Genomic DNA, 572332 nt, shown 5'->3' with positions numbered 1-572332 from the left:
ATGTATTAAAAATAAAATACATTTACATTTATTAATTTCCTTTACTCAGGACTTTATTGAAGTACATTTGGCAGTGATTACAGCCTTGAGTCTTCTTGGGTAAGACGCTACAAGCTTGGCACACCTGTATTTGGAGAGTTTTTCCCATTCTTCTCTGCAGATCCTCTCAAGCTCTGCCAGGTTGGATGTGGAGAGTCGCTGCACAGCTATTTTCAGGTCTCTGCAGAGATGTTTGATTGGGTTCAAGTCCGGGCTCTGGCTGGGCCACTCAAGGACATTAACATTAGTCCCGAAGCCAATCCTGTGTTGTCTTGGTTGTGAGCTTAGGGCCGTTGTCCTGTTGAAAGGTGAACCTTCGCCCCAGTCTGTGGTACTGAGCGCTCTGGAGCAGGTTTTCATCAAGGATCTCTCTGTACTTTGCTCTGTTCATCTTTCCCTCAATGCTGACTAGTCTCCCAGTCCCTGCCACTGACATCCCCACAGAATGATGCTGCCACCACCATGCTTCACTGTAGGGATGGGGCCAGGTTTCCTCCAAACGTGACGCTTGGCATTCAGACCAGTTCCATCTTGGTTTCATCATACCAGAGAATCTTGTTCCTCATGGTCTGAAAGTCTTTTTTTGTGTGTGTCCTTTTAGCCCTTTTTCTCCCCAATTTTGTGACATCCAATTGGTAGTTACAGTCTTGTCCCATCGCTGCAACTCCCCTACGGACTAGAGAGAGGCGAAGGTCAAGAGCCATGTGTCCTCCGAAACACGCCCCTGCAAAGCCACACTGCTTCTTGACACACTGCTCGCTTAAACCCTTGACTTTTTCCACATTTTGTTATGTTACAGCCTTATTTTAAAATAGATTAAATCGTTTTTCCCCCTCTTCAATCTACACACAATACCCCATAATGGCAAAGCAAAAACAGGTTTATACGAGTTTTAGCAAATGTATTAAAATATAAAACAGAAATACCTTATTTACATAAATATTCAGACCCTTTGCTACGAGACTCGAAATTAAGCTCAGGTGCATCCTGTTTCCATTGATCATCCTTGAGCTATTGGAGTCCACCTGTAGTAAATTCAATTGATTGGTCATGATTTGGAAAGGCACACACATGTCTGTTGTAGTGATGCACCGATATGACATTTTTGGCCGATACCGATATCCGATACTTTCCATGCCAAAAAAAAACTGATACCGATAACCGATATTTAACATTTTTGCGGCCAATTAATCATTCTAGTACAGGTAAATAGTTAACACACACATACAAACGCAGCGGTCTAAGGCACTGCATCTCAAGAGAAGAGAAGAGAAGTCATTACAGTCCCTGGTTCGAATCCAGGCTGTATCACATCCGGCCGTGATTGGGAGTCCCATAGGGCAGCGCACAATTGACCCAGGGTCGTCCGGGTAGGCAGTCATTGTAAATAAGAATTTGTTCTTAACTGACTTGCCTAGTTAAATAAAGGTTACACACATACACCACACTGACCAAAACGTTATTTTATTGGCATTTACGTACACTACCATTCAAAAGTTTGGGGTCACTTAGAAATGTCCTTGTTTTTGAAAGAAAAGCACATTTTTTTCCTGTCCATTACAATAACATCAAATTGATCAGAAATACAGTGTAGACATGGTTAATGTTGTAACTACTATTGTAGCTGGAAACAGATTATTTTTTTATGGAATATCTACATAGGCGCACATCAGCAACCATCACACCTGTGTTCCAATGGCACTGGTGTTAGTTAATCCAAGTTTATAATTTAGAAAACCATTTTGCAATTATGTTAGCACAGCTGAAAACTGTTGTTCCCTTTGAAGAAGCAATAAAACTGGCCTTCTTTAGACTAGTTGAGTATCTGGAGCATCAGCATTTGTGGGTTCGATTACAGGCTCAAAAGGGCCAGAAACAAAGACTTTTCTTCTGAAACTCGTCAATTCTTGTTCTGAGAAATGAAGGCTATTCCATGCGAGAAATTGCAAAGAAACTGACGATCTCGTACTACGCTGTTTACTATTCCCTTCACAGAACAGCGCAAACTGGCTCCGTTCTGTACCTTGTCACACTACCCTGAATTACTGACCTCTGCCTGCCCTTGACATTTCGTTTTGCCTGTACCCTGTTCTAGTAATAAACTTGTGTTACTTCAATACTGTCTGCATCTGGGTCTTCTCCTGAAACGCGATAGTACGAACTGGCCTTGACTGACCCAGCAGACTTGTGCCAACTCTGCAACGCCATCTCCTCCCAAGGAGCCACCATTGGAAGGCACAAGGAGTTGCTTCGTGGTCTTATGGAAGGGTTCCAGACCTTGGCCAAACGCCATGACCGAGCGTTGAACACATTGCTGGTACAATTCTGCAGCTTGTCTGTTAGGCAGCCTAACACGATGGTAACTTTCCAGCCAGTAACCCGGCTGCAAGCAGCGCCGCTCTCTGGCCACCACGATTTCTCAGGAACCACGCTTACATCCCCCTGAACGCTTCGATGGAGAGTCAGGCACCTGTCGGGCGTTCCTTGCTCAGTGTTCCCTCATCCTTGAGATGCAGCCCTCCTCCTTCCCCTCAGAGCTCTCTAAGATAGCGTACCTCATCATGCTGATGTCCCGGAGGGCTCCAGCCTGGGCTAAGGCAGTATGGGAACAACAGTATGCTTCAGTCTGGAGGAGTTTGTGTCGGAGGTGAAGAAAGTTTTCGATGCTTCATTGTTCGGGAGAGAGTTTGCCCAGAAGCTAATCCAGATTCGTCAAGACTCCCGTAGTGTGGCAGACTATGCAGTGGATTTCTGCACGTTGGCAGTTGAGAGTACCTGGAACCCGGAAGTGTTGTTCGACATGTTCCTGCAAGGAGTATCGGAGGAAGTAAACTACGAGCTTGCAGCCCGGGAACTACCGACGGCTCTCGACTCGCTCATCGCCTTGACGGAAGCAAAGGAAGGAGAGGAGGTTCAATTTCACTCACCCGCCCAAGGCTTCCAACTCGCCTCTAAGACATCCCGGAAGTCCCTGATGGCTCCGTTGCCGAGAGAACCCGACGCTACCCGAGTTCCCCAGAGGGTCTCCGAAGTCTACCATTTCACCTCCTCCTGAGTTGATGCAACTAGGCAGAGCTAGGCTGTCCCCAGCCAAACGGCTATACAGGCTTCACACGAAGAGTTGCCTGCATTGTGGGACTACTGGTCATTTCATGGCCACCTGTCCACTAAAAGACCAGGCTCACTGGTAGGAGCGAGTACTCTGGTGGGCCATACGGACAACTTTTCCTCTCCCCTTACCCGCACATCTTTTCATGCCATCTTGCTGTGGGGAAACCAGTTGAAATCTTTCTGGGTACTTATTGACTCTGTGACCAATGAGAGCTTTATGGACGCTACCCTGGCGTCCGAGCTGGGCATCCCACTCAGCCCCTCTCCATTCCTATGGGCGTTAAGAGCTCTGGACGGGCGCTCTATAGGCCGGATCACCCACAATACCACCCCCATTAACCTACTGTACATGTGTCAGGGAACCACAGCGAGATGATCCAATTCACGCTTAGTAAGTCTCCTCAGGTTCCCGTGGTATTGGGATCCTCTTGGCTCCAGCGACACAATCCCCTTATTGACTGACTGGTCTGCTGGTGCCATCGTGGCCTGAAGCCCGTTCTGCCATGCTCATTGCCTGAGATCAGCGCAGCCTTCCCTGGGAAGTCTTCCTGGGGGCTCGGAAGTTGCCCCGGACCGCTCCACTATTCCCGTGGAGTACCAGGACCTCCTGGTGTTCAGTAAGGCCCAGGAGACTTCGCTTCCACCGTACCAATCCTATGACTGCGGGATCGACCGGCACCCCAGTCAACCAGGCATGCACCCCGGTCAACCAGGTGGCGCCCTGTTCCACTCTGATCTTTCACCTGTCTTTGCGTTTGTCTCCACCCCCCCCCCCTCCAGGTATCGGCCATCATCCCCAGTGTATTTATACCTGTGTTCAATGTTTGTCTGTTGACAGTTTGTTTTGTTCGACAAGCCTACCAGTGTTTTTCCACTTGCACCTGTCTTTTTCTAGTTCCTGTTTCCTAGTTTTCCCGGTTTTGACCATTCTGCCTGTCCTACAGCGTGCTTCGTGCATCCCTTGATAATAGAACACTGCCACAAATTTCTATTCTTCCGACCTGCATGTGTTCTTCCCATTATTTCCCTTTCACATATTTTAACCCCTATTAATTTCACAAAGCTCTCACCAGCAAATGTCAAAACAATATCCACTTATTTCTAATAATTGTTTGAGGCAAGGAAGTTGACTGAGGATCCAAGTTCACATTAGGCCCTTTGTGTGCACAGAGAATCTTGATGATATGCACATTGATTGACTTCACTACATAGGCACCAGTCAGATAATAGCTGCATATTTCTGAATTGTTTCTTGTAACAAATGTGAGATTGTGAGTGAGGCAAGAGGGACAAGGCAGACAAACTATTGATCTGTCTGGAGCAATGTAAAAAGCAATTTACAGCATGATGAAAGGGTGGACTTGGAAAACTGAATTCTTTAAGACATACTTCTACAACACTTGAGAAACTGTTCTGTAGAATTAATTTGGAATGTCTGTTCTTATTGTCTATGTAGGTTTCTGTTTGTCAAATATGTTTATTGTAATATATACACATATATACTGTTCAAAAGTTTCTAATTCAAGTTCATTTTAAAATGATAATTGATCATTAGAAACCCCTTTTGCAATTATGTTAGCACAGCTGAACACTGTTGTTCTGATTAAAGAAGCAATAAAACTGGCCTTCTTTAGACTAGTTGAGTATCTGGAGCATCAGTATTTGTGGGTTTGATTACATGCTCAAAATGGCAGATGCCTCACAAGTCCTCAACTGGAAGCTTCATTAAATAGTACCCGCAAAACACCCGTTTCAAAGTCAACAGTGAAAAGGCGACTCCGAAATGCTGGCCATCTAGGCAGAGTTGCAAATCTCAGGCTGGCCAATAAAAAGAAAAGATTAAGATGGGCAAAAGAACAGACACTGGACAGTGCTAGCATGCAGGAGTCGCCTCTTCACTGTTGACGTTGAAACTGGTGTTTTGCGGTTAAAGGGTTTTCTAATGATCAATTATCCTTTTAAAATGATAAACTTGGATTAGCTAACACAACGTGCCATTGGAACACAGGTGTGATGGTTGCTGATAATGGGCATCTTGTAACGGTTTTCTTGAGGTGAAGGAGAGGCGGACCAAAACGCAGCGTGGTGGTTATTCATGGTTCTTTAATATAGACACTACACATGAATAAACTAACAAAACAAGAAATGTGGAAAAAAAAACTAACAAAAAAAACAGCCCTATCTGGTGCAAACACAGAGACAGGAACAATCACTCACAAAACCCAACACCAAACAGGCTACCTAAATATGGTTCCCAATCAGAGACAATGACTAACACCTGCCTCTGATTGAGAACCATATCAGGTCAAACATAGAAATAGACAAACTAGACATGTAACATAGAATGCCCACTCAAATCACACCCTGACCAAACCAAACATAGTTTGCTTTGTATGTTTCTATGGTCAGGGTGGGACAGTACCCCCGCCCCCAAGGTGCGGACTCCGGCCGCAAAACCTGAACCTATTGGGGAGGGTCTGGGTGGGCATCTGTCCGCGGTGGCGGCTCTGGTGCTGGACGTGGCCCCCACTTTACCATAGTCTTAGTCCACCACCTTGTCCGCTTCCGTGGCCTAACCACAGTGACCCTACTAAATGACCCCTCTGGGCTGAGGGGCACTGGCGGCACTGGGCAGACTGGCGGCGCTGGGCAGACTGGCGGCACTGGCGGCGCTGGGCAGACTGGCGGCGTTGGCGGCGCTGGGCAGACTGGTGGCGCTGGCGGCGCTGGGCAGACTGGCGGCACTGGCGGCGCTGGGCAGACTGGCGGCGCTGGGCAGACTGGCGGCGCTGGGCAGACTGGCGGCGCTGGCGGCGCTGGGCAGACTGGCGGCGCTGGCGGCGCTGGGCAGACTGGCGGCGCTGGCGGCGCTGGGCAGACTGGCGGCGCTGGCGGCGCTGAGCAGACTGGAAGCTCCGGCAACGCTGGAGAGGAAGGCTCCGGCAGCGCTGGACAGGCGGGGCGCACTGTAGGCCTGGTGCGTGGTGCTGGCACTGGTGGTACTGGGCCGAGGACACGCACAGGAAGCCTGGTGTGGGGAGCTGCCACCGGAGGGCTGGTGTGTGGAGGTGGCACAGGATGGACCAGACCGTGAAGGCGTACTGGAGATCTTGAGAGCAGGGCTGGCACCAACCACCCTGGCTGGATCTTCACCCTAGCCCGGCAGATGTGGGAAGCTGGGATGTAGTGCACCGGGCTAAGCACGCGTACTGGGGACACCGTGCGAACCACCGCATAACACGGTGCCTGACCAGTACCACCTCAGGATGAGTATGGAGAGCTGACCCAGGTGCCATTAAATCCCTGACACGCTCCGTCGGGCAAATGTCATGCCTCATGCACCAAACCAGCAACTCCCTCATATCTCTCTCCTCCAATTTCCCCATTAACTCCTTCACAGTCTCTGCTTCGCTCACCTCCAACACCAGCTCTGGTTCTGATCTCCTCCTTGGCTCCTCACGATAAACAGGGGGAGTTGGCTCAGGTCTGACTCCTGACTCTGCCACACTCTCCCTGTGCCCCCCCCCCCAATACATTTTTGGGGCTGACTCTCGGGCTTCATACCGCGCCGCCGTGCTTGTCTCTCCAACTCCATTCTCCTATACCCCTCTTCGCACTGCTCCAGCGAATCCCAGGCGGGCTCCGGCACTCTCCCTGGGTCGACCGCCCAACTGTCTCTCTTTCCAAGTCGTATAGTCCAGACATTGCTGCCTCTCCTGCTGTTGCTGCTTTTCCCCACACCGCTTGGTCCTGTTGTGGTGGGTGATTCTGTAACATTTTTCTTGAGGTGAAGGAGAGGCGGACCAAAACGCAGCTTTGTGCTTTTCTTTAAAAAACAAGGACATTTCTAACTTTTGAACGGTAGTGTATATTACAAAAAATGTATTCATTTGGAATGAGTTCATGAGAACATAAGCGTTTCAACCCTTTAAAAAAACATGAAAAAAATCACACGTGTAAAGTTTCACATGAATTTTGTAAATGTACATTTTTCACGTGAACAAATTACTTTACATGACCAAAAGTATGTGGACAACTGCTCGTCGAACATTTCTGTCCAAAATCATGGGAATTAATATGGAGTTGGTCCCCCCTTTGCTGCTAAAGTATAACAACCTCCACTCTTCTGGGAAGGCTTTCCACTAGATGTTGGAACATTGCTGGGGGGACTGGCTTTCATTTAGCCTCAAGAGCATTAGTGATGTCAGGCACTGATGTTGGGCGATTAGGCCTGGCTCGCAGTCGGCATTCCAATTCATCCCAAAGGTGTTCGATGGGGTTGAGGTCAGGGCTCAGTGCAGGCCAGTCAAGTTCTTCCACACCGATCTCGACAAACCATTTCTGTATGGACTTCGCTTTGTGCACAGGGGCATTGCCATGCTGAAACAGCAAAGGGCCTTCCCCAAACTGTTGCCACAAAGTTGGAAGCACAGAATAATCTAGACTGTCAGTGTGTGCTCTAGAGTTAAGATGTCCCTTCACTGGAACTGAGGGGCCTAGCCCAAACCATGAAAAACAGCACCAGACCATTATTCCTCCTCCACCAAACTTTACAGTTGTCACTATGCATTTGGGTAGGTAGCGTTCTTCTGGCATCCACCAAACCCAGATTCCTCCGTTGGACTGCCAGATGGTGAATTGTGATTCATCACTCCAGAGAATGTGTTTCCACTGCTCCACAGTTCAATGGCTGCGAGCTTTACACCACTCCAGCCGATGCTTGGCATTGTGCATGGTGATCTTAGGCTTGTGTACAGCTGCTCGGCCATGGAAACCCATTTCATGAAGCTCCCAAAGAACAGTTCTTCTGCTGACGTTGCTTCCAGAGGCAGTTTGGAACTCGGTAGTGAGTGTTGCAACCGAGGACAGATTACATTTACGTGCTACCAGCTTCAGCACTTGACGGTCACGTTCTGTGAGCTTGTTTGGCCTACCACTTCACGGCTGAGCCGTTGTTGCTCCTAGACATTTCCACTTCACAATAACAGCACTTAGAGTTGTAGCAGCTGTAGCAGGGCAGACATTTGACTAACTGACTCGTTGGAAAGGTGGCATCCTATGACGGTGCCAGCTGAAAGTCACTGAGCTCTTAAATAAGGGCATTCTACTGCCAATGTTTGTCTATGAAGATTGCATGGCGGTGTGCTCGATTGTATACACCTGTCAGCAATGGGTGTGGCTGAAATAGCCAAATCCACAAATTTGAAGGGGTGTCCACATACTTTTGTATATATGTAGTGTATTTGTGAAAACAAAAAAATCCTGTTCTTTTTTAAAAATTTAGCGTGTGCTTTTGTAACCGTTGGAATTAAAACCTAGGTCTCCTACGAGAGAAGCCAATGTCTTGACCATTAGACCAAGAGAGCCAACACTAGGTTTCTCTTCCAATGTACTGTATATTTATTATACATTTATCTCAATGTCAGAATACTGACCGTTCATTTCAAAATAGGTCTGTCAAACATATAAAATGTTTATTGAGTTAATTGCAGGATTTTGCTCAAACTGAGCTGTAATTGATATAAAAAGCAGTATAAGAATATTGACATCTTGATTTTGTCCAAAGTAAAGGTCAGCAAAATAAGGCAAATTGATAAACGCACGTTTTCTTCCATCTCAATGTCAACTTGTTTTGACATCCCATTGATGTTTTTAGCTGTGTAGATTATGTATTTTGGATGTTTTCAGTGTATTTTGAACTCTTTCAGACAATGTCATTAATCACGATTTAAAAAATGAGTGCACTAAAATTACAAAAAGTTAACTGAGTTAATTGATTAAAGCTGACAGTCCTAATTGAAAATCATCTCTTTGTAGAAAAGTGTCTATTTACATTCATTCCAAAAGCACACATTCACACATTTTTCAAATACATGAAAATACCCTTAAGCCTGTATATTAAAAGTAACAAAAACCAATGGACAGCTAATAATAACAGAAGCTAAAAATAGCTAGTTATCGCGTGGTTAATATGTACCCATGTAAATACACTCAATATGAGCCATCGTTTGTAAAAAAAAATAAAACCATTTAAGCCAAAACATTTATAATGGGAATAAAAAATGTTACGGAGTGCCATCTTGTTCTCATTGACTTGAATACAAAAGTTAGCTTGAATACTTACCTTGGTTACATTCATGTGAATAGGAAAATCTCATTTGTTTTCACTCAGACAAAACAATTAAATAATTTTGAATTAAAATTGACCAGAAAACTCAACACAGTTTAGTTAAACGTGTTATCTCTAGATTTTGAAAACGTAACCATGCATACAAACCAGGAAACAGGATAAAGAATTAGGAGACACGGAGAGCTAGCTTCTCTGTTTTTTCTCTGGGCTTCTTCCAATGGCCACGGACACATTAACACTCTGAATGCCTCTTCCTCGTGGTTGCGCTAAGTACACATGTATATCAATGCAATCCCATGGAGGACTACAATAACAATTGAGTGGACAACTAAGAAATTATAAATAATATTTCTTTATAATGGAATTATTATACTCATATAATACTATTGAGGCAGAATGTGCTATTCCACATGTGGAAATATTGCTACTGTCTGTAACATGTTAACACCACCTTTCACATGTGGAAATATTGCTACTGTCTGTAACATGTTAACACCACCTTTCACATGTGGAAATATTGCTACTGTCTGTAACATGTTAACACCACCTTTCACATGTGGAAATATTGCTACTGTCTGTAACATGTTAACACCACCTTTCACATGTGAGGAGAATAGCACTTTCACCCCCACATGTTTGTTTTTTAAATGTTTGATTATTTGTGGACTGTTTGACAGTATACTGCATTTTTAAGAGATAGTAACATAAGCATTTCGCTGCACCCACTATAACATCTGCTAAACTGTGTACACAACAAATACAACTTTGATTTGATTTGACATGTGAAAGTCAGATTTTCACATGTGGAGATTTCTTACATGTGAAACTGCAAATGAGATTTTCACATGTTAATGTTTTTCAAATGTGAACATGTAATTCACATGTGAGGTAAAAACATGTTATTCTCCTCACATGTGAAAAGGTGGTTTTAACATGTGAACTCTAAGTTGAATACATGTGAAAATATGGTTTCATATGGGAAATTTAAGCTCAACATGTGAAAACAGCCTGTTCACATGTGTAAAACTGCAAATTTCACATTTCTTTTAAGGGAATGACATGCAAACACTAGGTTAAGGCCTGACTGCTAATAACCAAATTATTTAATCTTGCATTTATATTACGAAGCCTCTGGATAGGCTGTAATAAAGGACCAATGGTTTCTGAAAAATAAGCAGGTATGGTATCCCTCCATAGTGAATCAAACTGGGACATCGCTTTGTGGTAATGGTGAGAGAAACACTTAGGGTATTATAGGTGGGTATAGGCAAAAAAAAACTATCATAAACAATATCTGCAGGACTGCTCATAGCATCATAATACCAAATGTAGGCCTGTCTATAGGCATTGTGTTTTTTATACAACCATAACTGGTCTGGTACAAGCCTTTATGCCTAGGCCTACTCCTAAAATGTACAGTGTTTTTAATGAACCATTAATGACCAAACATAAATGAAAAACAAAAAAAATACATTTAAAGTGAGAAGTAGGCATTGGTCAGATTTTTGTCTGGTCTAGACGGACCTTGATTTGTTCCAAACCTAAAAGACAGATTAAAAACATTTAACATCACACATTTTCCACCCACAACAACAACAAAATACAACAACAAAAAACAGTCCATGTTGGCTTTAAAATAACAGAAGCAAGAAGTTCAACATTATCATTATTATTTATTTTTTTAATAATGGAAAATAAAATACAATAAATAGAAACAGTTAAATAGTATAAAATATAAACAATCAAATAGTAGTAACCTACAAACAGCAACAAAAAAGGTTAATAAGTGGCTACAACCCTGCTGTTCCTTAAACCACTTTTTAACTTTTTTTTGTGTGAACTCACGAACACTATAGCCACATGTTTTAAGTTTTCTGTAGTTGGTTCAAGTGGTGAACAGCTTTTAAAGAACATGCAGACTGGGCAAGTGCTATTCTTCACACTGGAACTCTACAGTTGCCATTCACTGCTCCCTTAGAATGTGACCCTATAGATTATAGAGTAGTCACTTGACTACTTAAGGGTTGTGGAGCAAGTCGACGTAACCATTTAAAAAGCAGCTTTACCCACGCTTGTACAGAGATTGCAATATTTTGATTGTCATATCTCCTGGTTGTGACCAATTTGAGACATAAACCATAGCAGCATTAGTGTTAAGGCAGTTTCTTATATGTCTAAAGTTAAATTTCACAGTATTGACCAACTTCTTAACATTATTTTTAAAAGTCTGTTTAGAGTCTGCCTTAATAAAGATGTCAGGAAAAGTTACAAGATGTCTCCTTCTGGAGAAAGACATACCAACAGTTTAGTTCATATTTAAACTAAGACTTGACTGCTGCGAACTGCCATAGCTTCACTTAGTTTAGATGCAACTTCTTCTGCAGTTGTGGCATGTGTATATATAACAGTATCATCTGCATACATTTGTAAATCAACACCATGACACACGAGGCAAGTAATTTATATATAAGCTAAAGAGTAAAGGCTCTAAGATGGATCCCTGTGGGACCCCCATTATGCTGTTGCCAGACAATAATACTTTCTGATTGATACTAACACACTGTATTCTGTCAGATAAACATTGTAGCCTCTCATAAGAGAATCGGTCAAAGGCTAATTGTGGCAGACATTAGGCTATCTATCAAACATTCATTCTATGATAAATTAAACCATGATCGAACAGCCTATTGCCTACCATGCAGATAACATTTTAGTAAATGTTTTAGTCTATCACCCAGAAATCAATGCTTTAATGATTTAATCTAAATTAAATGTAAATTAAAATCATCTTTAATTTGAAATACACAACAATGGTTAAAATTAAAATGTAGGACAACATGTATTTCTATACTCATCCATCAGCCAGTGCACATTTCATAATCTGTAGGCCCACTCTTAGAAAAACTTGGGGTTCTACATAGAACCTCTTGAGGATTTTTGCCAACAACAGCTAACAAAAGATAAGACAGGCAAGTCAAACTCAGAAATGACCTCTAACTAGCTACCTTTAATTTGTTTTAGCTGTTTTGCATTGACATTTATATCCATATTAACTATCCTACTGCATGAATTCGCCTGGTCAGAAAAATGACTAGCTCTCGTCCGACACCATTCACTCACTATGGCAGGGGGAGATCGAATTCCTATTTTGCAACATTGTTGCCGAGGTCAGAGTGGCAAACAGCAAGGTTCATACAAACCTGGGCTGCTGCAAACTAAATGCTAGCTAATAAAATCATCCCATTGGGCAGACACTGGTTGAATCAATGATGTTTCCACTTCATCTCAATGAAATTGCGTTGTTGAATTGATGTCTGTGCCCAGTGAGATACACTTACTGTGGTTATATAGCCTACGGAACCTTTTTTTCTGAGTGAGGTGTTGTGTATTTGTTTTTACTCCGGGAGGCCATCCCAGTTGAGAGATAGCATAGTAAAAAAAACACAACATGCTACTTTAAATATGGTAGTGCCTCAGCAGTTTTCCTCTTGTTATGTCAGTCACTGACAGTCAATCAATTAGCCCATGCCAGATAACATTTTATACAGTTCTAGTTAAATTAATCTAGCCAGCTATCTAAACCTTGTAGTAATCCTGGCCGAATTACTGACTGGGGACCCAGGGCATGGGCCCAGGGACCCCCATTGATTTTGTTAGTCACTCTCATTCAGATATCATATGCACACGGCATAAGTCATGGCAAAATGTGTAGAACTGCAGGCAAAATAGCATTAAAACTGCAACAATTTTACTCCAACCGTTGGCATAATGAGTAGATTGCATTAAACATGCTTTAAAACTGCAAAATGTTCTCCACGCCCTATAGCAAAATATGTAGAATTGCAGGAAACTTACTTTAAAGCTGGAAAAAGTTATTAGTCTTATAAACATAGAAACTTGGTTGCAGTTTCTATGATACAATGGTAAAAGTTTTTGATTTTGTTATACTCTTGTGAATTCTATGGTTTTCACTAGATTACTTGTAGTTGTTTGTCTGTAATTTTTGTAATGACTTGGTGCTGCCTATCTTGGCCAGGTGCTCTTGAAAAGGAGATTTTAAATCTCAATGAGCACTTCCTGGTTAAATAAAGGTTAAAAAAGTTTTAATACATATTTAATACTGGTAATCAGACTGTGTTGTTAGGGGTCAAGTTATATGGCTACCATTTGATTAATGTTTGAAGTGTCATTTTAGGATTACTTTTTTTTTAAAGATCCGAAAAAGCTATTGTTTACCTTATTGTTTAAATTATGTATATTTGTTCGGCCCGAGGCCCACCGCCTAGGCCCACCAAGCACAAAAGTTAGAGCACCCCTGCTATACATGCCCAAAAATTGTAGCACCCCTGCTATATGCCACGTTCATGTGCTAGTCAGAACTAGGTATCTCGGAAATGTCCATGGGTGCATGGGTGCCCTACCAGGTGCCCTCCCGGTTGCACTCCCTATCCATGGTGCTGAAACGCAGTGGCCTCCCTGTCCATGGTGCTGAAACGCGGTGGCCTCCCTGTCCATGGTGCTGAAACGCGTCTCCCGAATTCTATGAGGCCTACACATCATCATAATTGCCGTTGACTGCCTCTTGCCAGAGGGGTGCGGTGCAAGACGATTAGACAAAAGGTTAGGGTGGGACTATGTCACATACTGTGAACAACTAAGTGAAACCCGTTGCTTCTTTGTATTTTTTTAAATTGTTTTTGCTGGTGTAAACTTATATTTTTTTCATTTTTACCTTTATTTAACTAGGCTAGTCAGAGAAGAACAAATTCTTATTTATACACCGGCCAAACCCAGACGACGCTAGGCCAATGGAGCGCCGACCAATGAGACTCCCAATAACGGCCAGTTGTGATACAGCCTAGATTCGAACCAGGGTGTCTGTAGTGACGCCTCTAGCGCTGAGATGCAGTGCCTTAGACCGCTGTGCCTCTCGGGAGCCCTAAAGAAAAAAAAGTGCAAGCGTGCAGAAAAAAGCCAGTCTTCAGGCTGACTTCAGTTTGGAGATATTTTATGAAACATAAAACAACAGGTTATGCGGAGGATATTAGGCTATGTTCGTTTTATTAGAGCTTGGAGGCATTCCAGAAAAATAGCTTTCGAAAATCATAATGCATTCTAACACAATGGAACCATTTTAATTTTAAATGATTAGGTTGTGTGATTGTAAATAAGTAGGCTACCATGACAAGCGGCGTCTCTCCACTCCAGTAAGCAGTAGAGTAGGCTACCACCCAATATCACCACCAGAGGTCATCCGTGGCATTCTCTGGGAGCCTACTGTGAAACGCATGCTTTCATGCAATTTCTTAATGTAAAATGTTTATTAACGTGAATACATGGTAAATAGACCTTCACTATAGTCATTCTGTGAACTTCATTTATGAAAGAGACAATGTTCCAGTGAAGAAAGTACAGTATTTGACTTCAATAAAACACATGCAACACAAACGCGAACGAACATAACTGACTTACAGACAAGCCATTTTCTAGAGTATAAAATATATTCAGGATTCTTATTAATTTTAATACGAATATTGATAGCAGAGTGTTTCCAGTCAGTGAATGTCTTGCTGAACGAACGAGCAGTAAAGTTGGTGTGGCCCTGGCCGACGATATAGCCAACAATAATAGGCCTACCACACCAATAAAACAAAGATAGAGAAGAATCCATGAAATTGTGAAATTCAAGCTAAGAAGAACAAACCAAGAGATATAAAGTTTTGAACGACAGTCATTGCAGAGACGACATCAAGAAAGTGGTCAAATCAAATTAGCACATTGTGGGGAGACGGGACAGAGTGTTTATGGGAAAGGGATGGAGCAGTGTGGGGTCCTCCTTGAGAGCTTTGCTAATTAAGGAGGAGGACAAGCTCTTAAATGCACTTATGTTTCTACGTAATTTAATGACCTCATCCGCTTTAGGGAAAACAGGAAAAACTCAGGCAAGAGGTGAATGGTCTACTCTATGGCAAGTTAGGATATTAAGTCTGTTTTACGAAAAGGGCCTACTACAGGTGATAATAATAATAATATAATAATAACAGTAGGCCTACTAATTATAATAATAATAATACATATATTTGAATATGTTTTTCACAGGACCATACCTAGGCTATAGCAGAGCCTGTTAAATAAAAAATACGCCTAAAACCAGGGGATTTAATATAAACATCAAGAGGCAGAGTGGAGAAAAATATGCCAGAGATTAAACCAATCAAAATAGAAATTGTAGAGACTACTATCACCGTTGGAAGAAATATGCATAAAATAACCCTGTGATAAACTAACATTGATTAGTGATCATTACGAATCAGTTCAAGACACGCGTGTAGAAATACAGACTAATGTGGTAAATAGCAAGATAATATCATGTAACTGCTGCAGGAGAAATAGCCCACGTAGCCATAGCCTACTGTCAGTGCTGACACGAGCTCGCACCACGTTGTGTATCACTGCTGAACTGCTATGACAGATTCGATCATAAAGACTCAACAGCATAGAGGGATTGGAGTTCAAGAGAAAGATAAACTTCTTTCAAATTATGGTTGACACAAACATTGAAATTGGGTCCCATCTGCTTTCATTTTTATATATAGATTACAAACGACACAAAAATCAAGAAGATACCATGTTACTAATATATAAAAGTGCTGAAGGTCTAAGGAAAAATAGTCAATGAATTTCGCCCGATTCAGTGGTTATATATCCAACATATTATATCATATTTTCTTCATTATTCAAAATGTTCGTCATGTTTATTGGAGCACAATTAACGTGTTATAACTGTTGCAAACGTACAAGTCAGTCAGAAAATAGTCAATAAATTGAGAATTAGGCTAAATCCTTTTAATCGTCCTACTTGCGAATTCACATTGCAGCAGCTGCCCCAGAACACACACGCTAAACAAAAATGCTGACTTCCGTACCCAGGCTGGCAGACTTTACCATGACAGCAGTTAATTCTTTGAAGAGGTACAAACTCGTGTTGCTTCCCCTCACAAAACATTGGGAGCGCCCCTTTATTTGCTCGGGGACCGTAGACCGCATCATTAGTGCTGATTACCGCTGACAACTTTATATACTGCTAAAAATACTTTTTCATGTGTGTCCCCTAGTTGCCCTGATTTTCAATAGAAACGGAAATATTCAGCCATTTTGTCCCCATGATTTGAAAGAAACTCAAGCCCCCCCCCCCCCCCTTTCTTCCCCTCACTTGCTTCCTCTCTCTTTTTATCCAAAACCCGAAACATTGCATTTATGTGTTGTTCCAGCTGAAAGACGTTTCGAGGAATACATCTTGTCTCTTTCACTGGCTACTGTAATTAATTGCAAATTGGATGAAAATCCAGGTGTTTGTCCAAAACCAGAACTCTGGAGCCATTGAAAAAACACTAGCCTATTTCTCATTTTCGTTGCTCATTTGGGCTGACATCCTGTTAGCGCGTATAAAGAGGGAACAGACAGTTTAACCTCAGGTGTATGCACGGTTTACCCTCGTCTTTACGTTCCAATAGAACATTATTTGGCATATATTCATCATAGGCAGGGATGTGTGCTAGTGGTAACAATTTTAAATACTAGCCTAAACCGTAATGCAAAAAAACAACAATAACACAAACACTTAAGGGCCTATCTATAGACGGTTAGGTCAAACCCTATTACAAAATAATAACGGCATCACGTCTGATCATAACATCAAACAACCACATGTATCACAGCCATTGCGTTTTTTAGCCTACCGTAACATGGTCTGCTTCAAGCATTTCTGCCTATACCCCCTAAACACGTTAAGTGTTTAACTGAACCATTAATAACCAAATATAAATAACAGACTTTACTCAAATACCTGAAACATGAAATATGTTGTAAGCTATCAACCTTGCAGACTCTCATAAGAACATCGCCATAGGCCTAGTCGTGGCAGACATTAGGCTAGCTGACATTAATTATACGATAAAGGAAATATGGTTCAGATCAACGGTCGAACCCGTCACTTTTCATGCAGATTCAATTCTAGAAAATGTTTTAGCCTATCACCCAGAAATCGATGCCTATAGCCTATCTAAATTAAATGTAATAGGTTTTAAAATGATCCTTGATTTAAAATAATAAAATGGCCAATAGCTATTTTTATAGGCTACTACTCATCAGTCATCCAGAGCACATTTCATATTCTGGTGTTGTGTAAGGCTATTTGTTTTTACTCCGGGACTCGGAGATCATCCCGTTTTGTTTGACGGCCTTTCTCTGACCTCTCGCTGTCATGCCACATTACATGACGCGAGGCATGTTGGCAAATTACGTCGAGGACCTGTCAGGGCACTATAAAGTGTGGCATTATAAAGAATAAAACTAATTTTCTTACTCAGAGTCCACACACATATCAAGATATTTGGTAGTTAAGCAGCCTACTTATTGACATGTCTAAATTCTCAGATATATAGACCACTCCATCAGGCCAAAGCAGAGGCACAACATAATACAGTAGGATGCACCACACCTGTCATAGGACGATATTTGAAATATTCTCTCACACATATATCATATTCTAAATATCGTCCCAAACCCCTAAAATATAATCTAAAGTATCATGCCAAATTAGGCGTTACTCGATAATAATATCAAGTAGGCTAATAATCGGGTAATACAATATCTGCAAACACCATTCTCAATATCTGTGAATAAAAATACTGATGTTTTGTTCTTTTGATCAACAATAATTTTATTAAGATTCTTTAGGCTACTTTTTTGTATTTTTTACTGAAACACATGTTCACTAAAGCGCACATGCTCAACGGGTTCACCTGTGGACAAGGTAAACATAAAAACACCAAGCAAAAAAATATCAAATTATAATAGCGCCTATCATTTAAATAAGTAAATAAACATTATTTATACAACTTTAAAAGTAAAGTAAAAATATTACAGCGTCTTTTCAACATGAAATACCCACAGAAAATAGCAGGTTAGGCGCTCGAATGTCTTCTCCTTTTTCCCTTATTTTTTATTTATTTTGAGTTTCAACTTGAGGCATTGGTTTATTAGTCATCCCTAAAAAGGATCGTGAATATGAATATGTTTTTTCTTTACATTTTCTTTCAGCTTGCATTAGCTTCAGTCATCCATAGTGGAAAACGAAAAAAAAAATGAAAGTAGCCTATAGCTTTAAGACAGGGCATTCCGTTAGAACCCTCATGTTTTGGCAGTCATCAAAGAAGAACAGTTTCTTTCAATTCAAACGCAGGCACTATGACTGTTTTTATGTTAGATTGTTTTTCAGGATCTCCTTCATTTTTATACTGTCAATGTATCCTCTTCCTCCTCTCGACTGCTTTGTGCGCCATTAGATGTCACATTCGCTGTCGCTGGAAGTGATAGAGATAGCCGAGGTGGCGGCTTTGCTCGACAAACTTGCCTCGGGGCTGGAGGCGGGACCGAGTCGATCGACGGTTCCATCATCATCAGCCAAAGACCGAACCGAGCCTTGGGACAACCCTTGCTGTAGCCTGGATAAAAGACAGACGTTGAGGGAAAACTGGAATTAACCACAATCCAATACGAATAGGTTCTGTCAAAGTAATCCTTAATTGAAACATAGTTATTGCTGAGGCCTAGCAATCTGATGCACAAGTGCCAGGCTAGGAGCCCAACAATGCAATTTTATGCTAGTAAACACACAAACACAAGCAACACACAGTAACCCCAGCCCATTTTATGGATTGAGCACATTTTATAGATAGACAGACTAGCCTTGTAATTCCAATATCTTCTTAAAGGAAACAATTCAGATGTATTCAATACACCTGCTACCTTCATGAGTTGATCAACACAAATTTCATTATACATGATTGAACAAATAATATCGTATGGCTCCTGTGTTTCTGTCTTTCATTGAGCAACATCCATAATACAAAATGTTTCAGACATATTGCATGTTTATTGTTAAATTAGGTTTAAAGACTTGGGCCTACACAGACAGCTGTCAATACATGCAAAATGCATTGTGGAAAAAGACAGATAATCTGAACGGAGTTATTGAGACATTGACCTAGCATATTGGCTATATGCTTTAGCTGTTTTGCTACTGGGAAGGATATAGGCTACCATAGATAATGGTCAATTTGGGAAACTCTGTGATTGTATTTACACTGTAAATACACATTATTGGCAAATCTATATAGTCAACTTTGCAATGAAAATGACAAGGGCAAGTCTCATAGTGGAGTTTGTCATGCATTTTACTTCATTTCAATAGGCTACAGCGTTTATGGTGTCATTTCCGTAAATATTATTTATGAACAAAGGTAACTGAACTATAGGGTAGCCTATTGATATATTATAGACAGCTCTATTTCAATGTTTACTCGAAACAACATAACCTAATTCAAATAATTCGATTTAAAATTTTGCCCGAATAATTGCTCGCATTGAAACAAATGCAAGTGCATAGGCTGACTGTGATTAATTCGCAATGCAGGGTTGTTTTTGTTAAAAAGATTACAATAAATGTTGAAACAACTTCAGACCATCTTTGATAAAATAGAAAGGTAAGCTACAGACTGCATCATACATACCTATTTTTCGCAGCCGCCGCTCTATCCCTTTGTCTACGATTTTTGAACCAGTTTCCGACTTGTGTGGGAGTAAGTCCAGTAGCCTGTGCGAGCTCCCTCTTTTTGCTCGGGTTCGGGTAAGGGTCCTGCAAGTACCATTCGCGTAGCAAATGTCGGGTTCTCTCCTTGAAGCAGTGGGTCTTTTGCTCTCCGTCCCATATCGTTCTGGGCAGAGGGAACTTCTTCCGCACCCTGTATTTGTCCACAGGCCCTAGCGGGCGGCCCCGCAGCTTCTCTGCCTCTTGGTAATGCGCCTCCAGCCACAGGGCCTGTAGTTTAGTGTGAGACTCTTTGGTGAACTTGTGGTTCTCCAGGATGTGGTAAAGTTCTCGCAAATTCCCGGTGTGGTATGCCACGATTGCCCGCGCCCTAAGCACCGACTCATTCTTGTTGAGGACTTCGCAGGCTGCCGGGGCAACGGGCAGAGACCAGAGGAAGCGACCTAGGCGCTCAATGTCCCCGCTCTCTTCCAGAGTCTCGCAAACCCCCGCAACCTGCTGGGGGCTAAAATTTAAGATAGGCAGCTGAAACATGGAGGCTTCTCGTTTCCTCTCCGTCTCTCTCTATCACACGCTCCCCTCTCGCGCTTATCCTCTCTCCCTCTCGCTCTCTCAGGCAAAAAGGCAATCCTAAAGTGAACAGATCAACCGTTAAAAACACTGAGGAACTATGCCCTCTGACTGGCTACTGCAGCGATCGGCTGGTGAACTTCGTAGGTTGAAAGTACAAGAGGTATAAAAAAACTAAAACCGAGATACATTTTGAACAGGGAAAAGACAGTCAGCCCCTCTGCTGATTTTCTATTGGACTTGGCAGATTGGTTTCGTGGTTGCCATGGATGCCCGTCAGTAACTGTCAAGTTTACCAATCACGCGGAAAGGGCCACTAAGGGATTTCAGCACCTCCCAGTGCTCGACAGCGCCTTAGAATGTAAACATTTTGACCTTAGCTTTTTGTCTTCAAACCTTTAATTGGATTCCATGTTTTCCTACATCCTCTACTTTGTAAGTCATAGCTGTGAAGAAGAAAAGCGACGAGCCAAATAAAACGCAATACATTTAACAAACGCTTACCTCTCATTGGAAAATAACATCCAAGCAGCAGGCATGACAGATATTATCATAAAGCATACCGTTTTTTAAATTCTGAAAATGACGAATAAAAACAACAGAGAACGAATGTTCTGAGACTACAATAGCAATGCATCCTCTTGAATGTTGTTGTGGCTAATGCAGACTGAAAATCTAGCCCATTCATCCACGCTCTAGAATTGTTCGATTCATTTGATAATCAGAAATATGGCTTTATTATGCGATGTTCAGTCTAGGTTTTTATGCAAAAACAATTGGATTGATTCACTTCAAATTCGGTCCTACTGATAACGTACATTGATCGACATATAATAGTCTTTATTTGATACGCTGTCACATTTTATTCACATCTGTTTCGTCTAATAAAATCCCTGCTGCTACATTGGTTTCTTATTTACACAGTGCACACTACCCATCAACGAGACGTGATTTACTAAACACTGCAGGAAAAAAACGGAATGTGTTTGCGTATAAAACTATCGTGTCACTGCCGGGCTACTCGGGTTTAGTATCAGATACACTACGTTTTGTGCACGGGATGATTTAGTAAATAAGAAGGCGGATAGATAGCGCAGATGGTTTTAAGTGTCGGGTCAGATTATTTCGTGGCTGGCTACAGTGGTAAAATTCATTCTGACGGAAAACACACACACAGAGAGAGAGAGAGAGAGAGAGAGATCCCTTCGGGCTTTTTTTTGCATGAATTATGGGAGGCTCATAGAGCGCGTTTATGAAACTGTCTTCATTCTGCACGTGAAGCTGTTCATTCTCATACTGCGTGTCATAGCTTCTCCATCATTCACAGACATACCTCCAAAATGTTTTGTTTTTTTGCAGAATTTTGCAGAATGGACATAGTTTAAATATATTTCGTATTTTCAAACATCTATACATGTTTTATCGTAGTATCGTAATAGTAATCAAACGCAGAAGTTGGTTTGAATAAAGAAAGCATTAGCACATTTGTCATCAAGTAGGCATTTAGCCTATACTATCAGTGTGCTGTTGCAAAGTAACCAGATAGACATACTCTAGAGGCTATATGAGAGCATTAGACGGATTAAGACGATTAAAGGGGTCACTATTCATGAACCCACATAGGTTTAGCACCTCAGCTCTAAGTTGGAAATATAGTAAATATAAGACTCACTCTCAAGACTGGTTGGTACTAGAGGTTCCACGGGTCTCCTCAGAGTTAGTAAAAACTGATTTCAGTCCCTATGCCCCTCAGTCCTGGAATGACCTACCTTTCACTCTAAAACTTGATTCATTGGCCCCGAAATGTGAATTTAGCTCTCTGATTTAAAAAAAACGTGACCAATGAAAACTGCACCTGTTTTGATTGACTGAATATATTCGTTTCTACTGCCCTTTTTAATGTAATGTAATTTACTTGTAGTGATCATGCTTAAATGTGTTGCTCACATTGCTTGAACTGTTTTTCTCAAGGCACCATTGGAAACGAGACCATGGTATCAATGGGTTCCTTTCGTTAAATACAGGTTAATTATACAAATAAAAAAATAGGCTAATTATCGGTGAATAAGCCTAACTATAGGGCCTCCAGATAGGGCACAGTCGATGGAAAACAGTAGGCCTTATTGTGAAGATGAGTGACAGGGTGCTGGTTTGAAATATTTAGATGCCTTTAAATATTTCATCCTGTAGGCCTATTCTAACCTACATTTACAAGGACACTTGAGTGCATGAATAAAAGATGGGGACATTTTGGATATCATAAACGGAGGTCTGTCAATAAACAATTACGCAGACAATGGAACAGCGCGCATACTTAGGCCTTCCGGTAGCCTAAGCCATATGTCCAAGCTTACAGTAAGCCTGCCTATATGGCGGTGTAAATGTTGATTTCATATGGAAACATAGTTATTAACAACATGCTTTTACTCTTTTACTTAGCTTAGACATAACCTATATATCAAGTGATAAGACTGCATTCACGTTTTTAGAAATTCAAATAAAAAACACATTTCTTGAGGGACTAATAGACACATAGGCTAAGCTAAAACCCAAATACTGTAACTAATTTAAATAAAACAATCAATATACCACGTATATGGTTCTGTTTCGGTCTATGGGTAAGGTTTTGTTAAGTATAAGCTTATATGCTTAAAACCACATTTTCGTCTAATGTTTAATGTGCGCATTTTACATTATTTTAATAGGTATAGGTCTTTAATTGGATAAAAAAGGCAAAATATGAAATAATACATATTTTTCGATGATTGACACAAAAATAATAAATTAAGCTACATTGCCAGTCAAAGTATGGAATACTTATTAATTGTATAAAATACAGTTTGAGGTAGAGCTACAGTGAACATATTACAATTACATACACAACTGTGCCAAAAGACAGCATCCTGACACCGATATCCCCGGATGGAAATTCACCAACTCAACCACACACAGACAGTGGATTTCATACAACGACTTCGGTTCTGTCTATTGCTTTGTTCGTCATAGACCACACAACCCCATCCACAACCAAACTCGACACTGTCTGTGAGCATGATTAGACAAACCAGGTCTGGTATTGAAGCGGGCACATTTTCATTGTTAGATGGGATACCGTCCATTCTATTTGTCTAAAAATTCCAATGTACTGCATAACAAAAATCACACACACACACACACACACACACACACACACACACACACACACACACACACACACACACACACACACACACACACACACACACACACACACACACACACACACACACACACACACACACACACACACACACACACACACACATATTCATTGAGAGAACAATTGTGTCTCAAAGTCATAAATGGGACAGGGACAGGCCAGCATCTTTGTACCATAAACTGGATTCTGGATAAACCCGAATTAGAAGGTAATATGATAGACTGTGTGTGTGTGAGAGAGTTTTGTTAAGCAGTACATTGGAATTTTTTTATGCTTATGGAATCACGTAGTAACCAAAATAGTGTTAAACAAATCAAAATATATTTTATATTTGAGATTCTTCAAAGTAGTCACCCTTTGCCTTGATGACAGCTTGCACACTCTTGGTATTCTATCAACCAGCTTAACCTGGAATGCTTTTCCAACAGTCTTGATGAAATAGCCCCTACACAGCCTGGAGGTGTGTTGGGTCATTGCACTTGAATAAACGTTCAAAGTTCTTGAAATTTTCCAGATTGACTGACCTTCATGTCTTAAAGTAATGATGGACTGTCATTTCTCTTTGCTTATTTGAGCTGTTCTTGCCAGAATATGGACTTGGTCTTTTACCAAATCTGTGTTCAAATACTCATACTTACTGCACTAAGTGTACTATTTGTGAAGTAAATTGAGTATGTAGTATGTTTATGGTCATAGTATATATATGGTTAGTATGCCAAAAGTTCCCGGATGTCGTACTAAATTAGTCAAAATACGAAGTATACAAGCAGTGGACACTATTTCCGTGCTTTTAGGACCCATAATGCAATTCTTAAGAAAATGGGCTTCACAACATTTTCAGATTTAAGAAAATGGCAGAAAATATGCAGCAGAAGTCCAACGACAGCAGATACAAATTCATTGCTTTAACTAATTATGACAAATGTTAAGAAAATGTTAAGTAATGTAATAAAGTAATGACTTCCAAAAAGTTACGTTACACGTTCTGTTGGCTGACAATTTGCTAGCTATGCTATCCATACAAAACGCATAGCATTACAGCAGTATGTACCGGTATGTTAGCTATTGTTCGTTACCTAACGTTAGTTGGTTACTATTACATCGAACTTGCCAGGCAGTATATTAAGTATAATCTAACTAACTACTCAAATTTTATTGACTTGATTATTCACGTCCTTTTTAGCTAAGTGGTATAGTCAATGTGCGTTCTCAATGGATATTGTTCATTCTGTCTATCTACTCTGATTTCAGAGATCTCTCCTCTGAGTGTGGCAGAGCGCAAAATAACTTGAATTTATGAACACTCACTAAGTAAACGTTGGCAAAAAAAGCGTAATTAAATTGTTGCCAGCAGCAGAGAAACAGTCATCAACGCTCTGGTTAACATGAAAACAGCTTAACCAGCTCTGCTAGGGCGAGTAAAATGGTCAGAGTGAGGTGTTCTGTCATTTGTGTCTGGAAGTAGCTAGCAAGCTAGCCAACGTTAGCCAGTTAGCTTGGGTGCTTGACTGCCGTTGTGAGGTAAGAACGCTCAGATCAACCCCACTCCTCAGCTCGAGCGTCCAGTGGTTGCGCCGAGATCGTAATGTCCTGAATTCACGAACGGACAATCTGACAATGCTCTGGATTTACGAAAGCCCAGAGCGCACTCTGAGGGCACTCCAGATTGAATTTACAAACACACCCAAAATCGTAAAATGTCTAGCTAGTCATTTGTTATGCTAACAAGCTAGGAAGAGATTTTATAGCAACAGCATCAACTTCCGGGAAATAGGCGAAGCGTTAGTACGCTCAACTGAAAGGATACCATTCGTTTACAGTATACTAAAATGAACTAATAGTATATATTAGGCAGAATGTACTCATTAAGTATGGAGCATACAGTATGTTAATATGGGTATTCAAACTCAGATAAAATAGGGCTCTCTTCTGTATACCACCCCTACCTTGTCACAACACAACTGATTGGCTCAAATGCATTAAGAAGGAAATAAATTCCACAAATTAACAAGGCACACCAGTTAATTGAAATGCATTCCAGGTGACTACCTCATGAAGTTGGTTGAGAGAATGACAAGAGTGTGCAAAGCTCAAGGCAAATGGTGGCTACTTTGAAGAATCTCAAATACATGTTATTTTGATTTGTTTAAACTCATTTTTGGTTACTACATGATTCCATGTGTCATTTCATATTTTTGATGTCTTCACTATTATACACTCCTCAAAGAAATAAAGGGAACACTAAAATAACACATCCTAGATCTGAATGAATGAAATATTCTTATTAAATACTTTTTTCTTTACATAGTTGAATGTGCTGACAACAAAATCACACAAAAATTATCAATGGAAATCAAATATGTCAACCCATGGAGGTCTGGATTTGGAGTCACACTCAAAATTAAAGTGGAAAACCACACTACAGGCTGATCCAACTTTGATGTAATGTCCTTAAAACAAGTCAAAATGAGGCTCAGTAGTGTGTGTGGCCTCCACGTGCCTGTATGACCTCCCTACAACGCCTGGGCATGCTCCTGATGAGGTGGCGGATGGTCTCCTGAGGGATCTCCTCCCAGACCTGGATTAAAGCATCCGCCAACTCCTGGACAGTCTGTGGTGCAATGTGGCGTTGGTGGATGGAGCGAGACATGATGTCCCAGATGTGCTCAATTGGATTCAGGTCTGGGGAACGGGAGGGCCAGTCCATAGCATCAATGCCTTCCTCTTGCAGGAACTGCTGACACACTCCAGCCACATGAGGTCTAGCATTGTCTTGCATTAGGAGGAACCCAGGGCCAACCGCACCAGCATATGGTCTCACAAGGGGTCTGAGGATCTCATCTCGGTACCTAATGGCAGTCAGGCTACCTCTGGCGAGCACATGGAGGGCTGTGCGGACCCCCAAAGAAATGCCACCCCACACCATGACTGACCCTCGCGCAAACCGGTCATGCTGAAGGATGTTGCAGGCAGCAGAACGTTCTCCACGGCATCTCCAGACTCTGTTACGTCTGTCACGTGCTCAGTGTGAACCTGCTTTCATCTGTGAAGAGCACAGGGCGCCAGTGGCGAATTTGCCAATCTTGGTGTTCTCTGGCAAATGCCAAACGTCCTGCACGGTGTTGGGCTGTAAGCACAACCCCCACCTGTGGACATCGGGCCCTCATACCACCCTCATGGAGTCTGTTTCTGACCGTTTGAGCAGACACATGCACATTTGTGGCCTGCTGGAGGTCATTTTGCAGGGCTCTGGCAGTGCTCCTCCTTGCACAAAGGCGGAGGTAGCGGTCCTGCTGCTGGGTTGTTGCCCTCCTACGGTCTCCTCCACATCTTCTGATGTACTGGCCTGTCTCCTGGTAGCGCCTCCATGTTCTGGACACTACGCTGACAGACACAGCAAACCTTCTTGCCACAGCTCGCATTGATGTGCCATCCTGGATGAGCTGCACTACCTGAGGCACTTGTGTGGGTTGTAGACTCCGTCTCATGCTACCACTAGAGTGAAAACACCGCCAGCATTCAAAAGTGACCAAATCATCAGCCAGGAAGCATAGGAACTGAGAAGTGGTCTGTGGTCCCCACCTGCAGAACCACTCCTTTATTGGGGGTGTCTTGCTAATTGCCTATATTTTCCACCTGTTGTCTATTCCATTTGCACAACAGCATGTGAAATGTTTTGTCAATCAGTGTTGCTTCCTAAGTGGACAGTTTGATTTCACAGAAGTGTGATTGACTTGGAGTTACATTGTGTTGTTTAAGTGTTCCCTTTATTTTTTTGAGCAGTGTAGTAAAGTAAATATAAAAATAAAGAAAAACCCTGGAATGAGTAGGTGTGTCCAAATTTATGATTGGTACTGTATATTAGAAATGAAGAGCAGTATTGTTTGACTAAACGGTATGCTTTAATATAGTCAAACAAGTTTAGAATAATTTCAGTTGTCAGTGTTATTTGTTGACCACCTCTATTTTTAGATGTATTATTGCACTATTGTACATCGAGGGGAGGTCTAAATCCTGAATGCTGATTGGTTAACACCGCATTCCAAACAGTGTCTATTCCACAAGATACAACCGGCTAAATCTATGATGTTATAATACATATTTACTCTGTTCCATTGGACTGTGCAATACAATTCAAAATCCATATGTCTGCAGCTTGCCTTCCCTCATGGCTTACCAAATGATTGAATTAATGACTTAAGGCCAGGCACCACAGGCTGAAATTACATTTTTGCATCTACTTATCAATTTTGAGATGTTTTGGTATTTTGGTCCTTTAATAGGAGTACTTTCAAAATGTAAACATAAAAATGTACAGAACTTAATGTAAATGTATATTTTCTTTAGTTTATAATACTGCAATCATCAACTTTTCATTAATTTAACCACTTTTAAATGGACATGCATCTGTAATTTCAAAGCATACTACATAGAATCGCACATCATTTTAAAGCTAATTTCATAAAGAATGTTACAAACTGCACTATATGTAGTAACTTACTTTGAAGAAATGGTTCTCGGGTCCAGATAGGCGTTTGGTGATTGTCATTCAAAAAATGATGTCTAGGCCTACTCGTCTTTAATAACTGTATGCCATTCCCGAAAGTCAGATTCCTCCCACATGCCAACAACCTTTTCTCAGTTTCAGAAGCGTCTACATTTACCAAAGTTTGTGTGGTTATCCATTTATACATTCTCCAGACTTACTCAGAAGGAATTGTTCATATTTTGTCAAAGTTTTATTCTAGATAACATTTTCTTGGAAAAATGTGCCAAAAAAAGCATTTTTAGATAACAAAATTATGAGGACACCTGCTCGTCGAACATCTCATTCCAAAATCATGGGCATAAATATGGAGTTGGTTCGCCTTTGCTGTTATAACAGCCTCTACTCTTCTGGGATGGCTTTCTACTAGATGTTGGAACATTGCTGCGGGAACTTGCTTCCAATCAGCCACAAGAGCTTTAGTGAGGTTGGGCACTGATTAGGCCTGGCTCGCAGTCAGCATTCCAATTCATTCCAAAGGTGTTCGAGCAGGCCGGTAAAGTTCTTCCACACTGATCACGAAAAACCATTTCTGTATGGACCTCGCATTGTGCACAGGGGCATTGTCATGCTGAATCAGGAAAAGGCCTTCCTCAAATTGTTGCCACAGAATCGTCTAGAATGTAATTGTGTGCTGTAGCATTAAGATTTCCCTTCACTGGAACTAAGGGGCCAAGTCCGAACCATGAAAACCAGCCCCAAACCATTATTCCTCCTCCACCAAACTTTACAGTTTGCTCTATGCATTCGGGCAGGTAGCGTTCTCCTGGCATCCACCACACCCAGATTCATCAGCCTGACTGCCAGATGGTGAAGCATGATTCATCACTCCAGAATACGCGTTTCCACTGCTCAAGAGTCTAATGGCGGAAAGCTTTACACCACACCAGCCAAAGCTTGGCATTTCGCATGGTGATCTTAGGCTTGTGTGCGGCTGCTCGGCAATGGTAACCTATTTCATGAAGCTCCTGACGAACAGTTCTTGTGCTGACGTTGCTTCCAGAGGCAGTTTGGAACTCGGTAGTGAGTGTTGCAACCAAGGACAGACGATTTTTACACGTTACACACTTCAGCACTTGGCGATGCCATTCTGTGAGCTTGTGTAGCCTACTACTTTGCGGAGTCGTTGTTGCTCCTAGAGGTTTCCACTTCACAATAACAGCACTTTGGCCTGGGCAGTTGGCCGGGGCAGCTCTAGCAGGGCAGAAATATGACGAACTGACTTGTTGAAAAGGTGGAATCCTATGACTGTGCCATGTTGAAAGTCATTGAGCTCTTCAGTGAGGCCATTCTACAGCTAATTGTTGTCTATGGAGATTGCATGGCTGTGTGCTCGATTTATACACCTATCAGCAACGGGTGTGGATGAAAAAGGCGAATCCACAAATTTGAAGGGGTCCACATACTTTTGTAGATATAAAGGATATGTCTTTAGTATTTTACAGATAGAAAGATTTTAAAAGTATTTAACCGAAATCAGGTCCTGGAGTGTCTTAACCAACTAAAACCATACTATTTAGGCCAACTTCATCCAGTGTTGAGAAAAGTTGATTTTGGGTATGTGCAAATACCACCTAATTTGCATGTTTTATACAATATTTCCGTTTAAAAAATGTATAGGCTACAAAAAAAGTATTATATTTGTGTCTAGAGCTGATGGTAACATATCCATTCTATCAGGTACACAGGCACTATGCTAGATAACATTCTCTAGTGATACTGTGTCAGACACTGTATCAGACATGTAAAGCCTGGATTAAAATATATATCTGTATAACAACGTGTTGCTTTTCCCATTAGCTTTGCTATGATCAGTCGAGATGAATGAATATTTGTTTTCAATCAAAATTCATTCTTTCTTTTTGACTGGAGGACAGCAGCACAGACTATAGTGCTATTTGTAAAAGTGGTGATATACTAGTACTGTACCATTCCATTGTGCTCATTCTCAACAACAAATGGAGAGTAGAGAGAGACACAAAGAGAAGAATAGACAGCCTTGAATGCCATGATAGATATGCGGCAGGTAGCCCAGCGGTTAAGAGCGTTGGGCCAGTAACCGAAAAGTCGCTGGTTTGAATGCCCGAGCCAACTAGGTGAAAAATCTGCCGATTTGTCCTTGAGCAAGTCACTTAACCCTAAATGCTCTAGTAAGTCGCTCTGGATAAGAGCGTCTGCTAAATTACTAAAATGTAAATATATTTCAACGATAACTATCCAGTACTGACTGTTTCCGCCTGGCATGCATGCAGGGCAGCACATACCCACGCTATCTGTTCATAGAGCTGCCTAAGGCATGGAATTAGTCACCCTGACTTGCCAAACTCTAAGGAAGCCATCAAATACTACTGTCTAATAATTGTTCACAGGGTGATTTGTGTCAGTATTGTGTTCAGTTCATTCTGCTTGACAGACTGTTTTACTCTAGTTTCATAAGACTCAGCTGCCACAGGATTAACTTTCCAATTAAGATATCATGTCAACAACACTGGCCATAACCCTATTTTGCCCTGGATGTATTTAAGTCTGCTACAGAGAACTCTAAAATAAGTAATTTCATCCATACATTGCTTAATCACTACACAGACAGAAGGGTTAAGCCAAAGCTGGAGGCCTCGCAGAGCTGTGTTTTCAGTCCCATTTGTCCTCGAGGGAGCACTGGCTCTCGATGCTGCGTTTAATCTGTGGATTTGAGGTAACAGAGAAGACTTCTTATCCAGTGACCCATTGGCCTCCAGTGTGTGTAATCCACCGACTCCCAGTCAGAGAGCCCTGCTGACACGAATAGAGGAGGGCCAGGGCTAGTGCAGCTGCCCGCCAGTGTGGGGACATACCCACATGACTTGCTGCCTGACACAGATACTGCACACAACACTTTGTCTCAACAGACACACAGTACACAGCATGTAGGCATCACAACAGAGGTGTAATAAGAAACACGATAAAACATTATATATACATATTTTTTATCTTCGTGCCGTTTAACAAAACTCTTTTACAATAATCTTAATGTATGCTAAATTTAATTGGAATTAGGCTACATTGTGTTACTAATGAGAAGAGAACTGTTACATATATGCAAATCATATCAAATCCAATTTTATTTGTCACTTGCTTCGTAAACTAACGGTAAAATGCTTACTTACGGGCGCTTCCCAACAATGCAGAGAAAAAGGAAATAGAAAATGTATAAAAAAGTAAAACACATAAAAATAAAATCATTAATAAATACACAATGTTGGCTTTATACATGGGGTACCAGTAACGAGTGGATGTGCAGGGGTACAAGGTAATTGAGGTAGATATGTACATATTACTAGGAATAAAGTGACAGATAATAAACAGTAGCAGCAGCGTATGTGATGAGTAAAAAAAGTAATTGCAAAAAGGATTGATGCAGATAGTTAAATTGTGTGTAACCAAATAGCTACACGGACTAACTATTTAGCCGTGTTACGGCTTGTGGGTAGAAGACGTTCTGGGTCCTGTTGGTTCCAGACTTGGTGCATCGACACCGCCTGGTATAGAGGTCCTGGATGGCAGGGAGCTTGACCTCAGTGATGTACTGGGCTGTACGCACTACCCTCTGTAGCTCCTTGTGGTTGGATGCCAAGCAGTTGCCATACCAAGCGGTGATGCAGCCAGTCAAGATGCTCTCAATGGTGCAGCTTTAGACATTTTTTAGGATCAGAGGGCCCATGCAAAATCTTCACAGCCTCCTCAGGGGCAAGAGGCATTGTTGTGCCCACTTCATAACTGTGTCTGTGTGAACCATGATAAATCCTTAATTATGTGGACACCGTAGAACTTGAAGCTCTCAACCCGCTCCACTACAGCTCCGTCGATGTGAATGGGAGCGTGCTCGGCCCTCCATCTACCATAGTCCACGATCAGCTCCTTTGTTTTGCTGACGATGCGGGAGAGGTTGTTGTTCTGGCAACACACTGCTAGGTCTCTGACCTCCTCCCTATAGGCTGTCTCATCTTCGTTGGTAATTAGGTCTACCACCGTTGTGTCGTCAGCAAACTTAGTTATGGTGTTGGAGTCGTGCGCGTGGGTGAACAGTATGCAAATCGGAGGGGATCCAGGGTGTCTGAGATGATGGTGTTATTACAGATTTGGTAAGGGAGAGGTTGAAAATGTCAGTGAAGACACTTGCCAGCTGGTCAGAGAATGATCTGAGTACTCACCCAGGTAATCCGTCTGGCCCTACGGCCTCGTGAATTTTAACCTGTTTAAAGGTCTCACACAGCCTGGTGTGTTGAATTCTAAATAAATCACAGAGAGAGTCACAAGCAAAGCACCCCCACACCATCACACCTCCTCCATGCTTCATGGTGGGAATCACACATGCGGAGATCATCTGTTCACCTACTCTGCGTCTCACAAAGACACGACGATTGCAACCAAAAATCTCAAATTTGGTCTCATCAGACCAAAGGACAGATTTCCACCGGTCTAATGTCCATTGCTCGTGTTTCTTGGCCCAAGCAAGTCTCTTCTTCTCATTGTTGTCCTTAAATCAAATGAAACTTTATTTGTCACATGCACCGAATACAACAAGTGTAGACCTTACCGTGAAATACTTACTTACAAGCCCTTAGCCAACAGCGTAGTTCAGGAAGAGTTAAGAAAATATTTACCAAATAAACGAAAGTAAAAAAAATAAAATAATAAAAAGTAACACAATAACAAGGCTATATACAGGGGGTACCGGTACCGAGTCAGTGTGTGGGGTACAGGTTAGTTGAGGTAATTGTACATGTAGGTAGGGTGAAGTGACTATGCATAGATAATAAACAGCGAGTAGCAGCAGTGTACAAAACAAATGGGGGGGGGGGGGGGGGTCAATGTAATAGTCCAGTGGCCATTTGATTAATTATTCAGCAGTCTTATGGATTGGGGGTAGAAGCTGTTAAGGAGCCTTTTGGTCTTAGACTTGGCGCTCCGGTACCGCTTGCCGTGTGGTAGCAGAGAGAACAGTCCATGACTTGGGTGACTGGAGTCTCTGACAATTTTATGGGCTTTCCTCTGACATCACCTATAATATACGTCCTGGATGGCAGGAAGCTTTGCCCCAGTGATGTACTGGGCCATACGCACTACCCTCTGTAGCGCCTTACGGTCAGATGCCAAGCAGTTGCCATACCAGGCGGTGATGCAACCCATCAGGATGCTCTCAATGGTGCAGCTGTACAAACTTTTGAGGATCTGGGGACCCGTGCCAAATATTTTCAGTCTCCTGTGGGGGAAAAGGTTTTTTCACAACTGTCTTGGTTTGTTTGGACCATGATAGTTCGTTGGTAATGTGGACACCAAGGAACTCGAAAGTCTCGACCCGCTCCACTACAGCACAGTTGATGTTAATGGGGTCCTGTTCGGCCCGCATTTTCCTGTAATCAACGATCAGCTACTTTGTCTTGCTCACATTGAGGGTGAGGATATTGTCTTGGCACCACACTGCTAGTTCTCTGACCCCCTCCCTATAGGCTGTCTCATCGTTGTCGGTGATCAGACCTACCATTGTTGTCAGCAAACTTAATGATGGTGTTGGACTCGTGTTTGGCCATGCAGTCGTGAGTGAACAGGGAGTACAGGAGGGGAATATGTACACAACCCTGAGTGGCCCCAGTCTTGAGGATCAGCGTGGCAGATGTGTTGTTGCCTACCCTTACCACCTGGGGGTGGTCCGTCAGGAAGTCCAGGATCCAGTTGCAGAGGGAGGTGTTTAGTCCCGGGGTCATTAGTTTAGTGATTAACTTTGTGGGCACTATGGTGTTGAACGCTGACCTGTAGTCAATGAACAGCATTCTCACATACAGTGGGGAGAACAAGTATTTGATACACTGCCGATTTTGCAGGTTTTCCTACTTACAATGCATGTAGAGGTCTGGAATTGTTTATCATAGTTACACTTCAACTGTGAGAGACGGAATCTAAAACAAAAATCCAGAAAATCACATTGTATGATTTTTAAGTTATTAATTAGCATTTTATTGCATGACATAAGCATTTGATACATCAGAAAAGCAGAACTTAATATTTGGTACAGAAACCTTTGTTTGCAATTACAGAGATCATACGTTTCCTGTAGTTCTTGACCAGGTCTGCACACACTGCAGCAGGGATTTTGGCCCACTCCTCCATACAGACCTTCTCCAGATCCTTCAGGTTTCGGGACTTTCAGCTCCCTCCAAAGATTTCCTATTGGGTTCAGGTCTGGAGACTGGCCAGGCCACTCCAGGACCTTGAGATTCTTCTTACGGAGCCACTCCTTAGTTGCCCTGGCTGTGTGTTTCGGGTCGTTGTCATGCTGGAAGACCCAGCCACGACCCATCTTCAATGCTCTTACTGAGGGAAGGAGGTTGTTGGCCAAGATCTCGCGATACATGGCCCCATCCATTCCATCCTCCCCTCAATACGGTGCAGTCGTCCTGTCCCCTTTGCAGAAAAGCATCCCCAAAGACTGATGTTTCCACCTCCATGCTTCACGGTAGGGATGGTGTTCTTGGGGTAGTACTTATACTTCTTCTTCCAAACACGGCGAGTGGATTTTAGACCAAAAAGCTCTATTTTTGTCTCACCAGACCACATGACTTTCTCCCATTCCTCCTCTGGATCATCCAGATGGTCATTGGCAAACTTCAGACGGGCCTGGACATGCGCTGTCTTGAGCAAGGGGACCTTGCGTGCGCTGCAGGATTTTAATCCATGACGGCGTAGTGTGTTACTAATGGTTTTCTTTGAGACTGTGGTCCCAGCTCTCTTCAGCTCATTGACCAGCTCCTGCCATGTAGTTCTGGGCTGATCCCTCACCTTCCTCATGATCATTGATGCCCCACGAGGTGAGATCTTGCATGGAGCCCCAGACCGAGGGTGATTGACCGTCATCTTGAACTTCTTCCATTTTCAAATAATTGCGCCTACAGTTGTTGCCTTCTCACCAAGCTGCTTGCCTATTGTCCTGCAGCCCATCCCAGCCTTGTGCAGGTTTACAATTTTATCCCTGATGTCCTTACACAGCTCTCTGGTCTTGGCCATTGTGGAGATGTTGGAGTCTGTTTGATTGAGTGTGTGGACAGGTGTCTTTTATACAGGTAACAAGTTCAAACAGTTGCAGTTAATACAGGTAATGAGTGGAGAACAGGAGGGATTCTTAAAGAAAAACTAACAGACCTGTGAGAGCGGGAATTCTTACTGGTTGGTAGGTGATCAAATACTTATGTCATGCAATAAAATGCAAATTAATTACTTAAAAATCATACAATGTGATTTTCTGGATTTTGTCTCTCCCAGTTGAAGTGTACCTATGATAAAAATTACAGACCTCTACATGCTTTGTAAGTAGGAAAACCTGCAAAATCGGCAGTGTACCAAACACTGTAGGTGTTCCTTTTGTCCAGGTGGGAAAGGGCAGTGTGGAGTATGATTGAGATTGCGTCATCAGTGGATCTGTTGGGGAGGTATGCGAATTGGACTGTGTCTAGGGTATCCGGGAGGATGCTGTTGATGTGAGCCATGATCAGCCTTTCAAAGCATTTCATGGATCCCGACGTGAGTGCTACGGGGCGGTAATCATTTAGGCAGGTTACCTTTGCTTCCTTGGGCACAGGGAATATGGTGGTCTGCTTGAAACATGTAGGTATTACAAACTCAGTATTACAAACTCAGAGAGGTTGAAAATGTCAGTGAAGACACTTGCCTGTTGGTCCGTGCATGCTTTGAGTACACGTTCTGGTAATCCATCTGGCCCTGTGGCTTTGTGAATGTAGACCTGTTTAAAGGTCTTGCTCACATCGGCTACCGAGAGCGTTATCACACAGTCATGCAGAACAGCTTGTGCACTCGTGCATGCTCCAGTGTTGCTTGCCTCGAAGCGAGCATAAAATGCATTTAGCTCGTCTGGTAGGCTCGTGTCACTGGGCGTCTTGGTTTCCCTTTATAGTCCGTGATAGTTTTCAAGTCCTGCCACATCCGACAAGCGTCAGAGCCGGTGTAGTAGGATTCAATCTTAATCTTTTATTGACGCTTTGCTTGTTTGATGGTTCGTCTGAGGGCATAGCGGGATTTCTTATAAGCGTCCGGATTAGTGTCTCGCTCCTTGAAAGCGGCAGCTCTAGCTTTTAGTAGTGGTTTCTTTGCAGCAATTCGACCATGAAGACCGGATTCACACAGTCTCCTCTGAACAGTTGATGTTGAGATATATCTGTTACCTGAAGCATTTATTTGGATTGCAATCTGAGGAGCGGTTAACTCTAATTAATTTATCCTCTGCAGCAGAGGTAACTCTGGGTCTTCAATTCTTGTGGCGGCCCTCATAAAAGCCAGTTTCATCACAGCGCTTGACTGTTTTTGCGCCTGCACTTGAAGAAACTTTCAAAGTTCTTGAAATGTTCTGTATTTACTGACCTTCATGTCTTAAAGTAATGCTGGACTGTTGTTTTTCTTTGCTTGTTTGAGCTTATTTGAGCTGTTCTTGCCATAATATGGACTTGGCCTTTTACCAAATAAGGCTATCTTCTGTATACCACCCCTACCTTGTCATAACACAATTGATTGTGTCACGGATACCCCCGGTACCGCTGCTCATTCTGTTCACCAGCTCCGGAGGACTACGTCACCTGCCTTTTTAGACGTCACTGAACTGGATTCATTACCACCAACCCCGTACTGTCTTGTCTCATTACGCACACCTGGTTCCCATTTCCCCTGATTAGTATGTTATACATGTGCCCTCTTTTCCCCATTGTCCTTGTTGGTTATTGTTACCATGTCTGTTGGTCCTGTGAGTACCTGTGCTGTTGTATCGGCTTCCACGCTACGTGTTATTGTGCACTTGTTTTACAGGTCTTGTCCCGTGTATTATGTAGAGGTTTACACCTCACTCTTTTGTTTCTGTGGAGTAAATTAAAAACCCTATTACGTATTCCTGCGCCTGTCTCCAAACATTAGACAATGAGACAGATTGGCTCAAACGCAGGAAGAAATTCCATAAATTTACTTTTAACAAGGCACACCTGTTAATTGAAATGTATTCTCATGAAGCTGGTTGAAAGAATACCAAGAGTGTGCAAAGCTGTCATCAAGGCCAAGGGTGGCTAATTTAAAAAAATCTCAAACATAAAATACATTTGGATTTGTTTAACACTTTTCTGGTTACTACATGATTCCATATGTGTTATTTCATATTTTTGATGTCTTTACTATTATTCTACAATGTAGAAAATAGTCAAAATAAATAAAAAACCCTGGAATGAGTAAGTGTGTCCAAACCTTTGATTGGTACTGTACATTATGTTCTGTTCCACAATCTGTGCTCTGAAATAGAATCTTCATACAAGTTCATGGATCACAGCTGCTGTTTCGTACGACAGAATGGAGAGGTCTTATCAAAGGCTTCCTAGAATCTACCTTTCAGGTCATGTAGTAAATGAGAAAATTAGATTTGGCTAATTGCAAACAAATATGCCTGAGCAGACCTCTGCCTTTATCTGTATAGTATCTGGATGCAACAAAAAGCCATTTCTCCAACATCTCGTTCCAAAATCATTGGCATTAATATGGAGTTGGTCCCCCCTTTGCTGCTACATCAGCTTCGACTCTTCTGGGAACTCTTTCCACTAGATGGAACATTGCTGCTGGTACTTGCTTCCATTCAGCCTCAAGAACATTAGGAATTTAATTCAGTCTGGTATTTTTTGTAACCACAATGACAGCAGAGGGCACACACACAAAATAATAATCTTGTCTGTATTTTCCATTACTTTCATGTAAACCTCTCTCCATCCATACAGTAACTGTCCAATCCATTTTTGTGTCCAGTCCATTAGTAAAAAGGTTGGATGGATAGAGGTTTAATTGAAAGTAAGGAAAAACATAGATGAGATAAATATGTTGGTCCTATGTTTGTGTGTGTGTGTGTCTGCGTATGTGTGCGTGTGTGTGTGTGTAAATAAGTGAATATAGGCTACAAGATATACAGTGGGGCAAAAATGTATTTAGTCAGCCACCAATTGTGCAAGTTCTCCCACTTAAAAAGATGAGAGAGGCCTGTAATTTTCATCATAGGTACACTTCAACTATGACAGACAAAATGAAAAGAAAAAAATCCAGAAAATCACATTGTAGGATTTTTAATGAATTTATTTGCAGATTATGGTGGAAAATAAGTATTTGGTCAATAACAAAAGTTTACCTCAATACTTTGTTATATACCATTTGTTGGCAATGACAGAGGTCAAACGTTTTCTGTAAGTCTTCACAAGGTTTTCACACACTGTTGCTGGTATTTTGGCTCATTCCTCCATGCAGATCTCCTCTAGAGCAGTGATGTTTTGGGGCTGTTGCTGGGCAACACGGACTTTCAACTCCTTCCAAAGATTTTCTATGGGGTTGAGATCTGGAGACTGGCTAGGCCACTCCAGGACCTTGAAATGCTTCTTACGAAGCCACTCCTTCGTTGCCCGGGCGGTGTGTTTGGGATCATTGTCATGCTGAAAGACCCAGCCACGTTTCATATGCAATGCCCTTGCTGATGGAAGGAGGTTTTCACTCAAAATCTCACGATACATGGCCCCATTCATTCTTTCCTTTACACGGATCAGTCGTCTGGATCCCTTTGCAGAAAAACAGCCCCCAAAGCATGATGTTTCCACCCCCATGCTTCACAGTAGGTATGGTGTTCTTTGGATGCAACTCAGCATTCTTTGTCCTCCAAACATGACGAGTTGAGTTTTTAACAAAAAGTTATATTTTGGTTTCGTCTGACCATATGACATTCTCCCAATCTTCTTCTGGATCATCCAAATGCTCTCTAGCAAACTTCAGACGGGCCTGGACATGTACTGGCTGAAGCAGGGGGACACGTCTGGCACTGCAGGATTTGAGTCCCTGGCGGCGTAGTGTGTTACTGATGGTAGACTTTGTTACTTTGGTCCCAGCTCTCTGCAGGTCATTCACTAGGTCCCCCGGCGTGGTTCTGGGATTTTTGCTCACCGTTCTTGTGATCATTTTGACCCCACGTGGTGAGATCTTGCATGGAGCCCCAGATTGAGGGAGATTATCAGTGGTCTTGTATGTTTTCCATTTCCTAATAATTGCTCCCACAGTTGATTTCTTCAAACCAAGCTGCTTACCTATTGCAGATTCAGTCTTCCCAGCCTGGTGCAGGTCTACAATTTTGTTTCTGGTGTCCTTTGACAGCTCTTTGGTCTTGGCCATAGTGGAGTTTGGAGTGTGACTGTTTGAGGTTGTGGACAGGTGTATTTTATACTGATAACAAGTTCAAACAGGTGCCATTAATACAGGTAACGAGTGGAGGACAGAGGAGCCTCTTAAAGAAGAAGTTACAGGTCTGTGAGAGCCAGAAATGTTGCTTCTTTGTAGGTGACCAAATACTTATTTTCCACCATAATTTGCAAATAAATTCATTAAAAATCCTACAATGTGATTTTCTGGATTTTTTTTCCTCATTTTGTCTGTCATAGTTGAAGTGTACCTATGATGAAAATTACAGGCCTCTCTCATCTTTTTAAGTGGGAGAACTTGCACAATTGGTGGCTGACTAAATACTTTTTTGCCCCACTGTATATGGGTTTGTTGTCACTATTAGGTAGGCCTATAACACCCTGCCCTATATATGGTTGCTATATGCATGCTAGCCACAAGCCAACTAATTTCCGTCTATGTGGAAATGCTCATATTCAAATGCTCACTCCAAAAGTATTATGAATATGCATAACCAATGTGTAATACACTGAGTGTAAAAAACATTATGAACACCTGCTCTTTCCATGACAGACTGAATAGGTGAATACAGGTTAAGGCTATGATCCCTTATTGATGTCACTTGTTAAATCCATTTCAATCAGTGCAACTCAATATTAGGAAGGTGTTCATAATGTTTTGTACACTCAGTGTAAGTCATGGACATACTGGGTATACTGTATAATAGCAGGAATAATTTCTAACACAAATCCTTGAAATATATCTGAAATAAGAGTGAATAGAATAATGAATCCGGAAAATATATCAAATTAAAATATCTGTGATTGTTAAACAGATTATTTATTGTGTGCCACAGTGTTACAGTAGTGTACACTGTGGCATTGACAGTGTAGATAATGGTAGGTATAGGAGAACAAATAGCTACCGTAGTATGCTTCATGACAACTACCTTGGACAAATGTCAAAAACGCAGTTAAAGGCTAGCAACCTGGCTGTTCAGCAAGGAAGTATCGATAGCAATACTTTTTTCTGACAAATCTGTTGCATGTCAAAATAACTGATCTTCACATTATTTCAGTGTACACTTTCCACTTTGCTAAATGTATGCTAATGACATTTTAGACAGAAACAATATGTTTATTTCCCATGAAAAAATGTTGGAACACTTTTGAAGAACATCAAAACAAAATGACAAAATGCAGTGTCTATCAAAGCATTTCAGGTTGCTAAAATACAGTGAACATTGTGATGACATGGCAATTATCATCAGATAGCCTTATAAAATGAGTTTAGCTTTTGCAAAAAGTTATTCACCATCACTGAATGTTCAGATTTATCCTCTCTCAGTCAGAGGAGAGATGGTCACCCGCAGAACATTTGTGGCTGAGGAAGCATCCCTCCTGTCCTGTCCATGTCAAAGGGTCTTGACGTCACCCAAAGATGATAGGAGTCAAAATTCATCATGGCGCGAAGCTAGGCCAGGGACCCAAATTATGCGTGAGTCAGGGCACAGGTCTCTGTGCTGTGCTGCTGCCTTCCACTCACCTCCTCTTCACATTGTCTGCGAGTCTCAATCACTCTCACATGCCCTCACATGCATACTAAAAGACTCTACCTGTCTGTCGGTCTGTCAATAAACATTTCCCTTTGCTATAGCCTTTGCCATCACGGATTACAAAGGGAAACCCAGCCTCGAGCTGCCCAGTGACACAAGCCTACCAGATGAGCTAAATGCCTTCTATGACCGCTTCGGGGCAAGCAACACTGATCCATGCATGAGAGCACCAGCTGCTCTGGACAACTGTGTGATCTCGCTCTCCGTAGCCGATGTGAGTAAGACCTTTAAACAGGTTAACATTCAGAAGACTGCGGGGCCAAACGGATTACCAGGACACGTAATCAAAGCATGCGCTGACCAGCTGCCCCAAAACGCCAAGATAATCTGTCTAAGCAGGTCAAGAGCTTTAAGATCCTCGGTGTCCACACCACTAAGGAATTAACATGGGCCACACACACCAACACAGTAGTAAAGAAGGCACGACAACGCCTCTTCCCCATCAGGAGGATGAAAAGATTTGGCATGGGCCCTCAGTTCCTCAAGAAGATTTATACAGCTGCACCATTTAGAGCATCTTGACTGGCTGCATCACTGCTTGGTATGGCAACTGCTTGGCGCTACAGAGGGTAGTGAGAGTATGGCCCAGTACATCAATGGGGCTAAGCTCCCTGCAATCCAGGACCTATATACATGGCGGTGTCAGAGGAATGTCTTAAAAACTGACAAAGACTCCAGCCAACTAAGTCATGGACTGTTCTCTCTACTCTCGCATGGTTCCAATGCACCAAGTATGGAACCAACAAGACTCTGAACAGCTTCTACTCCAAAGCCATTGACTGCTAAATAGTTAACCAGAAACCCGGATCCTCTCTTTTGACTCATCACATACGCTGCTGCTACTGCTTATAATCTATCCTGTTGCCTAGTCACTTTACCCCAACCTAAATGCACATACACTACATCACCAAAAGTATGTGGACACCTGCTCGTCAAACATCTCATTCCAAAATCATGGGCATTAATATGGAGTTGGCCCCCTTGCTGCTACAACAGCCTCCACTCTTCTGGGAACTCTTTTCACTAGATGTTGGAACATTGCTGCAGGGACTTGCTTCCATTCAGCCACAAGAGCATTAGTGAGGTCGAGCACTGATGTTGGGCGATTCGGCATGGCTCGCAGTCGGCGTTCCAATTCACCCCAAAGTTGTTTGATGAGGTTGAGATCAGGTCTTTGTGCAGGCCAGTAAAGTTGTTCCACACCGATCTCCACAAACCATTTCTGTATGGACAGCGGACCCCTGCGCTTTGCGTACAGGGGAATTGTCATGCTGAAACAGGAAAGGGCCTTCCCCAAACTACTGCCACAAAGTTGGAAGCACAGAATTGTCTAGAATGTCATTGTATGCTGTAGTTTTAAGATTTCCCTTCACTGGAACTAAGGGGCCTATCGCGAACCATGAAAAACAGCCCCAGACCATTATTCCTCCTCCACCAAACTTTACAGTTGTCTTTATGCAACGGGAAGGTAGCGTTCTTCTCGCATCAACCAACCCAAATTCATCCATTGGACTGCTAGATGGTGAAGCGTGATTCATCACTCCAGAGAACATCAAATGTCCATCCCTAACTATAACATTTTCAAGGTAAAACTGCCAAAGAGGTAAAACTGCCAAGGTAAAACTGCCAAAGAGGGGCGGTGTTGCAATCTACTGCAGAGATAGCCTGCAGAGTTCTGTCTTACTATCCAGGTCTGTACCCAAACAATTCGAGCTTCTACTTCTAAAAATCCACCTTTCCAGAAACAAGTCTCTCACCGTTGCCGCTTGCTATAGACCACCCTCTGCCCCCAGCTGTGCCCTGGACACCATATGTGAATTGATTGCCCCCCATCTATCTTCTGAGCTCGAGCTGCTAGGTGACCTAAACTGGTGACTGTTCCCAGTCCAGAGCTTCCGGCGACGGTTCCCAGTCCAGAGCTTCCGGCGACGGTCCCCAGTCCAGAGCTTCCGGCGACGGTCCACTGTCCGTAACCTCCTGAGACGGTCCGCGGTCCAGAGCTTCCTGAGACGGTCCGCTGTCCAGAGCCTCCAGCGACGGTCGGCGGTCCAGAGCCTCCAGCGACGGTCGGCGTTTCAGAGCCTCCAGCGACGATCGGCGTTCCAGAGCCTCCAGCAACAGTCTGCGGTCCAGAGCCTCCAGCAACGGTCTGCGGTCCAGAACCTCCAGCGACGAGCTACGGTCCGGTGCCTCCGGCGACGATCCACGGTCCGGTTCCTCCGGCGATGATCCACGGTCCGGAGCCCCCGGAGACGATCCTCGCACCAGAGCCGCCATTGAAGATGAGGTATCCGCGAACGGAGTGGGTACTTCACCCAGCACCGGAGCTGCCCCTGACAGTAGATGCCCACCCGAACCCTCCCCTATGGAGTCAAGTTTTGCGGTCGGAGTCCGCACCTTTGGGGGGGGGGGGGGGGGGGGGGGGGGGGGGGGGGGTACTGTCACGCCCTGACCATAGAGAGCTTTTTATTTTCTATGTTGGTTAGGTTGGGGTCTGACAAGGGTGGGTCAACTAGGTAATTATATTTCTGTGTTGGCCTGGTATGGTTCCCAATCAGAGGCAGCTGTTTATCGTATTTAGGCAGCCATTTCCCCTTTGTGTTTTGTGGGATCTTGACTATGTTTAGTTACATGTGAGCATTATTGTAGCTTCACATTTCATTTTGTTTGTTTATTGTTTTGTTTTGCTTTGAGATCCACATAGAAATAAAGATGTTGAACCCAGATCAAGCTGCGATTTGGTCCAGTTATTAGGACATTTCCACCTGGCTACCCCTACCCCGGTCAACAGCCCTGCGCTCCCCACAGCAACTCGCCCAAACCTCCCCCACTTCTCCTTCACCCAAATCCAGATAGCTGATGTTCTGAAAGAGCTGCAAAATCTGGACACCTACAAATCAGCTGGGCTAGACAATCTGGACTCTCTCTCTCCTTCTAAAATGATCTGCTGAAATTATTGCAACCCCTATTACTAGCCTGTTCAACCTCTCTTTCGTATCGTCTGAGATTCCCATAGATTGGAATGCTGCAACGGTCATCCCCCTCTTCTAAGAGACACTCTTGACCCAAACGGCTACAGACCTATATCTATTCTACCCTGCCTTTCTAATATCTTTGAAAGCCAAGTTAACAAACAGATTAACAACCATTTACAATCTCACCGTATCTTCTCCGCTATGCAATCTGGTTTCAGAGCTGGTCATGGGTGCACCTCAGCCACGCTCAAGGTCCTAAACGATATCATAACTGCCATCGATAAGAGACATTACTGTGCAGCTGTATTCATCGACCTGGCTAAGGCTTTCGACTCTGTCAATCACAACATTCTTATTGGCAGACTCAACAGCCTTAGTTTCTCAAATGATTGCCTCGCTTGGTTCACCAACTACTTCTCCGATAGAGTTCAGTGTGTCAAATCGGAGGGCCTGTTGTCCGGACCACTGGCAGTCTCTATGGGGGTGCCACAGGGTTCAATTCTCGGGCCGACTCTATTCTCTGTATACATCTATGATGTCGCTCTTGCTAGTGATTCTTTGATCCACCTCTACGCAGACGACACCATTCTCTATACCTCTGGCCTTTCTTTGGACACTGTGTTAACTAATCTCCAGACGAGCTTCAATGCCATACAACTCTCCTTCCGTGACCTCCAACTGCTCTTAAATGCAAGTAAAACTAAATGCATGCTCTTCAACCGATCGCTGCCCGCAACTGCCCACCCGTCCAGCTACTCTGGACGGTTCTGACTTAGAATATGTGGACAACTACAAATACCTAGGTGTCTGGTTAGACTGTAAACTCTCCTTCCAGACTCACATTAAACATCTCCAATCCAGAATAAAATCTAGAATCTGCTTCCTATTTCGCAACAAAGCATCCTTCACTCATGCTCATGCATTCATCTTCTGCACATCCTACCTTTCCAGTGTTTAATTGCTATATTGTAATTAATTTGCCACCATTGCCTATCCATGATAATCGAAAACTTCAACAAGCATTTCTCAACGGCTGGCCATGCCTTCCTCCTGGCTACTCCAACCTCGGCCAACAGCTCCACCCCCCGCGCCGCTACTCGCCCAAGCCTCCCCAGCTTCTCCTTTACCAAAATCCAGATAGCAGATGTTCTGAAAGAGCTGCAAAACCTGGACCCGTACAAATCAGCTGGGCTTGACAATCTGGACCCTCTATTTCTGAAACTATCCGCCGCCATTGTTGCAACCCCTATTACCAGCCTGTTCAACCTCTCTTTCATATCGTCTGAGATCCCCAAGGACTGGAAAGCTGCCGCGGTCATCCCCCTCTTCAAAGGGGGAGACACCCTGGACCCAAACTGTTACAGACCTATATCCATCCTGCCCTGCCTATCTAAGGTCTTCGAAAGCCAAGTCAACAAACAGATCACTGACCATCTCGAATCACACCGTACCTTCTCCGCTGTGCAATTTGGTTTCCGAGCCGGTCACGGGTGCACCTCAGCCACGCTAAAGGTACTAAACGATATCATAACCGCCATTGATAAAAGACAGTACTGTGCAGCCGTCTTCATCGACCTGGCCAAGGCTTTCGACTCTGTCAATCACCATATTCTTATCGGCAGACTCAGTAGCCTCGGTTTTTCTAATGACTGCCTTGCCTGGTTCTCCAACTACTTTGCAGACAGAGTTCAGTGTGTCGAATCGGAGGGCATGTTGTCCGGTCCTCTGGCAGTCTCTATGGTGGTGCCACAGGGTTCAATTCTCAGGCCGACTCTTTTCTCTGTATATATCAATAATGTTGCTCTTGCTGCGGGCGATTCCCTGATCCACCTCTACGACGACACCATTCTGTATACTTCTGGCCCTTCCTTGGACACTGTGCTATCTAACCTCCAAACGAGCTTCATTGCCATACAACACTCCTTCCGTGGCCTCCAACTGCTCTTAAACGCTAGTAAAACCAAATGCATGCTTTTCAACCATTCGCTGCCTGCACCCGCACGCCCGACTAGCATCACCACCCTGGATGGTTCCGACCTAGAATATGTGGACATCTATAAGTACCTAGGTGTCTGGCTAGACTGTAAACTCTCCTTCCAGACTCATATCAAACATATCCAATCCAAAATCAAATCTAGAATCGGCTTTCTATTTCGCAAAACAAAGCCTCCTTCACTCACGCCGCCAAACTTACCCTCGTAAAACTGACTATCCTACCGATCCTCGACTTCGGCGATGTCATCTACAAAATGGCTTCCAATACTCTACTCAGCAAACTGGATGCAATTTATCACAGTGCCATCCGCTTTGTTACTAAAGCACCTTATACCACCCACCACTGCGACCTGTATGCTCTAGTCGGCTGGCCCTCGCTACATATTCGTTGCCAGACCCACTGTCTCCAGGTCATCTACAAGTCCATGCTAGGTAAAGCTCCGCCTTATCTCAGTTCACTGGTCACGATGGCAACAGCACGCGCTCCAGCAGATGTATCTCACTGATCATCCCTAAAGCCAACACCTCATTTGGCCGCCTTTCCTTCCAGTTCTCTGCTGCCTGTGACTGGAACGAATTGCAAAAATCGTTAAGTTGGAGACTTTTATCTCCCTCAGCAACTTTAAACATCTGCTATCTGAGCAGCTAACCGATCGCTGCAGCTTTACATAGTCCATCGGTAAATAGCCCACCCAATTTACCTCATCCCCATACTGTTTTTATTTATTTACTTTTCTGCTCTTTTGCACACCAGTGTCTCTACCTGCACATGACCATCTGATCATTTATCACTCCAGTGTTAATCTGCTAAATGGTAATTATTCACCTACCTCCTAATGCCTTTTGCACACAATGTATATTGACTATATATATATATATATTTAATTTTTAAAAAATTATACTGTGTTATTGACTTGTTTATTGTTTACTCCATGTGTAACTCTGTGTTGCTGTCTGTTCACATTGCTATGCTTTATCTTGGCCAGGTCGCAGTTGTAAATGAGAACTTGTTCTCAACTAGCCTACCTGGTTAAATAAAGGTGAAAAAAATAAAGAATAATTTGCCTCTCTCTTATCCTACCTCATTTGCACATGCTGTATATAGATTTTTTCTACTGTATTAATGATTGTATGTTTGTTTATTCCATATGTAACTCTGTGTTGTTGTATGTGTCGAACTGCTTTGCTTTATCCTGGCCAGGTCGCAGTTGCAAATGAGAATTTTTTCTCAGCTACCCTACCTGGTTAAATAAAGGTGAAATAAGTTTAAAAAACATGTTTCCACTGCTCCAGAGTCCAATGGCGGCGAGCTTTACACCACTCCGGCCGTCGCTTGGCATTGTGCATGGCGATCTTAGGCTTGTGTGCGGCTGCTCGGCCATGGAAACCCATTTCATTAAGTTCCTAACGAACAGTTCTTGTGCTGATGTTGCTTCCAGAGACCGTTTAGAACTTGGTAGAAAATGTTGCACTGAGGACAGACTATTTTTACATACTACACGCTTCAGCACTCAGCGGTCTCGTTCTGTCAGCTTGTGTAGCCTACCACTTAGTGGCTGAGCCATTATTGCTCCTGGATGTTTCCACTTCACAATCACAGCACTTACAGCTGACCGGAGCAGCTCTAGCAGGGCAGACATTTGACAAACATTCTCTGACGATGCCATGTTGAAAGTCACTGAGCTCTTCAGTAAGGCCATTCTACTGCCAATGTTTGTCAATGGAGATTGCATGGCTGTGTGCTCGATTTGACGCACCTTCCAGCAACGGGTGTTGCTGAAATAGCCGAATCCACTAATTTGAAGGGGTGTCCATATACTTTTGTATATATAGTTTATCTACCTCAATTCCCTCATACTCTGCACATCTATTTTTCTCTCTGAATCGTTGGGAAAGGCCCGTAACTAAGCATTTCACTGTTTGTCTACATCTGTTGTTTATGAAACGTGACAAATAACGTTTGATTTCATTTGCTCTTTTATTGTCTGCAGACCCCAGCTTTTCAGCAACAACGACCTCTAGACACCCAAACTGGGGATATCTCCTAGATAATAGAAATAGTGATATTTTCTTATGGTTAGATTTCAATATGCATGAATTTGTATATCTTGATAAATGGTGTTTTGTGATTCATAGCAGGCCCCTGGTAGCACAATGACTCCCTGAGCTCAGAGTTACAGTACACTACACTTTGGTCTTTAGACTCCGTCCCCACTTCTTCCATGACTTAAGAGGCTCCCTTAATTAGTTCAGTCTCCATAAAAATAGCACTGTTCTGCTTCCTATTTAGGAGTAAGTATTTTAATAGACTCAGCCGTAGTACAGTCAGGCACCTGACGTGGCCTTCTGTAGCGGGAATGGGTATTTGGGCTTTGCATAGTAAGTCCAGGAGCAACATCAACAGACAACAAAAGCAGTGTAACATATGTCACGACGTGTAGCTTACAGACACCAATCTGTTACTTAAAGGTAAAGCATGATGATCCTGTCTTGCAATAGGTGTCTGGAACATGTTGTACATTCCTGGACATCACTAGTCAAGTATTACAGGGAAAGGCCATCAAATACATATTTCCTCTGGTACTGTTCTTTTCAAATTACAACATAACGTAAAGCTACATTTTGCAGCACTAAAAAAGCATTCCCACACTATTAGAAAAACTGTACAGTTATTGTACTGTATTGTTCCCTGGGGTGCAAAAATATCAAAATACACATAATGTACTTTCAGAGGTACACATATGATCTCATATGGTACTGTTGGGTACCTTTTAGGGTACATGTGAGGATAATCTAAAATAATAGAACATTTTTGTACCCAATATTTTGAATATATAAGGTACAATCATCACACACTCTCAAAAAAAGGGGTGCAGAGAAGGTACATTTCTGATTCCAAGGGTACAAACTTATTTTGTGTACCCTCAAGGGTACACTAATGAGTGTTCATGGTACTGATCTGTCTCTTTGCTTAGCAGAATAGCTACAAATTGACAATGTAGTGAAGAGGCATGGCTTAGTGGAGGCATGGCTTTTAGTTAGATATTTTTGGGCACTCATGAGTGGAAGCGTTGTGCCAGTTTAAATGGTCTATGGTTATGTTAATTAAGCAATAAAGCCCGAGGGGGTGTGGTATATGGCCAATATAACAGCCCTTAGCTGTGGTATATTGGCAATATACCACAAACACCTGAGGTGCCTTAAGTACAATTCAGTACCTTTTTTTCTGAGAGTGCAGTGTGGTAACCAAATAGAAGGCAGTGTTTAAGCTTGCAATCAACAATGTGTGCATTGCATAAGCATACCGTTTATGGGAATGCATAAAGTATGCATTTTTGTGTAATATGTGTGGCAGCACAGAATCCAGATTTCAATCTGAGTGATGTTACATGGATAACTATCAGCTGTGCATTAGATCAGAACATCTGAAGAGGGACTTGTGCCCAGATTATCAGGTTAGCATTACTGCTGTGTATTTTTCCTCTTCAGGAGGCCAGGGGCCAGGGATCTCCTGGATTTCCACAGTCTTAATGTCTGTCAACTGTGCTTTATTGATGGCTTATGTCAAATGCCATTCTGCCAGAGTTCATTAGGCTGAGAGGCTCTGCTAGGTAGAGGGAAGGCAGGGGAAGGCAGAGCTGGTGCGATGCCCGATCACTGTCTGTGCAAACCCTGCTGTACCAGTACCAGGGGGTTTATGTGGTGATGAGTTTGACAGGGCTTTGCTGACAGGTCTCTGTGTGTGTGTGTGTGCCCGTGTGACTACTTGAGTCACACTGTGTCACAGAGCAGGTCCCCTGCTTGATGCCATGACTCTGATCACAACGGACAGGCTGAGAGTCCTCTCACTTTCACCCCTCACACATATTCAAATATTTATCTCTGTAGAACCTCTCCAGTGTTGTGGTCATTAAAAATAATCCCTCATTACACTAACAGTCCTCGGCAATAATACAAGAAGCAGTGTGTTTGATGAGTCTGTTAGTGTAATGAGGGATTACATCTTAACTGACATCTTAAGGAGTTTTTCTAATATGCTGATATAAAATGTATGTTTGGAGAGCAAGCAGAGGGGTGCACTGGGAGGTCCTGCCAGAGCAGATGAAATCATTTGAATTAATATACATTCTCAGGACCAGTGTCAATATAAATTTGCAAACTGTCTAACTGTATCACGTGGGTCTACCTTATAGGGCTGAATATTTTTAATCTAAATTGCAGTCAATTCAAAACAAATCCTTGATTAAATGAACCTGCTAAATTATTTCATTAATTTCATGGAATATAAATAAAATGTATCCCAACTCGGTTTCCTTTATCCAATGTACCAGCATAATACTACCATACAATTTCATATAAATTCAACTAACAATATACCACAGTTTTTTTGTCAACAGTATTCGTCACGTTTATTTTTTCCTTTTGAGTGTAAATGAATATAGCTAATAACATTAAAAATGGCTCTTCCCATTGGCTTGGAGATGATAGAAGACGCACAGGCATCTAAGTTCAATGGAAGCCTTGCCAAATAGTTTGGCACACTGCTCTACATTACTGTAGCCCACAACAGAGACAGACACACAAACAGAGAAGTACAATCCTTGGCAGTGATAATGCCTTCATAGCTTAGAGAATCTCATCCTGGTACATCCTAAAGTCCTTTTAAGGTATGCAGGGTGGCCAAGGGGATGTGGCTACTAATCCAATCAGCTAACAGACAAGCCCATATGCTTTGAACCAGGCATTGAATTGAGCCAATCAATATCAATCAAATGTATTTATGAAGCCCTTTTTACATCAGCAGAGTCCACAAAGCGCTGTACAGAAACCCAGCCTAAAACCCCAAACAGCAAGCAATGCAGATGTAGAATCCCTGCTCTCCTATCCAACAGTTCCTTGCATTGCCAAGATTCTGAAAAAACACTGATTGAATATGCAGCTACAATATGCTACTACACACCATACACCATCCGCAAGCACGCACATATGCACCCATGCACGCGCGCACACACACACACACTCGCACGCACGCATGCATGGGCGCACACACACGCACACACACACACGTGGGCACCCACAGATCAGTCCTGCTACAGTAGCACGCCCATAGTACTGTTACAGCAAACGTTTAATGTAAATTGAGAATTTCTCCAAGGTAGAAATTTGTCCTATCGTTTTACAACAATGAACTTAAAGTGTTCAGTGGACAGTGTCCTGTGAACTTATCCCTGTGTTTTGGTTTATGGGCTGAAACATCATCTAACCTTGATATCGCTGTTTAGAATTATTTCTCCCTCCACATCTATTTCTTGGTTCTAATGACGCCAGCACTGGGCCTTTAATTATTCCTGTTGTGATCCGAAAAGGAAAATCACTCACAATTCAGTATGTCCTCTCTCAGAAAACATATTATGTTGCACACAGTTTGCACCACACCCACACACCAATCTCCCCCTTTTTGTCCGTAAGCCTTTTACTTTCATACAGAAATTATGATCCATTGGAACTCAAGTAGAAAAACGAATGTGCAATATTGAGTGTTTTCCCATTCTCTACAGTATGCAATTAGCTCGAAGTGGAATAACTTTTCTTTAGGAGAACAAAATTAACTTTTTTTCTGACCAACAACCCTTCAAGGGAAAAAATATAAATGTATTCTATGAAGTAGTCAAACGAGGACATTGATGAGAGTCATTGAGCGAGGGCAAGAAAGAAAAGACAGAGAGAGAGTAAAATACTCAATTCAGTAATAGTTGTTGGGACAGTTGATATGGGATAAGGAGGAAAAATACGATAGTACACTATGGTATAAATACTAATAGGTAGGACTGGAGTCCGAAAAGATAGTTCAGAGCTTCTGCTCTTTTCTATAACCTATAGGGAACACAACCTATGGTCTGTACTTTGTATGTAGGTTACTTACTCATTGGTGGCACAAATTGGGATGTGGGGGAGGGGAATGGGTAGGGTATATGCAAATTAAATACTGTAGTATTACTATAGTAAAAAAACTGTATGTCACACGCTGATCTGTTTCACCTATCTTTGTGATCGTCTCCACCCCCCCCCAGGTGTCGCCCATCTTCCCCTGTGTATTTATACCTGTGTTATCTGTTTGTCTGCCAGTTCGTTTTGTTGATTCCTACCTACCACCGTTTTCCCCTTGCTCCTGTCCTGTCTATAGTGCCTGTTTTCTAGTTTTCCGGGTTTTGACCTTTTCTGCCTGCCCTGACCTTGAGCTTGTCTGCCATCCTGTACCTTTGCCCCGCTACTCTGGATTACCAACCTCTGCCTGACCTGACTGAGCCTGCCTGCCGTCCTGTAACTTTGCCCCGCTACTCTGGATTACCGACCTCTGCCTGACCTGACTCTGAGCCTGCCTGCCGTCCTGTACCTTTGACTGCACGTGTTCGAATTAATAAACTTTTGTTACTTCGACATTATCTGCACCTGGGTCTTACCTTCAAACGTATTACTGTAGTGTCTTTGCATACACTGTAGGGTTTTGGTGGACATTACTGTAGTATTTACTGCAGTGTTTATTGTGGATAATATTGTAGTATTTACTATAGTATTAGAAAGTGTGCTACAAAATGATATAGTAAGTACTACACATGATCAAGAGAAACTACAGTGTGGAATATAGTATTTTACAGTATACTAAAACATTCTATTGTAAGTACTACACATGATTGAATGATACTACAGTGTGGAGTATAGGGTTCTACAGTATATTTTAGTTTACTACAGTTTACTACACAGTTCTATATAAATTACTATAGTATTCTATAGTAAACTGTAGTATTTTTTAATGTAGGGTGGTATGTTCTATTTGAGAAAGCCTTTACTGTTTTAATTTACACAGAACGAATGTGAGTTTCAAACCCTCCACGTACAGTGCCTTGCGAAAGTATTCGGCCCCCTTGAACTTTGCGACCTTTTGCCACATTTCAGGCTTCAAACATAAAGATATAAAACTGTATTTGTTTGTGAAGAATCAACAACAAGTGGGACACAATCATGAAGTGGAACGACATTTATTGGATATTTCAAACTTGTTTAACAAATCAAAAACTGAAAAATTGGGCGTGCAAAATTATTCAGCCCCTTTACTTTCAGTGCAGCAAACTCTCTCCAGAAGTTCAGTGAGGATCTCTGAATGATCCAATGTTGACCTAAATGACTAATGATGATAAATACAATCCACCTGTGTGTAATCAAGTCTCCGTATAAATGCACCTGCACTGTGATAGTCTCAGAGGTCCGTTAAAAGCGCAGAGAGCATCATGAAGAACAAGGAACAAACCAGGCAGGTCCGAGATACTGTTGTGAAGAAGTTTAATGCCGGATTTGGATACAAAAAGATTTCCCAAGCTTTAAACATCCCAAGGAGCACTGTGCAAGCGATAATATTGAAATGGAAGGAGTATCAGACCACTGCAAATCTACCAAGACCTGGCCGTCCCTCTAAACTTTCAGCTCATACAAGGAGAAGACTGATCAGAGATGCAGCCAAGAGGCCCATGATCACTCTGGATGAACTGCAGAGATCTACAGCTGAGGTGGGAGACTCTGTCCATAGGACAACAATCAGTCGTATATTGCACAAATCTGGCCTTTATGGAAGAGTGGCAAGAAGAAAGCCATTTCTTAAAGATATCCATAAAAAGTGTCATTTAAAGTTTGCCACAAGCCACCTGGGAGACACACCAAACATGTGGAAGAAGGTGCTCTGGTCAGATGAAACCAAAATGGAACTTTTTGGCAACAATGCAAAACGTTATGTTTGGCGTAAAAGCAACACAGCTCATCACCCTGAACACACCATCCCCACTGTCAAACATGGTGGTGGCAGCATCATGGTTTGGGCCTGCTTTTCTTCAGCAGGGACAGGGAAGATGGTTAAAATTGATGGGAAGATGGATGGAGCCAAATACAGGACCATTCTGGAAGAAAACCTGATGGAGTCTGCAAAAGACCTGAGACTGGGACGGAGATTTGTCTTCCAACAAGACAATGATCCAAAACATAAAGCAAAATCTACAATGAAATGGTTCAAAAATAAACATATCCAGGTGTTAGAATGGCCAAGTCAAAGTCCAGACCTGAATCCAATCGAGAATCTGTGGAAAGAACTGAAAACTGCTGTTCACAAATGCTCTCCATCCAACCTCACTGAGCTCGAGCTGTTTTGCAAGGAGGAATAGGAAAAAATGTCAGTCTCTCGATGTGCAAAACTGATAGAGACATACCCCGAGCAATTTACAGCTGTAATCGCAGCAAAAGGTGGCGCTACAAAGTATTAACTTAAGGGGGCTGAATCATTTTGCACGCCCAATTTTTAAGTTTTTGATTTGTTAAAAAAGTTTGAAATATCCAATAAATGTCGTTCCACTTCATGATTGTGTCCCACTTGTTGTTGATTCTTCACAAAAAATACAGTTTTATATCTTTATGTTTGAAGCCTGAAATGTGGCAAAAGGTCGCAAAGTTCAAGGGGGCCGAATACTTTCGCAAGGCACTGTATACAGTACATACCTGTATCCCTGTGTACATTGACTTTCTATAGACAAATTTGTAGAACAATGAGACAGTATTAAGACGGATGAGGTCAGTAAAGATCTACGGCAGATGCCTGAGTTACAAAAGTATGTGGATATTTCAGCAACACCCATTGCTGACAGGTGTATACAATCGAGCACACAGCCATGCAATCTCCATAGACAAACATTGGCAGTAGAATGGCCTTACTGAAGAGATCAGTGACTTTTAACTTGGCACCGTGATAGGATGCCACCTTTCGAACAAGTCAGTTCATCAAATTTCTGCCCTGCTACAGCTGCCACCGGTCAACTGTCTGTGTTGTTATTGTGAAGTGGAAACCTCTATGAGCAACAACTGCTCAGCCGCAAAATGGTAGGCCACACAAGCTCACCGAACGGGACCGCAGAGTGCTGAAGCACGTAGCACATAAAAATTGTCTGTCCTCGGGTTGCAACACTCACTACCGAGTTCCAAACTGCCTCTGGAAGCAACATCAGCACAATAACTGTTCGTCAGGAGCTTCATAAATTGGGTTTCCATGGCCGAGCAGCCGCACACAAGCCGAAGATCACCATGCGCAAGCCAAGCATCGGCTGGAGTGTTGTAAAGCTCACCGCCATTGGACTCTGGAGCAGTGGAAACACGTTTTCTAGAGTGATGAATCACACTTCACCATCTGGAAGTCCGACGGAATCTAGGTTTGACGGGTGGCAGGAGAACACTACCTAACCGAATGCATAGTGACAACTGTAAAGTTTGGTGGAGGAATAATGGTATGGTGCTGTTTTTCATGGTGTGGACTAGGCCCCTTAATTCCAGTGAAGGGAAATCTTAACGCTTCAGCATACAATGACATTCTAGATGGATTCTGTGCTTCCTACTTTGGGGACAGTTTGGGGAAGGCCCTTTCCTGTTTCAGCATGACAATTCCCCTGTGCACAAAGCTAGGATAGTACAGAAAGGGTTTGTCGAAATCGGTTTGGAAGAACTTGACTGGCCTGCACTGAGCCCTGACCTCAACCCCATCGAACACCTTTGGGATGAATTGGAACACCAACTATGAGCCAGGCCTAATCACCCAACATCAGTGTCCAACCTCACTAATGCTCTTGTGGCTGTCCCCGCAGCAATATTCCACCATCTAGCGGAAAGCCTACCTAGAAGAGTGGAAGCTGCAATAGCAGCAAAAGGGGGACCAACTCCATATTAATGCCCATGATTTTGGAATGAGATGTTTGACGAGCAGGTGTCCACATACTTTTGGTAGTGTAGTGCATGTTCACTCTAAGCCCATAAGTGTCTCATATCAAGATGAATGGATCTTGATATCATATCAAAGGAGATTTACACTCTATCCGTGTCTGCCTCACAGCACAATGCAAAGGGAGAGGTCAGACCAAACTGTCACTATGTCACATTGTTAAATAATTTAACAATGTGACATATAGACATTCTACCTAGCGACAGTTTGGTCTTATCACTCCCTTTGCATTGTGCAGTGAATCAGAAGGGTTACTGTCAGATGAGTTGCCTAACTGTAGTTCCAGAGAAATTGTGTGCCAGATGAGATCATTGTATTTATTTTTTATCTTGTTGTGTCTTTGTAAGTAACTGAGAGCCCAGGAGTTTCTCTCATCTCCATTTTCTATACCTTGAATGCTTTTAGAAACATTGCCTATCATGGCCTTGCGCTTAATACTCAGCTTTCAAGTAAGCAGGGGAATTTTTCTATGGGCACAGCCTAGGTGTGCCTTGATAGTCTAAGCAGCCTCCAGCATCACAAAGGAATAGAAGATCTTTTCGATGTGAAGAGGAGGGCAGAGCGAGGTGGGGAAGCATATCCACAATGGGTTTCCCCTTTGGTGTATTCGGTTGAGACTTTCAAGCTGAGCTTCAAATAAATGCAACACTAAGGGGTAATACACAACATCGGCATTGCCCTGAATTTCTGTACCATGCACTATGCCTTGGGTGAATACGTGATGTTCAAAGACGGATTAGATTTTTTTGACAAATTCTGAATGTTTTGTTACATTTTTGACAAATAAGAGACCTGGGTAAATTCTGTACAAGCACTAGAATTCCACTATGACAGACATTCACATAGTTCCACAAAACAAAAAAATGCACCTAATAAACAGTGTAACCCCTTCACTGTGGCCCAGTCCTCCTTGGCACATTATAGTGAAGCTAAACTATTATTAAGATGCTCCCTGTCTCAGTGGGTGCTGTCACCCACTGGGGGTGGGGGTGGGGGGGTGGGGGGTGGAGCCAGGCACACAGAGGATGGAAGAGCAGGAGATTCTGCACAGGACATTTGAATTATTATGCAGAATAAAGAAACAGGCTCTTAGTGTACCTAGGTTTGTTAAAATGGCTGACCAAAATGGGGAAAGAACACAGTTTCAAATCAAATTTTATTTGTCACATGCGCCAAATACAACAGGTACTTTACAGCTAAATGCTAACTTTACAAGCCCTTAAACAACAATGCTTCAAGATGTTTTTAAGAAAAAAATAAAAGTAACAAATAATATTTATTTCGTTTCTTTCTTTTTTTTTACACCCTTTTCTCCCAAATTTCATGGTATCCAATTGTTTTTTAGTAGCTACTATCTTGTCTCATCGCTACAACTCCCTTCGATACACAACCCACACTGCTTCTTAACACAGTGCGCATCCAACCCGGAAGCCAGCCGCACCAATGTGTCAGAGGAAACACCGTGCACCTGGCAACCTTGGTTAGCGCGCATTGCGCCCGGCCCGCCACAGGAGTCACTGGTGCGCGATGAGACAAGGATATCCCTACCGGCCAAGCTGACTGATCACACAGTCGTCCGGAACAGCTGATGCTCTCATGCATGCTTCAGTGTTACTTGCCTCGAAGCAAGAATATAAGTAATTTAGCTCTTCTGCTAGGCTTGTGTCACTGGGCAGCTCGTAGCTGTGCTTCCCTTTGTAGTCTATAATAGTTTCAAGCCCTGCCACATCCGACGAGCCTCAGAGCCGGTGTAGTACGATTCAATCTTAGTCCTGCATTGACGCTTTGCCTGTTTGAAGGTTCGTCGGAGGGCATAGCGGGATTTCGAATAACCTTCTGAGTTAGAGGCCCGCTCCGTGAAAGCAGCATCTCTACCCTTTAGCTCAGTGCTGATGTTGCCTGTAATCCATGGGTTCTGGTTGTGGAATGTATGTACAGTCACTGTGGGGACAATGTCATCGATGCACTTATTGATGAAGCCAGTGACTGATGTGGTCTACTCCACAATGCCATCCCGGAACATATTCCAGTCTGTGCCAGCAAAACAGTCCTGTAGCTTAGCATCTGCTTCATCTGACCACTTTCTTATTGACCGAGTCACTGGTGCTTCTGAGTCACTGGTGCTTCCTGCTTTAGTTTTTGCTTGTAAGCAGAAATCAGGAGGGTAGAATAATGGTCAGATTTGCCAAATGGAGGGCGAGGGAGGGCTTTGTACACGTCTCTGTGTGTGGAGTAAAGGTGATCTAGAGTTTTTTCCCCTCTGGTTGTACATTTAATATGATGGTAGAAATGAGGTAAAACAGATTTGAGTTTCCCTGCATTAAGGTCGCCGGCCACTAGGAGAGCCGCCTCTGGATGAGCGTTTGCCTGTTTGCTTATGGCCGTATACAGCTTATTTAGTGTGGTCTTAGTACCAGCATCGGATTGTGGTTGTATATAGACAACTAAGAAAAATACAGATGAAAACTATCTTGGTAAATAGTGTGGTCTACAGCTTATGATAATATACTCTACGTCAGGTGAGCAAAACCTCAAGACTTCCTTAGATTTCGTGCACCAGCTGTTGTTTACAAATATACATAGACCGACACCCCTTGTCTTACCGGAGGCCGCTGTTCTATCCTGCCGAACAAGCTTAAAACCTGCCAGCTGTATGTTATTCATGTCGTCGTTCAGCCGCGACTCGGTGAAACATAAGATATTACACTATTTTATTGTCCTGTTGGTAGGATATACGTGATTGTAGTTTGTCTATTTTATTATCGATTGATTGTGTGTTGGCTAATCGGACCGATGGTAAAGGTAGATTCCCTCTCTGCAATGGATCCTTACAAGGCACCCGGACCGTCGTCCACGTTACCTCCGTCTCTTTCTCCTGCGAATGACGGGGATGTGGGCCTTGTCGGGCGTCTGAAGTATATCCTTCCCGTCCTTCTCGTTGAAGAAAAAGTATTCCTCCAGTATGGGATGAGTAATCGCTGTCCTGATATCTAGAAGCTCTTTTCGGTAATAAGACATTATGTACAAAATAAGTTACAAATAACGCAAATAAACATACTCAATAGCACAATTGGTTGCGGGATCGTGAAACGGCAGCCTTCTCCTTCTGCGCCAGTTTGTGCATATCTTTATTCTACTGTTAGTAGAAATAGATAGCAAAGGTATACTTTATACAAGGCATAATGTCGCTGCTGTGCAGATTAATTCAATGAAATGTCCTTGATAACAAAAATGACTGTCTATAATTCATAGATCTTAGCAGAAGTTAAATATTATAGTGGAAGATAAAACTAACCATACAGAGCACCACACTGTATTATATTATGTTTAATATAATATACTTTGAAATTCAGAGACAGGTCCAATGTATCTTACCGTTCGTTCCCTTTGATATTGATGCTGTATTTGTATGATAAGGAGCAGATAGAGCCTCAATATTCCCTGGTAGCAGCCCTGCTATGGATGAGAGTGGGGACAAAGGGAAATTCAGACTGTTTGTATGTCACCAGCTTCTAGAAAATACCATATTTCTGCTGATGTTGCAAAGTGTCTCTATGAAGCTAATACTTAATGCCAGATTCTATACTCACCTCTACATAGTTAAAAAGATGATGACTGGGTTCTTAAGTAGTGGTCGGTAAACAGTACATCTCCTGCCTGTTTCAGCCACTCTCTCTTTACCTTCATTATCAACACTTCATCAATGAGGAGGGACAGACAAGTAAATTGGTGGGAGGAGGGAAGGAATAAAACAAAATAAAAAGGAAAACAGAAAGAAGTGCCAAGCAATGAGAACTGGCATGCTGCAGTTGTCTGTCAGTCACCTAGCAACAAGTTGTCCCCATCACTTATCCCCCCCATCTCCCGCTGTGCTCTCTAATTCAACAAATCTGCTCAGAATGTATGGCTGCTCTCCTGACAAAACGCATTCTGTGCTGGGGGCTAAGGATGTGGGCCTCCGCTGAACACGCCACTCAGCTGCCCATTGACCACCGGGGCCTTTCTCTGCACACACTAAGGAGCTGGGGACAAAGCCCCTGAAAGAAGGCCAGCTCCACAGAGAAAACATTTGCTTGTAATTGTGTTTGACTGCGTAATGAAAATGATGTTCTTTTTTAATTTGGGCTTGTTAAGGCCACACTATTTTCCTCTGGTCACCTGATTATTTTAAAGAAGCCCCCCTCCCCCACCCTGTAGGGGCTCTTTACTATAACCCCTCTTGTGTTTCAAGTATTCAGTGAGAACAACATAAATATGAACACTTGGTTCATTACAGGATGGGAGACAGGATGCCGGAATTTGGGTTTTCAGATAGGAAAAGGGTGTGCACACAAACACTCACTCACACAGCTCTGTCATCCGGTTCTAAAACCTGCAGTGAGTTGGGAGGTATTGAGGAGGTAGCATTCCTTGTGCTACTTCAGATAAACAGGCCATTAGGGGAAGCATCGGGCTAACACCAGAACACTGCCTCAATGGACACATTCACAACCACTGGTGATTTGCAGATGTTAGCCTCTAATTTCCTGTTTCATTAACTGGACTTTTCCTCATTCCACATCCACTTGGTTTTCTTCCATTTCTCCTTCACTTTAACGAATGGAAAGGTGAATGTACAGGTGAATGTACAAGGGAAAAAAAGTAAAAAACAAAGAGAAAACCCTCACATTGAAAGACCCTTAAGCTTGAGAGAATTTTGTTCCTAATCAAAAAACCCAACCTTCCACTCTCTCCAAGGGGTCAGCATGTTTTTCTCCAATGTACAGCCACACATTGTTGTCATGACTGATGACATGTTACATGAAACTTGTGGCCATCAAAGAGCAAAGGTTGTTGTATTCCTCAAGGTTTCTCCTCACACCTCATATAGATTGCTATTGAATTACATAATTGCTTTGGATGTTGTCCCATCTCACCTTCATTGCACAGCAATGAGTGAGCATGAGGCTTTTCAAAGAGACGGGGAGAAAGGAGACATCATTTCTGGTTCAGACATTGATATGCAGTTTTTAATGCATATCTCTGAGCCACTGGCTTACGTAACCCTGCTCCATGTATGTTGCTTTTCATACACATGTAACTGTTTTCTTTGATAGTGTCCACATCTTTGCTTACGTAAACTAATGTCAGACTAGCACTCTGCAAACTTTTTCAGTTTTCCCAGTTAGAAAGAAAAAAAACGACTTTATGGTTCTCTACAGCCACACACAATGCACAAACAGAAGAGGACACTTCTTTCAGGACATTTCTTACATTGTTATTACTGATGTATTTACTTATAAGTGTCTCTCTCATGAGCACAACCGCAGTGGGATTTCAGACAAATACTATACCTGGGAACTTTTAGTCCATTTCCCTAATCTCTGTAACACTATAGTTAATGTAGGGTTCAACGGGTGTATGAAGTAAGGATTAATAGTCTGTGAGGTCAGATGTGAGTGGTCTCAGTCTTAGGGGCTTGGTCACACTTGACTTGCTTGAGGGCTTGCGGTGACAACCCTCACGGAATTAACGAGTTCCACCACATTGACCAGAGCCTGTTTTATTTGTTTTTAAAAGTGGAAACAAGCAGAAGTGTGGGTCTGTGGGTGTTTTTGGAACTCTTTCACCATCAAGACTCCAACTCTGACACCAATTAAAGAGATTATGTTTTAAACTGAGAGGAAAGCTATAGCCTTGTCTGTTACCACGGTGATTGCTTTTGACAAGGTCATGGGGTGCCATGCAACAGTGCATGACCTTAACAGAAATTTACTTTGCTGCACAAATGCCAATTTAACTAATATTCCTCTCTACATTTAGCAATTTCCAATACCCAATTACGGTTGGCATATATCTGGACGAAGGGACACACCTGCACATATGATAGACAAAGGGACACAACTGAAAAGGGTGATCTGTTTTCAACTGTTGCCACTCAAAACAATATGATATTAGCCATATTGTGATGAAAACAAAATCAGAAGTGAAAAAATATGGTGACATATAAGATTTATAAGCTATGTCTTTGTTTGTAAACAATGTAGGCTAATGGTAGCCTAAACAAACTCTATATGGCCTAAAAACATAGTTAAAACTATACTGAACAAAATTCTTAACACAACATGTAAAGTGTTTGTCCCATGTTTCATGAGCTGAAAATGTCATGCTGGTTTAAAGGATTTTGAAGACAGGCGCAGGAATACACAATAGGGGTTTTTAATACACCCAAACGTATACAAAAACACTGGGCTGTACCCCAAAAAAAGAGCGAGGGTAAACCTCGTTGACCGACACCCGTAATACACAATATATATATAGCACACAGCATAACAGCTGCACCAACGCATAGGTACTCACACCACCAACGGACATGGGAACAATAATCGACAAGACAATGGAAACCAAAGGGCACATATATACAAATACTAATCAATGTGAATAGGGGACAGGTGTCCGTGATGAAAGTTCCGGAGGGATCCGTGACAGAAATAAAATATCCCAGACATTTTCCATATGCACAAAAAGCTTATTTCTCTCAAATCCCCGTTAGTGAGCATTTGTCCTTTGCCAAGATAATCCATCCATCTGACAGGTGTGGCATATCAAGAAGCTGATTAAACAGCCTGATCATTACACAGCTGCACCTTGTGCTGGAGACAGTAAAAGACCACTCTAAAATGTGCAGTTTTGTCACAGACGTCTCAAGTTTTGAAGGAGCGTGCAATTGGCATGCTGACTGCAGGAATATCCACCAGAGCTGTTGTCAGAGAATTTAATATTAATTTCTCTACCATGAACCGTCTCCAATGCCGTTTTAGAGAAGTTGGCAGTATGTCCAACTGGCCTCACAACCACAAACCACAGGTAACCATGCCAGCCCAGGACCTCCACATCCTGTTTCTTCACCTGTGGGATCATCTGAGACCAGCCCTCTGGACAGCTAATGAAACTGAGAAGTATTTCGGTCTGTAAAGCCCTTTTGTGGGGAAAAACTTATTCTGATTGGCTGGGCCTTGCTCCCCTGTGGGTGGGCCAGTCTCCCAAGTGGGTGGGCCTATGCCCTTCCAGGCCCACCCATGGCTGTGCCCCTGCCCAGTCATGTGATAGCCATAGATTAGGGCCTAACGAATTCATTTAAATTGACTGATTTCCGTATATGAACTGTAACTCAGGAAAATCATCAAAATTGTTGCATGTTGCGTTTATATATTTGTTCTGTATGTAATTGTGATATCATGGATGGTCAGTCCTTGCACCCATAGCTCTGTCTATGAATTTGAAAATGGTTACATTTCTACAGCCCCAACCCCTCAGCTGTTTACAGAAACGGTGTAGATTGCCCCTTTAATGACTCCGAACATGCATTCTCAGAGGAAAATAATGATTGATCTTATACCAATCAGACAACCTTCAGACAGTCCAACTGGTTTTAATTGGATATAGGAGTTTTGTGCAAGATGGGTTCTTTACAGGTTTTAATTAACAACGTCATGTCTTCCCACATGTAGACTATTCAATTATCACAAGTTTAGTGAAATATATGTTGTGGACATAGGCCTACTACATGCCATGTTCGTTGGGAATGTAATTTACTGCTTGTAGGCTACATACAGGAGTATCTTTTGTTATTTTGAATGTTTGCGATGTCTAGTTCAACATATAGATGGCCGGAGGACATAGATTCATGGTCTCACAATGGTGTGTGCGTGCAAACCAGAGCGGCTCATCTCTTTTCAGTTCAAGTTGAAGCTAAGTTATTTGGCAATGTTTTACTTTACAATAATACACGAACAGTGGAGATTTTAGCATGTAAATCTTGGTAGGGGGGAAAAAAGTGGGATGCATGCCAGAAAAGCCACTACACAACACTAAACAATACATTAATTGCACAATAACGGTGACAAATGGTGCCCACAAAAGCCTACATAAAGCTGTCCCAACATCTTACCACTGCTACGCCTAACTATCAGCGGAGTCTTGTCTGGCAGCGAAACAGTTCATTCAGCCTCATTTACTGCCTTTAAAAAAAACATAGCTGATATGAATGACTTGCTTAAACAAATGTGGTTTCTACTGACAATTGAGATGTACAAACTATGACATAATGGGACAACAAGTGGACAAGAGACAATCTGCAATTTGATATTAAGACATTAATGAGCGAGCTAGGATGGACGTAGTCAATATAATATAATATTTGTTAAGCACTAGGTAGGTCGTTCTCACAGTGTTCTCCCTGTACACCAAGTCAGAACCATAGGATAAATAATGGGGGCATATAAGCAGACAATGAAAGCTCTTACAATATTTAATGATTACATTTCTCAAAAACAGGTTATAGGCTACAATTTCACCACCAAGTCAAAACAGTAGGCGAAATTAGACCAAATTATTAGGGTGAGGCACATGGGCTACTAACAACTTACTACACAACATACACTTCATCTTACTTTCTTAGCTACATTATACATATCTCCTTGGCATATTACATAATTTATGCAGCAGCAAACAATACATTTTTGGACTCACCTTGTTGTGCTGTGCTCACTTGAACTGGAAGGTGGTCCTTTTGGGTACATTTTGTCATCAAACTTTGTCATCAAAGCCTGGCATTCTCTGGATTTATAGTGCTTTCAAGACAACTGGGAACTCTGGAAAAAAAGGCTGATCATGATGATGTCAGTGATCTTCAGGTCGTAGATCTAGAAAGAGGCCCGAGTTCCAAATTTACAATTCCGAGTTGGATGAAAGTTCAAAACCTATTTTCCCATTTTTTCCAGAGTTCCCAGTTGTCTTGAACTCACTAAAGTCAGATTTTGCAGTTCCAAGTTAAGTTGTTTTGAGCATGGCACAAATCATGCTTCATTGACAGCATGGCCAATGTTGAATGTTTATCATTTTAAAATAGGAAAAGAGACCCTTAATCTTAGACTTGGGATCATACAGCAACTCCACTGAACAGCAGGCTAATTATTGCTTTACAATGCTTGCAGTTATAGCAGCTGATTCCTTCCAAACCAGTCATGGTTGAATTTGCGATTTCCAACTTGTTGTGTAATGTTTATGTCTAAAGGCCGATGAGGACCGATATGTTTATCTATCATTTATATTCACTATTTCTCTTCATATGACAAGGATTATGAAGGATTTGCCAGTAAATTGTTGATTTGATTCATGATGATGACTGCTTGCTAAGATTTTGAAAGTATGATGTCCAATCAAAGATCATATTTCGTTAATCTAGCTAAACAAAGTCACATATAAATAGAACAGACACATTTTGGACCAACATTTATTAAGACCAAATGAATTAACCTGTAACCAGTTACCTACAATTTCAAAGTGAGCATATAGACCGAAGGCTCCAATAATTTCTCGCCTATCCCGGGGGTCAGCCTAAAATATAAACAGTTAACAGTGGTTGCCTGATACTTTGACGTTAAGGTTGACGATGACCTTTATTTAAAGTGTATGATTTATTTTACATTTTATACAAAAGTTAAAGCTGGCTTCCTCTATCATGGGAGTTCTCTTTTTGTCTGTTTTCACGTTAATTGGTGGTTGCAATGGGAGTCGTAAATCAAGGACTACGGAGTGTATTAATGAGTTGGACCACCCAAGACACCATTTTATCCGCAGTTTCTTGATGGACAATGTAAGGATACTCGACCCTGCCACGCTCTGAAAACCATTAATGAACATTCACAAGATCAATGGCCTCCTACTGTCACATTTCCAATTCCAGGCCTGTGGCGGGGTGCAGGCCTACAATTGAAAAACATATTTCACAAAGCTGAAGTATTTTGGACACAAAATTCAACTAATTTGTTTATTTTACATGCCATATGTTTGTCCAAATCATGAAAGGTGTGCAATTGCATTGAACAACAATGCAAGAGGGACGGGCCTAGTGGCTGTGCAATAAACTGTTTCGTAGATTTTTAAAACATTTTCAATCGTGGGGAAATGTGAATGCCATACCATGCAATATTTGAATACGTGATATTTTACAAAACACCAAATATCCTTGGTGCATAATTGGGCTAATTTCAAACGAGGGAACACGTTGTTTAAACGTATACACATTTTAATACAATTGGTTAACAGTTTCAGAAGAAAGCCTTTGGTCCGTCTGCTATCAGCTTCTCTTTTGTTTTGTTAATAGGATTATTATTTTTTTAAATCGGCCAAAAATATCATAATAAAGGCCTAATAAAAAAAATATATAATACATATCTATAAAAGACTGAAACGTTTTTTGCTAAAACATTTTTACATTACATTTAGTCAGACGCTCGTATCCAGGGCTATTGAAAGCTATTTGTCCTCTTAAACCCCAAAGCGTATCTCCTGGTGTTTCTTCAGAGTGCTGAGTTGTTTGAATGCTTTCTCACAGACATTGGAACGTTGGGGTAGTTTCTCTCCGGTGTGTTATCATGTGATTCTTTAGAGCTCAAAATAAAGCATTTCAAGTTTATTTTATTTCATAGTATAAAGTAGGCGACAAATCACATTGTAACTTCTCAATATCTCCAAGACCTCATTCCAAAAGCTCATTAAGTTGTTATTACTATTCCAAGAAACGCAAGACCATAGTCACAATATTGAGACGGCCGAATGAAACGTCAGGCAGTCAGTAATTAATTAACCTACCATTATTCCAGAATATGCCTATGATTTACAAAGCGTAAAGATTTTTTTTTAAAACTATTATATATTTGAACTTATGAACTCTTTGAATAGCAAAATTAAATATTATATCAATCAGTCACTCACCAAAAATCACATTCAACTAGTCCTACGTTCTCCTGCATTTGGTATTTTAAAGTGCACTTCATTGATTAATAACTTAGTTCAAAAAAGTTATTTCCCCAAAAAGTCTTACTTCAAAAACCTGCCACGGGTTCTTATCGGAAAATAAAGAATTATACCTATTTTGCAGGAGCGCATGCTTTCACCACCTCATAAATTGAAAATTGTCTTCCATTATAACAGTTCACAAAGATAGACCAGGGAAGTATAAAACACAAAGGCTATAATCTTGTTAAAAGGTTTTTCCTCCAGGATACAAAATACTACATTTCCAAAATACACTCATCAATATGAAGGGACAGTATTATTAATTGAAATGTTAACCTTGATGAGCAGGCTTTGAACTTTCAACCAGGTTTGGCATTCATCATTCATAGTGAACCCAAATTAAACATAGCATTTACACAAGACTGATGATTCGAAAGACTGATGATTCGTTTTTCAATATCTTAAAAAAAACATTGTTTTGTCATATCAATGGGTAATATATATGTCCCTGAAAATTTGTTCAGGAATCCCCACTGCTCTAACTCACCCGTTTCATCCTTCTCACCTGTCTACAATAACTCTCACTTGTTCAGGTTAGCATTCAAGATGTAGTATTTCTGCCTCCTCTCTCCTTCTTTCCCTCACACACACTGTCTATTTACTCAGCCAGACTGTCCAAGCCATTCCTAAAGTGGAGAGCGGAGGATTCTGCATGGGGAAGCTAAATGCCCATCTTAAGAGACTTTTCTTCTCTGACACTGTGGCTTTTTAACCCACATCCTCGTGCTGAAAGATGTCGTCTTCCCACACCTGGCCATGAAATGTGTTCTCTCCAAACACTGTAGATCTCTAAACACTGTAGGCCTGTGTGTGTCCCTCTCAATGAAGGGAGCTCAGTCAGACAGGCAGTTCAACCAATTACCTTTAAAAACTGGATGGATGACCATAGATATTGAAAAAAGGGCTCATGCAGTTATCTTACTTGAAGCAGTTCTATACTGAGAACACTGAAGGGGCTTTAGCAAAATAACTGCCTTATATTCAACAACTGCCTTTTAGGTTGAATACAAATGGAAGTAACCACCCATTCTAATCATAATCACACCAAGTCTAATGGTAGTTGTCACCTAATCACTGTTTGGGTTTGTGTGTATGGTATGTCATTGCACTGGGAAATGTAGAACAAAAGACTACTGTGATAGGAAAATGGTCACAAACCTGGTAAATAAATAGCACAAATAGGACAACTGTGAACAAGTGTTAGATTGATATTCCTACTGGATTCCAGTCTATCCTTTCTTACCCACGTCATCATATTTTTCAGCCTGGTCTCATATACTAGATGTAACATAGTAAATGTAAATCCGGGCCACTCAAATTAGTATGAAATGTTATTTTGGTATGATTAAACAAGACAGATGGTTACTTAAGGCAAAACTAATGTAGGGTGGTTGGTCGGGGTGGACATATAACCCAAGCATCTAGCAATCCAAAGGTTGTGAGTTTAAATCTCAGACAACTTTTTCATTTTTGCTAATTAGGAACTATTGAACTACTACTACTTTTTAGCTACTTTGCAGCTACTTAGCATGATTGCTAACCCTTCACCTAACCCTTTTAGCTAACTCTTCCCCTAACACTTTAACTTAACTCCTAAACTTAACCCTAACCCCTAGCCTAGCTAACGTTAGCCACCTAGCTAGAATTCGCAACATAACATACCATTTTAAATTCGTAACATATAATACTAATTGTAAATCATAACATATCATACCAAATGAAGTGTCTCAGATTTACGTTAAAAATACTTTTTTATGTCACCTTTATTTAACCAGGTAGGCTAGTTGAGACCAAGTTCTCATTTGCAACTGCGACCTGGCCAAGATAAAGCAAAGCAATTCGACACACAACACAGTTACACATGGAATAAACAAACATACAATCAATAATACAGTAGAAAAGTCTATATACAGCATGTGCAAATGAGGTAGGATTAGGGAAGGCAATAAATGGGCCGTAGTGGCGAAGTATTTACATTATAGCAATTAAACACTGGAATGGTAGAATGTGCAGAAGATGAATGTGCAAGTAGAGATACTGGGGTGCAAAGGAACAAGATAAATAAATAAATACAATATGGGGATGTGGTAGATTGGATGGGCTATTTACAGATGGGCTATGTACAGGTGCAGTGATCTGTGAGCTGCTCTGACAGCTGGTGCGTAAAGCTAGTGAGGGAGGTAAGAGTCTCCAGCTTTAGTGATTTTTGCAGTTCGTTCCAGTCATTGGCAGCAGAGAACTGGGAGGAGAGGCGGCCAAAGGAAGAATTGGATTTGGGGGTGACCAGTGACATATACCTGCTGGAGCGCGTGCTACGGGTGGGTGCTGCTATGGTGACCAGTGAGCTGAGATAAGGCAGGGCTTTACCTAGCAGAGACTTGTAGATGACCTGTAGTATATGGGGCTTTGGTGACAAGACGGATGGCACTGACAGACTGCATCCAATTTGTTGAGTATAGTGTTGAGGCTATTTTGTAAATGACATCGCCGAAGTCGAGGATCAGTAGGACGGTAAGTTTTACGAGGGTACGTTTGGCAGCATGAGTGTTACGAATCCCTTTTGGCCCGACAGTCTAGGGGGGATGGTAATGAGACCCGTAACATAACTCATGCAAATTATAATTGTGACAAAGTAAAAGTGTGAACGAAATAACCACGACAACTGAAATTATACCGTCAAACTCAGGGTTTATTGTAAAACACATGGTAATGGGGGGAGCAGGAAAAGGGGCTGAGCTGGACCCAAGGAAAGAAACAATACGCATCCAAAACACCCCTAAGCTAGACTAGCCTATTTTAACAACAGCTAACTAACCAAAAATACAGTGGGTGGTCCGCCCAGTTCTAACTAGTGTATTTAACAAAGTCTACCTACGGGTAGTGTATGCCCATGGGCGACTTGTCAGTACAATGAATACTCACACCAACAACAAAGTCAACAACCTTGCAAAACATACCACAATCATTACACACGAGACAAAGCATCTGCAAACACATTATCAGAACCCTTTTGTAGTGCCTGAGCACGAGTGACAGCACAAGCGGGGAACACATGTGGATAACTCTGTGCCAGCTCATTCGAGAGAGAGTGGTCACTTTTATCCAATACTTCCAATACTGGTACTACCTTTCCTCCGGCAATATCGTTACCCATTATAAAGGTCACACCTTTCACTGGTAACATAGGACGTACCCCCACTCTGAATATTCCACTGATTAACTCAGAGTGTACTTTCACAAAGTGCAATGGCACTGGGACAAAACCCATTTCAATACCCTGCACTAACACACTGGAACCACAGTATGTATCGTCAGATAAGGGCAACACCTCAGACAATATAAACGACTGCGCCGCACCAGTATCTCGAAGGATTTTAACCGGACGCTGAGACGCTTCGTCATTCGTTAGGGACACAAACCCCTCGAAAATGAATGGTTCATAACTGCGGTCGGGGACTGAGACTTTCAAACTGCAGTTACCCTGAGGCACCAGTTTTGTTGCAGACCTCACAACCGTACGAATTAGACCAACACCTGTTGGTGGCTTGGCACGAAGAGACATCCCTTGTTTGCGTTTAAGCAGGAAGCAATCATTAATCATATGTCCTACTTTATGAAAATAGAAACAGGGACGCACATTCTTCTGGCGTGCTTGATATACTACTGCTGGCCGACTAGGGCTAAAGGTAGGAAACTCAGTGGCTCTACTCTCAGTTTGAGCCGAAAACACACTCTTGTGCGTCAACACAAACTCGTCTGCCAACACAGACGCTTCTGCCAGGGAGGATACTTTGTTCGTTTAGGTAAACTACAATGCGTTCGGGTAAGCAATTTTTAAACTCTTCCAACAAGATTAACTCCCAGAGAGAGTTGAAATCAGTTACCTTACTAGCAGCATGCCATTTATCAAACAGATTTCCCTTGTCTCTAGCAAATTCCACATAAGTCTTACTAGAAGACTTTCTATGAGACCTAAATCTCTGTCGGTATGCCTCAGAGGCACAAGCTCATAGGCACGAAGAACAGTAGCTTTGACCACTTCATAATTCAAACTGTCCTCCAGCGGTAGCGCTGACAAAACCTCTTGGGCTTTACCAGTTAATTTACACTGAAGCAATAGGCACCATACCTCTTCAGGCCATTTCAATGCTACGGCTATACGCTCAAATACACAAAAATAGGAGTCAACCTCCGACTCTCTGAACAAAGGTACTAAGGGAATCTGCCCTACTAATGTCAAACGTGTTTGAGGACACAGCTGGTGAGGACGACTCACTAACAGGCACAGTAGGAACGAAGGCTAGCCTCGCTGTCTCTGCCTCCAGTTCCATCTGGCGCATTTTAAACGTCATCTGCCGCTGTTCTCGTTCTCGTTCTTTTTCTGCCTCAATTTTACACATCTCCAAATCTAAATGCCGCTGTTCTCGTTCTCGTTCTTTTTCTTCCTCAATTTTACACATCTCCAACTGGAGAGTCTCGCCTAATTTGGGCTCTCTTCCACCTCTAGTTGGAACTGTGCTAAACGGACATCCCTCCTGGCATCACCGTTTGACAGTGGGGAGAGTGGATCAAAACGGGACAATGTGGCTGGTGTTTTAGCCTCGCCCTCATTCTCAGATACCAATGGGCTTACAGGAGCAGCAACATCCCCTACAGGGGTAGTAGGCTCAGGCAGCGGTAACACAAGCACCTGCTCTTCCAACAATACATTTAACAAAAGCTTTTTAACCTCCGACTTAACTACATTCTGTGGAATCGATACTGAATAATGGTCAGCCAAGGTCATTAAATCAACTCTACGACATTTATCAAAAACCTCCCACGAAGGGTTATCCAAAAAGGATTTCAAATCAAAAGTAGCCATCTTAAACTACTTCACAAGAGCCAAAGAAAATAGCAAACACTAATGCTACTTCAGCTATGACGCTCAACACTGAACTATACCACTACAACAATCTACATGAGCAGCATGGGTGTCAGTAAAGACAGATCCCGGACGAGGCTCCACTTATGTTACGAATCCCTTCTGGCCCGACAGTCTAGGGGGGGGATGGTAATGAGGCCCGTAACATAACTCATGCAAATTATAATTGTGACAAAGTAAAAGTGTGAACGAAATAACCACGACAACTGAAATATACCGTCAAACTCAGGGTTTATTGTAAAACACACGGTAATGGGGGGAGCAGGAAAAGGGGCTGAGCTGGACCCAAGGAAAGAAACAATAAGCATCCAAAACACCCCTAAGCTAGACTAGCCTATTTTAACAACAGCTAACTAACCAAAAATACAGTGGGTGGTCCGCCCAGTTCTAACTAGTGTATTTAACAAAGTCTACCTACGGGTAGTGTATGCCCATGGGCGACTTGTCTTGGTTTCCCCTTTTCCCACCAGCAATCAAACACCATAACCAAAAACAATACTCACAGGTGATGACAAAGTGCTATGGAGGTGCTCAAACAAAAGAGAGGTTAAGACACAAAGAGAGAGTGAAACACAGAGATCTACATACATGGCATTTACAGAGAGATTGCGCTCTAGAGCAAACAACTGATGGGGTTTTTAAACCAAGGGAAAGGAACTGTGATAGGGTAGGAAACAGGAGGAGGTGTGTCTTCTGATTGATGATTGATTGTTGACTGATTGGGGAGTGATGATTTTCACCTGTGAGGGGAGGAGAGAAAAGAACACAGGATACACACACAGACACAGGATACCTGTATCCGTAACAATGAGTGAAGCATGCTTTGTTGCGAAATAGGAAGCAGATTCTAGATTTAATTCTGGATTGGAGATGTTTAATGTGAGTCTGGAAGGAGAGTTTACAGTCTAACCAGACACCTAGGTATTTGTAGGTGTCCACATATTCTAAGTAAGAACCGTTCAGAGTAGTGATGCTGGACGGGTGGGCAGGTGTGGGCAGCGATCGGTTGAAGAACATGCATTTAGTTTTACTTGCATTTAAGAGCAGTTGGTGGTCATGGAAGGAGAGTTGTATGGCATTGAAACGCGTCTGGAGATTAGTTAACACAGTGTCCAAAGAAGGGCCAGAGGTATAGAGAATGGTGTCGTCTGCGTAGAGGTGGATCAAAGAATAACTAGCAAGAGCGACATCATTGATGTATACAGAGAAGAGTGTCGGCCCGAGAATTTAACCCTGTGGCACCCCCATAGAGGCTGCGAGACGTCCGAACAACAGGCCCTCCGATTTGACACACTGAACTCTATCAGAGAGTAGTTGGTGAACCAGACGAGTCTGCCAATAAGAATGTTGTGATTGACAGAGTCGAAAGCCTTAGCCAGGTCGATGAATACCGCTGCACAGTAATGTCTCTTATCAATGGCACTTATGATATCGTTTAGTTCCTTGAGCGTGACTGAGGTGCACCCATGACCAGCTCTGAAACCTGATTGCATAGCGGAGAAGGTACGGTGGGATTCGAAATGGTCGGTAATCTACCTACATGTACACAGTATCTCAATAAGCCTGACTAACAGGTGCCTGTATATAGCCTTGCTACTCTTTTTTAAAATGTATTTTTACTGTTGTTTTATTTCTTTACTTACCTACACACACCTTTTTTTTCTTTTCGCACCATTGGTTAGAGCCTGTAAGTAAGCATTGTAAGGTTGTATTCGGCGCACGTGACAAATAAACTTTGATTTGATTTGATTTAATCTGTTTGTTAACTTGGCTTTCGAAGACCTTAGAAAAGCAGGGTAGAATAGATATAGGTCTGTAACAGTTTGGGTCTAGAATGTCTCCCCCTTTGAAGAGGGGGATGACCGCGGCAGCTTTACAATCTGTAGGAATCTCAGACGATACGAAAGAGAAGTTAAACAGGCTAGTAATAGGGGTTGCAACTATTTTGGCTGATTATTTTAGAAAGAGAGGGTCCAGATTTGTCTAGCCCGGCTGATTTGTAGGGGTCCAGATTTTGCAGCTCTTTCAGAACATCAGCTATCTGGATTTGGGTGAAGGAGAAGTGGGGGAGGCTTGGGCGAGTTGCTATCGGGGGTGGAGGGCTGTTGATCGGGATAGGGGTAGCCAGGTGGAAAGCATGGCCAGCCGTAGAAAAATGCTTCTTGAAATTGACAATTATAGTGGATTTATCGGTGGTGACATTGTTTCCTAGCCTCAGTGCAGTGGGGAGCTGGGAGGAGGTGCTCTTATTCTCCTTGGACTTTACAGTGTCCCAGAACTTTTTTGAGTTTGTGCTACAGGATGAACATTTCTGCTTGAAAAAGCTATCCTTAGCTTTCCTAACTGCTTGTGTCACGCCCTGGTCAAAGTATTTTGTGTTTATTTTAATTTATTTGGTCAGGCCCGAATGTGGCATGGGTTTTTGTATGTGGTGTGTTGGGATTGTAGTTTAGTGCGGTGTTCTAGTCTATGGCTGTCTGAAGTGGTTGTCAATCAGAGGCAGGTGTTTATCGTTGTCTCTGATTGGGAACCATATTTAGGCAGCCATATTCTTTGGGTGTTTCGTGGGTGATTGTCCTTAGTGTCCTCTGTGTTAGTTTGCACCAGTTTAGGCTGTTTCGGTTTTCACATTACGTTTATTGTTTTTTGTACAGTTCATGTTTTTTCATCATTGTTAAATAAACATGGATCGCAATAGCCACGCTGCATTTTGGTCCGATCCTTGCTACACCTCTTCGTCAGAGGAGGAGATAGAAGAAAGCCGTTACAGAATCACCCACCACAACAGGACCAAGCGGCGTGTCAACAGGCAGGAGCAGCAGCAGAAGCAACAGCGGCAGCAGGAGATACGAAATAAGGAATTCTGGACTTGGGAGGAGATCCTTGATGGAAGAGGACCCTGGGCTCAGCCAGGAGAAAATCGCCGCCCTGGAGGCGGCGAAAGCGGAGAGGCGCTGGTATGAGGAGGCAGCACGGCGACGCGGATGGAAGCCCGAGAGTCAGCCCCAAAAATGTATTGGGGGGGGGGCTAACAGGGAGTATGGCTACGCCAGGTAGGAGACCTGCGCAAACTCCCTGTGCTTACCGGGGGGCTAGAGAGACCGGGCAGGCACCGTGTTATGCTATGGTGCGCACGGTGTCTCCAGTGCGGGTGCATAGCCCGGTGCGGTACATTCCAGCTCCGCATATCGGCCGGGCTAGAGTGAGCATCGAGCCAAGTGCCATGAAGCCGGCTCTAGGAGCTGCCGGTCTGCAAGGAGCTGCCGGTCTGCAAGGAGCTGCCGGTCTGCAAGGAGCTGCCAGTCTGTAAGGAGCTGCCAGTCTGCAAGGAGCCGCCAGAGCTGCCAGTCTGCAGGATGCCGCCAAAGCTGCCAGTCTGCAAGGAGCCGCCAGAGCTGCCAGTCTGCAAGGAGCCGCCAGAGCTGCCAGTCTGCATGGAGCAGCCAGAGCCGCCAGTCAGCATGGAGCAGCCAGAGCCGCCAGTCTGCATGGAGCAGCCAGGGCCGCCAGTCAGCATGGAGCAGCCAGAGCCGCCAGTCAGCATGGAGCAGCCAGAGTCGCCAGTCAGCATGGAGCAGCCAGTCAGCATGGAGCAGCATGGAGCAGCCAGTCAGCATGGAGCAGCCAGTCAGCATGGAGCAGCCAGAGCAGCCAGTCAGCCAGACTCTTCCAGATCTGCCAGTCAGCCAGACTCTTCCAGATCTGCCAGTCAGCCAGACTCTTCCAGATCCGCCAGTCAGCCAGACTCTTCCAGATCCGCCAGTCAGCCAGACTCTTCCAGATCTGCCAGTCAGCCAGACTCTTCCAGATCTGCCAGTCAGCGAGACTCTTCCAGATCCGCCAGTTAGCCAGGATCTGCCAGAACCGCCAGCCAGCCAGGATCTGCCAAATCCAACTACCTGCCTGAGCTTCCTCTCAGTGCTGAGCTTCTTCTCAGTGCTGAGCTTCCTCTCAGTGCTGAGCTTCTTCTCAGTGCTGAGCTTCTTCTTAGTGCTGAGCTACCCCTCAGTCCCGAGCTACCCCTCAGTCCCGAGCTACCCCTCAGTCCCGAGCTGCCCCTCAGTCCCGAGCTGCCCATCAGTCCAGTGGGGTTCTGGGTGAGGACTACTAGGCCATGGTCGGCGGCGAGGGTGGACTATCCAGGGACGCGAGGAGGAGGGACTGAGACTTTGATAGAGTGGGGTCCACGTCCCGCGCCGGAGCCGCCACCATGGACAGACGCCCACCCGGACCCTCCCTATTGTTTTGATGTGCGTCCGGGAGTCCGCACCTTAGGGGGGGGGGGGGGGGGTTCTGTCACGCCCTGGTCAAAGTATTTTGTGTTTATTTTAATTTATTTGGTCAGGCCAGGGTGTGGCATGGGTTTTTGTATGTGGTGTGTTGGGATTGTAGCTTAGTGCGGTGTTCTAGTGAAGTCTATGGCTGTCTGAAGTGGTTCTCAATCAGAGGCAGGTGTTTATCGTTGTCTCTGATTGGGAACAATATTTAGGCAGCCATATTCTTTGGGTGTTTCGTGGGTGATTGTCCTTAGTGTCCTCTGTGTTAGTTTGCACCAGTTTAGGCTGTTTCGGTTTTCACATTACGTTTATTGTTTTTTGTACAGTTCATGTTTTTTCATCATTGTTAAATAAACATGGATCGCAATAGCCACGCTGCATTTTGGTCCGATCCTTGCTACACCTCCTCGTCAGAGGAGGAGATAGAAGAAAGCCGTTACAGCCTGTGTATATTGGTTCCTAACTTCCCTGAAAAGTTGCATATCACGGGGGCTGTTTGATGCTAATGCTGAACGCCACAGGATGTTTTTGTGCTGGTCAAGGGCAGTCAGGTCTGGAGAGAACCAAGGGTTATATCTGTTCTTGGTTCTACATTTTTTGAATGGGGCATGCTTATTTAAGATGGTGAGGAAGGCACTTTTAAAGAATAACCAGGCATCCTCTACTGATGGGATGAGGTCAATATCCTTCCAAGATACCCGGGCCAGGTCGATTAGAAAGGCCTGCTTGTTGAAGTGTTTTAGGGGGGATTTTGACAGTGATGAGGGGTGGTCGTTTGACCGCAGACCCATTATGGATGCAGGCAATGAGGCAGTGATCGCTGAGATCTTGGTTGAAAACAGCAGAGGTGTATTGGAGGGCAAGTTGGTTAGGATGATATCTATGAGGGTGCCAAGTTTACGGATTTGGGGATGCTCTGAGACCAGGTTATATTTCTTTATACAGTATTAATACATACTGCAAATGACTTGTAATAACCAATCATTGGTGCAATATAGTGTACATTAGATGTTTGTGTGTGTAGCCTGACCTTCACAATGAGGACCCTTGACCCCTCGGTGAAAGGGTGAAAAGTGACCTTTTCTCAGCCCAGATACTTACCCACCACGAAAACCAATGACTGTTAGCATGGCATGGGTGTCACACAGACCAATCAACCAACCAACCACACACATACCAACCATTCAACCAACCACACAAGAAGGAATTTGGAGAAAGCGTTTTCTGCTCACATCAAATAAAATATTATTGGTCACATGCTTCGTAACCAACAGGTGTAGACTGTGAAATGCGTACTTACTGGCCCTTCCCAACAATGCAGAGAGAAATAAAAAATACAAATAATAGAGAAGAAATAACACGTAATAATAAAAGGAATAGTAACAATAAATACAAAATGAGTAATGATAACTTTGCTATATACTGTACACAGGTTACCAGTACTGAGTCGATGTGCAGGGGTGCGAGATAATTGAGGTAGATATGTACGCTATAGAGTGGGGAGAACAAGTATTTGATACACTGCCGATTTTGCAGGTTTTCCTACTTACAAAGCATGTAGAGGTCTGAAATTGTTATCATAGGTACACTTCAACTGTGAGAGACGGAATTTGAAACAAAAATCCAGAAAATCACATTGTATGATTTTTAAGTAATTAATTAGCATTTTATTGCATGACATAAGTATTTGATACATCAGAAAAGCAGAACTTAATATTTGGTACAGAAACCTTTGTTTGCAATTACAGAGATCATACGTTTCCTGTAGTTCTTGACCAGGTTTGCACACACTGCAGCAGGGATTTTGGCCCACTCCTCCATGCAGACCTTCTCCAGATCCTTCAGGTTTTGGGGCTGTCGCTGGGCAATACGGACTTTCAGCTCCCTCCAAAGATTTTCTATTGGGTTCAGGTCTGGAGACTGGCTAGGCCAATCCAGGACCTTGAGATGCTTCTTACGGAGCCACTCCTTAGTTGCCCTGGCTGTGTGTTTCAGGTCGTTGTCATGCTGGAAGACCCAGCCACAACCCATCTTCAATGCTCTAACTGAGGGAAGGAGGTTGTTGGCCAAGATCTCGTGATACATGGCCCCATCCATCCATCCAGTCATCCTGTCCCCTTTGCAGAAAAGCATCCCCAAAGAATGATGTTTCCACCTCCATGCTTCACGGTTGGGATGGTGTTCTTGGGGTTGTACTCATCCTTCTTCTTCCTCCAAACACGGCGAGTGGAGTTTAGACCAAAAAGCTAAATTTTTGTATCATCAGACCACATGACCTTTTCCCATTCCTCCTCTGGCCTGGACATGCGCTGGCTTGAGCAAGGGGACCTTGCGTGCGCTGCAGGATTTTAATCCATGACGGCGTAGTGTGTTACTAATGGTTTTCTTTGAGACTGTGGTCCCAGCTCTCTTCAGCTCATTGACCAGGTCCTGCCGTGTAGTTCTGGGCTGATCCCTCACCTTCCTCATGATCATTGATGCCCCACGAGGTGAGATCTTGCATGGAGTTCCAGACCGAGGGTGATTGACCGTCATCTTGAACTTCTTCCATTTTCTAATAATTGCGCCTACAGTTGTTGCCTTCTCACCAAGCTGCTTGCCTATTGTCCTGAAGCCCATCCCAGCCTCGTGCAGGTTTACAATTTTATCCCTGATGTCCTTACACAGCTCTCTGGTCTTGGCCATTGTGGAGAAATTGGAGTCTGTTTGATTGAGTGTGTGGACAGGTGTCTTTTATACAGGTAACGAGTTCAAACAGTTGCAGTTAATACAAGTAATGAGTGGAGAACAGGAGGGCTTCTTAAAGAAAAACTAACAGGCCTGTGTGAGCCGGAATTCTTACTGGTTGGTAGGTGATCAAATACTTATGTCATGCAATAAAATGCTAATTAATTACCTAAAAATCATACAAATGTGATTTTCTGGATTTTTGTGTTGAATGGCCTTACGGAAGAGCTCAGTCAGTGACTTTCAACATGGCACCGTCATAGAATGCCACCTTTCAGTTTGTCAAATTTCTCCCCTGATAGAGCTGCCCCGGTCAACTGTAAATGCTGTTATTGTGAAGTCGAAACTTATTGGAGCAACAACGGCTCAGTCATTAAGTGGTAGGCCACACAAGCTCACAGTACGGGATCACAGAGTGTTGAAGCGCGTAGCGTGTAAAAATGGTCTGACCTTGGTTGCAACACTCACTCCAACCTGCCTCTGGAAGCAACGTCAGCACAAGAACTGTTAGTCAGGAGCTTCATGAAAGGGGTTTCCACAGCCGAGCAGCCGCACCCAAGCCTAATTTCACCATGCTCAATGCCAAAAGTCGGCCAGAGTGGTGTAAAGCTCGCCGCCATTGGATTCTGGAGCGGCGGAAACGTGTTCTCTGGAGTGATGAGTTACGCTTCACTATCTGGCAGGCTGACGGACGAATCTGGGTTTTGCGGATGGCAGGAGAACACTACCTGCCCGAATGCATAGTGCTAAATGTAAAGTCTGGTGGAGGAGGAATAATGGTCTGGGGCTGTTTTTCATGATTCGGGCTAGGCCCCTTAGTTCCAGTGAAATCTTAACGCTTCTGCATACAATGACATTCTAGACGATTCTGTGCTTCCAACTTTGTGGCAATAGTTTAGGGAAGGCCTTTTCCTGTTTCAGCATGACAAAGCCACAGTGCATAAAGCGAGGTCCATACAGAAATGGTTTGTGGAGATCTGTGTGGAAGAACTTGACTTGCGTGCACAGAGCCCTTACCTCAACCCCATCGAACACCTTTGAGCTGAATTGGAACGCCGACTGCGAGCCAGGCCTAATCGCCCAACATCAGTGCCCGACCTCACTAATGCTCATGTGGCTGAATGAAAGCAAAGGCTGAATGCAGATAGTTAAATGGTTAACCAAATAGCTACCAGAATGAACTATTTGGAAGTCTTATTGCTTGGGGGTAGAAGCTGTTCAGGGTCCTGTTAGTTCCAAACTTGGTGCATCGGTACCGCTTGCCGTGCGTTAGCAGAGAGAACAGTCTACGAAATGGGTGGCGGGAGTCGTTCACCATTTTTAGGGCCTTCCTCTGACACCGCCTGGTATATAGGTCCTGGATGGCAGGGAGCTCACCCCTAATGATGTACTGGGCCATACGCACCACCCTCTGTAGTGCCTTGCGGTCTGATGCCAAGCAGTTGTCATACCAAGTGGTAATGGAGACAGTCAAGAGGCACCAAATGGTGCAACTGTATAACCATTTGAGTATCTGATGACCCGTGCCAAATATTTTCAGCCTCTTCATGCCTGTGTTGGTGTGATGTTGACACAGAGGAACTTGAAGCTCTCGACCCGCTCCACTACAGCCTTGTTGATGTGAATGGGTGCGAACTCGGCCCTCCGTTTCTTGGAGTCCACTCTCTGTGAGGATCAACGCTGGAGTTAAGAAGCAGGTACAGGTAGTGAACATTTAATTAACAGACATATAACAGAACAGGAACATCGTCTGGACAGGGGAAAAATAACAACATCCTTGCTGACACAGGGAACAAACTGAGGAGCAGACAAATATAAAAGGGGTAATCAACAAAGTAATGGAGTCCAGGTGAGTCCAATACTGCCCAGCTGCACGTAATGACGGTGGCAGGTGTGCGTAATGAAGGGCAGCCTGGCGCCCTCGAGCGCCAGAGAGGGAGAGTGGGAGCAGGCATGACAGTACCCCCTCCCCCTCTAGGGGCGCCACCCGGCATCCCACCTGGGTGAGCCTGACGGGCCAGCCGAGGCATGGGCGTGGCGCTGGACAAGCTGGCTGAGGAGTGGTAGCCAGACGACCCGGCAAAGGCGTGGGAGCCTGACGATCCGGCTGAGATGTGAAAGCCTGACGGGCTAGCTGAAACATGATGTGGGGTGGACGCCTGCTGAGCCCAAAGAGGCGAGAAGACCTCTCGAGCCAGCTAAGGCGTGGAAGCCCGACGAGCTAGCTGAGGCACCCCCAGTTCCATCGGTGACAGCACCCGGACCCGACGTCACCAACCACTCGCTGATGCTTCCTTTAGTGGTGTCAGCATTCTGTGAGGAGCACCAGAGAGCACCAGAGAGGGAGAGCGGGAGCAGGCGTGACACTTTCAGCTCTTTTGCCTTGCTGACATTGTGGGAGAGGTTGTTGTCATGGCACCACACTGCTAGGTCTCTGACCTCCTCAATATAGGATGTCTCATTGTTGTCAGTGATCAGGCCTACCACCGGGTCGTCAACAAACTTGATGGTGGTGTTGGAGTTGTGCGCGTCATTGAACAGTATGCGAATTGGAGTGGATCCAGGGTGTCTGGGATGATGGTGTTGATGTGAGCCACGAGCAGCCTTTCAAAGCATTTCGTGGCTACAGATGTGAGGGCTACAGGGCAATAGTCATTTAGACCAGTTACCTTGGCGTTCTTGGACACAGGGACTATGGTGTTCTGCTTAAAACATGTAGGTATTACAGACTGGGTGAGGGAGAGGTTGAAAATGTCAGTGAAGACACTTGTCAGATTATGCATCCTGGTAATCAGTTTAGCCTTGCGGCCTTGTGAATGTCAACCTGTATCAGGGTCTTACTCACATTGGCTACAGAGAGCCTGATTACACAGCTGGTGCTCTCGTGCATGGTTCAGTGTTGCTTGCCTCAAAGCGAGCATATAAGGGATAGGATTAGTCTCCCGCTCCTTGAAAGTGGCAGCTCTAGCCTTTAGCTCAGTGTGAATGTTACTGGTAATCCATGGCTTCTGGTTGGGATATGTATGTATGGTCTCCTTCACTGCAGCCGATGGCATCCCCAGCCGCGTCCTCAGAGCATGCGCAGACTAGCTGGCTGGTGTGTTTACGGACATATTCAATCAATCCTTATCCCAGTCTGTTGTTCCCACATGCTTCAAGAGGGCCACCATTGTTCCGGTTCCCAAGAAAGCTAAGGTAACTGAGCTAAACGACTACTGCCCCATAGCACTCACTTCCGTCATCATGAAGTGCTTTGAGAGACTAGTCAAGGACCATATCACCTCCACCGACACCCTACCCAACACCCTAGACCCACTCCAATTTGCTTACCGACCCAATAGGTCCACAGACGACGCAATCACAACCACCCTGCCCTAACCCATCTGGACAAGAGGAATACCTATGTGAGAATGCTGTTCATCGACTACAGCTCAGCATTTAACACCATAGTATCCTCCAAACTCGTCATCAAGCTCGAGACCCTGGGTCTCGAGCCCGCCCTGTGCAACTGGGTACTGGACTTCCTGACGGGCCGCCCCCAGGTGGTGAGGGTAGGTAACAACATCTCCACCCCGCTGATCCTCAACACTGGGGCCCCAAAAGGGTTCGTTCTGAGCCCTCTCCTGTTCTCACTGTTCACCCACGACTGCGTGGCCATGCATGCTTCCAACTCAATCATCAAGTTTGCAGACTACACTACAGTGGTAGGCTTGATTACCAACAACGAAGAGATGGCCTACAGGGAGGAGGCGAGGGCCCTCGGAGTGTGGTGTCAGGAAAATAACCTCACACTCAACGTCAACAAAACAAGGAGAGGATCTTGGACTTCAGGAAACAGCAGAGGGAGCACCTCCCTATCCACATCGACGGGACAGTAGTGGAGAGGGTAGTAAGTTTTAAGTTCCTCGGCGTACACACCACGGACCAACTGAATTGGTCCACCCACACAGACAGCGTTTTGAAGAAGGCGCAGCAGCGCCTCTTCAACCTCAGGAGGCTGAAGAAATTCGGCTTGTCACCAAAAGCACTCTGTCGGGCTGTGTCAACGCCTGGTACGGCAACTGCTCCACCCACAACCGTAAGGCTCTCCAGAGGGTAGTGAGGTCTGCACAACGCATCACCGGGGGCAAACTACCTGCCCTCCAGGACACCTACACCACCCGATGTCACAGGAAGGCCATAAAGATCATCAAGGACAACAACCACCCGAGCCACTGCCTGTTCACCCCGCTATCATCCAGAAGGCGAGGTCAGTACAGGTGCATCAAAGCAGGGACCGAGAGACTGAAAAACAGCTTCTATCTCAAGGCCATCAGACTGTCAAACAGCCACCACTAATATTGAGTGGCTGCTGCCAACATACTGACTCAACTCCAGCCACTTTAATATTGGAAAAATGGATGTAAAAAATGTATCACTAGCTACTTTAAACAATGCCACTTAATATAATGTTTACATACCCTACATGACTCTTCTCATATGTATATACTGCACTCTATACCATCTACTGCATCTTGCCAACTTTATGTACTACATGTATCACTAGCCACTTTAAACAATGCCACTTTTATATGTTTACATACCCTACATTCCTCATCTCATATGTATATACTGTACTCGATACCATCTACTGCATCTTGCCTATGCTGTTCTGTACCATCACTCATTCATATATCTTTATGTACATATTCTTCATCCCTTTACACTTGCGTGTATAAGGTAGTTGTTGTGAATTGTTAGGTTAGATTACTCGTTGGTTATTACTACATTGTCGGAACTAGAAGCACAAGCATTTCGCTAACCATGTGTATGTGACAAATAAAATTTGATTTGTAAATCGCACAGTGCAGTTAGATTAACAAGAATTTCAACCTTTCAACCGATATAAGACACTTGTATGTACCTTAATGTTTAATATCCATAATTTGTATGATTATTTTTTTTAATTGTGCCCCCTCCAGCTTCACCGGATGTTGTCCCGCTAGCGGGACGCATAATTAAGTGTTCGAATCAGACAGGAGAAATGTGTGAAAAAAATTACCAAAATATATCTTCAGTTCTTGCCAAACAGGGTGCATAAAAACATTGATGGATTTTCTAACAATTCACAGCCTGTTTGGGAGGAGGGGGGTGGTCAACATTTTGAACAGTATTCAAAGTCATAAAATATAACAGTGAGAGAAAATCACTGATCACAGACAGTTCAAGGTCTGACAATAGACAACAGCAAACATCTCAGTAGGTGGGCGGAGATCATTGGTTTAGCTGAAACCCCGAAAGAAGAGGATGTCCTGGGGAGGATGTAGGTGAAAGATGGAGAAATAGCACAAGCAACTTACTGCATGCAGGGGCATGGATACTGAACATTATTGATGCATGTTAACAAGAGACACAAAAACGTAACAACTGTCTGCATTCTGAGGGACAGAAAAGCATACCTTCTCAGATGTTCTAAGAAAAAACATTTTTTCTGCATTCCGAGGAATAAAACGACCACTGACTGAAGGCCAGAGGTAGCGGGAAAGGCGATGAAAAAAATTCTAAATGAAATGTATTCAAACAGAGGGAAAACCTTCCACCTCACTACAGCATAGTCCACAGCGCAGAAAGCACAAACTGACAGACGGGCAGAAAGACACGGATCATGCTTAGTCCGAACAGGTGCCATGTATTCATCAATACATTTAAATAACAAGAACAAACAGTATAGTACACAAAAAGGAACATACAAAATAGCAGGTAGAGCTTGAAATGATACCGGACATGCAAGGGCAGTTTCTGTCACTCTTTTGTGCAAGCATATGGGAAGCATATGATTAAAGGCCCAGTGCAGTCAAAACCGTGATTTTCCTGTGTTTTATATATATTTCAAACAACTATGTGGCATCACCAGGTGGTTAATTAGTTAATAGACCAATAAGAAAGAGAGTTTCAAACCTCTCTTCCAATAACAGCTCGTTTTCCCCTCCCCACTCAGATCACTCCCAGTCACTTCTAGCAAAACTCTTGCTTGAGAAATTGCTTTCTGCTAAGAAGCTATTATTTTGTTGCTTTTTGACCATCTTAATTGAAAACAATCACAGTAAGGTAATTAATTGTTACCCTGAAATGATTTGATATTGAGATAAAATCTGCTGCATTGGGCCTTTAAAGTTGTAATAAGCAGTCGGGCTGAATGGTGCAGTTTACATGAAGAAAACGTGTAAATAACCATCACAATAAACTCAGTAAATTTGAGACAATGGGCAACAGGTTTGCAGTCAATTCCATTTCAATTCCAGTCAACTCAGCAAGAATACAAAAATTCCAATTCTCTTCAACGACATTCATTTTGAATTTAGTTCCCTTTTTGAGTTGACTGGAATTTTAAGGTAAGTTAACTCAACCCTGATGGTCAACCATAAAGTTGGGACTAAGGACCAGGCTTTTTTACAAGGCAGAGAAAGCTGTAAACTCCAAATGAACATAGGAGAGGTGATAAGAAGAGGGTTTTCATGCCCCAACACAGAACAAATCACTGATGCAACTTGACTGTCATGCTGCATCAAAACAAGGGGGATCCTAACAATGGATGTATTTCCCTGCAGTGCCATTTGTAGGGGAAAGGGGGGAGGGGCGGACAAAGGGGGTGTCACATATAAAAGTTGAAACAGGAAGGAAATCAACCAGTCCCATAACTGGAGAATAACAACAGTGGTGAGCTGTGGGCCATATCTGACATTAATCCTGAACCTTCCAGTCAGCGTGAAGGAATGACAGGACATCATTTGGTGGGAGAGAATCCTGATACGGGGTCTAACGAGGAAAGTGCTGATGCTAATGGGTGCATCAGTGCGCCTTAACGAGGCTGTCTTGTTTGCTATCTTAATTTAAAATGAGTCACATCTCAGGGGATTCAGGATCAAATGAGCTGGGCTGGGATTCCCAGGGCAGGAATAATCCACCTCACAAGGAGGACGCGAACTCCCACAATGTGTGTATGTTTGTGTGTGATAGAGAAAGCGGGAGGGAAACAGTGTGTGTGTGAGTATGAGAGAGAGAGGTACAGTATGTCTGTCTGTGGGAGGGGGAAAGGGCGAGAGAAGAGGAGGGGAAGAGAACAGCTAGATGTCATATCCCTGCCTGATACGCTTGTTTATACACTCATATCATTGAATCACCGTGACCAAGTGAGAAAAGCTTGTGCTCTCTATGACAAACTGACCTCGGGCAACAAATAGACTCACGAATAGAGGTCACGGAGAGGGAGGGAGTCTGAGCAAGACGAGAGAGAGGAGTATAAGCAAATAAGAGAAAAAGCCATACAGTCCTAAAAAAGGTTGAATGTTGATTCACTGCAATATTTTCATTGACATTAAGTGTTGTTGGCATTGACCTTGGTTGACTGCATTACTAGGAGCTATGGCCCACTTCGATCTGTATCAATGAAGTAAGGTCAGCATGTCTACCTGTCCATGAGCATTCTATATACTATCAAGGAGAAATGATCAACTAAAGGGATGGCATTCAGTTTCAGGTCTTTCTTACCGGACTACCCAGAGAAAATATTCTTGCACTGCGTTCCGAAGTCAGCTAACAAATACAGAGGCTCGGTGACCTCAGTGTATAAAACCAAATGCAGAGTATGCATTGAGCCCTGCCACCCAGCCTCTTTCTGCTATGTCTGCATTAGTCAGGCTCAAATGGGTTCCTGCCATGAGTAACAGAGCATGACAGTCGCTAAACAACGCCAGGCAGATGACAGGACATCTCCGTTTGATGATGGCCGCTGCTGATGAGCCCGCTTTTTGATTTGGAGGAATATCAGGGCAGCGTGATTAATTATGAGATGCAGGTGGATTTGGATCTAATGAGTCTGCCATATTACACACACCACAAAATGCAAATCGAAAAATAACCACAGGAAATATGTAACATTCACAGTATATTCACCCAATGGTGAGTTATGGTCTCTTCTGGACTTTAAGCAAAAGCTAAAATATGGGACTTCTTGGCATGGTCTTTGAGAACTGTGTTTAAGGATTCAGAGACTTCATAACATGTTAATGTTGACCATCAAATAATTCAGACACTACTCTGAAAACTCTGATCAATCACTTTAGTGGAATTTCTCCTCACAGTCCATTACTGTCTGTGAGAATCTGTGGATCCACACAACTCTAATTGACACAGTTAATAACACTGGCCCCCTCTGGCTGGCTTAATGCAGCTCTACCAGTAACTGGGACATTGGTCATTCCTCTGGTCACATTCACAGATCTGAATAGAGTACCACAGTATGAGTCATAATACCCATAAAACCTAGTGGTCACAGGGAAATGGTTCCAATTTTAGAAACACTTAAAATAAGGGCTGTGTTTTGTGTAGGCTTACCCCGGCGATTGGAAACATTTCCCTGTTTGACTGCTAGGTTTTATGGGTATTATGACACCTCCACTGTGGGGCTCTATTGGAAGAGGGGTGAAAGAGATGCAATATGAATGAAAAATGACCTTCGTTATCTAACTTAAATTCCAGAAATTGAGATGCACCAAAAGGGTGATAGTAAACAGCTAACTACACTGACATTTACAGATGATTAACATGATTGTTTAAAATAAACAGACAGAACAGACAGAATAACATCCCCCAAAAATATTTGGTATGTAAAGTATTAATTCATTTATGGTATTATGTTACTTTAAATCTGATACAAAAAAAACGGACTATATTCAGAGTACATACAGTGCCTTGCGAAAGTATTCGGCCCCCTTGAACTTTGCGACCTTTTGCCACATTTCAGGCTTCAAACATAAAGATATAAAACTGTATTTTTTTGTGAAGAATCAACAACAAGTGGGACACAATAATGAAGTGGAACGACATTTATTGGATATTTAAAACTTTTTTAACAAATCAAAAACTGAAAAATTGGGCGTGCAAAATTATTCAGCCCCCTTAAGGTAATACTTTGTAGCGCCACCTTTTGCTGCGATTACAGCTGTAAGTCGCTTGGGGTATGTCTCTATCAGTTTTGCACATCGAGAGACTGACATTTTTTCCCATTCCTCCTTGCAAAACAGCTCGAGCTCAGTGAGGTTGGATGGAGAGCATTTGTGAACAGCAGTTTTCAGTTCTTTCCACAGATTCTCGATTGGATTCAGGTCTGGACTTTGACTTGGCCATTCTAACACCTGGATATGTTTATTTTTGAACCATTCCATTGTAGATTTTGCTTTATGTTTTGGATCATTGTCTTGTTGGAAGACAAATCTCCGTCCCAGTCTCAGGTCTTTTGCAGACTCCATCAGGTTTTCTTCCAGAATGGTCCTGTATTTGGCTCCATCCATCTTCCCATCAATTTTAACCATCTTCCCTGTCCCTGCTGAAGAAAAGCAGGCCCAAACCATGATGCTGCCACCACCATGTTTGACAGTGGGTATGGTGTGTTCAGGGTGATGAGCTGTGTTGCTTTTACACCAAACATAACATCTTGCATTGTTGCCAAAAAGTTCAATTTTGGTTTCATCTGACCAGAGCACCTTCTTCCACATGTTTGGTGTGTCTCCCAGGTGACTTGTGGCAAACTTTAAATGACACTTTTTAAGAAATGGCTTTCTTCTTGCCACTCTTCCATAAAGGCCAGATTTGTGCAATATACGACTGATTGTTGTCCTATGGACAGAGTCTCCCACCTCAGCTGTAGATCTCTGCAGTTCATCCAGAGTGATCATGGGCCTCTTGGCTGCATCTCTGATCAGTCTTCTCCTTGTATGAGCTGAAAGTTTAGAGGGACGGCCAGGTCTTGGTAGATTTGCAGTGGTCTGATACTCCTTCCATTTCAATATTATCGCTTTCACAGTGCTCCTTGGGATGTTTAAAGCTTGGGAAATCATTTTGTATCCAAATCCGGCTTTAAACTTCTTCACAACAGTATCTCGGACCTGCCTGGTGTGTTCCTTGTTCTTCATGATGCTCTCTGCGCTTTTAACGGACCTCTGAGACTATCACAGTGCAGGTGCATTTATACAGAGACTTGATTACACACAGGTGGATTGTATTTATCATCATTAGTCATTTAGGTCAACATTGGATCATTCAGAGATCCTCACTGAACTTCTGGAGAGAGTTTGCTGCACTGAAAGTAAAGGGGCTGAATAATTTTGCACGCCCAATTTTTCAGTTTTTGATTTGTTAAAAAAGTTTGAAATATCCAATAAATGTCGTTCCACTTCATGATTGTGTCCCACTTGTTGTTGATTCTTCACATAAAAATACAGTTTTATATATTTATGTTTGAAGCCTGAAATGTGGCAAAAGGTCGCAAAGTTCAAGGGGGCCGAATACTTTCGCAAGGCACTGTACATTTCAATTACACTGAAAAAATAATAATATAACATGTAAAGTGTTGGTCCCATGTTTCATGAGCTAAAATAAAAGATCCCAGAAATGTTCCATATGCACAAAAAGCTTATTTCTCTCAAATGTTGTGCCACAAATGTGTTCATATCCATTACTGAGTATTTCTCCTTTGCCAAGATAATCCATCCACCTAAAAGCTGTGGCATATCAAGAAGCTTAATAAACAGCATGATTATTAAACAGGTGTACCTTGTGCTGGGGACAATAAAGGCCACTCTAAAATGTGCAGTTTTGTCACACAACACAATGCCACAGATGTTTCAAGTTGAGGAAGTGTGCAATTGGCATGTTGACTGCAGTTATGTCTACCAGAGCTATTGCCAGAGAATTGAAAGTTCTGAAATAAAGCTGAAAATGTCCCAGTTGTTCCATGGCCTGCATACTCACCCATTGAGCATGTTCACTCTGAATCGACAATCATGTTCCAGACAATATCCAGTAACTTCGCACACCCATTGAAGAGGAGTGGAACAACATTCCACAGGCTACAATCACTCTATGCGAAGGAAATGATTCACACTGCATGAGGCAAATGATGGTCACACCAGATACTGACAGTTTTTCTGATCCACACCCCTAACTTTTAAAGGTATATGTGACCAACAGATGCATATCTGTATTCCCAGTCATGTGAAATCCATAGATTAGGGCCTAATGAATATATTTAAATTGACTGATTTCCTCATATGAACTGTAACAAATTGTCGCGTTTATATTTTTGTTCAGTACATACAGTTGAAGTCGGAAGTCTACATACACCTTAGCCAAATACATTTAAACTCAGTGTTTCACAATTCCTGACATTTAATCCTAGTAACAAATCCCTGTTTTAGGTAAATTAGGATCACCAATTTACTTAAAAATGTGAAATGTCAGAATAATAGTAGAGAGAATGGTTTATTTCAGCTTTTATTTCTTTCATCACATTCCCAGTGGGTCAGAAGTTTACATACACTCAATTAGTATTTGGTAGCATTGCCTTTAAATTGTTTAACTTGGGTCATACAGTTCGAGTAGCCTTCCACAAGCTTCCCACAATAAGTTGGGTGAATTTTGGCCCATTCCTCCTGACAGAGCTGGTGTAACTGAGTCAGGTTTGTAGGCCTCCTTGCTCGCACACGCTTTTTCAGTTCTGCCCACAAATGTTCTATAGGATTGAGGTCAGGGCTTTGTGATGACCAATACCTTGACTTTGTTGTCCTTAAGCCATTTTGCAACAACTTTGGAAGCATGCTTGGGGTCATTGTCCATTTGGAAGACCCATTTGCGACCAAGCTTTAACTTTAAGACTGATTGTCTTGAGATGTTGCTTCAATATAATCCGCATAATGCTCCTGACTCATGATACCATCTATTTTGTAAAGCACCGCCACAACATGATGCTGCCACCCCCGTGCTTCACGATTGGGATGGTGTCCTTCGGCTTGCAAGCATCCCCCTTTTTCCTCCAAACATAACGATGGTCATTATGCCAAACAGTTCTATTTTTGTTTCATCAGACCAGAAGACATTTCTCCAAAAAGTACGATCTTTGTCCCCATGTGCAGTTGCAAACCGTAGTCTGGCTTTTTTATGGCGGTTTTGAAGCAGTGGCTTCTTCCTTGCTGAGCGGCCTTTTAGGTTATGTCGATATAGGACTCGTTTTACTGTGGATATAGATACTTTTGTACCGGTTTCCTCCAGCATCTTCACAAGGTCCTTTGCTGTTGTTCTGGGATTGATTTGCACTTTTCGCAACAAAGTACATTCATCTCTAGGAGACAGAATGCGTCTCCTTCCTGAGCAGTATGACGGCTGCGTGGTCCCATGGTGTTTATACTTGCGTACTGTTGTTTGTACAGATGAAAGTGGTACCTTCGGGCGTTTGGAAATAGCTCCCAAGGATGAACCAGACTTGTGGAGGTCTACAATTCTTTTTCTGGGGTCTTGGCTGATTTCTTTTGATTTTCCCATGATGTCAAGCAAAGAGGCACTAAGTTTGAAGGTAGGCCTTGAAATACATCCACAGGTACACCTCCAATTGACTCAAATGATGTCAATTAGCCTATCAGAAGCTTCTAAAGCCATGACATAATTTTCTGGAATTTTCCAAGCTGTTTAAAGGCATAGTCAACTTAGTGTATGTAAACTTCTGACCCACTGGAATTGTGATACAGTGAATTATAAGTGAAATCATCTGTCTGTAAACAATTGTTGGAAAAATTACTTGTGTCATGCACAAAGTAGATGTCCTAACAGACTTGCCAAAACTATAGTTTGTTAATTAACAATAAATTTGTGCAGTGGTTGAAAAACGAGTTTTAATGACTCCAACCTAAGTGTATTAAACTTAAGACTTCAACTGTATATTGGCTAAATCAGGGATACAAGATAAAACCTCCCCTCCCCAACCAGACTATTCATAACGCATCATAACAATGCAAATTATACCCGATACATCAATTGCATGGCACTTAGCACCGTTTAACCTAACACGGCTCATGACATTATGTTGACATTTAATGTAATCCCTGCCACGGTTCCAAATTTGTCGCGGTGGACGGCCCTGGACCATCCCAAGCTGTATCTCCCCCATGGATGCAGACGGGCAAACACAGACAAGCCACATCCATGGCAGGGCCAATGCTTCGACACTAAGCTCGAGGCCACATGTCCCAAGCATTAGTGCTTGGGACATATGCATGTGTATTATGCAGCGTTTCCCAAACTCGGTCCTCGAAGGAATGCACGTTTTGGTTTTTGCCTTAAAACTACACTGCAGATTCAAATTATCAAAGCTTGATGATTAGTTGAATCAACTGGTTAGCTCTAGAGCAAAAAAACTAAACTTGCACCACTTGGACCCAAGGACCGAGTTTGGGAAACGCTAGTAATGTGTATAATATGAAATATGTGAGCATTGTGTAAGAGAGGGAGTGTACCCTACGTTCCCATCCTAATTGGAGCTGGGTGAGTGTTTAACACTGCATAAAAGCAGTAGTAAAAACTGCAATTCATCACCAGTCTACTGTACTACATACTATATCGTCCCCCACTTCAGGGTAAAACACCCCACAAACATGGATGCACAAAATTTACACCTATGTGACATTGACTCCATTCCTGTTGTCCATGCATTTTTATTTTATTTTATTTTATTTCACCTTTATTTAACCAGGTAGGCTAGTTGAGAACAAGTTCTCATTTGCAACTGCGACCTGGCCAAGATAAGGCATAGCAGTGTGAACAGACAACACAGAGTTACACATGGAGTAAACAATTAACAAGTCAATAACACAGTAGAAAAAAGGGGAGTCTATATATACATTGTGTGCAAAAGGCATGAGAAGGTAGGCAAATAATTACAATTATGCAGATTAACACTAGAGTGATAAATGATCAGATGGTTATGTAAAGGTAGAGATATTGGTGTGCAAAAGAGCAGAAAAATAAATAAATAAAAACAGTATGGGGATGAGGTAGGTGAAAATGGGTGGGCTATTTACCAATAGACTATGTACAGCTGCAGCGATCGGTTAGCTGCTCAGATAGCAGATGTTTGAAGTTGGTGAGGGAGATAAAAGTCTCCAACTTCAGCGATTTTTGCAATTCGTTCCAATCACAGGCAGCAGAGAACTGGAACGAAAGGCGGCCAAATGAGGTGTTGGCTTTAGGGATGATCAGTGAGATACACCTGCTGGAGCGCGTGCTACGGATGGGTGTTGCCATCGTAACCAGTGAACTGAGATAAGGCGGAGCTTTACCTAGCATGGACTTGTAGATGAGCTGGAGCCAGTGGGTCTGGCGACGAATATGTAGCGAGGGCCAGCCGATTAGAGCATACAAGTCGCAGTGGTGGGTGGTATAAGGTGCTTTAGTGACAAAACGGATGGCACTGTGATAAACTGCATCCAGTTTGCTGAGTAGAGTGTTGGAAGCAATTTTGTAGATGACATCGCCGAAGTCGAGGATCGGTAGGATAGTCAGTTTTACTAGGGTAAGTTTGGCGGCGTGAGTGAAGGAGGCTTTGTTGCGGAATAGAAAGCCGACTCTTGATTTGATTTTCGATTGGAGATGTTTGATATGGGTCTGGAAGGAGAGTTTAGAGTCTAGCCAGACACCTAGGTACTTATAGATGTCCACATATTCAAGGTCGGAACCATCCAGGGTGGTGATGCTGGTCAGGCGTGCGGGTGTGCAGGCATGAGTGGATAATGTTATACTGCTGCATACAGCAGCAGTCCAAAATAGGGTACTGCTATGGTATAATCAGTTAAGAAAAAAGGTCCAATCTGTTGGCTAGGATCACTTGCAGTTAGAATTTATCTTTTAGAGACCACCTTATTTCCATACCAAGGGTATATGAACACTAATATGTTCAGAATCTGGAAGGCTTTATAGAGGACTGGTAAAAACACATCACTTAATCTAGATAGCATGCAAAAACATGGCCTCATGCGCCATCACAGGTCTAGGAATACAGTGCCTTCGGAAAGTATTCAGACCCATTGACTTTATCAACCTTTTGTTACATTACAGCCTTATTCTAAAATGTATTAAAATGCCCCCCCCCCTCATCAATCAACACAATACCGCATAATGACAAAGCAAAAACAGGTTTAGAAATTTGAGCTAATTAAAAATAAAAATAAAGTATTCAGACCCTTTACTCAGTACTTTGTTGAAGCACCTTTGCCAGCGATTACAGAATCGAGTCTTCTTGGGTATGACGCTACAAGCTGGACACACCTGTATTTGGGGAGTTTCTTGAATTCTTCCCTGCAGATCCTCTCATGCTCTGTTAGATTGGATGGAGAGCGAGACTTGTCCCAAAACCACTCCTGCGTTGTCTTGGCTGTGTGCTTAGAAAGTCACTGTCGAAAGGTGGACCTTCGCCCCAGTCTGAGGTCTGGAGCAGGTTATCATCAAGGATCTCTCTATACTTTGCTCTGTTCATCTTTGCCTCAATCCTGACTAGTCTCCCAGTCCCTGCTGCTGAAAAACATCCCCACAACATGCTGCCACCACCATGCTTCACCGTGGGGAGGGTGCTAGGTTTCATCCAGATGTGACGCTTGGCATTCAGGCTAGAGTAAAATCTTGGTTTCATCAAATCAGAGAATCTTGAGGTGCCTTTTGGCAAATTCCAAGCAGGCTGTCATGTGTCCATTACTTAGGAGTGGCTTCCACCTGGCCACTCTACCATAAAGACCTGATTGGTGGAGTGCTGCAGAGATGGTTGTCCTTCTGGTTCTCCTACCTCCACAGAGGAACTCTTGAGCTCTGTCAGAGTGACCATCGGGTTCTTAGTCACCTCCCTGACCAAGGCCCTCCTCCCCCGACTGCGCAGTTTGGCTGGGCGACCAGCTCTAGGAAGAGTATTGGTGGTTCCAAACTTCTTCCACTTAAGAATGATAGAGGCCACTGTGTTCTTGGGGATCTTCAATGCTGCAGACATTTTGTGGTACCCTTCCCCAGACACAATCCTGTCTCAGCGCTCTATAGACAATTCCTTCAACCTCATGGCTTGGTTTTTGCTTTGAGATGCACTGTCAACTGTGGGACCCTATATAGACAGGAGTGTGCCTTTCCAAATCCTGTCCAATCAATTGAATTTACCACAGGTGGACTACAATTAAGTTGTACAAAGGATTTTAAAAAATGGAAACAGGATGCACCTGAGCTCAATTTCAACTCTCATAGGAAATGGTCTGAATACTTAAGGTATTTTTTTCCCTTTATTTGCAAAAATTTCTAACCCTGTTTTCGCTTTGTCATTGTATGTAGATGAGGATTTATTTCACCCATTTTAGAATAAGGCTGTAACGCAACAAAATATAGAAAAGGTCAAGACGTCTGAATACTTTGAAGGCACTGTGTATATGCACATTATTGGATCAACAAAACACTAAATCAGTACTTTGTGTGTTGGGTCTTACAGTATATTGTGTGATTGAAAACATTGGTCTTTTATGAAGGAATCGATAGGTCTGACATTGAGCTTTAGATTTCTGGTTAAAAATGGGACAATGAATTGAGCAGATCAAGGGAGATGAAATGAGAAGAGCGATACAAGGTAACAACCCATTTATTTAGTGGTACATTCTGCAAACTAGAAATTTTATTTCAAAATTCAAAAAGGCAACAAAAAAAAACTAAGGAGAAGATCAGGGAAATACGAGAACGCATAAATTCACAAGCAAGGAATGCAATTTGTTCAATCGACTCACATAGCACAATAAAGTTCAGGGAACAAAGCTTTAACATTTTCTTTTATCCGAGCTAGAACATAATACAAAATATACAGTTTTTGAACTTTGTAGTCAATCACAGAGGCCTCTGAGAAGCAGTTGAATCAACATAGACAATACTTATCTACAGCACTAAAGCTATTCTTGAATGCATTCATAAATATAGCAGACATGTACACACATTTCAAATGCTTACAAGGTTACCCAATTGTTTAACACTTGCATTTGCTGAAAGTAGGACATCTGCAGGACTGAACAATTTAAATAATATTTCAAAAGATTCAACAAGGTAACATTTGTTTTTAATATAAACCAGAAAGGAAAAGGTGTACCATGTGACTACCAACATAGTATGCCACTTTGTAGAGAAGTGCCCTAACTTGGAAACACATTTTGAAATTACTCCTTGAAGTGTTCCAATGAACAAGTACTTTAGGGGGTTGAGTTAGATTGGGTAAGGCAAATCGGTGAGCTTATTAGTGAGCTGAAAAGGTCAGCAACATTGGGTTCAGGCCCCCTGTTAAAGGGGACACAACCCACCACTGCCAAAGGGTCACACAGTATCACCACAACTGAGGTACATCAATATTATGTACAATATGGGTGCAAGCATTAAAATCTCTTACTCCAATATAAATATATTCCTTATGAGGCTTAAATAAGAATATGACAGACATGACGCCTTACATGAACCTAAAACCTTCGTCACTACGCAAGTCCGAAGGTACGCGAGTAGCCCACATTAAAATTGGTGTGTTGACAACAGAACGCTGACCTTAAAGCTGACTCCTTAAACAGCAGGGCAGCACAAGTGTTGAGTTGTACAGATAACAGAAACATGTCTGGCTAGCCTAAAGATTAAGGTAATGCATTTCGGAAATAAAAAAGTATTTATTTCCAGTCTTGTATAAAAAAAAAAAAAAAAAAAAAAAAAAAGACAGTAAAAGAATAAACCTGCAAAACAGGTTAAGACCGATTTTCCTTGGTTACATCATTTCGTAAATGAAAAACAATATACATACTGTAGTATTTCTGTAGAAAATACTTTAGCTTATAAAAAGGACAACAGCGTAACCGAATGTTTGCACTCCTTAAGCTAAGATCCTAAACAACTATACAGACGTTAAAAAAAGCTAGGGCTTGTATTACGGTTGTTCACGCCTCTTCGCACTCTTAAAACTTGGTTCCCTTCACACAAAATCACAGTAAAAGAAAGAAATTTACCAATTTAACCACATTTTTCTCAATTTGGAAAAGTGACTTGGGTAGCTGTGACAGTTGAACCAAATGGGTATATTGCATCTCAACAATGACTACATAATCACTTCACTTCATCAGAGTCATTGCTTAAAATTGTGAAGGCATTGTTAGACTTGTTTTTACCCTTTAACAAAATTGTAAGTATAATTGACATTACAGCTGTATCAATTGTCCATATGGCAAGCTCAGAAAAATATTTTAAGAGTTAATCTGGGATGTACTTCGTATTGTTTATAATTTCTAAAAAAACAACTGCAGGTACGGATAAAATACAACAAGGGTGGCATATCAAGCCATCTCTAAACTGTTAATCTTGGGGTCAAATTCAGGAGTCAACGTGGTAGTTTGTTGCCAGAAGTTACATCATTAGATTGTCAGTTGGTTAAAGAGAAATTATAAATTCAGTACGTTACCCTGTGTTAGACCAGTGTTTCCCAAACTTGGTCCTGGGTCCACGTTTTGTTTTTTGCCCTAGCACTCTGCTGCTGATTAAAAAAAAAAAACCTGGTCATCAAGCTTTAATTATTTGAAATCAGCTGTGTAGTTCTATGGGGAAAAAACAAAACGTGCATTGGGGACCAAGTTTGGGAAAACCTGATTTAGACAAACAGGACAGAACCCAAGGGGATTAGGACACATTTACCTACAGCGCTCAATTCTAATCGATTCAACATTCAAAAACAAGAGTATCTTGCTAACCACGCATCTAACTCAAGCGACATGATTTATTCCTTGACAATAGGTCAGAAAAGACTTGCAGCAATGCAGTTCAAAATAAAAAACATCACCAAGAAATACATCTGCATGTAAAATACAGATTTAGTCTAACTATTCATTAGATTTTTTTAAGGGAAAGACTTACAGCAAAATCACACACACTTTAGAAGCATACCATATTGTGCACATGCTCCTGGTGCAGTGGCTGAGGACTCTACACAGAGCCCCCCAAACCACTCAGAGTAAATATAAGGTACTCTAGGAGAGCTCATTGCATTCAGTGGATTTGTTCTTGGTTGTATAGTTGAATATCGCAACAATTAAAAAAATACCACCTCGAAATTGTTAAGGGAAGATTGAAGGTTCACTCAGACCGATGGTGGTAATTAGGGTTTTTAACAAATCGGCACTTATACACTTGTAAAATCAGATTATCATATAGATGTTGTGATTTGAACACCTCTCAGTACCAAACGCAGGCTTTTAACAAATAAAATGCACTGAATCTCAGAAAACTTCACTTGGCATGCCGGGCCATCATAAAGCTGAAATATGTGCATCTGAAACATATTACATTTATTTAAAAAAAATCTTACATGAATGACATGAACATCTAAACTAGTCAGACTAGCATAAATCACTGCATGTCAGTAGAATTACAAAATGGTTGTGGCAGATGTCATAAGTTAAAAATAGCAAAAAGTCAACTTAATCCATCCAGTGTCATATAAAGTGTTCTCCAAAGCTCTGAAGTGAAGGGTAGTATCGTACTGATATACAAGACGGGTGCACAATAGGTATGTAGGAGTAATGGAGGAACATTTGCCATAATCTGCACTACCATAGCAAACATTAGCTGCCAGCTACAGATATACAGACCTACCTCTATACAAACATGTGCACGCACACAAGCACCTAGAAACACTTGCCACTACCCACAGGCAGGCACACACAGGAACACACACACACAGCAAGTGTTAAAAGGTGTCAGGTGAGCTCATCTTCATTTGCAACTAGGAACTGCTTTGTTGCGTTGTTTACAGGTGATGAACAAGAATTGCCCCCAAAAGACAGAACACACAATGAAAGACTGTAGTACCATAGTTACTACACAAAGTAGATGTTTTTTATACAAACAAAATAAATGTAGATATTAGAATTTATGGTTTAGAGAGCTTCCTGTGCTGTGAACCTATACAATTTACCCGTTTCTTAAGGAGCAAAGACAAACAAAAACATTTTTTAAAAGAGCAAGAGGATAATATCACCTGGAGGACAAACAGTAATATTCACTGAATAGACATTTGTTGGAACTCCAGAAGAGCAGGAAAAGGGCTGATAGTGTATAAAGGTTATTTTTTTTCTTTTAACTTTAACTCAAGCTGTATTAAATACAGGCTTTGTACAGGACAATTGCACTTCACCAAAACAGAAATATACAAACAAGGAAATTACAGCCCAAAATAGTTGTTTTAACTGATTAAAAAAAAGAAAAGAAAACATAAAACATAACTACAGAGTCCCAACAGGTTAAGGGTGGGATTGAAAATAAAGGTGAGACAAAATGGAGGGGATCCTGAACTCCAGAGCTGACTGGTGCTGCTCTATCTGGGGTATAGGGGTGTGTGCGTGCACATCTCCTCGTCCCATCATATTCCCTTCTTACAAATGGAACGCTCAGAGTGGTGGGGAGACAGGCTGCTGAATGGAGCTGCTGTGATTCTTGAGGGTAGAGGTTTGTAAACTCTGTGCTGTGTTAGTGGTAGGGGTTGTGTTACCACATGTCGTCTGTCGATGCGGAGTCCTTGAAGGAAGGAAAAACCCATCAGATACTGGATCAACATCCAAGGGGTCTCCATTTCAACTCATGGAGATATGCTGATCTTTGCACCCAAGAGGATAATTTTGTCCTAAACTAGTTACGAACTTGGACAGGCATCCAGAAAATAATTTAGGCATGAGCAAAGCTTTCTGGGAATTGAGATTGAGATCCCTGGTATAAACAACAATTTCTTGCCTAAATTTCATATAGAATTTTAATTATGGTTATTTTGAATAGAACATTTCACTAACGACAAGTTGTAGGAGTGAGTAGTCATGAAAATGTTTAGATATGAATTCTGCATTTTTCACGCTGAAAGAAAAAAGATAAGAAAAACATTGCTGCGTTTTGTAAAAGGAGATCTAATTTCTGCTCGGCGTCAGACAAATTTTGTGCTTCAGTTGCACATCTCCACTCGGAAGAGAAATCTATCCTCTGGCCAATCAAATTCCCGCATTCAAGAACAGCATTTGATCAGCAGACAGGAAGCCGACTGATGGCAGCGGGGAATAATGGTTACTTTTAGCTGGTCGTTTTGGCAAAACATTAGGAAATGTAGCTGGCTAGCTTTCTATGAAATCTAATAGCCATGCATCGTCTTTGCAAAAAAATACCTTGCTTTTTCATTGTGTCGAAGTTAAACGTTTGTCTGCTAGCCAAATATTGTTGCACTTCTGTTGTCATCTGATGAAAACAAAGCCATATTCGGACTAATGTTTTGCATTACTTTATTTTGTGTGATGAAAAACTAGTTGCACGCCACTTATCACTCAATTTATAGCAACAAAAACTGTTGCCTTTCAATATAAAATGCAGGAGAAATGGTTTGATAGTTTTTTTGATGGTCTATGTTTTGAAAATGCAGATCTCTGAACGCTCATGCGACCCCTGTATAAACAGCTCCACAAAAGAACCATTTCCTTTTCAAGCAAAAAGCTTATTTGATCATGACAGTACCCAACCAGTAATAGAAACCCTAAATCAATCTGGAGGCTAGCTAATACTGATTCACCTAGTTAATCAAGCACGACAAATGTGATTGCAAGTGCTGGTTTAGTTTCATAGACCTAGGTTAGGCCTAGTCTTAACATAATCTTAATTGAAAATACAATTTAGTAGTATAGAGCATTTTGGTATCTTTACATCAAAGGCTGCAGTGTCAATTCAGGAGTGAACTAAACAATATGCATGAAACAGCTGTTAACTGTGGGAGGAACTAAATGCATTCTGGGATGTTATGGTAACGAGCTAAATGGATTACAGATCAAATAGAAAGTGGATTACAAACAAGGATTATATACAGTTGAAGTTGGAAGTTCACATCTTAGCCAAATACATTTCAACTCAGTTTCACAATTGCTGACATTTAATCCAAGTAAAAATTCCCTGTCTTAGGTCATTTAGGATCATCACCTTATTTTAAGAATGTGAAATGTTAGAATAGAGAATTCTCTTTCAGCTTTTATTTCTTTCATCACATTCTCAGTGGGTCAGATGTTTACATGCACGCAATTAGTATTTGGTAGCATTGCCTTTAAATTGTATAACTTGGGTCAAACGTTTCAGGTAGCCTTCCACAAGCTTCTCACAATAATTTAGGTGAATTTTGGCCTATTCCTCCTGAAGGAGCTGGTGTAACTGAGTCAGGTTTGTAGGCCTCCTTACTCACACATGCTTTTTCAGTTCTGCCCACAAATGTTCTATAGGATTGAGGTCAGTGCTTTGTGATGGTCACTCCAATACCTTGACTTTGTGGTCCTTATGCCATTTTGCACAACTTTGGAAGTATGCTTGGGGTCATTGTCCATTTGGAAGACCCATTTGCGACCAAGCTTTAACTTCCTGACTGATGTCTTGAAATGCTGCTTCAATATATCCAAATAATTTTCCTCCCTCATGTTGCCATCTATTTTGTGAAGTGCACCAGTCCCTCCTGCAGCAAAGCACCCCCACAACATGATGCTGCCACCGCCGTGCTTCACGGTTGGGATGGTGTTCTTCGGCTTGCAAGCCTCCCCCTTTTTCCTCCAAACATAATGATGGTCATTATGCCAAACAGTTCTATTTTTGTTTCATCAGACCAGAGGACATTTCTGCAAAAAGCACAATCTTTGTCCCAATGTGCAGTTGCAAACTGTAGTCTGGCTTTTTTTATGGCGGTTTTGGAGCAGTGGCTTCTTCCTTGCTGAGCAGCCTTTTGTACCCGTTTCCTCCAGCATTTTCACAAGGTCCCTTGATGTTGTTCTGGGATTGATTTGCACTTTTCGCATCAAAGTACATTCATCTCTAGGAGACAGAACGTGTCTCCGTGGTCCCATGGTGTTTATACTTATGTACTATTGTTTGTACAGATGAAAGTGGTACCTTCAGGCGTTTGGAAATTACTCCCAAGGAAGAACCAGACTTGTGGAGCTCTACAATTATTTTTCTGAGGTCTTGGCTGATTTCCCCTTGATGTCAAGAAAAGAGGCACTAAGTTTGAAGGTAGGCCTTGAAATACATCCACAGGTACACCTCCAATTGACTCAAATGATGTCAATTAGCCTATCAGAAGCTTCTAAAGCCATGACATAATTTTCTGGAATTTTCCAAGCTGTTTAAAGGCACAGTCAACTTGGTGTAGGTAAACTTCTGACACACTAGAATTGTGATACAGTGAATTATAAGTGAAATAATCTGTCTGTAAACAATTGTTGGGAAAATGATGTGTCATAAACAAAGTAGATGTCCTAACAGACTTGCCAAAACTATAGTTTGTTAACAAGAAATGTGTGGAGTGGTTGAAAAACGAGTTTTAATGACTCCAACCTAAGTGTATGTAAACTTCAGACTTCAACTGCAGCTATCCATAAGGCAATGATAGGAAAAGAGCAGTTCAATGCAAACATGAGGATTATCCTGTGCTATGTCATTGTCATGCTATATGTCATCCTATTATTCATAATGTCTGAATAATTGTGTGTATATATACATATTTTTTTTAAATACATATTGCCTCTCCTTGATTCATCTTTAAAAACATAAAAAAAATGTTGGGGGGGGGGGTCCAAATTCTAAAGTGTTAAATATGTTGAACGTTCCAAATTGAGCTGATGAAAATTTTATTTTTCCCCTCGACATACAAACAGATGTGCACAAACACACCGACAAACAAACGTACATACATACACACATTCAAATTAAAAAACTTTCGTGAGAGGATAGCAATTGTCGGGTGATACTTACTGTGTCATCACCTCGGTATGGGTTGAGTTTGTTGTACACTGCTTCAATAACACTTCGTCTAAAACACAAAAAAGTAAAGTTACCAACCATGCAGGTTTAGCTAGGCAAGCAATAACAAAATCATTGTATGCAAGTCCAACGAAAACAAAACAGTTTATACAGGCGAGCTAAATGCTGAGCATAAGAGGGGAAAACAGAGGGCTGGAATTGAAGGGCAAAATTCAATTAGCCCAACTAATAGCCCAAACTTTCAAGCAAGTCCAAGCTATCAAAACCACTTAGGTGAAAAGTCTTGAGTGCCTGTGCACCTGAGATCAGAAATAGATTCCTCCCCCTAAAGAAACCTTACCGTGCAAAGCATGCTACTCTATTTTGCTAATACTTCATCGACATCAAAAACATTCAGTTGGCTGAGGTACAGTCAAAAGAGCTCACTCACTTGCTGGCCAGCTCTCCCCCAGGAGGGAGGTTAGGGATGCTCTCCGATGCTAACGTCCGCATCACGTGGACCAAGTCTGGAACCCCTTCGTTTCCCTGCTTCTTTATGATCTCTGTGGAAATTAGCAGAACCACACATTCTCTAAGTGGAAAACAATCTATGAAATACACAATTTGTGATCCGAGCTTCAAATCACATTAAATTCATGACAAGGTTATTGTATTATCTAGGTTTCTATTCGCATATTAAGATGCTGCACCTTCTACTCTGCTTTCCAGGTACTTATCCAGCTCCGCTTCCCTTTTCACAGCTTCTGCAGTCACCTTTGGAGCCCCTGGGAGGCAGATCAGCACAACACTCATATTGTCCCGACTCCCCTGTTCATAGAGCGAGTGCAATACAGACAGACTTAAAGTAAAACGTTTAGCATGTGCTATGCATGATGCCTATTTGTGTGACAAAATGTTGTAAAATTTTGAAAAATGAACTGTCTACATGCGAGTGGTAACATTCAAGTGCATGCAAATGGTTAATTGTTAGCGATTCTGTGAACAATAAATTGACAAATCTCACCTTGTACAAGCAAGTGTCAACAATTTCATTGCAGACTCTCTCAAGGTCATCGGTCACCTCAAGCCTGGACCTGACAAAGTTACAAAGTTCCTCATTGGCCATGACATCCCAGATGCCGTCGCAGGCTAGAACAATGAACTCATCTTCCACCTCAGACCTTTCAATGGCATACACCTCAGGCTCTGGTGAAACCAGCTGCTCCGTGGGGCCCTTGCCATGCACACACTTGTAGTCAAAGTCTCCCAGTGCCCGGGACACTGCCAGAGAGCCATTCACTCGCTGGATCATGACAGAGCCACCTGCGTTCTGGATCCTCTCCTTCTCCAGTGGGTTGCTGGGCTTGTGGTCCTGTGTGAAAAAGTGCACAGCTCCTCCACGGCTAAGAAGACCCCGGGAGTCTCCACAGTTGATGAAGTAGATGTGACCCGGGGAAATCATGACCCCCACCGCGGTGGAGCCGCTGCGGTCCACACCGTGCTTCTTCTCAGAGATGGACCGCATGTGCTCGTCAATCTGCAGGAAACCTGTGCGGATGCCGGTCTTCACACTCTCTACGTTGGGTTCCGGCTCCAGAGCACTCTGGAAGTCTGGGTTGCTGGTGATGTGCTCCAGAAGGTGCCCGCAGCAGTATTTAGCCACCTGGGAGCCAGCATGCCCATCATAAACCGCAAAGAAGCACCAAGGGTCGAGCCCATGAGGCAGGCCAATGACTGCCGTGTGGGCATCCTCCATCTCCACCCTCCAGCCCTGCATGCTGCTCAGGCCATAGGTCAGACGGTTCCCCTCACCATGAGCATTGTGCTTCTCCATCTTTGGCTTGTCCAAAAACGCCCCCATTGTATCCCCCTTAAAACAGGAATGAAACAATTATTCTATTAAATTTAGGTCAGTTGCGTGTTTATAATATTGACATTTGTTATTCTGCTAAGCTCAGCTAGCTACAACTTTAATAAATAAACACCTAAATATTAGCCAGATAAATGTTAAGATAGGGATTATTTAGAAGCAGATGACATATCTGCAATTATTTTATTGCAAAACGATTAACTAGCACTTTAGGGCTGATCTCATGCATTGCAACGTGGTCTCAGAGTATTTCGTATTATTCTGCAGGTAAATCCTAGACACTCCATTTCATATGATATCTTCGAATTGAAATTCGTACAATGTTACAAATTGTAATTCATTCAACATTAAGATTTTGCAAAACGTACAATATGTTACGAATTTGCAAAACGTACAATATGTTACAAGTTCCAATTTGTTATGGCTAACATTTGCTAGGTGGCTGATGCTAGCTAGCTCTAGTGGTTAAGGTTAGGGGAAGGGTTAGCTAAAAGGGTTAAGGTTAGGGGAAGGGTTAGCTAAAAGAGTTAAGGTTAGGGGTAGCTGAAAAGTAGTAAGTATTTTGCATGTAACCATACACTACCAAAAGTATGTGGACACCTGCTCGCCAAACATTTAATTCCAAAATCATGTGCATTAATAGAGTTGGTTCCCCTTTACATGCTATAACAGCCTCCACTCTTCTGGATAGGCTTTCCACTAGATGTTGAAACATTGCTGTGGGGAATTGCGTCCATTCAGCCACAACAGCATTATTGAGGTCGGACACTGGATGTTGGGTGATTAGGCCTGGCTCGAAGTCGGCATTTCAATTAACCCCAAAGATGTTCGATGGGGTTGAGCTCAGGGCTCTGTGCAGGCCAGTCAAGTTCTTCCACACCGATCTCAACCAACCATTTCTGTATGGACCACACTTTGTGCACAGGGGCACTGTCATGCTGAAACAGTTAAAGAGCCTTCCCCAAACTGTTGCCACAAAGTTGGAAGCAAAGAATAGTCTAGAATCTCATTGTATGCTATAGCATTAAATATTTCCCTTCACTGGAACTAACAAGCCAAGCCCGAACCATGAAAAACAGCCAAAGACCATTATTCATCCAGCAAACTTTAGTTGCCACAAAGCATTCGGGCAGGTAGCATTATCCTGGAAGCCGCCAAAACCAGATTTTTCCGTCAGACTGCCCGATGGTGAAGCGTGATTCATCACTCCAGAGAACACGTTTCCACTGTTCCAAAGTCCAATGGCAGCGAACTTTACACCCTCCAGCCAAAGTTTGGCATTGTGCATGGTGATCTCAGGCTTGTGTGCGGCTGCTCTGCCACGGAAACCCATTTCATAAAAGCTCCTGACAAGTTATTGTGCTAACGTTGCTTCCAGAGGCAGTTTGTAACGTGGTAGTGCGTGTTGCAATCGAGGACAGAAGATTTAAACACGATACGCACTTCAGCACTCGATGATGCCATTCTGTGAGCTTGTGTGGCCTACCACTTTGCGGCGGAGCAGTTGTTGCTCCTAGACGTTTCCACTTCACAATAACAGCACTTACAATTGACCTGGGAAGCTCTAGCAGGGCAGAAAATTTACTTACCGACTTGTTGGAAAGCTGGAATTCTATGACGGGATTACGTTGAAAGCACTTCAGTTAGCCCATTCTACTGCCAATGTTTGTCTATAAAGATTGCATGGCTGTGTGCTCGAGTTTACACACCTATCAGCAACGGGTGTGGCTAAAATAGCAGACTCCACTAACTTTTGTTTATATACAGTACCAGTCAAAAGTTTGGACAACTCATTCCAGGGTTTTTATTTATTTATTATTTTCTACATTGTAGAATAGTGAAAACAAACTATATTAAATCCAAAAATGTTTATATTTAAGATTCTTAAAAAGTAACCACCCTTTGCCTTGACAGCTTTGCACACTTGGCATTCTCTCAACCAGCTTCATAAGGAATTTCAATTAACAGGTGTGCCTTGTTAAAAAAGTTCATTTGTGGAATTTCCTTCTTAATGCGTTTGAGCCAATCAGTTGTGTTGTGACAAGGTAGGGGTGGTATACAGAAGACAGCTTTATTTGGTATAAGACCAAGTCCATATTATGGCAAACACAGCTCAAATAAGCAAAGAGAAATGACAGTCAATCATAACTTTAAGACATGAAGTGGCGCAGTGGTCTAAGACACTGCATCTTAGTGCTAGAGGTGTCACTACAGACACCCTGGTTCGAATCCAGGCTGTATCACAACCGGCTGTGATTGGGGGTCCCATAGGGCGGCACACAAGTGGCCCAGCATAGTCCTGGTTTGGCCAGTGTAGGCCGTCATTGGAAATAAGAATTTGTTCTTAACCGACTTGCCTTGTTAAACTTTGAAAAAATAAAATAAAAAAAAAACGCTCAAATAAGCAAAAAGGAACGACAGTCTTTAAGACATGTAGGTCAGTCAAGCCAGAAAATTTCTAAGAACTTTGAAAGTTCAAGTGAAGTCACAAAAACCATCTAGCGCTATGATGAAACTGGCTCTCATGAGGACCACCACAGGAAGGGAAGACCCAGAGTTAGCTCCGCTGCAGAGGATAAATTCATTAGTTACCAGCCTCAGAAATTGCAGCCCAAATAAATGCTTCTCGTAGTTCAAGTAACATCTCAACATCGACTGAGACTTGCTTGGTCCAAGAAACACGAGGAATGGACATTAAACCGGTGGAAATCTGTTCTTTGGTCTGATGAGGCCAAATTTGAGATTTGTGGTTCCAACCTCCGTGTCTTTGAGAGACACAGAGTAGGTTAACGGATGATCTCTGCATGTGTGGTTCCCACCGTGAAGCATGGAGGTGGTGCTTGGCTGGTGACACTGTCAGTGATTTCTTTAGAATTCAAGGAACACTTAACCAGCATGGCTACCACAGAATTCTCCAACGATATGCCATCCCATCTGGTATGCGCTTCATGGGACTATCATTTGTTTTTCAACAGGACAATGAACCAACACACCTCCAGGCTGTGTAAGGGCTATTTCCTTCAAGACTGTTGGAAAAGCATTCCAGGTGAAGCTGGTTGAGAGAATTCAATGCTGTCAAGGCAAAGAGTAGCTACTTTGAAGAATTTAAAATATATTTAGATTTGTTAAACAATTTTTTGGGTTACTACATCATTCCATATGTGTTATGTCATAGTAGTGAGGACCTCAAAACTACTCCACAATGTAGAAAATAGTAAAATAAAGAAAAACCCTGGAATGAGTAGATGTGTCAACTTTTGACTGGTAACTAACTTACTGTAGGTATCATACTAATTTGGCTGTCCCGGATTTACGTTTACTATGTTACCTCTAGTCTATGCGACCAGTCTGCAAAAATAGGTGACTAATGTAAACTAAATATTTGTCTCACTACACTAGCTATGAACGTCTATAGCTACCAATGAAGATCTAACGTTATCTGGTAAACGAGCTATGTTATAGGTGTTGGCCATTGATTGCATGAGTTCATTACAAAACAGTCAGTACTGCAAAAACCTAGCTAATCCATCCAGCTAGCTAGCTTCCTAGTAAGGTCCCAAGCCAACGTCCACTACTAGTTAAGTGTTGTTCTTGTGTGGTTAGGTAGCTAACGTGAACTAAAAACATTACAATATACAGTGTAGCTAGCTAACGTTAGCTAGCTATCTTGGTGTTTTAATGATGTTGGCTACCTAACTGGTTTAGCAATCTGTTAAATAGTTAACTAGCAACCAACATAGCTAGCTGGCAATATTTGTTAGGTAACGTTAATTAACGTTCGCTAGCTAAGTCTGCTGGTAAACTGGTATTAGCTACGTCACAATAACACGCTAACACTAGTTAACTAGTCATCGGCTTACTAAGTCAATGACCGAGCCAGGGCTAGTTAAATTTCTAGAACAAGAAAAACTTTCACGAAATTACCAACAATGTTTTGAACAGCGTTTATTAGTTGGCTAACTAGCTAACTCATATCCTCCGGCGGCAATATGACAATTAAAATAGAACATTGCGTCGTTGTGGGCCTCGGCCCCAAGAACCTCAAGCGTTCACATAACGTTAGCATTGACAGGCCTTCACTCCCTCACGGACTCATCGCGCTGCCCCCAATGCTAGTGAGTATGGCTAATCGCAAATGTTAACGGACTAACTTGGTAGACAGTTTCTTACAGGCACAAACAAATGTGACTTACCAAAATCAGAAAGAGCTGTTTTGAAAGTGTAAAGACAAGCAGAAGCTGCGACAGAAACACCAACAAGATTGATAGTTTGTGGGTAACGTTAGCTAGCACCTCTACCCCTCTGTACATTAATTTGTGAAAGTGCGGAACTCCCTGTTCTAAGTAAACCAGGGATACATTACTTTCTCATTTGGCGACGTAAAGTATATTTCAAATGTACCTCCTTTAAACCTTTAGGCCGGAGCTGTTGAGGCCAAATAGCGTCAAGCCGAAAGCCCCAGCCTCTTCACTTGACAGACAGCTTACAACAGGAATCGAAAAAGACCCGGATGTTGCAGGTTGCGTACTTGAAAGCATTACATCATTCCTGTGAGGCAGTCAGTGGTTGATATCCTCTAGCAGTGGTTGATATGCATGTCATATCAAAACAAAAACCCATACATGGATTAAACATTGTAAAGGCAAATACAGAATTAACAAAAACAAAAATAGATTTCGTAAGGAAATAGCTGTAGCCAATCTTATTTTTCTCACTATTTTTCGCACTACATTTCTTTGTCACATTATCCTTTATCACTCTCTGTCTCTATTAAAGCGCCACAGTGCGCCAAATATCAGCATGAACACTGTCTATTTATCCTGACATGTATTTCTAAATTCTAAATCTGTCTTTAATATCTTCTAATTGAGTAAACTGTAACCGGGAAGTGTTTTCGTTTCTATTAATAGTCGCTTCCGGGTTATTTACGTTTTTATTACAGCGTTTTATTCTAACGCTGGAGAGCAGATAACTGTTGTTCTTGTACTGTGACTTTCATAACATTTTCACACAAGCCAGAAGACTATGGATTTGGGCGTGACATTGCTCACAGGAATTGCACTTTGCTTGCTTGTACAGTTTGTGTGCTTCTTATTTGCGGACGCTGACTTGACCTTACTATGGGCAACCTTGTTTGGGAGCAAGCCAGGTAACATACCTGTCCCTTAATTAACTTGTATTGACCAATAACTCAAGGCAGTCGTCACAATGTGGCAATGTACGAGGAGTCAATATTTCAATACAGACTGTAACACGTTGCTCTCACTTGTATATCTACATTGTTTCAGTGCTGTTCCATGTTGAAGAATCCATCCAATGTAACACAAAGGTTGTTTTGATGACACGTTCTGTATTCTGAGCACCAAGCAGACGTTGACCTCTCATGATCTCCTTCAGATTTGAACAGCAATGTCCACACAATGTTGCAAAACAGCAATGATATGGAACATCTGGAGATCCAGAGAGGTCCGACTACAGAATTTGTCATATAAACAAAATGTATCTTTGTATTACATTGGTTGCTTGCCCTCAAGGGCCAATAGGAGGATATTACAACAACGTGGAAGGACCTATTCTGTTATAGTTGGAGAAACCAGGTGATAGTGAATATGACCGCTACAACTGTATGGCACAATATGACTGTTCACCACCCTCCACAAACAAGGTTGTAGTACTGTTTCTCAGTATTTGCTGTGAAAAGTAACACAATCTGCTGCTTGTTTTCTAGAGACCAAGTTGAAAGGACTGGTGGTGTGGGTCACAGGAGCGTCCAGTGGCATAGGGGAGGAGCTGGCTTACCAACTAGCTGGATGTGGGTCTCGTCTGATTCTATCTGCTCGCCGTGTGGATCAGTTGGATAGGGTGAAACTTCACTGTTTGGGTGAGGATGATAGTTCTCTCGTCTAATGAAAACAGTATTCTCTCGCACACAATTAGGTTAATTTTCTTTACTGTTAAGAATGCTAAATTACATAGCCTACTGCTTCAGTGCAGTCACAGTAGTAAGTGTGATTTTATACACCTAGCCCTTTAATTTGCAGACCGTTAACATTTTTCATTTTTCTTTCCCAAGAGCGCTCCAACTTGAAAGATAAGGATATTCTTGTTCTTCCACTTGATTTGCTGGAGAGAGCATCCCATGAGGCAAAAATGAAAACTGCTATCCAGCACTTTGGCAATGTAAGACCACTACACATGATAATTTGTAATAACTCTCCCTTATCGCTCTTTATTTTATTGGGATTTTAAGTTAGTTCAATTTAATTCAGTGTTTGACCATTTCCAATTGATTAACCACTCAATATAGATGGAAGAAGTAACCAGGCATTAGTCATGTCGGACAGGGGTTCCCAAACATTTTCACTCTGGGGGGGGGCGGGGGTATGTATGCAAGGTATGCAATGACTAACATGACAAGAGGAACTGATGATTCACTACCGAATTTTGAAATTGCACCTTGTGCGTTCAGTTTGAAGCTGGACTGAGTTCCTTGAAATTGTTTTGTGTGTGTATGTGTCTATCTATCTATGTATGTCTATGTGTATATATATATATATATATATATATATATATGTCTATGTATATATATATATATATATATATATGTATATGTGTATATATATATATATATGTATATGTGTATATATATATATATATATATATATGTCTATGTATATGTGTATATATATATATATATATATATATATGTCTATGTATGTGTATATATGTATATACACACACACACACTATATATATACACACACACACACTATATATATATGTATGTGTGTATATATATATATATATATGTGTGTGTATATATATATATATATATGTATGTGTATACATGTGTGTATATATATATATATGTGTATGTGTATACATGTGTATATATATATATATATACACACACACACTACTGTTCAAAAGTTTAGGGTCACTTAGAAATGTCCTTGTTTTTGAAAGAAAAGCAATTTTTTTGTCCATTAAAATAACATCAAATTTATCCAATAATCCAAGTTTATCATTTTAAAAGGCTAATTGATCATTAGAAAACCCATTTGCAATTATGTTTGCACAGCTGAAAACTGTTGTACTGATTAAAGAAGCAATAAAACTGGGTTTCTTTAGACTAGTTGAGTTTCTGTATCATCAGCATTTGTGGGTTCGATTACAGGCTCAAAATGGCCAGAAACAAATAACTTTCTTCTGAAACTCATCAGTCTATTCTTGTTCTGAGAAATGAAGGCTATTCCATGTGAGAAATTGCCAAGAAACTGAAGATCTCACACAACGCTGTGAAATACTCCCTTCACAGAACAGAGCAAACTGGCCCTAACCAGAATAGAAAGAGTGGTAGGCCCCAGTGCACAACTAAGCAAGAGGACAAGTACATTAGTGTCTAGTTTGAGAAACAGATGCCTCACAAGTCCTCAACTGGCAGCTTCATTAAATAGTACCTGCAAAACACCAGTCAACAGTGAAGAGGCGACTCCGTGATGCTGGCCTTCTAGTCAGAGTTCTTCTGTCCAGTGTCTGTGTTGTTTTCTTTTGCCTATCTTAAGCTTTTCTTTTTTTTGGCCAGTCTGAGATATGGCTTTCTCTTTGCAACTCTGCTTAGAAGGCCAGCATCCCGGAGTCACCTCTTCACTGTTGACATTGAGACTGGTGTTTTGTGGGTCCTATTTAATGAGGCTGCCAGTTGAGGACTTGTGAGGCATCTGTTCTCAAACTAGACACTAATTTCAAACCCTTCTTACTGCGTTTGAGCCAATCAGTTGTGTTGTGACAAGGTTGGGGTGGTATACATTAGATAGCCCAAGTCCATATTTTGGCAAGAACAGCTCAAATAAGCAAAGAGAAACGACAGTCCATCATAACTTTAAGACATGAAGGTCAGTCAATCCGGAAAATCTCAAGAACTTTGAAAGTTTCTTCAAGTGCAGTCGCAAAAACCACCAAGCGCTATGATGAAACTGGCTCTCAAGAAGACCGCCAACAGGAAAGGAAGAGACACAGAATTACCTCTGCTGCAGAGGATACGTTCATTAGAGTTACCAGCCTCAGAAATTGCAGTTTAAATAAATGCTTAACACAGTTCAAGTAACAGACCCATCTCAACATCAACTGTTCAGAGGAGACTGCGTGAATCAGGCCTTTATGGTCAAATTGCTGCAAAGAAACCACTACTAAAGGATACCAATAATAAGAAGAGACTTGCTTGGGCCAAGAAACACAAGCAATGGACATTAGACCGGTGGAAACCTGTCCTTTGGTCTGATGAGTCCAAATTTGAGATTTTTGGTTCCAACCGCCGTGTCTTTGTGAGATGCAGAGTAGGTGAACGGAAGATCTCTGCATGTGTGGTTCCCACTGTGGCTTGACCCCCTGCTGACCCCCTCAGTTTGGGAACCACTGATGTAGGACATCATTTCTTTGCATTTACTTAATAGTCTAACCAGACTGGCCTTATTTATAAGACAATACATTATATTCAACAGACATGCTCACTACTAGTCTGATTAATCATGCTGTAATACACAAATACTTGTTATATACAGCCTGAAACATTTGTGTGTAAAATTTTGTAAATGTTCCTTGCAGAATGTTAAATAAAATTACCTTTGAACTTACTCTACCGGTTGTCTCTGAGACAAAATGTCCACAGCAAAGTATTGTTTACCCAACTTTTTAGAGAGCCGGTAGGTATATTCTTTACTGAGGTGTGGATTGTTCTCCATCCTCCCCTGATTCAGAATATACCATTTTAATTCTACTGAACTATATACCTACCGGCTGTCTAAAAAGTAACTTATCCAATACTTTCCTGTGGATATTTTGTCTCAAATTTTGTGCAGCTGAAGGTCAAACCGCACAGACAACCAGTAGAGTAAGTTCACGTGTAATTTTATTCAATATTCTGGTTTGTAAAGAACATTTACTGTCAATGATTTTGTATACAAATGTTTCTTGCTGTATATACCAATTCATTGTGTATTACAGCCTGATTAATCAGACTAGCTTACTACCAACCAGCTCCCAAAGGCAAATTATGCACATGAAAATGCAGTTCAAGGCTAAGTCCAATATTAGCGCAGTCTTATTAGACGTGTTCTCTTATTCTGAGACATGAGGTTGTTTCCACTTGGAATCTGTGTTTTGATTATACCTTTGGCAGAAATGTTCACAACCAAGTCTTGATTTTGTTACCAGTGTATCATGAATTCAATAAATTCCTTTGAAGAATAAGATAATTGGTGATACATGGCTTGCTTTGTTCCGGTCTCTCTCTGCACTATGCCCATTTAGATTGACATCCTGGTTAACAATGGTGGCCGAAGCCAGCGTTCTCTGTGCCTGGAGACCAGTGTGGATGTGTACCAGGCGCTGATGGAGCTCAACTTCCTGGGCACAGTGTCACTTACCAAGCAGGTGTTGCCCCACATGACGCAGCGAGGGTCGGGCAGTGTAGTTACTGTAAGCAGTGTGGTCGGCCTGGCTGGGGCACCTCTGGCAACCGGATACTCTGCCAGTAAACACGCTCTTCAGGTGAGATCAATCATGGGCCACCCTCTGCCCGTTTGTAGTTGTACAACATCTAGATAGATAGATTGATTAAAATCTTGAGATGACAATCTACTTTTTCCACAGGGCTTCTTCAATTCTCTTCGAACAGAGCTGACTGAATACCCAAGGATACTCATCAGCACAGTATGTCCAGGGCCTGTACAGTCACAGATAGTCCAGAATGCTTTCACAGAAGAAGTGGGAAAGGTGGGTTTTGCTTCCAAATTGTGAATATTTATTCACATTGATTTTTTTTCACATTATTGCTGAATTCATTCTTAATTTTACATCTTACGTTGCAATTGCATCACATTTTGTTATTGTCAAGATGTCACAAACGCATTCATGGGAAAGCCATTGGTCTTTCAAATAATTGTCATTAAAGTATGATTTAACTTCCGTTGAACTGAACATTTTTGTACGAGTGTTGACATTAATTTCCTGTCTTATCCCCTCCGTATCTAAGGCCATTCCCACTGCTGGGGACCAGCAACACAAGATGGTCACTAGTCGTTGTGTGCGTCTCATCCTGGTGGGTATAGCCAATGGCACCAAGGAGATGTGGATTGCCCAGCAGCCCTTTCTGCTGTTCTACTATGTGTGGCAGTATGCTCCCACCTGGGCCTGGTTCATCACTGATGTGCTGGGCAGGAAGAGGGTGCAGAACTTCAAGGCTGGCCTGGTTAGTATTGGTTTTCTGTAGGTCTCACAACATGATTTTGCTGAAGAATGTGTTTTCTGAGCTGCATACTATATATTGTTACAGTTTTGCCGATTAGAATGATCATAACTTAGAGCTCAGTGTATTCCATAGAGCAGTGTTTCCCAACTCCAGTACCCCCAACAGTACACACTTTTGTTGTAGCCCCGGACAAGCACACCTGATTCAACTTGTCAACGAATCAAGTCCTCAATGAGTTGAATCAGGTGAGTTTGTCTGGGGCTACATCAAAAATGTGTACTGTTGGGTGTACACAAGGACGAGTTGGGTGAAACGCACTAGGCCAGGGATGGGCAACTCCAGTTCTCTGGGCTGGAGTGATGTCACACTTTCCCTCCCATCCCTAGCAAACACAGCTGATTAAACTAATTGCATTCTAAACTGAAGATCATGATTATTGCAGTCGGGTGTGTTAGATGGGGATGGGGCAAAAGTGACACCAATCAGACCCTAGAGGACTGGAATTGCCCATCCCTGCACTAGGCATCGTTTATGCATGGCCTTGCTTTCACATTTTAAGGTTAACCTTGCCTTTCTAGGCCAGGAATAAGGGGACACTAACCGTGTGAACAGTCAAATACTTGAGTAAAGCAGACTCTATTTAGAGCTGTCTCTTAACAGCTAGGGGGCTCAGCTGTTACTGACCTTGCTTCAGCCTGATAAAGAGAAGGGGTGGCCACACTGGCCAGGGTATAGCAGTGGGCATGACTGCTTCCCAGTGGCAGTGACTGACTTCTACGTCTGGTGGCCTCTGCTGGACAGCTGAGGGCCACGCAGAAAGGTCATTTTCTGACTGACCAGACATTTGTGTCAGGATTTGAATGGACAATGTCGCCCAACCACTGTGGTTTAGTTGTGTGTAGGAATGCTCAAGGTTTGGTCAATATATTAAAACAATTATACAAAGGAGAGAAAATACAGACTGAGGAAAGGCAAAGGTAACTTAGTGAGTTTGCAGGTTTTCATTCTTCATCTGTCAATGAACAGTATTTGAAATCTAGACACCTAAAACAGACAATGAAGCAAGATCGGCCTCAGAACATAGGATATATATGGATAAAGTAGAATCAGTCACCTGTCATTAAACTGAGATATGACCTATTCCCACATCATCCTGTTGACAAGTCCATGTTCTGATGCCTTAACTTCTTGAGTGACAGAGCGTCTCCCCAGAATGTAAAATGTTTATATTTTGCCTGTGATGCAGATTTTTAACAGTCGAAAAACAACTTTAAAATTAAGCTTTGTTTTACAGGACGCAGACTCTGCGTACTTCACAAAGCCAAAGCCCAAGTCTTCCTGAAAGGCATTCCAAATGCTTGAGCTCCACCTTGAAATGGGTGAACTTGAACCTGGAAGCAATTGTCTCATTTTTAGCTGTCTTAAAACATTTTCCTTTCAGCTCTCTTCACAAAGCAGAAGAATAGGGATGAGGGTGGAAATAGAGACATTGAAGATTTTTCTCTAGCCTATGAAATTAGGATGTGTCCAGGCTGACTCAGTTGATGGGGAAAAAAGTATTTCAGAATAAGGAGGAACATTAAATTGATTGTCTGATAGGTGGAGTATAATTAATGCACTCCCCACAGATCTGTGATGAATGTCTATAGCACTGACCAATCTCCAGTAAACAATAGCCTATCAGGTTTCTTTGAAAACGTTAAGTGTATATACAATTACACACCAGTATGTACAAGAGAACATTAGTTAGTCTTAAAAACAAGAACTGTAAACAAAATTATAGCAAAATGAAGACCAACCGAAAGGCACATCCTTGTATTTAACACTGAATAATCATTTTAAAATCAACATTTTTGTCCCATTTTGCCTTTGGGAGCATTACATAACTGTATTTGAGGGAAAACAATTACTAAATAAGTTTATCATGAAATTGGCACTGTGACTGTCCACGATTAAATTTCATTTACACATGATACAATTGTTTTTTCCAGAATGATACATGTATTCTGAATAATTATATCCCATGTAAATGTTTTCTCCAGAAAGCTGATATTTAGTTGTTTGAACTAGTACCACACCTTTGGTAATGTCGCTCCTGCATGAATGAAACCATTTGTTTTAATCTGCCTTCCAGGTACTTTCCTAAGATACCCTTGTGCAGGGGTAGGCGACTAGATTCACTTGTAAACTGCAAATTGACCACTAAGCCCAAAAGAGATTGAATTTAGCAAAAAATGATTTCATACATTGAGACATGAGCACCTTTGTAGAAACACTTTTTGTCACAAACTAAAATCCCCCAAATACATTGAATCTTGTATTTTACAAAACTGCGGGCCAGTATTGGCTCACATATACAGGTCACAACATTGGGCTTACCCAGTGACAAAGTTAGGCAAACACGAGGCAGGGTGGGTATAGGGAAGTCAGTGAAGATGGCGTATCCCAACAAGGGGTTGAGGTTCGAAGCAGGGGAGGTGCAGGGGGACAGAGGAGTAGATGGGGTACCCCCGGGGGGGGGGGGGGGGGGGGTCGGCTGCCTGGACAGTGAGGTTCTTCAGCATGATGGGGTGGGCCTGGTTGCTGTAGTGCTCCTCATCATCGTTGGTGGCGTAGAGCAGGCCCCAGGACAGGTTAGCCCACTGGCCACGCACCACCACCTCATTCGGACGGCCTACCTGAACCAGCCCTGTGTAAGTGCTCTGTGGAGACAGAGACAGGCAGGTAGAGGTTACTTACTGTACTGACCACTAGCTCAGTTTAAAATACACACACCCCAAAGATAAGATAACCACACAAAACACTCTATATAAACAAACAATTTTTAAGCAATGTTAATAGTTCATCAGTTGTTTGTTGGGTTACTTTAGTGAGAACCCTGTGAGTTAGTAAGGTAACAGAAACACAGGTGTAGTGTGGTTACCAGGGTGAGGTCATGGCCCGGTGAGAAGAGGGTTTCTCCTGTAGGACACAGTCCTGCCAGCCTCTGTCAGCCACCAGGACGATGTACCAGTCCCTCTCATACTCCTCCAGTGTGCTGAACAGCTCCTCAAGACTCTCTATTGGCCCCAGACTCACCTGATCAAACAGCAGCTTGAAACTGTACCTGCAGGTAAATAGATCAGTTACAGGTACAAGCTTTGGATAGCAACATTTAATATGTGTAACACACATCCAGTATATACGTTTTAGATTCCATATGTTGGGTTGCAGCTACACCCATGTTTCACCCCTTCCCTCTTTACCTGAAAGCCTTAAGTGCAAGCTGGTCAAGTTCTTTGTTTTCAGAGAGCCACTCCAGCCCCTCTGTCCAAGGCACGTCCCCACAGTAGACCCTGTAGACATAGCTGGGGCTGGTAAAGGCAGACTCTGTCCCCAGGGAGATGAGGCATGACCGGTCCCTCAGCTCCTCATCCTCCTTCAGGGCTTTGGCCACATCTTCCAAAGCCTTGTCTTGAATGGACAGCGCCAACTTCCCCAGAGTGAACCGAAACCACTCAGGGAACAAAAGCATAGGGCTGCTGCAACCGGGATGATAAGGGGGATGTCCTCCACCCAGGGGGCAGACTGAACAGCTCAGTGTGGGGGCAGCTAAAGTTAGCATGGGCCAAGATGCCGGAGGACTCTGTGGGGGGTACTTCAGGGTTCCTGCCCTTGTCCACAGCCAGGAGCCCCAGAGCCTGGAGGGACGAGAGGGCCATGTTTTCAAACCTACTGCCCATCTCCATAGAGCCTGGCAGTGAGGGACTGGTGTGGAGCACTGTGTCCCCCAGCTGGGCCTCCGTACTTACCAGCACCACTGTCCTCCTGGCTGGCTGAGCCCCAAACAGGTCATCCTCATCTGACCAGTCACCGGAGGTCGTCAAACTGGAGCTGTCCCGTCTAAACTTGAGAGAGGAGACGGACTCCACCATAACAGCCTCTGAAGGCTGGGTGACAGTTGACTGGCCAAGATGGGAGGGCTGGAACTTACTTTCCTTTCCCGGTGTCCCCAGTAAAAGTCTTATGTCTCTGGACAGAGTTCCTCAGCAGCAGCTACACCAGGGCCTTCAGGAAGTCATCCTGGACTTCCTCAGGTCATGCGAGCACATTTCGGGCATCAGAGTAGATGCGGACAGGCAGGGCAGCACATGGGGTGAGGGCGTTACCCAAGTGCAGGTTTAACCCCTGGTTGAGACCAAGCCGCTCAAAGCCCCCTCAAACACCTCATCCACCCCCCGAGCTTCCACTGTATGGCACGACGTGTCCTGCAGCTCCAGACCCTGAAACAAAATGGTCAAATGAGTTCACCACAAATGAGCGATTCAAACACATAACCATTAATGAACCAGTACCTTGATGTTGACTGTGCAGTAGCCATATCCTCTCTCCAAGATCATGAACCAAACCATGCGGTGTCCTGGAAGCAACCCAGGAAGTGGAAGCCAGGAGCCAGAGAACCTTCAGAAGGAAGGAAAAAAATCAAATGTAGGCCTATCAGCTTCTTCATACACTTATCCACAGCTAAGATTTCGGGTAAGGCTGATTCCATTATGCATCATGTCCCTATTCATAGCATATTCTCATCGCAACCTTTGAGTGGTGTTATACTTGGTCACAGTCATCCCAGTGGTAAATTATTATTATAGGACATGCAGTCAAGAGATGCTATCCTCTGGGGGCTGAAGATGAGAAAGCTTGGAGTATATACATAGATAAGTTCCCCCTGGTCACAGAACCCTTTCATTTTGCATCAGTAGTGAGTCTTTTCGGCTGTGGATAACTTGGCTGTCGGATTAATTTACCATTTCAGTTGTAGAGGAAGGTCATGATACAGTTTAAACTGGCTGACTGCACAGATCTAAATAGTGAATTCCTTATATTCCTCGGCTTTCCATTAGTCTCTAAATATTAATTTCTCACATGGGAGTAGACTTGGGGAATTTGTACGAGGGGGCATTTCATTTTTGGTCGACAGAGGGGCGAGCGGACAGACATTTTTAGTGAAGTTGTAGTGGCAGAGCGATGGTTGCTTTCGTTTAAGTTTGACTAGTGTTCAAAGATAATGTCATATCCTAAAGCGCCGTCTCGGAATAGTCACCGACGCTGCCTCGCAATGGGAAATGACACGCTGTGCGTTCTCCACTCCCGCTCAATGCTCACTGATGCACAGCCGCCAATGTCACAGAAGGGGCAAAGGGAGAGAAAAAAGAACACTACACTACAAACTCTCCTCTTTCTACTGGGTATAGCATGCCCAACAAGCGCTTAGCCTAAATTAAACATCACAGCTCAGGCACCCCCAGTTAGCCAAGAAAACAAAATTGAGTGATGACATTACTATAGCAATTTCTGTTTCTGTTTTGAGTAGTCAATAAATAATTAAGCTTGTACTTGCTCAGTTTCTTCCTTGCCCCCCCTCCTGACAGCAAATAGAGCACTGAACACATTTTTTGGAAGAAGCTCTGGCTGGCTTTAGAGTATTATGAGGTTAATGGTGTTGAAACATTTGGATGTAATGAATACAGATCAGAACGATTTTATTCGGGTCACTTCTCGGGAATCACAACTGGATCCTGCAAGCTGACATTACTGCCGGTGTCTCTACTGAGCAACTCACAACAACATTCCTCTTAATATGAAACCATAAGAGGCTCCCCCGCCCGGCTCTTTCATCTGCATACATTCACTGCTCGACCAATCTAAAAGTTCACTGTCACTGCGATTGAGTCAACATACACAGTAAGTAATAAAACAACCATGAGGACACGGAGCTGGAACACTGAGTGCACTATGGTGTTCTGTTCTAACTGCTTGTGGTTGGAAAATTAATGGCTTCTCCCAACAATAGGGGTTAAAGATTAAACTGAAAACATATGCCTAACACCTAATGCAGTATGTAATGTATACTGTAAAGTGTGGGTAAATAAGGAAGTCTGACAACGTTACTGCCGGTGTAAATGTAATGTTTACCTTACCATTATAATTTCATACATTGTACATAAGCTACAAAGTCATGTCTGGAAATTAAAGTTTCACTTCACCCAGTACCTGGAGTCGCAAGCCAAATAAAAAAGTAACAAGCCTCCCCGGTTTGAAGTGCAATCTCCACACAATGACAAAGCAAAAACAGGTTTAGATTTTTTTGCAAATGTATATTTTTTAAACATCACATTTACATAAGTATTCAGACCCTTTACTCAGTACACTGCCAAAATGTGCCTTTTGGCAGTGATTACAGCCTTGAGTCCTAGGGTATGACTCTACAAGCTTGGCACACCTGTATTCGGGGAGTTTCTCCCATTCTTCTCTGCAGATCCTCTCAAGCTCTGTCAGGTTGGATGGGAAGTGTTGCTGCAAAGCTATTTTCAGATCCTTCCAGAGATTTTCAATCGGGTTCAAGTTCGGGCTCTTGCTGGGCCACTCAAGGACATTCAGACACTTGTCCTGAAGCCTGCATTGTCTTGGCTTTATGCTTGGGGTCATTGTCCTGTTGGAAGGTGAACCTCCGCCCCAGTCGGAGGTCCTGAGTGCTCTGGAGCAGGTTTTCATCAAGGATCTCTGGCCTTTGCTCAATTCATCTTTCTCTTGATCCTGACTAGTCTCCCAGTCCTTGCTGCTGAAAAACATCCCCACAGCATGATGCTGCCGCCACCATGCTTCACCGTAGAGATGTGATTGCCCAGGTGTTGAGCGGTGCCTGGTTTCCGCCAGACGTGATGCTTGACATTCAGGCCAAAGAGTTCGATCTTGGTTTCATCAGACCAGAGAAAGAATCTTGTTTCATGGTCAGAGTCCTTTTAGGTGCCTATCGGCAAACTCCAAGCTAGCTGTAATGTGCCTTTTACTGAGCAGTGGCTTCCGTCTGGCCACTTTACCATAAAGAACTGATTGGTGGAGTGCTGCAGTGATGGTTGTCCTTCTGGTTGATTCCCCTCCATCTCCCCGCCACTGTGTTCTTGGGGACCTTCAATGCTACAGACATTTTTTGGTACCCTTCCCCAGATCTGTGTCTTGACACAATCTTGTCTCGGAGCTCTACAGACTTTCTTAGACCTTATGGCTTGGTTTTTGCTCTGACATGCACTGTCATCTGTGGGACCTTAAATAGACAGGTGTGTGCCTTTCCAAATCATGTCCAATCAATTTAATTTACCAAAGGTGGACTCCAATAAAGTTGTAAAAACATCAAGGATGATCAATAGAAACAGGATGCACCTGAGCTCAATTGAGTCATAGCAAAGTGTATGAATACTTTTAAAATTAAAAAACATACCTTATTTACATTAAATATACAAACATGTCTTAACCTGTTTTTTCTTTGTCATTATGGGTTATTGTGTGTAGATTTGGGGGGGGGGGGGGGGGGGGTTTCATTAATTTTAGAATAAGGTTGTAACAAAGTTAAGGGTTCTAAATACTTTCCGAATGCACTGTAAATGTGTCTGTGTGCAGAGAATCAGAGCAGGTGGTCAGTCCAGTTCAAGTGTTCAGCAGTCTGATGGTTTGTAGATAAACGGTCTCTGAGCTTGTCTCTAAGGGCCGGGCCATTACCATGGTAACGGTGGGATTCACATGTCTGACAGATTCTCCGACATACCTTTGCTAGTACCAATTGAGCAAGCTCAAACAAACATTGAACAACCTAGCGTGGCAACGTAAATAGCCAAGAAACACAAGGACAAAGTCACACTTCAGTAGACTTTTTGGTAAATTCGACCAACTTCTATAGTTGTGCGCTTCTAAAAATGTATATTTCAGTGCGCACAGCGCCCCAGGCACTGCTGCTGCACGCAAGTTGGGATATATGGGACTCTACATAGGTCTTTGTATAGAAATAAATCATTCTTATTTCTATGGTTCTTTGTGTGATTAGCTACCAGCTATGAAACAAAATTGCATAAAGACATTAAATAGCTATGGATGGATTTTTTGTTGTTGCTATAAATCACAACTCGCACATGCTCATACTTAAGCTTACTTTCTCAGTTCGTACGCATCTACTTATTGGCGCATATGCAAGTATAATGGTCACATCGTAGAGTCCTGAAATTCATTCAAAGCATCATGCTCTCCCCTTCCTCTTTGTAAATAAATTGGACTACAACCAACCAAATCTCAGCACACACAAATCACACTGCCCACAGCAGACTGTCAAGCCAGCATCGTTTCCCTGTCACTGGCTGTCGGCTGTTTAGCCGACAGCCAGTGCTAGTGGAAAACACTGCTCACCAATGAATTGTAGAAAATGCAAATAAGAAACAGGGGAAAATAACTAAAGAGTGACACCCACAAACGAAGTGATCCCCTGGTGAAGGTACTCCTCAGAGCAAAGGCCAGGCTCCCATTCATCTGCTGGTAGTAGATGGAATCTGGACAGAGGCAGGCGGTGCCCACGGGCCCAACCCAACTACGCTGAGGGAAGCCCAAAGGAAGATGGGCAGCAGAGGAGCAGAGATCATGGCAAACAGGAACACCACAGAGAGCAGCAGAGGACACAGGGAAGCGTTCAGGGCCAGGAGGGTCCCGGCCGACTGAAGCCGCTATTTCTTCTCAGTCCAGGAGGTCACCAGCAGGGTCAGGGCAAACTTCAGCTTGGACAGGAACTGGAGCAGCCTATCACTCAGCAGGCCCACCTGGGTTGACAAATGAAAGACAAAAACTTTGTGCATTTCTGGTTTTGGGAGATACTAAAGATTTAACCAGGACTTCAATTTCAATGTTCAACTTTAAATATGTTTTCGGAAAAAGATCATGCCTATGTCATGAATGCTGAAATGTGTTGTTACCAGAAGGAGCTGGACCCCTATGCCCATACTGTCCCACCCAGGCAGTCTGGTTTCCCCTGTAGCCAGCCTCACTGACACCACCATCTGAAACAGGGCATCCTCAAAGCTCTGCCACACCTGCACAACACAGAGACCCATTACTCAAATCAACATGACTTAAATCATATTGATAACAGAGGATCAATGGTCATGAAGTCACTGGAGAGAGAAACTCTGGTTGATTGATATACAGTACATGCTTATGTTATACATAAAATAATTAATGTGTACCATCCTGAAGGCTCGGGTGAATCCCACACTGAGAGAGGCTGTGTGGAGTTGCTGAACAGAGCCATCCAGCATCAGCAAAGCAATCATTGCAAAGGGAGACACTGCAATGTAAAACACAGTCACTGTTAAATATAATGTATTAAGATGCATGAATAGTATGTTTCAATAATGACAAAGCAATACTATATCGCAAGGTGAGCTCACTCAGATTGAGCAGCACCCTCCTGATGGCCCCAGCCACGGGGAGACCCCTTCTGCGCTGCTTGAACACCCGGACATTGGCCATTCCTCTTGGGTACAGTGGGTTGAGGAATACTCCTCCAAAAACATAGGCTCCCTGGATCTCTCCGAGAGCCCAGCAGAAAATGAAGAGGATGAGGAGGTAGCTTGAGGACCCCTGGCCAGGTTCTGGGGCTGAGAGGGACTGAGGAAGTGATGTAAGAGGCCTGCCTCAGCCATGGCCTCCAGCAGTAGCCCCAGGTAGAGCAGCATCTCCCTGCAGCACAACTGCCAGCCAAACCAGCGGGGAGTGGCAGAGGATGCCCCCCTACGCCATCCACTGTCGCCACGGGTCACCCTGGGCCCTCCTCTACAATGTGCCCCAAATTGTCTGAGATCTAAACTAAGCAGAAACCCCATGGCCATGGAGAAGACGACCACACCCACGGTGGACGGGATGAAGAAGGTACAAACAGTGACACATGCAGATATGGCGAACATCCCCAGCAACCTTTAGGAAGGACAGAGAGCACAGAATCATAGGCGCTCACACAGGCATATGGTAAAGAGCTCAAGGAACTACATCAGTGACTTAAGTATAATCAGACAGCATCTAAATGTTGACAAAAAAACAACTGATGTAGCAAGCAAAATAAACCTAAGGTTACTGGACATGGGAGAGCAGCCCAAACCGAACACCAGTGCCTGCTCCATGCCCCAAAGGAGGAGGGCGTCCAGAGGTGACAGCATGCCCAGCGCCAACAGCAGAGGCCGGACCAGGAACACCACATGAAGAACCTGACTGGTTAGCTGGAACTCTGGTACTGGATCTGTAAATCTGGACACCAGCATAGGGAAAAAAACAAGCAAATCACAAAATGTAAGCAATCCTATCAAAATATCCATAAGTTTCAAAACAGTCATTAAGACCAATTTTGTTATTTCTTACCTATCAGCAAGGTCCACAGCTATGAAAGTTAATATGTAGAGTGGTCGGATGAGTGGGATGATCTCATAGGTGTCCTGTGCCTGGAATGTGGCCATCTCTGCGGCCGTGTTGATGATAAGGGAGTACTCTGCCGTACAGTCACCCAGCTCAGGACAAAGACCACAAAGGCTACACCCACACTGCCGTAGAGTGTAGTTAACCTGCCCAGGAGCACATACCATGTTCCCAGGCCACAGAGGGTCCCCGCCAGCATGGTGTGGAGCACCACGTTCAGCCCAAACCTCTTCCCTGGGGCGATGAACCTCACTGTCTCTGGGGCTACACAGTTGGTGAACTCCACCTCCTCCTCATCAGCCAGGATGTTGGGCACTCCCAACCTCTCCACCGTGCCATTCCTGCGGGCTGCATACAGTGCCAGGGCCTGGACACACACTGCTGCCCCAAGCATGAGCATAGCAGACAGCACGGCAGCGTGGAGCTCCTCCTGCAGCTGGCACAGCAGCGTGCCAATGCCACCCAACAGCCATGGTGTCAAGAACAAGACCGCCTGGTTGACATAGATATAAGGCGGGGTGCAGTAGCCCAACTTCAAGCACGGACCCCCCAGCACCATCTGAGGGAAACGCTTCCAGAACTCCTGCTTGTATTCATTGAGCAAGGGCACATCTGGTCCCATCCTGACCATGCCCTAGGGTGGTGCAGGTCATCTTTCTGGGGCTGCAGTTAGCATCCGTGTCATCCTATAGGACAAGATCAAAGAGGTAGCTTGATCTATGTCTGCCACAAAAGGAATGCTGCTTGCAGGATTTATTTTTATTTTTAATTATACAAACTCCATCGAAAACCTACTTAACATCAGTAATGTATAATTGTCAACAGGTTTGCTAGGTATGTTTTCAACTGCTGTCAAAGAGCTGGCTGCCTGGGTGCGTCAGTCACCCACGCACGGATGACTAAGTTCGTAGTCAGGTCAATAACATTGCAAAGCTACACTAGTACATGTTGTATAAACTGACCTTGACTAAAACATGTAAACAGTAATGGCTAGCTAACGTTATCGCAGCAAGGTTGCAAAGAAAACATAAATACAAGCTAGCAGCATAACATACGCTAGCTGCATTCATATATATGGGATGGCTAGCTAGCTACTGAGGCGATTGTCAGAAATAACGTTTGTGGAAAAAAATAATTAGCTAGCTACATTAAATTTAGCTATCTAGCTAACATTAACTAGCTAACTTACCTATTGTACCTTTGAATGGAGAGATAGGATATCCTTTAAATTAAGCGGCTGTCTTATTAATTTTCGAAAGTATAGCAATTAGTTTAGATACAAAAATTCTGTCTTAAATGTGTTGTTCCCAGTGAGCAACGATAGCTAGCTAACATTTGAGGCTAGAAAATAATCAAAACAATAAGTGCGCTCCAACTAGGTTCGGCAAAATTTGCACTTTGTGACAAACCAGTCAAACTCAGCCTACCCATCAATTTCCACCCCGCTCTTCTTCTTCTTCTTCTTCTTCTTCTTCTTCTTCTTTTTCGTGGTTTAAAGGCGTTTGGCATCCAATAAATGTTGCATTACCGCCACCAGCTAGACTGGGGCATAAATCTCTTATACCTTGAGTGGGAAAAGGGGGAAAAAAATAAAATACTGTGTAATCTAACCCTATTCCAATATTTAAACCCATCTAGTCCTAGCTCAGGCCAACAGCCTGGAAGGATGGGACACCACCACTCAACTGTAACTCTTTTGAAGTCAAATCTCGTACATCCAAATACTTCCCCGCAGCTGCCACCACAAGCTCTATTTTTTTGCGGTACAGTTGATAACCATTGCTATGTATGCTACAAAGCCAATCTTACTGAAGCATATATCACTCGTTGGCCTATCCCTCTGTACTGGCACAGATCTACCACTCACACGAATCCTTTCAGAATCCCTCCCCATTGACCCATCTTCCGCTACTTTCTTCACTGCCTCAGCATATGGACACCCTCTCCATTACTCCAACCCTGGTACACTCAACCTGCCTCTCTCGCACCAGACACTTCTGATCCCCAGCCCCATGGGCACCCCTACAATTAACACATACTGCTTCTTTCCCCAATACTTCACATTCTTTTCTCTTGTGACCTTCTGCTCACCCCACTCACCAGATGGGACTATCTAAAAACATTTCTATACAGCTATTATCGAAAGTGATTTTTTTGTAGCAAGTTAGGAGAATTTAGGCAGCAGGAGAATTAAATTAAGATTATGAAAAGGGTTCGTTTAAAAAAAATGCTTTCTTAACCTGCTGCGAAAATCACTTTGGGCGAAGTGTCATGTTTTTGGGGAGTCCCCTCACCAGACAGACCAAAAGACAGACAGAGAGAGACACGCCCAAACACACACATCCTCATGTTTGCATTGAACTGCTCTTTTCTTATCATTGCCGTATGGATAGCTACAGTTGAAGTCGGAAGTTTACATACACTTAGGTTGGAGTCATTAAAACTCGTTTTTCAACCACTCCACATATTTCTTGTTAACAAACTATAGTTTTGGCAAGTCGGTTAGGACATCTACTTTGTGCATGACACAAATCATTTTTCCAACAATTGTTTACAGACAGATTATTTCACTTATAATTCACTGTATCACAATTCCATTGAGTCAGAAGTTTACATGCACTAAGTTGACTGCCTTTAAACAGCTTGGAAAATTCCAGAAAATGATGTCATGGCTTTAGAAGCTTCTGATAGGCTAATTTACATAATTTGAGTCAATTGGAGGTGTACCTGTGGATGTATTTCAAGGCCTACCTTAAAACTCAGTGTATCTTTGCTTGAGATCATGGGTAAATCAAAAGAAATCAGCCAAGACCTCAGAAGAAAAAAAACTGTAGACCTCCACAAGTCTGGTTCATCATTGGGAGCAATTTCCAAATGCCTGAAGGTACCACGTTCATCTGTACAAACAATGGTACCCAAGTATAAACGCCATGGGACCAAGCAGCCGTCATACTGCTCAGGAAGAGACGTGTTCTGTTTCCTAAAGATGAACGTACTTTGGTGCGAAAAGTGCAAATCAATCCCAGAACAACGGCAAAGAAAGGACCTTGTGAAGATGCTGGAGGAAACGGGTACAAAAGTATCTATATCCACAGTAAAACAAGTCCTATATCGACATACCTGAAAGGCCGCTCAGCAAGGAAGAAGCCACTGCTCCAAAACCGTCATAAAAAAGCCAGACTACGGTTTACAAAGATCGTACTTTTTGGAGAAATGTCCTCTGGTCTGATGAAACTATTTGGCCATAATGGCCATCGTTATGTTTGGAGGAAAAAGGGGGAGGCTTGTGTAGCCGATGTGAAATGGCTAGCTAGTTAGCGGTGGTGCGCGCTAGTGGCGTTTCCATCTGTGACGTCACTTGCTCTGAGACCTTGAAATAGTGGTTCCCCTTGCTCTGCAAGGGCCGCGGCTTTTGTGGAACGATGGGTAGCGATGCTTAGAGGGTGACTGTTGACGTGTGCAGTGCGTCCCTGGTTCGCGCCCAGGTCGGGGCGAGGGGACGGACGTAAAGTCTATACTGTTACACTTGCAAGCCGAAGAACACCATCCCAACCGTGAAGTACGAGGGTGGCAGCATTATGTTGTGGGGGTGCTTTCCTGCAGGAGGGTCTGGTGCGCTTCACAAAATAGATGGCGTCATGAGGGAGGAAAATTATATGGATATATTGAAGCAACATCTCAAGACATCAGTCAGTAAGTTAAAGCTTGGTCGCAAATGCGTCTTCCAAATGGACAATGACCCCAAGCGTACTTCCAAAGTTGTGGCAAAATGGCTTAATAAGGACCACAAAGTCAAGGTATTGGAGTGGCCATCACAAAACCCTGACCTCAGTCCCTTGTCAAATGTGTGGGCAGAACTGAAAAAGCATGTGTGAGGAGGCCTACAAACCTGACTCAGTTACACCAGCTCTGTCAGGAGGAATGGGCCAAAATTCACCCAACTTACTGTGGGAAGCTTGTAGAAGGATACCTGAAACGTTTGACCCAAGTTAAACAATTGAAAGGCAATGCTACCAAATACTAATTGAGTGTATGTAAACTTCTGACCCCACTGGGAATGTGATGAAAGAAATAAAAGCTGAAATAAATCATTCTCTCTACTATTATTCTGACATTTCACATTCTTAAAATAAAGTGGTGATCCTAACTGACTTAAGACAGGGAATTGTTACGTGAATTAAATGTCAGGAATTGTGAAAAACTGAGTTTAAATGTATTTGGCTAAGGTGTATGTAAACTTTAACTGTAAGTATTATAATTGGCGACCAATTGTGAAAGGATTTCCATTCCCAGTACTGTATACAAAGAGGGACCTTAGTTCACTGGTGTCAAGATCAACTTTCAGTTCAGGGTTGTTTGAGAGTCACGCCTGGGACTGAGGGGATTTTGACTGTGATTAGGCCAAAAACGATCAGGATGTTGGAAGGTGCAGAAGGGTAGGAGAAGTTGATTCCATACAGTGTGAGCAAAGCACAAATCACATCAGATTTTGCTGTTATTGTCCTCAACAATTATTTAAAAGAGATAATTTGAGGTTACATACGATGGCAATGGCTTCATCTCTTCTATAGGCTACAGTACAGTAAGTTCTTGTTTGAGAGTTTTATATAAGGAGAATCTGCACTGATTAAATCACCTTTCCTTCAAATGTCTTAAAACAATGCTTAATCAGTAAACAAGTCCTTTAGGTATAATGAGATGGCGGGGATGGCCTATTGTTTTTAGAGAGAAAATAGGACAAAATTAATACTACATAAAAGTCGCATAAAAAGCACATATAGGCTACTGTTGTTCAGGCAACGTAAAATAACGAAGGGATTTACCACCTCAGATTGTTTTCCCTCAAGAACAATGAAAATCACATCCATCTCTGTAATTAGAATGACATCAAATACATACGTAGCTTCAGTCTATCCTTCTTATCCCAAGTCATTTTCTACCTTAACACTTGACAGTGTCTTTAATTCCCAGAGTTTATGCGCTGACCACAAATGACTCAAAGGATTACTAATATCAATATTACATTTTAACTTATCATAGTTTAATGAATAAGAGCAAATCAGCTCCTTTTTTAAATTTTAATATCATGAAAGTGATTGCAGTTCATAGTTTGTCTGGTCCCTCCAGATGTTATATTTTCTGTCAGGGTGAGAGAGGAAGGAGACTAAACAGGAGGATCATGGAGAGTGATCAAGAGATAAGGCTAAAATATCAACACAAAAATAAAAATCACCTGGAGAAAAGGAGATTACAATTGTTGTTGACTAGGACTGAGGGGATAGGGTTGGACAGGAGGTTATACTCTGTCGTCTTAAAAAAAAAAAAAAATCTCTGCCCCGTGTAAAATAAACAAACTAAAAACGCTTCAGCAGCTACAACAACCCATATTATACCCGTAAATCCTGCGAAAGTGACTAAAATATATCCCTTGACCCCTTTGTCTTTCACATATGACAGTGGGATAACCATTTATGAATTCAGACTTGCAGGGTCAGGAAAGATTAGAGACTAGGTATGGTCAGGGAGTGGTTAGAGGGGTAGTTGCAAATGGCTCACAGAATATTTGTGGCAATAAATAGTGGTTATACGGATACAGCTCCTTGCCCTTAAGCAACCAGTTGATGTCAATACAAGCACATTCATGTATGAGGTTATAATCGATGGAATACAGTGCATTCAGAAAGTGCTCAGACCCCTTGACATTTTTCACATTTTGTTATGTTACAGCCTTATCCTAAAATTGATTAAATAGTTTTGACATCAATCTACACACAATACCCCATAATGACGAAGCAAACAGTTTATTTTATTTTTGCAAATGTATAAAAACGTAAATGGTACATTTGCATAAGTAATCAGACCCCTTTCTCAGTACTTTGTTGAAGCACCTTTGGCAGCAATCCAGCCTTGAGTCTTCTGTATGACGCTACAAGCTTGGCACACCTGTATTTGGGGAGCTTCTCCCATTCTTCTCTGCAGATTCTCTCAAGCTCTGTCAGGTTGGATGGGGAGCGTCGCTGCAAAGCTATTTTCAGGGTTCTCCAGAGATGTTCGATCAAGGATCTCTCTGTACTTTTCTCCGTTCAGTTTTTCCTCGATCCGGACTCTTTCCCTCTCCCAGTCTCTGCTGCTGAAAAACATCCCCACAGCATGATGCTGCCACCACCATGTTTCACCGTAGGGATGGTGTCAGGTTTCCTCCAGACGTGATGCTTGGCATTCAGGCCAAAGAGTTCAATATTGGTTTCATCAGACCAGAGAATCTTGTTTCATGGTCTGAGAGTCCTTTTAGGTGCATTTCTGCAAACTCCAAGTGGGTTGTCATGTGCCTTTTATTGAGTAGTGCTTCCGTCTAGCTATTTTACCATAAAGGCCTGATTGATGGAGTGCTGCCGAGATGGTTGTCCTTCTGGAAGGTTCTCCCATCTCCACAGAAGAAATGTCAGGGTGACTATTGGAATCTTGGTCACCTCCCAAGGCCCTTCTCCCCTGATTGCTCAGTTTGGATGGGCGGCTAGCTCTATGAAGAGTCTTGGCGGTTCCAAACTTATTCCATTTCAGAATGATGGAGGCCACTGCATTCTTGGGGATCTTCAATGCTGCAGACATTTTTTGGTAGCCTTCCCCAGATCTGTGCCTCGACACAATCCTGTCTCGGAGCACTATAGACAATTCCTTCGACCTCATGGCTTGGTGTTTGCTTTGACATGCACTGTCAAATGTGGGACCTTATATAGACAGGTGTGTGCTTTTACAAATCATGTCCAATCAATTAAATTTACCACAGGTGGACCCCAATCAAGTTGTAGAAACATCTCAAGGATGATTAATGGAAACAGCATGCACCTGAGCTCAATTTCGAATCTCATAGCAAAGGGTCTGAATAAATTATGTACTGTAAATAAGTTATTTCTGTTTAATTTTAATACATTTGCAAAAATGTCTAAAAACCTGTTTTAATTTTGTCATTAAGGGGTGTTGTGTAATTAAAATAATTTCATCCGTTTTAGAATAAGGCTGTCATGTAACAAAATGTGGAAAAGTGAGGGGGTCTGAATACTTTCCGAATGCACTGTATATATATATGAACTGAAGAAAATAAATAACTACATTTTGTTGCTTTTTTAAGGGCATGCTTTTCGAGTATACACAGAATAAGCATATTTTCCCTTTCTCGCTCATTATCCCTCTTTCTCTATCCTTTCCTATTTTGCTCCAGGGAGATAGACAGGAAATTAATTACAGGGAGCCTGACAGAACACAACAATAAGACAATGACAGGTTTTTACAGAGGGCATTATGTCAAGATTATCTCTGAATGGGGTATTTTCTTGTGGGTCTGTAAAACTAACTTGCAGCATAATACGTACCTTGTGAAAGATAAATATATTCACATTTTGATAATGTTACATTGTGGAAACACGTGGTTGCCATAGTAAAATTCAATTTCGTCTTCAGAATAAGCATTCAAGGAATCTGATTTGTGTTGCGATAATTGTAATCTGTACCCCATGCACACATTACACACAGCTTCGAAATGTGTTATGAATAAGTAATATATTTATCCTCATGACTTGGTCACAGAATATTTTCCTTTATAACGAATATAGAACTAGGCTATATCTTTTCAAAATATTGGTATTCTTCATCCCCTGGATGAACTTTCACTTTGTAAGGCGCTGTAGTCTGTATTATTTGATGATTGAGCTTAAACATCCATTAATGTGCTCAACCCTCTCACTTCACCCACAACCCCAACCCCCTGCCTTGGAATCTTAGTAGATAGCACAGAAAACATGGTCCATTCAGCAATTATTCACACAGTCTTGGGCTAATGGTACTCTGAATGCACAGACACAGCAGAATGAAGTGAGTCAGTGGACCAGCAGTAATGGCCCCATGTAGTGTGTGTGTGTGTGTGTGTGTGTGTGTGTGTGTGTGTGTGTGTGTGTGTGTGTGTGCAGGGGCGCAACTTTCACTGGGGACGGGGGGGACATGACCCCCCCCCCCCCCCCGCCCCACACACACACACATTTTAAAGTTGCATTTTTGACCCCCTCAGTTTTATAATTGCAGAGTGATACAAAAAGCGGCATCGGTGTGCTTCGGGACCATGCAGATGCCTCAGAGAGGTCTGGTAGACTGTTTGGTGGTTTCAGCCGGCAGGATTTAGGACTGTGCGGACACTACAGAGCATGCGGACAGGCTGTGTGAAGGCAAAGCTATTATTATAGGACCAGCACGATGCTGCTGTCTGGAGCTGTTGTCTCTGTGTGTTTTCTCCGGGTTGTAACAGCAAGCAGAGCAGAAACTAAACAGGCTCCTCTTTATTTGATTGATGTAGCTGGCAAGGTAACTGTTGTTTGACTTAACAGAAAAATAAGTATTTATTTCCAGTGCTGAACTAGTAGTGTAACTGACATGTAACATTACATGATTCATCCTCTCTCGACTGAAGTTCCTTCTGAAGAGACTGAACTAGCTAGTGGGCCACCACAGCCAGTTCAGCTTTAGCCATCTGTCAGGTAGCAGCATCTAACAGCTGTTGTGTGTATTGAAATGTTTTATAGCCTTTTTGTCCTGTTTCAACAGAAATAAATTAACTTGGCTAGTTTTTCGGCAGTTGATGTACCATTAGAGCTTGCCAAACATTGGCTAACATTAGCTAGCTCACTAACTTTAGCTATTATTGATGCCTCAATTCTGCTAGACCTGAATAAAACGATGAAACAAGCTGCCAAATGATTGAAGACCAATATTTTGACATTTCTTGACTGTGCAATGTGATTTTTTTATTAGTCAGTATAGCAATATAATGTTATTGATCTGTCCATTTCCCTGGCTAATTCCCTACTTTTATTTTTACATTTAGTGTGTGGTTCAGCTTTAATATTGCGGATAGATTGTAGCTTCCATCAATGTAATTGTCTGAATCATTTCAGATCCCCCATATATTTTGGGGGTAAATACATATATTTATATATATTCATACCCACATATATATATAAACATGCATACATATACATATACATACATACATACATACAGTGGGGCAAAAAAGTATTTAGTCAGCCACCAATTGTGCAAGTTTTCCCACTTAAAAAGATGAGAGAGGCCTGTAATTTTCATCATAGGTACACTTCAACTATGACAGACAAAATTAGAGAAAATAAATCCAGAAATTCACATTGTAGGATTTTTAATGAATTTATTTGCACATTTTGGTGGAAAATAATTATTTGGTCAATAACAAAAGTTTGTCTCAATACTTTGTTATATACCCTTTGTTGGCAATGACAGATGACAGTCAACCGTTTTCTGTAAGTCTTCACAAGGTTTTCACACACTGTTGCTGGTATTTTGGCCCATTCCTTCATGCAGATCTCCTCTAGAGCAGTGATGTTTTGGGGCTGTTGCTGGGCAACACAGACTTTCAACTCCCTCCAAAGATGTTATATGGGGTTGAGATCTGGAGACTGGCTAGACCACTCCAGGACCTTGAAATGGTTCTTACGAAGCCACTCCTTCGTTGCCCGGGCGGTGTGTTTGGGATCATTGTCATGCTGAAAGACCCAGCCACATTTCATCTTCAATGCCCTTGCTGATGGAAGGAGGTTTTCACTCAAAATCTCACGATACATGTCCCCATTCATTCTTTCCTTTACACGGATCAGACGTCCTGGTCCCTTTGCAGAAAAACAGCCCCAAAGCATGATGTTTCCACCCCCATGCTTCACAGTAGGTATGGTGTTCTTTGGATGCAACTCAGCATTCTTTGTCCTCCAAACACGACGAGTTGAGTTTTTACCAAAAAGTTATATTTTGGTTTCATCTGACCATATGACAGACGGGCCTGGACATGTACTGGCTTAAGCAGGGGGACACGTCTGGCACTGCAGGATTTGAGTCCCTGGCGGCGTAGTGTGTTACTGATGGTAGGCTTTGTTACTTTGGTCCCAGCTCTCTGCAGGTCATTCACTAGGTCCCCCCGTGTGGTTCTGGGATTTTTGCTCACCATTCTTGTGATCATTTTGACCCCACGGGGTGAGATCTTGCATGGAGCCCCAGATCGAGGGAGATTATCAGTGGTCTTGTATGTTTTCCATTTCCTAATAATTGCTCCCACAGTTGATTTCTTCAAACCAAGCTGCTTACCTATTGCAGATTCAGTCTTCCCAGCCTGGTGCAAGTATACAATTTTGTTTCTGGTGTCCTTTGACAGCTCTTTGGTCTTGGCCAGTGGAGTTTGGAGTGTGACTGTTTGAGGTTGTGGACAGGTGTCTTTTATACTGATAACAAGTGACCATTAATACAGGTAACGAGTGGAGGACAGAGAAGCCTCTTAAAGAAGAAGTTACAGGTCTGTAAGAGCCAGAAATCTTGCTTGTTTGTAGGTGACCAAATACTTATTTTCCACCATAATTTGCAAATAAATTCATTGAAAATCCTACAATGATATTCTGGATTTTTTTTCTCATTTTGTCTGTCATAGTTGAAGTGTACCTATGATGAAAATTACAGGCCTCTCTCGTCTTTTGAAGTGGGAGAACTTGCACAATTGGTGGCTGACTAAATACTTTTTTGCCCCACTGTATACACACATATCTTTTGAAAAAATATGTTCCTTTATTATTCCCCGCAAACCCTAACACCCCTCCCCTAATTGCAGTAAACGAATAAACAATAACACTTAGGCTTCTACTTCCAGCTTATATACTGTATACTATTTACATTTTACAGACACAATCTATTTTACAATACTTATATTTAGTTGTTTTTCGTCCTGACAATCCTTTATTTCTGATGTCCATCCAGTTTGATTTCTATTTGACTGTGCAATTTCACAACAGTTCTGAACCTATATACATTTTACAGACCCAGTATGTTTTATATTTATTATCTTCTTGTTATTAGTCCCACCCTTCAGCTCCATTCAACCCCTCCTATCTATCTCTTAACACCATCCATATTGGATTTCTATTTGCCATATATTTTTCAACTGTGCTGTGATGCTTCACAAAAGTTCTGAACCTTTCTATGCTCATAGTTTCTACAGGTTGTAAATGAAAGATAAAAATGTTTCTAAAATAATTATTATATTATTGATCGATTGACTATGACTTTTCAAATAACCTAGTATTGCGATCAGCAGGGTTAGCTCCAGGGAAATGTTGCAATTCTTCAGCCATTCCTGGACCTGTGACCAAAAACAAGCTACATATGGGCAGTAACAAAATAAGTGATCAAATGACTCTGCCTCCTCGCTGCAAAATCTGCATAGCTGGGAAGGTTGTATCCCCCATATATATAACATTCTATTGGTTGCAAGAATTTTGTAGTAATTTTAATAGAAAAATTCTACGTTTTGAATCCGCCGTTGTTTTGGGTGTCAATTCATAAACCATGTGCCATGGAATTGGTACATCGAAAATCTCTTCCCAACGATTTTGCAATATATATTGCAGGCTAGACTGTCATGGTGCACAATCAGTACACAACACTATGTTCATCATGTCTTAGCAGGATCAGATGGTGACCGGTATCCCAGCAGGGTCAGACAGCCAGGGAAGACCAGTCTACGGAGCTCAGGTGAATTTTGCAGTTTATTATAACAATCATGAATGGATACAAAGTTCCAGTCATGTGTGCTCCCTCTTGGCCTCTAGGTCACCAGGCTGCTCGTTATGGTGCACACCTGTCAATAGTGGTACGCGCATCTGGGCATAATGACACTCACCTGGACTCCATCACATCCTTGATTACCTGCCCTATATATGTCACTCCCTTTGGTTTCTTTCCCAGTTGTCATTGTTCCTGTTCCATGTCGGTGCGCTGTTCATTTATTAATTAAAGGTATTCACTCCCTGAACTTGCGTCCCGACTCTCAGCGGACATCGTTACAGTTCCGTTTTGAATTAATGGGTAGGCTACAGTCTGGGAGTAATGGTCATTTCAATTACTGATCCATTCTATGCTTGGATGATATAATTTTTAAATGTACACCAAGGAAATGATTTTCCATGCCTCATCTGAGCAGGATCAGATGGTGATAGGGGTCTCAGCAGGGTCAGGCAGCCAGGGAAGGCCAGTCTGGGACGGAGCTGAGAGGAACTTTTGCAGAAACAACACTTTATTCTCTCTGTGCAGCAAACACTTCAAAACTGTATCAAGGGTTGAGTGGATTTCCCCGACGAGACAAAACATGTCAAACAAAAATGTGAGGAAGACCTGGGACACACTGATGATGCATAGATACCCAGGTTTGAATGCCCAGTCATGTTCATATAATCTCACACATAAATTAATGCAGTTTAAGACCATCCATAGAACATACTATATGTCAGTGAAACTAAATATAATGCACTCAGAAATGTAACTCCTCTGCTGGAGGTGTAAAACACAAAAGGGGACATCTTTGCATATGTTATGATTTTGTGAAGGCTTGCGGAATTCCGGCAAAAAGTATGTTATTTTATCAGCATGTCTACAGATTCTCCCTGCTCCCTGTTTTTGTTTGCCTTGAAATGTTGATACTGGAGACTTATAAAATAATAAACTGTGTAATCTAGAATTTATAGCAGCTAAGAAATGCATTGTCATTAATTGGAAGGTTGGTTATCGTTCCCCAATGTCAAAATGGATGGCAGGAATGTCAAGTTATGCATCACTGGATTACATTTATTACAAGATTAAAGGTATACTGTTCAACTTTAAGGTCTGAGTGCCTTACATGGAATACTGTATGACAGTAGGGGTCTGCATTGAAAACATATTTTTTCTTCGAGCAGTCGCAAATAAACATTTTTATGGCACATGGCACCTGTATAAGATTTGCCCCTGTCTCAATGGACTAATCAATTGGAGGCCGCAGGGATGCCACAGTCCAAGAATATGGGGATTGTGGCTCAGATGCACAAGGCACATCTCTCTCCAGAATGCTCTCATTCCTGGCATTTCGTGGGTATTCATTGTTTTATAAATTCATTGTGTCCATTGTTTGCTTTGTCTATCAACTCCCCATTACATACAGTGCCTTGCGAAAGTATTCGGCCCCCTTGAACGTTGCGACCTTTTGCCACATTTCAGGCTTCAAACATAAAGATATAAAACTGTATTTTTTTGTGAAGAATCAACAATAAGTGGGACACAATCATGAAGTGGAACGACATTTATTGGATATTTCAAACTTTTTTAACAAATCAAAAACTGAAAAATTTGGTGTGCAAAATTATTCAGCCCCCTTAAGTTAATACTTTGTAGCGCCACCTTTTTCCGCGATTACAGCTGTAAGTCGCTTGGGGTATGTCTCTATCAGTTTTGCACATCGAGAGACTGAAATTTTTTCCCATTCCTCCTTGCAAAACAGCTCGAGCTCAGTGAGGTTGGATGGAGAGCATTTGTGAACAGCAGTTTTCAGTTCTTTCCACAGATTCTCGATTGGATTCAGGTCTGGACTTTGACTTGGCCATTCTAACACCTGGATATGTTTATTTTTGAACCATTCCATTGTAGATTTTGCTTTATGTTTTGGATCATTGTCTTGTTGGAAGACAAATCTCCGTCCCAGTCTCAGGTCTTTTGCAGACTCCATCAGGTTTTCTTCCAGAATGGTCCTGTATTTGGCTCCATCCATCTTCCCATCACTTTTAACCATCTCCCCTGTCCCTGCTGAAGAAAAGCAGGCCCAAACCATGATGCTGCCACCACCATGTTTGACAGTGGGGATGGTGTGTTCAGGGTGATGAGCTGTGTTGCTTTTACGCCAAACATAACGTTTTGCATTGTTGCCAAAAAGTTAAATTTTGGTTTCATCTGACCAGAGCACCTTCTTCCACATGTTTGGTGTGTCTCCCAGGTGGCTTGTGGCAAACTTTAAACGACACTTTTTATGGATATCTTTAAGAAATGGCTTTCTTCTTGCCACTCTTCCATAAAGGCCAGATTTGTGCAATATACGACTGATTGTTGTCCTATGGACAGAGTCTCCCACCTCAGCTGTAGATCTCTGCAGTTCATCCAGAGTGATCATGGGCCTCTTGGCTGCATCTCTGATCAGTCTTCTCCTTGTATGAGCTGAAAGTTTAGAGGGACGGCCAGGTCTTGGTAGATTTGCAGTGGTCTGATACTCCTTCCATTTCAATATTATCGCTTGCACAGTGCTCCTTGGGATGTTTAAAGCTTGGGAAATCTTTTTGTATCCAAATCCGGCATTAAACTTCTTCACAACAGTATCTCGGACCTGCCTGGTGTGTTCCTTGTTCTTCATGATGCTCTCTGCGCTTTTAACGGACCTCTGAGACTATCACAGTGCAGGTGCATTTATACGGAGACTTGATTACACACAGGTGGATTGTATTTATCATCATTAGTCATTTAGGTCAAAATTGGATCATTCAGAGATCCTCACTGAACTTCTGGAGAGAGTTTGCTGCACTGAAAGTAAAGGGGCTGAATAATTTTGCACGCCCAATTTTTCAGTTTTTGATTTGTTAAAAAGGTTTGAAATATCTAATAAATGTCGTTCCACTTCATGATTGTGTCCCACTTGTTGTTGATTCTTCACAAAAAAATACAGTTTTATATCTTTATGTTTGAAGCCTGAAATGTGGCAAAAGGTCGCAAAGTTCAAGGGGGCCGAATACTTTCGCAATGCACTGTATATCACCAGTAGTAGCCTACATTTAGCGGTAATTCCCATCATTTCTAATCTGCAATGTTTGTTTGGTTACGGTGATTTCTGTTATTGCATTAAATATATTATTTCTACAGTCAGTTACCATTCTCATTGTCAGAGTGGACATGTATTTTGCAGAACACACAACCTATGCTACACTTGTGAGAAACAAGTTTTTGTTTATTTCATTACAATTATGAGTTGTCAATTTTGTTTGAATTCCTCTTGTCAATGTTGAGTAAGGTCATGCACCTGATTCTGCATATAGAGGTAGGACTAGTCTATGCCCAGCCAATGTGATTTATATGATATTCATTTTTATCAGGATAGTTTCTACCTGCAGGCTAAAATGTTGTGTTGGCTTTATGTAGGCTATTTTTACATAGTTAGCTGTGTGTGAGTGTGTGTGTGTGTAGCAAGTGTGTGGGGCGGGGGTATAAAGTACAATCTCCAACTGATTCAAGACAAGCATCTAATGATGAACCTAGACTATGGTTGCCCAGACCCACACTCAATCTCTATCCCTCCCTTTCTCTAACCATTCCTCCCAGGCTCCATATCAGGCAGATGAAAACATAACCTGTCACATTCCATCCCATTAAACCAGCCATGAACCATGTGTTCTACTCACAGGGAGACACACAGAGAGAGGGGTGGAGGGGGGTAAGAAAAGAGCGAGACGGGGCATGGAGTGTGAGAGAGGAGAGACAGAGGGGCTAGGAAAGAAATGGGGGGATGAAGGCTAAGTGCATCTGGGCACACTTAAGACTAATGAATTATTCATAATCTTAATGCTAATGTAATTTTAATGAAAAAAATAGACAGATATATTCAAGGGACAAACATACAGTAGGAAGGTTTTTACTTGACACATTTTAGACCTATGTACATACAGTACACATACAAACATTTACACATAAAAAAAAAAAATATTATATTTCACCTTTATTTAACCAGGTAGGCCAGTTGAGAACAAGTTCTCATTTACAACTGCGTCCTGGCCAAGATAAAGCAAAGCAGTATGACAAAAACAACAACACAGAGTTACACATAAACAAACGTACAGTCAATAACACAATAGAAAAAAATCTATGTACAGTGTGTGTAAATGTAGAAGAGTAGGGAGGTAAGGCAATAAATAGGCCATAGAGGCAAAATAATTACAATTTAGCATTAACACTGGAGTGATAGATGTGCAGATGATGATACTGGGGTGCAAAAGAGCAAGGAGATAAATAACAATATGGGGATGAGGTAGTTGGGTGTGCTATTTACAGATTGGCTGTGTACAGGTACAGTGATCGGTAAGCTGCTCTGACAGCTGATGCTTAAAGTTAGTGAGGGAGATAAGTCTCCAGCTTCAGTGATTTTTGCAATTAGTTCCAGTCATTGGCAGGAGAGAACTGGAAGGAAAGGCAGCCAAAGTAAGTGTTGGCTTTGGGGATGACCAGTGAAATATACCTGCTGGAGCGCGTGCTACGGGTGGGTGCTGCTATGGTGACCAGTGAGCTGAGATAAGTTTACTGAGCAAAGACTTATGGATGACCTGGAGTCAGTGGGTTTGGCAAATATGTAGTGTGGGCCAGCCAACGAGAGCATACAGGTCGCAGTGGTGGGTAGTATATGGGGCTTTGGTAACAAAACGGATGGCACTGTGATTGACTACATCCAGTTTGCTGAGTAGAGTGTTGGAAGCTATTTTGTAAATGACATCGCCGAAGTCAATGATCGGTAGGATAGTCAGTTTTACAAGGGTATGTTTGGCAGAATGAGTGAAGGAGGCTTTGTTGCGAAATAAAAAGCTGATTCTAGAATTCATTTTGGATTGGAGATGCTTAATGTGAGTCTGGAAGGAGAGTTTACAGTCTAACCAAACACCTAGGTATTTGTAGTTGTCCACATATTCTAAGTCAGAACTGTCCAGAGTAGCGATGCTAGACGTGTGGGCGGGTGTGGGCAGCGATCGGTTGAAGAGCATGCATTTAGTTTTACTATGCTTAATGTGAGTCTGGAAGAAGAGTTTACCATCTAACCAGACACCTAGGTATTTAAAGTTGTCTACATGTTCTAAAACATATTCTAAGTCAGAACCGTCCAGAGTAGTGATGCTAGGCGGGCGGGTGCGGGCAGCAATCGGTTGAATAGAATGCATTTAGTTTTACTAGCATTTAAAAGCAGTTGAAGGCCACGGAAGGAGTGTTGTATGGCATTGAAGTTTGTTTGGAGGTTTGTTAACAGTGTTCAAAGAAGGGCCAGATGTATACAGAATGGTGTCGTCTGCGTAGAGGTGGATCAGAGACTCACCAGCAGCAAGAGCGACATCATTGATATATACAGAGAAAAGAGTCGGCTCGAGAATTGAACCCTGTGGCACCCCCATAGAGACTGCCAGAGGTCCAGACAACAGGCCCTCCGATTTGACACACTGAACTCTATCAGAGAATTAGTTGGTGAACCAGGCGAGGCAGTCATTTGAGAAACCAAGGCTGTTGAGTCTGCCGATAAGAATGTAGTGATTGACAGAGTCGAAAGCCTTGGCCAGGTCGATGAAGATGGTTGCACAGTATTGTTTTTTATCAATGGCGGTTATGATATCGTTTAGGACCTTGAGTGTGGCTGAGGTGCACCCATGACCAGCTCAGACACCAGATTACATAGTGGAGAAGGTACAGTGGGATTCGAAATGGTCGGTGATCTGTTTGTTAACTTGGCTTTCAAAGATTTTAGAAAGGCAGGACAGGATGGATATAGGTCTATAACAGTTTGGGTCTAGAGTGTCTCCCCCCTTTGAAGAGAGGGATGATCGTGGCAGCTTTCCAATAATTTAAATTCTCAATTATTGTGGATTTATCGGTGGTGACAGTGTTTCCTAGCCTCAGTGCAGTGGGCAGCTGGGAGGAGGTGCTCTTATTCTCCATAGACTTTACAGTGCCCCAGAACTTTTGGGAGTTTGTGCTACAGGATGCAAATTTATGTTTGAAAAAATTAGCCTTTGCTAAAAAGTTGCATATCGCGGGGGCTATTCGATGCTAATGCAGTACGCCACAGGATGTTTTTGTGCTGGCCAAGGGCAGTCAGGTCTGGAGTGAACCAAGGGCTGTATCTGTTCCTGGTTCTAATTTTTTTTGAATGGGGCATGCTTATTTAAGATGGCGAGGAAAGCACTTTTAAAGAATAACCAGGCATCCTCTACTGACGGAATAAGGTCAATATCCTTCCAGGATACCTGGGCCAGGTCAGTTAGAAAGGCCTGCTCGCTGAATTGTTTTAGGGAGCGTTTGACAGTGATGGGGGGTGGTCATTTGACCGCGGACCCATTACGGACGCAGGCAATGAGGCAGTGATCGCTGAGATCCTGGTTGAAGACAGTAGAGGTGTATTTAGAGGGCAGGTTGGTCAGGATGATATCTATGAGGGTGCCCATGTTTACGGATTTGGGGTTGTACCTGGTAGGTTCATTGATAATTGGTAAGGGTATCTGCAGAGCAAGTTGCTGCAGGGGGTGCAGAGCTGTTTGCCTGGGTAGGGGTAGCCAGGTGAAGTCACAAATCCGCACATACTGTACTGAGATGCAGGGACGCAACTTTCCCAAACATTCTGAAATTGTATTTTTGTCCCCCACAGTTTTATCATTGAAATGTGATACAAAACAAGCCAGTGGTGTGCTTTAGGACCATGTGGACACCTCCGAGGGGTTTTGTAGGCTGTTTGGAGTATTTATCCAACTGGATTTAGGACCACCCGGACACCAGAGAGCAGGCTGACAGGCGGTGTGAAGGCAAAGCTTCTGGAAGGCTGGCTGGACCAGCGCCGGAGAATTGAGCATGGTTCAGTGTGTACGCATTGCGCTCTTTCACCGAGTTGAAAAGGAACAGAAACGGGCTACTCTTTAGTTGACTGATGTAGCTGGCAAGGTAACTGCTGTTTAACGTAACAGAAAATAAAAAAACTAGTACTTATTCACAGTGCTGAGCTAGTATTGTAACTGACATGTAACGTGAGGTAATGTTCCATCCCCTCTTGACTGAAGTGAATGAATAAGCTAGGCTAGTGAGTAGCTACCCCTGCCAGGTCAGCTCTAGCCACTAGTTATCTGTCAGATAGCGATATAAGGTGGCTATTATTAATATATAGAGTGGATGCGGAAAGTATTCAGACCCCTTGACTCTTTTCACATTTTGGTACTTTACAGCCTTATTCTAAAATAGATTAAATCTTTTTTTCTTAAATCAATCTACACAAAATACCCCATAATGACAAAGCTAAAACATTTATTTAATTTTGTTACATTTTTGCACATTAGGCAGTGATCACAGCCTCAAATCTTATTGGGTATGATGCTACAAGCTTGGCACACCTGTATTTGGAGAGTTTCTCCCATTCTTCTCTGCAGGTCCTCTTAAGCTCAGTCAGGTTGGATGGGAAGCGTTACTGCACAGCTATTTTCAGGTCTCACCAGAGATGCTCGATTAGGTTCTTGTCCGGGGTCTGGCTGTGCCACTCAAGGACATTCAGAGACTTGTCCTGAAGCCACTCCTGCATTATCTTGGCTCTGTGCTTAGGGTCGCGGCAGGTAACCTAGTGGTTAGAGCGTTGTGCCAGTAACCGAAAGGTTGTTGGATCGAATCCCCAAGCTGACAAGGTAAAAATCAGCCTTTATGCCCCTGAGCAAGGCAGTTAACCCACTGTTCCCCGGGTGCTGAAGACGTGGATGTCAATTATGGCAGCCCCCTGCACCTCTCTGATTCAGAGGGGTTGAGTTGAATGCATTCAGTTGGACAACTGACTAGGTATCCCCCTTTCCCCTGTTGGAAGGTGAACTTTCACCCAGTCTGAGGTCCTGATCGCTCTAGAGCAGGTTTTCATTAAGGATCTCTCTGTACATTGCTCTGTTCATCTTTCCCTCGATCCTGCCTAGTCTCCCAGTCCCTGCCACTGAAAAACATCCCCACAGCATGTCAGGTTTCCTCCAGACGTGACTCTTGGCATTCAGGCCAAATAGTTCCAACTTAGTTTCATCAGACCAGAGAATCTTGTTGAATCTTGGTCAGAGTTCTTTAGTTGCCTTTTGAAAAACTCCAAGTGGGCTTTCATGTGCGTTTTACTGAGGAGTGGTTTCCTTCTGGCCACTCTTCCATAAAGAACTGATAGGTGGAGTGCTGCAGAGATGGTTGTCCTTCTGGAAGGTTCTCCCATCTCCATAGAGTAACTCTGGAGCTCTGTCAGAGGGATCATCAGGTTCTTGGTCACCTCCCTGACCAAGGCTTTTCTCCCTTGATTGCTCAGTTTGGCTGGGCATTCAGCTCTAGGAGGTCTTGGTGGTTCCAAACTTCTTCCATTTAAGAATGATGGAGGCTACTGCATTCTTGGGGATCTTCAATGCTGCAGAAATGTTTTGGTAGCCTTCCCCAGATCTGTGCCTCAACACAATCCTGTCTCAGAGCTCTACGGACAATTCCTTCGACCTCATTACTTGTTTTTTTCTCTTACATGCACTGTCAACTGTGGGACCCTATACAGACAGCTGTGTACCTTTCCAAATCATGTCCAATCAATTGAATTTACCACAGTTGGACTCCAATCAAGTTGTAAAAACATCTCAAGGATGATCAATAGAAACAGGATGCACCTGAGCTCAATTTCGAGTCTCATAGCAAAGGGTCTGAATACTTATGTAAAGAAGTTATTACGTTTTTTATTTTTAATACATTTGCTAAAATTTCTAAACCTGTTTTTGCTTCGTCATTATGGGGTGTTGTGTGTAGATTGATAAGGAAAACATCTAATTAAATGTTTGAGATATCAGCTTTGAGATATCTTTGAGATATCAGCTGATGTAAGAAGGGCTTTATAAATAAATGTGATTTGATTTATGTACAGTTTACAATAAGGTTGTAATGTAACAAAATGTGGAAAAAGTCAAGGGGTCTGAATCATTTCCAAATGCACTGTAACAGCAGTTGTTTGTATGGAAATGTTTTGTAGCCTTTGTTTTTATTCACGTTTTAGAAGTAAATGAACTTGGCAAGCTCTCGCCAGTTGATGTACCGTTAGAGCAAGCTGGGCAAAAGTTGACTTACATTAGCTATTATTTTTGCTTCAATCAAACGATGAAACCATCGGCCAAACGATTGAAGATTGATATTCCGACGTTTTTTCAGTGCAATGTGAGTTGTATTAGTCAATGTGTCAATGTAACTTATTGATTGTTATTGATCTTGAAATATTTTCTGAGGCTGAAGCGTGACTAGAAATAAGTACACTGAAAGACCTAGCGTTGTTTTTGGCTGCTTCTATGCGTGCAGAACTAATTCTCTATTTCCTGTTTGCGTACAGTCTTTCTAAGTACCAGAAAGCTCCACTAGGGGGCGAATAACACCATGGAACACAATGAAAATCCATTTTAACCATTATAATAAAATAATCTGTTACCTTCTAACAAGATGGCAGCACAGTAACAAATGGCTAGAACGTGGACTGACTAAGCAGAGATTACGATCCGGCAGCGTGGAAGTGGCAGGGCTGAGTATTTGGTGGTGAAACGGTGTTTGAAATCCCAGAACGCCCGGTCAGCAGCTGGGGACTATGTGAACGGAACCTTGGGAGAGGTGAGTGCAGACTGGGTGGAAGCCAGGGTGCTGTATCCTTGGATAAATCGGAGATAGAATTTGGCGAACCCCAGGAAACGCTGCAGCTGCACCCTGGACGTAGGGTGGGGCCAATCCACCACCGCACTCACCTTCCCGGGATCCATCTGTACACACCCTGCAGTGATGATGTAACCCAGGAAGGGGATGGTGGAGCTACAGTGGGGAGAACAAGTATTTGATACACTGCCGATTTTGCAGGTTTTCCTACTTACAAAGCATGTAGAGGTCTGTAATTTTTATCATAGGTACACTTCAACTGTGAGAGACGGAATATAAAACAAAAATCCAGAAAATCCCATTGTATGATTTTTAAGTAATTAATTAGCATTTTATTGCATGACATAAGTATTTGATCACCTACCAACCAATAAGAATTCCAACTCTCACAGACCTGTTAGTTTTTCTTTAAGAAGCCCTCCTGTTCTCCACTCATTACCTGTATTAACTGCACCTGTTTGAACTCGTTACTTGTATAAAAGACACCTGTCCACACACTCAATCAAACAGGCTCCAACCTCTCCACAATGGCCATGACCAGGGGGCTGTGTAAGGACATCAGGGATAAAATTGTAGACCTGCACAAGGCTGGGATGGGCTATAGGAATAGGCAAGCAGCTTGGTGAGAAGGCAACAACTAACTGTTGGCGCAATTATTAGAAAATGGAAGAAGTTCAAGATGACGGTTAATCACCCTTGGTCTGGGGCTCCATGCAAGATCTCACCTCGTGGGGCATCAATGATCATGAGGAAGGTGAGGGATCAGCCCAGAACTACACGGCAGGACCTGGTCAATGACCTGAAGAGAGCTGGGACCACAGTCTCAAAGAAAACCATTAGTAACACACTACGCCGTCATGGATTAAAATGCTGCAGCGCACGCAAGGTCCCCCTGCTCAAGCCAGCGCATGTCCAGGCCCGTCTGAAGTTTGCCAATGACCATCTGGATGATCCAGAGGAGGAATGGGAGAAGGTCATGTGTTCTGATGAGACAAAAATAGAGCCTTTTGGTCTAAACTCCACTCACCGTGTTTGGAGGAAGAAGAAGGATGAGTACAACCCCAAGAACACCATCCCAACCGTGAAGTATGGAGGTGGAAACTTCATTCTTTGGGGATGCTTTTCTGCAAAGGGGACAGGACAACTGCACCGTATTGAGGGGAGGATGGATGGGGCCATGTATCGCAAGATCTTGGCCAACAACCTCCTTCCCTCAGTAACAGCATTGAAGATGGGTCGTGGCTGGGTCTTCCAGCATGACAACAACCCGAAACACACAGCCAGGGCAACTAAGGAGTGGCTCCGTAAGAAGCATCTCAAGGTCCTGGAGTGGCCTAGCCAGTCTCCAGACCTGAACCCAATAGACAATCTTTGGAAGGAGCTGAAAGTCCGTATTGCCAAGTGACAGCCCCGAAACCTGAAGGATCTGGAGAAGGTCTGTATGGAGGAGTGGGCCAAAATCCCTGCTGCAGTGTGTGCAAACCTTGTCAAGGACTACAGGAAACGTATGATCTCTGTAATTGCAAACAAAGGTTTCTGTACCAAATATTAAGTTCTGCTTTTCTGATGTATCAAATACTTATGTCATGCAATAAAATGCTAATTAATTACTTAAAAATCATACAATGTGAGTTTCTGGATTTTTGTTTTAGATTCCGTCTCTCACAGTTGAAGTGTACCTATGATAAAAATTACAGACCTCTACATGCTTTGTAAGTAGGAAACACTGCCGATTTTGCAGGTTATCAAGTACTTATTCTCCCCACTGTATGTAATTTGGAGAACCTGTCAGACGTGGACCACATGTTCTTGAGTGGAGCAGGAGAAGATGAGGATGATGTCGAGGTAGATGAAGATGAACCGGTTCAACATGTCGCAGAGAACATCATTAACCAGAGCCTGGAACACAGCTGGGGCGTTGCTAAAGGCAAAATGGCATGACTAGATACTCGTAGGGACCGCTGGCCGTGTTGAAGGCAGTCTTCCATTATTCCCCTTCCTGTAGCCGCACTAGGTGGTAGGCATTCAGTAGGTCCAGCTTGGACAACACGGTGGCCCCCTGGAGTTGCTCCAAGGTCGAGGATATGAGTGGTAGTGGGTAGCGGTTCTTCACCGTGATGTCGTTGAGTCGGTAGTCGATGCACGGGCGCAGGGTTTTGTCCTTCTTCTCCACAAAGAAGAACCCTGCACCGGTGGGGGAGGCAGAAAGACAGATGAACCCTTCAGCTTGGGAGTCCTCAATACAGGTCTTCATAGCCTTGGTCTCCGGACCCGACAGAGAGTACAGTCATCCCCGGGGCCGGAATGGTGCCTGGGAGAAGGTCAATCCCGCAGTCATAGGGTCGGTGCAGCGGAAGCAAAGTGGCCCGGGCCTTACTGAACACCTCCAGGAGTTCCTGGTATTACGCAGGAATGGCGGAGAGGTCCGGGGCAACTTACTAGCCCCCAGGAAGACATCCTGGGGCAGGCTGCGCTGACTTCAAGCAATGAGCTTGGCAGAACGGGCTCCAGCTTATAATGTCACCAGCAGACCAGTCAATAAGGAGATTGTGTCGCTGGAGCCAAGAGAATCCCAATACCACGGGAACCTGAGGATAATTAATGAGCAGGAATTGGATCATCCTGCTGTGGTTCTCTGACACACGTAGGTTGATGGAGGTGGTATTGTGGGTGACCCAGCCTATAGAGCGCCCGTCCAGCGCTCTAACATCCATAGGAATGGAGAGGGGCTAAGTGGGGATGCCCAGCTCGGACTCCAGGGTAGCGTCCATAAAGCTCTCATCTTCCCCAGAGTCGATGAGTACCCCGGAGAGATTTCGACTGGTTCCCCCACAGCAAAATGACATGAAAAGGGGTGCGAGTAAGGGGAGAGGAAAAGTTGTCCGTATGGCCCAGGAGCGTACTCGCTCCTACCGGTGAGCCTGGTCTTTTAGTGGACAGGTGGAGACGAAATGACCAGTAGTCCTGCAATACAGGCAACTTTTAGTGTGAAGCCTGTATAGCCATTTGGCTGGAGACAGCCTAGCTCTGCCTAGTTGCATTGGCTCGGGAAGAGGTGAATCGGCAGACTTCAGAGACTCTCGGGGGAACTCGGGTAGCTTCGGGTTCTCTTGGCAACGAAGCTGTCGGGGACTTCTGGGATGCCTCGGAGGTGGAATCCTTGGGCGAGTGAGTGAAATCTCCTCTCCTCTCCTTCCTTCGTTCCCGTAGTCGCCCATCGATCCGAATGGTCAAAGCGATGAGCAAGTCGAGATCAGTCGGTAGTTCCCGGGCTGCAAGCTCGTCCTTTACTTCCTCCGATACTCCGTGCAGGAACATGTCAAACAGCACCTCCAGGTTCCAGACCCTCTCAGCTACCAACATGCAGACATCCACCGCATAGTCTGCCACACTGCAGAAGTCTTTTCGAAGCTGGAGTAACTTCCGGGCAGGCTCTCACCCGGACAATGAAGCATCAAAAACTCTCTTTACCGCCGCCATGAACTCCTCCAGACAGAAGCATACAGCCGACTCTTGTTCCCATATTGCCGTAGCCCAGGCGAGAGCCTTCCCGGACATCAGCGTGATGAGCTACGCTTTCTTAGAGCGGTCCGAGGGGAAAGATGAGGGCTGTAGCTCGATGATGAGGGAACACTGAGTGAGAAACACCCAACAGCTGCCCGACTCTCCATCTAAGCGTTCCAGGGGAGATAAGCGGGGTTCCCGGGAAACCGTGGTGGCCGGGGAGACGGCGCTGCTAACAGCCGAGTTACTGAGGGGCTGGAAAGTTACCGTCGTGGTAGGCTGCCTAACAGACAACCCTCAGATTTGCTCCAGCAATGTGTTCAATGCTCGTCATGGCATTCGGCCAAGGTCTGGAACCATAAGACTACACAGCCACTCCTTGTGCCTTCCAATGGTCACTCTTTGGGAGGAGATAGCGTTACGGACATGGTCCAAGTCTGCTGGGTCAGTCATGACCAGTTCGTACTATCACGTTTTAGGGAAGATCCAGATGCAGACAATGTCGAAGTAACAAAAGTGTATTACTCGAACAGGGGCCAGGCAAAACGACAGGTCAAGGCCAGGCAGAGGTCAGTAATCCAGATCAGAGTCCAAAAAGTACAGAACGGCAGGCAGTCTCAGGGTCGGGTCAGGGCAGGCAGAATGGTCAAAACCAGGAAAACTATAAAACAGGAACTAGAAACAGACAGGAGCAAGGGGAAAAACACTGGTTGGCTTGACAAACAAAACGTACTGGCAACAGACCAGCAGAGAACACAGGTAAAAATACACTGGGGATAATGGGGAAGATGGGCGACACCTGGAGGGGGATGGAGACGGGCACAAAGACAAGTGAAACAGATCAGCTCTAACGTTACAAGCTTCACTGTCATGGTGTACTGTAGAGGTCTGCGTGGGACCGATTTCTTGAACCCGCTCCCACCTTCACCTGCTGGCTTCCTGTCCGACTCCCATCCGCTACCTCAAAAACTGGTCCCAAACCCAACCGCAGTCCCGTAATGTCATGTTAGGCGTATGTGACGCAACTCACTTGCCAGCCATGGAACCAGCAATTGTGCCCCCTATAGCCAATATCAAGTGCGCAAAAATAACTTACGAAATAGGTTAAATTACCAGAGATGTTTGCATGGCCCTTACATTGTATTACTGGGCTATATCAGCCAATATGCTAGATGTAGTTTGAGGAGAGCAGAGATGGAGAAACTTGCACTTTCTCTTGAGCTATTTTATAGCCTACCTTTTAGGAGTGGGAAGATCTTTAGATGGAGAAATATGGGTGATCAATATTTAGGCCTATTTCTAGGCAATGTAGTAAACTATAGCCTCATCATAGGCCTATTTAGGAAGTACATTTCCTTGGAAAGTTAACTGTCCCGTACTCTATTTAATTGAGACCACACGCGAGAATTATGACAGCGACACTTGCTACGTTTTGACCTATAGACCTGCCGTTTTGACCTATAGGCCTGCCGTTTAGGAGGACGATTTACAGGGAGGGAAAAATAAAGGGATAATCCATACCCAGCTAGCAATGAGGAATCGGCCAGAAGCGGTCCTCTTCCGGGGGGCCGGAATCGGGTGTTGGACTCAGCCCGGAATCGGGTGTTGGACTCAGCCCGGAAACAAAATGAATGACTGCCCAGAATCTGCCCAATTACATCGGGCCGTTTCCATTCAGCCGACATTGCTGGCAGTTTACCAGAATCCCCCCAGAAGCTGGCAGATGCAAATTTAAATAAATGTATACAAAATTACCCGATGTAGTCATTTTAAATATTACTATTATACATTTTATACATGCAAATTATACCCATCCACAAAAAAACATTGTGTTGGAGGAAACACCATACACCTGGTGACCATGTCAGCGTACATGCGCCTGGCCCGCAACAGGAGTCGCTACTGCGCGATGGGACAAGGACATCCCGGCGGGCCAAACCCTCCCCTAACTCGGACGAAGCTGGGCCAGTTGTGCATCGACCTCGTGGATCTCCCGGGCGCGGCCGTACCGGCATCTGTCTGTGCCACTCCAGAGGCTTCGGATTGCCTTGCACAAAGTATCAAAATACTAAAATACCTACACAGGACTCTTAAAGAATTTCATTTCAATGTTAACTGTATTTTTTGATCACAGAAACAATGAGAAAATATGGAAAAATAAATAATGAAATGCTAATTATATTAAGCAGCCCGTGAGATAATCTGCCAGATAGTAGCCCCAATCCGCCCGAGCAACACCGGAATTGGCCTGAGCTCAATCCCCGCATCGTATCCATTAGTAATACTTCCGAAAGTGGTTCAGACTCGGGCCACATGACGTCGGCCGAGTCTGACTCTCAACCGAGTGCCCTGACTATCAGCCAGAATCGGTCCAGATCCACTGTGCTAGCTGGGTATTTACTGAAAATGAAAAGGCGCAATGCTCGCTAACCATAGTAGCCTAATCTATGTGCCCGTTGTGCCTTTTCCTTTTCAATCATGATTACATTTTTTTATTGCACCTAGACTCCTATTGGTTGAGTGCCCTCCACTTCTTTTCATTATCAATATTTATTTACAGACACTGTAGTAAACTACAGTCTAAAAATATTTAAGATAATTTCATATTCAAGTTAACTGCCACGTGATTCTCCGTCCATGTAGGCATCCTACTCTATTTCAATGAGACCACACATACTAGGCGCTCTTCGACTGTCACGGCCAACAAGGAGAGGTAGGCTTCTGAAGTTGAAGCTGCGAATTCTGTGTGTGAATAATGACAAAAAGTTGTGCTTTTAACACAATAGGTAGGCTAACGAATACAAAGCAGAATAATCTGTGGGACAACAAAAATATTTTCTTCTGGGATCTGGGAATAATGGTAATTTCAATTATTGAACCATTGATTCTATTCTTGGACAATACAATGTATAAATGTACACCAAGGGAATTCTTTGTCATGCCTCATTTTAGGAGGATCAGATGGTGACAGGGGTCTCAGCCGAGTCAGGCAGCCAGGGAAGACAAGTCTGTAACAGAGGTGGGGTGAACTTTTGCAGAATAAACACTTAATTCTCTCTGTGCAGCAAACACTGGACAAGCTAGAAGCTTAAAATATTTAATATATTTTAAGGCAGTATGACAAAACTCCATAGTTGATTTCCAAACTGTATCAAGAGTTGATAGAGGCTTTCCTGATGACACAAAACATGTCAAACAAAAATGTGAGGAAGACCTGGGAGATGCTATTGATGATGAAGAATGGATACAGATATGTTAGAATGTCCAGTCATGTTCATATCATCTCAGACATAAGTTACTGCAGGTTAAGACCATCCATAGAACATATTATATGCCAGTGAAACTGAATATCATGCACACGGAAACTGTATTATTCTGATTTAGGTGTAAAGCACAGTAGGTGACATATTTGCATATATTGTGGTCTTGTGAAAGCTGGCTGAATTCTGGCAAAGAGTTTACTTTTTTTAATTTTTTTTTATCTCAGCATGTCTACAGATTCTCCCTTCTACCGGTTTTTGTTTGCTTGGAAATGTTGAAACTGGAGACTGTTATCAGAATAAACTGTGTAACCTAGCATTTATAGTGGCTAATAAATGCATTGCCATTAATTGGAAGGTTGGTTATCCTCCCACAATGTATGGAAGAAATGTAATGTTAAATCAAATGTTATTTGTCACATGCGCCGAATACAGTGAAATGCTTACTTACAAGACCTACCAACAATGCTTTAAGAGGTTTTAAGGAAAACAAGTGTTAAGTAAAATAGAGATGAGTAAAAAATAGAAAATAAAAGTAACAAATAATTAAACATCAGTAGTAAAATAACAATAGCGAGGCAATATACAGGGGGTACTGGTACAGAGTCAATGTGCGGGGGCACCGATTAGTCGATGTAATTGAGGTAATATGTACATGTAGGTAGAGTTAAAGTGGCTATGCATAGATAATAAACAGAGAGTAGCAGCAGCGTAAAAGAGGGGTCCGAGTAGCCCTTTGATTAGCTGTTCAGCAGTCTTATGGCTTGTGGGTAGAAGCTGTTAAGAAGCCTTTTGGACCTAGACTTGGTGCTCCGGTACCGCTTGCCATACGGTAGCAGAAAGAACAGTCTATGACCAGGGTGGCTGGAGTCTTTGACAATTTTTAGGGCCTTCTCTGACATTGCCTCGTATAGAGGTCCTGAATGGCAGGAAGATTGGCTCCAGTGATGTACTGGGCCGTATGCACAAACCTCTATAGTGCCTTGCGGTCGGAAGCTGAGCAGTTGCCATACCAGGCAGTGATGCAACCAGTGATGCTCTCAATGGTGCAGCTGTAGAACTTTTTGAGGATCTGAGGACCCATGCCAAATCTTTTCAAGTCTCCTAAGGGGGAATAGGCTTTGTCATGCCCTCTTCACAACTGTCTTCATGTGTTTGGACCATGATAGTTTGTTGGTGATGTGGACACCAAGGAACGTGAAGTTCTCAACCTGCTCCACTGCTGCCTGTCGATGAGAATAGGGGCTTGCTCGGTCCTTCTTTTCCTGTAGTCCACAATCATCTCCTTTGTCTTGATCATGTTGAGGGAGAGGTTGTTGTCCTGGCACCACACGGCTAGGTCTCTGAACTCCCTATAGGCTGTCTCATCATTGTCGGAGATCAGGCCTACCACTGTTGTGTCATCGGCAAACTCGATGATGGTGTTGGAGTTGTGCCTGGCCATGCAGCCATGACTGAACAGGGAGTATAGGAGGGGACTTAGCATGCACTCTTGAGGGGCCCTCGTGTTGAGGATCAGCGTGGTGGATGTGTTGCCACCTACACTTACCACCTGGGGGCGGCACGTCAGGAAGTCCAGGATCCAGTTGCAGAGGGAGGTGTTTAGTCCCAGGGTCCTTAGCTTAGTGATGAGTTTTGAGGGCACTATGGTGTTGAACGCTGAGCTGTAGTCAATTAATAGCATTCTCACATAGGTGTTCCTTTTGTCCAGGTGGAAAAGAGCACTGGAGTGCAATAGAGGTTGCGTCATCTATGGATCTGTTGGGGCGGTATGCAAATTGGAGTGGGTCTAGGGTTTCTGGGATAATGGTCTTGATGTGAGCCATCACCAGCCTTTCAAAGCACTTCATGGCTACAAACGTGAGTGCTACGGATCAGTTGTCATTTAGGCAGGTTACCTTAGTGTTCTTGGGCACATGGTCTATGGTGGTCTGCTTGAAACATGTTGGTATTATAGACTCAGTCAGGGACAGGTTGAAAATGTCAGTAAAGCCACTTGCCAGTTGATCAGCGCATGCTCAGAGAACACGTCATGGTAATCCGTCTGGCCCTGCGGCCTTGTGAATGTTGACCTGTTTAAAAGGTCTTACTCACATTGGCTACGGAGAGCGTGATCACACAGTCGTCCGGAACAGCTGATGCTCACATGCATGCTTCAGTGTTACTTACCTCAAAGCGAACATAGAAGTAATTTAGCTCGTCTGGTGGGCTCGTGTCACTGGGCAGCTCGCAGCTGTGCTTCCCTTTGTTGTCTGGAATAGTTTGCAAGCCCTTCCACATCCGATGAGCGTCGGAGCCGGAGTGGTACGATTCAATCTTAGTCCTGTATTGACAATTTGCCTGTTTGAAGGTTTGTCGGAGGACATAGCGGGATTTCGTATAAGCTTCCGGGTTAGAGTCCCGCTCCTTGAAAGTGGCAGCTCTACCCTTTAGCTCAGTGAGTATGTTGCCTGTAATCCATTCTGGTTGGGTTATTTACATACAGTCACTGTGGGGACGACGTCTTCGGTGCACTTATTGATGAAGCCAGTGACTGATGTGGTGTACTCCTCAATGCCATCGGAAGAATCCCGGAACATATTCTAGTCTGTGCTAGCAAAACAGTCCTGTAGCTTTGCATCTGCTTCATCTGGCCATTATTTTACTGACTGAGTCACTGGTGCTTCCTGCTTTAGCTTTTGCTCATCAACCCCCAAATCTGTGCATTACTGTACTTTTCAGTGAGGGCCATCAATTGCCATTTGATGTCAAGCAAAGCAAGGTAATGACAGTGCACTCACTCGCTCAGTCATTAGCCCTGCTTAATGCTGGGAGTTAACACAAATTAATTGAAGTTAAGTACATGCATTGGAGGAGCTCTTCAGGGGATAGAGCATTCCACTCTTGCAGAAACTAAACTCAGAAACGTTCCTTTTTCAGAACCCTGTCTTTCAAAGATAAATTCGTAAAAATCAAAATAACTTCACAGAGCTTCATTGTAAAGGGTTTAAACACTGTTTCCAATAATTGTTCAATGAACCATAAACAATTAATGAACATGCACCTGTGGAAAGGTCGTTAAGACACTAACAGCTTACAGACGGTAGGCAATTAAGGTCACAGTTATAAAAACTTAGGATACTAAAGAGACCTTTCTACTGACTCTGAAAAACACCAAAAGAAAGATGCCCAGGGTCCCTGCTCATCTGCATGAATGTGCCTTAGGCATGCTGCAAGGAGGCATGAGGACTGCAGATGTGGCCAGGGCAATAAATTGCAATGTCCATACTGTGAGATGCCTAAGAAAGCACTACAGGGAGACAGGACGGACAGCTGATCGCCCTCACAGTGGCAGACCACGTGTAACAATACCTGCACAGGATCGGTACATCCGAACATCACACCTGCGGGACTGGTACAGGATGGCAACAACAACTGCCCGAGTTACACCAGGAACGCACAATCCCTCCATCAGTGCTCAGACTGTCTGCAATACGCTGAGAGAGGCTGGACTGAGGGCTTGTAGGCCTGTTGTAAGGCAGGTCCTCACCAGACATCACCGGCAACAATGTTGCCTATGGGCACAAACCCACCATCGCCGGACCAGACAGGATTAGCAAAAAGTGCTCTTCACTGACGAGTCGCGGTTTTGTTTCACCAGGGGTGATGGTCGGATTGGCGTTTATCGTCGAAGGAATGAGCGTTACACCGGGGCCTGTACTCTGGAGCGGGACCGATTTGGAGGTGGAGGGTCCGTCATGGTCTGGGGCGGTGTGTCACAGCATCATCGGACTGAGCTTGTTGTCATTGCAGGCAATCTCAAGGGTGTGCGTTACAGGGAAGACATCCTCCTCCCTCATGTGGTACCCTTCCTGCAGGCTCATCCTGACATGACCCTCCAGCATGACAATGCCACCAGCCATACTGCTCGTTCTGTGTGTGATTTCCTGCAAGACAGGAATGTCAGTGTTCTGCCATGGCCAGCGAAGAGCCCGGATCTCAATCCCATTGAGCACGTCTGGGACCTGTTGGATTGGAGGGTAAGGGCTTGGGCCATTCCCCCCAGAAATCTGGGAACTTGTAGGTGCCTTGGTGGAAGAGTGGGGTAACATCTCACAGCAAGAACTGGCAAATCTGGTGCAGTCCATGAGGAGGAGATGCACTGCAGTACTTAATGCAGCTGGTGGACACACCAGACATTGACTGTTACTTTTGATTTTGACCCCCACTTTGTTCATGGACACATTATTCCATTTCTGTTCTGTGGAACTTGTTCAGTTTGTCTCAGTTGTTGAATCTTATGTTCATACAAATATTTCCACGTGTTAAGTTTGCTGAAAATAAACGCAGTTGACAGTGAGAGGACGTTTCTTTTTTTGTTGAGTTTAGTTGTTGTTCCATAAGATTTGAACAGGTCACGTTAGCTGTGAGCATAACCTAGGGCATTACTGAACATCGAATCAACCTGGCCTTGAGTCAATGTGTTACTCAGTGGAAGATCATTTGCAGTGTTCTGACTAACAGCAGGCTGAGTGCAGGGCGTAAGGAGCACTAGGGACACCTAGAGGTCAATGGCATCACTGGGTGCAGGGTTGGGTAGATTACTTTCTAAATGTAATCTTTAAAAGTTACTAGTTACCTGTCCACAAGCATAATCAGTAATGGAACTTTTTTTTTCTCGCAAACACTCTTTCTGAATTAGTAAGTAATCACCTAGTTTTTCAAAAGTATCTGTAATCTGATTATTTTTTGTTGTTGTTGCTGGTAACGTAACTGATTACAGATTTTTGTAATCGGAATACATGTACCTGATCACTGGATGTGTGGGAAACTAACACTTTCACTTCATGTTGGTTTACATCATTAGCTCGGGGCACAGAGGGCATACATGTGCTTGTTACACCCAGGTTAATTCCTGATTTAGTGCTAATACTGTACTTATCAGAGGAGCCTTGTTTCTGTTAAACCGTCTAATACTGGGCTACATTAACATGAATACAGCAATGATGGTAAATTAAGTCAGCTCTCACGTCACTCAAAGGGCCAACTGTAAGAGATCACTGGTTTATTTTCAGTAACGGTCCATGAGAGTTGCCTATTAGAGGGAAAACCAGAGTGGGCCTTTTAAAAGAGGCTAACATGCTGAAACTGACAGATCTCTGCAATCCATTTGGATCTCATTCAAGATTATGGCCCCATCTAAGTGACTGCAGATTATTGTCCACAGAGAGGTGCGCTAAACCCAGATTATCCACTTGCTGGGGATCCATTTGACCCGATGAACACAAGCCAGCTTCACACGTGGGTGTTTATTATTTTTTCAGTTTTGGAGGCAAGGAAAGGAGTGTAATGGACATGACTCAAAACCTCACAGTATTAAATAGATTACAGTGGTCACTGGTTGGAGAATAACAGTTGTGGATAGAAAGAGACACTTGTTCATGCCCCACTCTCCTAACATACGGATACTGTATACACAGTTGAAGTCAGAAGTTGACATAAACCTTAGCCAAATACATTTAAACTCAGTTTTTCACAATTCCTGACATTTAATCCCAGTAAAAATTCCCTGTTTTACATCAGTTAGGATCACCACTTTAAGAATGTGAAACGCGCCCAGGCTCTGTCGTAACCGGCAAATGTGTTTTTACTGTTGTTTTATTTCTTTACTTACCTACACATACTTATTTTTTCACTCTGCACTATTGGTTAGAGCCTGTAAGTAAGCATTTCACTGTTAGGTCTACTACACCTGTTGTATTCGGCGCACGTGACAAATAAACTTGGATTTGATTTGATTTATTTCAGCTTTTATTTCTTTCATCACATTCCAAGTGGGTCAGACGTTTACATACACTCAATTAGTATTTGGTAGCATTTCCTTTAAATTGTTTAACTTGGGTCAAACGGTTCGGGTAGCCTTCCACAAGCCTCCCACAATAAGTTGGGTTAATTTGGCCCATTCTTCCTGACAGAGCTGGTGTAACTGAGTCAGGTTTGTAAGCCTCCTTGCTCGAACACGCTTTTATAGTTCTGCCCACACATTTTCTATGGGACTGATGTCAGGGCTTTGTGATGGCCACACCAATACCTTGACTTTGTTGTCCTTAAGCCATTTTGCTACAACTTTGAAAGTATGCTTGGGGTCATTGTCCATTTGGAAGACCCATTTGCGACCAAGCTTTAACTTCCTGACAGATGTCTTGAGATGTTGTTTCAATATATCTACATCATTTTCCTTTCTCATGATGCCATCTATTTTGTGAAGTGCACCAGTCCCTCCTGCAGCAAAGCACCCCCACAACATGATGCTGCCACCCACTTGCTTCACAGTTGGGATGGTGTTCTTCGGCTTGCAAGTCTCCCCCTTTTTCCTCCAAACATAACAATGGTCATTATGGCCAAACAGTTCTATTTTTGTTTCATCAGATCAGAGGACATTTCTCCAAAAAGTACGATCTTTGTCTCCATATGCAGTTGCAAACTGTAGTCTGGCTTTTTTATGGCAGTTTTGGAGCAGTGGCTTCTACCTTGCTGAGCGGCCTTTCAGGTTGTGTGAATATAGGACTTGTTTTACTGTGGATATAGATACTTTTGTACCCGTTTCCTCCAGCATCTTCACAAGGTCCTTTGCTGTTGTTCTGGGATTGATTTACACTTTTCACAACAAAGTATGTTCATCTCTAGGAGACAGAATGCGTCTCCTTCCTGAGCGGTATGACGGCTGCTTGGTCCCATGGTGTTTATACTTGTGTACTATTGTTTGTACAGATGAACATGGTACCTTCAGGCATTTGGAAATTTCTGGATGAACCAGACTTGTGGAGGTCTACAATTTATTTTTTGAGGTCTGACTGATTTCTTTTGATTTTCCCTTGTCAAGCAAAGAGGCACTGAGTTTGAAGGTAGGCCTTGAAATACATCCACGGGTACACCTCCAATTGACTCAAATGATGTCAATTAGCCTATCAGAAGCTTCTAAAGCCATGACTTCATTTTCTGGAATTTTCCAAGCTGTTTAAAGGCAGTCAACTTAGTGTATGTAAACTTCTGACCCACTGGAAATGTGATACAGTGAATTATAAGTGAAATAATCTGTCTGTAAACAATTGTTGGAAAAATTACTTGTGTCATGCACAAAGTAGATGTCCTAACCGACTTGCCAAAACTATAGTTTGTTAACAAAAAATGTGTGTAGTGGTTGAAAAACAAGTTTTAATGACTCCAAACTAAGTGTATGTAAACTTCCAACTTCAACTGCACATGTAGCTCTTTTCAAGTATCATCAGCTCACTGGCCCTGAACGTGTTTGTGAAAATGAAAAGAAAAAAACGTAAAGTATCGACATCACATATATTTTGACAAAGCATACAGCAGTTCATGTTTCACATTATATGTCACAAAAGTAAATATACTGAACAAAAATGTTAATGCAACATGCAACAATTTCAAAGATTCTACTGACTTACTGTTCATATGAGGAAATCAGTTAATTGAAATACATTCATTATGCCCTAATCTTTCAACCTTTCTTTCATGACTGGGAATTGGTCACAGAAACCTTAAAAAAAAAAATGGGTCTCACAATGGGCCTCAGGATCTTGCTATCGATTAAATGCAATTGTGTTTGTTGTCCGTAGCTTAAGACTGCCCATACCATAACCCCACCATGCGGCACTATGTTCACAACGTTGATATCAGCAAACCGCTCACACGATGCCATACACGTGGTTTGTGGTTGTGAGGCCTGTTGAAAGTACTGCCAAATTCTCGAAAATAACATTGGAGGTGGCTTATGGTAGAGAAATAAACATTAAATTATCTGGCAACAGCTCTGGTGGACATTCCTGCAGTCAGCTTGCCAATTGCACGCTCCCTAGAAACTTGAGACATCTGTGGCATTGTGTTGTGTGACAAAACTACACATTTTAGAGTGGCCTTTTATTGTCCCAAGCACAAGGTGCACTTGTGTAATGATCATGCTGTTTAATCAGCTTCTTGATATGCCACACCTGTCAGGTGGATGGATTATCTTGGCAAAGGACAAATGCTCACCAACAGGGATGTAAACAAATTTGTGCACAACATTTGAGAGAAACAAGCTTTTTGTGCATATGGAACATTACAGCTCATGAAACATGGGACCAACACTTTACATGTTGAGTTTATATTTTTGTTCAGTGTACATTTATAAACAGACAAACTAAAGGAAAGGGGGTTATCCGCAGTTCACTAATCTACAGTCTATGGACCGGAAGTGAACCCGAATTCAGCTGAACAATACTTCCCACTCTTACTCTGCATGTGTGCAATGACACACACAGGAGTATCAGGATCTTCCCATTTCTCTACTTCCTCATGCCCACAGTAGTGTCTCCCATTCCTCTGCCCAAACCCCTGGGGTGCTACATGGGTGGGGGTTTAGGAGCACCACCACTCTGGTATCTGTAAAAGAAACACAAGCATTCAGGTAGGGTTTTATACAGTGTATCCTCCGCTCTAGAAGACGGACATCTGACCTCAAGACCAAACTAGGTTTACTCACTACAACCCAAGGGTCTGAGTTTAGGGCTTTACCCACCTGCTGTCCTGCTCGAGGTTGGTAATCAGGACCCTGTACCCGTTAGGAAGGAGGCCGGTGGATGGCAGGGTACTTGCCATTCCTCTGATCTGCCTAAAGGTCATCTCTGCCTGGGCACTGCGGGCGTGGTGGGCAGCGCTGCTGTGTTTTTGCTTCTTGTCTGAGATGGGAATTAACACAGTTGTGTGGATAAAGTGGTATCTCTGACCCTAATGAGTGTATAACCGAGCCTGAGTCCCATAGCATAGCCAAAAAGAGAAAGAGAAAGACGTATGCTCTCTGTGTTGGTTAACAGCTCTGCCCATCATGGAGGTGAATGATACATGTGTGTTCCCCATAACCAGACACTTAGATTCTAATGTTGGTATTTCATTAATATTGATGAGGATATAATGATGTACTGTGCAGATGTGCCGTGTGTGTGACATATACGAGGGAGTGCTAACTAACGTTTGGGCGTGTCATGGGGCAGTGCTTCATCCAAGTTGCAGGGCATCAGGATCTCATGACCCAGGAAGTGCTGCAGCTGCAGTCCTCCACTCAGACTGGTCCCCCGCAGAGGGGCAGTCCGGGACATGAGGGGAAGCAGGCCAGGCAGGTTCATATCCATGCCGGATCCATGAGGCATTGGGCACTGTGGGGAGAAAGGGAGAGACAGTGAATACCACAAAAGGGGATATACAGCCTACATAAAGCTACTTTGAGTCAGGTGATATTAATGGGTGTCCATAATAAGTGCACCTGGGGACACGTTAGCAACACTGTCTCAACTCTCTGACCTCACTAATTAATATGTCCTGCATTGGCTCCCATCTATGCTTCCTGCCTCACTACACCCTCCATAGCTAGTCTCTGCTACACCCATGTTACAGTATGGATGGCCAAATTTCTATTGTCTTTTATCACGTGTAAAAATCTAATTAGAGAATGATAATGATCACTCAATAATAATAACTGTTGAATGAAAACAAAAAAAGAGCTGGGTGAGAGCAGGCATAAGCCTGAAATGAAAGGGATGGGGGTCAAGAGCAGGAAGAGGGTTTTGAATTTATGTTTTTAATGAGAGAACCCAGAATCCCCCTCTCTCTCTCGCTCCCAAATACTCTCTTAACGAGCACAGGGGGCCGGGTTGACCCAGCTAATAGGGGGGCAAATCCATTGGTGCATTATCGGCCGTGCACATTTCATCTAATCAGCAGGATGAACTGAGCTGGCTTAGGCTGCTTTTAATTCAGCACTGGAGGAGCATTACTGCCCCCATCTCTTGTTATGTGCAGATCAAATCAGGGAGACAAACTGGAAGTTTGATCCTTGTTTTTTGGTAGTTGCTGTTTGGTTGTTGTTTTTCTGTACGCTGTTTGAGTTCAAGTTGCATTGCAGTTGACATGATATGGCCAGTTATCTGGCCTTTAACAGAAATTAGGCCTTTGTGGCTTTTTAGGTCAGTCTCATAAGGGCATGGAGATAGCTGCAGTGGTCGCAGGAGAAGATGCAGGTAAGAAGACAAAGCTCTTACCAACCAGGTGATACACAAAGGCAGTACAATAACTCTCACCTGGACCTCTGTGCAGAGTAGCTCAGCCCTGGTCCTCTCCTCCAGGGTGACCATCACCCCATCCAGAACCTGCAGTCTGGAGAGGCGTAGTACCACTGCCGGCCTATGGAGGGATCGCCGGGCCACCTGGGACAACAGAAAACATTTACTCATGTAGGACCTCGGAGTGAAGGCTGCAAGGCTGTCCTGTAAGGACTAAACTGGCATGGGTCTGTTTGTGAGTCCAACAGTTCTCTGAAATCACCACCCTCAGAGACCACACTCTCATCATCTCCTATGCCGGCCCCACTAGCCCTACCCTTCTCCCCGGTCCAGCTGATGGAACCCTCTGCTCCCCCTTCACAGGGGACAAAGCCATCCTCTCCGGTCAGAGCCCTGTCAGTCCATACAGGAGGGAAAACTGAACAGAAGAGAAGGAGAAGAGAGGAGAGATGGTCTGGCCAGGGCACATGGGTGCAGCAGTGATTTCATGCGGCTGACAGCAGGAGGTATTGTCTCTGGAGCGGCTGCTGACTCTCCACCCTGGCAGGATTAAGCCCCATGGGGGAAGGGATGGGACGGGGGGATGGGGGCTGTGGGGTAAACAGGCTGGCCCAGCTGAGAAGGCCTCCATGGATGGCAAGCCCTCTGCACTGGGCAATAAGAGCTCTGATCCATGGGCTCCAGATGGGTGCTGAACCCAGGCCAATAGTGTCTGATAACGGCCCTGCGATTTGGTCAGCGGATTTGTCTCTGATGCAGGCCAGTTTGAGGCACAGCAGATGGTCCATCATGTAATCACTTAATTTATAACTATAGAGTTGCACTGAGTGTGTGTTTTGTAAAAGTTAATCTGTGAGCTTGTGTGTGAGAATTTGGGTGAGCGTGTAAATGAGGTGGTGTGTGTGTGTGTGTGTGTGTGTGAGAGAGAGTCTGTGTCTCAGCACACATATTTGAAGTGTCCTCTGGCCTCTAAATAAGAGCAGCCATGTTTGGTCTCTTGGATTTCCATTGCGCACAGAACTCAGGGGCTTTTCAGACAAAATGAACACACACTGAAATGCAAGTGAAGGAGACCCATAATGGGCATAATTTGACAATTTTCATACTGTCATGGGGGTAATACAATTCACTTAGCCCTTGCTTGATTGTAGTAATTGTAGCTTCCGGTAGACATACAAGGTTGTAACCGACATTGGTAAAAAACAAACAAATATATACTCACAGGATTCCCTACAACTGACAGCTCAATCAGGGAGGGAAGGACTTCTAGCTTGTCCAGCTCTGAGATGTCCTACAGGGAATAGAAAGGAGAGATAAGAGATATTATACTGTCTGTCCTACTCACTTCATAGCAGCATGAATTTAACCCCTCCCCAATCCATTAGGGCCAAACCTCATCCACATTTTGAAGCTGTGAGAGAGGAGCGGGGCAGCTCATGGGAGAGATTACATGTGTGATCTTTCATTAATCTCATGAGAGTTTAGGTATGCAAAAAGGGGAGCGGGGGCGTCTCTCTCCACCACGGAACGTGACTGAGCGGGGCTATGACTCACACAGACCTCCATTAATTGAAAACATGAAAAGATTAAGGAAGAAAAATAAGCAATTGGAGAATTTTTTTTGAGACAAAGCACAAATCACCCGCCTGGGGTGAGAATGAGATGTAGGCTGAGACACTGATTACACGTTGCCTTGATTGTTCCTCTCTGTCCTCATATGTATAACCCTGACCTTCAGTCAATGTCGATTCTCCTTAATACTAGCTACTCCCACACACACGCCACAGCGGGGTGGTAATGATCTATAATTATGGGACTATATTTTCACCCCCTAGAATACACTGTAGATCAAAATGAAACACATTTTAGATGCCAAATGCTTTGCACATGATGAGTGCATCACCATAATTCAGTAACTGCTGTACAGGGAGTTTGACTTTGAACTTGGTGGACATTTCCACACTGTGAATGAATCAATTCCTCATTACAGTATATGAATGCATATGAAAGGCTCAGTATTGCCAGAAAGGACAATAACTTGCAGTTGCAGGACACTGGAGGACTGCTGGAGGAGGGGTACCTGTAGTTTGTTCATGCCCAGGAACAGCCTCCTCAGCTCGGTAAGGGGTTGGAGGTGGTTAAGTTCCCGTAGGCGGTTCTCTGCCAGGTGCAGCTCCAGCAGAAAAGCCTGACCAAAAAAGGAGTTCTCCCCCAGGGCCTTGATCCGGTTCCGGTCCAAGACCAGCTCCCGGAGCTGATGCAGACCCTCCAAGCCCTCCACCTGGCTGATCTCATTACCTGAGAGGAGAAGGTAAGATATTAAATCAGTAGGTAATTACATGACTACAGCTACCCCTGTTACCAATATGATTTGACCGGGCGGCATCATTGCAAATGACAACACTGTGAATTTCAATCATTAACTCTGAAATTCACTCAGACACTTAAAGGGGAAATCTGCAGTTGAAACAACAACAGAGCGAACACCCCACCACTGTTTTTGGTAAACTGCTGAAGGATGGGGCTTGAGCAATGTAACCACTCTCTAATTCATAGACAGAGCTATCGATAGGACTGACCATCCATGCGATTAAAATAATAGTTTTAACCATATTTTGGGGCTATACAGTGTGTGTTTACAATTACATCGTTTACAAACAATGGAATAAAACAAGCTTATATTTTGGGTTCTGATAGGTAACGACAGTTGAACAAAGCTAATGAGGCATTTATAAGTTACACAGTGGGGGAAAAAAGTATTTAGTCAGCCACCAATTGTGCAAGTTCTCCCACTTAAAAAGATGAGAGGCCTGTAATTTTCATCATAGGTACACTTCAACTATGACAGACAAAATGAGAAGAAAAAAAATCCAGAAAATCACAAGTCTTCACACACTGTTGCTGGTATTTTGGCCCATTCCTCCATGCAGATCTCCTCTAGAGCAGTGATGTTTTGGGGCTGTTGCTGGGTAACACAAACTTTCAACTCCCTCCAAAGATTTTCTATGGGGTTGAGATCTGGAGACTGGCTAGGCCACTCCAGGACCTTGAAATGCTTCTTCCGAAGCCACTCCTTCGTTGCCCGGGCGGTGTGTTTGGGATCATTGTCATGCTGAAAGACCCAGCCACGTTTCATCTTCAATGCCCTTGCTGATGGAAGGAGGTTTTCACTCAAAATCTCACGATACATGGCCCCATTCATTCTTTCCTTTACACGGATCAGTCGTCCTGGTCCCTTTGCAGAAAAACAGCCCCAAAGCATAATGTTTCCACCCCCATGCTTCACAGTAGGTATGGTGTTCTTTGGATGCAACTCAGCATTCTTTGTCGTCCAAACACGACGAGTTGAGTTTTTATAAAAAAGTTATATTTTGGTTTCATCTGACCATATGACATTCTCCCAATCTTCTTCTGGATCATCCAAATGCTCTCTAGCAAACTTCAGACGGGCCTGGACATGTACTGGCTTAAGCAAGGGTACACGTCTGGCACTGCAGGATTTGAGTCCCTGGCGGCGTAGTGTGTTACTGATGGTAGGCTTTGTTACTTTGGTCCCAGCTCTCTGCAGGTCATTCACTAGGTCCCCCCGTGTGGTTCTGGGATTTTTGCTCACCGTTCTTGTGATCATTTTGACCCCACAGGGTGAGATCTTGCGTGGAGCCCCAGATCGAGGGAGATTATCAGTGGTCTTGTATGTCTTCCATTTCCTAATAATTGCTCCCACAGTAGATTTCTTCAAACCAAGCTGCTTACCAGTCTTCCCAGCCTGGTGCAGGTCTACAATTTTGTTTCTGGTGTCCTTTGACAGCTCTTTGGTCTTGGCCATAGTGGAGTTTGGAGTGTGACTGTTTGAGGTTGTGGACAGGTGTCTTTTATACTGATAACAAGTTCAAACAGGTGCCATTAATACAGGTAACGAGTGGAGGACAGAGGAGCAACTTAAAGAAGAAGTTACAGGTCTGTGAGAGCCAGAAATCTTGCTTGTTTGTAGGTGACCAAATACTTATTTTCCACCATAATTTGCAAATAAATTCATTAAAAATCCTACAATGTGATTTTCTGGATTTTTTTTCTCATGTTGTCTGTCATGGTTGAAGTGTACCCATGATGAAAATTACAGGCCTCATCTTTTTAAGTGGGAGAACTTGCACAATTGGTGGCTGACTAAATACTTTTTTGCCCCACTGTATATCTATAATTGAAAAGTACAAAAATGTATGTAGCAACTACAGAATGCCATTTTAAAGAGGAACTGGAAAAGGTGCATCTCCTGCCCTGAATCCGTGTGTATAGTGAGTGTGGTCTGTGCTGTGTACAAAGCTGTCTTGACAGGATTATAAACAAACACCCAGGGTGGGATTAGGATCAGACAGTCACTCAACTGAAGAAAACAATAATCAAATGCAAACAATGGCAGACAGAAAAAGGCACTGTTTTGCTGTGACTCATTGCCATGCCCATTTCGTTCCTATTCTTGTTGCACCATCTCCACCTGGGCAAGTCTGAGAGAGCCTCGTCTGTTACTGAGCTGTACTTTTCATCAGCTTTGAAACCTGAAGGAAGCTGTTACTGTACCTTGGAGGAAGAGTGCTTTGAGATTTGTGAGCCTGCTGAGCTGCAGATTGGCCATATTTGAGATGCCATTGTGGCTCAAATGCAGCACCTCCAGGCTGCTCATTAGTGGCTCTAGGCTGTCCACAGGACCCACTTCCCTGAAAGAGAGGGAAAGAATGGGCACTCTGAGCTTTAGCTGCCACTCTGACTGAATGCACTGCAACTTCTCTCCCCAGTGCCTCATTTAGAAGGCCAGACCTCAGGTGCACAGCAACTCAAGGCAAACCACACAAAAGCCTGACCCCCCCCCCAACCCCTTCACATTTTAAACCTTTTACTTTGTGTAAACTCTCCTCTGGTCTTTTTCAATAGTATCAGTGAAAAGGGAGATTTGTGCTTTTCCGAGAGCAGCTAACAGAAGCCTAAAATCTTTGTCACTTCAACAGCTTCGTGCTGCCTCCAAGTGGCTGAAAGTAGAAAAATATACTCTAGTCTATTGCAACAAAGACATGAAATGAGTCCTTTGCCAACCACACAGTATACTGAGAAGACAGAAATGTTTAAATCTATTCATGAATTGTACATTTACACCTCACAAACTAGGTTTAAAAGTAATACATTTCAATGCCATGTTCAAATATTATACTTTTATCTGTACTGCTGGTACCTGCTGCCTTTTGATGAGCCCTGCTGGCCATAGCCACTGGAGTTCACCTTGTGATAGAGAATCTGTCTGTTAGTCAGGGGGGCCTGGGCCTTCTGCCTGGGCAGGATGGATTCTATGTGGTTATAGTTCAAACATAGTGCCTACATGGAAGAAAATAAAAAAATGTTTATTTTTTTATTGTTGATGGTTTTAAAAAAACCTGACAGTGCAACTTATAAATGTAAAATATATGGCACAGATTACATTTTAGAATGGTCGGAAAAGTTTGGCCGGTTGGTAACAATAATTTGGCAGGCCCACCTTGATGTTGGGCAGGTAGACAAGGCCACTGAAGGAGGTGAGGTTGTTGTGCTCCAGGTTGACACTGCGCATGTTGTGGAACAGGTCTGCTGGGGCCAGGTCCACCATACTGGGGAGAAAGGGCACAGTTTATACACACTCACTCTTTCTTTTACTGTCTCTTCTACTCATCTAAAAGGTGACTGAAATACTGTGATGAACTACTACACAGTAGTAGCTGAACTACAATACACTATGCTCAATGACCTGATAGCACTGGACTGCAGGTTGAGATCAACGACGTCAGAGTAGTTGGAGTGTCCCAGTTTCTCTGCCACCATGTCAGGGGTCAGGCGTCCACCAAACACATCCTTGGCGTTCTCACACTCCGTCATTTCCTGTGGATCACAATGACGTCACTTCTGTTTCATCTCAATTCAGCTCAATTTTATTTATCTCTAAAACGAATATCTCCATTTGATTATGACGTAAACATACCACTGCAACCCCATCCAGTGCCTTTAGAGAGGGTAGATGGAACACCACATAAATCCTGTAGCTTTCCAGTTTCTCCACTAAAGGATTACCATACAGATCCAGAATGATTAAGTTTGTCAAAGCCTAGAAAAAAATGTAAAAAACAAGGATCTTACTTTATTTTAATTTACACATTGACTATTAGTAACAGTGTATAAAAAACAGCTTTTATGTATCCTGTGGGTTGGTGTACAGTATGTGATCATGCTTGGCTGTGTGAGGTCAGCTCACCTTTAGGTGGTAGATGTCTCGTGTGGAGGTGATGATGTTGTTGCCTATGTACAGCTCGAATAGTGAGCGGGCCCTATGCACCCCGTTCAGGGAGCCAATGCAGTTGTTCTCCACAGACAAGAAGTGGAGGTTGGGCATCCGGTCCAGGACAGTGCCATCCAGACAGGACAGCTGGTTCCCATTCACACTGAGCTTAGTGAGCTGGTGCAGTTTGGACACACCTGAGAGGACAAAGATAGGGAGGGATATCTCATACATCTTTGATGGACATGATTCCCTTGTCAATACCAAATTGTTCTCTCTTCCTTGAATAGACCTAGTGCATTCTGAACCAAGAGTGCCAAGAGTTTTCTATTGTGTTAAAATATATATGACAACACTTAATAATTTGTCATGTGGTGACCATTGAGATTAGGACTGACCGTCGAGCCTAGAGATGCAGTTGTCGTTGAGGGACAGCTCCTCTAGATGCTGGCAGTTGTCCAGACCCTCCACTTTAGAGATGTTGTTGTCATTGAAGGAGGCCCAGCGCAGGTTGACCAGTTTGTCCAGGTTGGTGAGCCTGGAGAGCCTCTGGCTGTCAAGGTTAAGGGCTGTGATCTGCTCAGAGTTCAGAGGTCACTGTTAAGTAAACAGACTGCACTTGTACTCCAGATGAAGCACCAGGAGAGAACCCATAAACTACAAGCTGAAACGAGTACATCTTTATTGTTCCTGGACTCCAGTATTGTGTATATTAGTGTTTGTTTCACCTTGGTGGTCCAGCCTTGCTCTAGGTCTCCAGTGATGTCCCAGGGCGAGGGGCTGAGTTGATCCAGGAGCTGGGCTGCAGAGAGCAGGCTGAGACTGCGGGGACGCTCACTGTCCGTCCGGGAGTGGGCCAACAGAGATGCCTGTAGCCAGAGTGTGAATCAGACTGAGGAATTACTACTCTCAACACAGACGGTAGACCAAACTTTGTCATGCAGCATGTAACAGCAAAGGTAGCTCACTTACATTAAAGTATTCAACCTATCTGGCAAATCATGAACTAAGAAGAGAGAGTGATTCTCTTGTCTAACTCTTACCTGGCTGATTCTGGAGCCTGCAGCCATCTGAACAGCAGCGCCTGCCTCTTCCTCTGTCACCAGCATGTCATCCAGGTGTGTAAGGCTAATCAGACGTCCCAGAACCGTCATCCTTACCGCCTCGGGCTGGGACAAACACATCACTTTCATTAGCACAGTGTCTTATGGTCTTACTATATGACTAGACTAGACCAATGTTAAAGCTGGTGTTAGTGTGTGTGGTTTTACCCTATGCCAGGGGTTGTGGCGGGTGTCCAGTCTCAGCAGGGTGGGGGCATGTTTCCGGAGCACAGCCGTCTCCTCTCTAGCGCGGGTCAGCTGGTTCCAGCGCAGGTCCAGTTGATTGAGCCGCCCCAGCCCCCTCAGCCCCTCCAGGGTCAGCAGGTGGTTGTAGCTGGCGTCCACAAACTCCAAGTTGGGCTGGAGGAACACAGAGAAACATTAGGGAACCTATTTGCTGTATGTAGGACTCCAAGTTGAAAATGATTCATAAAGATTGGTCGACCTAAATGCCCCACCCGTCAGAACGCACCATGTGGGAGATGTCATCTAGTTGTGTAAACTCATTGAAGCTGATAGTCAGGCGGCGCAGGGCTGTCAGACGAGAGATCTCCTTCAGTTTACTCAGGCTGTTGCCATGGAGATTCAACACCTTTGACCAGGGAAGAAGAAAGATGAAAGTGGGGCACCAGCACAGTACAGAGAGGATATCAGTGCTAAACCTAGTGGGCTAAAGTACCATTATGTGTTAGTCCCTCACTCAGAGGCCTCAACCCTTACTGTAATCTGACTGAGGACGTTGGCCCTGGCTACATTGAGTAAAGTCTTCTCGTCCAGGCACAGCAGCTTGGGCCGCGGTTTGAGCATGGGCTCCATGTTTAGAGCCTCTTCGTCCAGGTTGATATCGTTGGGAGGGGGGTTGTCTGTGCCTCTGCTGCTGGGCTCTGGGAATGCAGGCTGGGCTCGGTCCTGAGAGGAGGGAACATCATAGTGGTGAGGACAAACGGTTGGTGAATATCAGCACTTGGTTGGTGGGTTTACAAAAATTGGAACATTGAAAGACAAACAGGGTATACTTTTTCCTACCTGCGTGATATACTCAAAGTCGATGAGGTACTCCGGCAGGACAAGCTCACGGTCAAATACAAACCACTGACTCTGTCTCAGACTGCAGTCACAGCCACTGTGGATATTGGAGGAGCAAGGCCTCTCTATTTGGATAAAAGTCTCAGGTTGGTCAACAATAAGATGGAATAGAAGAATGTTGACTTTTGCTGGTTGTTTCCACTCCACTGTCACCAGTAAAAAACGGGTTGTTCTGAAAAGTAACAGTTGTGACATTACCTCCATTTGTCTTATGGACCTGCTCTGGGCTCACATTGCGGTAAACAGAGTGAGCTTTGGGGTAGTTGAGGGCGTCCACTGAATCCCCTTCATGGATGGGGAAGCTGCGGCCCAGGAACACTTTGGACACTATGAGCTGACCTTGAAACAGGTGGAGAGTTTGAATAATTCCATTTCAGTTTCTCTGACACAGGTTCATTTAAAGCAAAAAAATATAATTTGTACATTTAAATTTTTGTCCTGATTTATATCCTCAAGGTTTCATTAGCAATACAAAGTCATTTAAGTGTGTGAAAGGATGAAATAGGACCATACAGACCATGTCTGAAAAGAAGAGGGTCTATGCTCTGCTTGGAGGTGCCTTGGTTGGCCTGTCGCTGTGTGTACTCAATCCTGGGGCTGTCCGTCACACTCAGGCTGTTAGACAAGGGTACAGCTCTCTCTCTGCCCAGGGCCTAACACAGACACAAGACACACGACAGTGTCAAGAACTAAAACAATGACACAATCTCAGGCATAGTGTACAGTCTGAATAAGCAATATGTGTACCTTATACATATCTGCTGTTTTAAAGCCGTCCTCTGGAATGTGAAACATCTCATTCTTCTCACTGGTTCTTTCAGGATCAGACACATAGAACAGGTACTCCAGCCAGCGTTTGTAATTCCTGCACAGATGGAACTGCAGTCAGACAAATGTAAATACTGTCAAAATATTTCAGGTTATGTGGTCTGTTATCAAAAAACATAAATGTTCAACTATTTCTGTGTAATATCAGACATAGACATAATACTGAGGAGCTGAGGTGAATATCATAGAGAAAAGGAACGCTGCGTGTAGAAGAAAGAGTTGCCATTTTAAGATTTAACAGTCTCATCATGGGAACTCACTGTGAGAACATTGTCGACTCTTCGCTGGCCAACAGGGTATGAAGCTTGTCCTCGAAACGAAGCCGCAGCGAACGGTTATGGATGCGGATGATACGGTTGATCTTGATGCCAGTGATGCCATGAGCCTTGTAGTCCCACGCACAGAACCGGGAGAGCAGGAGGTCATAACAGGAAGTGAACCTGTTGGGAGAGAGAAAACAGTGGACTCAATAGCTAAATGCTGCAAATCACCGACATAATCATCTACACAAATCACCAACACAAATGAGGTAAACTCAAGACAGATCAGTCCGCAGAAGACTTGGATGAAACATATCATGATCTAGTACTATATGATCACATAAGTAATTTCCCTGCAGGTACCCTGGCTAATGTCACTGTTATGTAAAAGGAGATCATTTGTACCAGGGGTCTGTGGAGCAGCCCTCTTCAAACCGAATATTCCCCACTGTCTCAAGCTCCATCAGCAGAAAGTAGACCATCATCTCGTTCCTTTTGGTGGCTTGGGCCAAGTCCCGCTGGTACCAGGACTCAATCCTGCAAAAACAAGATAAAAACAATCTCCTTTTCACGCTTCATAATCTTAGTGCCAATAGAAAGCTTACATATAAACAAGAATGCCAAATGAGACTGTATTGAGCCCTTCTAAAATCAAAGAAATTTAGAAATTCTCAGAATGGTACCGTTTTACAAAACAATTGCTATTTTGTGTTTTTTCATATTGTTTGTAAAAATTTTTGTACATAATGTTGATGCTACCGTCTCTTATAAAAAAAAAAAAGAGCTTCTGGATATCAGAACAGCGATTACTCACCTCGAACTGAACAAAGATTTTTTATTTAATGAGCTGACGCGAAGGATATAATGTTGCTCCCCGACAAGGCCCAAATCCCCGTCATTCGCATGAAGACAATAAGGAAATACAGGGGGCGGAGATGAGGGTGTCTAGTGAAAATTAGTCGGCGAGTGTGTAACCCGCATCTACCATCCGTTCTATTAGCCAACGTGCAATCACTGGAGAATAAACTGGATGAGCTCCATGCGAGACTATCCGACCAACGGAACATTAAAAACTGTAATATCTTATGTTTCACCGAGTCGTAGCTGAACTGTATAACGTACAGTTGGCTTGGTTTTCCGTGCATCGGCAGGACAGAGCAGCTACGTCTGGTATGACGAGGGGTGGGGGTGTGCGTCTATTTGTCAATAACAGCTGGTGCACAATGTCTAATATTAAGGTAGTCCCAAGGTATATGCTCGCCTGAGGTAGAGTACCTCATGATAAGCTGTAGACCGCACTATCTACCAATAGAGTTTTCATCTATATTTTTCATAGCCGTCTATCTACCACCACAAACCAACGCTGGTACTAAGACCGCTCTCAACAAGCTGTATAAAGCCATAAGCAAACAAGAAAATGCTCATACAGAAGAGGCGCTCCTAGTAGCCGGGGACTTTAATGCAGGGAAACTTAAATCCGTTTTACCTCATTTCTACCAGCATGTCACATGTGCAACAAGAGGAAAAAAACTCTAGACCACCTCTACTCCACACAATTCTATCCTCCTGATTCCTGCTTACAAGCAAAAATGAAAGTAGGAAATACCAGTGACTCGCTCAATACGGAAGTATTGAGTATTGCTTCAATATATCTACATCATTTTCCTTTCTCATGAAGCTATCTATTTTGTGAAGTGCACCAGACCCCCCTGCAGCAAAGTACTCCCACAACATGATGCTGCCACCCCCTTGCTTCACGGTTGGGATGGTGTTCTTCCCCCTTTTTTCTCCAAACATAACGATGGTCATTATGGCCAAACAGTTCTATTTTTGTTTCATCAGACCAGAGGACATTTCTCCAAAAAGTACGATCTTTGTCCCCATGTGCAGTTGCAAAACGTAGTCTGGCTTTTTAATGGCAGTTTTGGAGCAGTGGCTTCTTCCTTGCTGAGCGGCCTTTCAAGTTATGTTGACATAGGACTCATTTTACTGTGGATATAGATACTTTTGTACAGATTTCCTACAGCATCTTCACAAGGTCCTTTGCTGTTGTTCTGGCATTGATTTGCACTTTTTGCATCAAATTACGTTCATCTCTAGGAGACGAGACCTGAGCGGTATGACGGCTGCGTGGTCCCATGGTGTTTATACTTGCGTACTATTGTTTGTACAGATGAACGTGGTACCTTCAGGCGTTTGGAAATTGCTCCCAAGGATGAACCAGACTTGTGGAGGTCTACAATTTTTTTTTTAGGTCTTGGCTGATTTCTTTTGATTTTCCCATGATGTCAAGCAAAGAGGCACTGAGTTTGAAGGTAGGCCTTGAAATACATCCACAGGTACACCTCCAATTGACTCAAATGATGTCAATTAGCCTATCAGAATCTTCTAAAGCCATGACATCATTTTCTGGAAGTTTCCAAGCTGTTTAAAGGCACAGTCAACTTAGTGTATGTAAACTTCTGACTCGCTTGAATTGTGATACAGTGAATTATAAGTGAAATAATCTGTCTGTAAACTAATAAAAATAATCTGTCTGTTGGAAAAATTACTTGTGTCATGCACAAAGTAGATGTCCTAACCGATTTGCCAGAACTATAGTTTGTTAACAAGAAATTTGTGGAGTGGTTGGAAAACGAGATTGAATGACTCCAACCTAAGTGTATGTAAACTTCCGACTTCAACTGTATGCACCACTTTTCCATTTAATTTTTTTTATTTTTTAAACAAGTTATTTTTTTCATTTCACTTCACCAATTTTGACTATTTTGTGTATGTCCATTATATGAAATCCAAATATATCAATCAATTTAAATTACAGGTTGTAGTGCAGTAAAATAAGAAAAACGCCAATACTTTTGCAATGCACTGTATCTGGGACTGATACCAGTGTGGAAGAGCTGGTAACTTTTAAAGGACTTTGTGAATGATTACCTTGCCAATAGGACGATTGAATATTATTGTCTTGCAGACAATATTTTTTTTGTGTGAGTTTCCTCCAAATACATGATGTGGTAGGAATCGTGAGACATCATCATTACATCTGTTAATACGTAGTTTTAAAACAAAGTTATAAAAAATATGTCTTATTGTAACAGCAAGTAAAATATGCTCTTTGTGTTTTATAGAAATACAAGCTGTTTAATGTGAATGATTTTATGTTTACTGCTAATGTTTTTTATACTATCTATTTTTTCATGTTTTCTAAAAATTAATTTGAAGTATATTTCTTTTTAAAATGGTCTAGAGGAGTGTATGGATATTTAGAAGATAAATACACAACACAGAGGACTAAAGGTCAAGAGGACTAAAAGTCAATAGAGTACTAACGATCAATGGATCACGATGGATACATGTCACTCATTGCAAGGTTTTTTCTGTAAAAGGGGATTAATGATCAAGGGGTCAGAGACATGGGAGGAATTTCAGTCTGGAACTCATAGCTACATGGCAAGTTCTCATTGGTCCAAATTGTTTATACATTGAGCCTGAAATAGGATACTTGTTATTTGGCCATTGGCCAAGTTTGATTGCAAGGAATTCTAATTGGTCAACCACAAGCTAGGGTTGGGTTATAAATTACATCCTGTCTCCTTTGTTCTGTGGAGAGAATCACTGAGGAGAGAATCACTGAGGACAGTGAAGAATGAACATCTTATCTCTCGGCATAACATCTATGATTTGTCCTCTTTGAATAAACCTATTTTTCTCCCCCTGATTTGCTTTGGGGTCTGTGTTATTGAAGAGTAATATCAACTGCTAACAGCCCAGTACATCACTGGGGTTAAGCTTCCTGCCATCCAGGACCTTGGCGGTGTCAGAGGGAGGTCCAAAAAATTGACAAAGACTCCAGTCACCCAAGTCATAGGCTGTTCTCTCTACTACCGCTGAACAATTAATCAAATGGCCACCCGGACTATTTACATTGACCCCCCCATCCATGCATAGTGACTTTACCTCTACCTGCATGTACACATGATTTTGACTAACCTGTACCCCGCTCACTGACTCGGTACCGGTACCCTCTGTATATAGCCTCATTATTGTTATTTTATAGTGTTATTTATTATTATGATTTTTTTTACTTGAATTTATTTAATAAATATCTTCTTAACTCTATTTTCTTAAAACTGCATTGTTGGTTGAGGGCTTGTAAGTAAGCATTTTACGGTAAGGTCTACTATACCTGTTGTATTCGACGCATTTGACAAATATAATTTGATTTTAGATTTGAATCTCTCTTGGAGGTCTAATCCATTATTAATGTACATGAACTCACTCCTCCAGCTTCCTGTTCCAAAATTGCAACCTCTCCTTCAGGGTGTCCAGCTTGGAGAGGATCTTGTGTTCCAGGCCGGGGTCGCGGGTGATGTCAGCAAGGGTGTCACTGCGGTCCCCTGAGCCCTCACTCAGCGGTGACAGTCCATCCTCCCAGGTACGGGCCGACTTCCTGCACAGGGCCTGCACCTCCGACAGCTCACACTCCAGCTGCTCAAGACACCAACACAATAGTCATATTAAGCACCACTGTAAATGTATGACATATGCATCAAAAGTCCATTGTTGAGGGCATAGTGTTGTACGGACGTTTTTGAGGGCATAATTGAGAGCTCTGATGCGGTCCTCTGGCAGCTGTAAGAGATTCCTCTTGTTCTCCAGCAGATTGGCCTGGGTCTCTGCCAGGTTCCTCTGGGCTGTCCGCACACGCATGTTGTAGTACATCATCTTCTTAATCACAGTGGACTGGAATGAACAGATGTTACAATGTACTGTATGCAATGGAACCCCTTTATTTATACCATAGTTCATTAGACTGTAATTACAAGAAGAATTACAAGAAGATTAGAAAAAAAGCAACACCGGAAAAATACATAAATCATCAGAGTTCAGGGACGACTTATTAAACATATGCTTTAATCTCTCAGTAGTAGAGAGTATCAGACATTAAGATCCTATTAAATTACTAGAGGGGTTATGTCATAAACCCTTAAAGTTCCAGAATGGTGTGATAACGGCAAACATTTTGGTCAGGGAGAAATTCTACTTCTTTACCAAAATGGCTGATCTTTAATACTGTTATAAGATAATTAATGTCCATTCTAGTATTCTAATTGCTAATTCTATGCTATCACAGCCCTGGAGCCTGCACAGTGACAACAGTTACGAAAGCTGACCCTTGGGACTATTGACCTGTACCTCGGCAGCGTCCTTCAAATGCTTGCTGGAGACGTCGTAGGTGTCAAGCCGCTGGAGGCCTGGCATGTGGTAGAGCACGTGGGTGGCATAGTTACACAGCAGACATACTGGGGTGGGACTTGACTGGGGGTCCTTCAGTCCCAACACTCTCAGACAGGTCAATGGGGCCAGGAGGGTCAGCTCCTGTTACACAACACGATAACATGATGTTGATGCTTAAGAGGGACACGTTTAAAAACACTAAACTGAAGCATGCACAACCCTGATTGGCACTCAACCCCACTAATGGTTTTGATGCTGTATATCTGTGAGGAGGGAATCTCCTAAATGGATTACATTAACATAATTGATTGATGAGATGATTGGATTTCTACTTGTTTGCTGGTGGGGGGGGTTCTCTGAGGTTTCAGGGTAGATCATAGAGGACCAACTGTTCCTTCACACAAACTCAAGCCATACCTGACATTCTGTATACTGTATGTTGTAAGAATATTTTTTACACAATTTCATGCATAATTTTGTGGGAATCTCACTTTAACCCTGCATAGTTCAACTAAAGGAGAAATGTCATATCAAAATAGCAAAGATGGTAAGCTTCAGATGAATTGTGCAACAGTTAAAATCAGCAGATATTTCTGTACTGCTGTAGCAATAGGCCTTCGACATAGATAAAATACAGGGAATTGCTGTAATCAGCTCTTTCAAAACCAAAGAGACCGGGGAAATAGGAAACTATCGAGACTGACGGCCAATCAAAAATAATACCCAATCCTTTGTTGGGTGACTGAATTCTACATTGTTGACTAGAATAAAGGTTTGAATGAATTATCATATATAGAATCTACTCTAAATTAGGCAATCAAGATATTCGACTGAAAAGCAAGCCTGTAATTCACCATATGCAAAGGTGGTAGTCAGATATTAGATTGAGAAGGTGCAGATTTTTTTCTCACCTTAAAAGAGCAGATCTTGTTCCCAGATAAATTCAGATTTTCAATGCTGATATTAGGATCAAGACTGTGTCCTGTGAAACAGATTGAATAATTAGCATTATAAATACATCAAAGATGTCATCTGTCAAGTTTATAGCCATTGGAGATGAACCTTCAACTCACCTATCTTCTCAATGTTATTGTCAGCTAGATTCAGCTCTCTCAGCTTTTGAAGTCTGTTTAATCCCTTTAAACAGGTATGAAGAAAGGATGAGACATCTAAAAAAATGCAGATTTCAAGAAAGCCAATCTATACAGATGAGGTGCATTACATGACACAGAAATGCATCCATACCTCTATGTGAGTGATGAAGTTATTGTTAAGCCACAGCACCTGTAGATTGACAAGTGACTCCAAATTCTCAATCTTACTGATCTGATTGTCATAGAGGTACAGCTTCTGTAACTGATGGCAATTCTGAAGTCCAGAAATGTCCTACAATAATGAAAATAAATACCCCCCCCCCCCAAAAACAAATATTGTTGGTATTAAAGACAAAGATGCAAACCCTAGCTAGATACAGTTATTTTGCAGTCTACTCTGAATTGAGAAATCAAAGATGCTCAGTTTTGATGGTCAATATAATTCTGTTTTAGATACTCTTTAGATAAACTCTACACACATCTCCAAGATGTCAGCATGAAGGAATGAAGAGAAACCTGGATCTTACTGTCAGCTGGCATTCCACCACCCAGAACTCCCGAAGCAGGGGACAGGACTCAAGGCCCTTGATGTGACTGATACTCTGGCCTACCAATGTGAGCTGGCACAGCCTTGGAAAAAGGGAGAGGCCAACCATACGAGGATAACCTGAGAAGAACACCTCCAGGGCTGTGATGCTGCTACCTTCCTGGGGTATCTTCTCATAAGACACCCCATTGGCAATACACTGTTGAGGTACAAAAAAAGTGTCTCCACAAGCCAAACAGAAAATGAAACTAGTTTTAATCATAAGTATCTGGTTGACACAAAATTACACTCACCAGTTCTTTGACAACCTCCTCATCACCATTATGTCTTTGCTTTTCACTCTGTATCATGTTGTTCTGTGCTGAAATATAGGCAATTGTTAATCATGTCATGTATAGCTAAAATAAGGATCATTTCTAAACTTAACTGGTCTTGGTTCGGGGGCTTTAGGGGGTTGTCTGGGGTAATATTATCTATCAGTAAACAAGCATCTGAAAAAATTCATAAAATGTACCGTTAGCTAAAATTTGAGGACAGATAAGAGATAGAAAACATTTAATATAAGTACAAATAGCAAGAATACGTGATTTGTGTCACTCAATAATTAGTTTACTAGCTAGCTACGTTAGCTCTAGCTAAGCTAACTGTAACGTCAGCTAATGCAAATGTACTTACATTCGAAGTTGCAGCCTGCACATTAGTTCACTGTCACGGACACTGTCTGCTCAGACCACTAAGTTAATCGAATACCAGTTTTGGACATCTGTCATTGCAGCTATTCTCTTTATGAAAACAAAAACATAATTTTAGCGTGTTTATATGGTAGACATTTTGCACCTGTAGCTAGCATGCCCCAGCAAGGTTTGTCATCAACCCGTATCTAGGGAAGTGCGTCCCTGTTGCTCAGGAGTCATCTGAACTTTTTCCTCGTACTTTTGATCATCGCCACACGAGGGCGCTACAGTGCAATTCATTTGAGCACGAACTGGCATGAACAGAACAAAGAAATGGTCCTCAATTGGATATTTGCATGAGTGAAATTACTTGCATCTACTAACGTGAAAACGTTTAACAAAAAACAAAAAACTGTTGTATGTTCAAACATAACATGGTACAGGAATATTACAATTTGCGTTATTATTGTGATATGGTTTTAAGCATTTCAAACATGATACGCTTGAAAGATGCTTCAATATGCTCAAGTTATTTTATGCGTACTCTTGGAAACATACTGCATTGACTTCCATTGTATATTCAAATACTTTAATATTAGTCATGCTGAAACAGTTAACAGAATGTTACTCTGCCCCAAATAAGTGCCAACCATAATAAGCTAATACGATGACGTCAGCTTTGAAGCGCTGAACTAAAACAATCAACCTCGCTCACTTGTGCTCTCGGGCTGTACCGCGTAGCAATTAGAATTTTACAGTTTAAGTATACATTTGTAAAGGCAGTCGGCCTTCATAGCACATTTTCCTGTTTTATTCGTTTGACCAACCCACTATCCATTGTGTAGCCCGCGTTACAGCTTGTGCCTGTTATCTCTCGCGCAACCTCTCCCTAAAAGCATGTCTTCGAAGCCCAGCGACGAACTAGGTTCGGAAGGGAAATGGTTTGGGGACGATTATGAAAGAAATGGCCTGTTTGGAAGCACCCCACCCCGGTTTGATGAGCTACGTGAAGATTTAAAACCGAAAACCAGGGAGGAGACGAGCGACCTGGATCAATTCCATCAATTTGAGGACGATGGGAAAAGGCCTCCCGTTGCTATGGAAACTACATCTACAGGTAAAGCGGTTTATCAATAACATTTATCTGATCACTTATAGACAACACTTGTTTTATATAGATATACATCGTGCGTAATTTAAACGAGTCTGTTCACATTTCTCATAGCAGACGATGCTATCACAAAGACCTATTTTTTGGGGTGTAACATGTCTGAGATGCAACCTTCGTCATCGCAGTGTACCAGACATTCTGTACTTTCTCACGGAGTGAAAAGTTTAGTAGATCGAATCTACACCAGACATGGGTTTGGCTGGGAAATGTACTTAAGTGCAAATAATGGAATCGATTTCCTATTAGTGGGTAACTACAGAATATAACATAATTTGAACTTGGATAAAATACAATTCAAAACCGTTTATGGACTATGAAATCTAGGTCTACATAACATTGAAATGTCTTAGAGAAACAGGTCAACAGAACAAACTAAGAGAAGACAGCAAACAACAGTCCGGCTGTGACCTAGCCATGGGCCTAGCCCTTGATCATGACTCAGTTCCAGTACATTACACATAAGAGTCATTGGACGAAGGCGAGTTTTGTTAAGAGCCACTATGCTCTGAACATTAACACGCATCGCTTATCGTTATTGTTTTGGTAGCATAATGAGCTTATCCTCCATATCACTGAGAAAACAATTGTCAAAAATCAAAACGTTAAATGTATACACCATGTGTAATGTATACATATATATATATATATATATATATATATATATATATATTATACTGTAATGTATACATACACCCTACCGTTCAAAAGTTTGGGGTCACATAGAAATGTCCTTGTTATTTAAAGAAAATATAATTTTTGTCCATTTTTATGGAATATCTACATAGGCAAACAGAGGCCCATTATCAGAAACCATCACTCCTATGTTCCAATGGCATGTTGTGTTAGCTGATTGAAGTTTATCATTATAAAAGGCTAATTGATCATTAGAAAACCCTTTTGCAATTATGTTAGCACAGCTGAAAACTGTTGTCCTGAAGCAATAAACTTCAGGACAACAGTTTAAGCCAGCATCCCAGGGTCACTTCTTCATTGTTGACATTGTGACTAGTATTTTGCGGGTACTATTTAATGAAGCTGCCAGTTGAGGACTTGTGAGGCGTCTGTTTCTCAAACTAGACACTCTAATGTACTTGTCCTCTTGCTCAGTTGTGCACCGGGGCCTCCCACTCCTCTTTCTATTCTGGTTAGAGACAGTTTGAGCTGTTCTGTGAAGGGAGTAGTACACAGCGTTGTATGAGATCTTCAGTTTCTTGGAAATTTCTCGCATGGAATAGCCTTAATTTCTCAGAACAAGAATAGACTGATGAGTTTCAGAAGAAATGTTTTTTTTTTCTGGCCATTTTGACCCTGTTATCGAACCCACAAATGCTGATGCTCCAGATACTCAACTAGTCTAAAGAAGGCCAGTTTTATTGATTCTTTAATCAGAAACAGTTTTCAGCTGTGCTAACATAATTGAAAAAGGGTTTTCTAATGATCAATTAACCTTTTAAAATGATAAACTTGGATTAGCTAACACAACGTGCCATTGGAACACAGGAGTGATGGTTGCTGATAATGGGCCTCTGTACGCCTATGTAGATATTACATTTAAAAAATCTGCCGTTTCCAGCTACAACAGTCATTTACAACATTAACAATGTCTACACTGTATTTCTGATCAATTTGACATTATTTTAATGTACAAAACATTTGCTTTTCTTTCAAAAACAAGGACATTTCTAAGTGACCCCAAACTTTTGAACGGTAGTGTATATATTATATACTGTATAGGGTTAGTGTTCCTAAACGGACATATCTCCATGTTACTACACGTGTTTATGGAAAACCGAGAGACCACTTGTGATAATTAGCTATATGGCATGTTCCCGAACACTTGTGTGTAACGGATGAAGGCCGCCAGAAAAGTTGTCGCTGAAAAATACTGTCATCAACTCTGATAAAGCCGGTTAAAACAGTGTACAGTAAGTTTGTATTTTGCATTTGTGAAATTATGTTGATGTGACATGAAAGTAAAGGGCTTTATGTTTCTAGAACCGTATCGCAATTGAGAATTTGAGTCAACCTCTGAAAATAACATAATAAGGTACTTGCAGCTTAAGGAGTAATGGTAACGTTAGTCTCCTTAAGAGTACATTTTGGGCTAGCCATTGGCCTAGTAGGCTACAAACATTGGTAGGGTACAGTCCTTTTACTACATTTTATGCAAGCTAGGGACAACACACTGCATAGCTATATCACTAGAATGTTAAACTGAAAGTTTAAAAATATATTCCTTTAAATCAGCACTATATGCCTTTTTGTTGTGTCTGCATAACAAGCTTTTACTGAAAATGTTAGCTCCAAAGGCCTGCATTTCCAAAATAGTCCTAATTGTTTGTTTACAAAGGCAGTTTGCCTAGAATACAATCAGTCACTCACATCCTTAGCAGAGTTGGGTAGGTTACTCTAAATGTAATCTGTTACAGTTATTAGTTACCTGTCCAAAATTGCAATCAGTAACGTAACTTTTGGATTACCCAAACTCAGTAACTTAATTGGATTACTTTCCCCTTTAAGAGGCTAGCTTCTAGTCCCGTGGCTAGTACCAAACTAACTTCATCGGACTGAGTCCCACTACAAAACCACAGTGACAGATGGTGTGGATGGCAAGACAACGCAATGACAACGTGCTGTCTGCCTGTTCCCGGCTCTCCCCACCATCCACTGACCTCAATCAAGCCATTAACTTTTTCAACCTTTCAATCTCTTCACCGTTGATCTACAGATGATGATTAAATGTTGTTTACATTTTCTTTATGTGATGAATAGCGCTATAAAAGTTGAATAAATTATTATTTTTAAACAGACTTGGCGTGTCATCATAGTGGTCTCTGGCTGTGGTCAGACTCACTTAGTTGCAACAAATTTACATTTGTTCCTTTTTTCAGTGCTGATTTATTTGTATGTTATTGAGAAAACATAAATGTGTCATAATGTATTTTTCTTTCTAAATGTAAAAGTAATCCAAGAAGGAATTATCCCTTCTCACAAGTAACTGTAATCAGATTACACATTTTTTTCTGGTAATGTAACTGATTCATTTTTTTGTTGTAATCAGTTATTCCCCAACCCTGAACCTTATCACCTTATCACACATGTTAATGAGGTTGGGTAGCATTGATTAAGCAGTGTGCTGTTGCACCTCAAAGCAGTGTTTTTGTGGGAGCATCATTCATGCTTCTGTTCTAAGTCCATTACCCTCTTCAGCAGAGTTCAGCCTATGCTGCTATTTTTAATTCTGGAGAAACAGCTCACCATCCACTTGGAGAGTAGGGAACTGGAGCCCTGCACTTTCATTTTGAGTCACAGTTCCTCTGAAATATTCATAAGGTGGTGTTTCAAATCCCGGCTCTCTTCTTAACCCAGGCCTTTTCCTTAGATCTTTCAGCACTGTAATTTCGTTTTTTGAGATGGCAAGCACATTTTTTCTACATAAATAGAGAGGCATCTAGGCCTGTAATCTGATTTAATGCAGTGTCTTAGTAAACGTGGCATTAAATATCAGTGTTTAAAAAAACATTGTTTTTGTTGTTGTGTGGAAAATGAAGTTGTCTTCTAAACATGGCTTCAGTTCAGACAGCCTGCTAGATTCTTTGCCCTAATGGCAAGATAAACATATATTTTTTTAACTAGGCAAATCAGTTAAGATCAAATTCTTATTTACAATGACGGCCTACCGGAGAACAGTGTGTTAACTGTTTTGTTCAGGGGCAGAACAACAGATTTTTACCTTGTCAGCTTGGGGATTTGGTCCAGCAACCTTTCAGTTACTGGCCCAACGTTCTAACCACTAGGCTACCTGCCTCCCCAGGTTCACGTGAATGGTTTACTCACTCTGTGGCTTCACAGCTCAAGTCAGAGGATGGACCTGTTCCCAAACTCGCACGCACACACACACACACACACACACACACACAATGCATGCATGCAGTCACACATGCACTCATGCGTGCACATACACAAAGCAGCCATTTCAAAATCATCAAAAGGGAAACATAACTACCTTTTAGCCTTGCCTATAACATAGAAACACTCTGTTGTGACACTTGTGGTATTGGTAGGCACAGTGTGGATCTTTTCAGAGCTAGGCTGCTTTCAAATACTGTAGGCAGACACTGGACAGCCAGGTCTACAATAGTGTCGGGAACAAAGGGGCAGAGAAGTGAACCCCAGATCGCTGGTGTGAAATGCAAACACCCTATGCATTGGGCCAATAGGGTTAACTCGCTTGCTGGGAATTGTAACATGGCTCATATAGAGGGGATGATACAATAGCCTTTGGACAGAAAAGCCCTAGCCTGTTCTGACCTGTCTAGGACCCTGGCCCTGACCCTATCCACGCAACAATGTACTCACACAGATTTCACTCTCGCCTGTAGATATCATGCTCCAATCTTTGTTGTATCACACGATTTTCTCAAGAAAATTCAACTGCATACTTCTCGGACCACATAACTCACAGAACCTCAGAGTGAGGCTACTGTAGATTAGGCCCCTCCCATTTCCAGTAGCTGACCTCAGCTACACATATTCATTTGTAGCAGCAGAACTTGAGAAGAATAACCGTGAACCATACAGCATGCCTGTTCTCCTCTAGGCTAAGTGATACCCAATCATCCCCGCCCTCTGCACATAGAGATGTTGCACACAAATATCTAATACAGATAAAAAAAACTATGTAGTAATGATGAGCAGGATGTCGCTCCATCCAGAATTCTGACCAGATCGGACTACGCTGTGAAATGCTCATGAGGATATCGCTCCACTTGTTCATTTATATGCATCTAATGGGTTCCCCTGCCCTCTGGGGTAGACAAAACAAACAAACACATTGTGCAGAAAGTGAGAGAATTCTGGCATTTCTTCTGTCTCTGTGAATATTGTATGTTTTGAAGTCTGTGTTTGATATTCTGAGATTTTTTTAAAGGAATAGGACTGTTCCACTGTACACAGTGAAAGACACATTTTACTCTCTGAAGATTAAAGGTATTAGGTTAATAGTACACATTCCCTTTACATGTCTCCTATCCAGACAAGCACACCAATCATTGTTCACTAGCCACATTTTGACACAGTGACTCAGGGGTTGCTAGTCCCTCCTCTTCTGCATCTCAGCATAAAGCATGAGACAGGATGTCTACTGTCTGGGACTTTTACATAGTTAGGAGAGAGGAAGCACTTACAGGCTTACTACATCACTCGCGTCGCGTGCATTGCAAAATAAATGTAGAAATCTATGTTATTCAATTATTGCGCCCACACTGCTCGTCTGAGTTGACAAGGGCTAAAATAGAAGTCAGTTCTATTTCTGACACAGATCGCACTGCAAGTCCTGCCTCTCCCATCTCATTGGTTTATAGAAGCAGGTACCCACATGCCATCTCCTCATTGGTTATACCCACGTGAGTGACTGAAAGACGAACGAAGTCAGTGGCGGTAATGCAACTGATTTATGAAAGCTGCCAATCCCAATATAAAGTCCAGAGAAGAAAAAGCTTAGAAGGAGGAGAGATGACTAGAAATGATTCGGTTGACTGTTTTATGTGTGGATTAATTGTCGGTGTAGAGGACCTTGTGCATTTCAGGTAAAATAACAACTCAATGTTTATATCCCAGGACAAATTAGCTACCAACAGCAAGATAGCTAAAAAGGACAAATTAGATAGCAAGTGCAAGCTAGCTAGCTAAATTGCCATAAATGTTTAATGTTTTTTGACCTGTCCCCAAATTAATATAATTGGTGCAGAATTTGTTTTGATATTTTAACCTGTGTCGTGATCGCGTCTGGTGTGGGGGGACAAAATACATTTATGCACGATGGTGCACGCGCGCAGCTGGTTTGGGTTCCATGTTAGGCCTACAGTACATGTTCATCAACCAGGGAGATCTCTGCTCTTATTCCCAGAGACCCAAAAGTCCTGCGATGTTGCTGGGAGGAAGGATAATGAAGATGCAAGAAACTGTGCTGCTAGTGTCTCTGCCTGTGCTGCCTCATAAAAACACTTGGGCCCCTCTGCCTGTCCTGTTTCTTGCCAGACTGCCTTCCAATCTCATTCATCTTCTTCAGCTTCCAGGGCCAATTAGCTAATGCTGAGGGAAGGACACAGATAAAGGAACGAAGGAGAGGTTCATGAAACTTCCACTCCAGGGACAACACAGAATGTCAGCTGTCGTGAACTGTGGACCTAATTAGATTCTTCTCCAAATATTTTTCTATCCCCCCACAGACAACGATGTGCTATCTTTGAATCGAGCCTAATGCTTTCTCAAACCTTCTCACTGTCAGTGTGCATGGTTCTCCCCAGGATTTTTGAAGAAGTTGGTGCTGCTGAGTACGGCAAGTTTATGTTTATTTTTTTTTACACCTGTAACTGCAATTTCCAGCAATCTAGAGCAATAATATAACAAAAAATAGGTGGCACAGTCAGTCCACACAGTGGCTTTATAAAAAAAGATGTACAGAGATAGATGTGACATGATTGTATTTGAATTGCTCAATAGCACTAGGCCTCTCTCAACACTCAACTCTCTGTCCACATTGGTTGGTAGTTGGATGCAGAGGGATGTTGGCAGTCAGTGGACTCCAACCACTGTCCTCAGCATTTAGTCCGAATTTAATAGACTGGGGACAAAAAAAGACACTAATTTGTGCATGTTGTCCTACGTGTCCTTTGTGTATGTGTGTGTCCTTGAGTGCATGGCATGTGTGTCTTGGCTATAAATGAAAGTGAAGTGAGACAATAAAATAGTTAATTGACAACTGGGCTACAAAGCTGGCAGGTTGTAGACACTCAGTCTGGAGCTTCAAATAATCTATCCTCACCATTCCACTCAGGCAAGGACTTCGCCAGGATCGATAAATGACAGGTGGCACTGGCAACCAAAGCTTCCATTGACTTCACAACTTGAATACAATAGGGCTTATTGCATGTAGGCTGACTGTTTTTATAGATTTTTCTCATCCCAATTGACAATAACAATTTTCTGCCTGTCCAGCCATAATGGGCGTTTAAAAAGATGGTGGATAAACAGAATATTTTTACAGTTATTGTATGCCATGGATCAATCTTAATGCCCTGATATCAATAGTTAATTTGCAATTATATACCCTGACTTCCCTCTCAGCTGCCTACCTATTGACCTTCAGTATTAATACCCCCGTTGTCACTTTTGAGCAACTTCTCTTTGCTGTGTTTGTGAAACCTCTTGCTTACTTCAATTCAACGCCTCTGTTTCTTTCTTCCCCTTTCTCATTGTCACCCTCTTATCTGCCTGAGGTTTCCGTTTGAAGAACCCTAATGTAAGGCCCCTCTCGCCCTGTTTGTCTGGTTTTCTGGAGAGGACTCGAAAAGAAATACCACACTGGTTGAACATGGAAAAACAGTAGCACGTATACTGTTCAGTGTTTATCCAGGTTCGCATACAGTATAAACACTGGCTGTACAGTGTAAGCCTACATTCACTTCAGTTACTGTCATTCAACGTGACGTCATTCTAGTAATTATAGCACTGTACAGTAAAGTTGAACAACAGTGTCTGTAAAACACAATAAGTTAATTTGAAAGTCAATACAAGTAGAGGAAGAACCATGATGGCAGTTTATTAAAAGGCCTTCCTGCTCCAGAGCGATGCTGATGCAGCACAGCATCTCCTATGCCCCCCTCAGGGCCAGGAGGCTGCATGGAGGTGGTAGTGGAGAGGTTTAGGGAGTGGGGCTCCTGGGAGCTAGAGGGGAACTGACAGTTCTGTGTGCAACTGCAAGACATTAGGAAAACAAACCAAGACTCGACATTAACTCTTTGATTTCAAATCCCCTTGATAGTTGTTTTGATTGTTGTTATTTTAGAAATATCAAATTAGCACAGCCAAACACAATAGAGAAAGATCATCAACATTGAAGACCACTATCATTATCCTGAGATCAATGGCATAGTCTTGTGGAATGACTGCATTGGGCCACATGCAGTTCATCGAACCTCTACTTCCAAGCCTATACAGTACATGTAATACTCAATACTTTAGATGTAATCTATTATCACGTTTGTCTCCAGCCACATAATGAGAGAAGCCTAGTGTAGCAGCTATTGCCAGGGTGCATTAGGCGAATAGCTGTGTTGCCTGTGTGTAGGGGTCATTTCCATCTAAAAAATAGCCATGACCACCAACAAGTGAAGTTCATAGGAGCATATCAAATGAAAGCTAAGAATAAACATTTTTGAAATTAAAGTATACATTTTTCTAACATTTTACATCCTAAAAAATGTGGAATAAGTACAGACTTTGATTTCTGGTCAAATAGATGGCAAAGGAGTGTTAGACAACATTTACCAGCAAACATCTTAAACATCAAACATTGTAATTCCGTTACCAAAAACCCACATATCTTTAAGATATTTTGTCATTTCTCTCCCATATTAGATTAGACGTTTGAGTAGAGAGGATAATGAAAGTTCACATAAGTATCAAGTAAAGGTAGACCTATCAATTAGTTAGTGTTTACTAATACCAAGTTTGTTTATGAAGTCTTACGTGATTAAAACTCATAATTCTGTTACCAAGTCGGTAACGGAATTACTGCCATTTTTTTTTCTCTTTCTGTCATGCGTGCTCCCTCTTCGGCCTCTAGGTCACCAGGCTGCTCGTTATGGCGCACACCTGTCATCATCGATACGCGCTTTATGACAATCACCTGGACTCCATCACCTGCCCTATATATGTCACTCCCTTTGGTTCTGTCACGCTGGTATGAATGATTCAGGAGACAGACGCAGGAATGCGTGATAGTTTTTGTTATAATACCCCAAATTACGGTGTGCCGTGTAAAGGCACGGGGACGAAGACCAAACAGACACGTATACAAAACACAGGGTTGAAACCCCAAACAAAAGAGCGAGGAGTACCTCGAATAAATAACACACGCGCACGATGATTAACACACTGGACGAGACCTGTAATCATCTGCGCAATCCACAATGGCACGAAAACCCAGAACACACATCGCAGGTACTCACACGCACCAACGGACATGGTGAACAAAGGGCGCACTACTAATCAGTGGGAATGGGGGCCAGGTGTTCGCAATGAAAGTTCCAGAGGGATCCGTGACAGGTTCCTTCCCCAGGCGTCATTGTTTCTGTTTCATTTTCATTTCTGTGTACTGTTAGTGTTTCTTGTTTTCCATTATGTTTTGTTTATTAAAACACTCCCCGAACTTGCTTCCCGACTCTTAGAGCACATCGTTACACTTTCTGTCATCTGGTGGTCAAAAGCAAGACTGTGAAAACAGTCTGGATATCCTCTCTCTCTCTCTCTCTCTCTCTCTCTCTCACTCTCACTCTCACACTCACACTCACACTCACTCTCTCTCTGCCGCTGTCTCTCATTCTTCTCTCTCGCTACAGTTAACGCCACCTCTCTGGGCTCTTATTGACTTGCTGTAACGAGCATCCTTCGGTCGGACCAAATCTGAACCAATCATAGATGTAGATGTTTCACAAGTTTGAACACTACAGTAGAGCACAATAAAGTAGAGTACAGTATAATGTACTGAACTCTACTTTACTGGCTGTACTGTGTGATGTCCAAACTTATGAAATATAGATGTCTATGATTGTTTCAGATTTGGTCTGGTCCGGACCAACCAAATGTGGTCTTGTTTGGGGGCGTAGCTCATTACAATAATACCCGTGTGTAGAATAATACCCAAATATGTAGGATATTGCATATTTCTACCGTTCTTTACCTAGCATCAGGAAAATAATGACATTCATATCATATTATGCATTTCTATACAGTACAGATCTGGGACTTGTGCATAGAGTTATATGGTTTATGAGGCATATGTTTGGCATACATACATTTTCAAGTGAAAAATTGAGTCAAAGCGTATGATTTATTTAAATGCGTTATCCACTCAGAAGCATGATTATGTTATGTGGCAAATTCTGAAAAGAGAATTCCCTTGCTGTCACATCTGATCCAGTCTGAATGAACTGAAGCGCTTGCTTGGTCTTGTGGGGGTTTTTCAATGTCTGACTGTCTGGGTGCTGCTGCTGCGCCACAATGTCCACTGCTGCTGTATGCTGATGTGGCTCAGTAGACTGCTTCCCTGTCTGTCTCGGCAGACTCTTATTGCCACTGCTGCCCTGATGTCTGTCTGCTGAACACTCAGCCCATCTATTCTCATCATTCTGCATCTTAGACGCCTCTGCGGGTCGTAAGCAAGTAACCGCTCAGCGCTACCACTGTCAGACTCTAGAGCAGCCAGCGGTGTGGAGACAGAATATGGGGGGTGCGTGTGACCCACTGCCATGAATCAATGGGACTTCTGCAACCAGTTCCAGAGGTCACCTCTGTTCACAGTATGTTGTCTTTATGAGTCCCGAGTCCTGTCCAATTCTGTATAGTTAATTTGACCCCATCTGGTAGCTTATGCTGCTGTTGTTGTCAGGGGGATAGAAGTATGGGCCTACAGGGGGGAAAGGAGAGCCATAAGAGGATTATACATTAGGAGCCTGACTTGCTGTCAGTATGGCTTCATGAACCCTATTGAACTCTAGAAACCACAGCAACAGCTGTTCCCATCTGCTTTAGGAACAGCCTGGTGATGCTCAGACACTTCATGTGCTGCCTTGTCTACTCTATTTAACAGAATATAATCTACTGCAGTGTGTCAAAGGGCTGCCATGTTGCTCTGCTTAGGAACTCACCATGTTTTTTCATCTAGTGTTTTGTCTCGTGTCTCTGCATCATTGGTTTAGCCTAGTGTTCATGACATTGTGTTTTGTATGATGTATTGTTAAGGACATTGTAGACATTTTCTAATGCCATGAGGAGAGGGAGCAGGACCAGCAGGGACAACAGAACAGGGGGAAAGGAGTCGGCCATTCAAGGAAAGATGGGGAGGAGGGTTGCAAAGGGTCGGAAACTTTCCAGTAAATTTCCTGCATTTCTCCGGAAGTTAAGCCTGGGAATTTTGCTTAAATTCATTAAAAAACTTAGCTTATAACAGTGAACCTTTTTTGTGGGATACATATAAGGCAATTCTAGGTCTTGTAGCATATTGTGGTTAACTATCCCCAATTCAATGGCATTGCATTTCTCTACATGCACAGTGCATTCTTCCATCACATGTGCAGCTGATTCTCAAGATCTTGCACACTAATGAGATGCTATTGATCCCACACTACTACACTGTCTGAGCCAAGGACCACATGCTTTCTGGTAAGTTTTGATTACAATACTGGGTGGGGTGAATATATTTTATATGACCTACATGATTTTTTGTCGACTAGTAAATAGTAGCCTACAGAAAAGTGTGTTTAAATCATTTCTAACTTGGTAACAACAATTAACTAGCAGAAATTGTTAACATGTGGGTTTTAGCTTGCTTGTGCCTGCTAACTGAGGAGTATTAATTAACCTATTTCCATACATGTTACATTTTAAAATTGTATCTTAAAGGCCTCCCGGGTGGCGCAGTGGTTAAGGGCGCTGTACTGCAGCGCCAGCTGTGCCATCAGAGTCCCTGGGTTCGCGCCCAGGCTCTGTCGTAACCGGCCGTGACCGGGAGGTCCGTGGGGCGACTTGTCTCATCGCGCACCAGCAACTCCTGTGGCGGGCTGGGCGCAGTGTACGCTAACCAAGGTGGCCAGGTGCACAGTGTTTCCTCAGCTGGTTTCCGGGTTGGATGTGCGCTGTGTTAAGAAGCAGTGCGGCTTGGTTGGGTTGTGTATCGGAGGACGCATGACTTTCCATCGTTTCCATCGTCTCTCCCGAGCCCGTACGGGAGTTGTAGCGATGAGACAAGATAGTACTACAACAATTGGATACCACGAAATTGGGGAGAAAAAGGGGTAAAGTTCAAAAAAAGTTCAAAAAAAAAAAAAAAAAAAAAAAAAAAAATGTTATGTTGTTTAATCAAACTCCATGGAATCTTATTTTATTTTTTGACACATTTTTTTCTAATCTTTACAGGAAAATGCCACGAGCACTATCTGATGTGTGACATTTCACTGCAGCTAATGTAGAAGGAAAAACAGTGTACATTTGCAAATACTGTGCCACTGTGTGAAGAATGCAACAAAGATGCAGAATCATCTGGCCAAGTGCATAACGTTCTCTCAGCGCTCACAACAAGCAACCTCTGACAAAAGTCCCTCTACTTCTATTCAAGGTGAAAATGATGAATCAGACACCTTATCGATAGCAACAGCTCATGGTCCTCCAAGAATCAGAAGTTTTCTTTGACTCTGAACTGATTCCCCTCTGATGCTCACATTGCGTAAGCATAAGAGCACCTCCCAGCTGCCCACTGCACTGAGGCTAGGAAACACTGTCACCACCGATAAATCTACAATAATCAAGTTTTTAAAGAAGCATTTTTCTACAGCTGGCCATGCTTTCCAACTGGCTATCCCTACCCCGGTCAACAGCTCTGCACTCCCCACAGCAACTTGCCCAAGTCTCCCCCATTTCTCCTTCACCCAAATCCTGATGTTCTGAAAGAGCTGCAAAATCTGGACCCCTACAAATCATCTGGACCCTCTCTTCCTAAAATTATCTGCCGCAATTGTTTCAACCCCTATTACTAGCCTGTTCAACCTCTCTTTCATATCGTTGGAGATCCCTAAAGATTGGAAAGCTGCCGCAGTCATCCCCCTCTTCAAAGGGGGAGAAACTCTAGACCCAAACTGTTACAGACCTATATCTATCCTACCCTGTCTTTCTAATGTCTTCGAAAGCCAAGTTAGCAAACAGGTCACCGACCATTTCAAATCCCACCGTACCTTCTCCGCTATGCAATCTGGTTTCCAAGCTGGTCATGGGTGCACCTCAGCCACGCTCAAGGTCCTAAATGATATCATAACTGCCATCGATAAGAGACAATACTGTGCAGCTGTATTCATCAACCTGGCCAAGGCTTTCGAGTCTGTCAATCACCGCATTCTTAGCGGCAGACTCAACAGCCTTAGTTTCTCAAATGACTGCCTCGCCTGGTTCACCAACTACTTCTCTGATAGAGTTCAGTGTGTCAAATCGGAGGGCAACACTCCTTCCATGGCCTCCAACTGCTCTTAAACGCTAGTAAAACTAAATGCATGCTCTTCAACCGATCGCTGCCCGCACCCGCCCACCTGTCTAGCATCGCTACTCTGGACAGTTCTGACTTAGAATATGTGGACAACTACAAATACCTAGGTGTCTGGTTAGACTGTAAACTCTCCTTCCAGACTCACATTAAGCATCTCCAATCCAAAATTAAATCTAGAATCAGCTTCCTATTTCGCAACAAAGCATCCTTCACTCATGCTGCCAAACATACCCTCGTAAAACTGACTATCCTACCGATCCTTGACTTTGGTGATGTCATTTACAAAATAGCCTCCAACACTCTACTCAGCAAATTGGATGTAGTCTATTACAGTGCCATCCGTTTTGTTACCAATGCCACATATACTACCCACCACTGCGACCTGTACGCTCTCGTTAGAGGGCCCTCGTTTCAAATTCGTCGCCAAACCCACTGGCTCCAGGTCATCTGTAAGTCTTTGCTAGGTAAAGCCCCGCCTTATCTCAGCTCACTGGTCACCATAGCAGCACCTACCCGTAGCACACGCTCCTGCAGGTATATTTCACTGGTCATCCCCAAAGCCAACTCCTCCTTTGGCTGCCTTTCCTTCCAGTTCTCTCCTGCCAATGACTGGAACGAATTGCAAATATCACTGAAGCTGGAGTCTTATATCAGTCAGAGCAGCTTTCCGATCATTGCACTTGTACATAGCCCATCTGTAAATAGCCCACCCAACTACCTCATTCCCATATTGTTATTTATTGTTTGCTTCTTTGCACCCCAGTATCTCTACTTGCACATTCATCTTCTGCACATCTATCACTCCAGTGTTTAATTGCTAAATTGTAGATATTTCGCCACTATGGCCTATTTATTGCCTTACCTCCCTAATCTTACTACATTTGCACACACTGTATATAGAATTTTCTATTGTGTTATTGACTGTATGTTTGTTTGTCCCATGTGTAACTGTGTTGTTTGTGTTGCACTCCTTTGCTTTATCTTGGCCTGGTCGCATTTGTAAATGAGAACTTGTTCTCAACTGGCCAACCTGGTTAAATAAAGGTGAAATAAAAATAAATAAAAAATGTGTATTGGAAGAGATTTCTGAATGTTCTTCGCCCAGCGTACACCCCTTCAACCAAACATGCTTTATCTACTCATTTGCTGGATGCAGAGTTTCAACAGAGTTCAAGTAGAGGTCAAGCAAATCATAGAGAAAGTAGACTGTATTGCAATCATCTCTGATGGGTGGTCGAATGTTCGTGGGCAAGGAATAATTAACTACATCATCTTCACCCCTCAACCAGTATTCGACAAGAGCACAGAAGGGACAACAGACACACTGGTCTCTACATTGCAGATGAGCTGAAGGCAGTCATCAATGACCTTGGACCACAGAAGGTATTTGCACTGGTGACAGACAATGTGAACATGAAGGCTGCTTGGTCTAAAGCCAAGGAAATGGTTAGGTATGTGAAGGGTTCATCAAGTAATATCAGCAATCTACCTCACCAAGCAAAGTGAGAAGAATAAGAGCACCACATTGAAGCTGCTCAAAAACACCCTTTGGGGTGGTGTTGTTGTCATGTTTGACAGTCTCCTGGAGGGGAAGGAGTCTCTCCAAGAAATGGCCGTATCACAGTCTGCCGATATGGAAAGCCCCGTCAAGGAGATCCTCCTGGATGATGCATTTTGGGAGAGAGTGGTAAGCAACCCGAAACTCCTGAAACCTATAGCAGTAGCCATTGCACAGATTGAGGGAGACAATGCCATCCTGTCTGATGTTCAGACTCTGCTCTGCAGTTCTGAAATACATCAAACTAAGTAGTTTTTTAAATTTATTTTGGAAGGATTTAATCATTTGCAATTATGTCTACTTACTATATGGTAAAAGGTTTATCTTTCTGGCTCCAGATGATATGGTAAATATATCCAATGCAAAACACATCTACATTTAAGTATTAATAATAATTTGCATATATTCCCGGTAATTCCCATATATTCCCGTTAATTCCCATATATTCCAGGTTATTCCCACGGAAGTTTCCACCTCTGAATATTCCCCAAAATGTGCAACCCTAATGGGGAGGGACGGGACATCCTGACCCGTAGGGTATTCAACCTACATCCTCTGGGGGAGCCTGAAGGTTCCTATGTAAATCCCCCATCCCCTGATCCTCACCTACCCCAGCAGCTGGATCTAGCCTATTTATAGAGATACTGCTGCCCAGTGAGAGGTAAAGAGTGGAGAGCAGCTCTGGGGAGCGAGGGGAGGCGCTCACAGCACAGTTAGTGGGGGAGTAAACTAGGCTTTGCACTCAGCTGTGCAAACACAGCACACATTCCAGCAATGGGCCCCACTGTCTGTGCAAGCTGTGTGGGGCAATGCCACGGTAACAATGGGCCCCACTGTCTGTGCAAGCTGTGTGGGGCAATGCCACAGTAACAATGGGCCCCACTGTCTGTGCAAGCTGTGTGGGGCAATGCCACGGTAACAATGGGCCCCACTGTCTGTGCAAGCTGTGTGGGGCAATGCCACGGTAACGATGGGCCCCACTGTCTGTGCAAGCTGTGTGGGGCAATGCCACGGTAACGATGGGCCCCACTGTCTGTGCAAGCTGTGTGGGGCAATGCCACGGTAACGATGGGCCCCACTGTCTGTGCAAGCTGTGTGGGGCAATGCCACGGTAACAATGGGCCCCACTGTCTGTGCAAGCTGTGTGGGGCAATGCCACGGTAACGGCATTGCGCTTTGACTCAGTTTTTTTTCACTTTAAAATGTGTGCCAAACTAAAACCATTGATTTTAGAAGTTTAACAAATCATACATAGGGTCTACTTTTCACAATTGCCACTGAAAAATGTACTAAAACTAATTTAATTGAAGAATGTAAACTTTGGTAACGTAATTACAGTAAAATCTGCCTCAGGCTATTATGCAAACATGTTTTCCAAAAACGGTTAAATATCTGCTACCAATTAAGATTCAAAGATGTCTGCAGAAAGAATGGGGTATCAGCTGTGGCATGGCACCTTGAGTTTGAAAAAATCTATTTTGATTATGGAACTACAGTAAGTAAAGTGGATTCACACCAGGTCACGGAATTATGGTAACGGGAAATTACATCATGGGTCCCTGGTCTGTACTACACAGAGATGCATAATTATGGATAGGAATGTCATTCTTATGTTTCACAAGTTTGGAAAGTGCAGCACAGTAGAGTACAGTGCAGTACAATACAGCATAGCAGAGTAGAGTTTGGTAGAGTACAGTACAATATACTGTATTCTACTCACTGTACTGTGCTATTCATAATTATGAAACATACTGTACGTCTATGATTGGTTCAAATTGGGTCCAGTCCGGTCGGTCTGTGGACCAGGGGGAACTGACAAAATGTCGACTACTTTTCAACGTCCATGGATGTCCGGTGTCGGTCGGTGCTTATGGGTAGTAAGAGCTGAGGGAGGTGACATTAACTGGAGAGGGAGAGCGAGAGAGAGAGAGGGAAGGGTTGTCCAGACCCTCTTGGTTTGACCAGCAGACAACAAAGACAAGGAATAGTTATGAGCTAAACATAACATATGCCAGAAGGGAGGACAGTAGCAGGTGACCCAATTCAGTTTCAGTAATTCCGTTACCAATTTGGTAATGGAATTACAAGTTTTAATCTCTTAATAATTCATAAACAAAATTTATATAATCAGTAAAATCACTATAGCTAATTGGTAGGTCTATCATTACTTGTTACTTCTGTGGACTTGTATCATCCTCCCTCATGAGGGAGAGAAATTAAATAATATCTTAAAGATATGCGAGTTTTGGGCAGTGGTGTAAAGTACTTATGTAAAAAATCTTTAAAGTACTACTGTAGTTTTTTGGAGGAAAATGTACTTCACTTTACTATTTATATTTTGGACAACTTCCTAATCCAAAATCACATTCCTAATTAAAAAATAATGTACTTTTTATTCCATACATTTCCCTGACACCCAAAAGTACTAGTTACATTTTGAATGCTGATTAGGACAGGAAAATGGTCCAATTCACGCACTTATCAAGAGAACATTCCTTGTCATCCCTACTGCCTCTGATCTGGCGGAGTCACTAAACACAAATGCTTCATTTGTAAATGATGTCTGAGTGTTGGAATGTGCACCTGCCTATCCGTAAAAAAAAAGAAAAAAAAGAATGATGCCGTCTGATTTGCTTAATATGAGGAATTTGAAATGATTTTTACTTTTACTTTTGATACTTAAGTATATTTAGGTAATTCAATTTACTTTTGATACTTAAGTATATTTAGGTAATTCAATTTACTTTTGATACTTAAGTATATTTAGGTAATTCAATTTACTTTTGATACTTAAGTATATTTAGGTAATTCAATTTACTTTTGATACTTAAGTATATTTAGGTAATTCAATTTACTTTTGATACTTAAGTATATTTAGGTAATTCAATTTACTTTTGATACTTAAGTTGATCTTAAACTAAATACTTTTAGACTTTCACTCAAGTAGTATTTTCACTTTTACTCATTTTCTATAAAGGTATCTTTACTTTTACTCAAGTATGACAATTGGGTACTTTTTCCACCACTAGTTTTTGGTGACGGAATTACAAGGTACAAGGCAATATTTCTTAAACTTACAGAAGGTAAACAATTTCTCCAAAACAGGATGAGTCGATATTAGTTGGTACTTGGCAGGGGCCTTTATGTCAACTTTATTGTGTTTTGATGTATTCTGATGCCTTTTAAGTCCCCTTTTCCATCTGCTCATCTAGAAATCAGAGCCTTTACTGATGCCTAATTTTTAAGATTGAAAAAGGTTGAATAATGTATTTCTTCATTTCCCCCCCAAAAATACTCTTATCTTAAGTAGATGCCACTTAATATAATGTTTACATACCCTACATTACTCATCTCATATGTATATACTGTACTCTATACCATCTAGTGTATCTTCCCGTCTTTATGTAATACATGTATCACTAGCCACTTTAAACTATGCCACTTTTATGTTTACATACCCTACATTACTCATCTCATATGTATATACTGTACTCGATACCATCTACTGCATCTTGCCTATGCCTTTCTGTACCATCACTCATTCATCTATTTTTATGTACATATTCTTCATCCCTTTACACTTGTGTGTATAAGGTAGTTGTTATGTAATTGTTAGGTTATATTACTCGTTGGGGCGGCAGGGTAGCCTAGTGGTTAGAGCGTTGGACTAGTAACCCGAAGGGTTCCAAGTTCAAATCCCCGAGCTGACAAGGTACAAATCTGTCGTTCTGCCCCTGAACAGGCAGTTAGCCCACTGTTCCTAGGACGTCATTGAAAATAAGAATTTGTTCTTAACTGACTTGCCTAGGTTAAAAAAATAAAAATCACTGCATTGTCGAAACTAGAAGCACAAGCATTTCGCTACACTCACATTAACATCTGCTAACCATGTGAAAAATAACATTTGATTTGACACGCAATTTGATATGTTGGTGATCATGGGTAATTTTCTATGGAAATGCCCTGTGCAATAACTTTGCACAAAAATGTTGGCTGTCTCCACTGTAAATATTTTCTACTGAGGTCACTGAAACGAAATATTTATTTTCACATTATTTTTGCCGGTAGACGACACATGGAGGGTAACAAAAGATTACTCTTTCGTAACTACTGTTACTGGGATGCCTTTGTATTTTGCAACGCTCTCATACTGTGGTAGCCTTCATGCCATACTGGACAGGCCGTACCGTAGGTGGAAAGTCACACAGAAAATGATAGGGTACAGTAGTATGTGTGTGTGCCTCAGTGACAATCGGCCGTCTTGTCAGAGGAGATTTCTGAATAAAAACGAGAGATGGGAATGGAAGGAGGAAGGAAGGAAGGCCCAAAAAATTGTCATAGACTGTTCTCTCTGCTACCGCAAGTCAAGCAGTACCGGAGTGCCAAGTCTAGGTCCAAAAGGCTCCTTAACAGCTTCTACCTCCAAGCCATAAGACTGCTGAACAACTAATCAAATGGCCACCCAGACTATTTACATTGACACCCCCGTTCCCCCTTTGTTTTTACACTGCTGCTACTCGCTGTTTATTATCAATGCATAGTCACTTTACCCCTACCTACATGTAAAATTACCTTGACTAACCTGTACCCCGGCACATTGACTCGGTACCAGTACCCCATGTATACAGCCTCGTTATTGTTATTTTATTGTGTTACTGTTTATGTAATTTTTTACTTTATTTTATTTAGTAAATATTTTCTATTTCTTGAACTGCATTGTTGGTAAGCATTTCACGGTAAAGTCTACACCTGTTGTATTCAGTGCATGTGACAAATACAATTTTATTTTATTTGAATACAGAACCCATCCCCCGTACCTCAGTCTGAGGATTTTTAGCTGGCGGGATGAGTTTTGGGGTTTGAACAATCCCCCTTTGTATGGCTCAGGGCACAAGTACCCTCTGTTAGTGCTGCATCACTGATCTGCACCGCCATCAGATCTCCCAACTGATTCCCATACTCTCCCTACGATCCCACACATCTCCACTATCAGGCCTGGAGTACACATATGTAACATAATCCTGTTATTATTGTCAATTCAACATTGCAACTTGATTGGAACGTGTTTTGAAGAATTTCAACTCTAACGCAGCATTGTCATATTGGCCCCAGTTCACTGTTGACTGAAATATATCAATGACATGTTATGTTGCCTGTGATGCTATCTTCTGCCTATTTCATCTATCCACTTTTCCATTTGTTTAAGTTTGCCTTATCCAATTGAGGTCTGTGATTAAATCCACTGTCCATCCTCTCCTTCTAGGTGACGCCTTGTCTGACCTTTTCCGGAAGCCCATGAGTGATGATGGTGACCTGTACACCTCACTCCTGTCCAATCAGAGCCATCCCTCAGGCCAGGATGCCTCTTACCTGTCTGATGATCTGAAGCTCTCCTCTGGCCCCTCCTCCCAGGACACCTTTGACTCCTACAGCATCTTTGGTTCCTCCAACACCAAGACGATCACTGACCTGGTTGATGAGATGCCCAAGTCCCTGCTGGGGGGCTCCGAGTCGAAGACCGAGGCCTACAACTACATGGATATCAGCCATGGTGATGACGTCCACAACCAGCACCAGAGCCAGGGGCCCCTGCATAGCCTAGTAGACACTGGGCTGTCTAGCTTGGACTCCCTGGGAGGCTACATGGATAAGAGCCCTGCAGAACTCGAGGAGGAGGAAGAGGAAGAGAACCTGGGCCCGGCGCTTGACTCGCACTCCTTCCCTTACGTAGAGGAGCCTTCTGAGGATGAGGAGCTGTCTGACTACCGCTCCTACCGTAACCTGGGCACCCCTCAGACCGCTAGCCCTGTGAAGATCACCCTGACCGAGTCCCACCCCCCTGCTTCTGCCAAACCCACCCCCCCGCAGGCCAATGTGTCTGACAACATCCTCAGCCTGGGCCTGCAGGGCGTTCCCACGGTTACACTCTCTGAGCCAGAGGACGACAGCCCCAACTCCTCCCCCAATGCATCCCCAACAGGTAGCTATCACCCACACTCCCCTACTGTGTTCTAGTGAGTTAGAGAGTTCACCATCAACATGGTCTATGGTCTTGGACTATGGTTTAGCTATGATTTGAAATACAGTATTTCAAGTTTGGTAAAAATGTAAGGTTTTAAGGTTTACAACACATCATAAAAGGACAAAAACATTTTAAAGATGACCCTGACACTCTCTCTCTCTCTCTCTCTCTCTCTCTCTCTCTCTGTCTCTGTCTCTGTCTCCTCTCTCTGTCTCTGTCTCTGTCTCTCTTTGTGTGTGTGCAGAGAAAGAATCTCCGTCCCAAGAACTGTTCAAGGCTGTCCCCAGCAGCAAGCCAACCCCAGGCTCCACCAAGACCAGGGAGCAGGATGGCAGTAGTGCAGAGTCGGGGGACTCTGAGATAGAGCTGGTCTCTGAGGATCCTCCCCTGCAGAGCCCCCCCAGCACCAAATCCAGTAACAACCCATTTGAGCAGCCTCCCAGCAGCAAGGGAGGTTTCAGCCAGACTGGCAACCCCTTCGACAATCCCCCCAGCGCCAAGGGACCCATATCCTACAGCATCCTGAGGGAGGAGAGGGAGGCTGAGCTGGACAGTGAGCTCTTCATCGAGTCTGCCAATGAGGAGAGCCCCAAGAGAGAGGGGTCCGGCCCCAAACAGGGGGTCAACACCCCTTCACCTCTGATCCCCACCGCTGCTCCCCCCGCCTGCCCTGCCCCAGAGGTGGTTCCAGCCGAGCCTGTCACGAGCTCCATGATGAAATCATCCAATGACAAGAGCAAGAGCCACATGAAGATGGAAGAGGATTGCCCCACCAAGCCCAAGCCCCCCACGGCTGCCGTGCCCCCGGAGGTGAGGTCTGAGAGGCCCCTCCTGGATGACAAGCACATCACTGAGGGGAAGGGAGACCTGACCAAACCTGCTGCGCCAGTCTTTATGGAGGGCTTTGACAAACAGAAAGGTAAGTCCTGTAATTAATCAACTTGTCCTCATCTGTTGATAGAGAATTTGATATGGTATTCTGTAGCCTATTTATTTTCTGCCCATTAACTCTTATAGCCTGCATTCCAACATACAATCTGTGGTGATAAACCTACCTAACTACACTATTATCCCTCCTTGCAGCCGTGTTATCTTTATATCTTTCCTTGTTGCAGTTGTGTTGCCTTTGCATTATATTTCATCACAACATTCCAGAAATTTCTCTACCATCTTATCGAACAAGTAGTACGGTATCTGTCGGTGCATTTGTTTGTCAGTGGAGAATCCAGTGGCTGTGTGGTTTGCCGTTTTTTAACACTAGTAACTGCATGTCTTTTACCAGGCTGTTGCTATGACAATGGAATCCCTCTAATACAGCAGGTTGTTCACTGTTTTTACTGCCCTGAGTGTGTGATGCATCAGAAGAGATAGCATGGAAGGTCAAAGAGTGTTGTTATCTCGGCTGTGTTGACAAGGTTGGAAATAAAAAGGGTTGCTATGAGACGGCTAGTTCTGTTCTCTCTGTGCTGTGGTGGGTGTGAGCATCTTGGATTTTGAGCTGCTGCATGTTTTCAAGATCTGCTTCCCTCTGGTGGTAGGCTATAGTTACAAAACATGTCTGAGGCCAGCATTTTTACGATGACTATCAACAGAGGCTGAGCTTCTACATCATTAAAGATATCAACTAATCCCTCACTCTCATTGGATATGTAAAGAATTGTTTTGAAACAGCCCTGACTCTCTCACTCCCACATCCCAAACAGGCCATCTGTCTCCTAACTCTTTCAGACAGACATCATCACAGATCACGCCAGAGATCACTTTGCACCACATTGAGCCACAGAGTTCTCTGTGTGTAAAGCCGGGCATTTTGTGTTGGCACTTAGTTGTCTTTCTTCTTCTTTTTCATCCTTGTTGTAAATAGTGGGTTTATGTAATCCTGTGATGTCAAATCTGGGGCGCACACACATCAATTTACGCTTAGGAGGATTCATTTGATGTGCAGATAGATGCAGTGACAAAAATATCACAGTTTACTTATTATCATATGGTTCCTTTGCTGTCATAGCACAATATCCACCTATAGTATGTAACTGACATTCCTTATTCAGATGGGGAGAATAAAGAGAAATGAAAACATCTGATGTGCTTGAGGAAAAGTCGAAGCCCCTCCCCTCTCCTGGTGTTTACAAACAGACAACCACAGAAGAAGGTTCTCGAATCTCTAAAAGCAGGTCAACCCATTTGATGAAGTTGATATTCCTCCACCACTAGGTGGTGCAGGGCACCATAGACTATAACAGAGGTCCGTGTGTATGCTGGAGAGTAAAGACAAGCAGAGCAGACATTATGTACCACGGCCTGTGCAGCTCTGCAGAAGTTGCCATGGCAACACCGTCCAAGGGGGAGAGCACATCACAGGCTCATATATTTTTTGCCCATTGGCTGTTGCCGTGGTAGAGAGCTTTCTCAAGGCTGCAGCAAGCAGAAAGTGTGAGGGGGATGCCGACAAGGCTGTCTGTGCACTGACTGTACCAATGTCACTGAAATAGAGGGGTCAATGTTAACATTCAAAATCCTGATGATATAGTTATTCTCTATCAATGCACACAGACTCTGTTTAGACGTGGTACTGTCTGTGTTGGACTCAGCTCCTACATGCATCACTGTGGCAATTCCATGCCATCGTACCCCGAAAATATTTTTTGTATCTCAGATTGTTCTAGCAATTCTCACATAGTAACTTCATTGGAAGGAAGGAATGTTTGACATGGTTTGTACATTTGTATCACAATTTATGTATTTTTTAATCATAATGAAAGTGTCAATTATGGCCCTTTTTAGACCTGTACATGAACCGTACATGATACAACATCTTGGTGTACTTATACTCCTTATAGTGTTGTCTCAAATTTGGAGTATATCTAGATTCTGAAATTAAAATGTTTCACATTCAAAAAACATGATGTTGTTTGTAGCAATCTACTCTTCAACATATCAAATTACCAGAGTGGGCTCTCTGGTCATTTTAATGATATGACCCGTTTTATACATAAACATGGATATTATAGGTCATTAACTGCCATTGCCCCAACTGTAGACCAGGTGTTGTTAGAGCTGCAATCTGACTTTGTTGCCTTACAAAAATCCCTGGTTGGTTTAAAAAAGTGTACTTAATGTGGGCAAGACCAAATATGTTGTGTATGTGGTATTGAGATGTGGGATGCATAAGATATGTTATGATTGATTTTATGAGTTATTATAGGCCTCTGTGATCTAAGTTTTCATGAAGTCACAGCCCTCCTCTACAATTACTCATTCAGCAAATCACCCTTTGAATTCCATTTCCCATTCACTGTGTTGGTGGTGCTCATACAATGTACAATGTAGCAGAGAGCCCACTCTGGAAATGTGATGTACTTGTAGAGTATATCGTTCCAAACAATGTCTTAAAATTAACAAAATCAGAAAGGGTACTTTTCAGATATTCATATTCATATTTTTAATGTTGAATAAATGAATGTGAAAAATGATATTTCAGAATCAAGACATACTCCATATTTTAGATCACACTATAAGGAGTATAATGACACCAAGATGTTGTCTGTATCATGTACAGTTCACAGATCATAGGGTCTTACAGGAGGCATGCATAGGTCTAAAAAGGACCTAAAATGGCCACTCAAAAAATGGTTTGTGATACAAATGTAAAAAGCATGTCAAACATCCTTCCTCCTAATGACGTTTATTTGTGAGAATTGCCAGAACAATCTGAGATATCCTAAATATTTTCAGCCTTCGCTGTCATGGAAACGCCCTAGAGCTTTGTCAGGTCATTTGCATTGCTAATGCATCCTGGTGGGACCTAAAGCACAAACTGAACCACAGCCTTAAAGCAGTAAACCTTTGAGGGCTATTACTGTAGGCTACAGTGTGTATATTTATTAATTATTAAAAAGACAAGCACTTAAGCTGCTCAATAATTAGTGAGACATATTGAAAATAACTACGGTATTTGTGTCATATTGACCACAAGCTTAAACATTATTTTGTACAAAGCGTAGAAACAAAGGACAGAGGAGTTGACTATTTGCTAGATGATTTCTTAGCTACGCTAGGTCCCTTCCCCAGCAGTAGCCTATAGAATCCTCAGTCTTAACACAAAACCTTTTACCCACAGTCTCAATGCTGTGAAGGATGACGTCAGATTTCTTTCAATTGTCATTTCAATCTGGCACCTTATCCGTAAATGATCTTCTATACAATATTGATCACGATGAAACTAGCCACAAAAATGGAAGCATGAGGGGTGGGCTAGGAAATATGACGGTGCACCTGCCTGTTTCCGACTGAGCTTAATCAAAGGGCATGTTGGTTAACTCTTTCACTACCAAACCCCCAGCCCACCACCTAGTCTGCTCTGAGAATCAGGATAAGCATGAGGACTTTTATTGTGAAGGAATGCCTACCCCCCCGCACTAAATCATTGCATGGATGATTTGCTGCAGTAGCGACTGTGGTGTGGCGTTTATTCGATCACCCCCCCCCCCACACACACACACCCCCTCTCCTCCTTCTGTTCTCACTAACACTGCTCCACAGCATCATTCTGTTTTTTCCGCGAGCCAGCAGTACCTTGGAAACCTTGACTCCCTCCCTCTCGTCTCCGCATCTCATCATTCCAACTATTCATGCCTTTGTGAGATGAGTGAGTGAATCAGTGGCACAAGAAGAGGAAGAGCTAGAAGAAAACGGAGAAGACCAAGAGAAAGGAAAATCAGGGAGATTGATCATCAGCATGCAGGCCACTGCAGACGGTATCAAGAAGGAGTGCTCCTGGAGTAGCTGGAAAGGCCAGGGTACTGATGTGTTTGCTGTGTTTATTGTGTAAATCAAATCACATTTTATTGGTCACATACACATGTTTAGCAGATGTTATTGCGGGTGTAGCGAAATGCTTGTGCTTCTAGCTCCGACAGTGCAGCAATATCTAACAAGTAATAACAGTTTCACAACATATACCCAAAATACATGTAAATCTAAGTAAGGAATGGATTATCTATCTCTGTCTGTGTGTTAGGAGTGTGTGTATCTAGGCTGTGAGTGGTGATCTGATTTGTGTGTATGTATGAGGTGCACATGTAGCCTATTTATGCTGCGAGTGCAAAGCTCTAGTTGTGTTTGTGTGAAAGGGGGATGTTGCATGTATAGTCGTGGTGGTATCCAAGGTGTGTGTTAGTCGGGGCCTGGGTGAACAGGCTTAGCTGTTTACCCCCCCGTCCCCCCGTCTCACAGCAGACACGCCCTGATCACGCTCTCTGTGTGCCGTTTTGAGACAAAGGGGAAAAAGAGGGTGGGAGGGTGGGTGGCTGTGAGACGTTGCTGATTATGATGACGAATGTATACATACATGCTGTGAGATGTCTGTTGTTCAGTGTCTGTGTGTGTTTTGTGTGTGTGTGTGTGTTAAGGTGAAACTCTATGTTGGACCAAGGTTTGTCATTGTTATCGCCCTCCCAGTGTGACGCTCTGTGGGGGAGCTGTTTTCATGCCGGAGACTTTGAGCTATTTTTGTGTGTGAGGCTGTTGGAGCATCCGGATGGCACTGACGGACTGTCTCCATGGCAACCAGGCCACACCCATCCTAATTACATCAGTCTCATCCATCGGCTGCCAGGGCACCTTGCAGCGACTGGGAAAGAAAGGCACAGCCTCCGTCTGCCTTTTTCTCCATCATGGTGTGCATTAGTATTGCCTGACGAGGAGAGAAAATGGTGTCCCTTCCTCCTCCTTGCCTTTCCAGCTGGCTGTCATTTTCTATTGCATCCATGCTTATTGTAGGAGAGAGATTGGGTTGGTTGGCCTGCCTTTTCCTTACCTGTGAATAAAACTGAGTGATTTTAAGATTTAAAATGGAGAATAGAATAGAATCTCCAAATTAAAATGCAAGACTAATAGCCTATAAATCTATTTATAAAATATACAGAGAAGGAGCCACACAGGTCTATGTGGATACTTTATTTTCATTGAACAATAACTAGTTCCTTTCATTCAGTCACAGAGTTGTGAGCATAATAGCTTGTATTCTCTGAGCTTTCACTATAGACGGGTTGGTTGTTTAGCAACAAAAGTGACGCGTGCGCAACTATGGGGCAAAACAGACTGGTTTCACTTAGCTTGTTGATAACATACATAATTTCTCAAATACATTGTTACAGTTGTTGGTTAGCTAGCTAGTGAATCTTAGCCATATTAGCATTGACAATGATACACCTTGGTCCAACATAGAGTTTCACCTTAACACACACAAAACACACACAGATAAATTATAAAATTGACCAGTTGGATGTTCTTTAGTTTGAATAAGCTGTTGAAGCAAAGACACAGGTTTGGATACATGTTTGATCATGCTGGCTTGGGGCATGGTTTGAGCCAGTGTCGATGACTTTAGTGGTCTAACCGGGTCAGGCTCAAACTGGTTCACTCTGCCGCTACCTAAAAATGTAGAACATAATCTGACTACAAATCTGAAGAGTGAGGAATATTGCATCAGCTTGTTGAGTATCAGAAGCAGAAATCATACAGGCCTGTATCAGTGATCAGGGTTTGTCTGCGTGCCACGGTACCTACTGTACGTTTTGGTTCAACATCCTGTGTTCATGCTGGCTGGGCAGGACAGTAATCCCCAGGGTCTCTACAAACCAGAGAGCTTGACAGAACCTCACCCATGACTCACTCTGTGAAATAGGCTATAGGCCTATACCAATTGTTTACTGTACAGTACCAATGTGAAAGCAAAGCCTGCTATCTAGCGCTAAGCCTAATAAAAGGGAATTAGATGCTGAACAAATTATTAATGGGACTTGCAAACGTCTCATTCTAAATCTCTACCATACTTCTGACTTATTGGCTAGTTATTATGAGCACTCCATCCCTCCTACACCGTTTAAGATAGAAACGTCATTCAAACTTTAAAACGTACAGACCGGTCTGGAATAGTGTGCTTACATACTTTTGATATACACTGCTCAAAGAAATAAAGGGAACACTAAAATAACACATCCTAGATCTTAATTAATGAAATATTCTTATTAAATACTTTTTTCTTTACATAGTTGAATGTGCTGACAACAAAATCACACAAAAATTATCAATGGAAATCAAATTTATCAACCCATGGAGGTCTGGATTTGGAGTCACACTCAAAATTAAAGTGGAAAACCACACTACAGGCTGATCCAACTTTAATGTAATGTCCTTAAAACAAGTCAAAATGAGGCTCAGTAGTGTGTGTGTCCTCCACGTGCCTGTATGACCTCCCTACAATGCCTGGGCATCCTGATGAGGTGACGGATGGTCTCCTGAGGGATCTCCTCCCAGACCTGGACTAAAGCATCCGCCAACTCCTGGACAGTCTGTGGTGCAACGTGGCGTTGGTGGATGGAGCGAGACATGATGTCCCAGATGTGCTCAATTGGATTCAGGTCTGGGGAACGGGCGGGCCAGTCCATAGCATCAATGCCTTCCTCTTGCAGGAACTGCTGACACACTCCAGCCACATGAGGTCTAGCATTGTCTTGCATTAGGAGGAACCCAGGGCCAACCGCACCAGCATATGGTCTCACAAGGGGTCTGAGGATCTCATCTCGGTACCTAATGGCAGTCAGGCTACCTCTGGCGAGCACATGGAGGGCTGTGCGGCCCCCCAAAGAAATGCCACCCCACACCATGACTGACCCACCGCCAAACCGGTCATGCTGGAGGATGTTGCAGGCAGCAGAACGTTCTCCACGGTCTCCAGACTCTGTCACGTCTGTCACATGCTCAGTGTGAACCTGCTTTCATCTGTGAAGAGCACAGGGCGCCAGTGGCGAATTTGCCAATCTTGGTGTTCTCTGGCAAATGCCAAATCGTCCTGCACGGTGTTGGGCTGTAAGCACAACCCCCACCTGTGGACATCGGGCCCTCATACCACCCTCATGGAGTCTGTTTCTGACCGTTTGAGCAGATACATACACATTTGTGGCCTGCTGGAGGTCATCTGCAGGGCTCTGGCAGTGCTCCTCCTGCTCCTCCTTGCACAAAGGCGGAGGTAGCGGTCCTGCTGCTGGGTTGTTGCCCTCCTACGGCCTCCTCCACGTCCTGATGTACTGGCCTGTCTCCTGGTAGCGCCTCCATGCTCTGGACACTACGCTGACAGACACAGCAAACCTTCTTGCCACAGCTCGCATTGATGTGCCATCCTGGATGAGCTGCACTACCTGAGCCACTTGTGTGGGTTGTAGACTCCGTCTCATGCTACCACTAGAGTGAAAGTACCGCCAGCATTCAAAAGTGACCAAAACATCAGCCAGAAAGCATAGGAACTGAGAAGTGGTCTGTGGTCACCACCTGCAGAACCACTCCTTATTTGGGGGTGTCTTGCTAATTGCCTATAATTTCCACCTGTTGTCTATTCCATTTGCACAACAGCATGTGAAATTTATTGTCAATCAGTGTTGCTTCCTAAGTGGACAGTTTGATTTCACAGAAGTGTGATTGACTTGGAGTTACATTGTGTTGTTTAAGTGTTCCCTTTATTTTTTGGAGCAGTGTATTTTATACTTTTTAACCTATTGCCTTTTGCATTTTTTCCCCCCCAATCTTCACTTAAATGGGACTTTTTTCAACATTCTAAAGCATTCCCCATTGTTAGACAGTCACATGACTTCCAACAGTTCATCACTGTAAACAATGCAATTTTTGACACAAATCAGCTACTTTGACCACTTTCCCAACAACTTAGGCAAAAGGTTAGAGCATATGAAATGTTCCTCTGTCTGCTATTCAAGTCCGAAATCAGAACAGAAATATATTTTGCCAATCAAAGGGTGGAGCTGTTTTAGTAACCGTGTCAACAGTAAGCAGGTGACGCCAACCTTTGTCCTATAGTGATTATGTACCCATAATTCATCATCACGATATATTTGTTGGTCCCATGTTTCATGAGCTGAAATAAAATATCCCAGAGATGTTCTACACGCACAAAAAGCTTATTTCTCTAAAATGTTGTGCAGGCTGTGTAAGAGCTATTTGACCAAGAAGGAGAGTGGTGCATCAGATGACCTGGCCTCCACAATCACCCGACATCAACCCAATTAAGATGGTTTGGGATGAGTTGGACCGCAGAGTGAAGAAAAAGCAGCTAAAAAGTGCTCAGCATATGTGGGGACTCCTTTAAGACTGTTGGAAAATAATTCCAGGTGACTACCTCATGAAGCTGGTTGAGAGAATGCCAAGAGTGTGTAAAGCTGTCATCAAGGCAAAGGGTAGCTACTTTGAAGAATCTAAAATATATTTTTGATTTGTTTAACCCTTTTTTGGTTACTACATGATTCCATTTGTGTTATTTCATAGTTTTGATGCCTTCACTACTATTCTACAATGTAGAAAATAGTAAAAATTAAGAAAAACCCTGGATTAGGTGTGTCCAAACTTTTGACTGGTACTGTACACTGATCAAAAATATAAACACAACATGTAAAATGTTGGTCCCATGTTTAATGAGCTGAAATAAAAGATCCCAGAAATGTTCCATATACACAAAAAGCTTATTTCTCTAAAATGTTGTGCCACTAATTTGTTTACCTCCGTGTTAGTGAGCATTTCTCCTTTGCCCAGATAATCCATCCACCTGACATGTGTGGCATATCAATAAGCTGATTAAACAGCATGATCATTATACAGATGCACCTAAAAGGCCACTCTAAAATGTGCAGTTTTGTCACATAACACAATGCTACAGATGTTTCAAGTTTTGAGGGAATGTGCAATTGGCATACTCACTGCAGGATTGTCCACCAGAGCTGTTGCCAGAGAATTGAATGTTAATTTCTCTACCATAAGCCGTCATGTATATCACGTACAACCACAGACCACGCCAGCCCAGGACATCCACATATGGCTTCTCCACCTGTAAGATCATCTGAGACCAGCCACCCGGACAGCTGATGAAACTGTGGGTTTACACAACTGAAGAATTTTTGCACAAACTGTAAGAAACCATCTCAGGGAAGCTCATCTTTATGCTCGTTGTCCTCACCACGGTCTTGGTCTGACTGCAGTTCGGCGTCGTAACCAACTTCACTAGGCAAATGCTCACTTTCGATGGCTGCTGGAGAATTTTGCTCTTCACAGATTAATCCCGGTTTCAACTGTACCGGCCAGATGGCAGACAGCGTGTATGGCGTGGTGTGGGTGAGCGGTTTGCTGATGTCAACGTTGTGAACAGAGTGCCCCATGGTGGCGATGGGGTTATGGTATGGGCAGGCATAAGCTACGAACAATGAACACAACTGCGTTTTATCAATGGCAATTTGAATACACAGCGATACCGTGACGAGATCCAGAGGCCCATTGTCGTGCCATTCATACGCCACAGTCACTTCGTGTTTCAGCAAGATAATGCATGGCCCCATGTTGCAAGGATCTCTACACAATTCCTGGAAGCTGAAAATGTCCCAGTTCTTCAATGGCCTGCATACTCACTAGACATGTCACCCATTGAGCATATTTGGAATACTCTGTATCGACATGTACAACGGCGTGTTCCAGTTCCCACCAGTATCCATCAATTTCACACAGCCATTGAAGAGGAGTGGGACAACATGTCACAATCAACAGCTTGATCAACTCTATGCAAAGGACATGTGTCGCGCTGCATGAGGCAAATGATAGTCACTGGTTTTCTGATCCACGCCTCTACCTTTTTTAAGGTTTCTGTGACCAACAGATGCATATCTGTAATCCCAGGCATCCATACATTAGGGCCTAATTAATTAATTTATTAACTGTAACTCAGTAAACTTTTTGAAATTGTTGCATGTTTATATTTTTGTTCAGTGTATATCACATATGATGGTATTGACCCCTATTGGCCAACCAATAAATAATACTTGACTAAACCGTTGGGCTATAGCACGAAATCGAATGCTACAACTGGACGAATCATAATGACATATAATGTTGTTGAAAGCCTGGGCCGAGGCTAAGTGCAGGCAAATATTTCATAATATTCCTTTCTGGTGGAGGAGCTCCAGCACGGAATAGGTGTGTGTGTCGCACACATGACGGAGCGGTGACAGTCTGATAAGGAACGTCCTCCGACGCCAGATGGTTGAAATGTCAAAACGATCTCTGAACCAATTATATTAATTTGGGGACAGGTCGATAAGCAAACATTTATGAAAATGTAGCTAGCTAGCGTGCTGTTGCTAGCTAATTTGTCCTAGGATATAAACATTGGGTTGTTATTTTACCTGAAATGCAAGTCATGGTCCTCTACTCTGACAATTCGTCCACAGATAAAATGGTAAACCGAGTTAGTTTCTAGTGATCTCTCCTACTTCAGGCTTCTTCTTCTTCTTCTTTGGACTTTATATGGAGGTTGGCAACCAACTTGAAGGTGCATTACCACCACCAACTGGACTGGAGTGTGGACCTCAGTTCATCTTTCAATCACCCACGTGGGATATGCTCCTAAAAACCAATGAGGAGATAGGAAAGGCGGAACTTGCAGCGCATTAAGCATCACAAATAGAACCAAGTTCAATTTTAGCACCTGGCTACGCACATTTGCCTCATAAAATAATTGTAAAATAATAAATAAATAATAGTATAATAGCACAAACTATCGCTTATAAAGCTGTGATTTAAGAATAGCCTAGGCTATAGACTTTCATACTTGTTCTTTTTGAAAGTGGCAACTTTAGGACAACACCTTCTTAGGCTAGAAAATTTGGGAACTTTAACCTCTCTTAAAGCTTTTATGATAGACCTAGTAGGAGGATAGGTTATTGGCCATTTGGTTTTCAACTTCGTGTAGAGGGATTTTCTTGGTCCGCATGGATCATCTCTTTCTTAATAAGCTTAAACTTTATTAAACTGGTCATTAGATGTTTTTTATAGGCTATTGATATTGTTTATTTTCTCTCATTATTACCCTGGCTACCTTTTACATTTTTAGGCTATTCAAATAACTCTTTGAGATTGAACTCTGTTACATTCATTGTTTGATCGGGAGAAAGCCATGCATAAAATTATGAGTGTAGCCTATAGCCCAAAATCCTATTCATAGCCTATCGAATGGAAAGAGAGGGGAATATAGGCAACCAATTATTTTTTACAGCTAGACACAAGAAAGTCAAGGAGTGTCCGACAGAGAGAGAGAGAGAAACAATATTTTCTGACTGGACCTTTTGCGCTGCTTGGGTGGAATTCTTCTCTCTGACTGGCCTACATTTCTCTCTTGCGCTCTGTATATAACAAAGTATTTATTTAAATAGGCTTTAGAAAATAGGAAAAGGCAAATTCCTCGGGAATGTCACTTGCGTGCTCCCCTGCTGTGTGCCGCGAGACGCCGTTCTTCACTGCGCAGCGCCAGTAAAGTTAAAAGGCTAAACCATCATCTGTCACATCACTGTGTCATCACCATCGACTATGGCTGTCAATCATCGTCAGTAGACGATGCTATCTTAATATCACCCAACTGTAGTAGGCTAACTTCCCACTGACTGCCTTGAAACTTTGAATTTGTTAACTACAGCACAGGGGGAGCACATTCTAAGAATGACACAATCAGTAATTCATGTAACTTTTGACACATCCACTACTTTGACCACTTTCCTAACAACTTAGTGTATTAAATATTAGTCTACTTCTCTGCTATTCAAATCAGAACAGAAATATCTTCTAAGATACTATGAAATCTACTTCTCTGTGACCCAGATCTGAAATCAGAACAGAAATAGTTTCAACCAATCAATTGGTTCAACTACCACAAAAATACTTTTAACCAGATTTTTTTTTTAACTTAATGCAAAATTACGATCTAGTTTGAAAACGGTATTATTCACCAATAGTCTTCCTTGATAAGAATAAGCAAAACATGTTTTTTAAAACACTTTTTTTTTTCTCTTGGGTGGCAGTATTTTGTCAGTAAAAGAAAATGTAGGCTAGTTCCAGACAGTTGCATGATTTGTAATATGATTCAACGATTGGCATTTTAGATGACAACCCAAACTCAGCCATCAAACTCCATGAAGCCTTTATTATGGTATTTAAACCGTGTCAGATTCTATCAGCAGCGTTTAGAAACCATGTCCATGACGTTTGTGTCTGTTGTTTTGACGACTTCCTGTTAAACCGTCCCTTTGTCCTTTTGTGTTGAACAATAAAGGCTGGGTGTGTCGGTGTAGACACGTTACGTGTCCCTCATTCCACATATTCAGAGCAAGTGGATCTGTCTCAGTTCCCCAGGGAGTGCTTTCACTCTCTCTCCATCTCTCTCTCACTCTCTCTCCTTCCTCCTCTCTATCTGTGAGTGGAGGGGGAGAAAATGCAGCACCGTAGCTATGGTAATTGCACCAGGCAGGTGCTCACAGAGCTGAAGCATTTTAATAGAGCAGTACATTTCAGCCTGCATCTTTCATCCTCACTGTAAGGTCATATAACACCCTCACAGATGTTGCAGATCTGCTGAGAAACCCACTCAGTAGATGGTATACTGCCAATGAAGTCACATGCTGCGGGCTATAGATAAGAGAATAAATGATCGGAAAGAATTCCATCATCCTGTCTGGTGGAGGGAGATACCCATCCACCATTTTGAATAAGATAGTCACTTTAATTTTGCCCTTGCTTGGCAGTCTTAAAAGAGCTCACTGAGAGGGTGTGTGTACGAGTGTGTGCTGGATCGCAGCTCAGGTCTCTGGCAACCTATCCCCTTAACCCTCCCCCAGACCAATGACTAGCCTGTGTGCTTGTGGCCACTCCCCCTTCATGCTCTCCTTTTGTCTGTGGATAAAGCAGCTGCCTCTATCCCTGTTCAGCCATGGGAGCCGCAGGTCAGTACACACGCTTCTACTGCACTAGCTAAAGCTTTTCTCTCTTTGTGCAATCTGTAGATCAGATCACAATGCACATATGCTGCTGTATATCAAGTCTCTCTGGCATTGCTGTCCTGCCTGTCTGTTTTACGGCTGCTTCACTTGGTGCGTGTGTGAATTATTCTTTTTTTGCATCTCCATTTTAAGCAATACCGTAGATAAATGGCAAATCATAGTGAGTTTCTGACTAGTGACAGTGGGTTTATAGGGAGTGGCACTCAGTCAGATAGAAATGGAAGATTATAGATGAAGGGGTGGTAATCCAGCCTTATTGAGTAGTTATTGATTACAGGGAAAGAGGTTAGTCCGTATTGGTTATTGAGAAGGGAAGCTCAGTATTGGTGATTTGGGCAGATGATTATGGGGGTATGGCAAAATGTGCACCCGCCCCTCACAAAGTGAGAGGGTCAGTGGTGGTAAAATTAGAGTCCTTTCAGCACCCAGTTTTAGAACACCTTTTTGGCATCCATAGATGCCTGTTAGAAATCAAGATGGCCATCATCTCTGTGCCGCTCACAGCTCCACAGCTAAAATTAGAGCAGGAAGGCGGATGGGCAGACACGAGGGCTTAGGGAGGAAGGAGAAGACACCCAGAGCACGCAGCCGTTTTTCACTCCTCTATGGAACAGGAGCACAAACTCTTTGGAACAGGCTTTGTCTCCTCCTCCTCGTAAAACAGAGGGCTTGCAGGTGTCACATCAACAGTTGAACATTGAAATACATGAATGTACACTGAGCCACAGTCACTGGATGTTGAGGAGCTGGCTCACAACTGTGGGTGAACCAGACACTTTTCTCATGGAAACAAGTCTGTGTTTCCAGCCAACACAGGAGAGGGCTGTGGGGGTCACTTGAGCTGAGCTGGAACGGTACACTGACTCAGGCCTAATCCAGGGGTGACAAACCTCTGCCGTCTTTGTTGGGGGCTGAAAACATACTGAGTCTTATGCCCAAAAACCATAAATAGCAAGACATGGTGCCAGTCTTTTAAGACACCATTGGATTGGATGTATACTGAACATGGCAGGTAGCCTAGTGGTTAGAGCGTTGGGCCAGTAACCAAAAGGTTTCTAGATCGAATCCCCGAGCTGACAAGGTAAAAATCTGTCGTTCTGCCCCTGAACAAGGAAGTTAACCCACTGTTCCTAGGCCGTCATTGTAAATAAGAATGTGTTCTTAACTGACTGACTTCATGAGCTGAAAGAAAATAAATGTTCCATTTGCACAAAAAGCTTATTTCTCTCAAATTTTGTGCACAAACTTGTTTTCGTCCCTGTAAGTGAGCATTTCCCCTTTGTCAAGATAATCCATCTACCTGACAGGTGAGGCATATCAAGAAGCTGATTAAACAGCATGGTCATTACACAGGTGCACCTTGTGCTGAGACAATAAAAGGCCACTGTAAAATGTGCAGGTTTCTCACACAAGGGAGCGTGCAAATGACATACTCACTGCAGAAATGTCCACCAGACCTAACATAAGCCACCTCGTTTTAGAGAATGTGGCAGTACATCCAAATGGCCTCACAACAGCAGACTATGTGTAACCACGCAAACCCAGGACCTCCACATTCGGCTTCTTCACCTGCGATATCGTCTGAGACCAGCCACCCAGACAGCTGATAAAACTGTGGGTTTGCACAACTGAAGAATTTCTGCACAAACTGTCAGTAACCTCAGGGAAGCTCATCTGAGTGCTCGTCGTCCTCACTAGGGACTTGACTTGACTGCAGTTTGGCGTCGTAACCGACATCAGTGGGCAAATGCTCACCGTCGAGGGCCACTGGCACACTGAAGTGTGTTCTTCATGGACGAATCCCGGTTTCAGCTGTACCCAGGCAGATGGCGTAGTGTGGGCGACGGTTTGCTCTGTGAACAGAGTTCCCCATGGTAGCGGTGTGGTTATGGTATGGGCAGGCATAAGCTACGGACAACGAACACAATTTGAATGCATTGAGATACGTTGATGAGATCCTGAGGCATATTGTCATGCCATTCATCTGCTGCCATCGCCTCATGTTTTAGCATGTTTTCAAAAGGGTCTGTACACAATTATTGGAAGCTAAAAATTTCCCAGTTCTTCCATGGCCTGCATACTCACCAGACATGTCACCCATTTAGCATGTTTGGGATGCTTTGCATCAACGCATATAACAGCGTGTTCCAGTCCCCGCCAGTATTCAGCAACTTCGCACAGCCATTGAAGAGTGGGACAACATTCCACTGGCCACAATCAACAGCATGATCAACTCTATGCAAAGGAGATGTTGCGCTGAGGCAAATGGTCACACCAGACACGGACTGGTTGTCTGATAAATGCCCCTACTTTTTAAGTTATCTGTGACCAACAGATTCATATTTGTATTCCCAGTAATGTGAAATCCATAGATCAGATCAAATAAAATTGTATTAGTCACATGCGCCGAATACAAGAGGTGTAGACCTTACAGTGAAATGCTTTCAGGATTTCTGATCGATTTGATGTTATTTTAATGGACAAAAAAAACTTGCTTTTGAACGGTAGTATATACAAAAAATAAAGGGAACACTTAAACAACACAATGTAACTCCAAGTCAATCACACTTCTGTGAAATCAAACTGTCCACTTAGGAAGCAACACTGATTGACAATAAATTTCACATGCTGTTGTGCAAATGGAATAGACATCAGGTGGAAATTATAGGCAATTAGCAAGACTCCCCCAATAAAGGAGTGGTTCTGCAGGTGGTGACCACATACCACTTCTCAGTTCCTATGCTTCCTGGCTGATGTTTTGGTCACTTTTGAATGCTGGCGGTGCTTTCACGCTAGTGGTAGCATGAGATGGAGTCTACAACCCAGTGCTCCTTGGGATGTTTAAAGCTTGGGAAATCTTTTTGTATCCAAATCCGGCTTTAAACTTCTTCACAACAGTATCTCGGACCTGCCTGGTGTGTTCCTTGTTCTTCATGATGCTCTCTGCGCTTTTAACGGACCTCTGAGACTATCACAGTGCAGGTGCATTTATACGGAGACTTACACACAGGTGGATTGTATTTATCATCATTAGTCATTTAGGTCAACTGTTACGAATCCCTTTTGGCCCGACAGTCTAGGGGGGATGGTAGTGAGACGCGTAACATAACTCATGTAAATTATAATTGTGACAAAGTAAAAGTGTGAACGTAATAACCAGGACAACTGAAATAATACCGTCAAACTCAGGGTTTATTGTAAAACACACGGTAATGGGGGGAGCAGGAAAAGGGGCTGAGCTGGACCCAAGGAAAGAAACAATAAGTATTCAAAACACCCCTAAGCTAGACTAGCCTATTTCAACAACAGCTAACTAACTAACCAAAAATACAGTGGGTGGTCCGCCCAGTTCTAACTAGTGTGTTTTAACAAAGTTTACCTACGGGTAGTGTATGCCCATGGGCGACTTGTCTTGGTTTCCCCTTTTCCCACCAGCAAACACCATAAGCAAAAACAATACTCACAGGAGATGACAAAGTGATATGGAGGTGCTCAAACAAAAGAAGAGGTTAATACACAAAGAGAGAGATCTACATACATGGCATTTCAAAAAGATTGAGCTACTGAAATCTATCAAGAGCAGAGATCTACCAACATGGCATTACAAAAAGATTGAGCTACTGAAATCTATCAAGAGCAGAGATCTACCAACATGGCATTACAAAGATTGAGCTCTCCTGAAATCTACAAAGAACAGCTATCTACCAACATGGCATTACAAAGATTGAGCTCTTGAACAAACAAATGATGGGGTTTTTAAACCATGGGGAAGGAACTGTGATAGGGTAGGAAACAGGAGGAGGTGTGTCTTCTGATTGATGGGTTGATTGTTGACTGATTGGGGAGTGATGATTTTCACCTGTGAGGGGAGAAGGAGAGAAAATAAACACACACAGGATACACACAGACACAGGATACCTGTATCCGTAACACTCCCACCCTTAAAAGAGCAACCCTAGGGATTGCGACCACAGTATTACAATTAATACTCACAACAAAATTAATACTTACAACAACAACAACGTCAACCTTGCCAAAACATACAAAAATCATTTTTACACACGAGACAAAGCATCTGCCAACACATTATCTGAACCCTTTTTGTGGCGGATCTCCAAATTATAATTTTGTACAATCAGCGCCCAACGCATAAGGCGCTGGTTCTGGTTGTACATTCGGTGGAGAAAAACTAAGGGGTTATGGTCAGTATACACAATCACTGGTAGGGCACTGGAACCAATGTATACTTCAAAGTATTGCAGAGCCAACAACAAAGCAAGAGCTTCTTGTTCTATTGTCGCATAGTTTGACATTTATTAAATTTACGAGAAAAATAACAAACAGGATGATCTACTCCACTCTTGTCCTGCTGCAGTAGAACAGCACCAGCACCTCTGGCACTAGCATCTACCTCAAGCTTGAATGGTTGTTCAAAATCTGGAGCAGCAAGTACAGGTGTACTACACAAGAGTGCTTTCGCAGATTCAAAAGCGCTCTTACAATCAGGGGACCACACAAATGATCTAGCCGGACTAAGCAAATCGGTCAATGGAGCAACTACCGCAGAGAAATTTTTACAGAAGCTACGGTAGTAGCCAACCATCCCTAAAAAGCGGCGTAGCTCTCGTCTGGTGGTAGGTGCAGGGAATGCAGTTATAGCCAAGACCTTGGCATCAACAGGGCGCACCTGTCCATGGCCAACCTCTTTACCGAGATAGGTAACAGTAGCCTTCCCAAACTCACACTTTGCCAAGTTCAGGGTTAGAGAAGCAGTTGCCAACCGTTCACATACTACCCTTAGCAAGTCAACATGATCTGACCACTCAGACGAATAAATCACTAGGTCATCAAGGTATGCACTACAATTAGGAACGCCAGCTAATACAGAGTTAACCAGTCGTTGGAAAGTGGCTGGTGCATTTCGCATCCCAAAAGCCATGACTGAGTACTGAAGGAAGTTGTCTGGGGTCACAAAGGCAGAAATCTCAGAAGCACGTGAAGTTAACGGAACCTGCCAGTAACCTTTTAAGAGGTCCAACTTAGTTGCATACTTAGCAGCACCAATAGTATCGATACAGTCATCCAGTCTGGGTAACGGGAACGAATCTGGCATTGTGACAGAATTTACCTTTCGATAATCCGTACATAACCTGGACGTACCATCAGGTTTAGGAACCAGAATGCAAGGAGAACTCCAAGGGCTTGAACTTGGCTTAGCCAGGTCATTCTCCAACAAATATCTCACCTCATCCCTCATTATCTTCCTCTTGGAAGCGTTGATACGATATGGGTGTTGCTTGATAGGTGTAGCATTTCCAACATTAATGTCATGTTCCAACACATTTGTGCGAGTAGGAACGTCATTAAAGAGACATGGAAAACTGTGTAGTAGCCTCACAATATCATTAGCCTGTCCATCCGTTAAATGAACCAGACCTGACTGGATAGACAGCAGCATTTCTGAGTTGGGCAATCTAACACACTGCTGCTGAGTATTGCGCAACTCCAAGCCATCAACATCATCAATATGACAGTCCACTATCATCGCAGTAGTAGCAGAGGAGACAGCAGTACCTTCCTCTGTTTTTGAACTATCTAACTGTGTGATGGGTCGGGTGTGGTATGCTTTCAACATGTTAATGTGACACACACGAGATTGCCGTTTTCTATCAGGAGTTTGAAGCACAGTCAGTTTCACTTATTTTCTTTTCAATTAAATAAGGACCAGAGAAACGAGCTGACAGTGAAGATCCTGGAACAGGTAATAACACCAGTACTTGGTCACCTGGCTGTAGTGGACGAGAAACAGCCTCTTTATCATAGTGTCTTTTCATGCTCCTCTGTGAGGAAGACAGAGCTTCCTTTGCAAGAGCACAAGCTTGGTGTAGGCGCTCACGAAAGCGACTAACATAGTCCAACACATTCTCATCTCTGGTACACAACTCTTGGGACAAGAACTGTTCTTTAAGGACTTTCATTGGTCCTCTCACTGTGTGACCAAACACTAGTTCAGCCGGGCTGAAACCTAGGGACTCCTGCACAGTTTCACGAGCAGCAAACAAAACTAGAGGAACTCCCTCATCCCAATCTTTCTCAGATTCCAAACAATATTTACGTAGCATAGACTTCAGTGTCTGATGCCATCTTTCAAGCGCACCCTGAGACTCTGGGTGATAGGCGCTTGATACACGGTGCGTAATTGATAAGGATTTCAACACCTGCTTGAAGAGCTTGGATAGGAAATTGGTACCTTGATCGCTTTGTACCACCTTAGGTAACCCGAATGTCGTGAAGAATTTTATTAAGGCTTTACTCACTATCGGAGCTGTAATCCTTCTCAGAGGAATAGCCTCGGGGTATCTTGTAGCCATACACATTATCGTTAACAAAAACTGGTTACCCGATTTTGTCTTCGGTAACGGTCCGACACAATCAACCACCACATGCTCGAATGGTTCACCTATGACAGGTATGGGACAAAGAGGAGCGGGAGGAATAACCTGATTTGGTTTTCCTGTTATCTGACAGGTGTGGCATGTCCGACAGAACTGAGCCACATCTTGTTTTAAACCCGGCCCAAAAAAATGTTGAAGGATCCGATCATACGTCTTTGTAATTCCTAAATGACCAGACCACTGGTGATCATGAGCAAGGGATAACACATTTTGTCGAAAGGCTGTAGGAATCACTATTTGGTAAACAGCATTCCAATCTCCACCCGCGTCAACATGGGATTTCCATTTACGCATGAGGAGATTACCATCAATGAAGTAAGCCACATTCTTCTTCTTCACCTCTTCTAACGAGACAACACTAGAAAAACATTTAGTAAGCTTGTTGTCAACCTTTTGGTTAGCAATCAGCTGCTCACGAGTGACTGGTAACTGTATTGCATCAGCAATAAGTTCAACGTTCTTTGATTCTTTCCTGGGCTGTTTGTCAGAGGTGATCAGCTTCTCAGAGGTATCACACAATCCATCCTCTTGATCATCCTCTTTGAACAGAACAGTGTTCGACAAATCTATCAAGTCACCCTCTTGTAGTGCCTGAGCACGAGTGACAGCACAAGCGGGGAACACATGTGGATAACTCTGTGCCAGCTCATTCGAGAGAGAGTGGTCACTTTTATCCAATACTTCCAATACGGGTACTACCTTTCCTCCGGCAATATCGTTACCCATTATAAAGGTCACACCTTTCACTGGCAACTTAGGACGTACCCCCACTCTGAATATTCCACTGATTAACTCAGAGTGTACTTTCACAAAGTGCAATGGCCCTGGGACAAAACCCATTTCAATACCCTGCACTAACACACTGGAACCACAGTATGTATCGTCAGATAAGGGCAACACATCAGACAATATAAACGACTGCGCCGCACCAGTATCGCTAAGGATTTTAACCGGACGCTGAGACGCTTCGTCATTCGCTAGGGACACAAACCCCTCGGAAATGAATGGTTCATAACTGCGGTCGGGGACTGAGTCTTTCAAACTGCAGTTACCCTTAGGTACCTGTTTTGTTGCAGACCTCACAACCGTACGAATTAGAGCAACACCTGTTGGTGGCTTGGCACGAAGAGGCATCCCTTGTTTTCGTTTAAGTTTGAAGCAATCATTAATCATATGTCCCACTTTATAACAATAGAAACAGGAACGCTCATTCTTCTGGCGTGCTTGATATACTACTGCTGGCCGACTAGGGCTAAAGGTAGGAAACTCAGTGGTTCTACTCTCAGTTTGAGCCGAAAACACACTCTTGTGCGTCAACACAAACTCGTCTGCCAACACAGACGCTTCTGCCAGGGAGGATACTTTCTGTTCGTTTAGGTAAACTACAATGCGTTCGGGTAAGCAATTTTTAAACTCTTCCAACAAGATTAACTCCCGGAGAGAGTTGAAATCAGTTACCTTACTAGCAGCATGCCATTTATCAAACATATTTCCATTTCCCTTGTCTCTAGCAAATTCCACATAAGTCTTACTAGAAGACTTTCTATGAGACCTAAATCTCTGTCGGTATGCCTCAGGCACAAGCTCATAGGCACGAAGAACAGTAGCTTTGACCACTTCATAATTCAAACTGTCCTCCAGAGGTAGCGCTGACAAAACCTCTTGGGCTTTACCAGTTAATTTACACTGAAGTAATAGGCACCATACCTCTTCAGGCCACTTCAATGCTACGGCTATACGCTCAAATACACAAAAATAGGAGTCAACCTCCGACTCTCTGAACAAAGGTACTAAGGCTATCTGCCTACTAATGTCAAACGTGTTTGAGGACACAGCAGGTGAGGACGGCTCACAAACAGGCACAGTAGGAACGAAGGCTAGCCTCGCTGTCTCTGCCTCCAGTTCCATCTGGCGCATTTTAAACGTCATCTGCCGCTGTTCTCTTTCTGCCTCAATTTTACACATCATCTGCCGTTGTTCTCTTTCTGCCTCAATTTTACACATCTCCAACTGGAGAGTCTCTCGCCTAATTTGGGCTCTCTCTTCCACCTCTAGTTGGAACTGTGCTAAACGGACATCCCTTCTGGCATCACCGTTTGACAGTGGGGAGAGTGGATCAAAATGGGACAATGTGGCTGGTGTTTTAGCCTCGCCCTCATTATCAGACACCAATGGGCTTACAGGAGCAGCAACATCCCCTACAGGGTTAGTATGCTCAGGCAGCGGTAACACAAGCACCTGCTCTTCCAACAATACATTTAATACTAGCTGTTTAACCTCCGCCTTAACTACACTCTGCGGAATCGATATTGAGTAATGGTCTGCCAAGGTCATTAAATCAACTCTACGACATTTATCAAAAACCTCCCACGAAGGATTATCCAAAAAGGACTTCAAATCAAAAGTAGCCATCTTACACTACTTCACAAGAGCCAACGAAAATAGCAAACACTAATGCTACTTCAGCTATGACGCTCAACACTGAACTATACCACTACAACAATCTACATGAGCGGCATGGGTGTCAGTAAAGACATATCCCGGATGAGCCCCCACTTATGTTACGAATCCCTTTTGGCCCGACAGTCTAGGGGGGATGGTAGTGAGACGCGTAACATAACTCATGTAAATTATAATTGTGACAAAGTAAAAGTGTGAACGTAATAACCAGGACAACTGAAATAATACCGTCAAACTCAGGGTTTATTGTAAAACACACGGTAATGGGGGGAGCAGGAAAAGGGGCTGAGCTGGACCCAAGGAAAGAAACAATAAGTATTCAAAACACCCCTAAGCTAGACTAGCCTATTTCAACAACAGCTAACTAACTAACCAAAAATACAGTGGGTGGTCCGCCCAGTTCTAACTAGTGTGTTTTAACAAAGTTTACCTACGGGTAGTGTATGCCCATGGGCGACTTGTCTTGGTTTCCCCTTTTCCCACCAGCAAACACCATAAGCAAAAACAATACTCACAGGAGATGACAAAGTGATTTGGAGGTGCTCAAACAAAAGAAGAGGTTAATACGCAAAGAGAGAGATCTACATACATGGCATTTCAAAAAGATTGAGCTACTGAAATCTATCAAGAGCAGAGATCTACCAACATGGCATTTCAAAAAGATTGAGCTACTGAAATCTATCAAGAGCAGAGATCTACCAACATGGCATTACAAAAAGATTGAGCTACTGAAATCTATCAAGAGCAGAGATCTACCAACATGGCATTACAAAAAGATTGAGCTACTGAAATCTATCAAGAGCAGAGATCTACCAACATGGCATTACAAAAAGATTGAGCTACTGAAATCTATCAAGAGCAGAGATCTACCAACATGGCATTACAAAAAGATTGAGCTACTGAAATCTATCAAGAGCAGAGATCTACCAACATGGCATTACAAAAAGATTGAGCTACTGAAATCTATCAAGAGCAGAGATCTACCAACATGGCATTACAAAGATTGAGCTACTGAAATCTATCAAGAGCAGAGATCTACCAACATGGCATTACAAAGATTGAGCTCTCCTGAAATCTACAAAGAACAGCTATCTACCAACATGGCATTACAAAGATTGAGCTCTTGAACAAACAAATGATGGGGTTTTTAAACCATGGGGAAGGAACTGTGATAGGGTAGGAAACAGGAGGAGGTGTGTCTTCTGATTGATGGGTTGATTGTTGACTGATTGGGGAGTGATGATTTTCACCTGTGAGGGGAGAAGGAGAGAAAAGAAACACACACAGGATACACACAGACACAGGATACCTGTATCCGTAACATCAACATTGGATCATTCAGAGATCCTCACTGAACTTCTGGAGAGAGTTTGCTGCACTGAAAGTAAAGGGGCTGAATAATTTTGCACGCCCAATTTTGCAGTTTTTGATTTGTTAAAAAAGTTTGAAATATCCAATAAATGTCGTTCCACTTCATGATTGTGTCCCACTTGTTGTTGATTCTTCACAAAATAATACAGTTTTATATCTTTATGTTTGAAGCCTGAAATGTGGCAAAAGGTCGCAAAGTTCAAGGGGGCCGAATACTTTCGCAAGGCACTGTGTATATATATATATATATATATATATATATGCGAAAAGAAGCAGGATAGAAAGGTCTTCACTTTGGCACATTCACTCCTCCGTTTAATCGACAGCTCAATCAAACGCAATAAAACATAGGTTCGAGCAAAATCCCACACGTCAGGGGCCTCTGAGGTTATCTGACCTAACTGCCTGGGGTACCCTGGGATTACTGCTGTAAAGGATATCACAACATAGACGTGCTAAGGAACACTATTGAGCACTGTGGTTATTCTATCCCTGTGTCATTCTGTGGTGACCCTACAGTTGGGTCATGTTGGGGTGACCCTACGGTTAGTCATGTTGGGGTGACCCTACGGTTGGGTCATACTGTGTCATGTTGGGGTGACCCTACGGTTGGGTCATACTGTGTCATGTTGGGGTGACCCTACGGTTGGGTCATACTGTGTCATGTTGGGGTGACCCTACGGTTGGGTCATACTGTGTCATGTTGGGGTGACCCTACGGTTGGGTCATGCTGTGTCATGTTGGGTTGACCCTACGGTTGGGTCATATTGGGTCATGTTGGGGTGATCCTACGGTTGGGTTATACTGGGTCATGTTGGGGTGACCCTACGGTTGGGTCATGTTGGGTTGACCCTACGGTTGGGTCAACTGTGTCATGTTGGGGTGACCCTACGGTTGGGTCATACTGTGTCATGTTGAGTTGACCCTACGGTTGGGTCAACTGTGTCATGTTGGGGTGACCCTACGGTTGGGTCATACTGTGTCATGTTGAGTTGACCCTACGGTTGGGTCAACTGTGTCATGTTGGGGTGACCCTACGGTTGGGTCATACTTTGTAATGTTGAGGTGACCCCAGTCACCCCACAGATGGGTCATCATACGGTCTCTGTAATCATGGGTCTTGGTCATACTGTCATGCAGGGATCATCAATTAGATTCAGCTTCTGGACGATTTTATTTCTTGAGCGAATAATCAGGGGGCCAGAACATAATTTGTAGACTGCAAATTGACCGCAAGTAGCCCAAACAGATATTTGACTAAAACAAACATTTCAAACCTTGTTTACATTTGTGTACGATCACATCTCTTTCTATTATGCGTGGGAATACTTTGGAACAGATTTCCAAGATTAAAATCACTTGGAACTGATGTGTTTTTAGTCTTATGTCCCCCCCCAAAAAAGTTGGGGGGCCAAATTCGGCCCGCCAGTTGGAGATCCCTGCTGTAGTGTGTAATGCTGGGTCTAACACTGGATCCTAACTCTGCTCTCCTGTCTCTGTCCTCCCCCCAGCCATTGACCTGCTCTACTGGAGGAACGTGAAGCAGTCTGGAGCTGTGTTTGGCAGTGTGCTCCTGCTGCTCTTCTCTCTGACTCAGTTCAGTGTGGTCAGTGTGGGAGCCTACTTAACCCTGGCCGCCCTCTCTGCCAGCATCAGCTTCAGGATCTACAAGTCTGTGCTTCAGGCCGTGCAGAAGACCGATGAAGGGCACCCATTCAAGTGAGTTAGGGAGGATACAGGATCTGTGTTTACTCAGCACATGAAATAATCTGACATTTAAACATTCACTCATCTTTTTTGCAATGCCACTTTAGCCTGGACACTAATAGTCTGTTGTACTTCTTCCCTATAGATCTTATCTGGAGGTGGAGATCTCTCTGTCCCAGGATCAGATCGGTAAATATGCTGACAAGGCTCTGCTCTACGCCAACACCTGTATGAAGGAGCTCCGTAGGCTGTTCCTGGTCCAGGACCTCATCGACTCACTGAAGGTCAGCCTCACTCTCGCCTCTGGGCTTAAAATAATGACATTGTCTCCCAAGTGGTCTAAGGCATTACATCGCAGTGCTTGAGGCGTCACTACAGACCCGGGTTCGATCCCAGGCTGTGTCATAACCGGCCGTGACCGGGAGTCCCATAGGGCGGCCGGTTATCGCAATTGGATATCACGAAATTGGGGGTAAAAAACATCATAATAATAATGACATAGTGGACACAACCATCTTACCAACACTACATTCTTTAACATATGTCATCTCAGTACTATTCCTGCTGTCAAACATTAAGTTACACTTAAAACATCATATCATTTTATTATGACATACCTTCAGTCAAATGTCATATACACATACCATAAATTGTGGGAGTGGATTTGTTTAAGCAGTGCCAATAGTTAAATGTCTTTACCCTGTGTTGCAGTTTGCTGTCCTAATGTGGCTGCTGACCTATGTGGGCGCTCTCTTCAATGGCCTGACTCTGCTTATTCTGGGTGAGGATCCTTCTACGACTGGCTACTGTAGCTGTTATACTCAGCTCTGCACCTCTCTACTGCACACCATGTTCAGCCTGACACACAGCTCATATTGTATTTTGTCTCAGCTGTCTAACATTTTATAAAATGTAATATAATGAATCATATTGAAACCTCCATTTACACCATCACAGAGCCAATCGGAGTATGTACTATAATCAGGGGAGTGGGCTGTAATAAGCAAGCATCACAGTACCCCAGTGAGAACACACGCTGTGGAGCACGGAAACATGACCTGACAAGAGCAACTCAGACAGCCTAATGGTTGCCTCATCACATATGGTTCTTCATGGAACCAGTAATAGTTTTACTGAAATCTGTATCAATTCTGTATCACAGTGGATTATTGATCGTTCTGCCCTTTTGAGCAAAAACAGTCGATTTCCAAGATTAGGATTAGTTGCATCCTAAAAAAAAGGTCAATTCAGTAAGGGCCTTGTTCAAAGGATTCATTCACAACTGAAGACGTAACAGATCTCATATTTTTGTTAAGTCTCTGAGCTGGGGCTTGGTTGACACATTGTGTACATGAGAATATTCCCAGGCGGACACTCCAGGTCTAACTGCTCCAACATGCGCTCACTCTCTTCCCCTACAGCCGTGGTGTCCATGTTCAGCATGCCCATTGTCTATGAGAAAAACCAGGTAAGAATTTCCCCTCACTCTCTAGAACACATGTACTGTACATGATTATTTTTTTACAATACAAAACACACACATACAAACATAGTCAACATCACACGTGCCCAGACTCACACGCCCATCTGCAGCACCCGCACACTCTCCGCCATATGTCCTCAAACTATACCATTTTGATTCTCTCTGTCACCCGGGCTCTTCAAACATTTTGATAATAAAACATTTGACCTGTCCATTGTGTTAACCATGGAGGATTGGTTGATTTCCAGTTCAGTTTTTAACCATGGAGGATTGGTTGATTTCCAGTTCAGTTTTTAACCATGGAGGATTGGTTGATTTCCAGTTCAGTTTTTAACCATGGAGGATTGGTTGATTTCCAGTTCAGTTTTTAACCATGGAGGATTGGTTGATTTCCAGTTCAGTTTTTAACCATGGAGGATTGGTTGATTTCCAGTTCAGTTTTTAACCATGGAGGATTGGTTGATTTCCAGTTCAGTTTTTAACCATGGAGGATTGGTTGATTTCCAGTTCAGTTTTTAACCATGGAGGATTGGTTGATTTCCAGTTCAGTTTTTAACCATGGAGGATTGGTTGATTTCCAGTTCAGTTTTTAACCATGGAGGATTGGTTGATTTCCAGTTCAGTTTTTAACCATGGAGGATTGGTTGATTTCCAGTTCAGTTTTTAACCATGGAGGATTGGTTGATTTCCAGTTCAGTTTTTCAAAAGGATTGACAAGAAAGTATCATCCAACCCATGAGGTATCTCACTGCACCCTCATTTGCCATGTCTTGAAATATGCAGACGGATTAAAAGTAAACAAATGTACATTGTAATACTTCTGACAGCCACCTTTCTAACTCTGGCCATAACTTTTGAATTTAATAATCCATGCCTTCTGGAAATGTTATAGTCATTGTTAATTTTACACTTACACATGACTGCTATTGTGGTGTAGAATTTGTGAATTTTGTCTTGTGTAATAAATGGTATATATATTAATATACTGGATTAAGCATACAGTTTAGTTAACTGTAATTTTATTAGTTGTGTTCCAACATTCCCTCCATTTATGCCAATATCAGTTATTTTTAAGTCTAGGTTCCAATAGTTAATTCTGAAAGATATCCAAGGATTGTTTCATAGGGTTGTGTTTTTAGGGAGTGATATTGATTCTTGTAGAATACATTTAATTTTCTTTGCTGTTGTTATAGTGTTAACTATAAAGTTGAATCTTCTTAGCTTAATCCTTTGAAAAAACACATCCTTTGGGGCCATAAATGTGCATGTTCAATATGTTCCCATTGTTCCTCTTTAGTGCATTTAACTATATGTCACAAGTAAAAGCCCTGGGTGGTGAGTTGATACAAGTCCAAGTCTGGAAGTTTAAAACCACCCTCAGACTTAGGAAGATCTAAAACATTCCTTTTTATTCTGAGTTTTATTTTCCCATATAGTCTTATAACAGTATACTTTTTAAAAGAATGTCTTTGGTGGGGTAGTTGGTATTACAGAGAAGTATAAACTCTGGCAGTCATGCTATTCTGAAGAGGTTTATTCTACCCATTAGACTGTTGCGTTTAATTATTTCTACTTTCATATTGTTGAGTAATGGATAAAGAATATTTTTTTTATGTAATCCAAGTTGTTTTTCCTCTCTTCACCCTCAGGCACAGATTGACCAATATGTGGGACTAATACGGACCCAAGTGAACTCTGTGGTGGGGAAGTGAGTAGTAGTTAATGACCTTTTCTACTCAAGAATAAACACACTAGTCCCTGGAACATCCCACTATAAAATAGATTGGAATGATGTTCATCTTGATACAAACTAGAAAAGTTTAACACTGTATCAGAGTGGTGACCTCCATGTTTTGTCTCGACAGGATCCAGGCGAAGATCCCCGGGGCCAAGCGAAAGGAAGAGTAGACCTGCGTCTTGCTAACAGTGGAGCCCAGCTCAGACTCAGTGGCAGACAGCTTGATCATTGTTGGATAGCCTTGTCATTATCTGGGGGTAGTACTATGTCATCTAGAAGGTGTTCTCTAAAACCAACCACTGGAGAAGCCTTGACCCCAAAACTGTCTAGAATGGTTAACACACACAGTAAATCACCCATGTTCAAGATAAGTCTAGGTAGACAAGTACACAATTTGGAAGAAAATGTATTTTTTATTTTGTGTTGCTTGTTATTAAGCGCATGAAGTCAAGCCTTGAGTAAATATTATTTTGTATCTTTCGTGCAGTTTTCACACTAGTTTTTATTTTCCTTCAGTGCTTACAACAAACTAAGGTTTGGCACAAAAAAGCGATATGCCTACAGAAATGCTCTGCTGCCAATGTTAAATACTGCTTCATGTTTCTGAGTTAGCTGGTGGGGCTTCTCTCAGTATATATAGTCAATATATATATACACATTTCAAAATGATTTCCTTTGTGTTTTCAAGCACAAAATAATTTGATGTAATTGTAGTGTTTTTTGCATAACTGTGTAACTACACACAATATAATGTTTTAGGTACTGTTGTTCAACTACTATGAAGACAAGGATTATCTGATGATATTTAGCTTGTTTGAATTAACTGTCCAACTTTGTACAATGTTCACCTATACTCAATGTAGTTCTTAGACCCTGGTCTAACTATTTGCACTTACAGTATGTATTTAATTACAGAATAAGACAAATAAATGTTCCTTGATGTATAATGTTATCGTTTTACAGATGCATTACTGAAAATAGGGTCCAAGACAAAGTTTGGACAAGGGCAGTCTCGTCTTGAGTTAGAAATATTAGGACATATGAGATGTTATGTTTCGTAATGGTACAGAGTGCATACAACACTAGATAAATATCCAAAGTGATTTGAAATAACATTCTATGAACAAACAGATACCTTCTGGCACAGAAGGCCCTTTCCTGTTACGTGTGTGCTTGCATGTCAGTATGCTGAGGTGACAAATTTAACTTGGCTGTCAGGTCACTGAACTAAAGCTAGCACCATACCGTGACTAAGTCAGATTCATTTATACAAAAGAAAAGGAGTTCCATTCCTTGAATATCAATGATTTATATCCCAAAATTATAGTGTAGTTATACTTTCCAAACACCTAACACAGCAATAGCAAAGCTGAATAAAAAGAAAAACCCAGGACATGAGAAGCATGGCAGGACCATGTGCAAAATGATCCAAATATATACCACAATTATCAAACGAGAATGTCCTCCCTGAGGATTCCAGAAGAAGAAAATATTGTAAAACATAAATAAGGGGAGCCAAGGTGAAAACAGCAGCATGCTGTGCTTCTGGTTGCTGCTTTAGAATGGCCTCACATGTTGAGCAGTGTGACGGGGTGTAGCTGGAACAGGACCCCTTTGTTCTTTCCATCTTCTGACTGGGATCCACCTGCACACAAACACCACGCACACGCTCAATATACACTGAACACTAGAAATTATAGTTAAGTATGGGCCTTACTTTCTTTTTAAAGTCAGGACTGATTTGATTGAAGTGGGGAAAACTAACATTACACCATGAATTCAAGCCATACCTGGTTCCATTTATTTGGTTCCTCATAGTACACAGGAACAAGGTCTTCCCGAGGGGGTGACTTAGTAAATAACCTGACGAGGCGTTCGCTGCAGTCATCCTGCAGGCTGTTGATCCTGTCAGGCCCCAGGTGCAGAGGACCGTTGGGCCCCTCACACACCAGACGGTTGATGGCACCACGCAAAGCATTGATCTGATCCAACAAACAAAAAAACACTGGTTGTGTGTGGAAAGTTGACACTCGTGTTTTATGATAAATATTCATTTGAATGGACTGACGCAGGAACTACAAGGGTGTTAGCTACCTCTGTGATGTCCTCTACATCGAATTTGACATCAAAGGCGAGCTCTGTGTCATGTTCAGGCAGGACAGCCTCCTGAGACTGGACGTTCCACCCCAGACCACAGAGGGCACCAGTGTAGCTGGTCCTCTCCTTGTTGGTGCTGCAGAGAACAGGCAAGGTTACATTACAGACCTGTAGAACTTAATGTATGATTTCAAGTGAATATTGCAACATTATTTATGTTATCACTTAGCCCCCTAGAGTACGTGTGGAAATATAATAAGCAAAAAAATAAAAGCTGTCAGTTTAAGCTAGAGATGTGTTTTCTTCGCATGAGGCTGCGTCTCTATCCACCGATGTCGCCCTTCCGCATCTGCAGTGAAGGGTGGCAGAGCTAGAGCCGTGTTTGTCAGACCATGAGACATCCCAAAAATTGGTCTTCTCACGAAAACAGCTGTAGTGTCCAAACGGTTTGCCAAACAGTTTATATAAACTTAGGTAGGTGTGGTCTCACGGTAATTGAACTTTAATTAACAAACATGTTTAGTATCTCCACGCATACAAGCCGCTGATGCGTGCCTTTGGAACATCAATTTACACCAAAAAAAAAGTATAAATCAATTCAATATACACCATCACAATAAACCCATTATTTATTTTAGCCATGCCACACATTATGAAAAACAGAATATAAGTTGGTCTACTGTATGTTATCTGGCTATGCTCCATGCTAGATTTAGAGTTATTTGGCAACTTTAGTTGTGAATGATATAAACCTTAGAATGTCTTGAATAAAAACATAAGGGCTGCATGGTGCGACTGTAGGCTATTGATGATTTGAGAAAGTTACAAAAAAAAGCTTGCCATGCCTCAGGCTGCACAGCTGTTCCCTCATCAAATAATCATCAAATAATCATATTTTCACCCATCAGACTATTGTCAATTTAATCTAGTCTTTACCAATATGTCAAATTAGTTTCCATTTAGAATGGACCATTATCAAATGGGCAGGAAGAGCGGCAGGGGGGAAAAGCCATCATCTCTATGAACTCCAATTGAGCTTTTCCCGCCTGTCCTTTTTCCCAATGATGCCTGGTAAGCTACTTTGGTTTTATAGTGGTGCTTATTATGAGCAGCTGAGAAAGAAATAACATTTATTTTACTCCACGCATTAACCACTGTTTGAGGAGAATGCTGACATTCTGCCCAAACCCTGTATGCCATGGGCTCTCCAAACGTGTTCCTGCAGCTACCCAGTTGTTAAATTTGGGGAAACTAAGTGAAATCTGTTCGGGAACAGCAATAGTAAAACGCTTTCGCAACTAAACATATTTCACTAAACTGTTGACGCCCCCTCTGAACGCTCGCGAAATAAATAAAGGAGAGATGAGATGGAAACGCAAGGTGGTGAGATTCTGTATAGCTTAAAAGGTAATGTGTCAACCAATTAATTATGAAAATATATATTTTTAAATATTTCACTTGGCTATTCGAAAATCAAATTCAATATAATTGTAGGCTAACTGTAAGTCACCGTGCACAATCAATGAACCAACAGCATCGCCTACAACTATACGTTCTCTTCCAGATTCGTCGATAGAAGTTTTGGAGAGTAGCATAAGGCTGTGGTGTAAAGAACTTAAGTAAAAATACTTGAAAGTACTACTTGGGGTATCTGTACTTAAAGTTAAAAATACCAATAGCAAGTAAATAATGTACTTTGCACATTTTCCCTGACAATGAAAAGTATCAAGAGAACATCTGGCAGACTCACTAAACACACATGCTATGTTTGTAAATGATGTCTTGTGTTGGAGTGTTCCTCTGGCAACAAAACAAAAACAAGAAAATGGTGCCACCCGGTTTAATTTCTGTAAGGAATTTGAAATGATTTATACTTTTAATACTTAGGTATATTTAAAACCAAATACTTTTTTACTTTTACTTCCTTAATATTTTACTGGGTGACTTTCAATTGAGTCATTTTCTATTAAGATATCTTTCCTTTTACTCAAGAATGACAATTGGGTACTCTTTATACCATTGGCATAAGCTAACCAGTCCATCCAGTATGAATAATAACAGACCACACTCAAAGGCAATTACTTGAATTTGTTTAACTTGAGTATAGGCTAGACCAAAGATGTACCAAAGACATCTGAAATCAGTGTTGTTGAATGTTTTTCTACCATGAGTAATATGCAGTAGGCTATGTATTGTATAACGGCACAATCCTAATATTAATATGCATAAGCTCTAATATGAGCATGTATTTTGAACTAATCACCACCTTAAAAAGAGCTCTTCATTTAATTGTGTTAGGCTTTGAAACCTTCACAACGACCATGTTTTACAATTGCTTTCAAATTGATCATCACATGTTTATCCATTCCACCGGTCTAATGTCCATTGCGCCTGTTTCTTGCCCAAGCAAGTCTCTTCTTATTATTGGTGTCCTTTAGTAGTGGTTTCTTTGCACTAATTCCACCATGAAGGCCTGATTCACACAGTCTCCTCTGAACAGTTGATGTTGAGATGTGTCTGTTACTTGAATTCTGTGAAGCATTTATTTGGGCTGCTATCTGAGGTGCAGTTAACGCTTATGAACTTATTCTCTGCAGCAGAGGTAACTCTTGGTCCTCCTTTCCTGTGGCGAACCTCATGAAAGCCAGTTTCATCATAGCGCTTGATGGTTTTTGTGACTGCACTTCTTGACATTTTCCACATTGACTGACCTTCATGTCTTAAAGTAATGATGGACAGTCGTTTCTCTTTGCTTATTTGAGCTGTTCTTGCTATAATATAGATTTGGTATTTTACCAAATAGGGCTATCTTCTGTATTCCACCCCTACCTTTTCGCAACACAAATGATTGGCTCAAACTCCACAAATTAACTTTCAACAAGGCAGAACTGTTAATTGAAATGCATTCGAGGTGACTACCTCATAAAGCTGGTTGAGAGTGTGCAAAGCTGTCATTAAGGCAAAGGGTGGCTACTTTGAAGAATCTCAAATATATTTTGATTTGTTTAACACTTTTTTGGTTACTACATGATTCCAAATGTGTTACTTCATATTTTTGATGTCTTCACTATTATTCTACAGTAGAAAATAGTAAAACATAAAAACCCTGGAATGAGTAAGTGTATCTGTGTGTGTGTGTGTGTGTATATACACACACACACACACACTGCTCCAAAAAATAAAGGGAACACTAAAATAACACATCCTAGATCTGAATGAATGAAATATTCTTATTAAATACTTTTTTCTTTACATAGTTGAATGTGCTGACAACAAAATCACACAAAAATGATCAATGGAAATCAAATGTATCAACCCATGGAGGTCTGGATTTGGAGTCACACTCAAAATTAAAGTGGAAAACCACACTACAGGCTGATCCAATTTGATGTAATGTCCTTAAAACAAGTCAAAATGAGGCTCAGTAGTGTGTGTGGCCTTCACGTGCCTGTATGACCTCCCTACAATGCCTGGGCATGCTCCTGATGAGGTGGTGGATGGTCTCCTGAGGGATCTCCTCCCAGACCTGGACTAAAGCATCCGCCAACTCCTGGACAGTCTGTGGTGCAGTCTGTGGTGCAGTTGGTGGATGGAGCGAGACATGTCCCAGATGTGCTCAATTGGATTCAGGTCTGGGGAACGGGCGGGCCAGTCCATAGCATCAATGCCTTCGTCTTGCAGGAACTGCTGACACACTCCAGCCACATGAGGTCTAGCATTGTCTTGCATTAGGAGGAACCCAGGGCCAACCGCGCCAGCATATGGTCTCACAAGGGGTCTGAGAATCTCATCTCGGTACCTAATGGCAGTCAGGCTACCTCTGGCGAGCACATGGAGGGCTGTGCGGCCCCCCAAAGAAATGCCACCCCACTCCATGACTGACCCACCGCCAAACCGGTCATGCTGGAGGATGTTGCAGGCAGCAGAACGTTCTCCACGGCGTCTCCAGACTCTGTCACGTGCTCAGTGTGAACCTGCTTTCATCTGTGAAGAGCACAGGGCGCCAGTGGCGAATTTGCCAATCTTGGTGTTCTCTGGCAAATGTCAAACGTCCTGATCGGTGTTGGGCTGTAAGCACAACCCCCACATGGACGTCGGGCCCTCATACCACCCTCATGGAGTGATGTTTCTGACCGTTTGAGCAGACACATGCACATTTGTGGCCTGCTGGTGGTCATTTTGCAGGGCTCTGGCAGTGTTCCTCCTGCTCCTCCTTGCACAAAGGCGGAGGTAGCGGTCCTGCTGCTGGGTTGTTGCCCTCCTACGGCCTCCTCCACGTCTCCTGATGTACTGGCCTGTCTCCTGGTAGCGCCTCCATGCTCTGGACACTACGCTGACAGACACAGCAAACCTTCTTGCCACAGTTCGCATTGATGTGCCATCCTGGATGAGCTGCACTACCTGAGCCACTTGTGTGGGTTGTAGACTCCGTCTCATGCTACCACTAGAGTGAAAGCACCGCCAGCATTCAAAAGTGACCAAAACATCAGCCAGGAAGCATAGGAACTGAGAAGTGGTCTGTGGTCACCACCTGCAGAACCACTCCTTTATTGGGGGTGTCTTGCTAAATACCTAAAATTTCCACCTGTTGTCTATTCCATTTGCACAACAGCATGTGAAATGTATTGTCAGTGTTGCTTCCTAAGTGGACAGTTTGATTTCACAGAAGTGTGATTGACTTGGAGTTACATTGTGTTGTTTGAGTGTTCCCTTTATTTTTTTGAGCAGTGTATATATCTTTTTTTAAATATATTTTTTAATATACCTTAAGGTGTCCTAAAATTCTAAACCAAATAGCTAAATTATCCTTGTTATGATCGTCTTAAAACAATTCCACGTTAGCTTGGTAGAACCCCAATCATTTCACATTCCCTATAGGGCCTTAGGGTACGGTTCTCTGATAGGTAATTTGATCAAATGTGAATGTGGTGAGGAGCATACTATCTCCAAGCAGACTGACCGTAGCTCTATGACAGGGCGGAAGAGCATGGTGATGAGAGCAGGCAGGCCGTGGATGTGAGGCATCAGCGTAGTCTCCTTCAGTAGAATGCATGCGCCTAGAGCAGCACACACACGCATCTTACTGTTATAACAAAGTCAATGTCTGGTAGGGTCTTCACCCTTATTCTAGAGCCCTCAAATTCAAGTGTAGACCACGATATTTCCTACACTGAACACCTTGTTACAGCTGTTGATAAGTCTGATAATAATCAGAACCCCCCCTGCCATTACATTAAGGGGGGGTTCATAGCTACAGTCATGTGAAAAAGTGCATCCCCTGGAAATTATTTTTATTTTTTTGTAAATATTTGGACAGATGGATATGTAATCTTCACTTCAACATTATTGAGAGATAAAGGTCACCTAATATAACAAATTAAACTGAATGCAAATTATAGTCTATCATTTAATCATTAAAAAAAAACAATTAAAAAAAAGGAACAGAAATGGAATTCCATGGTGCGGAAAAATAAGTACACCCCTAGTTCAATAGCTGGTGTTGCCCCCTTTGGCTGAAATATCTTAATGTAGCCGTTTCTTTTAACTGCCTATCAGTCTCTTATATCAACTGGGAGGATTTTTTTTATCCCACTCTTTTTTAAAAAGGTACTGCTTCAACTGTGTCATGTTGGAGGGATTTCTTGCATGCACAACCCATATCAAGTCCCCCCACAGCATTGACAGGATTGAGATCTTGGCTTTAACTCGGCCATTCCATAACCATTTCTTCTTTTTGCACCATTCTGTTGTAGCTTTGCTTGTGTGTTATGGATCATTGTCCTGTTGCAAGATCCATGTTTGGTTCAGCTTCAGCTTTTTGACAGATGGCCTCACATTCTCCTCAAGAATTCTCTGGTACAATATGGAATTCATGGTTGACTAAATGAAGGCAAGCTGTCCCTCAGGCAGCAAAGCAGCCACAAACAATAACGCCAACCATGCTTTACAGTCAGTATGAGGTTCTTCTGTTCAAAGGCCGTTTCATTTTCGCCTGGCATTGCGACAAACTCCACCTTTGACTCATCTGTCCAGAGCACATTGTTCCAGTAGTTTTGGTCTTTACTCAGGTGTTGTCTGGCAAACGTCAGTCGTGTCTTGATATTATTTTTTTGAGATTAGAGGCTTCTTCCTTCCTGACCTCCCACGTAGGCCAAGTATGTGCAGTCTCTGACAGTTGACTCATGCACTTCGATATTGATTGTGGCAAGAGAGGCCTGTAGATCCCTTGATGTTACCCTGGGGTTCTTAGAGACTTCTATGAGCATCTTTTGGTCAGATCTTGGGCTGAATTTGGTTCGATGACCTGATTGCCAGTGGTCTGGAATTTTCTCCATTTGTAGATGATCCGTCGGACAGTGGAACGATGTACTTCGAATTGCTTGGAAATGGATTTGTAACCCCTCCCAGACTCACGGGCATCAATAATCTTTCATCTGAGGGCCTCCGAGGTATTTTGATCTTTGCATGACGTGTTACCACACACCCATATGGTTAAGGCGGCGCACAATTGGCCCAGCGTCATCCGGATTAGGGTTTAGCCGGGGTAGGCCGTCATTGTAAATAAGAATTTGCCTAGTTAAGTAAAAGGTTAAATTAAAAAAAATAAAGACCAAACCAGACAATGTTTCGAAACTTTATGGAAGGCTGGACCCTCGCTAGGTACTCTAATGATTTCCTAACCATTTGCACCAGTTTTGGTGCACCGGATCCTAACTTTAGGTGATGGTAAGGGTGTACACTTTTTTTCTGCATAAGGAAATTGCATTTATTTATTTTAATTGCATAACATTTTAAAAGTAAAACATTGTGTGTGATGTGTTAAATTGAGTTACCTTTATCAATGAATGTGGTTGGAATTTTGCAAAAATGTCCATGTGTCCAGATACGTAAAAAATTAATTAAAATACACTTTCCAAAGGGTATACTTACTTTTTCACAATACAATTCACAAGTTGATTTAAAAACTGTGTTTAACACTATCATGGTTGGCATCTAGTTGGGTTTGTCCAACATCGTGTGATGTCTTTGCATTTATGGTATTGTAAGTTGTTATCATATATTAAGCATTAATCAATTAAATGAGACATTGAAATTGAACAGTGTACAAATCCTGGATCTAGCTGTTGGACAGTTTTTTGTATAGATCTCAAAAATGCAGTGTAACATTGTGTCTCCTTATGTTACACGGTGTGAAAACAGTTCAAGGGCATACAAACCCAAAATGGGGAACCAGGCCCAGTCAATCAATTAGTTTTTCCCCACAAAAGGGCTTTATTACAGATATAAATCCCCCCCCCGCCACGATTCCGCAGGTGAAGATGCCAGATGTAGAGGTCCTGGGCTGGCGTGGTTACACATGGTCTGCGGTTTAGAGGCCGGTTGGACATAATGCCAAATTAACTAAAAACCAACGTTGGAGGGGGCTTATGGTAGAGAAATTAACTTTCAATTATCTAGCAACAGCTCTGGTGGACATTCCTGCAGTCAACTTGCCAATTGCACGCTCCCTAGAAACTTGAGACATCTGTGGCATTTTGTTGTGTGACAAAACTACACATTTTTTTGTGGGCTTTTATTGTCCCCAGCACAAGGTGCACCTGTGTAATGATCATGCTGTTTAATCAGCTTCTTGTTATGCCACACCAGGGATGTAAACAAATTTGTGCGCAAAATTTGAGAGAAATAAGCTTTTTGTGCATATGGGTTCTATATTAGGCCCTATATGTACAATTATATAAATTATACAATTGTATAACATTGGTGTCCTTGAAAATTACAATGAAGTGCTTGAAGAAGTCCCTGGAAGTTCTTGAATTTGACATACATTCTTTAAGCAGGGGTCATACAGACATTGTGTGTTGTTGTATAGGTGGAGATATGGGCTAATTTGCATATATTCACTTTAATTCCTCTAAGTACCATTCAGAAATGTTTTGCCCAATGTTACACATTGGCCCCATTATTTATAGAAAGACCCTTATACGTGTTAAATAACAGGAACAATTCATTAATTAATTAAATACATTAAAAAAATCGCCAGATACCTATTGTATCCCAGGAATTCCTGACAGGAAGGTGTGGCCCTGGCCCACTAATACACTGTAGAACCAAATTTACACCAGCTCACATGCTACCAAAATGCCAATGTCGCCATCTTGTGGTGAACTAACATCGTCTGGTTGAACCAGACAGGCAGTCTATTGAACACAACCTAGGAAATGTGAGTTAGCCGTTTGGCCAGTGTTCTTGCCTTGCTCTTCAGAAAGGACCGGCTGGTCTTGGAGAAGGACTGGAGCAGGCTGTCGATGAGCTGTTTCTCTTTCTCCTTGTTGGTCTTCCAGGAGCTGCTGGTAGCGTTGGGGGTGAAGGTTCCGTCCTGCAAGTCTTTATACAGAGACATCAGCACCCCGTGGCTCTGCTGCAAGACACAACGACACAGCACTGTCAGGGCCACAGCCTCTCTGTGTTTATACTGCTGGACAGCTAGGACACACTGAATGATATTTGTTTATAGCCAAGCCTTACAAGAATACCACAATTGAACAATTCCCCATTAGCACAACTTTCCAAAAAGATACATGGCAGTTGATTCTGCAGTGAAGACAGAAAGCTGGTCTGTGTTTCTTAAGGTACCTTGGACTCAAAGCTCTCTTCGGTCTTAATGGCGTGTCCCTCCTGTATCATGATATCAGCCACACTGGAGGTGACCGTGTCGGTGTTGATGAGCAGCTCCACGTGCATGACGCCGTGCAGGATAGAGAACAGGGAGACAATGAGTGAGAGGCCGTTCACCAGGGTTATGAAGCGGTTGCGTGCGCGGCTGCTCCACTGGTCCCCCAGGATCATGGACTGGGCTGATGGATGCATCCCCGAGATACGAAACTCCTGGGCCTGAGTAGGACACAGTCACACCAGAATACAGGCACATTTTATCTGGTTAGGGTGTGGCCAAAATAGGGTGGATCAGGAAGATACAGTAGGTTTCCTATATAGACTTTGTAGCTGTACCTGCAATGGGTGGGCCATGATATCAGCAGGTAGCTCCCTCAGACAGCTGCATGACACCAGGGTGGTGTTTCCGTAGTCCAAAAAGAACACCTGGGACATTCAAAACACATACTTTACATGGTTCATCCACTATAACAGCAACTATAATTAACCTGTATTTAAGTGTATGAAAGGGAGTGATTGTGTGTGCCAGTAAGCTTGGAGAGCATGTGATTGTACCTCCACAGAGCTGCCGCCCTGCTCGTCGCCCTCAGAGAAAGGTGCCAGGCACAGTAGGTTGGGGTAGAGAGAGACAGGAACTGGACACAGCTCACGAGAATTCATCTCAGCTGTCAGATAGCGCTGCTTCTCCATGCTGGCCTCGCCTGCCTGGAAGCCCCAGAAGTGGCCCACCTCCACCACCTAGGGAGCCAAGATGAAGGGGGCATGCTCGGTTACCACCTCCACTGTAGACTGTACATAACGAACATGGAGGGTGTGATCACCTAAACTCAGTTACTCTAGATATAATCTTCACCACATTACTCATTTACACAAATAACTCAAAGAAATGTGACTGAAAAAGGAGTTTCAGCCTGATTACCAACTTCTGTAATGTTGACCACGAGCTTGTCTGGGTCGATGGTACTGCTCAGCACCCCCACTGGGTAGACCGAGTTGTCCTGGAAGTCCACATTCACCCTGCAAACCACAGAACTGGATAGAATGAGTGATGAAAAAAAAACCTGGAGGATCCCTCCAAGGGGGAACACAGTGCAAGTGTAACAGTCAGTCACTGAGCTGCATCAGTGACACAAATAATCTATGAGACTGACCCAACTGTAACTCACTCTCATGACAGCCCAGTCTCTAAATGTGTGTAAAGAGAAGGGGGGCGGGGTCTAGCTCGGCCTAAATCTTCCCTCTAAGAGGCTGTGTGATGGCTGTGGAGTGTTAACCATGGTGCCAGCACGTCAGGTTACATCCAGGCCCAGTGTGGAGGGGTGCAGCCTGTGGGTGGCTGCAGGGCCCACTTCCCCCAAACAGCCACTGACAGGACACCTCCACCCCCCTGAAGAGGTACCTGGCCCTGAGCCAGAGCTGGCATTAGCTAGACATCTACTGACCGCAAAACACATTTATCTTGAGAAGTTGGGGTAAGATGCTTCACCCATGCAGAAAACTGTATTTTGTAGCATATGAGAGGGTTAAAACTACACCTCCTAGCAGAGTATTATTAGTGTGAGAAGGATGTATAGGCGTTCTACCGAGCGTATCTCATGTGGCAGACGGTCCTGCTCCCAGCGTGGGACTCCACTTTGTCACTGGGGTGCACAAACAGGCCCAGAGGATGCCTCTGGTGGGCCAGGAGGAGGGCCAGTGACACCTCAGGGAGCACCCCCGACCCCCGGGTAGTCATCCGGTAGAACTCCACATGCCCCCTGAACGAACAAACAAATGTTCATCTTACCAATGAACTATGGGTATGCTGTTAGACCATTTAGGTCAAAACATCTAAGAAGTATTTATCTATGAAACATGATGAGTTATGGTACATATAGTCAAGGTTTCATCTATTAGTTTGTTACCGGGATCCATCAAAGGCTATGGACTTGACCTGGCCACACTGGCGGAACAGGGACTGCAGCTGCTTATAGTACAGGAAACTATAGGGGGGCAGGTTCCTCACCTGAGACCAAACAGTCAAAGAGCCGGTCAGTGGGCTAGCATTCACAAGATACAACACGGTTCATGTATAGGAATCTGATGAATCGGGGGTAAAGGCATCATACTAGCACTGTTGTTTTGGGATCATGGCCGGACAGGTCTTTGGAGGCCAGCTCTTCATCCATTTCCCCTTGGGCAAAGTAGTTGGGGTAGTAGGCACCAGCGATAACCACCTGAGAAAAAGAAAGATGAGATTCTATCAAATAGACAAGGCCAGAGTGATAGTCTGTGTAGAAGGGCTAGGTACACAAGGTGAAATTAGTGTCATAACAATACTTAAAGTAGTTGATAAAGCAGGTTCAAATCAGTAAGGTTGGTCTGAATGGAGAGCTCACTATTTCATTCAGTAAGCACAATATAATTGACATTGCTTCCTCTATGGGCACAGCAAGAATTTACATCTGATGTTTACAATGTTCTCATGTCGCTTTTCCTCCTTTACTATTAATTAGCCACGTGCAGAACATCAGTCACCTATTACCCTATGGCCAATAAGCACTGCTGAATAATGCAATTTTACCACACTTGCTAATTAATCAATGGGCAATCATCAATCAATACCTGTGCAATCATCAATCTGCTCTCTTCTCACCAATATTGTGATGTATTTCAATGAAGGCTTACTCTATTCAGTTAAGCCTTCCCTCAATTGAATAGAGATAAGTTGGAAGTAAGGTGTAGAGCTCCAGAATGCTTGCACGTGCCTCGGTCTCACCTGCAAGATGAATCTCTGCTTGTGGAGGCTGGAGTAGTCCATGGGCAATGGGTTCTCAATCACATGCATGTTGAACTGGGACGTCCTCTTCTTCAGGTCCTCATAGAGCTCGGCCACCTGGGGGGTCACAGAGTCGGGGTCAGGTGGTCAGAAATTAGGGACAACTGGTGTGTGTTTCGTGAGATGCTCGTCTCTATACCTCTCTGATCCTCTTGATCTGGATGCAGTTCTCCTTGCCCCACTCCAGCTCATCCTGGGAGGAAGAACACACACACACACACACCTTGTCTGATGTCTTTAGGCACCTCCTTTATTACATACGCTTCTATGTATTATCCATGTTGGAAGTTAATTTATGTAACATAACGATCTAAATGCTCTCACTTTTGGGTGCCTCAACTGTCCCTTGTTTCTGGACGTGTGCCAAGCCTTGAATGCGTTGACAAAAGCAATGGAATCACTCGGCACACCGTGTGCAAAGGACAGCTTGCGCCTAAATATTCAAACATTTAAGAGAAGACAGGGACAAGTGTTATAGCTAGCACTGTGATGGTAATTTAATAACTGACTTATGGATGAAGACTCATGAAAATAAAATAATGTTCAAAACCTTCTAAATAGGACTACATTCATTATTTTTACTAACTGTATTTTCATGTAAACTTGACCTAATAGGGGAGTGTTAAATAATGATAAGCAGTTGTTTTGCTATATTAGTCTATTCAACTTTTCTACATCTCCTTGTCTTTCCAACTGTCCTTCGATGCTGGAGCAGCTAATCCGGCTAGATGTGTGGGGGTGTAGAGAGCTATAGGCTATGGCACTTCAGTAAAAAAATATATATATAACAAAAATTTGATGTGTCAAACGTTTACATTGCTTGTAAGTAAAATAAATACATTGGTATTAAAAAAAAAAAAAGTTGGATGTGTCTGAGGCCTATAGCCTAACGCGCTAATGATGTGTCAAATGGACAATGTCCCAATCCTCTCCAACCTGGCATGGTATAAATTGATCCGGAATCTTCTCTTTATTTATAGACTAATCAACGCTGATCAGGCCCAGTCCTGGACGATATGCCACCGTAGGCGAGACAAAGAAAAATGAATTATGCCCTCCTACCCCCGCAAATTAGAGTAGCAGCCTAGGCTATATAGCATCAGCCTACAATGCACTTTTACGAATGCCCATGTGGTAGCCTACCATATGTAAAACAGGCAATTTACCGTTAAACCCTGTCATTTGGTTACATTAATTTCTGTTAATGCATGCATTACTTAGTAATTGACCATTCTCGGCGTGGAAATGCTGTTTGTAGAGTTCACAACCTGCTACACTTATAGTTTATTTCATCCCATCATTTACACGCTCCATGTGAGCATGTGTCTGGTTTCCCTGTCCTGTTAATGTTTATGGTGCACGACTGAGCACGAATAGGTACCTGGCCTGCTTCTCGTAAATGTATGAAAGTGCCCAGCTGAGCTTGTCATTTTTTCTTCACCTCACACAGTAAGTCAAATTATAATAGTAATTATAATAGTTTTTGAAAAATATTTTTCAACTCGACAATCAGCATTGCTGATAAATAGGCTATGGACATGCGGTGTGTGTATTTGTTTTCATATTCATACTATAGCATAGCTGTCCCTTTCATATTTCCATTTCAGTTCCTTATAGCCCAAGGTAGGCCTAGGTTTTTTAATACATTTTAAGGAAACTATATATATTTGCTTGTGTCTGACATATGCTGGTGGCTTTGATTTGACGGGTGCTTTTACAAGGGTGGGCGAGTTTGCTGATTCTCTCTATAGTCCTATTATGTCCATTCACCAAGTTTCCTAAAGTAACCTGTATGGACTCCATCTCTTGTAAAAGGACTATTTTCAGTAGCTTTTGCTACAGTACATTATTTCTCATTATGGCATCCTCTCTTTGAATAACATATGCCAATGTCGTCGAATGACTGCAGCAGCGTGGATTGTGACTTCATGCAAATATTTCGGGAAAAGTGGCCTTCGTTTTAATGGTTTTGTACGTCGAAAGAGGATATGTATTTTATTTATTTATATGCAGAAAAAGCCGACAAGAAAAAGGTAGGCATGTAGCTTTATTTTGATTCCGTTAATTCTGTGTCAATACGAAAATGCTACAGATTCTCTCCAGCCTGGCATTTCTTAATTGATATTTAATGACTTGGGGGAAAAAAAATGAAATGCCATGGTAATAACGAAGTGTAATGGCTTGTTTAAAATAGGTTTTATTAAGAAGCATTTGCATGTAAACAAGCAAACAGAACTGTAACCTACCCTTTTCTGACCCTCCCTAATGGTTGTTGGTGACTGTACATTGGCCTACGCAAAACACGACAGTCCTGAGCCATGGTATATTGGCCATATATCACAAACCTGAGGTGCCTTATTGCTGTTATAAAACAGGTTATCAACATCTGATATACAATGGCTGTCAGGGCTCAAACCACCCAGTTTATAAGTGCAATTATATATTTTTTGCTGAATGAGAGAAAATGCATACATTTTAATGTGCCGACTCACCTGTAGCCTGCCAGCTGTTGTAGGGAGGGCATGGCAAAGAAGCTCTTCAGAGACAGGGAGGCAGCTGAGAGAGAGACACACACACACACACGTCGTTGTTGACCAAACACACAAAGCAAAAACCCAAACCCCACTGACCTATGATGAGGCACTCCTCCAGACAGCCAAAGACGTGTCCGAGTACGATCATCTTCCCCAGGTGCAGGTCCACAGGCAGGTTAGCCAGCATCCGACCCAGGAACGTCAGCTCTCCATCAAAACGCTTCTGGCCCTGCCCATTGTTCCCCAGGGACAGTGCGCCCATCTACACCACAAACACGTCATGACGATTCTCTTTCCTTCAAATGATAACTGACTGCAAGAATGCTTAGTGTCACACATTACACACTGATTCACAGTCAAAATGTCTCTATCCATCAATCCTTCCAGCCAAAGAGACCTGACTGTCCGCACGGCAAGCGGTACCGATGCACCATGTCTACAACTAACAGGGCCCTGAACAGCTTCCACCCCCAAGCCATAAAGACTGCTAAATACAGTGGACAAAAATATAAAAATGCAGCATGCAACAATTTCAACCATTTTACTGAGTTACTGTTCATATAAGTAAATTAGTCAACTGAAAAAAAAATTATTAGGCCAGAATCTATGGGTTTCACATGACTGGGGAGCCAGGCCCAGCCAATCAGAATGAGTTTATCCCCACAAAAAGGTCCTGGGCTGGCGTGTTTACATGTGGTCTGTGGTTGTGATGCCGGTTGGATATACTGCTAAAATCTCTAAAACAACGGAGGCAGCTTATGTTAGAGAAATGAACATTCAATTCTCTGGCAACAGCTCTGGTGGACATTCCTGAAAGTCAGCATGTCAATTGCACACCCCTTCAAAACATCTGTGGCAATGTGTTGTGTGACAGAACTGCACATGTAATGATCATGCTGTTTAATCATGTTTTTGATATGCCACACTTGTCAGGTGGATGGTTTATCTTGGCAAAGAAGAAATTATCACCAACAGGGATGCAAACAAAATAAGCTTTTTGTGCATACTATACGGAGCATTACTGGAATCTTTTAAATTTAGCTCATGAAACATGGGAACAACACTTTACATGTTGGATTCCTATTTTTGTTCAGTTTACAGCGCATTAGGAAAGTATTCAGGCCCCTCGTCTTTTTCCATGTTGTTGTGTGACAGGCTTATTCTAAAATTGATTAAATGTTAGTTTTCCTCATCAATCTACACACAATACACCATAATGACACAAAAAAAAAATTTGTTTGCAAATTTGTAAAAAAATAAATAATTTAATATTACATTTACATAAGCATTCAGACCATTTACTCAGTACTTTGTTGGAGCTCCTTCGGCAGCGATTACAGCCTCGAGTCTTATTTTTATTTGACCCCTTTTTCGTGGTATCCAATTGGTAGTTTACGGTCTTGTCCCATCGCTACAACTCCCGTACGGACTCGGGAGAGGCGAAGGTAGAGAGATGTGCGTGCTCCGAAACACAACCCAGTCAAGCCGCGCTGCTTCTTGACACAATGCCCGCTTAATCCGGAAGCTAGCCGCACCAATGTGTCGGAGGAAACACTGTACACCTGGCGAGCATGTCAGCCTGCATTGCGCCCGGTCCCCCACAGGAGTCACTAGTGCGCGAATTGACAAGGACATCCCTGCTGGCCAATCCCTCCCCTAACCTGGATGACGCTGGGCCAATTGTGCGCCGCCCCTTGGGTTTCCCGGCCTCGACAGAGTCCGGACTCGAACCAGGATCTCTGGTGGCACAGCTAGCACTGCGACACAATCCTTTCTCTGAGCTCTACAGACAATTCCTTCGACCTCATGGCTTGGTTTTTTCTCTGGCATGCATTGTCAACTGTAGGACCCTGAATTTACCACATGGGGACTCCAATCAAGTTGTAGAAACATCTCAAGGATGATCAATGGAAACCGGATGCACCGGAGCTCAATTTCAAGTCTCATAGCAAAAGGGTCTGAATACCTTTTATTTACAAAAGTATGTTTTTTATTTTTAATAAATTAGCAAAAAAAAAATTCTACAAGCTGTTTCCACTTTGTCATTATAGGGTATTGTGTGTAGATTACTGAGGATATGTTTTTATTTTATCCATTTTAGAATAAGGCTGTAATGTACCAAATGTAGAAAAAGTCAAGGGGTCAGTCCGGGCGGCTATCTGCATGAACCTTTTTGTGTCAACTCTTGACTCATCACATTCGCTGCTGCTACCGTTTATTATCTACCTGTAGCCTAGTTACTTTATCCCTACCTATATGTACATATCTACCTCATACCCCTGCACATCTATTCAGTACTGGTACCCCATGTATATAGCCAAGTTATCATTGCTCATTGTGTATTTCTTCCTTGTGTTAATATTTTTCTATTATTTGTTGGGAAGGGCCCATAAATAAGCATTTCACTGTTAGTCTACACCTGTTGTTTAGGAAACATGTGACAAATATGTTATTTGAAGAGCCCATCCACAGCACGCACACCCCCCCCAAAATCACACCTGACAACCACACTCACAAACACCACTGACAGAGCTAATGCTAGCTGACGCAGAGGTCCTGATACAGCAGAACCAACGTTAGGAAATCATTGCAACATCACAAACACACAGTGACAGAACTGGGCTTTCAGCACCGCTGTATCTATACTGAACAAAAATATAGAAACGCAACATGCAAAGTGTTGGTCCTATGTTCTCAAATTTGTTTACATCCCTATGTGAGTATTTCTCCTTTGCCAAGATGATCCATCTGACAGGTGTGGCATATCAAGAATCTGATCAAACAGAATGATCATTACACAGGTGCACCTTGTGCTGGGGACAAAAGGCCACTAAAATGTGCAGTTACACAACACAATGCAACAGATGTCTCAAGTTGAGGGGGCGTGCAATTGGCATGCTGACTGCAGGAATGACCACCATTGCAGTTATGTTCATTTCTCTACCCTAAGCCGCCTCGAACGCCATTTTAAAGAATTTGGCAGTACGTCCAACCCGGCTTCACAAACACAGACCATGTGTAATCACGCTAGCCCAGGACCTCCACCTGTAGGATCTGTCTGAGACCAGCCACCTGGACAGCTGATGAAACTGTGGGTTTGCACAATCCGAAGAATTTCTGCACAAACTGTCAGAAACAGTCTCAGGGAAGCTAATCTGCGTGCTTGTTGTTTTGACCTGACTGCAGTTCGGTGTTGTAACTGACTTCAGTGGGAAAATGCTCACCGTCGATGGCCTGGAGAAGTGTGCTCTTCATGGATGAATCCAGGTTTCAACTATACCGGGCAGATGGCAGACAACGTGTATTGCTTTGTGTGGGCAAGCAGTTGACTGCCGTCAACGTTGTGAACAGAGTGCCCCATGGTGGTGGTGTAGCTTACCACCATGGGGCACCATTACGGTAAGCCACAGACAACAAACAATTGCATTTATCGCAGAGACACCGTGACAAGATCATGGGGCCTATTGCCGAGTCATTCATCCGCCGCCATCACCTCATGTTTCAGCATGATAATGCACGGTCCCATGTCGCAAGGATCTGTACACAATTCCAGGAAGCTGAAAATGTTCCAGTTTTTCCATGGCCTGCATACATTTGTGGGATGCTCAATGATCGATGTGTACGACAGCATGTTCCAGTTCCTGCCAATATCCAGTAACTTCGCACAGCCATTGAAGAGGAGTGAGAACATTCCACAGGCCACAATCAACAGCCTGATCAACTTTGCGAAGGAGATGTGTCGTGCTGCATGAGGCAAATGGTGGCCACGCCAGATACTGACTGGTTTTCTGATCCAGGCCCCTACCTTTTTTAAGAGATATGTGACCAACAGATGCATCTCTCTATTCCCAGTCATGTGACATCCATAGATTAGGATCTAATGAATGTATTTAAATTGACTGATTTCCTTATGTGAACTGTAACTCAGTAAAATCTCAGAAATTGTTGCACGTTGTATATTTTAGTTTTTTTGAAATCTCTCCATAAGTACAGGAATCCAATTCCATCAATGTCTGTTTGGAATAAGGATGTCAGCAGGTCCACAGTGAGGTACCTCTTTGAGCTGAAGCACAGTCCTCTCGATGTCGTTGAGGTTGGGGGGTGAGAGGGCAGTGGAGAGGAGGGAGCGGGGGTCCCCCATGTCCAGTAGCTTCACCTTGAGCATGATGTTGGCCAGGGGGGCACGCTGGGAAAAGTACAAAAATATCCTAGTTACTGTCAGAATAAACTAGCAGCTTTATAGGTCTAGTTGAGTAGCCTGCCTAGTCTTTCAGTAATCACAACCGGTGCATAAGTCAATCAACAAATGAATCCATCAACTTCGCAGTTGTTAATCATCATACTATCAATTATAGTTATGAGCTTGGTTCTTTGCCATCAGGGCTGACCTAATGTATGACTCTTACCACCAACTCCTTGGTCACCAGCCGGTAACAGTAGCCCTTAGACACTCGCCCAGCCCTGCCTGAGAGGGAGAGAGGATTCACAAATCCTCATTGGGAATTTTATTATTGAATTGGAATATCAATTGCTCTCTTGAAATGGAATTGCCTCCCTGATGGCCAGTCTGAGGTGGAACTGCATAGTACTGTACCTCTGCGCTGGTTGCAGTTGGTCTTGGAGGCCCAGGTGAGGCGGAGGGACTGGTAACTGGTCTCTTTGTCACAGACCATGTGACGCGCCAGACAGAAATCAATCACTGTCAACAGGAATACATCAAATTCAGACACGGAGTGAATACAGTATGCAGTACATATAGCAAGGAATGTCTGTAAACATTATGAAAAAGGCCCCCCTGAGTGGCACAGTGGTCTAAGGCACTGCATAGCTGTGCCACCAGAGAACCTGGTTCGAGTCCAGGCTCGGTCAAAGCCGGCCGCGACCAGGAAACCAATGGGGCGGCGCACAATTGGCCCAGCGCTGTCCGGGTTAGGGGAGGGTTTGGCTGGCAGGGATGTTCCTGTCCCATTGCGCACTAGCAACTCCTGTGGCGGGCCGGGTACAATGCACGCTGACATGTTGGCCAGGTGTACTGTGTTTCCCCCGACACATGCGGCTGGCTTCCGGGTTAAGCAGGCGTTGTCAAGAAGCAGTGCGGCTTGGCTGGGTTGTTTCAAAGCACGCACGGCTCTCAACCTTCGTCGGTACGGGAGTTGCAGCGATGGGACAGGACTGTAACTACCAATTGGATACCACGAAATTGGGGAGGAAAAAGGGGTATATATTTTTTTTTATAATAATATAAACTCAGCAAAAAGAGAAACATCCCCTTTTCAGGATCCTGTCTTTCAAAGATAATTCGTAAAAATCAAAATAACTTCACAGATCTTCATTGTAAAGGGTTTAAATACTGTTTCCCATGCTTGTTCAATGAACCATAAACAATTAATGAACATGCACCTGTGGAACGGTCGTTAAGACACTAACATCTTACAAACGGTAGGCAATTAAGGTCAAAGTTATGAAAACTTAGGACACCTAGAGGCCTTTCTACTGACTCTGAAAAACAAAACGAAAGATGCCCAGGGTCCCTGCTCATCTGCATGAACGTGCCTTAGGCATGCGGCAAGGAGGCATGAGGACTGCCATGTCCGTACTGTGAGATGCCTAAGATGGCACTACAGGGAGACAGGATGGACAGCTGATCATCCTCGCTGTGGCAGACCACGTGTAACAACACCTGCACAGGATCGGTACATCCGAACATCACAACTGCAGGACAGGTACAAGATGGCAACAACAACTGCTCCTCACTGACGATTCGCGGTTTTGTCTCACCAGGGGTGATGGTCGGATTCGCGTTTATCGTCAAAGGAATGAGCGTTACACCGAGGCCTGTACTCTGGAGCGGGATCGATTTGGAGGTGGAGGGTCCGTCATGGTTTGGGGCGGTGTCACAGCATCATCGGACTGAGCTTATTGTCATTGGAGGCAATCTCAACGTTGTGCGTTACAGGGAAGACATCCTCCTCCCTCATGTGGTACCCTTTTCCTGCAGGCTCATCCTGACATGACCCTCCAGCATGAAAATGCCACCAGCCATACTGCTCGTTCTGTGCGTGATTTCCTGCAAGACAGGAATGTCAATGTTCTGCCATCGCCAGTGAAGAGCCCGGATCTCAATCCATATTGAGCATGTCTGAGACCTGTTGGATTGGAGGGTGAGGGCTTGAGCCATTCCCCACAGAAATGTCTGGGAACTTGCAGGTGCCTTGGTTGAAGAGTGGGGTAACATCTCACAGCAAGAACTGGCAAAGCTGGTGCAGTCCATGAGGAGGACATGCACTACAGTACTTAATGCAGCTGGTGGCAACACCAGATACTGACTTACTTTTGACTCCCCCTTTGTCAGGGACACATTACTCCATTTCTGTTAGTCACATGTCTATGGAACTTGTTCAGTTTATGTCTCAGTTGTTGAATCTTGTGTAAATATTTGTATGAACATAACATGTTAAGTTCGCTGAAAATAAACCCAGTTGACAGTGAGAGGACGTTTCTTTGTTGAGTTTATATAGTTTATATATAAACATTATGAAAAATAAAACACCCACCATATTTGACATCTGGGACTGTAACAGAGCTCTCTGCAATGTTGGTGGAGAGGATGATCTGTGGAGACAGACAGAACATTAAAAACAGAGCTACGTTCTAGAAGTCCTATTCAGTAGAGTGGTGTGATAGTTACCTTCCTGTACCCTGGGACAGGCACCAGAAACACCCCGTTCTGCTCCTCCAGAGTGACAGAGGAGTGGAGAGGGTACACCTGCAGTCTGAAACATACACCATAACAACACCATAACAGCACCATCAAGTTTCTAGTAAGTACCGGACACACACACAACCTACCATAGTCATGCCCCAGAGACGTAACCAATGAACGTCAGACACACAACACCCACCTCTTGCGCACCAGCTTAGACAAGGCCTCTTGCATGTAGTGGATCTCACCCAGACCAGGAAGGAACACCAGCACACTGCCCCGGTCTGGCAGAGACAGGCGTCCCTCCCGCTCAGTGCTGCTGTTGAGATACACACAATGGGATAATTATAGGACAACTATAGGACATCTAAAAATCAACAGTAACTAATAAATAGTGAACAAATTCTTAATGTATCAAGCAAGCTAAGATGAAGAGTACTGCTGCTTGAACCCTAACCTCTGATCTTTGGCCTCCAGCTCATCAAAGCTCTGGATAAGGCTGACAGCCACGTTGTACATCTCCACAGTGATGTAAGGTTCATCTAGATGGTGGGTATCCACCTGATAGATAATACACAGACAGTGTTAGGTTAGTCTAAACTGTGAGTACCAGCTACATCCATAGACGAGGCTTGATGCTTCCCCGCCCACCCTGTGAGGAATCAGGCTGCAGAGGTCATCCAGGTAGAACTCCTCAACGGCGTAGGGAGCCCCCTCCACCTCAAACACATAGGCTGGGTTCATCTGGCTGCGGATAGGCGTGCCAAAGTACTCTGCAAACTCCCTGCAGTTGATGGTGGCTGACATGAGGATGACCTGCATAAAGAGGGAAGGGAGGCGTTGTGTGTCTGTTTAGTCAGTACGGTTTAGGATCACATGGTGGTGAGTGCTGAGAAGCGTGGGCTCACCTTGATGTAACGAGAGTTGGAATGGAGGAGCTTCCTCACAACCAACAGGAGAAAGTCCAACTCCTCCGTCCGCTCATGTACCTGAAATACACAGAATCACCCTGCTTACCTACTGGCTCATCCACTGCCAAGGCAAGACATTACTCACCATCAGCTAGTTTTATGTTACTGGGTACTAAGATACGCTGGACACCAGATAGGACAACATTATTAGCGGTCAAGTCATCTGTAGACGACTTTGAAATTACGGCCAGTCTGTCTCAACAGGAAAGTGAGTCTTGTTTACCTCATCTATGAAGATGTGGGAGTACCAGTTTCTGCAGCAGCACCCCAGTGGTCATGTAGATGAGTCTGGTGTGTTCAGTGGCCATCTTCTCTAGGCCCACCTGAAACAAACCAACAAACATAATGGCTAAGTGGCAAGTGTACATTCACACACAAGCACATAAACACATCCATGTAAGTCAAGAGGAAAGGTGAAGCCTAAAGGCAGACGTGAGGATGCTACATCTGTCGCTTCCATCTGTGACATCAAACAATCATTACCCAGAGCACTGTCTCACCACACAACGTGACTCTCTATCAGACAAATGACCTGTCCTAACAACCACGTCCCCCCCCCCCCCCCCAGGGAAGATGCCCTCATGTTCTGCTACTCAACTCAAAGTACAAATTCCCTTACGGCTTGACTTTCATAAAACTCTCAGAGAAACTAAAGATCGAGAGAGAAGGCACAGAAAATATCCACTACAATCCCCCTAGGACAGACAGAGCCAAAGCTAAGAGAACTGGATAAAAGCAGCCCTCCTTGTTAGTACTGACAGGGGAAGGTCACTGTGAAAGTGGAAACTCTCCATACATCCTCAAGGCCTGGAACCCATCAGTTTCTCCAGCTCTCCACTGGAACCATTACACTGGTAGGAACCTATCAATTGAATAATAATCATTATATGGTAGTACATGAATGGTATAAATAACAATTTATAGCTCCCACAAGGTGCAGAGTATGAGTACTTGGCTACCATTATCTTCTAGTGTCTCCTACAGCTCTGCTTCACCCCTTCATCTTTCATTAGTTCACACTCTCCACTATACTGTGACCTCCCATCTATATTTATTCTGACAAGCTTTCAAGCCCTTAGGTGTTCATCAGGTCAGCCCATCACTGTATCACTCCTCAATCACTGTCTTGCTAGCAGTGACATCACCCCTGCTGCAGTCCACAGCAGAGCAGACAGAGGCGAGGAGCAGGGAGTTATAATTAGACTGTCTCTTGTTTCAGAGCTGGACACAAAGCAACCAGACAGCCTGGAAACAGTCCAGCATGGAATCCTGTCCACCCCACTCCTCTCTCTGTGAGAGAAACGTCAAGTGGGCTTTTTGTACAGCGCTTCATCGAGAGATAATAGTATCGCTAGAGGTGCTAAACTCAGTCCACTGCCCCTTGTTATGCAACCTGAACTCTGAATTCTTGTTTCTTGCATCGTTTTCTCTCTTCTTTCCACCAAGGGATGTGTATGGTGTGCATGGTAATGTGTTTTTTGGGGTATAGATATCAAAATTGTATAATTAACAAGGTATGAGTGAGTGTGGTGTGAATTCTTCACTAACCTGGTATCCCACCAGACTACCCAGGGTGCACTTGCGCTCTCTGGCAACCCATCGGGCAATGCTGCTGGCGCCTATTTTGCAAGGCTGGGTAACCGCGAGGTTACAGGGGGCATTCTTCTTGCTGTAGTAGTCCAGGATGAACTGAGGCAGCTGGGTAGTCTTCCCACTGCCTGTGGCTCCACAAATGATCACCACCGAGTTGTTCTCAATCAGAGAGATGAGCTAGAAATACACAAACACATATCAAACACAACAGAGGAGAGAACATTATATTTGCCATTTTAAAGCTGAAAATCAAAATATGATTCAACAACCTAAATTACAGTTTATAATAAAGTATTCTAATCTGTTGTTTATGTTCAGCCACAAAAACATCCAAAACATTCAGATTCTGCTCTTGCTGGACAATAAATGTGAATCTGAGTAGGAAATGAAAGTCTGAAACACAGATATTTTCAATAATGGCCCTACTCCATCAGACTGTTACTTGAAAGCATGTGATGACAGTCACAGTGAGTTAGGGTCCCTGCTCTTGTTGCGCCTATGGCTCCATCAGATAGAATCAGTGTTCATCTGAAGCACAGTAAAACCTTGAATGGAGTTACGACCTGAGGAACTGTTGCCAATGACCATCTCTGTTCAAGTCTATGACCTGAAAAGGTCTGAAATGGCAGAAGTACCTAAAGCGTGTGTGGCTACTAAATTATTTTACCTCCTGTCTATTCTTTGTGATGGGCAAGCTGGGGTAGTCATAACTGGCCAATGGGGTTGGAGGCGCACCTAGAGTTAGAGAGAAACACAAAAAGGTTTGCTCATTGACTTTCTTAATTGTCGGGGAAAAAAAGGAATCCAACTGAAAGCCAAATGAATTAGAAAGGTATATCAATGTGTAACTCACTCGCAGAAAAGTCAGGCTTTCCTGTCTTGTTCCTCATTCACCCATGTTCACTCTTTGGGCTGACCTGCTGTTGGGGAGCTTTTACAGGGCTAGAGAGAAACACAGATTCTCAGGTAAATCAAAAGATTGTGCACTGAAATGTCAGACTGTCAACTAATGTCAATTCCATGACTCTTTGGTCTGGCCAAACAAGAGAAAACTGCTGTATGGTGTTTCAGTCCAGCCACCCAATCCTTTTAGAAAACCAAACTTATCAGCATTTAAGCGTCAAGGAGAGAAAGTCCATGTACACTCTGACAAAAAAGGATTCTTCGGCTTTCCCCATACAATAACCCTTTTTAGTTCTAGAACCAAAAAGGGTTGTACCTGGAACCAAAAAGGGTTGTACCCAGGTAGAACCCTCTATGGAAAGGGTTCTATATTGAACCCAAAAGGGCTCTTTCTACTTGGAACCAAAAAAAGGGTTCTTCAAGGACAGCCAAAGAACCCTTTTAGGTTCTAGATACACCACTACACTCTTAGAAAAAGAGGTGTAATCAAAACTAGGTAAAACAAAGCTCCCCCCGTTGCACTCATATTAGGCAGCCGCATCCTAGTAGTGATAATGTGGCTTTTTCATTGAGTAAATAATGTTGAGTAATGCTAGTGTGTCTTTGTCATGTCAAATAGCTCTCCCCCTACTTTCTTTCTAAATTCCCTCCCTTCCACCAAAAATTATTTCCCTTTTTTCTCTGAGTTTCTAACATTCCTCTCTTACTCGTCCTCCCTGTCATCTCCCCCACTCCTCTCATTCCGTGGCTGGGCCAGTCAGGCCTGGGGCAGTGTTGCAGAGAGAGCAGTCCCAGTCATCTCAGCTTCTCTCCGGGCGAGAGGAGGACTTTATCTACACAGCAGGCAGACACACTGTCAGAGCTGGGAGCAGCTCACACACACACATCTAAAAATGCACAAGGGTTGACATGCACACACTCTTCAGCATCTAACAAAGCAGCTGACCTTACAACAAAGCAGCACAAAAGGAAAGGAGACAGCATTGAGTCTGAGGAGAACCCTGAGTAACTCCGCTGGACACAGTCCACAGGACAGGAGAGCAGGGGCGAGTGAAGATTACGCAGTACAGAGGACAATTTCTTACAGACAGCAGAGGAGTGCAGACAGCGTATGAGCCACTCTCGATCAGGACTACAAGTCCAGTAAGAACCAGAGAATGGAGACTTCACTGACAGACCCATGGATACAGAGTCCTGGAGATGCTACTCTGAGGTGCCTGTGTTGATCTCTCTGCCTACGACTGGCTCTCCCTCAAGCATCCTCACTGCAGCATTCAAGAGTAAGTACCAACAACCATGTGTATTTTATTTTTATTTTTTTGTAAATTACATTTCACAGTACATAGGCTATTTGCCATTTATGGTCAGAAAGTTCCAACAATAAAATGTCACTCATCTAGACAATAGCCACAAATTATTTGGCCCATTATTTTTAGACATTTTCTAGGACAGTCAGGTTTAATAAAACAAATGACTTTTCTTATGCTTTGAGACATTGATATAGCACTACAGTACCCGTTACCCTAGGCTGCCTAATCTGAGTGTAGCTAAGGTGTGAGATACAGAGGGAACCAACAGTCTGAGGAGTTCAGTACACACCCACACCTGGGCATCCTCCTCAACAGAGAGAATGCCACTGAATGATATCAGAACACTGATGAAGACAGAGGTCAGCTTGTATGGAGGTGATCCATTTCTCACTTTCCAACATGTCAAGTCTTCAACGAGTGCAGATCAAATCAATACAATTGCAATTCTTTCAACAGTTCTGTTAAAACAGACTTCAGGAGAACAGGACATCAGTGTCAATACTTTTGATTCAGGATGTACAACACTTTATTTTCTCACTGCAGTAACCACAGTATTCCTCCGCCATGCCCCTATTCAGCTGGATGAAATGGTTGCGTGCTGAAGGAGAACAGGCTCAAGATGAGGGGACGTCTGCTAAGTCCACAGGGGTATTACCCAGCTGTACATTGATCAGGGAGCTGCTGTGGCACGTGGAGGAGAGGGAGCGCCTGGCACGGGAGGTGGAGCGGGAACACAGGTTGGCCCACAACACCGTGGGATACCCCCACTGGCTTCAGAGCTACCCAAGGTTACGTACGCTGATCCCCGCATCGGAGCGTCACCAGTTGGAGCGTTTGTGTGCCCAGATCCAGCCCATACACACCGCCACGGTGCTCTCCAGGTACATTGTACACACATTTTCATACAGTAGTACCCTTTTCATATAAGCACACTGTGTCCGAAATAGCCACTGCCACCACACCAGGTGACAATAGGCGAAGGAGACGAGTCTCAAGGAGAGCGGGGCAGAGCAATCTGCCAGGGAAGCCACTGTGTTGTCGTCACAGAAGTAGGGAACATGGGGTGTGAATATGCAACAGTGAAGTGGATCCTATGTGGCTAGGCACAGTGAAAACAACCCCAGGGAAAGCACTCTGCATCAGCAATATCATATCCCTATTAAAATAAAAACATCCCACAACAATGTTTTACAGTGATGGTGACATTTGTATGAACACAGATTTGGTCTTTTGGAGGGCTAAATGAGAAATCATGACCCTTGTAATCATACTTGAAATAACCTTTAAATCCACCATGGGTCTTGCAAAAATGTATGTACATTAACTAGATAACCACATCCACATGGTTGATCTTCACGGCTGTCAAAGAAATTGTTCAAAGCCCAGTTATACCACTGACGGAAGTGACACAAACACTCGACCCCCCCCCCCCTCCCCCAAGAACTCTCCATTCAATCCTGAGGTGTGACTAGGTTTGTATAAGCACATTACAACAGTAACAAGATCGCCCAATTATTCAAGGGATATTAGTCGGTTTGGAAACTCACTGCAAGCATTTTACTTCTTTGCAAAATGTCCTCCTGACAACTAGATTGGAGTGAGCTCATAAATATGCCCTCAGCCTTGTCACCTCACACAATGCATGATACTTTGAAATAGCCTACATCATTATCAGCATAATTTGTCAACTAGGTCTAACAGATAATTGAAACCCAAAACAGCTTCTCCCAAATGGCCTCATTATTGTGGATAATGCAGTTTGGGTTAAAGAGTTTATTAACCCACAATATCCCTCTATCTATCCCATTCTCAGGTTCCGAGAGGTGCTGGCCAGCAACAACATCCTGCCCTGGGAGCTGGTGTACGTCTTCAAGCAGGTGCTGAGAGACTTCCTCAACAAAGAGGAAGGGGAAGAAGAGGAGGAGCATCTGCCGCAGCCAGCACTGCTTGGGCCAATGGAGGAATGGACCAACCGATACCAAATGAAGCAGGGCTTTGTCACACCCACCGTGCCGGACTGTGGTGAGCCACTGAGAGAGGAGATCCCAACCATCTCTGGATATGTGGACCGTACTATGAGAGGCTCTAGTCCTTTCACTGCCCATAGGGACTGGGACCTTCCCTACTACTACCATCACCCAGTGCCACACAACTCCCCAGAGGCCTACAGCACCATGCTGTGAGAGGAGACAGGGTGGTAAAGTAGTCCCCAACTCATGACCATGCTTACCTTCTATCCTTGTTATGTCATTCTTGAAAGAGTTGTAAATCCCCCCCCCCCAAATGTGCATAAAATTTTAGATTTATTCATTTGAATGTATGAACTGCAACACAATCTTGCACAGGACAAATACTCGGGGACAGATTCAGACATGCAACAATGTATACTGCTATCTACCTGAACTAGGGGTGCATCTCAATACTAGCTACTACAATAGGCTAGTCTACTAGCGAGCCTACTTCATTTACACTGACAAGTCAACCCGTGCTTAGACATTTTGGCACCTGGCTACAGATTACCATGAGTCATAATACCCATAAAACATACCGGTCAAACAAGGAAATGTTCCTATCGTTTTTCCACCATTCATTTTTCCCATAGGGGATTTTAGAAACACTTCAAATAAGGGCTGTGTTTTGTGAAGGCTTATTCTGGCATAACAATAATCCATCCACCTGACAGTTGTGGCATATCAAGAAACTGATTAAACAGCATGATCATTACACAGGTGCCCCTTATGTTGGGGACAATAAAACATCACTTTAAAACGTGCAGTCTTGTCACAACACCACAGATATCTGAAGTTTAGAGGGGGCGTGCAAATTGGCATGCTGACTGCAAGATGTCCACCAGAGCTGTTGACAGTTAATTTAATGTTAATTTCTCTACCATAAACTGCATCCAATATCAATGTAGAGAATTTGGCAGTATATCCAACAGATCTCAAAACAGCAGACCACGTAACCATGCACAGCCCAGGACCTCCATATCAGGCTGCTTCACTTGTGGGAGGAGTATTTGTATGTAATAAAGCCCTTTGTGGGGAAAAACTCATTCTGATTGGCTGGGCCTGGCTGCCAAGTGAGTGGGCCTATACCCTACCAGGCACACCTATGGCTGCACCGTTCCCAGTCATGTGAAATCCATAGATTAGGGCCTAATGATTTTATTTAAATTGACTGATTTCCTTACATGAACTGTTACTCAGTAAAATCTTAGAAATTATTGCGTTTATATTTTTGTTCAGTATAGTTTACTGTGTTAGTAAATTGTAACATTTTATTTTTGTTAGTTAAAACAGTACTTCTTAAATTATGTAGGTAGCTATGTAGCCTGAAGATCCAACGTTGAATCACGTAGAATTCTACATCAGCGAGAAATTATCGTTTGGGTCAGGAAAGTTTCCTCTCATTACCTCTACAAGCAAGAATGCTGAATAAAATAATACTTTACCGGTTGTCCGTGAGGCTGGTCATTTTGCAGACAATATATCCACAGGAAAGTATAATTACGTCAACTTTTCAAAGCGCTGTGCGTTCAGATTTATATCACCCGAAGCATGTGCACAATATGAAAATATACAAACGTATGCATACTTAACGAGCTGGTGCAAGTGTTTACATGGTTCTGCTCATGCTTCAGGTGAGAGATCTCAACACACTATAAACGTTTTGAAAAGTTGATGTAAATTTACTTGTCTGTGGATATATTGTCTCACCTTTCTACCTGCAAAAGGACAAACTGCACGGACATTCGGTAAAGTACGTAAAAAAATGTTATTCAACAGTCTCTTATGAGAAGACATTTCCAAACATTTGTAAATTATAGCATTAATCTCAGACTGAACCAGAGCAGAGGTACCAGTCTGATTGTCAGGCAAGTAGCAAAAGTATAAAGTTCCAGTCTGGTAAATTAGCTACAGTGCGAGGGAACATGTACAATTTAACAATTCTACATTATCTAGCTAGCCAGTTTACTTACCTCTGTCTTGATGACTCCTCCGACTTTACTTTTTTTTGGAGGTTCATCTGTGATTCTAATATTAGCAAATTGGGTGCCCAATGTAAACCATTCTGTTATCTGTTCTGCAGTTATTGCTTTGTTCATGTTTAATATTTTGTGGACTTCAGCGACCGCTTCGATTGGTCTGTGTTCAATGGTGATGCTGCAGAATTCTAAATTAGTTCAAAGGCACGTGACAGTACACCTGCTAAGGGGTTCCAACAGTCATAAACCCCGCTTATTAAAATGTTATTTTAAACCTAACCTTAACCACACTGCTATCCGTATGCCTATCCCTAACCTTAAATAAAGACCAAAAAACGACTTTTGGTTTTCATATATATATTTTTACGATATAGCCCATTTTGACTCTGCTGTGGTAACTAGTGGAAACCCCGTTAAGGAGTCTGGGTTTGTCTGCATCCTTTGCAAAGGAGTTGAGAAGTCTGGGTTGGTCTGGATCAAACATCCATCTTCTGCAGGGGTTGTCAAAACTAATTTTGCCCTGATTTAGCCTCGAGAGCCGCATTGGTGGAAAAAGTACACAATTGTCATACTTGAGTAAAAGTAAAGATACCTTAACAGAAAATGACTCAAGTGAAAGTCACAGAGTAAAATATAACATGAGTAAAAGTATTTGGTTTTAAATATACTTAAGTATCAAAAGTACCCTAAAAGTATGAATCAATTTATATTAAGAAAACCAGATGACACAATGTTATTGTTTTTAAAATGTACGGATAGCCAGGGGCTGACCCGTGCTCTCCTGTGAAACCTACCTAGCGGCTAACAGTAACCAAGGCAAGCCCTCCTCCCAATCCTTATCCATCTCAGTACAATAAGCTCTCAACAAAGACTTAAATGTTTGATGAAAACATTCCAGTGCTCCTTGACTTTGCGTGTGTTAGGCGCTAGACAAATTGTGTTAAATATGGAGCTGTTCGAGAACCTGACCAAACAGATTAGAGGTGAAATTAGATCCTTGATCGCTCTGAATGACCTTAGGGATTCCAAACAGTGAGAGAAACTGAGTCAAAGCTTTTAACACAGACTTAGTCGTGATAGACCGGAGAGGACAGGCAGCAGGAAACCTAGTAATCTGACACATCACAGTGAACAGGTAACTACTACCCTTTTTAGAATGAGGCAGAGGACCAACACAGTCAATAATCAGATACTCAAAAGGTTGGCTGAGTACAGGAATAGGAAACAGTGGTACCGGCTTAATAGCTTGATTAGGTTTACCAGTTAATTGACAGGTGTGACAAGTTTTGATGAATTCAGAAACATCCCTCCTTAACTTAGGCCAAAAGAAATGTCTTAATATGCAATTGTAGGTTTTCCTCACACCCATATATCCAGCAATGTCGTTGTGGGAAGTTGTCAACACCAACTCACAAAGCTTAACTGGTACAACAACCTGACTAATCGCCTCCCCCAGAAAACAACTACCATGAGACACCCACTTTCTCATCAGGACATCCTCTTGGAGAAAATAGTGTTGTGGCAGAATCAGAATTAGTTAGGTAACATTGATAAATAAGATGTTTTATTTACATAATAATGCTTATGTGAGATATTTGTCATTAGAATGTCATCTTTTTGAATAATACTGTTGGCAGTTTGCAGTTATCCCTTCTCTGCTAGGGCTCAGTTACTTGGGGCCCAGAGAGGGGAGAGGTCAGGCTTGTCTTCTTATGGGAATGTGTCTGTAACTATTACATGTCCCCTCTGAGGTTGCCCTTATCTTGATTTAGTATATGACCTATGAGGCTCACTGTCTCCGTGAGCTTGTCCAGGAGGGGTTGTATTTGAGATGGGGGTATCTAGGATTAACAATTGATATATGCCATTGGATGAAGTAATGTTTTGGTCGTAAGTGGTTCCAAGAACGAGATAAAAACTTCATTTAGGAGACCAAACTGAACAATAATTTATAGCTAATGCTATAAATTATGGGATACTCTTTTTTCAAGTAAAGGGTTCTTTGTGCAATGTTCCTAAGATCTGTTATTTGTCATGTGAGTTTAGATGGGTGTGTCTTGGGTATAAATTATACTAAGGACTGTTTTGTAAGCACTCTCAGAGAATTCATTTATAGACACTGAATTGATCTGAGAGTCACAGGGCTATGGTGAAGCTCATATAATTAAAGATGGACTTTATGATAACTCTGACTTGTGTGTGGTTTGCTCTCTGATGATTTGGTAATACAGGAAATTTGTACGACAATAGTCATGGGCGACATCTCCCAACTGTTCCACAGGCACAATTTGGTCACGCAACTCTTCTAATGTAGGGTCAGCCCGTTGCGCCTTGATTAGATCAGAGCGTGGTACAGATAACGGGATAACAGGGAAAGTAGTGACAGATTTCTTTATGGCATTCTCGGTTCCCGGCGCAGTGACCAGGTCGCCACGGCTCATAGAACGCGTCACTGCACACGCAGAGAACACCTCTGGGAAACTCTGCACACTCATCAGGAATCCCTACAAATGACGGTTTAGAGGAAACCACTTTAGATGGAAACACAACAGGCCATACACGCTCACCAGCCAAGTTATTCCCAAGGATAACGTCGACACCTTCAATAGGCAACGAAGGATGCACCCCCACAACAACCTCACCTTTCACCAGTCCACAATCGACATCAGTTTATGCAATGGAACTGACAGTGTTCAAACCTATTCCCCTAATTAGAACACTATTCCCTGAATCAGTCTCAACAGAGAAGGGTAACACAGACTCTAACACAAATGATTCAGAGGCACCTGTGTCTCTCAGGATCTTCACTGGCACTAGGTCCTTACTTCTTAACATAGACACAAAACCGTCCGTAATGAAAGGTAAATAGTCTGGGACAATATGGACTTTCCCATGCCCCTGGGCATGAGACAATGTGTCAGGAGTGGACTGATGTGGAATAGGCGCAGCTAACGCCATAGGCTTAGATTTAACATAAGCACACATACTGAATTTACCCCTAGCCCTGAGAAACGGACATTCGTTTTTCCATTGACCCGGACCTTGACAGTAGTGACACTCTTGACCAAAGTCAGCTTTACCACAGGATTCAGGCTCAACCCTAGTTGAATGAAACTCTGCCTGTGAACCAAAGTATCTCGGTGAGCGAGGCCCAAATCTCTCCGAACGCCCCCATTCACTCTCTGCAAAGACACTCTTGTGAGTCAAAACATACTCGTCTGCCAAAACCGCAGCTTCAGCAACAGTCTTTACTTTTCATTTGTTAATGTACGTGGCTATATGATCAGGGATTGTGCCCTTAAATTGCTTTAGCATATTTAGATCACATAGCCCTTGGAAAGTCATAACTGCAGAGGCGGAACACCAGCGATTTAACTGTGAAGATAACTCTTGCGCATACTCAACATGATTCTGTTCATTATCCCTTTTTAAAGTTCTAAATTGTTGGCGGTAAGCATCAGGGACCAATTCGTAAATCTGTAACACAGCCATTTTAACCTTATCATAACTGACACTGTCGGCTACACTAAGAGCTGAATATGCTTCCTGCGCTTTACCAGTCAACACAAGCTGCAACATTAAAGTGCGGTCAGAATCAGGCCAACTCCTGGCATCAGCAACACGCTCAAACAACGAAAAGAATGTCTCAGGGTCCTTCTCATTAAATTTAGGCAACAACTGTAAGTTCCCAACCATATCAAATGTGGCTAAATCTGGGTCACCTTCCCAGAGCAAACTCTTCCCTGAGAGCTTTCCTTCCCTAACCGGCTCTAGCCGCTCTTTTGCAGCTTGATTTTAGCACGCTCCAAATCCTGTTTAAATTCCAATTCCTTTTCATACTTTACTCGATCAGCACGCTCCAAATCCTGTTCAAATGGCAATTATTTTTCATATTTTGCATGGTCATCCTCTAGCTTCTCACGATCATGCTTTAGCTTCTCACAATCATGTTCTAGCTGTAACAGAAGCAGTTCTTTCTGCTGTTCAAAAAGAAGACTAACATGGAGCGGCCATTGTAATGTTATGGCAGAGGTTGCCCCAGTGGTAATTTCAAGAATACCACTCTCCATCAGATTGGCCTTCAATATTAACCTAATAATTTCAACCTAATTTCAACCTTGTAGTGTTCAGCGATCTTCAACAGATGTTCTTTAGTACATAATTCTATCAGTTCCCCTGATGTAAAGTGAAGGAACTCGTCTATATTAGACGCCATAGCCAAAAGTAAATAATATATATATATTTTAATCTCGCTCTTCCTCTCTGCTGAACACACCAGACCAGACCACAAGAGAAGTGACAGTCACACTGGGCACCACAGAAGAGAGATGAGATATATATGGAGCTTCCCCAAAACATACAGTAACTCAACCCTAGTCTTCCTGCAGATTTGCGGTGGGGAATTATGCACTGTAGCCCGCTGGCAAGGAAATAAACCACCCAGCACGCTGGCAGATTCCCCCAAGCCAAGGATGTACCCCCGAGACAACTGCTCAGTCCAGACACCACACAAAAATAACAAACAAAATAACCATGCCCAACTTATTCCAAAAATGAAACACGTTGAAACACAGGGGGAAAAAGGCTATAACTCCGGGTAGTAAGTGTCACTACCCTACCCAAATCTCCCACTGAGGTACACAGCCGACTGTACTCAGCCCCTTGGGCCGATGTCCCAACAGCGAGGAGACGCGTTCTGTCTCCTAGAGATGAACGTACTTTGTTGTGAAAAGTGCAAATCAATTCCAGAACAACAGCAAAGGACCTTGTGAAGACGCTGGAGGAAACAGGTACAAAAGTATCTCTATCCACAGTAAAACGAGTCCTATATCGACATAACCTGAAAGACCGCTCGGCAAGGAAGAAGCCACTGCTCCAAAACCGCCATGAAAGAGCTAGACTACCGTTTGCAACCGCACATGGGGACAAAGATTGTACTTTTTGGAGAAATGTCCTCTGATCTGATGAAACAAAAATAGAACTGTTTGACCATAATGACCATTGTTATGTTTGGAGGAAATAGGGGGAGGCTTGCAAGCTGAAGAACACCATCCCAACCGTGAAGCACGGGGGTGGCAGCATCATGTTGTAGGGGTGCTTGGCTGCAGGAGGGACTGGTGCACTTCACAAAATAGATGGCATCATGAAGCAGGCAAAGTATGTGGATATATTGAAGCAACATCTCAAGACATCAGTCAGGAAGTTGTCAAATGGACAATGACCCCAAGCGTACTTCCAAAGTTGTGGCAAAATGGCTTAATAAGGACAACAAAGTCAAGGTATTGGAGTGGCCATCACAAAGCCCTGACCTCAATCCTATAGAAAATATGTGGGCAGAACTGAAAAAGCGTGTGCGAGCAAGGAGGCCTACAAACCTGACTGAGTTACACCAGCTCTGTCAGGAGGAATGGGCCAAAATTCACCCAATTTATTGTGGGAAGCTTATGGAAGGCTACCCAAAACGTTTTACCCAAGTTAAACAATTTAAAGGCAATGCTACCAAATACTAATCAGATAATGTAAACTTCTGACCCCACTGGGAATGTGATGAAAGAAATAAAAGCTGAAATAAATAATTATTTCTACTATTATTCTGACATTTCACATTCTTAAAATAAAGTGGTGATACTAACTGACCTAAGACAGGGAATCTTTACTCGGATTAAATGTCAGGAATTGTGAAAAACTAAGTTTAAATGTATTTAGCTAAAGTGCATGTACATTTCCAACTTCAACTGTACAATGTTTCTTGAAGAATATAATTTGCCTCATGATCTTAGTTCAACTGTCCCACTCCATGAGAACCCCAAATATAAGCTAGTTTTACTCCAAAGTTTGTAAACATTGTTTACATTAACACTGTATAGCCTCATAACATGGTTAAAACAAAAAAGTTTATATCATGGATGGTCAGTCCTTGTACCCATAGCGGTCTATTAATCTGAGTGGTTATATTTCTCCAGGCCTGTCCCTCAGCTTTTTACCAAAACAGAGTTGGGGTGGTCGTTTTGTTTCATCTGTGGATTTGCCCTTTAAACAGCTGCATATTATCAAGATGTCAAATTGTCACCCACAAAAAGGTAAACAATAGGCCTATGGCAAATGTAGCATATGGCATTCATTTTTTCAATGTAAATAGCACTTTTTATTAGTGCTCAAAGCATGCCATTCCATGAGTGCAGCATTTATGTTTAAACTCGGATCAATGAGCCCAATCAGTCCTCCATGACAACAAAATCATAAACAACAGAGTAGGGCTGGCTAATAAGTCCTTAGTTTGAGTCATTCTCAGGTAAAACAATGACTAATCTATACTTCCATATTTCCAAGTCCTATTCTTGAAGATCAAGGGGTATAATATTTATTGGAATGAGTGGAATTCTGATAGACTTTAGTTTTTAATGTAAAGATATAATTTAATTGTATTATATGTAGTAGAAAGTGATGGGTTAGAAGAAGCCAATATAACCAACCCATAAAGTCAAATGTAACATCCATATGGCCAGCTATGTAATCTAACATTGCAGGATAAATCAATAGGTAACATACATGTCTTCTAATGCATCATAAAAAAGGGGAACTAATCTAAAAGTAACAGAATGTAATCAGATTACGTTAGTTTAATCAGTAATTCAACTTTTACCCAATTTGACATAATTAGTAGTGGATTACATTTCGAAATTAACCTACCCAACCTTGGTACATCTACCCTCAGTCCAGGTTGAATTTGATTCTCCCTGACTATCTAGCTTTCTTTTCGGATATTGAGGATTTAAATTCCTTCAGTTTCGATTTAGTTCAAGTCATTTCAGAAGTATATGGAGTTTGTCCCTCACCCCCACAGCCTGCATGTTTGACACCTCTGATATACTGTAATGTGTTCCTAATGCAAACCACAAGAAACGTAAATATACACTTTGATTTCTTTATTCATCTCATTAACACATATTACAAAGAGTAGAAATGGTAGAAAGAAGCAGTACACAGTTTAGCATAAAGTAACTGGAAATGATTTGCACCCTGTCCAAAGACATGATCCTGCCACTTATTCTAAAGCCAGATGAGACTAATAGAAAAAGTAAAACAAGACACACATTGTTCCAACAGACAAGATAATGGTAACAAAAACTAAATTCACCCGTATTACTTATTATTCTACTAGAGAACATCCATTTACAGTTTTGAAATATATTTAATCCAGCAGTTCAGTTGTTAAACAACGTGACTACCCTATTGTGGCATCTCTGGTAGCCACTGTGGTAAACACTAGGGCTGGGCGATATAGACCAAAATGTATATCAAAAGAATTACAATACAAGGATGATATCGTATAAACGAGTGTAAGATATAAATGCAGATGACGCTGTGGCATGGCCTCCATTTAAACGTGGCCTAGGGGGCTACACTGGCTGCAGGTGAGAACAAGTAGCCCATGTTTTAACCTGCAGAGGTATAGTGGAAATATCATGGGATACTAAGATCCAATGAGATGCATACTTACCGCAATTATACATATTACAGTAAAAATAAACAATGTATTGGCCAGCCCAGCCTTAAAAATAGGAGTATATTCATATAGAAATATTAAAATACATTTGAGAGAATCAGTTTTTGAAACAGGTAATGTCCTGTTTATTGACCTGTTTATCCTATGTGATGATACAATAGCATGGTTATCAGTCAACTCAAAATGGGAAAAGGTTGTTTGGGGGACATGTTCGCAGTCAACAAGAAATGTTGAGTGGCCAATGAGAATCTCTCCATGCTTCATGCATTTTCTCGCACACTCATTTCCGATCTGAGTTTTTCATTTTCCTTGAATAAAAAATAAAATAAAAATTGGGTTAATTATAGTCTATTAATGCAGTGAAATGGCCCCTCAGTATTTCACTGCCGAGGCCAAGTTTCTTGATGGTACACCATGCAGGCATGTGATGAAATGTTAAATATGATTATTACCTCTTGAAGTTTGGTATTCTCCTTTTTTAGCTTAACCAGGTACTCAATCCTCTGCTTATGGTTCTTATGGCCCACAAGCTTGCCGTTCTCCTCAGACAAGTGGTCAACCTGCTTCCGAAGAACCTCCACTTCCTGTAGGGGACAGTCGGGCAGATACAGACATTTCCCACCTTCACACTAAAACAATGTCCATATAGTAACTAGATTCAGTACAGAAGGACCCTCCTAAAACTAATCATGGACTAGGACAGCTCCTGATATCATTGCTGTCTGGAGGAGCATGGAGATCGATGTCTCCCATAAAATGATCCAGCCTGTCAACTAGTGAAAGTTGCTATTTTCTGCATTCCATATAAATTACATGTATTTATTTAAATAAGAATTTGATCTTAATTGACCTGCCTGCTCAAATAAAATTAATAATTGTGTCTATTCAAAATTACAATAACCAGAACCCCTTCAGACCCTGATGCCGTTCTCACCTGAAGCAGTCTCTCCTTGTCGTGCTCCTTAATGCTCAGCTCTCTGAGCTCCAGGCAGCGATTCCTCAGCTCGTTAGTCAGCTCCTGGACACAGATGTGAGACTGGGCCAGTAGGGATTCCTGACTCTGCAGTCTAATCAAAACCAGAAACAAACAAAAACAGATGTCAAACTTTAACAAATGCATATTAGAGAAAGTGTATTTGCATACACATGTAGATTACACATAACATACTTTGTTCTCTCACACATTCTATTTGCATACCTTTCCTGAGCTTCAGTGAGCCTCTGTATTACTGTGCTCTAAAAATGAAAGGAATGAGGCAATATGAAAAACCACCTTCTGCAAACAATGGCATTTTCTGTTTACAAAAACTAAAATTCAGGTGAACAGGAGAGTTGAGTGATTGATACACACCTTTTCACGCCTCTCCTCCTGCAGCTCCCTCAAGACATTCTGATGAATGGCCTCATTTACAACTTCACTGTCAATTAATATATATCCATCAAACACTTGACAAATCAACTGTCTGATAACACTTGGGTTGCAAAAATTACAGTGCCTTGCGAAAGTATTCGGCCCCCTTGAACTTTGCGACCTTTTGCCACATTTCAGGCTTCAAACATAAAGATATAAAACTGTATTTTTTTGTGAAGAAGCAACAACAAGTGGGACACAATCATGAAGTGGAACGACATTTATTGGATATTTCAAACTTTTTTAACAAATCAAAAACTGAAAAATTGGGCGTGCAAAATTATTCAGCCCCCTTAAGTTAATACTTTGTAGCGCCACCTTTTGCTGCGATTACAGCTGTAAATCGCTTGGGGTATGTCTCTATCAGTTTTGCACATCGAGAGACTGAATTTTTTCCCCATTCCTCCTTGCAAAACAGCTTGAGCTCAGTGAGGTTGGATGGAGAGCATTTGTGAACAGCAGTTTTCAGTTCTTTCCACAGATTCTCGATTGGATTCAGGTCTGGACTTTGACTTGGCCATTCTAACACCTGGATATGTTTATTTTTGAACCATTCCATTGTAGATTTTGCTTTATGTTTTGGATCATTGTCTTGTTGGAAGACAAATCTCCGTCCCAGTCTCAGGTCTTCTTCCAGAATGGTCCTGTATTTGGCTCCATCCATCTTCCCATCAATTTTAACCATCTTCCCTGTCCCTGCTGAAGAAAAGCAGGCCCAAACCATGATGCTGCCACCACCATGTTTGACAGTGGGGATGGTGTGTTCAGCTGTGTTGCTTTTACGCCAAACATAACGTTTTGCATTGTTGCCAAAAAGTTAAATTTTGGTTTCATCTGACCAGAGCACCTTCTTCCACATGTTTGGTGTGTCTCCCAGGTGGCTTGTGGCAAACTTTAAACGACACTTTCACAGCAGTGCAGGTGCAGCAGTTCACTATCACAGTGCAGGTGCATTTATACGGAGACTTGATTACACACAGGTGGATTGTATTTATCATCATTAGTCATTTAGGTCAACATTGGATCATTCAGAGATCCTCACTGAACTTCTGGAGAGAGTTTGCTGCACTGAAAGTAAAGGGGCTGAATAATTTTGCACGCCCAATTTTTCAGTTTTTGATTTGTTAAAAAAGTTTGAAATATCCAATAAATGTCGTTCCACTTCATGATTGTGTCCCACTTATTGTTGATTCTTCACAAAAAATACAGTTTTATATCTTTATGTTTGAAGCCTGAAATGTGGCAAAAGGTCGCAAAGTTCAAGGGGGCCGAATACTTTCGCAAGGCACTGTACTTGGTGAAAATAAGAGATTTTGAATGGACTAACCAATTTGTGTTTTCATTCTGAGCCAGTTGGTTCTGCTTGGTGTAGAACTGGTCAAGAAGAACTTGGATCTCCATTCGCATCATTTCCTTCTCATTCAGCTGACCCTGTCGGAAATCAACAGACTTGTTAGATGCCATATGCGTTATATCAATGTGTTAAATAAGTGTCTCAAGATTGGATGTTTAGCATTCATCATGACATCCCGCAAAAAAAAAAAACAACACCTTGAGCCTCTGGATCTCCTCGTTCTTGGCGGCCCTTTCCGAGTTGAGCTCAGTGAGGAGCACTTCCATAGTCAACATGGAGGAGCGTCGGTTCTCCAGCTCCCTCTCCTGGCACTCCAGCACCTGGCTCAGATCAGTGTTGAAGCTCCGGGGGGTGTGAGGTGTCTGAGAAATCAATAAGATTAGCTAACCCTCGCTTGATCAGACAGAGTTCCTTCCTGGTAATGCATACAGGAGGGAAAACCCTCAGACACAAGTATCCGTTACCTGTGGCAGCACTTTAGGGGTGACGGATGACTGTGGAATACGATTGGCACTCTCGCCTCGGACAGTCCTCTCAACCGCTTCTTGCTGTTGTTTTAACTGGTGAAAAGCAGGCAGGGAAATCCCATGCGTAAAGTAGAGATTAAATCAATTTTGTCTGGTCTCAATTCTACCATTTTCCATGCTACTGTAGCCCTTGATTCATTTTCAGTGGCTCTTTGTATATGTATAGAAATAGGTCTGTTACCTTCTCCTGGAGAGTTTGGATGATAGCCTCCTTCTGAGCAGTCTGATCCTGTGAAGCTTGGAGAAGACCTGCCTGCTCATCTAACACCTTGGTGAGTCGCTCCACCTCCTCAGTGGCATAGACCACCTCCTCCTGAAGCACCTCTACCTGAGGACAAACATCCATCCAGACATCGTCATAATGATGGATTTCAGGCACATGTTATCGTACCAAAGCGTGGCCATATTGTTAATTTAAAATTAACTCCAAGTCTTACCTCTATCAGATTAGAAGCTACCTTCCTTTCTGCTGCTTCTCTCAGGTCCAGGAGCTCTGCTTGCATCCTGTTGTTGTGTTCCTTGACCTCCTCTCTCTCAGAGCAAGCAGCACTGTACTTAGCCTGTCAGAACAAAACAGGCCAAAACTAAAACACATTGATAAAATACAGTAAGAATTGAGAAGAATACAAGTTAAACATGATAATTCATTAAAAGATAAACAAATTACTTGAGTCAGTACCGTGAGGTCTTTGACATCTCCAGACAGCATGGCGAGGCACTGGTCCTTTTCGCCCAGCTCACTGCGGAGGTCCCTGGTCTGGTTTATCAGCTCCAGCACAAACTCCTGTCAAACACAAGAGACATCATATCCATGCTATAATCCAAAATAATAATAATTCATGGTAGGTCATTTAAGTGAGCAGACTTACTTTGTCTTGTGCAATCTTTTGCTCAAGACTGGTTATGGTCCCATTGGCAGCTGTCAGATTTTGTTTAAGGCTTTCCATATTAGAAGCCTTTCAAAGTAAAATACAAACGGAGAGGGTCAATTACAGTTGATTGGAGATTCAATATGGCAAAGAGTGTTCAACTAAACTAAAACATACTGTTGATAGCAATTTCTAAGAAAAAAATATAAAACTTCTATAATACCCAACCATGTAAACACGAAACACTAACGATGAAAAACAGACCTGTTGTTGGCTTTGTGTAGTCAGGTCAGACACTTGCTTCCTTAGCACTGCATTCTGCTCCATTGTCTGAACAAGCTCTCTGGGGAGAAACAAATGACATGTCAACATAACATTTCAAATACACTTCAAGGAGGTCTCATCATCCACAAATCGAAAACAATCCTTTATACAACTCACTCTAAAGTGCTCTCTTTATCCTCTTTCAACTGGGAGGTCAGATTACTGGTGTGTTCTCTTTCAGACTGCAGAGCGTTGGTCAATTCCTACAACGCAAGCAACATATTCATCAAGAAAAAGTAATCACACAAAACCCTCAAACGTTTAACTGTCATTTAATACAAATGAGAGACATGTTCTGAATGTCCTTAACAGATAAGCAGTGCTTGGTTGATTTAAAGAGAGGCTGACTGACCGTGATTTGGGCCTGCTGAACTGTGACCTCCTGCCGTTTCTCCTCTAGCTGCTGCCTGGACTGGTCTGCATCAAACTTGGCCTCTGCCTGGAGCTGGTCAAAGGCATCCTGCAGGGACCGCTGCTGCTCTAGGAGCTGCTCCCACTCCCGCCTGAGGGAGAGAGGGAAAACATGTGAGGGGGAGGAGATGGAGAGTCTGCTAACTACTATGGTGACATTGAGTTCGCAGGGTTTCCATCAAACGGAGGAAATCTCATCCGACACACACGAAACAACAAGACAGCTGTAGCCATGCATACATACTGGACTTCTTGGAGCTGTAGCTGAGTGCTGATCAGGCTGCTAGAGAGGTGTGACGTCTCCTTCTGCTGTTCACTCTGGCCCTCACACAGCTCCTTCTTCACAGCAGCCAGCTCCCTATCAGAGGACTGCAGCACCAGGCGCAGGTCATGCACCTCGCTCTTCAGAACTACAAAAGAGATTGGATCGTTTTGATAACCATATAATACCCAGGAAAAAGACAAACCCTCCTGTCCTCCGACTCAATTATTGTTACATTATGGTTTTAACAGTGGGTGCCTGGGTGGTGAAGTAGGGGTTTCTTTAGTCTAACACTAGTAACACAATTGAGTATTACAGTTCTGGCCATAGTGGATGCATACAGTCTTCGACTACTATCGCCAGAGAACCCTGGGTAACTCAGTATAAACTTGGTAAAGTGTGTGATTGGTTATTACCCTCCCTGGACCCTCTCTCTGCCTGTAGGTTCTTCTCCAGGTTGCTAATAGTCTCCTGCAGGCTCAGCTGTTCTCTGTTCCAGCCACTTCGCTCAGTGGAGAGCAGCTGGACATGCAAATAAAGAATTCATTACCATAGCGTCATAGTCATTACCTGTACACCAATACAGCTCAAGGGATGACTTTATTATCTTCAAGACAGGGCTTGAATATCACATGGAATGAAACACCTCAGGCAATGTATTCAGCTTTATCTGTACATAGTTATGCAAGTTTCAAGTTGAATTAAATCAAATGTACAGGATACACATGGTATACACCATCCAACGAAATTCTTATTTGCAGGTTCCTTCTCGACAATGCAACAATAAAAGATAAGAATACTAACATAACATATCCAGAACATGACAGAAGTTCCCTACCTCATCCTTGCAGCTGAACTCTTCTATCATCCCAGTCACCTGCTCCTCCAGCTTGACAATCTGCTGCAGCAGCTTCATGCTCTTCAGCTCCTCCTGGTCCAGCAGAGTCTGCACCTGACTGGCTTGCTCCTGCCAAGCAAAAGGGAAATAGATTTGTAGATTCCACCAAGAGAATGAGAAGTATAACGTTACGTTATCTGTTTTATAAGTGATGAGGCCCGGGTGCTGTACCTGGACCTGTTGCAGCTCCTCAGTCAGCGCCTCACAGGCCATCTCAGTCATAGCTGGTGGAGGCTGCTCACTCTGGATGTCATCCACGTCTTCATCTCCTCTCCCGTTCACGTTCAGGTGGTCGGGGCTGGAGAGTGGCACCAGGCGGGTCCGCAGGTTGTAGGCCTTGGTGGGGGTGGTGAGAATCTGGAGAACCAAACAGTCACATAAAATTAGCATGAGAAATAAAGTATTAGTCAATCTTCATAGAATTAAACCAAGGTTGAGCAAAGTCTTGGATCTAGAGGTACCCCAACCGTGACCCTCTATAGTAGCTCAGGCACAGCACTCGAGGGGCATTGAGCCATCGGCGAGCTGCTAAATAAAGCAAATACCCTCACCTTGATAGTTTCAAAGTGGATCTTGTTCAGCTGAGAAACCTCCAGTTTCTTGTGAGCCTTTGTGGCCTCCAGAATGTTCTCCAGGTGCTTGTTGGACTTATCCAGGTACCTCTTCTCTGATTCCAACTCTGACATCTGTTTCCTGGAACATAAGGAACAATCCTTAAACCTCTGAAGCACAATATGGGCCTATAACAAAAAACATGGTGCCAATAAACTTCAAGATCCAAGAGCTAATTACAATTAAACGCAACAATTTGTTTTTGTCCATGAAGTCAAGGGTTCATACTGAATATCATGACAGCATGCATGTCTCTAGAGAGCCTCCTTACTTGGTGAGTTCCTTATACTCTTCGAAGGCTTGGATGGTGGCTGTAAGTTCCGTCTGTTTCTGGAGAAACTGGGCCTTCAACCTCTCCATGGATATGGCAGAAATGTTTTCTGCAGTTACCGGAGTGGAGTAAGACGGCTGAGCTGTGGAGAAATGTCAAATTCACTTGACTGAAAACCCTTGCATGCTTTGATGAATTACATCACTAATATAATCATAACAAGAATAATAAGCATAATACAAACATATTACTACAAGCATACTTGATAAGCATAATTCAAAAATGTACAGCGCTACAATGCGTTACTTTTACAATGATGTGCAGTCCCTTCATTACTTGTGCATCTCCTGTGCTTACCACCATCAGACCACTCAGTCTCCAGAGCCCTCTGGAATTCCTCCTCTAGCTCTGCAGCAGCTTGGCCTGCAGCCTCTTTAGCTCTCTTCACAGACTCAAGAGAGCGGAGCTGCCGGTTCTCCTCCCGGAGGCTGTAGTTCTCTGCTGCATACCGGGTCATCTTTGGGTGATGCGCAATCTGTAGGACAGAGGGAATGAGAAGTAGCCACAAATACCAAATTCAATCAAATTAAGGAGTTGTTCATTTTCTGAAGTGTTTTGTGAAAGTGCGAGTTGAAAAAAATGTCACCAATTCAGATTGGGGTCAACAGTACTTTAACGGGGTAACATATTGTACCTGGTCTCGAAGGATCTTAATCTCGTCCTTGAGCTGGTCGACGAGGGCTTGGCTCTGTGGGTCAGACAGTAATCCCTGGCCACCCTTTAGGCTCTTCTCCAGGCGAGAGATGTGTTCCTCTCTAAACTTGAGAATCATGCGGTTGGAGTGAATGAACTTCTCCTTCTGGGACCAGGCCTCCTCAAGCTGAGCCACCTTCTGGAGCAACATCTAAGGAGGGGAGGATGTACAGTATGTCTATTAACTACCATTCCTCTCTAACAAACAATATTCAGATTAGAGGTTGACCTATTAAAATCGGCATGGCCGATTAATTAGGGCCGATTTCAAGTTCTCAAAACAATCGTTAATCGGCATTTTTGGACACCAATTATGGCCGATTACATTGCAATCCACGAGGAAACTGCGTGGTAGGCTGACCACTTGTTACGCGAGTGCAGCGTCAAAAGGAACTTGTGGCTGCAAGGTAAGTTGCTAGCTAACATTAAACTTATCTTATAAAAAAACAAACAATCTTCACATAATCACTAGTTAACGACACATGGTCGTTAATATATTACTAGGTTAACTAGCTTGTCCTGCGTTGCAGAAAATAAATGCGGTGCCTGTTAATTTATCGTTGAATCACAGCATACTTCAACGTCGCCAAACGGGTGAGGATTTAACAAAAAGCGCATTGCCGAAAAAAGCACAACCATAAAAATCAATACAGAGAAGTATATATTTTTTAAAACCTGCATATTTAGTTCAAATAAATTAATGTTAGCAGGCAATATTAACTAGGGAAATTGTGTCACTTCTCTTGCGTTCAGTGCAAGCAGTGTCAGGGTATATGCAACAGTTTGGGCTGCCTGACTCGTTGCGAACTAATTTTACAGAATTTTACATAATTATGTCATAACATTAACGGTTGTGCTATGTAACAGCAATATTTAGACTTAGGGATGCCACCCGTTCGATAAAATACAGAACGGTTCCGTATTTCACTGAAAGAATAAAAGTTTTGTTTTCGAAATGATAGTTTCTTGGTTTGACCATATGACCAAAGGCTCGTATTTCTGTGTGATTATTATATTATAATGAAGTATATGATTTGATATTTGATAAAACAGTCTGACTGAGCGGTGGTAGGCAGCAGCACACTTGTAAGCATTCATTCAAACACCACTTTACTGCGTTTTCCAGCAGCTCTTAGCAATGCTTGAAGCACAGCGCTGTTTATGACTTCAAGCCTATCAACTCCTGAGATTAGGCTGGCAATAGTAAAGTGCCTATTAGAACATGCAAGGGTATATGATATGCAAATGGTATAGAGAGAAATCGTTGACGCCTCATAATTTCTATAATAACTACAACTTAAAACTTCTTAACTCGGAAAATTGAAGAACTGGGAATATTAAACCACCAGCTTCATATGTTATCATGTTCTGAGCAAGGAACTTAAACGTTAGCTTTTTTACATGGCACATATTGCACTTTTACTTTCTTCTCAAACACTGTGTTTTTGCATTATTTAAACCAAATTGAACATGTTTCATTATTTGAGACTAAATAGATTTTATTTATGTATTATATTAAGTTAAAATAAGTGTTATTTCACTATTGTTGTAAATGTCATACACACACAAAGTCAGAAGATTACATACATTTAGGTTGGAGTCATTAAAAGTCGTTTTTCAACCACTATACAAATTTCTTGTTAACAAACTATAGTTTTGGCAAGTCGGTTAGGACATCTGTGTGCATGACACAAGTAATTTTTCCAACAATTGTTTACAGACAGATTACTTCACTGTATCACAATTCTAGTGGGTCAGAAGTGTACATACATTAAGTTGACTGTGCCTTTAAATAGCTTGAAAAATTCCAGACAATGATGTCAGGCCTTTAAAAGCTTTTGATAGGCTAATTGACCTCATTTGAGTCAATTGAAGGTGTATCTGTGGAAGTATTTCAAGGCCTACCTTCAAACTCAGTGCCTTTTTGCTTGACATCATGAAAATCAAAAGAAATCAGCCAAGACTTCAGAAAAACAATTGTAGACCTCCACAAGTCTGGTTCATGCTTGGGAGCAATTTCTAAACGCCTGAAGGTACCACGTTCATCTGTACAAACAATAGTACGCAAGTATAAACACCACGTGACCAAGCAGCCGTCATACCGCTCAGGAAGGAGACGCGTTCTGTCTCCTAGAGATGAACGTACGTTGGTGCGAAAGTGCAAATCAATCCCAGAACAGCAGCAAAGGACCTTGTGAAGATGCTCGAGGAAACAGGTACAGAAGTATATATATCCACAGTAAAGCTGGTCCTATATCGACATAACCTGCAAGGCAACTCAGCAAGGAAGAAGCCACTGCTCCAAAACCAACATCAAGACATCAGTCAGGAAGTTAACCTCTTGAACCTATAGGGCGCTGTGTCATTATTGGATAAAAAGACGTGCCCGTTTTAAGCGCAATATTTTGTCACGAAAAGATGCTCGACTATGCATGGAATTGACAGCCTTGGAAAGACACAACTCTGACGTCTCCAAAACTGCAAAGATATTATCTGTGCGTGCCCTAGAACTAATGCAACAGGCGAAACCAAGATGATGTTTCATACAGGAATTCTGGATTCTAAAAACGGAACATTTGCTATCTAACAGAGTCTCCTCATTGAAAACATCTGAAGTTCTTCAAAGGTAAATTATTTTATTTGAATGCTTTTATGGTTTTTTGTGGAAAATGTTGCATGCTGAATGCTAGGCTTAATGCAATGCTAGGCTATCAATACTCTTACACAAATGCTTGTTTAGCTATGGTTCAAAAGCATATTTTGAAAATCTGAGATGACAGTGTTGTTAACAAAAGGCTAAGCTTGAGAGCAAATAAATTAATTTCATTTCATTAGCCATTTTCATGAATAGTTAACGTTGTGTTATGCTAATGAGCTTGCTGATAGATTTACATAATCCTGGATACAGGGGTTTTTTCGTAGCTAAACGTGACGCAGAAAACGGAGCGATTTGTCCTAAACAAATAATCTTTCAGGAAAAATTTAACATTTGCTATCTGAGAGTCTCCTCATTGAAAACATCTGAAGTTCTTCAAAGGTAAATTATTTTATTTGAATGCTTTTCTGTTTTTTTGTGTAAATGTTGCCAGCTGAATGCTAATGCTAAATGCTACGCTAAATGCTACGTTAGCCATCAATACTGTTACACAAATGCTTGTTTTGCAATGGTTGAGAAGCATATTTTGAAAATCTGAGATGACAGTGTTGTTAACAAAAGGCTAAGCTTGAGAGCTAGCATATTTATTTCATTTCATTTGCGATTTTCATGAATAGTTAACATTGCGTTATGGTAATGAGCTTGAGTCTGTATTCACGATCCCGGATGGGGAGATCAGAAAGGTTAAAGCTTGATCGCAAATGGGTCTTCCAAATGGACAATGACCCCATGCATACTTCCAAAGTTATGGCTTTAGGAGAATAAAGTCGAGGTATTAGAGTGGCCATCACAAAGCTCCCAATGCTTGTCTTATGTGCCAGGGCTTGCAAACTATTACAGACTACAAAGGGAAGCACAGCCGGGAGCTGCCCAGTGATGAGCCTACCAGACGAGCTAAATCACTTCTATGCTCGCGTCGAGGCAAGCAACACTGATGCTCTCATGCATGCCTCAGCTGTTCCAGGCGACTGTGATCATGCTCTCCGTAGCCGACGTGAGTAAGACCTTTAAACAGGTCATCATACACAAGGCTGCGGGGCCAGATGGATTACCAGGACGTGTGCTCCAGGCATGTGCTGATCAACTGGCAGGTGTCTTCACTGACATTTTCAACATGTCCCTGCTTGAGTCTGTAATACCAACATGTTTCAAGCAGACCACCATAGTCCCTGTGCCCAAGAACACAAAGGCAACCTGCCTAAATGACTACAGACCCGTAGCACTCACGTCCGTAGCCATGAAGTGCTTTGAAAGGTTGGTAATGGCTCACATCAACACCATTATCCCAGAAACCCTAGACCCACTCCAATTTGCATACTGCCCAAACAGATCCACAGATGATGCAATCTCTATTGCACTCCACACTGCTCTTCCCAACTGGACAAAAGGAACACTTATGTGAGATTGCTATTCATTGACTACAGATCAGCGGTCAACACCATAGTACTCGCAAAGCTCATCACCAAGCTAAGGATCCTGGGACTAAACACCTCCCTCTGCAACCGGATCCTGGACTTCCTGACGGTCCGCCCCCAGGTGGTGAGGGTAGGTAGCAACACATCTGCCAAGTTGATCCTCAACACTGGAGCTCCCCAGGGGTGCGTGCTAAGTCCCCTCCTGTACTCCCTGTTCCCCCACGACTGCATGGCCAAGCACGACTCCAACACCATCATTAAGTTTGCAGACGACAACAGTGGTAGGCCTGATCACCGACAATGACAAGACAGCCTATAGGGAGGACAGAGACCTGGCCGGGTGGTGCCAGAATAACAACCTATCCCTCAACGTAACCAAGACTAAGGAGATGATTGTGGACTACAGGAAAAGGAGGACCGAGCACGCCCACATTCTCATCGACGGGGCTGTCGTGGAGCAGGTTGAGAGCTTCAAGTGCCTTGGTGTCCACATCAACAAACTAGAATTGTCCAAACACACCAAGACAGTCGTGAAGAAGGCATGGCAAAGCCTATTCCCCCTCAGGAAACTAAAAAGATTTGGCATGGGCCCCGAGATCCTCAAAAGGTTCTACAACATCTGATGGTTGCATCACTGCCTGGTACGGCAATTGCTCAGCCTCTGACCGCAAGGCACTACAGAGGGTAGTGCGTACGGCCCAGTACATCACTGGGGCTAAGCTGCCTGCCATCCATGACCTCTATACCAGGCGGTGTCAGAGGAAGGCCCTAAAAATTGTCAAAGACCCCAGCTACTCCAGTCATAGACTGTTCTCTCTACTACCACATGGCAAGCGGTACGGGAGTGCCAAGTCTAGGACAAAAAGGCTTCAACAGTTTTTTCCCCAAGTCATAAGACTCCTGAACAGGTAATCAAATGACTACCCGGACTATTTGCATTGTGTGCCCCCCCCAACCCCTCTTTTTACGCTGATGCTACTGTTTGTCATATATGCATAGTCACTTTAACTATACATTCATGTACATACGACCTCAATTGGGCTTGACTGACGGGTGCCTGAGAACAACCAGTGCTCCTGCACATTGGCTAACCGGGCTATCTGCATCGTGTCCCGCCACCCACCAACCTCTTTTACGCTACTGCTACTCTCTGTTCATCATATATGCATAGTCACTTTAACCATATCTACAGTGCCTTGCGAAAGTATTCGGCCCCCTTGAACTTTGCGACCTTTTGCCACATTTCAGGCTTCAAACATAAAGATATAAAACTGTATTTTTTTGTGAAGAAGCAACAACAAGTGGGACACAATCATGAAGTGGAACGACATTTATTGGATATTTCAAACTTTTTTAACAAATCAAAAACTGAAAAAATTGGGCGTGCAAAATTATTCAGCCCCCTTAAGGTAATACTTTGTAGCGCCACCTTTTGCTGCGATTACAGCTGTAAGTCGCTTGGGGTATGTCTCTATCAGTTTTGCACATCGAGAGACTGACATTTTTTCCCATTCCTCCTTGCAAAACAGCTCGAGCTCAGTGAGGTTGGATGGAGAGCATTTGTGAACAGCAGTTTTCAGTTCTTTCCACAGATTCTCGATTGGATTCAGGTCTGGACTTTGACTTGGCCATTCTAACACCTGGATATGTTTATTTTTGAACCATTCCATTGTAGATTTTGCTTTATGTTTTGGATCATTGTCTTGTTGGAAGACAAATCTCCGTCCCAGTCTCAGGTCTTTTGCAGACTCCATCAGGTTTTCTTCCAGAATGGTCCTGTATTTGGCTCCATCCATCTTCCCATCAATTTTAACCATCTTCCCTGTCCCTGCTGAAGAAAAGCAGGCCCAAACCATGATGCTGCCACCACCATGTTTGACAGTGGGGATGGTGTGTTCAGAGGGATGAGCCTTGTTGCTTTCACGCCAAACATAACGTTTTGCATTGTTGCCAAAAAGTTCAATTTTGGTTTCATCTGACCAGAGCACCTTCTTCCACATGTTTGGTGTGTCTCCCAGGTGGCTTGTGGCAAACGTTAAATGACACTTTTTATGGATATCTTTAAGAAATGGCTTTCTTCTTGCCACTCTTCCATAAAGGCCAGATTTGTGCAATATACGACTGATTGTTGTCCTATGGACAGAGCCTCCCACCTCAGCTGTAGATCTCTGCAGTTCATCCAGAGTGATCATGGGCCTCTTGGCCATTAACTCTGATCAGTCTTCTCCTTGTATGAGCTGAAAGTTTAGAGGGACAGCCAGGTCTTGGTAGATTTGCAGTGGTCTGATACTCCTTCCATTTCAATATTATCGCTTGCACAGTGCTCCTTGGGATGTTTAAAGCTTGGGAAATATTTTTGTATCCAAATCCGGCTTTAAACTTCTTCACAACAGTATCTCGGACCTGCCTGGTGTGTTCCTTGTTCTTCATGATGCTCTCTGCGCTTTTAACGGACCTCTGAGACTATCACAGTGCAGGTGCATTTATACGGAGACTTGATTACACACAGGTGGATTGTATTTATCATCATTAGTCATTTAGGTCAACATTGGATCATTCAGAGATCCTCACTGAACTTCTGGAGAGAGTTTGCTGCACTGAAAGTAAAGGGGCTGAATAATTTTGCACGCCCAATTTTGCAGTTTTTGATTTGTTAAAAAAGTTTGAAATATCCAATAAATGTCGTTCCACTTCATGATTGTGTCCCACTTGTTGTTGATTCTTCAAAAAATAATACAGTTTTATATCTTTATGTTTGAAGCCTGAAATGTGGCAAAAGGTCGCAAAGTTCAAGGGGGCCGAATACTTTCGCAAGGCACTGTATGTATATATATATATATATATATATGCGAAAAGAAGCAGGATAGAAAGGTCTTCACTTTGGCACATTCACTCCTCCGTTTAATCGACAGCTCAATCAAACGCAATAAAACATAGGTTCGAGCAAAATCCCACACGTCAGGGGCCTCTGAGGTTATCTGACCTAACTGCCTGGGGTACCCTGGGATTACTGCTGTAAAGGATATCACAACATAGACGTGCTAAGGAACACTATTGAGCACTGTGGTTATTCTATCCCTGTGTCATTCTGTGGCGACTCTACAGTTGGATCATGTTGGGGTGACCCTACGGTTAGTCATGTTGGGGTGAACCTACGGTTGGGTCATTCTGTGTCATGTTGGGGTGACCCTACGGTTAGTCATGTTGGGGTGAACCTACGGTTGGGTCATACTGTGTCATGTTGGGGTGACCCTACGGTTAGTCATGTTGGGGTGACCCTACGGTTGGGTGATACTGTGTCATGTTGGGGTGACCCTACGGTTGGGTCATGTTGGGTTGACCCTACGGTTGGGTCAACTGTGTCATGTTGGGGTGACCCTACGGTTGGGTCATACTGTGTCATGTTGGGGTGACCCTACGGTTGGGTCATACTGTGTCATGTTGGGGTGACCCTACGGTTGGGTCATACTGTGTCATGTTGGGGTGACCCTACGGTTGGGTCATATTGTGTCATGTTGGGGTGACCCTACGGTTGGGTCATGCTGTGTCATGTTGGGGTGACCCTACGGTTGGGTCATATTGGGTCATGATAGGGTGATCCTACGGTTGGGTCATACTTTGTAATGTTGAGGTGACCCCAGTCACCCCACAGATGGGTCATCATACGGTCTCTGTAATCATGGGTCTTGGTCATACTGTCGTGCAGGGATCATCAATTAGATTCAGCTTCTGGACGATTTTATTTCTTGAGCGAATAATCAGGGGGCCAGAACATAATTTGTAGACTGCAAATTGACCGCAAGCAGCCCAAAAAGATATTTGACTAAAACAAACATTTCAAACCTTGTTTACATTTGTGTACGATCACATCTCTTTCTATTATGCGTGGGAATACTTTGGAACAGATTTCCAAGATTAAAATCACTTGGAACTGATGTGTTTTTAGTCTTATGTCCCCCCCAAAAAAAGTTGGGGGGCCAAATTCGGCCCGCCAGTTGGAGATCCCTGCTGTAGTGTGTAATGCTGGGTCTAACACTGGATCCTAACTCTGCTCTCCTGTCTCTGTCCTCCCCCCAGCCATTGACCTGCTCTACTGGAGGAACGTGAAGCAGTCTGGAGCTGTGTTTGGCAGTGTGCTCCTGCTGCTCTTCTCTCTGACTCAGTTCAGTGTGGTCAGTGTGGGAGCCTACTTAACCCTGGCCGCCCTCTCTGCCAGCATCAGCTTCAGGATCTACAAGTCTGTGCTTCAGGCTGTGCAGAAGACCGATGAAGGGCACCCATTCAAGTGAGTTAGGGAGGATACAGGATCTGTGTTTACTCAGCACATGAAATAATCTGACATTTAAACATTCACTCATCTTTTTTGCAATGCCACTTTAGCCTGGACACTAATAGTCTGTTGTACTTCTTCCCTATAGATCTTATCTGGAGGTGGAGATCTCTCTGTCCCAGGATCAGATCGGTAAATATGCTGACAAGGCTCTGCTCTACGCCAACACCTGTATGAAGGAGCTCCGTAGGCTGTTCCTGGTCCAGGACCTCATCGACTCACTGAAGGTCAGCCTCACTCTCGCCTCTGGGCTTAAAATAATGACATTGTCTCCCACGCCCAATTTTTCAGTTTTTGATTTGTTAAAAAAGTTTGAAATATCCAATAAATGTCTTTCCACTTCATGATTGTGTCCCACTTGTTGTTGATTCTTCACGAAAAAATACAGTTTTATATCTTTATGTTTGAAGCCTGAAATGTGGCAAAAGGTCGCAAAGTTCAAGGGGGCCGAATGCTTTCGCAAGGCACTGTACATGTACATACTACCTCAATCAGCTTGACTAACGGGTGTCTGTATGTAGCCTCGCTACTGTTTATAGCCTGTCTTTTTACTGTTGTGTTATTTCTTTACCTACCCATTGTTCACCCAATACCTTTTTTGCACTATTGGTTAGAGCCTGTAAGTAAGCATTTCACTAAGGTGTTGTATTCGGCACACGTGACAAATAAACTTTGATTTGACCTCAATCCTATAGAAAATTTGTGGGCAGAACTGAAAAAGCGTGTGCGAGTGAGGAGGCCTACAAACCTGACTCCGTTACACCAGCTCTGTCAGGAGGAATGTGCAAAAATTCACCCAACATATTGTGGGAAGCTTGTGGAAGGCTACCCAAAACGGTTGACCCAAGTTAAACAATTTAAAGGCAATGCTACCAAATGAGTGTATGTAAACTTCTGACCCACTGGGAATGTGATGAAAGAAATAAAAAGGTGAATAAATCACTACTATTATTCAGACATTTCACATGATTAAAATAAAGTGGTGATCCTAACTGCCCTAAGTCAGGGAATTATTACTCTGATTAAAATGTCAGGAATTGTGAAAAACTGAGTTTAAATGCTTTTGGCTAAGGTGTGTGTGTACACACACACACACAAAGTCAGATAAATCGGTATCGGCTTTTTTTGGTCCTCCAATAATCAGTCGTTGAAAAATCATAATTGGTCAACCTCTAATTCAGACACAACATTGACTTGTGTCATCTGTTTCAAAGTACAGAAAGCTATACCTGCTTGTCGTTTTCACACTTTTTCCACAGACGCACAGCTTCTAAAAACGGTGTCTTGTATGAGGCATCAAGACCGCCTTCAGTGAGGTCTGGGGAGATGAATGTGTAAAAACAATAACACTTTCCAGAATGAATGTTACAGGGGAAAATTGACAGTATACACACATGTAAGAATCAACTAGAGTGAGCCAGTGTAACAAACGCCTAGGTCAGATGTTTAGGGGAACCTGAATAGTAACCTTACCAATGGGAATCTGGGGCCCTCCTGGGGCCATATCTCCCCCACTGTGTGTCTGGGCAAAGAGAGCCTGAGCTAGCTGCTCCTTCAGCTTTTTCACCTCAGTCTGAAGCTGCCTCACATTCCCCTGCGTGTCTTCGTTGATCATGGCCTGAAAGCACCAGAAATCACGAGGAGATGCTCACTAAACTACAAGAGATATATATAGATATATATATAGTAGTGCTACTATATTACTACTGATTGTAATATATGTATTACAATCAGTAGCACTTTATATGGAGAATTTGTTTTGCCTATTCAATTACTGATTGTGATAAAATAAACTTTTCATACTAACCTTGTTTTTGATCAACTTGGCTCTCTGGGCAAACTGTAAGGTGGATAGAGTTTCCCCAAAGCACTTAGAGCCTGGGTGCACATTGGCTATAATGTAGGTCTTAGCATTTCCTCCAAGAGAGTCCTGCAGAAAAAGGTTTTCTGTTAGCACACATCAGGAACATCAAGAAAGCAAGAGCTTTGTTTTTGTATTAAATCGAATTAGACAAAAGTGCCTTTTACCCGAAGCAAGAAGGTGAGTTTGGAGTCCCTGTAGCAGATATGCCGGCTCTTCCCATTAGACACATCCACCAGCGCCATGATCACCTGACCCAGGCACATGAGGGAGCGGTTGATGCTGCTGGCCTCCTAGAAGAGAAGATAGGGGGTATATGTCAGGAGTGATAACAATATAACAAATGAGTGTACACAGCATATAATAACACATACAAGTTGGAATGTAGCCTTTGTTGTGTGCAGTGTTGTGAATGTTTGTTCAGTCAGCGGACAGTAGTCCTGGAGCATCACCTTGAGTCTGGAACCCTCTGTGTGTGTGTCTCGCTGCCTCTCCGACCCTGCCAGGTCCACCAAGTTCAGCTGGGATGTGCGAATGTTCACCACCTCCTTAGCAGGCTCTTTGGACTCCAGAGTCATGGTGAAGACTGCATGGGACCGCGAGGACTCTCTGTTCATGGAGGTAGAGGCCACGCGCCGATTACGCCAGCCCATCGACAGCACCTGAGAGGAAGCGGGATAAGTTCAACGCAAACAGCTCAATGTCAGTCAAATCAATCTTCCACAATAAATGAATGTATGCTATGACCAAAGCATTGTATAAAGCAAGTCATTGAATCAATCACATTTAATTATTTACTACCTGGTAAGCTTCAGCAGCTGAAGTGACAAACTTCTCTACAGCCCCTTCCACAAACACCCCCTTCTTGATGTTCTCTCTGAGGAACAGGCTGGCTGAGGCGCTGTCCAGCAGGTCATAGATCTGCTCGTTGTAGATCTCAATGAAGGAGCATTTGCACAGGAAGCTTTTGGCATTCTCAGACTGTCAGGAAAAACAATGCATATTAAATCCTCAATCAGAGAAAAAAAACAGATAAACAACCAAATCACTTCAATGTCAGTTACTTTCTGCTCACCCTTTCTACCTCCCTGTTGATGAGGAAAAACAGGTACTCAAAACTTCGAGGGATAACTCCCCGTTGGTCATCAGTAAAGTTGTCGAAATCAGACGGACCTAGGGAAAGAACACACACACACACACACAACATTTAGTACAGAGGCACTGCAAAGATTTGAAGGTGTCTGTGCAACAAAACAAAATAATTCAATGCAGCACTCACCAAGCATTGTGAATGTTTTTCCAGAGCCAGTTTGTCCGCTGTAATAGGAAAACATCTGAGATATTACAGCACTTAATAGAACAAGAATGAACTGTAAAACAATAAGAAAAACCACTCACTAGGCAAAAATGGTGCCATTGTATCCATTAATACATGACTCAACAATGTTCTTGGCCACACTGGAGAATACAGAATCCTGTTACACAGAGAGGAGACGGAAGAAAAATTAAGTTGGTTTGATTTGAGCCTCTATCTACTGATGTGTGAATTACTCCATGTTACAGCAACAGTTAAACTATAATCTATCCACCAACACTGACCTGAGTGATGTCCATGTCAGCAACATGGTCATAGGTGAATGTCCGTGGCTCCGGCTTGGAGTGCAGGCGAATGGTGTTGGGAGAGGTGACTGTGAGACAGAGGCCTTGGTCTCCATCAGTGGTCAGGCCAGTCCCCTGGGTCAGAGGTCTCACCCGAACAAACACTTTGATCGAGTCACTATCACCACTACATTACAGAACACGAACATTCAAGGGTTAATACACTTTACCAACAGACTGGGTGCCAGTTTCTGCTCCCTTGCCAACTTCTTATGGAATTGCCGTGACAAACCAGAGGTACTGGCAGTATAAATTGCCAAATGAGGCAGGGCAACTCGTGTGTCAGTATGTGTAGAGTGAGTATGTATTATTAAATTGAAGACAATAGCCAGCTCTTGCGAGAAATAAGCATTATTAAGCCACATTACCTGTTGGTTATTTGTTGATGCTGCATTGAGCAATCGACAGATTCTGGTAACAGAGAGGATACATACAGTTAGCTAGTTAGTCAAGGTTGATCAAGGAACTAGAGACACTGGTTTAAACAGAAACAAGTTTAATCAGATGTCTAAGCTTCATACAGCAAATGCATGCTAGGTAACGTTAGCTCGCGAATAATATTAACGGAAGTAGCTAGGTAGCCAACAAACGCCAAAATATATTTTTTTAAATCACTTGCAAATATGAATGTTAAGGTGACGTACCCTTTCCCTTTGTATTCATGTTGAATATTTTCAGACAGGTAGCTTTGCTACTAGCAAACCATTCACAATAACTAATGTCAAAACTCCGCGATTGTGTGTTAGCTACAGCTACTAAAATCCATCTTCGAATTTGGCGGGTGTGTACTCGACCATCGACTGCTCGTGCCTTTTTCAATAATTTTATGGAATCAGTCAATTGTTTATCGCCGTCAGCTGGACGAAGTCTGATTTACATCAACCACTTTTTTTAAAGCATCGAGAAACCGAGCTACAAATTATACAACAGATAATGTGATACCAAAGATGTTCTCATTGTTCTATCTGTGGTGATACTGTATAGCCAAAGATTTGTGGTATCCATTACTGGGCGTTTCAGGTTTGCCTACAGAAAAGGTTACCATATATTTTCAACTAATCTGGTATATAATTATCTCCCTCTCCCAAAGCAGAAGCTGCATATATAATTTCCCATTACTGAACAGACAGTTATCATAAATACTATTTTAATAAAATGTACACTCTCCTATAATAAAATGTGGACTCTTTTTCGGTCGCGACCAGCACTTCACTTTGATGCTGGTTTGGTTCAAAGTCATGCAACGCTATTGGCTATTTCGTAAGCAGCTCCGCCCTATTTCTTTTTTTTCTGTTTATTTAATTGGTCCAAATCGAGGCGTTTAAATTCGAAATCTACTGGTCACTTGCTCATCGAGGGCATTTCGAAAACGTGAACTGTGTGTGGAGGTCGTTACCGGCTAGAGACGTTATTTTCTGTTTATCTGACTTGAATTGAGGTATGTAGCTATCTGGCATTATTGGGGAAATTATCTTGCTTTGACATTCACGCTGCTTTTAAGTTCATCTATCTCGCATAATTTCTTAAGTTGTTGCCTGACTCTAGTAACTTAACTAAAGTTAACGTTGCGTACAGTAACGTTAGCTAACTCGTTAACTGACTTTAGTTTCTTTCCTGCCTGAGTCCTACTTACTGAGGGCAAAATATAATTCAAAACAGGTCATTGTTGTCACGCTAAACTTCCTAACTAGCAAAACGGCATTAGATAACGTTAGCTGTCTTAAGTTAGCTGGTTATAGTAGTGTCAACGCGAGCCTCTAACCCGCATTGGCAGCAGCTGACGTTAACGTTTAAAATGGTTATTTAACCTTTTATTTAATTAGCCAAGTCAGTTAAGCACGTTCTTATTTACAGTGACGGCCAAACCCGGACGAGGCTCAGCCTGGATTCGAACCAGGGAATGTAGTGAGGACTCTGAATGCAGTGCCGTAGCCTGCTGGGCCACTCGGGAGCCCACAAACGGTAGCCAACTAGGGTAGTGCGAACTGCCCAGTACATCACTAGGGCCAATCTCCCTGCCATCCAGGACCTCTATACCAGGTTGTGTCAGGGGAAGGCCATAAAAAGTGTCCGACTCCAGCGTACCTGAGTGCTAAGTCTAGGTCCAAGAGACTTCTAAACAGCTTCTACCCCCAAGCCATAAGACACCTGAACACCTAATCAAATGGCTACCCAGACTTTTCATTGCCCTCCCTCTTTTACACAACTACTACTGTTATCTATGCATAGTCACTTTAATAACTCTGCCCACATGTATATAATACCTCAACTAACCAGTGCCCCCCGCACATTGACTCTGTACTAGGGACTAGTAAGTAAGCATTTCACCTGTTTTATTTGATGCGTGTGACTAATAAAATTGGATTTTGACTACAAGTTTGCATATTACAGGGCTAATGTGTTGATGAATAGATGTTAGTTATGTAATGTGAGCAAGCTCTATTTGAGTTAACATTACCTAGGTGATGTCAGTGCAATGACAATTTGTAAATACATTTTTTTCACAATCAGACATTACCTTACTTACACAAGACAATAGCAAGACTAGCTCATGGCATTGTTCCAAGCTTTGCTAAAGCTTCGAAATGCTCTGCCCCTTAAAATTAACCTAAAATGGCATACCCAAATCTAACTTCCTGTAGCTTGGGACCTGAAGCAAGGATAAGCATATTCTTGATACCATTTGAAAGGAGATTCTTTGTAGTTTGTGGAAATGTTAAGTGAATGTGGGAGAATATAACACATTAGATCTGGTAAAAGATCTGCCCAAATGTGCTTAATTAGTTTTTTTAATACATGGTCAAGTTCAGAACGGTGCACGCTCAAACAATAGCACGATATTCTTCACTAATAGCTACTGTAAATTGGACAGTGCAGTTGGATGAACAAGAATTTAAGCTTTCTGCCAATATCAGATATGTATGTTCTTGTTACTTACAACCTCATGCTAATCGTATTAGTCTGTTAGCTCAACCGTCCCGCGGGGGACCCACCGATCCTGTAGAGGTTCTAAACAAAAATGCTGCATTCGTGTTAACGTTAGTTTAGTTGACTATGCACCAAAGAAAATGACATTTTGGTCAAACTGAGGAATTCCAAATGAAAACACAAAGAATACTATGGTATATACTACAGTCATGTCTGCAATTCACTATCTGGTCATATGAATTCAGCCAGTACCTTGGAAGGTAATGTTAGTAAAAAAAAATGTTTCAGAGACACCTATTGTGGCCGGATGAATATGTATTTCTCCCCACTGGTAGCCACATGGCTCTTGAACCTTTTCTCTCAAAGTTAATTGCAGATGACTTCTGTGTTGCTGTTTACACGCATTCATTGTCAACAAGGATCCAAACACCATACACTTATATGGTGCATTTAGAATGTATTCAGACCCATGACTTATGTTACAGCCTTATTCTAAAATTGTTTTCCCCCTCAATCTAAACACTACCCCATGACAAAGCAAACAGGTTTAGAAATGTTTGATAATGTTAAAAATAAACTCACATTTACATAAGTATTCAGACCCTATTTTCAGGTCTCTCCAGAGCTGGGCCACCCAAGGACATTCAGACTTGTTCTGACACCACTCCTACGTCTTGGCTGTGTGCTTCGGGTCGTTGTCCTGTTGGAGGGTGAACCTTTGTCCCTGTCTGAGGTCCTGAACACTCTGGTGCAAGTTTTCATCAAGTATCTTGACCTTGCGCTGTTCATCTTTGCCTTAATCCTGACTAGTCTCTCAGTCCCTGATGCTGAAAAACATCCCCACAGCATGATGCTGCCACCACCATGCTTCACCGTCTGGATGGTGCCAAGTTTCCTCCAGACCATCAGACCACAGAATATTCTTTGTCGTGGTCAGTCCTTAAGGTGCCTTTTGGTTAACTCCACGCAGACTGTCATGTGCCTGTTACTGAGTGGCTTCCATCTGGCCATTGTACCATGAAGGCCTGATTTGTGGAGTGCTGCAGCGATGGTTGTTCTTCTGGAAGGTTCTCCCATCTCCACAGGAACTCTGGCACACTGTCATTGAGTTCTTAGTCACCTTCCTGATCAAGACCCCGTTGTTTGGACAGGCAGCCAGCTCTAGGAAGAGTCTTGATGGTTCCGAACTTCCATTTTAAGAAGAATGGAGGCCACTCTTATTGGGGACCTTCTATGCTGCATACTTTTTTTTTGTTACCCTTTCCCCAAATCTGTGCCTGTCTGAGATCTACAGACTATTCCTGACCTCATGGCTTGGTTTTTGCTCTGGCATGCACTGTCATCTGTGGGACCTTTATATAGACAGTTGTGTGCCTGGCCAAATCATGTCCAATCAATTGAATTTACCACAGGTGGCTCCACTGAAGTTGTTGAAACATCAATGGAAACAAGATGCACGTGAGCTTAATTTTGAGACATGGCAACGGGTCTGAATACTTATGTAAATCTATTTGTAATAAATTGGCCAACATTTCTAAACCTGTTTTTGCTTTGTCGTGATGGTCTTGTGTGTAGATTGGGGAGGGGTGGACAATTTTAATACATTATATAATAAGGTGGTAATAAGGCCCTATTCTAAAGGGAAGGGGTCTGAATACTTTCCGACTGCACTGTAGCTAGATCCAGGCTGTATCACATCCGGCTGCGATTGGGAGTCCCATAGGGCAGCACACAATTGGCCCAGCGTCTTCCATGTTTGGCCGGTGTAAGCCATCATTGGAAATAAGAATTTATCTGACTTGCCTAGTTAAATAAAGTTGTAGATGTTGACAACTTTTGCTTCAGTTCCCTCACTTCTGTGTGCCTTTCTTTATAGGATGAGTTCTACTGCTGTAAACGATGAGAATCGTGGGGTCTGCACTGGAAGAAAGCAGAGCAATTCAGAGACAATTTGTGACATCTTTTCTTTTGATCAGCCGACTGGGAGGCCCTCCATTCTTCGCCAGTCTCAGGCAGAGAACCTGTCAAACAAAACTATAGCAAAGGGTGGAAAGGTACAGAATATGTTATCATGAAGCCTAGACTTGAAAGTCATTTCAAATTTTCCAGAATAATTCCCTCTGTACAATCTTGTGACTATGAGGATCTATGCTTGACTGATTAGTCTAGTAAAAAGCATGAGCTTACACAATGTTTTGGAAAGTTGTTGACTCACGGTGAGTAAACTGTATAGAAAGAAAGTTGCACACTCTAACCAGGTTAGGTTTACCTGTTAGCATTTGTTTTCAGATACCCTTTTGGGTTTTGCTTTCAGGTTTGTTTTCAGACTCCAAGAAGAGACCCTCTCACTAAGAGAATAGTATCACCAACAAAGTCCCTTAAGATAGAAAGCCTGGATGACTGTAGTAAAGCCCTGGATACATTGCAGTTTACATCACCCGAAGAGTAAGTATATGCTTTTTTTATTAGATATATGTGTGTATGTATATGTGTGTCACATCGGCAGAAAGCTGATTCATATTCTGGTATCAAGTTGAGATAACATAGGTTTATCTGTTTATCTGTACAGGGTGGTACCTCTAGAAACCAATGGGCTTGTTGATGTAGCAAAATCAGGTAAAGCATCTGATTGGCTAAAGTTTCAAGATTCATTACCGATACTACATTGTCACATGAACTACTTCAACCAAAATGTTTACTTGATTTTCAACTTATTTTACTACAGACTTCACAAATGTGTCGTCCTATCCTGATGATGATATGCAGAGTAAAGGAGGTTGTCAGCTGTATTTTGACAACCTTGATGCCATCAATCCCTTCCAAGGGTCTACTAAAATGGTCCTCTCCCCAGCAAGGCCCAGTAAGCTAGTTGAAACTCCCAAGGCTGAAGAACAGCGAGAACATAATGTCATTGAAGCAGTTTCTGACAGGAATGAAAAGGCACTGGATGATACACTCCCGTTCATGCCATCAGTGGAAAATTCTCTTGCTGACTTCTCAGCCGATATGTGCTCAACAGATAGCAGAGTGATTACCATGATGGAGGACCCAGCCGACAAGTTATCCAACTCTGGTGAGGAAGAAACTGTACCATCAGTTAACCTCGACCCAGATCAAGCTGTGGCTATCATCTCTATAGCCGAGGAGACTCCTCTTCCACCAAAAGGTACATACGAATTTGATTTTGACAACCTTGATTCAGTCAACCCTTTCCAAACGGGAGGCTCCAAATTGCAGAATTCCCCTGTGCTTGGAAGGAAGCAGCCATGCGATGACTCTGAAAAGGTGGAAGTTGAAGAGCCTGCAGTAAAGGAAATGGAACCAGCAGCCATGCTTGAGGTGGTTCAGCCTGTCCTAGAAGCACCTGTCCAGCCAGAAATTAAACCTATTGCACCGAAGGAGACTACCAAGCCAGCTGAAGATGCTGTGGCCATCACCTCTACAGCCGAGGAGACTGCTCTGCCGCCAAAAGGTACATATGAATATGATTTTGACAACCTTGATTCAGTCAACCCTTTCCAAACGGGAGGCTCCAAATTGCAGAATTCCCCTGTGCTTGGAAGGAAGCAGCCATGCGATGACTCTGAAAAGGTGGAAGTTGAAGAGCCTGCAGTAAAGGAAATGGAACCAGCAGCCATGCTTGAGGTGGTTCAGCCTGTCCTAGAAGCACCTGTCCAACCAGAAATTAAACCTATTGCACCGAAGGAGACTACCAAGCCAGCTGAAGATGCTGTGGCCATCACCTCTACAGCCGAGGAGACTGCTCTGCCGCCAAAAGGTACATATGAATATGATTTTGACAACCTTGATTCAGTCAACCCTTTCCAAACGGGAGGCTCCAAATTGCAGAATTCCCCTGTGCTTGGAAGGAAGCGGCCATGCGATGACTCTGAAAAGGTGGAAGTTGAAGAGCCTGCAGCCATGCTTGAGGTGGTTCAGCCTGTCCTAGAGGCACCTGTCCAGCCAGAGATGAACCCTATTGCACCATTGTCAACTGCTCCCGAAGAGACCAGCAAGCCAGCTGAAGAATCCATACCTCAGCCCAGTGCAGCCCCTTCCAAGCATGGTGCAGTGAAACTTGAGTTAAATTTTGATGATGACGGCGAGGTCAACCCTCCCCCCAAAAAGTTTGACAAAAGGCCTGTTTTGAAGCCGACATGGAAAAAGGCTGTACCTACAGAAAAAAAAGAACCTGCTCAATCCAAGGAATCTCCAGTGACGCCATTGGTCAATACTGATAATGAAATTCCTCTTCCCGAGGGCAAGTACAACTTTGACTTTGATCAATTTGACCCAAGTGTCAATCCATTTGGTACAAATGTAAAAATGACTGAATCTACAGTCTGTAAGGTGAAATCCAGTCCAGATGCCAAGGCACCAACCTCAGTCAGGGTGGCTGTCTACCCTGAGAATGTGGCAAAGCCTGTTCAGCAAGAAACTGCACCATTAGTAATGTAAGTTCATTTTCATTTTGCTGCAACTTTATTATCCCAATATCCCAAGTCTTGATTTATATGTAAAGCATTATTTTGTTTGAGCTTGTAGATATCACCTTCATGTAGCTACACCACACCACTCTTATGTTGGTTCTGTTTTCAGTGTTTCTATTGCTGGATATGAACCTGATCGTTCTGCCGTAAAAGGAATTGTAAGCCTTTTAAAATTTGTTTAAAAAATGTATTAATTAATTGTGGTGTGACTACTTGGGTGACATTCTCTCTCCAATTGTAGGACAACATTCCACAGAATCCGACGCTTCAGATGGACTCTTGTGAAGTTCAGGATCCTTCCTCTGGAAAAGAGCAGGAACCTCCGACTAAACCTGACCAACCTTCGCTAAGCACTCCAGAACCCTTGGAACTCTGCCAATTTGAGCAGACCCCACAGAATGACATGTCAGAATTTAATGAGGACTTTGTTCCTGGAACCACATGTAAGTCAAATAAATTGACAAATGCATTTTAGTTGCGGTAATGTCGACTTCACCTTAGCTTTTTGACTAACTATAGTCCCTCCTTCCCTCCAGTCATGGCGAATGACTTTGACAGGCAGATGGACTACCTGGAGCAGTTTGGGTCCAGCACTGTAAGTATATGTTTTGTACTTTTATAAATCGACTATTACATGGTTTGTTTTGCATTTTAGGCTTTGGGCTTCCTCAATTACTTTGCATTTTATATTCAGTTTAAGGAGTCGGCACTGAGAAAACAATCACTGTACCTCAAATTTGACCCACTAATGCGGGAGAGCCCCAAGAAGTCTGGAGTCCCTGCAGGACTCGACAACCTCCCACGACCTGCTCCCTTTGCTTCACGGTATGTTACTCTCCTGGTCCTAATCACAGGCTTTTTTTTACCATCTGACTGAAAAGAAATGCCTTATGTTCATCTTAAAATGCTCTAGTTGTAAATACGTGTTTATTTGGTCTAGAATTGAGAGCATACTTAATCTGTAATTTGTCACTAAAATGAGTTTGAAATGCAATGGTGAATATCAAGGTGTTTGCGCCAAGTCTGAGGGATGTTTCTTTCAGTGTGGAGACCCAGAAGACTGGAACCGAGGAGGTGAATGGACTGAAATCTGTCAACCCTAAACTGCTTCATGACCTACCACCTGTAAGTTACCTGTCCTCAAAGATCCTACTATAATGTAGTAATGTGGGAAAACTGTTAAATGGAGGTCTTCACTCCCTTTAGGTTCAAGTTGTTGGTCCTCGGACTCTTGTGACGAATTCCCCTGTTCTTGAGAATCTGGTCCCTACTTTCCCCCAACCAGCCAACCCTGGTGATAACATCATAGAGGTTCTGAAATACAGTCAGCAAGACATGAATGTTGCCATTGCCAAGATCCAGAAACAAGTAGGTGTTTGTTTTCCTCATGTTTCACTCATCCCTTTTCAATCCAATCAGCATTAATTTACAAGGGTTTATTTTAGGCAAAGGAGAATGCGGATGAATGGAAATCGAAGCATGACACGCTATCTCAGGATAATTATGAAATGGGGTAAGCATTTAAGCTTAGTATTTGGTCACTGATTTCTGATTTCAGACCTATAACAATTGTAAATATCACTGCTTTTTGTTTTTGCAGGAAAATCATGTCAGCGTTTGAAGCCACAATCGCTCAGATATTGGGTACGTTGTAATGCAATTTGGAAAGTTACCAGAGAAATGTTTTGAAATGTAATTTTCATGTAAAATGCATGGCTTGGTGTGATGTCATTGTGTCTCTGGCAGCTGATAAACAGAGGGAGACGGAGAAAGCCCAGGCTGACATCACTAAAGTCCTGCAGGAGAAGGAACAGTTATCAGAGGACCTGAATGCAATGGAGCGGTCCTTCTCAGATCTCTTCAAGAGACTAGACAAATACAAAGAGGTCATCGAGGGTTACATAAAGGTCAGCATGAAAAAGGATGTCATGCCCTATGCATTGGGCCCAGTGTTTTGCACCATGTGAAATGCCTGGATTTAAATGGGATATTGCAAGGTTCTGGAAATTAAGCTGCTTTTCTGCCTTGCTGAGAGTCGATAAACTTGTGGATACTGCTTTCTGTGTGCAGTAGGAAGTAAGTTGGAGGTTGTTTACTGTTCCGGTAGACCTCCAGTCATTGTGCTGACGCTAGTAACATTGGCTCGCAAAACGATCTCCAACTTGCTTCTATTGCACGCAGACCTAACAATGGTATCCAAAACTTAATCTGACGTAGACAAATAGCTTGAATCCCTTTATAGCCCTTTCATTACAGGATACTCTTTCCTTTTCACATGATTGTGCAAAACACAGGGCTCGGCTTTGGTGTAGGACAGTAACATTGCTATGAAGGAAGAAATTAAAAGGGTATGTGTAGGTCCAAGACTTTGCTTTGCCAACAATATGACCTAGGGTTTTAAATGTGTGCCCATATCAAGAATGAAGAGATGCTGAAGAAATGTGCTCAAGATTACCTGGCTAGGATCAAGGAGGAGGAGCAGCGCTACCAGACCCTGAAAGCCCATGCAGAGCAGAAAATTAGCCTGTAAGACTCATCAAACTATACTCTGTGCAAAATAGTTGCAGAATTGTTTAGTTGCTGGGTTTTGTGTAGGTTCACTGGGCTGACTTACTCTTATCCTCAGGGCAAATGGAGAGATTGCGGAGGTGCGCTCCAAATTAAAGTCTGAGGTCGCTGCACTTCAGGCCCAGCTGCGCAGGGAGCAGCTAAAGGCCCAGTCACTGGAGAAGAGCCTTGACCAGAAAGTAAGTCACCTCAATCTGAAGTAGTCCATGAGGCTGCCTTTATCAGTTTCATTTGTTCTGAAAAGTTTTTTGCACTTATGATGGTTGATTTTGTTTTCTTCCTTGCTGATTTTTCTGTCCCCTCAGGTAAAAGAGACTGAAGAACTCACCAACCTTTGCGATGAACTAATAGCTAAAGTCCAGAAGGGCTGAGTTCAACCGTATGACGTCTGACGTTGTTAGGTTGTCAAGATTTTTTACAAATCTGAGTATGTGGTGGTCCTGATGAACAAGTATGTGTGAATAGTGCTTTGTAAATATGTTTTGTTGCTCTTGATTGGAGATCAAGTGCCATAATAGTATTTCACTAGATTTCAATTATACTGATTCATGTTGGTTCCTTTTATCAATGTCGGCCTTTATTACTGTAATAAAATTGTTTCACTAATCAAGATCAGTTGTAGCGCCTTGCAAGTTTATTTTAAATTCTTTGTATCCCAAATTTTTCGGCCACAAGGAGGTGCTGTTTACCATAGAGTATTTTGGACTCTTTAGTTTCATGCATGTTATTGCAAGTTCCAATTGAGCATAGCTGTGACATTTGTACTTATTTCAGAACAGTAGCTAAGTGTTCTTCCTTAGACATTTCTAGTGGTGAGCTGTGCTGTTAATGTCAACCATTCAGTAGCTTCCTTATCCCTCTTCTCTCTAGAGCCAAAGCTCACCCCGTTCTACAATGCTTACAAGAAAACAAATGGGATGCCCTTATACAATGCTTTCCTTCTTCCCTGGGCAGCGTAGTGTCATCACTCCCTGAGCAGGACAATGCACATCCTAAACAAAAGAAAATCCTTCCTAGATTGGAGTTGACTGTGGTAGTGAGGGGAGAAATGCTAGTCAGAACGAGCGCTCTCAGTCCTCAAACTATCCATCCAGTCATTAATTAATTCCATTACCACTGGCCCTGGCTGCCCTGTCTCACCCTGTATAGATGACTAGGTTTTCTAGCCAAGTCGGGAGAAAAGTATTAACTTTTGTAGGAGCCTCCTGATGGTCCCTTTCTGGAAAGACCGGTAACTTAAGACTGGGACAATACCAGTATTGGGTTATTTTTTTTCAATGGCAAAAATGAAAAGTCTTGATTCTTAACCTGCTGTATGTAAAATATTGTGTGCTACAGCTTGGAAAATGAATGTGACTGGATGACGATTGTTTCCAACATTAGGGCTGTTTTGTTCCTAAAGAATTGAAATCCGAGTTGTTGGTATCATATCAAGGAAACAAGTATCGGGACACTGGTCCTGGCTCTAGTCACTGGCCTCATTCCCAGTGGCATCCTGTGTATCTTTAAGCAGTTAGGCAGATGAGGCTTTTACCAACCTCGATCATTTTCAGACTTTGGGAAAGCTCTTGCACAGTGGTCATTCAAACTTTTCTCACCATGGTCCTTCATATTATACGTGTGATTTCATCATTGAGACATCAATCAAGCATTTCTAGTAGGGCCTAGTGTTTCAACAAAAAAAAGTAAGTTCAGCCAGAAAGTTGAGGAGTTCCTTACTAATTAGTGTCCTTTTCATCAATTAAGTACCAGGGAGGAGCAAAAATCCTAGGTTTTGCCATGGAATGAGTGACACGTGCTTTACAGGAACAGAGAACCTTGAATTGAGGCCATGAACAAAGTGTAAATTTGCTTGTCCTTTAATCAAACTTCAAATGACTTTCTACTTTTAATGGGGTACATCGATAAGATTGTCAAACAACCAATTGTGTAAGTACTTGCATATAAACTAAATATGATTAACCTGGTTGGCAATGTCAAAGGTAGACTCAGCAGAAAGTAAACCGCAGTGGGTCAATTTCTGCAACAAAGAGCATTGAATCATGAGGCTCAATGTCTCCACTGTTTTGATCCTGTGGCTACCATGCTGTGAACAGCTTGAAGTGAACCCATGCACATGGGCAGCGCAACAATTGGCCCAGCGTCTGGGTTAGGGCAAGGTTTGGCTGTGGTAGGCCATTGTAAAATAAGAATTTGTTCTTAATTGCCTTGCCTAGTTTAAACATTACATTTTAAAAAATGCAATGACTGATGTCTTGCATCTCACTCATCTACGTATCTGCGGTGCTGCTTGTGGAAACGTCATGTTGCTGAGTCTACCTTTTAATATATGAAATACAGTGCATTCGGGAAGTATTCAGACCCCTTGACTTTTTCCTTGTTTTGTTACGTTGCAGCCTTATTCCTCAATCTACACACAATACCCCATGACAAAGCTAACAGTTCTGTTATTTTTTTGCAAATGTATTAAAAATAAACTTATTCACATGTATTCAGACCCTTTGCTTAGAGTTTCAATTGAGCTCAGGTGCACGTCAGAGCAAAAACCAAGCCGCGAGGGTGAAGGAATTGTCCGTGGAGCTCAGACTGTTAAGGCACAGATCTGGGGAAGGGTCCCCAAAAAATGTCTGCAACATTGAAGGTCCCCAATAACAGTGGCCTCTATTCTTAAATGGAATAAGTTTGGAACCACCAAGACGCTTCCTTTACAAACTGAGCATTTGGGGGAGAAGGGCCTTGGTCAGGGAGGTGACCAAGAACCCGATGGTCATTCTGACAGCCCTCCAGAGTTCCTCTGAAGATGGGATAACCTTCCCTGCAGCACTCCACCAATCAGGGCTTTATGGTAGAGTTGCCAGATGGAACGACGACTCAGTAAAAAGCACATGACAGCCTGCTTGGCGTTTGACAAAAGGCACCTTTAGGTGCCTTTAGACTCAGACCATGAGAAACTAGATTGAACTCTTTGGCCTGAATGTCAAGTGTCACGGCTGGAGGAAACCTGGCGCCATCCCTACGGTGAAGCATGGTGGTGGTAGCATCATGCTGTGGGCATGTTTTTCAGCGGCAGGGACTGGGAGACTAGTCAGGATCGAGAGAAAGATGAATGGCGCAAATTACAGAGAAAAGGCTGATACACCCCCTAAAAATAAAAGTACAGAGAAATCCTTCATGAAAACCTGCTCCTGAGCAGGTGAAGGGTCACGTTCCAACAAGACAACAACCCTAAGCACACAGCCAAAGCAATGCAGGTGTGGCTTCAGGACAAGTCTCAATATCCTTGAGTGGCCCAGCCAGAGCCTGGACTTGAACCCGACCTGAAAATAGCTGTTCTCTGATGCTCCCCATCCAACCTGACAGAGCTTGAGAGGATCTGCAGAGAATGGGAGAAACTAATCAAATACACGCGTCAAGCTTGTAGTGTCATACCCAAAAAGACCCGAGGCTGTAATCACTGCCAAAGAAGCTTTAAAGTACTGAGTAAAGGGTCTGAATACTTATGTAAATGTGATATTTCAGTTTTCAATTTTTTATAAATTTGCTAAAATGTCTAAACCTGTTTTTGCTTTGCATTATGGGGTATTGTGTGTAGATGAGAGAAAAACAATTTAATACATTTTAGAATAAGGCTGTACCGTAACAAAATGTGTAAAAAGTCAAGGGGTCTGAATACTTTACAAATGCACTGTATACTTTACATTGCAACTACAGTAAACATAATCCTACACATTCAACATATTCAAAATGCCTGACTTTGAAAAATAAACAATACATTTCCATAACAAAATAAATTAAATACACGTCTCTTTTAAAATGCATATAAAATGACTACATCTATATCAATTGTTGTTGGATTGGACTGCAGTCCCAATGGTGTTACATATATTCACTGCAACACTGGGGATAGTTTTGACCTCATACCTCTAGCAAAGATTCTATAAAACACATACAAAAGGCTAGTAGTGGTGGTAACCTAAGTAACATTTGGATTCCGACAGTGATATGTAGCGAGTCCAGTCAAACAGTCAACATTGGCGCAATATTATTCTTTGCAGTCTTCGATATGGACATGATTCAAATATCCCCCAAAAATGCTACCTATCTATTTTCATATAGCCCTTCGAGGCCTTCAGGGGTGACTGTGAGTGAAATGAAACAGGATTATTGATGGACATTAGTGGTCAGGGTTAAATGGATGTGCATTCAAACAATGAAACATTTTTTTTTCATCAAAGGGATGACCTGAGTATGAGTGTAAAACCAGCCCTCTTGTATTACATTCCATGCGTCCTTTAACATCATCACCTAGCAGAGCTTAAGTACTGTATCTTGTACCCTACAACAGGTTTAGAGGTAAAGGTCTAAACTGACCCTAACCCCTCTAGGTTATTTGAGATGGGTAAACAGCACAGTTACTGATGGATATGGGTTGTTCCACGAAATGAGTGCCTCTTGAGTACAATATTGGATTTTATAAACCTGTTATAATAAATGAAATACCCCTTTCATATAGACAACTTGGAGAATCTCTCCATGCATCCTTTGTGACTTCTAGGAAGATTTTAACACACTTAACCCCAAGATTTCACCAAGTTTTCACCATCAATCTTAAACCCTAGTTATAAACTGAGGGATGTGCCTAGAGAAATGTAACCACTCTCAAATTCCTAAACGGAGGTATGGATGCGAGAACTGACCATCCATTATATACAAATTCATGTTTTGAGGCAATACAGGTTTTTTTCTTTACATTTAAATTTTTACAAACATTGGAGTAAAATAAGCTTATCTTTTGGGGTTCTGATGGGGTACGACAGCTAAACTAAGCTCGTGAGGCATTTATACGTTATATTATTATTTTTTTAAATGTATGAATATACCCTGAGTATACAAATTAGGAACAATTTCCTAATTTTGAGCTGCACCCGGTTTTGCCCTCAGAACAGCCTCAATTCGTCAGGGCATTGACTCTAGAGTTCCACAGGGTTGCTGGCCCATGTTGACTTCGGTGCTTAATTTGAGCCGGATCCTGCTGGAACAGGATCATAAACGTGACTGGATGACAATGATTGATATCAACATTAGGGCTGTTGTCGTAAATAATTGAAATCGGCTATGTGTTTTGTTTCCTTGCTATGATTTGTTTCCTTGCTATGATACTAACCAAAGGCTTTTACCAACATCCTAGATTATAATTTTCAGACTAGCTGTGCCACGAGTCAGTACGGAAGTTGCAGCGATGAGACAAGACTGTAACTACAAATTGGGGAGAAAAAGGGTAAAAAAATATATATATTTTAAAAAGTATATAAATAAATAATTTTCCCATTCGGAGCTCGTTTTTTTTTTACCGATTTCCTAGTTGTCTTGAATGTACTGAAGTTGGAAATTTCCCAGCTCTGAGTTCTCCAAGTTCCCAAACGCGGAATTGAAAAAATATATGCAAAAATCTCCAGTCATGTAAAATGATGTAGAATCGCATGAAATGCGTTTATAAAAGGCCCAAAAATACCTGGACCCTTGGCCACAACATTTTGCCTATGTGTGCAACTTCTGTAAGTGCCTCTACTCTACGTCACTACGTAAATGTGATGATATGCATGCGTGATTTTTTTCTCATGTGTTCAGGTACTTCAGAGCTCCCCAGGTAATTCCCCCCTTGACACAAACTGGTGCACCTGCACGTACTACCATACCCGTTCAAAAGCACAATATTTTGTCTATCCCATTCACCCTCTGAATGGCACACATACACAATCCATTTCTCAATTGTCTCAAGGCTTAAAAAACCCTTCTTTAACCTGTCTCCCCTTCACCTACGCTGATTGAAGTGAATTTAACAGGAATTTAATAAGGAATCATACCTTTCACCTGGTTAGTCATGGAAAGAGCAGGTGTTCTTAATGTTTTGTGCAGTGTACATCATTAATTTAAAACTCCAAAAATGGATGTAGCAACTAAGAATTCTAGCTTTAACTCTCGAGATGGGAAAACTTGCGTTGGACTAGTAAGTTAGTAGTAACTGGAAGGTTGTAAGTTCAAACCCTTGAGCTGACAAGGTACGAATCTGTCGTTCTGCCCCTGAACAGGCAGTTAACCCACTGTTCCTAGGCTGTCATTGAAAATAAGAATTTGTTCTTAACTGACTTGCCTAGTTAAATAAATAAAAAATATTTATAAGATGTAAAATTAAATTTAAAAAAATACTTCTCAAAATGCACCAAATTGGTGGAACGACCTCTCAGTAAGTCTGAATAGCTGTTAACACATTGCAGAATCCCTCGGGGATTTGTGTACAAAGTGCACATCGGGGTTTGATGTCTTTTAGTGGTGTTGATATGAAACAAGTTGCACCAAGGACCAGGCAGGTATGCAGGTACAACCAGAGAGCTGTTCTCTGAGGTTCAGTCCACAGCTCAGACCCTCACTGTACGATGCCATTCTTCAGAGGCGCAGAGACATTACATTTGGTCCTCTGTAGCTCAGTTGGTAGAGCATGTTTCTTGCTTCATCAGGATAGTGGGTTCGTTTCCTGGGACCACCCATACTTAAAATGTATACACGCTAGACTATAAGTTGCTTTGGCTAAATGGCATATATTATTATATTTGGCACATGGCTAACACTGAAAGTGAATGTGTTGGTGCACCTTCCCGTCCACGTGGGAGTGGATGTGAGTGTGGATGTCTGGGTAGATTTTGGGGTAGATTCTGGGGGGTAGGGCAGAGACCCCCTGAGTGAGGAGAAGCTGCTGCTGAGCCAGATACTCCTCATAGTTTATGGAGCTCAGGCAGTCCTTCTCTGGGCTGGAGGAAGTGGAGAAGTGGGCCACACAGCTCCTGTCCCTCTCCTGGTAGGGCAGCCGGTGGGAGGCCTGCAGGACCTGGGCAGCCGCAGCTGGAGTGCTGGGAGGGGAACAGTGCTTCTTACTCTGGCAGAACCACAGTAGCACTGTACCGAAGATGAACACCATGCTAGCAGGGATGCCGATGATGACAGGCCAGGGTAGGGTGCTGGAGGCTGGGGTGAACATCGGGGGGATGGGTGGCTTGGTGTCTGCAGGAGGAGAAGACCCGAAAAATAATGATCAGTCAACATGGAGTCAATCATTCTAAAGTGAGGAGTTACTTTCTTCTCCAACACTGTGTTTTTGCATTATTTAAACCAAATTGAAGATGTTTCATTATTTATTTGAGACTAAATAGATTTTATTTATATATTATATTAAGTTAAAATAAAAGTGTTCATTGTTCATTCAGTATTGTTGTAATTGTCATTATATATATACACATATACAGTTGAAGTCAGAAGTTTACATACACTTAGGTTGGAGTCATTAAAACTCGTAGTTCAACCACTCCACAAATTTCTTGTTAACAAACTATAGTTTTGGCAAGTCGGTTAGGACATCTACTGTGTGCTTGACACAATACATGTTTCCAACAATTGTTTACAGATAGATTATTTCACTTATAATTCACTGTATCACAATTCCGGTGGGTCAGAAGTTGACATACACTAAGTTGACTGCCTTCAAACAGCTTGGAAAAATCCAGAAAATTATGTCATGGCTTTAGAAGCTTCTGAAAGGCTAATTGACATCATTTGAGTCAATTGGAGGTGTACCTGTGGATGTATTTCAAGGCCTACCTTCAAACTCAGTGCCTCTTTGCTTGACATCAAGGGAAAGTCAAAATAAATCAGCCAAGACCTCAGAAAAAACATTGTAGACCTCCACAAGTCTGCTTCACCCTTGAAAGCAATTTCCAAACGCCTTAAGGTACCACGTTCATCTGTACAAATAATAGTACGCAAGTATAAACACCACGCAGCCGTCATACCGCTCAGGAAGGAGACACATTCTGTCTCCTAGAGATGAACGTTCTTTGGTGCGAAAGTGCAAATCCATCCCAGAACAGCAACACCTTGTGAAGATGCTGGAGGAAACAGGTACAAAAGTATCTATATCCACAGTAAAACGAGCGCTATATCGACATTACCTGAAAGGCCGCTCAGCAAGGAAGAAGCCACTGCTCCAAAACCGCCATAAAAAGCCAGACTACGGTTTGCAACTGCACATGGGGATCGTACTTTTTGGAGAAATGTCTTCTGGTCTGATGAAACAAAAATAGAACTGTTTGGCCATAATGACCATCGTTGTGTTTGAAGGAAAAAGGGGGAGGCTTGCAAACCGAAGAACACCATCCCAACCGTGAAGCCCGGGGGTGGCAGCATCATGTTGTGGGGGTGCTTTGCTGCAGGACGGAATGGTCCACTTCACAAAATAGATGGCATCATGAGAAAGGAAAATTATGTGGATATACTGAAGCAACATCTCAAGACATCAGTCGGGAAGTTAAAGCTTGGTCACAAATGGATCTCCCAAGTTGAGAATGACCCAGAGCATACTTCCAAAGCTGTGGCTGTGGCTTAAGGACAACAAAGTCAAGGTATTGGAGTGGCCATCACAAAGCCCTGTGTGTGTTAGAAGGGAGGCCTACAAACCTGACTCAGTTACAACACCAGCTCTGTCAGGAGGAATGGGTCAGATTTCACCCAACTTATTGTGGGAAGCTTGTGGAAGGCTACCCGAAACGTTTGACCCAAGTTAAACAATTTAAAGGCAATGCTATCAAATACTAATTGCGGGTACGTAAACTTCTGACCCACTGGGAATGTGATGAAAGAAATAAAAGCTGAAATAAATAATTCTCTCTACTATTATTCTGACATTTCACATTCTTAAAATAAAGTGGTGATCCTAACTGACCTAAGACAGGGAAATTTTACTTGCATTATATGTCAGGAATTGTGAAACACAATTAAATGTATTTGGCTAAAGTGTATGTAAACCTCAGAGTTCAACTGTAGCTACACATCAGAGGGTCTTGGTTGATTAATTAAATCACTGCAGTGGGTCAATACTACATTATTCACCAATGCAAAGTTCACAAGAATCAGTGGATGAAGAAAACTGGAAACAAAGAGGAGTTTTATCATGTTCCTTACTCTGAGTAATCTTGGATTACATGCACTGAAAATATTAATATCTCCCTGTACAAGACAATATATCCCTGTACAGGACATAATCCCAGGATATTGGGGATTTGAGAAAGCCAAATTAAGGTTTAGGGGAGCTCTAGTATTAAATCAATTATATTTGTCACGTGCACAGTTTACAGCAGGTATAAATGGTGCAACGCAATGCTTGTGTGCAAGCTCCTGCAACATTGCAGTACGATGACCAATATAAATAATGATAGGGCCATACAATAAGTAATAGAATAGGTAGTATGTGTAGTAGTAATCTGAGGAGTACACAATATACACTTGTGGCCAGTTTACATCTAGTACTGGGTCGGAGCCCCCTGGAGCCATGAAGAGATGCACCTGGTCAACAACAATGTTCGGATGCGCACTTTCGTGCGTGAAAAGCCCAGGAGGCTGGCAGTTTCTGAAATACCGGAACCAGCCTGCCTGGCATCGACAATCGTACCATGCTCAAAATCGCTTAGGTCACTTGTTTTTCCCATTCTCACGTTCAATAAAACAGTAACTGAATGCCTGTCTACCTGTTTTATCTAGCAAGGCACAGCCACGTGACTCACTGTCTGTAGGAGCAAACCATTTTCATGAACGGGGTGGTGTACCTAATAAACTGAGTGTATACAGTAGAAATTATGGATGTGCTAAATTATGGATGAGGTCCAAGACAGAATTTTGTCGAGGCACAGATCCGGGGAAGGGTACCAAAACATTTATGCAGCATTGAAGGTCCCCAAGAGGACAGTGACCTCCATAACTATTTAATGGAAGAAGTTTGGAACCACCAAGACTCTTCCTAGACGCTGTCCGCCCGGCCAAACTGAGCAATTGGGGTAGAAGAGCCTTGGTCAGGGAGGTGACCAAGAACCCGATGGTCACTCTGACAGAGCTCCAGAGTTCCTATTTGGAGATGGGAGGACCTTCCAGAAGGGCAACCATCTCTACAGCACTCTACCAATCAGATCTTTATGGTAGTGTCCAGACGGAATTCACGCCTCTGTAAAAGGCACATGATTGCCCGCTTGGACTCAGACCATGAGAAACAAGATTCTGTGGTCTAATGAAACCAAGATTGAACTCTTTTGCCTGAATGCCAAGCGTCACATCTGGAGGAAACCTGGCACCATCCCTATGGTGAAGCATGGTGGTGGCAGCATCCAACAGGACAACAACCCTAAGCACACAGCCAATACAATTGAATGTTCTTGAGTGGCCCAGCCAGAGGCCAGACTTGAACCCGATTAAACATTTCTAGAGAGACCTTAAAATAGCTGTCTAGCTCCCCATTCAACCTGACAGAGCTTGAGAGGATCTACAGAGAAGAATGGGAGAAACTCCCCAAATACAGGTGTGCCAAGCTTGTAGCGTCATACCCAAGAAGACTCAAGGCTAAAGGGTCTGAATACTGAATATGCAAATGTGATATTTCAGTTTTTTATTTTTTAACAAATCTGCTAAAATGTCTAAAAACCTGTTTTTTTCTTTGTTATTATGGGGTATTGTGTATAGCTTGATGAGGGGGGAAAACGATTGAATCCATTTTAGAATAAGGATGTAACATAGCAAAATGTGGAAAAAGTCATGGGGTTTGGATACTTTCCAAATGCACTGAAGTCTTTAAGATACAGGTCTAAGCAGGTGGACAGGTGGACAGCAGGGTTAGCTATTCAGCAGTCTGATGACCTGGTGGTAGAAGCTGTCTTGGAGCCTGTTGCTCCGAGATACAATACTCCGATACCACTTGCCAGATAGTAACAGAGGTAACAGGTAACAGAGGCTCGGGTTACTGGAGTCCTTGACGATCTCCCAGGCCTTTCTCAGACACCGCCTGGTGTATATGTCCTGGAGGGCAGGGAGCTTGCTCTCAGTGATGCATTGGGCCATCCACATCACCCTCTGTGGAGCCTTGCAGTTGAGGACGGTGCAGTTGCCATACCAGGCAGTGATGCAGTTGGTCAAGATGCTCTTGATCTAAAAAAAATATCCCAATGCCCCAGGGCAGGGATTGGGGACATTGCCCTTTGTAGGGTGCCGTCTTTCAAATGGGTCGTTAAACGGTTGTCCTGACTCTCTTTGGTCCCATGGCACTTATCGTAAGAGTAGGGGTGTTAACCCCGTTGTCCTGGCTAAATTCATACCATCATCCCCATCTTCGAAGTGGCTCATTCATCCTCACCCCGGTCCTCTATGATGTACATGCCAAGAAAGTTTAAGCTTTTGACCCCCCCTGGGGGGCCCCTGTGTTGAGAGTCATCATGACGGAAGAGATGTTGCCTACCCTCACCACCTGGCGTCTGCCTGTCAGGAAGTCAGGACCCTGAGCTTAATGATCTTAGAGGGAACTATGGTTTTGAAAGCTGATCTGTAGTCGATGAACAGCATTCTCAGTATGTTTGGAATGGCTTGTTTCAGGTTGCAGAGGTACTCATTTGAAAGATCAATATAGGGAGTTTGTGTGTACAGTCGTGGCCAAAAATTTTGAGAATGACACAAATATTAATTTTCACAAAGTCTGCTGCCTCGGTTTGTATGATGGCAATTTGCATATACTCCAGAATGTTATGAAGAGTGATCAGATGAATTGCAAAGTCCCTATTTGCCATGCAAATGAACTGAATCCCCCCAAAACTTTTCCACTGCATTTCAGCCCTGCCACAAAAGGACCAGCTGACATCATGTCAGTTGATGAGGACAAGGCTGGAGATCACTCTGTCATGCTGATTGAGCTCGAATAACAGACTGGAAAATTGAAAAAGGAGGGTGGTGCTTGGGATCGTTGTTCTTCGTCTGTCAACCATGGTTAACTGCAAGAAAGCACGTGCCGTTATCATTGCTTTGAACAAAAAAGGGCTTCACAGGGTAGGATACTGCTGCCAGTAAGATTGCACCTAAATCAACCATTATCGGATCATCAAGAACTTCAAGGAGAGCGGTTCAATTGTTGTGAAAGAAGGCTTCAGGGCACCCAAGAAAGTCCAGCAAGTGTCAGGACCGTCTCCTAAAGTTGATTCAGCTGCAGGATCGGGGCACCACCAGTACAGAGCTTGCTCGGGAATGGCAGCAGGCAGGTGTGAGTGCATCTGCACGCACAGTGAGGCGAAGACTTTTGGAGGATGGCCTGGTGTCAAGAAGGGCAACAAAGAAGCCACTTCTCTCCAGGAAACATCAGGGACAAACTGATATTCTGCAAAAGGTACAGGGATTGGACTGCTGAGGACTGGGGTAAAGTAATTTTCTCTGCTGAATCCCCTTCTGACTGTTTGGGGCATCCAGAAAAAAAGCTTGTCCAGAGAAGACAAGGTGAGAGCTACCATCAGTCCTGTGTCATGCCAACAGTAAAGCATCCTGAGCATCCTGATTCATGTGTGGGGTTGCTTCTCAGCCAAGGGAGTGGGCTCACTCACAATTTTGCCTAAGAACACAGCCATGAATAAAGAATGGAACCAACACATCCTCCGAGAGCAACTTCTCCCAACCATCCAGGAACAGTTTGGTGACGAACAATGCCTTTTCCAGCATGATGGAGCACCTTGCCATAAGGCAAAAGTGTTAAATAAGTGGCTCGGGGAACAAAACATAGATATTTTGGGTCCATGGCCAGGAAACTCCCCAGACCTTAATCCCATTGAGAGCTTGTGGTCAATCCTCAAGAGGCGGGTGGACAAACAAAAACCCACAAATTTGGACAAACTCCAAGCATTGATTATGCAAGAACGAGCTGCCATCAGTCAGGATGTGGCCCAGAAGTTAATTGACAGCATGCCAGGGCGGATTGCGGAGGTCTTGAAAAAGAAGGGTCAACACTGCAAATATTGACTCTTTGCATCAACTTCATGTAATTGTCAATAAAAGCCTTTGACACTTATGAAATGCTTGTAATTATACTTCAGTATTCCATAGTAACATCTGACAAAAATATCTAAAGAAGACTGAAGCAGCAAACTTTGTCGAAAGTTTTATATTTGTGTCATTCTCAAAACTTTTGGCCACGACTGTAAGTGATGGGGAAGGTTTTGAAAGTTGGATTTTTGGGAGGCCAGGTTAAAGGTAATGATGTACTATATGGCTGGCATCCTGGCTCTGGTCTTACCTGGCAGCACGGTGAGGAAAGCACTGCGGAAACTGTAGCCCATGGTGTTGGCACCCAGACAGATGTACATGCCAGCATCCTCCTCCTTGGCGCGGGTGATGAGCAGCTTGTTGAGGTAGGAGCCATCAGGGCGTGACCACACCTCTCCCGTGGGCAGCACCACAAAGCGATGGTCGCCGACCTCGATGGTGGAATTGTACCGACTCTCCTCGTTGGACTCCACACGCTTGAGCCACTGGATGACCGGTTTGACATCGCTCCTCACTTTGCACTGGAATGAGGTAGTCCCCCCATAGTCCACTGTGGTGTTGACCGGGTGAGTGCCCGTCAAGATGGGTTTGGAGTTGGTCCGCTCTGCAGAGAGACATAATGGACGAACTGTCACAACTATTCCATATTTCAACAAGGCTGACTCTCTGCATGTACCAGCGTAATGGCAGTTATTGGCCTCAGGCTTAGAACTTGTAACAGAGAGAGACGGAGAGAGAGAAATACCACATGTAACACAAGAAGTATGTGTGATTAGTTTCCTCTCTCTCTGCTCCTGGTTGTACAGGACACACATCTCAGGGGGAGGAGGGGTTCAGGGGGGTGGGGGGCTGGCAGACAGCTGGATCCTAATCAGCTCAAGATTGGAGGGGCTTGTGGTTGAGCAGCCACCCTCCTCCTCCCCCACACACCAGAACACAACCCTCATTCTCAGACCTGCCTTCTCAATATGCTTCTCATATACGTACATGATTAGACAAGCACATTCATCCATGGAGTAGGGATATGAGTAAGACTTACTGATCAAACACAGCCGTCTGACGAAGGTAGATCAGAGAGCAAGGATCTCCAAAAGGTTATGGTTCCTCCTCAAATCCAGACCCGACATTACTATGATTACGTGGCAATTGTATCAACGTTCACATTGAGTTTCCATCCATGATAGCCAATATATCATTATCACAACGTCCATAGAACTCAGTCTGCAGGACTGTGATACAGTATATAATACAGTATTTTATGGTTCTTTCCCCTGAGGAGTCTACCTCATACATTAGCAATGAGATCTTGGACTGACTCGTTAAGTGTATTTATAACTCAGGCCTCTGTGACTGTATGACACTTACGTATGACCTCCACTTTGTAGGTGGCGTTGATCTCCCCGGCTTGGTTGGAGATTCTGCAGGTGTACTTGCCGCTGTTCTCCGGGGTCAGGTTCCTCAGGCTCAGAGTCCACTTCTTCTGGCGCCCCTCGCCAACCTCGCGCTCCGTCAGCGGCCTGTCGTCCTTTAGCCACACAAGGTCTGGCCGAGGGTTACCGCTGGCTGTACACTTCAGCCGCACAGAGCTCCCCACTGGGCGGGCAATCACCCGTTTCCTCATTTTAGCAGGCTGTGTGAAGCGGGGACGCACTTTTGGAAAAGGAGGAAAGAGAGTTTGGGGTTTACTACTTTGCAGAGGTGGATAACAGAATCATAAAATAAGACTCAATCTAATGCAAATAACTTCAGTAATGTTGCTTTTTTTATGATCTTACCTAGTTTTCCTGATAGGTGGTCAGGGTCATACTCTGAGTCCACCCCACCAGGGACCCCTGGCCCAGTCTTATCAGCACCAGAGTCATCTATAGGGGAAAAGGAACAGAACATTTATATTTTAACATTGCAAAGAAAATATGCAGCATATAATTGAACATGGTATAAAAGTTATGCCCAATACTCACACAGGAAAGGCCTTGGAGGTCTTAGCAGAGGGTGATGACAGAGATATGAAGTAAGCCTATTAGGGTTTCACAAGTGTTAAACTAGAAAGACTTCTGCCGCCATTTGGGCTAACATCAACTGGAGTGACCTTCCAGTTCTGATCTCAGAGGGGTGTTTTTCTTAGTTATTTCAACGCGGTTTATATAATTCATTCACATTCAAAGCTGAACACTATCAAATATGTTGTTATTATGGAGTAGACACAAGTTGTTAGTCAGATTCACCTCTCCTCTAACTCAGGACACAATTATGAGGCTTATGAGTATTCCCTTACAAAAAAAGATTGCCGTTTTGAAACTGCAGTAAAAGTGCAGTAACTGCAGTCGACTGTGGTATTTTGAACTGAACTGCAAATTTGCTGCAGTAAAAAAAAACAGTGTTATTTTGGATGCAGTATTTTCAGCATACTGCAGTTATACTGCACTCTAATTGCAGTTATACTGCAGTGTACTGCAGTTATACTGCACACTGACAACAATCTTTTTTCGTAAGGGATTCAACAAGCAGGGGAAAAATGTTTCAGTTGAATTCAATGCTTTTTGTTTCACACTTTTTACATTTTCATTGACATGGCCCCCAGCCAAACAGGCACAGTAAAACACGCTTGGCTCCATCTGAGTAAATTTAGCATTTATAGGATACACTGAGGGGGTACATGCTAAGGTCACACGCTGTAACATTTGGGAGGAATATGATCAGTTTTCATAAGTGCAGCTCAGAAAGACAGCTGTGGAGTTGATGTCATTGACTGACTGACTTCATGTGGTGGAGCTAAGACACGGCTTAGTGAAAATATTATCAATGAAACATAATAGATCATTTGTAATGCATATCCACTTTGTGAGGTAGACATTGATGAATTTTTGGAATGTATCATGTTCCTTGACAACTACTACCATTCCTCAGAATACCAAACATTATGACCAATTATAGAAGTTCAACCAAAGCAGAGCAGGGTGTCAGATAGATAGATTACACATGCAACTACTGCACTGAATCACTTCATGCTAGTAGAGTCATTCACAAGTTTCAAATATTTTCAAATATACCAGCACTGAGCTTGTCAGTTCTAACATTGCCTACTTACTAAAGCTTCACATTCTGAAGTATCCACTATAGAATTCTGATATTGACGTCAAACACATTTCATAAATTAAGTGAATGTGTTACTCAGTACATAGAAAATACTTCTTATGCGGTACATTTCATAAACAAATATAAAATGTATGTTCTATTGTCATATACCATGGGTCCCCTAACCTTTTTGCCCACAACCCCCTTTTGATATTTAACAAAAATGTGCGACCCCACCATGTAAAAAAAGTGATGTAATCAACGGCCATTATTTGACAGTCTACTGTAAATCAATCCGACAATACTTTGGACTGTATTTCAATCTGAAGATAGTATGGTTTGAAGTGACTGAAATGCATCAGAAAGGTATTGCGAAGTTGTGAAGACCATCAGGCAATAACATGTTGATATTCTTTTCCCCACAGTCTGATTTAGTGCCTGGTCTACTGAGTCCTGCACGGCATGTGGGCATTGTAGAGGGAAACAGAAGACACATACCACTGGGGGAAAAAATTATGAATCAACGTTGTTTCCAAGTAATTTCAACCCCAAAAATCAATGTGATGACATTGAATCCAATGTGGAAAACTAATTGGATTAACAAAAAGTCATCAAAGTAAGGGGTTTTCATCTTTTTTTCACACAACATTTAACCTAAATCCAATGACATGATGAAATGCTTTGTTGATTTCACTTTGAATTCACGTTAGTTGACAATTCAACCAAATGTAAATCAAAACTAAACGTTGAACTGAAGTCTGTGCCCAGTGGGATACGTGTTCCTAAGGGATGGGGTCATAATATTTTGTAGCTTAAACAGTTCAAAAGATAGAGCAACATTTGTAGGAAGAAACAGACACAGCTCTGTTTATTATAACCACATCTAGCGGCTATCAGAGGATACTGATGTTACTTCTATGAACCAAGCACAAGTTTTTTATTTTATTTTAGAGTTTCTCTCACGACCTAATTTTCAAATCAGGCAACCCCTAGTTTGGGAAACACTGCCATACACCTTGTACAGAGCCTGAACCCAGTGTAGCCTCCAGTAAAATGTGTCCAAATCCAGTTTGGCGCACACTCTGCGTTTGAATGGGGCAGGTAAAGGGACCAGATGGGGCTTCTAACCCCCCACTCCAGGCACCCTCCGACTTTCCCCAAACCTCCCAAAGCTGTCTATGGTTCTCTGGGCACAAAACTTCCATTGTCTGTCACCTCCAGCACCAGGCCCAGTCATGATGTCATGACTATTACAAACAAAAAAGTTACTTGGCCATTTTAAACTGGAATAAGAACCATAAAGTCCCCTGATGTCCAGTATTGAAGGGCTTAAACTGGCCAACTATAATAACCCATTCCCTTTAAAAAACACCCTCTTTTGGAAGATATATTTCTCTGCTGCTCAGTTGGGCTCTCCACATTCCTCCCGGTTCCTGAACTTCCCAATCCAAACAGAACACGGTCCCACGCTGCCCGGATTTTCTTTTCACATTTTTTTTGTTCCTGAATCTCTTTCCTCTCTATTTTCTTGAGGTCCTTAGGAACAATGGTACCCTTTATGAGTCTGGGCCTAAACTACTATCCTAGGCTGCTATTGTCTTTACACAATGTTGGCTCACTGGACCTGCAGACTGGGGGAAGGCAGGACATCTCAGTGCTGCTACATAGTTGTTATTGTTGGAATACTGAAAAATACAATTATCAGTAAAAGGAGAGGACTTGCAGGCCTCCCTGTCAACCCTTTTTGTGTCCTCTCTCTCTCCTTGAGAGGGGCCCTATCCTCCCTCATCAAAGAGTAACTAAGAACAGCAATCCACTCGGATTCTGCAGGACACAACTTTCAAGCGATAAAACATGTAGACTACTTTGTATTCCAATTGTATTACCAGAATGGAATATAACTTCTAAATGAACACAGCACATTTGTACATTTAGAGATGGAAGGGAAAGGCAAACACCCACACACCCACGTACCCAGACACATTCAGTTACAGACATAATGTTGGGAAGACAGGCAAAGTAAACGGCTAACAACAACCAAAGAATCCATTGAAACTATCTCTCTAGCCTACTGTACCACTGGGTCTGGTGCCCTCCCTTCTTTCTCTCCTCTTCATTCACAAATCCAGACAAAGGTAATAGGTCACTCTCACTCCCTGGCCTTGAGCTTCAACTGAATCTCAGGAAAATGCCCCATCATTCTGTGGGTCACAATGAGTTTCAGATCTGAGTCATATGCATGGTTTCTGGGTAGCGTCATATTAAAAGGGATTTCACTATGAATGGTATTACTTGGCAAACTGCATTTCGTCAGCCGGTGATTGTCAAGCAAATAACTGTCGGTCTCACGGTAATTGACAGTGATAAACACATTTAGCATCTACTGGCTTCCACACATAGCCTACAAGCTACTGATGCTGACCTTTGGAAGATCTACATTTTAAAAAGTCTAATAAATCCATGTAATATAGCCTACACCTTCACAACAAATCCATTATTTATTTTAGACAGGTCTAAAGAAGCATGATATGAAGAAAATGTATCCTATTTCAGAAGAACAGAATAGCATACTCTGAGTTGTCCTTATGTTAGGTCCTGATCTGGCTATGATAGATAAATGGCTGTGGGCTACACTAGTTCATTTAGCAGACAAGACTTTCTTCGAATTCCGTTGCATTATTTTATATTATGTAGAATACAATTTAACAAATATTTTCTCCAAACAATTTGAGGGAGTGCGCACATACATCATCAAACAACCACCATATGTTATCAGCCACACATAATGCAGTGTATCTGGACAGTCAACAAAGTCTGTACTATCACTTCCACTACAGCACTTCTACTATCACTACCACTGTACTATAGAGATTTAAAGTATCCATGTAGAAATGAAGGCTACCATGATCCTCTCTCTGTTTACATGGTCTGTGCTGTGTCAACACCGTGTTACAATATAAACTTTACACCATGCTAATTGTAAAAAACGGATCAGTGTAGATTGTGTATCTGTCTGTCTGTCTGTCAGTGTGGCAGTCATGTCCCTATCTATTCCAGTCCACCAGCAGGAGGGGTGAGGGTGGGGTGGGGGGTGGGGTGGGGGGGGGGGGGGGGGGGTAAGAGGGTCGGGTGGGAGTCAGTTGTCAGGAGACCACCCCAAACAGAGCACAAACAGCCAGCTGGGGCGATTGAGGAGGCGCCATGTTGCACTGGCTGACCAGATTCTTGGGATAGCTCAGGGGAGGACAGGCTGCCCACTGGCCGATTTGGAGAAGGATTGCTTCTACAGCCGTGGCTGGATGGGGAAACACCCTTATATCACCAGGACCACCCCCTTTTCTTTCTCTCACTCTTTTATCTCTTTCTTCCTTCCACATCTTTCATTTCTTTCTTATACCCCTATCCCATTGTTTCTCCCCTACTCGCCCTCTCCTTCTCCTCCCTGCCCTTCTCTCTTTATGTCTTGATTAAAAAGTGTGTTGTTCACTACGGCCCTTGAGCTTCAAAGCCAGCCAGGATATTGAACAGCACTCTTTCTGAGCTCCATTAAAAATAATCCACTCAAATGATGGATGCTGTTTGCAGAGCTACCCTGGAAGCTAGCCATTATTACACCTCCCATTTACAACACTTCAAATAAATCATCTCTCTGAGAAGTCTACCAGCCTTCCCCACCAGGCATTGAACTATATACAAAACACTATTAAAATGCCTAATAACTAGGTACATCAAGAGGTACAATCATTTCACCATTGATTGGAAACGTTCCGCTCACAATAATTATGGACCATTCTACCGTTTTTAGGCTGTCAGTTCTCCCAATGTATGACTTCCGTCCTGTAAATGTTTTAAAATGAGGCTCCCCTAATCTCCGTAGCCAAAAAAGCCTCTGACTGCACTGCACGCCTGATAGGACTATTATAAAAACAAACAAACTGGTGATGTGTGCCAGTCCCTGGCTGGAATGATGGATTAGAGAACGGCAAGGAGAGAGAGAGAGAGGAGAGCGAGGGAGAGGTCTCTGTGGTCTTACAAAACAGATATGTGGAATGACTGCTGAGAGACTAGTGTTGGGTTGTCACGCATTCACCACAAACAGTGGGAAAGAAAAACAGAACCAACTCCATCAGGCTTAAGAGCGAGGCCAAACAGTTTGTGATGGAGATCAGAGAGAGTGAAAATAATGGTGTTCAGTTTAATAAAATACACATGAGAAAACAGTATCCCTCAAGAAAAAAAAATGCCTTTGAACTTTTAAAGGTAAGAGACATCTCTGTCCTGTGTGGGAGTAGATAGTAATACAAGCAGGCATGTTGAACTTATCTTATAAACCTCCCCCTGTTTCAGCACTACTGAAAGCCTAAATACTTTTCATTTCATCAAACTGCAGATGCCAAGCTAGATAAATCAGTTTTGAGTTAAAAACACTACTACAGTATGTAAAGCAGCAGGGTTGGAGAGTAATCTGATTACAAAAAACTTAAACTGTAATCAGTTACAATACCAGCAAAACATATTGTAATCAGGTTACAGATACTTTTTAAAAACTAGATGATTATGTCTTGGATTACTTTTAAATTCAGAAAGGATGTCTGCAAAAAAATACCCTATGACACCTTTTTTTTTTCACCTGTTTTCTCAATGACATTTAATTCAGCATTGAAAATACGTTTGTTTGTTCTATCTGAGCGAGTCTGACCACAAATCAGAAACAACTATGATAACACACCAAATGTGTTTGATGGATCCTTCTTGTTTTCTTCGAATGCCTCTTAAGGGGAAAGTAATCCAAAAGTAACGTTAAGTAATCAGATTACGTTACTGAGTTTGGGTAATTACTGATTACAATTTTGGATAAGTAGGCTAACTAGTAACTGTAATTGATTACATTTAGAAAGTATCCTACCCAACCCTGGTAAGACGAGAGGGAGAGATGCTATCTATCATTTGGATACATTGACTTGATTTATACAAATGGTGCTGTACTCTGCAATCATATGGATTGTTCTGAACTTAGCATGATCCACTGTCAATCATGTGGGCAACCTGAAACTTTGCACATTCGATAAATGTCTGCCAAAAGTAGTGCTCTTATTTTCCATGTACAGTAAATAATGTAAGTACAGTACAGTCATAGACAACCATGAAATACAGCTCTAGTGTGAATTTTGACATTCCTCCTCTTGGTGTCTGTCTATAAATCTATTTTTGTTGTCCAGGAACAGTCAACAGATAAAACATTTTTTGGGGGGAAGGGGTACTTTTACCCCTTTTTCTCCACAATTTTGTGATATCCAATTGGTAGTTACAGTCTTAGCTCATTGCTGCAACTCTCCAACGGATTCGGGAGAAGCGAAGGTTGAGAGCCATCCGTCCTCCGAAACACGATCCTGCCAAGCCACACTGCTTCTTGGCACACTGCTCGCTTAACCCGGAAGCCAGCCGCATCAATGTGTCGGAGGAAACACCGTCCAGCTGGCGACCGATGTCAGCTTGCAGGCGCCCGGGCCCGCCACAAGGAGTCGCTAGATCACAATGGAACAAGGTAATCCCGGCCGGCCAAACCCTCCCCTAACCTGGACGACGCTGGGCCAATTGTGAGCCGCCTCATGGGTCTCCCGATCATGGCTGGCTGTGACACAGCCTAGGATCGAACCCGGGTCTGTAGTAATGCCTTAGACAGCTGCGCCACTCGGGAGACAATCAACAGATCTACCCTCACTCTGACTTCTCAGTCAACATCTTTAACGTGAGCCAAAATAACTTTGTTCGAATAACACTTCCCCAGATCCGCATCTCGACCCTATGATACTACCCAACGGGCACCATTCTCTTTACTTTCTGTTGTCCTGGTCTGATCTATGTGATTAGGGTTCTACTCCAAAATAAGGCCAGTTTGAAACCTTAGTCGCTGTTCTAGCCAGCTACCACCCGGTACTACCCTATAGAGTAATTGAACACTGGTCACTTTAATAATGTTTACATACTGTTTTACGCATTCTAAAGATGGCTCATCCTACAGTATATAACTACTGCTATACACACCTTTTCTAGTCATATACTGTCCATACTGTCTTTACACACCATTATATGTATATATATTTATATTCCGTTCTCTGACATTGCTCGTTCTGATATTTCGTAATTTCTTAATTTTTGAATTTTTCGGGATTATTGTGTTTTTTCTTAGTTCTTTTGCTTGGTATTATTTTTATTTATTTTGTATTTATTTATTCGTTATTTTACCAGGTAAGTTGACTGAGAACACGTTCTCATTTGCAGCAACGACCTGGGGAATAGTTACAGGGGACAGGAGGGGATGAATGAGCCAATTGTAAACTGGGGAATATTAGGTGACCGTGATGGTTTGAGGACCAGAATTGGGAATTTAGCCAGGACACCGGGGTTAACACCCCTACTCTTACGATAAGTGCCATGGGATCTTTAATGACCTCAGAGAGTCAGGACACCCGTTTAACGTCCCATCCGAAAGACGGCACCCTACACAGGGCAGTGTCCTGTGTGGGGTATTGGGAATTATAACACTGTTGGAGCTAGAAACACAAGCATTTCAAAGCACCAACGATAACATCTGAAATTCTGTCTATGCGACTAATACAATTTGATTTGATCACAAGACCAGGAAGCAGCTCCTCCAGTCGGCCCCTGCCACCCACCCCCCTCCCCTGCAGGAGGCTCTGGACCTAATTAGGCATCTTAAACTAAACAGTGCTATCACACTCCAGTCCTCTCATTCATCACGCTCTACTCCAGCACAGAGTAAACTGTACTGTACAGTTGCTTGACTTGACTGAGAGTTACAAGTATGTCTCTTGCACATGAGACCATCATGTCCTCTTATAAGCTTTAAGAGGCTTAATAGGTTAATGTTAATGCTTTGACAAACTACAGCTTAGCCTGGGGAGAGGGAAGAAGTTAAGATCCGCTTGAGTCACAGAGGATGATGTAGTATGAAACAATATCCTATTCTCTCTGTTGACTTTGGGCTTAAGTGTTGAATGATATAACAGATATAGGAGAGGAGGGTATCAACTACAATCCCTGTTCCTAAATCCCCTTATTTCAAAGCCATGACTCCATGGTGCATGTTGTTGTCTTTTAACATCTGTAAATCGACAAGATCTTGACCTGAAGGAAACGTTAAGTGACTGACTTTGAAACACTTCCTTCAAAAGATGATGGCACGGTCTGAGTCACATGCATGGTTTCTGGGTAGCGTCATATTAAAAGGGATTTCACTATGAATGGTATTACTTGGCAAACTGCATTTCGTCAGCCGGTGATTGTCAAGCAAATAACTGTCGGTCTCACGGTAATTGACAGTGATAAACACATTTAGCATCTACTGGCTTCCACACATAGCCTACAAGCTACTGATGCTGACCTTTGGATTATCTACATTTTAAAAAGTTGAATAAATCCATGTAATATAGCCTACACCTTCACAACAAATCCATTATTTATTTTAGACAGGTCTAAAGAAGCATGATATGAAGAAAATGTATCCTATTTCAGAAGAACAGAATAGCATACTCTGAGTTGTCCTTATGTTAGGTCCTGATCTGGCTATGATAGATAAATGGCTGTGGGCTACACTAGTTCATTTAGCAGACAAGACTTTCTTCGAATTCCGTGGCATTATTTTATATTATGAAGAATACAATTTAACAGATATTTTCTCCAAACGATTTGAGGGAGTGCGCACATACATCATCAAACAACCACCATATGTTATCAGCCACACATAATGCAGTGTATCTGGACAGTCAACAAAGTCTGTACTATCACTTCCACTACAGCACTTCTACTATCACTACCACTGTAGTGCGCACATGCGGCCATTCTGTGTTGAGAGGTTAACAAAGAAATAGGTATTCCTATATGCTTAATTTAGAGTTGTTATTAATGTAACTTTATTTGTTATACAAACGTTAGGCTATATGTTTAGATTTTTAATACTGCTTTGTGAAGTGAAAGTGAAGACAGACACATCGGAGACGCAACTGTGCGAGTCCTTATCCAATTCCAATGTGCATATTGAAGATATTGGAAGAACTGTCCACATTTACTTTTTGTCAGCCAACAAGATGAGTAGGCCTAACGAACAGCAAAAGCCCTAGCCTATGTCAATCTACTATCCCCCATAGTACAAAAGTTGACCTATTTTATTTTATTTATTGTGAGAAATAAATATTGCAAACATAGTCTGGGACAGTTGTGGGATGTGATAGATCTCAAATTAATACAATCACTAGCATAAAAAAAAAACGTATTTAAGGCCTACCGGGTGGCGCAGTGGTTAAGGGCGCTGTACTGCAGCGCCAGCTGTGCCACCAGAGACCCTGGGTTTGCGCCCAGGCTCTGTCGTAACCGGCCGCGACCGGGAGGTCTGTGGGGCGACGCACAATTGGCCTAGCGTCGCCCGGGTTAGGGAGGGGTTGGCCGGTAGGGATAACCTTGTCTCATCGTGCACCAGCGACTCCTGTGGTGGGCCGGGCGCAGTGCGCGCTAACCAAGGTTGCCAGGTGCACAGTGTTTTCTCCGACACATTGGTGCGGCTGGCTTCCGGGTTGGATGGCGCTGTGTTAAGAAGCAGTGCGGCTTGGTTGGGTTGTGTATCGGAGGATGCATGACTTTCAACCTTCGTCTCTCCCGAGCCTGTACGGGAGTTGTAGCGATGAGACAAGATAGTAACTACTGAAAACAATTGGATACCACGAAATTGGGGAGAAAACGGGGTAAAAAAAATAATATTTATGCAATATGGCTGACGCAACAGATCAGAACGTTTAGCTTAAAATGTTGATAAACTATTAGACTATTTCTTCACATTATAAGTGCAGCGATGCGCACATGGTAGTAGGCTTTAAGCGCAAATTTTCCATTAGCGGAAAACACCATTATCAAAAGTGACTGAAAACGCAACTATGCATGTAATGCTTTTATTATAAAAGTGCATTTTTAGGTGAAAATGATCTTCCTCAAACTTGAAACTCACGTGCTGCTTATGTATACCAGTTAGGCTCTACACACCTTGTAAAGTGGATTAATGTGCTGAATTTTAAAAAGTTATTTGGCCACTTTAGTTGTGATATAAATCTTATTAAAACATATAGGCCTGTGGGCTAGGCTACATCAGGTGTGCTACTATGATTCGAAAAAGTCGCAAAAAAAGGCATTGTTTCTTATGCTGGGCATCATTCACAAGGGACAATATATAATTCACAAGTGATAAAATAATATTGTCACCCATCAGAATATTCTTGATTTAATCTGATCTTTACATATACTAAATAATATGTGTGTGGAATTTGTTTTGATTTAGAATGAACCATTATCATGCACCTGTTTCGGAACAGGGGCATCGGAAAAAATACATGTCATCTATGCACTTAAATAGCGAATGGAGGATGCTTTTACCCACGGGTTAATTTTTATGCCAGCCAGGCAGGCTCTACTCCCGTTATAAATATAAGTAATGTGCTTAATATTAGGAAAGTTGAGAAATAAATATAGTAGGCCTAGCCTATAGAAAGCTGATCCTCCTCTTTTTAGTAGAGACCATCACTCTGTTGTCTCACACAATTCCATAGCCTATTGAAATGTTCCGCAACATGAGCTCATGGGCTCTCATTAAGTGTTTGATTAGATTTTCCACAACATTTGCATTAATGTAAGAGTGATTAGAGGGACAATAGAGTGCTGAGTACCAGGCAGTTAGCAAGTTTGGTAGGCTACTAATGACCAGCAGCAGCATTAGAGCTTGGAGAAGCCTAATCACCATGACTAAACGGCCACGTGGAATTTGACTGCCTTCATGACTCATAGTCATGTGTGGCGGTCACCGCAACAGCCCTAACCGCAAGACACCTTTCTACTTACCAATGGCAATGAGGGTATAGTTGATGCTGACGCTGCCAAAGCCGTTGGTGGCTTTGCAGATGTATGTTCCAGCATCCTCAACCTCCACTTCCTTGATCTTCAGGCCCAGGCGGAGGATGCGGAAGCGGGTCCAGCCGCTGTGGATGTTGTGGCCGTCTTTGGTCCACATGATGAGGGGTGGCGGGTCTCCTACAACAGGGCATGGCAGCTTGATGGAACTCCCCAGGTGCACTGACTGTCTATGGGCCACCCTCTCAGCCACCAGTGGAGGTCCTGGAGCAGCACACAAACAATCGATGAGTTTAACTTTTTGCCGAAATTTTATTTAAACATTTAATACAAAGACTAGATTGATATACAGTACTTTACATGAAGGTCGGTCAATACGGAAAATTTCAAGAACTTTCAAGAAAGTTTCTCAAGTGCAGTCAGAAAAACCATCAAGCGCTATGATGAAATTGGCTCTCATGAGAACCGCCACAGGAAAGGAAGACCCAGAGTTTCCTCTGCTGTAGAGGGCAAGTTCATTAGAGTTAACTGCACCTCAGATTGCAGCTAAAATAAATGCTTAACAGAGTTCAAGAAACAGACACATCTCAACATCAACTGTTCAGAGGAGACTGCGTGAATCAGGCCTTCATGGTCAAATTGCTGCCAAGAAACCACTACTGGAGGACACCAATAAGAAGAAGAGACTTGCTTGGTTCATGAAACACAAGCAATGGACATTAGACTGGTGGAAATCTGTCTCTTGGTCTGATGAGCCCAAATTTGTGATTTTTGGTTCCAACTGCCGTATCTTTGTGAGAGGCAGAGTAGGTGAACGGATGATCTACGCATGTGTGGTTCCCCCAGTGAAGCATGGAGGAGGAGGTGTGATGGTGTAGTTGTGCTTTGCTGGTGACACAGTCAGTAATTTATTTAGAATTCAAGGCACATTTAACCAGCATGGCTACCACAGCATTCTGCAGCGATACGCCATCCCATCTGGTTTGCACTTAGTGGGACTATCATTTGTTTTTCAACAGGACAATGACACAAAACACACCTCCTGGCTGTGTAAGGGCTATTTGACCAAGGAGACTGATGGAGTGCTGCATCAGAGGACCTGGCCTCCACAATCACTCGACTTCAACCCAATTGAGATGGTTTGGGATGAGTTGGACTGAAGAGTGAAAGAAAAGCAGCCAACAAGTGCTCAGCATATGTGGGAACTCATTCAAAACTGTTGGAAAAGCATTCCAGGCTGGTTGAGATATTGACAAGAGTGTGCCAAGCTGTCATCAAGGCAAAGGGTGGCTACTTTGAAGAATCTAAAATGTAAAATGTATTTTGATTTGTTTAACACTTTTTTGGTTACTCCATGATTCTATTAAAAAAAAGAAAAACCTGTGAACGAGTAGGTTCGTCCAAACTTTTGACTGGTACTGTACATCCATAAACAACATATTACACTCACTCATATTTCATTTGAAATGAATTGAAAACAATTTATATCTGAATTGGGCTGAATTGAATGAAGCAACATCTCTTGGATGCTTTTAGGGAAGATGTGGGGGCTCATTCATTACCTCCTTCCTTCATCTGTTTACCCTGAGATGAAACCAGATTGTAATAATTGGACTAGCCTTGTCATCCATTATAGACAGAGAGAGTTGAAGGCTCTGCCTGTGTGTAGCATGTGGGAGATCAAAGCGCAGTGGAGAGGGCAGGGCCACTGTAGGGAGGACAGTAGCCCCTCGTCCTGCTCCTAATTGGCTCAGGTTGGCCTCCTCAGATCTGGTGAAGTGGAGCGGGCTCAGATGCTCTGTGATAGTAATGTTACTTAGGAGGCCTGCACAACTCACTGAGACAGCGCTTAAAGCAGCGGTAGTGCTGAACCTGAACCAGACAACAACTTAACAGAGAGAAACTGAGCATAGAAAGACAGAACAGAAACAGAAAAACAGTAGAGGAAAAGGGTGGTGAATGCAACATAACTTAACAAAATAGTTACTGATCTTAAAAACAGTCCACCTGGCCGTTTATCTTTCAATAGAAATGGTCAGTAAAAACTTTGAGAAGGCTAAATAAACAAGACCTCTCTCAACACACACACACACACACACACACACACACACACACACACACACACACACACACACACACACACACACACACACACACACACACACACACACACACACACACACACACACACACACACACACACACACACACATATTCCAACGGTGCATTTCACACATATGGTAAACAAGCAGTTCATTACAGAGATAGGGGTGTATAGGGAAGGTGGCTGCAGATAACTCCACCTGGGCCTTTATTGGTCACGTTGATAACAGATGTGGCTCAACTCAAAAGCAGGTAAAATATCTGGAACCCTGGGCTGTGGGCTCCTCTCTAGGTTTCTTCCTAAGTTTTGGCCTTTCTAGGGTTTTTTTCCTAGCCACCGTGCTTCTACACCTGCATTGCTTGCTGTTTGGGGTTTTAGGCTGGGTTTCTGTACAGCACTTTGATATATCAGCTGATGTAAGAAGGGCTATATAAATGTTTTGTTGCTCTTTTGCACCCCAGTATCTCTACTTGCAAATCATCATCTGCACATCTATCACTCCAGTGTTAATGCTAAATTGTAATTATTTCGCCACTATGGCCTATTTATAGCCTTACCTCCTTAATCTTACTACAGTTGCACACACTGTATATATATTTTTCCCATGTGTAACTCTGTGTTGTTGTTTTTGTCACACTGCTTTGCTTTATCTTGGCTAGATCGTAGTGGTAAATGAGAACTTGATCTCAACTGGCCTATCTGGATAAATAAAGGTGAAATAAAATAAATAAATAAAATCAATATCTAACACACAGGCATTCTCCCAGATACACACACAAGGAGTGCACAGGCTCTGCCATCCTCTCTGATCTTCCTGTTCTGAAGCATGCACAGGAAATTGTAAGTGCCACTGTTTAGGTCTGCAAGGAGGACGTGAGGGGACTTGTCAGCCGGCCCATATCTCACTCCTCTGCTAACAGAAGAGCAGAACAGAGGGGCTCAGTGTTCAGTCCTCCTCAGCAGACTATCTACTCACAACCACAGAGATAGAGGTCACAACACATGGTGGAAATACCCACTGCCCTGCCTGAGTCCCACAGCTTCACTAACTCATAGAGCTAATGGGTGTTAATCTAATGCAATCAACTGCTTCTCAATGTGCAATTAGAACAGAGAAGCTATATTCTACCACAGATTAAATATAACAACCAACTCATTTCTGAGGTCTGTATCAAACTGTCAAAATGCACTACTTCAACATTAACAGAACAAAGTCTTAAGGGTCAAGTTTTTCTAACCCCACATTCTCTTTCTTCTATATCATGTGTTAAAATACAAATTATCTTTTGAGAAATTGTATTTTCAAAAGGGGCATTGTATGCAAGAGGAAGCACAAAGCAAAGTATTTATTTAGTGTTGTTAGAGACTTGAGAGCACTCCAGAACACTTCTTTGCAACAAAAAACCAAGCTCTTCAGTTTTTGGCTTGGCCGCCACGCCAAGTGCGTGGAATGTGCAACAAATGATTTCCTCCCTCCGTCTCTCCTCTTAAAAAGCCCTTTGATGTGCTTTGAAAAAAACAACATGAAGAGGTGCTGAAAGTCAAGGCCACCGTCTGAATAACATAATGGGTATTTGTGCTGTATGCCTGACCAACATCCTCTCCTCAACAGGAATACTCCTCCTCCGTCTCAAGGAGAGGTTCTCTTAACCTTGTAACTGAGATGAAGCCTCAGATAACATGCTTAGAGAGGCCCTCACTATGAAGTTAATCCTCAAAAGGTCCATTGCAGTGATATCAGTTTGTAACTCTCTTACGCACTTAGATTCAGTTTGTTCTTTTACATGTTCTATCACACATCATTTACTTACTTGGATCTACCCTGAGGACGTCCTTATATGTCAGTGGAGGAACTCTGCTACTAAACATTGGGATGACAAATGGAACTCTGGATGATTTACATCAAACTGGTCAGCACTTCAGTGTTAACACAAATGGTTTGCCTTATTAGCATCCCTGTAAACGGAAAGTGATACACATGACCGCATGCATGGGCTTTCCAGTTTTGCTGCAATGGTGAAGGGCCTTACTTTAGTAGAGCTCTGTGTGTGAATGGAATCTTTCATAACGCAGGAAGAGAAGGAGGTCTGGCGACATAGAATTAGCTCCGTTTTTCTTTGCTCAATTTGGTGATGGATTATTTTAAGAGAAAGGGGTACATTCAACAGGAGGCATTCATTCTTGTGATTCAGGCTAAATATAGCTCTGGTTTCATAAACTGTTTTGAGGGGTTAAGAAACTGTTGATTCAACATGAGGACACATCTAGAGAGAGAAAAAGGAATACAAAAAATAAAAAAGAAAGAGAGAGGAACACACACAAGCAGACTATGCTAGGCTGACAGTCTTAGGTGATGTTCAGATGTGCTGGCAGCTCTTCCCTCCTTTCTGTTTTCTTCAAAACACCTGTGGATTTCTATACGAGTGCTTTGGTCTTTCTAGTCAACGCAAACAGGTCAATAAAGGATTGGCTGTTCTGCTGACAGGCATTAGAATAGAGAACAGATGGGTCTCATGAAACCACAGTGAGACATACTGGGTGATGCAATACAGTAAACCCAACTGATTTAGGTCTTTGTACTAGAGGTCGACCGATTAATCGGAATGGCCGATTAATTAGGGCCGATTTCAAGTTTTCATAACAATCGGAAATTGTTATTTTTGGACACCGATTTGGCCGATTTAATTTTTTAAATTGTATTATTATTATTTTTTAAACCTTTATTTATCCTTTATTTAACTAGGCAAGTCAGTTAAGAACACATTCTTATTTTCAATGACGGCCTAGGAACAGTGGGTTAACTGCCTTGTTCAGGGGCAGAATTACAGATTTTTACCTTGTCAGCTCAGGGATTCAATCTTGCAACTTTACAGTTAACTAGTCCAACGCTCTAACCACCTGATTACATTGCACTCCACGAGGAGACTGCCTGTTACACGAATGCAGTAAGAAGCCAAGGTAAGTTGCTAGCTAGCATTAAACGTATCTTATAAAAAACAATCAATCATAATCACTAGTTAACTACACAGGGTTGATGATATTACTAGTTTACCTAGCGTGTCCTTTGTTGCATGTAATCGATGCGGTGCATATTCGCAAAAAAGGACTGTCGTTGCTCCAATGTGTACCTAACCATAAACATCAATGCCTTTCTTAAAATCAATACACAGAAGTATATATTTTTAAACCTGCATATTTAGCGAAAATAAATGCAGGTTAGCAGGCAATATTAACCAAGTGAATTTGTGTCACTTCTCTTGCGTTCATCGCGCTCAGAGTCAGTGTATATGCAACAGTTTGGGCCACCTAATTTGCCAGAATGTTATGTAATTATGACATAACATTGAAGGGTGTGCAATGTAACAGCAATATTTAGACTGATGGATGCCACCCGTTAGATAAAATACGGAACGGTTCCGTATTTCACTGAAAGAATAAACGTATTGTTTTTGAGATGATAGTTTCTGGACTCGACCATATTAATGACCTAAGTCTCGTATTTCTGTGTGTTATCATGTTATAATTAAGTCTATGATTTGATAGAGCAGTCTGACTGAGTGATGGAGGGACCAGCAGGCTCGTAAGCATTCATTCAAACAGCACTTTTGTGCGTTTTGCCAGCAGCTCATCACTGTGCTTCAAGCATTGAGCTGTTTATGACTTCAAGCCTATCAACTCCTGAGATTAGGCTGGTGTAATCGATGTGAAATGGCTAGCTAGTTAGCAGGGTGTGTGCTAATAGCGTTTCAAACGTCACTCGCTCTGAGGCTTGGAGTGGTTGTTCCCCTTGCTCTGCAAGGGCCGCGGCTTTTATGGAGCGACTGGCAATGCTGCTTCGAGGGTGGCTGTTGTCGATGTATTCCTGGTTTGAGCCGAGGTAGGGGCGATGAGAGGGACGGAAGCTATACTGTTACACTGGCAATACTAAAGTGCCTATAAGAACATCCAATAGTCAAAGGTATATGAACTACAAATCGTATAGAGAGAAATTGTCCTATAATTCCTATAATATCTACAACCTAAAACGTTTTACCTGGGAATATTGAAGACTCCTGTTAAAAGGAACCCCCAGCTTTCATATGTTCTCATGTTCTGAGCAAGGAACTTAGACGTTTTTTTACATGGCACGCTTTTTTACATGGCACATATTACACTTTTACTTTCTTGTCCAACACTTTGTTTTTGCATTATTTAAACCAAATTGAACATGTTTCATTTTATTTGAGGCTAAATTGATTTAATTGATGTATTATATTAAGTTAAAATAAGTGTTCATTCAGTATTGGTGTAATTGTCATTACAAATACTTTAAAAAATAAATTTAATCGACCGATTAATCGGTATCGGCTTTTTTTGGTCCTCCAATAATCGGTATCGGTATCAGCGGTGAAAAATTATAATCGGTCGATCTCTACTTTGTACTACACTAACTCACCCACTCAAAAGGATTTCCTCTCCATTTATCGGTTTATTTGATCCCCATTAGCTTTTTCAGAAGCAGCAGCTACTCTTCCTGGGGTCTACAAAAACTCAAGTAACAAAACACTGATTCACTGAGAGACAAGGAGAGTCACACAAATGTAAACTATAACAATATACAAACAATAGAACAAAACAATTATGTGTGTGTGTGTTTTTGTCCCCTCGTTCCATGAGATGTTGTTTAATCTGTTTTTTAAAGGTCCTTTTGCTGTTTGCTTGAGTAGTTGGAAGGGAGTTCCATGTGATCACGGCTCTGTGTAATACTGCGAGTTTACTTGAATTTATTTTGGACCTTGGAACTTTGAAGAGATCCCAGATGGCATGTCGTGTGGGGTATGTATGGGTGTCTGAGCAGAATGTTATTTGATTATGCATAAACAAAACCATTTTCTCTTAAACACCATGAGCCACTGACAGAGATTCAACGTTGATGAGATTCAATATTTTGACTCTAGCAAGACATTGTTCAGAAACACTGATCCAAAATCAGCTTTACTCTCACCAATCCTAACGTTAACCATTTGAAAGTATTAAACCACTCTTGTTGCAACGATCGTGTGTAGAGACAGACCAAGGCGCAGCGGACGTTGAATTCCACATATTTATTATAAAGTGAAACAAAACAATAAATCAAATCAACTCACAATGAATCGTGACTACGTAGAGCACATGCACAAAACACAAAATAATATCCCACAAATGCAGGTGGGGAAACAACCTACCTAAATATGATCCCCAATCAGAGGCAACGATAAACAGCGGCCTCTAATTGGGAACCATATTAGCACCCACTATACTAGATCACCCCCTAGTCACGCCCTGACCTACTACACCATAGAGAGCTAAGGGCTCTCTATGGTCAGGGCGTGACACTTGTTCTGGATCAGTGAGTGAGAGGCATTTCTCCTACTCACTACTGCTTGTCTGTTTCCTCAGTGAAGCATACCAGTCTCCAGACAGGGGCAGGCATCAGTCTTCACTAACTGCCCAGCGGCATCAGTGTTCAGTGGAAGCTGTGGTTCAAGGGAAATATCATCTTACTATAAATCTCTTAAAACCTCAGGGAAACTTTTATATTACAAAAAAACAGTGGGATAGCATGTTACACACATTTAATCTATCCAAGCCAGCCAAATCAGGAGGAGGAAAAAGGAAGGTGGATATGGAAATAAATAAATAAATGAAAGCAAGAAACCGAACCCAGGACCAGCGGCTTTACTTGAGACTTTAGAGGTTGAGTGTTGGGAAAAGGTGAGGTAGTCATCATGGCATGGGGAGTGTGTGAAAGGCCAGAGCTTCTGTCCTGAGACCACTGCTGCGCCAGGCTGGGCTATACATTTCACAAGCACAGATAAAGATCATTCAGAGAAAGGGACACCCTGGCGACTCAAGAATAGATGCCAGGTGACAGAGAGAAAGAGAGGTGGGGGGGGGGGGGGGGGGGGGGGGGGCGATAGGGTGAAAGGGGAGGGCAGAGAGAGAGAAGGAGAGACAGAGACAGAGGGAGGGTTCTCTGACAGCAGTGGGTAAAGAATGCTGTCTTTTCTTATCAACCCCAGACACCCTGCCCACCAACTTCACCTCGTCTGGTAATCAATACCTTTTATTTGACCCTTTCACCTCTCCAATCAATAGATAAGAGAAGGGTAAGACAACACCTGGTGGTGGGGGGGGGGGGCAATAAGGCTTTCTTCGGCACCATCTGATGTGGGCTGAATAGCCACAGGTACAGTGGTGGGAATACCAGGAGAGTAAGAGCTATTAGGTGGCATGAGACTATGCAAAGAGAGGGAGAGGGAGAGAGAGAATGCTCCTGCCAATCTATGTTATCAATGTTAATGAATTGAAATACAACTGCTGCCACTTCAAAGCTGAGAGGAATCTGGGTCTGACAATTATAAAGTTCAGCCTCCGCTTCCCCTCCTATGGCCCCATGCAGAATAACAGGCTCCTTCCTGCAGGCTCCATCAAACAAACAGGAAAAAAGGCAGAAATGAGTCCAGCGTCATAAAGCTTCTGGAAACATCTCCATCACACAGCATACTTCTAACAGGCCCTACTGTGGAGCCTTTGAACTCTGAGCTGCTATATTTCATTAGGCTTGAAGGCCTTCTACCAGCCGCAGCTGCTGCTGAGGGGAGAAGTGTGTGTATGTATGCCAGGGTCCATGCTGCAATCACCACAGGACCACTGGACCAAGGACATTATCACATATCCGCTATTTTCTGCCATCCTGTCTGAGTGACTGTAGCTGTGCATGAGAACCATGTATCAATAACAATTACTGGTGCTATATAGCTTTTAACAGGTTAATTTGAAAAAGCATGCATTGAGTGCCGGAACAAATGGAAATGTTAACCCCTTTGGACATAGCCATATATGTTGTGCTGAATATCAATACTATAACAGAGAGCACATTTGTTTATGAAGCATTGCTTTACTGCTCATCTGAGTATGTGCAAAGGCCTGGTTTGTCACAGGGAGAGCACAGTGAGTGCCATTCACTACGCCACGCAGCTTTATCTCACTCCATTAGCCCACAGCATGGTGCACACACAGGAGCAGAGAGTGTGCTTAGGGGTACTTATCAGAGGAGAGGGAAGGAGGGAGAGAGAGAGGGAGGGAGTGGGAGAAGGGCAAGAGAGAGGTTAGGAAGAGATTGGAGGGCAGTGAGAGAGAGGAGCACAGAGGGGGAGTTAAAGATGGAGAGAGAAAATGGAAGAGAAGTTAGAAAGAGAGGAGTAGGGTGAGGGTTAAAGTAAGAGAGAGGTTGATTTAGAGAGCCGAGGCTAAGATGGCAGTGAGGCGTCCTTGAACACACAGCTCGTAGGGACGCGTAGAGGAGAGTTGGAGGGAGTGAAGGGGATTAGGAGGGTCCAGGCGGCAGTAACCAGGAATGTCAACAATCTCACACCCTGCTCCCTGCACCCTGGTCTGGTCTGGGCTCAGCCTCTGGCACATGACACATTAAAACAGAAAAACTATTTTCTCTCTCTCTGTGCGTGTGGATGGGGGGACAGTAGAGGGCATATGTGCACCTGTTTATTGCTATGCTTGTCAGATGATTGGAGAGGAGCGAAACATGTCGAATTATTGTGGCCTCCCCCACACCAATACAGACACATAGATAGAGTTATTCATCTGTACGTCAATCTGTCTACCTCACCAACCACAGTGGGTTAAAGATTAAACCCCTTCGGGCCTCCCGAGTGGTGCAGCGGTCCTCAGTGCTTGAGGCGTCAATACAGGGAGACTCATGAGGCGGTGCACAATTGGCCCAGCTTTTACGGGTTAGGGGAGGGTTTGGCCGGCCGGGATTACCTTGTCCCATTGCTCTCTAGCGACTCCCGTGGCGGGCCAGGCGCATGCACCCTGACACAGTTGCCAGTTGGACGGTGTTTCCTCCGACACATTGGTGAGGCTGGCTTCCGGGTTAAGCGAGCAGTGTGTCAAGAACCAGTGCGGCTTGGCAGGGTCGTGTTACGGAGGACGCATGACACTCGACCTACGCCTCTCCCAAGTCCGTACGGGAGTTGCAGTGATGGGACAAGACTGTAACTACCAATTGGATATCAAAAAAGCGGCAAAAAGCAACAACAAAAAAAATAATAAAATAAACTCCTAATTAGGTTTGAACTAATACTCCTTCCTCCTCAGAAATCAGTCTGACAACCCTGGCAGGTTGTTTTTCTGCCTGCTCTCTTCCCTTCTCTAGCTGCAGGGTTTGTATTCTTTGGTGCTTCATGGGCCCTGACAGTCAATATAGAGGTTGTCTCTGTCTGTGTACTCTGCCACTCCCCTGCATTCCAACATGGGTCTCAAGCATGGCCAACACTATTTAATCTGCAGTCAACTGATTGGGTCTGTTGGTTAGGTCATAGTCTTCCTACTTTATCAACAAGTCAACAGTTCCTGAAAGCCATATGGAGATAAAGATCTGTACAACTGGTCCTTCCCTAACTACTAGAACACCAAAAGTTCTAACCATTAGACCATTAGGCCTTTCTAAGCACTAGGCTAGTCTAAGCACTAGGCCTGTCTAAGCACTAGGCCTGTCTAACCACTAGGGCTGTCTAAGCACTAGGCCTGTCTAACACTAGGCTTGTCTAACAATTAGGGCTGTCTGACAACTAGGCCTGTGTAACCATTAGGGCTGTCTAACTGCTAAGCCTGTTTAACCACTAGGCCTGTTTAACCATTAGGCCTGTCTAACCACTAGGCCTGTCTAGTAAACAAGGCTGATTTCATCAGCAGCACCAGCAGTGTGTGTCTGTATCTGAGGTCAGAGGGGGCCAATAGAAGATCTGTGTGTGGTGACCCATACTGTAACCTGGCCCTGTGTGTGTGCCCCTCCATTAGCTGCACCCAGCAGGAACCCTACACCCCTGTTACTGTACGTTCTGAGGATCACCGTCCCCTCCACATGACACAATGAAGCGTTTTACACCAGCGCCTTTGTCAGCCAGGCCTTTACACAGAGAGAGCCAATGACAGAATGGGATGTAACAGCAATGTCTGGGTAGAAAGGGACAATTCAGACAGGGATGGGAGTAAATGGGGAGGGGGGCAGAGGAGAGGGTAGGAGAGGGTAGGAGAGGAAGAAAGGGGGGAGACACAGACGAGACAGAGGGAGAGAGTGAAGACGAGAGAAACAGATAGGCAGACGGGATGGGGGAGTTGGAAAAGCTCCTACTGACAGCCATGGGGCCTCTTGACAATCCAGGAATATTGTCTGAAATCAATCTGTCATCGTGGAGCTGTTGTGCCTGTCATTACCCGGAGGTACCCGCCCTTCCACAGTGACAATTTGTTCACCGCTTTACCGGTTCATCTTACAGGTCTTCCCTACAAAGGTCACTACACTATCCATCTCTGTCTGCCAGTCTGTCTCTATCTCTCTTTATTTGATCTGTCTCTGTCTCCTTCATTCACCAACCTCACACATGGAGTCACACAGTCCCTTTACCAAAGCACCTGCAGAAATACATTTGCAAAGTGAACGTGATGCACAAAAAAATTATTACGTAACTTAGACGGACACGGAAATCACACACAATCAGCAAATTCAGCTAATGGCCAATTTGTAATTCATGTACTGACAGTTCATGGGTATTGACCTCATTTTGTCAGTAGAGGATGCCTGGTTATTCTATAAAAGTGCATTCCTCACCATCTTAAATAAGCATGAGCACCCATTAAGCACCCATTCAAAAAATGTAGAACTAAGAACAGATATAGCCCTTGGTTCACTCCAGACTTTCCTTGACCAGCACAAAAACATCCTGAGGCGTACTGCATTAGCATCGAACAGCCCCCGCAATATGAAACCTTTCAGGGAAGTTAGGAGCCAATATGCACAGGCAGTTAGGAAAGCAAAGGCTAGCTTTTCAAACAGAAATTTGCATCCTGTAGCACAAACTGCAAAAAGTTCTGGGACACTGTAAAGTCCATGGAGAATAAGAGCACCTCCTCCCAGCTGCCCACTGCACTGAGGCTAGGAAACACTGTCACCATCGATAAATCTACGATAATCGAGAATTTATGCTTTCCACCTGGCTACCCCTACCCCAGTCAACAGCTCTGCACCCCCCACAGCAACTTGCCCAAGCCTCCCCATTTCTCCTTCACCCAAATCCAGATAGCTGATGTTCTGAAAGAGCTGGAAAATCAGCTGGGCTAGACAATCTGGACCCTCTCTTTCTAAAATGATCTACCGCAATTGTTGCAACCCCTATTACTAGCCTGTTCAACCTCTCTTTCGTATCGTCTGAGGTCCCAAAAGATTGGAAAGTTGCCGCGGTCATCCCCCTCTTCAAAGGGGGTGACATTCTTGACCCAAACTGTTTCAGAACTATATCTATCCTACCCTGCCTTTCTAAAGTCTTCGAAAGCCAAGTTAATAAACAGATCACCGACCATTTTGAATCCCACCGTACCTTCTCCACTATGCAATCTGGTTTCAGAGCTGGTCATGGGTGCACCTCAGCCACGCTCAAGGTCCTAAACGATATCATAACCGTCATCGGTAGAAGACAATACTGTGCAGCCGTATTCATCAACCTGGCCAAGGCTTTCGACTCTGTCAATCACCGCATTCTTATCGGCAGACTCAACAGCCTTGATTTCTCAAATGACAGCCTCGCCTGGCTCACCAACTACTTCTCTGATAGAGTTCAGTGTGTCAAATCGGAGGGCCTGTTGTCCGGACCTCTGGCAGTCTCTATGGGGGTACCACAGGGTTCAATTCTCGGGCCGACTCTTCTCTCTGTATAAATCAATGATGTCGCTCTTGCTGCTGGTGATTCGCAGACGATACCATTCTGTATACTTCTGGCTCTTCTTCGGACACTGTGTTAACAAACCTCCAGACAAGCTTCAATGCCATACAACACTCCTTCCGTGGCCTCCAACTGCTCTTAAATGCAAGCAAAACTAAATGCATGCTCTTCAACCGATCGCTGCCCACACCTGCCCGCCCATCCAGCAACACTACTCTGGACAGTTCTGACTTAGAATATGTGGACAACTACAAAATACCGAGGTGTCTGGTTAGACTGTAAACTCTCCTTCCAGACTCACATTAAGCATCTCCAATCCAAAATTAATCTAGAATCTGCTTCCTATTTCGCAACTAAGCATCCTTCACTCATGCTGCCAAACATACCCTCGTAAAACTGACTATCCTACCGATCCTTGACTTCGGCGATGTCATTTACACAATAGCCTCTAACACTCTACTCAGAAAATTGGATGTAGTCTATCGCAGTGCCATCCGTTTTGTAACCGAAGCCCCCACCATTGCAACCTGTATCCTCTCGTTGGCTGGCCCTCGGTTCATATTCGTCGCCAAAGCCACTGGCTCCAGGTGATCTATAAGTATTTGCTAGGCAAAGCCCCGTCTTATCTCAGCTCACTGGTCACCATAGCAGCACCCACCGATCGCATGTGCTCCAGCAGGTATATATCACTAGTCACCCCCAAAGCCAACTCCTCCTTTGGCCGCCTTTCCTTCCAGTTCTCTGCTGCCAATGACTGGAAAGAATTGCAAAAATCCCTAAAGCTGGAGACTTATATCTCCCTCACTAACTTTAAGCATCAGCTGTCAGAGCAGCTTACCGATCATTGCATCTAAACATAGCCAATCTGTAAATAGCCCACCCAACTACCTCATCCCCATATTGGATTTATGTTTTGCTCCTTTGCACCCCCGTATCTCCACTTGTACATTCATCTTCTGCACATCTATCACTCCAGTGTTTAATTGCTAAATTGTAATTATTTTGCCACTATGGCCTATTTATTGCCTTACCTCCCTAATCTTACTAAATTTGCACACACTGCATATAGACTTTTCTATTGTGTTATTGACTGTATGTTTGTTTATCCCATGTGTAACTCTGTGTTGTTTGTGTCACACTGCTTTTCTCTATCTTGGCCAGGTCACAGTTGTAAATGAGAACTTGTTCTCAACTGGCCTACCTGGTTAAATAAAGGTGAAATATATATTTTTTTAATAAATGTACTTCTGTCCTTAAGCTGTTCTTGTCTGTTAATGTTCTGTATTATGTCATGTTTTATGTTTTGTGTGGACCCCAGGAAGAGTAGCGGCTGCTTTCGCAACAGCTAATGGGGATCCCAATAAAATACCAAATACCAAGCCTGGAAGGAATCCTCCCAAAAAATATCCATGTGTAAGCCAGTCCCCCTCCCCCACCCCAAGTGCATCCTGGCCCAAAGCTGTAGCCAGAGCATAAAATCACATCCCTGTGCATGAGGAAATCAAATCAGTTTCACTGCAGGGTGCAGAATTCCAGGCTGGAACAGCAGTAGTCCAACTATAAAATATGACAGATCATACTCTCAGCTTCTGAAACATTTTCCTCTCCTGTCCCCAGTCTCCTCTATTCTTCATGTCAAAGCTGTACATATTTTTCCATTCATCGTAAACCATTCATCGTTAAGTGGGTCCCTTACGTATATATAAAGTTCACAACAAAAAGGGTTCCTTACAGATGTAGGATCTTAATTTGATCACTCTTTTATTGCTGAGATGAGCTTCAAGATAGACATAAATGCATTGAGAACTCGCACCAACACATGGTTATATCAACAGTATTGCACATTTCATGTAGTCTAATTTTGGCCAGCTAATAGGCTAACCACCGATCAACCAACATTATGGACTAAATGTTAAAATTCTGTTGCTGCAAGATTATTTTGCTTTAACAATACTGGTCAAATTAAGAACCTACATTGGTACTTTTGGTTCCTGAGAGTGATGATCGATATTAAAAATAAAGAATTTCAACAATTACAGTAGGGTGATATTTGGCATTGTAGCAAATTCCACTCCAACAGTCTCCCCCATCAGAACTCAATTTCTGACATACTACGACAACATTCCCCAATTAACAAAGGCACAAGAGACACTGCAGACACTGCATACAGAATAGAACTTGCGAATTCTAAAAAGAATTCCCAAAGTAAAACAGTGAGAATTCTGAGTGAAAAGGCAAAAATCCATGCTGGGCCTCATTGACGCCCATCAGAGGCCAACTGCGAGTGGGGCAGAGAGGGATGTTGATCAGAGCAGGGGGGTATGGTGGAAGCTGTGGAGGCCTCATTCAGCCCTTGTTATCCCAGCCATCCCTTGGCTCTGCTTTCTTTTGACCCAGCAAGGCATCGCTGTTGCCACCATAACATTTCAATCAACCTTTTAAGTGCAGAACAAAATGCGTGGAAGGGGAGGCAGGGGAGAGGTTGGAGGGGGGGAAAGGAGTCAGAACTGCGGGTGATTTCCAGTGAATACCTCTGAGAGGAGAGGACCTAGGGAGGATTTTAAGAGAGGACCTAGGGAGGATTTTAGGAGAGGACCTAGGGAGGATATTTAATCAGTAACTGCGTGTAGTGGGTTTTGCTCCATGCATCGTATTGTTCTGTTGTGCTGGAGTATAAATATAAACTTGTGAGATGCCATTCATTTTCAGAACATTTTCAAGAGATATCCCAGTGATTTGGAATTCTGATAACTAAGGAGAAAATTAATCATCAACTAAAGAAGGCTGTGGCAAGATCAGCATACAAGATTACAAGATGAGCAATATAATGCTTAAAACATCCCCTTATATGAGCAAAATGAGAAGTCTATACCTGCCTAAAAGAGTGAGAAAGCAAAGGGGCAGAGAGAGGGAGAGCTCTGAAATCTGCCTTGTGCACAGCTGCATAGAAACCCCAGTCCCCAGAATAAATCCACACGCTAACATCTACAGGAAAATTAGACTCTCTGTCTCCTGTTGAGGGGTGAGAGGCTTCAGATTCTCAACGTTTCGTTTGTTGAGTGACTGAGAACAGCTGTGAAACAGAGGTGTGAGGGGGCTCTCCACTCCTCGAAAGAAAATAGAAAATAGAGAGGAGGGGAGGAGGGGAGGAGGGGAGGAGGGGAGGGCGACAAAGAGGCTGAGAAAGGAGAGGTTGCGCAAGATAAACACTTCCCACTGCGTAGCTGAAATGTTATTGTAAGGTCACTTGTAAGGGTCTCACAGGGCGTCCCCTAACACCCACCTCCGGGCTCCCTCCCTCCCAATGGCTACAGCCCCTCTTTCTGCCCAAGGGTGTAACACAGCAGCCATGCCCTCCATATCTACAGGGAAATATGCAGCTGGAGCTTGGAACTCTTATTGTTTGTTATAGTGATACTATGACATTCTACAACTTCGAGACCAGTGGGTGGAGGATTTAATAAAATATCCCTCAATTCCAATATTGAATCGAAGGAAACTATGTTTTGTTAATCTCAAACAATCAAACCAAAAAACACATGCAGGTGAATACCGTTTGAATGATGACATGTCAATCAGACCAGCTCTCTGGTCCATTGTAAACTACTCTATGAGATCAGTTTGGGTTAAGTAGGGCACCATGAATCCATTTTGTCTGTCTATCACTCCATTCACCCAGCAGGGATAGAGTGTGTGGCCTGAAGTCACACCCACCCAGAGCCAAACATGATGTAGGCCTACACAGACAAACCTTCATATGACAGGCAGATTATAAACAATCCTATTCACACTTTATTCTACCAATTTCCATACAGCTGAGAATAACAACAGTGAATGGGAGCAGACAATAAATAAATCATTGAGATTCCATCAGAATGCTAATTAGAGCGGCCATTAAGTAAGACCTTTAAACAGGTCAACATTCACAAGGCCGCAGAGCCAGACGGATTACCAGGCCGTGTACTCAGAGCATGTACTGACCAACTGGCAAGTGTCTTCACTGACATTTTCAACCTGTCCCTGACCAAGTCTTTTAAAACCTAAATGTTTCAGGCAGACCACCATAGTCCCTGTGCCCAAGAACACCAAGGTAACCTGCTTCAATGACTACCGACCTGTAGCACTCACATCTGTAGCCATGAAGTGCTTTGGAAGGCTGTTCATGTCTCATACCAACACCATCATCCCAGAAACCCTAGACCCTAGAAGTGTTAACCCTTGCAAGGCTGCTGGCCCAGACAGAATCCCTAGCCGCATCCTCAGAGCATGAGCAGATCAGCTGGCTGGTGTGTTACGGGCATATTCAATCTCTCCATATCCCAGTCTGCTGTCCCCACATGCTTCAAGATGGCCACCAATGTTCCTGTACCCAAGAATTCAAAAGTAACTGAACTTAATGAAGATCGCCCCGTAGCACTCACCTCTGTCATCATGAAGTGCTTTAAGAGACTAGGATCATATCACCTCTCCCTTACCTGCCACCCTAGACCCACTTCAATTTTCTTACCGCCCCAATAGATCCACAGACGATGCAATCGCCATCACTCTGCACACTGCCCTATCGCATCTGGACAAGAGGAATACCTATGTAAGAATGGTGTTCATTGACTATAGCTCAGCATTCAACACCATAATACCCTCCAAGCTCATCATTAAGCTCGAGGCCCTGGGTCTGAACCCCGCCCTGTGCAACTGGGTCATGGACTTCCTGAAGGGCCACCCCCAGGCGGTGAAGGTAGGAAACATCACCTCCACTCCGCTGATCCTCAACACTGGGGCCCCACAAGGGTGCGTGCTCATCCCCCTCCTGTACTCCCTGTTCACCCATGACTGTGTCATGACTGTCCTGATCAGGTCAGGTTACAGGAGACCACAACCAACCAAGTCTCTCCAGGACACTATTCTGGTGGTCAACACACACGCTACTCTCCTGAACAAAACTATCCTGTCTGCAGGAAAGCTAGCAGATGTCATGAACCATGACTATGCGCATGTCCAATTGGTTCGATTGTTACTGGAAGATTTTCTCTGTGAAGTTAGCTCTTCTATGGACCACTTGGCCATGAATAGAATCCCTCATATCTAGTGCCCCTCTCAATGGTGCACAACATATTGACCTCAGCTACTTAAACCACGATAAGGCCATTACAGTCACATTTGGCCTATAGTCTGGGGTCGGCCATCCCAATACAAGTTGATGTTGATCGTAATGAAGTGGGATTTCTACTTACATTGCCGGTTGTTGAACTGGAGAACATCTATAGATTGAAAACAGTTCTCAATGTAGGATTTTGGCGAGACAGTACCCATGTAAAGATTGCCACGCCCCCAGTTGTAGCTTACCAGGAAAACAACCCAGATTTCTATCTCACCTCTAACCTGTTAATGTGTACTCTAACCAAAGATGTCCACTACCTCTGTCCTAGCAAACCGTTTGTCAGGGATAACACTGAGCGTATTTGTGGTATTAAAGCTATCACCAGCGAAGAACGCTGTAGAGCCAAACTAACAGCCAGGGATGGGGCCACCACCACACAAGTGGAGGTGGTAGGGAACCGATGGTCGGTCAACACACCGTTCGCATCCGCCACTATGACTTACGAACGCCATGACTCCATCACCCAATGAACCTCCCCAACCAGACTGTTTTTGTTAAGGTGCCAGAGGGGGCGATTGTTCACATAGACCTCGCTCTATACCAACTTCCCGACGACAGGATAGACACCGAGATTGAAATGCCGGACGCTTTTGCTAAACGTTCCCTTGAGTTACCACAAGCCATTCAAAACCAAATCCAGTACGAGGAACCCATGACTGTTGATCTTAGCGTACTGGATGAGGCACTTTTAGTTGACCCGACTGACTACAGACCAAAAGATTGGTCTGTCGCCCGCTCTTGGACGTACCGGACAGTATCCTGACTGTTACCATGATCCTTAGTCTTATTTCCCTTGGCGTGTGCACCTACTACGTACACAGGCGCACACGTGCAATGGAAGACCTAATGAGGTCTTATACTAGGATCACCCGTGGGACGGAAGCGATTCCGATTTTTGGAAAGTTGGCAATAGATCCTGAAACCCCCTTAAGGGGCCCAGTCCCAGCCTCCTCTCCCGAACTCGTTAGGTCAGCCCAGTAATGTGCCCAATGTAAGCTTTGGCCTTCAGGGGCCAAATTTCCCCAAGTGCCTTAACTACCCACCTGCAAGTAGGATCACCCTAGACATGACATTAGAGACAATGCCATGATAGAGTCATTTAGCCAAGATCTTGGACATATATAGAACATAGTCCAAATTAGATGATTACGGTGTGGTAGACACATTTTGTTTACCTTTATGTTTTTATTACATTATTTTTCGTTTAATTTACTTTGACACTTAGGAAGCAGTAGAGCCCAATGCCGCTCGTTTGGGGAGGAAATGTAACAATGTATTGCCTGAGTGTTGTGCGTTGTTAACGTCTGCCAAGTTACTGCCTAGGTCCACTAGCCGGGATAACCGGACGACGGGCCGGAACACAGAGCCACTGCCGGACCTCCCAGGTCCATTCTGGCGGTGGTCCGCAGCTTGCGGAAATCCTACCAGGGTGAACCACCAAAGGGGGGGGGGGACTGCTATGATGATCCACAAACCAGGACATCCGATGGTCATTCTTATGGTGGGTTGCAACATGCAGAATCATTCCAAGTTGAACCTACCAGAGGGGGACTGTCATGACTGTCCTGATCAGGTCAGGTTACAGGAGACCACAACCCTACAGATTATCTCTCAACCCCAACAGAGGAGGAGAGATCTAGGGGGTCTGAAGCTGTGGGGTTTTTATGACCCCTCATGCCCCTGGTAAATCTTAGGCCACAGACAAATTCATTTTGTCCTGTTACTATGGAGAACCAGCCTCAGAACATTAAACATGAAATAAAGGGACTTTGGAAAACAATGGTTTCCGTCAGCCACAATGGTGGTCATGACGATAGATGAAATATTAAAATGTATGTCATTTTGTTTTGTTATTAAAGGTTAATAGATGACGTTATTACAAAAACATTGTAACGTCAACAGTTTACCTAGTATATGTTTGATGTTTATACATTGTACGATGTATGGAAAATGTCCAAGTCAAAGAGAATGTTTTGGTAAAGATGAAATGTGAAATTGGATTTGAATAAAATCTAGACCTTGCCCATAACTTGGTACGCCCAGAGAAGGGCCCTAAAGGCGGTTATGCCCACTTCTGACACGAGGGTGTAAAACCTGTGAGTAAAAAATGTACAGATGAGACTATGTGACCCAAGCTGCAGCCGAGGTCTAAAAAGTAAACGAACCCAAAACGCAACGCAAGTTTGAAGAAAAATAATATTTTTCTACCCAAGCTACGGATGAGTAGCTGTGTCTAAGCGGGTGAATTTTAGTCGAACCACCTAGCTTCCACTTCCCATCGAATCGTGGTATCTACACTGTTTCATTCCTATGCTGTGAGCTCTGAGCTACAGAACTGTCTGTCCTCCGAAGAGCCCTTCCAGAACAAGGGCGAGGAAACAGACCCCTAAGCCAAAAGGACACTGACATTGTGAGGACGACCAGAGAGGTGCACCGGAGAAGTGCGTCATTGAGCAGCCTGAACGGTCCACGCGGAGAATCCACAGAGACCTTCCCTACGTAATTATATCATTATATTCTGACCCATAAGAGTGGCAGTTTGGGGCAAGGCTAGGGTTAGAATAAGCATAGCTGACAAATTCACCCAAATGTATATTTCTCTCATGTACATTCTCTTTTTCTCTCTCTTTTAAATCCCCATTTTGGGTAACACGCGCCATAGTGTGTTGGCCCGTTATACTAAGTTCTAATCAATAGCCAATAATGTGTTTTTTTGTGTATGTGTATCTTTTATCATCATTTTAGCTTTCTAGTAAATAAATATTCAACTAAGATTGGTGTGGTACGAACTCATTGGTGAGACCTGGGCCCGTGCAGATTCACGGGCTATACGACGTTCAGAACGAGATTGTAGAGGTAACTGATTAATTAGCAGCTGTTGTAAAATCAATATTCTGATATTCTTTGAGTTAATTTGGGAAATAGAAACTCAATAAAAACTTATTTTCCATGGTGTCCCAGGTTAATGAGTTAATAATTGCTTGATTCAGTTAATCACGCAATTAGAAACTTTTAATCATTCGATGAGCAACATATTCACTAATACAACGTCACGACAACTGCGTGGCCAAGCACGCCCCCAACTTAATCATCAAGGTTGCAGACGACACAACAGTAGTAGGCTTGATTACCAACGATGACAAGACACCCAACAGAGAGGAGGTGAGGGCTTTGGGAGTGTGGTGTCTGGAAAACAACCTCTCACTCAACGTCAACAAAACAAAGGAGATTATCAAGGCACAAGGCAAGACCCAGATGCAGAGACAGGAGGCAGATGGTTGGAGTCTTACAATATTTATTAATCCAAAGGGGTAGGCAAGAGAATGGTCGTGGACAGGCAAAAAGGTCAAAACCAGATCAGAGTCCAATAGGTACCGAAGGGAAGGCAGAATCAAGGTCAGGGCAGGCAGGATGATCAGGCAGGCGGGAAAGAAGTCCAGAGTCAGGCAGGGGTTAGAACCGGGAGGACAATAACAAGAAAATAGAAATACTTATTACTTATTTTCCACCATAATTTGCAAATAAATTCATAAAAAATCCTACAATTTGATTTTCTGGATTTTTTTTCTCATTTTGTCTGTCATAGTTGAAGTGTAGCTATGATGACAATTACAGGCCTCTCTCATCTTTTTAAGTGGGAGAACTTGCACAATTGGTGGCTGACTAAATACTTTTTTGCCCCACTGTGTATATATATATATATATATATATATATATATATATATATATATATATATATATATATATATATATATATATATTTTTTTTTACCATTTTCAATGCCATAAATGACATAAAATACTGTAAAAATACCAGGACATCAGTTCCTAGTGATTTTAATTTAAAAAATCTGTTCCAAAGTATTTCCATGCATAATAAAGAGACACGTGATCGTATACAAATGTAAGCAAGGTTTGAAATTATTATGTTTCAGTCAAATATTATATCTGTTTGAGCTTCTTGCGGTCAATTTGCAGTCTACAAAATAATTTGTAATTATGTTCGGGTCCCCCGACCATCCGCTCAACAATATATCGTCTCGCGGCTGAATCTAGTTGATGTAGTAGTAACTATTAGTGGTGGAACTTTTGGAGAGGGAATAAGTGTTGCTGTAGCTGGTAACCAGTGGTGAAAACAGTACCCAATTGTCATACTTGAGTAAAAGTAAAGATACCTTAATAGAAAATGACTCAAGTAAAAGTAAAAGTACAAATAATAAAAATTCCTTACATTAAGCGAATCAGATGGCACATTTTCTAGTTTTTAAAATTTATGGATAGCCATGGGCACACTCCAACACCCAGACACCACTTAGAAACGAAGCATTTGTGTTTAGTGAGTCCGCCAGATCAGAGGCAGTAGGGATGACCAGGGATGTTCTCTTGATAAGTGTTTGAATTGGAGCATTTTCTGTCCTGCTAAGCATTCAAAATGTAACGAGTACTTTTGGGTGTCAAGGAAAATGTATGGAGTAAAAATTACATGACTTTCTTTAGGAATGTGGTGAAGTAAAAGTAAAAGTTGTCAAAAATATAAATAGCAAAGTACATATACCAAAAAAAACGACTTAAGTATCACAGGCTGCATCAGGCTGTATCACACGTGATGATTGGGAGTCCCATAGGGCGGCGCACAATTGGCCCAGCGTCATCCAGGATTGGCCGGGGTAGGCCGTCATTGTAAATAAAAATGTGTTCTTCACTGACTTGCCTAGTTAAATAAAAAAAATAAAAAGTAGTACTTTAAAGTATTTTTACTTAAGTACTTTACACCACTGCTGGTAACTCATACTTCTAGGGTTTCTAAATTGATTTCTGCTCCTTGGGTATCTCATTATCATAACTTCTCACAGAGCAATTGCTGTGTGCTTAATAAAACACACACATACGTATAAAGACACACTTATACACGAAACCCTGAGCGTAGCTCCCTCTCGTAACTCCTTCTCACGCACCTCTAAATCGCAGCCCCTCAGTAAAATGAGTCCCTGGTTTTCAGTACACTCTAATAGACTGCAAATAAACTTAGTCTACAGGGATGAAGAGTGTTTAAAATTAATTAGTGCTGCTATGTCCGACTGGGGGGACCAGTGCATGTAATAATCTGCCCATTGTTCTCTGCAAATAGACCCAGTCCCAGACTCAGTAAATAGGAGCTATTGGGGAGCTGAGTGAGGGTGGGTGGGAGTAAAGGTCAGCTCCATGCCTTGTTTTAATGACAGCACATTAACTTAGTTCACTTCCTCTGGCTTTACACTGGTAATAAACGGGAGGAAATGCAGAGAGAGGGTCTGGAGAGAGAGAAGGGAGACATGTGTAAGGGGTATGGCGAGCGAGCAGTGGTTGTTCTTTGGTCATAAAGTGGCATGGGGAACCCCGCAGAGTTCAGAGGTGGCATGTCAATCAGTCGGACAGCACTGAGTTGGGTGGGTCTGTGGGTGTTGGTGGGTTTATGCTGAATCCGCTCCATTTAAGTTCTGGTGTTTCATGGGCGAATCTGATGACACTGATTTTATTTGTCATTTATAAATCAAGTGTTTTCAGAGGGGACTACTCAAACACATGGCAAAGATTTTACAGTACTGTTTAGACCCCCCCCCCCCCTCTCTCTTCTCTCTCTCGTTCCCTCTCTCTCTCTCTCTCTCTCTCTCTCTCTCGTTCCCCCCCCCCTCTCTCTCTCTCTCTCTCTCACTCACTCACTCACTCACTCACTCACTCACTCACTCACTCACTCACTCTCACTCACTCACTCTTTCTCTCACTCTTTCTCTCACTCTCCCCTTGGTCTACTCTCCCTCTGTTTCTCCAGCTGGGCTCATGTGCCAGAACACCACTGTGTCATTACCTTCTTACTACTTGGGCCATATTTACAAAAAATAAGAGGACTTTGGGGTATTTGGTTACTGGGAAACTAGCCTCATTATGTTTAAAGGAAATGGAAAACTGACTGAGAGCCAAATGGCCTTGTGATTTTAAAGGCCCTTGGCATACAATTTATCCAAAAGTACTTTCTTGTTATAAAACCATGATGTAACTCTCCTATAAAATGTATATTTTCCAAAAGAGTTGCTGAGCAGTTTGTATGCTCTAAATGTATTCAGATGGCTCAGGAGGTATAGATGAGTAAACATTTGTCTGATGTTAAAAACTCTCATGTCAAGCTAATATGCTACTTGCGACATGTTGATTCAGTTTACTCGTCTGCATCAAAAAATCACTGGCTTCGCCTACAAACAAAGTACACAATTTGTATAGATGTCACTGCAATTCTGTTTCCTATAAGAGCCATGTGATAATTCCTGTGTGTGTGTGTGTGTGTGTGTGTGTGTGTGTGTGTGTGTGTGTGTGTGTGTGTGTGTGTGTGTGTGTGTGTGTGTGTGTGTGTGTGTGTGTGTGTGAGAGTGTGTGTGTGAGAGAGAGAGACAGACAGACAGACAGACAGAGAGAGAGAGGGGGAATGCTGGTAAGTACTAGGGACACCTTGTATCCTCTCATTGTCACCGAGCAGGCCTGCAGAACACACAGCAGGTCCTTATGTCCCGGCTGCTGCATTCCAGTTACTATACCACAGGGGTCCCCAGTCCTGTCACCACATTAGAAGCTCTGCTGGGACGCATCATTGAGCACCTCCTACAGCTGCTCGGGGGAACACAAGGGGAGGGGTTGGGGGGTGTCTTAGGTTTGCCTGGCGTAGTGGGATAAATGATCAGATATTGTATGGTGAGGTGACTGACAGCAGCAAGCTCATTATCATTTTGTGTCCTTTAAGTTGGACTTAGCAAAGGTTTAAATGCTTATATAATACCTGATAAAACCGCTAAACACTTCCAATATGTTACTATATCTTCACACGTAACTCAAAAGGATTGTCTCCTGTATAATTTAATTTTCATTTATCAATGATGCTAACTTTTATAGGGACAGTTTTACAGCCAGGACACACTCTGTCTACAAAACCATGTTTCCAATCAAAACCATTTATTTCATAGGATATCAAACAGTGAAGTTGTTACACTTGGAACACATTGTGTCATAACTGGGAGCTTGTGGTCACATCATTCTCTCAAAGGGATTGTCCAGTCCACTTTCCAATCAAATTCTGGAGACTTAATTTCCCCCTGCAGTGCTTGACAATTAAAATAATCCTAAATAATCCTAATAATCCTAGTCCAATAGATTATTTCATTAAATTAACTAAATTATTTCATGTAATTAACTAAAATATACACTGGTTATACCAAACATTAGGAACACCTTCCTAATATTTAGTCGCGCTCCCCTCCCCTTTTCCCTCAGACAGCCTCAATTCGTCGAGCACAGACTCTACAAGGTGTCGAAAGGGTTCTACAGGGATGTTGGCACATGTTGACTCCAATGCTTCCCACAGTTGTGTCAAGTTGGCTGGATGCCCTTTGGGTGGTGGACCATTCTTGATACACACGGGAAACTGTTGAGCATGAAAAACCCAGCAGCGTTTCAGTTCTTCAAACAAACCGGTGCGCCTTGGACCTACTACCATACCCCATTCACAGACACAATCTTTTGTCTTGCCCATTCCCCCTCTGAATGGCTCACATACACAATCAATGTCTCAATTGTCTCAAGGCTTAAAAATCCTTCTTTAACCTGTCTCCTCCCCTTCATCTACACTGATTGAAGTGGATTTAACAGGTGACATCAATAAAAGATCATAGCCTTCACCTGGAATCACATTGTCAGTCTATGTCATGGATAGAACAAGTGTTCTAAATGTAATACTCAGTGTATGTGAAAACATGGCCACTTAAAACGGAGAATACGATGTTTGGCAATAGTAAATGTTCATTTTTCTCTGTCTTGGATACAATACACTTGTACACACCTCTACAATCACTTTCAGAAAGAAAGTATGAAAAGCAGACTAGATATGACTATTTTTTAGCTGATATACTGGTTAATCTCTGTGTGATTAGGATGTCTTGTTTTTCTCTCAGCAGTCAGCAATTGTATCCTTTCTCTGACATGTGTAAATCTGTAAACAGACATAATTGCCTGTCTAATCTTATTTAGCCTCCACGTCTTGTTCACTTTCACTTTAGCAGCATTGCGAAGGCTTGCCTGTCCTGCTGTGAATAAGGCATTGTCTGTAATCCCAGATGTAATCTGCCCCCCTCGAACCCAGCAGTGGCCCGCACCTGCCCTGTATTGCAATGCTCTGTTAGCCACATGCAGGTTCTACTTCCATTTGCTGCCATACTGAGTTTGAGAATAAGGAGAGAGGCATAGAACATGATGCCTGGTTTACCACTTCAAGAGGCTGGAGAACACACTAAAAGTCTATGTGAATGCTTCAAAGCGCTCTAATTGAAAAGGTGATTTATTTTCTTTGACTTTCAAACTCTACTGAACTGTTCTGGACATTTTCAGCCGTTGATGACAGGTGATATTGTGGAAATGATACACATACATACATACAATGCATTCTGCATTTGTCTAACAATTTCAATCAATGCAGACAGTTGTCTGAACAATAGCACACGACACCGTCATGGTTAGGGTTGCAAAAATCTGGGAACTTTCAACAACTTTCCTGGTTTTCCCGAAGTCCTGGTTGGAGGGTTCCGGATTTCCGGCTTATTCCTCCCTGATTGTGGGAATCACACACAAACAGACACACAGACACAAACAGACACACAAACACAGACGTGATGCTGAGACAGTCTGATCGATGGAACAACCCTGGGAGAGCTGGACTGATTTGTGTTCTTTCACCCTGGGAAGCTGATGGATGTGTATGTTTGGTTTAGCTGTGGTGCATGCACACACAGTCACACACACATACTGTATGGCCATGACTGAAGAGATCCCACACTGAAGGGGGGAGTTGGGTTGGTTTTCTCGCTACTTCCCCACTGTTGATTTTGGGTTCTGTTTAGAGTTTTTGTTCTACTTTTTCCCTCTTACTTCTTAGTGTAAAGAAGTTAGAGCCAACTGAGCTTTTCTCCGTGTAAACAAAAAGCCACAGCAGTCAAACTAACGTAGACTAACCAATTTATCTACTAATATTTCACTAAAACGATTGGACCCTACTGTGTAGGCAAGAAAGAAAGAATGAAAGAAAGAAAGAAAGAAAGAAAGAGAAAAGAAAGGCAGAAAGAAAGGTAGTAAAGTTAAGAAAAATAAAATAAATATCCCAAAGATGTTACTCACCCCTTGCACAGTCAGACAACAGAATGTCCAAAAAGATGAGCAACATGACCTTGACGACTCCCATTCTGACTGAAGACAACTTCATGTTCCCCAAATCTAAAAGACATACGGTCAAAAAATATAAAAACACTCAGGCCTTCCAGATTTGTATTAGTGCACACAGTAGAACTCACATCCATCCCCAGGGAAAGCAGTTTGTCTTGTTAGATGATATGGACAATATATATGCTCCAACCAGTCCGACACAGTTATGTGTCATGGCTGTTGGTTTCTGCCATAATGGAATTGAAATGCATGGGGATTTCTCTTATAAATGAGAACGCATAGTGCAGCTATGCACATTTTTAAAATCATGTGATTGATTGACACAATAACATATGTACCCTTTGTGTTAGTATATTTATCTATATTCAATATATACAATGCCTTGAGAAAGTATTCACAGCCCTGGACTTTTTCTACATTCTGCTGTGTTACAGCCTGAATTTAAAATGGATTAAATTGAGATTTTGTGTCTCTGGCCTACACACAATACCCTGCTTTACATCCCCTGCTATATTGTGGATCGAGAGTTACCTGTCTAACAGAACACGGTGGGTGTTCTTTAATGGAAGCATCTCCAAAATAATCCAGAGAGAGTCAGGCATGCCCCAGGGCAACTGTCTAGGTCCCTTACTTTTTCAATCTTTACTAATGACCTGCGACTGGCTCTGAGTAAAGCCTGTGTATCTATGTATGCTGATGACACAACACTATACACATCAGCTACCACAGCAAGTGAAATCATTGCAACACTCAACAAAGAGCTGCAGTCAGTTACAATTGGCCCAGATCAGAGCAGCACTGCTGGTCCTTAAATGTACACGGAGACCTAACATCAATAATATGCATGTCAATCTCTCCAGGCTCAAAGTAAAGGAGAGATGGACTTCATCGCTATTTGTATTTGTGAGAGGTGTTGACACGTTGAAAGCACCAAGCTGCCTGTTTAAACTACTAGCACACAGCTCAGACCGCGTTGTATACGGCACAAGACATGCCACCAGAGGTCTCTTCACTGTCCCCAAGCCCAGAACAGACAATGGGAGGCGCACAGTACTATATAGAGCCATGACTACATGGAACTCTAATTCCACATCAAGCAACTCATGCAAGTAGTAAAATCAGATAATTAAAAAAAAACGGATAAAAATGGAACAGCGGAGACGGTGAAGAGACACGCACACACATATATACGTATTTTGTGTTGTAGATATGTGATAGTAGCGTAAAGGCCTGAAATCTGTTGTAATATTTAAAAAATTGTATATGCCTTAATTTTGCTGGACCACGGAAAGAGAAGCTGCTGCCGTGGCTCAGGGATTTCACCATGAGGCCAATGGTGACTTTAAAACAATTACAAAGTTTAACAGACGTGATAGGGGATATCTGAAGATGGATCAACAACATTGAAGTTACTCCACAATACTAACCTAAATGACAGACTGAAAAGGAAACCTGTACAGAATAAAAACTATTCCAAAACATTCATCTTGTTTGCAATAAGGTACCAAAGTAAAACTGCAAAAAATGTGTCAAAGAAATGTACTTTATGTCCTGAATACAAAGCATTATGTTTGTGGCAAATCCAAACACAACACATCACTGAGTACCACTCTTCATATTATCAAGCATGGTGGCTGAATCATGTTATTGATATGCTTGTCATCGGCATGGACTAGGGATTTTGTTTTAGGATAAAACGAACGAAATAGTGCTAAGCACAGGCAAAGCCATAGAGGAAAACCTGGTTCAGTCTGCTTTCCAAACAGACATTGGGAGACAAATTCACCTTTCAGCAAGGCAATAACCTAAAATACAAGGCCAAATATACACTAGAGTTGCTTACCAAGACGACATTGAATGTTGGAAATCTATGGCAAGACTTGAAAATGGCTGTCTAGCAATGATTAAACAACAAACTTGACAGAGCTTGAAGAATTTTTAAAAGAATAATGTGCACATGTTGTTCAATCCAGGTGTGCAAAGCTCTTAGAGATTTACCCAGAAAAACGAACTGCTGTAATTGCTGCCAAAGGTGATTTAACATGTATTGATTTAAGGGTGTGAATACTTATGTAAATTAGATAGCTCTGTATTTCATTTTTAATAAATGAGCTAAAATGTCGAACAAAACTTTTTTGTCACTTTGCCATTATGGGGTATTGTGTGTAGATGGGTGAGAGAGAAAAAATCTACTTAACCCATTTTGAATTCAGTCTGGAAAAAGAAATTGTGGAATAAGTCAAGGGGAATGAAAACTTTCTGAAGGCTCTGTATCTGTGGTCAATATGGCACACACTCATTCAAGTGATGCTGCCCTCACAGACTGACCCTTATGTTTCAACAAATAAAAAAATGAATATTTCTTATCTGAAACACAACTGTATTATATTGTATAACTGTCACCATTTTCATTAATTAATTACTGTATATAACATTTTACCATATCTAAAAAATTACACATCATGGCAAATTAATTGAATAGTAATTTTATCCATAAAACTATATAGGTAAGCAACCAATAGATAACAGCCAATCATGTCTTATTTTATAGTAAATTAAATAAATCATATTTCTATGAACTATTGCCAACCATTTAATCGTGTGAAAAAGGTCATATGCCCTGTATATTTTGCGCAACAATGTTTTTTATGAATGACATACCTGAAGTTTCCAGTGAATGAAGTTAACCTCGTATCAGCCTCTTTATAGAACACTTGTTACCCATTCTCATACAAGTCCTCGCAGTCTCCATTTATTTATTGACAGTGGCCGATTTCATCGGCGCTTTCTTAACCACCACTATAATTAATGATCGCTGCATGACTGTATATCCTTTCAGCATAGATCGGCTATATGGAAAAACTGTCAATCAGACAAAGCATGCCATCAAATGCGTACATTTATCACACACAGGTATCCATTAAAATGCTGAATTAACTTCTCGACAAACTGGAAATGTTAGATCGTTTTTAAAGTCTGTATCCAATCTGTATCTACAATAGACTCTACTTCATCGACTACGAGATTTAGCAGGGCAGCGCTGTCTAATCCCAGCTCTCAATTTTGGACCAATCACATATAAGGACTGGGTAACTATCAAAATTAACTCTTTATTTCTCACTATCACGATCCAATAGCCCCTACACGAGTCAAATATGTAATTATATATGCCTCAATTTAAAGTTGTCAAAATAATTCACAGTAATTTAAAACAATTGCAGTGCTGACAATCAGAGGTGAACGTCACCCCTGTAACAGATCTATGATAAGGTTTCCCTCCCTAATTCCTGACCTTGACCATTAGGAGGAAAAATACAACACTGACCTTAGATCAGCATTGAGGCAACTGTATCCTAACTCCAGAAGAACAAAACAGAGTAGACTTTCAGCAATGCTCATAACATCAATTCATTAAAATGAATTGTGAAAAGGAAACATTTTAATTGTTAGGGGTGAGTTGTGTTAATGTATGGATGACATACTGAAGACACCCTGTTTCGACTTCAGGAAGTAATAAGGATCCTAATAAATACTAAACAACTGCATACTATCAGTCAGATATCAGCCAATGAGGGATCAAATGAATAGGTGCTGCCACCCAGTGGGACTGGGATGTATCTGCCCTGAGAACGTCACAAGAGGCATGTTCCAATGTTCCATGAAATCCTTTTGGATCATGTTGTGCTTGAAGGTGTCTACACTCAAGTGCCAAGACCGTATGTATCAATGACGAGTTGACAAATGTCACACCTGCCTGAGAGAATAACAATGACACAAATGACAGTAAATGACAATAAACACTTATTCAAAGGGGAAGTCATTTAATTTTCATGACATTTAAATCATATTATATCTTTTTTCCAATGTTCCACATAGCTCTTATTATTGAAATGTAGCTAGCCTTTACAAAATAAGAACAAGCTCTGAAGTAATAGAACGTCCAGTCATTGAATTACTGCATCATTCCTCTATACAGAAAAAGGAGTAATAGATTTATACATTTACATAATTTACTTTTGTTCTTTATAAAATTAAAATGACAATCTCTTAAAAGTTATTATATTTTCCTCAATAAAAATAAAACTTGTATAAGTAGTGAGTGGTCTAGACAAGATGAAGCCTGAGAATTAGCTTATAAGACAGCGCAGATTTGATATAACTGGTGTGGCCTTGAAGTGTAAAAAGCCATGGTTGTTTGAGACAGTTATGTCAGATAGGCCATTCCTCTATCCACATCAACTCCAACTCATTCTCCATTGTAACCCAGATGGGGAAGCGTTCCCTCTGCATCAGAGATGACTAGAGGGAGCAGGAATATGATGATGTAACAGTAGAGGAAGTGGTTATCAACTGGGAACAGTACTACATTGTGCAGAGAGGTATGGAGACGATGTATATAACCAGGTTAGGATGTAACAAAACATTTTTAACAACTTAATGATAGGAGACTATATTTGTAACATATTCTAACTGATTTCACTACAGATCACATTTGTTTCTGCAATAGCAGCTGGTATGTAAACAAGATAATGAGAATGTACACCATTGACCTGCTTAGTGTAGTCGGAGAGTTGTGTCTCTATTCTAGTGACACCTGTCTAGATAAGTGTGCTATCAGTGCTACTTGACCATTGTTCACCTAACACCTTTTTTGCACTATTGGTTAGAGCCTGTAAGTAAGCATTTCACTGTTGTATTCGGAGCACGTGACAAATAAACTTTGATTTGATCAGTGCCACCACTGGGAGTTCAAATATGACTTAAGATAAATGTGCTTTGCAACAATATACACTGAAGGGAAAAAAAACAACATTGCTGCCTTAACCAACTGATGGGAGACAAGCCTCATGAACCTCTAACTAGTATGTGATATGCCCTCCATGATTCTAATAATCACAGATAATCTTGGTGCTGATGATGTGTGGTAGGAGTTTACAGTCTCTCTCCACTAGGGGGCATCCAATGCCTGAGAGAGTGACTGATGTGACCACATCAATCTCAGAGGTTGACGAGTTACACCGGTTAAGGTTGGGGTGGGTAGGGAACAAGATAAATCATTAAAAACATGAAATGTTATGACTGAAAGAGCAATGGCCACTGCCCACATTGTTATTAAAAGGCCAGACAACTTAAGTGTTCTTTGAGACATGGTCGCTAAAATCAAAATCCCATTTAAACGATATAACACATTCATTGCCGTTTAAAGCATTGCTGAAAACTCCACACATTTCCGTGGGAGGAATCTATACCTAAACCATTCTAGGAGTAAATCTCTTTTTTTTGTTGCTTCGCTGATAGGTAGCCTGGTGAGGATTGCTTTCCCCTCCTCATCATTACAGCATCAGGAATTACATGACAAACTAAAATTAAAACCTTTAGAGCCATTTTGGCCAAACAAGCGAGATCAGTGGTGCGGAGATTATCATCACTATCAACATAATCATCCTTAATTTACATGTTTATTATGACTTACATTCTTTAAATGAACATCGGAGCCCTGAGAGAGCTCTGGCACAAGTGTGGGAAGCCCACTAAAGCATAGGACATGATGTCAGAAGGCCTTTTTTTATACACAAGCAATAAAACAGAAATGTTCCACAGGCTTTCTCGCTCTTTTCAGCTTCAAACAGCCCTAGAAGCTGTTCCTAAAGCACTGGACCTGTCCAGAGTAGCCTTGCAACATGCCAGTACAAAACCCTATTTCCAGTCGGTTGTTTTCTTTCTTCTTCCTCTGCCTCCACAGACAGGCATCAGTGAGTCAGAGGGGAGGAGGACAGCATAGCATCAGGCGCCGTAGGTCCCTTTCAGGCAGCAGTAGCATCTCAAAAATAACAGAAAGGGTATAATCATAGTTTATGTGCTTTCACATCCGACCTTATTTCATCTCTCTGTGCTCTCATCCATGTCCTCCTATTTCAAAGCCTTGCCTTGCTTTGCCGTGCAGTGTGATGAAGTTGATCGTTAAGGTAGCTCTGTGCAGTTGGGGATTTACTTTGAATATAGCCTCATATCCCCTGGATATGCTTCTGTAGAGGCAGGGGGCAGGGAGGCGGGGGAGTCTGTTGGTACAGCAGGGGTCAGATGCCAGTCTTGTCGCTGTAGAACGGTGTGACGTGGAACATGTAGCAGTGTGTACACACCCTAACGGGCTTCACCTGGCCGTACCGCGGTAACGGGGCTGAGTGGGAGGAGCAGCGAGAGCAGAAGATCTGAAATGACACGTAGAAGAAACAAGGTACATTTGATTGTTTACCATTTATTTTACGTAGTACAATACTTAAAGAGATCTGTGCAGGTGTTTTGTGTTACCTTGCCACAGCTCCTACAGTGATGCTTTCTGCGGATGACTGTGAAGGGGGCCTTACAGGTGATGCAGGAGTCACATTCCTCATCAGGAACCCAGTCTGGGGGGTCTACAGGGCAAAAGCATAGGCACATTAATAGTGGTGCTTGTTTATTCATGCGTCACTGTGCATGCATGCATATGTGTGTATGTGATTTTTGAGGAGAAAGGGGAGGTGCTGACCTTCGAACTGTTCCTCCCGGGCCTTGGCTGCCAGCTCAGAGGAAGAGATGGTCTCCTGACAGAGAGCACAGTCCTCCAGCATGGCGTTGCGCAGCCCTGGACCTGCTGAACCACACAGAGCACAGCTGTGACATAACCATGGTCATTCTGTCAGTATACAGTACATTACAGAATAACATACTGGGATAAGTACACTAAGATCCTTGGCATTACTGCAAGTCAATATAAAGATTCCCACCTTTCTGCTTGTCATTGTCTCCCTGCTCAGAGGTAGCCATGACTTCAAACAGTGTCTTCAGAATGCTTCGAAGGTCAGCCGCGTAGTTTGTCTGCAGTTGGTCAGCAACACCTGGGGGTCAAGAGGAACCAGTGAGAGGCAAGGAAACAGGTGCAAATGTGGTACATGTGATAAGAGCAAAGCCCAGTAGGTTAATGTATTGTGGAACACAGTGTAAAACCTTTGGAGTTTAGTTAATTAGGATCCCTATAAGCTACTGCACATGCAGCAGCTACTCTTCCCGTGGTCGACATAAAACGCACAAATTCATGACAAAGTACTATATATTGGAAAGACAACAAGGGACAACAAAAATACCATTTACACACTATTCATATATACAGTTCAATTAGATCTATAGAGAGAGGAGAGGATGTGATACAAGATGTTTTTTTATTTTTATTTTTGCCTGAGTAACCTCTGGTGACAGAGCATTCCACGATGTCATGGCTCTATACATAACTGAGTAACCTCTGGTGACAGATCATTCCACGATGTCATGGCTCTATACATAACTGAGTAACCTCTGGTGACAGATCATTCCACGATGTCATGGCTCTATACATAACTGAGTAACCTCTGGTGACAGATCATTCCACGATGTCATGGCTCTATACATAACTGAGTAACCTCTGGTGACAGATCATTCCACGATGTCATGGCTCTATACATAACTGAGTAACCTCTGGTGACAGATCATTCCACGATGTCATGGCTCTATACATAACTGAGTAACCTCTGGTGACAGAGCATTCCACAATGTCATGGCTCTATACATAACTGAGTAACCTCTGGTGACAGATCATTCCACGATGTCATGGCTCTATACATAACTGAGTAACCTCTGGTGACAGATCATTCCACGATGTCATGGCTCTATACATAACTGAGTAACCTCTGGTGACAGAGCATTCCACAATGTCATGGCTCTATACATAACTGAGTATCCTCTGGTGACAGATCATTCCACGATGTCATGGCTCTATACATAACTGAGTAACCTCTGGTGGCAGATCATTCCACGATGTCATTGCTCTATACATAACTGAGTAACCTCTGGTGACAGATCATTCCACGATGTCATGGCTCTATACATAACTGAGTAACCTCTGGTGACAGATCATTCCACGATGTCATGGCTCTATACATAACTGAGTAACCTCTGGTGACAGATCATTCCACGATGTCATTGCTCTATACATAACTGAGTAACCTCTGGTGACAGATCATTCCACGATGACATGGCTCTATACATAACTGAGTAACCTCTGGTGACAGAGCATTCCACGATGTCATGGCTCTATACATAACTGAGTAACCTCTGGTGACAGAGCATTCCACGATGTCATGGCTCTATACATAACTGAGTAACCTCTGGTGACAGATCATTCCACGATGTCATGGCTCTATACATAACTGAGTAACCTCTGGTGACATATCATTCCACGATGTCATGGCTCTATACATAACTGAGTAACCTCTGGTGACAGATCATTCCACGATGTCATGGCTCTATACATAACTGAGTAACCTCTGGTGACAGATCATTCCACGATGTCATGGCTCTATACATAACTGAGTAACCTCTGGTGACAGATCATTCCACGATGTCATGGCTCTATACATAACTGAGTAACCTCTGGTGACAGAGCATTCCACGATGTCATGGCTCTATACATAACTGAGTAACCTCTGGTGACAGATCTTTCCACGATGTCATGGCTCTATACATAACTGAGTAACCTCTGGTGACAGATCTTTCCACGATGTCATGGCTCTATACATAACTGAGTAACCTCTGGTGACAGATCATTCCACGATGTCATGGCTCTATACATAACTGAGTAACCTCTGGTGACAGATCATTCCACGATGTCATGGCTCTATACATAACTGAGTAACCTCTGGTGGCAGATCATTCCACGATGTCATGGCTCTATACATAACTGAGTAACCTCTGGTGACAGAGCATTCCACGATGTCATGGCTCTATACATAACTGAGTAACCTCTGGTGGCAGATCATTCCACGATGTCATGGCTCTATACATAACTGAGTAACCTCTGGTGACAGATCATTCCACGATGTCATGGCTCTATACATAACTGAGTAACCTCTGGTGACAGATCATTCCACGATGTCATGGCTCTATACATAACTGAGTAACCTCTGGTGACAGATCATTCCACGATGTCATGGCTCTATACATAACTGAGTAACCTCTGGTGACAGATCATTCCACGATGTCATGGCTCTATACATAACTGAGTAACCTCTGGTGACAGAGCATTCCACGATGTCATGGCTCTATACATAACTGAGTAACCTCTGGTGACAGAGCATTCCACGATGTCATGGCTCTATACATAACTGAGTAACCTCTGGTGACAGATCATTCCACGATGTCATGGCTCTATACATAACTGAGTAACCTCTGGTGACAGATCATTCCACGATGTCATGGCTCTATACATAACTGAGTAACCTCTGGTGACAGATCATTCCACGATGTCATGGCTCTATACATAACTGAGTAACCTCTGGTGACAGATCATTCCACGATGTCATGGCTCTATACATAACTGAGTAACCTCTGGTGACAGAGCATTCCACGATGTCATGGCTCTATACATAACTGAGTAACCTCTGGTGACAGATCATTCCACGATGTCATGGCTCTATACATAACTGAGTAACCTCTGGTGACAGAGCATTCCACGATGTCATGGCTCTATACATAACTGAGTAACCTCTGGTGACAGATCATTCCACGATGTCATGGCTCTATACATAACTGAGTAACCTCTGGTGACAGATCATTCCACGATGTCATGGCTCTATACATAACTGAGTAACCTCTGGTGACAGATCATTCCACGATGTCATGGCTCTATACATAACTGAGTAACCTCTGGTGACAGATCATTCCACGATGTCATGGCTCTATACATAACTGAGTAACCTCTGGTGACAGATCATTCCACGATGTCATGGCTCTATACATAACTGAGTAACCTCTGGTGACAGAGCATTCCACGATGTCATGGCTCTATACATAACTGAGTAACCTCTGGTGACAGAGCATTCCACGATGTCATGGCTCTATACATAACTGAGTAACCTCTGGTGACAGATCATTCCACGATGTCATGGCTCTATACATAACTGAGTAACCTCTGGTGACAGAGCATTCCACGATGTCATGGCTCTATACATAACTGAGTAACCTCTGGTGACAGATCATTCCACGATGTCATGGCTCTATACATAACTGAGTAACCTCTGGTGACAGATCATTCCACGATGTCATGGCTCTATACATAACTGAGTAACCTCTGGTGACAGATTCCACGATGTCATGGCTCTATACATAACTGAGTTCCACGATGTCATGGCTCTATACATAACTGAGTAACCTCTGGTGACAGATCATTCCACGATGTCATGGCTCTATACATAACTGAGTAACCTCTGGTGACAGATCATTCCACGATGTCATGGCTCTATACATAACTGAGTAACCTCTGGTGACAGATCATTCCACGATGTCATGGCTCTATACATAACTGAGTAACCTCTGGTGACAGAGCATTCCACGATGTCATGGCTCTATACATAACTGAGTAACCTCTGGTGACAGATCATTCCACGATGTCATGGCTCTATACATAACTGAGTAACCTCTGGTGACAGATCATTCCACGATGTCATGGCTCTATACATAACTGAGTAACCTCTGGTGACAGATCATTCCACGATGTCATGGCTCTATACATAACTGAGTAACCTCTGGTGACAGATCATTCCACGATGTCATGGCTCTATACATAACTGAGTAACCTCTGGTGACAGATCATTCCACGATGACATGGCTCTATACATAACTGAGTAACCTCTGGTGACAGAGCATTCCACGATGTCATGGCTCTATACATAACTGAGTAACCTCTGGTGACAGAGCATTCCACGATGTCATGGCTCTATACATAACTGAGTAACCTCTGGTGACAGATCATTCCACGATGTCATGGCTCTATACATAACTGAGTAACCTCTGGTGACATATCATTCCACGATGTCATGGCTCTATACATAACTGAGTAACCTCTGGTGACAGATCATTCCACGATGTCATGGCTCTATACATAACTGAGTAACCTCTGGTGACAGATCATTCCACGATGTCATGGCTCTATACATAACTGAGTAACCTCTGGTGACAGATCATTCCACGATGTCATGGCTCTATACATAACTGAGTAACCTCTGGTGACAGAGCATTCCACGATGTCATGGCTCTATACATAACTGAGTAACCTCTGGTGACAGATCTTTCCACAATGTCATGGCTCTATACATAACTGAGTAACCTCTGGTGACAGATCATTCCACGATGACATGGCTCTATACATAACTGAGTAACCTCTGGTGACAGATCATTCCACGATGTCATGGCTCTATACATAACTGAGTAACCTCTGGTGGCAGATCATTCCACGATGTCATGGCTCTATACATAACTGAGTAACCTCTGGTGACAGAGCATTCCACGATGTCATGGCTCTATACATAACTGAGTAACCTCTGGTGACAGATCATTCCACGATGTCATGGCTGTATACATAACTGAGTAACCTCTGACAGCAGAGCATTCCACGATGTCATGGCTCTATACATAACTGAGTAACCTCTGGTGACAGAGCATTCCACGATGTCATGGCTCTATACATAACTGAGTAACCTCTGGTGACAGAGCATTCCACGATGTCATGGCTCTATACATAACTGAGTAACCTCTGACAGCAGAGCATTCCACGATGTCATGGCTCTATACATAACTGAGTAAACTCTGGTGACAGATCATTCCACGATGTCATGGCTCTATACATAACTGAGTAACCTCTGACAGCAGAGCATTCCACGATGTCATGGCTCTATACATAACTGAGTAACCTCTGGTGACAGATCATTCCACGATGTCATGGCTCTATACATAACTGAGTAACCTCTGGTGACTGATCATTCCACGATGTCATGGCTCTATACATAACTGAGTAACCTCTGGTGACATATCATTCCACGATGTCATGGCTCTATACATAACTGAGTAACCTCTGGTGACAGATCATTCCATGATGACATTGCTCTATACATAACTGAGTAACCTCTGGTGACAGATCTTTCCACGATGTCATGGCTCTATACATAACTGAGTAACCTCTGGTGACAGATCATTCCACGATGTCATGGCTCTATACATAACTGAGTAACCTCTGGTGACAGATCATTCCACGATGACATGGCTCTATACATAACTGAGTAACCTCTGGTGACAGATCATTCCACGATGTCATGGCTCTATACATAACTGAGTAACCTCTGGTGACAGATCATTCCACGATGTCATGGCTCTATACATAACTGAGTAACCTCTGGTGACAGATCATTCCACGATGTCATGGCTCTATACATAACTGAGTAACCTCTGGTGACAGATCATTCCACGATGTCATGGCTCTATACATAACTGAGTAACCTCTGGTGACAGAGCATTCCACGATGTCATGGCTCTATACATAACTGAGTAACCTCTGGTGACAGATCTTTCCACGATGTCATGGCTCTATACATAACTGAGTAACCTCTGGTGACAGATCTTTCCACGATGTCATGGCTCTATACATAACTGAGTAACCTCTGGTGACAGATCATTCCACGATGACATGGCTCTATACATAACTGAGTAACCTCTGGTGACAGATCATTCCACGATGTCATGGCTCTATACATAACTGAGTAACCTCTGGTGGCAGATCATTCCACGATGTCATGGCTCTATACATAACTGAGTAACCTCTGGTGACAGAGCATTCCACGATGTCATGGCTCTATACATAACTGAGTAACCTCTGGTGACAGATCATTCCACGATGTCATGGCTGTATACATAACTGAGTAACCTCTGACAGCAGAGCATTCCACGATGTCATGGCTCTATACATAACTGAGTAACCTCTGGTGACAGAGCATTCCACGATGTCATGGCTCTATACATAACTGAGTAACCTCTGGTGACAGAGCATTCCACGATGTCATGGCTCTATACATAACTGAGTAACCTCTGACAGCAGAGCATTCCACGATGTCATGGCTCTATACATAACTGAGTAACCTCTGGTGGCAGATCATTCCACGATGTCATGGCTCTATACATAACTGAGTAACCTCTGGTGACAGAGCATTCCACGATGTCATGGCTCTATACATAACTGAGTAACCTCTGGTGACAGATCATTCCACGATGTCATGGCTCTATACATAACTGAGTAACCTCTGGTGACAGAGCATTCCACGATGTCATGGCTCTATACATAACTGAGTAACCTCTGGTGACAGATCATTCCACGATGTCATGGCTCTATACATAACTGAGTAACCTCTGGTGACAGAGCATTCCACGATGTCATGGCTCTATACATAACTGAGTAACCTCTGGTGACAGATCATTCCACGATGTCATGGCTGTATACATAACTGAGTAACCTCTGACAGCAGAGCATTCCACGATGTCATGGCTCTATACATAACTGAGTAACCTCTGGTGACAGATCATTCCACGATGTCATGGCTCTATACATAACTGAGTAACCTCTGGTGACAGAGCATTCCACGATGTCATGGCTCTATACATAACTGAGTAACCTCTGGTGACAGATCATTCCACGATGTCATGGCTCTATACATAACTGAGTAACCTCTGGTGGCAGATCATTCCACGATGTCATGGCTCTATACATAACTGAGTAACCTCTGGTGACAGATCATTCCACGATATCATGGCTCTATACATAACTGAGTAACCTCTGGTGACAGATCATTCCACGATGTCATGGCTCTATACATAACTGAGTAACCTCTGGTGACAGATCATTCCACGATGTCATGGCTCTATACATAACTGAGTAACCTCTGGTGACAGATCATTCCACGATGACATGGCTCTATACATAACTGAGTAACCTCTGGTGACAGATCATTCCACGATGTCATGGCTCTATACATAACTGAGTAACCTCTGGTGACAGATCATTCCACGATGACATGGCTCTATACATAACTGAGTAACCTCTGGTGACAGATCATTCCACGATGTCATGGCTCTATACATAACTGAGCGACGCATTCCATCTGTTTTTGGTTTGGGTACCGTGAAGAAACCCATAGTGGAGTGTCTGGTGGAGTATGTATGTCTGTTTGAAGTGTATGCAAATAGATTATACAAGTGTTTAGGCATTTCCAACACACACGTTTCCTAGTCAATAGTAGTAGTCAATTTCTCAACCATGAAAAACGATCATGCATGTTGTTGTTAGTTCTGTGTACAGTTAAGGGCAAGGCGTTCTGCTTTGTTTTCAGCCCGCTGCAGTTTTACAAGGTCTTTCTCTGCTGCACCTGACCACATTACCGTACAGTCATCAAGATGGGACAAGATCAGAGCCTGAACAATTAGTTGATCTGTGTGTCAAAAACACAGAAAATATTTTTATAAAACAGACCTACCTCTCCCCATCATCACAGCAACTTTGTCAATATGACTTGACCGTGATAACGGACTATCCAATGTTACTCCTAGGACTTCAACTTCTTCAATGGGCACAGCCTTTATGTCAAACTACAGCTGAGGTTGTGGTCTAAGAGGAAGGTTTTAGATGTATTTAAGACCAGTTATTTGGTCATTACCCATTTTGACACTGACTGTAACTCCTTGCTAAGCGTCTCAGTGAGCTCACTGGCTGTGGGTGCTGATGTGTAGTCATCAGCCTACATAGTCATTTTAGCTTCTTGTAAGACTAGCAAATCCTTTGTAATAAATAGAGAAGCACTATGGGGTGGAGTGAAGAGGAGTGCATACTGGTTAAGCAACAAAAGCATGATTTCATTGTCTTTCAGAGTAAAAAGAAAGAAAAACATGAGAAACATAGACTGATTTACCCCATCAAACCACAGCTATACCCTTGGAGAGTAATATCCTTGGACAGATAGTCATACCCTCAGAGAGGGAGTGTGTCATACCCGATATGCAGACGAAGAGGCGGTGGATGAGGTCACTGCTGCTGTGGAAGCGCGAGCGGATCTTGTTCCTGGCGGCCATCTTAGCAGCCTGCAGGGCCAGCTGGATCTCATGGTGGTCCAGATCCTCTGACATCCCTGAGCTCGTGGTAAGACTGCTGACAGGGCTGGAGGAGAGAGGGGGAGCGCAGGTGCAAGAGAGAGAGTGAGAACGGGAGAGAGAGATCCAGTGAAGGGAGAGGGAGGATGGAGGGAGAGAGGAGGTACTGTCATATTGTCATTGTTATAAACACAGAAACACTGTTCACCAGCATATTGTGTACTGCACTTGAATATGCATCGTACTATAGGGGTTTTGGTTGATTTCAATCTCAAAGTGAGTGAAATAGAGATGAGCAAGGGTCATAGTAATAACATAAGCTGTAACATGGGGATGTACGAAACAGAAACACACACACGGCCAGCGGTTACCTGGCTGTGTAAGCACTGCTGGACAGACTACATGTGGTGACAGACACACTCTCACAGTCACTACTGGAGACTGAGCTGAGAGGAGAGTCCTGGAAAAAACTGGGAATAAATCATTAAATAAAATAATAAACCGATAACATATGGGCAACATAAAACGGGATCTGTGAACATTATGATAGGCACAAAAGTAGCATAAAGCCAAGTGCAAATAGCAACTAGAACATAAAACAACAAGTGGATGACAAGTTCTGGGTTCAATTAGCCAGAGAGACATGGAGGAAGTTTGCTTTCCACAGATATGTAAATGACTGTTGTTGAGGCCTACCTGCTTTGAAGGGGAGCGCTGATAATACATCACCCAAACACACACCTATAGTACATATGCGCATACCTAGTGTTCTTCTTGCTCTCTTCCTTGGACTCCCCTTCTGTCTGTCTGGTTTCCGTCCTGTCCCTTCCCCCGCTGGCCTGAGGCCTCCTCACTGTCCTCCACTGGTGGACACAGGGCTCTGGGGCTCCCCTTACTCCATTGGGGCTGCTGTCCTGGCCCAGGCCCTGCTGAGATCCCGGGGCCAACACCACCAGGCACTTGTCACAGCGCTGGTCCCCTTCCTCCTCCCCTGGAGGAGGCTCTAAGGAGCAGCGGGAGGAGGGGGGTGTCAGCTGGGGGGGAGAGTCCCCCTTCCTATGTAAGTTGTGTCCTGAGGAGGCCAGGCGACAGGCAGAGGACTGGATGACAGAGCTGTGTGGCGGATGGGGCTTGCAGTGTTTGTCCAACCCCAGGTCCATCCCCAGCCCTGTGTTGTCCATGGTGAGGGTGTCATCATGGCCGTCTTCACAGCTGCCGCAGCAGACACAGGAGTTGAGCAGGCAGTGGGTGGCCACCAGGGGGCCGCAGGGCTCTGTAGCTGAGGAAGGGGGGGGGCGGGGCAGGAGCAGCTTGTCCACAGCCAGCTCAGTCAGGCTGGGGGAGCCGGGATTGAAGATGACCGTGGCCGAGAGCTTCATCCCTCCCATACGGTGTGCAATGACTTCAGCAGTCTCGCCTCCCTCCAGGCCCACCTCCCAGCCGTTAGTGTAGGGCAAGGGCTCCAGGCCGGGGGTGGGGCCTGGTCGCTTGGTGTTTGGGCACTGTGGGGGCATGTTTTGGGGCTGCTGGGATGGATCTGACTGAGCATCAGTGGACCAGCCATTCCTGGTTGAGTCTGTCAGGAGGCCAGGTCTGTGGGGCTGAGGCAAGGAGGGCTGAGGGGCTTTGGAAGGCGAGGTCAAACGGCTGCTGGTCACAATGTCCCCTCCTGCGTCCAGGTCCTCCATGAAGAAGACTCTGTCCTCCTCCTCATGGTAGAGACCTGTCCTTCCCCGGCTCACCAGGAACCGGAGGGGGGAGGCCTCGGTGCTGGAGCCCCCGCTGGAGCCCCCTCTGTTGGGGCGGTGGGCCGGGGACTGGCCCTGGCTGGGAGGGGACAGCAGCGTGGACATCTCATCCCCCACACGGTACACCATCATGTTGAGCTGTTCGATCTCCTCCTCATCATATTGCATGGAGCAGGCCAGGTCTGCCTCCTCCACCTCCTCACACAGAGAACCCTGCTCCCTCGCCCGCTTCACCTCCTCCCACTCCCTGTCCTCCTCCTCCTGGATGTGGGAGATGCACAGAGACAGCACCTCCTGTTGCTGCACTCTCTGCTCCTCGCTCCACTCCTCACCAGTGTCGCTGGTGGGGCTGCTGGATGAAGGGAGGTCTGGGGCAATGGTGGGGTTTGGGGTGGGTGTGGGGGGGCATTTAGGGACCAAGGGGAACTCCCCATCCTGAGAGATACAAAGGCTCCGCTCCAGCGTCAACAACTCCTCCTCTGACAGGGTCTGCAGCAGGTCCCTATGGGAATAACACAACCTTAACAACATACTTACCAGCCTAAAATGATCACTCAATGAGGATGGTAGTGGCCCATGACCTTTAGATTGTTTGCCCAGGTTCTTGAGACTGATGTTCAAAAGATTGTTGTGAATGACAGAGCTATTTTCTATGATTAAATACAGAGGACAATCTATATGTGTATCCTCTTAACGGTACCTGATCTTCTTCAGTAAAGTGCGAAAAGGCCGGAGGAGCTCAGACATGTCCTCTGGTTTCCTATCCAGGTTGAGTGGACCTTCACCGTACACCACCAGACCACTGAGAGAGAGACAGGGGGATTATAACATGTTATTAGTATCAGAGACTTCTAGGCAGAAGAGGAAGATGGAGACAGAGGAGAAAACACTTACCACACAATGGCTAGTCTGGGGATTGTAAACATCAGAGCGGGTTCATAGTCATCGATCATGTCTTGGCTGAGATAGCCCAGCTTGAGCGCCCTGAGACAAAAACAACAAAGACGAGAGGATGTGAAATAATATTGGCCAACCACTTAAAAAATGTACTAAACCCTGCATCTCCTGTGACATCACTTGTCTCTATTCCTCTGTTGCCCCTGCATACAACTCACCTATCCACAGTCTCACAGAAGAGCACAATCACCTCCTGCTGAACATAGTATTCTTTGGGAGACTTCACAGGCACCATGGCTGACACATAGCTGACAGAAGAGGAGATAGAGGGAATTGTGTAAAACAAAATACGTAAATACAGTCAAATATATTGTTGTTGATGATGTCCAAAAGCTAAAGATGTTGATGTCCTATAGCTACCTGAGCTCAAACTCAGCAAAGAGGCTGTCGAAGTGGCGTAACGCGTCCCTCATGCGGTCGGTGTATAAGTTGAGGTCTCTGAGGGCCTGGTCTCTCGTGATGTTTCGGACTTCCTCCAGACTATGGGTCAGGTCCTTGGCTAGAGGCCTCATGGCCATGCTCTCGATCTCCCTGTTCATGATGATGGAGCCTGCAGCTAGACACTACACACAGAGATGGAGAGAGAATGACTTGTGTTATTTAACAGTTCTCTTTCAAGTATTCGTTTCTCTATTTCACTTATGGGATACTTCTCCAGCGTATTCGTCTGAAGCCTTTGTTACACTACACCAGCCATGATTGGCTGAACGTGGGGGGAAGCCCGGTCAGCCCTCTCTTGGAGCGGAGAGAGAACTGGTTGGCATGAGCAGTGTCAAACTGGGTACAGGGCACGATAGACAGGGAATACAGACTAGAATTCGCTGTCACCCCGCCTCAATTCAATGGAATCATATACACTCAGGAATCAGCGTGTGTACTCCGGGAGGAAATCACATCGCTAATAGGGAAAAGGGCAATAAGAATTGTTCCTCCCAAGCAAAGCTACTGCGGTTTTTACTCAAGCTATTTCCAGGTTCCAAAAAAGGGGGTCGGCATACGCCCGATCCTAGATCTACGTGTTCTGAACAGGCACATGAGAAAGTACATGTTCAGAATGTTGACACACACACTGCTCTGCTACGTTCTGTGCGACCAGGGGATTGGATCGTATTCGTCGACCTGAAGGACACTTACTTTCACATCTCAATATACCCTCCTCACAAGAAATTTCTCAGATTCGCTTTTCTGGGACTCCCTTTCAGACTCTCACTGTCACCTTGTGTCTTTACGAAGTGTGCCGAGGCAGCCATAGCCCCACTCAGAGAGAGGGGCATTTGGCTGATGATGTACAGTTGAAGTCGGAAGTTTACATACACCTTAGCCAAATACATTTAATCCAAGTAAAAAATCCCTGTCTTAGTGTCACGTTCTGACCTTAGTTCCTTTGTTATGTCTTTGTTTAAGTTTGGTCAGGGCGTGAGTTGGGGTGGGTAGTCTATGTTATTTTTTCTATGTTGTGTTTATGTGTTTGGCCTGGTATGGTTCTCAATCAGAGACAGGTGTCGTTCGTTGTCTCTGATTGAGAATCATACTTACGTAGCCTTTTCCCACCTGTGTTTTGTGGGTGATTATTTTTCAATGTCAGTGTTTGTTCCACACAGGACTGTGTCGGTTTTCATTTATTTATCTTGTTCCTTTTGTTTTCTGTGTCCAGTGATATTTCATTAAAATACACTGCTCAAAAAAATTAAGGGAACCCTAAAATAACACATCCTAGATCTGAATGAATGAAATATTCTTATTAAATACTTTTTTCTTTACATAGTTGAATGTGCTGACAACAAAATCACACAAAAAGTATCAATGGAAATCAAATTTATCAACCCATGGAGGTCTGGATTTGGAGTCACACTCAAAATTAAAGTGGAAAACCACACTACAGGCTGATCCAACTTTGATTTAATGTCCTTAAAACAAGTCAAAATGAGGCTCAGTAGTGTGTGTGGCCTCCACGTGCCTGTATGACCTCCCTACAACGCCTGGGCATGCTCCTGATGAGGTGGCGGATGGTCTCCTGAGGGATCTCCTCCCAGACCTGGACTAAAGCATCCCGCCAACTCCTGGACAGTTGGTGGTGCAACGTGGCGTTGGTGGATGGAGCGAGACATGATGTCCCAGATGTGATCAATTGGATTCAGGTCTGGGGAACGGGCGGGCCAGTCCATAGCATCAATGCCTTCCTCTTGCAGGAACTGCTGACACACTCCAGCCACATGAGGTCTAGCATCGTCTTGCATTAGCAGGAACCCAGGGCCAACCGCACCAGCATATGGTCTCACAAGGGGTCTGAGGATCTCATCTCGGTACCTAATGGCAGTCAGGCTACCTCTGGCGAGCACATGGAGGGCTGTGCGGCCCCCCAAAGAAATGCCACCCCACACCATGACTGACCCACCGCCAAACCGGTCATGTTGGAGGATGTTGCAGGCAGCAGAACGTTCTCCGCAGCGTCTCCAGACTCTGTCACGTCTGTCACGTGCTCAGTGTGAACCTGCTTTCATCTGTGAAGAGCACAGGGCGCCAGTGGCGAATTTGCCAATCTTGGTGTTTTCTGGCAAATGCCAAACGTCCTGCACGGTGTTGGCCTGAAAGCACAACCCCCACCTGTGGACGTCGGGCCCTCATACTACCACCCTCATGGGGTCTGTTTCTGACCGTTTGAGCAGACACATGCACATTTGTGGCCTGCTGGAGGTCATTTTGCAGGGCTCTGGCAGTGCTCCTCCTGCTCCTCCTCGCACAAAGGTGGAGGTAGCGGTCCTGCTGCTGGGTTGTTGCCCTCCTACGGCCTCCTCCACATCTCCTGATGTACTGGCCTGTCTCCTGGTAGCGCCTCCATGCTCTGGACACTACGCTGACAGACACAGCAAACCTTCTTGCCACAGCTCGCATTGATGTGCCATCCTGGATAAGCTGCACTACCTGAGCCACTTGTGTGGGTTGTAGACTCCGTCTCATGCTACCGCTAGTGTGAAAGCACCGCCAGCATTCAAAAGTGACCAAAACATCAGCCAGGAAGCATAGGAACTGAGAAGTGGTCTTTGGTCACTACCTGCAGAACCACTCCTTTATTAGGGGTGTTTTGCTAATTGCCTATAATTTCCACCTGTTGTCTATTCCATTTGCACAACAGCATGTGAAATTTATTGTCAATCAGTGTTGCTTCCCAAGTGGACAGTTTGATTTCACAGAAGTGTGATTGACTTGGAGTTACATTGTGTTGTTTAAGTGTTCCCTTTATTTTTTGGAGCAGTGTATATCATGAACACATACCACGCTGCGCTTTGGTCCTCCTCCCCTTCCACCGAAGACAACCGTTACACTTAGGTCAGTTAGGATCACCACTTTATTTTAAGAATGTGAAATGTCAGAATAATAGTAGAGTGAAGGATTTATTTAAGCTTTTATTTCTTTCATCACATTCCCAGTGGGTCAGAAGTTTACAGACACTCAATTAGTATTTGGTAGCATTGCCTTTGAATTGTTTAACTTGGGTCAAACGTTTTAGGTAGCCTTCCACAAGCTTCCCACAATAAGTTGGGTGAATTTTGGCCCATTCCTCCTGACAGAGCTGGTGTAACTGAGTCAGTTTTGTAGGCCTCCTTGCTCGCACACGCCTTTTCAGTTCTGCCCACAAATTTTCTTTAGGGTTGAGGTCAGGGCTTTGTGATGGCCACTCCAATACCTTGACTTTGTTGTCCTTAAGTCAACTTTGGAAGTATAATTGGGGTCATTGTTCATTTGGAAGACCCATTGGCGACCAAGTTTAACTTCATGACTGATGTCTTGAGATGTTGCTTCAATATAGCCACATCATTTTCCCGCCATCTATTATGTGAAGTGCACCAGTCCCTCCTGCAGCAAAGCACCCCCACAACATGATGCTGCCACCCCCGTGCTTCCCTCCAAACATAACGATGGTCATTATGGCCAAACAGTTCTATTTTTGTTTCATCAGACCAGAGGACACTTCTCCAAAAAGTACGATCTTTGTCCCCATGTGCAGTTGCAAACCGTTGTCAGGCTTTTTTATGGCAGTTTTGGAGCAGTGGCTTCTTCCTTGCTGAGCGGCCTTTTAGGTTATGTCGATATAGAACTTGTTTTACTGTGGATATAGATACTTTTGTTCCCGTTTCCTCAAGCATCTTCACAGGGTCATTTTGTCCCGGCCGTTGTTGGTGGAAGAAGGTGGTAAGTGTCCATCTTTTTAATAAAGTAAATGAACACTGAACAAAAACAATAAAGAGAACCCGGTTCTGTCTGGTGCTGATACCAACACTCAACAGAAAACAATCACCCACAACTCAAAGGTGAAAACAGGCTTCCTAAGTATGGTTCTCAATCAGGGACAACGATTGACAGCTGCCTCTGATTGAGAACCATACCAGGCCAAACACAGAAATCCCAAATCATAGAAAAAAGAACATAGACTGCCCACGCCAACTCACGCCGTGACCATACTAAAACAAAGACAAAACAAAGGAACTAAGGTCAGAAAGTGACACATTTGCTGTTGTTCTGGGATTGATTTGCACTTTTCGCATCAAAGTACGTTCATCTCTAAGAGACAAAACACGTCTCCTTCCTGAGTCTATCAGAAGCTTCTAAAGCCATGACAATCTGGAATTTCCCAAGCTGTTTAAAGGCACAGTCAACTTAGTGTATGTAAACTTCTGACCCACTGGAATTGTGATACAGTGAATTATAAGTTAAATAATCTGTGTGTAAACAATTGATGGAAAAATGACTTGTGTCATGCACAAAGTAGATGTCCTAACCGACTTGCCAAAACTATAGTTTGTTAACAAGAAATTTGTGTAGTGGTTGAAAAACAAGTTTTAATGACTCCAATCTAAGTGTATGTAAACTTCCGACTTCAACTGTAGATAGATAATTGTCTGTTGTGCAAGCAATTGAGACAAGAGGTCTTAGAACACAGTCAGCTACAATTGGAACACCTGGCATTCCCACGCAATCTCTTTCCTAGGTTTAATCCTAGATTCGGTATCATTCAAAGCTCGCCTTTCAGTGAAACGTATAAGTACATTCCAATTTTGCCTAGCACTGTTTCTCAGAGGGAACCTAGTCTTTTTCAAAACACGCCTGAGGCTGCTGTTTTTATTTATTGTTCCTCAATAGGTTTGATGGCATCGGCTTGAGTAGTCACCCCATTAAGAATATGAGAGGGTTTCAACGCTGGGTCTCTTCTCTAGGTCTGAGCCCAATATGTCACAAACATCACATGTACAGATCTCCATAGACTGCATGGTAGCACTGCACCTCTGGAAACACCGGACATAAACTGCCTGGACCTCCTTACAGTGTCCCTAGCATTAAAGTTGTTCCTCCCATTTCTGGTGGGTCTTCATGTTCTAGTCAGAACAGACAATACCACTGTCGTGGCTTACATAAATAAGGGGGACTGCGATCCTCTCACTTACACACACTGATTATGTGGAGCAGTGTGCATCTCCAGTCACTGAGAGCTACTCATGTACCATGAGTACTGATTCTGGGGGCAGATTTACTTTCCAGGGGGAACACTCTACACGGAGAGTGAAAGCTCCACCCAGAGGTAGCCAATCAGGTTTGGATGCACTTCGGCAGTCCAGCAGTGGATCTTTATGCATCAATGGAGAATACTCAGTGTCCACTGTTCTTTTCCCTGAGGGATCGGTATGCACCGATGGGAGTGGACGCATTGGCACATGAGTGCCCACGCGTCCACATGTATACATTCCCCCACTTTAATACTGCCTGCTGCCCCTTATATCACATAAGTGAACTACCGAAACTAATACTTGAAAGAGAACTTTAAGTTACGACCGCAACCCCGGTTCTCTGATATTATGAGTGAGGTATTTCACCAGACCACCCCCTCCTTGTATGAGCGAGGAAGAGGTGTCGCATATTTTTGAATGACTCAAGAGACACAGTGTTGAACCTTTTATAGGGTAGGAGGGACACCCTTCCCGACGCACACGTCTCGATGTCCAGCCAATCATGGCTGGTGTAGTGTAATAAAGGCTTCAAACGAATACGCTGGAGAAGGATCCCATAAGTGAAATACCTCACTCATACTATCAGAGAACCGGGGTTACGGTCGTAACCTAAAGTTATTCATCCAGGTTAGTCTCATTAAGACTTGTTGTCTATGTGCAACTGATTAACACAAGGAATAATGAGTTAGGCTATATAACGATACACCTTTACATAGTGATAGGAAAAAGACAGATAGGAAAAAGACAGTAAACGGGCATGACTTCTTTAAGAGTGCCTATAGTTATTGTGATGTGAGATGATACTGGAGGGCATACAGTACAGTACAGTACCTCAGCCCCAAACCACAGCTGTCCTGCCAGGTTGTCATGGCGAATCTCCTCTGGGAACTTGACACAAAAGTCTCTGTTGGCTCGGTCATCAGGGATACATTCATCCATGATCTGGTTGATAATGTTCAACACGTTGTCCTGCAGACACATGGAGAGTGACAGGAAAAGAGATTGAATACATTTGTGAATAAACGTACTGAATGAAAAAGGGCAGTCAATATATATTTTTCTGTTGGGTGAATGACTGGAAACATATTTTCTAATAATGTTACAAACTACCCCTGTAAATCTACCCCTGTAAATCCACTAACTAAATATCACCCCCTACATGTAGTGTCTCGAAGACATGTTCCGGACCTTTGGCCACTAGTAATTATTTTTTAAACTTCCCACTTTGGGCTGGATGTGTCAATGTGTAGTTCATATGCATAATCTATGAGCAGAATTACTCTTACCTCAATTTGCTACGAAATTCCTAGTTTGAAAGCAACTGTTTTTCTGAAATCTGTGCTGCGCCATTTTCCCTACATTTTCCCGCACGTGGGCCAGCAACCTAGCAATTCAGTTTAACCAATTAGCTTCAGCCCCTCGCCATATGATTGACAGCTAGCCATATGCACAAGATGCACCCACAGCAGAGTGAGAAAGAGAGCGATGACGTGGTGCACATACTGTACGTGACGTAGTATGCCATTTTCAGGGACCACTTTTGGCTCATGAGCGCTACTTTCAAAACTACTGGCAAAAAAGGTATCCAACTGTGCCGGAGAATCCCTTTAAACAGGAAACAGGCTGAAAACAATTACAGGCCCATGCCCAGAACGGCCCATTATAGCCCTCAGTCACATCTTAATTCCCCCTCAATAAAAAACACTAAACTAAATCCCATAATTGCAGCGGTGCACACACACTGGCACACACAGCGAGAGCTAATCAACAGCTTGTGTAGCGCTGGCATGTACAACAGTTATAACAATGAGATACAATTAGCCTTTCACGCCTAGACACTCTCTCTCTGTGTGCTGCTGTAATCTGGTCAGGAACATCAGTGAGTCTCTGCTGCCCTCAAGGAGAAAGATTAAAAAGCTTAACCACCGACTCCTTTATTGCAGTGCAGTACTACGTATGTCTTGGCCATGTGTGGTACACTACAGCAAGGGCTAATCTTTACCACTATCAGCCCTCATCACAGAACATGACATTGGGATGATACCTAGAGTAGCTGCAGAATAGAGAGCTTGCACTCTCTACACTCCTACCCTCTAGGTTTTGCTTTGCTCAGACCACTTGCCTTCCATTCTGGACGTCTCAGGTGTACAGGGTATTATGAAAGCATGCTGGTAACATTGTGTTTTGTCTTCACAAGATAGCCTACACCAAAATAATTTTCTAATCATGAGATTTAAAAGTATACCAAATATATTAAAAGTGAAAGTCATGTTTCCCATAACTGAGTGTGTAAGCAAAACACTGACTGAGAGAACAAGAGGCAGCGCAGCTCCCTGAAGCATTGTTATTTTCCTTTAGGGGAGATATGGAAAGAGCCAAACCAGGAATTATAATTCTCAGTTGCTGAACATGTCCTGCAGTCAGTCAACTAAAAGCCTTTCTTTCAGTTTACGAAGCACATCACAACGCAAAACTAACATACAGACCACAGCAGGGCGTGGTCAATTTAAAGCTGCAATAGGAAACTATTTGGGTGTCCTGACCAAATAGAAGTGTGTGTTATAGATCTGTCACTCATTGAAACTAAGTCTAAGAAGCGGTATATCTGTTCTACGTGAAATTAGGCAAACTATTGCGAGCGATTGCTAGCGATTTCTGCATAGTGCATCTTTAAGGTGACAATGAAATGAGCGAAAGAAAAAGAGAGGAGGGACAATGAGAGCATGGAATGGAGAAAGGGAGCGAGGAGGTGGGTGGGAGCGATGTAGAGAGAAAAATAGGAGAGAGGAAAAGCAGTTGGGGTTCAAGCAGTGACCTTATTAGGAGCTTCCCCCCTCAGGGCCCTGGGTGCACTAGGCTCATTTATGGTGGTGGGCCTGCTAACGATCTCTCAGTCTGCCCCCCTGAACATCACACCAGCAGGCAGCAGCATGGCAGCCTTCAACTCACACAGTCCCGACCCCACACGCATCACCTAACCCTCACCGCATATATGGAGGATGAATGGTATATAAATGTCAAAGTCCCCCGACTCCAAAACGACACAATGGCCTACCATCGGTCATGTGACAGGTCTCAGACAGAGACAAATACAGTACGTTTGTGAGGCAGATAAGCTTAAGCTCCTGGCAAGCAGGTTAATATCCTATAGTGGATCTACACAACATTGACATATCAAGTCATACAACAGCAACCTGACATTCAACCATTCACTCTGACCCCATACTGCCTGAAAACATCAAACCAGGTGTCATGATAGCCTATCTCTAGATAAAAGCCTTCCAAAGAAGTCACTCATCCAAGGTTTCAGTCCTGACCTAGATAACAGCAACACAACCTACTCACAACCTGATAAAAGGCTATCAAAACAACAACAAAATGTGACATGAGAATCAACTGCTTCCACCCCGAGTTGACTCCTTATCTCACCTTGTCACTGTGAGCTGGCTTGATTTAAGGGCCCATCCAATCATATAACCGCTACCATATTAGCCAACCAATATCAGCCATTTTGCAGTTCAAACTCCACTTAGGAGTAAAAAATAATGATCCTCTTAACTCAAAAGCATGTCGCTTTAACAGAATCTGCTGGAAACTTCAATACTTGAACTATCACTCACTTTGCTTGGCATGGTGGATTACTTAAGTGCTAGTTGTCAAAAAGGGTTATAGAATTACCTCATAAAATGTCTGATGGATTTGTTTTAATTGATGGAGTTTGAAGTCAAAGAAATTAGAAACATAGCGAAACTAAACTATAAAAGACTTGCTATAGAATTGTGGCCCTAATCCGAGGGTATTCAAATCAACCAGTGTCAGTTCCTTTTGATTCTTACCTGACAGGATCTGAACTGGTTGACCAGCAGAGTACACCTCTGAGGGTCTTTCCTGCCATCCAGGCTGTCCAGTTCTGTGGCCACTTGGTTAAGCTCCTCATCAGCATAGTAGAACTGGGCCAGGAGCTGAGGGTCTGTCCTCTGCAGAGATAGAAAAATAATAATAATAATAATACAGGCTAATATTAAACACTCACAAAGGTAGATCAATTAAATAACTCTTAGGTAGGCAGTTTACTGTACTGTTTACTGTAGGGAAATTGCAGTGTCTCTACATAGGTAAAGAAAGGTTACCACATTCAGTAGAATTTGTCAGAAGAATCCCATAGGGTAATTTTTATCTTCTCCAATTTACTCAAGTGTAAAATATCTTTAATCCACACAAAATGAGAGGGAGGAGAGGGCATATTCCATATAAGTAAAATCAACCTTCCTGCCAACAAACTCACAAATGCTAGGACCAGAGCAGGACCAAAACATGTATTAATGAAGCAGCAGTTTGCCAACACCTGTCGCAAACAGGGTGGACATAAGGATAGATCTTAGAAAGTCTGCATTTAGTCCAGTGAGTGCGGTGTAACATTTTGCATTGGATCAAACCCTGTTTGGCACAAATAGAAGAGGAGTGGACACGGTATAGAATATCTTCCCATGTGTCATCAGCAAACTCATCACCTAGATCCTGTTCCCATAAAGTGTTAATAGCTGCGAATGAAGGATTGTGAAGAGAGTACATTTCATCATAGCTATAAGCAATAATGCCTTTTACTGTTGGGGATGGTGTGAAAAATGCATCAGTGGGAGGGCCCACAGAAAGAGTGGGGAATTGAGTGGTCATGTCACGAACAAAGGTGCTCACTTGTAGATATCTAAAGAAATTATTATTCAGAAGGTGGAATTTAGCTGAGATTTGTTGGAACGATGCAAACGTGCCGTCAATATACAAATCATTGAATGATTTGATGCCAAGGCTGAACCACATGGAGAAGGCTCCATCTACTAGCGTTGGATGGAAAACGTGATTTCTGAGTAGAGGGGCCCTTAATGAATAGGTTTGCAAACCAAAGTGACGTCTAAACAGGTTCCTTATCTTGAAAGTGGTTTTTACTAAAATGTTTTTGGTATAACTTGAAGTAGTAGAATGAATAGGGGAATGTGCCAAAGCAGCCAGTGAGGATGGCATACATGAGGAAGATTATATCTTCAACCATGCTGGAATGATATGTGGGGTATCTGCACAGATCCGGTACTGAATTACATGGACGTTGGCAGCCCAATAATAGAACTGGAAATTAGGTAGGGCCATGCCCCCTAAGAGTTTAGTTAGGCCTTTGCAGGAACACCTAGCGGATCCTTGGATTTTTATTATTACGGATGAAGTGTGAGATTATCCCACACATCCCTAATTTGCAGAAAAAATATTCTGGAATAAAAATAGGTATGCATTGAAAGAGGTAGACCAGCTAATGATAGGGGGAGTAGTGACCATGGTTCAAAATCTTTCTCCACCAGAGTAAAATTAGCCTTAAAAATGATCAGATTTGTTTGTGACATGTACCCCAAATATGTATATTTGTTGAGAACTACTCTGTAAGGCAATGTGTGTAATGGGTAGTTTTACAAGCTGCCGCATTTAAAAGTAAAAGCTCGCTCTTATTCAGATTTAACTTGTAACCAGCGACTAGGCCAAATACATTAACCCCTCTAGGGTAGGGGGCAGCATTCGGAATTTTGGATGAAAAGCATGCCCAAATTCAACGGCATGCTACTTGGGCCCAGAAGATATGATATGCATATAACTGGTAGATTTGGATAGAAAACACTCTAAAGTTTCCAAAACTGTTAAAATAGTGTCTGTGAGTATAACAGAACTGATTTAGCAGGCGAAAACCTGAGAAAAATCCATTCAGGAAGTAGTTTTTTGTTGTTGGTTTTGTTGTTTTCTATTCAATGCCATTACAGTATCCATTGACTTAGGACTGCAGGCTCATCCTGACATGACCCTCCAGTGTGACAATGCCACCAGCCATACTGCTCGTTCAGTGTGTGAATTCCTGCAAGACCGGAATGTCAGTGTTCTGCCATGTCCAGCGAAGAGCCCAGATCATGTCTGGGACGTGTTGGATCGGAGGGTGAGGGCTAGGGCCATTCCCCCCAGAAATGTCTGGGAACTTGCAGATGCCTTGATGGAAGAGTGGGGTAACATCTCACAGCAAGAACTGGCAAATCTGGTGCAGTCCATGAGGAGGAGATGCACTGCACTACTTAATGCAGCTGGTGGCCACACCAGATACTGACTGTTACTTTTGATTTTGATCCCCCCCCTTTGTTCAGGGACACACTATTCCATTTCAGTTAGTCACATGTCTGTGGAACTTGTTCAGTTTGTCTCAGTTGTTGAATCTTGTTATGTTCATTCAAATATTTACACGTTAAGTTTGCTGAAAACTTGAGGACGTTTCTTTTTTCCTGAGTTTATAAGCTCCTAAATACTCTCCAGGAAACATAGTGGTTCCAGCAGCTAGGCTAAACTCTTACCAAGCGGAGCATTGTGACCATTATATTATAAAAGAGAAAAACACACACACACACACACACACACGTTCAAAAGTTTGGGATCACGGGTGGCGTAGTGGTTAAGCTGTGCCACAAGAGACTCTGGGTTCACGCCCAGGCTCTGTTGTAACCGGCCGCGACCGGGAGGTCCGTGGGACGACGCACAATTGGCCTGGCGTCGCCCGGGTTAGGCCGGTAGGGATATCCTTGTCTCATCGCGCACCAGCGACTCCTGTGGCAGGCTGGGCGCAGTGCGCGCTAACCAAGGTTGCCAGGTGCACGGTTTGGGATCACTTAGAAATGTCCTTGTTTTAGAAAGAAAAGCAATTTTTTTGTCCATTATAATAACATCAAATTGATCAGAAATACAGTGTAGACATTGTTAATGTTGTAAATGACTATTGTAAGCTGGAAACCGCTGATTTTTAATGGAATATCTACATAGGTGTACACAGGCCCATTATCAGCAACCATCACTCCTGTGTTCCAATGGCATGTTGTGTTAGCTAATCCAAGTCGATCATTTTAAAAGGCTAATTGATCATTAGAAAACCATTTTGAAATTATGTTAGCACAGCTGAAAACTGTTCTGCTTAAAGAAGCAATAAAACTGGTCTTCTTTAGACTAGTTGAGTAGCTGGAGCATCAGCATTTGTGGGTTTATTGTGGGTTTATTAGACTCAAAATGGCCAGAAACAAATAACTTTCCTCTGAAACTCATCAGCCTATTATTGTTCTGAGAAATTATGGCTATTCCATGTGAGAAATTGCCAAGAAACTGAAGATCTCGTACAACGCTGTGTACTACTCCCTTCACAGAACAGCGCAAACTGTTTCTAACCAGAATAGAACGAGGAGTGGGAGGCCCCGGTGCACAACTGAGCAAGAGCACAAGTACATTAGAGTGTCTAGTTTGAGAAACAGACGCCTCACAAATCCTCAACTGGCAGCTTCATTAAATAGTACCCGCAAAACACCAGTCTCAACGTCAACAGTGAAGAGGCAACTCCGGGATGGTGGTCTTCTAGGCAGAGTTCCTCTGTTCAGTGTCTGTGTTCTTTTGCCTATCTTTTATGCTTATTGGCCCGTCTGAGATATGGCTTTTTCTTTGCAACTCTGCCTAGAAGGTCAGCATCCCGGAGTCGCCTCTTCACTGTTGAAGATGAGATTGGTGTTAAACAAATCAAAATATATTTTACATTTCAGATGCTTCAAAGTAGCCACCCTTTGCCTTGATGACAGATTTGCACACTCTTTGCATGTATTTCAGATCCTTTGTTATTAGACTTGAAATTGAGCTCAGGGGCATTCTGTTTCCATTGATCATCCTTGAGATGTTTCTACAACTTGATTCCACCTGTGGGAAATCCAATTTATTGGACATGATTTGGAAAGGCACACACCTGTCTATATAAGGTCCCACAGTTGACAGTGCATGTCAGAGCAAAAACCAAGCCATGAGGTCGAAGGAATTGTCCGTAGAGCTCTGAGACAGGATTGTGTCGAGGCACAGATCTGGGGAAGGGTACCAAAAAATGTCTGCAGCATTGAAGGTCCCCAAGAACATAGTGGCCTCAATCATTCTGAAATGGAAGTTTGGAACCACCAAAATTCTTCTTAGAGCTTGCCGCCTGGCCAAACCGAGCAGTCGGGGGAGAAGGGCCTTGGTCAGGGAGTTGACCAAGAACCTGATGGTCACTCTGACAGGGCTCTAGAGTTTATCTGTGGAGATGTAAGAATGACAACCATCTCTGCAGCACTCCACCAATCAGGCCTTTATGGCATAGTGGCCAGACGGAAGCAACTCATCAGTAAACGGCACATGACAGCCCGCTTGGTGTTTGCCAAAAGGCACCTGAAGACTCTCAGATCATGAGAAACAAGATTCTCTGGTCTGATGAAACCAAGATTGAACTCTTTGGCCTGAATGCCAAGCGTCACGTATGGAGGAAACCTGGCGCCATCCCTATGTTGAAGCATGGTGGTGGCAGCAGCAGGGACTGGGAACAGGGACTGGGAGACTTGTCAGGATCAAGGCAAAGATGAACGGAGCAAAGTACAGAGAAATCCTTGATGAAATCCTGCTCCAAAGCGCTCAGGACCTCAGACTAGGGCGAAGGTTCACCTTCCAACAGGACAACGACCCTAAGCACACAGCAAAGACAATGCAGGAGTGGCATCGGGACAAGTCTCTGAATGTCCTTAAGTGGCCCAGCCAGAACCCGGACTTGAACCCGATCGAACATCTCTGGAGAGACCTGAAAATAGCTGTGCCACAACACAAAGAGGATCTGCAGAGAAGAATGGGAGAAACTCCACAAATACAGGTGTGTCAAGCTTGTAGCGTCATACCCACTATGACTCGGGCTGAATACTTGTGTAAGTGATATCAGTTTTTTTTTTATAAATTAGCAAACATTTCTAAACCTGTTTTTGCTTTGGGGTATTGTGTGTAGATTAATGAGGAAAAAACAGAAGGCTGTAACCGTTACAAAATGTGGAAAAAGTCAAGGGGTCTGAGTACTTTCCGAAGGCACTGTATGTATGTATGTATATATATATATATATATATATAATTATTGAACTTTATAGATTTGTGTGTATTGTTAGATATTACTGCACTGATGGAGCAAGGAACACAAGCATTTCGCTACACCCACAATAACATCTGCTAAATGTGTATTCGACCAATAAAATTACATTTTAAATAAAGCACTTCATCTCCTCTCCTCTATATCCCAGTTACAATGATAGATCTGTTGGTTTCCACTTAATTGACGACAACCAAGACATAATACCATAAAAACAGGATTACGGATGAGTGAACATATTTGAGCACAAAGACGGTGAAATGGATGAAAACAGGCTGGGTTCTAGAGGGTAGGATGTTAACAGATGGTTAATATTGTCTGTTCTCTCCCCAGAAGAGCAGGCGTAATTAGAGAGCTTTGCCCTGGTAAAGGATTTGTGTCATTCTCTCACACTGTGTGCGGTTCTGTGGGGAAGAGCACAGCACAGCAGATCATTCCACTGCTGAGCAGAGCACATGCACAGCCACGCCACTCAGAGAGAGGTGTGCTGAAGCATAGGGACAAAGAGGGAGAAGCAGGTGGGGAACTATCTGTGGGAAAGGTATGGAACATTCAAATGTTAACGGTAATGAAAACATAAAAGGCTTGATGCGGCATCACCAGCAGACCAAAATAAATAATACTGTAGCTCCTCCTCGCTAAGGGAACCTGACAACACAGACAAAGGAATACTGTTGATATTTTTCCAAATGTCCCTTATATAGGAAATCACCCACATACAGTATGATGTTTTCTGGAGCTTCATAAGCTGTTTTCCCTAGTCAGTCTGATCCCTAATAGCGTGAGGCTCTCCTTGTGGGCTGTCTGGGACCAGGCTGAATATGATGTACTGTTCCTTTACCTCGCTCCAAAAGGTTGTATTGAGGTACTGACAAAACACACACATGTACCCATGCACACACGTAAGGATCCACGCGCTCATTATTCAGTACAGATCATGTCATTGTAAAACGGTAAGCAGGAAACTGAGCTCTGCAATGGAAGGCAAATAAATGTTTCAAACTTATCAAGTGTTCTTTCTCAACAAGGTCAAGAACATCTTCTAGCTCTTTATATAAATAACGGATGAGAATAGAGGCTGCAGCGCCCAGCTGCTAAAATGGGGAGAAAGGCAGTGAGAGAACACGGATAGATTAGGAAGATTCACAAAGTACAATAAATAGCTAGTCCTACTAATGGGAAAGGATCAATGGCCTGCCTCTCGACACAATACGTTAGGGTTGGGCGTTATCCAGATTTCCATACCTTCATACTGTCCCATCCCGGGATACACGGTATTACTGGTGGTGCACACAAGGGGTGCTATTTATTATTTTTCAAACGTTAAAAAAAGCCCCAAAAACGTCACTTATCAGAATGCTAACAAGTACTAAGAAATTCTCATAGCAGATGCTAACAAGCGCATGCAAACATTTACTACGAACGCAGAGGGGTTGAGCAGACAACCCAGCTCATAACCAGCTCATAAAGTATCTCAAAACGCTGTTTGCAGCACGCACAAAACAAATATTAAGCAGCAGGGATCTTAATCCAGGAGGGGATTGTCTCTGCTGCTGTTACCAAGAAGCTTGCTAACAATAGCAAGTTAGCAAAACCCAGCTGAAGATAATTTATTTGGCACATCTTCGATAGTTCACTTAATAGTTATAAGATATAGCTGGCAAACAGAAGTGAATTTAATACAAGTGTAACTTGATCACCTCACTTAAGTTGTGCTGCAGGAGTGACACTTTACAAAACTCCCATTTTGCTCATTGTGCTTTTTGTAAACAAACACTTGACTGGCTCAAACCACTGTTTTGGGAAACTAGTACCACAGATAGGACAATGAGACAGTTATTTCACTGGATGTATAAATGTGAAGGACAGGTATGGTAGTGAGAGGAAGCTCACTGGCGGGCTGTGGGAGAAGCCCCCAAAAAGTCACTTACCAGAATGATAACAAAATGCTAACAAGTACTAAGGAATCCTTATAGAGAATGCTAACTAAATGCTAATGAGCGCATTGCGAACATTTTGTCCTGTTTCTGCCCTAAACAATACAAGTACACAAGTAACAAAAAATGCTACTCATATTTTGCTGCAAGCACAAAACAAATATTAAACAGCAAGGCTCTTGATCCAGAAGGGGATACTCTGCTGTTACCAAGCGAACGCTTGATTTTGGAAGAAGCTAGCTAAACACTTAACTAGATAGCTAACTAGCTACTAAATTAGCAGACCAAATGCACAACTGCAGAGCATTTAGCTCCTTTTAGACAGTTAACTTAATAGTTATAAGATATCTAGCTGGCAAACATTTAGTTATGAATTCTATACTGTAATTAGATCACCTGGCGCATGCTACCATGTTGTGTTGCTACCATGTTGTTGTCATGTTGTGTTGCTACCATGCTGTGTTGTTGTCTTAGGTCTCTCTATATCTAGTGTTGTGTTGTCTCTCTTGTCGTGATGTGTGTTTTGTCCTATATTTTTTTTAATCCCAGCCCCCGTCCCCCTAGGAGTTTTTTTGCCTTTTGGTAGGCCATCATTGTAAATCATAATTTGTTCTTAAATGACTTGCCTAGTTAAATAAAAGTTAAATAAAATAAATAAAATACTGCACAACAGAGAGTGACTCAAGACTCCGTTCTTTCGTCGTTTTGTGCTCATAAACAAACGCCACATGACTGGGGAATACCGTAAGCTACATAATGTGATAGGAGATAAAGAACATTGCGTTCTTCATTTCACCTAACGTATTGCACAAGTTGACTGTAGGTATTTACTTAAAAAGTAGCCTGAAATATTCAAATGTATTAAACTTAAATAGAATATTTTTTCTTGAGCTGATGATCGGAACATAATTACAAATAATTTGTAGATTGCAAATTGGCCGCGAGAGGCCCAAACAGATAATGTTTGACTAAAGCATAACCATTTCAAACCTTGCTTACATTTGTATATGACCACGTCTCTCTATTATGCGTGAAAAAATTAGGAATAGATTTCTTACATTAAAATAACTTGGAGCTGTCACATCTGCTCCTGCTCCTCTCCTCTGGCGTACGATGTCGCCAGAGTACTAACCACCTGTCCTGGGATTCATCATTACGTACACCTGACACTCATCATTACGCGCACCTGTGAATCATTATGATTCACACCTGGACTCCATTACCTTCATAATTTCCTCCCCTTTATATGTCACTCTCCCCTGTTCACTCACCAGTTGGTATTGTTCTTGTTTATCAGCGTACTGCCTTATGTTAGTGTTGTGTTCTTGGTTTTGTTGTTTTATTAAAACGTTCCATCTGCACCTGCTTCCGACTCACCGCCCCATCATTACAGGAGCTGATTTCCTGGGGGGAGGTCAAATAAAAGCACCCGTGGGCCGCCAGTTGGGGAACCCTGGTATATACAATATACCGCCCAAGCCTACAATACATCTCAACAAGCCAAAAATCACTGAACTAACATGACATCCAATATACACATTACTGGAGGGGAGAGGAATGGCTGTACTTTGATAGACATTGGTGTTACAATTCTTGATATAGAAAGAGAGGAACTGGCCGATTGTGAGAGTGCTCCAGACAGAGGTTGATAGAGAGGAGAAAAGGCAGAGGCTGATAGAGAGGAGAAAAGGCAGAGGCTGATAGTGTGTGTTTGTGTATGGTCCCAAACGAAAAGCATTAGAGCAGATAGACAAACAGCTGAGGAAACAGAGGGCCTATATGGTTTTCTAAGAAATAAGTAGCTCTCAGAGAGGAGACAGTGAAAGCATAAACACACAATTAGACTTCACACCACAGACCATCCCATCTTCAGTGTGGGTCAGTGAGCACAGATACGAGAACACAGGTTAATAAGTGCCTGCTGCTGTAAACCACCACCGCTGAGCCAGGAGGGTAGCTGAGAAGATGGTGCATCATGGGTGAAAAATTCAAAGACAGAAACAACAGAAGGTTTGTGATCAAACAACTGGGGTGCATTCAGTTCGATTAAACGTTTGCTACATTGTGTAACGGTTTGTACTGAACGGTTGCACTTTTCCCCAAAATGTTAATGAACAGACTTTGTAATCCCTGACAAAGTCCATGCAGTTGAAATGCATCAGAGTTTTCCATCTTTGTTTCCCTTGAACATGCCATACAAAAAGGCATTTTAATTAATTATATGAAGAGTGCCTTGGTCCGCGTTTCTTTTTGATGACCAATTTACCGCTTTTACCAAAGAGCACCTTCTGTCTACAAAAACCTACTATTGCGTACCATTGCAGCGCTTCCCTTCCTGCTTTTTTCTACAAGACTTTGAGGAACGTTTGGAGGGTATGGGCGGGGTGTGGCTTGAAGCAATGAGTGACATTTTAAAAAAGGGCAGCGGTGCACAACCCAACCCCTCCCAGTTTTTCAACTGGTCATTCAGGACAACACTGTTTCCATTTAATTAAACTTTTCACAGTGCACACCTTTTTTTCTGCACGGAACGCAACCCTGGAGTAGAATTCAAAGACAGAGGCAGATTCCCTTTAGCCTTTCCTCTGTCATATTCTGTTGTCATGCAAACACATAAGGCATGACAACAAACATCATAGGAGTTGGCTGAAGCTTTAAACAGATCTAGATATTGCCTACCGGGCTACATTTATTTGCATGTTAGTCAAATGATTATCTGCAGGATGACATGTAGGCCATACAAGCGGCTGGATAGGAATCCGTACCAGGCCAGGGGTTGACCTTTAGGGGCAAAACACAGTCCATAGAGAGAGGGATGGCATTCCTCTGGGAGTTACGGTAACACACAGGCGAGGTCCACAAGACTCAGAGGAAGACAAAAAGCCATTGAGATAGCATTAGCTCTATGCAGCATTCCACACTCAAGAGGGAACATTCCAACAGCGTTTGCGTCATGGGCAGAAGTCTATAGAGGGTGATATGCTGGACATTTTGACCCATCTTTCTTATGAGGGTAGAAACTAGAAGGGTATTTCTCATCCAACCTCCCTAATCAGTCATACGGAAACAGACACTTACCACATGAAGGGATTTGGTATGATACTTAGGCCTACAGTGACATAAAGTTACACATTACAGTGCCTGAAAATTCTACAGGTGAGTCTAAAACTTCTCCCTATCATAAAGCCTGTCAACATTCTTTTCCACTATATCTCATCGGAATGACAGGTATGTCTTAAGTGTCCCTGTCAATTCTGGCACCTGCATGACAACTAATCTGTTAGTAAAACAACATGTCACAAACGCAACATGTCACAATTTTCAGCTCAGCCAAACTTATTGTCCAGTTGGTGAATACATAGGTCACGTATGAAATGTTAGGTCATTCCAGTGATAAAATGAGAGCAACCCTTTCTTCCCATAGTCCAGGATAACAGATGATTTATGATTAGTCACAGTGACAGATTTGAAACCTTGTTATAACTGAGTGACAACTAAATGCAAAACAAAAGTAAGGATGTCAAAAGAGAAAAGGCAAACTGTCAGTGGTAAAAGAATGACTAAACTCTAGCTATGATTCAGTGAAACAAAATGTAGTCGATAACAATAGTTGGTGTGATTGAAGGGAGCAGGACTAGTCAGAACACCAATTTCCCAACAGCTTGACAAGCTACAATCCATTTTCTATAACAGTGTCTGTAACCAATCAACTTTAAACCACATTTTCTCTTAAGTCTCTTAAGGCGAGGTTTTGGGAATCTACTGTAAAAACTGCAACTCATGTCCCCTTGCTTGAGGACAACCAACCACTACCTTGATTGAGAAAATGATTCAGCAGATTCAGCGACCGACCATCCCCTGTGGCAGGACAAGGGCCTGTAATTACTACTGCTGTCAGATGTCCTTGATCCTCTCTTTCATATGACTCAAACCTGTTCATTCTCTGTGGTCAAAAACCTGTCATTACCGATGATTAACCACTCATAACCTAACCCTGGATGGATTAGTGATACATATTCAAGGCTATTCCCTACACCTGCACCAATATTAGGCTTAGGCTACACTTAAAAACAGACTTAGTGAGTGTTTCCAATTGGTTGGTTTAGCTTTGATGATATCAGTGTAATTGAACAAAGTGGGCTGTTGTCATTCGAGGTGCGTTGTCTCGCCTGCCTGCATAATCTTGTTAAACCTCTGTGTTGTCTCAAGCAGCAGTCTCCTTCAGCCGTGTCTCTGTGGTGGTGCCGACTCCGGACTTAATTTCCATTTAAATGGTGGGGGTGGCTAATACTGCTCCATTAACCTACATCATCATCAGTACCTGCGCATCATAGATAGACTCTACGTCAGGGCGTTCATAACAAGCCTTCTTCTGCCCTTAATTTTCCAGAATCACTCACCTGCCTCCTGGCTGCCTGCCAAACATAGGCTATCTCACTCACACACAACACAAGCAACTGTTGTGGAGGAGAACCGGTCTCACTCACACTGTCCGCAACAGCCCATTCTGTGTCTGCCAGCTACTGGCAAATGAGCAGAGCAGCTGTACACAGCGAAGGTCCTAGTCAGGCCCATTGGTCATCATTAAACCTCTCTGCTACCCTGCAAAGACAACTTTTAGGTCCTTTATGTCAGTTCAATTATGTCAGTTATGTCTCGACTTTGAAGCCTATCATAGTCATGATCATCTTCCCATTTGGATCTGGTTGAGGCTGTCATCATCTGATTGTGTGGGTCTTAACGGCCACTGGCATCATCTGATTGTGTGGGTCTTAACGGCCACTGGCATCATCTGATTGTGTGGGTCTTAACGGCCACTGTCATCATCTGATTGTGTGGGTCTTAACGGCCACTGTCATCATCTGATTGTGTGGGTCTTAACGGCCACTGTCATCATCTGATTGTGTGGGTCTTAACGGCCACTGTCATCATCTGATTGTGTGGGTCTTAACGGCCACTGGCATCATCTGATTGTGTGGGTCTTAACGGCCACTGTCATCATCTGATTGTGTGGGTCTTAACGGCCACTGTCATCATCTGATTGTGTGGGTCTTAACGGCCACTGTCATCATCTGATTGTGTGGGTCTTAACGGCCACTGTCATCATCTGATTGTGTGGGTCTTAACGGCCACTGTCATCATCTGATTGTGTGGGTCTTAACGGCCACTGTCATCATCTGATTGTGTGGGTCTTAACGGCCACTGGCATCATCTGATTGTGTGGGTCTTAATGGCCACTGGCATCATCTGATTGTGTGGGTCTTAACGGCCACTGGCATCATCTGATTGTGTGGGTCTTAACGTTCACTGGCATCATCTGATTGTGTGGGTCTTAACGGCCACTGTCATCATCTGATTGTGTGGGTCTTAACGGCCACTGGGATCATCTGATTGTGTGGGTCTTAACGGCCACTGTCATCATCTGATTGTGTGGGTCTTAACGGCCACTGTCATCATCTGATTGTGTGGGTCTTAACGGCCACTGTCATCATCTGATTGTGTGGGTCTTAACGGCCACTGTCATCATCTGATTGTGTGGGTCTTAACGGCCACTGTCATCATCTGATTGTGTGGGTCTTAACGGCCACTGGCATCATCTGATTGTGTGGGTCTTAACGGCCACTGTCATCATCTGATTGTGTGGGTCTTAACGGCCACTGGCATCATCTGATTGTGTGGGTCTTAACGGCCACTGGGATCATCTGATTGTGTGGGTCTTAACGGCCACTGTCATCATCTGATTGTGTGGGTCTTAACGGCCACTGGCATCATCTGATTGTGTGGGTCTTAACGGCCACTGGCATCATCTGATTGTGTGGGTCTTAACGGCCACTGTCATCATCTGATTGTGTGGGTCTTAACGGCCACTGTCATCATCTGATTGTGTGGGTCTTAACGGCCACTGGCATCATCTGATTGTGTGGGTCTTAACGGCCACTGTCATCATCTGATTGTGTGGGTCTTAACGGCCACTGGCATCATCTGATTGTGTGGGTCTTAACGGCCACTGGGATCATCTGATTGTGTGGGTCTTAACGGCCACTGTCATCATCTGATTGTGTGGGTCTTAACGGCCACTGGCATCATCTGATTGTGTGGGTCTTAACGGCCACTGGCATCATCTGATTGTGTGGATCTTAACGGCCACTGGCATCATCTGATTGTGTGGGTCTTAACGGCCACTGTCATCATCTGATTTTTGATCTGAGAGATGGAGCCTGGCACAAGAGCTGGCAGGGCAGGATGGGGCAGCCACAGCACAGAGGGGGGGCTAAGAGGATTAGGGCTGCTGCAAGCGGGTCCCCAGACCCTTGGATGGCAGCGTTGCATGTGGGGACCCTCCCACCCCACACACTTCCTTAGGACCCGTGACCACCAGGATGTTTTTATGCAAGCACTAATCCCGTTATACAATCCAGTACAGGCTGACTGCTGTGGTGGCTACAGATGGAGGGGGGATTTCAAATTCCCAAAACAACAGCATAAATTAGGCCGATGGGGTGACAGGGAGGCGGAAGTGAGGCTGGGAGAGACAGAATGTAGTTTCTTCTTAGATGCATCATGGTATTGTGTTTGTCTTCATTCTGTAACATGCTATTATATCAAAAAATATATATAATAAATCAGGTCAAAATAGAAAATACTTCTAGTAAATTTACTTCGACAGAGAGCTGAAATAAATAATGTACTATTCTAATGAGTCAGCTCCCTGGGCTCTGGTCAGACCTCCATAAAATAAACTCTGAACTATAACCCTTTCTACTGTTGTGGAACATAACTCAACTCAGTAAGCCTTAGCTCAGTCTGTCCACACAGAAACAGCCCATTGTCATGGATGGACAAAGAATTTGACCATATAGGCTAGAGAAAAGAGACATTATGACAGTCGTGGATGAAGACTGACTGCAGGGACCGCACACACAAACATCTTGCAGGTTTTCTTCATCCACATACACACTGTCCAGTTTCCATGAGGTCCTTTCTGCCATGGTGCCCGCCATCTGCAGGGAAGATATTTATACACAAACCACATGCCATACTCAACTGTGGGCACATTTACAGAGTGGAAAATAACCCAATTGACGTCTCAATCCAATGGTGAACTAGTTGAAGGTTCTGAGCACGTGTTCCATCTTTAAGTTTAGGCTATATCAACGTGCAAAACATGAATTACCAAAAGCCACGACTAAACATATTTTTTTACAGCAAGTCTCAACAAATAATATGAAACAAATATTTATCTTTGCTGCAAATTTCAATCACAATGAACAGTAGGACTAGACTAATGTTTGTACAGCATTGGCTGTTCAATCTGCCCTTCTCAGAGACTTTGTTCTCAAAAACCCCCATGGTGTGAGACTGAATAGTCAGGAGAAACAAAAAGGAAGAGATACCAGTGTGTGAAAGCTGTGAGAGGCGCATCCTTTTATTTGATCTCCTGCCAACCGTAACCATGGCCAAGAAAGAACAAATCCCCAAAATATAGGCCTACTGTTCTCCCTCCCTGGCTCACCCCCTCCCTTTTTCCCCGCTGGAGAGATGGTGGCGAGAGAAGGAGTGTTATTGTGCATTTCATTGCCTGCTGCTGCAAACAGACTCATACACTCAATGCAAAGAACACCTCAAGTGCATGGTACTGCGTCTATAAAGTGGAATCAAAGAACCTGTTCCAATCTAATCGATGGACCACAGATTGTTATCAACATGTCGTAATGTCAAAAGAAATCCATTAAACTCTCATTATCTGTCCTCACTAGAGGCGTCTCCCTGGTGGCGTTCAATCCCAACCTCTCCACAGCTCCTTGCATTCAATCACTTTCTCCCCACACCTAGGACACAACAGACGGTATACCAATCCTGCAATTAATTTCAAAAAGGCCTTCAATCGGCTGGCCTGTCTAGATGTGCACCATGGGTCAGCTCTCTAAATCCAGGCAGCTGACACCAAATCAATTATGTCACGGCTGTTAGGTAAGCAGAATGGAGACATCCATATACTGCCCTACCAAGCAAAAAGGCAGTAACTGCTCATAGCGTGGATCTGAGAAAAAAATGCTTTTATTTACCTTGGTTTCACAGTAACTTTATACAGTTACTGCTAACATGACCCACATTTTCTCCAAAACACAATAGAGGCAGGATACTTGTCCACATGATTAAGCATGTATTTAATGTAGCAAAAATGACATTAACTCCTTTTCGACCAAATGTGCAGTTACTGCATTTTTGCTTGGCAGGGCAGCATAAAGAGCTGGAGAAACCAGGCTAAATATTCAGGCATGTTGGCCGCGGCTCAGCAATTTGCTGCTCCCTCTCACTCCCTCTTGGTGCCAATTGTACAGAACCCACTCTGGACCAGACAAGCCGCTAATTACTTTGGTTTCTTTAGCTTTTTCTGTATTTTACAGCAATATTTCCCTGACAGCTAAGGGATGCTGAATAACGAAAAGGACATGACTTTGGTTAGATTCTTAAGAATTTAGGCAAAATGAGGCTACATGGAGTAGTAATCTTTCAAAACAGACAACACTTACATTTCAAACACACAGTGAACAAATCAAACAACAATAATGACTTATTTTAAGAGATATTCAGTAAATAATGTAGGCCAAAGCGTCTGTGGCAACTCCTTCCCATAAGCACTCATGTTTGTTACACCTTCATGAGAAGGTGCAAGTTGCCCACTACACAGCCTAACCACCAGATAGTGGTGATGGGGTAAAATATCAATACAGGTACATATCATAATATTATTTTGGATGATATTATATTGATATTTTGGCTCCAAGTATTGATTCGTAAAAATATCTCACTCTCTATAGTACCAGTCAAAAGTTTGGATACACCTACTCTTTCAAAGATTTTTCTTTATTTTTAAAAACTATTTTCTACATTGTAGAATAATAGTGAAGACATCAAAACTATGAAATAACATACATATGGAAAAATGTAGTAACCAAAAAAGTTATCAACAAATCAAAATACATTTTATATTTGAGATTCTTAGCCACCCTTTGCCTTGATGACAGCTTTGCACAATCTTGGCATTCTCTCAACCAGCTTCATGAGAGAGTCACCTGGAATGCATTTCAAATAACAGGTGTGCCTTGTTAAAAGTTAATTTGTGGAATTTCTTTCCTTAATGTGTTTGAACCAATCAGTTGTGTTGTGACAAGGCAGGGTTGGTATACAGAAGAGAGCCCTATTTGGTAAAAACCAAGTTCATATTATGGCAAGAACAGCTCAAATAAGCATAGAGAAACGGCAGTCCATCATTTCTTTAAGACATAAAGGTCAGTCAATGCGGAAAATGTCAAGAACTTTGAAAGTTTCTTCAAGTGCAGTCGCAAAAACCATCAAGCACTATGGTGAAACTGGCTCTCATGAGGACCACCACAGGAAAGGAAGACCCAGAGTTACCGCTGCTGAGGATAAGTTCATTAGAGTTAACTGCACTTAAGATGGCAGCCCAAATAAATGCAGAGTTCAAGTAACAGGCATCTCAACATGAACTGTTCCGAGGAGACTACGTGAATCAGGCCTTCATGGTTGAATTGCTGCAAAGAAACCACTACTAAAAGGACACCAATAAGAAGAAGAGACTTGCAATAGACATTAGACCGGCGGAAATCTGTCTTCACAGTCCAAATTTGAGATTTTTAATTCCACCCGCCGTGTCTTTGTGAGATGCAGAGTAGGTGAACGGATGATCTCCGCATGTGTGGTTCCCACCGTGAAGCATGGAGGAGGAGGTGTGATGGTGCTTTGCTGGTGACACTGTCTGTGATTTATTTAGAATTCAAGGCGCAATTAACCAGCATTGGGACTACAGATTTCTGCAGCGATACGCCATCCCATCTTGTTTGAGCTTGTGAGACTATCTTTTGTTTTTCAACAGGACAATGACCCAAAATACAACTCCAGGCTGTGTAAGGTCTATTTGACCAAGAAGGAGAGTGTTGAGTGCTGCATCAGATCACCCGACCACAACCCAAATGAGATGGTTTGGGATGAGTTGTACCACAGAGTAATGTAAAAGCAGCCAACAAGTGCTCAGCGTACGTGGAAACTCCTTCAAGACTGTTGGAAAAGCATTCCTCATGAAGCTGGTTGAGGGAATGCCAAGAGTGTGCAAAGCTGTCATCGAGGCAAAGAGTGGCTACTTTGAAGAATCTAAAATATATTTAGATTTGTTTAACACTATTTTGGTTACTACATGATTCCATATGTGTTATTTCATAGTTTTGATGTCTTCAATATTGTTCTACAATGTAGAAAATAGTAAAAAATAAAGAAAAACCCTTGAATGGGTAGGTGTGTCCAAACCTTTGACTGGTATTGTACGTAATGTCCCGATTCCAAAGCTATACGATATTACAGATAACAAGTTAATTATCTCACATCTCTGAAAATATTTGTAATGCTGTACTTATTGTTTACGAAATTGAGGTATCGACCAATAGACTCCCTTGAAGGAGAGCGCTCCTTGTCCCAGAATCGCAGGTGTGTCACAGTCTTAACAATCCGTTCATGAAGAGCTCCCTTAGCGAATGGATCGTTAAGGTGGTGACACACCCGTGATTTATGTTATAGTTTAAAGATACTCACCTTGTGTTCCTTGTTCTTGTAAAGAATAAGATTTGTGCTTTCCTTAGGAGATCATCCTTGATTGTGTTGGAGTGTTTGAGAAGAAAATAAATACCTCAATAGAGAACTTTGTTCAATTAAGAAAACCTGCTCCTGACTCGTTTATACCACCTTTCCGCTTTAGAGCAACCTCAAAGTACTTGGTCCATTCACAATGGTGAGATTGTAGACTCCGAAATTGATAGTGAAGTTTGCTTAGGCGATTTTACAGCTAACTAGCTGATATTGTCTTTGGTGTTATTGTGTGTAGCTATGTTTGCTAGCTAGCTACCTAGCTAGCCAGCCAGCCTGCCCATAATGGGAACATTGCATTGTGGATTTTGTAGTTGACTTGAGCTGCAACAGATTTCCACAATTATTTTCCATATTGCTACCAACCTTATTATAATACCAAAATGAAACATTTGTTCACAAAAAATATTGTTCACATATTAGTGTCATTTAGCACGGTAAATTAAAGGAATGAGTGGTTTTGGGGGGAGTTTTCCTTTAAGCTGCAATCCATGACATTTCTATCTCAAAATGCAGTATATATTATCTTGTAACTGGGTGAATGGATGGGGGAGGGATGTGTTTTTTAAATAAATGCGGGTACTAATGTGCTTGGCTAGTGGGTAGAGTGGCAACTGGCAAGCGAGGAATGAAAAGCATCCCAGCTTTGTTCCCATCTGCTCGGGCTATACAGGCAGATGGAGGCGAGCTGAGCGTGCCCGACTGGCTCATCGCTGGTTTTGGGCCTGTCACACTGACAGATGAGGTGGTGTGTGGCTGAAGGTCAATGAATGCCTGATAGAATAACACTAGGAAAGGGGAGACAAATGTGCAGGTTTAGCCTGCTGACATCTCTCTTCCTCTTTCTTATGAATGAGGAGGTGAGAGGCCATGTTGGCTCAGTGGAAACCTTCCACTGCCATTCGACTGCTAAATAGTTAACCAAATAGCTACCCAGACTATGTGCATTGAACCTTTTAGCTCTAACTTCTTGACTCATCATATACTCTGTTATTGTATATTATCTATCCTGTTGTCTAGTCATTTCATCCCTACTTATATGTACTCAATTACCTCGTACCCCTGCACATCGACTCGGTACTGGTACCCTGTGTTTATAGTTACTATTTGTGGATTTATTCCTCGTGTTATATTCCTTTAGACCTCGTCTTTTTTTTCTCTGCATGTTTGAGAAGGGCCCGTAAGTAAGCATTTCACCCATTGCATTATGAAGCACGTGACAAATCAACTTTGATTTAACCTTAGCCAGGTCTTGTCTTTGTCCCCGTCTGCTGCCATGTGCAGTCAACCACGTCTCCATGAACACTGACCCCATCGTCTACCTTCCGCTCACTTTATTCTTACTTTGCGTATTTCATTTTTGGTATTGAGGATAAAACAGCCATCTATTATTAGTATTTTAGTTCATGATTCAATGCATTTGCCCCATAATTGGATAATAGTAGAGCACTTGAACCTGTACTTGTACAGCAAGCAAGCATCTGCCAAATAATGTAAAACAGAACAGGCCCAGTTTCTAAACAACCTTTTACAGAAAGAGACGATTCAGACCAAACCAGCAAAACCAGTTTAACAGAGCAAGAAGGAATGACAGCCATCTCATCTTACAACATTGTAGATGTGGGTAAATCATCTAATCCTACGTTTGCCCTATAGCCAAAGCCTTTCCTCCAACAGTCCAAGGGTACAGTGTTCTGGGGGGGACAGCAGTGGGTCTTATTTTCAGGTAGTTTGCACTTTCATACCAGAGTTCTTTAAAGCACTGAAAAGCGATTGTTTTGCAGGAGAGAGAAATAAAAACGACTCCCTATGTGACTTATCTAGGAAGTAGCGCAACTCTGAAAATATCAATAGCCTTAGCTTTTCTATCTCCAGGAGAACCTAGTTAAAAAATAAACAACTTAAAGTTGATTTGTAAATGACAAAGCTATGTGGTGTTGAACAACACTGTCAGAGGGGAATGCTACAGACTTAGTGGCAGGTAAAAGTAATATCACAACATTCTTTCCCTCTGCATACTCAGAAAAGGCAATGCAGAGTACTCCTCCTGGCAAAAGTACTGAGAAGCAATTGTGTTAGCTGTCAATGACTATGTTTATGTTATTCTGGTTGCAAAAATACTTTCCCTAACATCTTGACAAAATCACTGAAATGGAGCACAATCAAGAGGGAGTTAGCCTAACAGTGTTCTCTGAGCTGCAGGAGCATAATAGGACATTAAGAAATGTCCCCATCTATTTATGGGGAGATAGTTGCTGAAGGATCAAATTCAAATTTACTCTGTAGGAAAGACGGGAACAACCTCGCAACATAACCCATGCGGCAAGGACTGTTCTCTTTCAGTCGACTCAGTTTGACATCTCACTATGGGACACGCCCTCTTTTGCGGGTCATTAGTTGAAGCCTTACTCAATCACGCCTAACGGGCCCATCAGAGCTTTGTTGGTGTACGCCCCGTGTGTCTATATAATACCCTGCACTGCTCTGGTTTCCTCATTCTTTGCCTCTTCACAGGTCTATTTTGTCACTATCTGGTTAGTAGCCAGTTAAGAGGCTTTCTTCAGAAAACCCGCTCTCAACTTAACTGTTCCTTTCAGTGTGGGTTACCACCCCACCACGGAGCTTTGTGTGGCTCATTTTCTATTTCAGGAATTCTGTTAACTTCAGCTTCACTTCAACGAGTGAAGTTACCTCAGCAGAGCTAGCTACGTACACCTGTTGCCTGGCCTACACACAATTAGCGTTGTTAGCTAGCTAGCTCCAATGCTTTAGCACCCCGCTAATAGCAGGTTACCACAAATTTTAGCTACTTCTACCGGGGTCTCTAGCTCTCCGTCGGTTCCCACTGTTCGGAGTTAGCTAGCTGAACTTGAGTGTCTTGGCTAGTTATTGGGCTAACCGCAACACTGATGTTTTAGCTAGCAACCTCTGGGCTAAACACTCTTTCAGTTTGTTTGGCAAGCACGAGCAGTGCGGTTTCTTCAGTGTGTTACCCCACCTTTGAAGCACCATCTCTTTTACATTCCCCTGTGAAAGATAACCCTGCCGTTCCTTCTACCTCAAGTTACTTGGTTTACAGACCGAGTTGGGACTTGGTATCTCACGTGATGGCTCGGCTAGCTGGCTATCATCACTCTGGTGAAGATGGCCAGCTAATTAGCTAGCATTACTTTTGGCTCTACTTTCATTACACTGAAAGTATAAAGACTGCATTTATTTCCCAACACCCTGGTAAATAAAGCTTTCGGTTTCTGCTTACCTGGCTTAAGCTCACGTTACCCTGTGTCTCTCCCAACTTTGCGTCGTAGTAGCAGTGCATGGAGTGGCTAGCTAGCCTCCCGGCAATTCCATTTGCTTTTGTCCATCTGGTCGAAACGAGATATCGACAGGCTTACTGTCCAAGTTGTCAGAGATGAGGGAGAAAAAGCAGCACAAGCCTAGCAAAGCTTGCTCTGGCAATAGCAGGCATCACATGTCCGGGACTGATTACCATCCGCTCTGTACTACTTGCCTCGGCGTTGGACCCGCTATGCAGGCTCTTGTCGACCCCGCTAGTTGTGTGCATTGCGCTGAGCTTGGCTCCGGTGTCCTTAGAGCGAAGTACATGGGAAAGTATTGGCCTCGTCCTTGCTCGAGGATGACTCCATTGACCACGAAGTACAAGAGGAGGGAGAAGCTATTCAGGCATCCCCTCCGTCTGCGCTTCAGGCTGATTCGGAGAACCCCCAACTTTCAAAGGGGGCAGACCTTAATTCCAACAAATCCGGAATTGAGGACTAGGGCAGTGGCAGTCACAAAATTTTGTCAGTTGGTGATTGTCAAGCAAATAACTTGGTCTCACGGTAATTGACTGTTAATTAAAATAAACACATTTAGCATCTCCTGGCTTCCACAAATAGCCTACAAGCTACTGATGCTGACCGTTGGAACATCTACATTTTAAAAAGTCTAAGAAATCTGTGTAATATAGTCTACACCTTCACAACAAATCCATTATTTATTTTAGACAGGTCTAAAGAAGCATGATATGAAGAAAATGTACTCTATTTCAGAAGAAAATAATAGGATTCTTTGAGTTGTCCTTATGTTAGGTCCTGATCTGGCTATGCCAAATGGCTGTGGGCTACACTAGTTCATTTAGCAGACAAGATTAGCTTATAATTCCGTGGCATTATTTTATATTATTTGATAGTATGAAGAATACAATTGAACAATGCTGAATAAAATATAAATATTTTCTCAATGATTTGAGGGAGTGTGCACATGCAACTATTCTGTGTTGAGCGGTTAACAAAGAAATAGGTACTCCTATATGCTTAATTTAGAGTTGTTAATGTAACTTGAGTTCTAAAAACGCTAGGCTATATTTTTGGATTTTTAATACATTGTAAGGCTGCATGATGAGACTAATGATGATTTGAAAAAAGTTGTTTGAAAGGCTTGAGCTCTGCTTTGTTTTTTTGCGCAGCCTGTACATCAGTCACACATTCCCAACTTGACAAGCACTTGATAATGCCTATAATTTCACTCCCTCATCCCCTTTGTGGCTGTAATGCAACCTAAAAAAAGACATGCCTTTTGCGGCCCAGGGTGCTGCGTTGTGCCCTTCTCCCTGAGTCTGCTGCGCAATCCGAAGCATCTCTCACTCACACGGCACGCCGTCACGGGTCTTTCTCACAGGCTACAAGTTAAGACAGACACAATGGGGATGCAACTGTGCTCATCCTTCTGAGGTGTATATTGAAGATATTGGATGAACTGTCCACATTTACTTTTCGTCTGCCAACAAGATGAGTAGGCCTAACGAACAGCAAAAGCACTAGCCTATGTCAATCTACTATCCCCCATAGTACAAAAGTCAACCTATTATATTCTGTGCGAGAAATAAACATTCCAAACAGTCTGGGACAGTTGTGGGATGCGATAGATCCCAAATGAACACAACCAACCACTAGCATCAAAACAACTTTTTTACAAAATGTGGCTGACGCAACAGATAAGAAAGTTTAGCTTAAAATGTTGATAAACTATTAGACTATTTCTTCACATTATAAGTGATAGTAGGCATGATAGTAGGCTATAAGCATGAATGTTCCATTAGCGGAAAACACCATTATCAAAAGTGACTACAAATGAGATTAGACATGTATTGCTTTTATTATAAACGTGCATTTTTATTTTTATCTTCCCCAAATGTGAAACTCACGAGCTGCTTATATATGCCAGTTAGACTCTACACCCCTTGTAAAGCGGATAAATGTGCTTCATTTTAAGAAGTTATTTTACCACTTTAGTTGTGAAACAAACCTTATTAAAACATACAGGCCTATGGCCTAGGCTACATGAGGTGATTTGAACATGTTGCAAAAAAAGGCATTGTTTCTTATGCTGGGCATCATTCACAAGTGATAGTCTGATGGGTGACAAGATTAGCCTATTCCTGATTTGATTTTGTCTTACAAATACTAAATAATATATGTGACATTTGTTATGATTTAGAAATGGACCATTATCATGCATCTATATCTAAACAGGGGCAGCGGGAAAGAATACATGTCATCTATGAACTTAAATAGCGAATGGAGGACACTGGTTTATTTTCATGCCATCCAGGTAGGCTATACTTCGGTTGTAAATATAAGCAATGTGCTTAATATTAGGAAAGCAGATGAATAAATATAGTAGGCCTAGCCTATAGAAAGCTCATGGGACCCTCCTCTTTTTATAGCGGCCATCAGTATGCAATTTCTCCCGCAACTGCATAGCTTACAGAAATGTTGTGCAACATGAGCTCATGAAGTGTTTGATTAGATTTTCGAATACATTTGCATCAGAGTGAATAGAGGGACAATAGAGTGCTGAGTACCAGGCAGTTAAGCAAGTTTGGTAGGCTACTAATAACCAGCAGCAGCATTAGAGCTTGGAGAATCCTAATTACCGTGACCAAACGGTCATGTGGAATTTGACTGCCTTCATATATATATATATATATATATATATATATATATATATTTTTTTCTCCTCACCTTTATTTAACCAGGTAGGCTAGTTGAGAACAAGTTCTCATTTTCAACTGCGACCTGGCCAAGATAAAGCGTAGCAATTTGACACATACAACAACACAGACTTACACATAGAATAAACAAAACATACAGTCAATAATACAGTAGAACAAAAGAAAACAAAAAGTCTATATACAGTGAGTGCAAATGAGGTAAGTTAAGGAAATAAATAGGCCATGGTGGTGAAGTAATTACAATATAGCAATTAAACACTGGAATGGTAGATCGGCAGAAGATGAACGTGCAGGTTGAGATACTGGGGTGCAAAGGAGCAAAATAAATAAATAAATACCAGTATGGGGATGAGGAAGGTAGATAGATGGGCTGTTTACAGATGGGCTATGTACAGGTGCAGTGATCTGTGAGCTGCTCTGACAGCTGGTGCTTAAAGCTAGTGAGGGAGATGTGAGTCTCCAGCTTCAGTGATTTGTTTAATGATTTTTTTACTTTTTAATTTTACCCCTTTTTCTCCCCAATTACGTGGTATCCAATTGTTGTAGTAGCTACTATCTTGTCTCATTGCTACAACTCCCGTACGGGCTCGGGAGAGACGAAGGCTGAATGTCATGCGTCCTCCAATACACAACCCACTGCTTCTTAACACAGCGCGCATCCAACCCGGAAGCCAGCCGCACCAATGTGTCGGAGGCTATACCGTGCACCTGGCAACCTTGGCTAGCGCACACTGCGCCCGGCCCGCCACAGGAGTCGCTGGTGCGCGATGAGACAAGGAGATCCCTACCGACCAATCCCTCCCTAACCCGGACGACGCTAGGCCAATTGTGCGTCGCTCCACGGACCTCCCGGTCGCGGCCGGTTACGACAGAGCCTGGGCGCGAACCCAGGGACTCTGATGGCACAGCTGGCGCTGCAGTACAGTGCCCTTAACCACTGCGCCAACCGGGAGGCCAGCTTCAGAGATTTTTGCAATTTGTTCCAGTCATGGGCAGCAGAGTACTGGAAGGAATGACGACCAAAGGAGGAATTGGCTTTGGGGGTGACCAGTGAGATATACCTGCTGGAGCGCGTGCAACGCGTGCCTACTCATGACTCCTGACCGCTGGTGTGCCGGTAATACGGTCAACGCAACAGCCCTAGTGAGGACAATGGCATGTCTCTTGTCGCATCAGGCAGCCCCTGAAGTATCCCACGCCTCCCAAGAAGATGAGGATGGATGGAATTTCAGAATATTTCTACATCTGTCCGACAGAGTGTACCAGCCTTCCCAGACTGTCTGGTATTGTTGGAGTCTTCCTGGGCAGAGCCACTCAAGTCACCTTCTCCTGTGACTCGCTACCCCCACTTGGATATGCACAGCATGGAGTCGTCGTGATTGGCTCAGCCTGTCTGAGCACCTCCACCCGAAGGCTTTGAGCTCCTCTTCCTCTACCCCTCCTCTTGCTCGCTCAACCTAATGAAACACTTCACCGTGTCCGTGTAGGAGAGGATCTACCGATTTGCATCTCAGGTGGAGCACTCTTTGAACGCAGCTGCCCTCCTCTCCATCTACATGGTGGTGCAGGCTAAGGACCTGAGCGACTCCCTGGAGAAGAATGGTGGTGCTAAGTCGCCTTGCCAACCATACGACTCGAACCCTCAAGTGTACCGCTGAGGCTTCTGGGAGGGTCATGGCGCATGCAACCGTTGGCCAGAGAGCCCTCTGGCTGAACAACGCAAGGGTGTCAGAGGGAGATGGGAAAGATCCTGAATGGACAGATCGGTCCCACCAGACTGTTTGGTCCAGCCATATTGAAGATACAGGCCAGGTTCGAGTCAAAGATAAAGGAGACTGAGGCGCTGGGCTCCCTGTTACCATGGAAACAAGACCCAAAGCCCCAGAAGTCCATGTTCGCCCAGGGCGTTCCCATGAGGCCTCCCTCCCAGAAGTGGAGGATCCCTAAGAAGACAGCAGCCTTCTCCGGTAGCTCAGACCGGTGTTACTAGCCCTCAGGCACTTCCGTCCATTCCTACAGGGCCAACATGTCCTGGTCAGGTTGGACAATACGTCTACGGTGGCATATATCAACCGCCAAGGAGGAACACACTTCCGTCAATTTCACTCTCTGACGAGAGAGAGATCTTGCTATAGAGCAGGGAACAGCTGTTATCTCTCACAGCAAACCATGTGCCAGGCAGACTAAACTCAGGTGTGGATTTACTGTCGCGAGGGAACCACCTACCAGGGGAGTGGCGACTTCATCCTGAGTCACCGAGGAGGTGTGGGGGCATTACTGCAGGGCTGCCGTCGATTTCTATGAATCGCTGGACAACGAGCACTGTCGCTTGTTCTTCGCGATGAAAGATCACAAGATCACACTGGCCTACAAGTGGCCAGACATGCTTCTGTACGCCTTCCCTCCAGGTGGGCCAGATCCCCCCCTAGTCTGGACAGAGTGAGAACGAATGGTCTATCCCTCATCCTGATAGCCCTGTATTGGCCATGGCTGGCAGAGATTGTACCACTCCTGTACGCGCAACCATGGCGCCTGCCACAGTGCAGAGATCTGCTATCCCAAGCACAGGGCGAAATATTTCCTCCTCATCCCGAGCTGATGGATCTCTGGGCCTGGCCCGTGAGAGATCCAACTTGGACTCGGTGGGCTTGCCTTCGAACGTGGTTGCGACAATTTAGAGTGCCAGAGCCCCTTCTACAAGAGGTCTTTACAACTTGAAGTAGTGGGCATTCGAGAGGTGTTTTGAGAGACGCGAGTTGGTCTCTTTTCAGGGTTCCATCCCTGCCGTTCTCGCCTTCCTATGGGAATTGCTCGACAGGGCAAGGCCTTTTCCACCGTTAAGATCTACTTGGCGGCGATCTCAGCCTGCCATTTCCTACTAGGTGAAACGACAATCGAGGCTCACCACCTGGTTTGTCGTTTTATGAAGGGAGTGCGCCATCTCCAAGCCACTTGCCCCATCATGGGACTTGGGCCTGGTTCGGGATGCACTTACAGGCGATCACTTTGAACCCCTAGAGACAATGGATCTTAAAACTGTCTTATAAGGCGGCCCCATTGCTTACCTTGGCTGCAGCCAAGCTCATTAGTGTCCATCATGCGCTCTCGGTTAATCCTTCATGCAATCAGTTTGCCCCTGACTACTCCAACGTTATGATACGTTCTAAAGCCACGTTCATTGCTAAGATCATTCCCATGACTTACAGTAGTCAAGCAAAAAAATAAATGTCCTCTCACTGTCAACTGTGTTTATTTTCAGCAAACTTAGCATGTGAAAATATTTGTATGAACATAACAAGATTCAACAACCGAGACATAAACTGAACAAGTTCCACAGACATGTGACTAACAGAAATTGAATAATGTGTCCTTGAACAAAGGGGGGGTCAAAATCAAAAGTAAGAGTCAGTATCTGGTGTGGCCACCAGCTGCATTAAGTACTGCAGTGCATCTCCTCCTCATGGACTGCACCAGATTTGCCAGTTCTTGCTGTGAGATGTTACCCCACTCTTCCACCAAGGCACCTGCAAGTTCCCGGAATTTCTGGGGGGAATGGCCCTAGCACCCACCCACCGATCCAACAGATCCCAGATGTGCTCAATGGGATTGAGATCCTGGCTCTTCGCTGGCCAGCAGAACACTGACATTCTGACAAAATCACGCACAGAAAGAGCAGTATGGCTGGTGGCATTGTCATACTGAAGGGTCATGTCAGGATGAGCCTGCAGGAAGGGTACCACATGAGGGAGGAGGATGTCTTCCCTGTAACGCACAGCGTTGAGATTGCCTGCAATGACAATAAGCTCAGTCCGATGATGCTGTGACACACCGCCCCAGACCATGACCGACCCTCCACCTCGATCCTGCTCCAGAGTACAGGCCTCGTTGTTATGCTCATTCATTCGACGATAAACGCCAATCCGACCATCACCCCTGGTGAGACAAAACCGTGACTCATCAGTGAAGAGCACTTTTTGCCAGTCCTGTCTGGTCCAGCGACGGTGGGTTTGTGCCCATAGGCGACATTGTTGCCGGTGATGTCTGGTGAGGACCTGCCTTACAACAGGCCTACAAGCCCTCAGTCCAGTCTCTCTCAGCCTATTGCGGACAGTCTGAGCACTGATGGAGGAATTGTTCCTGGTGTAACTTAGGCAGTTGTTGTTGCCATCCTGTACCTGTCCCGCAGGTGTGATGTTCAGATGTACCAATCCTGTGCAGGTGTTGTTACAAGTGTGTCTGCCAATGCGAGGACGATCAGCTGTCCGTCCTGTCTCCCTGTAGCGCTGTCTTAGGCGTCTCACAGTACGGACATTGAAATGTATTTCCCTGGCCACAATCTGCAGTCCTCATGCCTCCTTTGCAGCATGCCTAAGGCACGTTCATGCAGATGATCAGGGACCCTGGGCATCTTTATTTTGGTGTTTTTCAGAGTCAGTAGAAAGGCCTCTTTAGTGTCCTAAGATTTCATAACTGTGACCTTAATTGCCTACCGTCTGTAAGCTGTTAGTGTCTTAACCTCTCTGGTACAAGTGGGACGCTAGCGTCCCACCTCGACAACAGCCAGTGAAATTGTAGCCACCATTTTAAAGATAAACGTCTTGTAAATCCAACCACAGTGTCCGATTTCAAAAAGGCTTTACTGTGAAAGCACACCATGCGATTATGTTAGGTCAGCACTTAGTCACAGAAAACCATACAGGCATTTTTCCAGCCAAAGAGAGGAGTCACAAAAAGCAGAAAATGATCAAATTAATCATCAGATGGCACTCATAGGACTTCATGTTACACAATACATGTATGTTTTGTTCGATAAAGTTCATATTTATATCCAAAAATCTCAGTTTACATTGGCGCGTTATGGTCAGAAATGCATTGTCCCAAACAAACCACATCAAATTACAGAATTACAGAGCACATCAAATTACAGAAATACTCATCATAAACATTGATAAACGATACAAGTGTTAAACACACGAATAAATAAACTTCTCCTTAATGCAACTGCTGTGTCAGATTTCAAAATGGCTTTACGGAGAAAGCACACTTTGCGATTATGTTGCGCGTTTTGTCCAGTAATCCGAATGCGTGCACTAAGTCTAGACTAAAAGTTTTTAAAAAGTACAATAAAAGTTAGTAGAAACATGCCAAACAATGTTTAAAATCAATCCTTCGGTTGTTTTTGTCATAAATAATCAATAATATTTCAACCGGACAAAAGCTTTCCCGATCAGGCGCATGGCTGATGAATGGAAATTTCCACTGGCCACTGATTGAAAGAGAAACAGTGCCTAAAGACTGACCATATGTAGAGGAAGCCATAGAAACCGTGAACTGGGTCCTAAGTCTTTGTATGGTGGATAGGCTTTCAATGGAAAAACAGCCTTTCAAAATGATTTCTATTTACCTTTATTTAACTAGGCAAGTCAGTTAAAGAACAAATTCTTATTTTCAATGACAGCCTAGGAACAGTGTGCCTGTTCAGGGGCAGAATGACAGATTTGTACCTTGTCAGCGCAGGGATTTGAACTTGCAACCTTCGGTTACTAGTCCAACGCTCTAGCCACTAGGCTACCCTGCCGCCCCAAATAATAGTACTTCCTGGTTGGATTTTCCTCAGATTTTCGCATGCCATATCAGTTCTGTTATACTCACAGACATTATTTTAACAGTTTTGGAAACTTTAGAATGTTTTCTATCCAAATCTATAGATCTAATTATATGCATATCCTATATTCTGGGCCTGAGTAGCAAGCAGTTTAATTTGGGCACGCTTTTCATCCAAAATTCCAAATGCTGTCCCCTACCCTAGTGAAGTTAACAACTGTTCCACTGGTGCATGTTCATCAATTGTTCATGGTTCATTGAACAAGCATGGGAAACAGTGTTAAAACCCTTTACAATAAAGATCTGTGAAGTTATTTGGATTTTTATGAATTATCTTTAAAAGACAGGGTCCTGAAAAAGAGGCATTTCTTTTTTTTGCTGAGTTTACATGGACAGGACCAGGCCATTCCAGAGTTGTGACCAACTATTTGTTTGCTTGTTTTATCAATCTTGCTCGGGGTAGGGCTTTGTCCAAACAACGCCTCTCCCATTGGGTAGTGGAGGCTATCGCCAAGGCGTACAGTTGTCGGGGATTGAGTATGATGGATCAGGTACATTACCATGTACCACAACAGATTGGAAAATCGGGGCGTTTTGCAAGTGTCTCATAGTGAGATGTCGAACCGAGTCGACTGAATGATAACTTTGGGTAACCCTGGTTCTCTGAGACATCTCACCAGATTGTCCCTCTTGCTTGTAAAAGGTAGTTCTTAGAATTATCTTATTTTTTTTAAATAAATTGAACCTTTATTTAACTAGGCAAGTCAGTTAAGAACACATTCTTATTTTCAATGACGGCCTAGGAACAATGGGTTAACTGGCTTGTTCAGGGGCAGAACGACAGATTTTTACCTTGTCAGCTCGGGGATTCAATCTTACAACCTTCCAGTTACTAGTCCAACACTCTAACCACTAGGCTACCTGTCACCCCAGAAGAGCTGAACTATCTGTTCAGATCCCAGTCCTACCTACAGATTCTGTCATAGTTGTTTGTAAATTTAATTGAAATTTCTAACTATTACCACATAGATGGCTGCCGGTACTACCCACCGTCGAATGTCAACTTAAATGTTCATGTCTATTCTATTATCTACATTTCTATGATTTCAATAGGTTTCCTATGGAGGATTGACAATACAATTTAAAAACAAAAAACAACAGATATTCCCATTCAAGTTAACATTCTCTGATGTGTGGACCTCCAACCATCTTTGTGGTACCGTTTGAAAGTTGAAATGTCAAATTGTATTCCCCTTTTATTACATTTATTAGCCAAAACATGGCACCCACCCTGTATTCAAGAGCATGTTGTGTCTCAACTGATGGCGGGCACAACACAAAAACCTAAGATCTAAAATACGGTCTGAGCTACAACATTTACAAGCTTTTAGAATTGACGTTTAAGGTAAAATTATAATTTTAATAAAAATCATTCTCAACCATTTATCTTTTCCAGTGATGAAGACATGGATGGTATGGTGTAATCAGGTTGTAATACACAAGTAATTGCTATATACAGCCTGAAACTAAAGCCTAAAAAAATTGTGTAAATGTTCCTTACAATCCAGAATGTTGAATAAAATTACATTTAAACTTACTCTACCTGTAGTGTTTGTCCTTTTGAGACAAAATAGCCACAGGAAAGTATTGTTTACCAGCCTTTTTAGAGAGCTGGTAGGTTTGGCACCAAAGTAAAGTCAGTGCTCTCGTCAACAACTATTGAACCAATCATGCCATGATAATGAACATAGTATATTCTGAATCAGAGGATGGAGTAAAATCACCACCTTTTTTGTGTGAATTGAATAATTGTTTTTATTCAAATTAAATATTTTAAAAATTACAATAAAATAAAGAAATGTCTGGATTGTTCTGCATCCTCAGCTGATTCAGATGATACAATTTCCACTGGCATGGCATGCTTAGTTCAATAGCTATTGATGAAAGAACTGAATACCCAATATAAAACTACATTTACCTAGGTGGCAAGCTTAACCTTATACTTACAGGCTCTCTAAAAAGTCAGGTAAACAATACTTTCCTGTGGATATTCTGTCTCAAATGTCGACCCACTGAAGGACCAACCACACAGACACCCGATATAAACTTACTCTATGTAACTTTATTCAACATTATGGCTTGTGAGGAAACTTTCCAAGTTTTTGCAGTGCTTTGTTTCAAAATTGTGCATTACCGCCTAATTAATCAGACTAGGTATGGCGGGGTATGCAAAATAGGTCAACTTTGAACATCTTTATCTCTTGAATGTTTTGGCATTCAGGTCCAAAATGTCACTTTCTAAGTATGGAATGTTTAGTTCAACTCAAAGGGGGTGCTGTCAAAAAGTGATTGAATGCAAATAGATTTACCCTATACCAAGAATTGGTTTCTAGCCTGATTTATTTATTTTGTCAAATGCATTCACTCATTCGGCTGAATTGCTACTGTATCAGATATATCTTTTTTTTTTTAACTACAACAACTAAATAAATTCTGAGTCCGAGTCATATGACCGTTTGTTATAACTAGTTAGTTAACAAAAGCTGTAGGGTACAGTTCGAGATTGCAATGAAAGTTATTTATTTCTGTATTGAGCAATCTCGTCAATGCAGTTGATGACAATTTGCTTCGAGAAGCAGCCATTCGTAATGCACAGCTTCAGTTATCGAAATGCCAGACTGAAAAAAACAACTTTATAGACGATAAGATAACACTAGCAGAGACAGCACTAGCATGTAGGCTAGCTAGCTACATACAGCTAGCCAAAGACAAGATGCATCAATATCATTATTGTACTGTGGGAAAATAGCAAGCTATTTTCTACAATATATATGCTAATAACATCGATTACTGGCAATAGCAGGATAATAAATTCACAAACTTACCTTAGGCTTGTAGAGCCACTTTCGAAACCGATTCATCGTTACCTCGCCACCTTACCCCTCCTTTGTCACCAACCGTTAACGTTATTCTACCTGTGCGAGACAGACTACTGAGACTAGCAAGCTAGCTACGTGGGAAATGTTGAATCCAATATGATATCCGAAATTGTAATTTAAAGAGTTCAAGTGTCTAACAAATTTCCTGAACATTTACGTTGTGTATCTATGTCTACAAAATCTACGGTTGGCTAGTGCCTCACTGCTACTATTCAAGTCCAACGGGAAAAAGCAATCATCCACGGATGGCTTCCATAGCTGTTCTCTCCCTCTGCTTGATGACAGTCACGTTGACAACATCGCCACCCACCTTCCCAGGGAAATGCTATGTTCAAGACAACTGGGAACTCGGAAATGTCCGACTCCAAAACTCATTGTAGAAAGATGTCTATGGAGGGGGATCAGTGCCTGTTCGAAAATGCAATGGTTACATAATAAATCGGATTGTAAAAAGTATAAATGCGTTGTTATTATATATCAGTGTGCACGAGTAATGCCACAATTAAATTGCTAAATTAAAATGAAACTAGAAAATGGTTAATTGAAAATGGTAAACAGAAAAAGACAAACGGTAAACAGAAAATCGTAAATGTAATTAAGCATTGTAATTACCATTTTCTGTTAACCATTTACATTTAGAATTTCCCTTTCCAATTAGCTATGATCGATTCATTTTAACATAGCAATTTTATTGTGGCATGAATAATGGGCACTGATATGAAAATATAAATGCATTATTATTTTCACATTCCTATTTTAGCATTGTAGTTTCGAACGGGCACTGATAAGACCACATAGCTTCCAAGTAACTCGGACATCTATCAGAATCAACCAATAGGAATCCCTGACAAAAAAAACGGAGCAACTTTTTACTCGGAGGGGACGACTTTCCGAGTTGTCTTGATGTCATGAACGCGGCATTTTGGCTTGCACTACGTCACTATGGTGTACGTCATAATCATTGTTGATTCTGTCAAGCGAAAATAGATATTTTTTCTAAAATCTTGGTACATTATTTTCATTAAGTAGTTGGAACACATCACAAAAATGAACCTTTAATTGATGTCATAATGGTGTTTGTCACAATGTGTAAATAATAATGTAATACCGCTGTTTTGTGTTACTTGGCAACGACCAAACATCGGAACTGTTTTGAAGCTACAAAAGCACCTTGAGAAAAAAAATGGGTTTCACATTGCTAAAGACCTTCGATTTATGAAGCAACTATTCGGCAACATTTCAGTCCTGCAAGGAATGCGTTGAGTTCTTTCAATATAGCTTTGCGACATCCATGGTAAGGGTCCAAGCATGTACACATTTTGCGTGTCAGAAAATGCCTCCAGCATCACTGATACGTTTATTAATAACCAGTAGATTATCATCTATGTGTCTGTCGTCTGTCATTGTGGTCAGGTAGCTACCTCAATCCAGCCACCCACCACATTCATTCATTGAGACGATTTTAATTTCCCCAATGCCATTCTGTCCCTACTCTGCTTATGCTCAGGTGTAGCAGAAGATGGCACAAGGCTATGCAACACTTATCAAGGAAGCCACTCTGCTCCTGGACAAGTTCAATGCAGACAAACAGTGTGTGGAGGAATTTACAGAGGATGCTTCAAAGGCCATCGAGGTAACTGTACCTAAATGGAGTAGTGTGTATGTATGGATGTGATGGATTAATTAATTTCATGCCCTATTATAAGGCATAAAGTTATCATGTTAAGGTAAGACCCAGATGCAGACAACGTCAAGTTAACAGTTTAATAAGCCAACAGGGACAGGCAAAAGACAGGTCAAGGACAATAATCCAGATAGCTGGGGCAAAGGTACTGGACGGCAGGCAGAAAAGGTTAAACAGGAACAATCATGAGACAGGAACAGGGGGAAAACCGCTGGTAGGCTTTACGAAACAAAACGAACTGGCAACAGACAGAACACAGGTATAAATACACAGGGGTTAATGGGGAAGATGGGCGACACCTGGAGGGGGGTGGAGACAATACCAAAGACAGGTGAAACAGATCAGGGTGTGACAGTAACCCCCCTCTCCTACCTGGGGGCATACCTGGTTGACCGGGGTGTCGGCGTTGGAAATCTGCGATGAGGCCTGGGTCCAGGATGTCCCTGACGGGGACCCAGCACCTCTCCTCCGGGCCATAACTCTCCCAGTCAACCAGGTACTGAAAATCCCTGCCCTGAGGTCAAACCTACTGGAGACGCCTCACTGTGTATGCCAGTTGGACTTTGATGAGACAGCCACTGCGAGAAGCTCCCAATTCCCCACATAGTAGTTCCTCTCCGTGCCATTTAGGCAGTGGGAGAAGAAGGCGCAGAGATGCAGCTTAAGGTCCAGGGCAGAACGTTGGGACAGGACAGCCCCCACTCCAACATCCGAAGCATTCACCTCCACCACAAACTGTCGGGAAGGGTCAGGATGAACCAAGATAGGAGCACTGGTGAAGTGATGTTTGAGGTCCCGGAACGGCCGTTCAGCGGCAGAGGACCACGTGAACGGAACCTTGGTCGAGGTGAGTGCAGACACGGGGGGAAGCCAAGGTGCTGTAACTCCGGCTAAAGGGGCGATAAAAGTTGACAAACCCCAGGAAACGTTACAGCTACACCCTAGACGTAGGCTGAGGCCAATCCACCACCGCTGTCACCTTCCTGGGATCCATCTGGACACTCCCAGCAGAGATGATGTAACCCAGAAAGGGGATGGTGGAGCGATGGAACTCACAATTCTTGGCCTTTACAAACAGTTGATTCTCCAGAAGGTGTTGAAGAACCTGCCGGACATGGAGCACGTGTTCTTGGGGGGAGCGGGAGAAGACGAGAGGGTCATGAATGTAGACGAAGACGAACCGGTTCAACATGTCACGGAGAACATCATTTACCAGAGCCTGGAACACAGCAGGGGCATTGGTGGGGCCAAAAGGCATGACCAGATACTCGTAGTGGCAGCTGGCCATGTTGAAGGCGGTCTTCCACTCGTCTCACTCTCGTATCCGCACCAGGTGGTAGGCGTTCCATAGATCCAGCTTGGAAACACAGTGCCCCCCTGGAGCGGCTCGAAGGCCAATGAAATTAGTGGTAACGGGTAACGGTTCTTAACAATAATGTAATTGAGTCCCCGGTAGTCAAGGCACAGGGTCTTGTTCTTTTTCTCCACGAAGAAGAACCCTGCGCTGGCGGGAGGGGGACCGATAAATCCTGCAGCTAGGGAGTCCCCAATGTAGGTCTCCATTGCCTTGGTCTCCGCTCCCGACAGACCTCCCTAGCACTACGCCGCCCCTGGGACAAGGTCAATCCCGCAGTCATAGGGTCGGTGCGGCGGAAGCGAAGTGGCCCGGGCCTTGCTGAACACCTCCCTGTTCAGCAAGGTACTCCGCAGGGATGACGGAGAGGTCCACGGTAACTTCCGTGCCCCCAGGAAGACGTCCTGGGGCAGGTTGCGCTGACTTCAGGCAATAGAAGTAGCAGAAAGGACTCCAGCCCATGATGGCACCCATAGACCAGTTGATGAGGGGATTGTGTGGCTGGAGCATCCCAAAACCACGGGAATCTGAGGAGACTTGATGAGCAGAAATTAAATAGTCTTGCTGTGATTCCCTGACACCCGTAGGTTGATGGGAGTGTTATGAGTGACCCGGCCTATAGAGCGGCCAACTAGCGCTCTATCATCCATGGGAATGGAGAGGGGCTGAGGACCTGGAGAGATTTAGACTGGTTTCCCCACAGCAAAATGGCATTAAAAGGGGTGCGAGCAAGGGAAGTGGAAAAGTTCTCCATATGGCCCACCAGAGTACTCGCTCCTACCGGTGAGCCTGGTCTTTTTAAAGGACACAAAAGAGTCCCGCAATACAGACAACTCTTTGTGTTGATCCTGTATTACCATTCCGCTGGCGACAGCCCAGCCCTGCCTAGTTGACTCGGCCATCTTCGGCATCTCTCGGGGGAGGTCAGGAAGCGTAGGGATCTCTCGGCGACGGGACCGTCGGAGACTTCCGGGATGACGAGGAGGCCAGGTGGAATCCCTGGATGTGCGAGCGAAGTCGAATTTCCTCTCCCTCCGTTGTTCATCGATGCGGATGGTCATCGCGATGAGGGAATCAAGATCCGTAGGTAACTCCCGAGCAGCAAGCTCGTCCTTGATCTCCTCTGAGATGCCGTGCAGGAACATATCGAAGAGCGCTTCCTGGTTCCAAGCACTCTCCGCTGCCAACGTGCAGGAAATCCACTGCATAGTCTGCCACACTGCGGGAGCTCTGCCGAAGCTGGATGAGCTTCCTCGAGCTTCTCTCCCAAAGAACAAGGCATCAAAAACCGTCACCTCTCCTACGAACCCCTTCGAACTAACACATATGGCCGGCTGTTGTTCGCATACATCAGTAGCCCAGGTGAAAGCCCTCCCGGACATCAGTGTGATGAGGTAGGCTATCTTGGAGCGATCCAAGGGGAAGGAGGAGGGCTGAAGCTCGAAGACGAGGGCACACTGAGCTAGAAACGCTTGACAGGTGCTCGGCTCTCCATTGAAAATGTTCCGGTGGAGGTAAGCGGAGCTCCCGAGAAGGCAGACTGATGGCGCTGCTAGCAGCTGTTTTACCTTAGGGGCTGTGTGGTTACCACCGTGGTAGGCTGCCTCCCAGACAACCCGCGGAATTGCTCCAGAAAAATGTCCAACGCCCAGTCATGGCGTTCAGCCAACGTTTGGACAACCTCCATAAGGCCACGAAGTAATTCCTCATGCCTCCCGATGGTGGCTCCTTGGGAGGAGATGGCATCGCAGAGCTGGCCCGGGTCTGCTGGGTCAGTCATGGCCAGTTCGTACTATCACGTTTCAAGGTAAGACCCAGATGCAGACAACGTCAAACTAACAACAGTTTAATAATCCAACAGGGGCAGGCAAAAGATAGGTCAAGGAAAGGCAGGGGTCAATAATCCAGATAGGTGGGGCAAAGGTACTGGATGGCAGGCAGGCTCAGGGTAGGCAGAGGTCAGTAATCTAGATACGTGGGGCAAAGATACAGGACAGCAGGCAGGCTCAGGGCAGGCAGAAAAGGTAAAACCGGGAAAACTACAGGACATGAACAGAGGGAAAACTGCTGGTAGGCTTGACAAAACAAAACAAACTGGCAACAGACAATCAGAGAACACAGGTGTAAATACACAGGGGATAATGGGGAAGATGGGCGACACCTGGAGGGGGGTAGAGACAATCACAAAGACAGGTGAAACAGATCAGGGTGTGACAAAAGCATGATTTTAAAGATAAGGAAGGAGATCATTGATCCAATTAATGGTCAGACCAGAGCCATATACTGTATATCCATACCGTACTACAGCTTCGGTATTACAAACATTTCAGATAACAGTTTGTCTTTCTTCCACCAGAACCTGGATGCCTTGGATAAGAAGTTTATACTGGATATCATTTCTGGATGCATTGAGCAAAAAAAGTTATTGGATGTTGTCATCAACGTCTTTTATGCTCAGAGTGGGAAATGCTTACTGAAGGCTGATCGTAACCAGTTAGCCAGTAAGTTCATCACATCATTTCAAGCATATATTATTTTGAAAATCTTCAGAATTCTAGACAATGTTGATTTTGTTGTTTTAAATGTATGAATGAATAGGGATTCAATTGTAATGCTGGATGGGTGAGCGGGGGGCATTGCTTTCAAAAGCATGATCTGGCCACTTGTCTCTTCTATGCTTGCTATATTTGTGTTCCACAGTAATATGTTACTTCAGCATGTTCCTCATTGATGACCTTGGACTGGAGTGCTTCAGCAAGATTGTCAACTCTTTGGACATAAAAAAGATGCACAAAGTGAGAAAAGTACATTTTCTGTGATCTAATGGCACTTAGGAAGTTAGGATGCAACAACAATGCAAATTTTTCACAGTTTGGGTTAATGTTATGGCTCATGAAAGAAATCAACTTTCTCTGCCAATCTAGTCACTCACCCTAATATAGAGGGGGTTATCTGTGTGGTAGTTTTTGGGTCATGAAGTTTGAGTGTCAAAAATGTTAGCCTTTGAGTGTCAAAAATGTGATTTTTATATATATTTCCACACTATAAGGTTGGAATAATATTGTGAAAATGATGATAATACCCTTTTAGTGTAAGAGCTGTTTGAAAACACCGCCAGAAATATCAGTCTGTTTTGGTGGGATAAAGTTGTGGCCTGCGTGGTGACATCACCAGGCAGTAAATTAGCTAATAGAACAATAAGAAAGAGAGTTCCAAACCTCTTTCTCAACAGCTAGTTTTCCGTTTTCCCAACCCTACTCAGACCACTCCACAACAAGCCTAGCAAAATTTGGGCTTGAGAAATTGCTAAGAAGCTATTTTTGTTTATTTTTGACCATTTTTAATTTAAAACAATACAGTAAGGTACTTAATTGTTACCCAGAAATGATTTGATATTGAGATAAAAATGGCTGCATTTGGACCTTTAATGTAATGAAACCGTACTTGGACTATGAATGACAGTATACATTATGGTTTGGCAGTTCCTGAGTTTCTTCTTCAACATCACAAACCTCAGTACCTGGATCCAGGGGGAGTGGAGTCAGATCTATGATGCTGCCTATGTGGAGAGGAACTGGATTGCCCCGCTGCTAAGGTGCAGCACTGTAAAGACATTTATGTTATACCTAAATACATTGAATCACCACTTATTCTGTATTGTTTTGTTGTTGTCTTTATTATGTGCTGTTGCTGTCTTGCTCTTTGCCATCTCTTTTTCTAATAGCTACAGTTTTCACCCACTAGGTGGCGCCCTGAGATTGATATTCTGATGGCTCAACTTGCATCCAGAATGTCTAGAGGGAGTCAGTTTAAAAAATCCACCAAGAAGAACACTGAGCCCCACGAATTTTCACTTACCAAACCCAAAGCTCGCCCCCTCCCTGCACCTGAGCCCATCCCCCTGCAGGAGAAACACCAGCTGGTCAGTTTCAAGTTTCAGTTTTACCAGAGGCTCCCACATGAAAAAATACTACAGTTTACTATAGAATACTACAGTATTTACTATAAATGTATGTATAACGTAGAATACTATACTACACACTAGTATGCCTTGATCATGTGTAGTACTTACTATAGAATGCTGTAGTATATTGTAGAACACAATAGTAAACAGTACAGCAGTCGACAAAAGCACTAAACTTTATTAAACTATTTATTTATATTTTAATTTAACCTTTATTTAACTAGGCATTTCAGTTAAGAACAAATTCTTATTTACAAAGACGGCCTAAAGGCAAAAGGCCTCCTGCGGGAACGGGGGCTAAGATTAAAAATGAATTCAAATAAAATATAGGACAAAGCACACATCATGACAAGAGAGACAACACAACACTACATAAAGAGAGCCCTAAGACAACAACATAGCATGGCAGCAACACATGACAACACAGCATGGTAGCATCACAACATGACAACAACATGGTAGCAACACAACATGGCAGCAGCACAAAAGATGGTCCAAATTATTTTTGGCACAGTCAACAGCACAAAGGGCAAGAAGGTAGAGACAACAATACATCACGCAAAGCAGCCACAACTGTCAGTGAGAGTGTCCATGATTGAGTGTTTGAATGAAGAGATGGAGATAAAACTGTCCAGTTTGAGTGTTTGCTGCAGCTCGTTCCAGTTGCTAGCTGCAGCGAACTGAAAGGTCGAGCAACCCAGGGATGTGTGTGCTTTGGGGACCTTAAACAGAATGTGACTGGCAGAACAGGTGTACTGTAGTAAATACTACAGTATTTAAGTTGCATATACCCTGCCCATTCCCTTCCCCCATATCCCAATTTGTGCCACCCATAAGCGAGAAACCTACATGCCAAGTATAGACCTTTTTTTTTTTTTTTTCCCACCATTATTTAACCAGGTAGGCTATTTGAGAACAAGTTCTCATTTACAACTGCGACCTGGCCAAGATAAAGCAAAGCAGTGCGACAGAAACAACAACACAGAGTTACTCATTGAATAAACAAGCGTACAGTCAATAACACAATAGGAAAAAAAAGTCAATATACAGTGTGTGTAAATGGCATGAGGCGGTAAGGCAATAAATAGGCCATAGTAGCAAAATAATTACAATTTAGCAGATTAACACGGGAGTGATAGATGAGCAGATGATGGTGTGTTGGTAGCGATACTGGTGATATATATTGTGTTCAATACAGAAAATATAATTTATTTTACATTTATTTAACTAGGCAAGTCAGTTAAGAACAAATTCTTATTTACAATGGCGGCCTAGGAACAGTGGGTTTACTCCCTTGTTCAGCGGCAGAACAACAGATTTTTAACATGTCAGCTCGGGGATTCAATCATAGCAACCTTTCAGTTACTGGCCCAACGCCCAACCACTAGGCTACCTGCCGCCCCAGAAGAGCTGAACTATCTGTTCAGATCCCAGTCCTACCTACAGATTCTGGAACATTTGCTCTTTTTGTATTTCTCCAGTAGGTTTCCTCAAGGAAAAAGACCCCACTTCTATATTAAAGATAATAAAACAAAACACCTAAAATACTACAGTACAACAGTAATGTCTGCAAAAACACTACAGTAAATACTACAGTATACTACAATTTGTAAAAAGACTACATTAATTACTATAGTGAATACTACAGTAAAGCCTGCAAAACACTACAGTGAATACTATATTATTTATGCTTTTTTTTTTTTTTGGAAACAGGTCCAAAGTCAGAACCTGATTGACACAATATCATAGTAGATAGGCTATTCTATTTTTATAACCTTCATAGTGACCGCTGCTTATTGTTTCATAGGTACCAACCAGCACCTACAGAGTTCCAAAAGAGAAGCAGGTCATGGAGGAGGTCAAACAGAGGAACCGTCAGAAGGCAGAGGTATGTTGTGTCTGGTATCTTATTTTAACACCTAGTTTTCTCCTGCGCTCATACATGCAATAAACCCCGGTTTTCTTTTTCACCCACAGCAAGTTCTGTATGAGGCCAACACTCAACAGTTCAAGTGTGCAAACCCACAAAAGTCTGAGCGCACCAAGGTAGGTGAATGTTCCATGTAAGAGATTTTAAAATACATTTTCTTGCTTCAAGGTTTTTTTTCTTCTATATGGGTATCCTGTTTCCATCCAGCTTAATCATACTGTACTGTCTGATTTACAGAGTGTCATGTCCCAGATTGTACGAAGCCATGATGCCCAGCTCAAGTTTGATTCACTCCACACCTCTGGAACCCCAGCCACCCATAAGGTAACTCTCACATGATACAGAAATCATATACCGTAACTGACAGACACACTTGTCTATGTGCTTGTGTGTATACCCATGTGTATTTGTATATTTCCACCAGCCTAACAACCTGCCCATCAGGCTCAACACCACGGCCATCCTGCGGGAGGGGGCTCTGTATAACCGTCAGGTGGAGGAGGAACTACGCAGGTACGACACAATATAATCCCTGCATCTGTGCCTCCTATATCAGTTGTGCCACTATACTTCAGGAATTAATCACTATTGCTGACTGTATAGTTGACATATTTTACATAAAAAACTAGCTGCGCTAGTGGTACACTTATGACGGTAGCTAGAGTGGAGAGGTTTAATAATGTGTGTTACGGTAACACAGGATGGAGCAACTTGTGGAGGGGGCGGGCGAGCCCTCCTCGTTCCTGCAGTGGCAGAAGGAGATGCGGGAGCGTGATCTCCAGGAAGAGCTGGCCCAGGTGGAGCGTCGCCGTCTGGAGGGTCGCATCAGCTACGAGGAGGCTGCTCTCGCCCGCACCCGCATCATGGAGCGCAACCAGAAGACTGCACTGCTAAAGAAGGAAGAGGTGTGTGTTATTAGAATGAATTATTAATGTGTTCATAGTGTTATTCAGTTTTGGAATCATTGAATCGTTGAGAAAGGGTAATTGGCTATATTAAGTGTTCCTGTCTTTGTGAGTCTCTTTGATGGAGCCTGTCCTGCTTATGATTGTTTGCAGACTGCCAAGCTGATGCAAAGATACGCAAACAAGCGGTTGCAGGAGGAGAAAGAGATGAGAGACCTGGTACAACAGGTGGCAGATGGACACAAAAACTCAAAAGCAGCTAAAGTGAAGTTGCAGGAGTTCAAACAGCGAATAGGTGACTAAACTATAGCATTACATCACCCCCTGTTCCCACATTTTTAATTATTTTATTTTACCTTTATTTAACTAGGGATGAGAAATGTACCCTTTCTCAATTACACCTGCTTTGGTGTTGTGGTGCAGCAGACAGTGCTTGGCGAATTGGGGTCTCATTTCTGTGTGCTTTTGTGTACGTTTGCATTCCAGTAAAGGAAGTGTCGGAGCAGAGTGGGGAACTCCTTCGTCAGGCCCTGGAGGAAGCACAGGCAGAGCTGAGCAGGAAGTTTGAGATTATCTGTCAGATCCGGGCCATTGAGTCTGTCCCCCTCATCAGGCACAAGTTTGTGGATGAAACAGAGGTGAGCAGGGGAATGGATCTTGCCAACATAATAGAGTATAAAGGCATTTTGCTGGGTTCTGTCAGAAGAAGGTTGACTTTTATGATGAACAATATACTGTATTCTGGCCTCTCCCTGTCAAAGACAGCAGGACATGACCTGCTTGGGGAGATGTCCCTGGCTGAGCTGCGGGAGCGTCTGGCCATGCTGAGGGATGCAGAGCAGAGAGAGCATCAGGACAGGAGGGGGCGCATTCTGGAGGACAAGAAAAGCAGGGAGCAGCTTTTGCTGGAGCAGCTGGACACCATCGCCCTCCACAGGACAGCCCTGGGACAGGCTGCTGCACGCAGGTCAGAGCAACTAAGACACTCGCATGCCTGGCTTGCACACAGAAGGCATGTCTGAGATTTACAGTATCCTAATGTGCATATGGTGTGAGGCAGGCAGGAGGAGAAGAGAGCAAGGCGGGAGCTGCAGCAGGGAGTAGCCGAGGACGAGAGGGTGGTGGCTTTGCAGAGAAGGCTGGAGGCGAGGCAGCAGGAGCGCCAGAGGCTGAAGCAGGGCGAGAAAACCAAAGCCAAGATTAGTGAGCAATCTGCCACTCATGCCCTCAAGAGCTGGAATCACAGGAAGGTAAGCATAAACAGAAATATAAATATTCCAAGCTGTGTTTGGATTTGCTAGAAGATGTTCAATAACCAGCTTATCACTCTCTCATCCCAATCATGTGTGTGTGTGTGTGTGTGTGTGTGTGTGTGTGTGTGTGTGTGTGTGTGTGTGTGTGTGTGTGTGTGTGTGTGCAGCAAAAAATGGAGGAACAACACTGGGCAGATTTGGAGCAAAGATTGGAGCGTCAGGTCCAGCAGGAAGCTCCTAACACTCTCTCCCAGAAGAAAAATACTCAAGGTCTAGACATCAGCCTCTGAATGTCATTCTCCTAGCATAAGGACCATATTGCATGTTTGCTCCAAGTCTTTGAGAAGCCCTAATTTCATATAACAAGTACAACATGCATGTTGTATTTACTTTTGTTAAGGCTACTATTGCTACTCTTATCAAGAGGATGTCAGCATGTAAAGTTGAAAAACAAAAAATATTTTGTTGTGCTCTTATGCCACTGTACAATTTAAAGTGAACCCAAATCTTTGAACTATGTGTTTCATTTCCTTACGTTTGATTTGATTTAGTTACATTGGAATGTAACTTGTATGTTCAAGAATACCCATGCATGGGTGAAAATGGGCGCATTCGAAATAGCAGCGAGTAGAGAGAGACTGACTGATCGACAAATCACTCTGAATGTTCTTTGAAGATCAGTCAGTCAGTCACAAATTACCCATGATACATCATTCCCGGTTTTGATGCTCTTGAACGCGGTCATGTCTAATTTCGACGCAAAATTTACATACCCATTCGACTCGCGTTTGGGAGAATTTTTGCATTTTAGTTTACTCTAATTATTTCAACCTGTTAACGTTACGTTAATTATCCTAACATGCTATGAAAAGTCACTGCTGACAGTGAGCTACTCACATATGCACAGCAGCGACACTACTGCAGTTCATCCAGGTTTGAACCCGAAAGTATCTGTCAGCAAGGTAACAACCAACATATACATTAGCTTGGTATCTTTCTTTTTATGTACGAATGTTAAAATACTATTTCATACATGGCTGCTTTTTAAACGAATTAGCTAGTTAACGTTAGCTAACAGTTTGCCTGTTTTTCTTTAACTTGGCCAGCGAGGGAAAAATATAAACACGTCCGTTAGCTAACGTTAGTTAGCAAACGTAGTTCGTAACAACAATTGATTAGTAAGTTAACTAACGAGCTTGCTAGTTAACTTACTAATCAATTGTTACTAACTACGTTAATGGAAGATACAGGTAACTGCCCAAATAATGGAAAAACCGAGTAAATGAGGGATACTAAAGTATATTGATTTCTGATTTAATTAAGCAATTAACATCCCACCGTGCTTAGGGTCATGTATAAAAATAACGTTTTATTGGTTGCATAACGTTACACATATTTAGCAGATGTTATTGCGGCTGTAGCAAAACACTTATAGTAATATCTAACAATACACAAATCTACAAGTAAAATAATGGAAATATAGAAATATTTGCCAGAGCAATGTCGGTGCGGAGTATAAATATGTATGTGGTTGTGTGTGAGTATGTGTGATGGGATGTTAAATTGCTGGGCAAGCCATTATTTTCGCAATCTTTGGCTACCATGCATGACAATGCCCCCATCACTGAATGATTTGATGAGCATGAAAACGATGTAAACCGTATGCCATGGCCATTTCAGTCACCAGATCTCAACCAATTTGAACACCTATGGGAGATTCTGGAGCGGCACCTGAGACAGTTTTTTACACCACCATCAACAACACGCCAAATGATGGAATTTCTCATAGAAGAATAGTGTCGCATCCCTCCAATAGAGTTCCAGACACTTGTAGATATGCCAAGGTGCATTGAAGCTGTTCTGGCTTGTGGTGGCCCAACGCATGTTATGTTTGTGTTTGTTTTATTTTGGCAGTTACCTGTGGTTTTAGCTACTTTAGTTATGTAGCTTGTAAGTTCAAGTTCCATTATCTGCTATTATTGTTGCAGGAAGTATAGGCTGTCTATAATGTTGTTACATCCTCAGTGTGCCATTTATTTATTTTGCAGTGACAACATGAGTGAGGTAAGTCTGTACTCGTTCCCTATTAATCAGACAAACACCTCTTTCCTCTCCCTTTATCTACTGATGTGTGTTTACACTCTTCTGTTGCTTGACTGTACCCTACCCATATGCGTCCAGGCTGAGCAAGATAGAATAGAGATCCCTGATACCAGATGCTCCAACAATACAAATGAAGGCACAGCAGACAGCAGCAACACGTCACACCTTGAGACCATAGAGGTGCAGGAGAGCAGTGAGTAAAGGCCCATGTATACTCCTCTCCATAAGTATTTGGACAGTGAATCTATTATTTTTTTTATTTTAAATACAGTACCAGTTAAAAGTTTGGACACAACTACTCATTCCAGGGTTTTTCTTTATTTTTACTATTTTCTACATTGTAGAATAATAGTGAAGACATGTAAACTATGAAATAACATGGAATCATGTAGTAAGCAAAAATATTTTATATTTTTCAAAGTAGCCACCCTTTGCCTTGATGGCAGCGTTGCACACTCTTGGCATTCTCTCAACCAGCTTCATGGGGAATGCTTTTGCAACCGCCTTGAAGTAGTTCCCACATATGCTGAGCACTTGTTGGCTGCTTTTCCTTCACTCTGCGGTCCAACTCATCCCAGACCATCTCAATTGGGTTGAGGTCAGGTGGTTGTGGAGGCCAGATCATCTGATGCAACACCATCGCTCTTTTTATTGGTCAAATAGCCCTTAGAGCCCGGAGGTGTGTTTTGGGTCATTGTTCTGTTGAAAAACAAATGATAGTCCCACTAAACGCAAACCAGATGGGATGGTGTATCGTTGCAGAATGCTGTGGTAGCCATGTGTGTTAAGTGTGCCTTGAATTCTAAGTAAATCACTGATGGTGTCACCAGCAAAGCACCCCCACACCACCACCTCCATGCTTCCTGGTGGGAACTGCACATGCAGAGATAATCCGTTCACCTACACCTACTCGGCGGTTGGAACAAAAAATCTGAAGTGTTCCACTGGTCTAATGTCCATTGCTCATGTTTCTTGGCCCAAGCATGTATCTCTTATTATTGGTGTCCTTTTTAGTAGTGGTTTCTTTTCAGCAATTCGACCATGAAGGCCTGATTTCACACATTCTCCTCTGAACAGTTAATGTTGAGATGTCTGTTACTTGAACTCTGAAGCATTTATTTGGGCTCCAATTTCTGAGGCTGGTAACTCTAATGAATGTATCCTCTGCAGCAGAGGTAACTCAGGGTCTTCCTTTCCTGTGGTGGTCCTCATGAGAGCCAGTTTCATCATAGCGCTTGATGGTTTTTGCGACTGCATTTTGAAGAAACTTTCAAAGTTTTGACATTTTCTGCATTTACTGACATTCATGTCTTAAAGTAATGATGGACTGTCGTTTCTCTATTTGAGCTGCTTTTGCCATAATATGGACTTGGTCTTTTACCAAATAGGGCTATCTTCTGTATACCACCCCTACCTTGTCACAACACAAGTGATTGGCTCAAACGCATTAAGATAATTTGTGGAATTTCTCTCTAACTTAACAAGCCACACCTGTTAATTGAAATGCATTCCAGGTGACTACCTCATGAAGCTGATTGAGAGAATGCCAAGAGTGTGCAAAGGGTGGCTACTTTGAAGAATCTGCTACATTATTCTATTCCATGTGTTATTTCATAGTTTTGATGTCTTCACTATTATTCTACAATGTAGAAAATAGTAAAAAACAAAGAAGCCTTGAATGAGTAGGTGTGTCCAGACTTGACTGGTACTGTATATATTCAAGCATTTTGGATTTTGAGATCAAATGTTTCATATGTGACAGTACATTGTCACCTTTTTATATTTGAGGGTATTTTCTATGGGGTGAATTTAGTGCCAACAGAGATTTTTATTTGAATTCCATAATTTTGAGTTTGTGTTAAGATATTGAATTTTGAATTCTATAATTTTGAATTTATGCTCAAATTGAATAATTTAATAAATAAAACTTCTATTTCATTATTTGAAATTGAATGAATATTGAATTCTGTTTTCAAATTCAATATTTATATATTCAGTTTCAATATGATAGATATTGCATTCATTGTATGTATCACGTTTACAAATTGTCATTTAAGTTACTCAAAGTTTCATGTATTCATCTTCTCAGATGCATTCAAAAGTATTTAGACCTTGACTTTTTTCCACATTTTCTTACATTACAGCCTTATTCTAAAATTGATTAAATAAAACAATTTTCTCATCAATCTACACACAATACCCCATAATGACAAAGTGAAAACAGGTTTTTAGAAAATGTAGCACATTTATTAAAATGTAAAAACAAATTCCTTTATTTACATACGTTTTCAGACCCTTTGCTGGGAGACTCGAAATTGAGCTCAGGTGCATCTTGTTTCAATTGATCATCCTTGAGATTTCTACAACTTGATTGGAGTCCACCTGGAAAGGCAAACACCTGTCTATATAAAGGTCCCACAGTTGACGGTGCATGTCAGAGCAAAAACCAAGCCATGAAGTCGAAGGAATTGTCCGTAGAGCGCTGAGACAGGATTGTGTTGAGGCACAGATCTGGGGAAGGGTACCAAAAAAATGTCTGCACCATTGAAGGTCCCCAAGAAACCAGTGGCTTCCATCATTCTGAAATGGAAGATGTTTGGAACCACCAATACTCTTCCTAGAGCTGGCCGCCTGGCCAAACTGAGCAATCTGGGAGAAGGGTCTTGGTCAGGCAGGTTACCAAGAACCCAGGATCACTCTGACAGTGCTCCGGAGTTCCTCTGTAGACATAAAGAACCTTCCAGAAGGACAACCATCTCTGCAGCACTCCACTAATCAGGCCTTTATGGTAGAGTGGCCAGACGGAAGCCACTCCTCAGTAAAAGGCACATGACAGCCCGCTTGGAGTTTGTCTAAAGGCACCTGAAGGACTCTGACCATGAGAAACAAGATTCTCTGGTCTGATGAAACCAAGATTGAACTCTTTGGCCTGAATGCCAAGTGTCACGTCTGGAGGAAACCTGGCACCATTCCTACAGTGAAGCATGGTGGTGGCAGCGACATACTGAGGATGTTTTTCAGCGCCAGGGACTGGGAGACTAGTTAGGATCGAGGGTTTGAGCCAGGTCTCCTGCATGTCATGACTGCTAGCCCACCTAGCTAAAATCCATCGAGAGGAGCTCAGGAAGCTAACAAGTCTTCATGTCTCCAGCAAGGCTACTCATTAAAAGAGCCACGCCGGTCACATTTCCCCCACCCTTTGACCTTCTCATTGAAGAGACCCATCCAAGTCACAGGACCCATGCCTAGGCTTTAGCTTGGCAGGCTAACAGTCTTAACCTATGTAACGCCGTTTGGGTCTTTGCGTGTCAAAAAAGATACGTCAAATAACACTGCCGCTTTTAATATCACACATCAAATAACACTTATATTATATAATGTTGTGTGTGCTGAATTTGCACATGAAAGCCAAGCGCCACAACTACGATCAATACCACTGTCAAAGCTGTACAAAAAAAAGTCTGCAAACGAGAATACACCGGCCACGAACGATATGTTTACGATACCGCGTTGGCAATAAGGCATTTTGTTCGACCGAATGGGAAAATGTCTGTGTGAGCATTTGAAATAAGATCAGGATAATAAAAAAATGCAAATCTCTTTTGATACAGATGTTTACTAGAAACTTCTGTGTAGCTAGCTAACTTTGGCTTAGTAGCTTGCTAGCACCAATGCAACCAGCCTGAAAACAATGACCAGTAGAAACTGCAGTCATTTTCACTATTCTTAGCAATGATTTCAAATCAAATTTTATTTCTCACATGCGCCGAATACAACTTGTTAGGAATCCTTGTAAGTATTAGCTAGGTAGCCACTTGTTCGCCTATTGAAATTGAACTTCAGTTCATGAAAATAACTAGCCAGCTACTTAACCCTGTTGCCCAAAGCTAACATTATAAGCAGCCAGCTAGCTAGCTTCGTCTGGAGACTTGACCGGACATGGTTATGTGTTGTGAAGCTAGCCACAATAGTTGAATTTGCGGTTCGCTTTCAAAATATAAGTACCTATTTTAAAGTGACGCAGAAGGTTACAATTGGTGGAATCATTAGACTTGATAATGTTTAGACTAGATAATGTTGGAATGTGGAGCAATGAAATGGGGTATCTGTTTGAATGTTAAATGACGAGACAGAGGCATTGATGCGAGTAACCAGTCTTGTTCAGTACATGACAACACCTCCGGGTATCTCAAGCACCCCGGTGAAACACAAGAGTTGCAGTAATGAACATTTACCAACAGATGGCATCACTGTGCCATCTTACACCCATAACAGTATCGGTCTACTCGTTGACACCCACAGAACACAACTGAAGAGTTTACGCAAATATTAGCATTGTAGCTGTTATCGTGGGATTGTGACTGTGATATCACCTCCCCAGTCTGCCTATTGTGCATATTGACATTCATTTTGCACTGTACAATTTAACCTAAGGATTGGGGATCAAAGAAATGGAGTATCAGTCTACTCAGTACCCAAGTGCTTTTTTCCCCAACGTCCTCCTCAGTTATCAGCAGTGGTGTAAAGTATTTAAGTAAAAATACTTTAAAGTACTACTTAAATAGTTTTTTGGGGAGTCTGTACTTTACTCTTTATATTTTTGACAACTTTTAATTCACTACATTCCTAAAGAAAATAATGTACTTTTTACTCCATACATTTTCCCTGACACCAAAAAGTAGGAAACTGGTCCAATTCACACACGAGAACATCCCTGGCCATCCCAGACTCACTAAACACAAGTGCTTTGTTTGTAAATTATGTTGGAGTGTGCCCCTGGCTACCCGTAAATCCCAAAAATAAATAAAATAAAATAGTGCCGTCTGGTTTGCTAAATATAATGAATGAAATAATTTTTACTTTAGTATATTTTTGCAATTACATTTACTTTTGATAGCTTCACACAGATGGGGCCGACCACCATTAATCAAATAACTTTCTTTATAAATTAGCTGTATTTTAGATGTTAGCTAGCTAACTATAGCTACTGAAACAGATTGTCGTTTTGCTATGTTTTTTGGGAAGAACATTGTTTGCATACATCAGCTAGCTAGCTTTTATATGACCAGCACTGTCCAGACAGAGCTTGGGGAAGGGCAGGTGCACGGGACAAAACTTCACCAGCATCATAGCATACTTATCGATGAATCGTTGTGACATGAAATACAAGTGATGGTGTTATCCATGTGTAATAATTACATACATTTTTTTATGAAGGTGTTAAATTAAATTGTGACATGCAGTCATATTTAAGTCATGATTGGTCAACAAGCTTATTTGACTCGTCAGTGTTATTTGACGAGACCCAAAGACCCAAACGGCATTCTATATTAACCCAGTCAGTGACATGTTACCCTTATAATGACTAACTTTACCAAAGACTTGAAACTATGCCTTCAGGTTGCTCATCACATAAGCATGGATCACCAAACCACGCTCTTTTGCTGAGTAACCTTGCTGGATCGTGAAGATTTGTATTAGTATAGCAGATAGGGATCTGTGACTCTTTTAGTAGTGCGACAGGCTGGAATGCTTCAGGAGGGCAGTCACGTGTATTTGAGGCATAAATCCTGAGTTTGAGTCTCCTTTACAGTGGTGCCACTGGACTCGGATCTACAGTTGCGCTCAGCTCAACCACTGGAGTTGTTGGGGGGTGAATGTCGCAGATGGGGATCTGTGAAACTCAACCATCAGCCTGAAGTGTCCTCCCTTGCACAATTGAATAAGGCCCTTTTCAATAGTGCGGTGGGTTAGAGTCCAGGGCATACAATACATTTTTGGTCCACCAGCCACTCCGATTTACCAGCCAAAATATTTCAAAATTACACAAACTCAAGTCTGAGCATTCTTTGTAATGTTTCTAAAACAGTAAATGTATTCCTATGGTATATTGAATAATTAATTTTTTTTGTGACCTGAGTCTTAACTAAAATATCACAGATGAGACAAATGTTCATCTGCTGCTTGTAAGGGCAGGAGGTTACCGTTGTTGTGCGACTCAAGTCATGTTTGTGCCTGTGAGATTGTCTGACTTGTAGAAGCGTTATCTTCTCTTCCCTAGCAGTTTGCGTAGGTCTTTGACTTTGCAATTCAATTACCAGCTATGAAACACAACGGCTATAAATGTGATCATACTTTTTTATTGAGAAATGCCCTGGTTGGAAATCTTTAGGAGGGCGGTCACGTGGTTCCAAGGCAGAGATCCTGAATTCAATTCTCGATATCAGCTGAATGAGGGGGAAGCGGTACTCTATAAGCAAACAGCTTGTCGTCCTTTACATAAACTTCCTGAACTTATCCCTATAGGCTTTAGCTAAGTGGGCTAACAGTCTTGTGACATGCAAGAGACCTGGTTCGAACCCAGTCAGCCACAATATTTAAATAGGGAGTGTAAAGGTTATCCTAAGAAGGGCTGTGACAGGGCTTTTCAACTATACTGAACAAAAATATAAACGCAGCATGTTAAGTGTTGGTCCCATGTTTCATGAGCTGAAATAAAAGATCCCAGAAATGTTCCATACGCACAAAGGTTCGCTCAAATTTTGTGAACAAATTTGTTTAAGTCCCTGTTAGTGAGCATTGATCCTTTGCCAAGATAATCCATCCACCTGAAATGTGTGGCAAATCAAAAAGGTGATTAAACAGCATGATCATTACACAGGTACACCTTGTGCTGAGGACAATAAAGGGCCACTCTTAAATGCGCAGTTGTCACAACACAATGCCACAGATCTCTTATTTTGAGGGTACACACAATTGGCATGCTGACTGCAGGAATGTCCACCAGAGCTGTCGCCAGAGAATTTAATGTTAATTTCTCTACCGTAAGCCTTCGTTTTAGAGAATTTGGCAGTATGTCCAACCGCAGACCACGTGTAACCACGCCAGTCTAGGACCTCCACACCCAGGCTTCTTCACCTGCAGGATCATCTGAGACGGGCCACCCGGACAGCTGATAAAACCAAGGAGTATTTATGTCTGTAATAAAGCCCTTTTTTGGGGGGAAAAACTCATTCTGATTGGCTGGGCTTGGCTCCCCAGTGGGTGGGCCTATGCCCTCCCAGGCCCACCCACGGCTGCGCCCCTGCCCAGTCATGTGAAATCGATTTAGATTTGGGCCTAATTCATTATTTTCAATTGACTGATTTCCTTAAATTAACTGTAACTCAGTAAAATCCTTAATTGTTGCATATTGCGTTTCTATTTTTGTTCAGTCTATATTCTTCGAGACCGAATAAAAAATGGTGATTCTCCCTTCTTACGTGTTCTGCACGGCCTGTGATAATCATAGAGGTGGAAACAGAAGGCATGTCCATGTTCCAGAGTCCTCACTTTGAGGAATGTGGTCATAATAGCTTATTGCCAAAACAGTAAAAACACTAGAGCCAAATTCATTGAAAGAAAATGAATGCAATATGCCACATTTGCTTCAGAAACCGCCAGAAGCTTCTGTTTACAACAGAGAGTTTGATCTGTTCTCCTCTACCTTTCCTGGCTGGCATAGTACCAGGATGTTGTCTCTGGTTTTGAATCTGAATTTATAGAACTGGATTTGAAAATCTGAATGCATATGAGAAGTTGAATGTATTAAACTTTGATTAACTGAAATGATAGTTTGTAAACTTGGTAGACAGTGAATGCAATATCTACCATATTGAAACTTTAATATATAAATATTGAATTTTAATATTAAATTCAATGCTAAATTTAATTCATTTCTGTTTCTAATCATGAAATACAAGTTCAATTTCTGAATTCAATTATTCAATTTGTGCACTACAAATTCAAACATAATAAATTAAATATCCTAATACAAATTCTAAACTATGGAATTCAAATACAATTTCTGTTGGCACAATTTTCATACATATGATTTACCGATTTTAGAAATGAAAGCACTATATATCTAGTCCCTCCATTTGAGGAAGTAATATGTATTTGGCCAAATTTGCTTATAGTGTATTGAAGTAGTCAATAGTTAAGATTTTGAACCCATATTCCTTGTACTCAATGACTGTCAAGCTTGTGACTACAATCTCTTTGGATGCATTTGCAGTTTGTCTTGGTTCTCTTCAGATTATGCTTTGCCCAATTGGAACTGAATGGGGAATAGTTTTGGAGTCACTTTAATTGTAAATAAGAATAGAAGATGTTTTTGAACACTCATACTTTAATGTAGATGCTACCGTGATTACTCATTATTCAGGACTATCCGTAATCATGGTAGCATCCACATTAATGTAGGAGTGTTCAGAAACGTATTGTTAATTACAATACAATTTACTCCAAAATGACATACATTCACCATTCAATTCCTATTGAGCACAACATAATCCGAAACACACCCAAAATAAACTGCAAATGCATCCAACAAAGTGCTTTCATTTCTAAACGGTAAACGGATATGTATGAAAATACCCTCAGTACGATGCCACCTTTTATTTATCGCCTCATATGAAACATTTTGATCTCAAATTCAGAATGCTGGCGTACAGAGCCAAATTAAGTTTAGGCGTCACTGTTCAGATAAATACAGTGGCGTATACCAGTAGGCTTTTTTGTCTGTGTATGCAGGTGTGATTGTTTCTCTGACCCTTTGACAGGTGATCCCTTGGTTGCGGAAGAGGAAATGGTTGATTTGACCCATCAGGTTTTTCCATCATCTTTTGTGGACCTCACCAACAACAATGACTCAATAGTGGTGAGTGCAAATCTGCAAGTAGCCAATCGCATTTAACTGTCACTTCACATGGTGTATGTGATTTTTAATATTCTCTTTTGCTGTTTCATATTGACTCAATTTCCCTGGCCTTTGTCGTCCATTGCAGGTTGTAGATGAAGGTGAGTTTTTAACTGAATATCATCATCATTTAGAAATGTGATTTATATGTTGAGTTGAGGCTAGTGTTGAATGCCTTTTGTGGGTCCAAAACAAGGTCCAAAGCGAAGACGTGACTGGGAAAGTTACGTGCTGAGCAGTGATGAAGAAGAGGCAGCTGTTATTGTTCCTGACAGTCCAGCGACAGCCCCCCTCTCCACTGCCCCTGAGCCCAGCAGCACAGCCAGGTGAGACCGATCAGACTACCCTGCTTACCTTACTATAACCTGGACAATTGTGACTGTAGCCCAACTCTAAAGGTGTTGTTAAAATGCATGGATTCTGTTGTTCACAGATCAACCCCAACAACAATCAGTTGTCCCATCTGTATGGACATGTTTGGAGAGGTAAGTCAGACTTTCACCTTGATGTTAAGCCTCTGGATACTGGCTGGCTGTTGTGTGAAGCATTAATTGTGTGCACCTTGTAAACAAGCTTCTGCTGCACCCCTCAGATAATTGATGGTGGAAGAACGCTTGTCTCCTCCCAGTGTGGTCACCTGTTCTGCAACACATGCATACGTGACTCACTTGCCAAATCACAGACGTGCCCAACCTGCAGGAAGAAACTGAATCATCAGCAGTATCATCAAATTTACATCTAATCTGTGTTCCTCTTAAACATATTCCGATTGTTGGGGCTTTTTGTACATTGCTTGATGGTTTGGTTCTATGTTCTTTGTTTATTTATGGTTTAATGGTCTTGTCATTTATATCTTAAATTTGCACAAATGGGATTTTTTTTTACTGGCCACATGTGGGTTTAACACATTTGAGGGAGGAGAATGTAACCAATCAATCATACACGCCGTTGTACGATTGCCTCACTGTACACTATGAAAGTGTATTGTGTACAACATTTTCATCTAATAGTTGTGTTGTAAATGTGTTATGCCTGTGTTTAGACCATCTAGATTACATTTCACTGTTGTGACCCAAAGCGTTCTTGAGAGCTCAAAGAAACGCAACTATTTCGTTTGTCCATATGTATTGTTTATAAATAAATAAAGTATTTGTTTTTAGCCTTTTCTGTGTGTTTTTTTTTTTTTTAAACTTTTTTTATAAATATTTTAGTTCAGATATTGGGTTGGCAGGTCTAGTGGTTAGCGCGTTGAGCCTGTTCCCGGGGAGGCGTCATTGCAAATATACATTTGTTCTTTAACTGACTTTGCCTAGTTAAATAAAATAAATTGGGCCCCTGTATAGTATGAGATTTGCAACACACATTGAAGAGAATGGGGTGGGGAAAAGTCGAATTCAGGAAGTACAGTTTCACTAATGTTTGCACCTAGGAAAAAAATAATTTAATTAAAGCAGTGTGTGTGTGTGTGTGTGTGTGTGTGTTCATTGATTTAATTCAGTTTGCCTGGAGACATCAAGGCCAGCTTGATTTTCTGGTTAGTGTTCTGCGGTTGCGCATTCAGTTGTTACCGAAAACTCGTAAGTAAAATCACATGATTTGTGTCTTGTCATATGACATTGATGAGGGCGACAAGCAACCAGCGACTCACTGTGGACTTCACTAAAAGAAAGAACCCTAAACTGTCAGGGATGAAATTCTTAACTTTTTTGTGCCGATAATATGTGGAGTATGGAATGTTGGGGAGTTTTGTCTACGATTGCTGCCGCCTGTCTGTTAGGTAAGGTTTGTTGTCTTAGCTAATTAACGTTAGCTTTAGCAGGCAGCACTCTGTTTTTAGATATCTAGATATGACTGAAGGCAATTTTTCTACATGGGATTATGAGGTACCCACTTGTGCCAATGGCACTGTAGATACCTTTTTGTTTGTAAACTTTGTCAAGACAGCCACACCAGATATCACAATCCTGATTTGACATATTTTACAAAACGTGATAACTAATTGAATATGATTCAAAACGTTCATAAATGACAATGCAAAACTACACACTGCTTTGCAACATTGTTGTATAAATGCAGCTATAAAAGTTTAACATTCCACTTGTCATGTGAAGACATTTTTATATTTTATTCATCAAGCCCTGTACATTCAGGTGCACTGTTAACACATTTACCAAAACTGTAAATTACCCAAGCAGTTCCCAATGCTCTGGCAATCTAAACTCAATAGAATATAATGTACAGTACACACAGAAGGCCCTGGCCAACTCGGAGCATTTTGGAGTTTAAACCAGGGGAAATCATATGACCTGGTTTTGAATAATTGTAATTCTTGATGGTGTCTTTCTCTTAGCAAAGCAGCTCAGCTCATGGCTAATGTGATTACTGCGACAATAAGGTCTCTGTTTGCTGCTGCTCTCGCTTCTGTTTCCCCAACTCACTGACAGGTCAGACACCATGATATCTTGTGTTAACTGCATGTGATAATGAGACAAGATATCATGGTGTCTGACCTGTCCACAAATAGCTACATATCCTAAAGAAGACTTACTTTGAAATACTTATTGTGAAACATTGGCTACCACATTGTGAAATAAATCAGTTGGGTGTGATTCAGAATGGCAGCATCATTGTAAGGTATCAAAGGAATGAGGAAGTAGATGTGTAAAATCTTTCATGTTGGAACTTTGTGCCATTCTTTGACTAGAAACAAGGCTTAAAGAACGTGCTTTACAATTTATAAGACCACAAAAACAACAAAAGGGATTTGGAGAATATGCCAAAAAGGCCTATTACTGATGGATTTTCCTCAAACAGTAAGGGTGGAAATCTGTGGATGCCTAATGAAAGATAACATTTTTGCTCCCTTTCTAATTTTCTCTACTTTTGCATATTTTTTTTGATACTGAATGTTTTTGGATATTCAACCAAAACCTAATAAAAGATAAAGGGAACCTGAGTGGACAAATAACAACAATGACATACTTATTTCATAAACAAAGTTATGCAAAACCCAATGCTCATTTGTGAAAAAGTAATTGCCCCTTTACACGCAATAACTGGTTGTGCCACCTTTAGCTGTAATGACTCCAACCAAACACTTCCTGTAATTATTGATCAGTCTCTCACGTCGCTATGGAGGAATTTTGGCCCGCTCTTCCATGCAGAACTGCTGTAACTCAGCAACATTTGTGTGTTTTCAAGCATGAATTGCTTGTTTCAAGCCCTGGCACAAGATCTCAATTGGGAATAGGTCTGGATTTTGACTAAGCCATTCCAAAACTTCAAATGTGTTGCTTTTTAGCCATTTTCATGTAGTCTTGATTGTGTGTTTTGGGTCATTGTCTTGCTGCATTACCCAACTGCGCTTTAGCTTCAGCTCACAGCCTGACATTCTCCTGTAGAATTCTCTGATACAGAGCAGAATTTATGGTTCCTTCTATTAAGGCAAGTCATCCAGGTCCTGAGGCAGCAAAGCATCCCCAAACCATCAGGCTACCACCACCATGCTTAACTATTGGTATGATGTTCTTAATGTGGAAAGCAGTGTTTGGTTTTTGCCAGGCATAATGGGACCCATGTCACCCAAAAAGTTATACTTTTGATATCTCTGTCCATAAAACATTCTTCCAAGAGTCTTGATGATATTCCAGGTGCTTTTTGGTGAACTTGATTCAACTTTTGGACGACATGGGTCCCATTATGCCATAGAGGAAACCAGAAAGCGGACAAATACTTTTTCACGGCACTGTAGGTGTCACACGACCTCCTGAAATGTGTTAAGCCTGTCACGTCTGCTCCCGCTCCCCCTCCCTGGCGCTCAAAGGCGCCATGCTCCCCAGCATTACTCACTCCTGCCTTTCCCCCGTCACGTGCATCAGCGATTATTGGACTCACCTGGACTCAATCACCTGTTTATTACCTCCCCTATAATTGTCAGTTCCCCAGCTCCTTTCCCAACTGCTGCATTCATGTTTGTATGTTGTTGTTACCCGTGTGCTGATGCTGTTCCTGTCTTGGTACCTGTCTGTTCTGCATTAAATGTTCAACACCCCGTACCTTCTTCTCATCTCTGGTCCTTTCAAAGTCATCAAATACCAATCTCCAATGACCATTTTTCTTCTGAACCGTACTAATTAGTCATTGACCCATTATGTTTCCAGAAAATCCAGCTTCCCATGTCATGATCTGCTCTATTTCCAGGGTATGCCTTTGTCTATCTACCACATTGCTACTTAGAGAGAGGCTGGGAATATAAATGTTTTTCCGTTTCTAGAACTATTTGCTCTAAAAGTCTGGTTATAACAGGTGTGGTGGTGAGCCAGACGACGGCTCCCACGATGGCTCCTGCTGTGATGAACACCACATTCATTGAGAATGTGACGGCGACCACCAGAGTCAGTGAGACCACCACAGTCAGTGAGAATGTGACCTTGACCACACCCATGATCCTCAGCACCACATCTCCAGGCTGCTCTGCCCTCAACACCTCCACCTGTGAGACCTGTGTCCCAGGGTCCTACTCTGACAATGGTGAGTCTAGATGTCCTGCTAGCCTTACTTACCCTGGCCTGGCAGAAAGATGCTTAGTTTCAGTGAAGGGGCAGCAGGTAGCCTAGCAGTTAAGAGCATTGTCAGTAACCCAAATAATTACTCAGTTTTGTTTCTCACCACAACCTATAAATTAGGTAGAAACACAGCGCAGCCAATTGATGCAGCACTGTAATGTCGTTTTTACCCATGTTACACCTATTTTTTGTGGATGTGGACAGTGGACACAGGAGTTGTGTTGTTGGTATGTAGCTTTGCTGTATTATTTGACCCCTGAAATTTGTCTGACCTCCGCAGACTAAGTGAAAGCTTCTTTGGCTCAAATGTAAAATGAAGGTGGTAAGTGTTGTAAACAGCAGCACCTGTTCAATAACAGCCTTCTGATGTCTCCCCAGACACCCTGCTGTGTTCTTGTTGCCATGAGCCAGGGCTGTGTCTGTTCGCTGGGGCTTGCCTCCCATGTTCCAGAGGGTTCTTTCAGCCTCTGGCTGGACAACAGCGATGTCAGCCCTGCAGCCAGGGTTTTTACACCAAGTACGTCTCTGTCAACTGAGGGCATAGTTGATTCACAAACATTCTGTATACCACTGTTGCATTGACCCTCTTCCTGTTCTCCATCTCACCTTGCAGTTTTACCGGCAGCCTTATGTGTCAGTCCTGCTCCCCAGGCTCCTACAGCAACAACACAGGCTCCGACTCCTGCCGAAGCTGTTCTCCAGGTATTTATATCAATATTTTTCTGTTCTTGTTGTATAATCATCGCAATAATGACTTACTTGTTACTATTACTGTTATTATATTATAGTGTGTTTGTTTGTTCATCCATGCCTATACGCAGAGAAAAAAGAGTGAATAAACATTTTGTAACAACTGACGAAAACAATCAGCTCTACTGTATAAAAGCTGGGCTTCAGTCATGCACATTCAAGTAATCTAACTCTTTAGAAATATTAAATTGGATGTATCTGTTTTTTAAATGGAATGTGTTATTTTCAGGTTTCTATACATCACAACAAAATGCCACATCGTGCAGTCCATGTCAACAGGGAACGTTCTGCAAGTTAGTGGCCCTTTTGTCACCTTAGATTTGTGTTTTCTTAACTAGTGTGGTTTGCACTGCAGCGGGACTGGCCCTGTTGCTTGTCTGCAGATCTAACATCACATGCTCTCATCTCATGCAACTGATATTACTTCCCAAAACCGGACACACACACACACACACACACACACACACACACACACACACACACACACACACACACACACACACACACACACACACACACACACACACAATTGGGTTAGTAGTAGGTATTGAATAAATTATTTCATAGTTCAGTCATCAGACATGGGGTGGTGATAGCCAGCTGTATTAAACAGTATTTTGTAAATAAGTTCTTCCCCATTCATTGCACCCTTGTGGCCATCCCTCCCACAGCTCCTCCAGTTGTGCTCTGTGTCAGATCTGTCCTGCTGGTACAGAGTCTCTGCAGCCAGCTGCCAAGGAGTGCACACCTTGTCGTCCAGGTAACTGCCAGTGCCAGCCAACAATATCAATTGTGTTATTTATAATGCATGCAGTGTTAAAATATTAAAGAGAATGTTTCAAATGTTTTTTGTGAGAATGTTCCATTCAATGTAGCCTAACCCATTCACATATGGGTTATCTGGCACTGCATTGATTACATCTATAAAAACACTAAATGAAGGCATGATCTACACTGAACAAAACATATAAATGCAACATGCAACAAGATACATTAAAAAGTAGAGGCCTGGACCAGAAAACCAGTCAGTATCTGGTGTGACCACCATTTGCCTCCTGCAGCGCAACACATCTCCTTCGCATAGAGTTGATCAGGCTGTTGATTGTGGCCTGTGGAATGTTGTCCCACTCCTCTTCAATGGCTGTGCGAAGTTGCTGGATATTGGCAGGAACTGGAACACTCTGTCGTACACATCGGTCCAGAGCATCCCAAACATGCTTAATGGGTGACCTGTCTGGTGAGTATGCAGGCCATTGAAGAACTGGGACATTTTCAGCTTCCAGGAATTGTGTACAGATCCTTCCGACATGGGGCTGTGCATTATCATGCTGAAACACGAGGTGACTGTGGCAGATTAATGGCACGACAATGGGCCTCAGGATCTCGTCATTCAAATTGCCATCGATAAAATGCAATTGTGTTCGTTGTCCGTAGCTTATGCCTGCCCATACCATAACCCCACCGCCACCATGGAGCACACAACATTGACATCAGCAAACTGTCGCCCACATGACGCCATACACACTGTCTGCCATCTGCCCTGTACAGTTGAAACCAGGATTCATCCATGAGGAGCACACTTCTCCAGCACGCCAGTTCCCATCGAATGTTAGCATTTTCCCACTGAAGTTGGTTACGAGGCCAAACTGCAGTCAGTTCAAGACCCTGGTGAAGACGACGAGCATGTAAATGAGCTTCCCTGAGACAATTTCTGACAGTTTGTGCAGAAATTCTTCGGTTGTGCAAACCCACAGTTTCATCAGCTGTCCGGGTGGCTGGTCTCAGACGATCCCACAGGCGAATAAGCATGATGTGGAGGTCCTGGGCTGGCGTGGTTACACGTGGTCTATGGTTGTGAAGCCGCTTTGATGTACTGCCAATTCTCTAAAACAATGTTGTATGGGGCTTATGGTAGAGAAATTAACATTCAATTCTCTGGCAACAGCTCTGGTGGACATTCCTGCAGTCAGCATGTCAATTGCACACTCCCTCAACTTGAGACATCTGTGGCACTTTTTTAGTGGCCTTTTATTGTCCCCAGCACAAGGTGCACCTACACTACCGTTAGTTGATGGTCACTTAGAAATTTCCTTGTTTTTGAAAGAAAAACACTTTTTTGTCCATTAAAATAACATCAAATTGATCAGAAATACAGTGTAGACATGGTTAATGTTGTAAATGACTATTGTAGCTGAAAACGGCTGATTTTTGATAAAACATTTTAAAAAATAGAAAAGGAATATCTACATAGGCGTACAGAGGCTTATTATCAGCAACCATCACTCATGTGTTCCAATGGCACGTTGTGTTAGCTAATCCAAGTTGATCATTTTAAAAGGCTAATTGATCATTAGAAAACTATTTTGCAATTATGTTAGCACAGCTAAAAACTGGTGTTCTGATTAAAGAAGCAATAAAACTGGCCTTTAGACTAGTTGAGTATCTGGAGCATCAGCATTTTGTGGGTTGCTGTTTAATCAGCTTCTTGATATGCCACACCTGTCCGGTGGATGGATTTATCTTGGCAAAGGATACATTTGTGCATAAAATTTGAGAGAAGCTTCTTGTGCGTATGGAACATTTCTGGGATCTTTTATTTCAGCTCATGAAACATGGGACCAACACTTTACATGTTATATTTTTGTTCAGTATAATTTATGGTTAATAGTAATACTGTAATAGCAGAGATTCAGTCAGTTTTAAATGGATGACATTTTAGTGGAGTAATCTGATTAGGATGTATTGATGAGATGTTTGATTTTGGACAGGTATGCATAAGGCTCCCCGTCAGAGTATGTGTCAAATCTGCAGCAGCGGCTTCTTCCAGATCCGCTGGGGCCAGGAGACCTGTAACCTCTGCCCTGAAAACCACTACTGCCCAGTCAGTACCACATCCCTTACTCCCAGTAAACACCTCCAATACTGAAAGTATCATTAAGGGATTTCCTGACCAACTTGAATGACCAAGGCTCACTTCATCTGTTCCACAGAGTCCAGATGTGAACCCCATCCTGTGCCCCGGTGATGCCTTCTGTCCTGAAGGCAGCACTGCTCCAGGTTACTGCATGGAGACCTTCTTTCGCAAGGCAGGGGAGGAGTGTGAGCTGGCCCCCGTCACCATTGCTCTACTTGTCATAGGAGGAGGAGGTATGTCTGAAGAAACATGCCTAAAATATTGGTGTAGTGGAAGGAAAGTGGTTTGAACTTTAGGCTACCACTTAGATGTTGAAAACCCTTGTCAAGTGAGCAAAATAATTGGCTTCCCATATTAACTTTTTTTTTTGTGACCCTTTGAGAAAAGTTGTTCACTGACATGAACCTTGTTTATTTCTTCTAATTGCACAAATTGTATGCATTTTCTGGGCACTACTAAGTACAAATATCCAAATATATGATTGAATTATCTTGTTTAGAGGTCATTTGATCAGGAAGAAACATCTTGTAGCAAAAACAAAGTGAAATAGAAATCATGCTGAAGTAATAGAGTAGTAGTAAGTGAACGTTGTAGTCTTGTTGCATACAGTCTTTTGATGTGTTTTCTTTATTTTCTCTGGTCCAGTGGCCCTACTCTTCGTCATCCTGCTGGTGTTGCGTCGAAGGCGAGACACAGACGGAGAGCTTTCCCTCGTACGACAACCTCTGTTACGCAAAGAGCGGCCGCAAGGTCGATACTACGGGATCCCATGTGATGCCGAGCCAGTATACGCTGGTTGGTGAGCATGTCCCCAGCCCCATCTGATGCCTCCAATTATTGGGGTCAAATGTCTGGCTTTCAGAGCAGAATCAGCTGAATTCTATGTGCCTCAGCTTTGGACTAATGGACCATAAGAGAAAGCAAACTCACACCAAATCCTAGCCATGGTTTACTATGTCCATTTGAGTACTTTTGATAACTCACCAGCTCTTTCATGCGGTACGGTACGTCTTTTAGATGTATTATTTTATTTATTTAACTAGGCAAGTCAGTTAAGAACAAATTATTATTTTCAATGACGGCCTAGGAACAGTAGGTTAACTGCCTTGTTCAGGGGCAGAACGACAGATTTTTACCTTGTCAGCTCGGGGATTCGATCTTACTAGTCCAACGCTCTAACCACTAGGCTACCTGCTGCCGTCATTCTTGACAAGCAGAAGTGTTTTTCTTCTGTATTTTGTGCTTTAGTGAAGGCTGACCCTATTACATTTGTTAAAAAGAAAAACACTGTTCTTTAAAAGAAAAGTATATTTGTATGTTTTAAAGAAAAACACTGACTCCAGTCCAGGGTATATACTGGAATAAAGCACAACTTTGCACTACTTAAGTGAAATTCTGTTGTATAATTACTAGCCTATAAAATAAGATGCAGGCTGAAGTTATTTCCATGATGCACGTTTATTAACAAAATGTCTGTAAAACACCAAAAGGATGTTTCTTGAGGTGTGCGAGCAAGAAAACTAACTTTTTACAGGATCGCGTACTGATTGTCCTAATGTGGTACACCGTAGTAGTTCATTGCGTAACAAAAAAAGATGGGGGGCCACCATGGCAAGGAACGTCTCTGGTATGTAATGCTTTGCCACATTATTCAGATAATAGCTACCTGTGATCAATTCAATGTTTTCTGTAAACCCTATTGCTCTGTTTTACAATCATAATAGCTAATCTCTTGCCTAACAAGGCAACTTTCGTGGCTATGATTACCACATTCTAAGGTTATCAAATGCCAGCTCATACATACTCTAGTCAGATTAATCGGTAGTTATACACTGAGTATACAATACAGAATGTTGAGTAAAATTAATTTAAACGTACTCTACTGGTTGTCTGTGGTTTGTCCGGCTGCTTGAAATTTGAGACAAAATATTCTCAGATAAGTATTGTTTATCCGACTTAGAGAGCTGGTAGGTATGGTTCGGTTATCCACCAAGGTAAAAATTTGCTTTAAATTTGATATTCGGATTTTAACCCCCCCTCAAAAAAAAAAGCGTGGATTGTATCTCAGTTTTTACCCAACTCAGTATATGGCGGCAATACACCTTTTTGGATGTAGTCTGCCAATACAATCTTAAAAGGGTTTTTCTGCTTGTTTAAAGCTGTGTACAGTTCGTTAAGCGCCCGCTTGTATTTTAATTGTCCTGAGGTGGACTCCCTCGGGAAGTAGAAGGGTCATCATTTGACCATCAGGTATTCCAAGACGGGTGAACAGTGGGTCGAGACTTCTACCACGCTGGAATAAGCACACCAGTTAGAGTTGATGAAGAGGGAAACTCCCCGCCCCCCTCAATTTGCCCCACTGTCCTGTCTGCCAGGTGAATGGAGAATCCATCAAGTTGGATAGCTATGGGGGGTATCTTGTCTGAGAGCCATGTTTCTGAAAAACAAAGAATATTGCAGTTCCGAGAGTCCAGTCGGTAGCAAATCCGCGATCGGAGGGGATCTATTTTATTTATTATCAAGTGACTGTTTTTTTTCCCTTTGCCTTAATCTCACCAGGATCCCCCTCTCTTGTCTCTAACGCCGGCGTTTACTTAATCTCACCAGGATCCCCCTCTCTTGTCTCTAACGCCGGCGTTTACTTAATCTCACCAGGATCCCTCTATCTTGTCTCTAACGCCGGCGTTTACTTAATCTCACCAGGATCCCCCTCTCTTGTCTCTAACGCCGGCGTTTACTTAATCTCACCAGGATCCCTCTATCTTGTCTCTAACGCCGGCGTTTACTTAATCTCACCAGGATCCCCCTCTCTTGTCTCTAACGCCGGCGTTTACTTAATCTCACCAGGATCCCCCTCTCTTGTCTCTAACGCCGGCTTTTACTTAATCTCACCAGGATCCCTCTATCTTGTCTCTAACGCCGGCTTTTACTTAATCTCACCAGGATCCCTCTATCTTGTCTCTAACGCCGGCGTTTACTTAATCTCACCAGGATCCCCCTCTCTTGTCTCTAACGCCGGCTTTTACTTAATCTCACCAGGATCCCCCTCTCTTGTCTCTAACGCCGGCTTTTACTTAATCTCACCAGGATCCCCCTCTCTTGTCTCTAACGCCGGCGTTTACTTAATCTCACCAGGATCCCTCTATCTTGTCTCTAACGCCGGCGTTTACTTTTGGGTAGCCCGAATTTTAGGTTTGAATTAGAGAGTCCAGGGCAGATGATTCGAAGGCAGAATTGGGGTAAGTAACTGCCGATCTGTTGTTCAAAAGTTCTTGTCGGTTGTAAGAAATAAAAGGGGATACATTTCATGAAAATATAGTAAAAATAAACAAAATAATCACAAAGTTGGGTCGGAGCTTGCAAAACGGCAACCATCCAGGACGGCACCATTTCAGGCTCACAATAAAAGTAAAAAATAAATGCATTTACAGATGGCATACAAGTTTGTTATTAAGCCACATGGAAGTTCACATTTTCGAGAAGGCATTTCTGCCCCAAAATGCATTTTGCTCAAATAATTGTTTACATTCAAATGCCTCTCCTGTGAAGTAGTGACGCCCGACATGCCTAGTTTCCTGAAACGAGTCAGGAAACTAGGCATGTCGGGCGTCACTACTTCACAGGAGAGGCATTTGAATGTAAACAATTATTTGAGCAAAATGCATTTTGGGGCAGAAATGCCTTCTCGAAAATGTTGGCTTTCAAAAGTCTAAACAATACTTTTCTGTGGATATTTTGTCTAAAATTTAGAGCAGCAAGAAGTACAAACCGCACTAGCCCGGCTGATGGCGACATTGAGTCGTTTCATTTTACCGTCCAAACGCAATACATTCTTATCCCTTGTGGACCAGTAGGTGCCTAAAACATTCTCCATTCAGGCTGCATAGGCTTCAATATCATACTTAACATTTTTAAATGGCGAGAAGGCGGGGAGAAAACTGGGAAAATATCCACGCTTTCCTTATGAAACACCATTTTCCACCACCATGCTAGTGGCTAAATGCTAATCCTGGGTGTTGCATATCATGTTCAGACAATCAGGTTGAAACGATCAGACCAGGGGTTATGTTTATTTTACAACAGCGCATTATGGGAAACCAAGACTGTTCTCAGGGCAGACCTGGTTGTAGCTAGATATGTTTGAGTTGCGTCAAGGGACAAATTTAGCATTAGTTAACCCTTTTTCTAAACTTAACATAATTCTCCTAATCTGCCAAATTAGACATATTTTCCAAATGTTTTTGTTGCCTTTTAGCCATTAAATAAACCTAAGGAGGAAATCGAAAACTATGCGGCCTGAAATGATTTTTTTTTTTGTTTAGGTACAAATGAGTCCATGAAGGATACGAATGTATTGCCAGCTGCATACAATGCGTTTGGATAGTAAAATGAAACAACTCAATATCGCCTCGCCATCTGCTGGCCTTTGGGCTAAAACCGCCTTGACAACCGGTACGAGTAAGTTTAAATGTATTTTTATTCAACATTCTGGTTTGTAAGGAACATTTACATGATTTTGCACACAGATGTTTCAGGGTGTAGGCCTATATACCAATGAATTGTGTATTACAGCCTGATTAATCAGACTACCCATACTCGTGCTAGCTATTTCTATGGTCAATGTGTTGCTAACGTGTAGTGTAATGCTAATGAATATACAAGTTAGTGCCAAAATAATGGAAAAAATTGAATAAATGAGGGATACAAAGTATATTGAAAGCAGGTGCTTTCACAAAGGTGTGGTTTCCTGAGTTTATTAAGCAATTATCATCGCATCACGACGGGGCTGTAGTGGAGCAGGTTGAGAACTTCAAGTTCCTTGGCGTCCACATCACCAACAAACTAACATGGTCCAAGCACACCAATACAGTCGTGAAGAGGGCACGACAAAACCTTTTCCCCTTCAGAAGACTGAAAAGATTTGGCATGGGTCCTCAGATCCTCAAAAGATTTTACAGCTGCACCATTGAGAGCATCCTGACTGGTTGCAGCACTGCCTGGTATGGCAACTGCTCGGCCTTCGACTGCAAGGCACTACAGAGGGTAGTGCGTATGGCCCAGTACATCACCGGGGCCAAGTTGCCTGCCATTCAGGACCTCTATGCCAGGCGGTGTCAAAGGAAGGCCCTAAAAATTGTCAAAGACTCCAGCCACCCTAGTCATAGACTGTTCTCTCTGTTACCGGAGAGCCAAGTCTAGAACCAAGAGGCTTCTACACAGCTTCTACCCCCAAGCCATAAGACTCCTGAACATCTAATCAAATGGCTACCCAAACTATTTGCATTGCCCCCCCCCCCTCCCAGTCGTGGCCAAAAGCTTTGAGAATGACACAAATATTAATTTTCACAAAGTCTGCTGCCTCAGTTGTATGATGGCAATTTGCATATACTCCAGAATGTTATGAAGAGTGATCAGATGAATTGAAATGTCCCTCTTTGCCATGCAAATGAACTGAATCCCCAAAAAACATTTCCACTGCATTTCAGCCCTGCCACAAAAGGACCAACTGACATCATGTCAGTGATTCTCTCGTTAACACAGGTGTGAGTGTTGACGAGGACAAGGCTGGAGATAACTCTGTCATGCTGATTGAGTTCGAATAACAGATTGGAAGCTTCAAAAAGAGGGTGGTGTTTGGAATCATTGTTCTACCTCTGTCAACCAAGGTTACCTGCAAGGAAACACGTGCCGCCACCATTGCTTTGCACAAAAAGTGCTTCACAGGCAAGGATACTGCTGCCAGTAAGATTGCACCTAAATCAACCATTTATCAGATCATCAAGAACTTCAACTTCACAGTACTATGTGATTGCAGCCCCCACTGTTACAGGATGACCTGTTGGGGTGTCTGGGTGGCATTAGCAGACAGACAAGCCCATGCAGGGGTAGTAAGCACAGAACTCTGCACGGTTTGATGATGGATTATGGTGGAGAAACAACATATCTTCTGCTCCCTGGCAAACAGTCAATGACCTCTGCAAGCCAATGAATACAAGAGACGGAAATTCCTAAAATTAGGGAAGCCATTTAGCTACTTTTTCACAAATGATAACAGTAGCATATACAGCTAATCGCCAAACTAAAGAAAACACCAACCAAGTATCTTAATAGGGTATTGGGCAACCACGAGCCAGAACAGCTCCAATGTACCTTGGCATAGATTCTACAAGTGTCTGAAACGCTACTGAAGGGATGCGTTTCCATTCTTCCAAAATAAATTCCATCAATTGGAGCTCTGTAGATGGTGGTGGAAACTGCCGTCTCAGGCGCCACTCCAGAATCTCACATAAGTGTTCAATTGGGTTGCGATCTGGTAACTGAGACAGCCATGGCAAATGGTTTATATAATTTTCATTCTCATCAAACCATTCAGTGACCACTCTTGGCCTGTAGTTGGGGACATTATCATCCTATGGGGGCATAGCCATGGTAGCCAAAATCAAATCAAATGTTATTTGTCACATGCGCCGACTACAACAGGTAGGTAGACCTTACAGTGAAACAATTACTTACCAGCCCTTGACCAACAATGCAGTTAAGAAAATACATTTAAAAAACTATTTTAATCAAATCAAATCAAATGTTATTTGTCACATGCGCCGACTACAACAGGTAGGTAGACCTTACAGTGAAACGATTACTTACCAGCCCTTGACCAACAATGCAGTTAAGAAAATACATTTAAAAAACTATTTTAAATAATTAAAGGGCAGCAGTAAAATAACAATAGCGAAGCTATATACAGGAGGTACCGGTGTCGAGGTAATTGAGGTAATATGTACAGTCGGGGCCAAAAGTTTTGTCCTTGATGTTTTTCTTGCAGAGAAGTGGCTTATTTGCTGCCCTTCTTGACACCAGGCAATCCTCCAAAAGTCTTCACCTCACTGTGCGTGCAGATGTACTCACACCTGCCTGCTGCCATTCCTGACCAAGCTCTGTACTGGTGGTGCCCCGATCCCGCAGCTGAATCAACTTTAGGAGACGGTCCTGGTGCTTGCTGGACTTTCTTGGGCGCCCTGAAGCCACCTCCACAACAATGAATACTTTTGCAAGGCACTGTACAGTTGTTGGTTAGCTAGTGAATTTTAGCCATAGACGTGACATGAGTCAAAACACCTAAAAAAAATACACTTTATCAATAACATGATACAACAATCTGAAACCAGCCACCTATTATTCACGACATGGCAGCTTCTTGTCATTGTTGCTAGTTCTCTGACTGTCTCTGTCTCTCTGACTGAATCATAACACCACACGGCCTTCTGTCTCCAGAATCATAACACCACACGGCCTTCTGTCTCCAGAATCATAACACCCCACAGCCTTTTAACTCCGGAATCATAACACCCCACGGCCTTCTGTCTCCGGAATCATAACACCACACGGCCTTCTGTCTCCGGAATCATAACAGCACACGGCCTTCTGTCTCCGGAATCATAACACCACACGGCCTTCTGTCTTCAGAATCATAACACCACACGGCCTTCTGTCTTCGGAATCATAACACCACACGGCCTTCTGTCTCCGGAATCATAACACCACACGGCCTTCTGTCTTCGGAATCATAACACCACACGGCCTTCTGTCTCCTGAATCATAACACCACACGGCCTTCTGTCTTCAGAATCATAACACCACACGGCCTTCTGTCTCCGGAATCATAACACCACACGGCCTTCTGTCTCCGGAATCACAACACCACACGGCCTTCTGTCTCCGGAATCATAACACCACACGGCCTTCTGTCTTCAGAATCATAACACCACACGGCCTTCTGTCTTCGGAATCATAACACCACACAGCCTTCTGTCTCCGGAATCATAACACCACACAACCTTCTGTCTTCGGAATCATAACACCACACGGCCTTCTGTCTCCTGAATCATAACACCACACGGCCTTCTGTCTTCAGAATCATAACACCACACAGCCTCCCCTCCACCACACCCACATAGAGGGATTTAGGTTGTGATGGTATAGCTGGAAATATTGTCTTGTTTTGTCGTTGAATCAATTGTCTAAATAAAATGCTTCTTAAAATGTATTACCTATTAAAATATAATACAAAAAAATACATAAGCCACAGCAGCACATTGTCTCATTTATTGGCTGTTATCAGTTCACCAACATAAATACTGATGATACAGAGCAGTGGAGGCTGCTGAGGGGACAACGGCTCATAATAATGGCTGGAACAGATCGAATGGAATAGGTGTTTGTCGTATTTGACACATTCCACCTATTCTGCTCCAGCCATTACCACGAGCCTGTCTTCCCCAATTAAGGTGCCACCAACCTACTGTGATACAGAGAAAGCAATTTTCATATACAGTCATTTTAGACCATCATTCCTGACTTTTACAACTTTCTTTTCTGATATTCACAATAAGGTTTGAGCATTGTGAGTGATTATGGCCTGACAGAAGTTACTTTTTACGCCAAGGCCAACAGAGAGAAGAGAGGAATGTGGGCTTTTTAATCCATAGAGATAAGACATGCTCCTCAAACAATTTATTTGACTCCAAGTTGTAGAGACGTGTATTTGTCCACAAGAAGAACTTTCCTGACCTTGCCACATAGCGTTTCAAAATAATAAGGAAAAGAACATTCAGACACTTCAGAATCAATGTTATCAGCAAGGCATTCGATGAAGCAAATAACTATACACTAATCCAAACAATGCAAAGTAGTAAATCATTCTCATATTTACTAAATAACAAACATCATGCAATGATGACTTTCCTTTTCCAGCCGAAATGATTCACTTTTTATATTTTTATGTTAGTATTTGAAAAGGAGATACATTCCAACTGAAACTACACGAACGTCGCAAAAAGGATTTAAAATTCTACCACAGGTCACATCTCTGTCCATAAATAACTTATATCCTGAAAAAAAAATGGCCCAATTAGAAGGAACCTCTTACTGATATTCCATGTGCAAACAAGTTTATACCAAAATGTTTCTACCAGAAAGTGTTTGAATTTGATGTGTAAACTGAACACGTACCTGAGGAGAAGCTTCCATTTCTAATTTAAGCTACTGTATTGAAAACAGTGAACAAAAATGTATGCTGCCCAAACACCAAGCATAATATTTAGTGAAGCATTATGTAATAGCCAAGTAAATTCACATACCTACAGTGCAGAAATGTTCATTTTAGACATAGACGGTATGTCACTCACTACCTTTGGCAAAAACACTTCACCAATATTCATGTAATTTACAGAAGGTTAGGAACCAGGAATTGCTATGCCCTCACAGAAATAGGCAACAGGCACATTGGCTGGGAAAAGACAGGTCAACAATTGTGGCTACATTGAGAAAAGTAGAATTTTAAGTAAGAACCATGAGTTGACAATTGCTCAGTGAAAGCAGAGTATTGCACAGTGTTTTTAGACTCCGAGAAGGGCCACCTATATAGCCCTTGCCACTGGCTATCTTTTGTTATACAATAGCTATACACGTCAAAGTATGTTTTGTGTGCTAAACCTGAAAATACAAACATTTATGGCGATACATGAGTAATACAAACATTTACAAAACAATTGAATGACACCTCAATGCCAGATAATTCATAACGAGCTTGAAAAGTCGAATGTCAATATTTCTGCTCCTTAGAGCAATTTATTTATTTGAATAGTAACTAATCCCATGTAATAATAATTTTGGTAATGATCTATAACATGGTGATCAGTGTTTCATGGTACTAGAACAGTTGTTACACTAACTCTAAACATAGTGCATAGGGCCCATAGTCAATGACATTAGTAAGTGTTATGGCCACATGGAATTGCTCATGATTTGTCAGAGTACCGATATGACTGTTTCTGTCGTACCAGACCTAATGTTTTGTTTTTATGGTTTAAGGCTTTATAAGCTAACTTAGAGCAATTTACTCATACTTTGACACTTAGTTCCATTGCCAGTAGATTAATAATTATAATCAGCAATCCTACAATTGCTATTCTCTCTCATAAATAAATACCACACATTGAGGAGATATACTAACCTGACTGGACAATTATTTTAAATATTCTGTGTCCTGTTAAATTGTCAGTACAGATTGTATTTGCCAGCTCAAAAGATCTCCCTACAAACCAAAATCTTTCATTACAGAGTATTTCACCCTGCTACTCTCCTGGTGACTGATTCCATCTCATACAGTGACCAAGTAGCCACAAAAGGATTCAGTGACTATACATTCTGTTTTATGACACATCACCTGACAAATGACCAGAGACACATACATGCATTTGTCTCTAAACATAATATTAAAAAAACGATCACACACAGTACATACATACGAAAAGTATTCAATGACCGACAAATCAATCCAGAATGTCTGTACACTATGGAATCCACTCGTGTGTGTGTGTGCTACCTCGATGGCACACACCCTCTGTCTCCTTTACACTACAGTATATGCCAGAGGTCCTACAGTCGCTAGTGAAAGTCTACACACCCCTTGCACAGTCATCACATTTTGCTGCCTTAAAATGTCATCTAAAAGGGATTAAATGTGATTGTTTTCCTATCTACACAACACATTCCACATTTTCCAAGTGAAGAAACAATTATAGAAACGTTTCTAAATGACTAAGAAGTACAGAATGAGGATGTACTTTGTGTAAGCAACTTTGGCAGCAATTAGAGCTCAAAATATTTTTTTTACAAGATTTGACAAACTATGCACAACTCTTAGGGCAACATATATCCATTGTTTTTGTAAAAATTGCTCAAGCTCAGTAAATTAGTTTGGGAATCATTGATGGATAGCAATATTGTCTCTGAATATTTAAGCCGATTTAAGTCAGGATGGCGATTGGACTATTCATGACGCTCAACACCTCTTGGAAAGCCATTCTTGTGTGTCTTTGTTATTAAAATGTGTGTAATTGTCCCATGGAAAAATACAACTCTAGTCAAGAGTTAAGTTTTCAGAAGACTGAGGCAGGTTTTCCTCTAACTTTTTACCTGGGCTTTGCTCCTTTCATATTTATTTTGATCCTGACAAACTCCAGTCCCTGCCGATAGTCACAAGATAACCTTTTGGGTCTCTGTAATTTTAGATGGGGAAGGAATGGTGTGGTCCTTTATTGAAAAGCACTCATGTCAAACATCATCCCCGGTCTCCTTAGTCTGTGCCACCCTACCATTGAGCAAATAATACCACTCAAACAACACTATTATGAAAAGTTACATCTGGATACACTCTTAGAAAAAATGCTTCTACCTGGAACCAAAAAGGGTTATCCTATGGGGACAGCCGAATAACCATTTTGGAACCCTTTTTTCTAAGTATATGGTCTCAGTTTAGGATCCACTTTGGATATAGACAAACTATCTCATCCATGCCTTTTTATTTCCAAGCCACTCTTCACAACCTACTTTATGTAACAGACCTTTTCCATGACCGTGTATTTATCCCCTTTGACCATCTAGTTAGAGAGCACAGTATACCCCAGACACATTTCTTCAGGTACCTGCAGATTCGCAACTTTACAAAAAAGCTTCTCCCATCCCTCCCACCCACCAGCTGGCTTGATTACGTTTGAACCTGGATCCCTAAGTAAAGGGACACATTTCTATGCTGTATGACATTATTCATAATATTGCATGCCCCACTCTTGACCATGTAAAGCATTCATGGGAGGAAGAGTTTGGAAGCGAGATCTCCGATATCACCTGCATTCTGCAATCCTGGGTTACTACAGTTTCAAGTATTTAATCGCCTACACTTTTGCAGATTACCAGATTGCATCCAGATATTAGACCCAACCTGCTCTAGATGTCATCAGCCACCCGCCACTCTGTATCACATGTACTGGTCATGCCCGACACTAGTTCCATTTTGGTCCTCTATCTTTGAGACTTTCTCATATATATGCAATAAGGAAATTGCCCCAGATCCCTCTGTCGCTATTTTCGGGGTAGCCCCCGAAGGGCTTATTTTCTGTAACACCCAAGCAGAGGCCATAGCCTTCTCGTTCCTTCTGGCCCGCCCGCTTATTATTTTTTAAGTGGAAGTCAGATACCCCGCCATCGCATGCTCACTGGGTTAGGGATGTTATGGCCCATCCTAAACTGGGTTAGGGAAGTTATGGCCCATCCTAAACTGGGTTAGGGATGTTATGGCCCATCCTAAACTGGGTAGGGGAAGTTATGGCCCATCCTAAACTGGGTAGGGAAGTTATGGCCCATCCTAAACTGGGTTAGGGAAGTTATGGCCCATCCTAAACTGGGTTAGGGATGTTATGGCCCATGCTAAACGTGGTAGGGGATGTTATGTACTTACTTATATAGTATTTTTTCTTATTTTTTATTGTCCAACAGCTAGGATAGTACCAATGTAACTTGTTGCTGTATTTATGTTTTGTTACTGTAGATTCTCATTTGAAAAACATTTGCAATAATAATAACTTTCTTTCACTTTGAAAATGTTTAGTAAGTTTTGTAGAGCCCCAGAATTTTTTGATAAAATGTTAAGGCAGCAAAATGTGAATACTGTGCAAGGGGTGTATAGACTTTCACAAGTCACTTTGGTTTCCTTATTCTAAAACAAGGCTGCTTTATACATTTAGCTTTAGGCCACATTTCCTTATTTACCCTCTTCCCCTCGCAGCTAAAGCAGTCTTGGGAGCATTCACAGAATATCACATGGCCTCTCTGTTTGAAGACAGCTGGGCACTCCTGAATCTTGTGAGAGGCCTTAAGACTCTAGGAGGAGGCTAGAAAGAGAGAGAGAGAAATAAGAGGAATGGGGCACTGACTGACCATAACTGTTCTGAAAGCAGTAAATGCCACATTATTCCTGGTTTGTGGTCTGACAATGTTTGTCTAGCCTGTCCAATGTGGGCACAAAAACACACTAAGTATATCTCTACATTCAGTTCGGGGACAAGATAAACACTTATTACATTATGAAAATATGATTTGACATATTAAAAGAAAGCAATCCTGGAATGTTGTTTTCAGATGCCTGTTCCAGCTTGTTTTCTAGTTTGGGAAATCAATAAATGCAATCAAATCAATACTTCCATAACCATTGCAATTCACAGCAAAGTCATATCAGCAGTGAAACATTACTGAAAAAGAGCACCAATTTACACACATTTGTCAATCCACTAAAACTAAAAATACACATTAGAAATGATGTTTGCAATGATACCATTCCACGCAACAAGGACCCAGTTAGAAGTAGCCAAGTAAGAATTAGTGACCCAGTGTGTTAGTCACCACAGACCAGTCGCAGTTAAAACCACACACCAGTAGGCCAGTCAGTTTAAAAGAGTACCTCGGGTACCTTCCTCTTAATCAACCTGAGCTGTGGGGAGCTTGTGGATGTTTTCCCCCCTATCCTCATGTCCTCAGTCTGCTCTGTTGCTGGGGGAGCAGGGGATGGAGGTGGAGAGGGTAGAGAGGACTGGATGGTCAGAGGGGGTGTGGGTTCAGTCATGGGTTTGGGGGGCGTAATAGGATGGGACAGTGGTTCCTTGGTGTCACACTGATCGAAGCTCAACACCTCATATTCAGTCATGTCAAAGTCCTGCCCTGCACCATAAGAAGGGACCATGGTAAAACAAATTACAGACACACATCAGAATGTATGCTGAAGGCAGCAGTGGACTGTACTATAATTATTGAAGTGATGTAACTCATTTCATTACAGTGAGGTTGTTATGAGTTCAGTTTACTAAGGGGCAGAGTAGGGTTGTTGTTCTCTACACAGACCACGGGAGCAGACATCATCTGACCATGTGTGCAGGCAGGGGGATACCCCCTCTCACAGGACAAACAAGCATACCTACGCCATTAGGATGAGGACTCCTCTTCAGGGCCCTTAATTTAGTCTCTGCAGAATTATGTTCAGTACACTGGATTTCTATCCTATCATTAAATTTGCCATGCAAGCAGAAAGCAAAAATAGCCTTTCATTATCCTGCTCTTTCAGCATAAAGGATGCTTGAGGACTAAGGTAATATCATGTTCTGAAATCAAATAATCACATTGTTATTATTGTAAAATAAGTGTGTGGTAAGTTGACAAAATAAATCAAAATGTGTTAATCGTCCACACAGTACAGCCACTTACAGTTATCCACAATATTATTGATTCAAAAAAAAATATTTTAACAGAGTCATGGTGCAAAAGCACTCCTTTTCACCTTTGTGACACTCAATAACCTCTTGGAAAATAGACTAATTAATCCAAAGAAAGTGAATCTCAAAGAAACTTTGGACTGTATAATGAGACATGAAACACTGAATGAGTCTGGCCACCAGAGAGCAGGCTGTGGTCATTCAGTGATAAAAGCTCAAAGTTAAGCATTCCTAGATGGGTCAAGAGCCTACCTGGCAGCCCTGTGGAAACTGACCTGAAGTCAGAGAGCGTCACAAACAGGAAGGGAGATGCGGGGTTAGGGAGACTCAGGAAAGGCAGTTTACAGAACTATTATCTGCAGGCTTAAACAGGAAGGAGGCCATATGATAGTTTAAGTTTTAATATGACGTGCACAAGTACAGTGAAATGCCTTTCTAGCAAGCTCTAAACCCAACAATGCAGTAAGCAATAACAATGTAATACTAAAAAATAACATATGGTAGAACAAAAAGACAAATAAAATAAGAAAAACATGAGAAAGTAAGCATATTATATACAGGGTTAGTCAGTTCCATATTTACAATATGCAGGAATACTGGAGTGATAGACGCAGATGTGTATAGGGTTAAGGTGACTAGGCATCAGGATATATGATAAATAGAGTAGAAGCAGCGTATATGACAATTGTATGTGAGTGGCTGTGTGTATAGAGTCAGTATAAATGTTCATATTATGTGTGTGTGAACAAATTATGAAATGTGTGTGTGTTGGAGTGTCAGTGTGGAGTGTGTGAGTGTAGCCATTTGTTAGCTATTTAGTCTTATAGCTTGGGGATAGAAGCTGTTCAGGAGCCTGTTGGTGTCAGACTTAATGCACTGGTACCGGCTTGCTGTGTGGAAGCAGAGAGAACAGTCTATGGCTTGGGTGGTTGGAGTCTAACAATTTCCCGTTCTTCCTTTCACACGGCCTGATACAGAGGTCCTGGATGGCAGGGAGCTCGGCCCCAGTGATATACTAGGCTGTCCACACCAGCCTCTGTAGAGCCATGCGATCGAGGGCAGTGCTATTGCCATACCAAGCAGTGATCCAGCCATTCAAAAATGCTCTCTTTTTTAAGATTAGAGGGCCCATGCCAAACCTTTTCAACCTCCTGGGGGGGAAGAGGTGCTGTGTATATGTGGACCATTTTACAGTGCCTTCGGAAAGTATTCAGACCCCTTGACTTTTTCCACATTATTCTAAAATTGATTAAATTGTTTTTTTCCTCATAAATCTACACACAATACCACATAATGACAAAGCAAAAATAGGTTTTTAGAAATGTTTGCTAATTTATTAAAAATAAAAAACTGATGTCACATTTACATAAGTATTTAGACCCTTTACTCAGTACTTTGTTGAAGCACCATTGGCAGCGATTACAGGATCAAGTCTTCTTGGGTATGACGCTACAAGCATTCTTCTCTGCAGATCCTCTCAAGCTCTGTCAGGTTAGATGGGGAGTGTTGCTGCACAACTATTTTCAGGTCTCTCCAGAGATGTTTAATCAGGTTCAAGTACTGGCTCTGGCTGGGCCACTCAAGGACACTTAGAGACTTGTCCTGAAGCCCCTCCTGCATTATCTTGGCTGTGTGCTTAGGGCCGTTGTCCTGTTGAAAGGTGAACCTTCGCCCCAGTCTGAGGTCCTGAGCAGGTTTGCATCAAGGATCTCTCTGTACTTTGCTCTGTTCGTCATTCCCTCGATCCTGACTAGTCTTCCAATCCCTCCCACTGAAAAACATCCCCACAGCACGATGCTTCCACCAACATGCCTAACCGTAGGGATGGTGCCAGGTTTCCTCCAGATGTGACGCTTGGCATTCAGACCAAAGAGTTCGATCTTGGTTTCATCAGACCAGAGAATCTTGTTTCTCAAGGTCTGAGAGTCTTTAGGTGCCTTTTGGCAAACTCCAAGCGGGCTGTCATGTGCCTTATACTGAGGAGTGGCTTCCGTCTGGCCACTGTACCATAAAGGCCTGATTGGTGGAGTGCTGCAGAGATGGTTGTCCTTCTGGAAGGTTCTCCCATCTCCACAGAGGAACTCTAGAGCTCTGTCAGAGTGACCCTCAGGTTCTTGGTCACCTCCCTGACCAAGGACCTTCTCCCCCGATTGCTCAGTTTGGCCGGGCGACCATCTCTAGGAACAGTCTTGGTGGTTCCAAACATCTTCCATTTAAGAATGATGGAGGCCACTGTGTTCTTGAGGACCTTCAATGCTGCAGACATTTTTGGTACCGTTCCTCAGATCTGTGCCTCGACACAATCCTGTCTCGCAGCTCTACGGACAATTCCTTTGACCTCATGGCTTGGTTTTTGCTCTGACATGCACTGTCAACTGTGGGACCTTATATAGACATGTGTGTCTTTCCAAACCATGTCCAATCAATTGAATTTTCCACAGGTGGACTCCAATCAAGTTTTAGAAACATCAAGGATGATCATACACCGGAGCTCAATTTCAATTTCAACTCAATTTCAAGTCTCATAAGGTATTTCGTTTTTTTGCAGAAAACAGTTTTTGTGTATATATTGCTGAGGATTAAAAAACAAACAATTTTTAGAATAACATAACATAAAATGTGGGAAAAGTCAAGGGATCTGAATACTTTCCTGTACACTACTTAATACGTAAGTCCTTAGTGATTTGGACACAGAGGAACTTGAAGCTCTCGACCTGCTCCACTACAGCCCGTCAATGTTTACCTTTATTTAACTAGGCAAGTCAGTTAAGAACAAATTCTTATTTTCAATGACGGCATTGGAACAGTGGGTACCTGTTCAAGGGCAGAACGATAGATTTGTACCTTGTCAGCTCGGGGGTTTGAACTTACAACCTTCCGGTTACTAGTCCAACGCTCTAACCACTAGGCTACCCTGCTCACCCCTCCGTTTCCTGTAGTCCATGATCAGTTCCTTGGTCTTACTGATATTGAGGGAGAGATTGTTGTTCTGGCACCATACTGCCAGGTCACTGAACTCCATGTAGGCTGTCTCATCGCCGCCAGTGATCAGGCCTACCACTGTTGTGTTTGCATCATCTATGGATTTGTTTGGGCGGTATGCAAATTGCAGGGTGTCTGGTATGATGGATTTATATGTGCCCTAACCAGCCTCTCAAAGTACTTCATGATTACAGATGTGAGTGTTACAGGGTGGTAGTCATTGTTGCATTAAGCCTTAGAGTTTTTGGGAACAGGAATGATGGTGGCCATCATGGACTGCAGCCCCTGCCACATGCAGCAGGCAGCCTATGTAATATGATTCCACCTTATTCCTATATTGACCTTTTGCTAATTTGATGACTCTGCGGAGGTCATAGCGGGACTGCTTGTACTTGTTCCGGTCCTCAGCCATAATCTCCGGGTTGTCTGCAATAGCCCTATGTGTGGTAGCCCTGTCATTTAGTTTAGCACCAACTTCAGTGTTAATCCAGGCCTTTTGATATGGGAAGCAGCGAACCTTAACTGTAGGGACGACATCGCAGATGCATTCCTAATGAAGCCGGTGACGGAGGTGGTTAGCTTGTCAATGTTATTGGTGGAGTCGCAAAACATATTCCAATCAGTGCTAGCAAAGCAGTCCTGTAGCAAAATCTCTGATTTTAGTGACCATTTCTCAATGGAGCAAGTCACAGGTACTTCCAGTTTCAGCTTGTAAACAGGAAGCAGGAGTACAGAGTCATGATCTGATTTGCCAAATAGCGGACGAGGGAGGGCTTTGTATGCTTGCTTGTGGGTAGAATAACTGGTCTAGGACTTTATCGGCTCTTGTGGCAATGGAGACATGTTGATGGAAGTTGGGCATCTTGTGTCTTCATGACGCAGAGTTAACATCACTGGCAACCGGAAAAGCATCCTCCGGATGTACATTTTCCTGCTTGTTTATAGCCTTGTACAGTTCATTAAGTGGCAGCTTGTTATTAGTCCTGTCCTGTGGTGGGAAGTATATAACTGTCACGATAACAGCTGAAAAGTCCCTCGGAAGGTAAAAGGGTTGGAATTTAACCATCAGGTATTCCGAGACGCGTGAACAATTGGTCGACACTTCCACCGCGCTCGAGTCAGCACACCAGTTGTTGATGAAGAGGCAAACCCCTCCCCTTCTCACAATTTCCCTTACTCCACTGTCCTGTCCGCACGTGACTGGGGAATCAATTGAGTTGGACAGCCTTGGGGGGTATCTTGTCCGAGAGCCATGTTTCAGAAAAGCAGAGAATATTGCAGTTTCGAGACTACAGTTGGTTGGTTGAAGCTGGTAGACCAAAACTGATATTAAAAGGCTCAAGTTCGAGTCATTAAAAAATATCTCCCCATCCTCTGCATTCCATTTCCACGTAACATGACGGAGACTCGCACATGAGCCTTTTACTTTCGGTTTTGGTCCACTAGCTTCAAACAGCTGTAAAAAATATATTTGTTGTTATTGAAAATATATTCCACAGCGATTTAGATGGTACAATGATTCCCTACAATGTTCAGTGCTTGTTCTCTCTCATAAACTGAAATTAAGCGTACAGTGTAGAATTTTTGCAACCAGGAAATGGCAGTGATTTCCACTTGATAACACAGCCACAAAGTCTGAACAGCTTTCCCATTATGACAACAGATGCCGCTCCGGTGGGAGAAATCAATAGGTGAATATCACAGGCCAATCACAACCCCGGTGAGTAAGTAATACTAAGAAACACTATCATGTCACTATTACTGCAGATATATTATGGACAATTTCTGAAATTACAATGCAAAAATTCTACAAAAATCATGTGTGTAACACCTTTAAACTGTGCTCACTGTTTTCACCAGTGCTGTGGTCAACCATTATTTGCCAAATATACCATATTTGCTCTATTAGCCATTATAGTGCACAAAAATTGCCAATGCAATGTGCCGTTTTCAGTGTTAACATAGTGCTACTTAGCTATTACTTGGTAGTTATCTAAGAGGTCATACAAATGTCTTATAGAAAAAGTTATGACACTCCCTTCCCTGCCCTTGTTGTGGCCAATCGATCTGTCTGTATCTTGGTTAGTTATGTAAGTGTATGTGGCAGTATAATCTCACCCTTGGTGTAGCCGATCTCTGACTTGCTGCGCATCATCGTCCTGGCCCTTTGTTGTCCAGCTGCAGACTGGGTGTGGACAGATCCAGGGTCCATCTCAGTTGGGTCGGACTGGTAGGCAGACAAGTCCTGCATGCTGAAACTTCGCAGTCTATCTGACAGTACTCCTTGGCTCTGGTGTGGGAGACAAAATACATGAACACTAGGAATTGTCTATATGAATAGAGAAAAACATCACTTCACCGCACCAAGAACAAATCAGAAATTCAAAGAGTCAGCATTACCTTTGTCGCAGCCAGTACTGCAGCTGTGGCTGCCACATTCAAACCTTTCCTCCCAAAAGTCACCAGAGTGTCATAGCTTTTGTCCTTTGCTTGGCAGAGATAGTCATCAATGTCCTGGACAGACAGAAATACACACACATATTACAGTAACTGTCTTTTTCTTGGTAGGTCATGTGAAAAACACATTCATTAGGTTTGATGTACTGCATGTACAGTACCAGTCAAAGTTTGGACACACCTACTCATTCAAGGATTTTTCTTTATTTTTTACTATTTTCTAATTTGTAGAATAATAGTGAAGACATCAAAACTATGAAATAACACATATGGAAACATGTGGTAACCAAAAGTGTTAAATAAATCTAAATATATTCTATATTTGAGATTCTTCAAAGTAGCCACCCTTTGCCTTGATGACAGCTATGCACACTTGGCATTCTGTCCACCAGCTTCATGAGGTCACCTATAATTAATTTCAATTAACAGGTGTGCCTTGTTAAAAGTTAATTTGTGGAATTTCTTTCCTTCTTAATGCGTTTGAGCCAATCAGTTGTGTTGTGACAAGGTAGGGGTGGTATACAGAAGATAGCCCTATTTGGTAAAAGACCAAGTCCATATTCTGGCAAGACGCATATAAGGCCCTGCCCCGCCCCCCTTTCGGAAAAGCTGACCACGACTCCATTTTGTTGATCCCTGCCTACAGACAGAAACTAAAACAAGAGGCTCCCACGCTGAGGTCTGTCCAACGCTGGTCCGACCAAGCTGACTCCACACTCCAAGACTGCTTCCATCACGTGGACTGGGACATGTTTCGTATTGCGTCAGACAACAACATTGACGAATACGCTGATTCGGTGTGCGAGTTCATTAGAACGTGCGTTGAAGATGTCGTTCCCATAGCAACGATTAAAACATTCCCTAACCAGAAACCGTGGATTGATGGCAGCATTCGTGTGAAACTGAAAGCGCGAACCACTGCTTTTAATCAGGGCAAGGTGTCTGGTAACATGACCGAATACAAACAGTGCAGCTATTCCCTCCGCAAGGCTATCAAACAAGCTAAGCGTCAGTACAGAGACAAAGTAGAATCTCAATTCAACGGCTCAGACACAAGAGGCATGTGGCAGGGTCTACAGTCAATCACGGACTACAGGAAGAAATCCAGCCCAGTCACGGACCAGGATGTCCTGCTCCCAGGCAGACTAAATAACTTTTTTGCCCGCTTTGAGGACAATACAGTGCCACTGACACGGCCTGCAACGAAAACTTGCGGTCTCTCCTTCACTGCAGCCGAGGTGAGTAAGACATTTAAACGTGTTAACCCTCGCAAGGCTGCAGGCCCAGACGGCATCCCCAGCCGCGCCCTCAGAGCATGCGCAGACCAGCTGGCCGGTGTGTTTACGGACATATTCAATCAATCCCTATACCAGTCTGCTGTTCCCACATGCTTCAAGAGGGCCACCATTGTTCCTGTTCCCAAGAAAGCTAAGGTAACTGAGCTAAACGACTACCGCCCCGTAGCACTCACTTCCGTCATCATGAAGTGCTTTGAGAGACTAGTCAAGGACCATATCACCTCCACCCTACCTGACACCCTAGACCCACTCCAATTTGCTTACCGCCCAAATAGGTCCACAGACGATGCAATCTCAACCACACTGCACACTGCCCTAACCCATCTGGACAAGAGGAATACCTATGTGAGAATGCTGTTCATTGACTACAGCTCGGCATTCAACACCATAGTACCCTCCAAGCTCGTCATCAAGCTCGAGACCCTGGGTCTCGACCCCGCCCTGTGCAACTGGGTACTGGACTTCCTGACGGGCCGCCCCCAGGTGGTGAGGGTAGGCAACAACATCTCCTCCCCGCTGATCCTCAACACTGGGGCCCCACAAGGGTGCGTTCTGAGCCCTCTCCTGTACTCCCTGTTCACCCACGACTGCGTGGCCACGCACGCCTCCAACTCAATCATCAAGTTTGCGGACGACACAACAGTGGTAGGCTTGATTACCAACAACGACGAGACGGCCTACAGGGAGGAGGTGAGGGCCCTCGGAGTGTGGTGTCAGGAAAATAACCTCACACTCAACGTCAACAAAACTAAGGAGATGATTGTGGACTTCAGGAAACAGCAGAGGGAACACCCCCCTATCCACATCGATGGAACAGTAGTGGAGAGGGTAGCAAGTTTTAAGTTCCTCGGCATACACATCACAGACAAACTGAATTGGTCCACTCACACAGACAGCATTGTGAAGAAGGCGCAGCAGCGCCTCTTCAACCTCAGGAGGCTGAAGAAATTCGGCTTGTCACCAAAAGCACTCACAAACTTCTACAGATGCACAATCGAGAGCATCCTGGCGGGCTGTATCACCGCCTGGTACGGCAACTGCTCCGCCCTCAACCGTAAGGCCCTCCAGAGGGTAGTGAGGTCTGCACAACGCATCACCGGGGGCAAACTACCTGCCCTCCAGGACACCTACACCACCCGATGTCACAGGAAGGCCATAAAGATCATCAAGGACATCAACCACACAAGCCACTGCCTGTTCACCCCGCTATCATCCAGAAGGCGAGGTCAGTACAGGTGCATCAAAGCTGGGACCGAGAGACTGAAAAACAGCTTCTATCTCAAGGCTATCAGACTGTTAAACAGCCACCACTAACATTGAGTGGCTGCTGCCAACACACTGACACTGACTCAACTCCAGCCACTTTAATAATGGGAATTGATGGGAAATGATGTAAATATATCACTAGCCACTTTAAACAATGCTACCTTATATAATGTTACTTACCCTACATTATTCATCTCATAGGCATACGTATATACTGTACTCTATATCATCGACTGTATCCTTATGTAATACATGTATCACTAGCCACTTTAACTATGCCACTTTGTTTACATACTCATCTCATATGTATATACTGTACTCGATACAATCTACTGTATCTGCCTATGCTGCTCTGTACCATCACTCATTCATATATCCTTATGTACATATTCTTTATCCTCTCACACTGTGTACAAGACAGTAGTTTTGGAATTGTTAGTTAGATTACTTGTTGGTTATTACTGCATTGTCGGAACTAGAAGCACAAGCATTTCGCTACACTCGCATTAACATCTGCTAACCATGTGTATGTGACAAATAAAATTTGATTTGATTTGATTTGATAGACCGGTGGAAATCTGTCCTTTGGCCTGATGAGTCCAAATTTTAGATTTTTGGTTCCAACCGCCGTGTCTTTGTGAGACACAAAGTAGGTGAACGGTTGATCTCTGCATGTGTCGTTGCCACCGGGAAGCATGGAGGAGGAGGTGTGATGGTGCTTTGCTGGTGACACTGTCAGTGATTTATTTAGAATTCAAGGCACATTTAACCAGCATGGCTACCACAGCATTCTGCAGCGATACGCCATCCCATCTGGTTTGGGCTTAGTGGGACTATAATTTGTTTTTCAACAGGACAATGGCCCAACACACCTCCAGGCTGTGTAAGCGCTATTTGACCAAGAAGGAGAGTGATGGAGTTTAAAACTTTTTTGGTTACTACATGATTCCATATGTTATTTCATAGATTGTATGTCTTCACACTTATACTACAATGTCGAAAATAAAGAAAAACCCTGGAATGAGTAGGTGTGTCCAAACTTTTGACTGGTACTTTAATAAAATGTTTTAGCCGAGCATATAAACCATTTTTAACATAGAAGGCAGCTTATAGAACATTTCAAGTGGACAATGAAAACTGGACTAATTTACAGACCTCACCTTTTCTTTTGAAGAAAGTGTTGGGTGAACAAACTTCCTGTATAGAACGCTGGACCCCTTTGTGTATGGAGACAGTAACCATACCACAAAGGCAATCTTCAGCTCATAATAGAAAGGAACCCTACAGTAAAGGGAAGAATAATACAGCGATCATTTAGAGCATTCATAAAATCTACACTCTCAATTACAATAGCATCATCAGTCTTATCACATCTGTCACACCCTGATGTGTTTCACCTGTCTTTGTCCTTGTCTCCACCCCTCACCAGAGTTCTCCCATCTTCCCCCATTATCCCCTGTGTATTTATACCTGCGTTTTCTGTTTGTATGTTGCCAGTTCGTCAAGTCCCACCAGCATGTTCCCGTGTTTTCTATGCTCTAGTTTTTGTTTTTCCTAGTTTTCCCAGTTCTGACCTTTCTGCCTGCCCTGATCCTGCCTCCCATCCTGTACGACTCTGATTTGGATGATGGCTCTTTGCCTGCCGTGACTTACCTTTTGCCTGCCCCTTGTACTATAATAAACTCTGAGACTCATACTATCCACCTCCTGTGTCTGTATCTGGGTCTTAGCCTGAGCCATGATACTATCCTGCTGTAGGCCGATGCTATGTGACGGTGTACTATTTCAGAACAATATTTAGGACTTCATAACTATATATTAAAACAAGTGAAATAATACTATACATAAACAAAACATATGTTATAATACATAATTTACTTACCAACAGATAAATATATCTGTGATGGTTTCCATGGTGGTGAATAGGGCAAATATTATCCAGTACATCATCCATTTTACCTTTAAAAGTAGAATAACTCTGTTAGTCTCTCACATAATAGTTAAGAAATATTAATCTAAATTGTAATAAATCCTAATTTAAAACTGCAATATGTCATTTTGGGGGGACCCCGAAAAAAATGTACAGAAATGTGAGTTGTAGATCTGTCACTCATTGAAAGCAAGTTTTTATCCCGTTTTTAAATTTTGTATTTTAATCTTTTACTTTCGGTTTTGCACACCTGCTTCAAACACCTGAAAACAATTATTTTTTTGTTATGGAAAATATATTTCACTGCGATTTAGATAATACAATGATTCTCTACACTATACTTGCTTGTTTTGTCACAAACTGAAATTAGGCGAACTATTAGAATTTTAGCAACCAAGAAATGGTGGAGCGATTTCTGCATAGTACATCTTTAAGTAATTCAGTCCAATAGTTGAATGGTTCTGTGAAACTGGCCCATAATGTGTAATCTATACAGACTGACTCAATATGGCACGTTACTGTTTAATTTTCACTTTTTTCAGAATGCTGCTCATACTCACATATTCCTTCACATCCTTTGACTTGACAGCTTTGTATGAGTAGTATGCAGGATATAATGTGCCAAATATAAGCCTGGAAAATATCAAACATGTCATAAGCCTCTGCAATAAATGTTGTCCAGCACAGCCACACACATTTATGGGGAGAAAAGCCAATAAAGCGAATTAAAGTGGAAACAGTCCAAAGTACAGCAACTGACAGCAGTTCACAACTGAATTGTTCATCACCAAAAAACAAACATCTGTTTTTTAACTGAGACCCCAGTTCTGGGTATTGGGTTTATTAATAATTTTTCTTTAAAACTGTTTTAGATTTTATGTAGTGTAATTCATGTTTGTATAAAAAAACAATAATTAACCAACTGGGAGTAACTATTTGCGCTTTTCCTTTGCGCCATGACCCATTGACATCAATGAGGCCTCCGCGAAACTCCGAATTTCCCGGGCTCAAGTAATTCCAAATTCCTCCCATATTGTTGAATGTTACTGATATGGAGATACTAATATTTTCAACAACAATCAAATAACTAAACTGACATCAGAGCTCATCTAAAATCTGAAAGATTAAACAGGGACACGAGGACTCTTGGCCTACCCATGTGCGACTGTATAACTCTCAAACAGGACCCCTTGAAGCAACAGTTCAGCAACAGCTGGGGGTGTGACCTGCTAAAATTACCGACCTGTGACCTACATATGCATACACCGGGTTATCCTGTAGAAAACAATTCCAAATACATAAGGTCAATCAAAACAAAAATGTATTCCGTGTTTCTGCTCAAGACCTCAGAACAGCAAATAAAATATGTGGTTGGATAGGCAATAGAGCTTTGAATGCCAAGACAGCCAGAAGAAACTTGCGGCCCCTCGCGTCTTTAAACAGCAATGTAATATGATATTATAATCTAAATTTAATTTACGTGCTATTTTGATATTTGTTTAAGGCCTACTCCAAGCCCATATGTTGTGGACACGTTTAATAATTTCTCCATATTACAACAATAGGAATGGAAAGTGGAGCCTAGAATTTTGCTTCCATAGTCATCCGAATATTTAAGCATATTCGACTATAATTATCAGAATATGTTGCAATAAAGTCTATGATTATATGCAACACTTGCATTGTAACCTGAAAAGGTTGACCCATCCCTTTGTTTTCCAAATAAATAATATCAAGTATCATAAAATAGCTCCGCTCACCCCACCGCACTGTGGTTTGGGCATTTTATTCAGTCAACTTTGCATTTAAGCCTACTGTATGACATAACAATGGCTAAATAATTGTTATTGTATTATTTACATATCTCTGAATGAGCAGACATATATCAATCAAAATATACATATTTCATTTGGCCAATCGTCATTCTTTGTCTGGACTGGAAATAAAACGCATGTGAACACGTAATAGAGCACATATCATCGACCCATTGAATGTGATATATGACAATGAACCCATTCTTTCAGTAAGGAATAACATTTCAGTCATAAACAGAACACAATATTCTGTCTGTCTCGTCTCAAACCCCGAGACACCGCCTCTGCTTAGAAATAAGAGGTGTCCTAAATAGGCTATAAAGCGGCCACTGCTGACATGCACCTTGTGTCACTGAAAAAAAAAGATTTATCGTAATAAGGCATTATCTCGAGGTGGGCTATTTTAGAAATTAGAGAGAATGTGATAAAAATAACTTACACCACAAGTCTAGAGATTATCCAAGAGACCATTGTGCTGAGGCGGCGACAGAACGTGCTGTCAACAGGGAGGAGTTTCCTTCTTGAGCGTTGGCAGTTGCCATTTGACAGCAGCGTCAGCGAGCGCCAACCAAGGCGTCAAACGATGTGCCGCACCCAGACATGAACGTGATTCAGAGTGAACAGCTGTGACTACTGAAATGATCATGTCATTGGCCTACCTACCTAATATTGTTTATATGTATACTGAACAAAAATATCAACGCAACATGTAAAGTGTTGGTTTCATGAGCTGAAATAAAACATCCCAGAACTGTTCCATATGCACACAAAAAGCTTATTTCTCAAAAATGTTGTGCCACCAATTATTTTACATCCCTGTTAGTGAGCATTTCTCCTTTGCCAAGATAATCCACCTGACAGGTGTGACATATCAAGAAGCTGATTAAACGGCATGATCATTACACAGGTGCACCTTGTGCTGGGAAAACAAAAGGCCACTAAAATGCACACACAACACAATGCCACAGATGTCTCAAGTGTTGAAGGAGCCTGCAATTGGCATGCTCACTGCAGGAATGTCCACCAGAGCTCTTGCCAGAGAATTAAATGTTCATTTCTTGAACATAAGCCGCATCCAACATCATTTCAGAGAATTTGGCAGTATGTCCAAACAGCCTCACAACCACAGACCATGTGTAACTACGCACAGCCCAGGACCTCCACATCAGTCTTTTTCACCTGCGGGATCATTTTAGACCAGTCACCTGGACAGCTGCTTAAACTGTTGGTTTGCACAACCGAAAAACTGTCAAAAACCGACCCAGGGAAGCTCACCTGTGTGCTCATTGTCCTCACCAGGGTCTCGACTTGACTGCAGTTTGGCGTCGTAACCGACTTCAGTGGGAAAATACTCACCTTCAATGGCCACTGACACGCTGGAGAAATGTGCTCTTCATGGGTGAATCCCGGTTTCAACTGTACCGGAGAGATGGCAGACAGCGTGTATGGCGTAGTGTGGGCGAGCGGTTTGCTGATGTCAACGTTGTGAACAGAGTGCCCCATGGTGGTGTTGGAGTTATGGTATTGGCAGGCATAAGCTACGGACAACGAACACAATTTAATTCTGTCGATGGCAATTTAAATGCACAGAGATACCGTGACGAGATCCTGAGGCCCATTGTCGTGCCATTCATCCGCTGCCACCACCTGTTTCAGCATGATAATGCAAGGATCTGTACACAATTCCTGGAAGCTGAAAATGTCCCAGTTCTTCAATGGCCTGCATACTCACCAGACATGCCACCCAATGAGCATGTTTGGATGCTCTGGATCATTGTGTATGGCAGCGTGTTCCAGTTCCCGCCAATATACAGCAACTTCACACAGCCATTGAAGAGGAGTGGGACAACATTCCACAGCCTGATCAACTCTATGCGAAGGAGATGTCGTGCTGCATGAGGCAAATCGTGGTACCTTTTTTTTAAGGTATCTGTGACCAACAGATGCATATCTGTATTCCTAGTCATGTTAAATCCATAGATTAGGGCCTAATGAATTTTTCAATTGACTGATTTTCTTATATGAACTGTAACTCAGTAAAATATTTGAAGTAGTTACATGTTGCATTTGTATTTTTGTTCAGTGTATAATGAATGTTATAAATGGTGATTAAGTATGAAGATTGTTAGGTTGTAATAATTAAATCACCAATATCACCTCGGTTAATAAGCCTATTGCAGAGAAACTCTGGAACTAAAATCAAACTGTTGAGCAGGCCAGGTAGTCTGGATTAAACATGTTGTAAGAGTATGACAAACACCTGTAACTGCTCAGTAACACGTATTATAATTATCTGCCATTAGTTGATGCTTGTAATTTTGGGAGTTTTCCCTAAAACATAACAGCTACAGTCCTTTTTGACTGGTAACCTACATATCAACAGTCAGAGGACAGAGACAGGGTTTGGTTACGTTACACTAAGGCTGCTGAGTGAGGGCTGTGGTTGGTAGAAAAATAATCCCTTTGTCCATATTAGAAACCAAGAGAAAATAATCTCACACCTGAATGTTTTCACAGATGTTGCTCTTCCCCATAAAATAAGCAATAAAAGTAGTGACCTACAAAACAGACACACATTACTCCTCTATTGTCCTTATCTTTCAGGTCACATTCAATTATGGAGAGGCCAGACAACAGTAAAATTGACTATGTTCATTTCCATAATTTCCTGCACACAGAAAAAAACAGAAGTATGCACAGAAAAAAACATCCCATAACACACAGGGTCTGAAACAAAACTAACCAATCATTTTTATTTTTGACTGAATAAGCACAAGAAATTATTAGGACTTTGAGGCCAACAATATACAGTTAATGAAGCAGGATCTCAATGTAAAAAATATGTTAGTCAATTTCCGTGCATTCTTTACCCCTACAAACAACTTTATATAAGACAACATAATATAGATACATATGTACTGTACAGAGACAAACTACTGACAGAAGTTTGCTTTTTAGTTCTAGTGTTTATAATGCTGAAAGTTAATGAAATATCGTATTAAATACTGTATTCAATTTGGATCTAGATCAGAGTAGTGATGGATTCAAGTTTCATGAACACTTGAATGTGATGAGTCACTCATTTCATTTCTCAATGTAGAGCAAGACGTTTCCATTACAGATTAGATATGTCAGTGACCGGCTCAGAGTAAGTCTCTAGTTAATCCACCCAATTGGAGAATGAAGCCTCGACTTCCCCAAATACAAGACCAAAAGAATCAGACCACACTCTGCATTTAAGATACAGATGGGTCATTCTTATTTTTAGCTATCTTGAGATTCATACATCTTTATTAAATGTTGGGTGTACAGACACACCACACATTGAGTGATTTCTGGGTTTACCCAGTTAACATGTAAGATCATAAAATCCCCTTTCCATTAAGAACAGATCTGATGTGTTATTTAGCCCTAAACATTGAAAAGTTCACAGCCCAAAGATAATCCAAAATAACTATGTGAAAGAAAGAGACAAAATGTGGTTGAGAAACCACTAGGTAAACCGTACACCAAAATGTACCTTGTACATCCTTAGGCAGGCAAAAAGACTTTAAGGGGACAGAAAGAGGTCAATCTTAGCTCCTTAAGGCTGCCAGTCTAGAATGCATCTCCTCAATGTCCTCCTCCGACTCATCCTCTGAGGCTGCAGCTGCGGCACGAGGCTCCATTTCAGGCAGGGCGTCTGTGACTTTGCTGGGCGCTTTGCCAAGGGCACCTGATATGGAACAAACCACCAAGGGTCAGCATGTATAATAGTCTTTTTTTATCCTCGCCAGACAGGCGATAATATACAGCCCCAAACAACTGAGACAAGTTTGATTACCAGAGGGACTATCTTTACCTGCTGTGATCTCAAAGAGGATCTTATCAACTTCCGCCTCTGCTGCCTCCTCCATCTCATCGTCATCCTCCATGCTTTCAAAGGTATCTTCCAACATCTCCTCGATGATACCAGCCTGTGGGATACTCACAACATAAATAATCAATACTCAAACAGTATTTACTCATTTAAACATGGTTTTTCTTCAATATATATTCAAACATAAACTATGTTTGTAGCTTTGGGGCCTCCCGGGTGGTGCAGCGGTCTAAGGCACTGCAGCGCTTGAGGCTTCGCTACAGATCCGGGTTTGGGAGACCCATGAGGCGACACACAATTGGCCCCGTGTCATCCGGGTTCGGGAGGTTTAGGCCGGCAGAGATGTCCTTTTCCTATCGTGCTCTAGCGACTCCTGTGGCAAGCCGGGCCCATGCACCCCGACACAGTCGGCAGTTGTACGGTGTTTCCTCCGACACATTGGTGCGGCTGGCTTCGGGGTTAAGCAAGCAGTGTGTCAAGAAGCAGTGCGGCTTGGCAGGGTCGTGTTTCAGAGGACCCATGGCTCTCGATCTTCACCTCTCCCGAGTCTGTACAGGAGTTGCAGCGATGGGACAAGACTAACTACCAATTGGATACAACATTGGGGGTAAAAAGAATACTTAAAAATATATATTTGGCAGTGGTTACCTAAACTGGACGGCATCCCTGAGTCCCTGAGACAGCTACACACATAGAGAAACGGACATGAGCAGTGATAGATTTATGCTCCCAACAGACACAAAGTGGCCACAGTGAGTCAGCAGATATGCGACTGACCTTCATCATCTCCTTAGACAGCTCCCTCATGGTGCCCTGGATCTCTGGGATCTTTACTAAGCTCTGCATGGCTTTCATGACCTCTGTGCTCTTCTGAAGGGCCCCAGCTACACGCAATACAGCTGAAAAAAAAACAGCAGAGTCACACACAACCCCTTACAATTGGGATGTGTACTGTAGCATGACATGTAAAGTACATATTCATATTACGGACATAACTTGGCCTGACCACTTGGCTTGACCAGGAAAAACTTAGGATCCTACTAGCTTACAGTTACAAAGCGTTTCTATTAATTTATCATCAACTGAACTTATCCTGGGTATTTTCAAGATACACATGGCCAAAAGCTCGGCAAACATCTCATTACAAAATCATGTGCATTAATATGGAGTTGGTCCCCCCTTTGCTGCTATAACCTCCTCCACTCTTCTGGGAAGGATTTACACTAGATGTTGGAACATTGCTACAGGGACTTGCTTCCATTCAGCCACAACAGCATTATTGAGGTCGGACACTGGATGTTGGGTGATTAGGCCTGGCTCGAAGTCGGCATTCCAATTCATCCCAATGGTGTTCGATGGAGTTGAGGTTAGGACTCTGTGCAGGCCAGTCAAGTTCTTCCACTCCGATCTTGACAAACCACTTCTGTATGGACCTCGCTTTGTGCACGGGGGCATTGTCATGCGGAAACAGGAAAGGGCTTTCCGCAAACTGTTGCCACAAAGTTGGAAGCACAGAATCGTCTAGAATATCATTGTATGCTATAGCATTAAGACTTCCCTTCACTGGAACTAAGGAACCTAGCTCAAACCATGAAAAACAGCCCCAGATCATTATTCCTCTTTCACCAAACCTTACAGTTGGCACTCTGCACTGGGGCAGGTAGCATTCTCCTGGCATCTGCCAAACACAGATTCGTACGTCGGACTGCCTGATGGTGATGTGTGACTTATCACTCCAGAGCTCCACTGCTCCAGAGTCCAATGGTGGCGAGCTTTACACTATTCCAGCCGACACTTGGCATTGCGCATGGTAATCTTAGGCTAGTGTGCGGCTGCTTGGCCATTGAAACCAATTTCATGAAGCTCCCGACAAACAGTTATTGTGCCGACGTTGATTCCAGAGGCAGTTTGGAATTCGGTAGTGAGTGTTGCAACCAAAGACATTTTTACACCCTATGTGCTTCAGACGTGCCATTCTGTGAGCTTGTGTGGCCTACCACTTTGCGGCTGAACCTTTGTTACTCCTAGATGTTTCCACTTCACAATAACAGCTCTTACAGTTGACCGGGGCAGCTCTAGCAGGGCAGAAATTTAACGAACTGACTTGTTGGAAAGGTAGAATCCCATGACGGTGCCACATCTAAAGTTACTGAGCTCTTCAGTACGGGCCATTCTACTATTAATGTTTTCCTATGGAGATTGCATGTCTGTGTCCTCAATTTTATACACCAGTCAGGAATGGGTGTGGCTGAAATAGCCTAATCCACTAATTTGAAGGGGTGTCCACATACAATATACACTATATATGCAAAAGTATCTGGTGGCACTACATCAGTTGCTTTAACACTCACAAAGCTGGTTCTTCATGCTGAGTAGTACAGAGTTCATTTGGGCTTTGGAAGCATAAAGTTTGCTGACTGCACGCTTCGACTGGATCATCTCTTTTGCAAGAACCACACACACGTCCCGGTGTCCCTTTTTAGCAGCATCTTTAATGGATCTCTTTACCTTCTCCTCCTCCCTCTGAATGTCTGAGATACAAGAGAGGAACAATGAGAAACTGCTAAATAATGTAATATAACAAACTGTAATGTAATTGTAAGTTTGACAGCAGCTTTCATTTGTGTAGGTTGTCTACCAAATGTGCATTGGTGATGAAATTTCACTTCCTTATGTTATAAAATACATATTACCAAGACAAATATTATTATTCATGTTCTGAATCGTTCAGTGGGGTCTTTGTCTCACATTTCATTAACAGTAGTATACCCAAAAACTGTTGACAGAGCGGTGCAGCTTTCTCGCAGAAACGTTTGAGGATTTTACATGTTGTGGTGGTTGTCTTCAAAGTAATTTCCGCAGGTCGGAAAAAGAAAAAGCTGGATTAAATGTAAAAGGCTTTTCAACTTTTTTGAAATAAACAGTATGTTCAGTGTTCCATTGATATTTCACAAAGATATGCTTTTTTTGATGAGAAATCTTTTTAAAAAATAACAGGAAAATATCGCATTGAGAAGTGTATACTAAAATCTGATAATACTACGTCTCAAAATCGATATCTATGCCCTGCGGATTTGAGAAGAAAGATGCCGAGTTCAACCTGAAAGTGAGCCTTCATTCTTGCACAGCATCCAACCTATAGCTGACACGAAGCTGTGCAATTTAACTTTTTCTTCTCTGGCCTCCGTTGATTTAGTCACCCTAATTTTGGCCATCCTACAAGGGTAAAAACTCCAATAACTTTTGAATGGATTTTGATAGACATGAGGTTTGGTCCATTGGTTTAACAGTAGTTTTTTTTACCCATTAGTGAAAATATGAGATTTTGATTGGACACCCTACTTTGTGTTTATGTTGCTTTAGTGTATTGAAAACGATTTGCTCTCTGACATTCTTAGAGTAACAAAGAGAGTAACAAAGCAAAGTTGCACTGGACCTCACATAAAATAGCCTTGAAGCTCTTCTTCTCACCTCGAATTTGTCTGTCAATCACTCTCATCTCCTTCCTGATTTTGAGTGACCATTCATTTACCTTAAATGATAGAAAAATTGAATTAAGCGTAAAAAGAGTAAAATATGACATTAACTGTGCTATTCACTGTAAAGGTTCGAGGAAATGTAGTGTAAACACAGCATATTTGAGACAGAACCATGAAAACGTTCTTTAGATTGTTGGTTTGTTTACATCCGAAGATGGTGCTGACTGCTACCTGCTGCTTGTACTTTAAAGTTATCTGTATGGCTAGCCATTCCATTTTCGGGAATAAAGTTTGTAAAGATACGCTACACATTCTTTCAATACAAGTAGCAAGCACAGACAAGCACTTAGCTTGCTAGCTAACAAGCAAACTGAAATGCTAACGTTAGCTAGCTCAGCAACAGTTGCCTAGCTAACGTTAGTTGGCTAACGTTAGGGAGCCAGCTCGTTAACGTTTTATGCCTTGGTCAACGTTATCTAGCTAGCTAACGTTGCATTAGCTACTTTAAAACACAACGCTATTCCATTGAAGTTGAGATACGACTGAGAATAGTTATTCAATAAACGCAACACCGTCGCCATGCCATAAATAACCAGAGCTGGCTAACTTCGAATGCATTGTTTGGCTCGCTGATAGCTGGCTAGCTCGCAAGCTCGTCGCCCCTTACCAGAAGCCTTTACTTACCAGGTCTTTCGGTGGTTTATCGTGTGTTTTCCCGAACAGCCCCATGTTGATTACAACGTAAACGTTAACTAACTTAGCTAAACTGATAATAATACAGAAAACCACAGAAAAAGTGTCATACACCTTCAACCACTTCCTGATTCCAAGCTACGCCACTTCGCCTCACAGGCCACGTTCCAATACGTGCACGCAATCTTCTTTTCCTGTATTTTTTCCTTGAATCTAAATGACTGAAACTATGTAGTGCTAAATGCAAAATAATGCTAAAATGTATCAAACGTATTCAATATTTCCAAATGATAAGGTCGTCAATATACTTCAACCAATAGACCCAAAGCATGACATCAGAGATAGGCCTAGCAAATGTAATGTGTTTTGGATCCAACACAATGCAGTGAGTGGTATGCTACCTGGTGGCCACTTAAATTGTAGAAACCGCAGGAACACATAGCCTAATAACTAGCCCGTGGGAATGTCTACATGGCTCATAAGCGTTCAGCACCATGGACAGCTAGCTACACGATGAAAGTGCACTAAAACAAAGGACTGATCACAGATTCAGCACCATGGCCGCTGAAAAGCGTTGAATCCGAGTAGGTCATATGAGTGAAGATTCAGCTCACCTGTGTTGTATTGTGGTTAGGTCCCCTGAAACCTAGAATTGTGGGCTATAACTAAAGGAATACATTGAAGATATTTGGAAATACTGCACTCTGACTCTTTGGTATCAGCTTCATACCTTGAGCTTCACCTGTTCAATTCCAGTATTCCAGTTCAATTACAGCCTCTCAGTAATACTTTTGGCTTTGGTATGTATCAACATTGAGGTATGCCTAGGCTTACATATCTGTATAATGGTGACATGACACTAGGCCTGTGATCCCTTTGTATGTGGAGTGTCAATGGAGGGTGTGCAACTCAATATTAGGAATGTGTTCATAATGTTTTGTACAGTTAGTGTATATCCAGTGGTCTGCAAAAAAAAGGGTATTACAGAGGTCAATATAACTTGTTGTTTTTATAGCATTTTGCCTGGCAGGATTGCTTCTCGTGGCAAATCTACTTATCCCTACACTAGCAGACCATGCCCTACACTGTCACTCATGACGTAAAGGCAGATTCCCTTTCAAGGACTTCTAGATTTTTCTCTCATATGGTCTGTCGCACCAATCAAATACACCTTTGGTGAATTTTAACCAATAACAGATAGCAGGGGCGGGTTTTAAAGGCATTCCAGACTGATCTTTACAATTGCGCATGTTTGCTTGGATTGCCGGATGGTACTGTAGCCATATAGAGGCTGAGAGAATCCTGTGGACATCCAGGCTCACTGGGATTAGGTTGAATGAGTTGACTATAAACAGTTTGTTTTACATAACAGCTAGTAATTCAGTCAGCACTGTGTAAACTAACTCTAAAATAGATGCTGAAAACGAAAGGCATAATTTAAAATAGCCTACAGTCACGCATAGTGGAGTATTTTATTTTTCTAATCGGAAAGGTGTCAAGTGTCAGTCGTAACGTGGAATAGCGCAAGCTAACAGCTACGTTCATTATGTCAGTAGTAGGTATTGATGTGGGTTTCCAAAATTGTTACATCGCTGTTGCCAGAAGCGGCGGCATTGAAACCATTGCCAATGAATACAGTGACAGATGTACGCCGTAAGTATATCATTGACACTAGATAGAATGTGACTGTGCGCAATGTTTGCGACTGGATGCGCGCTGTAGCCTACCTGATGGCGTAGTGATCAAATGCTTCTACGATGGATGTTTCATGTGTAATTATGAATATCTTACATTGGAGGATGACATTACATTGGATAGTATTTTTTCTTCCATGTACATGCGTAACCTATTGATTGGTATATTTTTCAGCTTTGCGTATTACATCGTTATAACGTCGTCTCCATTCTCAGAAGTCTTTGTTACATGTTAATTTTACCAAATGACTTAATAATTGCAATCGTATACGTATATGGAATTTTTGGCCTTATCTTACACTTTTCTATCCTATCCTGTTCCGATACATGATTTTTAAGGCTTGGCGATAGCCTACGCCCAAATATGACCAAATTGTTCAGTATTAGAATGTTTTTGTTGATTTCTTTCTATATCTCATGTCTTATCGTTGGTTTAATGAATATGTTTACATTACTCTATTTTTGAAATAAGATCTGTTGTGGGGTTTTTTTCAAAGCAGGCCCATGCGTTGAGTGTCAACAAAATGTAGGCTATATCGCATTTTATTTATTTGCGATCATCATTGCATTTGCTGGGACTTGACTGTTGTGATAATTTTTTTGCTCTCAGACATAGAGTACGACAAATTCCCATGTGGACAGAATCATTTGAACAAAGATAAATATAGGCTCTAGATTGGCTGCTTGTAAGCCTATGTAAATGTGACTATCATACACACGTTATGACGTTGGAAGAGGTGACTGTGAAAAACATGGAGCCTTATGGCCTAAAGTTTAGTTGACACTAATTCCTTTCGAATCTGCAAGATTCCACCTGCTCCTCCTAACATGCCACTGTGCAAGGTGCACCAATATTCTCAGTGAGAGGGAATGTAATGACCTGGGTTTTATTACAGCCTGCTCTTGCAAATAACTACAATTTCCAAATAACTAAAATGACATCAGAGCAACTGCAGGCATCTGTTTCTATGCATAGAAAAACCCGGATCACTCTTTGTCAGCAACACAATGAGCTGATGCCGGAAGTGTATCAGTTAAATTAGTTAAGAAAGGGATATTATTAATGAGCACGAATTCTTCGGAATCCTCTTCCCGAAAAGGTCTGAAGCTTCTGCGCATGTGCGGTATTCTCTACTTTACTCACGGTCTTTGCTCTACTCGTTCGGCTGCCCAGAGAACAGGCTACTATTTTAAATATTTGAAGGTGAACTGTTCTGTCTTACTGCCCTAATTCATAATACTTTCACAGACTCCCTTGTGAAATTCCCTTAATTATCTGCAGATTTTCAACCTCCATCGTTCTAAACTGGTATTCTTCTTTCTGTGTCAATCTATCTTGTAGCCTACCATCAACCATTAGGCCTATAGCATATTTTGTATGTATTTATTTGTTTTGGTTCCCCAGGGCTTGGGTGTCTCTGGCCTCCAAAAACCGCACCATTGGAAATGCAGCCAAGGGTCAAGTAAGATAATCAAATGAGAATAGATTTTATAGTACTAGTACTGTGCTGATAAATACTTTTTGGGAAATTATCAAATTGGTCAGGATCAAATCACATGTAAGTAAAAAAAAAAAATGTTTTATTTCAGATTATAACAAATTTCAAAAACACAGTCCATGGCTTCAAGAAGTTCCATGGCAGAGCGTTCGATGACCCATATGTCCAGGGGGAGAAACCCAAGTTGCCTTACAGCTTGCACAAGCTGGCCAGTGGCAACACTGGAATCAAGGTAACACCACTGTACACATTTCCACTCGGTTCCCTTTTCACTGCACTCCATTTATATTTTCTTCTCTTTAGCTCCATCACCCCATGGTCCATTGTCACTATGTACAGTACCATTGTTATTTTGCGCAATTGTTTGTATTTTCTACTGTATTTGACCCACAAAGAAGATCATTTTGCAGTTTTAAAGCTAATTTTCTTGTAGTTTTATACATTTTGCCATGTCTAATGTGTATTCATGCGATATTGAGTGACTCAAACATCACCATAAAATCTATGGGTTGAAAAACTTAGCTGAGAAACATAAGCCGACATGGGCTAGTTGATCTGTACATTTCGGAGAAGTTCTAAATAGCACTGTATGGTATGCAATGACTGACATGACAAGAGGAAAACTGATGATGCACTACCCCATTTTGAAATTGCACTGTGTGAATTTATTATTACATCTTTCAAGAGTAAGTTGAAAGCCAGACTGAGTTCCTTATTATTATTATTTTTTTGGGGGGTGTGTGTCCCATTCATAGGTGCGTTATCTGGATGAGGACAAGGTATTCACAATTGAGCAGGTAACAGCAATGCTGCTGACCAAGCTGAAGGAAACTTCAGAGAGCGCCCTCAAGAAGCCAGTTGTGGACTGTGTGATCTCTGTGAGTTACAACAATATATTGCAATACACTGAAAATGGAACTAGTCAACATAATAACAATATAGCTACTGCACATGTGAATATACCATGAAACTAACCATACAAATATTTCCATCCTATTTCAAGTTTATTCTTTTCTAACAAGAGTTTTGTTTCATAGGTTCCAAGTTTTTTCACCGATGCAGAGAGGAGGTCTGTGATGGATGCCACCCAAATTGCAGGGTTGAACTGTCTGCGTCTGATCAATGACACCACGGCAGGTCAGTGGTTCCCACAGAGTGTCTTTAGATTTATTGATTCTAGTTGCCTAAAGCATTAATGTGTATTTAATTGTTTCACAACACATTTTTTTTTATTTCTACCAACAACTTTATTTGATTAGGGAATATCATTATCCCAAAATAGGCTGGGGTTCCCTAGAGACTGCAGTTTTGCAAGTCTTAGTTTTCTCCCCTTAATCAGCAGGCACTGATATTCACAGAGGGCATTTGAAAAGCCCCTTGTTGGATTTGTAGGCCTGTGTAGGCCTGCCTTTAAGTTACAATGTGTAGGCCTTTAAGCTACAATGTGTAGGCATTTAAGCTACAATGTGTAGGCCTTTAAGCTACAATGTGTATTCCTTTAAGCTACAATGTGTAGGCCTTTAAGTTACAATGTGTAGGCCTTTAAGCTACAATGTGTAGGCCTTTAAGCTACAATGTGTAGGCCTTTAAGCTACAATGTGTATTCCTTTAAGCTACAATGTGTAGGCCTTTAAGCTACAATGTGTAGGTCTTTAAGCTACAATGTGTAGGCCTTTAAGCTACAATGTGTAGGCCTTTAAGCTACAATGTGTAGGCCTTTAAGCTACAATGTGTAGGCCTTTAAGCTACAATGTGTAGGCCTTTAAGCTACAATGTGTATTCCTTTAAGCTACAATGTGTAGGCCTTTAAGTTACAATGTGTAGGCCTTTAAGCTCACAAACATATAATCATATTTTGTGATATTAGGTTTAGGGGACCAGAATGACTTTATAACACATACATTACTTATATTCATTTCCATCCACTAAGATGCTCTTATTCCTGCAGTGGTGTAGTGTTATTCATTAGAGTGTCTCATATTGTTGTTTCTAAATGGCAGTGGCCCTGGCTTATGGGATCTACAAACAGGACTTGCCCACCCCAGAAGAGAAGCCACGCAATGTGGTGTTCGTGGACCTGGGACATTCATCATTCCAGGTCTCCATATCAGCCTTTAACAAAGGCAAACTCAAGGTGGATTTTTATTCCTAAAGTACTGAAGCCTATCACTATTTTCACCCTTCTTTTTAAATGATTTATTCCATATTTAACCCCTAACTGTCTGGTCAATTAACCAGGTCCTGGCAACAGCCTTTGACCCCTACCTGGGTGGGCGTAACTTTGATGAGGCACTTGTGGATAACTTCTGCGAGGAATTCAAGGCAAGGTACAAGCTCAACGTGAGGGAGAACCCCAGGGCTATTCTGCGGCTGTCTCAGGAATGTGAGAAACTGAAGAAGTTGATGAGCGCCAACTGCTCTGACCTTCCCATTAACATTGAGTGCTTCATGAATGACATTGATGTGACAGGCAAGATGAACAGGTACACATATCGATCTGTGACCCCTTCGTTTAGCTTCCTATAGTCTTAGAGATTTATATGCATTAATGATAATTCCACTTTTCCCCTTCCTTTTCATTTTCAGAGTCCAGTTTGAAGAACTGTGTGCACCCTTTTTGATGAGAGTAGAGGCACCATTGAAAGCAGTTATGGAACAATCAAGTACGTCATTTTTATCAAATCGAATTTGATTTAGTAGATGAACATCCGTGGTGACAGTAAATTATATTTCAACAGTAACCAGAACATGTATTATTTTACCCTCTCTGTGTGTTTGTGTTTTGTGTCAGAGCTGAGCCGGGATGAGATCTATGCAGTGGAGGTGGTAGGAGGAGCCACCAGGATCCCTTCCATTAAAGAGAGGATCTCCAAGTTCTTTGGCAAAGATGTCAGCACCACACTCAATGCAGATGAGGCTGTGGCACGGGGCTGTGCTCTTCAGGTACTCCCCTATCCTCTTACAGAGATGGAAACTTCAGTCATCAATTGTATATGATTTGCTGTAATATTCAGTGTGTAACAAAGTGATTGTGTGTTTGTGTCCTTGTTTGGGTGTGTGTTTGTTTATGTATGTGTGTGTGTAGTGTGCAATTATGTCCCCAGCGTTTAAGGTGCGTGAATTCTCTATCACTGATGTGGTTCCCTTTCCCATCACCCTGCGTTGGAAGTCCCCCACAGAAGATGGAGTTGGGTAAGGGCACCTACTCAGCTGGCTCTATAGAAAGAAACATGCGTCTGTAGGTACAGTGTTGTTTATAGTAAGATGAGCAGACATCACAACTCAGTGTTTCCCTCTGTGTTTGTCTTGACCTCATTCAACACCACTGTCTGTTCTACAGAGAATGTGAGGTGTACAGTAAGAACCATGCAGCACCCTTCTCCAAAGTCATTACCTTCCACAAGAAGGAGCCCTTTGACTTGGAAGCGTTCTACAGCCTCCCACAGGAGCTGCCTTACCCGGACATCAGGATAGGTACACCTGCTTATTCAACTCAGGCCTCTGCAGTTCTTCCATCTTTAATGTACCTGTTCAAGGAATTTGAAGGTGGTCTCACTGAACATAAAATATGTAGCTGTAACACCCGGATGGCACTTTGCTATTCTGCCTTGAGATCCCCTTACAACACAGAGCAGTGTGCTCTATGGAATTCAACTCCAATATGTCTGTAATGGCTATTTGTAAGTGTTCCCTGGTGGCCAGCCTGATGATGAACATTGAAACCCTATAGTGGGGGTCTCCCACCTGGCTGGTAATTAGGACTCAGGCTTAATCTCTCATGGAACACTGCGTCCCTATGAGTCACAGGAGTCATTTACAGAGCCGAGCTGTGTGTGTGAGTGTGTGCATTATAAGGGGGTGTCGCAGATGGGATTTCAGTTTGAAAGAAGTGCAATTACTAGCTAGTCAGACCTCATCCTATTTCCCCTGTCTCTGATGGACATGTCAATTCTCCATTGTGTTTGTGTCATTTCTTGTGACTTCATCAGGTGTGACATTTGAACGTCTCTCTCCCTCCATCCCTTTCTCTCTTGCTTTCTCAGGGCGTTTTTCTGTTCAGAATGTGGTTCCCCAGCCTGATGGAGAGAGCTCCAAAGTGAAGGTCAAAGTGCGCGTCAACGTGCATGGCATCTTCAGTGTTTCCAGTGCCTCCCTGATCGAGAAGCAGAAGGGTGAAGGAGAGGATGTTCAGATGGACATGGAACCCACTGTGCAGAATGAAGGAAGGCCAGAGGACCAGGTAAGAGAGATCGGAGGAGTGAGAAGATTCACCTGAATTTCACATTTGTGAAGTTCGTTTTTCAGCCACTTCACACTATTTTAAGATTTCAGAGCGACAAAGAAGCTGTTGTTTAATCTTCCATTTGAATGTCTTAGGTCTAAGACTTAAAGCACTGATTTGACCTCATGTCTTTTTCTATGTGGTTATTTTCACTCAAGCCCATTTTCTCTCTATTCCTGGCTCTTGAAGCTGCACCCCTTTCCTCTCATTGAAGATGACACCTTTAACTATATGGAGGAGGTTTGTGGTCACTGTGTGTGATTAGTCCTCACTCCAATCCCTTTTCATACTCCACTTGCTGGTCTCATCTGTGGAGCACTGGTCTCACTAAGGTTCATCACATTGAGCTTGAGAGAACGGGTGTGTTTGTATAACCAGGCTTGGCAGTGTGTGACGCCAGAGGATACATGAAGCCAGTGGAATAGCTATTAAGATTGATATACTTTCCACATCTTCATAGCTCTATCCTTCACAGGCTGTGCTGTACCTGTGTCTGCTATAAAAAAAAACAATCATCCTCCACTCCTTTGATATGATCAGGGTGTCAGTGTATTTGAATGTGTTACTCATACAGATCATAACATTCTAATTGGCATCTCTGAACAGTAGAGATGTTGATTAGATTAAAGCAACTGTACTGCAGCGCCAGCTGTGCCATCAGAGTCCTGGGTTCGCGCCCAGGCTCTGTCGTAACCGGCCGCGACCGGGAGGTCCGTGGGGCGACGCACAATTGGCCTAGCGTCGCCCGGGTTAGGGAGGGCTTGGTCGGTAGGGGTGTCCTTGTCTCATCGCGCACCAGCGACTCCTGTGGCGGGCTGGGCGCAGTGTACGCTAGCCAAGGTGGCCAGGTGCACGGTGTTTCCTCCGGCGCATTGGTGCGGCTGGCTTCCGGGTTGGATGTGCGCTGTGTTAAAGAAGCAGCGGCTTGGTTGGTTGTGTATCGGAGGACGCATGACTTTCAACCTTCGTCTCTCCCGAGCCCGTACGGGAGTTGTAGCGATGAGACAAGATAGTAGCTACTACAACAATTGGATACTACGAAATTGGGGAGAAAAAGGGGGTAAAATTAAAAAAAAAAAAAAAAAGATTAAAGCAACTGTCCAGTGAAAATCATATTCCGTTGTTGACTCGTATTTGTGGCCAAAGCATAAATTAGAGAAAACTCCACTTAAACTCCACCTAAAACTTGTATCTCAAACACACCATTCCAACACAGAAAAGCAGCTTTTTAACATACTTAATTACCATATTTTGGAAGGAAAACAATTTCACTCATATTGTAATTAATTACAGGTCATATTTCATAGAAATCTGGAAACACTGCACAGTTACTTTAACAGGAGGGGTGTGCAGCTTGAAGTAAGCTGGTTTAGATAGACATAGGTGTAACATAATGAATTTCACTACTAAGATGGTCCATGAGTCAAACCTACTGGAAGTAGAGCAGCCAATAGTTGATTGTAATATTCAGGTGATGTTGCTGTGAGAGTGTTCTACTGTCTCAGACTAAAATGCAGGTGGACCAGGAGAGTCAAGGCCAGGGGGACCAGCAGAATGAGGATGTCAGTTCCTGCAGTAAGGTGAATACATTCATAATAAGAAACTATAATTACACTTAAACTTTTATGTCTTGTGAAACACTGAGAATCAATATAAGAGTTGGAATTGATTTATTTGTTTAATCTCCCAACAAAGGAGAGAGTCCCTGGTGAGAAGCAGGACCCAGCAGCAGGGGGAAGCAAGCCCAAAGTCAAAGTGAAAAGCACTGACCTTCCCATCCTGGCCAACATCATCAGACAGCTGGACAGGGGGGTCCTCAATGACTTTGTGGAGTATGAGGTGAGTCACTCTTAAGACCTTCCCAGCAGCGGAGTCATATTCTCATTGTAATGCTGGTCGTGTCGACTGGGGAAAAAACTTTGACCCTAAGGAAAGCTTATTGTAAAGTAAAACTTACCTGCCTTGTTTAGTTCAAAGACATAAAACATGAGTAGGAAGGGTTTCTGTATGAAGGTTAACAATCTGAACCACCTTTGGAAATGTAACAGCAAGTTCTACATTAGTTGTCTCATTCATGATTGACCTATGTAGTACACTTCTACAAAACTGTGGCAGATGATGTACCTCACTGTGTCCTATATTTTTGTGTGGCTGGATTCCATTGAGCCGCCTGGGAGTGGGTATTAGAGGAGGCGGAAGGCTGATTTTGGCTCTCAGCACACGTGCCTCCCTCTGTCGCTCTCTCCTTTTCTCTCTCTGTACTTCAGAGCCAGATGATCGTCCAGGACAAGCTGGAGAAAGAGAGGAATGATGCTAAGAATGCTGTGGAGGAATATGTGTATGACCTGCGGGACAAACTGTGTGGCATCTATGAGAAGTACACCACTGAGGAGGTAAGAACCTAGATTAACATATTCCTTTCAACTAATAAATAAATATTGCCACATTGAACAAAGAACAAGGCTTTGCAATACATCATGTGTTTACTGATACCTGTTTTGGCCTTTCTCACCTTCCAAAAAGGACAGTAATCGTCTGACAATGATGCTCGAAGACACAGAGAACTGGCTTTATGAGGAGGGAGAGGACCAAGACAAACAGGTCTATGTGGACAAGCTGGAAGATCTCAAGGTTAGTGTTCATTTAGCGTAAAGGATTTTTATATCCAGCCTCTGCCTGCACCCATCTGCTATTATGGCAGTTCTGAAATCAGGAGCAAGATACATGAATAATAAACAAATGTATTTGGGGGCATTTAGGTGAACAGTGTAATCTCCATTTGAAAACATTAACCTCCGTTTGAAGGTTTGGCTTCGTGACTCAGCACTTTTTTTGGTGACTTGACTGATGTGATTTGACTGATGTCCTTTTCCAGAGTTTTGGCCAGCCCATTCAGGACAAACACAGGGAGCAGGAGGACAGGCCGAGGGCATTTGAAGAAATGGGCAAGAAGATCCAACTCTATATGAAGGCTGTGGAGCTTTACAAACAGAAGGTAAAAATTGGAATACTTTTCAGCATCCTTTCATCTTTGTGATCTTTTTGTTTTTCTGGATTGCACTGATGTCAGAAAAGGCATTATCATGTTATTGCGTGCTTGCTATCTCCTACTTTAGAAACATTGAAGCCGTTCTATTTCTATGATTGAACCACCAATCACTAAAGTTCAGTGTGAGATGCAGTGAAATTATGCTGAGACCATTTACAATGCCCCTTTTTCTCTGTGAACTACTACACCACTGCTCTGTTGGGATTGTGCTAATTACTTTCCCTGTGTTACCTTTTCCATATTCAGTACACTCCATTTTACTTGTTTAGTGTCATCAGTCGTCTGTGGCCTGTACAGTTTTCAAACCTGGTTAGGTCAATGTCATAGTCATTTTATGAGCAATTGTGACACTATCTGTTCTAGGACTTAATATGTTTCTGGGTTTAACCCAGGATGTATGTAATAAACGATCTGTGAAATTTAGATTAATTAATTATTTTGTGAGGGTATAGATGAGGTAATTTACGTAATGAGATAGAGGTGGTCTAGCTCTAATTGTTTTGTTTCCTATCTACACTCAGGATGAACGTTACCAGCATCTGAATACTGAGGAGATGAGCAACGTGGAGAAGTGTGTAAATGAAAGTATGGGCTGGATGAACAGCAAGATGAATGCCCAGAGCCAACTCACCATCGCCCAGGACCCAGTAGTCAAAGTAGCAGACATCATTTCCAAAATACAGGTGTGTGTGATAAGAGGGTATGATTCAACCATATGACATGCTATTGGCACATCGTCACCAGTTACTTATCGTTTTAATAATACTGCATGTTCCGATCTCCCACATATACCTATACTTTAGGAACTGGATGAAGTATGCAACCCAGTGGTCAACCGGCCGAAGCCCAAAGCAGAGGATGTGTCAGAAGAGAACTACAAGAGCAACGGGGCCCATAACGGCCCAAGGCAAGGAGCTGATGGGAAGGGAGAGGCAAAGGGAAGCAACCAGACAAAGCCTCCCTCAGGAGAGATGGAGATTGACTGAGCCCCTCTCTGCCAAACAAGCTCTGCTATCATCACTCTATCTCCCATCAAAGCAGGTCTACCCAAACATACATAGTATATCAAGGGACCATTTTTCCATGTCCACCACCACTCAGCAGGCTGTTTTGTGCATTTGTATTTAGAGTCCCCCTGTTTGATTTTTACCTTTTTAGACTTTCCCTTGTATGTTACAATGGTGCACTCCTTCTTGAGTGGTTAGACAATACCATATATAGTCATTAACTGTAAAACTAGATATAGATTAAAACAATGCAGGCTCTCCCAAAAATTGTTTTTCTAAACCATATGTGTTTGCATTTCAAAAGTCCCATAAGCAGATCTCTAAGGTGACTCTTATTGCACATAACCTTGTAGTGAAACATAAGTAGAATTACTGTCTGAACAAACGCTAAGGCTTATTAAACTATTAGTAAACTATGTATGCAATAATACATATTATATATATTTGTATTTAATATATTAATTTGAAAAGATGTCTGTATGTCTAGATTCTGTAAATATTATTTTAGTAATTTAAACTGGCCAGTGCATATAGTTGTGTATAGGATACATTCCTAGTGTTGAAATGGGTGACACACCACAACTGTCAAGTAGCAAGACAAGAGAGCAAGGTGCTGCCTATTCTTTTACTTGTTTTCATGCATTTCCATATTTGAATCATGAGATTTTAAGACGGCAAGTAATAAATGCATTATTTTTGTCTTTAAGACAAACATTGTGTTATTTCATTATTGATCGAAATGTAATTGACTAAAGTGCTAAAGATGTGTAATCAAAGTATCTTCATCTTATTTAAGACTATTATGCTACAAAACTCTAGAGTATGTTACTAGAGCTGGATGTCTCTAGAGGATGTTACTACATGAAGAGGATGTTATTTTATTCAATGCATCTAGTGCTTTTTGTTCCTGATAGCTCGAGCAGTCCTCGAAGTGAATGTTTTATTTTTTGAATATATATATTTTTTTGAGAAAAAACAGTATACATACAAGAAGTATACAAACAATGATAACATATGCTAGGGGGTACAACAAATTACAGATTATACAAAGACCTTAAAAGATGCACACATATTGATTGTTTTAACAGCTTTCTTATTAGAAGAATGTAGAATGGTCTTAATGTACTGCTCGAATTCCTAATAGAAAACACGAAAGAGTGTTTTTTTTATTAGTGAATTTACATGTATGAATATGACATTTTGCCACTAGCACAATTAGAGTTGAGGTAAAATTGTTTTTCTTTATCCTTTTTATAGTTAAGAAAACTGAGAAGCACATTCTCCCATAAAAAAAAACAAAAGTTATCAAGAATATTTACAATGATAAAACTATGAATATCTTTCCATAATTTCTTTACATGTAGACAACGCCAAAATAAATGCAATACTGTTTCTGGATGCTCAACACAAAAAGTACAGTTCATGTTAATGTGTTTTTTGAGTGTCTTCAGGTAATGATTCGCAGGGTAATATTTATGGATAATTCTGAAAGAGACCTCTTTGACCTTGTTAATTAACAAGCATGTATTTGTGTGATAATAACCAGACTTTTTTCCAACAGATATTATTGACAAATGTATTCCATCCAGTAAATTGTGACATAAGGAATGGATACATAAATAAAGCATGTATAGATCTGTTGTTCTCGGGGAGCAAGGAGAAGAAACAAATGTGTCCTATTGGTGTCAACTGGATTAATTCAGGGACTTCGAAGTGAACGTGGCTATTTTTGCAATATGACGTGTATAGTCACGTGATCGCGAGTGTAACGGGCGGATATTTTCAAAATGGAAGAAATGCAAAAGTTTTGGAGTAAAATAAAATAGCAACATTCACTTGGTTTTTTTAATCAAAGGTCGTTTACGGCCGCGGCTAAATTAACCTGGTTGAACATGTATTGAATAATACGTTTGTATCGATTGGGAAGACACGAGAAGCAAGATGAGTGTTTCAATCGGTAATAAAATCGAGGTAAGTTGTCCGCTAACGTTACTGGACTACTGTGTACGTTAGCTAGCTAACGCGTGGCTAATTTATTACTGTAGCTAGCTAATTTAGCTAGTCTAGTACAAATTATTTTAGCTCGCTGAAGTTGCAAGAACTAGCCACTCCGAGGCTGTTTAGTTCGCTAGATAACTAACTACGCCTACTGTAGTTGTCTACAAACGTTACCAACTTTGCACAGTTCGTAGTCGGCAATGCAGAAGAGTGACGTTAGCTGATGGCTAAAACTAGCGGTGTTGCAGCCGAGTTGTTGTTGACTCTTGAGACATGCCTCCCACACAGGAGGTTGGTGGCACCTTAATTGGGGAGGACAGGCTCGTGGGAATGGCTGGAGTGGAACGGTATATCAAAATGATACCATTCCATTTACTCTGTTCCAGTCCTCCCTTCAGCAGCCTCCACCGGTGGTGCTCCCCCGCGATTTACGGCACCGGTTTATTGTTGCCAGGTGATTGGGACCACAACGCCTTCATTAGCGGGAAGAGAGCCGGGATAATTCAAGGACATATGGCAAAGACGGGTGCAACGTTTGTCTGATGGTTTTACAGTTGGCAATGTTGGGTAGCCAATCTGTAGTTTCCCTGACGACCAAATGACTGGTACAGTTGTTGTGGTGGTGTACTACTCACTGGCTGTCTAGCCAGCTACATCATACATGTCAGAGGGAAGATGTTCGACACAGTTATTCGTTATTTCTTTCAAAACCTGACAACTAAATGCAAAGTCAGTGAAGATGAGGAGAGAATCATATCGACAGCTGGGGAGTTACAGATTGAGGTATCACGTCAGTCATCATATATATATATATAACAGCGACAGGCACATCTAGGACATATTTTTAGGACATAGGCCTAGCTATCGGACATATTCTAGTCATACTTGTTGTAATTTAAACATGTTATTAACTTTGGAATTCTGTATTTCATTTTGTGAAAACATTTGTTAATTCTCTTTATCAGGACTTCAAAGTTCTCACACTCCTTGGTAAGGGCTCCTTTGCGTGTGTTTACCGGGCAAAGTCAGTTAACACTGGCTTGGAGGTGGCGATCAAAATGGTAAGAACAATATTTCTAAATTGCTATACAGTCTGCATCCCAGTACTTTTATGGTATTGCTCCCCAGGGAACCACAAAACACAAACATTAATACCATAAAGTAAGAGCTCATCACTACAAAGTGTTTATTGTCAAGTGCAAGCAGACAAATCACAAGTGTGGAAATGTTGACAGCCTACACAGTGAAGACTCACCCACTTAACATCATCAAATTTATTTATATAGCCCTTCTTACATCAGCTGATATCTCAAAGTGCTGTACAGAAACCCAGCCTAAAACCCCAAACAGCAAGCAATGCAGGTGTAGAAACACGGTGGCTAGGAAAAACTCCCTAGGAAGAAACCTAGAGAGGAACCAGGCTATGAGGGGTGGCCAGTCCTCTTCTGGCTATGCCGGGTGGAGATAACAGAACATGGCAAAGATGTTCAAATGTTCATAAATGACCAGCATGGTCAAATAATAACAATCACAGTAGTTGTCGAGGGTGCAGCAAGTCAGCACCTCAGGAGTAAATGTCAGTTGGCTTTTCATAGCCGATCATTAAGAGTATCTCTACAGCTCCTGCTGTCTATAAAGAATTGAAAACAGCAGGTCTGGGACAGGTAGCACGTCCGTTGAACAGGTCAGGGTTCCATAGCCGCAGGCAGAACAGTTGATCATCATCCTCTCACTACCAGGTGATGTGCTTAGCAGAGCCTTGTATTTTCACTAAGCCCCCCTCCCATGGGTCCTATGTGGACTGTTGGGAGTCTAGACAGTCTGTTCTGTCTCTGGGTAGTTCTCATCGTTTCTTTGTGGAAGTTCGATCGGCTCTTAGCCACAAGACTAAAGAAGTGTATTTTAAGGCTCACATGCACTGTATAATTATCTCAACTCTAGAGAGTTGAAAACAGCAGGTCTGGGACAGGTAGCACGTCCGGGACATATTCTAGTCATACTTGTTGTAATTTAAATATGTTATTAACTTTGGAATTCTGTATTTAATTTTGTGAAAATGAAAAATGCAGATTGACAAAAAAGCCATGCACAAATCTGGTATGGTCCAGCGTGTGAGTAACGAAGTGGAGATTCAGTGTCGATTGAAGCATCCGTCAATACTAGAGGTAAGCATTGTTGAACATTTTATGTTGGACATGTTATGGCATGTGATCATTGTAGTGCTGAAATTGGTGATTCTTAAATAAGCTCTTATTTACTCATTTACATGACTGCATTTAACCCCAGGGTTCTCCCAATGATTTGTTTTATTTTTTATGTGGTGCTGCTGAGTACAGGTGTGGTGTAGTGACCCCTTTAGACTCAGACAGTTTTGCTTTTTTGAATACTGCTATTTCCTGCCATCTAGAGCAAACATGGCTAGAATAATAAGGTGTGGTGCCTGGCCTTAAATTATCAAACATTTTACATTGTGGCGCAGTCAGTCCACAAGGTGGTGCTGTGCCATGAACCCTGATAACATTTTGGCCTGTCATTTTACTCTTTTGCAGCTGTACACCTACTTTGAAGACAGTAATTATGTGTACTTGGTGTTGGAGATGTGCCATAATGGAGAGATGAGTCGATACCTGAAAGATAGGAAGATGCCCTTCTCAGAGGGTGAAGGTGAGTCAATTTGTTTTTACCTGAGAGTGAAACAGTGATACATTTCTTATCATGGTATGAAAGCTACGTTAACATGTTTTGACACTTTGCCTCGTTTCCTTTTATAACAGTTGTTGAACTTTTTTTTTTTTCACGTTACAGCAAGGCACTTCATGCATCAAATAGTGAAAGGTATGCTGTACTTACATACACATGGCATCATGCATCGGGACCTGACCTTGTCCAACCTGCTTCTGTCGGGCAATATGAACCTTAAAATAGCTGACTTTGGCCTGGCCACCAAGCTGAAGCTCCCCAGCGAGAAGCACTTCACCATGTGTGGCACACCCAACTACATCTCCCCAGAGGTGGCCACCCACAGTGCCCACGGCCTGGAGTCTGATGTCTGGTCTCTGGGCTGCATGTTCTACGCCTTCCTGATGGGCCGGCCACCGTTTGACACAGACACGGTCAAGCACACCCTCAACAAGGTGGTTCTGGGGGAGTATGACATGCCCAGCCATGTGTCCCAGGAGGCCCAGGACCTGATCCATCAGCTGCTGAGGAAGGACCCTGCGCAACGGCCCAGCCTGTCTGCTGTGCTGGAGCACCCCTTCATGACCCAAAGCCTGCTGGCCAGGACCAAGGAGCTGAGCCTGGGGGAGCCAGGCTCCATGGACAGCGGCATCGCCACCATCTCCACAGCCTGCACCTCGTCCACGTCCGGCAGCAGCAGTAGCAGCAGCCGTCTCCAGAGGAGAAACAGGCGTATGATAGGACCTGCCTTGCCCAATCGCATGATGCCTATCCCTACACTGCCCCGGCCGCCCAGCAACGCCTGCTTTGAGGGGGTTGAGCAGTGGCAGCAACAGCACTCAGACAGAGTAGGCAGGAGCAGAGCTGCTCCGGGTGGGGAGAGTGGACGGCCCCACTCCAGGTACCCACGAAGGGCTCACTCCTCAGACCGGTCTAGCTCCTCTGTCACTCCAGCCCAGGGGATGGGGCAGGCAACGCTGGAAAGGTGCCACTCTGAGGAGATGCTGACTGTGTCAGGGAGACTGGCCTTTCCCATGTCCTCCAGCTACAAGGACACTCCACAACCCTTCGCAGAACATGGAAGGCTCCCATTGCCGCCTGTCAAACAGACAGCCAGGTAAGATGTGACACCAGGGTGCTGTAATTGATTGAATGTGATTTATATTAAAATGTCCGTGTCTGTCTGACTAACTGATGCATGTATGTTCTCAGCTCAGGATGTTCATATTCCACACAACCACCACGTCCACTAAACCTGCAGTTAGAAGAGTCAGAAGGTGTACAAAATTGGTTCAGTAAAGAAGGTATATTACACCTACTCTTTTCTTTGCTGTATCTTAATCTTACATCCCAATGTAAAGATTTACAAGTTCTAAAATAAAGGTTTTCATGCATGAGCTTGACAGTGTTTGTTCCCCCTGCCTCCCCAGGCCCGTTTCCGAGGCCCACGGATGTCAGCTCTCACAGCAGCAGTGGCAGTTTCCATAGCAGCAGGGAGCCTCTAGGTGTACACAACTACTGGAGTGACAAACCAGCAGGCAGAGGGACCAGTTCTCACCGCAACCACAACCAGCACCACCCCTCAAACACTGAGTCCTACTGGGAGAATGGGCAACGAGTACATGGGGGAGAGCTGCAGAGTCTGTCCAAACCCAAACCAAGTATAGCAAAGGAGAAGTCCCTGAGAAATGTGCTCCCTCCCCTGTGTGCCTCCAGACTGAAACCCATCAGACAGAAGACTAAAAACGCTGTGGTAAGACAGACAAAGCCCCTAGTTATCCCCCTGTCTCTATTCACCTGATCTGCTTTCAATGAAGGCGCAATGCCTGTCTGCTCTACAGCTGTGGTTTGTCTCTTTCTCCCCAGGTGAGCATTCTTGATACAGGAGAAGTGTGTATGGAGCTTCTCAAAGGCCAGGGCCCCCAGGAGAGGGTCAAGGAGGTCCTTAGGATATCCTGTGATGGTTCGATGGTGAGTTTCAGGAATAACAACACTTCATACCCTTCAGAGAGGTTATATCATGATCTCTGTCAGTAAAATAATGGCAAAACACTCATTTCAACCTTTGACCATGCACCTATAGGTCACTATTTACCAGCCCAATGAGGGGAAAGGTTTTCCTGTACTAGAGCGCCCCCCTGCTCCTCCTGAGGACATCTTGATCTGCAGCTATGAGGACTTACCAGGTACACCTCAATACCAGACAGTGAAGTCTCTGTTACATGAGTAAAATTAATTTTATACATATGTTGGAAATCTGATTTCAATTAACCTTTGTCCTCTGCTTCTCTTCAATAGAAAAATACTGGAGGAAATACCAGTATGCCTCCAAGTTTGTGCTCCTGGTGAAATCCAAGACTCCAAAGGTCACCCTCTATACCAAGTCTGCTAAGTGTATGCTGATGGAGAACTCCCCCAATGCAGACCTGGAGGTGTGCTTCTATGATGGTGAGGACTATTTACAAAGCATCAGTTATATGAAACATCATGAACTTGAAGGATAAGATCTATTGTCGTTCTCTGATATTGAAATGTTGCACACTGTTAAACTAAATCATCCTGACCTGTAGTTCCCCTCTGTGCTGTGACAGGAGCAAAGATCCACAAGACGTCGGAGCTGGTCCGGGTGGTGAAGAGTGGGAAGTCGTACACAGTGAAAGGGGAGGTGGGTCTGAGTGGCCTCAGCCCAGAGAGCAGGCTGTATGTGGAGCTGTCTGACGAGGGCCACAGCATGTGTCTGTCTCTAGAGGCGGCAATCACTGCAGAAGAGCAGCACAGTGCCAAGAGCACTCCCTTCTTCCCCATCACCATCGGCAGGTGAGAGAGAGCCATGACTGTGTCTGTTGTCAGTGTTAATGCTGTAAATTGTCATGTTTGGAAGCACTTAAATCAGTGGGGGTCAGTGCCGTTTAAGATGAGGGAGGATGTTTTTTCTTTCATGAGCATGGCCTTATTTCTATTACAGCATATTGGATGACTGTTATTCATATTCCATTCACCCAGTTCATTGTAACAGCGATAGGTTTAGGCTACTACATGATACTCTTATTTTCCCCATACCCATCATAAGGTTGCTACAACCTAGCCTATGATTGAACGTTTACAGCATAGGTGCACAGGTCGAGAGACAAATGAGGTGACAGACAGTGACATTCAATACCGCCTTGCACACTCTTGCTTGCGTCTAACTGATATAGGGTGTAGTCATTAGTCCAACAGTTGCAAACGAGGTATGTGTATCCCTGTTTTATGTTTGCTTCCGTTTAAGAAAAGTTAACAGAATCCGCGGAATGAAATCAAATTAACTTTATTTGTCACATGCGCCGAATACAAGTGTAGACCTTAGCCTGAAATTCTTACTTACAAGCACTTTGCCAACAGTGCAGTTCAAGAAGAGTTAAGAAAATATTTACCAAAGAAACTAAAGTAAAAAGTAACACAAAATAACAATAACGAGACTGTATACAGGGGGTACCAGTACGCAGTTAGTGTGCGGGGGTACTGGTTAGTTGAGGTAATTGTACATGTAGGTAGGGGTGAAGTGACTATGCATAGATAATAAACAGCGAGTAGCAGCAGTGTACAAAACAAACGGGGGGGGGGGTCAATGTAAATAGTCGCTGATCATGTGTAAACAGTTCACTCTCATAATACACGTTGTATTCCTTCGCTTGTGGACTTCAATGCACAATACATCATCTGTATGTGACCAGGCGAAAAAAACTTTCCAAACCGATACACACAGCCTACATCGTTGTCACCATTTTAGCTAAAGTAACATCATAGTCAGCATAGCTAATAGAACTAACGCGTTAGTAAACCCGCTACAATCATGCAGTAATGTTAGTGTCAATTAAGCATTTACACTGTCGGGCCCCGGAGGCAATACATTTGTCAAACCAAAAGTTTACCTTTACTTGGAAGAGTTGCAGTGTTGTGTTGGAAAGTCATAGCCAGCTAGCTAACATAGCATCCCTCTGTTTGAGCAGGGTGTTTCATTAGCTGCATGTGCTAACTAAGTAAGTGGATCAGAAAAAAAATGACAATCTCTATTTCTCTCTTGCTTCTCCTTCATTTTGGAAGAAATGAATTGTTAAACTATTGTCTTTGAGTCAACTACTCAACACATTTTATACACTGCAGTGCTAGCTAAACGGTACCCCCTGTATATAGCTTCGTTGTTTTGTAATTTTCTTGTTACTTTTTAAAACATTTCAGTTTTTAACTAGTTTATTTTGTAAATATTTTCTTCTCTATTTCTTGAACTGCATTGTTGGTTAGGGCTTGTAAGTAAGTATTTCACAGTAAGGTCTACTATTTGGCGCATGTGACAAATACAAATGTATTTGATATTTGGTGACATGATTATGTTTAGTATAGTTTTTTTATTTAAAAAATATAATTTAAAAAAGTTTTACAATTTACATTTTTATGAAATTCACTGAGGATGGTCCTCCCCTTCCTCCCCTGAGAAGCCTCCACTGTCTTAAATAAAGTACAACCTTGCAGAATGCTGAAAGTGACTATTTCAGTTATTTACACTGAGTGTACAAAACATTCGGAACACCTGCTCTTTCCATGACAGACTGACAGGTGAAGGCTATGATCCCTTATTGATGTCACCTGTTAAATCCACTTCAATCAGTGTAGATGAAGGGGAGGAGACAGGTTAAATAAGGATGTTTAATCCTTGAGACATGGATTGTGTATGTGTGCCATTGAGGGTGAATGGGCAAGACAAAAGATTAAAGTGCCTTTGAACATGGTGTGATAGCGGGTGCCAGGGACACTGGTTTGAGTGTGTCAAGAACTGCAACGCTGTTGGGTTTTTCAGTCAACAGATTCCTGGGTGTATCAAGAATGGTCCACCACCCAAAAGACATCCAGCCAACTTGACACAACTGTGGGGAGCATTATAGTCAACATGGGCCAGCATCACAGTGGAACGCTTTCGACACCTTGTAGAGTCCATGCCTCGACTAATAGAGGCTATTTTGTACACTTGTATTTGTCGTATGTATGCATGCATACAGTACCAGTTAAACATTTGGACACACATACTCATTCTTCAAAGGTTTTTCTTTATTTTTTACTATTTTCTACATTGTAGAATAATAGACGACACAAAACTATGAAGTAACACATGGAATCATATAGTAACCAAAAAAGTGATAAACAAATCAAAATATATTTGAGATTCTTCAAAGTAGCCACCCTTTGCCTTGATGACAGCTTTGCACACTCTGCATTCTCTCAACCAGCTTCATGAGGTCTCCTGGAATGTATTTCAATTAACAGGGTATACCTTGTTAAAAGTTCATTTGTAGAATTTCTTTAATGCGTTTGAGCCAATCAGTTTTGTTGTGACAAGGCATGGGTGGTATACATAAGATTTATTATTTATCTATTTTTGTAAAAGACCCAAGTCCATATTATGGTAAGAACAGCACAAATAGCCTTTATTTCTCAGAACAGGAATACTGATGAGTTGCAGAAGAAAGGTATTTGTTTCTGGACATTTTGAGCCTGTAATCAAACCCACAAATGCTGATGCTCCAGATACTCAACTAGACTAAAGACCAGTTTTATTGCTTCTTCATTCAGGACAACAGTTTTCAGCTGTGCTAACATAATTGCTAAAGGGTTTTCTAATGATCAATTAGCCTTTTAAAAATGTTAAAGTTGGATTAGCTAACACAATGTGCCATTGGAACACAGGAGTGATGGTTGCTGATAATGGGCCTATGTAGACATTCCTTAAAAACCTGCCGTTTCCAGCTACAATTGTGATGTCCACACTGTATTTCTGGTCAATTTGATGTTATTTTAATAGACAAAAATGTGCTTATCTTTCAAAAACAAGGACATTTCTAAGTGACCCCAAACTTTTGAACAGTAGTGTTTGTCAGCCAGTCCTTGTGTCACTAATCTTGCTACTCTGTCCCTCCCAGGAGACCTGCCAACCCAGACTCCTCCTGCCCCTCGTCCCAGCCTGCCACTGCTGATGTGGCATCACTGCCCCAGCCCCCATGTTTCACTCCCTCTGTGAGTTTCTCCCACGCAACATGTCACATTGTTTGATCTAAGCTATTTATTCCATCCATTTCTATGGAGGAATTGTAAGATATTTCTGGTGTTATTGTTTTTGAACTTTATTTTATTTATCTTGTCCAATCTTCAGAGGATATCCTATGAAGAGTCTGACATCACCTCCGCCAGTGTGAACAAAAACTGCTCTCCGCTGTCGGTCAAACAAGACCACACGGCCAACGCAGGGAAAGTCCTCAAGTCTGTCTTTGTGCCAAATATTGGTTGGGCCTCACAGCTGACCAGTGGAGAGGTGTGGGTGCAGTTCAAAGATGGCTCCCAGCTGGTGGTGCAGGCAGGGGTTTCCTGTATTATCTACACGTCCCCAGAGGGACGGACCACCAGGTACTGAACACTTACACAGCACCTGTAACAAATACAATAACTGACATGGCTTTACCACTGTTTGATATGTCATTTTGTTTTAGATGTAAAAGATGGTTTTCTGTATTTGAGGAATGGTAGTTGTCAAACCCTTTTTGCTGACATGTTCCTTCTTTTGTTGCTCCAGGTACAAGGAGAATGAGAAGTTGCCAGAGCTTGTGAAGGAGAAGCTGCACTGTCTCTCCACCATCCTGGGTCTGTTGGCCAGTCCAGCAGCACGCCGCTGAATCAAACCTCAGCATTGCCCCCATGCTGTTATATTGACACGTCCCTGTGCAGCAATGATGTTGCAGGGAGGAGAAACTTTCACAGCCTTTATAATGTGATATACATACTTCTTTCAAATGTGCTTGTAAATATGTTTATTTTCTATGTACAGATGTCAAATTATGAAGATATATATTTTGAAGTACCCATGTTGTACAGCATCTTGAAGTAGTTTGTATGTGCGTGTAAACTTGTATTTTCTATATTGTCAGTTGTCGAACCATCATCTCCATGAAATGTCAGATGCTTAAAAGCTGAAGCAATAAACATCTGCAGGCTGGGTAGAGTTCAGTCGCACTTTGGTGGTCAGGGTTCTTTTGTTCTTCATATCAGCATAAATGGGTAAATGTTTCCAGCAAAAACTAACATTTAAAGGATGAGTGGTTGTTTGCATACCTCAAGTATGGTATCAAGATACAGGACAGATGCATGAGGCTTATCATGAGAAACACAATACAACTTTGGGGGAATTAATTTAATTACTTTTACCAAGGAATATACATGATGTTATTCTGGACTAAAGCACTAGAACAGTAATAGCAATTTCTCGCAAGGTTTTTTTAGAAATCACTTGTTATTTTTCACCCTGTTTTAGCCATTTAATAAAAAAAGTCATTGTATTAATTATTCTTTAGAGAACTTTTACAAAAATGTATGCAGATGTGTATTTTATATATATACACACACACACACACTACTATATATATATAGTAACATTTCCAAGTAAACATTGAGGTGGAAGTGGAGAGCACAATGACGGTCAGGGTTGGAGAAATGGACAAGGTAGTAAGTAGGGGTAATATTTCCCATTTAGATGCAGAACACACAGTATAGAGATTGCAGTGTTTCCACAACATACTGGGCATGGCTTGGTTAAGACATTCTCTCCTTGATCACTTCACCCACACAGGGTTGAGAATGTGTCCTTCAATAAGGAAGGCTTTAGGACCACTGCTACCCAACTCTTGTTCTGGAGGGCAGCAGGTTGAATGGCTACACTCGATGGTCAGTCACTCACCTGGTCATTGGGGCTAAGTAACCTCTGATAAGCTTGTCAATTCACTGTGTCAGCCTGTGATGAAGCAGTGCTTAAAACACCCTATTCTTTTTACAGAGTTGGCAGGCCTGCACTCTTTTCCACGCACTTCAACTGGATGCTAAGGGTGAAGACAGTGACAACTGTAAGCTTGGTCTTGAAGATCATTTAATTTGCCAAACCACCATCTCACTACTCATGACAAAAAACAAAAAAAATCCCTGTTGTTCACTCGCTCCTCTCCACTATATAAAAATACCCCCCCCCAATGAACAAAATATACGTTTTTAAAAAAAGGATCTCACCATGAACATTGGGAGAAAAATCAGATTTCTTTTTTCTTTACATATTGTGACACCTCAAAATAACAGCAGCTGATGCTTACAGGGAGTTTGGAGACTGACGTTAGCATTGTAATCAAGACATTCATTTCATGGTCAAAAATAATGTGTTGATTTAGTTGGCTAAATATATATCATTCAATTAGACATTTGTGGAGTAAGAGTTAGTTTTCTGAACACAATACCAATTGAAAACTGTATTAGAGGCCCAGAGGTTGAATTGAGCTTTGAATGAGTAGTAATGGAGGGAGAGAGAATGAGAGTTCAGCATGCCGATTCATTTCAATTCCATAAAAGTCATTTTTCACTAAAGCATTGGAATGCTGGAATACTTTTTGAAAACACCCACATACAAAAAGGAATGTGATCCTCATCTTTAAGCAGTGCTGGAGCAACACAACTCAAGTTATGAGGCAAGGAAATGGACTGGTTTACAGTCACATAAAACACCTGTATAAACCTCAACCACATCTGACAAACACTCAAAGGCTTTTATAAACATTATCCTCCATTAAACTTGGTCACATGATCAAAGATGTATTTTTCTGATGAAACATTTATATGAGGTGTGATCAAAGGTTTATGCAGGTATTTTCAGCCTTTTGTGCTGCATGTACTGCATCTTGATCTTGATTAATATCTATTTTGTTTCTGCTGTTGTGAAGACTATGAAATTCACATGACAAGAGCCTTGCACATGGAAGAAAGCACATTGTTAATTAAATGGTACACAAAGCAACCAGTGTTCAATTTCATCATATCTAATGTCAATCAAGACCCCAATGACTTGCTTGTGATTTTGGAAATGATCGAGTGGGTTCTTTAAGTCAGTTGATCTGCGTGCCATTAGCACTGGCAGCTGCTCCAAACCTGTGGATGAGTGTTATAGTACCCAGACAACACATTTCGCCGCACCTATCCAGTGTATGTGACAATAAAACAACTTTATATCCCTTCTCCACTATATGACAGAGTGGTAAACATCAAAATAAAGACATCACTGGTGAATGTCAATGCTGGAAACGTGAGTGCGTATGGAGCACAGGATGTTAAGTTGCCTTTTTCATTCACTGCTGTAGACAAAAGTTCAGACAAGATATTTCCCCTAACCATCTCATGTGGACCACTTGATTAAAGAGACTTCACAGAGAGAAACTAAAATCAGCAATTAAGCAGAGATCCCAAAAGTTCACATTACAGTACGTAAGTCCTATTAAACAAAACATCTAAAAAGGCAGAGAAAAACATCTACAACCAATCACCATCATCAATATCTACATAGAAAAAGTTGGTTTTTGATTACAGATATATTAAAATTAATGTAATCATTATGACCATTATTAATTATTGTCACCATTATAATCCTCATCTGTTTTTGTTCGAGGTTAGAACAGGGTGGGGGCTAAGGTGGAAGAGGAGGGTAGTCATTGGGAGGAAGCCTTGGTGGCTATCGTGGAAACACAGTGTTGCTGGAAGTTGGGGGACATGGCTGAGTTACAGCCCAGTCTCTGGCGGGGGCCCTTCAGGTTCCCATCCGCCTCCACGATCCAGGGGCTGCTGCTGGCCTCCTTCCCCAGCATGCTGCAGCAGCCTGGGGAGCCAGGGGTTGGGGTTAGGCTGGGGGCTGTGGATACCAGGCCTTTGGGCTGCCCGCTGGCTGGGGGGCTGTCAGCGGAGTTAGCTTGGAGCACACTGGTGATGTGGGTCAGGAGATCGTTGAAGAACTCTGGGACACCCTCGTAACCTGGAGACAGACGAGGACGAGCCATGAGACTTGGCTGACTGATGCTTATATCCCATCTTCAATACAGTGGGAAACTGATGGTAACAGTCCAAGTAAATGAGTGAAAATATTTATTTATTGTATTTTGAGTGCCTAGCTTGTCGTTGAGGCACTGAGGGTGAATGTTTGTGAGGGATTAGCTCACTACCATTCTCCTCACACTCCAACCGTCAGAGGTGGCAACAGCGTGCAACGCAAGAACAGTGTTACCATAGTGACAACAGCCCTAGTCAAGAGAAAGGCATGCTAGACTCGCCTCAGAACGTGCTCAATTCTAATTTAACACTGCTGATACCTCGGCTCCGTCTCCAAGCAAGATCATGTCAATCAGACCATTAGATTATATTGATCCCTAAAAGCACTCTCTCAAAGATTTGAAATTACTAACTGGTAGAGATTGTAAAACTGTCGTATGCCTACACAGGTGGACGGGTAGTATAAATGGCCATCCATCTTAGACTAAAGATAAACACACAAACCCTACGACAGAGGAACAAACCACTCACCAGGGAATGAATTGATGTCGATGACGGCGTGTTGGCCCGTAAGGTTGTTGATGATGACGTCAATGCCAAACAAGGACACGCCCAACTCCTGTCGCAAGGACCTGGACAACTCTCTGATGACATCATCACTGGGTGGCTGGGAGACCCCCTCCACGTTGTCCCTCTGTGGTAGGAAGAAAACTAAGTCTGAGTATACTGTACTAAGGGCATTCAATAACACACTGAGGTTTGGCTTAACACATAGAAATACATTGCATTCGGAAAGTATTCAGACACCTGCACTTTTTTTACATTGTTACATTAGTCTTATTCCAAAATGGATCACATTTACATATGTATTCAGATCCTTAGCTACGAGACTCGAAACTGAGCTCAGGAGCATCCCGTTTCCATTGATCATCCTTGAGATGTTTCTACAACTTGAAGTTCACCTGTAGTAAATTCAATTGATTGGACATGATTTGGAAAGGCCCACCTGTCTATATAAGGTCCCACAGTTGACAGTGCATGTCAGAGCAAAAACCAAGCCATGAGGTTGAATGAAGAGCTTTCAGACAGGATTGTGTCGAGGCACAGATTTTGGGAAGGGTACTAAAAAAATATCTGCAGCATTGAAGGTCCCCAAGAACACAGTGGCCTCCATTCTAAAATAGAAGTTTGGAACCACCAAGACTCTTCCTAGAGCTGGCCGCCGTGAGCAATCGGGGGAGAAGGGCTTTGGGTAAGGAGGTAGCCAAGAACCCGATGGTCACTGACAGTGCTCCAGAGTTCCTCTGTGGAGATGGGAGAACCTTCCAGAAGGACGACCATCTCTGCAGCACTACACCAATCAGGCCTTTATGGTACAGTGGCCAGATGGAATCCACTCCTAAAAAGGCACATGATCTAGCAACCGAAAGGTTGCTATGATCGAATCCCCGAGCTGACAAGGTAAAAATGTCGTTCTACCACTGAACAAGGCAGTAAACCCACTGTTCCTAGGCCGCCATTGTAAATAATAATTTGTTATTAACTGACTTGCCTAGTTAAATAAAGGTTCAATAAAAATGACAGCCCGCTTGGGGTTTGCCAAAAGGCACCTAAAGGACTCTCTGACCATGAGAAACAAGATTCTCATGTCTGATGAAACCAAGATCGAACTCTTTGGCCTGAATGCCAAGCCTAGAGGAAACCTGGCACCATCAATATGGTTAAGCATTGTGGTGCGGCATCATGCTTTGGGGATGTTTTTCAGTGGCAGGGACTGGGAAACTAGTCAGGATCGAGGGAAAGACGAACGGAGCAAAGTACAGAGAGATCCTTGATGAAAACCTGCTCTAGAGCGCTCAGGACCTCAGACTGAGGTGGAGGTTCACATTCCAACAGGACAAGTCTCAGAATATCCTTGAGTGGTCCAGCCAGAGCCCGGACTTTAACCTGGAGACCTGGAAATAGCTGTACAGCGACGATCCCCATCCAACCTGACAGAGCTTGAGCGGATCTGCAAAGAAGAAATGGGAAAAACTCCCCAAATACAGGCTTGTACCAAGCTTGTAGCGTCATACTCAAGAAGACTCTAGGCTGTAATCGCTGCAAAAGGTGCTTCAACAAAGTACTGAGTAAAGGGTCTGAATACTTTTTTATATATGCAAAAATGTCTAAAAACCTGTTTTTGTTTGTCATTATGGGGTAGTGTGTGTAGATTGTAAAAAAATAAACTGAACCCATTTTAGAATAAGGCTGTAAAGTAACAATATGTGGAAAAATTCAAGGGGTCTGAGTACTTTCCGAATGCCTTGTAGGTGATATGATAAATGCATGTTAGTGTATTGAACTTACAGATGTCAGGTCTGAAGAGGACTCTGGCTTTGATACGTTGTGGCTGTTGAAGAAAATTGCTTTTCTGTCTGTAATGGAGAAAACACACTTTAGTCAGTTTCATGGGTGGCAGGTAGCCTAGTGGTTAGAGCGTTGGGCCAGTAACCGAAAGGTTGCTGGATCGAATCACAGAGTTGACAAGGTAAAAAAAATCTGTCGTTCTGCCCCTGAACAAGGCAGTTAACCCACTGTTCCCCAGGCGCCAAAGATGTTGATTATGGCAGCCCTCCGCACCTCTCTGATTCAGAGGGGTTGGGTTAAATGCGGAAGACACATTTCAGTTGAATGCATTCAGTTGACATTACATTTCTCATCTTCACCCTCAACTCAACTATTTGTTATGGATGTGCAGTTCTCATCTCTGGCACCAGGGGGCACAAGAGCAGCCATAAACATGGAATAATGAGGTGTACAAGTATGACATTCAAGTTTTATTAGTCTATGTACGAGACTGTACGAAATACTTACTTGTAGGTTCCTTCAACAATTCAACAACAGTAAGAAATAATTAAAGCTAAGAATACAAACATATAAATGGCAGTGGAATAGAATAATACATTTTAGCATCAGTATAATACAGGAAGGCACAATTTATAGTCCAATATTTACACGCATTGGGGAAGGGGGGAAATGAGGTGCAAGTGCATAAATTGAGCAACATAATAAGTGTCTTTTAGCAGCAGTTGTGATGTGTACAGCAGGAATGTGTGTGTGTGTGTGTGAGTGCTAAGGTACAAAGAATCAGAGCAGGTCCAGTTCAAGTGTTCAGCAGATTGATTGCTTGCAGATAGAAACTGTCCCTGAGCCTGTTGGTATCAGACCGTCTGCCCGACGGCAACGGACAGAACAGCTCGTGACTGGGGTGTCTGGGGTCCTGTTCTCCTGGCCTTCCTCAGGCACCGTTTCAAGTCCTGGATGGGTGGGAGCACGGTCCCAGTGATGTACTGGGCCGTCTTCACCACCTGCTGGAGCGGGTGGTGATGATGCAACGATAGTATTTGGAGAGGACACGGGGCGGCATGCCAAATTTCTTCAGTCGCTTTAGGAAGTAGAGACGCTGTTGCAACCTCTTGACAAGAGTGATGGTGTTGTTGGTCAATGTCATGTCCTCAGTGATGTGGACGCCGAGGAACTTAAAACTCGTGACTCGCGCTACTGCAGTCCCGTTGATGTGAATCGGGGCGTGTTCCCTCCGTTACATTCTGAAGTCAACAATCAACTCCTTTGATTTGCTGAAGTTGTTGTCATGACGCCACAATGCCAGTCCACTTACCTCCTCACTATAGGCTGACTCGTTGTTGTTGGTTATTAGGCCTACACCTGTGGTGTCGTTAGCAAACTTGATGGAGTTGGTGTCATGCAAAGCCATGCAGTCGTGAGTGAACAGGGAGTACAGCAGAGGACTGAGGACACACCCCAGGGGGCACTTGTGTTAAGAGTCAGTGTGGAGGAGGTGTTGCCAATCCTCACAGCTTGTGCTCTGCTCATCAGGAAGTCCAGGGTCCAGTTGCAGAGGGTGGTGTCCAGTCCCAGAGCTTGGTGTTGAGCTTGGAGGGAACAATAGTGTTGAATGCTCTACTGTAGTCAATGAACAGTATTCTCACATAGGTGTTCCTGTTGTCCAGATGTTACGGCGGTGTGAATAGCGATGGAAATGGCATCTTCCGTGGATCTGTTGGAGCGCTAGGTAAATTGGAGTGGGTCCAGTGTGCTTGGCATGCTGGCCTTGATGTGGGCCATGACCAACCTCTCACCTCACTTCATGATCACCGAGGTGAGCGTGACGGGGCAGTAGTTATATGGACTTGTCACCTTGTTCTTCTGGGGCACCGGGACGATGGTGGTCTCCTTAAAGCAAGTGGGGACTACAGCCTGGGACAGGTTGAAGATGTCAGAAGACGCCCACCAGCTGGTCAACACACACTATTACATTCAAATTCAAGTGCATTAATGGAAAGACACTGTTCAATAAAACATTGGCAGGGATGTAAGCATAAGTTAAATTCTAGGCTTGAGTATATTTGCTGCCGTTGGCCTTGCGTACACATGTCCTTAGAATCTCAAGCAATTACATTTTTATGAGTGTTAAAGTAGCCATCTTTATTCTCTCCAACAAACATGCAAGAACCATGCTTTCCTCAACTTCTTGCCGGTTGACGTTTGGCAGAACTGAGCGATTATTTTCTTAGGCCAGCTGCAAAGTCTAATTGGCTATATTGTCAAAATTCATGAAAACAAAAATGATATTTTTGGTCTTAATTTCAGGTTAGGGTTAGCAGTGTGGTTAAGGGTGGTATTAAGGTTAGGTATAAAATCAGATTTATGACTGTGGCTGTGCCAGCTAGTGACCACTTCGCAGAGCTGCCTCCAGAACAAGATTCATGATGAAAACCTCGAACCTGCCAACTTCTTTCATGTTGGTTGATAGACGAGGGCATATGCATCTACGTGCTACTCAATTATCTTAACCATCTCTAATTATTAGAAAAACAAAAACAATGAAGCCACAGCATAACCGAACACAAACTTAAGCTATACTGTATGAAAATAAACTCAATGTCTGACAAAAATCTAACCCCAGTTTAAGTTCAATAATCTTACATAGGCAACAAACTTCCACTTGTACCAGATGACCATACATCACACCATATCAATGGCCTTCATATACAGCCATTACTAGTCATGTGGCTGAGGGAGAAACCGATTCACATTATCTAATCTTTTGTCTGACTCAGCACAGGGATGTCCTTCAAGCAAAACGAGACAGATTGATTTCCAGCCCTACCCAATGTAAAGGGAGTAATCGATTGTTCTACTTTTACAACTTCGCTACCAGTCACCCATTTGTAATCATTAACACTAAGAGAGGGCATTAAAAGAATGAGAGATGAGGAAGGATTGAAATAAAGAGGGAATAGCATGACTTGTATTGGTGAATTCAGCCGTTGTCCAAAACGAGCCCAGGGCATTGTACTACTAGGGTGTACTAATACTGGAAGTGCTAGCTACACACAACATTCCCAGGAACGCTGAAGGGAACACTACTAAGCACATATCACCTCTGCTGTGGGCGTGGGCGGTGGGATGGGACATTATCTTCTCTTGACACCAGGCCCTCTTTCACAACACTGAGGTGCTTAAAGGGGCAATCTGCAGTAGCTACATCCAGCGTTGGACTAATAAATGAATGTACCCATTGATTCTTAAAGAATATAACTTATAAAATGCCTCATGAACTTAGTTCAACTTTCGTACCCCATTAGAACTCAAAATAAGGTTGTTTAACGCCAATGTTTGTAAATAAAGTAAATGTAAACAAACACTGTATAGCCTCAAAACATGGTTAAAACTTTCATTTTGATATCATGTTTATAGCTCGGTCTATGAATTTGAGAGTGGTTACATTTTTCCAGACTCATCCCTCAGCTTTTTAATGAAACAGTGGCGGGGAGGACACTTATGGTTTCACCTGCCGATTGCTGCTTTAAACATTCAACCAACCCCTTTCTCCCTCTCCCATTCCTCCCTTCCCTACCTCCGTTTGTCTGTCTATAATCGATTTTGTCTGCTCTATACGGAGTGCTGATTTATGTTTATTAAACTCCACAATACCATGGACAAGGCTGGACAGTACTCACTACCTGTGTATACAGTAGTAGAGGTGTGTTGCTGTGGTGTGTGTGTGTGGCAGGTTGGGGCACTTTACAGTATGTTTCATTGTGCTGGATGACACAGGAATGATCCTGGACTCTTTGCATAAGGCAAAGCAGACGATTCCACTGAAGCCCAGACTGGTTTGCATGAGGGCTTTTACTGTAGTGCATGCAAATGGAGCCGCTTCTTCTGTCAGGGCAAAGTTCAGATTACCTGAGCCTAACCAATGTGCTTATTGCCAAATTATGTTTCCTATCCAAAATGACTGTGTATTGTAATTCTCAATCGGACTGTTCACCTTGCTTTGTCAAAAAAAAAAAATGTTGACCAATACGTATAAACCAAATCCACTGCACTCTGGACTCCCTCTCTCTTTAAAAGAAGGGAGCCTAGTCTCAAAGATGTTAAAAAGCATTTTACTGGGTCTGTCAAGAAGACAGGAGTGCTGTGGGCCTCCCTCAGCATGGCACACTGCGCGCCCATAAATAGACAGGGCATTAACTTCTTTAGCCATTTGTCTTTCAGACAAGGTGGACTGATATTTTTACTTGTCCGAAAGCTCAAGTCACTTGTCCCTCTCCCAGAAATAGTCTTAAGGCAAGTAGCATTCTCCTGGCATCCGCCAAAACCGGATTTGTCCACCGGAATGCCAGACGGTGAAGCGTGATTCATTACTTTAGAGAATGTGTTTCCACTGTACCAGAGTCCAATGGTGGCAAGCTTTATACCACTCCAGGCGACGCTAGGCATTGTGCATGGTGATCTTATGCTTGTGTGTGGCTGCTCGACCATGGAAACCTATTTCATGAAGCTCTCGACAAACAGTTATTGTGCTGATGTTGTTTCCAGAGGCAGATTGGAATGCAGTAGTGAGTGCTGGTCAACATAAGAGACGATTTTTACATACTACGTGCTTCAGCACTTGGCGATCCCATTCTGTGCGTTTGTGTGGCCTGCCACTTCGCGGCTGAGCCTTTGTCGCTTCTAGATGTTTCCACTTCACAATAACAGCACTTCCAGTTGACTGGGGCAGCTCTAGCAGGGCAGAAATTTGACGAACTGACTTGTTGGAAAGGTGGCGCGCACACACAGTGTATTTTAGGACATCAAACATGACAATGACATTAATGCAAGCTAATAACTTAAGTTAACTAGCGAGATAGTCAATTCAAAACATTGTGTAGTTTGGCTGTTATCTGCGCAAATCGCTCTCCCCCCATCTGGCAACGGCCCACTGGCACACACACGCAGGTGATGCATACACCATGACTTTTCCAGGACTTCCATTGCTAAAATTAGCTATAACGGAGCAAATAACTCACTAGCAATGAATACCAACAAATATGCAAACGCGGCTCGCATTGATCTCAAAAACGCATTTCGCAACTGCATGATTGAAAGACCGTTTGTGCCTGTCAATGCAGGCCTACAATAATTAGACTCTGGTGCAATCTGCAGCGATTAGGAGAACAGTGACCAAAACATTGCATCCAGAGGACATTGATCCAATTCAGAACGAGTAAGCTAATTTGATAGTGTGACTTTTTTGTGAAATTTTTTACTTGTCCATTTGGACAATTTAAATCTACAATCTGCTTATACAACAAAACATTTTTACTGCCAAGGGCAAGCCGACAAGCTTTAAAGTCGAGCCCTGCAGGGTCTCCTCCTCACCTGCTGGTCCAGCGGGGAAGTTCTTCAGGGAGGGTCTCTCCACCAGCGTGTAGGACTCCCCCACAACAAACACCTTGTAGAGCACCGCATTGTGGTTGATGAAGCTCTGGATCACACATGGAGGCTTCACGCCCTTCAGGTCCTCCTCACTGAAAATGATGGCCATCTGTGGAGGGAGAAGAGGTCATCAATACATTTAGAATTTTATTTCAACCAATAACCTGCTCGCATACCATGCAATCCATCCAACCAGTTTACGGCCTTGACTTGTTCAATGAGAGAAAGATGGCGCCGACAGATAGGGAAGCCGTGCTTCTAGCTCCTAAGCAAATAACCTCTCACTCACAGGAAAATAATCTCTCACTCTACGTCAACAAAACAAAACAAAACAAAAGGAGCTGATCGTGGACTTCAGGAAACAGCAGAGGGAGCCCCCCCACTATCCACATCGACAGGACTGCAGTGGAGAATATGGAAAGCTTCAAGTTCCTCTGCATACACATCACTGACAAACTGAAATGGTCCACCCACACAGACAGTGTGGTGAAGGCACAACAGCACCTCGTCAGCACCTAAAACCCTCAAACTTTTACAGATGCACAATTGAGAGCATCCCGTCGGGCTGTATCACCGCCCGGTAGAGCAACTGCACCGGCCGCAACCACAGGGCTCCTCAGAGGGTGGTGCGGTCTGGCCAAGGCATCACCTGAGGCAAACTACCTGCCCCCCAGGACAACTACAGCACCCGATGTACAGGAAGGCCAAAATAAATCATCAAGGACAAGAACCACTCAAGTCACTGCCTGTTCACCCCGCTATCATCCAGAAGGTGCATCAAAGCTGGGACTGAGACTGAAAAACAGCTTCTATCTCAAGGCCATCAGACTGTTAAATAGCACCTTAGAGGCTTCTGCCCTATATAAATAGACTTGAAATCATTGGTCACTTTAATAAATGGAACACTAGGCCTCCCGGGTGGCGCAGTGGTTAAGGGCGCTGTACTGCAGCGCCAGCTGTGCCACCTGAGACTCTGGGTTTGCGCCCAGGCTCTGTCGTTAGGGAGGGCTTGGCCAGTAGGGATATCCTTGTCTCATCGCACACCAGCGACTCCTGTGGCGGGCCGGGCGCAGTGCACGCTAACCAAGTAAGCCAGGTGCACGGTGTTTCCTCCGACACATTGGTGCGGCTGGCTTCCGGGTTAGATGCGCGCTGTGTTTAGAAGCAGTGCGGCTTGGTTGGGTTGTGTATCGGAGGACGCATGACTTTCAACCTTCGTCTCTCCCGAGCCCGTACGGGAGTTGTAGCAATGAGACAAGATAGTAGCTACTAACAATTGGATACCACGAAATTGGGGAGAAAAAGGGGTAAAATTCAAAAAAATAAAATAAATGGAACACTAGTCAATTTAATAATGTTAACATATTTTGCATTACTCATCATATATGAGTATACTGTATTCTATTATACTGTATTTTAGTCTATGGCGCTCAGATATTGCTCATCCAAATTTTTAGATATTCTTAATTTACATTCTTCTACTTTAGATTTGTGTGTATTGTTGTGAAATTTTTAGATATTACTTGTTAGATATTATGGCACTGTTGGAGCTAGAAACACAAGCATTTCACTATAGCCACAATAACATCTGCTAACCATGTGTATGTGACCAATAAAATGTGATATATGAATGTTGACTGACAAACAAGCAGCTACTGATTTTGGCAGGGCTGCCACAGTCAGAGAACTCTAGTGTGTTTGATGATGTAGTTTGGTGCAGTGTTAAATGATTATCTAGTTAGAGACACTAATGGATTACCGGGATTTAGCTAACGATCGAGGGTGTGACTAATCTGTGACCCCAAGCGCTTCATGAACCTGGTAGCTCTTACCTCGTGGGAGTTGGTTCCATGGGCTACTCGTGTTTTGCAAACTGATAGACGGAGGAAGAGAAAGAAGAACAGGTTGAGAATGTTAGTGAAGAAACCACACTTCCCCAATGACCCAATGAGTGGTTCCCCAATGACCCAATGAGTGTTGAGAAAAAACATGACCGTCACAAGATGATAACAGGTTATTTCCACACTGACCACAACTTTCAAAACCACCTCCATAAATAGATATCTGCAAACATGAATTGTGTGTAAATTGGCCATACAAGGTGGCTTAAAAGTAACTGAGGGTTTGAAAAAAATAGTTAGATAGTTATAGTTCAACACTGAAGAGTAATCATGATTATAAATAATAAACTAATTGCTGTGCAGCTTATAAGTGTGGATACTAAAACCAGCTTTGTTTATAGAGATTTTATTTCAAATGTTTTTATATATATTTTTTAAACAAAGCTAGGAGGAAGGACCATGTATAATATAGGTTGAGTCAGAGATTTGGATATAATGACGAGATACCCATGTCTCCACCCTAACAATGGGATTCGTTGTCCCCAGATTGGAACGGAGGGCTGTCTAGTTTCCACCTATTCCTCTCTTTGGATTGGTGGATACATCTAATTATTTTAATACTTCTTTGAATATTCGATGAGGGGTGTTGACGTCAACTGCCTATATTAAAATGGAGAGAGATGCTATGCTACTAGCCTCATGTCATGAATACGCATAGTCAGAGACTACTCCGATATAAAGTGTTTTTTCTCAGTTGCTGTGATGCCACGTCCTACTTATCAGACCACTCGTAACAACCAAAGCATTACAAAACTTATATTTGAGGCAAATAAATCTCTACATTTTTTGCTGACCAAATTCGACACTCATTGACCTCCATACAAAAAATCCTCGCTTGGTGAGTGAAATAAACGGAAAACAATGTCACCTGCTGGAGAAGACAGATTTGTCCCAATTATGCATCTCGCGTCACCTCTAACGCTCTGGTCGAGTGACAATTCTTCTATCAAATACAAAAGGGAGGGACTTACTAAAGGGGAATGTGAGTCCATGCTTCTCAATCTGCTCCAGCGTGTCTGGACCACACTCAGTGTTCAGAACCATGAATGGGGGAGAGCAGATCCTCTTATCTGGTGAGAGAAGGATCGAGAGGGAGGGAGGGAGGGAAGGAAAGGAGATGAGTAAGAGAGTCGGATGGAAAACACCATCTCAATATCAGTGAATCTGTTGAATGAAGAAAATCCTTAGGCATTTCATTCAGAAGTCGACTATAGACTTTCTTTGTTACAGCATGACTAACCAAGAAGACTCACACACACACAGAAACTTGAAGCACATTGACTGATGTATTCTCTCAGAGATAGCTTGGTTTTTACCTGTGACCCTACTCAGACAGCCAAATCAATAACAAGAGAGTGACTTGTCATTGGAGCCATACATTACATACAGTTTATGTTGGAACACACACCAAAGCCAAATACATTTAAACTCAGTTTTTCACAATTCCTGACATTGAATCCGAGTAAAAATTCCCTGTCTTCGGTCAGTTAGGATCACCACTTTCCTTTAAGAATGTGAAATGGCAGAATAATAGCAGAGAATACTTTTTTTCAGCTTTTATTTCTTTCATCACATTCCCAGTGGGTCAAAACTTTACATACATACATTGCCTTTAAACTGTTTAACTTGGGTCAAACGTTTTGGGTAGCCTTCCACAAGCTTCCCACAATAAGTTGGGTGAATTTTGGCCCATTCCTCCTTACAGAGCTGGTGTAACCGAGTCAGTTTTGTAGGCCTCCTTGCTCACACACTTTTTCAGTTCTGCCCACAAATTCTCTATAGGATTGATGTCAGGGCTTTGTGATGGCCATTCCAATACCTTGACTTTGTTGTCCTTAAGCCATTTTGCCACAACTTTGGAAGTATGCTTGGGGTCATTGTCCATTTGGAAGACCCATTTGCGACCAAGCTTTAACTTCCTGACTGATGTCTTGAGATGTTGCTTCAATATATCCACATACTTTTCCTGCCTCATGATGCCATCTATTTTGTGAAGTGCACCAGTCCCTCCTGCAGCAAAGCACACCCACAACATGATGCTCCCACCCCCATGCTTCACGGGTGGGATGGTGTTCTTCGGCTTGCAAGCCTCCCCTTTGTCTCCAATCATAACGATGGTCATTATGGCCAAACAGTTCTATTTTTGTTTAATCAGACAAGAGGACATTTCTCCAAAAAGGACGATCTTTGTCCCCATGTGCAGTTGCAAACTGTAGTCTGGCTTTTTTTATGGTGGTTTTGGAGCAGTGGCTTCTTCCTTGCTGAGCGGCCTTTCAGGTTATGTCGATATAGGACTCGTTTTACTGTGGATATAGATCCTTTTGTAAATGTTTCCTCCAGCATCTTCACAAGGTCCTTTGCTGTTGTTCTAGGATTGAGTCGTGTTTTCCGCGCCAAAGTATGTTCATCTCTAGGAGACAGAACGTGTCTCCTTCCTGAGCGGTATGACAGCTGCGTGGTCCTAAGGTGTTTATACTTGTGTACTATTGTTTGTACAGATGAATGTGGTACCTTCAGGCGTTTGCTCCCAAGGATGAACCAGACTTGTGGAAGTCTACAATTTATTTTCCTGAGGTCTTGGCTGATTAATTTTGATTTTCCCATGATGTCAAGCAAAGAGGCACTGAGTTTGAAGGTAAGCCTTGAAATACATCCACAAGTACACCTTCAATTGACTCAAATTATGTCAATTAGCCTATCAGAAGCTTCTAAAGCCATGACAAAATTTTCTGGAATTTTCCAAGCTGTTTACAGGCACAGTCAACTTAGTGTATGTACACTTTTGACCCACTGGAATTGTGATACAGTGAACTATAAGTGAAATAATCTGTCTGTCAACAACTGTTGGAAAAATGACTTGTCATGCACAAAGTAGATGTCCTAACCGACTTGCCAAAACTATAGTCTGTTTTTTTACAAAACATTTGTGGAGTGGTTGAAAAATGAGTTAATGACTCCAACCTAAGTGTATGTAAACTTCTGACTTCAACTGTACGTGGTTTGAGAAGTTAGCAGGGTCAATTTGGTCAACTGAGTTCAACTCGGAAAAGGCAGTACCACGAAAACACCTCACCATTTGCCAGGCACATTTCTATGGTAATTTAGCAGACTGTCTTATCCAGAGCGACTTACAGGAATGTGCTCCATCTAAGCCCAATTCACACTATAGCTTGTTGAATTTGCAAGATAACCGTTCTTTAATTTTGGCACAAATTAAATTGTGGAACCGACTCGCCCATAGATTGATGCTTCAGTAATGTCTCAATGAAGAGTTCGGAGTTCGACAAGCCACCTGCGGCACGCATGTGCAGTTACAAGCCTGCTAGAGTTAGTGGCAGGCAGACGAGCAATATCCACCGTCATAGTACGGATGAAGGCTGAGCTGGAATGTGACGCTAACTGAAGCTTTAGAAAACCCTGAGTAGATCTAACACACACCATCTGTGTGCATGTCAGTACACCAACATCACTCCTTTCCTTTCATCCCTACAGCTGGATTAGAGAACAAACACCAAACACAGTCGCCACCTGAGGGAGGAGCAGAGGAGAGAAAGAGAGGAGCAACTCTTGTTCAAATAAATAAACCAGGAAGCTGCCAACCCTGCTTGGTCTGGCCTGCTACACCCGGAGAACATACAACACAGACACCACTGCACCAGACAGACAAACAACAAAGACTACTAGACAGACAACATTATACACGAGACAAGTCCACAGTTCTTACAAAAGCAGACCGGTGTACATGCAGTGCACAGGATGGGTGTGTTTGTCAAACACAGACGCTAGCACTTCGGGGAATCAAATAAGAGCGTAATTCTCATCATGTTTACATCATGCCCTGACGCAATGGCTGTCTCACCATCTCCTGTGATAAGACTTGATGTAAGAAATTCTGACACCCCAGGAAACAACAGACAAACATCCTGCAACTACAGCACGGCAAACCTCCCCTAATTTTAAGCCTATATTTGAGTTCTGGCGCTCTGCGGCCCATTTTCTGGCTATTGGAGATAAGGTGGCTCGTTTGAGATATTGCCACAAGAAATCAGTGTCCAGGCCAAACCAAACACTGGCATATTGGTGCAGATGACAAAAACACTAGTGTTTGTGTTGCGTGGGCAATGTGATATCAGTGCTTCCGGTGAGTCATGGAGTGAAAGTCCAGGCCATGAGCAGCTGACTCAGGAGGGGAGGAGGGACTGGAGGAAATAGGGAGGGGGTCACCAGGGCAACGTCTTTTGAGTGACAGAGAGTCAAGCAACGGTTCTGCTTCCCGTTTTGCCTGCTCCATTGTTCAGCATTTAATAGGCTACATTACATGCGGTGCCAATCACAATCCACTGATGCTCATAGGGGAGGTTCTTTCCAAACCAAAAACATATACAACCTGTCTTAATTTAAAAGAATCAACAAAACATTATAGAATTATGAACCCAACTAATACAAGTTAAAATAAACACATACGGTTGCTTTCAGACTGATTTTATGGTTGCTAAACATAGAACAAGAAAAAAGGACCCAGTCACAAACAAACACAATTGTTAATACAAGACAATTGATTCTGCTCTGTGCTCCTTAACTTGTAGGTCTGTGGTGCTCCTGTTCTGTCAGTGGAGACGTAGCAGCAGCCTAGGAGTGGTGTGATGAAGAGCCGTGAAGGGTTTACCCATCACATCACCCCACTGAGCAGAGCTCCCCAAATTCACACTCACCGCCTGTCACATCGCTGTTGTTATGGGAGAGGGGTAAGAATGTCAGACTAACGTCATTCAAAAACAACCCAAAGACCCAACAACACGTATTTGAATTGTGAGAATAAACTAAAATACATTGTAAATCCAAAAAGTCTTCCCATACCTGGATCTTCCCATACCTGGATATCTCCTGTCCTGACTTGAGCAAACAAAAAGACTAAAAGGCGCGGTTGGAAGCTTTGGGCCTAGAGAGAGGAGGGGATATGATGATGGTAGTGATGGTGAGTCTTATGTTTTGGTGTCATGCTTGGGCCTGGCCGTTTGGCTCGGAGTGCAGGGGAGCAATCTCTTCCTCTGTCTAAACACTGTGTGCTCTCAGCAGACCCGCTGGAGCCACAGAGGACGTTTACAGGACGTCAGTCTGACTCGGAGTAGCACGGCATACAGCACCGGCTGGCCTTGAACCATTCAGGAGGTGGGTATCCAGACTAGGACCGTACCAGACCCAATCCTACCATGAAAAAACCTCACCCACTTAAAATGGAGAAGTTCTCATTTTAAAGGACGTCATCACTAGGGTTTGATCCATAAGGGACAGAGCAGGACAGACTTAAGGTGGCCTGGCTGAGTGGACTGTTCATACCAGGCACTGGTGAAGTCTTTCCATACAGGCAAGCAGCCACCAGTGAAACTGAGCCTCACATTTTCTTTGCAAAAGTTATTATCAGCATTACCAGAGGATTATGAAGTAGGCCTATACTGATACAATTCCAGTATTGACAATAGATTGAAATCTAATGTTGCTATTCAGGGCTACATTCTAGTAACACAGCATTCTGGAACGTACCCCATGTTCAGAACCAGGAATCTAGAATGTTCCATATCCTGCTGTGAGGAGCTTCCACTCCCAATTATAGGGACTCATTATTCATCTCTAATCACAGACAATACATTCATCTTTGTGAGAGAACAACCCCTGACTCGACGTCGTAGAGCATCTCAGCAAACGTTTGATTACCTTCATCAAATCAGACAGACCAGATCCATAACGGAACAGTGAACTGCTTTGAAGGCAGTCGTTGTGTAAACAAGGCAATCAATCAGTCCTTTTTATTCAGCCCATGCTGACTGTTCTGCGCTGGGTTTGGGGCCTATATGTGCGGTCCTCAGCAGTCACTCCTGGCTGTTTTTCTTTAATATGCTGCGCCTTTGTTTAAATATGGATTACTCGCATCAGCAGGACACTTGTTATTGTTGGTCGCATTTGAACCACGGTAACTAAGTCGAGGATTTATGGGAACATTAAATACTCCCCACATAACAAAGTACTCTACCATAATCCAGTTAAATACCTCGAGCCTAGTTCAGTTTGATTCCACAAAAACAATCTTAATTTAAGGGTGTCCCAGTTCCTTTCTTCTGAAGTGGAAAAGAAATACCAAGATGAAGAGCCCCAAGAATGAGATCCTTCACGTTGTACAGCCTGACAACTGTTGCCATCTTTACAAACACCAAGTGAAATATCAAGGCAGCAAAGCTGACTTCTAAACGGAAAAGAGTGGATTCCACCACCTAAAGTAAACTTCACAAGAGAAACAAAACCGACGTAGACGATACTCTGGAAAGCTGATGAGCTGAACCACGAGTCATGTGGTGGAGGAAACCAGTGGGACCAGGAGAACTAACCCGTCTAGTTAGTTAGACAAACCCCTACCTGCACAGACACTTTACAGAGCTGCCTACTGATCCCCACATTCTCAAAGTACAGTTAGGGAAGTTTCCAGGCCCAGTGCAGTCAAAAATGTGATTTTCCTCCGTTTTATATACATTTCCACACTATGAGGTTGGCATAATACTGTGAAATTGTGAAAATTATAATGCCCTTTAAGTGCAAGAGCTGATTGAAAAGATCACCTGGAATTTCAGCTTGTTTTGGCGGGATGGAGTTTTGGCCTGCCTGGTGACATCAGGTGGTAAATGAGTTACTAGACCAAACAAAAAGAGTTCAAAACCTCTATGCCAATAACAGCTCGTTTTTAGTTTCCCCCTCTCCACTCAGACCACTCCCAAAATTCTTGCTCTTTGCTAAGAAGCCATTTTTGTTTATTTTTGACCAATTATCGGGAGAGGTGAAGGTCGAATCATGCGTCCTCTGAAACAAGACCCACCAAGCCGTGCTTCTTAAGATCCGCTCGCTTAACCCGTAAGCCAGCTGCACCAATGTGTCGGGAGGAAACACTGTTCAACTGGCGACCAAACTCAGCCTGTAGGCGCCCGGCCTGCCCCCTCCCCTAACCCGGACGAGGCTGGGCCAATTGTGCTCCGCCCTATGGGACTCCCGGTCACGGCCGGTAATGACAGTCTGTAGTGACGCCGATGCAGAGCCTTAGACCGCTGCGCCACTCGGGAGGCCCTCTTTTTGACCATTTTAATTCAAACAAACTTACATTGTTACCAGCTGCATTGGACCTTTATAATGTAGAAGCTTAAAAGCAAACACACACACCTCTACTGCTTCCTCCTATTGAGCAATACTCTCAGCCAGCCCTCTGACCATGGCAGGCTCGCCACAGCCTCTGGTACTGGGGACTGGTTGCCTTGGCAGCCAGCACTGCACTGGGGCTCCATGGTCTCTGATAAGGAGGAGGAAGTGGTCGTGGCAGACTGTGCGCTTTGGACTTTCCCCTCTACGACACCCCTTCCCTCCATGTTCCCACTTCGCTTCCCACCAGCAACTGTTGATGACTACTGAAACTAGCCATTTCTTTCTTGTCATGATGTAGGACTGACAGTTTCCATTCCAACATCTGAGTTGAACCTTTTTCTAAGAGTATAAACAGCATCAGGACTATTCAAAAAGGTACAGTTCAAATAGATCTAGTCACTCAATAACAACAGGCTGCAAACAGATGCAAGCTAATTATCTTACAATGTCTAATGTGTAAGCCCCCCTCACAAGTGAGCCAGTGGGACAGACAGAGGCTCTCAATTCAGTCAGCTTACAAACACTGTTACATAAACATGTCTGTTTGTAGAAAAAAATTCAATTTTCGACATGTATTTTGTGGCGCTGACGCCACGAGCACTGCACAACCACACACCAAAATGTGTCCTCAAATGGGCACAGGTGTCGACACACACACACACACACGCTCGGTCTCTCCACCTGTGTGTGCAGTACGGCAGGGTCTGCATGTTGTAACGGCTCCAGGTTTATGTCCCATGCCATGTTCTCAGTTAATGAACAGCGGATGAGAAAGGTCTCCTGCTGATAATGTGCTGTCAGTCCACTGCTCTGCTCCAGTCTCTGGACCCTGACCAGAAAGGCTACACTGGGGTGCATATGGCTCCTGTGACAGGAAATCTAGGTGCCGCTGGCCTGCCTTCTCTAACTAATGGAGCTTTAGTCCATCACTGGATACAATATACACTCTGGCAGAGGCAGGAGCCAGGTTCACAGAGGGGAGAGAGGAGGAGGGATGATGCTGTCATGGTAGGAGGAATACAATTGTGTTACGCTCTTCCACTGCCTGCATAACACAACTGGTAGGATGCAGAAAATAATATTATTGAACTACGGGTTGACGCACGATCCAACACCACCACCTCCTAGACACATTCTCACAAACTAAACCAAAAAGGTCTGTCATCACAACCAATCCTTGACAACAGATTACTGATTCACACCTCTCTGGGATTTTCTGTAGTCTAGGACTGGCAGTGGGGATGATTTGGGAGTTAAATCATACTCAGCCCATTTGTGATACACTGCCAGTGCTGCAGTGTGTGTGTGTGAGAGAGTGAGTGAGTGATGCTACCTTGCATACAGTCCTCTATCCGATGGATGAGCTGGTAGGACTTGCAGCGGTCCAGCAGGGTTCTGATTGCTGGGAGGGGGTCCAGCACAATGGTTTCAGGGTGGGCATCAATGTAGTCCTGAAACACACAGCGGGGAGATGAGGGAGCACATACCACAGCTAATGTAGGTAGTCTGGACACAGCGTAATACGGACACTTCACAGTAGGCCATGGATGTGTATTTCCATCATGCCCACTGTGTTGTGTGTGTGTGTCATCATGCTCGCAGGCCAGTGGGTTACATCACTGTCAGGTCAGTGTCAGGTTTACTGATTTATATAGCTACACGCCAGCCTTAACCCTCCTCTCCCAGTCTCCCCGTCTCCACCCTCTGTCTCCCCCCTCTGTCTCCCCTCCCCTTCCGCTCTACACTCCGCCCTCCGCTCCCAGTCGCTCCCCTCCGCTCCCCTCCGCTCCCAGTCGCTCCCCTCCGCTCCCAGTCGCTCCCCTCCGCTCCCAGTCGCTCCCCTCCGCTCCCAGTCTCTACACTCTCCATTTTCATCTCTGCCCAGTCCTTTCCTTCTGCCAGCCTCTCATCTCAGTCTTTTAGTTATTCTCTAACAGATGCTTTGGCCCACACATTATGCAAACTCAACACTCCCCCACCCCACAGTGAAATCTACATTTCTCATACATTAGGCTACATTTCCTAACATAAAAATACATCCACACACAGGCACAAAAATGCCCGCCTACGTACACACATTTAGTCAAACAGACATTTTTCCTTGGGACTGAACATCCATCTGCAGAGACTATGACTCCTGCCAACGCTGATCAAAACATCCGTGCGGTTACATAAGACAAACGTGTTGCGGTCAAAAGCTAAAGCCAAACTAATCTTCTAGTGGTTTCGAAGAACTGACAACTCCTGTGTACTCGACCATCAATTTGCTGCTTTCTATCTCCTACAAATGTGTGAGAGAAAAGAGGGCGGGACAGAGTTGATTCCTTGATGGGAACTTGAGTTTCGGCAGTGTGTACTAGACATGTCTACCTATATACACAAAGAGAAATGGCAAACATATTTATTACGAATAATCTAATTCATTGGCCTACACTTGCTTTAGAGAAGGCCACTCAAGTCCAAGTGTTTCGTGGTGGTATTCACAATACACAAGCACTATCAGTGGTTGTATGTTGTGCAATAGAAGGCTGTTATGGTATTTTCCCCTACAAGTCCTCTAAGGAAAAGAAGACTAATTTCATCCTTAATCCACAGGAAAATGTTGGGTGCTGTTTACAATGTAAAAACAAAGCCTTATACAGCTAGAAGACCTAGAAGTTATGGTCTAAAGAAAGTGTGCAAACTATCGGGCAATGTTTGCACAATGAAGTAAGTCCTCATTCCCCAAACTACAGGATAAAGTGACAGTTCTGATCATTAATGTGGTTTGTTTCCATGCAACTGAATGCTATGTTGTGTTATATGTGACGTTCAGTGGCAGGGTCAAAGCTCAACTCTAATCTCCCTGAGAGTGGCGTTTCTGATAGCAATACTAGCCCTTCACATGGCAGGATGGGAATATCCCACAGTCACCTGCGGCAACGACCTAGTAGTATTATTTCAAGAGGTGAGAGAGAGGAGGGGGATGGTTGGATACTGCATCCAACACTTTTTCAAGCAATGCCAGATCAATTCACACAAGAACAAAGACAACCATCATCACACACACCTGCATGACCCTCACCTTTCAAAACACCCATTCATTTCAAACTGTTCCCGCAGCTACGTGAGACACACAAAATGAGTGTGCAACATTCACAGCACTGGCTGTTCCGGTGATATACGGAAATACAATACCACTTCCCCTTCTAATGAGCAAAACCACTTTAATGGCCAGACACGCTGTAGTGGTGAAATCGATCTGTGGTGTTGTGGAATACAGTTCTTCCGTCCTTTTTACCCCCTCTCTATTTCCACCCCCCTCTCCCCGAGGCGCACCTGCACTCTCTGCACCAGCAGGACTGACTGTGTGTCGTTCTGGTCGGCCTCCAGGATCAGGTCAGTCAGTTTGTGGATGATGACGTCCAGGGGACCCTGCTCCTCCAGGGGTTGGCTCAGGTCCAGCTGAGGACAGACACAAGGGAGTTAGGGGTTAGAGGTCAGCAAGGAAACAAACAAGGAAAGCTACTGTACCACCACTGTAGACATAACCAGTCTTTATTTTGTATGCCTGACGTATATTTTTGGTAACACTCTTGGTAACCTATGTAGGATGATGCAGTAGAGATACAGGACTAGCTTGGCCTCAGACTGAACAGTTATATGATAGGTCTGGCTCCTGTGGGCAGTAGAGTACAGTAGGTCGATAGTGGTGTTGTGGAGCCACTGGGGGAGTTATGTGGGTCAGCACACATACCCAGAGGACGGACACACACACACCCCCTAGAAGAGGAGACTGAATTGTGCCCCAAAGCCTCGCTTCTACTAGGGTACATGCTGTGCCCAAATCACAAGGAGCCTCTATTGTGATCTAAGCTGAATGGATCCACTGTAGTGTGAGAGAGGGTTCCAGTGTGTGTGCATGAGAGCGTATTCTGATTCTCTCCATCTCTGGGTTTGTGTGCTTTAGACCGTACCCATTTCTAAGTCCCTTTATCAGCATGTCTGAGTCCGCATCATGTCTGTATGCAACTGGACGCGCGTGTGTGTGTGGCCTTCAGCTGGGTCATCGTCAGCAGAGAGGCTATGCCTGAAGAAAAAGGGCCAATAATAGACCTATTTTGGAGACACACACACAATCAGCAGAACAAAAAAACTCAGACTGAGTCTATGGCCCGGTTTCCCGATAGCAATGGAACTTAGGCTTATGAGTGTTTTAACAATGGATCGTTCCTACAAACGGCCCAATGCATTTCCCAAAACACCACAGTGACAACGTTTGCAAGTGCATCATGGGAGCATGTGCCGATACTGATAGGTTCAAAAGAAAGGCAGCCCTGCTCCATTCAAATCTTACTTTAACATTAGAATTATTCCACAATACAGATGACAGATCAGCTCCTACAGATATCACCTACGGCTGCAAATATTGAGGAAGGCTTATTCTAATGCCTACCTAATAATAATGCACTAAATCATATTTGGCACATCATTGCGCACGTTAAACATTAAATATATCGGGACAATAATTAGACAGTAGCCGATAATTAGCAAATTAGAACTCAATGGATTGAGGTCTATGTACCCTATTGTCCATTTTTCAGGACCCTGTCTTTCAAAGATAATTCGTAAAAATAAAAATAACTTCATAGATCTTCATTGTAAAGGGTTTAAACACTGTTTCCCATGCCTGTTCAATGAACCATAAACAATTAATGAGCATGCACCAGTGGAACGGTCGTTAACACACTAACAGCTTACAGACGGTAGGCAATTAAGATCACAGTTATGAAAACTTAGTAGAAAGGCCTCTTTAGTGTCCTTACTCTGAAAAACACCAAGAAGATGCCCAGGGTCCCTGCTCATCTGCATGAACGTGCCTTAGGCATTCTGCAAGGAGGCATGAGGACTGTAGGATGTGGCCAGGGCAATAAATTGCAATGTCCGTACTGTGAGATGCCTAAGACAGCGCTACAGGGAGACAGGACGGACAGCTGATCGTCCTCGCAGTGGCAGACCAGGTGTAACAACACCTGCACAGGATCGGTACATCTGAACATCACACCTGCGGGACAGGTACAGGATGGCAACAGCAACTGCCCGAGTTACACCAAAAACGCACAATCCCTCCATCAGTGCTCAGACTGTCCGCACTAGGCTGAAAGGCCTAGTGTCCTCACCAGACATCACTGGCAATAACGTTGCCTATGGGCACAAACCCACCATCGCTGGACCAGACAGGACTGGCAAAAAGTGGTCTTCACTGACAAGTCACAGTTTTGTCTCACCGAGGGTGATGGTCGGATTCGCATTTATCGTCAAAGAAATGAGCGTTACACCGAGGCCTGTACTCTGGAGCGGGATTGATTTGGAGGTGGAGGGTCTGTCATGGTCTGGGGCGGTGTGTCACAGTGTCATTGGACTGAGCTTGTTGTCATTGCAGGCAATCTCAACACTGTGCGTTGCAGGGAAGACTCCCTCATGTGGTACCCTTCCTGCAGGCTCATCCTGACATGACCCTCCAGTGTGACAATGCCACCAGCCATACTGCTCGTTCTGTGAGTGATTTCCTGCAAGACAGGAATGTCAGTGTTCTGCCATGGCCAGCGAAGAGCCCGGATCTCAATCCCATTGAGCACATCTGGGACCTGTTGGATCGGAGGATGAGGGCTAAGGCCATTCTTCCCAGATATGTCCGGGAACTTGCAGGTGCCTTGGTGGAAATGTGGTGTAACATCTCACAGCAAGTACTGGCAAATCTGGTGCAGTCCACAAGGAGATAGCTGTATTAAGTACTGCAGTGGTGTGGCCACACCAGATACTGACGGTTACTTTTGATTTTGACCCCCCCCCCCTCTTTGTTCAGGGACACATTATTCCATTTCTGTTAGTCACATGTCTGCTGAACTTGTTCAGTTTGCTGAGAATAAACGCAGTTGACAGTGAGAGGACGTTTCTTTTTTTTGCTGAGTTTATGTGGTCTGAGGCAGTTAGTAGGTAACATATGTTAAGTACAACTTTAGTAACAATGGTTTTTGGAAACAGCTCAGCGATTTAATGACGCTCCAATATAAGGTTATAATGATGAACTTAGCCTTACGGTGCTTTTGGGAAACCGGGCCCAATGCTGTCTAATAGCAAGGAAGGATACAGCGAGGCTGAGCATGCTTTCTTTCCTATCATTAACGATAGGCATTTCGCAGACTCCAACATCAGTACTTGCTAACTGCAAAATGTGCAAATAAATAGGCTTACATGGTATGGAATGACCTTTTCTGTTACACGTTATAAAACCTATTGGTACAGTAAAATGTGTGCTTTAGCCACATTTTACTGTACACCCAGAGGATATGTACACCCAGAGGATATTTTCCCAGGTACCGAACTGGTCGAGCAGGTAGCCTCTAGCTCGATTCTGTACTAGACAAAAACATTGTCTGTCTTATGTTAAATATAAGAGCACTTGGAAAGCATTGTGTGGCTTGACATTGTTATGAGCGTTAGGCCGTTAGCCATTGCTAGCACCAGTGATCCATGTCCCGGAGGGGCTTCAAAAGACATCAATTGCCATTTCTGTTATTGACTCTGATCTTCTTCAGTAACTGGAGATCAGAGTCAATAAAAGAAGTTTAGCTTGCAGCGCTAGTCTAAGCAGCTTCGAGAGGCAAATAGACACACCTTAACAGCACACAGTGGGTCAATAACTAAACGTTCAGCCCAGAGAGATGAAAAGCTACGGAACATGGTCTGGCAGTGTAGGCCAGGCTGGTTAATCATTCTAGGAGAGGTGATGGATACATTACTTATTAGCCTTTGTCCTGCTTTGGTAAAAACATATATATATATATATATATATATATATATTTTTAAATCTGTCCTACCTAGTTTACACGGCAGTCTGGGGCTGAAAGACTCTAAACACACAAGGACATAGGGGGATACAGGCACTGTATATACTGTGCTGTGAAGACAACAAACATCACAGAGACAGGGCACACAATACTAAAGGCATAGTAGTCAGCAGAGGTGAAGAGGACACACTGGTCTCAGGGCTTGCCCTCCAGCGCACGTACGGGTTGTTGGAGAGCAGTCAGAGAGGATTTGGCTGTGCGCCACAGCTCCTAATCTCCTACTTCCACAAAAAAAGAGGTCCTGTCTACAGCGTGGCCCCTCACACACACCAGCAGTGACATGGAAGTCGGTCCCATCCCACTAACAACGTCATGGATGGAGCACGACCTTGCTCTAGCACTCCCACAGAAGTCTTTGCGAAGCCGCTGATGTTATGCTAAAACACTAAAAACAGAAAATGGCAATTGACGTCTTTTGAAGCCCCCCTGGGACATGCAGAACTGGTGCTAGGCCATGCCTGTGACAGACATCACAGAAAATACCCACAGTCCTGCAGGGAGAACAGGTCAAGGGCAGAATGTTTCCAGCTTTTATGCTCGTTCTACTGAGGGGCTTTGTGTTGTCACATTCCCCAGATAAATGTTTTCTGATCTACAGAATAGTGAGGATCTACAGCAGCCGTCTCTCTTCCAACCATATACACTGAACAAAAATGGTAAAGTGTTCATCCCATATTTCATGAGCTGAAATAAAAATCTCATGAAAATGTTCCATAAGCCTAAAAAGCTTTAAAATTGGGGCACAAATTTGTTTACATCCTTGTTAGTGAGCATTTCCCCCATGCCAAGATAATCCATACATGTGACAGGTGTAGTATATCAAGAAGCATTATCATTACACAGGTGCAATCTGTGCTGTGGACAATAAAAAGCCACTTTAAAATGTGCAGTTGTCACACACACACACACACACCACAAATGTCTCAAGCTGCGGGAGCGTGCAATTGGCATGTTGACTGCAGGAGCGTCCACCAGAGCTGTTGCCGGATGTCCACCAGATCGTTATGATCATGCTGTTTAATCAGCTTGATGATATGCCACACCTGTCAGGTGGATGATTTATCTTGGCAAAGGAGACATTTTCACCAAAGGAGGTAAACAAATGTGTACACAAAACCTGAGAGATACAGTGCCTTGCGAAAGTATTCGGCCCCCTTGAACTTTGCGACCTTTTGCCACATTTCAGGCTTCAAACATAAAGATATAAAACTGTATTTTTTTGTGAAGAATCAACAACAAGTGGGACACAATCATGAAGTGGAACATTTATTGGATATTTCAAACTTTATTAACAAATCAAAAACTGAAAAATTGGCCGTGCAAAATTATTCAGCCCCCTTAAGTTAATACTTTGTAGCGCCACCTTTTGCTGCGATTACAGCTGTAAGTCGCTTGGGGTATGTCTCTATCAGTTTTGCACATCGAGAGACTGAATTTTTTTTCCATTCCTCCTTGCAAAACAGCTTGAGCTCAGTGAGGTTGGATGGAGAGCATTTGTGAACAGCAGTTTTCAGTTCTTTCCACAGATTCTCGATTGGATTCAGGTCTGGACTTTGACTTGGCCATTCTAACACCTGGATATGTTTATTTTTGAACCATTCCATTGTAGATTTTGCTTTATGTTTTGAATCATTGTCTTGTTGGAAGACAAATCTCCGTCTCAGTCTCAGGTCTTTTGCAGACTCCATCAGGTTTTCTTCCAGAATGGTCCTGTATTTGGCTCCATCCATCTTCCCATCAATTTGAACCATCTTCCCTGTCCCTGCTGAAGAAAAGCAGGCCCAAACCATGATGCTGCCACCACCATGTTTGACAGTGGGGATGGTGTGTTCAGCTGTGTTGCTTTTACGCCAAACATAACGTTTTGCATTGTTGCCAAAAAGTTCAATTTTGGTTTCATCTGACCAGAGCACCTTCTTCCACATGTTTGGTGTGTCTCCCAGGTGGCTTGTGGCAAACTTTAAACAACACTTTTTATGGACATCTTTAAGAAATGGCTTTCTTCTTGTCACTCTTCCATAAAGGCCAGATTTGTGCAATATACGACTGATTGTTGTCCTATGGACAGAGTCTCCCACCTCAGCTGTAGATCTCTGCAGTTCATCCAGAGTGATCATGGGCCTCTTGGCTGCATCTCTGATCAGTCTTCTCCTTGTATGAGCTGAAAGTTTAGAGGGACGGCCAGGTCTTGGGTAGATTTGCAGTGGTCTGATACTCCCATTTCAATATTATCGCTTGCACAGTGCTCCTTGGGATGTTTAAAGCTTGGGAAATCTTTTTGTATCCAAATCCGGCTTTAAACTTCTTCACAGCAGTATCTCGGACCTGCCTGGTGTGTTCCTTGTTCTTCATGATGCTCTCTGCGCTTTTAACGGACCTCTGAGACTATCACAGTGCAGGTGCATTTATACGGAGACTTGATTGTATTTATCATCATTAGTCATTTAGGTCAACATTGGATCATTCAGAGATCCCCACTGAACTTCTGGAGAGAGTTTGCTGCACTGAAAGTAAAGGGGCTGAATAATTTTGCACGCCCAATTTGTCAGTTTTTGATTTGTTTAAAAAAGTTTGAAATATCCAATAAATGTCGTTCCACTTCATGATTGTGTCCCACTTGTTGTTGATTCGTCACAAAAAAATACAATTTTATATCTTTATGTTTGAAGCCTGAAATTTTTTGTGCATAATGGAAAAATTCTGGGATCTTTTATTTCAGCTTATGAAACATGGGACCAACATTTTACATGTTGCGTTGATATTTTTGTTCAGTATAGTGCCAGGTTCTTGCACCTCCCTGGAGCCATAGGGTAATTGGACTCATGTCTCAGCAGTGTCTCCCTCGCTCTCTCCTACCTCACAGAGTGTGGAGGCACTCAACCAAGCCATCTTAATGAAGGACCAAGTTTTGGTCGCCACTTCTTTTTGACTGTCCAAACGACTGGGGTCCAGTACTCATTTCTCACTGTAGGTTTGAGATCACTGAGAAGCTGAGCTGAACTCCAGGGCGGAGTGAAGACAACAGCTGCTGAGCCTGTGCTCCAGTGACTCTCCTAAAGCCTGAGAGAGACGGAGGAAGGACGCTACTGCTGAGCTGCTCTCTCATCTGAGGGTTCATTACTGAAGGCCTGCTGCTCCCAGCCCCCTCTCATGCCAACGAGTCTCACCCTCACCCAGGTCCACAGGAGAGTGCAGATGGCTGGGGTGATACAGTGCTAGAGGTCAAAACAGGTCAGAGATGAGCATCTCTGGCAGAGATCTAGATAAAGAGCATTTGTCCCCCCTCACCATGAGTGAAAAAAACATAGGCCTCCTAGGATCATGCTACAGAGCGATGGAACTGGAGGGAGGAGGAACAGTAACATTTCTTCCCTAAAGGGATGGAATCCTGTTAATGTTTTGTGCTCATAAAATAGACAAGCGCTGCATCCTTACCAATTATACATTCAAACCACACCCAATGGGTGGGTTGAAGACACTAAAATCCCCCAGTCAGTCAGTATTCCCCATACACACAGGTATTGTTTAATCACTGCAATAGGCATCCAACTGGTTACCTCAAGTATGCAGTGGATTAAACTTGAGTCCCTGAACTAAGCTGTAAAATGAAATCCAAAAGAGCTCTCATTAAAATGTTGGATTCCTGACTAGTAGCTACTCCGAATAGACTAGAGGAATATCAGTTACATAATGCTTTACGGAGTGAGTCTTATCAATCTCAGTGGGCTACAATTAAAATGATATACAATTACTATTTTTGATCAGTGGGAGAGATACAGTAACAACCAGGAAATTATCTTGAAATTCCCTAGCACTCAGCGCATGATAAACATTTTACAACATTTTTCCTGGGAAGCAACGTTGTCCATTTCCTTGCCCGGTTCCACTTGCTAGCAGAGAACATTGGCCTCCCCCAAGTCTGGTGGGTTAATATGATCAGCTCCGAAACATAGGAAGAAGGCTGCCTTGGGAGAAGGCTGCTTTCTCATGAGCTCAGGGCAAACGGGTCAATATTAATGAGGTTGTGGAAATGATTAGCATGAATGGAGGGCAGAGGAGGACAAGAGGGAGAGAGTAAGAAAGGACAGATTGTGGATATATGAATGAAAAGGATGAAGATAGAGGAACCTTACTCATCCTCCTCAGACTTTTTCCCCCTCAGAGAAATCCTGAAGTTTTTCCCACACTAGAAATGGAAATATGAAATAAGCTCCCTAAGGGCCGACCGATTTAGGTCTGTTCACAGAGTATGTCGTCACAATCGCTGCCATGCCCTCCAGATGTCCTAAATCTCTGCCATTGACATTACTGACTGACTTTCAAAACAGGGACATAAATGTTGCTTTATTGCAAGCTCTGCTCCAATGAACGAGTGATATTACAATTAGTGGGCCTATGGAGGAAACTGGCTATCATGGCCCCAGGAAAGCTCTCAGCAGGAAAGGTTCAAACTCCTTTGCTTAAAATAGAACAACATTCTCTAGTCATTTTTTGTCAGTTTTTTTGTCATTTTTTGTCAGTCCCATGAATGAGGTATTATTCCCAGAAAAACTGAAAATGTAAAAGTTACCCAAACACTGCATCAAAAGGGAACGATAAAGCCCTGTTCACAGGAAAATGAACTGTGCAGATGTTTATGCAAGGCAAAATGGAGTATAGCATATGATTATTTTGGTTGCCATTATTGATGTTGTTAACCACCAGTCTACTAGAAAAGACTTGGCTGTTATAAACAGGGTCAGCAACAGGGTCAGCTTGATGGTGTGTGTGTAGTGGAGTGGGTTTAACCTTGATCAGACCACCTCTTCCTCAGATTCACCACAGCCAGACAAGAGCAACAACACAGATAAGAGCTGTCCTTGTACAGTAACTGTATAAAAAGGAGTCTTGAAGGCAACATCCCAATTCAAAACAAACAGGCCTATCGGGACCAGACTGGCTCACTATATTGTGACTGATTCCACCCATTATCATCTAGGGATTTTACAGACTTCTCCGGAAAGCACACAGACCTGCAAGATGACATTGTCATGTTTCTCTAGCTGTGTAACATTTAATTTGAAATGGTTGTCATCTCATCCAACTGCCCCAAGATGTTTGCAAATATCAGGATCAGAAGTCGGTATTAAAAACAGCACTTTAACACAAAACAGAATGTAGTTAAATATATGTGAAATGCATTCATCCTGTAAACAATGTGAAAACACTGTTTGGTATACTCTTTATGACCCTGTGCACCCCACTCCCTGCCAATACAGCATCTCTCCCTTGTTATAATAAGGGATGACAGCTTTATACATGGACTAGCATAACAACGCCAGAGCATGATAATGGCTGCCATTGTCTCCCGTGTGGCGGCCGTGCCACAGGAGCCACTGACTGGCACAGGGCTCGTCTTCCTGGCAGCTCGCACCCTCACCGACTCAAAAACAAAACCTGCAGGTGTCGGTCTGCACTGCGCAGCAAGAGCTGGGCCATATGGACAAACATCCATATTGTGATAAACTGCCTGAACTGATGCAATATCAATAAATAGAACAATAACTTTATAAACAATGTTAACCATGTTTAAAAATATATATACATTATCCTTTAACTCATAAGAGTCTAAGCCCTGTCTAAGACGGGGGAGGGGGATTCTAACTAAGCTATTGGGAGCTGTTTTAAGAAGGTAATACCAATGATTATTTTGCTATTCGATTTTGAATTCTAACATGCTGACTACACAGGGCCCGGGATCAGGACAAGCAAGTGGAAATATCAAAACAAACTCTGAACCAACTATATTAAATTTGGGGTCAGGTCGAAACGCATGAAACATTCATGGACATTCAGCTAGCTAGCTAATTTGTCATGGGATATAAACATTGGGTTGTTATTTTACCTTACAACGCACAAGGTTCTTTTTTTCAGGGATCTTTGTAGAATTTTTACCCATTTTGGGTAACACAAAATCGTGTGTTCTCTACTTCGACAATTAATCCACAGATAAAAGGGGGGAAATTTAGAACATTTCTAGTAATCTCTCCTTCAGTCTTCTGTGGACATTATATGGCAGTTGGCAACTAACCACGGTGCATTAACCACCACCTGAACTGGCGTGCGGACTTCAGCTCAGTTTTCAGAATCACCCAAGTGAGTATATGCTCCTAAAAGCCAATGAAGAGATGGGAGAGGCGGAACTTACAGCGCATCAAGCGACAAAAATAGAACCAAGTCCTATTTTAAGGCCTGGCTATGCAGACGCTGCAGATACAGACGAGCAGTTTGGATGAAATTATTGAATTACATGTTTGTGTAAATTTATTTTGTAACGCGAGCGGTGTGGCCAGCATGTTAGACCCCTTGAAGTATAAAAAAATATACATACACATTTTCTGTATGAAAAATTATTTATTTTGGGGCCTTTACTGCCATCATCCCATACAAACACATTGAATAACAGATTCACTACACTGAACAACACAGTTTCACACCCCCCCCCCCCCCCAAAAAAAATAATCTAAAGGAAGTTTGTTCTGAAGTGTCTGTCATATATCTGATACAGTACCAGTCAAAGGTTTGGACACACCTACTCACCTACCTGGCCTCCAATCACCCCACCTCAACCCAATTGAGATGGTTTGGGATGAGTTGGAATGAAGAGCAGCCAACAAGTGCACTGTTGGAAAATAATTCCAGGTGAAGCTTGTTGAGAGAATGCCAAGAGTCTGCAAAGCTGTCAAGGCAAAGGGTGGCTACTTTGAAGAATCTCTAAAATATATTTAGATTTGTTTAACAATTTTTTCAGTTACTACATAATTTCACATGTGTTATTTCATAGTTTTGATGTCTTCACTATTATTCTACAATGGAGAAAATAGTAAAAATAAAGAAAAACGATGGAATGAGTAGGTGTCCAAACTTTTGACTGGTATTTGTATGCATGTATTTAACCTCAAATTTTTGGCACTAAAAAGTGTCCATACAGTGGGGCAAAAAAGTATTTAGTCAGCCACCAATTGTGCAAGTTCTCCCACTTAAGATGAGAGGCCTGTAATTTTCATCATAGGTACACTTCAACTATGACAGACAAAATGAGATTTTTTTTCTCCAGAAAATCACATTGTAGAATTTTTAATGAATTTATTTGCAAATTATGGTGGAAAATAAGTATTTGGTCACCTACAAACAAGCAAGATTTCTGGCTCTCACAGACCTGTAACTTCTTCTTTAAGAGGCTCCTCTGTCCTCCACTCGTTACCTGTATTAATGGCACCTGTTTGAACTTGTTATCAGTATAAAAGACACCTGTCCACAACCTCAAACAGTCACACTCCAAACTCCACTATGGCCAAGACTAAAGAGCTGTCAAAGGACACCAGAAACAAAATTGTAGACCTGCACCAGGCTGGGAAGACTGAATCTGCAATAGGTAAGCAGCTTGGTTTGAAGAAATCAACTGTGGGAGCAATTATTAGGAAATGGAAGACATACAAGACCACTGATAATCTCCCTCGATCTAGGGCTCCACGCAAGATCTCACCCCGTGGGGTCAAAAGGATCACAAGAACGGTGAGCAAAAATCCCAGAACCACACGGGAGGACCTAGTGAATGACCTGCAGAGAGCTGGGACCAAAGTAGCAAAGAATACCATCAGTAACACACTACGCCGCCAGGGACTCAAATCCTGCAGTTCCAGACGCGTCCCCCTGCTTAAGCCAGTACATGTCCAGGCCCGTCTGAAGTTTGCTAGAGAGCATTTGGATGACCCAGAAGAAGATTGGGAGAATGTCATATGGTCAGATGAAACCAAAATATAACTTTTTGGTAAAAACTCAACTCGTCGTGTTTGGAGGACAAAGAATGCTGAGTTGCATCCAAAGAACACCATACCTACTGTGAAGCATGGGGGTGGAAACATCATGCTTTGGGGCTGTTTTTCTGCAAAGGGACCAGGACGACTGATCCGTGTAAAGGAAAGAATGAATGGGGCCATGTATCGTGAGATTTTGAGTGTGAACCTCCTTCCATCAGCAAGGGCATTGAAGATGAAACGTGGCTGGGTCTTTCAGCATGACAATGATCCCAAACACACCGCCCGGGAAACAAAGGAGTGGCTTCGTAAGAAGCATTTCAAGGTCCTGGAGTGGCCTAGCCAGTCTCCAGATCTCAACCCCATAGAAAATCTTTGGAGGGAGTTGAAAGTCCGTGTTGCCCAGCAACAGCCCCAAAACATCACTGCTCTAGAGGAGATCTGCATGGAGGAATGGGCCAAAATACCAGCAACAGTGTGTGAAAACCTTGTGAAGACTTAGAGAAAACGTTTGACCTCTGTTATATACCCTTTGTTGGCAATGACAAAGTATTGAGATAAACTTTTGTTATTGACCAAATACTTATTTTCCACCATAATTTTCAAATACATTCATTATAAATCCTACAATGTGATTTCCTGGATTTTTCTTTCTCAATTTGTCTGTCATAGTTGAAGTGTACCTATGATGAAAATTACAGGCCTCTCATCTTTTTAAGTGGGAGAACTTGCACAATTGGTGGCTGACTAAATACTTTTTTGCCCCACTGAATATACTTCCATTTGTTTTTTCCATTGGTACCGAGGGACCTTAAGATGAGTCGTGAGGCATGTGGGGTGTTCTAGAGCAAAACAGAACTGACATGTACATGTTAGTGAGAGAGTCTCACCTTTCCAGAGGGGTCATATTAGTGTGCAGCCCAAACTGTTTGGAAGTTACAGACAGAAGTTGGTAGATTGGCTGAACCGACTTCAGACGAGTCCCAAGACGCTTGTGGGGGTCATAAAGCAAAATGGAGAACACAATCGTGTTGGTCTCATCTTTCCATAGAGTTCATAATAGTTTGTAGGCCAAACCATTCGGATGCTACAGACAATTTTGTGAGAAGACAAATACCGCTCTAGCTCTGTCACCTTTTATCGCAGAAGCACAACATAGGCGATGCAGTGGATTGAGAAGCACCCAATGCGAAAAGACAGATCTCTAGCTTAAAACGGACAGATTTTTATGGGGATTATGCTAATTAGATGTTCATGTGGGCACAGACATCGACCTTAGGGGGTTAAACTACTACTACTAGTTTGATGGTTGTGGTCATCAATTGTCCCATTCACAGTCAACCATTTTATCAAACATATTCCATTTCTAACTTCACATTGCTCGAGTATAGGTTACTTATCATAACGAATGATATTAGCAAAATGCCTGTGCCACGTGATCGCTATGGTCAGTGTCAATCATTTTTCAGTTTATTGTCCCAGCTCTAGTGACAGCACAGCTAAAATTATGAGAAACAGCTGAGTCTGAGCATGGGAGAGGACAGAGATAGCCCTGGTGGTTGTAGAGACAAGTGTGTGTGTGTGGTCAGTGTATTAAGAGGCGAGGGGTGTGGGCGCCACAGGCTCTGGGCTGTAACGATCTGCTGGCCTCCCATGAGGGTTGAGAGCGTTCAGAAACAAAGCGCTGCTTACTTTGGGACCATTCCCAGGACATCTTTCCGTCTGGGTGTGCTGAAGATATCTTCAGGAAAAAAAACATAAGAAAGAACACAAAAGACGGCATAGAAAAACAGCACAAAAGGAGAGGCAGAGAGATAAATAGCTCTCCATTTCCTCTTCAAGCTACAGAAGCCCAATAAATACAAAAATCTTGGAATTTGTTTGAACGACTTAGTATCCCGTTTGAAAGGCTTAGGAAATATAACAATTGTTTATTTTTACTAAAATCGTTCAAAGACACTTAGTCATTCACACGATATAATTGTTATTTTGTCTAATTAAGCCTCATTTGTTATGCAGTTTGTCAGACAATGTAATGGTTGCTGCAACCATTCATTCACTGATTCCATCCATTGATATGATTGACACTTCTTTGATAGCCTAAAGCAGGGCTGCTTTTGAATACCAGAGCATGTAAGTGTGTGAGAGTGTGGAGAGAGGTGCAGGGAATAATTTAGCAGATTTAAAAAATGCCCTCACTCCGGCTACAATTTCACTCTGATACTGCTTAGCCACAAGTGTTGGGCATGCTCTTCCCAGAATATTTTGTTTCCATTATTTGTTTAATTAGGGCTATTTGGTTGTAATTATTTAGCCTACCCAACCCACAATAACCTATATCTAGTTTATATTCTACATTCTAACATTAGGATAAAATCCAGACAGCTGTTGTTCTGAAAGAACTGTAAAATCTGGATCGATACACATCAGCTGGGCTAGACAATCTGGACCCTCTCTTTCTAAAATTATTTACCGCAATTGTTGCAACCCTAATTACTAGCCTATTCAACCTCTTTCATATCGTCTGAGATCCCCAAAGATTGGAAAGCTGCCGCGGTCATCCCCCTCTTCAAAGGTGCCACCCCTTAGACCCAAACTGTTATAGACCTATATCCATTCTTCCCCGCCTTTCTAAAGTCTTCGAAAGCCAAGTTAACAAACAGATCACTGACCATTTCGAATCCCACCGTACCTTCTCCACTATGCAATCTGGTTTCCGAGCTGGTCATTGGTGCACCTCAGCCACGCTCAAGGTCCTAAACAATATCATAACCGCTATCGATAAAAGACAGTACTGTGCAGCCGTCTTGACCTGGCGAAGGTCTTCAACTCAGTCAATCACCACATTCTTATCGGCAGACTCAATAGTCTTGGCTTCTCAAATGACTGCCTCACCTGGTTCACCAACTACTTCTTAGAGAGTTCAGTGTGTCAAAATCGGACGGCCTGTTGTCCGGACCTCTGGCAGTCTATGGGGGTGCCACAGGGTTCAATTCTCGGGCCGAATCTTTTCTCTGTATATATCATTGATGTCGCTCTTGCTGCTGGTGATTATCTGATCCACCTCTACGCAGACGACACCTTTCTGTATACATCTGGCCCTTCTTTGGACACTGTGCTAACAAACCTTCAAAAGAGCTTCAATGCCATACAACACTCCTTCCTTGGCCTCCAATTGCTTTTTAAATGCTAGTAAAACTAAGTCCATCACAGTGCCCTCCGTTTTATCACCAAAGCCCCATATACTACCCACCACTGCGACCTGTATGCTCTCGGTGGCTGGCCCCCACTACATATCCGTCGCCAGACCCACTGGCTCCAGGTCTTTGCTAGACAAAGCCCTGCCTTATCTCAGCTCACTGGTCACCATAGCAGCACCCACCCGTAGCGCACGCTCCAGCAGGTATATTGCAATGGTCATCCCCAAAGCCAACACTTCCTTTGGCCGCCTTTCCTTCCAGTTCACTGCTGCCAATGACTGATTTTCTTGGAATAGATACACCATAATATAAATCAATATAATTAAGCTAAAATATCATAAATAAAAAGGCCAGTATCAGCTTCTTTTCATGAATAAAAGGGAATAAATAAGCTCAAACTGCAGCTGTGAAAGTATTTGCACACAGAAGTAAACCCCAACAAGCTTCACGTGCATTGTGCATGGAAAATGTGCTCTGCAAGTTAATAATAAAGACAGAAAAAAACAATCAATGTTTTGAAAAGCTACATATCAAATTAGGCATAATTAGACAAAATAACAATTCTCGTTTGAACGACGTTGAACCAGATACTAACAACTTATTATTTCTTTTGACAAGATACTAAGTTGTTCAAACAAGATAATTCCAAGAGTCTACGCTAGTTTTTTTTGCCTTGAAACGGAAGCCCGGAAGACCAAGCATTTTGGCTTGACGAACAGATTGCAGAGAGCTATTATGAGCCCTGGGACAGACACACACTACACAAACTTCGTTCCTCACTGCACCTCTCTGGGGAGGTTCCCATTGCTTGGAAGGCAGCCACGGTTACTCCTTTATTTAAAGGGGGAGGTTAAGCTGATCCTAACGGTTATAGGCCTATTTCTAGTTTGCCCAGTTAATCAAGTGTTGTAAAAAAAACTTGTCAATAATCAACTGACTGGCTTTCTTGATGTCCATAGTATTCGCTCTGGTATGCGATCTGGTTTCCGCTCAGGATATGGATGTGTCACTGCAACCTTAAGTTCCTCAATGATGTCACTATTGCCCTTGATTCTGAACAATGTTGTGCTGCTATTTTTTTAATGGACTTGGCCAAACGCTTTTGATACGGTAGACCATTCCATTCTTGTGGGCCGGCTAAGGAGTACTCTCTCAAAGAGTGCAGTGTATAAAGTCAGAACATCTGCTGTCTCAGCCACTGCCTGTCACAAAGGGTGTACCCCGAGGCTCGATCCTAGGCCCCACGCTCTTCTCAATTTACATCAACAAAATAGCTCAGGCAGTAGGAAGCTCTCTCATCCATTTATAAGCAGATGATAGTATTATACTTAACTGGCCCCTCCCAGGATTTTGTGTTAAATGCTCTACAACAAAGCTTTCTTCAAATATCCAACAAGCTTTCTATGCCCTTAACATTAGTCTGAACACCCCCAAAGCAAAAGGTCATGTGATTTGGTAAGAAGAATGCCCCTCTCCCCACAGGTGTGATTACTACCGTTGAAGGTTTAGAGCTTGAGGTAGTCACCTCATACAAGTACTTGAGATTATGGTAGACAGTACACTGTCCTTCTCTCAGCACTCTTCTGTAAACTGGTCATCTCTGTATACAGTGCCTTGCGAAAGTATTCGGCCCCCTTGAACTTTGCGACCTTTTGCCACATTTCAGGCTTCAAACATAAAGATATAAAACTGTATTTTTTTGTGAAGAATCAACAACAAGTGGGACACAATCATGAAGTGGAACGACATTTATTGGATATTTCAAACTTTTTTAACAAATCAAAAACTGAAAAATTGGGCGTGCAAAATTATTCAGCCCCTTTACTTTCAGTGCAGCAAACTCTCTCCAGAAGTTCAGTGAGGATCTCTGAATGATCCAATGTTGACCTAAATGACTAATGATGATAAATACAATCCACCTGTGTGTAATCAAGTCTCAGTATAAATGCACCTGCACTGTGATAGTCTCAGAGGTCCGTTAAAAGCGCAGAGAGCATCATGAAGAACAAGGAGCACACCAGGCAGGTCTGAGATACTGTTGTGAAGAAGTTTAAAGCCGGATTTGGATACAAAAAGATTTCCCAAGCTTTAAACATCCCAAGGATCACTGTGCAAGCGATAATATTGAAATGGGAGTATCAGACCACTGCAAATCTACCAAGACCTGGCCGTCCCTCTAAACTTTCAGCTCATACAAGGAGAAGACTGATCAGAGATGCAGCCAAGAGGCCCGTGATCACTCTGGATGAACTGCAGAGATCTACAGCTGAGGTGGGAGACTCTGTCCATAGGACAACAATCGTATATTGCACAAATCTGGCCTTTATGGAAGAGTGGCAAGAAGAAAGCCATTTCTTAAAGATGTCCATAAAAAGTGTCGTTTAAAGTTTGCCACAAGCCACCTGGGAGACACACCAAACATGTGGAAGAAGGTGCTCTGGTCAGATGAAACCAAAATGGAACTTTTTGGCAACAATGCAAAATGTTATGTTTGGCGTAAAAGCAACACAGCTGAACACACCATCCCCACTGTCAAACATGGTGGTGGCAGCATCATGGTTTGGGCCTGCTTTTCTTCAGCAGGGACAGGGAAGATGGTTCAAATTGATGGGAAGATGGATGGAGCCAAATACAGGACCATTCTGGAAGAAAACCTGATGGAGTCTGCAAAAGACCTGAGACTGGGACGGAGATTTGTCTTCCAACAAGACAATGATCCAAAACATAAAGCAAAATCTACAATGGAATGGTTCAAAAATAAACATATCCAGGTGTTAGAATGGCCAAGTCAAAGTCCAGACCTGAATCCAATCGAGAATCTGTGGAAAGAACTGAAAACTGCTGTTCACAAATGCTCTCCATCCAACCTCACTGAGCTCGAGCTGTTTTGCAAGGAGGAATGGGAAAAAAATTCAGTCTCTTGATGTGCAAAACTGATAGACATACCCCAAGCGACTTACAGCTGTAATCGCAGCAAAAGGTGGCGCTACAAAGTATTAACTTAAGGGGGCTGAATAATTTTGCACGCCAAATTTTTCAGTTTTTGATTTGTTAAAAAAGTTTGAAATATCCAATAAATGTCGTTCCACTTCATGATTGTGTCCCACTTGTTGTTGATTCTTCACAAAAAAATACAGTTTTATATCTTTATGTTTGAAGCCTGAAATGTGGCAAAAGGTTGCAAAGTTCAAGGGGGCCGAATACTTTCGCAAGGCACTGTATGTACAGTCGTGGCCAAAGGTTTTGAGAATGACACAAATATAACATTTTCACCAAGTCTGCTGCCTCAGGCAATTTGCATATACACCAGAATGTTATGAAGAGTGATCAGATGAATTGCAATTAATTGCAAAGTCACAAAAAGGGCTTCACAGGCAGGGATATTGCTGCCAGTAAGATTGCACCTAAATCAACAATTTATAGAATCATCAAGAACTTCAAGGAGAGCAGTTCAATTGTTGGGAAGAAAGCTTCAGGGCGCCCAAGAAAGTCCAGAAAGTGCCAGGACCATCTCCTAAAGTTGATTCAGCTGTGGGATCGGGGCACCACCAGTACAGAGCTTGCTCAGGAATGGCAGCAGGCAGGTGTGAGTGCATCTGCACGCACAGTGAGGTGAAGACTTTTGGAGGATTGCCTGGTGTCAAGAAGGGCAGCAAATAAGCCACTTCTCTCCAGGAAAAACATCAGGGACAGACTGATATTCTGCAAAGGGTACAGGGATTGGACTGCTGAGGAACTGGGGTGTAGTCATTTTCTCTGATGAATCCCCTTTCCGATTGTTTGGGGCATCCGGAAAAAAGCTTGTCCAGAGAAGACAAGGTGAGCGCTCCCATCAGTCCTGTGTCATGCCAACAGTAAAGCATCCAGAGACCATTCATGTGTCCGGTTTCTTCTCAGCCAAGGCAGTGGGCTCACTCACAATTTTGCCTAAGAACACAGCCATGAATAAAGAAGAGTACCAACACATCCTCCGAGAGCAACTTCTCCCAACCATCCAGGACCAGTTTGGTGACGAACAATGTATTTTCCAGCATGATGGAGCACTTTACCATAAGGAAGAAGTGATAACTAAGTGGCTCGGGGAACAAAACATCGATATTTTGGGTCCATGGTCAGGAAACTCCCCAGACCTTAATCCCATTGAGAACGTGGTCAATCCTCAAGAGGTGGGTGGACAAACAAAACACCACAAATTCTGACAAACTCCAAGCATTGATTATGCAAGAATGGGCTGCCATCAGTCAGGATGTGGCCCAGAAGTTATGAGGTCTTGAAAAAGAAGGGTCAACACTGCAAATATTGACTCTTTGCATCAACTTCATGTAATTGTCAATATAAGCTTTTGACACTTATGAAATGCTTGTAATTATACTTCAGTATTCCATAGTAACATGTGATAAAAATATCTAAAGACACTGAAGCAGCAAACTTTGTGGAAATTAATATTTGTGTCATTCTCAAAACTTTTGGCCACGACTGTATGTGTGATATTTAAGTTTTTTTATAAATTAGCAAAAATGTCTAAAAACCTGTTTTTGCTTTGTCATTACGGGCTATTGTGTGTCGATTGAGAAAAAAAACGATTTAATAAATCTTAGAATAAGGCTGTAACGTAAAATGTGGAAAAGGTCAAGGGGTCAGAACACTTTCCGAATGCACTGTATACTTGCACTGTCTGATATCCATTCAGGAGCCTGGCCTAAGTGGATGAGGGTGGCTTACTGTGCTCATCAGTCTTGTTCTTCCCCCAGTGCTTCCTTTCTCGCCAAGGGTCACGCTAGAGTTCAGAAATCTGCATTTTGAACGCAAACCATAAAAAAAATGGTGTTTTAAACCATTTAAATTGTATTATATTCAAAGTATTTTTTATTCAATGGAGTGATCAGGCTCTTGCAACTACATTTTTTGTTGACAGAAAATACATGACTGCGACAAATTCGGCAGAAAACAGCTTCATTTTCATTAGCTGTAGGGACTCATGAGAAGTACAACGCTATTTGGCAAGAAGCCACAAGTAAATGAGCTTAGCCTACAATAAAAAAGCCAGTCATTTCTTTGCAAAAACTCAGCACGGAATTATATTTCTAATGTTTATCATAGAAAGAATGTAGCCAGCTACATTTCCAAAATATTTTGCTTTAAGTTAATAGTAGATTTTACCAGAGAAAAAGTAGGTTACACTGAGAAATGTACCGGAGAAAAAAGTAGAGCGTTGTCTGAATTCTCACTGAAGTGGAGATGTAACTGAAGCACAATATGAGTCTGATGCAGAGCAGAAAACAAAAATGCAGCTAAAGGTTTATGCATATTTTATCCTGTGTGAAAAACGTAGAATTCTGCATTAATGTCCCCTCCCACCCCTGCGATATGAACCATGCCCTCTCTGCCTCATACAGTACACACCAGCATAACACAAAATTCTCTGGGCACAAACACCAGATCTTCGTCAGGCAACAGGGACAAATTATATGGCGTGTAAAAAAAATATGATAAAAAAAAAAAAAAAAGATCTATTCCATCAGCATTCTACTATGGATAAACCCTAAACTTTCCAAGTGTGTTGAAACCACGTGTTCAAGAAGCTTTTAATCTCCATTTTAAAAAAAAGGCACGAATGTGTGAAAAAAAGTGTACCCAATAATTAGGTTAATAAGTCTTATTGAACTTACCTGGACTACTTCTATTCCTCTTTTCCTGAAAGACATAAGAAAAAATAAATCAAAATACATTCACTCATTATTTAAACATCAAAACGTGGAGGTGGGACAGAGCGAGCACTGCAAAAACGCCAACAGATTAACCGGACAACTCTGCAGACATTAAAGCATATTCACTTTCTCCTGCAGTGTTACATATTACAACAGAATAAAAAGACACTTGTGTCACCACACACCAATTTATGTTCTAGCATTCTGTAGTGGCTCCCAATAGCATGGGGAATCTCACACCATCAAAAGGTTATGGACATCAAGGGCAGAGATGGTCAGCAAGGAAACCAAGATAGAAAGTGCATGCACCCCCCACCACTTTAAGGCTTTAAGAGTCCTGAGTTTGTCTCACAAAACATACTGACAATGGCATAGGGCTACTCAACTGTTCCATTTATGCATGTAGTGGATAATACTAAATCTAACAGACTTTGGCATTATTATTTCAATTTAGCACACACACGGTAAAACTTAATTCTGGGAATGTAAACCACAGTGGCATAACATTCAAGAATAGAATATGAATTTGTTATAGGAATTCATAAATATATCGCTGTTAAGGCCAAATAAGCTCCATCTGCTTTAGTCTGGGAGTCCAGGGACAGTCTTCACTTTCGAAGGACATTTTTTTTTTATACCCAAAGCACAATCTATATATATATAAAAAATAAAATAAAAAGTGGGTTACTAGGCAACGTGCACAGTCTACAAGAGAGAAATACTCAGTGGCGTTTGTGCAAGAGACTTCCAGCGGTTCTAACATAATAAACCACAATGTTCCTCTAAAAGACTTGACAGTCTTTCCAATCCACCTGTCTGCCCAAACAAGCAGAAGTAGTAGCGGATGTTTTCCTTACTTATCAAAAACGAGTGATGCAAAGATCTTAGGGGTCATCAAGTAGTGAGAACATGCAAGTCCAACTAATCTGAACATACAAACATGGGTGAGAGCATGAACACTAGGCTATGCGCAGTGTTTCCTATACATATAAATATTTGTAAGTGTTTTGGGTGTCCGTGGTGCCCCCCGCATAATTTTTATGTAGCCTCCCGAGTGGCGCAATGGTCTAAGGCACTGCATCGCAGTGCTAGCTGTGCCACTAGAGATTCTGGGTTCAAGTCCAGGCTCTGACGCAGCCAGCCGCGACCGGGAGGCGCACAAATTGGCCCAGCATCGTCCGGGTTAGGGGAGAGTTTGGCCGGCAGGGATGTCCTTGTCCCATCGCGCACTAGCAACTCCTGTGGTGGGCCGTGCGCAGTGCAAGCTGACATGGGGTCGCCAGGTTTACGGTGTTTCCTCTGACACATTGGTGCGGCTGGCTTCCGGGTTACGTAGGCATTGTGGCAAGAAGCAATGCGGCTTGGTTGGGTTGTGTTTTGGAAGAAGCGCGGCTCTCGACCTTTGCCTCTCCCAAGTCAGTACGGAAGCTGCAGCGATGAGACAAGACTAACTACCAATTGGATACCACGAAATTGGGGAGAAAACAGGAAAAAAATTACATAATGGTTTATGAAAAAGGAATGGGTTAGAAGCCCAGCCCAGTTCTGGTGACTTTTTTTAAAAGGACATATTGCTCCCAAATGAAACATGATGCTGACACCATCTAAAATATAATTTTCACCTCCAGAAATTAGCCCAATAACATATTGGTAAATATGATTTGAACATATTGGACCATGCATATAGCCCAGCGGTAGGCAACCGCCGCAGGCACGTCATGTTTTTGATTGAACCGACCTGGAAGACCAGAGCTAAGGGCTGTTCTTAGGCACTTTGTTTCAATAAAAGTGGTTCAGCTTTCCTAGAAATCTGTCAAGGCAGAGAGGTTAATGGGATATGTAGAAACCCACTTGTTCGATGGGAGTTATTGTCTAGATCAAATATTTCTCTATAATGAAAGCACGAGGTCCAAACGCAAACAGGAAGAGACATGGCATCTTCCACAGAGCTGGTGACATTATAGTGCTGACGGGCCTCAGACTGGGTTCTCCGAGTGTGGGGGCCTCTCTCTATGAAGTTGAAATGGAGCATTGAATGAGAATACTAAAAGCATCAGAGGTTCATGTCACTCAATAGTAGGTAAAAAAAAAATGGCCAACTAAAATAACCTTATAAAATAACCTAAAATAATAATTCCAAAACATAGGCCAATAGCCCAGGGGTAAAACAACAAAACCTACTACACCAATGACTTGCCAAATCTTTACAAGAACACAGTTGCACCCAGGTCACAGCCCCATGGTAACAGTAGAGCAGCCATTCACTGATTTACAACAATGTGGATATTTAATACTGCAGCTGGCCCGTTTCATGGTGTGTGAATGGGGTCATTGGTTTCATTCTAGCTCTTATATTGTTGCCTGGTCCATGCGACGAAAGGAAAGGAGGGAAGATTAATAAGGCAAGCAGAGTTGCCAAGACCAAGCTTTTTGTTTGGGCTTGACACACGAGGAAGTAGTTGATAGTGCAGGGTGATGTCGGCTTTTAACTCTCTCCCCTACAAATCACACATTTAAACAAAGTCAAACAAAAGCTCACGCGCACACACACAAGTTCATGTTCACAACAAATTCTCCAGCAAGCCAATAGGATGGCAGGAAGGTGAGAGGTCAGGGGAACACTAGTCCAAGAAGAACATCTCTTTATTCAGTTCACCTGTGTGTGCATCCAGAGTGAGAGATCCCCCTAATCCTGTCCTGACAGGAGGAAGTGACAGAGCTTCCCTTGTGTCCAGAGGCAGGGGGTCCAGACAGTAATTTCATTTCCCTAATAAAAGGTAAACAGTTCTGCCAGCTTATGGGTATTATTAAAGCAGGAGTCCTTAACGCCAACAACGTCACCACACCTCATCTCTGACCAGCAGGGATCTCCCCCACAACCAGCTGGCCCAGACAACTCTCCACGACCATCTCCATTTTGGAACACTCAGTGTCCCAGATGCACTCTTGTGAGGAGGGCTGAATAGAGTCTAGGCAGATGTTGGGGACAGACGTACTCTACTGGCTAAAACAGACATTGATCTAACACTAATTACTGTGTGTCATAAACCTTTTAGGTGCATATGAAAATAAACGTGGTTAGTATATAACTTCAATTAAATACAGCAATTAGTGACTAGGAGACTGAGCCAATCTTGTTAATGTCTAAAACTACCACAATTTGATTTCCCCTCATGAGGGTGAGCATGGAGCTTACACCTAATGTGTAACACACCCAATGGTAACGTCAACACTGGAGAGCTAACTTTATAATTCCAATGTCACAGAAATGTTGCAGTACAGTTGCAGTGTCCTGCACCGTGTGCGTGCAAATGACAACACATTGTTTTTTACAATACAGGAGCAGAAGTAGATAACAAGGATGTTTCACCTTTCTTCTTCCTCTTCAAATAAGACCTTTAATATTTTCCCAAGAAGTACACTGCAGGGAAAACCCACTACAAAAGAAGAACTAGGAGAGACTGAGCAGAATAGCTCACCTGTCATCAGATATGAGGTAAAAGTGATTGTGTGATGGGAAAATGAAACCAGACAGGAATTCCTAGACACATTTTCACTTTGTCAAACTGAAATTATACTCCAGGCCATTGCCCGCAACATGAACTACAGCTAGCAGCAACAGTGAAGGGTGAGTATGTTAGGCCACCGCCACCACGCACATTCCAAACCAACAATTTGTGGAGTAGACAGTAGAGCAAGGAGGTAACCCCCCACCTACTACTACATGAAACAAGTTGTTCCTGTCACTTTCCTGAACTATATTTTCCAAGAGAGTAGGCAAGACTCAGAACATTTGATTGTTCCTACAACTAATCCAAACCCATCCCTGGCCTACACACACCAGCCATAACAGCACCTCCCCACCCTATAGCCTACGTAGTACACCTGAGCCATCCTCCAGAGGAAATATTTTGTTTGGAGTGTTATGAAGAGATTAAAAATGTTTGGTGGATTACATTGTCATAATCTGGGCTGGCTCAATCGGGTTGCTTATCAGCCCCCTTGTGAGGTGAAAATACATTCAGGGTTCGTACACTGTCAAGTCAAATTCAAGTACTTTAATGACTTTTTCAAGCATTAGTATTTATTTTCAAGGATCATCCATTTGTAATAGTTCCTATTATGCAATTGTTTCTAGTTCCCAACAGATGGCACTATATCACCACAACCGCATAAAAAATTAAATAAACATACTCTTCATCACTACCTTGCATGTTCTACTCAATAATACATGTTGTTTCCCTACTTATTTACCCCAACTTTGGGAACCACTGTACTACTAACCTCTCCCTGCTTGCTTCAACACTTCCTCTCTCTGTGTATCTGACTCACCACTGTCTGTCTTACTACTATCTATAAAAAAAAAGGTATTTGTATTATGAGAACTTATCGTTTGATTATAGCTAGCTTAAATTTCAGTTAAATGCTCCTGCCGAGGTCAGGCTCCGTTCAACATTAGCTTCTAACTTTATCCTTCTAATCAGCCAAGGGTATTTTATTTAACTAGGCAAGTCAGTTAAGAACAAATTCTTATTTACAATGACGGCCGAGGAACAGTGGGTTAACTGCCTTGTTCAGGGGCAGATCGACAGATTTTTACCTTGTCAGCTCGGGGATTCGATCGAGCAACCTTTCAGTTACTGGCCCAACGCTCTAACCACTAGGCTACCGGCCGCCTTGTCTCTAACCAGTAATCACATCATTCACAATGCAGGCTGAGGCAATACATAACTTTGGGTGAGAGAGACTGAATAAGTGAATGAATAAAGTTGTTGGCAATCAGCTTTGAAATCAGCTTATTTTGAGTTACGGAGTTATCACAAAGTACTAGGGTAGTGAATTGATGTTAGCGTTAGCTGTCAGCTAGAAAATAAAGTTAGCCTACAAAGCTGGAAACTAAAAGGTATCTTCTTCCATTGTAAAGGTTTTAGCTTCTATGGACATTGTTTTGCGAACAGTAATGAACAGTTTGAACCTTTTGTATGCCATGTCACATTATTCAAGTGTGTTAGCTCCCAACTCATGCTGCACAGAAGTTAACATGGTGCAGCCCATACTCCCAGTGCAGGCTAGCAATGAGTAAATGGAGAAGAAACGGTGCGCACTATAATAAGTCAGCTGCGCTGATAGACTGACTTGATCCTTGAGACACATTTGACAGAACTACCGAAAGTAACAAATTATAGTACCGAAACATTTTTAATTTGCTAGTGTAAATTTTTTTTTAAAATCAGTATAGCATGCGACACTAAACCCAGGAGAGTAAAATCTAAATCTGATTGATTTTCATTGCCCGAAGATTATGATCACTTAGCCGGACATTCTAAGTAGCTATTTACACAGAACCAGAAAAAAACTGACTAATGAAATTATTTTCAAATGTTTTTATTTATTGTTTATAACCTGCTTAACGGGCAACCTCACAGCAGGCTCAAGTTGCTCAAATTGTGAGACTGCTCAGGTCACTATAATCCCTGTGATTGTTTCCTACAAAAAAAGGCAGTACACTGAGAAATGCACTTGGCCTAACACTTGTGCCCAACAGTGCTCCAAAATGGTCAGCAGACACTGTTGCATGATATATGCAAATTGAGCTCACACTGAATTTATGTAATATCCTCTTCAATTAATGTTCAAAATGTGTACTCCTCCAAAATATAATCAGTTAAAACAAGAAAATATGGATGCAACACTTGGTTCTTGAGGTCATAATAAAATAGTAGCGCCATTTGGGCACATTTAAAGAAGTGATTACCTATGTTTTTAAGACTGGATATTTGTAACAAATAGCTACACCACTACTAGTACTAGCTACTACAATGTATCTCGCACCAGATAGCTGGCTGTATCCCTCCAGGACTGTAACTACTGTACAGTAGACTGAAATGTAACCACCAGTAGCTACATTGTTGTCAGCACATACAGTAGCCTACCTGCACAAATCAGCAAAGGCCTGAAAATTCAGCTTCTTCATCTTCTTCTCGCTGAGCCAGTAACCCACTCTTCTGCCTTTCAAAAAAGTCTGCATCTCCACCTCGCGTGTTCACAATCCAGAAGTTATGGTCGAATCAACCTGGACACTGGCGAAAACAGGAAACTGTCGTCCCACACGAACCTAGAGGGGAGGGAGAAATGACTTTGTATTTCGTATTAGCCTGGCCATGTGAGGAAACAGGACGTACTAACTTAGCTAGTTAGCCATAACCAATAAGTTGACTCGCAAAGCTGCAACGTCTCCAGCTAGCAGTAGCAAACTATTAGTTATAGCCATAACAATAATGTCTACATAGCTAAACTTAACTGAATTTTAAATGACTGTTAGCTACCTAAACGAACAGTTACCAAAAGCCCCCCTCATAGTCTCTTCGGAAATGCAGCTAGCCTAACGTTAATTTCTAGAGATGCGCCACATAAAGCAAGGCATTACTTAGCCTGTGGTTTCTAAATACATTCACTAGGCTGATGACAAAGCTCGAGGAGAAGCAAATACACAGCTGATTTTCGGAAAAAAATCCATAAAAAGTTAAATAAAATGTATAGCTACCAGCTAGCACATGTCCTCTTTGAATTTCACCTAGCTAGCTAGCCTGATAGCTGTCCATTCTCCGTTCGGCTGGTTGTTCAAGCTGAAGTGGTGACCAAGCACTGCACGGAGATCTCTTCTCCGATTTTACCTGACTGCGTACTCACGCTCTCGAATAGAGCTCCATTATGTAGCCCTAAACAACTCTGCATACCGTTAGCTAGCTTGCTGGGGAGATTATAAAGACACCGTTGACGCTTAAACCGACAGCCAAACTTTACCCTAATTTTAATGAATTCTGAAATAATATATCGGTTGTCAATCGTGTCCTTATAGCCTTGATGAGCATGAAAACGATGTAAACCATATGTCATGGCCGTCTCAGTCACCAGACCCATTTCAACACGTATGGGAGATTCTGGAGCGGCGCCTGGGACAGCGTTTTCCACAACACTATGATGATGGAATTTCTAGTGGAAGAATGGCGTTTCATCTCTCCAATAGAGTTCAAGACACGTGTATAATCTATGCTAAGGTGCATTGAAGCTGTTCTGTCTCGTGGTGGCCCAACGCCCTAAAACACTTTATGTTGATGTTTCTTTTATTTAGGCAGATACCTGTATATCATTAATATACAAAAAATTAAATACAAGTTTAAAAAAACAGACGTAGCAACTAAGGATTCTAGCTTTAAAGGCAGGTGTTGGGGGAAGTTGAGACATGCCGTCTAGATAGAATGGGCCACCACGGAATGGGAGGAGTAAAAGGCCAGCAACAATTGGTATTATTGAGAGACCCATGAAATGACACCATATATACATGCTACAGACCCTAGTGAGTATTCCCTGTAATACTTTTACTGCGGCACCCAGAACTGTTTTTGTTCTATAAGCCAATATGTATTCCAAATACAGTGATTCGCATTGTGGCAAATAGTCTGGGTAGCCATTTGATTAGATGTGCAGGAGTCTTATGGCTTGGGGGTAGAAGCTGTTTAGAAGCCTCTTGGACCTAGACTTGGCGCTCCGGTACCGCTTGCAGTGCGGTAGCAGAGAGAACAGTCTATGACTAGGGTGGCTGGAGTCTGACAATAGGTCCTTCTTTTAGGGCCTTCCTCTGACACCGCCTGGTATAGAGGGCCCTGGATGGCAGGAAGCTTGGCCCCAGTGATGTACTGGGCCGTTTGTACTACCCTCTGTAGTGCCTTGCTTTCAGAGACCGAGAAGTTGCCATACCAGGCAGTGATGCAACCAGTCAGGCAGGATGCTCTCAATGGTGCAGCTGTAGAACCTTTTGAGGATCTGAGGACCCATGCCAAATCTTTTCAGTATCCTGAGGGAGAATAGGTGTTGTCGTGCCCTCTTCATGACTATCTTGGTGTGCTTGGACCATGTTAGTTTGTTGGTGATGTGGACACCAAGGAACTTGAAGCTCTCAACCTGCTCCACTGCAGCTCAGTAGATGAGAATGTGGGCGTGCTCAGTCTTCTTTTTCCAGTAGTCCACAATAATCTCCTTTGTCTTGATCACGTTGAGGGAGAGGTTGTTGTCCTGGCACCACACTGCCAGGTGTCTGACCTCCTCCCTATAGACTGTCTCATCACTGTTGTGTCATCGGCAAACTTAATGATGGTGTTGTGCTTGGCCGTACAGTCATGAGTGAACAGCGAGTACAGGAGGGGACTGAGCATGCACCCCTGAGGGGCCCCTGTGTTGTGGATCAGCATGGCAGATGTGTTGTTACCCACCCTTACCACCTGGGGTCAGCCCGTCCAGGATCCAGTTGCAGAGGGAGGTGTTTAATCCCAGGGTCCTTAGCTTATTTGGGTGGCAGAGTAGCCTAGTGGTTAGAGCGTTGGACTAGTAACCAGAGGCAACCTAGGCAAGTTCAAACCCCCGAGCTGACAAGGTCGTTCTGTCCCTGAACAGGCAGTTAACCCACTGTTCCTAGGCCGTCATTGAAAATAAGAATTTGTTCTTAACTGACTTGCCTAGGTAAAATACAATTGATGAGCTTTGAGGGCACTATAGTGCTGAGCTGTAGTCAATTAATAGCATTCTCATGTAGGTGTTCCCTTTTTCCAGGTGGGAAAGGGCAGTGTGGATTGCAATAGATATGTAAATTGGAGTGGGTTTCGGCACATAGAATAGTTTTTTCTCTATAAGCCAATATGTCATTTGTAGGGCTGATAGGTATTTACACAACAGTCATTTACACCACAGTCATCCAATAAATAACTGCATATTGACTCTTACGCTACATCAATAGGTTCTGTAGAATTAATTTACATTAATTTACTTAAGCTCCAAAAATGTATCAATGTGTGCAACCTTATATTATGCATCTTATATAAAGTTGTAATTCTCTTTAGTTTACATTTTTTGTAACATTATTTGAAGATGATGCACTATGCAACATTTTTTATTTCGTATCATACAATTTTTTTCAAGGCAAAATTGGAAGACCAGAAGTGTCAATGTTCCTGCAATGACGCTAATCTTTTCCAGTGTGCGGTCAAACACTTAAAAGACACACCCTCGTCCACTTACCCTGGGTGGGTGGTCCAAATTATTAGCCAAGCAAGGGAAGTTTGCATCCTCAGCCCTCATTTTTAGTCGGCTTTGCGAGTGTAAAATTATGGTCACTCCGGGCAGTGTTGCCAATTCCTCAGTAAGGAAAGTAGCTATTGGTTGTCCTTTTTTGGAAATTGTAGAAATAAAACATTTTCCTTCTTCAGAAGTTCCAGCTAGGCAGGCTAACGTTAGTTAGCTAGCTCTCATACAGTAGGCGTATATTAATAATTATATATTTAATATAAGTAGACATGCATTCATAATTGACAGTAGCAAAGCACCCATAAATTATCGGTGGCTGAAAACACTATCATCGCGGGATGAACGAGTGACGAATTTCCGGCCAAGGGTGGTCCATTTAAAAAACATTTCTTCCTCCCGCGCCTTGCAAGTGTATACTCGTCACAGACGTCATGAAACGTCACCAGAAGTGTCCACTTAATTTGAGGGCGGTGGAGATATGGTGTGTCTTTTAAGTGTTTGGGTCGCAAACATGGAGTACACTCGCAAACTCGACTAAAAACGAGGGCTGAGGGCCTTACGTTGCTAACTTCCCTTGCTTGGCTAATTATTTGGACCGCCCTCCAAGATGGCGACAGGGATTCCCCAATGATATAAGGCGAGGGTAAGTTGACGAGGGTGTGTCTTTTGTGAGTTTGAACAGTAGCCTAGTATTCTGGCACTACCATTGCGCCATCTGCTGGCAAAACATTTTTCAAAGGTGAAGCTGATTGTCTGTCAAGCACTAGAGGGCAGTGCATCTACAGGTCGGGTTAGATACAATTTCCTTTGTCGAAAGGATTTAAAATGTTCCTGGATATGGCTTACAACTCAAGAAAGTGTACATTGTATGCAAATAAAGAAATCACGATCACAGACTTTGCCATTATCAATTGTTGGCCCAAGTTAATTTGTGATCGGTGGGTGCATGAAGTATAGTCAAAGTTGTCAGCAATAGGTTTGAGTGTTTACAAATGTAAGAATTAATTTAATTCACAACATTCAAGAGATTCAGACTGTTGCAAAGTCTGTATATGAGGAATATGCATATTAAACCTGTGATTCAAGAATTTCTAAGTCTGACCACTCATAACATGGTTCATGCTTTTTCAGAGCCCTCCTTTTGTCAACAGACATCTCAGGTGAGCATGTGGACATTAATTACCTTAACCCTTGCTGAATAAGAAGTCTAGAGGTGGGTAACGGCTATACTCATCCAATTTATGTTGCATTACCGCCATCAACTAGACTGGGCTATAAATCCATTATACTGTAAACAACAAAATAAAAAATATGCACTCATTAAAACCCACCACCCTATTCCATTATTTAACCCTATTGGTCCCTACCCTAGGTCGATGGCATACCTTCCACTTCAAATAACTCTCACTCACTTCCATTTCACCTCCAGGACTCAACCTGGCATACTGCTCACTCTGTTTGTACTTGCCACCAGTCTTCTTCACACCCCCCATCTCCCTTTCTATCGCCATCTTCATCAAATTCAACCTCTGTTTTCCTCATTCTCTTTGAAGCCTTCTTCCTCACAGCTGAATCTCCTGCAGCTTAGGTAGAGGCAGTAAGTCCCCACACTCATAACAGAAATTCCTGTGGTTCCCACATGTCTCTGTAGCCTTTTTCCACTCCACCGTCCCCACAAAATCCATGCTCCTGTATCCACCCCTACCTCTAGGAGTCTGATTTATTAGGCAGATCTACCTCCTGACTTGACACTGGAAGATTCTCAGTTGGTTTTGCTGGACTCTCCTTCGTACTCTCCTTTGAAAAAGGTCAAAGGTAAATTAGATGATTCTCCTTATCCACTAGCACATCATCAGGCAAATTACGTTTACAGAGGAATCCCAAAACACATGTGTAAAGTGCTAAACATTAATTTAGCTAGTTGTGCAAGATATTTTCTAGATACAATAATCTTAAATGTGTGCATGTTTTTGTTGTTGTTGACAAAACAACATCTGATTCAAAGGGAGTGTGCTAGATTTTAAAACACAGAGCACCCGTGTATCCTCGGCTGAAGAAGGCAATTGAGGAGAGCAGAAAGTTCTCCTTTTAACGAATTTGCACCCCTACATACTGTATGAAGAACACTTATCGGTTTCCGGGTCACGGACAGAGTAGAGGAGGACAAAAGAGTCGAGGAGAGGACAGACATTTTCCAATTGAGAATCTCCCACTGTCATGGATGGATTTGCATCATAGGTAGGCCTACTGTACTTGCTGGCCAGCATTTTTTGTTATTACATGATGACCACTTCTATGAAGTCAACCAGACATGCAACAAGAATCTGGGTTAGGTACTGTCCTGTTTAAAATAATAATGAAGCCGCTTGTATATAATCATGAGACAAACACAGGGGAGTATCATTGCAATTCAGTGCAGTACAGAGGAATTAAGTTAGATGTGAAGTCATACAATTTTAACATGTCCAACGTTGCAGTCACAAGTTGGCTGCAGTGCAAATAGTCTGCAAAATCTTTGTTCTATCGGCTGTTGCAGACTCGCAATGTCTTGCAAACCATTTCTCTCGCCAGGTAAGTAGCTACTACTACTAGCAAGTAAGTAGATGTCGTTTTCAAATAGCTAGTTACATCCAAATACTACTATAAATATTACAGCGAAGCCTGCTTCCAGGCTAAACCTTGAATGATCGCTAGCTGACTAGATGGAATGTTTTGAATAATCCCAGCATAGTTGACTGTTATTTTGTTTCAATCACTCAAGGTGAGATGGCTAGCTAGCAAATCGAGGGGGCAATTAGGTCTTTCTATAAACTAGGGTAGGCCAACCAGTGAGGATTTCCTACACTGGACAATTTGTTACAGCTGTTAAGTCATTGACAATAATCAGCATATTTCCACATGTCATTGCATTAAGGAGGCATAGCTACTGTATATTCAATAAAATTCACGAGTTTGTCCAAAATCATGTGACATAAAACATTACTTTTCTGTTCTTGCATTTATGGCAGTGTACATTGTCATTATCATATATTAAGCATTAATCAGTTAAACTTGACATTGCGCCATATAAGAATCCTGGATTGAGCTGTTGGACATTTCGTGTTTTATGTTATGCTGGGTGAGTTTTCATGGACACACAAATCCAAAATAATATATGCGATTGCAAAATCAAATGCCTCTAACCAAGAGTCACCTTACCTTGATACTTATAACCATATCCCTAGCGATTTGAGGTTGATTATTTGTTGTCTATTTGGTTTACAGTACTTAGATTTAACAAAGAAAGCATTGAAGTAATGTGTTCGGATTGGACACGGAGTCTACTGTGCTCAAGTGTGTATGTAACTCGACTGGGATAGACTATTGTTCAACACCCAACTCTATTCCTATTAATTATTCTGTATATAATGACACATTCTATAGCCTATTTGGCTTATTCACAATATGATCTGGTCATGAAATAACATGACAAATACATTTTATTTTCCATGTTACACCTGCCATTTAAATAATACAGGGGGCTTGAAGCAGCCTATTTGGAGCTCAGAAATTAAAGTATTGGTATAGGCCTACCTTGAAAATAAGACATTTCCTCAATTTGGTGTTTGAAAAGTCCTTATAATTATTGTTGCCAATTCAGAAGTTATCATGCTCCCTTATATCCGTGATGACATTTTTTTTATCTGTCATTTGTTTTATGTCCCTTCAATTGTGCGGTTATTATGAGGACGACATCTAATGTTGGATTCAGTTTGGCTTTCCACACAAATCCTTCCATCAAAAAATGAACCTGGTTTTTGGTCACTTTCTCATTATAAAAACAGCGATGGTGAGATTAATGCTATTACCGCTATTCATGACTTTATTACAGTACGTATGCCTGTGTTGGCCACTTAGGCTACAGAAAAATCACTATGCATGCATCCAATCTATTTAGTCAGGCAATGTCCACATTATTCTCACATATTTTAGAATATAATAGTTTGAATATCAATGCATTGGCAAGGCCTAAAAAAAATTCATCATTCTTAATGGTAATGGCCTACTTTTGGGAGGGAAGGTGGAGTTCTACATTAGGCCCTATATGTACAATTAGAAACTGGGTGGTTCGAGCCCTGAATGCTGATTGGATGACAGCCGTGGTATATCAGACCGTACACCACTGTATGACTGTCACACCCTGATTGGTTTTACCTGTCTTTGTGCTTGTCTCCACCCCCTCCAGGTGTCATCCATCTTCCCAATTATCCCCTGAGCATTTATACCTGTGTTCTCTGTTTGTCTGTGTGTTGCCAGTTTGTCTTGTCTTACCAGTGTACTTTCCCATTTCTCAAGTGTTTGTTTCCTAGTTTTCCTGGTTCTGACCATTCTGCCTGCCCTGACCCCGAGCCTGTCTGCCATCCTGTACCTGCCTGACTCTGACCTGATTACAAACCTTTGCCTGTTCTCGACCTGCCCTTTTCCCCGTGTTATAACAAGTTATTGATAACTGTACTATCTGCCTCCTGTGTCTGCAACTAGGTCATATCCTGAGTCCTGATGATGACAAAACATTGTTTTACTGCTCTAATTACGTTGGTAACCAGTTTATAATAGCAATAAGGCTCCTCTGGGGTTTGTGATATATGGCCAATATACCATGACTAAGGGCTGTGTCCAGGCACTCCGTGTTGCGCCTAAGAACAGCCCTTAGCCGTGGTATATTGGCCATATACCGCACCTCCACTGGCCTTATTGCTTAATTATGTCATTTATACAACTGTATAACAGAGGTCCTTAAATTAAAGTAAATTTAAGTGCATGAGAAAGTCCCTGAAAGTCCTTGAATTTGACTTGCCATCTCTGTGCATTCAAATTTCCATAGCTAAAATGAAACGAAAATGTGTTTGTTGTCCGTAGTTTATGCCTGCAAATACCATAACCCCACTGGCACCTGTTGAATTCAGAGCATGCAACAAATTAGATGTTATTTGATTTGATCATGGGACACTGTTCACATCAGCAAACCCCTCGCCCACACGATGGCATACACACTGTCTGCCATCTCCCCGGTACAGTTGAAACTGGGATTCATCCGTGAAGAGCACACTTCTCCACCGTGCCATTCAGGTGAGCATTTGCCCACTGAAGTGCAGTCAGGTCAAAGTCCTGATGAGGATGATGAGCACGCAGATGAGCTTCCCTGAGATGGTTTCTGACAGTTTGTACAGAAATGGTTCAGATGTGCACAGTGGCTGTAACATTAGGTAATTAGGCTGTAACCAATTAGGGACCAATAGTTCTTACAAAGAGTAATCCACAACCAGATAACTACCTGCCACTAACTCCAGATACAGTGTGGCCTTTTGTGTGTCCTTATATATGTCATATTGTGTTACAGGGATTTGTGAAGAGGCAGGCGATTTTTGCATGCAACACACTCTGCCTTACCTGCACCAACCATTGCCATGACGGGTGTCTTTGAGCTTTACACAAAAAGGTATGAACCTGATGCAAAGGGACACTTCACAAATGCCAGTTATGCAAACAATAATAGCGGTCTGGTAGCTGTTATTTACATTTCCATACTCATTGGAGGACAAGGTATTTTTTGGTGTGGGGCATATTGCTTATTTGCATTTTTTGTTTGTCATGTAGGAATTTCCACTGTGACTGGCAAGTTTAAGTGCCAGCTGAAGTCTCCTATTTTCCCATCTACCCCTCAGTCATGTCTTCCTGACAGCTGAACATTGATGACTGATTTCCTCTGTCCTTTTTTTTGCAGGGCAAAGACCGACAAAACATTAAAAACCAATACAATCACAACTTCCATGGCTGTTACTGTATCTGTGACAGACCTTACCCAGACACTGATGATCATGTGTGGGTTTCATTCCAGCGTTATGCACCATTCACTTTCTCCATTACTATTGATGAATGAATGTTTTATTTCTGTCTGAGTCATACACTTTGTTGATATGCTAGATCTCTAGGATTCAGTTAGTGTGTTGTTGAAAGAATGATGGCTATGTCATTCTAAATCACAAAACACTGTCATGGTCTTTCTATTTCCGATAACGTTAATGAGGATATGATTCAGTGTATCACCTCTGAGGACTGGTATCATCCCAGGGTATGTATCGGGCCAACATCATGATTGTTGTCAGTTCTCTTTCTAAACTATGTTAGCAGGGATAATGGTTTTGGTACAAAGACAGGAATGATTACTCCTCCTTGACCATGTGGACTTCTCTGTGACAGCACTTGGGTTGTATGGTGGAAAAGACTTAGGAGATGGAGTGTGAGACCTGTATTAGCAAAGCCCCCTTCCTTTGGACCTACTTTCGCCCACTTAGCAGGTGTGTTATTATTCCTCCCACTGACAGAGAGTGCTAGGGATCCAGAGCTCTGGGCTTGGGTTACAAAAAACACCAACCATAAATGAGTACTGCTTTTTAAATCTATTGCCCCTAGCTAACTAAATATTGGAGATAACGGTACTGTTCATTCATTCATTCAGTTGAGAGAATGCCAAAAGTGTGCAAAACTATCATCAAGGGAAAGGGTGGCTACTTTGTTTAACACTTTTTTGGTTGCTACATGATTACATATTTGTTATTTCATAGTGTTGATGTCTTCACTATTATTCTACAATGTAGAAAATAGTACAAATAAAGAAAAACCCTTGAATGAGTAGGTGTGTCCAAACGTTTGACTTATACTGTACATTAAGAAATGAGAGGAAGCTATATACATGGTAAGTGCCAATACCAATTTTACAATGTGCAGGGATGTTGGAGTATTTGAGGTAGATACAGTGCATTTGGAAACTATTCAGGCCACTTTTTCCTCATCAATCTACATACAATACCCCATAATGACAAAGCAAAACCAGGTTTCTAGAAATGTTGGTAAACTCAGAATAAAATAAAAAACTGAAGCACCTTTGGCAGCGATTTCAGCCTTGAGTCTTCTTGGGTATGATGGTATAAGCTTAGCACAAGCCTGTATTTGTGGAGTTTCTCCCATTCCTCTCTGCATATCCTCTCAAGCTCTGTCATGTTGGATGGGGAGCATTGCTGCACAGCTATTTTCAGGTCTCTCCAGAGATGTTCAATCGGGTTCAAGTCTGGGCTCTGACTAGGTCACTTAAGGACATTCAGAGACTTGTACCGAAGCCACTGCTGTGTTGTCTTGGCTGTGTGCTTAGGGTCATTGTCCTGTTGGAAGATGAACCTAAGCCCCAGTCCTGAGCGCTCACAAGCAGGTTTTCATCAAGGATCTCTTTGCTCCAATCATCTTTGCCTCTATCCTGACTAGTCTCCCAGTCCCTGCCGGTGAAAAACCGCCCCACAGCATGATGCTGATACCACCATGCTTCACTGTAGGGATGGTGCCAGGTTTCCTCCAGATGTGATGCTTGGCATTCAGGCCAAAGAGTTTAATCTTGGCTTAATCAGACCAGAGAATCTTATTTCACATGTTCTGAAGGTCTTTAGGTGCCTTTTGGCAAACTCCAAGCGGGCTGTGATGTGCCTTTTACTGAGGAATGGCTTCTGCCTGGCCACTTTACCACAAAGGCCTGATTGGTGGAGTGCTGCAAAGATGGTAGAGCATTCCAGAAGGACAACCATCTCCACAGAGGAACTCTAGAGCTTTGTCAGAGTGACCATCAGGTTCTCTGTCACCTCCCTGACCAAGGCCATTCTCTCCCGATTGCTCAGTTTGGCCGGGCGGCCGGCTCTAGGAAGAGTCTTGGTGGTTCCAAACATCTTCCATTTAAGAATGATGGGGCCACTGTGTTCTTGGGGACCTTCAATGCTGCAGAAATGTTTTGGTACCCTTCCCCAGATCTATGCCCCGACACAATCCTGTCTCAGCGCTCTACATACAATTCCTTCGACCTCATAGCTTGTTTTTTTCTCTGACATGCACTGTCAACTGTGGGACCTTATATAGACAGGTATAGACAGGCCTTTTCAAATCATGTTTAATCAATTGAATTTACTATAGGTGGACTCCAATCAAGTTGTAGAAATATCTCAAGGATGATCGATGGAGCTCAATTTCGAGTCTCATAGCAAAGGGTCTGAATAATTATGTAAATAAGGATTTCTGTTTTTAATCTTCAATACATTTGCAAACATTTCTAAAAACCTGTTTTCGCTTTGTCATTATGGGGTATTGTGTGTAGATTGCGTAGGGGGGAAAAGTATTTAATCCATTTTAGAATAAGGCTGTAACAAAATGTGGAAAAAGTCAAGGGGTCTGAATATTTTCCGAAGGCTCTGTATGTACATACAGTATGTGTGTATGTAAGTGGGTCAGTGTGTTTGCAAGAGTGACAGTGTAGGCGGAGATACATACATGTAAACAGAACTGGGAAGTGACTGGTAGCAGGACTATATAAATACTTAGTAACTAGGCTACAGTTGAAGTCGGAAGATTACATACACTTAGGTTGGAGTCATTAAAACTTGTTTTTGAACCACTCCACAAATGTCTTGTTAACAAACTATAGTTTGTGCCCTCTGCCCTTCTCCATGGAGGAGATGGTTGGGTTCATTAGCTGCAGGTTCTCAGGATACCCAGCCTCTGTGCAGGAGCAGGCTCTGCTCTGGCTGCATGTGAGTATAAGGCCTGTGGCTTTTTATGAGGATCCATTTCATATTGTGTGGTTGAAATGAAATGAACAGGTTGTCATGATGTGTGAGTGCCTGGGCAGGGGCTGTACTGAATATGGAACTGGGTCACAAGGCTAGCATGAGACTGGAGTTCTGAGAGTGAGAGAGGAAGGATTTTGCTTTTGATTCCATATGCACTCTCAGCCTGCTGTCCTATATACATGGAAGGGTTTCTTTCACGACTAAGATAACAGACACCAAAGTAATTCAATCTGAATATATAGAGTTGAAGTCGGAAGTTTTCATACACTTAGGTTGGAGTCATTAAAACTTGTTTTTCAACCACTCCACAAATGTTTTGCTAAAACAAACTATAGTTTGGGCAAGTCGGTTAGGACATCTACTTTGTGCATGACACAAGTAATTCTTCCAACAATTGTTGACAGATTATTTCATTTATAATTCACTGTATCACAATTCCAGTGGGTCAGAAGTTTACATACACTAATTTGACTGTGCCTTTAAACAGCTTGGAAAATTCCAGAAAATTATGTCATGGCTCTAGAAGCTTCTGATAGGCTAATTGAGTTTATTTTTTATTTTTTACAGGGACAGTGCACATTAATAAACGTTTCAGTAAAAGTGACGGTTTTAGCCAGCCGGCTAATTTTCAACCGCAGTCCCTGGGCAGATTTATTAAAAACAATTACAATATAGACAATCATTGAGCAGTGAGCACACGCAGAGCCACATAGGACAAGCAAGACATAGCATACAGATAGAGCAACATAGGACAAGCAAGACATAGCATACAGACAGAACAACATAGGACAAAAAGAAGCCAGATAAATTTCATAAAAGCAACAAAGTGTTTCCACACCTCACAAGCTACAGACAACATGGAAAGCGGCAATACACAGCTAGGGATTATGTTCACAAATCTGATTGACCTTTAGCCATGTCTTCATGCATTTTGTGAAAGTGTGATATGTGTTGCAGTTATGTGTGTCTGATGGCAGTGTATTCCAGACATGGGAAGCTCTCACAGAGAAAGCGGATTTACTAAAGGTGCTTTTCCTTAAGGGAACTATAGTCACCTCTCATGGCAGACCTTGTGGATCTGCTGCCATATATTTGGGTTTTCTGTTTAACAAAAATACTGAGTGGAAGGGGAGGCAGGCCATTTAGGATCTTGAATACAAGACATGTGTCGGTGTATTGTACAAGATCTTCCCAACTCAGGAGCTCATGCTTTCTGAGGATGTAACAGTGATGATGGCTATTGTGCTTCCTATCAAGCACTTTGAGAGCCTGTTTGTAGACAGACTGAATAGGTTTTAATGTTGTACAGCAAGCTTGGGTCCAACTAGTCAAGCAGTATGTTCAGTGGGGGAGTATCATAGATTTGAAGTACAGTTTTGCTCTACCTCTGTAGTCAAACAATTTCGTATAAATCGGAAATTAGCAAGGTTGAATTTGGTTATCGGAATTACCTTTTTCACATGCTTTTTAAAAGAGAAGTTGGAATCAAGTATGATGGCAAGGAACTTAAAATCAGATACCACCTGGAGCTTCTCCCCATGACACATTGCCATCTGGCTCCGTAGCTTCTGTTGCCCTCTTTGTGAAGAACATGCAAACAGTTTTTTTTCACATTGAGATGCAAACACGAGTCACTGAGCAACTTTGTAACCTGGACCATTACAGTAGTGAGTTCTTGTGCAGCTTGTTGTTTGCTCTTTGCATGCACATATATCACTGTATCATCTGCATACATTTGAACTTCAGACCCAGTACAGACAGAAGGCAGATCATTAATGTACAGGCTGAACAGGAGGGCCCCCAGTATTGACCCTTGGGGCACGCCCACATCATAGCTAAGAGTGGGCGACAGCTCATTGCTCCCTCTGACACACTGAGTTCTGCCTTCAAGGTATGATTTCATCCATCTCAAGGCATCGGGGGAAAAGTTGAACTTGGACAATTTTGTGATGAGAATTTCATGGTTAACAGTATCAAAAGCCTTCCTTAGGTCCAGAAACACAGCCCCAATAACGCCCCCTTTGTCCATGGTGGACTTCACATTTTCCAGAAGAAAGCAGTTGGCTGTTTCTGTGGAGTGTTTCGCTCTGAAGCCAAACTGCATGGAGTGTAATGTGAAGGGGCTGTTGTTGAGGTGGGCAATCAGTTGTTCTGCTACACACTTTTCAACAACCTTTGACACCACAGGTAGTATACTAATGGGCCTGTAGTTACTCACGTCAGCAGGGTCGCCCGATTTAAAGATGGCCGTTATTATGGCCGACTTCCATACCCTTGGAAACACCCTGAGACCAATAGATGTGTTGGTGACCTTAGTAATGGGGCCAATTAGTGACTCTTTGTAGTTTTTAAGAAAGGTATAGTCCAGCCCAAACACATCTTTGGCTTTCGAGTTCTTTAGTGAGCTAATCACCTTGTTCACCTTTGACTCAGAAACCTCCCTTATGATGAAGACAGGTTGAGTGTCATTTACTAGCACTGAGCCCAAGAAACCAGTGGAGGGGATGTATGTTAATACCCTGACAGAGTCAATAAAGTAGGAATTGAAGGCTAAAACCATGGGACCATAGCACTCACCGACGATCAGTGGAGAGGCCATCCACTGCTTTCCACTCGGGTGAGTATAGCTGGCTCGGTGATGTTAGGCCCAGGATTGAGTTGCACATCCCCGTGGCCATTATTCAGAACATTGTGGTATGCTGTGTACTGTCCGCTCCCGTGGAACGGTGAACCAATGTGCTTGGTGTTGATATTCTCCGGTAGTAGATTGATTGTGTCATCCCAGCAAGGACGCACTGAGATTATCAGTAGAGCAGCTACATAACTGACAATCATGGCAAAGTACTGGAGATAAAACACATAATTGAGCTTTAACTCTTTGCATGAGTTACTTAGCTGGGGTCGGCGTACACCTGATGTTTTAGATAAAATAACAGCATTCGTATGAGACGCGGCACCAAAATTGACATCATTTGAGTCAATAGGAGGTGTACCTGTGGATGTATTTCAAGGCCTACCTTCAAACTCAGTGCCTCTTTGCTTGACATCATGAGTAAATCAGCCAAGACCTCAAAATAAATTGTAGACTTCCACAAGTCTGGTTCATCCTTGGGAGCAATTTCCAAACGCCTGAAGGTACCACATGCAGCCGTCATAGCGCTCAGGAAGGAGACGCATTCTGTCTCCTAGAGATGAACGTACTTTGGTGCGAAAGGTGCAAATCAATCCAAGAACAACAGCAAAGGCCAGACTACGGTTTGCAACTGCACATGGGGACAGTGATCATACTTTTTGAAGAAATGTCCACTGGTCTGATTAAACAAAAATAGAACTGTTTGACCATAATGACCATCGTTATGTTTGGAGGAAAAGGGGGGAGGCTTGCAAGCCGAAGAACACCATCCCAACCGTGAAACACGGGGGTGGCAGCATCTTGTTGTGGGGGTGCTCTACTGCAGGAGAGACTGGTGCACTTCACAAAATAGATGTCATAATGACGAAGGAAAATTATGTGGATATATTGAAGCAACATCTCAAGACATCAGTCAGGAAGTTAAAGCTTGGTTGCAAACAGGTCTTCCAAATGGACAATGAACCCAAGAATACTTCCAAAGTTGTGGCAAAATGGCTTAAGGACAACAAAGTCAATGTATTGGAGTGGCCATCACAAAGCACTGACCTCAATCCTATAGAAAATGTGTGGGCAGAACTGAAAAAGCGTGTGCGAGCAAGGAGGCCTACAAACCTGACTCAGTTACACCAGCTCTGTCAGGAGGAATGGGCCAAAATTCAATTCTTGTGGAAGGCTACCTGAAATATTTGACAAGTTAAACAATTTAAAGGAAATGCAACCAAATTGGGGGGGGGGGGCCTTCCTCTCACACCGCCTGGTGTAGAGGTTATGGGTGGCAGGAAGCTTGACCCCAGTGAACGCACAACCCTTTGTAGTGCCTTGCGATCAGAGCCCGAGCATTTTCCATGCCAGGCGGTGATGCAACCAGTCAAGATGCTCTCACTGGTGCAGCTGTAGAACTTTTTGAGGATCTGAGGACCCATGCTAAATCTTTTCAGTCTCCTGAGGGGGAATAGATGTCGTGCCCTCTTCATGACTGTCTTGATGTGTTTGGACCATGGTGATGTGGACACCAATGAACCACGATCATCTCCCTTGTCTTGATCACGTTAAGGGAGAGATTGTTATCCTGGCACCACACTGCCAGGTTTCTGACCTCCTGTCTCATCGTTGTTGGTGATCAGGCCTACCACTGTTATGTCATCTGCAAACTTAATTAAATCAAATTTTCAAATAAAATGTATTTATATAGCCCTTCTTACATCAGCTGATATCTCATAGTGCTGTACAGAAACCCAGCCTAAAACCCCAAACAGCAAGCAATGCAGGTGTAGAAGCACAGTGGCTAGGAAAAACTCCCTAGAAAGGCCAAAACCTAGGAAGAAACCTAGAGAGGAACCGGGCTATGAGGGGTGGCCAGTCCTCTTCTGGCTGTGACGGGTGGAGATTATAACAGAACATGGCCAAGATGTTCAAATGACCAGCATGGTCAAATAATAATAATCACAGTAGTTGTCGAGGGTGCAACAAGTTAGCACCTCAGGAGTAAATGTCAGTTGGCTTTTCATAGCCGATCATTAAGAGTATCTCTACCGCTCCTGCTGTCTCTAGAGAGTTGAAAACAGCAGGTCTGGGACAGGTAGCACGTCCAGTGAACAGGTCAGGGTTCCATAGCCGCAGGCAGAGCAGTTGAAATGAGTAGCAGCACAGCCAGGTGGACTGAGGACAGCAAGGAATCATCATGCCAGGTAGTCCTGAGGCATGGTCCTAGGGCTCAGGTCTTCTGAGAGAGAGAAAGAAAGAGATAATTAAATTCACACAGGACACCGGATAAGACAGGAGAAGTACTCCAGATATAACAGACTGACCCTAGCCCCCCCGACACAAACTACTGCAGCATAAATACTGGAGGCTGAGACAGGTGGGGTCAGGAGACACTGGCCCTATCCGATGATACCCCTGGACAGGGCCAAACAGGCAGGATATAACCCAACCCACTTTGCCAAAGCACAGCCCCCACACCACTAGAGGGATATCTTCAACCACCAACTCACCTTCCTGAGACAAGGCCGAGTATAGCCCACAAAGATCTCCGCCACGGCACAACCCAAGGGGGGGCGCCAACCCAGACAGGAAGATCACGTCAGTGACTCATCCCACTCAAGTGACGCACCCTTCCTAGGGACGGCATGGAAGAGCACCAGTAAACCAGTGACTCAGCCCCTATAATAGGGTTAGAGGGAGAGAATCCCAGTGGAGAGAGGGGAACCGGCCAGGCAGAGACAGCAAGGGCGGTTTGTTGCTCCAAAGCCTTTCCGTTCACCTTCACACTCCTGGGCCAGACTACACTAAATCATATGACCCACTGAAGAGATGAGTCTACAGTAAAGACTTAAAGGTTGAGACCGAGTCTGCGTCTCTCACATGGGTAGGCAGACCATTCCATAAAAATGGAGCTCTATAGGAGAAAGCCCTGCCTCCAGCTGTTTGCTCAGAAATTCTAGGGACAATTAGGAGGCCTGCATCTTGTGACTGTAGCGTACGTGTAGGTATGTACGGCAGGACCAAATCGGAAAGATGGGTAGGAGCAAGCCCATGTAATGCTTTGTAGGTTAGCAGTAAAACCTTGAAATCTGCCCTTGCCTTAACAGGAAGCCAGTGTAGGGTGGCTAGTGTTGGTGTTGTGCTTGGCCATGAGTGAACAGGGAGTACAGGAGGGGACTGAGCACGCACCCCTGAGGGGCCCCTGTGTTGAGGATCAGCATGGCAGATGTGTTGTTACCTACCCTTACCACCTGGGCGCCACCCGTTAGGAAGTCCAGAATCCAGTTGCAGAGGGAGGTGTTTAGTCCCAGGGTCCTTAGCTTAGTAATGAGTTTTGAGGGCACTATGAGGTTGAACGTTGGGCTGTAGTAAATTAATAGTTCTCACGTAGATGTTCCTTTTGTCCAGGTGGGAAAGGGCCGTTTGGACTGCAATAGAGATTGCATCATCTGTGGATCTGTTTGGGCGGTATGCAAATGGTAGTGGGTCTAGGGTTTCTGGGATAATGGTGTTGATGTGAGCCATGACCAGCCTTTCAAAGCACTTTATAGCTACAGACATGAGTGCTACGGGTCGGTTGTCATTTAAGCAGGTTACCTTGGTGTTCTTGAGCACAGGGACTATGATGGTCTGCTTGAAACATGTTGGTATTCCAGACTCTTGTGAGGAACAGATTGAAAATGTCAGCGAAGACATTTGCCAGTTGGTCAACGCATGCTCGGAGTACCTGTCCTGGTAATCTGTCTGGCCCTGCAACCTTGTGAATGTTAACCTGTTTAAAGGTCTTACATCGGCTATGGAGAGCGTGATGACAGTCATCCGGAACAGCTGGTGCTCTCATACATGATTCTGTGCTGCTTGCCTCAAAGCACGCATAGAAGTAATTTAGCTCGTCTGGTAGACTCGTATCACTGGGCAGCTTGCGGCTGTGCTTCCCTTTGTAGTCCGTAATAGTTTGCAAGCCCTGCCACATCTGACTAGTTTCGAAGCCAGTGTAGTAGGATGCAATCTTAGTCCTGTATTGACACTTTGCCTGTTTGATGGTTCATCGGAGGGCATAGCAGGATTTCTTAGCGTCCGGGTTAAAATCCTGCTCCTTGAACGCGGCAGCTCTACCCTTTAGCTCAGTGCGGATGTTGCCTGTAATCCGTGGCTTCTTATTGGGGTATGTACGTACGGTTACTGTGGGGAGGATGTCATCGATGCACTTATTGATGAAGCCTGTTACTGATGTGGTATACTCCTCAATGCCATTGAAGAATCCCAGAGCATGCTGGTAAAATGGATTTAAGTTTCCCTGTATTAAAGTCACCGGCCATTAGGAGTGCTGCTTCTGGATGAGCATTTTCTTGTTTGCTTATGGCCATGTATAGCTCGAGTGCGGTCTTAGTGCCAGCATTGGTTTGTGGTGGTAAATAGACAGCTACGAAAAATATAGATGACAACTTTCTTGGTAAATAGTGTGGTCTACAGCTAATCATGAGATACTCCACCTCAGGCGAGCAAAACCTCAAGACTTCCTTAATATTCGATTTTGTGCACCAGCTGTTATTGACAAATAGACACAGACCGACAGCTGCCTCCGGTCTGTCTTACCGGAGGCAGCTGTTCTATCTTGCAGGTGGAGCGAAACTCCAGCCAGCTGTATGTTATCCATGTCCAACTCGGTGAAGCATAAGATATTATATATATATATATTTTTTTTTTTAATTTTACCCCTTTTTCGTGGTATCCAATTGTTGTAGTAGCTACTATCTTGTCTCATTGCTACAACTCCCGTACGGGCTCGGGAGAGACGAAGGCTGAATGTCATGCGTCCTCCATCCAGCTGGTTGGATACAGCGCGTATCCAACCCGGAAGCCAGCCGCACCAATGTGTCGGAGGCTACACCGTGCACCTGGCAACCTTGGAAAATGTTCATCCCTTTCTCAGACACCGCCTGGCATGTACCGCCTGGCATGTACGTCCTGGATGACTGGGAGCTCACCCCCAGTGATGCGCTGGGACATCCGCACCACCCAATTAGCAAGGAACTGCTAGTCTCAACAGTCTGCTCATGTCAGGCCTGAGTACTGTGTACCCCGTGCAGCAACTGGAGATTGTAAGGATGGGGACCATATTATACATTTTTTGGGGCAGTGAGGAGAGGAATTTTGAGATTCTCTGTATTGTACTGCTGCCTTCCATTGAAGGCCGAAATAAGCACATATATACATAAGCAGACATTTGGTTAACACTGCCTGCTAAACCAATTCATGCATTATTCAAGAGTCATCCACTCCGCTATTTGCTACGTAATTTGCAGTGCAGGTCACCTGACTCCAAGCAGATGGCGCTGGAGAGTAATGTATTGGGAGGATGCAGACAGTGGACTCCTATTCCTGTTTGCTGCCTGCCTCGCTGCCCTCTACTCTGGGTAGTTAGGGGAGAAATTATCCATGGTGCACAGATTCCTCTGCTCTGGGGACTAGCTTGGCCAGGCTTCACAGCTCCGCTTACTGTAAACAGGACTGATTTCATCAGCCCACCCTCTCATCGTGTCAACTCCTTTTAGAGAGCTTATGTGTGTCACCAGTGTCGAAATAAACACAATCCTGAAAAGCCTAAGACGTAATGCATGTTATCCAGTGGTGTAAAGTACCTGAGTAAAAGTACTTTAAAGTACTACTTATGTTTTTTGGGGGGGTATCTGTACTTTACTATTTATATTTTTGACTACTTTTACTTCACTACATTCCTAAAGAAAATTATGTACTGTTTACTCCATACATTTTTACTCTGACACCCAAAAGTACTCGTTACATTTTGAATGCTTAGCAGGACAAGAAAATTGTCTAATTCACACACGTATCAAGAGAACATCCTTGGTCATCCCTACTGCCTCTGATCTGGCGGACTCACTAAACACTTGCCTCATTTGTAAATTATGAGTGTTGGAGCGTGCCCCTGGCTCTGTAAATTTAAAAAACAAGAAAATGGTGCCAAGTGGTTTGATTAAGACAAGGCATTTGAAATAATATATACTTTTACTTTTGATAAGTAGATTTAAAACCAAATAATTTGGGACTTTTACTCAAGTAGGAGCGTACTGGGCAACTTTCACTTTGAGTCATTTTCTATTAAGGTATCTTTACTTTTACTCAAGTATGACAATGGGTACTTTTCCCACCACTGATGTTATCTCCCTTGCTGTCTTTTGTCTAGAAACAGGCTATGAATGGGAGGGCTGCCTGTAAACGGACTCACCAGGAGATGACGTGTTGGTAAAGTAGGGGTATAGCTTTAAAACACTGATTATGGTTAACGTAGTAAGTTTACTTTCGGTTTTGAATGCAATTGTGTGTGACGGATGTAACCGAACTATGAGCAATGATCTTTTTGCTCCGTTAGCCCACTACTATATTACTACCTCCAATGATTTCCAGTTAACTACTTCAGTGGCATTCCAGACTAACTAGTCATTAGCAGCGGATAAGATCCCCAAATGTGGGAATTACCCCAGAACATCTGTAAATTGCTCTGGTCCTGGAGCTAGCAAGTAAAGGCTCCCCTGAGCCGTCCCGACTACGGTCTGGAGGCGCAGCGGGAAAGGTAACGCAGGTCTTCCTGTGAAGAGCCAGGTCAATATTGTGTACTGCAGGCTGAGGAAGCTGAAGGCCCACGGCTTGGAGAGGGAAGGGGCTGTGTTCTAGCCTAACCACTGGAGAGTCCAGCTGTGCACCTGCGTCAGTTGCAAGGTGGGCCAGTAAAGATGCTTCTCTCTTGAGATTGTGTTTTGCCATGATTTATTCAAAGCACAGTGCAGCCACTGTTGTTTTTAGCTATTTGATGTGGAACAGATTGCTGTAGCTAACCGTTTCATTGTTGTCTCAGCCCTTTGGATTGGATAAAGGTAGAGAGCTGTTTCCATTGAATATGTGTTGTCATTTCTGCTCGGAGGGCCTACTGGATGAGTCAGACACTGTCCTGGCCTGTGAGAACTGAGGCACTATAAAGCAAGGAACTGCTAGTCTCAGGCCTGGCATAAGCAGACGGTTGAGTACTCTGGACAGCATTCAGCAACTGGAGATTGTTTAACTTAAGGATGGGGACCATCTTTTTCATTTATTTGTTTGGCAGCTATTAACTGTAGATGTAACCTAACACAGGGTTTATACCATTTGATGAAAGTAAAATGTTGTTTCTTCTATCTCTGAGTTAATTGAGAAGGAGACTGAACTGATGGCTTTCCTACAGCAGATTGCTGATGAAGGAAAGGTGAGGTGCTGTATGTTTATTGTTTACTGAGGACAAAATGTCTGGTGATAGTTCCAGAATATTTCCAATAATTCTGAGAGCACATAAACACAGCATAAGAAACCAAAATCTATGAGCAGCAGTCCATACTGCAGGTTACTTGACACGTCAGCACTGAATGATTGAATGTATATACTTGATTTGCTTGGGCCCAACAGTAGCTGAAAAGCAAAACAAGTACTGCAGATCTACTACTTTGGTCGTTCACCTCATCCCCATTGAACCACTCCTCCCCTCTCCCTCTCAGGTCATCACAGCAGAAGCCATCCACCAATTCTTTGGGGAGCTGATGAAGAAGAGGCAACAGATGAACAGCTGATGTCATTCTGCCCCACGGTGTCCTGTTGTTTACTTGTGCAATTTTGTGATGTTACTTTGGGTTCATAGCAAAACAGTTCTGTCCACCAAACACCTTCTGTTTTAAATAACAGTGCTGCTATAAAATATGCTGTTACTGAGGTTTATGAAGTTGAAAGTTTTGCCAAAAAAGTTGTTCTCGAATGGCTCTCCATGGATTTCAAATGGCGTTCCATGTCTCATGAGAAGCTGAAGTAGCATGTTGTTAGCAGGCTTGGAGAGATGCTGATGGAATCTAGTCATTTTAGTCATGGACTTACTGTTATTTGGTCAATTATGTCTTAGTTGTCATTAGAATTTCATAATAATGTGACACCTGATGAGGATGCACTGCCATTCATATTGAAACAGATCCAGTATGTGACCATTTCATGTTGTCACTAGCATTCCTGTTAATTAAACATTTGAATAGTTCATCCAGCATACTCCGTGACGTGATTACGTGGCTACTTGTCCTCCAAATACCAGAAGGTACTTCTTAAAAAAAAAAGGTTTTTTTTTTTTTTAGCCCTTTTTCTCCCCAATTTTGTGATATCCACTTGGTAGTTAGTCTTGTCCCATCGCTGCAACTCCTGTACGGACTCGGGAGAAACGAAGGTCGAGAGCCATGCATCCTCCAAAACACGACCCCCGCAAAGTAGCACTGCTTCTTGAACCGGAAAGTACTTCTTAGATGCCTGACTCATTGTTATTCTAGGTTGAACTCAATGACTTAACACAGTCTAGAATTATATTAAAGCAGTTTATTTCAAAGATGCCCAAGTTCATCACTGTTATGCACCTTTTAAGGTAACAGTAGAAAAATAGAACCAGTGAAACTAAATACAACTTAGTACAGGAATCTACAGAAGTGTTTATATAGATCAAACGAGTACAAAGTACCCGTTCAATTATAAAATTCTCAACAAATAACCAATCACAGTTCCAGAGGGTTCAATTTCAAAATGTACCAAAAAACCCACAATGTAAACAAATAATTAGCTATATGAGTTTTGCAAAGGACTATTTGATGCAGGTTGGTAAGCTTGTAGAAAAGCCTTGCATAGGATATCAGTCACTTCAACAAAAGCCCAGTTTGTGGCAGGGGAAGGCACTGACAGCAAAAAGAGAAGGCTTTTTATTCAAAGGGAACACTGTCCTGGAAAATAAAGCAACTAACCAACATGAACATGAGGAATCTGAAGTTTAGAATGTTTTTTTTCCCAAAGCAAACTGGATGGAACAAAAACATGTTTCTGCCCTGCAACTTCATTACTACTGCAGAGTGAATATCTACATATCATCTACATGTTCCTGCGCTAATTTAAAAATCCTGTGCTAGATTTAAAAATAAAATGTATACAATCTACACATCATGGTATTCTCACCAATAACAATATTAAACCATTTCCATAAAACAAAACATTTAAGATTATTCTTTCTAGGTGAAATGTGGTTCTAAACAACTTCACACTGTAGTCCTCCACAGCTACAAAACAGCTGAATAATTCATATAAATCCACTAAGATGTAATAACAAGGATTTCTGTTGTACAGTATATCAAATTATTATTTACAGGCAATGCTCAGGATTTCTGAATGGTAGAATGCAGGTGATGGAGGCCATACAATTTTATTTACTAAAGAATGATTTAGGTGTTCTGGATCCCTTTTGTTCTAAATTCATTTGTTCATATTCCCCCCTGCTCCCATGTGAAATGGATTGTTCCTACAGTGCAATGTTGTATCTTTATGTATCATGGGTTTGTCAGTTTGTCATAGGAGAGACA

General features: G+C 42.8%; 18 protein-coding genes and 2 pseudogenes across 35 annotated transcripts; 10 read left to right on the top strand and 10 right to left on the bottom strand.

Moving 5' to 3' along the window:
- Nucleotides 1–18005: 18005 nt before the first annotated feature.
- On the bottom strand, nt 18006–67237 carry LOC139383504 (homeobox protein SIX6). Its single transcript, XM_071128062.1, has 3 exons — nt 67153–67237; nt 19855–20522; nt 18006–18786 (listed from the first exon to the last, which is right to left on the bottom strand). The coding sequence occupies exons 2-3, from the start codon at nt 20424–20426 to the stop codon at nt 18624–18626; spliced, it is 735 nt and encodes a 244-aa protein (XP_070984163.1). The 5' UTR covers nt 20427–20522; nt 67153–67237; the 3' UTR covers nt 18006–18623.
- A 4553-nt stretch (nt 67238–71790) lies between these two features.
- Nucleotides 71791–108599, bottom strand: LOC139383965 (protein phosphatase 1A-like). Of its 4 annotated transcripts, none has more exons than XM_071128588.1 (6): nt 108300–108599; nt 103261–104106; nt 102947–103064; nt 102688–102799; nt 102249–102306; nt 95046–96969 (listed from the first exon to the last, which is right to left on the bottom strand). In XM_071128588.1, the coding sequence occupies exons 1-6, from the start codon at nt 108414–108416 to the stop codon at nt 96904–96906; spliced, it is 1317 nt and encodes a 438-aa protein (XP_070984689.1). In that variant the 5' UTR covers nt 108417–108599; the 3' UTR covers nt 95046–96903. The 4 variants fall into 4 exon arrangements, with proteins under 4 accessions (XP_070984691.1, XP_070984689.1, XP_070984692.1 ...); XM_071128591.1 differs by having other exon boundaries at nt 95046–99005; nt 108508–108597; XM_071128589.1 differs by having other exon boundaries at nt 95046–99005; nt 108300–108596.
- Nucleotides 107973–122191, top strand: LOC139383966 (dehydrogenase/reductase (SDR family) member 7). Of its 2 annotated transcripts, XM_071128593.1 has the most exons (8): nt 107973–108221; nt 108525–108625; nt 109835–109987; nt 110180–110286; nt 113416–113655; nt 113758–113880; nt 114140–114355; nt 115650–116866. In XM_071128593.1, the coding sequence occupies exons 4-8, from the start codon at nt 110257–110259 to the stop codon at nt 115695–115697; spliced, it is 657 nt and encodes a 218-aa protein (XP_070984694.1). In that variant the 5' UTR covers nt 107973–108221; nt 108525–108625; nt 109835–109987; nt 110180–110256; the 3' UTR covers nt 115698–116866. The 2 variants fall into 2 exon arrangements, with proteins under 2 accessions (XP_070984694.1, XP_070984693.1); XM_071128592.1 differs by lacking the exons at nt 107973–108221; nt 108525–108625 and adding an exon at nt 108997–109255 and having other exon boundaries at nt 115650–122191.
- On the bottom strand, nt 116782–126047 carry LOC139383967 (pecanex-like protein 4; annotated as a pseudogene).
- Nucleotides 126048–160507: 34460 nt separating this feature from the next.
- LOC139383802 (leucine rich repeat containing 9) lies at nt 160508–179595 on the bottom strand. Its single transcript, XM_071128372.1, has 32 exons — nt 179539–179595; nt 179226–179444; nt 178850–178990; nt 178678–178741; nt 178516–178586; nt 177563–177745; nt 176954–177109; nt 176646–176854; nt 172772–172903; nt 172367–172546; nt 172026–172143; nt 171796–171931; nt 171477–171617; nt 171219–171343; nt 170913–171101; nt 170665–170784; nt 170361–170552; nt 170133–170258; nt 169818–169958; nt 169488–169665; nt 169066–169286; nt 168796–168918; nt 168565–168695; nt 168319–168427; nt 168019–168158; nt 167373–167509; nt 164878–165095; nt 164020–164088; nt 162804–162941; nt 161711–161894; nt 161261–161420; nt 160508–161124 (listed from the first exon to the last, which is right to left on the bottom strand). The coding sequence occupies exons 1-32, from the start codon at nt 179593–179595 to the stop codon at nt 161085–161087; spliced, it is 4548 nt and encodes a 1515-aa protein (XP_070984473.1). The 3' UTR covers nt 160508–161084.
- Nucleotides 179596–180608: 1013 nt separating this feature from the next.
- Nucleotides 180609–231807, top strand: LOC139383301 (reticulon 1a). 3 transcript variants are annotated; one of them, XM_071127769.1, is made up of 9 exons: nt 180609–181036; nt 201008–201724; nt 202011–202685; nt 227444–227651; nt 227785–227923; nt 228351–228420; nt 229061–229107; nt 230772–230830; nt 230988–231807. In XM_071127769.1, the coding sequence occupies exons 1-9, from the start codon at nt 180817–180819 to the stop codon at nt 231028–231030; spliced, it is 2178 nt and encodes a 725-aa protein (XP_070983870.1). In that variant the 5' UTR covers nt 180609–180816; the 3' UTR covers nt 231031–231807. The 3 variants fall into 3 exon arrangements, with proteins under 3 accessions (XP_070983870.1, XP_070983872.1, XP_070983873.1); XM_071127771.1 differs by lacking the exons at nt 180609–181036; nt 201008–201724; nt 202011–202685 and adding an exon at nt 206313–206565; XM_071127772.1 differs by lacking the exons at nt 180609–181036; nt 201008–201724; nt 202011–202685 and adding an exon at nt 215412–215589.
- A 621-nt stretch (nt 231808–232428) lies between these two features.
- On the bottom strand, nt 232429–262570 carry LOC139383590 (ATP-dependent RNA helicase TDRD9-like; annotated as a pseudogene).
- Nucleotides 258216–260721, top strand: LOC139383810 (protein RD3-like). The gene is made up of 3 exons (XM_071128381.1): nt 258216–258432; nt 259006–259343; nt 260276–260721. Exons 2-3 carry the CDS (start codon nt 259027–259029, stop codon nt 260643–260645), a joined length of 687 nt encoding a protein of 228 aa, XP_070984482.1. The 5' UTR covers nt 258216–258432; nt 259006–259026; the 3' UTR covers nt 260646–260721.
- Nucleotides 262571–269361: 6791 nt separating the features above from the next.
- Nucleotides 269362–355704, bottom strand: LOC139383261 (kinesin family member 15). Of its 2 annotated transcripts, XM_071127707.1 has the most exons (40): nt 355345–355704; nt 352639–352734; nt 325420–325692; nt 314217–314303; nt 313807–314091; nt 312692–313045; nt 289939–289981; nt 289511–289697; nt 289310–289386; nt 289191–289228; nt 288987–289084; nt 288713–288892; nt 288364–288573; nt 288079–288204; nt 287858–287980; nt 287524–287668; nt 287280–287368; nt 277591–277800; nt 277254–277431; nt 276897–277038; nt 276565–276706; nt 276185–276370; nt 275954–276082; nt 275532–275637; nt 275098–275263; nt 274795–274945; nt 274560–274645; nt 274383–274461; nt 274119–274205; nt 273929–274033; nt 273687–273809; nt 273431–273577; nt 273187–273282; nt 272920–273084; nt 272696–272799; nt 271309–271375; nt 271156–271193; nt 270892–271024; nt 270410–270541; nt 269362–270265 (listed from the first exon to the last, which is right to left on the bottom strand). In XM_071127707.1, the coding sequence occupies exons 2-40, from the start codon at nt 352721–352723 to the stop codon at nt 270218–270220; spliced, it is 5220 nt and encodes a 1739-aa protein (XP_070983808.1). In that variant the 5' UTR covers nt 352724–352734; nt 355345–355704; the 3' UTR covers nt 269362–270217. The 2 variants fall into 2 exon arrangements, with proteins under 2 accessions (XP_070983808.1, XP_070983809.1); XM_071127708.1 differs by lacking the exons at nt 312692–313045; nt 313807–314091; nt 314217–314303; ... (1 more) ...; nt 352639–352734; nt 355345–355704 and adding an exon at nt 290215–290801.
- On the top strand, nt 285773–286397 carry LOC139383942 (reticulon-1-A-like; the record flags this gene model as incomplete). The annotated part of the gene is made up of 2 exons (XM_071128562.1): nt 285773–286005; nt 286139–286397. Coding segments are annotated over 2 exons (492 nt in total), but the record flags the coding sequence as incomplete, so codon positions are not given.
- On the top strand, nt 290926–302047 carry LOC139383262 (transforming acidic coiled-coil-containing protein 3-like). 3 transcript variants are annotated; one of them, XM_071127711.1, is made up of 18 exons: nt 290926–291008; nt 294375–294552; nt 294813–294943; nt 295068–295114; nt 295224–296089; nt 296396–296952; nt 297098–297146; nt 297230–297431; nt 297525–297583; nt 297683–297813; nt 298032–298113; nt 298195–298356; nt 298434–298501; nt 298589–298632; nt 298735–298895; nt 299408–299514; nt 299615–299735; nt 299862–302047. In XM_071127711.1, exons 2-18 carry the CDS (start codon nt 294376–294378, stop codon nt 299925–299927), a joined length of 3030 nt encoding a protein of 1009 aa, XP_070983812.1. In that variant the 5' UTR covers nt 290926–291008; nt 294375; the 3' UTR covers nt 299928–302047. The 3 variants fall into 3 exon arrangements, with proteins under 3 accessions (XP_070983812.1, XP_070983810.1, XP_070983811.1); XM_071127709.1 differs by having other exon boundaries at nt 290927–291008; nt 295224–296952; XM_071127710.1 differs by having other exon boundaries at nt 290952–291008; nt 295518–296952.
- A 783-nt stretch (nt 355705–356487) lies between the features above and the next one.
- On the bottom strand, nt 356488–412287 carry LOC139384012 (zinc finger, FYVE domain containing 28). 3 transcript variants are annotated; one of them, XM_071128639.1, is made up of 14 exons: nt 411947–412287; nt 379699–379839; nt 376694–376831; nt 370722–370924; nt 370520–370609; nt 370299–370388; nt 370105–370206; nt 368419–369906; nt 368028–368126; nt 367560–367723; nt 359448–359558; nt 359210–359314; nt 358993–359096; nt 356488–358892 (listed from the first exon to the last, which is right to left on the bottom strand). In XM_071128639.1, the coding sequence occupies exons 1-14, from the start codon at nt 411980–411982 to the stop codon at nt 358761–358763; spliced, it is 3003 nt and encodes a 1000-aa protein (XP_070984740.1). In that variant the 5' UTR covers nt 411983–412287; the 3' UTR covers nt 356488–358760. The 3 variants fall into 3 exon arrangements, with proteins under 3 accessions (XP_070984740.1, XP_070984741.1, XP_070984742.1); XM_071128640.1 differs by having other exon boundaries at nt 359210–359311; nt 411947–412281; XM_071128641.1 differs by lacking the exon at nt 368028–368126 and having other exon boundaries at nt 359210–359311; nt 411947–412281.
- A 1232-nt stretch (nt 412288–413519) lies between these two features.
- On the top strand, nt 413520–423579 carry LOC139383987 (cilia and flagella associated protein 99). Its single transcript, XM_071128617.1, has 15 exons — nt 413520–413633; nt 417395–417539; nt 417739–417833; nt 418521–418633; nt 418783–418960; nt 420810–420890; nt 420980–421048; nt 421170–421256; nt 421357–421445; nt 421633–421837; nt 421991–422132; nt 422324–422475; nt 422599–422804; nt 422898–423087; nt 423258–423579. The coding sequence occupies exons 1-15, from the start codon at nt 413520–413522 to the stop codon at nt 423378–423380; spliced, it is 1989 nt and encodes a 662-aa protein (XP_070984718.1). The 3' UTR covers nt 423381–423579.
- Nucleotides 423580–425142: 1563 nt separating this feature from the next.
- LOC139383959 (E3 ubiquitin-protein ligase RNF4-like) lies at nt 425143–435075 on the top strand. The gene is made up of 7 exons (XM_071128583.1): nt 425143–425154; nt 425272–425386; nt 433797–433894; nt 434022–434034; nt 434130–434259; nt 434367–434418; nt 434526–435075. Exons 1-7 carry the CDS (start codon nt 425146–425148, stop codon nt 434673–434675), a joined length of 567 nt encoding a protein of 188 aa, XP_070984684.1. The 5' UTR covers nt 425143–425145; the 3' UTR covers nt 434676–435075.
- A 458-nt stretch (nt 435076–435533) lies between these two features.
- On the top strand, nt 435534–444212 carry LOC139384173 (multiple epidermal growth factor-like domains protein 9). Its single transcript, XM_071128879.1, has 9 exons — nt 435534–435710; nt 438239–438463; nt 438877–439015; nt 439112–439200; nt 439478–439541; nt 439920–440008; nt 442017–442129; nt 442239–442395; nt 442808–444212. Exons 1-9 carry the CDS (start codon nt 435653–435655, stop codon nt 442963–442965), a joined length of 1092 nt encoding a protein of 363 aa, XP_070984980.1. The 5' UTR covers nt 435534–435652; the 3' UTR covers nt 442966–444212.
- Nucleotides 444213–450249: 6037 nt separating this feature from the next.
- Nucleotides 450250–468580, bottom strand: LOC139384172 (receptor accessory protein 1). Of its 4 annotated transcripts, none has more exons than XM_071128876.1 (8): nt 468451–468580; nt 466758–466830; nt 466150–466226; nt 465428–465548; nt 461647–461760; nt 461365–461536; nt 455460–455716; nt 450250–454893 (listed from the first exon to the last, which is right to left on the bottom strand). In XM_071128876.1, exons 1-8 carry the CDS (start codon nt 468480–468482, stop codon nt 454819–454821), a joined length of 921 nt encoding a protein of 306 aa, XP_070984977.1. In that variant the 5' UTR covers nt 468483–468580; the 3' UTR covers nt 450250–454818. The 4 variants fall into 4 exon arrangements, with proteins under 4 accessions (XP_070984977.1, XP_070984979.1, XP_070984976.1 ...); XM_071128878.1 differs by having other exon boundaries at nt 455469–455716; nt 468451–468549; XM_071128875.1 differs by lacking the exon at nt 468451–468580 and adding an exon at nt 467121–467364.
- Nucleotides 468581–470739: 2159 nt separating this feature from the next.
- On the bottom strand, nt 470740–476463 carry LOC139383365 (charged multivesicular body protein 3). Of its 2 annotated transcripts, none has more exons than XM_071127880.1 (6): nt 476034–476463; nt 475342–475402; nt 474222–474401; nt 472648–472769; nt 471853–471967; nt 470740–471726 (listed from the first exon to the last, which is right to left on the bottom strand). In XM_071127880.1, exons 1-6 carry the CDS (start codon nt 476076–476078, stop codon nt 471587–471589), a joined length of 663 nt encoding a protein of 220 aa, XP_070983981.1. In that variant the 5' UTR covers nt 476079–476463; the 3' UTR covers nt 470740–471586. The 2 variants fall into 2 exon arrangements, with proteins under 2 accessions (XP_070983981.1, XP_070983980.1); XM_071127879.1 differs by having other exon boundaries at nt 475312–475402; nt 476034–476421.
- Nucleotides 476464–477263: 800 nt separating this feature from the next.
- LOC139383485 (heat shock 70 kDa protein 4L-like) lies at nt 477264–488285 on the top strand. 2 transcript variants are annotated; one of them, XM_071128042.1, is made up of 20 exons: nt 477369–477695; nt 479142–479199; nt 479327–479467; nt 479991–480113; nt 480273–480372; nt 481236–481369; nt 481474–481718; nt 481822–481898; nt 482027–482178; nt 482321–482427; nt 482576–482709; nt 483279–483475; nt 483707–483757; nt 485023–485097; nt 485213–485356; nt 485785–485910; nt 486041–486148; nt 486393–486512; nt 487088–487249; nt 487370–488279. In XM_071128042.1, the coding sequence occupies exons 1-20, from the start codon at nt 477589–477591 to the stop codon at nt 487550–487552; spliced, it is 2544 nt and encodes an 847-aa protein (XP_070984143.1). In that variant the 5' UTR covers nt 477369–477588; the 3' UTR covers nt 487553–488279. The 2 variants fall into 2 exon arrangements, with proteins under 2 accessions (XP_070984144.1, XP_070984143.1); XM_071128043.1 differs by lacking the exon at nt 483707–483757 and having other exon boundaries at nt 477264–477695; nt 487370–488285.
- A 1098-nt stretch (nt 488286–489383) lies between these two features.
- On the top strand, nt 489384–499101 carry LOC139383792 (serine/threonine-protein kinase PLK4-like). Its single transcript, XM_071128362.1, has 14 exons — nt 489384–489544; nt 490537–490632; nt 491641–491736; nt 492121–492235; nt 492377–493367; nt 493463–493554; nt 493681–494003; nt 494117–494221; nt 494334–494436; nt 494549–494698; nt 494842–495067; nt 498202–498295; nt 498432–498682; nt 498849–499101. The coding sequence occupies exons 1-14, from the start codon at nt 489515–489517 to the stop codon at nt 498946–498948; spliced, it is 2772 nt and encodes a 923-aa protein (XP_070984463.1). The 5' UTR covers nt 489384–489514; the 3' UTR covers nt 498949–499101.
- Nucleotides 499102–499448: 347 nt separating this feature from the next.
- LOC139383348 (inositol-tetrakisphosphate 1-kinase-like) lies at nt 499449–551863 on the bottom strand. Of its 2 annotated transcripts, none has more exons than XM_071127855.1 (11): nt 551643–551863; nt 548504–548685; nt 542532–542556; nt 522295–522420; nt 520310–520427; nt 512769–512867; nt 511729–511769; nt 509840–510005; nt 504473–504540; nt 502655–502817; nt 499449–502109 (listed from the first exon to the last, which is right to left on the bottom strand). In XM_071127855.1, the coding sequence occupies exons 2-11, from the start codon at nt 548596–548598 to the stop codon at nt 501790–501792; spliced, it is 1221 nt and encodes a 406-aa protein (XP_070983956.1). In that variant the 5' UTR covers nt 548599–548685; nt 551643–551863; the 3' UTR covers nt 499449–501789. The 2 variants fall into 2 exon arrangements, with proteins under 2 accessions (XP_070983956.1, XP_070983954.1); XM_071127853.1 differs by lacking the exon at nt 551643–551863 and adding an exon at nt 549115–549372.
- Between the last annotated feature and the right edge of the window lie 20469 nt (nt 551864–572332).

This window comes from Oncorhynchus clarkii, chromosome 25 (genome assembly GCF_045791955.1).
Source record: "Oncorhynchus clarkii lewisi isolate Uvic-CL-2024 chromosome 25, UVic_Ocla_1.0, whole genome shotgun sequence".
Taxonomy (NCBI): Eukaryota; Metazoa; Chordata; class Actinopteri; order Salmoniformes; family Salmonidae; genus Oncorhynchus; species Oncorhynchus clarkii.
The sequence above is the reverse complement of the archived record's forward strand: the minus strand, read 5'-3'. Positions and strand labels throughout refer to the sequence as shown.

Excerpts from the sequence above, each read along its gene's own strand:
- LOC139383959 (XM_071128583.1), top strand. Across the intron at positions 425,387-433,796 it reads CATAGAGGTGCAGGAGAGCA|GTGATCCCTTGGTTGCGGAA; the intron begins GTGAGTAAAGGC and ends ACCCTTTGACAG. Across the intron at positions 434,260-434,366 it reads GAGCCCAGCAGCACAGCCAG|ATCAACCCCAACAACAATCA; the intron begins GTGAGACCGATC and ends TGTTGTTCACAG.
- LOC139383262 (XM_071127709.1), top strand. The coding sequence starts at position 294,376 with ATGAGTTCTACTGCTGTAAACGATGAGAATCGTGGGGTCTGCACTGGA. Across the intron at positions 294,944-295,067 it reads CAGTTTACATCACCCGAAGA|GGTGGTACCTCTAGAAACCA; the intron begins GTAAGTATATGC and ends TTATCTGTACAG. Across the intron at positions 295,115-295,223 it reads TGTTGATGTAGCAAAATCAG|ACTTCACAAATGTGTCGTCC; the intron begins GTAAAGCATCTG and ends ATTTTACTACAG.
- LOC139384173 (XM_071128879.1), top strand. The coding sequence starts at position 435,653 with ATGTGGAGTATGGAATGTTGGGGAGTTTTGTCTACGATTGCTGCCGCC. Across the intron at positions 439,542-439,919 it reads CAACAGGGAACGTTCTGCAA|CTCCTCCAGTTGTGCTCTGT; the intron begins GTTAGTGGCCCT and ends TCCCTCCCACAG. Across the intron at positions 440,009-442,016 it reads GTGCACACCTTGTCGTCCAG|GTATGCATAAGGCTCCCCGT; the intron begins GTAACTGCCAGT and ends GATTTTGGACAG.
- LOC139383966 (XM_071128592.1), top strand. The coding sequence starts at position 109,132 with ATGGATTTGGGCGTGACATTGCTCACAGGAATTGCACTTTGCTTGCTT. Across the intron at positions 109,988-110,179 it reads GGTGAAACTTCACTGTTTGG|AGCGCTCCAACTTGAAAGAT; the intron begins GTGAGGATGATA and ends TTCTTTCCCAAG. Across the intron at positions 114,356-115,649 it reads AGAACTTCAAGGCTGGCCTG|GACGCAGACTCTGCGTACTT; the intron begins GTTAGTATTGGT and ends TTTGTTTTACAG.
- LOC139383485 (XM_071128042.1), top strand. The coding sequence starts at position 477,589 with ATGTCAGTAGTAGGTATTGATGTGGGTTTCCAAAATTGTTACATCGCT. Across the intron at positions 477,696-479,141 it reads TACAGTGACAGATGTACGCC|GGCTTGGGTGTCTCTGGCCT; the intron begins GTAAGTATATCA and ends TTGGTTCCCCAG. Across the intron at positions 479,200-479,326 it reads GAAATGCAGCCAAGGGTCAA|ATTATAACAAATTTCAAAAA; the intron begins GTAAGATAATCA and ends GTTTTATTTCAG.
- LOC139383348 (XM_071127855.1), bottom strand. The coding sequence starts at position 548,598 with ATGCAGACTTTTTTGAAAGGCAGAAGAGTGGGTTACTGGCTCAGCGAG. Across the intron at positions 522,421-542,531 it reads GAGGAATAGAAGTAGTCCAG|CTGGACCTGAGCCAACCCCT; the intron begins GTAAGTTCAATA and ends GTCTGTCCTCAG. Across the intron at positions 512,868-520,309 it reads GATAGAGGACTGTATGCAAG|ATAAGAGGATCTGCTCTCCC; the intron begins GTAGCATCACTC and ends TTCTCTCACCAG.
- LOC139383365 (XM_071127879.1), bottom strand. The coding sequence starts at position 476,078 with ATGGGGCTGTTCGGGAAAACACACGATAAACCACCGAAAGACCTG. Across the intron at positions 472,770-474,221 it reads CAGCATGAAGAACCAGCTTT|CTGTATTGCGTGTAGCTGGG; the intron begins GTGAGTGTTAAA and ends TTTTTTTTTCAG. Across the intron at positions 471,727-471,852 it reads CCTCTTTGAGATCACAGCAG|GTGCCCTTGGCAAAGCGCCC; the intron begins GTAAAGATAGTC and ends GTTCCATATCAG.
- LOC139383987 (XM_071128617.1), top strand. The coding sequence starts at position 413,520 with ATGGCACAAGGCTATGCAACACTTATCAAGGAAGCCACTCTGCTCCTG. Across the intron at positions 421,049-421,169 it reads AAAAGTCTGAGCGCACCAAG|AGTGTCATGTCCCAGATTGT; the intron begins GTAGGTGAATGT and ends TCTGATTTACAG. Across the intron at positions 422,805-422,897 it reads GGACAGGCTGCTGCACGCAG|GCAGGAGGAGAAGAGAGCAA; the intron begins GTCAGAGCAACT and ends GGTGTGAGGCAG.
- LOC139383792 (XM_071128362.1), top strand. The coding sequence starts at position 489,515 with ATGAGTGTTTCAATCGGTAATAAAATCGAG. Across the intron at positions 493,368-493,462 it reads CCTGTCAAACAGACAGCCAG|CTCAGGATGTTCATATTCCA; the intron begins GTAAGATGTGAC and ends GTATGTTCTCAG. Across the intron at positions 498,296-498,431 it reads CCCCATGTTTCACTCCCTCT|AGGATATCCTATGAAGAGTC; the intron begins GTGAGTTTCTCC and ends TCCAATCTTCAG.
- LOC139383810 (XM_071128381.1), top strand. The coding sequence starts at position 259,027 with ATGCCCCTATTCAGCTGGATGAAATGGTTGCGTGCTGAAGGAGAACAG. Across the intron at positions 259,344-260,275 it reads ACCGCCACGGTGCTCTCCAG|GTTCCGAGAGGTGCTGGCCA; the intron begins GTACATTGTACA and ends TCCCATTCTCAG.
- LOC139383301 (XM_071127769.1), top strand. The coding sequence starts at position 180,817 with ATGTCTTCGAAGCCCAGCGACGAACTAGGTTCGGAAGGGAAATGGTTT. Across the intron at positions 229,108-230,771 it reads TTGTCTATGAGAAAAACCAG|GCACAGATTGACCAATATGT; the intron begins GTAAGAATTTCC and ends CTTCACCCTCAG. Across the intron at positions 230,831-230,987 it reads GTGAACTCTGTGGTGGGGAA|GATCCAGGCGAAGATCCCCG; the intron begins GTGAGTAGTAGT and ends TTGTCTCGACAG.
- LOC139383965 (XM_071128588.1), bottom strand. The coding sequence starts at position 108,416 with ATGTACAGAGGGGTAGAGGTGCTAGCTAACGTTACCCACAAACTATCA. Across the intron at positions 103,065-103,260 it reads TTGACACTTGCTTGTACAAG|GGGAGTCGGGACAATATGAG; the intron begins GTGAGATTTGTC and ends CTCTATGAACAG. Across the intron at positions 102,800-102,946 it reads CCTGGAAAGCAGAGTAGAAG|AGATCATAAAGAAGCAGGGA; the intron begins GTGCAGCATCTT and ends TAATTTCCACAG.
- LOC139384012 (XM_071128639.1), bottom strand. The coding sequence starts at position 411,982 with ATGAATCGGTTTCGAAAGTGGCTCTACAAGCCTAAG. Across the intron at positions 379,840-411,946 it reads AGTGGCTCTACAAGCCTAAG|AGGACAGACCCTCAGCTCCT; the intron begins GTAAGTTTGTGA and ends CTATCTCTGCAG. Across the intron at positions 370,610-370,721 it reads TTTGCTGAGTTTGAGCTCAG|CTATGTGTCAGCCATGGTGC; the intron begins GTAGCTATAGGA and ends CTCTTCTGTCAG.
- LOC139383504 (XM_071128062.1), bottom strand. The coding sequence starts at position 20,426 with ATGTTTCAGCTGCCTATCTTAAATTTTAGCCCCCAGCAGGTTGCGGGG. Across the intron at positions 18,787-19,854 it reads GCGGCGGCTGCGAAAAATAG|GCTACAGCAAGGGTTGTCCC; the intron begins GTATGTATGATG and ends TCTTTTATCCAG.
- LOC139383802 (XM_071128372.1), bottom strand. The coding sequence starts at position 179,595 with ATGATACAGAGTGAAAAGCAAAGACATAATGGTGATGAGGAGGTTGTC. Across the intron at positions 178,991-179,225 it reads TGGTGGAATGCCAGCTGACA|GACATTTCTGGACTTCAGAA; the intron begins GTAAGATCCAGG and ends TCATTATTGTAG. Across the intron at positions 172,144-172,366 it reads GAGTCGACAATGTTCTCACA|GAATTACAAACGCTGGCTGG; the intron begins GTGAGTTCCCAT and ends CCATCTGTGCAG.
- LOC139383261 (XM_071127707.1), bottom strand. The coding sequence starts at position 352,723 with ATGAAGTTGTCTTCAGTCAGAATGGGAGTCGTCAAGGTCATGTTGCTC. Across the intron at positions 288,574-288,712 it reads CAGCTGCTGAAGCTTACCAG|GTGCTGTCGATGGGCTGGCG; the intron begins GTAGTAAATAAT and ends GCTTCCTCTCAG. Across the intron at positions 274,646-274,794 it reads TTCAGCAGGCCCAAATCACG|GAATTGACCAACGCTCTGCA; the intron begins GTCAGTCAGCCT and ends CTTGCGTTGTAG.
- LOC139384172 (XM_071128875.1), bottom strand. The coding sequence starts at position 467,155 with ATGGCGCAAAGGAAAAGCGCAAATAGTTACTCCCA. Across the intron at positions 466,227-466,757 it reads CAAAGGATGTGAAGGAATAT|GTAAAATGGATGATGTACTG; the intron begins GTGAGTATGAGC and ends CTACTTTTAAAG. Across the intron at positions 455,717-461,364 it reads AGAGATCGGCTACACCAAGG|GGCAGGACTTTGACATGACT; the intron begins GTGAGATTATAC and ends CTTATGGTGCAG.